The sequence below is a fragment of the Balaenoptera musculus genome, chromosome 4 (assembly GCF_009873245.2).
Source record: "Balaenoptera musculus isolate JJ_BM4_2016_0621 chromosome 4, mBalMus1.pri.v3, whole genome shotgun sequence".
Classification (NCBI taxonomy): Eukaryota; Metazoa; Chordata; class Mammalia; order Artiodactyla; family Balaenopteridae; genus Balaenoptera; species Balaenoptera musculus.
This window is the reverse complement of record NC_045788.1, coordinates 90,072,770-90,634,638: the sequence shown is the minus strand read 5'-3', so window position 1 is coordinate 90,634,638 and position 561,869 is coordinate 90,072,770. Positions and strand designations below refer to the sequence as shown.

General features: G+C 39.1%; 1 protein-coding gene and 2 non-coding genes across 16 annotated transcripts; 2 read left to right on the top strand and 1 right to left on the bottom strand.

The window, feature by feature from the left end:
- Positions 1–23,298: 23,298 nt before the first annotated feature.
- Positions 23,299–23,426, top strand: LOC118895059. Its single transcript, XR_005019835.1, has one exon. It is a non-coding gene; the product is annotated as a small nucleolar RNA SNORA38 (small nucleolar RNA).
- A 106,828-nt stretch (positions 23,427–130,254) lies between these two features.
- On the top strand, positions 130,255–409,023 carry BBX (BBX high mobility group box domain containing). 14 transcript variants are annotated; one of them, XM_036850535.1, is made up of 19 exons: positions 130,287–130,405; positions 133,638–133,709; positions 216,059–216,136; positions 249,363–249,436; positions 313,457–313,627; positions 318,920–319,162; positions 329,261–329,456; positions 333,504–333,571; positions 348,520–348,600; positions 352,284–352,358; positions 361,370–361,450; positions 376,609–377,617; positions 378,647–378,785; positions 381,957–382,105; positions 390,839–390,928; positions 392,287–392,346; positions 399,899–400,096; positions 402,112–402,298; positions 406,507–409,023. In XM_036850535.1, exons 5-19 carry the CDS (start codon positions 313,466–313,468, stop codon positions 406,592–406,594), a joined length of 2,826 nt encoding a protein of 941 aa, XP_036706430.1. In that variant the 5' UTR covers positions 130,287–130,405; positions 133,638–133,709; positions 216,059–216,136; positions 249,363–249,436; positions 313,457–313,465; the 3' UTR covers positions 406,595–409,023. The 14 variants fall into 14 exon arrangements, with proteins under 14 accessions (XP_036706440.1, XP_036706429.1, XP_036706441.1 ...); XM_036850538.1 differs by lacking the exon at positions 130,287–130,405 and adding an exon at positions 130,835–130,937 and having other exon boundaries at positions 215,994–216,136; XM_036850545.1 differs by lacking the exon at positions 216,059–216,136 and having other exon boundaries at positions 130,255–130,405; positions 399,899–400,087.
- Positions 170,108–170,180, bottom strand: TRNAE-UUC. Its single transcript has one exon. It is a non-coding gene; the product is annotated as a tRNA-Glu (tRNA).
- Positions 409,024–561,869: the final 152,846 nt, after the last annotated feature.

Here is a 561,869-nt window from a genome sequence, read left to right as displayed (position 1 = left end):
CATTCTTTTTTTTTTTTAAAGCATTAAAAAAAGTTGTGTAAAATGAAAAGAGAAAAGGAATGAAAGGGGACCTAAAATCACCAACACTTAAAAAATGTGCAGAGAAAAGGGAGGAGACAAAGATTGACAAGAAACATCCAAAGAAGTAAGGGGATAGAGGGGGAAAAGGATAATCAAATGTAATAGAATTATCAAGTAAGATACCTACCTCAATTAAAAAAGTGAATAAGAGTAGGGGCTTTACATTGTCCCTGCTTATGGGATGTTGGGGACCTTGAGCTAGTGCCAGTCAGGATTTCCATTCCCCAACCTGACTTAAGTCTTCACAGACCCACTCTTCTTCTGTGGATGAAAACTGGGGGAAAGAGAGAATTATTTACACTGCATAGTTGGACAGAGGTTGGCTTTGAACAAAGGCTTGCAAGAGGATGGGCAATAACACTCCTGCTGGACATCACCAGGCAAAATCCAGGCCTGGACCAAGAAAATCCCCATTAGTTTCCAATGGGAAAGGCAACTAGGAGAGTCCCTGGATGACAAGGACACAGACTCCACGCTCAGTGAGCCCTTGGACACTTGGAAATACCTCTCACTGGGGTCCTGCTCCGAGACAGCCCTCACTCCTGACTGCAAGAGCCCTTTCGGGTCCAAACATCTTCTTTTCATCCCCACAACTTCTCTGCTCATTTCCTCAGTCTCTCTCCATATTCAATACAGGTTTGGGGTGGGGGATGTTTTTCCTTTGGGGAGTCATGGGAAGGAAGTCTTGCTTTCACTTGTGATGCTTCCCCAAGGTACCACAGGGTTTTTTAGACCAAAAAACAGAAAGACACATTGGGTTTCTCTTTCCCACCTTGTGACATTCTTCCAATGAGGCAATGAGTTCAAAGAAACTAGCTGCTTGAATTGGGGGTGGGAGGGGGTGTCAAAGGAGAAGGAAGAGAAGGAAAATATTCTATCAGTGAGAAAAACATCATTTACTAGTATATAAAATATTAGACACACACACACACACACACACACACACACACGCATACGAAAAGCATGGTCTGAATGTTTGTGTCCCCCCAAAATTCATATGTTGAAATCCTAACACCCAATATAGTGGTTTTAGAAGGTGGGGCTTTTGGAAAGAGCTTAGGTCATGCAGTGGAACTTCTTTTATAAATGGGATGAGTGCTTTTATAAAAGAGATCCCACAGAGCTCCCTAGCCCTTTCTACCATGAAAGGATACAAGGAAAATCTGCCACCTGGAAGAGGGTCTTCACCCAGCCATGCTGGCACCCTGATCTAGAATGTCCAGCCTCCAGAACTCTGAGCAGTAAATTTCTGCTGTTTATAAGCCACCCATTCTGTGCTACTTTGTTATAGCCCAAACGGACTAAGACAGCTGGACAGTGTTAAAAAGATGACTTTTAGACATAGTGGACAAGAACACTATTTGTCTAAAAAGATAAGACTACAATGGCCAGTAGACAGAGGTGTAAAACAGGCCCTTCTCTTCCTTCTGAAGGAGCAATCAAGAAAAATAGACAGGGATGATAAGTATTACATTCTTACTGAGGTTAATTTTTCCAGGGCCTAAATCACCCTTCCACTCCAAGAATAAATTTGTGAATAGATAAAGAAGATGCGGTACATATACGCAATGGAATATTACTCAGCCAGAGCAAAGAATGAAATAATGCCATTTGCAGCAACATGGATGGACCTAGAGATTATCACACCAAGTGAAGTAAGCCAGACAGAGAAAGATAAATACCAAATGATATCAGTCATATGTGGAATCTAATTTTTAAAAATGATACAAATGAACTTATTTACAAAACAGAAACAGATTCACAGATTTCGAAAACAAACTTATGGTTACCAAAGGGGAAACATATGTGCGGGGGTGGGATAAATTAGGAGTTTGGGATTAACATACACACACTACTATACATAAAATACATAACCAACAAGGACCTACTGTATAGCACAGGGAACTCTACTCCATACCACTTTGCTGTTCACCTGAAACTAACACAACATTGTAAATCAACTATACTCAAATAAAATAAAAAATAAAGAATAAATTTGTTACTTTGGGCTGGACAATTGACTCTGAGTTTCATGATACCATTAAGAATGCAAAAGATTTATAAGATAATTGAGTTAGTTCATAGATGTAAATGTTTTATCAGCCAGTATTGACCAGTTTCATATTATTTAATAGTTCCAACAAATATAGCTGTAGGTTAGGCCATTGCACCTTTTCCCCAACCTCAGGTTCAGATAGAACCATTAGCCAAGCCACAGGCCCAAAATTTTAAAAAGTGAAAGTTGCGTCTAACCCTGATATCTCTCGCTCTGACATCATCCCTCACCATATCCCAAAGTGTTAGACTTCTTATGAGGACAGACTGGAGGGTGATCCAATTCCTCCTCCTTACATATCACTAACTACACATCTTTAAAATCTTGCCTTTTTACTTTAATTATAGGTTTTTGGCTAATGTTCACTTTTTCCATTGCATTCCTTGATATTTCAAGAAAAAATATCACAGTAAAAATACTCAAAAATGCAGAAATGGGGGGAGCAAATATAATCTTTCTAATATAATTCTCTTAATTAGAAGTAACTGTGGTGTAATGGTTAAGAACATTTACTCTGGAGCCAAGCTGTCTGGACTAAAATCACAAGGTCACTAGCCATGTGACTTTGGGCATATCCTGTCTTTGCCCCAATTTCGTTTGAAAAATTCAGAAATAATCCCTGCCTCATACTACTGTTAAAATACTAAAGCTCTTAGGACATTGCCTGCCACATATTAAGTACTCAATAAATGTTATCTATTGACTACTGTTTTACACACTTCATTTGCAAGCTCAATTTCAGCTCCTTACCTTAACTTTATCTTATATTTTCTTTAATGCCCATGATTATGCCAAAGATAATAATTAGTCACTTATAATGATACTACAAATGGTAAGAATGAAGTCACAAGACGTCACAAGAGAGAACTCAGGCTTTTGATCCATAGTGGCTTAGACATCTTGGGAAAATATTATTGGAGAATCTGACCCCTACCCTAACAAGTTACCAGAGAAAAAAACTCAGTGTTTGTGAAGAAAAACACCAGCTCTCAATAATCAGTTTGACTCACATTACAATCAGTTCAAACAGTACAATATAGTTTGCCCAAAAAACATTCATTTCAAGTGACTGAAGTAAGACATAATTTGTCATAATATAGGATGTATTATGCTAATGTATTTTCATACCAAGATAGGACATTTAACCAATTAATTCATTACAATAACAAAAAAAGGAATTAGTATTAGTCTGGTATCATCAAAAAATCTTTAAAAAGTTTTTTGACAGTGTCAGCTGGGAGTAAAAATGGACTAAACAATTGAGTCCTAGGTTAGCAATTATGTTCAGGGTGCTACTGTAATGGAATTTCTTTTTATAAATTAAAAAGAATATAGAATTTTTAACACAGAGGAATAACCACTCTGACACTTAGGCCCAAAAGGCTAAAGAGAAATATCCTTAATATTAACCTGACATGGTGACCTCATTATACCTTGGTCAGTGTAATCCTTAGCCATTAGCTGATATATAGATTTTTGTACATGAGGGTATTATTCTCTCTGAAAAAGAAATGCCTTTAGAAGCATTTCAAATAATGTATTATAAAAGCTTTCTGGTGAAGCTCTGGGGCAGTGGTGAGAATGTGGAGGTGGGGAGAATGCTATTTTTAGACTCTAAAGTTGACTTTTTGTTACTGAGTGTAAGCTAACCTGATTGGAACTTGGAATTTCCAGAAGGATTTCATGTTGAAACAGGACTAACTTCTCTCTTGAGGAATTCTGTATTAAGTAAAAAGATCAAGGTAGTTGTTGGGTGAGGTCAAGCAGCACTAGAGCTGTATGTGTATGTGTATGTGTGTATATACATATGTGTATGTGTATGACTGTGTATACGTGTATTGTATATGTGTATATTTTTATAACGTGTATGTGTGTGTGTGTGTATGTACACGGTGTGGGAAACCCTCCAGATCCACCCTTCAGAAATCAGGCAGACATTTTGTCAGTTGTGAGGGAGATTGGTTACAGCCTGCTCACAACTCAGGTCTCTCTAGCAACTGCCCTCGGGCGAAGAGATGACTCAGTCAAGTTCACCCCCCACGCCCTGGGGGCAGTGCACACACAGTGATTCATCAATGTGGGTGTACCAAGGCTAGGCCTCTTTGTCTCGATTCAGAGCAACTATAAAGGACTATCCCAGCTCCAGAGATTCCTGTGGTATTATATTAGCTGAAGCCTTTGTTCTATCTGCATTGCTTCCCTCCCTCCCTCATGGGGGTTGTTCTGAAGCACATGCCCCAGTAAACTTCCTGGACAAAAATCTCCATCTCAGAGTATGTTTTCCAGAGAACCCAAACTAAGACACTAAGCATTTATTATTTAGTATCACTTTTAGCAAAAGGTTAGTTTACTGATTTATAAATATTGAAGGAAGATGAAAGTAGGATGGATTCCTGAATTTAGCCAGACTATCTGTTGATACAGAACCAGTAAAGAACTAAGATGGTGGTTTATTATTTTGCTAGTCTGGGTACTCTTGTGTGTCTTCTCTTGTGCAGACTCTCAGAAAATTGTCTAAATCATTTTTAAAAATGGGGGCAGGAGGACTTTCAATCCAGCTCTGCCAGTACTCCCCCAACCACCTCTACTTCTACCACCACTGCCTTTCAAAGACAGTAGTGTTGGTGTTGGGTGGTCCTTTGACATTAGAAGAGTTTAAATCAAGACCAAGCAAATAACATTGCAAGGAAGGACAGTGGAGATAGCAAATTAGTGTATCTTTCCAGTATAGTAATAGCCAATACGTGGTATTTTAGATAAGTAGTGGGTAACAGAGAAGTTAGCAAGATGTAATCAGGGCATGTCAAACACTGAGAATCGGTTGAGAGAAGCTGCAACTTAGAGATCAAAGTAGGTAGGTAGTTGCATCAAAGAGATTTAGAAGCAACACAGTCACGGAACTGAGGTTCAGAGCTAAGTTCCAGTGGTACATGTGGGAAGGGCCTGGGCCTATATTTAGTGGGAGAATACACATCTAAAAAGGAGCCGCCAGACTTCTCTGGCAGTCCAATGGTTAATACTCTGTGCTTCCAATGCAGGGGGTGCAGGTTTGATCCCTGGTCAGGGAACTAAAGTCCCACATGCCACACAGCCAAGAAAATAAAAAGTTAAAAGGAGCCACCATGTGACTCTCTCCCATATTCCTCAGTAGTTTGGTTTCCCATTAGTTCCTCAACATGTTTCCATCATAGTAATAATCATCTTTTTCAAAAATTATTTGGCAGTTTTTAATTTTTGGAGAATATTCTTATGGGTTGAAACCTGCTTCCATTACTGCAGATCCAGCTTCTCAGAGGCTAGAACTTGGGCAGAGGCTGGCAGTCAGGACTCCAACAGGACAGAGCCTGGCTGCCAAAACTCAGGCACAAATATAAATAGTAAGATTGAATAGATTCTTGGTCAAGTTCTTTTGTCTAAGAACAGGATTGATTGGTTGATTTCACAGCCTTGGGTGGGGCTAAACCTACAGGTAGGGATCAGGAAATCCCAGCTATAGACAGAGGAAGCATGTGACGAGAGTGAGCCAGGAAAATTATTGCAATAGGACAGAGGCAAGACCTGGGATAGTCAAGCAGTTGTCAAATACTAAGGGGAAAGTGGCTATTTGGAGAACATCACTATTGCAGAAAAAACTTGAAAAACCTTTTGGGAAGAAAGAAACTGTACAGGAGGAAATAATGTATACATTCCACTTACTGTTTGTGAAAAATAACTTTGCCCACAGCATACAAAGTAGACGCATCTCTCGTATGTGCACCTCTGAAGGCTTTCCCTAAAGGGCTAAGGTATGTTATAAACACTTATTCTCCAGCCTAAGCAGAATTAAACTCATTAGTTTTTTCCCCCAGTGGTCTGACAAAACCAAAGTTCTACTGAACCTAATAAACATTGGTCTAAAAATATCTAAAAGATTAACTCAGAAGATAATGATGATGGTGTCTCATATGTGTTTTATGGTTGATAAAACTTGATCACACATAATCTCACTTGAAGAATGTTATATTCTATTATATACTATAATCATTATTTTATAGATGGGAAAGTTGTGAGAGACATCTTGCCAGGAGGTATCAGAGCCAGGACAGAAACTGAGGTATCTGGATTCCTAGCTCAATTCTCATCACATCATTCCACAGGACCTCTCTAAACCTATAACACTTAGAATCAGATATGCTATGAATACTCAATAAATGTTAATTAAAGGAATATTCTGTGATTAGCATTGTTTACCTGTGACATGACATTTTCTGCCACCCAGTGGTTTTCTAGACCTAACAAGGATGTGAAGATACCTTTTTGGGGCTCAGCTTCCAATTGTAAAATAAAGACTTTGGAACAGATACTTTAAAAGATTCCTTCCAAATATAAAATCTAACAGATTTCTTCTCCAGTAAATGATGCACAAGTCTTCACTATCTGGTAACTTGTAGAGGGGTGTGGGTTTGTGTGTGTGTGTGTGTATGTGTGTATATACATGTGCGTATCTGTGTTGGCACAAAAGTTTTCCATATTGATTACACCCAAAGGGTTGCAACTGATGTTCATTAAGGGATATTCGATGGCTCAAAATTTGCCTGTATTTCTTATATTCGTAGGGTTCTCTCCTTCCTTTGAATCTTCTCATGTATATTTAGGGGTATACCTACTTAACTGATAGCTTTCTAGTCCTAGTTAATTGAAGTTTAACTTACATAACTCTATTAGTAATCAATCATTCACTAATACTGATATAAAATGTGAGACAGAGCTTAAGGAAGCTTATTAAAGTATGCCTAGATTAGCATTTATAAGTCAGTTGTGTCATAAATGTAATTACTCTTCATAATTATAATTTATATACTTATAAATATATATAAATATTTAAAATATAAAACACTTGGTTCATGTGGCTTTACCATTTACAGCTTTCTTTCACATACACCCACAGAGCTTTCTGTGCAATAGTTATGTGACCTTTGAGTCATCCCCACTTATTTCTTTGCCTAGGCAATTGAGTGACTCTTGACTCTCCTGAATTCTTTCCTCTGGTATGTTACAAATACAGCCCACGAACTTTAGAAATATGCCTACTACCCAAAAGATCCAGCTTGATGTTTTACAAAAGCTATAAACAGAGACTAATAAGTGACCTCAGTAATGCGAAGTATCTAAAATTCCAAAATAATTCAGCTCTACACACAGACTGGAACATTTGTCTTCATGAAGAAGCAGATGTACACTGGGAATCTGACTGGATCTCCTTATCTGTGATAAAGTACCCTGTGCAGCAGTCATGAACCCTTAGTTTTAGAAGAGATTTCAGAATATTGCTGAAAACATGCATTAGGACATTCTATGTTGTTTTGGTTTAATTGTTGCTCTCTGTTTCTTTTGATGAACTGTTTGTTCATTTTAACAATTTACTTCACACAGTCAAGGATGAAAATGTTCAACCAAAGGAGCCAGTCCTGTGAGACTGAGTTCCTGTTTACCCAGGAATTAGGACTGACTTTTTCAGTCTACTAATTATTGCGTATGTGAGGCTGTACTACTCAAACTGATTTTTATGTCATTGTATTTGCATATGCTTTATTAGTCTTGATGTACATACATCTGTTTTCACCATCATTTTTTTTCTTTTTTTCTGTTTTTGACGTGCTCTTCTCCAGCTATCACCTAGCACTATTTTATCTTATTACTTTCACAGATTCTTATAGTATTTTTATTTCTAAACTCTTAGATATTTACAAAGAAAAATTTTACAAAGAATAATAAATTAATCCATGATAGAAATTTTTCTTTTATAAATTATACTTCTTTAATTATTTACTTTACCTGAGAGTTTGCTCACAAATTACTAAAGTGCTAACTAGATTTTTACTTTAATTTACACTAATTGTTGTTTCATAAGCTAATTTTTATTTTGTTTCTGTATAGCTGTCTTTGTTTCTTCTGTTGACTTTTTCTTAGTTTCTTTAATTAATAAAGAATGTCTAAAATTTAGAATAGAATAAACTAAGTGAAAGCAAGATCAGAACCATATATACTCTGCTGTGAAAAGTTAATCACATAGCCTTCTGTAGAATAATTATAAAGTAATAGTCTGTCAATACAAAGGATAAAAATAGTCAATTTATAAGTCCAAGTGATAATTTTCCTAGGACTCATAAGGTCTTAAAGTATAAAAATAAATCTTTTACTATCTTTCCAAAAACTAAAATTAGTATATAATTTAATCACTCATTTATACAGGCATTTGAACAAATCTAAAAGCTCAAGAAATAATGAGACAGAAAGAGATGGCTTTTATAATGTCACAAAGATATAATTATTTTACTGCTTTACTTAGTCACTACTGAAATGAATTTCTCTATTAAATAATAAACTGGGCCAAGACACCATTTTGGCACATATATGAATGAGTTGGCATCTTAAATTAATTCTCCTACAAAGAATGTCTCAGAAATTTGTGGGAAATCCTTGAAGAATCAAAGCATTTTATAAATAAAAAACAATTGACTAAAGATTTAATCCCTCAAACAATATAGATGTTATAGAAACTGGCTGTAGGAGGGGTTTTCTCTGACTAAAACATTTTTGAGACTTTTTAATTGAAGAAATCATGGTATTAGAAGTTATTGCATTTATTTTAAAATAGATAATAGATACAACTGAGATATTTACCTAGAATAAAATATCCTTTCCATATAGTTTTGGGAAATGAACTGAGATGCTGACTCTAAAAGGCAAATAAATACTCCCAACTGTTCTGGAAATATGGTTCTGAGAATGTTGCACCATAATTTCTACTTACTGTCTATGTCACATTCCAGCAAACAGAACCAGAAGACATGATTGAAGCCAAGCTGAGCCTTTGATTAAGATCCCAGGGAAATCTGAACATACAAGGTTGTTGAAGAAAAGGAGTCAGGGGCTTCTCTGGTGGCGCAGTGGTTGAGAATCTGCCTACCAATGCAGGGGACACGGGTTCGAGCCCTGGTCTGGGAAGATCCCACATGCCGCAGAGCAGCTGGGCCCGTGAGCCACAACTACTGAGCCTGCGCGTCTGGATCCTGTGCTCCGCAACAAAAGAGGCCACAATAGTGAGAGGCCCGCGCACCGCGATGAAGAGTGGCCCCCACTTTCCGCAACTAAAGAAAGCCCTCGCACAGAAACGAAGACCCAACATAGCAATCAATCAATCAATCAATCAATCAATCTTTAAAAAAAAAAAAGAAAAGGAGTCAGTATGACATCCCAACTCCCCGTTTGCTCCCTCTGGATTGTCACCTCATTTAATCTGGTTAGTTGGTAATGTAACCCCCTCATCCCACACCCTCTGGAAGATGATCCTCTTTTAGACCTCCAAGGTTTATCCCTGATAATCACCATTCATGGACCTAAATTTTACTTCCTAAAGTTACTTTTGACAGAACCATGGATTTATAAACTGCTGTAGCCTAGGGCAGAGAATAAGGATATAATTTATCACCAAATCAGGTTATTTGTGAGGGAGTAAAAGGGCTCAATATAGTTACTGTATTAGTTTCCTATTGCTGCTGTAACAAATTATTACAAACTTGGTGACTTAAAACAACATAAATTTATTTTCTTACAGTTCCAGAGGTCAGAAATTTAAAATTGGTCTCATTGGGTAAAATTCAAGATGTTGGCTTTTGGTAGATGCTCTGAGGGCAGGATCTGTTTCCTTGCCTTTTTCAGTTTCTAGAAGCTGCCTGCATTCCTTGGCGCATGACCCCTTCCAGCATCACTCCAACCTCATGCTTCATTATCACATCTCCTACTACCAACTCGGATCCTCCTGCCTCCCTTCCAAAAGTACTCTTGTGATTACATTGGGCCCATCCAGCTAATCCAAGATAATATCTCCATCTCAAAATCCCTAATGTAATCATATCTTTAAAGTCCCATTTACCATGTAAGGTAAGAAACTCATGGGTCCTGAAAATTAGGACATAGACATCTATGGGAAATATTATTCAGTTTACCACAGTTACCATAGGTCAGAAGGTATAAAATGGGACTATCCCAACAAAACGGGGACATTGGGTCACCCTTTCCTAATAGAAAAGACAGGATTGAACATCTAGTGCCATCTTATCTCTGTGTTCTTGTGATTGCCATTGCCAAGTCCTGGAATGCTCTCCTTTTCTCACCCACAATGCCATCTCTGCTGTTTGAAATAATTCCTCTTGTTCAAGGAAAACCACCTCCACCATGAAAACTACACAGCTCAGAGTAATCTCCCCCTTCCCTGCTCCCTTTTTAGCATGGATCTGTCATCTCCTATTGCACTTGCCACCATCTACCCCATTTAATATACATATATTTGTAAATGTGTCTTTTCTCCCCTACTCAAAGTAAGTTCTTGATGGTAGGGACCATACTAGGCCAAAAGATAGTTGTAAATATTCAGCACATGAAACAAAAACAAGTCCCCAACCACTTCCAGGCCTAGGTCTATTAGTGCAGCCTCTCCAAGCCTAATTCCCATTAGCTTGCCTAGGCAACCAACCAAGTGTACGAGTCACCTGACACTCAAGAGTTTTCTACACACAAAGGAGATGAACATTTCACCAGAAACTTCCTTCAGACTGGTTAAAGCCAGCATTTTGATGGAACTACCTCTACTAGTCAATGGGATTTTTATCAAGAGGAAGCTACCACCCATACCTGCTTATCCTGGTTATTCGCTGCAGAAACAAACAAAAAAAAAAACACTTTGATAGTGTTTAATTATAAACTAAATGCCTTCAGATCTTCACTGACAATCAAAACTCATTAGTGCTAGGTTTTGTTTTTTCAGTTTTTATTTTATTTTATTTTTTGAGGGTTTGTTTTTTATTTTTTAACTGGTAGAAGATGATAACATTGAAATCTTTTTTATCAAGGGAAAAGACACAAGCTGCTAGAATTCCATTTAGTCATTATTTCTCTGGACACTATGTGCAATAGTAGAGGTATAAGTGGAAGCCACAAGAAGTTATGTTTATTTGGTGGACCCCAATCAAGGAAATTTAAATACTAAACCAAAAATAGCCTTTGGTATATTTGCTTCACCAGGTGCCCCTACAGCACAGACTCCCAATATTTTTAGCCAGATTTTAGTGTATCAGACACTGAGAGAGTAATAAACACTGCAGAATGACTTATTAGGAAAGGATGTTGCAAGTCATTCAGTCACTTTTTTCCTCTCCACTATTAGTCATTCCTAGGTTCATTCACAACCCAGGGAAAGGAAAGTCAAAAATAGCCACCACGCCAAGCTTATTGTGAAGCAGCTGTCTTTGGTGCACGAAGGCAAGCAGACAGTTGGAAGTCCAAGTGCATAGAGTAAACAGAGGCTGTATCGAAACAGCAATCATGCTAATCACCAATTTGTTAGCAAATGTGCTGCACTTTGTATTTTCAAAGCATTGTATCATCATTAATTAATTAACGAGCGATAATTACTATTGCTGTGGCATACAAAATTGTGTACAAGATTTGGAACGAAATTGTTTTATACGGCGTGCACTGAAAAAGTGAGAATTCTTTTCCTTTCTGTTCTTGTGGTTTTTTAGTTTGTTCATTTGTTTTCCACCAAACAGGCTGTGTCATGTTCTCTCTCACTATTTTGTTTTAGTTTATGCTGTTCCTGCTACCAGGAGCATTCCTCCCCAGATAACCCCGTGCATTTATTAGATAGATATCAGCTTAAACATCACTTTCTCCTGCAGTCCTCCTTCATAGAACCTTTCACCCTCTATTAAATTTCCTATTTAATTGTCCAAAACCCTTGCTAGACGGCTGGCTCTGTGAGGGCTGAGGCCTCGTGTGTCCTGCTCACCTAGCACAGTGACCCATACATGGCAATCACCCAATAAGTGTTTCTTAAATGAATAAAAGAATTCCGCATGAGGGAGAACCAAATAAGAGGCTCTTATTGCTAACATGAGGTCCTACTCTATAAGGATTAATCTGCTCAGCATTCTAGATGCTTTACTTCACTGAATGCTCACCACGTTCCTCTGAGGTAGGTTCTAGGTAGGAAATTGAAGTGATAGAGAATAAGTCATTTGCCCTTGCTCACACTGCTGGTAAGTGGTGAAACAGGTTGAATCACAGGTTTCCTGATTCCAAACCTATATATTTCCAAAAGTGGTAGAGAAGAAAATAGTGGCTCCTGAAATCCAGGAACTGGTCTGACACTCCCAGCCAGGTCTTGGTGTTATCACAATCTGGAGACTGACCTCAAAGGCTGGACCGTGATTTCCTCCTGCTGCACAAAAACAATCTCGCAGAACATCAACATCAGACAAGGCCACTCTGAAACCACGACAAAGTGAGACAAAACACGCCACTTTATAACTTTGTCTAAGCACAGACCAAAATATGGTCACTGTGAAAAACTCACCAAACACCGAACATCTCTCTCTCCTAAGAGAAGTTTCTGCTGCTTCTTTACCAAGTACAGCTTTATCCTTGCCTCTCTATAGATGAGATGTATTGAGATACCCAGTCACAGAATTGCCATCACTTCCTAACAGCACCCACCTAGAGTGAGTCTCTGTTTCCTTAGACCTTCCTCAAAATCACCCAAATCCCATAATAAGTCGTTTTAAACATCCTTTTACTGAAATGCACCACTGTTCTCATGGTGTGTGTTCTCCCTTGCTGCAACAAGGAATAAACCCAACTTGTTCAACCACAGGTATGTTCCCGGTGTTCTTTGGCTGGAGGGCATTGATAGTGATTACACAAGACTATCTTTGGGGCTGGAGAAAGAAAATGTTAGAACATTCAATTATAATATGAAAATAACCCAACAAGTATTGAACGTAGTATGGAAACATGGCTTTCTTCTTTCATCCCTCCCTTTGTGAGATGGCCACATGACAAATAAGGTACACGAGGGGGTAACAATAAGGTAACTAGAGGACCACAAAAGGGCAAATACTGTGTGATTCCACTTATATAAGATATCCAAAGTAGTCAAAATCATGGAAACAGAAAATAGAATGGTGGTTGCCAGAGGCTGGGGGAAGGGGGGAAACGTGGAGTCATTTGATGGGTATGAAGCCTCGGTTTTGCAAGATGGAAAAGTTCTAGAGACTTGTTATACAACAGTGTAAATCTAGTCGACATCACTGAACTGTATACTTAAAAATGATTAAGACAGTAAATTTTATATTATGTGCTTCAAATTTGTTAAGTGTTTCATTAAATTTTTTAATTTAAACAATTAAATTTTAAACTGTAATTTAAAACAACACAACAACTAGAGGGAAGGGTGAGAGTTTTATCAAACAAAGGATTTGACATAGCAATCATAGTCTTTCTTCTCCTGGATACTGGAACATACTGCTCTTGACCTGCACCCAGTTAAGTGAATGTATGGGTTATATTAGCTTAAATAGAATATATACAGTACTTTCTAATATACTGTATATATTATATATATATACCATATACTGTATTCTATACTGTACAGTATAGAGAGTATCCAAGGAAATCTTTGTCCTACACATACCAATGGTTCTTAATCTTGACTGCATGTGAGATTGACCTAGGATGCTTTTGAAAAATACCACCATCTGAGTCCCACTCCATAGCAATTGAATCAGAATCTCCAGGGGTGAAGGCTGAGAACTGTTTCTTGCTTTTTGTCTTCTGTTGTTTTTTGATGTTCCAAGTGATTCTAATAGATAGCCAACAGTTGAGAGCCACTAAAAATGAGGTTCACTAGTTATCTCATGACAAAACACTTAAGAGTTCTTAAAGTTAAGGACATGTTACACACTGTTCTTTTACAACTGAAAAGTGTTCCTAATTTATTGACCTTTTCTATAACGAAAAATTGTTATGAGTAGTGTGCTACCTAGCAGATTTTTAAAAAATACATAAACTTTATCTTTCCTTTGAGGAAAAAGTAACACTTTGATAATGGGTGAAATAATAACTGCTTTTCAAAAGAAAATTGTGCTATAGAGAAAGGATTTTGAAAATGTGTCTTTGGAGATGTTTCCATCATTTTATTGCTGAAAAAGTGATGTCATCATAACTGTACAATCAAAAACTTGAAAACAAAGTTTTCTATCTTATTTAAAAAGAGTTTTGGTGGGACTTCCCTGGCAGTCCAGTGGGTAAGGCTCCACGTTCCCAATGCAGGGGGCCCGGGTTCGATCCCTGGTCAGGGAACTAGATCCTGCATGCATGCTGCAACTAAAAAAAAAAAGATCCCACATGCCGCAACTAAAGATCCCATGTGCCGCAACTAAGACCCGGTGCAGCCAACATAAATAAATAAATAAATAAATATTTTTTTAAAAAAGAGTTTTGGTGAATTTGGGTCCCAATATTAAAAATATTCTTGCTAATTTGTAAGAAGCATTGGTTGTCATGAAGATGATAATTTACTATACAAATTTCAACTGAAACTTTGCATAACTAGTGGATAGAGTTGAAAAATTATTGTCATGATTAAAATTTGTTTAGTCAAAGACACATTTCTTTCATTTTAATCTACATATCTTTGTGAGATTTCTTTTCCAGGAAGACAGGATTAAAATTAAATATAGAACAAGAATTTTGAATTGCTACATAAGAAAGTACTCATAAATTTTTTTCAGAAGTAATAAAGCATATTTCATAATAGTGCTCTTATTAAACATACTGATATACTATCAAAAGTAAAATAAAATAAAACAAATTATATTTAAATATTATTTAATGTGTGTTGAGTCTATTTTTGAATGTTCTTTATAATACACAATACACTTATTTAAGTAATTTATAAATATATGAATGAACGTATATTGAAACCGCACTCAAAAATGTTGGCATTGGGGGGACTTCCCTGGCGGTCCAGTAGCTGAGACTTCATCTTCCAACACAGAGGGTGCCAGTTTGATCCCTGGTTGGGGAGCTAAGATTCCACATGCCATGTGGCAAAAAAACCAAAACATGAAAAAACAGAAGCAATATTGTAACAAATTCAATAAAGACTTTAAAAACTAGTTCACATCAAAAAAAAAAAATCTTAAAAAAAATGTTGGAGCTTCCCTGGTGGTGCAGTGGTTGAGAATCTGCCTGCCAATGCAGGAGACACGGGTTCCTGCACTGGTCTGGGAAGATCCCACATGCCGCGGAGCAACTGGGCCCGTGAGCCGCAATTACTGAGCCTGCGCGTCTGCAGCCTGTGCTCTGCAACAAGAGAGGCTGTGATAGTGAGAGGCCCGCGCACCGCGATGAAGAGTGGCCCCCGCTTGCCACAACTAGAGAAAGCCCTCGCACAGAAACGAAGACCCAACACAGCCATAAATAAATAAAAAAAAAAAATTAAAAAAAAAATGTTGGTATTGGGGAGTATATGGTCAAAAACAGTTTAGAAAACACAGCACTGTGCTACACTTCCTACTCCCCAAAAGTTTAGAGTCCCCAAAACATTACACTTGCACAACATTAGCTATTTATTCCTGGAAAATCTGGTTAAGTATTATTTATACTGATTAAGGCTCTAAGTGTATTGGAAGCAGAAGGGGGTATTTGTTTTGTTATATGATAAAATTCAAAGCCGGTGCTTGAGAAAAATCCCAGTCTCTATTGGGTATCAATTGGTCTAAAACAGCATTGCTAGTAACACAACAAAAAGACAACAGCAAAGGATTTAAAATTTAAAAGTCTAGGAGAATACTCAATGTGCTTAATAACACTTGAAGTGCATTTTGTTATTGTTTTTAAAGTTTTAATTTTATTTATTTTTGGCTGAGTTGGGTCTTTGTTGCTGCATGCGGGCCTTCCCTAGTTGTAGCGAGCAGGGGCTACTCTTCATTGTGGTGCATGGGCTTCTCCTTGTGGTGTTCTCTTGTTGTGGAGCACGGGCTCTAAGCACGTGGGCTTCAGTAGTTGCAGCATGCGGGCTCAGTAGTTGTGGCACACCAGCTTAGCTGCTCCGAGGCATGTGGGATCTTCCTGGACCAGGGCTCAAACCCGTGTCCCCTGCATTGGCGGATTCTTAACCACTGTGTCACCAGGGAAGTCCCTTCATCTGACTCTTACATTCAGCTTCCATTTAAGAATTCTTTTGGAAAACACATTCTGCTAACTTTAAAAATATAAGTATGAACACAACTAGATAAATCAATATTATGATATTGTCTAATCCTGATTCAGTGGATGAGAAATTGGACTGTAAAAGGAGTCAAATGAAGGCAAAGGACCTATTTCTTGATGAAGTGTCCACACAAGGGACACACTGAGAAGGAAAATCAAGGAGCAACAAAGAGTGGGCCCCACAGAAGAATTCCAATTTCTTTCCTGTTCTAAGAGATGGAAAGAGGCTCAGACATTCAGGAATGTCAAGCACAGACCATAAAGACAGCAGATTAGAGGAGGAAGGTGAAGCAACTACATGGGTTTTCACCTGACTACAAGAGCAAATGCCATGTACACTGTTAAAGTTGTCTGTTTTCCAAAGTGAAGAATTAACTTTTACTTTGCATATTTTCCATCTTAGCTTCTTGTCTTTTCTATTTTATTAATTTTTTAACTATAAAAGTATTATATTTTCATAACCAAAGAGATGGGGGTAACTTTTTAAATTAAATAATTATTATGGGACTATTAGCATGTTTATGTTGCTGATGTTTTTTAAATTCAGTGTAATCTTAGTGAGCACACTATATATTCTGCTTTATTTATTTATTTTTAAAAATATCTTTATTGGAGTATAGTTGCTTTACAACGTTGTGTTAGTTTCTGCTGTATAACAAAGTGAATCAGCTATATGTATCAATATATCACCATATCCCCTCCCTCTTGAGCTTCCCTCCTACCCTCCCTATCCCACCCCTCTAGGTCATCACAAAGCACCGAGCTGATCTCCCTGTACTGTGCAGCTGCTTCCCACTAGCCATCCATCTTCCATGTGGTAGTGTATATATGTCAGTGCTACTCTCTCACTTCGTCCCAGCTTTCCCTTCCCCCCACCGCCCCGTGTCCTCAAGTCCTTTCTCTACGTCTGCGTCTTTATTCTTGCCCTGCCACTAGGTTCATCAGTACCGTTTTTTTAGATTCCATATATGTGCGCTAGCATACCGTATTTGTTTTTCTCTTTCTGACTTACTTCACTCTGTATGACAGACTCTAGGTCCATCCACCTCATTACAAATAACTCAATTTTGTTCCTTTTATGGATGAGTAATATTCCATTGTATATATGTGCCACATCTTCTTTATCCATTCATCTGTCAATGGACATTTAGGTTGCTTCCATGTCCTGGCTATTGTAAATAGGGCTGCAATGGTACATGTATCTTCTTGAATTATGGTATTCTCAGGGTATATGCCCAGTAATGGGATTGCTGGGTCATATGGTAGTTCTATTTTTAGTTTTTTAAGGAACCTCCATACTGTTCTCCATAGTGGCTGTATCAATTTACATTCCCACCAACAGTGCAAGAGGGTTCCCTTTTCTCCACACCCTCTCCAGCATTTGTTTGTAGATTTTCTGATGATGACCATTCTAACTGGTGTGAGGTGATACCTCATTGTGGTTTATATTCTGCTTTATTCTCTTGCCATTATATGTAGAATAATGCAAGCTATTTAACTTAATTTTGGTGACAGAATCAAAATTAGCATAAACACTGTTAAAAGTTAAAAGCCTAGGGAGAAATCTTCCTATTTTTATCAAAACATTAAAAACTCTTACTGTCAGTTATAATCACATAGAGAAATGGAAAAAAAAAGTTTAACTAGTATTTACTTAATGCACAATAATTTGAAACACTATAATAATTTGAAAAGTAAAGTGCCTATTTCTTTGTAAAAAAATTTATCAAGGTTAATTTGAACAGTGCTTGTCTTCTCACCAAATTAACTTATGATAAGAAGCAAACACTGTTTTTACACTTTGGTGAACTACAGTGCTCCTAAGTTTGGATCAGCTTCCAACATTTTATCCTTCCCACTTTTAACATCATGAAATATTTCCAGAAGTTCCTTTAATGTGAAATTTTTTGCCAGCGTCACTTCCTCTGGGACATCTTCATTATTTTCCTCACAACCAAGTGCCTTATAGATGTCCACAAGTTCACTTTCATTATTTTCCTCTGGCTGTACACCTACTCTCTTGAACAGCAGTAGTGTCAACATTCCCATAGTCAGCTCTTTCTGCAATGACTCTATTCACATTTGATTCAAAGTTCCCTTTCCAGTGTTACCACTTTTGCTGTTTTGCTTCACATTCATTTTTTGTTGGCCAATTTCCTCTTTCAATTATCCTTTTGTAAAATGTCATTTGGATTTATCATTGGGAGACAAAGAGGCAACACGACACATACTTTGCTGTTTGTGCATAAACTGAATAACGGATGTCCAGTGACAAATCACCAACTATCTCTGAAAGCAGTGATGTGACTGGTCACTAATCACGATGTGTCTCTATTAGGAAGTGATTTAGGAAGTGATTTATAGACTGAAGAGTGAGAAGCAACGTTTGTACTTTATGTAATTAGTTACTATTACCATACCTTTTTTTTTTTTTGGCTGCGTCGTGTCTTAGTTGTGAAATGTGGGATCTTAGTTGTGGCATGCGGCTCTTTGTTGTGGCGTGTGGGCTTCTCTCTAGTTGTGGCACACAGGCTTCTCTCTAGTTGTGGTGCATGGGCTCCAGGGCGTGTGGGTTCTGTAGTTGTGGCGTGCAGGCTCCAGAGCACATGGGCTCTGTAGTTTGCAGCACACGGGCTCTCTTGTTGAGGCGTGTGGGCTTAGTAGTTGTGGTACGTGGGCTTAGCTGCCCCGCAGCATGTGGGATCTTAGTTCCCTGACCAGGGATTGAACCTGCGTCCCCTGCATTGGAAGGCAGATTCTTTACCACTGGACCACCAGGGAAGTCCCTACCATAGCATATTAACTGAAATTTGAATCATGTTTTGGGGGGGCTGGTGTTATTTAACTAAATCATGGTAACTGAAATTCCTTTGAAGGACTTAGTCTTTTTTAATCTGTATTTTTCTTGAAAATCTAGTAACATATGCCACATTCAAGAAAAACACAAATGAGAAAGGCAAAATCTCTCACTTCAACAAGTTTATAGTTTAATGGACAGCAATAAGATAACTACATACTTTCTGTAATCTGATGAACATGATGTTCAAAACGATGTAAAAGTAGATGAGTGAAATTACCCTTGGTCAAGGGACTGAAAAAGAGATAACAAAGATAATGGCATGGATTTTCAAGGTTATGCCAATGGCTGCTTGGATTTCCACCAAAAGGATAAAAAAAATTTTCTGGTTTTTCCTACTCCCCTAATGTTAGTTGTCTTGCTATGATAAATGATGTTATGATGAATAACTTTGTAATAATTGGAATCACTTTAAAGTGGAATAACTAGACAAAATGGCATGAACAGCTTTAAGGCTGTTGGTACAAACTGCTGGCCTGAAACACTGAAAGTGTTTGACTTTGATGCCATTAGCTTGTGATCTCTGTTTTGATCTCTTAACCAAAGATTAAGATCTTAACCAAAGATCTCTTTTTTAAAAAAAATTTATTTATTTAATTTACTTATTTTTGGCTGCATTGAGTCTTTGTTGCTGCGTGCGGGCTTTCTCTAGTTGCGGCGAGAGGGGGCTACTCTTAATTGCGCTGCGCAGACTTCTCATTGCAGTGGCTTCTCTTGTTGCAGAGCACAGGCTCTAGGCGTGCGGGCTTCAGTAGTTGTGGTGCGTGGGCTCAGCAGTTGTGGTTTGTGGGCTCTAGAGTGCAGGTTCAGTAGTTGTGGCGCACGGGCTTAGTTGCTCCGCGGCATGTGGGATTTTCCCGGACCAGGGCTCAAACACATGTCCCCTGCATTGGCAGGCGGATTCTTAACCACTGTGCCACCAGGGAAGCCCCCAAAGATCTCTTAACTTAATTTCACTCACCTATGAATTTTTATATCATTTTTGAACCCTATGTTCATCAGATTATATTATTCTATGCAGAAAAATATGAAAAATACATACAAAGTATTAGGGACCCATTTTTCTGGAGAGCCAAAGTTGGGAAAACAGCATGGATTGCTTATTGAATGCCTAGGATAACAGTTGTCACAGAGAACAAAATCTCCAAAAAACTTATTTTATGAGCTTTCTAGGATAATAATCCATGTGGAAAAATTAACCACACTGATGAAATATTTAATAGCTCAGGAACAATCTGTATTTTGAGAGGTTAAAAAAAATTATTTGTGACACTTCAAAGAAAGAATGTAGTCAACTTGTGCTTATCATGCCCCTTCTATGTGAGATCCACTGCTTATAGTGAGAATGTCAGGGAGGACTCAGGACACACGTGGGGCAAGGGTGCATTTTCTTTACGTTTGAGGTTGTGTCTATGTTACCATCTCATAATGCCCAAATAGTGAGTGATTAAAAAAAGGAAATTTTGCATACCTCAGGTTTTACCTACCAACATGAATACAGAATGACTCTGTGTTTCTTTTGCTCTTATTCTGCTACCTCTCAGGAGAATATAAAGATTATACCACAGTAATGTTTTTCTCCAAAAGCTTTCCAAAGCATTAGGTACAAAAATTAAGTGAATATATGGATATATTGCTTCAATTGTCCTCATAGGGGACTCATATTTGTGATTATAAAATAAAGAACTGGACACTTCCAGTCCATCAGGAAAGGAGTTCAGAAGTGGTCACTCCATCCTAATGAGTTAAAAGCTGAACAAACTGAAAAATCAACAACTCTTCCTAGGTCAGATTGAGAAGAGAGGTCACAGAGCAAAATGCTGCCCCCTAAATTGGAAAGACAGATAGGCAATACAGAGAATCACAACTTGCAGAGAAGAAAGCCCACAGCAGAAACCTCCATGGGAATTGGTGTCAGGGTATAAAAACTGAAACTGCAGTTGATGAATTGCTGCTGGACAAGTCTGGGAGTTTAAAACTCCAAAAAGATCCAGTCTTGGCAGAGGTGGGTGGGGCAGGAGGGGGGCAACCTGCTGTGAGTCTCACCTCCAGGAGTTTTACCAGGTCCTCAGAGTGAAGATCGGAGAAATATCCCCTCATGCTTCTGGCAGGGGGAGGGGAAAATAACCATTTTGAAATATGGTGGAGATTTCTGTTCTTCTTAATAAGGCCTGCTCTCAGGAGAAACTATTTTACCAGAGCCTAACCTGCTGGGGTTTTACCAGGGCCTAACCTACCTGGGGAAGGTAAATACTGAATGTCAGCTTCCTCTAGCCTTCCACATGGGGAAAGGGAAATACACAATTCCAGCCCCCTCTAGCTATCCTGTCCCGTATAAGAGAGGGAAAATTAAGGAGCACTGGTGAGGACTTCCCTGGCAGTCCAGCGGTTAAGACTCTGCACTTCCACTGCAGGGGGCCCAGATTCAACCCCTGGTCAGGGAACTGAGATCCCGCGTGCCACCTGGCGAGGCCAAAAAAAAAAGAGTTTAAAGAGAAGCACTGGTGAAATTCACTATCAAGGAGCACAGGCTCATCAAAAGACTGAGCCCTAATCATAGGACTACAGAAGGCTTCCCCTCCCTGATACCTTACCACCGTACCACTAAAGGCCTATTTACTGCAGTTCCTTTCAGTCAGTACATCGTATCCAGATTTCAGCAAACAACTACATGGCAAAAATTACAGTTTGAAGAGATTGAGTAAATATTAGAACCAGAGTCAGATATGGCAGGTGTGCTGGAATTATCAGACTGAGAATTTAAAACTATGATTAATATGCTAAGAGATCTAATGGAAAAAGTAGACACCATGCAAGAAAAGATGGATAATGTAAGCAGAGATGGAAATTCTAAGAACCAAAAAGAAATAATAGAGATCAAAAACAGTGTCATAGGAATAATGAAGGTCTTTGATGAGCTCCTAAGTAGGCTGGATATGGTTGAGAAAAGAATCTCTGAGCTTGGGGACACACAATAGAAACTTCCAAAATTTAAAAGCAAAGAGAAAGAAGACAATAAAAAAAATAGAACTGATTATCCAAGGACTGTGGGACAACTATAAAATGTCTAACATACATGTAATGGGAATACCAGAAGGAGAAGAAAGAAACAAAAGAACTGAAGCAATAATTGAAGCAATAATGACTGACAATTTCCTCCAAAATAATGTCAGACACAAGATCACAAATCCAGGAATCTCAGAAAACATCAAACAAGATAAATGCCCTGCAAAACCACACCTAGGCATATCATTTTCAAACTACAGAAGATCAAGAATAAAGAAAAACCTTGAAAGAATACAGAGAAAAACAACACCTTACCTATAGAAAAGCAAAGAATTACATCCTACTTCTCCTCAGAAACCATGCAATCAAGAAGAGAGTACAGTGAAGTATTTAAAGTGCTGAGAGAAAAAAAATCACCAATCTAGAATTCTGTAGCCTATAAAATTATTCTTCAACAGTAAGGAGAAATAAAGACTTTCTCAGACAAACAAAAATTGAGGGAATTTGTTGCCATACACCTGCTTGCAAGAAACGTTAAAAGAAGTTTTTCATAGAGAAGGAAAATAATAGAGGTCATAAACTTGGATCTACACAAAGAAAGGAGAATGAATCAGAGAATCGGAGAATGAATCAGAGAATCAGAGAATGAATAAAGGCAAAAAATAATTTATCTTTCTTATTCTTAATCTAACAGATAATAATTGGTTCAAAATGATAATAGCAACAATGTATGTGATTGTGTATGCCTATGTATATGTGTATATATGTATATACATGCATAAACATATACATATATATGTTTATGTGTAAGTGAAATGAACAAAAGCAGTGACACAAGGAACAGGAGGGGGGAATTACACATTCCTCCAAACCCACAGAATGTACAACACCAAGAGTGAGCCCTAGTGTAAATAATGAACTTGCAGTGATAATAATGTGTTAATGTAGGTTCATTCACCATAACAAATGTACCCCTCTGGTGCAGTTGATAGTGGGGGAGGCTGTAGGTGTATCTGGGCAGAGGATATATGGGAACCCTGTACTTTCTATTCAATTTTGCTATGAACCTAAACTGCTCTTAAAAAAAAAAAAAAAAGCAAATAATTGAATAAGGCAGTTTCTGATTTTAAAAGTGTTCATCGTTCTAGTAGACATTGATTGTATAGAGTAGAAAAGAAGAGAGAAAAAATACAGAGGCCAGTAAACATCTGTGAGTCAAGAAAAGAGAGTATTAATTTGGACACGTAAGAATTGGAGGCAAAGAAATGTGGACTTGGAGAAGTCTGGGGCCAGCTTGTTCCCTGCAGGCTCAAGATCAACCATCCCACATTAAAAAAAAAAAAAAAAAGAGAGAGTATTAATTCACTAGAGATTGGGATGTTTGAGAATATATGCCTAAGGTGTCTATAAATGTAGAAATGAGATCTTCAAAAACTAGCAAAAACTTTGTGGGACTATACTCATAAATGGGATGTCAACATAAATTGTTACAGTTTATATGGTTAGGACAGAAAGAAGAGAAAAGTTAAAATTGGTTTAATTATACATACACACATTTACAATTCTACTGAAATATATTTTGACACCAAATTGATGAAAAATATAAAGGAGAAATATTTTATCTTCAAAAGATTTTTTTAAAATATCATAAACTGGAGATTGCTTCAAGATGGCAGAGTAGAAGGACATGGGCTCACTCCCTCTTGCAAGAGCACTGGAATCACAACTAACTGCTAAACAGTCATCGACAGGAAGGCACTGGAACTCACCAAAAAAGATAACCCACATCCAAAGACAAAGGAGAAGCTGCAATGAGATGGTAGGAGGGGTGCAATCACAATAAAATCAAATCTCATAACCAATGGGTGGGTGACTCACAAAGTGGAGAACAATTATACCACAGAAGTCCACCCACTGGAGTGAAGGTTCTGAGCCTCACGTCAGGCTTCCCAAATTGGGGGTCTGGCAACGGGAGGAGGAATTCCCAGAGAATCAGACTTTGAAGGCTAGTGGGATTTGACTGCAGGACTTTGACAGGACTTGGGTAAATAGAGACTCCACTTTTGGAGGGCACACACAAAGTACTGTGTGCATCAGGACCCAGGGGAAAGGAGGAGTGACCCCATAGGAGACGGAACCAGACTTATCTGCTAGTGTTCGAGGGTCTCCTGCAGAGGTGGAGGAGGGGGCTGTGGCTCACCCCGGGGACAAGGACACAGGCAGCAGCAGTTCTGGGAAATACTCCTTGGTGTGAGCCCTCCTGGAGTCCGCCATTCACCCCAGCAAGGAGCCTGTGGGCTCTGGTGCTGGGTTCCCTCAGGCCAAACAACCATCAGAGAAGGAACTCAGCCCCACCCATCAGCAGACAAGCAGATTAAAGTTTTACTGAGCTCTGCCCACCAGAGCAACACCCAGCTCTACCCACCACTAGTCCCTCCCATCAGGAAGCTTGCAAGAGTCTCTTAGATAGCCTCACACACCTGAGGGCAGACAGCAGAAGTAAGAAGAACTACAATCCTGCAGCCTGTGGAACGAAAACCACATTCGCAGAAAGATAGACAAAATGAAAAGGCAGAGGACTATGTACCAGATGCAGGAACAAGATAAAACCCCAGACAAATTAAATGAAGTGGAGATAGGCAACCTTCCAGAAAAAGAATTCAGAATAATGATAGTGAAGATGATCCAGGACTGGAGAAAAAGAATGGAGGCAAAGATCGAGAAGACACAAGAAATGTTTAACAAGGACCTAGAAGAATTAAAGAACAAACACCTAGAAGAATTAAAGAACAAACAAACAGAGATGAACAATACAATAACTGAAATGAAAAATACACTAGAAGGAATCGATAGCAGAATAACTGAGGCAGAAGAACGGATAAGTGACCTGAAAGACAAAATGGTGGAATTCACTGCCATGGAACAGAATAAAGAAAAAAGAATGAAAAGAAATGAGGACAGCCTTAGAAACCTCTGGGACATCATTGAATGCACCAGCATTCGCATTATAGGGGTTCCAGAAGGAGAAGAGAGAGTGAAAGTACCTGAGAAAATATTTGAAGTGATTATAGTCTAAAATTCCCTAACATGGGAAAGGAAATAGCCACCCAAGTCCAGGAAGCACAGAGAGTCTCAAGCAAGATAAACCCAAGGAGAAACACACCGAGACACATAGTAAGCAAACTGACAAAAGTTAAAGACAAAGAAAAATTATTAAAAACAACAAGGGAAAAATGACAAATAACATACAATGAAACTCCCATAAGGTTAACAGCTGATTTCTCAGCAGAAACCGTACAAGCCAGAAGAGAGTGGCATGATATATTTAAAGTGATGAAAGGGAAGCACCTACAACCAAGATTACTCTACCTGGCAAGGATCTCATTCAGATTTGATGGATAAATCAAAAGCTTTACAGACAAGCAAAAGCTAAGAGAATTCAGCACCACCAAACCAGCTCTACAACAAATGCTAAAGGAACTTCTCTAAGTGGGAAACACAAGAGAAGAAAAGGAACTACAAAAACAAACCCAAAACAATTAATAAAATGGTAATAGGAACATACATATTGATAATTACCTTAAATGTGAACGGATTAAATGCTCCAACCAAAAGACACAGGTTTGCTGAATGGATACAAAAACAAGACCCATATATATGCTGTCTACAAAAGACCCACTTCAGACCTAGGGACACATACAGACTGAAAGTGAGGGGATGGAAAAAGATATTCCATGCAAATGGAAATCAAAAGAAAGCTGGGGTAGCAATGCTCATATCAGATAAAACAGACTTTAAAATAATGTTACAAGAGACAAGGAAGGACACTACATAATGATCAAGGGATCAATCAAAGAAGAAGATATAACAATCATAAACATATATTCAGGGACTTCCCTAGTGGTGCAGTGGTTAGGAGTCCACCTGCCAAAGCGGGGGAAGGGGTTCGAGCCCTGGTCTGGGAAGATCCCACATGCCGCCGAGCAACTAAGCCTGTGAGCCACACTACTGAGCTTGCGCTCTAGAGCCCGCGAGCCACAACTACTGAAGCCACGTGCCTAGAGCCCGTGCTCTGCAATGAGAAAAGTCACTGCAATGAGAAGCCCACACACCACAACGAAGAGTAGCCCCTGCTTGCCGCAACTAGAGAAAGCCCGCACACAGCAACAAAGACTCAATGCAGCCAAAAGTAAGCACATAAAATAAATAAATTTATTTTTTAAATAAATAAATAAATAAATAAATAAATAAATAAATAAATAAATATATATATATATATATATATATATATACATGCACCCAACATAGAAGGAACTCAATACATAAGGCAAATGTTAACAGCTATAAAAGAAGAAATTGACAGTAACACAATAATAGTGGGGGACTTTTAACACCTCACTTACACCAATGGACAGATCATCCAGACAGAAAATTAATAAGGGAACACAAGCTTTAAATGACACGATAGACCAGATAGATTTAATTGATATTTATAGGGCATTCCATCCAAAATCAGCACTTTCTTCTCAAGTGCACAAAAACATTCTCCAGAATAGATCACATCCTGGGTCACAAATTAAGCCTCGGTAAATTTAAGAAAATTGAAATCATATCAAGCATCTTTTCCGACCACAATACTATGAGATTAGAAACCAATTATAGGGAAAAAAATGTAAAAAACACAAACACATGAAGGCTAAACAATACATTATTAAATAGCCATGAGAGCACTGAAGAAATCAAAGAGGAACACAAAAAATACCTAGGGACAAATGACAATGAAACACGATGATCCAAAACCTATGGGATGCAGCAAAAGCAGTTCTAAGAGGGAAGTTTATAGCAATACAATCCTACCTCAAGAAACAAGAAAAATCTCAAATAAACAATCTAACCTTACACTTAAAAGGAACTAGAGAAAGGAGAACAAATAAAACCAAAAGTTAGTAGAAGGAAAGAATTCATAAAGATCAGAGCAGAAGTAAATGGAAACAAAGAAAACAAAGAAAGCAAAGATCAATAAAACTAAAAGCTGGTTCTGGGCTTCCCTGGTGGCGCAGTGGTTGAGAATCTGCCTGCCAATGCAGGGGACACGGGTTTGAGCCCTGGTCTGGGAAGATCCCACATGCCGCGGAGCAACTGGGCCCGTGAGCCACAACTACTGAGCCTGCGCGTCTGGAGCCTGTGCTCTGCAACAAGAGAGGCCGCGATAGTGAGAGGTCCGTGCACCGCAATGAAGAGTGGGCCCCGCTTGCCGCAACTACAGAAAGCCCTCGCACAGAAACGAAGACCCAACACAGCTAAAAATAAATAAATAAATAAACTTATTAAAAAAAAAAAAACTAACTAAAAGCTGGTTCTTTGAGAAGATAAACAAAATTGATAAACTTTTAGCCAGACTCATCAAGAAAAAGAGGGAGAGGACTCAAATCAATACAATTAGAAATGAAAAAGGAGAAGTTAAAACGGACACTGCAGAAATACAAAGCATCATAATAGACTACTACAAGCAACTCTGTGTCAATAAAATGGACAACCTGGAAGAAATGGACAAATTCTTAGAAAGGTGTAAACTTGCAAGACTGAACCAGGAGGAAATAGGAAATATGAACAGACCAATCACAAGTAATGAAATTGAAACTGTGATTAAAAATCTTCCAACCAACAAAAGTCCAGGACCAGATGGCTTCACAGGTGAATTCTATCAAACATTTAGAGAAGAGCTAACACCCATCCTACTCAAACTATTCCAAAAAACTTCAGAGGAAGGAACATTCCCAAACTCATTCTACGAGGCCACCATCACGCTGATACCAAAACCAGACAAAGATACTACAAAAAAAAGATAATTACAGACCAATATCACTGACGAATATAGATGCAAAAATCCTCAACAAAATACCAGCAAACAGAATCCAACAACACATTAAAAGGATTATACACCATGATCAAGTGGGACTTATCCCAGGGATGCAAGGATTCTTCAATATATGCAAATCAAGCAATGTGATACACCATATTAACAAATTGAAGAAGAAAAACCATATGATCATCTCAATAGATGCAGAAAAAGCTTTTGACAAAATTCAACACCTATTCATGATAAAAACTCTCCAGAAAGTGGGCATAGAGGGAACCTACCTCAACATAATAAAGGCCATATACAACAAACCCACAGCAAACATCATTCTCAATGGTGAAAAACTGAAAGCATTTCCTCTAAGATCAGAAACAAGGCAAGGATGTCCACTCTCACCACTATTACTCAACATAGTTTTGGAAGTCCTAGCCATGGCAATCAGAGAAGAAAAAGAAATAAAAGGAACCCAAATTGGAAAAGAAGAAGTAAAACTGTCACTGTTTGCAGATGACATGATACTATACATAGATAATCCTAAAGATGCCACCAGAAAGCTACTAGAGCTAATCAATGAATTTGGTGAAGTCACAGGATACAAAATTAATGCACAGAAATCTCTTGCATTCCTATGTACTAACAACGAAAGATCAGAAAGAGAAATTAAGGAAACTATCCCATTCACCATTGCAACAAAAAGAATAAAATACCTAGGAATAAACCTACCTAGGGAGACAAAAGACCTGTACTCAGAAAACTATATGACACTGATGAAAAAAGTCAAAGATGACACAAACAGATGGAGAGGTATACCATGTTCCTGGATTGGAAGAATCAATATTGTGAAAATGACTATACTACCCAAAGCCATCTACAGATTCAATGCAATCCCTATCAAATTACCAGTGGCATATTTTACAGAACTAGGACAAAAAAATCTTAAAATTTGTATGGAGACACAAAAGATTCCAAATAGCCAAAGCAACCTTGAGGGAAAAAAACGGGCCTGGAGGAACCAGACTCCCTGACCTTAGACTATAGTACAAAGCTATGGTAATCAAGACAATATGGTACTGGCACAAAAACAGAAATATAGATGAATGGAACAGGATAGAAAGCCCAGAGATAAACCCACGCACCTATGGTCAACTAATCTATGACAAAGGAGGCAAGGATATACAATGGAGAAAAGACAGTCTCTTCAATAAGTGGTACTGGGAAAACTGGACAGTTACATGTAAAAGAATGAAACTAGAACACTCCCTAACACCATACACAAAAATAAACTCAAAATGTATTAAACACCTAAATGTAAGACCAGACACCATAAAACTCTTGGAGGAAAACATAGGAAGAACACTCTTTGACATAAATCACAGCAACATCTTTTTTGACCCACCTCTTAGAGTAATGGAAATAAAAACAAAAATAAACAAAATGGGACCATATTAAACTTAAAGGCTTTTGCACAGCAAAGGAAACTATAAACAAGATGAAAAGACAACCCTCAGAATGGGAGAAAATATTTGCAAACGAATCAACGGACAAAGGATTAATCTCCAAAATATATAAACAGCTCATGCAGCTCAATATTAAGAAAACAAACAATCCAATCCAAAAATGGGCAGAAGACCTAAATAGACATTTCTCCAAAGAAGACATACAGATGGCCAAGAGGCACATGAAAAGCTGCTCAACATCACTAATTATTAGAGAAATGCAAATCAAAACTGCACTGAGGTATCACCTCACACCAGTTAGAATGGGCATCATCAGAAAATCTACAAACCACAAATGCTGAAGAGGGTGTGGAGAAAAGGGAACCCTCTTGCACTGTTGGTGGGAATGTAAGTTGATGCAGCCACTATGGAGAACAGTATGGAGGTTCCTTAAAAAACTAAAAATAGAATTATCATATGACCCAACAATCCCACTACTGGGCATAAACCCAGAGAAAACCAAAATTCAGAAAGACACATGCACCCCAATGTTCATTGCAGCACTATTTACAATACCCAGGTCAAGGAAGCAACCTAAATGCCCATCGACACACGAATGGATAAAGAAGATGTGGTAATATATACAATGGAATATTACCCAGCCATAAAAAGGAACGAAATTGGGTCATTTGTAGAGATGAGGATGGACCTAGAGACTGTCATACGGAGTGAAGTAAGTCAGAAAGAGAAAAACAAATATCGTATATTAATGCATATATGTGGAATCTAGAAAAATGGTACAGATGAACCGGTTTGCAAGACAGAAATAGAGACACAGATGTGTCTCTATAGAGAACAAACGTATGGACACCAAAGGGGGAAAGCGGGGGTGGGGGGGTGGGGGGCTGGTGGTGTGATGAATTGGGAGATTGGAATTGACATGTATACACTAATATGTATAAAATAGCTAATAAGAACCTGCTGTAAAAAAAAAAAAGAATTCAATGAAACTAGTATGTGCATGCAAAATAGTATGTTAAGGAACAAAAGCAATTCCATAAATATTTTGTGGAAAGGCAGTATCCATGGAGTAAGTCTAAAGTTTTCAAAGTGCTTCTGAGAGTCAAATAATAATAAAGATTTTTAAATGTTGAAAAAAGATAAAATAAAATATCATAAACTGAATAAAATATCATTCTGATGCTAGTCCAGAATCAGTTTCCACTCCTGATAACAACTTTCAGAGGACTACAATTCCCAGCATCCTTTGGGGCTTTGTCATTTCAACTTCCTTTGTAAGAACTATAATCCAGATATTTTAAGTATCAGACAATACTACAAATCAGCCATTCCATTTTAAGTTTAATGTGGCCTTCAGTTTTAGATCCAAGGTTTAAGGGCAAATTAAAGTAGTAAGTTCATGCATAATATTAAAAATAAAAAAAAAATAAGTGAGAGCAAAATAATTCCTTTGCTTCTGAAAATGTTCAGAAAGCGTCTTCTTCAAGCAAGGCACAGAGATTCTGTTTGTGAGGTGGCATCAATGAAACTGCATAATTACTATTGTCCAAAGCTTTAAGTCCAGAAGGTGCAGAGAAGACATGACTTGAATCCAGTTGCTACTGGAGTGGAAGGGCAACATTACTACCAGCGGTAGCCTATTCTGACTAAAGTTGGCAAAAAATATCTTCCCCTTTTGCTAACCTATTTGATATTGTCCGTGTGTGGTACACTGACCACACATAGGAGCAATCTGGCAGTCAACAGAGCTAGGAAATGATTATTTCTGCACTATAATGCCAACGTCAAACATTTGAGAAGTAATATTTTAAGCAATAAGATCAAAGTGATGATTCAATTTATTTTGTGGAAAAATTTTCAGATGTATCCTTGTCTCAAGAATTTCATTCTGTGATGGTGACCTCAGCTTTGGTTTTGACTTCATCTGAATATTGAGTTCAAACTTGGCCCTTTGGTATTGAGCCAATGTGTTATTTGTTACATTTCTATTGTGAATAGATACGAAAGAATAATCAGAATACAAGGACTATCTAGCATCTACCACCTGATTTAAGAAAAGAACAATACACTATTATTGTTCAGTGCTTTTCCTCATCCCATCCTTCTTCCCCAGAGGTATCCACTCTTCTGATTTTTGCATTTATCAGTTCCTTACTTTTCTATAGTTCTATATGTTTACATCTTTGAACAATATATTTTTAGTTTTGCACATTTTTATTTTGTATAAGTAGAATAATATTTTTCTTTTTCTGTAACCAAATTTTTTAACATTATGTTTGAGATTAATCCATGCTGTAACATTCATTTTCATGGCACTATAGTATTTCAGTGGATAAACATTCCACACTTTCTCTCTTCATTCTACTCTTTATGGACTTGTTTTGATTTTAAAATATTTTACTCTCACACACAGTATTTCTATGAACATTCTTATGTCATGTGTCCAAATGCAAGAAATTTTCTAATGTGTGTGTGGCACACAGGTAATGATGGCATTACCTGTGGCACAGAGGTAATGATGGAGTATGAGGTTGGAAGTCAAGTTTCATTTTCCTCATATGCATATCAAACTGTGTCAACCATCCTTTCCCCACTCCTATTAGTGCCACATCTATAATATACCAAATGTCATTTATGAATGAAAAAAAAAAGTTTAATGTGGTCTTGACCAATCAAAATAAATGATGAATTAAATCCCAAACATCAATAAATACTGTTAATGTTTATCAGTTATTTAAAATATCATCATAAAATAGCATAATAAAATTAAATAGTACTACCAGTTTGACACACTTTTTAGATCAGTTTTGCTCATCTGTATTTACTTTTGTTGCTTATGTGTATTCACCTCTCCATGTTAGTTAATTAATACATATAACATATACATGTACATGTTCTCCTCAGAATTTGCTGCTCAAAACGTATAAAATTCATTTTCTTTTGACTGTTAGTATATTTATTCCAAAATTTGTTAATGCTCTTAATACTTCTGGCAATGTGTTAATTACTGACAAAAATAAAGTTGTGTTTATATAGTCATTATATCTACCAAACACTTGGAAAATCTTGTCCTTTAAGAAAAATAACAGTATGAATTAAACAGCCACTTACCCATTAAAGATGGTAGCTGACAATTGTAAAACCATCATTCTGCTTCTTGTCTCTCTACATTTTCTACTTGGCACTAAATTCTAAATTTAATAACATATTTCTATTCTCTCTCTCTCTGTCTCTTTCTCTCTTTCTCTCTCTCAAATGCCAACAAATATTTTCCCCCAATATCTGGGCAACTAAAATTCTACCCTACCCTCCAGAGTCCTCATCCTAAGGAGTCACTGGCTAGCAGACAAGCAGCATGTGTCCCTACGGGCATATGACTCAAACCAAGAAACAGAAAAATCTTGCTGAAGGGACTTTCTAGTCACAAAATGACACCTTCATAAATCTCTGAGAGCTCCTGGTAGTTATTCGGTTTGTCGTCAGTTTTTAGTCACTGAAATACTGCCACCTTCAGGAAGAAATGCGGGAATCTGCAACTGCATTCTCATCGGGTTCCCTTTAAATCCAAACTTTACACTTCCCTTTCTTTAAACACAGCTGTAAATTATCCTGTTATTTTTCCCATAATCTAAATATTAGTAATCTATTTCTGTATACCTTTTTAACTTACTAGTTTTTTTCCAAACAACTAAATATTACAGTAAAAAGCTGCCCATAAATAATAAATGGAAGAGAATTCACAATTATCCATCAAATAAAAATTACTTTAATAAAACCAAGGCTTTGCAGATATTAAATTATGAAGCATGAAGAACAGGCTCTAAAATATTTTCTATGCTCAAATAATAATATATATATAAAAACATCTAGGTACATGGTTTTAAAAAATAATTCCAGAACAATTTGTACATATTACAAAAAATATTTCCTTAAATGTATATATTGAGGCTTCTAAACTAGAAGGGTTTTTTTCCCCTTTACATTTTAGTTCCTCCTTCATTTATGGGTTAACATAAAAATTATAAGCAGTTCTGTACCAACTTTTCTCTCTCTCTCTCCCTCTATTTCTCTCTCTCTGCTCTTTTTTCTTTTATAAATTCAGCTCTCTTTTTCATAATCTATTCTTGATCTAATTTTTATTACTATTATTATTAAAATTACTTTTTTTGTGCTTATACTTTTCCCTATCGTTTTTCCCATCTTCCTCCTCTCTTCATTGGTTTACTTTTGCCTCACTTAGAAAGTCCATTGTAAGTTGCCAATTACTTTTATGTACTATTAGCAATACCTACAGTGCCCTCTTTCAGTTTTCTCTTTATTCAAAATCCATTCCCTATTATCAGACAATGCCATCAAGTACTTTTCCAAAACAAAGTTTTTTTTTAAGTATAATTACCATGAAATGTCACAAAACATGAATTACATAGACCAATTGGAAAGGACACATACACAAAACCTCCTGTTATTTTTATCTTCTAAAGTAATTTGACAATTACAAAGATGTCATTTCCCCAGGTTAATTTAAAATTGTATAAATTAAAATCTCAGTGAAAAGAAGAATAGATGAATGGAGCAGAAACAGATAGTAGGATAGATGAGAATTTAGCATATGTTATTATTTTATGTGGGGAAAATTGCTTATTTAATAAATGATGATAGAACAATTGGTTAACTATTTGAAAAAACAATAAAATTATATCTCTTACCTCATAATACACAAAAATAAAGCCCAAATAGAGTGAACTATTTTTTTAAATAAAGGTGTATTTAAAAAAATAAGTGAATATTTATTGAATTGTAATGTAGATAAAGAAGACACAATAAAGAAAAAAGATTGATGTGTGGGTTAACAAAAATGTAAAGTATCTCTGTTAAAAGCATCATAAATATAATTAAAAGGCAAATAGCAAACTTGGAAAAATAATTTTCAACATTAATGGCAGGTAAAGGTTTAATATCTTTATATCTAAAGATACCTTGCAAATAAGATAAATATCTATATAGCAAAAAATGAGCAAAGGTCATGAATAGACAAGTCAAAAGAAATATTCATGTTCAATATACAATATGAAATGTTTAATCTCATTAGGAATCAAAAACAGATTAAAAGAGCAAGTTTTTGCCTCTAAAATCAATGAATATTTTAAAAATTGTAATACCTGGTTTCATAAAGGGTGTTACAAAAAGGGTACACTATCACATGTAGCCTGTTTTGAATAACAGTTTGCCAATATATATCCAAAGTCTTAATGTGCTTATTCTTTGACCCAGCAATTCCTTAGGCCATGGTCCTGTATGTCCAAAAAGAATAATCAAGATACAAAAGAGGGGCTTCCCTGGTGGCGCAGTGGTTGAGAATCCTCCTGCCAATGCAGGGGACACGGGTTCGAGCCCTGGTCTGGGAAGATCCCACATGCCGCGGAGCAACTAAGCCCGTGAGCCACAATTACTGAGCCTGCGTGTCTGGAGCCTGTGCTCCGCAACAAGAGAGGCCGCGACAGTGAGAGGCCCGCGCACCGCGATGAAGAGTGGCCCCCGCTTGCCGCAACTGGAGAAAGCCCTCGCACAGAAACGAAGACCCAACACAGCCATAAATAAATAAATAAAATTAAAAAAAAAAAAGATACAAAAGAAATTTATATATAAGAATAATCATGGTGGGGACTGGTAAAATAAATAATTAATACTATACAGTTACTTATTCAGTTTCAAAAATAATTACATTGGAAAATGCTCAAGTATTTATAAAAAGATTAAAGAGAGTTATTAAGCTATATTACAGAATAATCAGAATGTATACTTATATACAGAGAGAGAAGAGACTGACAACATATTGTTAATTGATTTTTTTTTTGAGTGGTAATACTATGGTTAATTTCTTTTCTTTTTTAAAATACCTGATTGTAGGACTTCCCTGGTGGCGCAGTGGCTAAGAATCCACCTGCCAATGCAGGGGACACAGGTTCGAGCCCTGGTCTGGGAAGATCCTACATGCCGCAGAGCAACTAAGCCCGTGCACCACAACTACTGAGCCTACGCTCTAGAGCCCGCGAGCCACAACTACTGAAGCCCGCGCACTTAGAGCCCATGCTCTGCAACAAGAGAAGCCACCACAATGAAAAGCCCACCTGCCGCAATGAAGAGTAGCCCCCACCCCCCGCTCACCACAACTAGAGAAAGCCCATGCACAGCAATGAAGACCCAACACAGCCAAAAATAAAAATAAATAAAATAAATAAGTTTTTAAAAAGTAATAAATAAATAAAATACCTGATTGTATTTTCAAATTTTCTATAACAATATGACATTTTAAAAAGAGTTGTTTTTAAACCATTAAAAACCCTTATTTCAATTCCATGTTTAAATCACGTATACTAATGGGAAAGCAGAAACATCATATGCAACATACATTTCAAAAAAATGATTCCTTAATTGAAGACGATTCAAAGGAATGGAAAGATATCCCATGCCCTTGGATTGGAAGAATTAATATTGTTAAAATGGCCATACCACCCAAAGCAATCTACAGATTTAATGTGATCCCTATCAAATTACCCATGACATTTTTCACAGAACTAGAAAAACTAATCCTAAAATTTATATGGGACCATAAAAGACCCAGAATTGCCAAAGCAATCCTGAGGAAAAAGAACAAAGCTGGAGGCATAACCCTCCCAGGCTTGAGACAATACTACAAAGCTACAGTCATCAAAACAGCATGGTACTGGCACAAAAACAGACATATGGATCAATGGAACAGAATAGAGAGCCCAGAAATAAACCCACACACCTATGGTCAATTCATCTTCAACAAAGGAGGCAAGAATATACAATAGGGAAAAGACAGTCTGTTCAGCAAGTGATACTGGGAAAGTTGGACAGCCACATGTAAATCAATGAAGTTAGGACACTTCCTCACACCATACACAAAAATAAACTCAAAATGGCTTAAAGATTTAAATATAAGACATGACACCATAAAACTCCTAGAAGATAACACAGGCAAACTTTCTCTGATATAAATCATACCAATGTTTTCTTAGGTTAGTCTCCCAAGGCAAAAGAAATAAAAGCAAAAATAAACAAATGGGACCTAATCAAACTTTTAAGCTTTTGCACAGCAAAGGAAACCATCAACAAAATGAAAAGACAACCTATGGACTGGGAGAAAATATTCGCAAATGATGGGACCGACAAGGGCTTAGTTTCCAAAATATACAAACAGCTCATACAACTCAATAACAAAAAAGCAAACAACTCTATAGAAAAATGGGCAGAAGACCTAAATGGACATTTCTCCAAAGAAGACATACAGATGGCCAACAGGCACATGAAAAGATGCTCATCAGCGCTAATTATTAGTGAAATGCAAATGCAAAACATTTGCAGCATATCTCAATTTAGTTGATAAATTTTCATTGGAAATACTTGACTGGTGTTTAGATTTCATAAATTTACTGTTGAAAGAGTTGGTTAACATTCATAAATTTTTCCAAACATAATTAAATTTTCCTATAACTGAATTGAGAATCTGTTTTCAAATTTGAATTTAAGTGAATTAGAATTAAATAAAATTAACAATCAAGTTCCTCAGTTGCACTAGCCACATTTCATGTGTGGCTAGAGGCTGCTTTTTTGGACATCTCTCCTGGAAGGGATTAATAGTGAGCGTTGACAATGGATATGCTACTTTATGGGGAACTTTGTGTGAATATGCCTACTACTCAGCAAGTTCAAATCTAAATCTTAATCATGTTAAAAGAAATGTAAACTGTGGATCCTTACCTACTTTCTTGGCCTCTTTTTAATACCACTGAATCACACACTTGATGAGTTATTCTCAGCAAATTTAACTACAAAAAGAGAAGTAATATGAAAATGAGGTATTGGTTCCAGCAATAAATCCCCTGCACAATTTCACTTCCCTTTGCTGGATTAGGGATGATTCTGCCACTGTACAATTTCTAATATTAAAGACTGAGGGTGTGAAGAGTTTGAAATACAGGAATTGTGCTATTTACAGTAGATGGATTTGTGATTGCCCAGGCAACAGAACTTCCTTACATATTTAAGAAGTCTTGCAATGACCCAAAGGAATAGAACTAATGAACTGTCCAAAGCTCAGCTGTGCTTTTCAGCTTGTTCATACAAATTGCACAAGCCCTTTACTGTTGGAAGCAATCCTTGCAATATTTTGAATGCATCACAAACTGGACTTGAATTCTTACACACTGGTTATGATAAGTCATGTCCTAAGTACTAGCAATGGAATAGCTAAAATACAACACATACATGAACATGGCTGCCAACTGATGCTAACTATTTGGAAAAATGATAACATAATCATGACAAATGCTTCTTTCCTTTCTCTGAATAAATGTATTCCCCCAAACCATCATCCTCACTGAGTAACATAAGTAAAAAGCAAAACCAACTAGAATGTGGTATGTGATAACATAAGAGTGTACATGAACCACTAATTCCAATGTGTCAATCGAACATCAACAAACTTTAATTGTACTGAGTGCCAGGCACTTCAACAGACATCAAGATACAACTACATAAATGATACAGTTCCTAATCAGGGAGATTAGGTTTACAGACAACAGAAGATCACTAATAACATAAGGCAGCATACAGTAAAACTGCAAGTGAGTGATCCAAATAAAAACTGATCTAGGACTAGAGCAGTGGTTCTCAAAGTGGGGTCCACAGAACCCTGGAGGTCCCCAAGACTCTTTCAGAGGTTCTGTGAGGTTACAGCTAGTTTCATGATAATATTAAGACGTTATTTACCTTTTTCACAGGGTAAAAGCAAGGCAGTGGCATCAAGCTGTAGTGATAGTCACTATATTCTTCACCACCACACACGTGTATTAAAATTAAAAAAAAAAAGGGAAGAGGAGAAGAAGGAGGAGAAGAAAGTCATTTTCACTTACAAATGTCTCTGAGGAAGCAGTGAAATTATTAATTTTATTAAATCCTGACCCTTCAGGGCATGTCTTTTTAATCTGTGGGACAAAATGGGTGGGATACATAAAGTGCTTCTGCTACAGATAGAAGTACAATGGTTGTCTTGAGGAAAAGCACTGGTGCAATTGAGTTTCAAGCTGAACTAGCCACTTTTCTCATGGAGTAGCATTTTTATTTGAAAGAACAACTGACAAAGTATGGTTTTTCAGACTTGAGTATTTGACAGATATTTTCTCAGAAATAAACAAAGTGAGTGTTCTTCAAGGAAAACAACCAACAGTATTTCTTGCCAATGTTAAAATTTGAACTTTCAAACAAAAATTAGAATTTTGGAAAACTTGTATCCTAATATGTAAAATGCTTCCTGATGCAAACATTGATAAAATTAAGGAAGATGATATTTTTGATATTGTATGATGAAATGAGTCAACATTTGGAAGATCTGCATAACTCAGTGAACCAAAGTCTCCAAATGATCAGTGTATAATATTACAAATCATGCATGAGTAAAAAGTCCATCCAGCGGCTTCCCTGGTGGCGCAGTGGTTGAGAATCTGCCTGCCAATGCAGGGGACACGGGTTCGAGCCCTGGTCTGGGAAGATCCCACATGCCGCGGAGCGACTAGGCCCGTAAGCCACAATTGCTGAGCCTGCGCGTCTGGAGCCTGTGCTCCGCAACAAGAGAGGCCACGATAGTGAGAGGCCTGCACATCGCGATGAAGAGTGGCCCCCACTTGCCGCAACTAGAGAAAGCCCTCGCACAGAAACGAAGACCCAACACAGCCATAAATAAATAAATTAATTAATTAAAAAAAAAAAAAGGTACAAACGACTATGTATAAAATAAATGTCACAAGGATATAGTATACAGCACAGGGAATATAGCCAATATTTAAAAAAAAAAAAAAAGTCCATCCAATAGACCAGTAGGTTTTAATGACACAGAGTATGAAAAGTTTATTGATATGGATTTTTATTCCACATTGCAACTAACTTTTAAAAAATTACCACTTGAAGAATTTTAGAGTAGTATTAAATACTATCAATAATTATCTGAAAAGCTATTTAAATACATTTCCCTTTTCCAACTACATATCTCTTGGAAGCCAGATTTTCTTCATATACTTCAGACTATACACTGTATCACAATAGATGGACTGCAGAAGCAAATGTGAGAATCCAGCTGCTTGGATTCAGCTAACGATGAAATCCAGGTAGATATTAAAGAGCTTTATAAAATGTAAAACAAGGACTTCCCTGGTGGCACAGTGGTTAAGAATCTGCCTGCCAATGCAAGGCACATGGGTTCGAGCCCTAGTCCAGGAAGATCCTATGTGCCGCGGAGCAACTAAGCCTGTGCATCACAACTACTGAGCCTGCTCTCTAGAGCCCGCAAGCCACAACTAGTGAGTCTTTGTGCCACAACTACTGAAGCCCGTCCGCAACAAGAGAAGCCACCACAGTGAGAAGCCCGCCCACCCTAATGAAGAGTAGCCCCCGCTCGCCACAACTAGTGAAAGCCTGCGCGGCAACGAAGACCCAGCACAGCCAAAAATAAATAAATAAATTTATTTTTTAAAAAATGTAAAACAACATTTTTCTCAATTTGTTTTTTGTTTTGGGAAATTTTGCTATTTTTCATTAAAATATGTCATTTATGTTAACATGTAATGGGCTGATTATTATTATAACTTAGGTAACAAATAAATATTTTAAACGTTTTTCCAATTTTAATTTCTAATACAATGAGTCTCAACAGATGCAACCCACATAAGCAAAAGTTGTTTTTTTTTTTAAGCAAAAGTTTTGAGGGGTCCTGAGACTAAAATATTTGAGAATTGTTGGACTAGAGAAAAAGGAGCAATCAGGAGGAGCTAGGGAAACTGCTCTGCCTGACCAGTTATCACATCATATCCAAACATACTCCTTCCTGGAAATCTTTCAAGGCCCCAAATGAATGGTATTAATTACTTAAATATAACCAATTTACACTAGTGTTCTTTACATACCAATGCATGGTACTTGTGGAAATGCAATATAAAATCCCAAATGCAGCAAAACTCCTTCATAATCAGAGACCTACCATTAAGTGGCAGAACTAATAACTAACACAGAATAACTAACTGTGTTATATGAGATTTTACCATGTACCAGTGGTTCCTTTTCATGTCCAAAGTCTCCTTTTTAATATTTATTATCATTTACTACCCTCCATGAACCTAATGTAATTAAAGGTATTATCTAGCAAACAAACTACATTTGAGTAACAGTTAATTCATTTTCCTCTTTTAGATTGAAAAATAAATAGAAAATTTATTTGGATACAGCCATGGAAATTTACATGGATACAACTCTGTATCCATGTAATAATGTCAGGTAAAGCAAAAACAATGGAATTTTAGTTATTCTATCTAGAGTAATCATGAAATTTCTGTTTAGATTTTTGAAATTTTAAAATAGGTGTGGATTCCTCCCTATACATTATTACCTCCATAAATGATTTGGAGGCTGAGATTTTCTGCGGCATGTTGGGTGTTTTTGTTTTTAATTTAGTTCTGGGTTTTTGGTCACTCAAATTGTGATAGTAATGAGTTTGCCCATTTTTGCTCAATCACCAGATATCTGAGAGTCCAAGAATTTGTCCCTTATAGGGATACATTGCAGTCTTAGGGTTTGCGGCAAGATAGTGTTGAAAAGCCTGGGCTCTAGAATCAGAAAGTAGCCTTCTAGTTAATAGCTTTGTGAATTCAGGCAAATAGCTTAGGCTCATTGAACCTCAATTTCCTTATATGCGAAATGGAACTAATGACATCTGCCTTGTAAAGCTGCTGTGTGGCACACAAAATGACAGCATCATTATAAAGTAAATAAGCCACGTTGTGTTACACATTAATACACTGTTTTAAAAGTTGATATTATCAATATTTTGTAGTATTGATAACTTGTGACCAGAAAAAAAATTTTTAAGAAACCTTTCGTGGTTGGCCCTTGGTGCAAATTTTACCACGTGTAAAACATGGAATAAAACATGTTTCCATGCTTCCTGTGCAATTGTTTAATACATACATTTGAAGGTAAATAGTGGTGGTCCTTGGCAAATTTAAAATTGTTCAGGTTTGTCTTCAGACACAAAGAACTATCTGCATTCTCAGATTCCAAGGTGAGCCAGACCTCCTGGTTCAACAGCTATAGGACTGACTATCCACAGGAACAGCAGGGCCTCTGGTTTGTCTTAGGATTTTGAACCCAATTTGGAAATTCCCTACCCAGACTTATTAGCTTTCTTTTCCTCACCTGGACAGGTCAGTCCTTTCCTTCTCTTCTTAATTCTTCCTCATTCTTCTCAAATACAAATTTAACATTTTCCTACAAATTTTATAGTACCTTAATTAATATTCATCATTATTTTGGGAAGATTCTATATTCTTACAACATGTTATGGACTTCCCACGTTAATGAAATTTCTGACAATTAAGTGTGCTGTTGAAATTCTTCCCTTCTTTAGTAGTTACAGCTGCACTTCTAGAATCTGTTACAGTATTGGAAAAACATTTAAAGTAGATAACACCAATATGCTTTGTCCATAATTAAAATTAACATCTTAGCCCCGTGTTGTGATAATGTCTACAAATAAAAACTGTAATTCTTCCCTACCTTCCAAAGGTGTTTTAGGTATTAATCAGAGTTTTTAATTGTGCATGAGATTTATAGAGTAAGGACACAACCTTGCTACTATTACGTACTTTTTCATTTGGAAAACCTAGAAGCTATCGCTTGTCAAAAGCTATTTAGAGATGACTGTAATAACCAGTCTTCCAATTTTTCAAACTTTTTTTGGATTTTTCTTTTCTTCGAAAACAAATTACTGCTCCACATATGTACTTTTTACCTTGCAGGGTGGGGGGAAGTTCTCATTTCTGAGGGAATATGGCTTTCAGGAAGACACATAATGCCTCTTTGACAACTGTGAAAACTCAAGGACTGGGGTTACCCAGCGAGGTAGGTTTTCAGGAAAATCCGGCCGGTAGCGAATCCCTCTGGGTCTGGACCAATCCGCGCCGGCACAGCTCCGCGCTCTCGGAACAGGGCTCAGTCGCAGACGCCTCGCCGCGCTCGCAGACACACACCCTGGCCGAGCCCGCCGAGTCCACCCCGTTTCCCTTCCTAGATGCCTCGGAACCTTTACCACACTAATCTGACGACTTTATGGCTGAACAGTAGTTCCCAACTTCTGAGAGAAACCCTTTTAAAATTCAAAGCAATTGAGCAGACCCTACCGCCACCAGAATCCAGACTGCGGTAGCCGTACTTTCCAATTGTCTTGTTTAGTGAGAGAACTGAGAAAAAAAGAAAAAAAATCAAGCGCTTCAGTCGATTTTGTAACACTTTCAAACGTCTATATATCGTATTAATCATAACGTTCGCATACATCTGAATGTATTTATTTATGCTGTACGCTGAGTTTACAGGCACTGCTTGGGGCTTCAAAGGGCTTCGCTCACTCCTTGCACAGGGAAGCCCCGAGGGCCCCCAGGAGGCGCCCAGAGTCCGAGACCCCAGACCCCGGAGCTGCTGCGATAACGTAGAGGCGGTAGGTCCTACCTTCCAACCCACACGTTCCATTAAGCTGGATTTCCAGAGACAACAGGACGCTCTTCCTGCAAGTCGCCGGGGCATCGCAGGGCATCTGCCGCCCCCTATCGGTAGTGAGGGGCAAAGTAGCCCGAGCCCCGTTAGAATCAACTAGAAGAGCCTCTTGAATAAAAGAATAGTCCATGACTACGCAGTAGCGAGAGGACTCTCAGGGAGCCTGCCTTTCGCAGACACTCCCCTCCGACTGCGGTGTTTTAATGCAGGTGTTAGCAAGTGAGGGAGAGGATGTTGGGCTGTGAAGAGGAATGTGTCGCTGCTTCGGTTAAGGCTGGGGGGGAGAGGGAGAGGGGGCGCGTCCAAGATACACCCCAGGTTCAGTTTATGTTTTCCACCCTTTACCAATCCACCTCATCCTTATGAAAAGCATTTGCCCTCAGTAGGGATGGGATCGTTCATTAGAGCACTGTGTGGTGTCTTCCCAAGCACCTGCCCCCTCGTGTAACACCTTGAGCAGAGTCCAGTGACCTGTGCTGTAGAGGTGACAAAGGCCACGGAAGCCGCCTCAATTGTGTCCAGGAATGGCCTCCCCACAGCGTGCTACTTCTCTGGTTGGGGATGCTTCTTATTTGGTAGGAATATGTATATGCTTCAGAAAAATAAAATAAATATCGAGAAGAAAGCTCCCGGATTCCCCGGGCTAATTTTCTCCTAGGACTGAAAGTGTAAAATTTGCCTCCACTTGGACGCCGAGACTGCTAGCAGGCTGGGGACGTGTGTGTTATTGTTACATACCTAGATATTTCTAATTTTATTTTATTTTCTCCCACCCCATTACCACCTCCCTACACACACACACACACACACTTTGTAGTATCCTAACTTGTTCACCCGTGTCCATATTTGTCTTGGCCCTTTTGGGAAGAAGGCGAGAGACAGATGAACGAAGGTGAGTGGGGGCAGGGAGGGAAGAGAAGAGGGAGGAGAATCGTCTTCCACGCCAGACTTAATGTTTAAGCGGGAAGACGCTCCCGGCGGAGGGTCTAGAGGACGACAACGGAAAAGTCCCACTACACGCTCACAGCGCTAGTACTGGCGCCCCCAATCTGCCAGTGGCAGCAGGAGATCCGGAATCCAGTTGGTCCCCTACGAGGTCCCCGTTCGTCCGCGCTGGGGGTCGGGCCCTCCAGTGTCGCCGCGAGTCTGGGAGAGGAAGGAAGCTCCGCTAGCTCCGTTCTCCCTCCCGTCTCGCTCTGGCGGCACCCGCCGGTCATAGCCCCGCCGAGTCCCCGCTCCCGAGCGGCCGCAGGTGCCGAGTGGCCCATCCCCGGCGGGAGCGAAACGCGGGGCTAGCCGAGCCCTCCCAGCGTCCAGTTCCGAGAGGGTCTCCGGCGTGTGGCGGAGGACCCCGGGCCCGGACGCTCTCCCTTCCCGCGGCCTGTGGGCGCGGCGCACAGGGGCGCGGACGGGCGGCGGCAGCTCCCAGGCGCAGGCGGAAGGCGCGGCACGTCCACGGTCACGGCCGCTGCCGGGTCTCGGGCGGAAGCGCTGGGTTCGGAGGGGAGGGGCCGCCGCGCCCTGCAAGGCCCAGGGCTCTCGACCCCCGGCGGCGCCCGTCGGTGCAGGAGTAGATCTTAGGCGGCCGTTGCGCCCGCCAGGGAAGGATGGCCCCTGGTCAGTTTCAGCCCCGTACCCGCGCGTGATGGGGGTGAGGCCGGAGCCCACGCGTGTCCGTCCGGCTGTGCGTCTTTCACTTGCACACACCGAGCCCCCACCAGCCGCGCAGGCCACAGCTCCAAGGTCGGCCGCTACCCGCGTCTGCCACCTCCAGGAGTCAAAGCCGCCAACCCCAACCTCCCGGCAAGCCTTGACTTCCCGGATGGGGCCATGCTTTTCTTCCAGGACAATCAGGACTCCTCCCCTCCCGGCAATCTTTCTAGGAGGCCACCTCCAGAGATTCCGAGGCGATTTCCTCTCTGTTGGTACTAAACTGGTAACTCCTCTCACTAAAAACACCAGGGAGAATCACAAGCTGAGTATTCAGCGAGGGGCCACCACCATCGAAAAAAACACATAGTTCAACATACGTGGAATGTTTTGATCAGTAGGTTAATGGGGGATAGAAGTTCGCTCTCTGTTTTTGATAGCCCTGATTTTCAAGCTTTTTTAAAGTTACATTGCCCAGTTTTCTGCTCGGTCAACAACGGGAAATGGAATCTTGCCTTTTTTTTATGATTCAAAATCAACTGTAATAACAGTGACTTTGACAGTTCACCGCATCTTGTGAGGTAAAATGGAGATGCACACCTAGGTAAGAGTCATTGTGTTATGTAGTGGCAGGCTGGATCCAGCCAACAAGGTCCATGAGACTCATTCCCTGTCTTTCTCAGCTCACCCACTTGTTGGGACTTTTATCATTTAATTATTTTTTAAATTATCGTGAGGCTCTCATGAGTCTGAGAGTAAGACTAGGACAAAGATTGAGCACAACACAACACTCAAACTATCTTTACCTTTCTTGGGGAAATAATTCCTGGGGCTAATAAAGAATTTCAGATCTGAGGTCAAAAAATGTTGCTTTAAAAAAAAACAAAAAAACAAGAAACCTAACCCTTCAGTTATACTTCCCTTATTTATTCAACAGATGTTTATGGAGCACCTACCCAGCACCAAACACACACACACACACACACACACACACACACACACACACACACACACATACCCCATACATACATACCCCATACATACATACATAACATCTGTTGAATGCTTAGTTAGAGACAGGCAATATAGTGGATGTTTTAAAAGTATTATACCTTTTTACCCTTCCAGGGACAATATGGAGTAGATACCGTTATTATTATTCCTGCTTTACAGATGAGAAAAATGAGATATTACAGGCTTGAAATAACTTGCTCAAAGTCACCTAGTTGGTAAGTGGCATAGCAGGGGGTTAAGCCTTGAGAACTTGAACTTGAGAAGCATTGATATAATCGCACTCCCTCTTTTTCCTCATCAGAAAACAGACTCAAAGAAGTGATTTGTCTGAAGACACACAGTTAATTAATTGCAGAATGAGATCCAGAGAAGCACCTCCTGGTTCCTTGCCCAATGTCCTTTCTACCCTCCAAACCACATCAGTTCAGTCCAAGAGGAGTCAAAGAATGTAAATAATTCAACAATTACAATAAACCTACAGTCAAGTCTTGATTATCCCTAGCTTCCTCTTCTAATTGCTTCCCTTCTGGATATTTTACTGTTGTAGTTTCTCTCCCAGAGGGAGTGAGAAACCGGGTGAAACTCAATTATTTCCTTTCTGCTGATGTTAACTGGTAAGAACTCTTAATATGAAAAAGAAAAGCCGGAGAGGTTTGATAGCAGAAAAGGCTAGAACAAGTTCCTAAAATAAGACTTGCAGATGATCCCTGGATTTTGGTTTTCCATGCTACTAATAACTCCCATTGCTGTAGTGAAGGTGTGAAGTGGGGAAAGAAGCAATATGGATGACCCACCTAATACAGCCATTCCTCCACTCTTCCTCTTCCTGTGATCCCATGCCTACCCAATGTTGATAACTGAGAAGTAGGAAAAAGGAAAGGAAATAATAAAGGGAGTGTGACGAAGTATTCTGGAAAAATTTTTACTCTTGTTTTGGAGAATGGAAGAGCTATAGTACGAACTAGGCCACTGTTCCTCCATCTTCAGTCCCAAGCACTGAGCATAGACAGTCATACATTGTCATTAAAACAAATAGATTTAGCCAGCTTGTAACATCCTGACTTCTATTTATTTTGCTTTTAATCTCCTTCTTTTTAACCTACTCTCGGGTCATAGGGATGTTGAGAGGCTGTGCAAGAACAACGGGGACTGCTGCCTTTACTCAACAACTCTGACCAAATTATTTCCTTACTTAAAATCATTTGCTGATTCCCCATGAACTCTGTGGGATAAAATTTGACCCATTAACATGGCAAACAATATGTTACTTGACTAGCCCCTGACTACTTCTCACCACCCTCACCTCTGCCTCTCATTGAAACTTTGAGCAATACTAAACTAGCTGTAGTCCTATAAAAACACAACACTGTCTCCTGCCTTTGTGTTCTTGCATTATGCCCGTCCTCTCCCTGGAATTCCTTCCCCACGTTATCCTCTTGGTAAATGCCTACTTATTGCCCCAAACTCCGCTCAGACAGTGCTACACATGTGAATTCTTTCCTGACTCTGCTACATTTCCCTAAAGCAATAATCTCTTGCTCATGGGGGAAGCCACTTCTGTTCTTTTTATATTCTCTGTGATGGCTCTCAGTCTGTGAAAATGATTTTTTTTCCCATGTCCTTCTCTTCTATTAGACTGGAGCTTCTTGAAAATCTGTCTATATAACCTATGTTTAGTGTATCAGAAAAATTAGGAAACATAGGATTAATTTATTTTTAAGTAGGATATTATTTACGTTTTTAATATGCTCAGTATGTTTAAAACAATAGGTCCATTTGTTATCTACAGGATGTCAAAAAAAGGTCTGGAAATAGAGGAAAACATAGTGTACGTATTATACTTTTTTCAGATTACCCCATCACTTTAAATTTAGAGATACTTAACCTAAAAAGATTTCTGGAGGTTGAAGAAAAAATACTCAGCATATTATTTGAAACTGTAAGTAAAATACTGTTTAAATATAAGTATATCCTGTTTCCTGAATTTCAGACCCCTGGTAGTCCCAGCACCTAAGACTATGTCAAGTGCCTGATATGTAATATGTTAACTGCTGTATTGTTCTAAACTGAACAGAGCAACCAGCTGAAATATCCACTGGTCCAGGGGCTTCCAGTTTTAATTCATCACAGCTCCAGCTTCTGTCTCTCCTTTTGGTGAGCTCTTATCAGCTTTAGTCACTTTGTCAGTCACACTCCTCCATTTGTTCTCTCTTTCAGCTAGAATCAGTGCTTTGGGCTAAATTGTAATTATTTACATGCTTTGGACATTTGTTATGGAAAGGAGTCCCCAAACTCTTCCCCACTGATGACAGTACAAGTTATTGAGGGATAGAGACAGTTGATGGAGCAGGAGAGCAGATAAAGCCTCCAAATCAGCTAATGGACCATTCATTCATTTATTCAACAAATATTTTTCCAGCATGTGCTGTCTGCTAGGCTATGGGCCAGGCAATGGCCTCCCAGACCTGCGGAGGAGCCCTGTTCTACCCAACCTTTTTTTTTTTTTTTTTTTTTTGGCTGCGCTGGGTCTTCGTTGCTGCACGCAGGCTTTCTCTAGTTGCGGCGAGCAGGGGCTACTCTTTGTTGCGGTGCGCCAGCTTCTCATTGAGGTGGCTTCTCTTGTTGCGGAGCACCGGCTCTAGGGGCGCGGGTTTCAGTAGTTGCAGCATGCGGGCTCAGTAGTTGTGGCGCACGGGCTTAGTTCCTCTGCAGCATGTGGGATCTTCCCGGACCAGGGCTCGAACCTGTGTCCCCTCCATTGGCAGGCGGATTCCTAACCACTGCACCACCAGGGAAGACCCATCACCAGTCTTACTTGTTGCAGAATTTCCTATGGCCGGAAGCTTACGAGTGTGCGAGAACTTTCTATACCTTTCAAGACCATGAGGGCGTGCCAAAACCAGGCACTTAAAGTAAGGGCTTTGCATGGATAAATTTTCCATGTCAGGTTAACTCTTTAGTGACTAAAGAATTTTGTGTATATGGAGGCAAAATTTAAGAAATAATTGATAGATATTTAATAGCACCTCTGGCGCACAAATAAACATGTACCTAGAGTCCACAACCCTGAAAAACGGTCTCACATTAACAAACTGATCTCATACGATAAGATATCTGAACCTCTAGAAAGTTCACATAGCATTTAATAATACCATGACTATCTCATATGTTTGTCTATTTAGGTATATTAGTAATGTTCATATTTTCACCTCAGGGAACTAATGAAGAAGAAAACCTGTGACATAGTAGGTACAGTTGAATGTATTTTTTAATATCACTAAAATATACCTTGTACATCACTAAGGAGGAGACTCTAGAACTTTAGATTCTTTAGTCCTGAGGAAAATAATGTGAAATGTAGCAAGATATGAAGAATTAATGAAGTCTCTATATCCGAGGAGTGATTATATACTCTAACAAAAATCATTTTGGGAACTCTTGGCTCAAGAAACATTTCTTAGATTACAGATTTGAGAAATAGGGGCGAGTGTCGGTACCCCGAACAAGGGGCATTTTTAGAAATGTAATTTTTTATTTTTTTTCCTCAGTAACACTCAGGTCATGTCTCAATTTGCAAAGCAACCAAAAGCATCCAGTCAGTTATCTGAGTAATTTAGGCCCCCAGATAAACTATCTTTGTTTCAATTACCTCATCAGTATCACCATTGTAATCATATTAGTTTAAAGTAGGAGAGGCAACACAATGTATTGGACATATTTGGAGCCGAATGATTTGTATTCAAATCCTGATTCCCCCATTTATCAGCTCTGTGACCTTGGCCTTGCTTAGCTTCTTTCCTCTTTTTGTTAACCCTTTTGTGAAACAGGTATATCTCACTTGCCCTGTCTACCATTAGGGAGGTATTGTGAGAATCAAATAAGGTACTGGATATGAAAACTGCACTTTGAACTGCAGAACAATTCAAATATATGTTTCTGATGTAGGTCTTACAATTTTTAATTAAGAGAAATATTCCTTGAAATGAATTAAGGAAATATCCAGATTGATTCTTGAAATTACTCATAGAATAGAATTCTCTGAATTAGGTACCAAGAAACTACCTTCTCAAATATTTGTCCATTTTTTTGGTTTCGTTTTGTATTTGATCAGTTAAACAAGTCCTGATACTACTGAATCTACCAACCAATTTCTACTCTAAACCAACGAAGAAAGCATCAATGCAGTGACAAAAAGTATCACTGATCCTTCTTGTCATTTTACATAATTTATTTTACTATGAGTTCATTGGGTTCATTATTAGCATCTATGCCAACAGCCTTAAACAAAACATTTATAAATTCTATAGCCACTGATCAAGATATTTGTGAGTTTATATTCAAGGCAACTGAGAAAACTGAAGGACAAAAAAGTTGTTTTCTATTGTAGACCCTCACGTTTGATTATGAAACCATTTTTTTTCCTAAGCAAAATGATGCTATGAATTCATAATTCTAAGCTAGTGCTGTTCAAACTGGAAGTGAGAGGCAAATGCACTAATAAAAATAGCTGTATAAGAAGCAACAAGGGGCATCATAATTCAAAACAACACCCATTTCTTCCAGTCAGGTTTTCTTAAATAAGACATGTCTGCTTCACTTCCCACCTCTATCTTCCCTAGCAGTTGGTGATTAGTGATCAAAATGTATATCATTTTCATAATAATTGCATTAACATGCCCCCACTTTCATCTTATCTCCCAACTACTAGAAAAAACAAAAAAGAAGAAAAATTATTGCAAAATGAAGATACATAAAAAGCCTGACTCAAAACATTTTTTATTTTGGAGAAGGAAAGGGAAAATTTGAGCACCACTGCCTTTCATAGATTACATAAAAATTGTATGTAGAATTAAGTTCCTTACATCTGTTAAATCCCATAAGGTTATAACCATCCTGAGTGACTTACTGAATTGAGCTCCTTTCTAACAGGTAGAGAAGTCAGGTTTGAGAAGCTCCTGGATCTTTCTGCAGTGGGGAAGGCAGTGACTGGCAACTCCCATCTCTATGCAAATGAGAACTGATGTTCTCTGGAGGTTTCCCTGGAAAGGCCGAGTAGTGAGTAATGTTCAGATTCAGGGTTACACAGGTGTCCAGGGGGTTATGCTATGAAAACGCCTACTAGAATTATTAAAGACTCTTCACTTTTATGATTGTATTTCCCTGATTAACTTGGTAAATGAAACTGTTCTTAAGCAGACAGAATAAAAGATAGGTCCATGTCTACATAAGAGTATCATAGATGACAAAAGAAGGGGTTTCATGATACACTGTGCCAATTAGTGGATTTTATGAGGACAATTAGTCTAAGTATCACGAGAAAAGAAAAGGATGAGTTGGAAAACCCTCACAGCATCTCCATGGCTCCAATTCATTCTTAACTTTCTTCTGTTTTCCAGCCTTCCTTGAAGAACAGAGGGCCTGATTTCTTGCTTTTCCCTAGTTCAGTTTTCAGCATTATTTGAGAGAGCTGGGTTTGCCAGCAAAAGTTCCCTAGCCACTGTGTGATACTGAATCAGCAGTGTGACCAGAGACTGGTATAGACGGACTTGACTGCGTGAGTGGCTTGGGACACTGAGTCCCTTGCCTCAGTGCTTTGGACTTCTCTCTGACTCTAGGTGTGTAAGTCTGCACGATGTATCTTTTAGTATATAAACTTCCAAAGAATATACAAAAATTTATATTTTACTACCTCTATATAAAAGTTGTAGAACAGGGCTGTGAAAAACGAGCTACTCTGTTTTTGGAGACTTTCCCTATAGCATATTAATTAATAGTGAGTAAAATTTAATAGTGATAAAACTTTTTGAGGAATTAAAAAATTAGTAAGTAATATTCAACATTATTTTCTTTTTTCCAACATTATTTTCTCATTATGAATTCATGTAACAATTAATTCCCGAGTACCCACTATGTACCAGGCACTCTTCTAGGCCCTGAAGTTGCATCAAGTGTTAATGACAGAATTCTGTCTCCGCAGAATTTACATGTTGAAGCCCTAATCCTAATGTGATAGTATTTGGAGATGGGGCCTTTGGAAAATAATTAGGGTTAGATAAGCTCATGAGGGGGACCCTCTGATGGGATTAGTGTCCTTATAAGAGGAGACACCAGAGAGCTTGTTCCCCTGCTCCCCCCTCCCCCGCCTTGGGCACCTGCACAAAGAAGTCATGTGAGCACACAGAAAGATGTGGCCTCCTGCAAGTCAAGGGAAGAGGCCTCAGAATGAAAATTATTTGCCAACACCTTGATCTCAGACTTCCAGGCTCCAGAACAGTGAGAAATAAACTTGTGTTGCTTAAGCCACTCAGGCTATAGTATTTTGTTATGGCAGCCCAAGTAGACTAAGACAGCAAGGAACGAAACTGACAAATAACATAGAAGTAAAATCTACAATGGGTCATGTGGTTATAAGTGCTATGGATAAAAATAAAGTAGGTAAGGGCAATGGGTAAGGAGTTATAATTTGTTAAAAGAAGACTTCACTGAGATAGTGACCTTTAATTAATGACCTGAAGGAGGTAAAAAGCCAGCTGTGTGCAGCATGGGGAAAGAACAGGCCAGGCAGGAGGAGACAGCAAGTGCCAAGGCTCTGATGCAAGAATGTGCCCGGTGGGGAAGAGCAGGCAGGCGAGTGTGCCTGGTGTGGATGGAGGATGGGGAGAGGAGTAGGAGATGGGGTCAGAGGTAGTAAGTGGGTGGTGTGGAGCAGACACATAGGACCTTGAAGCCATTATAAGGGTTTGGGCTTTATATAAGTGAGATGGGAGGATTCTGACATGAGCTGTCTTATGTTTTATAAGGAGCACTCTGTCTGCTGAGTTAACAATAACTAGAAATGGCATTGGTGGAAACAGAGAGACAGGAGCTACTGCAGCGGTCAAGGTGAGAGATAATGGTGGAAAGTATCAGCTGTGGAGGTAGTGAAAAGTGGGATATGTATTTGAAGGTGGAGCTAACAGCATTTGCCGATAGCTTGCCTGTGGGGTGTGAAAGAGAGGAGTTAAGCAAACAAACCAGGACTTGGGGCCAGAGCAACTGAAAGGATAAAGTTGCCATTACCTGAATTGGGGAAGACTGTATGAGCAGGTTTGGAGGAAAAAATCGGGATATTTTAAGTTCATAATACCCCTTATGTATTCAAGTTGAGATATTGACTAGATGACTGGATATACAAGTCTTGGGGTTCAGGGGAAATGTTTCAGTCTGAGCTGGAGGTATAAATTTAGGAGTTCATTTAAATCCCTGTAAATGAGTGCAAGGATGATATTCAGAATATTTAACAACTAGATGGTAATCATGCTAACCAATCAGAAGGTGCTGGAGCACAGTTCTAAAGGGAGAGGTGTTAACATTTTAGAAACTAGATCATGGGTAGGAGTGAGGCTCCCAGAGTGAGGCCAGAGTGGTGGGGTAGGAAAGTTTGAGAGCAGCTCTTTACTAATGTGAATGGAAATATTTCAACATTTTATCAAGCATTATAGCATACCAGTGTGCAGCAGTTGGAAAATAGCCCCAAAGGAGTGTAGAGAAGGAAGAGAAGGAAAAAAACAAGAGAAGAAGAACAAGAAGAGGTCCAAGGATGCCCTGGGTGGTCCAATATTTAGAGGCTGGAGAGAAGAGGAGGACAGCAAAGGAGACTGAGGAGGAAGAACCAGGCAGGTGTGGTGTCCTAGAAGAAAAGTGACTCTGTGGTCCAGTTTGTCTGAGATGGTCCCAGTTGGCATCTCTATCAATGTAATCAATAGTATGCCCAACTTTCACTCTCAAAAATGTCTTTATTCTGACAGGAAACTATGTGGTCTCCCTACAAAGAAGCCAAGTGGAGAAAATAGTTTAAGTGGAAGGAATGATCAACTATTTAAAATGCTGCTGCCAAGTGAAGTAAGAGGATGGCTAAGAACTGGCTACTGGATTTAGTCTCATGAAGGCCACTGGGACCTTGTCAGGAAAGCAGTTTCAGTGGTACAGAGGGCGTGAAAACCAGAAGTCAAAGGAGAATGGGAGGAGAGCGACAGATGACAGTAAATTCAGGCAAATCTCTTAAGAAGTTTTGCTGTTAAAAAAAGAGTCAGAGAGTTGATGGAGAGGGAGTGGTTGGAAGGGAAGGTGAGTCAAGACAGGGTTTAGATAATGCTAGGGACTGAATATTTGTGTCCCTCCAGATTCATATGTGAAAGCCTAATCCCCAGAGTGATGGTAGTAGGAGGTGGGGCCTTTCTGAGTGATTAGGTCATGAGGGTGGAGCCCTCATGAACGGGATTAGTGCCCTTATAAAGAGACCCCAGAGATCAAGAGCTGCATTGTATGAGAATGAATATATTAACACTATACATTAAAACATTTTTGACCTAAAAGTTCATACTTTTCTTCTGATTTTAAAGGGAATTAAACATTTTCATGGGTGCCTAAAAGCAAGGTGGGCCCTATACACTGTGCCTACTGTACCTGTAGATCCATGGCCCTGGATGTTGTTAAGTAGGTGAGAAAGGGATGGGGTTAGTGCACAATAGAGGGCTGGCCTGAGATGAAAGCCCTGGTTTTTCATCCACAGGAACAGGAAAGAAGGCAGACAACAGGGGCTAGGTACAGTGCTGGGAGTTTGTGCAGGGTAGGTATTTGGCATTTTTTTCCCTGATTGTTTCTTTTTCTCAATGAAATAGTAAGCATGGTCATGTTAAGAGTGAGGATGGTGGAGGAGGTATGAAGGTTTGAAGAGAGAGGAAACAAGGAGTGTGGGAGTGTGAATGGATCAGGGAGAATGTAGTAGGATTCCAGGGCAGCACTAAAAGCTCCCTTGAGGTTAGGTAAGGAATGGAAAATGAGACCAGGCAGCATGAGTTGTGTGGTTTTTCTCCATCCACATTCAGCTACCAAGCTATAGGGGCAGGGTAGGCGAGCTGGATTCAAGCACGGATGGAGTTTACCAAGTAAGTATAACAAAGTGAGAGGTAGCAGAGCAGTAAAGGTGTATGCAAACAAGTGATTATAATAATGGACCACGAAATTTAAGCTGGGTAAGGATGGTAGTGGGGATATGAAGGGACTGAGGACACTGAATGATAGAAGGCTTGATTATAGATGCTGGTGGGTCAAAGATAGATAGAGACTCTAGAGGAAGTGAATTGGAAAAGTAGCCAATGATGGTGTGAGAATGGAATGCTTGAATAGAGATTATGGAGGGATGTGCAGTTATTATTAATAAGGAGGCCTACATGTAACACATGAATATCTGTTACACAAAATTCGAATAATACCCCACAACCCCATACACTCTCCAAAAGTAACCAGTGTTATGGATCTGATATGTAGCAAATGTATAGCACATATACATATATACATGCAACACACACATTGCTTCGGTGGTTTATTTGTTGTTTTTTTGTTTGTTTTTTTTTTACATGAATGGAATCATGCTATATTATCCCATTCCTTATTTTTTCATTTAACCATATAGTCTGGAATCTTCATGATTGCTTACATAGATCTTTCTCATTTTTTTCAATGGCTTCATTTTTTTTCTTTTCAGTTAAGTGAACTTCCAGAAGAACTATCTATTGGACCAGACTAGATATATTTCATGTTTATAATGGTTGATAATATATGAAACTAATAGAACCCAGGCTTCTGGGTTCCTCACTCTCACAGACCCTTTCTAGGACCTGGGCAGGGGTTAGCAACATGTTCACATGGTCATAGGTTTTTTTGTTTGTTTGTTTTAATTTTTTTTTTTTTGGCTGCGTTGGGTCTTCGTTGCTGTGCGTGGGCTTCCTCTAGTTGCGGGACTATTCTTCATTGTGCGGGCTTCTCATTGCGGTGGCTTCTCTTGCAGAGCATGGGCTCTAGGCACGTGAGCTTCAGTAGTTGTGGCACACAGACTCAGTAGTTGTGGCTCTCAGGCTCTAGAGCGCAGGCTCAGTAGTTGTGGTGCATGGGCTTAGTTGCTCCGCGGCACGTGGGATCTTCCCGGACCCGGGCTGGAACCCGTGTCCCCTGCATTGGCAGGCAGATTCTTAACCACTGCACCACCAGGGAAGCCCCGGCCATAGGTTTTTATAAAATTTACAAGAGTAAGATATTTCAAATATGATTGGTTAAGACTTCAGTCTCTGTCCATATTTCCTCCATGGCACTTTCCCTGTTTTGGATGGTATTGAAGAGGCTATGAGCATTCAAATAAATATTCACTTCCAAATGAATTTACTTCTGAATAAACATGCATTTTCCTACTTAATTCTGAATTCTTTCCCTTAAGGGGGGCCTTTAAGATTGAAGAAGCTGTAGGCTCTACAAAGCCTGGATCTGCTCCTACAGGTTTAGCAATTCTCCCTTAACAGCCTATTTCCTCAGTGATGTCTAGATTCCTGGTGACTTCCTGCTGCCCCAAACATGTGTTGCTGAACTGCAAAGCAAAAGTTCTCTCTCCCTCCCTCTCCTTCTCCTTTTCCCTCTCCCTCTTCCATCTCCCTCTCAGAAAGTCAATACTGAGGTGGTCAGAGGTCTTTCGCTTTCCTGGATCAAGTTATTGACCCCTCAAAACTGATTTTAGGAAATTATGAAAATATGCAAATAACTCAGATTGTCTCAAATGCTCTAATTTGGGGTATTTCTTTCTGTTGTTTGCCTTAATCGCTGCATCAAAGCAGATAATCCATTAACTGGATTTTAGATATTACAAGATAATTTAGAGATCATCTAATCCTATCCTCTCATTTTATAGCTTTGAGAGCTGAGGCACAGAATAGAAGGGACCTATGACTGTTTATAATTCTACAATTATAAAAGACTAATCATTTCTTAAGTCAGGCCCTGGTCCTGTGTTAAGTGTGAGGTGAGAAGATCAAGTGAGTCAGGTCCCAGCTCAGAGACAGAAAACTGCTAACCACATACCCTTGTAAAATTCAAGCACAGTCTCCCTTGCTAACAGACACTAATGACTATAATAAATTAAGGAGGGTTTAGTTAGGCAATAAACAATTACTGTTGACAACAGGGTATAAACTTGATGTCTTAATTAATGTATTGACCAATAGCTCTTTCTAGGTTAGGAGCCCTGGTCCTAATTAAACCATAACACCTATGTCTGTTCTTTTTATGTACTAGAACTAAACCATATTCAAAATTCAGATAATAGTTGCACAGAGCAAAGTATTAGAAAAATACAGGGACTCAAAATAAACCCAAGTTTGGTCACACTTTCCTCTAAGAGGGATGATACTTTGACTTACCTCCCAGTGTTATGAAGATTAAGGAGATTATGCCTATAAGTGTTCTAAGCTCTTTGGATTTAAAAACTGCAGTTGGCTGGCAGCAACATTTTCTTTATGTCTAGTCTGTGTGGTTCATTTGGTAATGGGATACGACTTTAAAGTAGAAAGACTAATCTTGGACAAGCATATCCCATCAAGACTCATGCATCCAACCCTGCTCTGTCTTGCCATGTGGTCACCATAGGAAACTCGGTACTTATTTTGTTGAGGCTGCCATTGCTTAAAACATTTTCTGAAATGCTCTTTAAGAACTGCTTTGGAGCCAGCTTAGGAGACATAGGAGAAAAGCAGCCTCCTTATGGTTTAGGGAAATTGTGGGAAGACAGAAAGATCTTTAAAACAAACAGCACAATTCATTTAGCAGACAACTAGCACCTTGCAGAGACAAAGTTCTATATGTCTAGCAAAGAAGCAATTGCATAAGAAGACAAATGTCAGGTTAAAATTCCCATGGAGTTGTTATAAGGCTCATTAAAAGCATTTTTAAGTACATCTATGCATGTGACATTCTCCTGGAAGATAGGAAGAGGAGCTTTTTAATATGAAAAGTAAGACATCTAGCATTTGGTGATTTGACAGGCCATATGCTGGCCAGTGATTTTAGTAAGAGTGAACATCTGAGTAGTACATTATAATTATTTAAGCATTTTTATGTACACTGGTTTGTTTTAGCTTCACAACAAACCTAAGATACTCAAAGATTACTAGTATTATCATCTTCATTTTACTTACATAAAAATTCAAGCTCAAAAAGTTCAGAGATAAGCCCAAGTTATCTCAATAACCAAGTTACTGGTTAATAAGACACAATTAACCAATGAGGTGGAGCTCAGACCCACCTCCTGTAACTTCTCACCCTGAATTCTTTCAACGTTATAACTAATGTTTTCTAGAGTGTGTTATGAAGAATTCTGAACCCCCAAAATAGTCCTTATAGTGATTTAAAAATATGCCCACACATTCTTTGACATTGTTCCCTTCAAAAATTGAAGCTAAAAAAAGGGTGGAACTTAATTCACCTTCTCTTGAATGTGGGGTGAATTTAGTGACTCATTGGTAGATGTGATGGTGTGTGACTTCTGAGAGTAGGTCATAAAAGACATTATAGCTTTATACTTGCTCTCTTTTAAATTGTTCACTCTGGGGGAAGCCAGCTGCAGGGCATGAGGGTGTTCATGCAGCCCTATGAAGAGGTCTACATGGTGAGGAACTCAAGCCTCCGGCCAACAGCCATGTGGATGAGCCACCTTAAAGCAGACCATTCAGGCCCAGTCAAGCCTTACCATGACTGCAGCCCCAGCCAACATCTTTACTACAACCTGAGCAGAGACTCTGACCCAGAACCACACAGCAAAGCTACTTCCTGATTCCTGATTCTCAGAAACTGTTTATGATAATAAATCCTTGTTGCTTTAAGTCTATAAGTTTGGGGTAATCTGTTACTCAGCAATGGATTACTAATACAGTCCTCAAACAAAGTGTTCTATGATCAATTAAGTTTGGGAAGCTCTCTTAAAGATTCATAATGTCTATCAGTATATAAAGGTTCTAGAAACATCCAGCAAAGAAACCTGTTCTTACTTTTATTTTTTATAATGCAGTTCCAAGTCCCCCTTAACAAAATGTCTTTTCACACCCCCACAGAACTGGTTTGGGATACTTTGAACTGCAATAGCATAGGTTGCTAGCCATTTCAGTTAGTTTTAATTTCCAAATGAGCATTTAGAGCAAATATCAAAAACTGCTACAAATCTAGTATATGTTTGGGTCTATTGGACAGTCTACAAAGCAATGGCTTGGATTAAAAATGTCAAGGCATAAAAGACAAAATAGTTTGGTGAACTATTCTAGATTAAAGGATATTAAAAGGACATGTCAACTAAATGTAATCTTTGATTCTTCATTAGATTTTGGATCAGAAAAAAAGAAAATAGTCATAAAAGACATTACTGAGACAATCTGAAGAATTTAAATTATGGATTGTATATTAGATAATAGTATTGAACTAATGTTAAATTGTCCAATTATAGGAATTATACTAAGAAATATATCCTTTTTCTTAGTTGATACATGCTGAAATTTGTAGGGCTAAAGTGTCAAAATATCTGTAACTCTCAAATGATTCAGGAAAAAAAAAGTGGTATGGCAGTTCTCTGAAAAGAAACTGTCTACTTCATGAAGTGTTAAGTAAAGTTCTTATCACTTAAAAAGAGAGAGAGAATAAAGAAAAGTGGTGTTTGTAGTTTGTGTGTGTGTGTGTGTGTGTGTGTAGGGGCAGAGTGAGGAGGGGTATAGGGAAATGTGAGGAAAAAAATTTCAAGATCTCTATCTGGAAGTACAACTAAATATGAAGCTGTGGGTTAGGATATGAAGGCCCTCATCTTGATGGCCGAGTTTCGGGGTCTCTGCTCAGAGGCAGCCCTAAAAAACTGATGAAGGAAGTGAAACACTCTTGAATCCTCCTCAACTTTCCAGTTACAGCATAAATGTTTGTTCCTGACCTTACTATCTGAAAAGCTTCTTCTTGGTTATTTTCTATCACAAAGCACTTAGTAAATCTCATAGTACTTCTTAGTTTTTAAATTTAAAATGTACTTATTCTATATGTCTCTATTGCTCATCTTGTCCTCCTAGACTGTATGTTCCCTGATGACATCAATAATGTCCTTCCATTTACCACTCTCCTTCCAGGGCCTTACCCAAAGCCTGGTCCATAATATGTACTCACAATATTTTTTAGAGTAACTTAACGTCCTTTTCTTTCTTTTCTACTGCATGGTAATCTCAGGTGACCTCTTACATTCAATAGGTACCAAGTGCCCTTTTACTTGGAAACAATGGAAACACACACACACACACACACACACAATGTCAGTGCCCCATATCATATAATTACTTGTCTCCACAACCAGATTTGCTCTAGAGGTTAGATGAGTGTCTAGACTTAATAGATAGTGTGCTGGTTGAATAGTGTCCCCCAGAAATTCATATCCACCCAGACCTCAAAATGCAACCTTATTTGAACATAGGGTATTTGCAGATATAATTAGTTAAGTTAAAATGAGGTCCTACTGGGGTTTCCCGGGTGGCGCAGTGGTTAAGAATCTGCCTGCCAATGCAGGGGACATGGGTTCGAGCCCTGGTCTGGGAAGATCCCACATGCCACGGAGCAACTAAGCCCATGCGCCACAACTACTGAGCCTGCGCTCTAGAGCCCACAAGCCACAACTACTGAGCTGGTGTGCCACAACTACTGAGCCCACGTGCCACAACTACTGAAGCCCGCACGCCTAGAGCCCGTGTTCCACAACAAGAGAAGCCACCACAATGAGAAGCCTGCACACCGCAATGAAGAGTAGCCCCCGCTCGCCACAACTAGAGAAAGCCCATGCGCAGCAACAAAGACCCAATGCAGCCAAAATTTAAAAAAAATTTTTTTAAATGAGGTCATACTGGATTAGGGTGTGCCCTAATCCAATGACCAGTGTCCTTGTAAGAAAAGAAAACAGAGGCACACAGACACATAGACACAGAGGGAAGAACGCCATTTTAAGATGAGGGTAGAGATTGGATTGCTACATCTGCAAGACAAGGAACACCAAGGATTCCTGACAACCACCAGTGGCTAAGAAAGAGGCAAGGAAGGATTCTTCCCTAGAGTTTTCAGTGGCTGCATAGCCCTGCTGACACCTTGATTTCAGACTTCCAACCTCCAGAACTGTGAGACAGTAAATTTCTGTTATTCTAAGCCACCTGGTTTGTAGTATATAATTTGTTATGGCAGCCTAGGAAACGAAAACAGATGGTTTGTATAGGTGGTTGTAAAACTGAACTAACGTGCTCAGATATTCCCTTCCCAGGTAAGCCTCCACTCTAGGCCTGTAAACCAACCACAATAACTGGCCCTGTGAGTCAACTGCACGGAGACTGACCATAGTGGGAAGAGTTTTGATAACAAATCTCCAGCCCACCAACTTGTTAAATAGGGGTTGACAATTTATTTGTCATCCCTCTCAGGGTATTTGCATTTTGCTAGGATACCTAGTCATTCACTATTACATATTGAACAAATGGATCCATTTACTCAAGAGGGTTTATGGAGTGCACACGATGTCAGGCACTGCTACGGGTCAGCCAGAGAACTATTTTAGGACACAGGAGCAGCTTTCCCTGAATGTTCCATATCACATCTTAGAGATCTCCACCTACTCATTCAATGAGCTCAAGAACTTGATATCCCACCTGGAGAAAACAACAACATGTATATCTTCTACTGAAGAAGAATCTATCTGGAAAAGTTATTCTCTCTGAGCACAGCTTGGGGAGATATAAACAAAGAGTGAAGAGGAGGAAAAGTCAGCAGTCATATAACCAGTCAAGCAGGGTCGGACTAATCAACGCTGGAGAATCTCACAACACGTTCTCTCCTGGCTTTGCTCCTAGCTACCTGGCCTCTTGTTTTCCACCTGCTTCAAATGCCCATCTTCCTCTACCTATTCTGCAAGTGTTTATGTACTTGCCCATTTTGTCCTGGGCCCTCTTCTCTTCTCATTCTGCATACCCTCCCTGGATTTTTGCCTCCAGTTCCACTGGTCTCAATTACCATGCAACATATGCTGATGTCTCCCCAGTCTTGAACTCTAAACCAGAACTTCCTCCCAAGCCACACACCATTCAGTTCAACAGCTTACTAGATAGCTTCCCTTGGATATTCTGCAAATATCTCAGATTAAACATTAAAACCCAACCAACTGAGGCTTCCTTGGTGGAGCAGTGGTTGGGAATCCGCCTGCCAATTCAGGGGACGTGGGTTTGAGCCCTGGTCCGGGAGGATCCCACATGCTGTAGAGTGGCTGGGCCTGTGTGCCACAACTACTGAGCCTTAGTGACACAGCTACTGAAGCCAGTGCGCCTAGAGCCTGTGCTCCGCAGCAGGAGAGGCCACCGCAATGAGAGGCCCGTGCACCGCAACAGAGAGTGCACCGCAACAGAGAGTGGCCCCTGCTCGCCGCAACTAGAGAAAGCCTGCGTGCAGCAATGAAGACCAATGCAGCCAAAAATAAATAAATTAAAAAAAAAAACCCAATCAATTGCTTTCACCACCAAATCTGCTCTTCTATCACTATCCACCATGTTGCTTAAGTAGAGAAACCTCAGTGCAATGAGCTCAATAATGTTTAGCATTGTACTTCCTTTATTTGTCCTAAGTTTAGTTCTTTCAACCTTAAAGGGCAACCCAAATTCTAGTCCTCTATGATTCTGTGAATATATTTTTATTTACCCTTTCATTGATCCATCATTTCTCCATTCAGACAATAATCTTATTTTCCAAAGCCCCCCTCCATTTTTTTTTTGGAGGGCTTTAATGAGCACCTTGGTCTTCTCCAACTCTTCTGTAAAAGACTAACAAGAACCTAAATTTCTAACAATAGAGTCTGGGTGCCTAAATTATGACACATCTATATGATGTATTAAAACTTATGTTCTAGATGAATATTTAATAATCTAAGAAGGGTTTGTGATTTAATATTTTAAAAAGCAGGTTTTAAAACCATGTAGAGCACAGTGATAATTTTTGTTCCCCAAAAAAGTATGACTACAATAGCCAGGTAAATATTGCAGACTGAACAACATTTACCTTTACCTGAAACCACACTAAAATGACAGTTCCATGTAGGAAATAAAGAGAATAATAAGAGAATAACTGCAGGTGGCAACCTAAGAGATGAGGTCAGGGAAGACCTCTCCAAGATAGCAACATGAGATCTTTTATCAAAAGGATGAGAATGAGCTGTATGTGTGAAGAACTGGAGAGAAGCATGTCAGGACTAGGAAACAAGTACAAAGGCCCAGAGTTGGGAAAGGGCTTTTTGCTTTTGAAAAATAAAAAGTAGGGGAAGCCTTTGATGGATTTTCAGTTAGGGAGTGACATGATCTGATTTCTGTTTTTATATCTTGCTGTGGAAAGGAAATCTATTGGGGTATGGCAAGAATGGCAACAGGTGAATGTAAGGAAGTCATTCATGTTGTCTAAGATGATATAGTTTGAACTAAGGGGTGACTATTGAGATGGAGAAATTTGTGATATATTTGGATGGTATATTTTGATGATATATTAGAATATTTGATGCTGTCTTTAGATATATTTTGGTGGTGGGGAGTTCCCTGGCAGTTCAGTGGTTAGGACTCAGTGCTTTCACTGCCGCGGACCCAGGTTCAACCCCTACTCGGGGAACTAAGATCCCACAAGCCATGTGGTGTGCCCAAAAAAAAAAAAAAGCTATATTTTGGTGATATATCCTATTTGGTCAACAGGAATTGGATTTGGATGTTGAAGTAAGAAAATCAAGCATGTCTTTAGCTTAAACCAGCTGGTAAAAGCTGTATCATTTACTGGGATGATATTTGTATATTCAGGGTATCTATCATGATTGAGCATAAATAGGGTGCCCCTTGGTGGGGACAAAGAAGTACTTAAAAATTACATCACTCACTCTTATGTTTATATGTATAGACTACAAATTACCTGCAAAAAATCTCAGAGAAGACTTATTTGAAAGGAAATTCTTAGTTATTTAAATAACTAAGTATACATGGTTTCAAAAGGAGGGTGTAGGGCTTCCCTGGTGGCGCAGTGGTTGAGAATCTGCCTGCTAATGCAGGGGACACGGGTTCGAGCCCTGGTCTGGGAAGATCCCACATGCCGCGGAGCGACTAGGCCCGTGAGCCACAACTACTGAGCCTGCGCGTCTGGAGCCTGTGTCCCGCAATGGGAGGGGCCGCGATAGTGAAAGGCCCGCGCACCGCGATGAAGAGTGGCCCCCGCTCGCCGCAACTAGAGAAAGCCCTCGCACGAACTGAAGACCCAACACAGCCAAAAATAAATAAATAAATAAAGAAAAAAAAAAAAAAAAAAGAGGGTGTAATAATATCTTTTTATATATATATATATATATATATATAATTTTATTTATTTATTTATTTTTGGCTGCGTTGGGTCTCTGCTGCTGTGCACGGGTTTTTCTCTAGTTGTGGCGAGTGGGGGCTACTCTTTGTTGCGGTGTGTGGGCTTCTCTTTGTGGTGGCTTCTCTTGTTGCAGAGCACGGGCTCTAGACACGCGGGCTTCAGTAGTTGTGGCACACAGGCTCAGTAGTTGTGGCTCTCGGACTCTAGAGCACAGGCTCAGTAGTTGTGGCACATGGGCTTAGTTGCTTCGCGGCATGTGGGATCTTCCCAGACCAGGGATCGAACCCATGTACCCTGCATTGGCAGGAGGATTCTTAACCACTGTGCCACCAGGGAAGTCCCTGTAATAATATCTTTTAAAAAGTGTGTTTTTAACACAATCTACCTCATAAGGTAGATTGGAGGTGATGGATCATTTTGCAAAAGGAGCCCAGGCCTTCTGTGGCAAAGGGCCCAAATCACTGACCTCTTCTCTTTGAGACTTAAAGTAAAATAGACTTGGAAGGGTAGACAGGGTGGTCCTGCCCAAGGCTTAGGAGCTGGAACTGTTAAGGACGCCCCTGAAATAACCTTGAGGGAAGGGCAAGTCTAGGGTGGTATCCCCAGTCTACACTTGTGGAGTGGTCTCCATGGTGTGTGACTAAGGCTACCCATGATGACATAGTGACACACGGAAGGTTTCGCTATGATGAATAATGGCAGGATATCTGAGTACGCACTAAGAGAGCTATAAGTTCAAAGCCCAAGTTCATAGGTCCACTGTGAGGCTAGCAGGAATCCAAGCTAGCAAGGGCATCACACAGAGTAGATAGGCATCTGTTGGATTTTGGGCACAGACCTCACAGTGACAGTAGGAACCAGCCAGAAGCAGTGACAATCCTGAGCTGATCAGTCATTCCAGAACTCTTTATACCCAGCCCTGGGAGCAGGAATGGCCTTGCCCACCAAACCACCTTCTGCACTGACTAGCTTTATCCCTGGATTTCTTGGGAAATTGGCCAGAAGAAAGGAGAAGGATGTTGGTCAGGTAGGTGGAGAAGGCTTCAAAAGGCTTAAATTCACTCTCAATGACAATAGGCTGTCTAGATATACTCATGTCAAACTGGTTCCAACCCTACATAGACCATAGACCAGACTCTTTTCACTTGGGTAAGAGTCAGCATTTCTAGAAGAATCATTGGAAATCATCATAATACCAGTGCTCATATTCCACCAAAATAGAGGTCTTTGGTTTCTAGGACCTTAGTTGTATCTTAGTGACAAGCTTACTTTTAAAATGTTAATAACCATTTATTATTATTAGCAAAATCTCTTTCTTAAAAGTTCCCAAATGTTTAACATATTTCATGAGAAAAACACGCCTTTTTCTTTTTCCAGGAGAGAGGGAAAAATTTACTTTGCCATAATACATGGCATGAGTCATGAAAAGGGCTTGAATAATTTGTAGACACACGTTGCTATTGAGTCATCATGAATGATACAAGACCACTTGAATACTGATGAAGTTAAACTCTTTACAACCTGTAAGAAATAAAAACACTATTACTTTTTTTTTTTTTTTTTCGCAAAGCTCAATTTCAGTTTTACCCTAGAAGATACACTGGGGCTAGACAGCAACAATTCCCATTCACAGATGAGGCCACGTGTTCCCTAAGAAGCCAAGCAAGATCTTCAGCAAAGTGAAAGAATCAAAGGTATAACATCGGGTTTAATACAAGTGTTAACTCTCCTTGTCCAAGAGATTCCTTTCCTTTACAACAATAGGTAAAATAATGTATTAAAAAGCAAACTGGTCCATTTGTGACTAGAATATTCAAGGATCTTGTGATTCTAAAGGTTTTAAGCAATGTGACTGACGAGGCTTGATGGGTAACATTGGAATACTGGTGATTTATTATATAATTTAAGGACCCATCTGTGCAGCTGGGCAAAGACATAGCTGATGAAAATATCAGCTGTCCAGCTGTTTTCTCGGCTCAAGAGAGGTCATGCAGATTGCTTCTCTGGCTGCCATCACCACTCCAACAACCTCGTCTCTGTCAGAAGGACTCTTCTTTTCCATACTTTCCTGAAAAAGCAAGGGCTGCAACAGTGGTCCTTAATTCTGAAGAAGATCCCAAGCTATTTTCTAGGCTAGTTGTAACTTAATGAGGCTTGACATTGATTAAAGAAGTCATTCTCTCAAGCTTTGTGTCATTTTGCCTCTCCTCCCAGCTAACTAGCCTGGGATGTGGAGGGGCTATGATCTGGCCTAGTCTCCTGGGTTGAATTTCTGGCTCTTTACATTACCTTTCGACCCCTAAAAGAAGATTAATTATGTAAAAACAGGCTATACAGCATTACCTCCCACCTTTCAGTGCTGCTTGGCAACTTTATCCATTCTCCATGGCTCTGGGACCATTGACAAGTTTGGTAACTGTAAGGAGTAGAGCAGCAAACTTAGAGATGGGCCCTAAGCAGACCTCCAACGTGTCCTGCTTTGTTTTAACATGATTTACTTGAACCATATGGGTTTCAGCAATCCTACTTACTCTCTTTTCCACTGAGATTGTTACTCACTAAGTGACAGGAATATTGTAGTAGGTACTCAGTATATAGGTATGAATAAGAGAGAAAGGTGAAGAAGATGGTGAGTTGTTGTTGACTAGTAGGTAGGACCAGAAGAAAGGATCAAATCTATTTACTATGTTATAGACCCAGCGTGTATGCAAACTTCTCATTTGATGCAAGAAGGAACCCTCATGCTCAGAAGAACTGTTTCAAATAAACCATCATTGTAAATAGAAAAAAAAAAGGGCTCTCCTGGTGGCGCAGTGGTTGAGAGTCTGCCTGCCAATGCAGGGGACATGGGTTCGAGCCCTGGTCTGGGAAGATCCCACATGCCGCGGAGCAACTGGGCCCGTGAGCCACAACTACTGAGCCTGCGCGTCTGGAGCCTGTGCTCCGCAACAAGAGAGGCCTGTCCTGAGGCATGTAAAAGGCATTTACTGCCTTTAACAATGAGGAGCTATGATCAGGCAGGCATTGATTTCAAAGCTGTTGACCCTTTTACATGCCTTTAAGAGCCATAAGTAGCAATTTTGACCCAAGTGCAAAGAGTACCACAGTACCCTTAAATCAGTAGCGTGCGGAAGAAAAGAGATAAGGGGGAGGGACCCTGAAGGCACTAATAGGTCCCCCAGTCTTGATCTTTGGCTTCCTACTCCATCATCTTAGCTGGTGCCGAGGGAGCTGGCCCAGGGCCCAAAGCTAATTTGCCGCCTTGACTAGAGATTCAGGGGAGGCCTGGTAGGGAGTAGCTTAAAAATCTGTACAACCTTTAAAAAGCATTATTTAAAAATACAGGAGCCCTTTCAATGTCAGGGACTTGGGGAAAGGCCTTGTTATCCCACTCTAGTTTTGGGTTCTGATTTTTTTTGTAGTAACAACAGATAACATGAGATCTACCTTCTTACCTAATTTGTTAAGTGGACAATAAAGTATTGCTAACTGTAATCACAGTGTTGTACTGCAGATCTCTAGAACTGATGCATCATACATGACTGAAATTTTATACTCATTGAACAGCGACTCCACATTTCCCCCTCCCTTCAGCCCCTGGCAACCATCATTCTACTCTCTGTTTCTATGAGTTTGACTAAAGATACCTCATCTAAGTGGAATCGCAAAGTATTTGTCCTGCTCTAACTGGCTTATTTCACTTAGCACAATGTCTGGGCTTTATCCATGTTGTCATACACGGTTGGTGGATCCTACAGGGGAGATTTTAGTAAAGAAAAGCAACAGAAGACAGTTAGCTTTTATCTGGAGCAGTTTACTCCCAGTTTCTCTGAGCTGCTGTTAACTACTTATTTGGTGGGGAATGATACCATTTTAGGGGTTTCTCTCTAAATTTCTTCCTGGCCCATCACAATATATTGAGTAATATTTGAATGGTGTTTCACAACTTGCAAAGGATTTTAATGTTCAGAAATAAAGCAGAGATAAAGCAGCTAACATCCCATTTCATAGATGAGACAAAGGCTCAGAAAAGTAGTGATTTACCCAAGGTCAACCTACAAATCCCAGCCTCTTTCAACAATACCTTAAAGCCTTCTATGTTCTTTAATTTTAACTTCAGTTATGCCTATTGCTTGAAAAGTAAACTCTCATGTGGGCAATTATGAATCAGGACTTTATAATATCAATAAAATTAAAATTAAGTTCACAATTGCTTATATTTTCTTACCTTCAGAGTCTTATGCATAGAATTGTCATTCAATACAAAATTATTAGCATGATCATAAAACATAGATGTAGCTGTAACTAGGTATCTCTCTGCTTGTTTGTTTTCAGTATGCTGAGATTTATATACGTCCTGACATATAATGTGTGCCATTAATGTAGCAAAATAGCTGTTGTGGGCTGAATTATGTCCCACCAAATTTCACATGTTGAAGTCCTAACTCTCCAGCACTTCGGAATGTGACTATTTGGACATAGGGTCTTTAAAGAGGTAATTAAGATAAATAAGGTCATTAGGGTGCATCATAATCCAATATGACTGGTGTCCTTATAAGAGGAGGAAATGTGGACACTGACGCCTTCAGAAGGAAGACCATGTGAAGACAGAGAGAAGACAGCCATCTACCAGCCAAAGAGAGAGGCCTCATAAGAAAGCAAACCTAAGGACACCTTGATCTCAGACTTCCAGCCTCCAGAACTGTGAGAAAATAAATTCCTGTTGATAAGCCACCTAGTCTATGGTATTGTGTTATGGCAGCCCTAACAAACTAATACAATAGCTAAGACTTAGTTGCTTGCACAGGTTAGTAACATAACTGACTATTAATACAATATATAGGTATTGAAATGTGGTTGCCCTGAATTTTTAAAAAATTCAAGTACGTATATTAATCATGTATACATGTTATTATGTTTGAACGGAAACATTACTCATCAGGCAATCATAATCGCATGCAAGTTAAAGTGACACCACAGTGATAATGTTATAGACTGGATGGGCATTCAGATTTTCACGAGATCAATTCTAGCCGAGATGTAAGAGAAATTTTCACTAAAGTGGTATGATTTATGCTGAGTATTAAGAATGGATAAGGTCTTTTGAAAAATTATTTTAGAGAATGTGTTTTTTTTTTTAAATAAATTTATTTATTTTATTTATTTATTTTTGGGTCTTTGTTGCTGCACGGGGCTTTCTTTAGTTGTGGCGAACGGGTGTTACTCTTCATTGTAGTGCGTGGGCTTCTCATTGCAGTGGCTTCTCTTGCTGCAGAGCACTGGGCTCTAGGCGCGAGGGCTTCAGTAGTTGTGGTATGCGGGCTCAGTAGTTGTGGCTTGCGGCTTGCAGGCTCTAGAGCACAGGCTCAGAAGTTGTGGCGCACCGGCTTAGTTGCTTCGCGGCATGTGGAATCTTCCCAGACCAGGGCTCGAACCCGTGTGCCCTGCATTGGCAGGCAGATTCTTAACCACTGCACCACCAGGGAAGTCCCCAGATAAGGTTTTGATGTAAGTAGCTAAGGGATGGGGTAAGAAAGAAGCTGTGAATGTGAAAAATCATAAAGAACACCAGATAGGCCAATTTGGCTAGAGCAGAAGTGAAGAAACTAAGTCAATTTGGTTTCTGGAAAGAGAGAACTGAAAAAGAGCGAGGGATAGTCTCATGGTGAGGGAGGGTGTGAGGATGAGCTGAGTATATCCACAGCAGGACTCAGAAACCGTCCTATTACCCTGTCTACAGAGCAACCTGTTGTTGACCTAATGCTCCATCCTGTGGCTGCCTTATGCATTTATTGAATCCTTTTCCAGAAATACCCAGGGAAACAGATGTTTCTATCTATGCCAATGACTCCCAAAATCACGTGGGGGGCTTTATTCATTGTCCCCATCCTATGTACATATAGCCAAACAGAACCTCTAGGGTGGAACCTCAACCTTGGCTGCATATTATAATCACCCAGAGAGCTTTAAAAAAAATTCTGATGCCAAGGCTGTAGTCCAGACCATTAAATCAGACATACTGATGGTGGGAGCCAGTCATCAGTAATTTTTTAAGCTCCCTGGGTGATTCCAATGTGTACTTAAGTTGGAGACCCACTGCTGTAGGCGGTAGGGCCTGAGTATCTGTGCTTTCAGTAGGTGAGCCAAGTGATTCTTCCCAACCAACCCATGAAAAACATTTGATCCTCAGCACTAAGGCATCTATTTTCTATTCGTCAGTCAGTTCTCTAATCTCCTAAGAAAAAACAAACACATCACCTCTTTCTTTTCCTCTCTTTTTTTACCAAGAATCTCATCCCCATTTAGCTAACTTTACTTCCCAATTTGCAAAATAAAAAGGAGTTATTACACATAGAACATACAACACAGGAATGGGATTCCACATTTGACTTGACATTAAGGCCCTTTAGTAGCTATATTGTGAGGCAGTGAGTTTAAAAAATAGAGTTTTGAAAAATAAGATAGATATGGACCAGATTGAAGAGGGACCATTTTTTCAGCTACTAAGCCAATGGCCTTGAAAAAAAAAATTCATCAGGAGATTGACAAGATCAATACAAGATTTTAAGGAAATTATAAAGAAGAGAGCAATGAAACAGAAAAATATGAAAAATGGTGTAAAGGAGGAACAATTGAACTTGACTGATAGACTAGGTATGTGAGAAGTTGGGAACTGAAGATGTAATTCTGAGGTTGTAAGCCTGTAACGGAAAGAAATTACAGCAATGGGGAAATGAAGAGAAGAGGCTAAATTTTCTTGGGGGAAAAGTAGAGAAGGGAAGAGGATTGAATTGGGTTTTAGACTTCTCTGAGATAATGTGATGTTTAGAAAGTAAGGCCAGTCTAGAGACAGATTTGGAATCTTCTGCCAAGAAATCTCAGTTGCAGCCAGAAGAGAATATTGGGAAAGATGAGATGAGAACCAAAGACAGAAACTTGGAAAACACCGGTGTGGAGATAATAAAACCGTAAGGGTAGCATCTATTAAATAGGCAGGAGGAGAACCTGAATAGGGCCATGAAAGAAGAAGAAAGGGGAATTAAGAAGTCATCACTGGTATTAAATGGCCAAAGAGGAGGTCTGAGATAACAGATATGATACCTGCTCATTTCATGGTGGTGCCTAAAAGCCATCATTGGCTTTCCATTGCCTACAGAATAATATTAGCCTGACCAAAAAAAGCCCTTTATAAATTGGCTCTAATATATGACCCATCCCAAACTGACCTACATACTATTCTCCATGAAAATATGCTCTTTTAAGCTTCTTTATGTTTACACATGCTACTTTCTTTGCCTAACAAAATTCTACTCAAAATTCCAGCTCATTATGTCAGTTCTTCTGTGAATCCTTGTATATCCCTATTTCCTAGGCAAATACTGCACAGTCAATGCTTCTTCAATGCACCACTCGTTTGTACACCTCAATGACAGTATTTACCACATGCATTGCAAATTTTTTTTTTTTACCCATCTGTTTCAGTTATCTATTGCTATGTAATCATCTACTCTAAAACATAGTAGTTTAAACAAAAACTAATTTATTATCTCTATAAATTCTATGGATTGCTTAGGGTCAGCTGTGTGATTCTTTCGCTCCATGTGATATCAGCTGGGGTTACAGTCAACTGCAGGGCTCAACTAAGCTGAAACTTCCAAGATGGTTCACTTATCTATCTGGTGCCTTGGATGAGATAGCTGGAAGACTGGGCTCAAGCTGGGATGCTGGGAAAACTGGGCTTCTTTCTCTCCATGAGTTCTTTCCACATGGTCTTTCCACCAAGGTAGTCCAACTTCTTACACAGCAGTTCAGCGCTCCCAAAGAAGAGCATTCCAAAAGGAAGAATCAAAAGCTGCAGGTCGGGCTTCCCTGGTGACGCAGTGGTTGAGAATCTGCCTGCCAATGCAGGGGACACGGGTTCGAGCCCTGGTCTGGGAAGATCCCACATGCCGCGGAGCAACTGGGCCTGTGAGCCACAACTACCGAGCCTGCGCGTCTGGAGCCCGTGCTCCGCAACAAGAGAGGCCGCGATAGTGAGAGGCCCGCGCACCGCGATGAAGAGTGGCCCCCGCTCGCCGCAACTAGAGAAAGCCCTCGCACAGAAACGAAGACCCAACACAGCCATAAATAAATAAATAAATAAAATTTAAAAAAAACCCAAAAGCTGCAGGTCCTCTTAAATGCTACTCCCACACTGTGTCACTCCCCCTGCTATTAACACAAGTCATGGGGCTCAGGGCTTGAGACTACTCAAAGGCATGAATACCAGAAGGCATGGTTCCCTGGGGACTATCTTTGGGGCTATCTTCCTCATTAGTCTGTCATTTACCTGAGGGGCAAAGATTATCTTTTTCATCTTTGTGATCCCAGTACCTAGCATGGAACTTAACACTTAGTGGACATTCATTAAGTGATGGTTGAATGAGAGAGTAGAAGTGGAACTGAAGGATTAAGAAACAGGCCAGGTTAAGAAAAGTGAGAGCCAGTGGAAAATTGGGGGTGGGAGTGAAGTGCCTCAGAGTTAACTCCTGATGTGATGTCAAAAGGAGGCCACACACGCTGCCATCAATTTTGTATCTGAGTTAAAACTGTTAACCTCTTAAGTGTAAACCTTTAAAATATAACATAATTTGTGCAATCCTGTTTAGTATTTCTGTATTTTTTTTAATATGGAAGTGGCCTGAGCCTTTCTTGACATTTGAGAGTTCCCAAGAATAACCATTGTTAAGTGTAGGTGTTAGGAAGTAGCTTTTAAATTGTTTTGCTAAGAGATGCCCTAAGAGTTCAGCCTCCCTCTCTTAGGGCATCTCCCTAGATGCCCTAAGGCTCCCTCAGGGACCACTTTAGAAGGGATGGGAGAGAAGGGCCGAGCTGAGCCTATGGGCCTGCGGGCTCATAACTCCATTCCTGCTCCAACCAGAGAAGCTTTGATTGGTTTCATTTACTGGCACAAGTAAGGCTTTATTTGGAAAAATAAATAAAGGCAGAGTTTTTTTTTTCTTTTCCCCACTAAATAAATTGTGAAACTTACATACTAAGAAAAAAAGAGAAAATGAATAACAAGATTAACCATGAAGACTTAGCTGAAGCCAGACAACCTGAATTGGCAGCAGGCCAGATAAGCATGGTCCTATTGGCAGAGCAAGTATAAGAGGAGATTAAGGGGAGCAGGGAGTCTGGAGAGACTGTATGGAGGAGGGAGAGTGACATGTTTTGAGTGTGGAGTCCAGATTTTTCTATCTTTGTCACTAACTGGCCCTATAGCTTGGGTAGGACACAACCTCTTTGGGCCTCAGTTCCCTTATTTGCAAAATAAGGTCACTGTTCTAAATGACTTTGGAAGTCTGGGGTTCCTGCTCTAGGACTCTGTGATTCCAGGGAGTTAATGAAGCACCATGGGTGACTGACAATGATTTCCAGACTACACATTCTATTCATAATGACCAGAGAAAGCTCATTATTTGCAGGGTATGGAGACCAGAAGGGGGAGGTGAAAGGTTTAGGAGTTTGATAGTGGAGGATAGAGTACTTAGCTCGAATAATACCTGTTAAATTAAATAAAGAGGCTATTAGACTGAGGTAGCTGTAATGCAGTGGCGCCCACATAAGCAAACCAAACTCTAGGCCTGCAAGTGCCTCAGGGTCACAAAATTAAAACCTAAGGACAACCAATCATAGCCAGCTAGGCTTTAAACTATAGCCAATCAATAATTTCCTTACTCTGTTTGTGCCTTTTCTCTATAAAAGTCTCTCCCTGAGCTCTTGTTAGAGGAGTGCTCCTAAACACTTCTGGTTTAGTGCTGCTGATTGGAATCAATTTTTGCTCAAATTCTTAAAATGTTTAACATGTCTCAGTTTCTCTTTTAACAAAAGCTAATATTGTCAGTGCATTAAGTACTGATATTATACTAAGGACTTTACCCATAATACAGCATTTCATTCTCACATCTCTATGAGGTAGGTACAATTGTTACCCCCATTTTAAAGATGAAGAAATTGAAGTTTAAGAGATTGTCCTTTGCCTAAAGTCACACAACTGCTAAGGGATATATCAGGGATTCAAATGAAGGCATTTAAGTGCATATCTTTATTTTTCCCTATTCATATAAAGTCTGTCTGTATTACATTATAAAGCCCTAAAGAACTGGAATTTTTACCAGATTAACTCACTTTGTATAACCACAGCACAGGCCTTCAGGCAGACGGGCACCTAGTGAGTGTCCTTTTATAATGTTGATGCTAGTGGTACTGACAATGTTAGGGCTGTTTAAAGAGCATTTATCTTTGAAATGCAAGTTAACAAACCAAACCTAGTATTTCAATATCAGTTCTACCACACTGTTCTTATATAACTCTATTGGAAGCACTACAGTTAAAAAGAAACTATGAAAGGATCGTAGCATTTTCAGAGAAGCTCAAAAACTTCGAATTCTGCTCTGTCAATTAAGTTGATATGTAGGTGGCAGAAATGTCCAAAATATTTCACATTTTCTCTTGATGGCAACTTATAAAAGAGGTAAGTATCAAAAGTATAATAATAATACTATCTTTATAAAACATTTAACAGACTACAGAGTGCCTTCCTTCATAGATATTATATCATTTAATTCTCACTACCCCATTTTAGAGATCTCAATACTGAGGTGTATAAAAGTTAAACTTTTTGCCCAGGGTGATATAACCAGCAAGTGGAACCAAATTTTAATCTTCAGACTCCAAGTCAGTGCACTTTCCATTATACTACAATCTACTTTATTAAAATACACATTTTATATCATATAAAATATAATAGGTATTACCTGTTAAATAGAGTAGGGTTGGCTAGTTCTGCCCCCTAGAGGAAGAAATTATATCCTTTCCAAAGATCTGTTTGCTAGAGGCAATGACTTGCAATTACAATATTAATATTGTGATAGATATTGATTAAAATATGTAGCTATCACTTTAAAAGAGGCAAATAAAAATAAACCCAAATGTAAGATTTTTTTAAACTTAGGACTGTGAGTACAGTTAGATGCATTTCCTAGTGTACATAGGATTGGGTCATCTATTGATATTTTAATGTCTTGGGGATCATAAACTTACTCATTATAAATCAGCCCAAGAGAATCAATAGTTATATTTAAGCTGCTGGTAGTTACGATATTTAAAGAACTTAATTTTCTCGGCGCTTGGGATTAGCAGATATAAACTAGTATATATAAAATAGATAAACAACAAGGTCCTCCTGTATAGCACAGGGAACAATATTCAATATCCTGTAATAAAACATAATGGAAAAGAATATGAAAAAGAATATGTATGTATATGTATAACTGAATCACTTTGCTCTACACCAGAAACTAACACAACATTGTAAATCAACTATACTTCAATTAAAAAAATAAAATAAAATAAAATAGGAGCTTAATTTTCTTGATCTCAGGGAGAAAGCCCACACACAGCATGTCCTTTAAACCCATACAAATCTGGGATTTCCTCTAGTTCTGCTAACTGCCTGTGTGACCTTGAGGAAATGCATTAACCTGTTAAGTTTCTTCAATTATAAATGGGGTAATTATCCCTATATCGTCGAATTGGCTTGAAAATTAAATATGAAAATGTAAACAAAGCATACTGCAAAGGGTCTGGTACTCAAAAAATATTAGTTCTCTTCCTCAAGAGACTTGCAATCGTTGGTGTATTGGGTTTCACATGTCAAAAAACCCCGAAAACCTCTTTATCTCCACTTATATCTGACCTTAAAGGGAGCACTGTTTAGTCATCTCTCCTATACCTTGTACATAATTAGGAACTTGGTAGGTGCCCAATAAATGTTAGGAGAATTAAACTGAAATCAAATGACCACTCTTCCTGGGTCTCAAGAGTTTAATTAGAAACCCACCATAGCCTGAATCTCAAGGGCCAGTATCTGGCCGATATATAAAAGGACGTTGTCCTTAAAGCACCCCTCCCCCATCTCCAGGCCCTGCTTTTTGTCATGGTTCATTCCAGCTGAACTAAAATTTCCCCAAACATGACTGGAGCGATGGGCCGAATCTAACAAGATTAAGTTTAATAGGGATAAATGTAAAGACTTATACTTCAGTCCAAAAAGAATCCTGTACAAGTACTACATGGAGAATATGGGGATTAGCAGCAACATGTGTGAAAAAGACTTAGGGGTTTTACTTGATATTAAGCTCAATTAGTCAACAGTTTGCTTTTGCTAACAAGAAAGTCGGTGTGAACTGAGCCTGCATTAACTCCTGCCCAAGCCTGGTGATTACCCTACTGCTCTAGTTCTTTAGCTTTAGCAGAATCACTGGGAAGTCTTGTTAAAACACCCACCCCCAAAGTTTCTGATTCAGTCAGTCTAGGATGGGGCTTGAGAATTTACACTTCTAACAAGTTTCCAGGTTGGTGCTAAAGTTGCTCTCCCTACATCGTACTTTGGGAACCACTGCCTTCCTCTATTCTACCTGGTCAGGTAACACTGAGATTCCTAGTAACTAGGATAGTGAAGAGACTGAAAACATAAGAGGGATGAGGAAAGAATGGGAATGAATAGTTGTTTGGTAATGTAGTAATTTTAATAAAATTACTAATAATAGCTAACATCTGTTGAGGGTTTATGGCAGGCTAGAAGTTCCACCAAACATGTCATATAGAATTGATAATAATAATAATAACAATAGAAATAATAATAACCACCACCCAAATAGCACTTAATGTATGTCAAGTTTTGTTCTATGTACTTTACATATATAACCCTTATGACAATCCTACATATTACTATGCTTGTTTTTCAGACGAGGTAACTACAACCCTGAAAAGAAACCCATGCAGGTCACGTTCACCCAGCTCACTAGAGACATGGCTGGGATTTGGATCTAGATGTGCTGACAACAAAACTCCTGTAGTACTATGAGGCCTCCGCAGAGGCATGACTGAAGCAAAGTCTAGCCTAAAGAAGAGATTAAAGAAAGGAAGATAGAACATTTAATGGTAAATGAATAAATAGAATATGGTATATCTGTACAATAGAATACTTCTCAGCAATAAAAATGAACTGAACTATTGAAAACAACAGGCAACAACACGAATAACTTCAAGATAATTATGGTGACTAAAACAAGTCAAAGAAATAATAATAATAAAAAAAGATTAGAAAATGCTAACTAATCTATAGTAACAGCAGATCAGTGGTTGCCTAGGGATGCTGGGAAGGGGACCTTGAGAAGACTTGGGAGGGAAGGATTACAAATGGGCACAAGGGAACTTTTGGAGGTGACTGACATATTCACTATCTTGATAGTGGTGGTGCTTTCAAGGGTATCTAAATATGTTAAAATTTATCAAACTGTACACTTTAAATATGCTCAGTTTCTTGTATGTTGATTATAGTGCAATAAAGCTCTTAAAAACCCATTTGTGGGAATTCCCTGGCAGTCCAGTGGTTAGGACTCTGTGCTCCCACTGCAGGGGACACTGGTACAATCCCTTGGCAGGGAACTAAGATCCCACATGCCTTGTGGCAAGGCCACAAAGAAGAAAAAAAAAAACAACTAAACAAAAGAAAACCACATTTGTGTTTAAATATATTAAGTAAAATCCACAAATCCTGTGAAGTAGCCAGTATCATTAGCCTACTAGTAACTGATTGAAAATTGTGTTTTGTATAGATTCAGACCTATAGAACAGGTAATTTTGATAAACCAGCCCTTTCAGCATGTCTAATCTATACTCAATATGTCTTACCAATTTCCAAGTAGAAATATCAATTAAACAATAACTTAGGTTCTCTGAAAATCTAACTCAACAGAAAATTCTAGTTCATTAAAAAACAATGAGGTAGGGACTTCCCTGGTGGTCCAGCGGTTAAGACTCAATGCTCCCAGTGCAGGGGGCCTGGGTTTGATCCCTGGTCAGGGAACTAGATCCCACATGCCGCAACTAAAGATCCCTCACGCGGCAACAAAGATCCTGCGTGCTGCAACTAAGACCCGGCGCAGACAAATAAATAAACAAACAAATACATATATAAATATTTTAAAAGTAATAATAAAAAACAATGAGGTATATGTGGAATCTAAAAAAATGATACAAATGAACTTATTTATAAAACAGAAATAGACCCACAGACACAGAAAAAAAACTTATGGTTACCAAAAAGGAAAGGTGGGGGGATAAATTAGGAGCTTGGGATTAAAATATATGCCCTACCATTTATAAAAAAATAACCAACAAGGACCTACTGTATAGCACAGGGAACTATATTTACTATCTTGTAATAACCTAAAATGGAAAAGAATCTGAAAAAGAATATATATACATATATATAAAACTGAATCACTTTGTTGTACACCTGAAACTAACACAACATTGTAAATCAACTGTATTTCAATAAAAATTTAAAAATAAGCAAAAACAATGGGGCCTTAAGAGGTCATGAATTCTAAAAACTAAAATAATATTTAAATAGAATTACAATAGTTATACTATTAGTTGAAGTAATACCATTTTCTTTTTAAATTCCCCATTTTAAAAATATTTAAAAATTCTCATTTTCCTTTTAAAATAAATAAGAGGATAGATAGAATTATTCCCATTTAATAGATAATAAAATTTAAGTTGACCCCAAAATGCCATTTTCATAACTTCTTCCTTAAGTGCTTTTGATAACAAGGATCACAATATGTTTGGAAGTTTGCTTTGCTCAGAGTCAAAAATTGGTTTAAAATTCAATTGAATGTTCTGGTTTGTCATAGGAGTTCACCAATAAGCATAATAGCCAATGCTTCTTAAAGACATTAATTAGAACAATTACAATAAAGTTAATTCACACAGCACATGTGTTTTTACGACTTGGAAGAAATATGATGTCAGTGAGCAAAGAATTCTAATCAAATTTGGAGACACTCCTGTAGAACTATTATTGGAATTTTTCAGGATTACTAATACATGTTGTTCTCAAATTATTTGTGGCTTAGTAGATACATGAAACCCACTGGTTTAGGAATGCAAAACTGAATATACTAGAGTTGCGTCACGTACACACTACATCTTTATTCTAATTTCAAAAGAAAACATAAGTTCTACTCTATTACTCTATTCCCAGGGAGAACAAAGGAATACAAGTCAAGGATAAACTCAAGGATACAAGTGGCCTCCAAGATAAGGAGAGGAGTGGAGTTTGGGGCAGGAGGAGTGAAGAATATCAAGTTCCCCAACTCACTGCCTAGAGAATGAGATGGGAAAGGGAGGGAAGGCCTAGAGGAGACTGCTCAGACCTGCCTGGTGGGTGGTCCTGAAATAAAGGGGTGCAAGGACTCACTTACAGCAAGCGAGATCTGGGAGGGATTTTTTGGAAAGGCCTTAGTGAAATAATAACAGGGGTGCATTTGCCATTTCTCCCTTATTCCCAAACACTGTGGAGGTAGATGGTTGCCTAAAATCTCAGGATTCCAAGATTGAGGTCTTGGCTTTTAACAGTTGACAATCCAATGAGAAGGAATGAGAGAATATCCTTCCAGGATTAATTATTAAAGTTCTATTAAGAGCCAGCCCTACCCAACAAATCTCTGATGTTTCCCACTGTGGTGTGCATAGGTATTCTAGTATATTAAGAAATTACAGAACCATGTTTACATAGCCCTTATCTAGGCTCAATCATGCTTTAGATTTCTAATCTCAGGCATCTTTTACTCATCTTTTATGGAATGTATGTAGATGTGGGAAAATATCCAAGATATATTTTGAACTAAAGAATCTCAGTAAATGGAGGGGGACCAGGAACAGATTCATGGGCATGGCACCTGTGCAGTCACACAGGCCCTCCTCCCCCAACTTGGTTTAAAGTTCTGCAGTCGCTGTCTTGAAAATTTTTAATAAATTTTGAACAAAGTGTTCTGCATTTTCAGTTTGCATCAGGCTTCAGATTTTGTAGGCCATCTTGAGTGTAACAATGTAATATGTGGATTACAGTTCCCTCCCTGGTGGCACATCTCTTCCGCCTGGGCACCCTGCTCCTGCTTGTGATATTTTTCAAGAGATGGTCATTCAGAGCAACTGGTACACCCTGACAAACTATGTGTTCTATTGTTCCTTAACAAGAATTTTTAAATCTTGCAGAGTGCAAATTTATTTAATCCAAAATTTATTTTACATTAAAAAAAGAATGCCAGAACGGTAATCTTATGAGTACAGTTTCATGCAGAATGTTTTTCCTTTATATACATCTGCATTGTATCTGCATTCCTTTTCACAGGGTAACTGCCTCTGAACCACAACTACATCCACAAGCCTTCGACCCACATCCATAAGAACGATCTATTCAAAAGTGTTTGACTTTTATCTCCATATGTAAAATCATGCAGATTTGTAGATCGTCCAAGGAAGTGAAGTGCGTACTGACTGATGCCTAATTTGCCCCTTCTTCGCTACAAATGCCACTGGCAGAGCAATGTCTAACACTATTTCCTAAGGGATGATGCCCAAGTGAAATTATGACCTACTCAGACTTGCTGATGATTAAAATAAAGCTGAAATGCCAAACACAGAGTCACTTTATAAGAAAGATACAACTGGGTCCAGGCCATACAACACTGAATATCCCCCTATAGTTTTGTGTTATTTTATTTTCTTTAACTAAGCTAACTTTTAAAGGGCTATGTCTATGGCAGCCTAGGGAACACACACAGTTGTGTCTATTATGGTGAATTAGATTTTCTGGCTGCAGGAAAATTTACAAGATCTGTATACTGCCTTTTTGGAGTGAAGAGAGAGAGCTAAATGTGAATAAATGCTGCATTAGAGGTGAGGGCAAAAAGAGAAACAGATGGGTGAAGCCCACAGAATTAGCATATTCAGACTATTCATTTATATCACACATTCTATCTGCAAGATTCTGATTTCAATAATTGTTCAAGTAATTTCATGTACAGTAAAACCCCATTAATTTGGACGCTTTCAACTTAAAATTTGTTTAAGTAATATGATAGAACTCTGCTGGTTTCCCTTTTTATATAGCAGGCATAAAAATAACTAGTATAAATGAAACTGCACAACTCAGATGGGACTTGAACCCACGAGCTGGTACTCGAACCCAGCCAGAACCCAGGTGGGGACTTGAACCCACTGTCTTTTAATTGAGATCACAAACCTGGTCTCAGGACTTAATGAAGCTCAGGTTCTTGATGTCGCATCGCAGAAAGAATTCAGTGAGAGACAAAGTGATAGATAAGAAGTGGATTTATTTAGGGAGAAACACATTCCATAGACAGAATGTCTCAAAAGGCAAGAGCAGCCCCAGAGCATGGGATTGTCTAGGACAGTGAGAGCAGCCATGGGAGAAACACACTCCACAGACAGAGTGTGGACCATCTCAGAAGGTGAGAGGCCCGGAAATATGGGGTGGTTAGTTTTTACAGGCTGAGTAATTTCCTAGGCTAATGAGTGGGAGGATAATTCCAACTATTTCGGGGTAGGGGTGGATATTTCCAGGAATTTGGCCACGGCCCACTTTTTGGTCTTCTATGGCTGGCCTCAGAACCGTCATGGTGCCCGTGGGTGTGTCATTTAGCATATACTAATGTATTACAATGATTGTATAATGAGGCTCAAGGTCTACTGGAAGTCGAATCTTCCGCCATCTTGGACCTAGTTGGTTCTAACCCAGTTTATGTCATATCCTCAAGGGCTATGTCATTCTTTTACAGGTTGTGCCCTGCCCCCTTCCCTCCTGTTTCATAAAGATGATTATTAAAAAGTAAACTATGTTAAACAATAAACCATTTTAAAGCACCATTAGGTGCTTTATAGCCTTATTTTAAAATATTTTTGGAGTTGAGTACATACTGAAGACGTCAAGAGGGTACAGCTGGTACTGTAAAGAAGCATAAATCAAAGGCCTGTCTCAGCATAAATCTGGCCTGAGCTTAGAGGCCAGAGGGTGAAACAAGACAGATAAAAGGAAATATAATTCTCAATACCAGGTAAATTGAACAGTATGGAATGAGGGCTACAAATAATTTGTTCTGTATGTTAGGGCAAATCTCCTAAAGCATGAAGTGGTCATTGCTCTGGTGTAAAGTTACTGTTAAGTACTTGAAATTTTAATTTTTTCTTTCTTTTAAGTTCTGTAATGCAGATTTAATGCTTTCACTCAACCTTTAGTTGTTTAGTGTCTACTTCATGTAAGAGATGGTGCCAGGTGTTAAAAGGAACACAGGAAGGAAATGCTGTTCCTGACCTCAAGGATTGGGAAAATTTCCGAATGAATATTTCCCAAGGTAAGTGAAGTTATAATAGGAGCAGCCTAAGCAGCCTGCTAGGACATCATAGACACAGAGTATTACATTGGGTTCCACCAAAAGCCAGCCCTGAGACTAGAATGTGCATGCAAATGGTTTATCTGGGAGGTCACAGAAAGTACCAGCAGGGCAGCAGGGAAGTCAGGCAAGGAAGCAAGGTAGCCAGTAATAAAAGGTGCATTACTGAGCAGATTCCTGCTGTGAGCAACTGGGATTCAATCCTGATGGGGAACTCTGGTAAACAATACAGAAGATGCTTCAGTTATCCTAACTGAGGGGCAAAGATACCTGGGTTTTTATCCTCCAGCTTGCTTCAATTCATTGGTTGAGAACTACTCTTGGGAAATGAAAACTCCTGGCTCTTGCAGCCTGCCCTGGTTTCAGGTGCAAAAAGAGGTCCTCAGGCAGCTGCTCACAGCTGGAAGCCCATTTGGTTGGAGTGTATGGGAGTGATGTTCCTGGGGGGAAAGGGCAGGGTACTCATAGTAGCTGCTCCACAAGGGGAAAATATGATTCCAGATATGGTTATGGAAGAAGGCTGTTGGAAGTAATGGTATTTTAGTAAAGCTGCACAAGAGGAAAGTGGTGATGGAGGAAAAGCCTCACCAGAGGCACGTAGTAGTCACTGAAGACAAGCAGCCCTGGGTAAACAGAGTTTAGGACTCACAAGGAAGTAGGAATGGAGGGAAATATGGCTAAAAGGAAAATAGTAATCAGAATGAGAAGTCCTCTTTATTTTATTTATTTTTTCGGCCACGCCATGCAGCTTGTGGGATCTTTTTTTGTTCTTTTTTAATTTTATTTTATTTTATTTATTTTATTTTTGGCTGTGTTGGGTCTTCATTGTTGCACGTGGGCTTTTCTCTGGTTGTGGCAAGCAGGGGCTACTCTTCGTTGTGGGGTGCAGGCTTCTCATTGTGGTGGCTTCTCTTGTTGGGAGCACAGGCTCTAGGCACGTGGGCTTCAGTAGTTGTGGCACACGGGCTCAGTAGTTGTGGCTCACGGGCTCTGGAGCGCAGGCTCAGTAGTTGTGGCGCACGGGCTTAGTTGCTCTGCGGCATGTGGGATCTTCCCAGACCAGGGCTCAAACCCGTGTCTCCTGCATTGGCAGGCGGATTCTTAACCACTGCACCACCAGGGAAGCCCCTGCTTGTGGGATCTTAGTTTCCCGACCAGGGGTCAAACCCTGGCCCAGGCAGTGAAAGCGCTGAGTCCTAACCACTGGACCACCAGGGAATTCCCGAGAAGGCCTCTTTAAATGTCCCATCTAGCAACTTTAAACTCTTTCCTATAGGTCTTGAGGACACTGAATATGTTTGATTACTGGAGTGACATGATTAAATTTTTTATTTTAGCAAGACTACTCTGAAAACTTTGTCATAATGTTCAGGATGGTGTGGAGGAGGTGGACAGGAGGCCATCACTATAGCCAGGGTGAGGCATAAGCAGTGATGGTAGCAGGAGATTGACAGTAAGAACAGAGAAGGAGTATAGGCAGAAGGCACTTTGAGAGAAGCTCCCAGGGCTGGGTACCAGAGAGGAAGATGGCGGAGCAGATGAACCTCCCGCAGAATGAAGCCTGGTAACTCATGGGACTGATGTTTTTAACTGAGGTAACAAATCATAGCAGGAAGAGGAGGTTTTGTGGTTGGAATTTGGGTCTGTTAAATTCAAGGTAGGCTGTTAATCTAGAGAGGTCCAGCAAGCAGTTAGAAGGATGTGTGTCCAGAGCCTCAAGAGAGAGTTGGAGGCTTCCCTAGTGGCACAGTGGTTAAGAATCTGCCTGCGAATGCAGGGGACACGGGTTCGAGCCCTGGTCCAGGAAGATCCCACATGCCACGGCGCAACTAAGCCCGTGCGCCACAACTACTGAGCCCGCATGCCACAGCTACTGAGCCCACAAGCCTAGAGCCCGTGCTCCGCAACAAGAGAAGCCACTGCAATGAGAAGCCCGCACATCGCAATGAAGAGTAGCCCCTGCTTGCCGCAACTAGAGAAAGCCCACACACAACAACAAAGACCCAACTCAGCCAAAAATAAATAAATAAATAAATTTATTTAAAAAAAAAAAAAAAAAGAGAGAGTTGGAGCCAGAGGTGTACATTTAAGATTCGTCCAAAAGAAGTTACCAAGGAAGAGGATAAAGTGAGACAATTCCTGGTTGGTCTCCATCCAAATACTCAGAATTAGTGATATTTTCCTGTATATATAATTTGGAACAATCATTTCAGTCTACTCACTAATTAGAATATAGAATTTCCTTTTCTAATTTGTCTTTTAACTATGAGAGTAAAAGGCTTATGAGCTATAAAATATAAAACATTTCCTTCTCTTACTGAATATGATTTATTCCTATGAATTAGAATACAGGAATTATAAGTGTAAATCGAGGATAAACTACAAATGCATTATTCAGATCTTTGGGTAATGGCTAAAAGTACCTGAACCACTATATCCTGACAGCAGTGATTGACTGATTCCAGAAATATTCCAACTGTGTTCCAGGAGGGGAGCTACTAATTTTAAAGTATAAAATAAAGCAGTCACTCAATTCACATTTGCTAAGCTCCTCTAGTATTCTAAACTGGCCACTTGATTTCCTTTTCCAAAGCCTGTGTACCTGGTAATCTGCACCTCCAAAGGCTCTGAAAAATATTTCTTGAGCAACTTTAGGCCACCTCTCTGCTCTTTTCCTTACTAAAGCTCATCAGACAATTAGTGATGAAGACATGGGTTGAAGTTTGTGAAGGTGCAATAAATAACATATTGTTTTCCTCATTTGAGTTTTGAACCAAAAGACATCAGGTCAATGAAGAACAACATATCACCTTTATTATTATCACAATCATCATCATCACAACCACCACCATCATAATCATTATCACTGTGAAGACTAGGTTAGGAGTTCCTATATGAGGAACAGCAATGGACATCCTAATGCTGAGCCCCTGAATTAGACAGATTTATCCACCAAGTCATAGGCAAAAGTGGAGAACCACAGGCCTCCCTATGTGGGAACCTACCTTGTAAAACAAACTTCAGGCATGGAAAAGCCAACAAAAAATGATGCTCCCAGCATCAAAAGTGAAAGAGAAGAAAAGGGGAGAGTCATGCATGCCCAGTTCCTTATCCCATATCACCAACAAGTGAAGTCATTTATTTTTCAGTCAGTTATTTACTTGGATGGCCCATATCCTGAAAACATGAAGCCATCTGAAAAAGATTCTTCTCTTCTTTGTTCCTTATCTTCCTTCTTCACCACTCATAAACTCATAGTCTAAGGACTTAATAAGAGTTGGAAAACAGAATCTAGAGTTAGAAAAATCCTCTGAGATCACTTAGCCTGACCTGTCAGTGCAGGGAAGTGAAGTGACTTGCCCAGAGTCACACAGTTCATTAGTGGAAAATCTTAGGCTAGTATCCCTTAAGTTTAAAGAAGATATCTGAAAAAACACACTGTTATTTTATTGCACAATTTTGTATACCACTCAAGGTGCCTTTGAGCAGAAACATCAGCCAGATGGTGATAACTTTTTCAAAGAATCTCTAACCCAGAGAGGGAACTTAATGAAGCAGCAGACTTTTACATGGCCCTTATTTATCTTGATCTGAGCAATATTTTCTGAGGCTATAGGCTGTGTTCCTTCTTCTACTCTGGAAAGACTCAGTCTTTTCTACCTAGGAAATGACAAAAGACTTATTCTGTCCAATTGTTTCTGTGGAACCACTTCTCAACTAGCAAAGAGCACAGCAGATAGTAAGCACTCGATAAATGGGAAATGATGAAAGAATGAATAAATGAACAAATGAATAAAGTTTCCCTCTCATTCAAAAAGAGTACAAGATGAAAAAAAAAATTGATGCTGTTCCAGTTAAGGCAATAAAAAACTCAATTTTTATTGAGAAATGCATCAATTTACCAGAGTTTTATGTGAAACATTAACAATTATTAACAAATATTAACAATTATCATTCAAATTGACTTAAGTGGAGAGAATGGAAAGGAAAACCAAGAGTAAAGAAACAGCAGGAGAAATATCCAACTGAGAAAAAGAGTAGTTAGGAGAGCCTCAATATTTATGAGGCACAGCCCTGACAACCCCAGAGATTCCCCAGATTGACAAGAAAAGAGTAAGTACTAAGCCAACTTTATTCCTGAGCAAAATGCTTCCCTTCTGAATACGAGCCCTAGAGCATTTGAAGTTTATGTGTATGCCAGGAACTTTACATATGCTATTCTATTTCAGCCTTTACTACCACTCTGTGAGGTAGACATTATAAACTCTGTCATAAACCACACATATCATGGAACTTCACAAATGTTAAATTGAAATATTAAGCTTATGCTGTATAAATCTATCTTTAACCTTACATCTTTCTCTCTCCTTTGGCTAAAAATTTTCCTCTTGCTCATTCACATGTCAATCCATTAATTTAAAAAGTATTTATTAAGCAATAGGTGTGATAATACATTTGTACATATGGGAAATTAACAACTTAGTAATGAAATTAAGAATGCAATTCTATTCAAAATAGCATCACAAGGAAAAAATACTTAGGAATAAATCCAACAAAAGAAATGTAAGACTTTTACACCAAAAATTTTAAAACTTTGCTAAAGAAAATCGAAATAAATGGAGAGATAGTCCATGTTCATGGAAAGAAAGACTCAATACTGCTAAGATGATTATTCTCCCCAAATTGATCTATAGATTCAATGCAATTCTTATGAAAGTTCCAGCAGGCTTTTTTTTTTTTTTTTTTTGCAGAAACTAACAAGCAGATCCAGAAATTTATATGGAAAATACAAAACATCTAGAATAACCAAAACAATTTTGAATCTGTAGGATTTTCACTTCCCAATTAAAAAACTTACCATAGGCTACAGTTATCAAGACAGTGTGGTACTGGCATAAAGATAGACATAGATCAGGGAACAGAATTGAGAGTCCAGAAATAAACCCTTATATTTACAGTCAATTGAGTTTTGGCAAAAGCACCAAGGCAATTCATTGGGGAAAGGATTCTGTTCAACAAGTGGTGCTGGGACAACTGAATATCTACATGCAAAAAATTAACTTAGGTCCTCACAACACACCATATACAAAAAGTAACTCAAAATGGGTCATAGATTTAAATGTGAGAGTGAAAACAATAACGCTTTTAGAAGAAAGTACAGGAGAAAATCTTCAAGATTTGGGGTTAGGCAAAGATATTTTGGATATGACACCAAAAGCATAGTGCATACAAGAAAAAATAATAATAAATTAGACCTCATCAAAATTCAAAACTTTCGTACTTCAAAGTACATCATTAAGAAAATGAAAAGACAAGCAACAGACTAGGAGAAAATATTTGCAAACTGCATATCAGATTAAGGACTTGAGATATATAAAGAGCTCTTACATCTCAATAAGAAGACAAAAAACTCAATCAATAAATGAGCAAAGATGTGAACAGACAGTTCACCAAAGAAGATATAGGGTTGGCCAAAAAGTTCCTTCGGTTTTTAAGTAAAAATAAAAGACACATTTTTCATTTTCACCAAGAACTTTATTGAACAACATATTCACCCTTTTGTTCCACTACCTTCTGCCATTTTTCAGGCAACTTCATAATTCCATCTACCCAAAACTTTTTATCTTTTTGAGCAAAGAACTGTTCCAGGTGCCTTTTACAGTCTTCCAGGGAATTGAAATGTTTTCCATTAAGAGAATTCTGTAAAGACAAAAATAAATGGAAATCCAAAGGTGCAATGTCTGATGAATACTGTGGATGAATCAGAACTTCCCAGCCAAGCTGTAACAATTTTTGCCTGGTCATAAAAGAAACATGCGGTCTTGCGTTATCCTGATGGAAGATTATGCATTTTCTGTTGACTAATTCCAGATGCTTTTCATTGAATGCTGCTTTCAGTTGGTCTAATCGGGCACAGTACTTGTTGTAATTAATCGTTTGGTTTTCCGGAAGGAGCTCATAATAGAGGACTCCCTTCCAGTCCCACCATATACACAACATCACCTTCTTTGGATGAAGGCCAGCGTTTGGTGTGGTTGGTGGTGGTTCATTTTGCTTGCCCCACTATCTCTTCTGTTCCACATTATTGTGCGGTATCCACTTTTCATCACCTGTTACAATTTGTTTTAAAAACGGAACGTTTTCATTACGTTTAAGTAGGGAATCGCACGCGGAAATACAGTCAAGAAGGTTTTTTTCTGCTTAACTTATGTGGAACCCAAACCTCAAAGCGATTAACATAACCAAGCTGGTGCAAATGATTTTCAATGCTTGATTTGGATATTCTGAGTATGTCAGCTCTCTCCCGCGTGGTATAACGTTGATTGTTCTCAATTAATGTCTCGATTTGATCGCTATCAACTTCACCTGGTCTACCTGACTGTGGAGCATCGTCCAGCGAGAAATCTCCAGCACGAAGCTTCGCAGACCACTTTTGACACGTTTGATCAGTCACAGCATTTTCTCCATACACTGCACAAATCTTTTTCAGTTTCAGCTGCGTTTTTACTTTTCTTGAATTATATGCCAAAAATGTTGCTTTTTCTTCCATCTTCAGTATTAAAATGGCAACACAAAAATTCACCAATTTTGATAAGTTTTTTTTTTAATGCATGCTGATATGACAGCTGTCACCATACAATCTAACAAAATTGTTTTGAATGAAGTTAAACACAACTAAATGCTATTAGAGCCATCTTACAGAAAAAACCAAACGAACTTTTCGGCCAACCCAATATACGAACAGCTAATAGGTACATGAAAAGATGCTCAACATCTTTATTCACCAGGGAAATGCAAATTAAAACCACAATGAGTACCATTTTACACTCACTGGAATGGCTAGAAGACAGACAATGAAAAATGTTGGCCAGGGCTTCCCTGGTGGCGCAGTGGTTGAGGGTCTGCCTGCCAATGCAGGGGACACGGGTTCGCGCCCTGGTCTGGGAGGATCCCGCATGCCGCGGAGCAGCTGGGCCCGTGCACCACAGCTGCTGAGCCTGCGCGTCTGGAGCCTGTGCTCCGCAACAAGAGAGGCCGCGACGGTGAGAGGCCCGCGCACCGCGATGAAGAGTGGCACCCGCTTGCCACAGCTGGAGAGGGCCCTCGCACAGAAACGAGGACCCAGCGCAGCCAAAAATAAATAAATAAATATAAAATAAATAAATAAATTAAAAAAAAAATGTTGGCCAGAAGTGGAGAAATGGGAACCCTCATCCAGTGCTGATAAGAATGTAAATGGTACAGCCACTTTAGAAAACAATTTGTTAGTTTCTTAAAAAGTTAAACATAAAATTCCCACACAACCCAACAATTCTACTCCTAAGTATCTACTCAAGAGAAATGAACACATGTCCACATAAAGACTTGCACCAGAATGTTCATATCAACACACTGGAAACAACCCAAATGTCCATCAACTGGTGAATGGATACACAAAACGTTGTCTATCCATACAATGGAGTGCTATCCAGCAATAAAAAGGAAACATGATTGATGAACTTCAAAAACATTATGTGAAGTGAAATAAGCCAGACACAGAGACCACATATTTTGAAATTTCATTGTTATAAAATTTCCAAAAAAGGGCAAATTTATAGAGAACGAAGGTAGAATAGGGGTTGCCTGTTGCTAGAGGTACTAGCTAGGATTAACTGTAAATGAGTATGAGGGATCTTATTAGCAGGGTAGAAATGTTCTAAAATTGATTTATGGTGATGGTTGCACCACTTGGTGAAGTTACTAAAAATCGTTGAACTGTATATTTGAAATAGGTACATTTTATACGTAAAATATACCTCAATGAAGTTGTTAAGTAAAAAAAAATTTAAAAATAAATTAGTAAAAGCCAATGTATCATTTGATTCTTGATGGAATATACATCATTTACTCAAACTCAAATCTTAAAAGTCATTTTTGAAACATTCCTCTTCTTCATGGTTATACAGATCAGGTATCAAGGCCTTGCTTGTTCTTCTTGTGAACTTTGCTGCATGAAACATTTCTTTATTTTTCTTTCTGAAGCCATTTTACTAATCCAGATCTTTCTTACTTCCTTACTTAATGTTGTTATATTTGTAAGTGTTTTCCCTAACTCTATTTACTCCCTGTAGGTTAAACTGCACTAATTACTAGATTAATTCTGCAGTAACATTGGTTTTATCAGGTTGCGCTTTCTATCCCGGACCTGTAATTATTCTCATTGCAGGCAGTATACTGTACAAACAATGGCTTTCCTGTTTGGACCCACCCTATATTTCCAATTTTATTTTCCACTCTTATTACAATTCCTTTACTCTATCAGATTGGTTTCCTCATTGTCCCCTGTATTAGTTTCTTAGGGCTGCCATGACAAATTGCTACAAACTAAGTGGCTGAAAACAACAGAAATTTGTTCTCTCGCAATTCTGGAGGCCAGAAGTCTCAAATCGAGGTTTCAGCAGGGCTGTGTTTCCTACTAAGAGTTTACTGGAGAATCCTTCATTGCTTCTTCCAGCTTTCGGTGTTGCCAGCAATCCCTCATGTTCCTTGCCTTATATACACATCTGTTTCCAACTTCTGCCTCTGTCTTTACATGGCCTTCTCAGGGTGCTCTTCTCTTCTAAGGACACTTATCACTAGGCCCACCCTAATCCAGGATGATCTCATCTCGAGATCCTAAACTCAGTTACATCTGCAAAGATCCTTTATGCAAATAAGGTCACGTTCAAAGATTCCAGGTGAATATATCTTTTGGGACACCACCATTAAATCCATTTACATCACCCGAACACCCTATGTCCTTTTTATACCTTTGGCCATGTTATTTCCACATTCGAAATTTCTCTTCCATTGCTTTTTCCAGATCCTGCTCAGATTCTAAGTCTAGCTCACAAAGCTTCTCCTAATCAGAACAGCCTGTATTAGTTTCTCCTTTTCCTGAACTCCTATAGCACTCATTGGTCCTTTCATTTCTGCATTGTTTATGTTCATGTTAGTAGCTCCTGTTTGCCAACCAGATTGTAATCTCCTGTAAGGAGATCTCAAACTCTAAAGCAGTGGGTCTCAGCTTTGGCTGCATATTGGAATTACCTGGGGATTTTTAAAGACATTCTTATTTGTGTCCCACCCCAAGAGGTTCTAATTTAACTGGTCTGGGGGTGTGTCCTAGGCATAGGTATTTTTTAAAAGCTTCCTTACTTTATTCTAATGTGCAGCCAAGATTGAGAAACCACAATTTTATAGCTCGTGTTCTCAACAGGGAGGGCTAAAATTGGTACTTGGGGTGGGATTGGGGTAGAAAAATCTTAGATATTACAATGGCCTGTCATCCTTCAAAAGGCCCAAGTATACAAGCAGACATATAGTACACATATCTATAGTACTAAAATTTCATGGGGAGGGAGAAATTAGGGAAAAATGTCTAAAATGGTTACTTAGGGGGCAATAATGAAAAATATGCTGAGAAACTCTGCTCTAAAGTATATCAAAATCACCTGCGGAACTTGGTAAACTACATGTGGCCAAGCCCCCAGAGATTCTGATTCAGAAGTTTGGGCCGTGGCCCAAAATTCTGTACATTGTATAAACTAACATTTGCATGGTTACTATATATGAAGTATTCTCCTGAGTGCTCCCATTCATTATCTTCACTTGACAGATGAAGAAACAGAGGCACACAGAACAATTTGCCCAAAGTCACTCAGCTAGTAAAAGACGGAAAAGATTTGAACCCAGGCATTCGTACTCACATACTTAACCCCTAATTATATAGCCTCAAGTACCAGAGTTTGTGCTGGAGGGTAAGAAACATGCCTCCATAGTTCTATTCCTTCCACAAGGAGCAGAATGCTTCATACAGTACGGGCCAAAAAGTACTTGTTGAATTAATGACCATGGACAAAGAAAGAACCAAAGAACAGCCCGCCAGACAACAGTAGGACTACGGGCACCTTGTATCAAGATGGTCAGTCAGGACCACAAGGGGTTAGATTCCATTGTCTGACTGGGTTAGTTATGAAGCGGGTTAAATGGTCAAGGATAAGACTTCGTGCTTAGTCTGAGAGACGTAGGAGTACTTCGGAAATCTCCAGTGTATTACAACTATTAACACAAGGTTAAGCCAACAAAAATCTCAAAATGTTCATTTTCATTGTTCCAAAGCCGTTTGATGGTTTGGGGTTCCTTGAGATCAGGGGTTCTTAAGTTCCATGGGCTCCTTTGGCAATCATATGTGAAGTCACATAGCATGTATTTAGAAAATTACTCTGAGAAAGCTTGAAGCCTATAGACCACTTCTCAGAATAATGTTTCTAGTGTGTAAAACAAAGGTATGAAATGACAAAGGCAGGCAACTATATTGAATTACATTTATCAAAATATTTTTTTAATGTGTGATAGGGTAATATCTGTGTTTCCTTATTAACATCTTTAAAAAGATCTAGTGACAAGTCTAAAAACAACTGTAATTTGATGTTTTGATGAGTGTAAATAATATTTCAAGCTATCCGTAACAACTAAAATGTGATACAGGAATATCTGTGATTTCTAACAGCGACAAGGAGTCACAGGTACTGCTAACACTAATGCGGTTTGTTGCCAAATTCATAGTAGAAAGAAATGCTCATTTTCAGTTAAAGGTTAGTGAAAATAAAGATGTGAATGTTTTCCCATCCATGGACCCCTTGGAGGGACCTGTGGATCTGGGGTTAAAACCCCTTCTATTTAACTCCAATAGTCTGGCCCTATCTGCTTCATCCTGCCCAACTTGGCCTGTCTTGATTTAGAGACACTCCACAGACAAGTTCCATCACTGTCAAAATTTTTTGCCAGGAAAGTTTCTCTAGAAGGACAGGATACAGCCTCTTAACACAGCAGCAGCTTTGGACACAGCGACCCTTATAATGACAAGAATTGAGAAGTGCTGTGGGGAAGGATTAGTTAGAAAAGCTCTGGGGAGTTCCCTGGTGGTCCAGCGTGGTTAAGAAGACTCTGTGCTTTCACTCCCAAGGGCCGGGGATTCAATCCCTGGTTGGGGAACTAAGATCCCACAAGCCACTGCCGCCGCCACCGCATGGCCAAAAAAAAAGGAAAAAAGAAAAGCATTTCTGAAGCCTTTATCTTCACTTTGCTTAACAATCAACTGGGGAATCTAGAAAAAATGCAGACTCTTGGACACTCCCACAAGCCCCCCAACCCCAAACACACCTTTCTCTCTACATAAACACACATCTCAGAGTTTCTAATTCAGTGAGTCTGGGGTGAGGCCCAGGAATCTGCATTTTAAAGGATCCTACCAGGTAATTAAGCGGCTGCTGACCAGATGCATTAGCCTAGAGTCTAACTTAGCAGAGACCTCTTTTGAGAGCAATTTGTGTTTCCAAATGGAAGAGAAAGAAGCAAGCATCAAAGCCTTTCAGAGCATTTCCCAACAGCGGCCTGGCCAGCCCCTCAGGTGACTGGTTTCGGGCAGACAGCAGTCTAACTCTAAAGGTTCACCATCAGGGCAGATCGGTTTACAGTTCCCATCAGAAATGACATCTGTGACTAAATTTTCCTCTTTTGCGAAATGGAAATATTCTCCCTCTTTTTCTCTCTCATCTCCTCGGTTTTCCCCTCAGGATTCTGCAGAGACTAAAAGGAATACATGATTCACTGAGAGGCTTGAACTCTTAACAAAGGTGCCAAATAAATACACTGATGTTTTAAGAACCCCATAATTTCGGAGCACAAAGGGTAAGGATTTCTTAGATTCTGGAGGCTTGTTGTTCCATAGTGCCTGGGATAACTCCTTTATCTTATCTGCAATAACTTTATCTGTAATCTGGAAGATAACTTCAGTCTGTGTTAAGAGAACAATGATATAAGCCTCTCTCTGTCATTCGACCCTTGACCTTTATCTGCAAGAAACACGGGAGGGAGGCTTGTGGGCTTCCTGATCCTTTTATATCTTTAGTCTCACCAGTCAGGACTTTATTAGAAACTTAACTAAAGCCACCTAGACTCTGTCTAGCACAAAAGTGGTAAGATTCTTTATTCTGGACAGAATGAATCTAAATTGATAGGTTGGAATTGTAGTTTTTTATTTTAACAAAGAAGCTAAAAACATATTTTACTAACATATTAAACACATCTTTTATATATAATATGATGCTAAATTGTATTTATTAGCAATTAGAGTGTGATTTATTTTTTTCTCTTCTTGTTATAGGGCTATTTACAGCTCCTGGCAGTTAATTTAACTTATCAGTGTTTTAAATTTTTAAAAGCTTCCTATTCAATAGGTGATTGGTCAGTGAAATGTATAGAGTTTATGAACTTCTCTCCAGTGTTCCATCCACCTCCCATAAATAATGATACCACTTATTACTACTTTCCCCCCCTTAAATCCCTCCCTCCAGTGGTGAAGAAGGCGTGGCAATCTTGAGTCTATCATTGTATAATTTCGTAAAAGAAAAAAAAAAAAAGATTGTCAGTGATCCTGCTAAGGAAATGCAGCTTTGAGTCAGCACTGAGGGAGGTGTGTGTGTGTCCTACACTGTCCTGGGTTTGGGAAGCCCTTTCATTCTGGTACAAGAGTTGGGGGTATAACTTTTATACTTGAATCTACCTACCAAGTTTACATTTCTCGGTTCCTTTTTGTAAGGTGCTATTTCTGTATTTAAATAACTTCTTTCCCAGTGTAAAGCTGCTTTCTACTTTATCTTATTGCACTGCTAGTTTTGTGTAGGTATTAATTTCATTGCTGCTTACTGCTTTTTTTGTATTACTTAGCTCTGCTCTTTCTTCTAATGGCTATATTAAAGTCTGACACAGACAATATTTGTTGAATAAATCCTGAGCCATGCACGGTATTTACTACTTTATTATAATCTCATTTGATCTGATTAACTAAATATTCTTCATTAAATTCTATGAGGCCAATTAGAATTATGATCACAACCTCATTTTATAAACTAAAAAACATGAGTCTGAAAAACACTGAATGAATTTATAAGACTTTAGAGAATCACTGGAAAAACTAACACTAAATCTTGAAATTGGTTAGGCCCAGGGGTTTATAATTGTTAAGTCCAGGGGTCAGCAAATTATGGCCAGAGGTCAAATCTGGCCCACTGCCTGTTTTATTAAAGCACAACTCACTGATTTATGACTCTGAAAGATGATCTGACATAAGGAATATTACAAACTCCAAATCCTTATTTCCTAAACCTCAATAAAGAATAAACATGCTGAAAATATTTCCCAATCTTGTTATGTTGACAGTATTTTGATAGATAAATTGTGTGTATATTTGTCAGATTAATCAGATTTTAAAACATTGAAGCATATGGACATTTACTAATCTATTTTTTAACTCTATGTCCTGATGTTCAAGGACCATTTGATTATAAGAAACAGGCACAATGGAGAAAGTTTAAGTGAAGACCGAATCCAAGGAAACTGCAGAATCCAAGGACAGGAGAAATCACTGAGTTTCATAGCTGGAATGGACTAAGAACTCGGAAGCTCTCAGAGCCCATGGCCGCTTATTTCTCCAGCTCTCCCTCTTTCCAAAACCACATGATCTCTCTCTCAGTGCTCCCTGCCTGTTTATCAAACACACATAGCCTACAATGAATGCCCCTAAGTGGTGGCATCAGTGGCTATATGACCTTATACATCTAGCTCCTGTGGCCATTAACAGTCTCTGGGTCAATTTCCTTGTCCAAGCATCGAATGCACAATTGCTGGGGGAATATGTGATATAAAGGTCTGTCCCTTCCTATGTTATGGAGGGTCAAATCTCCAAGAAGCCTGTATGGAGGAGAATAAATGACTGTCATCACTAACATGCCCTATGAAAATGATTCTCAGTGTGATGGCGGTGGTGTCTATTCCTCAGATTGCGTTATAACACTGTTATGAACCACTATTTCTCATAGGAGTATATCATGGCCTTTAATTTTGCTTGTCTGGATAAAAGGTAAACCATGCTCTAGTGTGATTTATAATAATGTACTATGTTAAGGAGAAAAGGCTTTGTTATTTGCAGAAATATTATATCTGAAACTAATGCAAACACACGATAAATGCAGTTCTTTAAAATATTTAACTAGGTATATGTTCTTAAACAACTGATAATTAAATGGAGTCATTGAGATGATGATTTCATTTCTTCGATGTGCTGTAAATGTCACTTTTCTTTTGGCTTCTTAATCTAACCTACATATTTGCTTCCCTACTGTGTATTTCTTATAATATTTATGCTTAGCAAAATGGGAATACCAATAAGCACTACAATTTTATAGGCCTATCAAACAGCAGAATGTCTAGTCTATTGGTAGACTTTAATGATATTACCATGTCTCTGTCCCAGAACTCCTTGTAGCAATTTTCCAACACATTCGTAGGATTACATTTATAATGTTGTATTAATCCATTTGCAAACTCACATCTGAGGTCATAACGTTGACCTGCAAAATTAACAGTATACTCGTGTTGTTCATTCAGCAGCTAAGTATAACCTCCAATTATTTTATAATTGTTTTGATGAGTGTAGTTTCTTTTGTACATGAAAATGATAATACTTTCCCAGATGAACTTACACTTGGATTTTTCTCCCTTGTGAAAAAAAGACTCACATTTGTAAATTAGTTAATCCAGACTGGTAGTGTTTTCCCAGACCAAAGTACTGTGTCTTCCTCTGTAAAATTCTAGTTTGGTCTATGAGTGAGACTGTGATTTTGGACTATGGAATTATATGTGTCTGTGCATCATGTAACATTTGCTGAGTGCCTACAATACTCAAAGCATTGTTAGAAATTTGTAGAACAAAAATGAATACGATAATCACTGTCCTCAAAGAGCTTCTATTTGTTAGGGAAAAGCCACTAAACCATCTAAACCTGATTAATTGTGACACATGCTATAATAGACTAGAGGGATGGACAAATGCCATGGGAGAACAGAAGAGGACTCTGTAAATTATTCTGGGAGTGAGACAAGAAAAAATGCATATGACATGACCTTTGACTTTGGCCTTGAAGGAAGAAAGAAAAATTCAGGTAAAAGAGAACAACATGAGTATGTGACCTGAGGCAAAATAATTAAATTAGTAAAAGGAATGTATCTAGGATGGATGCAACATATTGGAGAAAGAGGTAAGAAGTAGGCTGAATAAATAAGATGTGACCGTGGTATAAAAAGGCTTGCATGCCACTGTGTGGCATTCAAATGGATCATAAAGAAAATGGAAAACCACTGAAGTTTTTAATTTAGGAATTTACAAAAGCATATTTGTGTTTTAGAAAAATAATACATGTGGCAATGTGGAGGACTGATCACATTGCAGTGAATTCCATGAATATTCATCTAGTATCAATCTAGTTTTCCTCATTCTATAATAAAGATATTTATCCATTTACTAATTTAACAACTACCATGGGCCAAGAATCCTATATTGAGTTATCATGACCAAGTATATATTACCACCATTGATTAACTAATGTTTAATTCCTTTCAACTTCAAGAAACCCCAATATTCTTAGATTTCCTTGGTACTAAAACTACGAGTGACTTTCAATAGTAGTTAAGCCTCATTACATCAAGTTTGCTTCTTGGTATTTATAATTATGCAATATGGAGGTGTATATCGTTATTCAAATTATTTTGAAAGTCTCAAAAAGAGAAAAAACACAAATTACCAATATCAAAAATGAAAGAGGAGGACTTTGCTGGTGGCACAGTGGTTAAGAATCCGCGTACCAATGCAGGGGACATGGTACAGGTCCAGGAAGATCCCACATGCCGCAGAGCAACTAAGCCCGTGCGCCACAACTTCTGAGCCCGCGTGCCATGACTACTGAAGCCTACGAGCCTAGAGCCCATGCTCTGCAACAAGAGAAGCCACTGCAATGAGAAGCCCATGTACCGCAATGAAGAGTAGCCCCCGCTCGTTGCAACGAAGACCCAACACAGCCAAAAATAAATAAATAAATAAATAAATAGATTTTTTTAAAAAAAAGTGAAAGAGGAAATATCACTACAGATCAATTAAGATATAAGGAAAAATTATCAACAACATTATGCTAACAATTCCAACAATTATATAAAATGAACAAATTCCTTGAGAGGTACAAATGACCAAAACTAACAAAAGAAGAAACAAAGTCTGAATCATACTATGTCCATACAACTATTGTAGAATTCCATAATTTAAAAGTATCCTCACAGGGACTTCCCTGGCAGTCCAGTGGTTAAGTAAGACTCTATGCTTCTATTGCAGGGGGCACGGGTTTGATCCCTGGTGGGAAAACTAAGATTCCCACATGCCATGCACAGCGCAGCCAAAAAAAAAAACAAAAGTATTCTCACAAAGAAAACTCCAGGTCCAGATGGCTTCACTGATGAAATCTACTGAATATTTAAAAAAATAATGGCAGGGGCTTCCCTGGTGGCGCAGTGGTTAAGAATCCGCCTGCAAATGCGGGGGACACGGGTTCGAGCCCTGGTCCCGGAGGATCCCACATGCCACGGAGCAACTGAGCCCATGCGCCGCAACTACTGAGCCTGCGCTCTAGAGCCTGCAAGCCACAACTACTGAAGCCCACGTGCCTAAAGCCCGTGCTCCGCAACAAGAGAAGCCACCACAATGAGAAGCACGTGCACCGCAATGAAGAGTAGCCCCCGCTCGCCGCAACTAGAGAAAACCTGCACGCAGCAACGGAGACCCAATGCAGCCAAAAATAAATAAATAAAATAAATTTATAAAATAAAATAAAAAAATAATAATAATGGCAAATTTACACAAACTCTTTAAGAAAATAAAGGAAGAGGAGGGGATACTTACCAACTCATTTTACGAGAATAGCATTTACTATGATACCAAAACCAGGCAGAAGCATTACAAGAAAACTACAAATCAATTTCCCTACAGATTTAAAACTTCTCAGCAAAATATTAGCAAGTTGAATCCAGCCATGAACAAAAAGGATATTACATCATGACAAAGTGGGACTTACCCAGAAACGTGAGTCTGGTTTAATATTAAAATTATTTTAAAAGTTTAAAACCTGAGATTTAGAACTAACATAAAGCTTCAATAAGCATACATGGGGTAAATAATTGATAGAGGAATGCTAATCCTCAAAACTGTTGTCTTATTTTTTAGCTTAATGGACTGGGACACAGTCAGATGCATAGAGAGCACTGTGCAACTCAAGCCTAAGAGAGTCTGCGCATGACATCCCCCCGACACTGCCCCCCCCAACCCCGTCACAATGATTGCTTTATGTGTGGGTCCTGTCACAGTAAAGTTGAGCAAAGAGAATTTTTCTCTTAATCTGGAGTCTGACTCATACATACGTTATCTCTAGAACTGTTGCAACTGTTTTGTTATAAGAGTGAAGCTGACATACTAAAAAGGCCAGTGAGAGAATCATAAAAAGAAAATATAGAGATGAAGCTCATATCAAACCTTCACAAAGCCCTTTATACATCTGAACTTTTTCATAGAAGTCAATTAATTCTGATCTTGGATAGATTATTTTTTATTAACTAAGTAGTAAATAACCATGGAACAAAAATCTGAAAATACAGATAAGCCCACTCTATTTCCATTGCTTTTACATTTACCATAGAAATTTGTCCATAACATTTAACTTAAAAAACATAAAATTAATCAATATTTTTGTCATCCTCCTGAACAACATAAGGTCTCTAGAAGACTTTAACTCTGATTATCCCTTATAATTTATAGCTGTATACTTTAGGTATATCTTTTTTTAAGCTCCTCAAAATTATTTTTTTACAATGTTTACTTAGATTTACCTATATTTTACGTTTTGTTTTATCACCTATTCTTGAATCACAGACCACTGATTTGGGGTCACTTTCTTCTATATGAAGCACATATTTTAGAGTTTCCTTAGGTTAGGGATTGTTAATTGCAAATTCTCAGTTTTTGTTTGTCTGAAATGTCTTCATTTTGCCCTGGTTTTGAAATATGTTTTTGACAGTCATACATTTCCAGGGTGAGAGTTATATTCTTTTAGCACATTAAGATTATGCTACTTTCTTTTGCCTTCCATGGTAGCTCTCAGTCGAATTATCTTTTCATGGTAATCTACTTTTTTCTTTTAAGTTTCCTTGTCACTGGTGTTCTACATTTATCTACAACTTGGCTGGGGGTATTTTTTTCTCTTACTTTATGCTGTTTGAGAATTGATGTGCGTTTTGAATATTTGGATATAGGTTTTTCATTTGTTCTGGAAAGTTCTCTATCACTAACTCTTCTAATGTTCTGCCTGCCCCATTCTATCTCTCATCTCTTTCTAGAATTCCAATTTGATGTATGTGAAATCTTCTCACTCTATCATTTGTGTCTCAATGCCTCTTCATATTTTCTGCCTCTTTATATATCTCTGTACTACATTCTGTCTAATTTTCAGTACTATCTTCCAGTTCACTAATTCTGACTTCAGCAGTGTCTAATCTGCTTCTAAAGCAATGTATTGAATTTTTTCAAGTACTACATTTTTCATCTCCAGAGGTTATATGCGATTCATTTTCAAATTAGCTCGATCATCTTTTAGTCTACTATTTCTTTAAACATATTAAACATACCAATTGTGTTAATAATTCAAATAGTTAAGCTTTTGTGGGTTATTGATTCTGCTGGTTCTTTCTCATTTTGGCTATGCTTCCTTGGTTATTTTGTGATTTTTGATGGTGACCTAGTCATTCTTGGAATTTATCTGTAGGACTTTTTTGATGCCTGGATTGAAGGCACTATCCTTCTGAGAGGATTTGTGTTTACTTTTTCCAAACCCTAGGACACTACTAATTTGGCATCACTTTAAACTTATATTTACCTTGAAGTTTTTCAGACCATGTGGGTAGTGTAAATCCAGGCTGTAATCCCTAGGGGTTGACTTGTGTTTATGAATTATGAGGAAAGAATTGTCCTCCTTCAGTGCCAAAGTTTAAATACTACAATTTTCCTTGAAGTTCCCTTACAAAATGGGGAGTAGGGTGGGTTTATTTCACCATCACACTGATTAAGTGTACAGATTCACCATCAGTTTTTCGTTTATTTTCACATTGAGTATTCTGCATCCTAGTGAAATGTAAGAGTCTCAAAATTAGACTCCCCAATTTGAGAGGAACTTGGAAATAATCTTTGTCCCTTGTACTCCTCAAGACCTGAAAAGTAAAGTTCAAATTCAAAAGATTTGGCAATTGCCCCCAAAGTGAAAGACATTTTCAGTGTGTTCAAGTTCATGCCTTCTCTTAGTTTTGACATCTATGTATTCCATACTTTCTTGCCATCTCACCAATGTATTTAAACACAAATATCTTATTTTTAAAATCCAGGATATTAGGGGATTTTTTGGTTTGTTTTATAGTGAGAGCATCAGTCTGGGTATCTAGTCTATCATGCTGTCAGATATGGAAGTCCTCTTTACATGTCTTCTCTCATGTTATTCCATTAGCTGGAAAACTCTCTACACCATGCCAGTTACAAATTTATCACCTCAGTTCCAAACTCACTCTTCACTGCCTGCTGTGCAAAAATGCAACTGTGCCTTTAAAATAGTTTTTATTTGCCAGCTGACATAATGCTAAACTTTGTCAATAGAGGGTGGTGGAGAGACATTGCAGGATGAAAGGATTTTCCTTCCAGTTCCCAGTCTGCTCCTTTGGCAGGCATGTGAAGCTTCTCCAGTACCAGGTTCCAGCAGCACTCACAATTTCCTGAGTGTCTGGCTCCTATAGTGCCCATGGCTTCCCAGGCACCCACCTCCTGCAGCATTGGTGACTTCAGCTTTGTCAATACCAGGGTCCTGCAGCTCAGGCAGCCTCTTCAGTGCAGGGCAGTCAGCAGCAGGGAGCAGCCAGCAGCTTTCCCCAGCACCCTCTTGGGCTCTTTCCTAGCAGAGTGCCTTCAGTGAAATACCTGCTTGGGAACAACTTCCCCCTACACCCCAGAGACTTCTGTCGCAGCAACTTCTCTGCCATTTCTGGCTCTCAGACCTGGAGTAGAAAGGAGGAGCTCCTCCTTGGGTATATTGCTAGGGTTGAGTAGTGGTTGGTCCTTTAGAGTTCTCTTTACTTCTATCTAGCCAACCCTGCCTTAATCATATCCCCTGCTTCTTTTTTTAAATTAATTAATTAATTAATTAATTAATTAATTTAATTTGGGTGCACTGGTTCTTTGTTGCGGCACACGGGCTCTTCATTGCGGCAGGCTTCTCTAGTTGCAGCGCGCAGGCCTAGAGCATGTGGGCTCAGTAGTTGCAGCACAAGGGCTTAGTTGCGGTATGTGGGATCTCTGCCAGCACTTATCCCACTAATTGAAAATATCATTTTTTTAATATAATGTCACCTACTATGAGAACACACAGTCTTGGGAGCAATTTTTAATCTTTCATTCTTAATGCCTAAATGCGTAATCCAATTCACAGTAATTACTATATGCTCAAAAAAAAAAATTGCTGTTGAATTAACTGAATACTTGCAAATCATTTAGTCTCTCTAATCTTCAATTTCTTCCTCTCCTAACTGGTATCATTAACACCTGTTCCTAAGATGGACTAAATGAATATTTGTTTCTAGTTCCTTAACACAACTAAAGGCAGATCATGCTACTAAATGTGTTATTTCATGTGGGAAAAAAACGAAGAATTACTCTTTTAGTAAGATTTTATTTTTCAAATAGTATGATTAATTATAGAAAGAATACAAAAATTATAAAGAAAATAAAAATTACTCAAAATATTGCTAACCAGAGATAAAACTGTTAACATTTTCATGCAGTCATTTCTAGTACTTTTTCCATGAATATTTTAAAAACCAAAATTAAGAAAAAACTATATGTATAGCTTTTTTACCCTGCTTTTTCCATTCAATGTGAGAATATTGCTATGTCATTAAACACTCTTTTAAAAACATGTTTTTTTGGCTATTATTCCATCATATGAATTAACCATCAAACATTTATCAAGTTATTTGGACACATGATGTTTTAATTTTTTTGCCATTAAAATAATATTAAGATAAACATTCTTAAAATACCTACACACATCTCTCATTGTTTCCTTGAAAGAAATTAGTGGTTGGATATACTGGATCAAAGCATACAAATATTTCTATGGTTTTTTGAAACTATTGCCAAATTTGCTTCTAAAAACTATGCATTAATTTGCACTCCAGCATGAGAATAGCATTTCAGCGCATATTCAGCAAACAAAATGGTTTGAAAAAAATTGCCAATTTAGTTGTCGAAAATACTATTTACTTTCACTTGTATTTCTTTTATTTTTAGTAATGTGCATGTTTTCAAGTTTATTCCTTTTGATGTTAAGTATCTATTTATATGCACCCTGTTTTTAAAAATTGTGATCAGCATCTTTTTACTTTTAATTTTTAAAAGTTCTTTATATATTATGGCTATTAACCAATTTTTCATATATTTTGAAAATTTTTTCATATCATTTTCATTTTAGTTATGATAGGTCTGTGAAATTAAAAAATTTTATAGTCATTATCTTGATTATGTATTGAACATGTACTCAATCTCTTTCCTAGTGTTTCCTGCATTGATTCATGCTAAAAGCATTCTTCCCCATCCTGACATCAGAGTCACCTCTATTCTACCCTTTCCTATCCAGTACTAGCTATTTTATTATTTCAGTTTTTAGTATCACATGAGGTAGAGTATGACACTTTTTTCTAAAAATATAATAATATACTCATTACTTGATAATCTGAAAGTTAACCCTAATATATTTGCAAAATTTGTAGACAATACCAGGCATTTGGGGTGAGGGTGGCTGGGATTCAGAGGACCTGAGCTGCTATGTGCTTTAAAAAAACCTAATAATAAATATGGATTTGCTTTATTTGTTTTAGGATTGCCTGATAAAGTGTACAGTGTCCATAATGGCCTAGCCTTTATCATTTACAGGTCTTTTATTACTTATTATTTTCATTAAAGAGATCATTGTTCTCAACATGTGAGTGAATCCTATCTGCTAACATGAATATTCCTAGCTTATAGATGGTAGGCATGTTAATAGTCAGTTGTCTTTTGAATTTGAAATACATTTGACCCTTGAACAAAGCAAGGTTTAGGGGCACAGACACGCCTCACAGTCAAAAATATGCATATAACTTATAGCTGGCCCTCTATATCTGCAGTTCCTCTGTATCTGTGGTTCCTCTGTATCTGTGGTTCTGCATCTGCAGATTAAACCAACAGGGGATTATGCAGTACTGTAGTATTTACTATTGAAAAAATCGGCACATAAGTGGACTCACGCAGTTCAAACCCATATTGTTCAAGGGTCAGCTGTACTGTCTTTGCTCAAGGTGTGTGTGTGTGTGTGTGTGTGTGTGTGTTTTATGTTTGTGAAATATCTGGCAGCAATTCCAGTGGAGCTGACGGAAATAAAGGATGGCTTTACGGGGTGTTCTCCCTACCCCATTCTTCTGGCTTCCAATACATTCTACTTTTCTTGCTTGCCACAAGTTGGGTTGGGCTGTATGAGGACTAAGGATGTTTCTGGGGTGTTCTATAGGTATGATACATATTTTTGTGGAATGTATTAAAATTCCCCAGGAGATTTTGGAAACACCCGCTACATTGGAGTTTGCTATTCGTTTCCCACCAGCAACCCAAAATATCCTCAAGCCTTCTTAGAAACATAGAATGGATCAAAGGTTTTATTGAAAACAACAAACTGCCATGCTGGGTAATTTACTCAGAAAAAGAGAACTTAACTTAAAAAATATTCAATAGCTCAGGGAATCTCTAAGAGGCCTGGAGAACTAGGATTAGAGGCTATCCTGACAGGTAAAGTGCTCCAAAACATGCTGAAGAACTGGCTTCATGGTGTGGCCGCCACTGCAACTGCCACTATCTCATTACCAGGATGGATTCTGAGTAGTCTCTTCTTCTTCACATCCTGACTTTGACTCAGAGTCTAGAGCGCGTGAATCTGATTGGTGGAATTTATGACGTAGCTGCAAGGGAGGTTTGGAAAGTGATTTGCTAGTATTTTCGGTGCCTAAGATGAGAGTGGCCCATCTTCTGAGGAAGCAATACAGATGCTTGGTAGACATAAAAAATGTCAAATGTCCATTCCCTAGACTGATGCAGATGAACACCCAGCGTTTTTACAAGAATTGACATTGGATGACCAGAAGTTCTCAGAGGGATTGATACTATCTCCATATACCATCTTGAACTTCTTATTTAACAAATATTTACTAATAGAAACCTACCATGTACAAGGCATGATACAATGTGTAAGAAATTCTTGCTGTCCTCAGGAGACTACAATCTAGTTGTGGAAGCAAGACTTATATCAACAAGATCTTTAAAGATTGATGTAATTAAAACACAAGAGCAATGCAAAGTAGTGCATAACTGTTGTTCAAAGCAGAACCTGAAGGGAGGACTTGGGTCAGGCAGTCTATTTTGGAGGTGATCCCAGGAAGCAGAAGTGAGGGGGTAGAAAAAGAGTGAGGGGGTAGGAAAAGTCAATATAATAGTACAATTTAGAGGTCATTGTTGTAGACAATGGGGGCTCATTTCTGCCAGGATCTCTAAGAAGCATACAGAATAGAAATTTCCACAGCAGGTGAAAGTATTTATCCACTGGTTCCCACATCCTAATTTTTAAAATTAGTTAATTAATTAATTAATTAGGTTGCACTGGGTCTTAGTTGTGGCTCACCAGCTCCTTAGTTGTGGCACATGGGCTCCCCAGTTGTGGCATTTGAACTCTTAGTTGCAGCATGCATGTGGGATCTAGTTCCCTGACCAGGGATCAAAGCTCCGAGCCCCCTGCATTGGGAGCACAGAGTCTTAAACCACGGTTCCACCAGGGAAGTCTCCCCACATCCTATTGATGAAAGCTTTTTCCCAAGAACGATAACTCTCCCACACTTCCAGGATGGGCTTGTCCACAGCACCAGGTCCCTTGTATTGGAGAAAGCTTCGTGAGCAAGGGAACTTAAAGCGGATGAGTTGGGATGAGGTGAGTCTGAGCTTGCAAGGGCCCTTCTACCACAGCTGTAGCTGAAGTCAGAGGTGAGTCAGAGGGAGGTGATAAGGGCACTAGAGATGCCTGTCAACCTACAGAAATACTTGATAGAGGTGAGGCATTCAAATGAGCACAAGGTCACTGCAGGCCTGAGTGTTTAGGGAGGCTTCCTTAAGGAGGTTGGACTCCAGCTGAGCCTGGAGAGAACTGATGGAATTTCTCATGCCAGAAATTTTGCAACACATCAAGATTGGAGTTTTCCAAAGTCTGGCTGTGCTAAAGGCAGCAGTTATATATTCCAGTGCATTGCACCTCCATGATTCAGCCTATGTACTATTCCGTGCAATAACATTACACTGAGGTGACGGCATTTAGGCGTCTTTCAAATACATGCCTGGGCTTTGACACCAAAAAATATTCCCTCAATTCAAGTGATTTTAGAGTACGAGAAATTCCAATAAGGTTAACAGTGGTTATTTAAAAAGTCCTCGTGAACAAAAAACACAACCCATGATAATTTAACTTAATGATAATTCTGATAAAATAAGCTATTGCCACTGAGTAAAATAGGTGACACGTTTCCCTCTGAATTTTCATAACCTTGCTTATGAATCCGTAAAATAAAAACGAAGAAATTTCTTACACTTACCCATTATGTCAAAGTATGTATATCAAAAACAGTGTTTATAATCTTAATGTAAAATAATGTAATGTAAGTCTTTTGAGAAATATTTTTTCATTCACCTCATCTTCGCTATTTCTGTCAATATAGTCTACTCATATTAGAATAAATAAAACTCCATTTCTCTTAAAATGTATATGATATAGACTTTATCTAAACCCGTCTTGCATACTCCCCAATGTGTTTTCAGACTTAACAAATAATGGATTTACAAATGCCACTGGCGTATTTGGTTATCTCCTTCCTTCTCTTACACTTACTCACTGGCACTGAAGTGGGATTCCTTACTCCTCACTCCTCTTTTGCCCCCTGTGAACAACCTCTTTATGAACAACTGCTAACCTGACCTAAGTTGATGATACTATAGAAAGGCATAGAAATATGTATAAGAATCCCATGCCCCCAAATCCCATTTCTTCCCCTTTTCCCTCAGGTCAGTGATAGCCCCGTGTAATTGCTCTGTGTTCTTCCCACCTCCACCCCACCCCCCTTCCTCTTCCAACATCTCAGATGATGGTACTTCACCACCAGAGACATCTGCTTACACTTAGAAGTCCTTTAAAAATGTTCTTCTTTCCTTGGCTTCCCCAACTTTTGACAGTTTCCTCAGGAAAATGCCTGTCTCTTTGCTCAATGAAATGAGATAATATTCTTGAATGCAATTTGTAAATTATAAAGCAATAAACAAAGGCAGTTTATTGTTATCATTTATAATCTCCCCAGATAACCCAAGTCAGGCCTGATGAGTAGTGCCCATGATATGTGTTTCAGAAAAAAAAAAAGATAATTCCAAAGTTTCATAAATAAAGTTTCCTTTCTCATTCCAAAAGTATACATACTAATTGAGGAATGTAATAATCTATAAAAATGGAAAATAAAATATGTGCCCTAAATCTGACCACCCAAAATTAGCCCATTTTTTGGCTCCTGTCTTTTTATCTATGCATATTTTCCTATAGGTATGGTCATATCTATAATTTTGTAGCCTGCTCTTTCAGTTAACATCATAGTATAAAAAGTTTTAATGTTATTATATACCCCATTACATCCTATAGAAGTAATATTTTATTGAAATTTTACACAATAAAAATGCCAGCACAATTAACCTCTTAAATATTTTAAGGTATTCAGAAGTTCCCTTTAAAAGCACCCATAAATTTTTCCAGCTATCCCCTCTAATTAAACATGCCTTCATTCAAACTCACTATTAAAAATAAAGACATGCACATTAAATAGGTTAACTGTATGGTATATAATTATATCTCAATAAAGCGGTTACTAAAAAAATTACAATAAAAGCAAATACAAATCCATTTCCCCCTAAATGTGATTATATTTTATCTACTTGATAGTGTGACAGGATCACTTACTGAAATATTAATTTGTGTTTTGGCCTGTGTGTTTTTCTTTGCCCTCAATCCCAGATGTTAGTCCCAAGATTTTGAATTTCCTTTCTTCGGAGGTATTTGCATGACCAAGTAGAAGCTACATGAACCATATCCTCCTTCCAACTTGGATAAAATTCTAAACTCACTGAAGAGCTTATGCAAGGTTTCTTAGAGATGGACAGGAGAGAGGGAGGGTCCTTTTAAAGTAACAAGAGGGAAAAAGGAGGGCTGCTCTCAACCCTGGGAGAAGTCAAGGGTGGAGGGGGAACAGGACTCTGGGGAAAGTGGCCCTTGGATCGGGGTACCTGGCAGGGCTGGGTCCCAGGCCCAGACATAACTTGTCTCACCCAAACTTGCCTCGCCTCGGCAGCGTCATCGAATTATCCATCCGAACCCCTGAGACAAAAGGTCCTTATGGGCTGGCACAGGTTCCAGTGGAAACCAGGGTTGATTGTAGGGTCAACAGAATAGCTTCCCAGGAACTTTGTGATATCAAGAGAACCCGGAAATTTTGCACGAACCCTCGCAGGCATGGGGAGTCCCAGCAAGCACATACTACAGCTATCACGAGCCTGGAGGCCAATGATGCAGGCGCAGGTTTAAACTGGTTTATCGGACAAAAAGGAATGCAATCTTTTTTATTAAGAATATTCATGTTGGGCTTCGCTGGTGGCGCAGTGGTTGAGAATCTGCCTGCTAATGCAGGGGACACGGGTTCGAGCCCTGGTCTGGGAAGATCCCACATGCCACGGAGCAACTAGGCCCGTGAGCCACAACTACTGAGCCTGCATGTCTGGAGCCTGTGCTCCGCAACAAGAGAGGCCGCAATAGTGAGAGGCCTGCGCACCGCGATGAAGAGCGGCCCCCGCTTTCCGAAACTAGAGAAAGCCCTCGCACAGAAACGAAGACCCAACACAGCCATAAATAAATAAATAAATAAATAAATAAAGTGAAACCTTTAAAAAAAAAACCATGAGGCACCATTTAAAAAAAAAAAAAGAATATTCATGTTCACTACACTAGTACTGCAACCATATAGATTGCAATTATTTTCTAAGTATCACCTCATATACAATATTACTAATCAATTTTTTAAGGAAGTCTGTTATCTCCCACAATGTTGTAGTATTGCTCTATTTTAAACCTGGAAGGGACCTTGTAGATCTAGCCTATCCCCGTCATTTTACAGATTAAAAACTTGAACCTGCAGAAGGTTAGGTGAATCCCTTAGAGTCACAGGTTTGAATCTGAGCTAGAATCAAGTATCCTTACTCTTACGCAGTGCTCCTGTACTTTCTCAGAGTAGGATTTGCAGTCATTACATTAAAGTGCTCGTAGATTGATGAGTTATCAAGTCCGGCCAGGCAGCCTTGTAGTTGTCTACTCTGTCCACAGAGATGTTGAGCTGGATAATCATCACAGGTTTACTTGTGATAAAGCTAGGCTTTAGTGCAACTCACTTGAGAACAGTGGGTTTTCAAGTTTGTACAGATCACCAAAAAAGTCATTGCAACCCAAGTCACACACTTACCATGGCCCTTCTCCCAAGAACAGCCGTGAGCAACTGTCATCATTATTGGATATCGTATAAGAAAAGCACATTCTTCCCTCATTTGTTTCTTTTAGTGTTCCTACAGTGATTTTTGAAAGACACACTTTGACCTACATTTCTACTACTTCTATAACATAACGATGATGTAATTCAGAAGTGAAGGACCAGCAGAAATAACAACAAAAGATGCAAAATCAGAAATATTATGAAATAAAAGAAATGATATATCGTGCAAGGGTTAGTGGTACATAAGGATATGTAATAATGTGAAAGATTATAATGAAGTAGATGCTTTTGCTAGTTGTACATGGGTTAGAAAAATCAGTATGGAGTGATGTAAGTGTGCATGGTTTATCTTGACACGTGCAGAACTGTGCTGCTTTTCATTGTCATCCTTTGCATGCTGGTTAAACATTTGTTACACATTTTATCACCGTTGAAGCACTTTTCGTACTCACTAACTTAGAAGCAATTTAAGCAATTTTAAATTCCCACCCTGGGAAAATAAAACTGCCATTAGAGGAAAACACATTTACGTTGATTTATTCCTATCAATACATTTTAATTCAAAATATATTTTTCTGATTACACCTTTGTTCAATAATTGCAACTACACAGTATGGTTTTGTTGAAGGAATCAAATGTGATGTTTATCTTGTAACCTCAGTAGATTTTGTATCTGTTTGTGAGAGTGTTTTTTCTCATTATAAAAATGTAAATATGTTAACAGTTCCCTCTGACAAACAGACTATTTTGTGATACTACCAGGTCACAAATGTTGAAGTTAAAGTTCAGAAATAGGGATGTCAGGGACAAATTAGGGGTATGGTATTAACAGATTTAAAAATACTGAGGGAGATGCAAGAGGAAGGGGATACAGGGATATATGCATACTTATAGCTGATTCACTTTGTTATACAGCAGAAACTAACACAGCATTGTAAAGCAATTATACTCCAACAAAGATGTTAAAAAAAAATACTATATGTAAGATAGGTAAGCAACAAGGATTTACTGTATAGCACAAGGAACTACACCCATTATCTTATAATAGCTTATATGGAATATAATCTGCAAAAATACTGAATCACTATGCTGTATACCTGAAACTAACACAATATTGTAAATCAACTATACTTCAATTAAAATAATAAAATAAATGACTTTTTACCTTAAAAAAAGGAATAGAGGCCAGTGGCCAACCAGCAACCCTGGCAAGACCTCATAGGGTCGAAGACCTCTGAGGAGTTTTCTCAGCTCAGTATCAGGTCCTGAGTGTTGTGGGACCAGAAACTTGATATTGTCAGTGTACCCAGACTTGACCAATTCAAGTAATCCATATTTCATAAATTCTCAAGGAACTGATCTATAGACCCAGATGCAGATTTACTCCTTTATAATGGTAGGAAGCACTTGGGATATGAAGTCAGCAGAACTGCGTTCTGATCCAGGCTCACCACTACTACCTGTGAGGGCAAGTTACTGAATTTCTCTGAGAATCAGTGCATGCATCTGTAAAATGCAACTGTCATGAGGAGTAGAAGAAATGTATAAAGTACCTAACACAATGCCCAGTACTCAGTGAATGGTGGTTATTATGAGGAACATGATAGTGGTGATGACAAAAAGGAGGAAGAGGAGGAAGAGGGAGAGGGAGAGGAGGAGAGGAGGCTGCAGGAACCACAAGGATTAGAAGACTTGTGCTGGTTGATCAAAGACAGTCAAGAGAGAATTAGAAGGCACTTGCTTAGTAGAGAATCAGAGCAAAGTGTAGAGTTGAACATTATAAAAGCTTGGGCCTTCAAGCCATGAGGATCTGGTAGACTCACCTCGACTCTAGGGATACGCCTGTCTGGCAGGCAGGATAAGTTGTTTCTATTCCAGAACCTAGAACAATGTCTAGCAAATGGTACTTAATAAATAGTTAATGGATAAACAGGTGGAGTACCCCAACCCGGGAGATAGTGATAATTTCTTTATCTTTGGTTCACCTATTTCTGGACTCAGTAGAGGTATTACTCCCTCCCATTTCTTCCCAATGCCCACACTATATGACCACACAATTTCTTCAGTAATATAATCAAGTGATTCACAGATTTCTCTGTTATATCATTTAGACATTGATTAAACTCAAATCACTTTGTCATTCACTGCAATCATATTTCAAAATTCTGTGAGTTTTTCTTTATAACCTAACGAGTGCTTACGGTAGAGACTGGCTAAATGCTCCTGAAACTCATGTCTTCTTTTTCCTGGGCACACAGCTAGATTACATTCTCATGACCACGACTGAGCTCTAACCATTGGAACATGTGACAAGTAATGTACATTTCTTCCTTGCCTGGACCATAGAATCTTCCTGTTTGCAATTCAGCTCTCTATCTTCCTTTGTCCACATGCTGTAGAGAACCCAGTAGCCCTAGGAGATGGCAGAATCAATGAAAGGAAAAGCCTGGGTCTCTAAATAATCACATGGGCCAGAGTCTGCCTCTCTTTCATTGGATTGCAATCTAAATGAGAAACATATCTTTACTGTGTCAAGTCACTGAGATTTGGGGGTTATTTTTATAGCAGTTAGCTTGTCCTGACTAATTTAGAACAGTAGTCATGTCACTTAACTGATTTTTATTTTAAATATATATATATTTCTTGAGAATATTAAAAAAGATATATATTGGTCTTATGGAAAAACCCAAACTAACTTTTTGGCCAACCCAATACATATCTTGAGAACTTGGAGTGATTCATTTTTTTCCTGTATTTCATATTTACATGGTTACCCAAGCATGGCCTCTTCCTTCCTCTTAGTCCTTCCTTTCATGTCCTCTTAGTCACCCATTTCACACCAAATCAATCAATCAGCAATCAATTCTGCCACTAAATATCCATTTCTCTTAATCCCCACTATCTATACCTTGCTTATTAGATCCCTGATTTTCCCACCTGGATCACTGAAATAGCCTCCTATATTTTCTACTTGCCCTCAGTCGCTCATTCCTTTGATTTATCAGCCAGCTTTTGCCAGAGTGGTCTTTCTGACATGAAAATCTGATTTTGTCATTTCTTTGCTCAAAATTCAGTAACTCTGCATCACCTCTCGACTAATATCAAAAGAAATTAGCCATCTTTTAGAGCCTCTTTGCCTATGTCTTCCTTATCACACACCTTAAACTATTAAAGCTCAATGGTTCCCAAGTGTGAGTCTAAAATACCTGGTTTCCTAGGCATTACTGAAAAGAGTTCTGGAATTCGAGAGGTCCAGGCATTATTTGCTGACTAAACAAATGATATAGCTTAAATATATATGCGTTACTACTGAGTTAACATATATAATGCATGAAACTTATGTGAGTTACTTTTATCACCATCATTTTCCAAATGTATTTATTTGCTATTGTGATTAATAAAATAAAATTCCTTTTGAATGAAACTATTTGTCATATATTTCTAAGTTGTAGGATATTAAATAAAACTACTGTCACATGCATCGGGGGCTCAATGTTTTGATGTTAAAAAGGGATCCACGCTTGACTATTTGGGAACTACTGCTGTAGCCAATCCAAACTAATTGCATTTCCTTGAATGGACAGTGACATTGATTCTGTACATGTGGTGGATTCTGTGGTTTGGCTTGATCACCCTCCATCCCATCGTACTTCTATGGTGCCTTCCTGTGCTGCAGAGACTAGAAAGCTAATGGCCTTGTTTCTCAAATTCTTTTGCAGCGAAAGTTCCGAATGCACAAAATAGATGCACTCCTGTGAGATTTAGAAATTTAAAAAACAGAGCTGAGGCCATCTTCCTGCTCTCCTGGCTGTTTTTCTACTGGCGAGCAATTTTGCAGAGATCCTTTTCTCTAGCAGACTCCAGTGGCACCAGCATCAGGGATGCCTTCCTGATTCCTCATTAGAGGATGGTAACATGTTCTCGGTCTGAATAATTCCAGTGATGGCCTCAGTGGGACAGTACTATAGTCTTTCGGGAATCATTCCTGGTAGGCCAGCCTACAGCCCATTCTTCTGGCCCTTCCATGATTTTATCCTAATCACTTATGGATTTTCACCTTCTTAAAATGACTATATTGGTTTCTGTTTCCTGCACTGAACTCTGACTAACACAAGTCTTGGAAAATATTGCTTTGTCTAACATGGAATGCATGTCCCCGCTCAACCCCTCATCCTCTTGTTCTCAGTTCAAGTGTCTTCTTTTCTAGGAAGCATTCACCAACCCCTGCAGCTGAGTCAAATACTTTCTTTTCTGTCCCAGTCATAACCGTAGGATGACACTTCTCACTATTGTATAATAATGGTCTATATTTGTTCATTACTTGTCTATAAAAATTGACCAACAGGACTTCCCTGGTGGTGCAGTGGTTAAGAATCCGCCTGCCAATGAAGGGGACACGGGTTCGATCCCTGGTCCGAGAAGATCCCACATGCCGCGGAGCAACTAAGCCCGTGCACCACAACTGCTGAGCCTGTGCTCTAGAGCCCGTGAACCACAACTACTGAGCCCGTGTGCCACAACTACTGAAGCCTACTCACCTAGAGCCTGTGCTCCGCAACAAGAGAAGCCACCACAATGAGAAACTCATGCACCGCAACGAGGAGTAGCCCCCGCTTGCCTCAACTAGAGAAAGCCTGCATGCAGCAATGAAGACCCAATGCAGCCAAAAATAAATAAATAAATATTTTTAAAAAAAATTGACCAGTAAAGCTACTTTTTGTTAGTCGCTTATTCCCAGGTAGGTGTACTGTAAGGGCTCATGAAGTGAATGAATGAAGAAATAGGAATTTCCATGAATAACAATTAACAACCCGTAAAGAAGGAAATGCAGTAGCATGGGAGAAGACGTGTAGTTTTTCTTGCAAAATGGTACCATGTGCAAGTATATATAAAATCAGGCAGGCCTGAAATGCCATAAGTCTATATATGTTCTCCTTAGACCCCTAACAAAGACAGTCATATGGGCTAGACCAGGGATTGGCCATTTTTCTCTGTAAAGGGTCAGACAATAAATATTTTAGGCTTTGTGGGCTATATGATCTTTGTCACAACTACTCAACTCAACAGCCATGTTGCTGGTTCAAAAGCTGACCCCAGACACTGAGGGCACAGGGAGACTGAAGAAAGAAGTAAGCCACTCCAGACTGGTAGGTGGCAGGTTTAATAAGCAACGGAACTTACACACGTCTCCACACCCGCCCGCCAGAATCTTAAAAGTTTATACAGAGGCCTTACCTGGGTTCAGTCACGTGTTCCGTGGCGATGGTCTCAACAACACCTTGCTCTCTCAAGGCTGCGTCCCTGGAACAGCTCCCACTGAGGGAACGGTCGGCAGAGGTACCTTCCAAGACAGGGAAGCATGTGAGGTGTCTCTGAGTGCGCAGTTACGCCCTCTTGATGACCTCATCCAACACACACACACACACACACACACACACACACGTATATATAAAACAGATAATATATAAATAATGGGAATGGTTGTGGTCCAGTAAATCTTTATTTACGAACACTGAAATGTGAATTTCATATAATTTTCATGTCACAAAATATTATTCTTTTGATTTTTTTCAACCATTAAAAAAATATACAAACCGTACAAAAATAGATCGGGAGGTGGCCGGTAATAAGGGGAAGCATATTTGGCCTGTGGGGAGTAGTTTGCCAGTCCCTGGTCTAGGAGATTAAGGAAAGGTCTGGCTTTACAGTTTGGAGTGACTTTGGTTTTTTTAGTGGACCTTTGTATGCATTTCAATTTATTCCCATGTAAAATGAAGATTATATCAGTTACGTAATAACATATTACTCATATAATTAACTCTGATATTAAAATAATAATTGCTAAAATGTTTTGAGACCTTGAGGATAGGACTTTGTCACTAGTAGGTCTTTTTAAGTTCCTAAGTACTGGATTAATTTAAGTGTTTGATAGATAACATCGAATAGTAAGGCCTTGATGTTCTATGTATTTGGCAAAACTGCTGGTGAGCAGTATGTGGTAAGAATAGTCTCCCCTTCATTTATCGCATGAAAGGTAAAGAGGCACAAATAATATGTGGAAGATTACCACCCCGCTTTCGTTCCCATCCAGAAATGGACAAATCACCTTAATTGCAGTTTTCAATAAAGCAGATGTCAAGAGTTTTTAAGCCCACACATTATACCTGCTTTAGTTTCTAGGAGAAAATTTTTCTTGGAGTTTTTCAAAGACTCGTGTAACTAGAGAGCTGGAAGGGACACCCCCCTCTACCCACAACTCACAGGTGAGACTGTCCTGGACGTAGACTGTTAAATGGTAGTTGGTGGCAGGACTGGGGCAGACACTGGTCTCTGATTCCCACTGCAGTGCTCTTTCTACTTTACCAGGCTTTAGAAAAAAATTATCTGCTTTGTTTTAATAAAAGTTGTCTAAGGTTAAGTCCAATCATGGGTTTATAACTAAATCAGGTGTTTCCCTGAGTTGCAAAGGATTTCTTTTATATCAAACACAGAGATATAGTATAAGAAGCCCTAATTTCTTATTTCTTATTGATGTCACTAACCATTCCCCAAGGTCCTGAGATGTGAAACCAAGGAGCGGGAGGGATGAAGATTCAATGGCCTTAGTAGAGACTAGAGGTGAGTGAGGTCAGAAAGAGATAAGCAGAAAAACAGTTCTTGCCACCTAATGGACAACATCACTAAGCTGTCTTCTGCTGCTTTCCTGTTGCATTTGAGAAATTAAGGAAGAACATCCTACTTCTTTTAGGCATTCCAGCCTCTCATTTTTGCCTAAAATTGCCCAAGTATAGTGAGCTCTGCACAACTTCACACACACAAAAAAAAACCCAAAACAACAACAAAAACCACACAGTTCCCACACCCTCTGTGTTTAAACAACTCAGGGAGACCGATCTTGATCATCTTATTTAAGACTGGAACACCTCTATCTCTACACCCAGTCTCCATTCCCCTGATCTCCCTTTTTCCATAACACTCATCCCACTTCGTATACAACATAATTAACTCATTTATTATGTTTATTGGCTATTATATTTCTCCCCGCAACTAGAATGTAAGCTCCCTGATGGCAAGGATTTCTGTTTAGTTCTCTGATTGTTTACCTCGAATAGTACCTTGCACATAGTAGGCGCTCAGGAAACATTTGTTGAATTAAAAAACGAAAATGAGAAAATGAAGAATAGGGAATTAAGGCATGTCTTGACATATTACACGGTTATATTTGAAAAAGACTTGGACAAGATGCAAAGAAAAGATGGGGACAATAGAATCATATGAAGACAAAGGAAAAGAACACTTATTGAGCACTACGACATGCCAGGGACAACGCAAAGAGCTTTATGTCCATTACCTTATTATCATAGCTATTATTCTGTTCCTTCAGTTGATGAAACTGAGGCTAGATAACTTGTTCAGGTTCATACGACTGGTGAGGGGTGGAGCCAGGGCTCAATACCCACACCTGACTGCAAAGCCCATGTGTGTCCCCATTGCTTTGTAGCAGACTATGTAATGCCACCCCTGTGAACCAGAGTGCTGGTGGAGCCAGCTCAGCATACAGGCCTGATTTTATTAAACTGGCTAAATGGACAGGTTTCTTTTGTGGGACACTAGCAGATTCATGCTGAACAGGTTTTGCTTTCCAAATTTACCAGAGAACAAATCTAAAAACATTCTTAATCAAAAGTAAATTGGGATTGTTCATTCATGAATCAATCCCCCAAACCATGGAACTCAAATATCGGAACTTGTCATGTTGCCTGGGCAGTAGAAAATGGCTTAGTGAGTTAAGTACTCACAGGTTCAACATATTGGGGCAGCCAGCATCAGACCCACTTCCATGGCTTACCTGCTTCTTTGCCTGCAATCACTCAGGCTATATAAAGGTAGAGATTTCTTCCCTGACTTCATAGGCATCTTTCCTTTTCTACTCTTCACCCCACAACTCGAGTTGATACTTTCACACATATATATTTTTTCTGTTTACAAATTGGGACACGGAAATATAAGTTTCACTGCCTTCATGGCTAACGAATTTCTAGAAGCAGAAGCAGACAGTAATCACAGGTGTCTGGCTGATGTGATCAACATGGATCTGGAGCAGTGATCAAGATGGAAGGGTCAGGGATATACAGGTTGGGGATGTCATGGGGATATATGCCAGAGATATCTGAGACTTTAAGGACAGAGGAAAGTGGGGTGAGAAAGGCCAGCTTTAACCAGTTCAACCATGGAGAGGTTTGCATAAACCAGGGGGGGGTGGTCTTTCTGGATCCTAATCACACATTTATTCACATTTGCTCCATCCCCAGCCCTTCTCTCCAGTAACAGGGGTAAGGTAACAGTTTAGCTGTAACCACAACAAGCAGGGAAAGACAATTGTTTCTGAAGACTAGAAGAGAAAATAAATAATCAAGTGATTTTGAATGGTTGTTAAGGCATAAAGAACAAATAGTTTTATGTCCTGTGAGGGTTTTAGGGTGTGCCCCATAAATGTTTCATACAAGCTATCATTTAAATAATAGGCACAACCTGATGGAGCTTGGGGAGTAGAGCTGATTTGTGAAGCATCATTATTTATGTGGTCTAGTCATTCTTAGGTGTTGACAAAAATAAGGTGTTGATAAAAATAAGCTGGGTTGGGATATTTATTTAAAATTCAGAGACTTCTTCACACGTCAGGGCCAGGAATCTGAATTTGTAACAAGTCACCTGGGTGATTCTGATGAACCACATTTTGAAAGATGCTATCATAAGACTGCAGAGTACTACGGATGCAATGGTGATTTGGAGCTAAAAATGAGTTCATGTTTGACTACAGGACTACAGACATATTAAGAAAACTAAATGAGGGAATTCCCTGGTGGTCCAGTGGTTAGGACTTGGCGCTTTCACGGCCAGAGCCCCGGTTCAATTCCTGGTCGGGGAACTAAGATCCCTCAAGCTGTGAGGAAAGCTAAACAAGTCAAATCAGAAGAGCATAAATTCTCTTAAATTCTCCAATGTTACCAAATGACTGTGAATATCACTATATTTTATAAAGAAAGCAGAAGGAAATATTTAGTTCATTCCATCCATTGTAATCTCTGTGCCACCATATTAAATTTTAGCAATCTTCCAAGAATGGCCTTCCCAAATCTCTCAAGCATTTTAACTATCAACCTCAGAAGATAAAATTTCTATTTATCTTCCAGGGCTCCATATCACTGGACACAAAACATTACTCTACATGACAAGCCACACTTAAAATGAGCTACTATTTATTGAGTGTCAGAGACTGTTTTTATATGCAGCATCTTGTTTAATTCTCACAATAAGCCTGACAGGTAGGGACCATTATAATCTTCATCTTAGAGTTTATGAAACTGAGGACTAAGGCTTAGCAGGTTTAAGATGTTTGTCCAATGGATGGAAACCAAATTTTGGTGGTGAGCATGCTCTAGTGTATACAGAAGTATAAATATAATGTTGTACACATGAAATTTATGTAACGTTATGAACCAATGTCACCTTAAAAAAGAAAAAAGAAAAAAAAAGAAGCTTATCCAAAGTCACATGACTAGTAAATAGCAGAGCCAATGTTTGAATTCAGATCTTTCTGACTCCAGAAGCACCAGCTCCTAAAGCTCTAAGCAATTCTGTCTCCACTAGAGTCTTCATTCACACACACCCTATGAACATGCACAGATAAAGCAAATGTCAATACAAATTGCATAGCTTACCAAAGATACACAACCCCAGCAGAGTAACAGGTCTATTTCATAAAAAATGACATAAGATCAAAATGTAATTATGCCTCTCCAAAATATAAATAAAAACTAAAATCTACATCACTATCCAGTGCTTGCCATTCTTGCTAGACATGCTTTAACTATGGAAATGGTGATTCTTGTTGCTAGCACGTAAACTTTTTTTGTTCAGTGTAGCTGCCACCTGAAACCTCCAATGCGTCATATTTTCTGACATATCTTCTTATAACCACCAATACTTAAACTTTTTTGTTGCTGTTGAATACTCCTAATACATTTAGCCTCCTACTGAAATTTCTGAAGCGAACAAAATAACCTCTCCCAGCCACTCACTAGTACACACAAACCCTAGAATCTTAAAAGAAGAATACTGACCACAAAAATCATAAAAAGGACATGTCCCAAAATAGCATTTCCTTTTATGTAGAATACAAAGCCAATCTAAGAATCTAAAGATCCCATAATCCAGCCTTTTTCCTTAGCGAAGGAAAACCTCTTCACCCTTGAAAACAGCTAAAGCTTTAGCACCCTCAGATCCTGCATTTGCTCCTCTACTTGTAGCTTCCTTCAGCGCTGTAAACTGGCTTGCTCTGCCTCCATCCGTGATTCCAAGGAGCATTTTGTATTATGTTGTGCATTGTATCCATCTCTGCTGCTACACCGTGGGCTCCATTAGCACGGGACCGCATCTACTTGGTATCTCTTACAATAACCACAGTACCTGACGCAAAGAAGGCACTTCATAAATGCTGTTGAATGAATTAATGGATGTGTGACCCATGAAATTTAGTGGCTCCTAGAGCTTGGTTCTTTCTTCCGACCTCACCAGGAGAATAGTTTGAACTTCAGTGGATGCCTCTTTCTACTTTACTTCACTTAGGATTGAAAAGCCACTGGTTTTGCAGACAATCACCAAGAATGCGGACCAGCTCCTCTCTACTCATCACTTTGCAATACCTGTCAGATCACTGGCCCTTCCTCTTTTGGAGTGCTAGAGACAACTCCAGGAGGTGAAGGCAGATACAGCCTCCAAACTGGGAAGGGAAGACTGGATACAGTGGTGGGGGATGAAAAAGGGAGAGCTTTCTGCTGCCTGCTTTTCTCTTGTGAACAGAGCAAGTAAGACTGGAGAGAAGCAATGGGACTCTACTGAGCAGTTAAGGTACAGCGGGAAGATACCAATCATCTAAGGCAGGGTGGCCAAAGGAGGCCTCGTCTGGCTGCAGCCGTTGACTTTGTTATGTCTGGAGCAGTTGGGGACTTAGAGGGCAGAGAGACCCTTATCCCCCTGTCTGATGCTGGGGACCCAGATGTTGCTGAAAAGCCTTTCTTCTTCTAATTCAGAATTGTCTGCTTAGGGAAAGGTTTCTTTCATATTTATTTCTTCGCCCTCTTTAGCTCCTACTCAGGTCACATCTAAATGTAAAGTCAGAGCCAAGGGTGGGTGAATTCTGAAGTCATCCCAGCATAACTTCTCTTAGAATATACCTTTCTTCCTTCCCTTCCTATTTCTTTCCTTCTTTCCTTTCTTCCCTTCCTCTCTCCTTCTATATTGTGACAAGCAAAGTTACTCATTTCATTTTTCCTTCTCTCAAATAGCACTGGCCAAAGGTCAGCACTTTAACAGACTTGTAACAGTCGATCTGATATTTGGAAAGAGGACTTTAGCGATCCAACAGACTAGAAATCTTGGTTTTTGAATGAAGAAGATGGTATTATAAGAAAAAGTGTCAAATGATGGAAAAGGAAAACATCCCTTTGCAAACAGCTAAATCCTCCTAAGACCTGGAGTCGATTCTTCCACTGTAAAGAGACTTCAGTCTGATTTCAGGTAACATTTAATGCTTCCTTTTTAAGCACTGTCACATTGTTCTTTTAAAGCTGTCCTTTCTGGTCAGCCATCCTCAATAGATTTGTTTTTGTCAATAACTCCATATGGTGAGGGTGAGCCTAGAAATGAATTCATATAAAAACCATTATTTAACACAACCTTTCCCCCTTAGTTTTAGCTCCATTACCTCAGAACATCACTGTTTTAGTTAACTTCTCAATTGTATGCCTCTCCTGTCTGTCCCATCCCACTTCAGGTAAAGGGAACCTTTCTCATGAGTTGTACTTCCCTCATTGCAAGTGCAGCTTCAGAAAATGTCCCTGGCCTATTGCGTATCTCCGAGCCCTGATAATCTCACTTCGTTTGGGGCTTAAATTATAGCTTTCTGTTGGTTGTTCCTTGCCGTAACTTTACCTGTGTGGTGATTCTAATAAATCCCCCTTTTATTTAGCTAGTTTGAGGAGATTGCTGTAGAATGTAATAGGAAGTAAAAATAAGTTTAAAAAAATTTAAGAGACCACCTAGGCACTCTAAATGTGTTCAGATTTCCGAGCTCTATTGAATAATACCCGAGAGTCTTGAGAAAATATGCAGTTAAGTTTGCACCAATGGAAATCCTTTCTGGAATGAGTCAAGGGATATAACAAATAAATAAACAAACATACAAGGAAATAATTTATTTCTAAATATATGTGAGTATAAAAATCAGGCCATAAACACTCTAGTTAAATTTCTTGGGATTAGGGGAAGAGAGGTGGATTCTGCAAATTATACAGTCGTAAATGAGATACTGAGCCTAGATAATATTCTAGAAAGTGCTATGTAGTGGAATGCCCATTATATCCTCCCATCCCTGTCCTCACTTTAGAGGACAATTTCTGCTTACAAACAAACACCAAGAGAGCAGCCCTCCATTATAGGGGAGTCCTTGCCCCTCATCTGGTGGCATTGACAGCAAAGGAGGCCATGTGTTTTTGTTTCCACACCTGATTGTCCTTACTGCACTTGAGTTCTGTGAAAGACCCCAATATTTGTACAATTAAGTTCCCTTTTCTCTTAAGCTTATCTGAGTGGCTTTATGGTCCTTGGAACAAAATGAAATCTGACTAAGATAAGCAAGTGAAGGAAAGATCTGCGTGTACTCAAAAAAAGGACCAAGTAATTGCTAGAAGCCAGCATGGAGTTCCTAAGACTAGCCTAAATCTATTTTTCTTTTGTAACAAGGTTAATAAACTGATAGCTCAGTTGCACTGTGGCTGTTGGATGTGTTACAGATCTCTTGTTTTTACCTGCCTAGTATCTATTTGCCTTCTCTTAGTAGTACTCCAGTTTTACTTTGGAAAGCTAATAGCCTTTGTACGCAATCTTTTTTTCTATTGTTTTCTTAGAGTATTTTCAAAATATATTTGATACATACAAAAGAGTAATGTAGCATCTATGTAAGTTATAAAATGAGCACCTGTGAATCCACCAAGAAGCAGAATGTTACCAACACATTGCATCCATCTAAATAATTCTGTACTAACTCAGCTCCCTGCCGCCTCCAACAATGCCCCCTCCTCCCCACAGCATGTAACCATGCAACCTTGGTGGGAGGGTCAAGCAAAGTGTCCTCTTCTACTTTGGCCAAAGAGTAAGCATAAAACTTGGATAAGGGCAAGTGGACTCTTCCATTCCACTCTTTTTAGTGGCACAAAGAAAGGAAGGAAAAGAGTTTGAGCAAATTTATCATAATGAAGATATTCTCACCAAAAGTGATCTCAATCCCTGGAGTTGACAATGCCCCTGGGCTTTCTGAGATCTGGTTCTGCAGCTTTTCTTTTATTTCTAAGAGTCTTCTCATATCATTCCATAATTTCCTCTTTTTGTTTTAATTAACCAGAATTAGTATAACCCACCTATCAAAGAACTCCTCTCTGGTAACATTAGTGAATGAAAATTTCATAAAGCCTTTTGACAAAACCACATCAGATGTCTTCATGAGTGGGCTGCAAAAAATATGGATAGGATGAGAGTGAAATTACAAAATAATGGTCACCTCTGGGGAGAACTGGAGAGGAACTAGACCAGCGAATGGGGCTTCAATTGTATATTCAGTGTTTTATTTCTTATAAAGAAATCTGAGGCAATATAATAATATGTTAAGTTATAATAAAGCTCCCACATGATTGCTATTTTATATTATTCTTTATAAATTTCTTTAGGTTTAAATTTTTTTTTTTTTTTCTTTTTGGGCCTCAAGGGATCTCAGTTCCCCAGCAAGGGATTGAACCCCGGGCCATGGCAGTGAAAGCGCCAAATCCTAACCACTAGACCACCAGGGAATTTCCAGCTTTAAATTTTTAAAATTTAGGTGAAATTAGGTGGCTCTCTCATAGGTTCAACAACTGTGGTCATGGGAGTGCTGATTAATGATCAATGTCTACCTGTTGGGGGTAGGTGCTCTAGGTTCTGCCTTAGACAATGCTTTTTAAAATGACTTGGAAAAATGTAAAGAAGGCATCAAATTTGTGAATGAACCAAGGATAGTGAGATCAATAGCAAATACGTTGAATGAAATAATCAGCATACAAAAAGATGCTGGCAAAATGGAATTCTGGGCTGAATTTCATCAGCTAACGAAAAAAGAAAACTCTACCATTTATTGAATACTTATTACATGAAAGCACTGTTTTAAGTATTTTATATACATTATTTTTATCAAATCCTTTCAATAACCTTATGAGTTACATATTACCCTCCCCTTTACACATGAAGAACTGAAGCAAAGACAGGTTATAAAATTTGTCCACACAAATTGGTAACTGCTGCATCCAAGCTCTGAACTCATGTTGTTTTAACTCCAAAGCCTTGAATCTTAACCACTATACAACCACAGGGTTATAAAAGCTTATGCCTCAGTTTCCCCAAAATGAATCACATAATAGAATGGAGGAGACATGGCTTAACAGCCCACATTTCAAACAAAAGGTTTTTTTTGGAGAATAAGCACAATAATGGTCAGCAGAGTGATGTGACTGCCAAAAAAACGAGTTCCATCTTAGGTTGCAGTAATAGAAATTTTGTATCAGAGAGAAGGGAGCCATGGTCATGCTGTACTGCAAACTGCCTCCGCCCCCGCCTGCTCTAGATATCCCACGTGAAGGACAATAGGCAGGGTTTGAGAGAAGACCAAGAATCAGGAATAGGAAGAATGATTTAAGGAACCGGGACTGTTCACCTGGAAAAGGTACAGCTCAAAGCAGGAGGCGGTCATGGGAGCTGTCTTCACATAATTCAAGTGGCACATGGAAAAGGGATTAGATTGTTCTATGTGGTAACCAGGGAACAGAAAAAGGAACACTGGATAACACTTAGGAGGAGAGAAGGTATGTTAAAGATTTGGAAGAACTCTGTAGTGGTCAAAACCATCAGAAGATGAAATAGATTGTCTTGGGATGAAAGGAGTTCCCAAGAGCTGGATGCGTCACAGTATACCTTCCCTGTTCGGGATGTTGTTGAAGCTTCTAATGAGACAGTGGCTAGAAGGGCTGTCTAATGCTAATGCTAGTGCTTACTGACTTTATTATCAAAACCATTAGTGTAAAATCATCATCCACTTAGAGAACTATTTTTATGGTATGATCCTTAAGTGACACCTTGGCAACTCCCCCTTCCCCTGCCTGCTACCTAAGGCAGAAAGCTTGCAGAACTAGGTGTCTAGAACCTTACTACTACCCCAGCGCTGCTACTGGCTGTATAATATTGAGAGAATCATTTAACCTTTCCCTGCTTCAATTTTTTAAAATAAATTTATTTATTTTATTTATTTATTATTTTTGGCTGCGTTGGGTCTTTGTTGCTGCGTGCGGGCTTTCTCTAGTTAAGGCGAGCTGGGGCTACTCTTCCGTGTGGTGCACGGGCTTCTCATTGTGGTGGCTTCTCTTGTTGAGGAGCACGGGCTCTAGGCGCGTGGGCTCCAGTAGTTGCAGCACGCGGGCTCAGTAGTTGTGGCTCGAGGGCTCTAAAGCACAGGCTCAGTAGTTGTGGTGAACGGGCTTAGTTGCTCCACGGCATGTGGGATCTTCCCGGACCAGGGATCGAACCCTTGTCCCCTGCATTGGCAGGTGAATTCTTAACCACTGTGCCACCAGGGAAATCCCCCTGCTTCAATTTTTTCATCTTTAAAAAGAAGTTCCCTCTATCTGTCTCACCTACCTCACGTGGATTTTAGTGAGTACGACAAGCTATCTCAAATGTAAAGGTGCTTTAGAAAATTTAAACAATATGTGGGTATAACCTCTGATGACTATAATGTAAGTTCTGTTCACCATATACCTGGGACGCCCAACGTTCTCTGGCACCTGTCTCATCCCTCGATTCTCTCTGATTCTTTTTAAAATTTATAGTCTTTTTATTTGTTTGTTTTTGCTTGTTTTGTTCATTTGTTTTACAAATCTTTGTTGGGTTACTGTTACATGTTAGGCAACGTACAGGCTATTGTGCTAGCAACTGCTGGAAAACAAATTGATGGATGAAACATCATTTTCTTCAAGGTGTTTGCCATCAAATAGAGATCTCTATCAACATACAAATAATGTAATACAAGGTAAGGCATTTGAATGCCTTAAGAGTAATATAGATAAAATGCTACAGAAGATCACAGGAGAGAGGGAATTCCAAGATGATTTGGCTAGCACTGCTCTAGGAAAGCAGGGTGTTTTCCTCTTTCTTTCTACCCCCAACTCTGCTGGGATCCAGTAGAAGCTGGTTCTCTTCAAGATTATGAATTTTTGCATTGGTGCTGAGAAGTGGTCCAGCTGTCCAAGTTCTAATTTCTAGTCCCTTTGCATTGGCCTTGGGGAAAGAGGTGTGATTTTCTCTATTTTTCTCTTATATGAGAAAAGAAAGTGAAGCTCAGCAAGGTCAAGTACAAGTCAAAAATTGTTATGTAAGGCAGACCCTCCTCTCTGCAACTATCTAGTTTCAATGCACAAAGCAAGGCTTGTTTCAAGGAATGATTTATTACAAGTTTGCCTTTTCAGGTGCTTAATAATGGCCACCCAATAGGATGTTTGCTTTATCCTGGGATCAGGCTGACATCCCTTTTATGTGCAGAGATGCTGGAGTTAGTAGAATGCAGACTAAAAGGAAATTGCAAACACTGGGCAAGTAAGTTGCAACAAGTTCTATAAGCTCCATTTGATGTGAAGGTTAAGTCTTAGAAAACATTCTGTAAAGCAGCTGTATTGGCTTGTATGTGTGAAAGATAAAAATAATATGTATTGAATGTTCAGTATGTTCCAGGTTTAAGCATTTTATATGGATTGTTTCATTTATGGTTTCTCTTGTTATCCTACAAACTAGGAAACTGAGTCTTGGCCCAGTCAAGGAATTTGTCCAAGGTTACACAGTTAGGAAGTGGTGAAATCAGGATTTGAAATAGGACTGAATAAAGAAATAACGTAAAATAAGGAAGTAAAATGTTGTTTATAGATATATACACATGTACACATAAACACTTGTATGTGCACATTTACACATATATTTAAATTTACTCTTCCCAAATTATTTTATTTCAAAATGAAATTAAGAAAATGGACAATCAAGGCCATGAAAAAGAGGAATATGCTAACCATGAGTTCAACCTGTGATTGACCATCAAATGTGAAAACAAGAAAGGAAAAACCCTTTCTTGGAGACCCTTTTGAATGCCATTTTACTCAGGAAACCAACGGTTATTTTTCTTTTCATAACCCTACCTTATAAAAATTAAATAAACTCCCTGAAAGCTATGATTTTTCATATTTTTAATTTTGGGGCACTACTGGCATTTAAAATTTCTTGATATTTATTTTTAAATAAGATAATTAAAATTCTAAAAAGTATTTCCTAAATGATAAATGGTAAAGTGCTACATTACATTTAGTTCTAAGCCTCTTCTCCTTACTTCGTGGCCAGGCTTTACCTATCACACAAGAGACTGGAGTTGTATTCCATCACTTCTAGGAACAGGCAATTTTCCTTTTCCAAAATTCTGGTATGCACAGTGCCTACCTAGCACATAGATCCTTCTCAATAAATGATCTGCAACAGAGTACTGAATGATGTCTTATACTGCCACATAATGCCCAATACACCACCAATATATAATTTGTGTTAAAAAAATGTGCCGTTATCCGAATCTAAAGGCTCTGTGGACCCACCAGTTTTCCAGTAGCAGTAATAACTTGCAACTAATCATTTCTATGCACTTCTTCATGCTCCCTTGCGTCAGTCCGGGTCAGTTAGTACCTTGTACTGTCAGAGGTCTCCAAACTTGAATACAAAAACCCTGGGGCACGTGATAAGACTATATCATAGGAGTGTGGGGAGAAAATATTAAAACTCTTATTTAACTTCTATTTTATTTTATTTTTGGCTGCACCACGTGGCTTGCTGATCTTAGTTCCCCGACCAGGGATCGAACCTGGTCCGGTGAGCCCTAACCACTGGACCACCAGGGAATTCCCTTAACTTTTATTTTTATCTCACGCTTTTTCATTTAGTTTCTGTGATTGCACGCTTTGTAATAATAAATAATATATCCATGTAGTGGTACATTTTAAAAAACATATACAGAAATATACATATATTGAGGATACTCACTCATTTTACTGATAGCAATGGGTGATCTGAAAGTTTGAAAATATAACTCTAAATAATCCTGCTAAGCTAAGTATACTTCAACCAAAAAAAAAAAAAAAATCTTTGAGACCATAAAGAAATAAAGAATGTTTTCCTGTGGCTGGGGTTGGGGGTAGGGGTGGGGAATGGGCAGGTCTTTCATATTTTTCATAACATGAATATACTAGCAAATAATTCACAGCACTTCACTCAGCAATTAAATATAGAAACTTGTGCTGATTCTTTTTTTTTTTTTTTTCCTCTTCAAAAAAGAGAACAGTGAAATCCTGAGAAAGTTTTTCTGGCTTTTCCTCTATCTGTCTCTTGTCCCTGAAGTTTGTCATTTGGAAGGAAGGACTGTCAAGTTATTTAAAACCTGTGTTGGGTATTAAAGAGTCCTGGGTTTAAGTTCCTTCTTCACTGGTATTCTGTGTAATCTTGAGCCATCCCATTTCTCTGACGGATAAAATAGAGATAACAATACTTAGCACCAATCTCAAAGCAGTGTGTAATGTGGATAAAGAACACTTTGTTCCTTCCGTCAACTAAATGCAGAGCATCATTAATATAATCTTTAATATTATCAGTTTAAAATGCTGTGGTTTTATATAGTTTTCCCTTTTAAAAATTATTTTCCTTTAAAAAATAAACAAAACATCACATTTCTAAATACCACTGTTTGTTGTCTAAACTTCATAAACTTAAATTTTCTCTGTATCTGTTTCTGGTTCCCAGTCTTTCGCACACACGCACATACACACTCATTCGATAACTTTATGGATGTGAGAGAAAAATCTCAAGATAACATCAAGGAAATAAAGCGGGATTTGAAATAAGTTCTCTTATCCAGCTTTCCTTTAAGTTTTAAAGCTACGCATCTAGGCCATAAAATCATGATGTTTATTTAATCTTCAAAATGTTTGTGTTTAAGAATAATTCACAGACTCTTAAATCAGAAAGAACCGTAAGAAAACATCTAGGGCCTATGATAATGCCTGGTACACAGTAGATGCTGAATAAACATTTAGTGAAGGAAAACTGGGAGAAGTTTCTTATTTTAACCTTAAAAGAAAAAATGAAAACAAAACCCCAAACCAAATCTGGGCATTAAAGAGGCTAAAGTAGTTGCTCAAGATTGTTTAGCGAGTTTAAGAGTTGGGTCTAGAATTTATTCCTCTTAGTTTCCAGCTATGTTTTTTTCCCAGCAACCTGTTGACTTGTTTATATAGGACTGTCAAATATAATCTGTCAAAGACGCATCACAGAAAAAAAATCAGAAAGAAGAGCCCTTGGGTTTTCCATCTCCCAAAGTTAACCAACATGTGATGTTCACATATGATGTGAAATATGGAAAGTAAATATATATATAATATGCAAAATATAAATCTTGCATATATTGATTCAAAAGGCCTATTTTTAAGGAAAGGGGGCAATAGCCGATCTTCCATGACTTATTCTACTTTACAGCACTGTTTGTATGCCCACGCAGGTGATCTGCAGTCCTCTGACCAGCTAAAAGTAGAGTGGCTATTTCAGCAAAATGTTTATCTTTGTTTCTGTGTATTGTTGTGTTGATTTTTCTCAATTTACCTACGAATGAAGCACTAACAACCTCAGTGCTTACGGTCCTAATAAACTTATCTCGCACTGTTTTGGCCTATGTGATAGTTAACCCATTGACAAAAGAAATCCAAGCTGATAAAAGCCTTTCCTGGCCACTTGTTAGCCAGGTCAGGCTGTAAAATCATAACACAATGCACGCCTCTTCCATGGGGCACCACAAGGCAACGATTAAAAAAAAAAAAAAGAAAAAAAAACCCCTCACTTCCATATCCAGTGGAGTTGTAGTTTATTACTATAACCCTCCCAAGTCAAAAGGACACCAGTTTCAAGCCTTGCAACTTGGTGCAGACAGGGTTTTTCGCTCGCAACCCACTCTGCTGGGCCTCTCTACCTGTCCTCTCCTACTGTCTACAGGTCCCGAACATTAGAAAATAGAAAATGTGATGATCTTTGTGTGTCTCTGTAAAATGTGTGTATGTGTGCGTGTGTTTGGGTGTAACGGGCCTTCTGTTTGGCCGCGCGGCCTGTCCATCATGGAGCGGGCCAATGGCAGGCTGCCTTATATAAAATGAGTGTTTTCAGTCTCTCCTGGCTGCATGTACTGTATGTGGAGCAGTGTACAGTGAAGCGGAGGCAGAGCGGCTCCGCGAGCTCCTCTCTCTCCACTTTCCCATAGAGAACCCCTGACTGGCCGCTGAGGGCGAGCCACACACACGCCCTCGCGCCTGGCGAGCCCGCGAGGTAAGCGTCCCCCCATCCCCAGCCCTTCCCGGGCGCTCTCCCCGCACTTTCTGTTTTCCTACTCACTTGCGAGCCGCCGGGCTGCAGCCCCAAGGACTCCGCGGCAGGAGCAGCGGCGGCGGCGGCTGTGGCGGCAGCCGGTAGGCTGGACTTGAGGAAGACGGAGGGAACCCCGCGCGTCCGGAGCCGCCGCCAGCCGGCCCGCTCCCCGGGCACTTTACCCCTCCGCCAAAACTTTGGGTCGGGAGAGGTCGGGGGCGAGGGTCGCCGCGGCCGCGCCGGCGGCGAGCGGGGGGCGCGAAGGCAGTGCCCTGCGGGCGGGAGGCTGGGGGCCGGGCTGGGGAGTAGTAGGCCAGCCGGTGCCAGGCTGCGTTTGCAACCAGCACCTCTCGGCACACAGGCAGCGCCGCCCGAGAGGGGCACGGGAGCCGCGGCGCGGGCAGGAGCAGCCTGAGGAAAACAACAACAGAGCCCTCACGCCGGCGGGCGGCTCTTGGCCGCCTGGGGAGCCCCAAACTTCATCTCGGCGAAAGTACGTGGAGCCCAGCCTGGGCTCGGCTGCCGGGGAGGTGGGGCCTGGGGAGTCGGGGCAGGGGAGGAAGGTACAAGGAGCCAGCCCTCAGTGGATTTATCGAACGTTTCGTCTGCGTCGGTGACCGGGAACAGCAGCCCAGTTGCTCGTTCATCTGGAGAGTTGGGATTTGGGTGTTCCGGCCCCGGAGATCGGTGCCCTCTCACCCCCCCACCCCTAACCAAATGCGCGGCGAGTAGAGAAAGTGCTGTTTTAGTGCCAGAGTGGCTAGGAGGAAGAATAGGGGGAGAGGGGGAAGAGGGCGAGGGAGAAGGGGAGAGAGAAGAGGGAGGGAAAGCCGGCGGGGGCGGGGGGTGAGGGCAAGAGAGAGAGCGAGAGAAAACCGGAGAGGACGAGAGGGAGAGCGAACGAGAGAACGGGAGGGAAGAGAGGAGGGGGAAGAGGAGGAGGGAGGCTGTGTCAGGATTTTGCTTGAATGTGGGACTATGTTGTGTCAATAAGTTTAAGGTGGAGAGAGCGAAGCTGGCGGGGGGGTGGTGGTGGTGGAGGGGAGGAGGAAGGCCTTGGCTGTTTAAAGTCTTATTTCTGAAGGTAAGTGATGGCATTGCATGGTCGCGATGACAGAAAACTTGCAGATCCTTTATCCGGGGATGGGGTCGATGCCTCTAGAAAGAGCTCCCCAGCCCTCTTAAGCCACACTCGTGTTACACTGTTATTTGCTGCGATCCGGGTCGCTAGTAAATTACAGAAATCAGACTCGAGGTTTCTTTTCCTCCTCCACCTCGTCTCGCTCGCTCACCCTCAGCAATTTATTATTATTATTTTTTTATTTTTTGGTATCGTATGAAACTTAATGTAACTGAGACCAAACCCGAGTCCTGTAATTTACAAGGACCCTGAATCCAGGAATCTGGAACACGTTTATGTGTGAAATAATCCGCGATCATTTCAGCTAAATGAGGAAGGTAAAACGAAACGATGCAAAAAGCTAAGACACAACATGTACGACAGGGAGGGGGGGGGGGAGAGGGAGAGACGGAGAGAGAAGCTATTTTTTGCTTTCCTTTCGGTAGAAAGGATAATAAAGCGTGCATTCCCCTTCCCTCCCGGTGTGTAGGGTCCAGTCAATATTTTAACTGTCTGAGGACAAATTAGTCCAGGTGGATCTCGCCGAAAAGTTTCGCGAGGTGGGGTGGAGGTGGGGGGGTACGAAAGGGAAGGTGGGTGGAGGTGATGGGGGATGGGGACGGAGCGAGCTCTGCCTCTGCTGATGGTCATTGGCCTGGGGCTTTGAAACCATTGCCTGTCCTGCTAATGACACGTCCAGTTCTCGTCTCCCGGCCGCGGACGCCGGGCTGCCGGGGACCGGGGTACTTTCCCCGCGCGGGGAGGGGCGTTCTTCGCCATCCCCTAGGGTTGCCCACTCGCGACGTGGGGCCCCCACGCGCGCCTCTTCTGCGCGCCGCCGCCACCTCGGCTCGCGCGACTTTTGTAGCCAGCCCGCGGCGAGGGGGCGCAGGGGGTCCCCGGCGCGGACGTCTCCGCGCGGCCACCCCTCTCCCGGCCCCACGCGCGCCGCGCGGTCCAAGCCCGGAATGGCAGCGCCGGGCGGAGCGGCAGTGCCTCCCCGGGGGGCAGCGGAGGCAGCGGCGGTGGCGGCGGGATCTTCGCCGGGGCCCGCGGGAGGAGGAGGAGAGGGAGGGGAGGGAGGAGGAGGAGGAGGAGGAGGGGAAGGAGGAGGAAGAGGAGGAGAGGGAGGAGGTGTTTTCTGTCCAGACCGCCGCCAGTTCGAGCGGGCACGGGGACGGGGACACCCCACTCGTTGCTCCTCCGTTATGGAAAGGTGTTTAGCAGACTTTTACGCCCGGAGTGTGGGCTTTGCACTTCATTTTTTTTTCTCCCCCCTCTTCCCCAAAGCAAGATGGACTCTATTCCCTTTCTCTTTCTCCCTCTGCCTCTGTCTTGTCAGCCTTAAAGATCGACATTTTGTACTAAGATGCAAACTTGATGGTGACCAGCAACAAAGCCGGGGTGGGATCCCTCGCTCCCTTCCTCCCTCTCCGTTTTCCATCTCCCCCCACCCCGACCTCGAAGACCTGGTGGCCCTGCACTTGACGCCGGGGGCTCTGGTGAATGTGTTTCCCCACTCGGTTCCGATCTCCAATCTCGGGATTGTGACCGGGGCCGGGCGTTGGGGCGACATTTGTGGCCGCCCAGGTCTGCAGGGCTGAGGGCTGCGCTACCTGGATCTGCTGGATCTGCTGCCGTCGCCCTGCTACCTCCGGCCGGCTCCTGGGCACGGGGAGGCTCGGACTGCCTATCGATTGCCATGATTTGGTTCCTGGTGCATTTGTCCTGGGGGCGGCGATCACTTGTGCAAGTTGATGAATGATCACGATGTGGGTTTTGGGTTTGCAGGATGGATCAACTGCCTTGTACATACCGGGAGTAGGGGGCAAGTGTGCTGGAGACACCCTAGAATGCCAGCTGGGCTACCCTCCCCTCAGCCTCTGCCCTTTGAATACAGGGAGCTTCTTTGCCTTTATTGCCCCACAGTTCGAGCGTAGAGGTGGGGATGGTGAGAAGGAGGGGTTGGACTCCTGGGTTTCGGGGTCCTTCCTTCATAGATGTTGCAGGAGTTGGGACTCAATTGTAAAGCTCTACCATACTGATGATGTACCTTTATTTGATACTTTATAGGTCACTATCATATGACAAAGGCTTTGCTGCAGTTCATCTTCCTCCCTGTGTACTTTCCATTTGCCTTCCTGGGTAAGTATGCAAACTCTTCATACAGGGAAGCTGGATGGTATTAGTAATGACATAAGGGTCCTTACTGTACACGTAAGAAGATGCCTTATTGGGTTTGCAGCACCCCAGAAACTTGTCTTGCTGAGTTTCCCATAGCAGAAGTCAATTTATGATTTCTAGTATTTACAATTCAGCTATGGTTATTATTATTTTAAGATAATTTAAATGTGCATTTCGCATTTTCCTGCAAGTAAGTGTCATTTGAAAACTTATCTTTTTTAATTGATAATAAAATTTCACGTAGAGTTGAAGGCCTAGGAAATTTAATGCTAGATAATATTGTAGGAAGATTGTAGCTTGTGAGTAGAGAGAATTATTAAAAACCCAAGGAATCATTGCTCAGAAGACCCCTCTAAACTACAGTGACTGACATTTGCTTACTCTTTCCTGGGCTCTCTTTTCTTAGGGAACTTTTGCTGTTTGTGACAGTTACCTTTGTAGTGGGGAGAGGGCGGACGGGGCAATATAGTAAATCTAGCATTTAGTGTACCAGCTTGATTCAAAAGGCAAATAACTGTCCTAATTGATAGTAATTTTTGTCAAAATTTATATATTTGGAGAAATTGAGTGCATTTTAACAGTCTGTATATATAATAAATAGCAACTTTGAAATCTGACACTAAGTGCCTTTTTCAGATATATGCCTCCCAAATGGAAAAGTTGGTGAAATAACGTGTGGGACAATAAGTGCCTAAAAAGTCTGGTTGTGAGAACTAACCCTCTGGGTGAAAACTGAGGGTTTAACATTTGAAAGCCGCATGGTGAGCCCAAACTGCAGAAAACCAATGTGTAATTTTGCCCCTCCATTGTCAGAAACACCTCAGGTACTCTAAGTTGCTGATACGTTAAGAAAACTGGTTGTACGAAATTGTGTAAATCACCTTTGGTGCTTTGTAATGTTACCATAATGAAGACAGACTGTATTTTGTGAATGAAAATGGACTTGAATTCAGTTTTCCATAAAAGAAAAAGAAAAGGGACCTTATTTTGTTTCCTGGCTTGCTGGCATATTGTGTATGTTACTAAAAGATTGTCTTAGTATTGAGAGGAATTGAGTTTTGAAGACCAGGCCTTTCCGGTAGTTTCTATATGGTAGCAAAATGTACTTTGACATTGCTGAGAACCTTAGATGATATATAATAGAAGCTCTGTGTCCAGCATTTTTTAATGGAATGTAAAATATCGTGTTATTTCAGATAGAAGAGCCTCCTAATATGTCACATGCATAGCAGGCCAATTGGAGTGGTCAGAATGAGATGGGTCTGTAAGATGAATTTAGTGCACACCAAAATATGTGGATTTCAGCGTCTTTGATTTTTTTTTTTTTTAAAGCTTCTTTGCAAGAGAAGTTTTTCATTTTTGAACATATGGCAAGAGTATTCAAAATGCATTCCTGATTACTAAAGAACACCACATTTATACATGTGAGGCACGTTATTTTGTTCACTGGAGCAAACTTTTAATGCTAGTTCTTTCCCCATGGAAGTATATTTGACCAATTCAAAATTTAAAATGGGAATAGGTAATTTCCAGAATAAAAGCGATCTGATGAGCTCTTGCATTTCTTTGAGATATCAAATAACTGCTTCATTAAAACAATGTTTTCAAGAAAAGTCTTGGTCTTTGAAGTCAGAGTAGTTTTTATAGTATAAAATTTGAAGTAGTGATTTTAAAAGTCACGCCGACAATGAATTACAAGTTATTTGCATCTAAAATGTATTTATTAGATTTGAGGCTTAATTTTCAAAGTAAGATTTTAGATAAAGGTTTTGCTTCTACATTGCCAAGAGTTTTCAAACTTCTCATTTTGTTATTCTGCATATCTCTATTAAGTTCTGAAGCTGAAGTCTTAACTTGCATTTCACATTTAAAGCTAGCTATTGAAAAGGGGGTTCATCTATGTTATTTCTTAGTGGTACGTCTTTGGAGGTACTGTGGCGGTTTTAGGTAGAATCTTCCCCTAGGGACTAAGATACTAACAAATTTTGAAATTTTGACACCTTTCTTTCTTTTATATCCACCTTGATCTTTATATCCAAATTTTTTAAAAAAGTTCCAGGTTTAGGAGTTTGTGAGGTAGCTCTGCTTTTAATGTATATATAGCTCTGCTATACAACTTGAAAAGTGTATACCGTCTTTGACCTTATAGACCTGATCTTTATACTTTATCCATTGGAACAGATTTGTTTAGACATTGAATTTATAACATAGCTTTGAGTGAAAGCTAGGATGAACATATAATTATGGTTTGCTTGTGCTGTAAGTAACTATGTAATTGATAATGTTTTTTGTATATAGTTAAAGAAGGAACAACAGCCTTAAAATGTGGCACAACTCATGAAAATCTAATTCAGCAGCTAAAGTATTTATACAGCCATATTTTCAGTAAAATTACAAACATAATTTCTAATTATTAATCATCAGCCAATATACTTAATGTTTACGTTTTCCTACATTTCATAAAGAGCATGGGTAAAGCAAGGGCCATAGTTTTAATGGGATCTTACCATGAATATCAATTACTTTAATATTAGAAATCTCTAATAGAAGTAATAAAGACTTCACAGTTCAACCCTATTAAAAGAACTTTTTGAAAATAGCCTCATTATAGATGTGCCTGTTTTTGCTGTACTAACAGAAATCCCTGAAATTATTAGTCTCTTGCAAGAGTGCAGAAATGTTTAAGATTGTGTTTTTAAATGTTCTGAATTACTAAATATAGGCAGTTAATTTTGGCATATTGCATCACCACCAGTGTGGCATACCTATATTTTAAAATTTAAACTTAAGCAAGTATTTATCTTAAGAAGAAGACACTTTTCTTGAACTCGTAGTTTGAAATCCACCTTGTTTTTCAACATTTCACCACCAAGGGCACCTTTTAAAATAGGTCTGAGTGGTATCTCTCCTGTATTTTTAGTCAGCTTCCTTCCTCTCACTATGAAATGAAAACAAACCCAAATTATAAAAACATTGTAATTTCACTGCCTCACTTTTTAAAAAAATTAATTAATTAATTAATTTTTGGCTGCGGTGGGTCTTCGTTGCTGCGCGCGGGCTTTCTCTAGTTGCGGCGAGCGGGGGCTGCTCTTTGTTGCGGTGCATGGGCTTCTCATTGCGGTGTCTTCTCTTGTTGCGGAGCAGGGGCTCTAGGTGCGTGGGCTTCAGTAGTTGTGGCTCTCGAGCTCTAGAGCACAGGCTCAGTAGTTGTGGCTCTCGAGCTCTAGAGCACAGGCTCAGTAGTTGTGGCTCTCGAGCTCTAGAGCACAGGCTCAAGTAGTTGTGGCGTGCGGGCTTAGTTGCTCTGCAGCTTGTGGGATCTTCCCGGACCAGGGCTCGAACCCATGTCCCCTGCATTGGCAGGCGGATTCTTAACCACTGCACCACCAGGGAAGTCCCACTGCTTCATTTTTATCATGTGCCCCAAGTAAATTGGATGCAGGAGGTCCTCAGGCTAACCTTTGAGAAACACTGCTCCAGAGGTGGTAAGGACTAAGGCTAATGACTGAATGGACACTCTTCCAGCTTGAAGATTCTGCGTAATTCCGTCAGTGGGTTTGTACTACCTCAGGGGCAGTCATCACATACTGTGTCGAATTGTAGAGATTTCTGTATTTTAAGTCACACCTGAGGAAAGCACTTTTTGAGTTCAGCTTCACTCAACATTCATATGTGTTCATATTATCCCTTAGAAGGCAATTATAGTTTCTTAAAATGCCAGGACATCATAACTGTAAAGATATACCCAGAAAATCCTCATGTCTTAATAGGGATTGTTTTCTTTCCTTTTTTTTTTTTTCTTTCAAAGAAGAAGATAAAGTGAAAATTGAAATAAGTACCAGTTACACAACGGAAATTCAAAAGAAGACAAGCCAGTAAAGAATTCTGTCTAATAGTATATATAAATAGAAAATGAAAGACTAAGGGAATGAAGGACTTAAAGGATTAAATATAGACCATGAAGCATTGACACACCTTCCAAAATATAAACTTAATAAGTTAAAATATGTGAGTCAGCTCCAGGATCTAGATAGTAAAATAACTTCAGATAGTGAGGAGGTTGTGTAAAATACAAAGTAAAAATTAAAAAGAATGAATTGGATTTTATGAAATCTTAGAAAAATGAAAAATATTGTAAAATATTGATTAAATAATTAAACCAATAGTTAAATATAGCCCTTGGGTGAAAAGATCAGGGAATAAAACAGAAACTCCTGGATTGGAATAACTGAGATCCTGAAAAGGACATAGAAGTTTGGATATTTTGTAAAGGGAAATAATTAAAAAAAAGTTGATAACTTATTTCAAAGGACAAATAAGAATGGAGGATAAAAGGTTGTTTAAAGCAGCTGTATTTCTCAAATGTTTTTGAGGTCTATGGTAAGAAATACCTTTTATATTCCAATCCACATAAAAAAACTGGAACGAAAGTTTCCTGAAACAGTACTAAGAGCAGTGCTCTAATGTTTTTCTATTCCTATCTAATCTTTATAAATCTAATCTGTTCCAAACAGTTTTATTAAAAAAAAATTCAGGGTGTCATTCACTAAATTTATTTTAATGACTTACAATTAAAAAACACCAGTTTTGCTTGCAAAATATGGAATCTCCCAGGCCCCATCCTCATATTCTGATTCAGTGTGTCTGGGATAGGGCCCAGGAATGTGCATTTGAACGGTACTGCAGTGATTCTGAAGCAGGTGTGAAGTCCTCTGACATATTTTGAGGAACTCTGGTATTAGGGACTGATGGCTAAAGATTGAATGGAGTCACATACTTGAATGTGGGCTTAGAGTTCATTTACTGCTGAGGTCTCTTCCAGAGCCTCAAGATTCTATGGCTGTATTTCAGTCAGCATGTTTACAATACTCAGAGGGCCCTCATTGCACTCTGTAGATGTCCCATAGTAGCAGGTATAGTACAGAGAGCAGAGGCTTTGCAGCCAAAGAGCCCTGGGTTTCACTCTTGCTGCCTCTCTATCTTATAAGCTGAGGGACTTTGGGCATGTCACTTCAGAATGAACTTCCATTATCATATGTGCAAAAGGGCCTCTTAATATTTACCATGCAGCAGAATGCGAATTACATAAGACAATAATGTCTGTAATGACCCTTATCCACAGTCAGCGCTCAATAATGTATGATTTATAGTTATTCAGTATATCTCATCTCACCCCAACTCCCACTAAGTTTGAAATTTCACAAGGCTGTGCCTTTTAATTTTTGTTTCCTCCAAAGTAATTTTCAACTCTGATATCATGAAACACTGGTGCATTTTTAACTGGATGTGAGGTGCTGGACAAACAAGTTGTTACTGAAGGAAACAATAAGAATAACCAGGAGGAAAAAAAGAAAAAAACAACTGAGGCATGCCACATTTAAGTACAGTGCTCCTTCAGGTTGGGGCAATGATTCTCCCACCTCTTTAAAAAGACATAGCACAGGACGGTACACAATTCAGAGCGGTTAGTTGACAGCACTGGACATTCCCTCTGGTGACTTTGATACATCTTGGAATGTCTTAGAGCGTCAATTCTCTTTTCTACCATGACACATGAGACTAATGTTTATGCATGGGACACTATGATTTCCCTGGTTGTAGACATAGATAAATTATGCAGTTTTTTTTTTTTTAAGATTTATTATTTATTTATTTATTTTATTTCATTTTTGGCTGCCTCGGGTCTTAGATGTGGTAGTCGGGATCTTCACTGAGGCATGAGGGCTCTTTCGTTGAGGCGCACGGGCTTCTCTCTAGTTGTGGCTTGCATGCAGGTTTTCTCTTCTCTAGTTGTGGCTCGCAAGCTCCAGGGCGTGTGGGCTCTGTAATTTGCGGATGCAGGCTCTCTAGTTGAGGCGTGCAAGTTCAGTAGTTGCGGCACTTGGGCTTAATTGCTCCGCGGCATGTGGGATCTTAGTTACCTGACCAGGGATTGAACCCGCATCCCCTGTCTTGGAAGGCAGATTCTTTACCACTGGACCACCAGGGAAGTTCCGTGCAGTCGGTTTTATAGGTAGTTCACTGTGTGATAAAGCCACTTCTTTCCCTATCAAGAAAGTATATCAGAATACAAGCAAGAGTGATGTTATTATGATGAAAACCTTAAAAACACCCATATATACACATGTAAAATCCTTTATAAACTGTGGTACCTTAAGTTTTCATAACTAATTACTTGGGGGCACTCCTCACAACCAGTTAAAACTTACCTTTGTGTCAAGGCATGAAGATTGAGAAGCATTATATCCGAAGTGCGTAACAAATTACATCGCGCAAAATGGCACTTAAATAAAAAAGAGGGACAAACTAAGGAGAAGATGAATGGGAAATACTCCAAATCCCTGAAATCTTGAACAATGTGAAAATCAAAAGCCAGGGGAAATGCAACCTGTGGTTAAGTGCAAAGGAAGTACAAAAGACTGCAAGTACCAGGGTTCTCAAACTTGAATACTCACTGCTTCTATCATAGACATTTTTAAGTAGTCTCAATGTTCATTTACTTTATTTGAATAAATTAAAATTAAATAACTTTGTTTTTTATAACTTTTTTAAAAAAATTAATTAAGTAGTTAATTAATTTTTTTGGCCACACTGTGCGGTTTGCAGGATCTTAGTTCCTCAGCCAGGGATTGAACCCAGGCCCTTGGCAATGAGAGCGTGGAGTCCTAACCACTGGACCACCAGGGAATTCCCTGTATTTCCTAACTTGTAAGGATAGATTTGCCAGGAACATCTTCCTACTTGGCTAAATTTTAATTTGCCATACTTTTTTTATCTCTAATAAATAAATAAACTGTCTTTGTATCTTGATCTGTAGTGGTATTGGATATACATTCACAATCCTCTATCTAAAAAAATCTCTGAAAAACTAAAAAGTTTTTGTTCCTCCAAAAGTTTGACATCAGAACTCACTTGGTGGCAAAACCTGACCCAGAGTGTCATGGACCTGTTTAAAATAGTTTTTAAAGCCCACTTAGAATATTCACATATTTTGCTGTAGAAGTAGTAAGTAGTATGGTTGATTATGAGGCCCTATCGTAGATTGGACTAGGAATGTTACATAAAATATACTATATGCTCCATCTGACCTTTTCAAAGCCCACAAAAATCTGAAAAGCATTGGACCTAAGGGTTCGTTTCTGTATAAGGGATTGTGATCCTATTGTATAACTTCCTTAGTCCACAGCTGTTGAAATTATTCTGGTATTCCTACCCATTAAACTCAATGAAAATCCTCTTGCTAATTTGATAAGGAACGCTTTACACAACATACCACACGCTAGTGACCTCATCTATCCATTTTGACATTGTGATTCTTTTTTGGTTGTTGTAATTTTAGTTTTGTTAAAAAAAACACAAACACCCTGATAGCTGTAATGTTTGAAGTTTCTACCATGTTGAACATTTCTCATAATGGTGAACAAAATTTAGGTTACTTTCATTATGTTTTACTCTTAGGAGAAGTTTCATGAAGGGGTTATATTTCCTTTATTACTTTGCTGCTTGCATGTTTCTTTCCTTCTATCAGAAAAGTAAAAATAGAAAATGTTTTCTGCAAATTTGGTCTCCTCTCAGGTGAGAATGTTTCTGGGTTGTATTGTTTTATAGAGGTTCTAGGTATCTTTATTTTCAATAATTAGATAACTGTGAAATGCTGAGTTAAGATCTTTCATCTGTACTTCTAATTTCCTATAAAAACCACTAAAAAAATTGAAAAGTATGATGTGAGGAAGAGTCTATATGACACCCTAGGAATAAAGTAATAGCTGTATCTGAACTATTGTTATGGTAAGATTTAAATCAGTCTTCATTTAGTAGATTAAAACTGTTAATGGCTAAAGAAAGTTTTTTGTCTTTTATTATTTGTTAATTTGACTACATCCTTTGGTGTAGGAAAGCTACAGATTGAGTAATTCAGAGGGAGTCTTATTAGCAGTGCTGATTCTTTTAATAATAAAAAATGCTGACTTGTTTTCCAGCTTTTGGTGCACCTCTCAAAACTCACCCAAGGGTAGAGTTCTCATTGACTGCAAAGGAAATGTGGTGGAGCATGTAACAAAATGAGAAAATAATTCTCTACACCCAGCTGTCAAACTTTGATTATATTTTGAGTTACTGAAGTTACCATTTTTTTCATTCTCTCCCATTCTTCCTTCCCTCTCCTCCCTCCCCTCCCCTTTTATCTCTCTGTCCTGTTTCTCTCAGCTGATTATTATATTCACTAATGTGCATCTGGGATACTGCCTAGAAATGTCTGAGAATGGGAATGTGGGGTTGAACTTTTTGTTTTATTTACCATTATTTGATTTTAAAGATTTGTTTGTAGTTTTTGAGTCCTTTTAGTATTCATCCCTACGCATATAATGAAGTTGTTGATATATGAATTGGAGACTTACACAGTCCCTACATACGTGTCAGTTAGGAAGGGATCGTGCGGAGCCTTTAGCAGGGCTATGTGAAGTAAAGGCACCTGTTGTTTTTATGAAGTAAATTCCTTATCCAATCATTTTTGTTTTTTAAGGTGATAGTGTGATTACATGGTTTCATTTATATTTAAGGGAAAATTGAAAGCAGTTTTTAGAAGAGTTGCCCAAATAGTATTTCTCTTTGGGAGGAAGGGAGAAAGATAATTTGCAGTCAGATGCTGTGCCACTGAGCTGTACCCCTCGGGAGAAAGATATTTGGACTGAGGGCTGCCTTGTGAAGTATCAATACAAGTTTTATTTTTACTACTTTGTTTGTTTTTCACAACAACTTTCTGATGAGAGGTGACCCTGTTTTAATGAGGAGGAAACTAAGTCTTAGGTTAAGTAGTTTGTCTGAGGTCACACAGCTAGCAAGTGACTGTGCCAGGCTTAGAATGCCTGTCTGCAGTGCCACCGTCTCCTGGGCTTGTTTTGTATTTACCTGCCTTGAGGACCACATTCCGAAAGGTTAGAAATGAAAGTTTTGAGGCAACTTTTAGCCAAGAATTCCCTCCAATTTTTCTTTCTCCCAAAGAGAAATCGTGTTCTGTTAATGTGTGAAGTGATAGTGGCTTGGAAACACGTTCTCTATCATCTTAAGAGAGGTAGACGAGAAAGTCTCCTGAGCATGGGGCCAGCTGTCAGTTTTCATCGTGAGGTCACAGTCAAAGACAAACCGGCTTCAAACTTAGTTTATAAATTGATATTTAGTGAACGTTCTTTCTGTTTGGTATATCTAGTACAGAAATGTCTAATAACAGTTACTGGTTTCACTACTTATTAATTCCTCTGGTATGTCAGTAGCAATCATCATTCATCATGAGGAGTTTTTCTCACTGAATATTCTGTATGTTTTTTACTCTGGTACTTTTATATTTTACAAAAGGAATTTAACAATTTAACATGGATAGTGTTATAAAATAGTTTTCTGGCATTTGCTTTGAAAAGAAATTCAGTATTTGTGGAAAAAATTAATAAGCAGATTCATAGACTTCATTTCAGAGTGTCTAAGGAGCGAACATGGGTTAGAGGGTTAATCAAAAGATACCAGTTTTCAAAGTGGTCTGTGGGTACTTTTGATTTATTTTACCTAAGAAACTTATTTCTGCTATGATAAGTAGAAAAGATTTTATAAATTACACATTTCTATACAAGTAGCAAATCATTTAAAAAATATAAAGTAACACACACATTGCTTTTTTTGTACTAAGAGCCCTATTCATCTGAAATTAAGTTCTCTTTTCTTTGCAAATTCAGCAAAGTCAGAGCCTAATTCAGATATAGAAGATAAAAGTTTGTTCTTTTTAAATGGCTTTTCTTTTCCCCTGATCCATGAAACATAGAAATAGGGTATTTTTCTATTTTGGCAAAGTAGCTTTTGTGGATGATGATCTTACGAAGAGTGCTCTTGCATGGGTCTAGCTGCATGATGCTTTGCCCGGGGTGTGTCAGGCTTCCATTTCTTGTCTCTCATCCCCCCACAATAAACCACTTCCATACTGTTCTCATTCAGGTAGGCTGGTAAACTGAGTACGTTTTATGGCATCTGACACTTTTCTTTTGACTTGCTTTCTTGGGTCATGTTCAAAGACCATTTTGCATGTTAAATAATTTGGTCAAGTGTAGGTGAGATTCAGGTAGCAAAAACTACTACTGATTTAATTCACTGGTCATGGATTAGGTACTTACAGTGTACTGATGCTGATTTAAACTTTGAGGATATAAAGATGAGTATAGAACAACCCTTATCCTCAAAGTAAGTGTCTTCTACTGGCTGGAAAAGTCCAGTAGATGTAACTATACATAATATAAATTCTTCTGTGCTAATTGTTCTAACAGATATGGCCTAAAATAGTACTGAGTAAAAACCACTAGAAAACTGGCTAATTCCAACGTAGGAGCTGGCATTGAAATACAGCAGGGGTTTCTTCCTGTGGCACTGTATTTGTCCTAATTGTCATTAGGGTTGTAAACTAATTTGGCCCAAGCACTGGAGTGGGATTTAAAATTAGACTTTTACCTGATTTGGTTTTATTTACTTATTAGTACATTCTTTTTGCTTTTAGTCTGTTTCAAAAGCCAGTGAATTTTTTTTTTTTGATGAAGTTTTCAATTTATATTGTTATGTTTCATTCAAGAGTTTTGGACTTTCTTTTTATTTATTTTTACTTTTTTATTTATTGCTATTAATGTCACAATCTGTAATGACAACACTTTTGAAGTAAAGGGAAGGGTTTGAGGATTCCACATACTGTATTCCAAATCATGTTAAAAGTATAGTGAACAGAATAAGTTTGAACTGTGTTCACATTCCAATAAAAATATTATAAACTACTATAGCTAACACTTATTCTTACTTAAATTATACTAGTTAGAAATATATATTCTAATAAGATCTCAAGCCCAGTTATTAAACACACGTGAGATTCTAAAGAGGTAAAAATGTACTTTTCTATCCATGAGAGATTATAGATTAAAAATTATGCCCAATGCTTCCATCAAGCAATTTTCAGGTTTTCCAGGATGTTTTCAACCTGTATTTACAGCTGTGGTTTCTCTCATGGCTTAGAAAGCCATGACCTGGAGGGCACACATGAGTTTGGTCCTCTTTCTCTTTTATGTTTAGTAATCTGGGTTCTGGTCTTTGGATTTCCCTTTGACTTGATCAGACCTTCAGTATCGCTTTTTAAAATCATGACTTTTATGGTTTATTACACCTCAGAATGTATGCATTTTCACCCAGTTTTATTTATGGCTCCCTTTTGACTGGTCATTTCTGGACATCAACACAGTTTGGATTAAAACTTTGTTTCTAAAATGCTCAGTGTTCCAGATGCCAACCCTGGGTGCTTTAATAACAAGCAAATACATTCGTAAGTGAAATCATAAGGAAGAAACTGATCTGGGAAAATATTTCTTCATAAGCTCACAACATTGATAATGACCCTAATGTTTACATTAAAGAAGCAAAGAGGAACGGAGACACACAGAAGAGTGGTTTGTTAGTCTTTCTTCCGTTCTCTGTCACGGGGCTGTTTGGCATCATGGAAGTAGAGTTATTCGGATCTTATTTACCAGTCCTCATAGTAATAATGAATTTCTTTATAAATTTTGTATATGGATATGCATTCTTGTCTCATTTGGTGCTACACATTCTTAGTTGTCCCAGACAACATGTTCAGATTTGTTGTAAGGCCCAGGGTTTTTAAAAAGTTTTAATGATTTTCTACATACAGCCTCTGCATAAATTTAAATCCATACAAAAGCCTTCTGTAGCTTGAAAGGTCTTGGGAATGGGTCTTGAGGAATGGGCGTAGAGTTATACATCTGAGGATCTGGTCTCACACACATAGTGGTGAGTTTACTACATAAGGAACTGTGATCATAAATCAGTGGTGGATTTTATTTCTTTAATATTTTTTAAGGTAACAATATATATCATTCCTGACATATATTTCAAATACAGCTAGATGATCATGAAGTCTAATATATAGGTCTTAAGTATTAGGGTGATTGGTACTTTTCATCATTAAAGATGTTTTCCTGAAAAGTTTTGGCTTATTTAGTTTTTCAAAATTAACTATGTATTCTTATTGACAAACTATAATTTCAGAACATTTCATATGTATTTCTAATTGATCTTCAATTAGCAGTGGTTACTTAACGCTTTACCATTGCCAGGTCCTAATAGTAATCAGTGATCTGTAAAGTTACACAGAGGGGAGCTGCTTAAAGGGATATGGTACTAATCATTTATAAAGGAGAGCAATCTTTGGTAAAGCAAATGACTGGCCTCTATCATATCTGTTTGGTAATTCTGGGTTCCATATATTCAGTTGTCTTTATTTTATACAACATGTGTTTATTGACTACCCATTATGTGTAAAGCTGGATTAGGAATTCTGGGGCTTGCAGAATAAAATGGTAATAGCTTTGGCTTCAGGTTGTTTCTAGTATCGTAATGACACACACATACCAAATGTGGAATAGAAAATAAAGATGCTATAATATCCATGGGACACAGGGATGATGAGTATATTGTTGTTAGGAGATAATTAGGGAGGGAAATTGGGATGGACGTGAACTTTGGTTGTTTAGCTTAATGTTTAGGCATCCTTGCCAAAATGCTTACTTGAGTCTATCAGAGAAAAATGAACCAGGCTATTGGAAAGCCCAGGCTAACCCCATCTTGGCCAAACAGTTCCCTGCAGTTATGTCATCATCCAAGCCAATGGTCTCTGGACTTTTTAAGTGCTATTCCCTTCAGTAAAAGAATTGGAGCATATATCTTCAATATCTGTACATTTATTTATAACTTACGTATACTGGGCTATTAATATATTATTTAATGTAATAAAATATAAATGCTTAGAAATAAAAAATAAATTGAATGTAGAGAAAAATTATATTATTTCCTTCTTACCTACTCCAGTGGGCTAAGTCTTATTCATGTTTTGGGGCTCAAGAACCCCATTTTGGAGACCATAGGTCAAAATTGGGCAGTGTCACACCAAATTTCCATAAATTCCATGAGCTCAAGGACCTTGTTTTGCTTACTGCTGTATCCTCAGCACCTAGATCATGGTAGGAGTGCAGTGGATACTGTTGAATGAATAGGCAGAATTAGGCTAGTTTGTAGGGATGAGGACAGAGTCTAGCTCAGCATGAGGGATCTGATAAGAATAGAGATAATTTTTGTTTGTTGCTGTATCTCCCATACCTATAAAAGTGTAGGGACTCAAAACATATTGGTTGACTGAGTTAAGGGTGTGGACAGTGTGTAGCTCAGCATGAGGGATCTGCCAGAGGCCGTAGATGGGCATGAAAAGGTAAATTCCAGGAGGTCCTCTAGAGCAGGACAGTATATGGAGATAGACTGGCTGTCAGTAGGCAGAAAAATACAGCCAATGGGGGGAGGGGGTCACAGTGTTAGTAAGAACATCTCAGAGGAATGGCTTTGGTAGCCTCAGATCTTAAAAACTGTGTCCCTCTTAAGCAGTAAGTTCTGGATTTTACTTATCTTTGTACCCACAGTTTGTAGAAGAGTATAGTAGGTGTCTGATTCATTTATGTTGAATTGCTCTGTTTTATGCTGTGTACTAGACATAGGAGATTCTGCAAGGTACAGGAATGGATTAGTGTAAAGATCAGAGACCTGTAAATGAATCCTGCCCTGATTGAAGCAAAGCCAGCGATTCTGGGATTACCTCATATGCAGACATGGTTTTAAGCCTTGGCAGTATTGCCTGCACAGAGGTGCTCTGGTGACCACAACTGCCAAATCATATTTAGCTGTTTACTTAAATGTCATTATTAACATACTTTATCGACACATTATCAATGAAGAAAATGGGGTTTGTGATAGAATTATTTTTTATAAGCTATCATCCTATACCTTCTTCCCTCATCGCTAATGCTGGCATATGTCATGGATCACCCTCATGTATACTATTTCAATTAGGACTGAATTTATTTACAAATAAATAAAACAAGGTAGTTTGTATTTTTCCTCCTATTTTTGGAATTTTCTTATTCAGACTTCCTCTTTAAAAGGTGGTAAAAATTCTAGTTTTGTGGTCATAAAATAAACCTGTCATGCATTTTATTGAGTGTTGTCAGAGTTGGGGAGAACAAACATTTCCCCTGAGAAGCAGCTTATGGCATTAGCTCTCTCCTTTAGAAGCTGGCCAGACGAAGGCATCCTTCTTTGGCTCTGACACACCAGTCAAGACAGGTACCCCCATACCCCCTCTACAGTTCAGTCTCATTTAGGGCATGTTTATTTAAAGCAGCTTCACATCTGCACAATTAATAAATTACTGTGCTCTAATTTGCATTTCTGATGTCTTGTAGTAAGCACAGCCAGTTCCCCTTTGCCCTTACAAAAACAGTTTAGTCTGCCCAAGCTTCCTAGAGCTGAATAAAAATTTCCTCTGAGAGCCCTCCTGCATCTTTAGCATAGTCTCCAAATAAAGACTTAAACTGTTAACACTTCTTTGCTCTCATCCTTTTGGTCATTAAGTCGTCAAATCTTTCTTTATTGTAAGTTTGTCACCCTTAAAGGCACAAGAGTAATATATGTGTTACACTTGTTATTGCAATCTAGAGTTTACACTGTGATTTCACTGACATCTTGTTTGCTCTTTATGCTGTGAAGTAGATAGGAGGGTATCATTATTCCCATTTTTGCAGATGAGCAAAGAGGTTCAACGTTGTCAAGTGGCTGGACCCAAGTTACTGAGTTTGCAGTAGCTCCCCTGAGACAAAAAACCCTGTATTCTGGCCATTCCTCAAGAGAACTGCCCACGGTGAAGAGCAGAATTTATCTTATTTAAACTAAGTTTTTTTTTTTTCTTTTCTTACTTTCAACCTGATAACTTATTGTAAATACCTGGAATGGCAGTGGCATAGACAATATGGTTGTTCAATTGTCAATGTCCTGTGGGCTATAAAATATCAGTGGAATGGGCCCTAAATTTCTGGTGTATTTAAATCTATTTGTGTATTTAAATAAGTGTTCTCAGATCATGTGGAATGATTGTCCATTTGACTTAACGTTTTTACAGCTTGTGGTGGAAAATTAAATGCATAGCGACCACACACGGACAAAGAATGTGCTTTGAAGTGTATATTAGGATTCTTAAGTGAGATTTGGATTATGTGTTGGGGCCATTTTTTTTCCTGTGAGACATATTTCTGAAACTATAATGAAAATTAATTGGAAAATATGAATTGATATCTGAATATCTAAGCTACAACCATTTCTAGGACATATATTATAATGCGATATCAACTGGTGTTTTCAAAGAAGTGATTCGAAGTGCTAAAGTTTTTTTCTTTTTAAATTTAAAAGGCATTTTAACTTGGCACTCTGTAGAAAAGGAACTTTTCACAGGCCAGTTAGAGAATTCAATATGGCACTGCTGCCAACTTTGCAAGAGAAGATATTTCTATCCAAAAATAACGACAGGATCAATTATTCAACTCATATTTTACATAGTAGAAAAGTTTTGTTAGGATCTTAATTCAAAGTTCCCTAAGAGTAAAGAGGCCTACTTAATTATTGTACCGTGGGAGAATGATAAAAGACTGATGGCATTAGATCTCCCAAACCTTGTTTTTATTTAATAGATTTAAGGTCTGACACAAAAGAAATTTATTTAAAATATTTATTTCTACAGATTCCTTTTGTTCCAGTTTAATTTTCATAATTTGATTTTGAATATTTATACCAACTCTGGGACACGGTGTAGTATTAATGGATAAAGAAGTTTGTTGAAGAATCACAATTTGAAGAAAAGCCAGAGCATGTGTTTATTGAAGAAAGCGTATAAAGATGGAAGGGGTTCGAAACTGTGAACGTTACTTTGGCTTTTCATTTAAAATGAGGTATGAAAATAAAAATCATGAGGATAATTAGGTAGAGTTCCTCCCCACCCTCAGTTTTTAAGCAGTTGAATCCAGTGGTCCCTCTCTTTCCACCTTGAAACAGCCTGTGAGGGAGGAATTATCATCTCCATTTTAGATGAGGGAATTGAGTCTCAGAGGCTCGGCAACTTGCCCAAGGTCATTCTTCCGGTAAGTGGTGGAGCTGGCATTCCATTCCAGCTCATTCTAAGGAGGCCACGCTCCTACTCACTCTCTCCCTTACACTGCCTCTTGTGCTGCCGGCACGGCCTTTGTACCACTGCGTAGTGCCCTGTACCCGTCTTGACTCCTGTTGAATTGTAACGTTGAGGTTCCGGCCCAGGATAAAAGTACCTCTTCTTTGTCGAACACATTGCCATATTCACATTTGCTTGTTAATTATTTCTTAAATCATACCAAGCATATGGTAAACTTCTAAAGTTAAAAAAGGTAGTATTATATAGTATTCTAAGAGGTGAAATATCTGTGTGTGTGTTTTTTTTAATAAGATCGTGCTGCAAATATAAAAAAGGAAACAGTTTTGGAATTCAGATAATTTTTTTTTTTTTAATGTTATAATCTTTTTTTTCTTGGCCTCACTGCACGGCATGTGGGATCTTATCTTAGTTCCTCGACCAGGGATTGAACCGTGCCCCCTGCAGTGGAAGCGTGGATTCTTATACCACTGGACTGCCAGGGAAGTCCCAGAATTCAGATAATTTACATTCAAAGAGAATCGTAGAATTTGAGCTCTAGAAGGGACATTGCAGATGATCTTGGAGGCCTGTAATCCATCATTTTAAATTTGAAGAAAACAAGGCCCAGATTAAGGAACTGGGACCCAGGCCATGTGAGTGGCAGAGCTGGAGCCAAGACGTAAGACTTCTGATTTGGTGTTTTGCTAGAGAAATCTGCTTAGCTCCAAAATGGTGTAGAAAATATTTTTAGTCCATTGATGGCGCCATTTTCACAGCAGGAATATGTGACTTTTTTTGGTGTGTTGTTCATAAATGGTTAAAAACATTAAAGAACGAAAATAATGTATTGTTAGAGTAGAGCTGTATGTAATACAACATACATATTAACTTTGAAAGTATTTTATTATCGTGCTACTTGACTTCTAAGTTATTTAGTAGTATAACATAATTTTGGTATCTAACAGATACATGGCTTTGGTGTTGTTCCCTGTGTCCTGTGAAAACAGGAAGAATGTGCAAAACAATAACACATTGTTAAATGGCATGCCAGTTTATCAAATGCGTAAGTTTATTACAGTCTGGTCTTAGGAAAAACCATCTCAGCCTTATAGCAGCTCATCATAATCTTAAGCGAAAGAGCCATTGAAGTTATTCTAGGGCTGTTAGATTTTGTTCTCTCCAAGAAAGTATAAAGCTGTTGATCAGGAGAAAGAAGTTTTTAAACCCTAACAGATTTAGTTGTGAAAGATTTGTGTACTGCGACGCCTCATGGTGGCCTTATTAAGAAACTACTGTAGTGAAACAAAGTGACCACATACCTTGTATCTCTGACTGAATCCCCTCAAATGCATGTGCACAAACATTGGTGAGTTAAGACCCTCGATAATATTTTCAAGGTTTGTATTTCTGTGTTTCATTTGGGAGAAATTAACCTCTTTTCTGCAGTCCAGGGAGGAAGCCTGTAATGCCTTATCAAAGCATTGCTTCTCGGAGTTCACCTGCCATCCTCCAGCCCGGAATTTCCAGAGAATAAGAGCTATGTAGTCCCGGCAGTTGCTGGCATCTTCTGCTGCTTTGTGTGAATCAGAAAAAAAACACCCTTTTCTTGAGATATTCTAGTTTCAAATGTTGGAAAATTGTCATAATAGATTAATTTTGTTAGAACAAGACACTTTACTGCCTTTTGGCAGGAAATTGTCATAATAAATATATAGATCTATGCCCTCTGATGTGAATGGCGCCCCCTAGGGTTGTGCACAGCACAGCTTGCACAGCTGTACATGGAGACACTGCAGACAGTTGTATCCGAGGAGATTATGTCTTTAGACATCAGATATTAAAACGTCACATCTAGAAAATTATAAGTATAGTTCTTGAATATAAAATGCTAGTTATTTATGAAATCATTTTTTTCTTAGTTATAAACATAATAGAAATTGTTTCTGTTGGAATGGAGTGGAGACATTTCTTTACCTCTGCAGTGTACTGACAAAAAGCTCTATATTCTATTACACAGCTCTTGGCCCAACCAATTTAATATATTTTCAAAGTTAGTCTGTCTTTTAGAGTTCTGATTAAAGAAGAAAATTTTTGACCTTTATGAAGGAGCTTTCCTTTATCAGATGGGTACAGTAATAGAATGCAGAATGACTTTAAGCATCCATCTCTTTTATCCATCATTAAAAGTTAATTGTCACATCATATAAGTGCAACTTGATGGGATTTTTAATGTTCCAAAAATTGGCAACCTGTGATGAGGAAAGTATGCTCTGTGAGGACTTGAGTTAAGGGAAAGAAAGGAAAAAACAAACTTTTTATAAATCTTAAGTGGCAGCTAAATGGAAATAAAAGCTTTTAATTTTTGTGGGAGGATGGTGATAGCAGATCAGTACCTTATGTTTAGTTGGAAGCAGAAGGTTTCAGAATGCAGCTTGTCTGACATGAGGGTGGTCGTTTGGGCGACTCTGGAGTGTAGAGGTTTAATCCCCTACACATTTGGAAAAGACAATAATGTGTTCACTATCTTTGTGCTGGTCCATGGAATTATTTTCTTAACAGGAGCAATAATTACGTTTCTCAATCTTATTTCAGGAGTGGCAGTTGGTGGGATATTCAGCAGGAAGTCCATTACCCTGTTTGTAGTCTGTGGTGCTTCCCTGGTTGAGTTTGAGTCTTGCCCAGTAGGTAGTGATGATGCATTAAGTAGCTAAAACCACAGTTGTGCTGGGTCTTTCATTCAGTTTGGTGACATGATCGTAAATTACAAGGCTCCAAGCAAAGATTTTGAAATGTGCTCTTCTACCAGTCCTTTTCAGAGTTTGGGAGAAAGGGCAGTAAAGTGTTGCTGGTTTGTAAAAAGGAAAGTGCTTTTCTTGCAGTAGCTCGAACATGCTAATTGTTTCTAGTAGGAATATTATTATACGTGAAATCTCCAGGTAATCCTTAACCTTTTACTTTTACTTAGGTACCTCTGGCCAGTAACCAGTTTTTCCATACTGTAGTACCTAACCTGTCCAGAGCTTTCCTGCCGGCTTCCTAGCTTACAGTAGACTGATTCGATAATGTGAAATTTATTTGAATTAGCACCTTTTCCTCTGCCCTCTGAAGATCGACTCTAAGACCTGGGAGCCATGGACCATCCATATTTTGATACCTCAACTCTTTAGACTTTGCTGAGATAACATTCGTTCTCTAGTCATTCCTGACCATAAATTACTGGTTTTTAAATTTTGTATTTCCTGTTGCCATAATTTTAGGAAATGTTAGCGTGAGTAACTTAAGGACCATGGTTTTTAAAGCCCTTTGTCAGAACACTGGTTATTTGCTTATTGGTTATTGGCTAAATAAAACCCAGATTTTTTTTAGATATCATGATACACATGATATCTTGCTTTCTTCATGCATTTTTTAGATATACATGATTAAATAAATCATTATCAAATGGTTTTAGTGACAAATCATTTTAGGAAATGTGATAAGCTCATTTTATCTCACATGAGACAGATAATTTTTGCAAGAAACTCGTATCCTCTTTACTGTCTTTTTTTTTTTAAATTAATTAATTAATTAATTTATTTTTGGCTGTGTTGGGTCTTCGTTTCTGTGCGAGGGCTTTCTCTAGTTGCGGCAAGCGGGGGCCAGTCTTCATCGCGGTGCGGGGGCCACTCTTCATCGCGGTGCGCGGGCCTCTCACCATCGCGGCCTCTCTTGTTGCGGAGCACAGGCTCCAGACGCGCAGGCTCAGTAGTTGTGGCTCACGGGCCTAGTTGCTCCGCGGCATGTGGGATCTTCCCAGACCAGGGCTCGAACCCGTGTCCCCTGCATTGGCAGGCAGATTCTCAACCACTGCGCCACCAGGGAAGCCTCTTTACTTTTTTTTAGGTTATGATTATGAGAAGGATTTGGGCTTCTGAATTAAATAACAAAAAAAATTTTACCTTCATAAAAATTTTAGTAATAATAATAATGCAAGAAATTTTTTTGTTAAATATGTCTTATTAATTTAAAATATATGAATTAGATAATTGATCATATTTGGAAAACTGGTTGTCTTGCTGGGCGTTTCATTAAGCATACCTGTAAAATTATTTTATTTCACTACAAATGTGATATAGTTATTGTACCTGAAAATAATGTATGGTTCCTTAATCCCCCCAACCCCTGCTGTATATTCAGAAGGAAAAGTGATTATATTGATTTCTTGAGTAACTTTACCCAACCAGTGTCTGTTATGGTCTATTAACATAACTGCTCTGCTAGTTTATTTGTTCTGACTTGTGAGTAATGAGTATTTTAGGTAAACTTCATAATGTTCAAGATAGTTTGAAAGATTAATCAGTACTTATTTCCTTGCTTTAAAATGTGTAAGTGCTATTCAAGTAACAATTGCCTAAACAAGCTCTTTTATATTATAGAGAGATAGTGCTAGAAAAGTATTTGCTCTGACATGAAAATAAAACTCAAACATTCTCAAAAATTTTAAAGAGTTATACTATAAATAGATATGCTATAAATAAGTAATATATAAATTTTCTTAGCTAAACGCAGGATGATGGCATGAATTATAGTTTTCCTCAGAAACTTAAGAAAAGTTTGAAAGAATTTACGACGGTTCTAAAACTTAGTAAATTAATGGTATTGGTGACCATTCACTAAATAGCTATTCAGTAAATGAAATTATTGAACTTCGTCTTATTTGTTGGTGATGATTTTGCCTTTCATGACCCAACAGTACCTACTTCATTACTTATCAAGTAAAGAGGCATTTGGGAGTTACTTAGTGGGTGAATGAAATGTAAGGCTGAATTCAGAGTTTTGTGGGCCCGTCTGACATGTCATTATAAGATCTGATCAGATCTTTCCCAGATGCTCATGAAACCTATCCCAGTTGGTTTTTCTTTTTGTTTTATATTTGTCCTGCCCTTCAAGAAATCAGTAAAATCTGACATTAAATATAACATATATTTACTACCTATTGTATATCAGGCACTCTAATATGCACTTTCAAGTATCTCATATCATAACAGGTTTTTGCTGGTAGATATAATTTATCCAACTACCCCCTTCTCTCCTCCCCTCCCCTTCCCTTCCCTTCTCTCACAAATTTTGAAGCTGAGGCTCCAAGAGGATGAGTAACTTGCTAGGATCACACAGGAGGGACCAGCATCTAAGTGCAAAGCCAGTTCCTTTTCCAGTGTCCTGACTTATCCAGGGACTCTTAAGCCTGTACTCTCTAATTTCTGATTCTTGGAATGGTTGCTTTTTTCCCCCCTGCATTTGCCTGGCTTCTTTTTCATGATTTAAAATGATATTCTGGATCCAGCCACACTCAGAAACCTAATTAAGTTGGTCTTTTAATATCTACCTGGGAGGCAGCATGGTTTAAAAGTATCATTGTGTGTCAGACAAGCCCTGTTTGAGTGTCATCTCTGCCACCTCTTATTTGTCTGAGTTTGGGCTAGGCACTTAATCCCATGGTATTTTGGTTTTCTAATCTATAAAAAAGAAAAATAATGGTTACTTTTTAAAGTTATTTTGAAAATTAAAAGATATAACCTATGTAAAGCAGTCTAGTGCTTTGCCTATATCAATAGATTAACTTAGCGGCTATAATTATACTCCTTTGTAAAAAAGACACTCCTGCCTCTGTTAGATGTATTCAGTACATCTGTGTTTATGTGTGGGTTCATTTGTCTATTCATACACATAACATATGATCTTATATTTACAGTCATTTCTGTATGAAAACAAAAACCAGAAGACAAGTGGCTTTCTTGGGGATGGGGGAGGTATCCTATAATGGGTAGTATTATACAGTTAAAGATAAATAATAAAAGAATTGTAGCATTCATTCAGCAAACATTTATTGAGCTGCTACTATGGGCTAGGCTCTGTTCTAGTCTCTGGGACTATGGTAATAATAATAAGATGGTTAAAAAATGCTTCCTGGATGGAAGGTACCTTCTCATGAGGGAAAACAAACAGTAAAATAAAACAAGTAAGCTGTATGATATGTTAGATGGTGATATGTTACAGGAAAAATAAAGCACAGGAAGGAGAAAGAATGTGGGGTTGCAGTTTTATCTGGGTGGTTTGTGATTAGAGAGGGGTCAGGAACTGTGCAACTCCAGGAGGGATTCTTACAAAGATGGAGAGCAGAGCGTGGTGCTGACCTGAGGAATGCCCTGTCTTCTTCCAAGAGCTGAGTGTCTTTTTCTGCACCGTTTTTAGAGTGCCTCTGGCACTCTTGGAGACATTCCTGCTCAGCATGAAAGGTGGTACAGAAGTTTGTACCTGGTGGCAGGCTTTGGGGAATATACTATTATGCTTGGAAGAGGATGCCTGGTACTCTGGATGGCTTTCTGTGTAGTTGGCAGAATTAGAGGCAAACCATGTGCATTCCTTGCAGCTAAAGTACTCTCTCATACTTATCAAGACTTTTCTTTGAAATTCCCTGATAGCAGTCAGGTGAGCTAGTAAGGAGACCTTTCAGACTGAGAAGAGTGTCTTAAACAAGTGTGCTGTTCTTTTTTTTTTTTTTAATTTATTTCTTTTATTTCTTTTTTATTTTTGGCTGTGTTGGGTCTTTGTTGCTGCACGCGGGCTTTTCTCTAGTTGTGGCGAGCGGGGGCTACTCTTCCTTGCGGTGTGCAGGTTTCTCATTGCCGTGGCTTCTCTTGTTGTGGAGCATGGGCTCTAGGCGCGTGGGCTTCAGTAGTTGCAGCACGTGGGCTCAGTAGTTGTGGCTCACGGCTCAAGAGCACAGGCTCAGTAGTTGTGGTGCACGGGCTTAGTTGCTCCACGGCATGTGGGATATTCCTGGACCAGGGCTCGAACCTGGTCCCCTGCATTGGCAGGCGGATTCTTAACCACTGCGCCACCAGGGAAGCCCCAAGTGTGCTGTTCTTAATTGCCTTTTTTTTTTTTTTTCCAACACTGAATGAGAGGAGGGTACATTTAAATTTTAAAATAATCTATGAAGAATCGAGACAGGGAGAAGAGGAATAGTGTTGAGTTAATACTCCCCCACCACGTTCATTTATAGGTCTGTTAATTCTTTCAGCATTTATTTATTGAGCAACTGCTATGTTCTGTGAATGGTACCAAGAAGATAAGGGCGAGTAGGTGATATCCTTGCTCACAAGGAGTGTGTACAATAGGAAGGGAGAGGAAGTACAGAAATAACCTCCTTATAAGATATTAATGTGATAACACAAGGGGAATTGAGTATAGTGGATGCTCAACACCTGTGTGTTGACCCTTGGATAAAGTAATTAGTAACTGGAGAGGTAAAGACAATAGTATGCTGGGAATTCCCTGGCAGTTCAGTGGTTAGGACTCCATGCTTTCACGGCTGTGGGCCCAGGTTCGATCCCTCGTTGGGGAACTAAGATCCCACAAGCCGCACAGTGTGGCCAAAAAAAAAAAAATAATATGCTAGAAGGAGGTTAGATGAGGGAGCAGTAACATCTGACTCCATTATTAAGGACATCTTCATGGGAACTGGAAATGGGCCTTGGAGATTGGGATTTGGGCATAGCCCCTGAGTGTGGGGAGATCACTTTATTTGGTTTTGTATTTTTAGTAGGTGATAGAGAATAGGTGGTCAATAAATATTTGTCGTTTGAATAAATAAATATTCACCAGGACAATCCTGGTGAAGGGAAAACCTAGAGCAAGGGCATGGTAGAGATTGGGATGCCCAAGGACCTTTAGGAAAGGGAAATATGCTTCAAGGTAGTAATGGGTCAGATCCTAGGAGCTCATAATTGCCAGACCAGGCAGTGGAGGATAATTGAAGCAGGCTCCAGAGAATGCACCCTGCCCCGGCAACATTGGAGGAGGGGATGGGCGGCAGGAGCATCAGGTGAGGAAACTATTACAGCATCAGAGGCTGGAAGTAACTGGGAACTCATCTAGGGTGGCTGCAGGGATTGAAGAGGCACGAATGGAGCCAGGTAATATATTTTTTTTTAAAGACTGATTTATTATTTTATTTATTTTTATTTATTATTGGCTGTGTTGGGTCTTAGTTGCGGCCCGCGGTATCTTTTGTTGCTGTGCACGGGCTTCTCTCTAGTTGCGGCGTGCAGGTCTGATATTTTGAAGGCTGAATTGACAGCACACTAAAGTACTTCAACTGTAGCTCAGTGGAGTGATTTTGAATGCCTCCTTTTGCTATAGGAACTCTTCTTGAGAAAATGAAAGCATCAAATCAAATTCACTGGAACAACTTTTCTAAGAGTTTAGCACTATCTGAAGTCATGCTCTCAGGAACCCTTATAAACACTATGAAAGCAAAAAAATGTTAAGTAAAGTTATTATATCAACGTTTAGGTAATTTACAGCAGAGCTCAGTTTTTATATACTATAAATATAGTTTTATAGCTCTTTTGAGCCCTTTGTATATTCTATTCTAAATACACACACACACCAGGAAAGAAGAGCGGAAATACAGAAATAACCACATATCAGTTACTTATTTGATGCTGCATCTTGAATCAGTAACGTAGCCCAATGATAACACTGTTGTTTTTTTAATGTAAAAATTCCTTATGATCATCAGTTTTATAAAATTGTTTCTGAGAAAGCATTTCAGGAGGTTTTTTGTTTTGTTTTGTTTTCCATTTCAACAAATTTTTTTTGAATAATAATGCTATTTAGGTTTTATTTAGTACAATACATTTTTGTTAGAAAAACACTTTCAGAAAAATCAGCTTTTGCCTTCACATCTAGCATAAGTGTATAAGATTGTAAGGAGAGACAATATAAAAATGTAGGGACTTCCCTTGTGGTGCAGTGGTTAAGAACCCGCCTGCCAACACAGGGGACACAGGTTCAATCCCTGGTCCAGGAAGATCCCACACGCTGCAGAGGAACTAAGCCCGTGCGCCACAACTACTGAGCCCTCGTGCCACAACTACTGAAGCCCGCACGCCTAGAGCCTATGCTCCACAGCAGGAGAAGCCACCGCAATGAGAAGCATGCCCACCGCAACGAAGAGTAGCTCCAGCTCGCCGCAGCTAGAGAAAGCCCGTGTGCAGCAACAAAGACCCAACACAGCCAAAAATAAATAAATAAATTTAAAAAAATGTAATATGTATGATCCTTTCCCTCCAGTGTTACAGACCTCATCAATATATTCGTGTGTTAGGGTGTAAGTCCTGAAAATTGAGAAACCCAGATTCCAGCCCTGGCTTTTGTGGCACTAAGTGTGTAACCTGTACCAGACTCTATTTCAACAGGCCTCAGTTTTCTCTTTCATTAAATAAGTGTTTGGCCTGGCTTGGAATGATCAGGAAGGTTCTTCCCATGGTAACTCCTTGTGACTCTATGACCCATTAGAGCTACAAGGGGAAGAATCTCCCAGAAACATTGACAAATTGTAGTATTTCAAAATTCAGATTATTTAGTATTCTTCCCAAGTTCCTAACTTGTATCTTTTTTTATGTAGGAGGCTGAAAGGCCCATGTTTACTTTCGTTGCAGAATATTGCCCTTTTCTGAGCAGAGTGCAAGGCACATGGAAGATACCTCCAAAAAACAATTGCTGGGTTTGTTTCAGCTGTGAGAGACATTAGTGTGTTAAGGGATTACTCTTGGACTTGGTCTGATCCTCTGCTGATGTCAGAAAAGCAGTTGAAACAACTCTCGCCATATCAGAAGTAAACTCTTGAATGGATGATCACAGAAACCATTATATACACTCAGGGAACATTTATTGAGGTCCTGACATTTGCTTGGCAGGCATGGTATTAAGCCCCAAGAATATAAAGTAAGTAAAAATAGGTATCCCCAGTGCCAGCTTCCACAGTAGTAAAGATGGGCATTACGACTCAGTACAGACAGGTATTACTCCAATATTACGTATCAAGTGACTGTCCTCTAAATCATTGTTAAAAGTAAAATTGTGTCTTTTAAAAATGTCCAAATCAGTAAAAGCACCTACAAAAAATGGAAAGATAATAGGACTTATCCCAACTTCCCCTCCCCCAACTTAAGGTTCTTTCTTTTGAAGTAAGATGACAGATTCTCATCTGGTTTCTTCATGTTTCCCTTGTTCAGGTCCAAAGAACAGGGACATTTCAGCTAGTCTCAACAACCATGACAGGAGGGAGGGACATATGCAATCTCTAAGGACACTGCAGCTCCAAGTATTTAGGAATTTATAGATCAAAGTCATTTTTAGTCAGTTTTGCTGAGGTAGCAAAGACCTCATTTCACCCACCCTTTAAATGCTGTACTTGGCTTCATAAGGAGAACACTCCATTTCAAAGGTTTTATTTTGGAGTACAGTGTGACCTCAGGTTGGTAAGGATCTGCTCAATCTGAGTTTGAACAGATGGTTAGTAGTGAAAAATCTGACTTATTTGGTATTTAGACATCCCATTAAAATGCATGATAACAATTCTCACTGCATTCAACTGATGGATTTTAACCATTGTTATAAATTCTTCTCCATAATAATAATTGCTACTGTTTATTAGAGTGTAATGTTCCAGACAATGCCATAGGTATTTAAAATCATCTTACTTAATCTTTACAGTAATACTATGAGAGAGAGATTATTATTCCCCATTTTACTTGTGAAGAACCTAAGACTGCAGGTGGTTAAATATCTTATCCATATATGCTGTCTATGCTTCAGGATTTGAATTCTGGTCATTCTGACTGTAGAGTCTAAGTCCAATTCACCACTTTTCCCCCTGCTCTCACATACTTATAGCTAACATCATGCCTGTGCTTTTTAATGCGTAGGCTACAGGACAGGTTGGGTAGATGAGGGTTGTGCCTGTGAGGGCACGTGAGGGAGGAGAGATTTTGGAGCTTAAACAGGAGAACCCAAGATAGTAACTGAAAGATACCACATGAGACATTATATAAAGTGAAAGTGCAGATGAAGAGGTAAATAAATCAGGCCTTGAGATGTAGCTACTACTACTGCCCCAACTACTGCCTCCCTGGTCTCCTCCTGAACAAATCAGAATCTTCAGAGTAGGATCTAAGGATTTGTATTTTTCACAAGTCCTGCGCAGATGATTCTCGTATGCCCAAATGCTAGTTGGATACCAAAAGGTATGTGGAGAGAGTAAAGTGGATGAAACGGGATTTGGAATCTAAACCCAAGAGTGCTGAGTATGTTGAGGGCTGTTCCTTTTCTGAAGAACAGAGCTGAACATCAGTGAACAAAACAGACAGTGGTGAGGGTCTAGTGATTACAGATTTGGAGTGTTATTCATTCTTAATTTTGAAACCCTTTTCTGGCTATTTGTGGAAAATAAATTGACCTTTTTCTCTCACATTTTATGTGTATAAAGTGGGCCTAGCTTAAATGACCTGGTACACAAAGAGGTTGTGTTGTAAGTAGACTGGTATCATTTCACTTACTTTTTGAGCACAATATTAATTTTAAGCAAAAAGACATGGTTACTCACTCAGCTTAACTTCTAAGTATCTTATTAATTAATTCTTTTAATTCTTTATTCTATCTAGTTTCATTAAATCTTTAATTCCACAACACTTATTTTCTAGGTTTCTAGCAGTGGTGGAATGTGATATTTTGGGAAGATAGTAGTATTTTAGGTTTGTTTTGTGTGTGTGTGTGTGTTTAATGCTCCATATAAGCAGTTACTGTGAGTGACTCTGGAGGTATGGTTATATCTTATGGTTTGTAAATATTTTAAACTTGCTAGTGGTAATTTTTTTCTAAAACCTTGAGTGATAAGAAGATGATATGGAAGTGAATCAGTGGGAAGACAATCCAGAAGTTAATACTGAGTCTGGTGATGGGGCTCTCCTGAGGTCTTTTTATCTACAGCAATTATTATAACATCATTTTTTGCCTTTTCCATATTGTCTAACCTCTCTACTACCTAAGAAATATTTTTGGCAGGACATAAATCCATGCAGATGACTGAGAATGGCTTTACCTTAACATGGCAATTCATGCTCTAAAAAAAAAAAATCTTTGATTCTACTTCTTTTCCAGAGTATTTGTTTCTGCTCTACCAAAGCCTCCTGTTTGAGGTTTAGTTGCTCAGTTTCCCACCCTCTCTTACCCTCTCTATTTGCATGTAGACTAACAGTTTTGAGTAGGAGGGGGTGAGAACAGGATGATTCGACCAAACAAAATAGCACAGTTGGGGTAACTTTTCAGGTGCTTGCCTCTTGGTTTAAGGTTTTAGATATACCCAGCCTACAAAGGAATTTGTAGATTTCAAAGGGCAGTTTAGAAAGGAAAAGTGATGTGCAAATGTCAAATAGTTCACACAAGTTGGGTTCTTATATAATTTTTTTTTTTTAACATTCAGCCTATTTATTTATTTATTTATTTATTTATTTATTTATTTATTTTTGGCTGTGTTGGGTCTTCGTTTCTGTGTGAGGGCTTTCTTCTAGTTGCGGCAAGTGGGGGCCAACTCTTCATCGCGGTGCGCAGGCCTCTCACTGTCGTGGCCTCTCTTGTTGTGGAGCACAGGTTCCAGACGCGCAGGCTCAGTAGTTGTGGCTCATGGGCCTAGTTGCTCTGCGGCATGTGGGATCTTCCCAGACCAGGGCTCGAACCCGTGTCCCCTGCATTGGCAGGCAGATTCTCAACCACTGCGCCACCAGGGAAGCCCCAAGTTGGGTTCTTCATTAAGGACCCTGGAAAAAACTTTTGAGTGCTTGTTAACTTTTCCAAGAAGACATTGACTAAGATCACATCACCACTATGATCATGGAAGTCCAACAACAAAAAAATTAATTGTCAAAAAGCAGAAACAGAACCAAAAATACCGTCCCACTCACGTTTAAGAACGCAGTGCTCCTCTTCCACAAATACGATGTGCATCTCTAGGTTAGAAGGATGTGAGTTAAGGAGGTCCCAGTGGAAGGGCATCTGAAACACCGCTGGGATGGAGTGCTGTCATCGAAGGAGGCTCTCTTTTTGAATGCTGAAGAATCTCTAGTTTAAACCTGTGGAATCCTGGATGAAGGCAGCAAAGGATTATTCACCCACATTCTTGTGAATTTGAATGAGTGGTAATGCCTTAGAGTCCTAAAATTTTCTGGGCGCATATCACCCTCCTCCTACCCCTCTGCCCCATCCCCTCATTATAGCAATTGGGAGGTTTTGGAGTTTATCCATAATCTTGTGAGGTTGATGTCAAGGGTGAAAACCATATCCTTCCACAGCAAGCCCTTGTCTCTACTGTCAAATCGAGTATGGGCCCAGGTGGCCCGGCCTGCTCAGCTCTGTTGTTCAGTGCTCTGATATTATATCACTCTTTGTTGCTATCCTGCCAAGTTCTTCCAAGATGTAGGACTTTGCTTTCCATTTTGGAAAATTATTGGTTAACAGAATCCACTGCCTGTTCAACTCCTTGAATTAACAGATGTTTATTGAACAGGTTTATATACTTATTATTACATACAAAAGAGCTCACGTTAGATTCGTGATTTTTAAGAGTGTTGTGTGTGAGTGTGTGTGTGTATTTATATATATATACATATATATATATATTTTTTTTTTGGATTAGATGCTGTTTTCGATGCTGGCCTTGAGCCAAGTCATTTTGCTGAGCAAACTTTCAGAGCCCTTTTCTCTGTAGGGGAGTATTACATGTAAGTTCTCTGTATTAAACAGCTTTACAGGTATCTGGTAACTTTCTGTAGTTATTCCTTTAATGAACAGAAGCAGTGGGGCTGCCCCACTGGGGCTACTGTGGCTGCGGTGATTTTTCTGGTATTTCTTTTGAAGAGGTTGCTTTAGGAAATGTGTTTTAAGCCACAGACCAGTCTTAGGTGGTAATCCTACCAGGTCACCCATTTAAATTTCCAGAAAAGGCTCAAATTATATAAAATAACCAATGAAAAACCAATAATTGGTTTCTTGGTGTTCTGCTTCTCAAATTTTCTCCTGAAGTACCTGAATAGCAGAAGAAGGTAAACTCATTTTCTTGTGAAGTCATGGGTCATAGGCCAAATTGTGCTTCCAGAAAGCTCAGTTTTTTTGGAGTTTCCAGAATGCTTGATCTTAAAAATCTATTTGAATATTATATTCTATTCCATAATATATGCCTCTTTTTTTTTTTAATTGAGGTAAAAATGACATACAGTGTAATGTATAGATCTTAAGTATAGAGTTTGGTGAGTATCGACACAAGCATACAGTGGTGTAATTTACACACCTATCAAGAATATACCTACATGTTTTAACGTAGAAGTAGTGTTTGAAGTTATTTTCCATCAAGAAAATTCATGGCCCCCCCCCCAAAAAAAAGAAGAAGAAAATTCATTCCCTAAGACTATCTGCCTTTTTAATTTTGTGTCTTCTACTTGTTATACCACTCTGTATTCTCTCGGGATGATGGCAGTGGACATAGCATGATTATTCTGTTTTGAGAAGTGTGGGCCTCATCAAGATAACTCTGCAAAATGGCTAGGCATCTTAATGGATTTTCTTTAAAGTCTAGCTAGAGAAGTTGGTTGATGTCCATTGTTTACCTAAACACCAAAAAATTCTAACTGCTCTAATTGCAAATAGTTTACCAAGTCAAGCAATAGATCTATGATCAGGAAATTAAAGATTTGTTCACTTTCATTGTTTTTTCTGGTAATCTATTTTATAATAGGGCCTTATTCACATATATATGTGATCTGCCATTTAGTTCCTTTAACATTCTTTCCAGATAACATTTGACACTTTCCTTTGCAGTAGTCACCTTGTAGGAATCCCACTGATGATCCACTCCCAGCTTTTTATTCTCATTTCTTGAATTCTTTCTTGAACATTGCCTGCAACTATAACTGAGTGCTTGTACTTTGTTTTCCTCCAGATTCTTTCAGAGAGCAGATATTATATCTCTCTTTCAGTAGAGACCAAGGTGTAATTATTTTAGCTAATGCAATGAACAATACCTTAAACCCACTAGATTGATTTCAATTGTAGGTATTGGTTGTAGGTAATATAGGAGATACAAAGTTGGATAAGGGATAGACCCTATGCTCAAGTAATGTTTAGTAATATTAGGGGAGCTGATGATGGTAACTAATTCTTATTAAAAGTTTTTTATGTGCTAGGTACTGTTCTGAGCATAGCACATATATTTCCTGATTTTATCTCCACAATAATCATTTAGTCTAATTAATAATGTACATGTTTTATACATTAAGTTGTGTGTCTTAGGTCAGGTTTCTTAGAAGCAGAGCCTGAGATGCAGAGTCTTGCGAAGGTGATTTATTGAGGGAGGGCTCAGCAGGAACCTGAGCAGGGGAGGGAAGCAGGATGGGGAGGGCAGTGGTCTCATTGATACCTGAAAATGCATATTCTCAGGTCTCAGGAACCCCGACTCAGGAACTCAGGGGAGTCGGGCAGCAACCTACGGTTTAACTAGTCTTCCAGGTGATTCTGATTGACACTAAAATTTGAGAACCACTTAGATAGAGGAAAAAAACAGGTGAAGATTTGGGTTTTGCTAAAAATGTAGCCTCAGCGGGATCCTTTGAGGAGTTTTGGAGCGGGAATGGCATCATAGAGGGCCAGTCAGACATTCGCTGTGGGGACTGCCTTGGGGGACAGACAGTGAGGGGAGGGGTATAATCTCCCAGAATCTCTGGAAAAGGTAGGTCTTGTGCAGCTCTGAGCCCTTAGCATTCCACACTTCCAGCAGCTGGGCAGTGGGTTTGCTGGCCTGAAGGGGGTCTAGGTGGGGCATCCCAGTGTCCACTACACTAAGGTACAGGGGAGTTAAGTAACTAGCTCAGAGTCCCACAGCTAGTAATGGGATTTGAACTCAGGCAGTCTGGATCTAGAGGCCATCTTCCTAACCATTAGCTGTAGTGTCTCCTGTGGTCAGGACAATAATAGGAATAACAACATGGACATAAATGAACAAGAGACAGTTTAGAGGAGGGAGTTGCTTTTGACTGAGGAAAACAGAAACCCTCACGAAAGGGGTGTTATTTGATTTTGCCTTGACGTAGGAGAGATCTGGACATGTATGTACAAATTTCTGTGAGAGGCTTTCTAGGTAGAAGGAATAGCCTGAGAAAAGGCATAGTGGCATGCAAATGTGGGTTTGTGTCTAGAAACCAGTTATTCTACCGGGCTGCGATTTGGCTTATTAAAGAGTTCTGGGAGAAAAGTCATTTCATATTGGTTTGAGGCCAGGTCTTAGATATCCTTCGATGCCAGGCAATTGGCATCGAAGAAATTTAATCCGGGAAGTAACATAGAACGATATTATAGAAAGATCAACAACCTAATAAAAATGGGTGAAAGATTGAATAGACATTTCATCAAAGAAGATAGGTGATGGCTACTAAGCACGTGGAAAATATTCAACATCGTTAGTCATTAGGGAAATGCACATTAGAACCACAACGAGATACCATTACACACCTATTAAAGTGGCTAAAATTAAAAAGACTGATCATATCCAGTGTAGAGAAACTAGGACTCTCATAGACTACAGGTGAGAAAGTAAAATGGTATAACCACTTTGGAAGATAGTTTGGCAGTTTCTTAAAAAATTAAACCTACACTTACCACTGATCTAGTCATTTTCCTCTTACAGTATTTATCCAAGTCAGAGAAAGCGTATGTCCATACAGAGATGCGTACATGAATGTTCATTGTAGATTTATTTGTAATATCCAAAATATCCATCAAAAATGAATGGATAAATGACGGTCTATGCATACAATGAACTATTATTCAGCAATAAAAAGGAAAGAACTATTGATCCACCCATCAACATTGGTGAATCTCAAAATAATTATGCTGATTGAAAAGCTCAGACAAAAAAAGAGTACATACTCTATGATTCCATTTACATGAAATTCTGAAAAACACAAACTAATATGTAGTCATAAAAAGCAGATAAGTGGTTGCTTCACAGTGGAGAGAGGAGTAGAGGGAGGGATTACAGAGGCACAAGAAAAAATTGGGGGGATGATGGATCTGTTCATTATCTTGAATGTGACTGTTTCATAGGAGTATCAAACTTATCAAATTGTACACTTCAAATATATTCAGTTGACTGTGTGTCAATCATGCCTCAATAAAAAAGAACATACAAGGGACTTCCCGGGTGGTCCAGTGGCTAAGGCTCCGCACTCACAATGCAGGGGGCTGGGGTTTGAGCCCTGGTCAGGGAACTAGATTCCACATGCCTCAACTAAGTGTTCGCATGCTGCAACTAAAAGATCCCACATGCCGCAACTAACGATCCTGCGTGCAGCAACGAAGACCTGGCGCAGCCAAATAAATAAATAAGTAAAAACTGCAAATATTTAAAATATTAAAAAAAAAAAGAACAAAGAAAAGAAGAAGAAAGATTAATATGACCACATACGTGTAGGGTGAATTTCAGGAGGAGAAACTGGGAATAAGCAGAAGCGAGACAAGTCTGGAAGCAGTGAATGTACATGATAAACCAGGACCTGCTCTTGGCTGTGGGTGTGGAAAAGAAGAAATGGATAGAAAAGTTGCTATAGAGGAAGCAGTACAGGAGTTAGGGGAATAAAGGAGAAGAAGCTGGCGAAGAGGATGCTGGTTTTTTTCACAAATGGATGGAGCTTCTGTGATGGAGGGTGTTTGAGAGCGAGCAGAGAAATTGCAGTTCAGGTTCAGGAGCATGGAATGTGGTAAGGGGCAACGATTGTGGAGCTGTCAAGCACGTAGTCGGAAATGCTGAACTAAAACTCAGGGATGGATGTGTAGATTTAGAAGACTTCATTGTAGAGGCCATTATTGAGAGCCACAAGGTCTGATAATGAAATTGCCAAGGATGACAATAAGAGAGGGTCAATGTCAGTTAGGATTAAAATTCTTTGTCTCAGCTTCTTGTTCATTTTTTTTTAATCCATTGACTCACATGGCCTCCAAATGAATAATGAAGTTACATTTTACATATTAAATTGAGAGAAAGTTAAACCCTTTATTACTTTCTAACTTAGGGTAGGGTAGGGAAAAAAGAGGAAAAAAAAACCCCTCTCAGACAGGCAAAAGCAAACATGTCTTTTCAGCTCTTCCTAGGTAGTATTTTGACCTTTTATCACCTGCCTTCTTTTTTTCCAAAAGAGGTAATTAAGTAGTTTAGCTTAAAAATCTTTCTTTCTTGCTCTTGCTATGGCATAGATATGTAAATAAAAGAAAAGGCAAAAATGTCAGCCAAGATACTAAGTAAAGTCGACTAGGAAGTGAGAGTAAGATTTCATTCTGATAAACCATGAGACTCAGATTTAGTTGTATTTCCAGTTATTTCAGTTTAGATATGTGTAGTCAGTTACTTCAGAAAGAGGTGTTGTAAAAAGTCTGATTAATAGGGCTATAGAATGGCATTATGTGCTGTAGCTTGTTCTCCTTATTCTGAGTTCAACTGTTGTGATGTCAGAAAGCACTTCCACTTAAGGTCACTGCTTATTATTATCTAAAGAATGATTTCGTAGGCCAAAAGTTTCTGGAATTTATACTTGGCCAAGGAGTGAATTTGAGTTTATATCAGAACAAGCCAGTTGGACATTGTATTTTTCAAAAGGTAAAGCTGGGGAGAGTGAGACATCCCTGATCTCCAGCCACTAGATGCTGGTAGTACCATTCCCCTAGTCATGACCATCAAAATGTCTCCTAGGGGCACAGTCACCTCTGGTGGAGAACTACTGTGCTAACCTGACCAGATCAAGCAAAAACGTGAAAGTCTGCACATTTGTATCTTAGGTGTTGTAAGGTATGGGATAAATGGAATTTTGCCATTTAAGAAACCAATTTCTTGAACACTATGCTTGGGACAGATTGTCCTGATTATATGGAATCCATCCCAAATCAGTGTACACTTTGATACAACCACTTAGGGGAACAGTTTGTCAGTATCTAGCAGAACTTGAGAACTATAGCAATTCTGTGTCTAGTTATACCCTAGAGAAAGTCTCAAACATCTGCACAAGGATGTGTACAAAGATATTCATGGCAGAATTGTTTTGTAATAGAGAAAACTGGAAATAGCATCGTTGGATCAATCTCAAAAACAAAGTTGATAGAAAACAAAACATAGAATAATTTTTACTTTATATCTTCTGTATATGTTTTAGAAAACAGCAAAACAATGCTGTATACGTTGTTTAGCTCAAATTCATGACAGTATTCACTTTTTTTTTTAATTAATTAATTAATTTATTTTTGGCTGTGTTGGGTCTTCATTTCTGTGCGAGGGCTTTCTCCAGTTGCGGCGAGCAGGGGCCACTCTTCATCGCAGTGCGCAGGCCTCTCACTATCGCGGCCTCTCTTGTTGCGGAACACAGGCTCCAGACGCGCAGGCTCAGTAGTTGTGGCTCACGGGCTTAGTTGCTCCGCGGCATGTGGGATCTTCCCAGACCAGGGCTCGAACCCGTGTCCCCTGCATTGGCAGGCAGATTCTTAACCACTGCGCCACCAGGGAAGCCCAGTATTCACTTTTGAGGAGGAAGGGATGAAGATGAATGGGACCAGGAAGAGAAAAATGGAGGATGTCAATTTTATTTACATCTTTTTGTTTATTTTTTTAAAAAGGGCTGAAGTTATACTACAGAATGGTAAATTTCAGTGGGTAGGTTCGTGCGTATTTATTACTTATCATCTTTGCATTTTTCTTTATTTTTTTCAAATGAAGCATAAAAGAGACACTTTAATACTTCACAGTGTAAATTGATATCTTGAGTTCATTATGGGATACATTGAATTATAGCTTTTCCTGAAATATCTTTTTGCTGTAGATTTAATTTTCAGTGACATGTTTGAAGAAAGTGATTGTGCTGTGTGCTATTTCCTAGTCACATTTCCATGCACTAAGCCATGGTTTCATGATTCGTTCTTGCACAAACATGTGTAGATCTCGATTCTCACACGTTGAAATAAACGCAGCTGTGTTTATTTCAATGAGATTACATTCAAATAAACACACATGTGATCCCTTATGAGTGTGAACCCGTAAAACACTTGTTGATTTGGTTCTGAAATTGTGTGTTCAAATAAACACACTTGTTCTAAGGAAAGTTTTGCTTTACTCAAACGTTCATGCTTTGAACATGTGTTTTATAGAAGGCAGCTGTGGACCTGAGTGTCTAAAAAGAATAATAGTTCTTTAGAGTCTGTCATTGCTTTAGACAAATGCAGGGTTTATTTAATGGGCAATTTTTTAATATGTTGGTAGTTGTCTTAGGTAAGTAATTAATTAAAAATAATATTTGAATATCACATTTTATGTAATTCATTTATTTTATTTTTATTTATTTATTTGTTTGGATGCACCACTCAGCTTGTGGAATCTTAGTTCCCTGACCAGGGATTGAACCTGGGCCCTCGGCAGTGAAAGTGCCGAGTCCTAACCACTGGACCACCAGGGAACTCCCGGAATTCATTTACTATTGACAGATTGACTGAATGTAATAGAATTTTAGATAAATTATATAATATGTTAAATATATTTGTGAGTATATTTTTAAGAAATATTAATGATAAATTAAAAAGTGAAGGAGCTTTTTATATTTTGGAAACTGCTTCTTGTTTAATTAAACTTGTAAATCTGTGTTTTTACATTTTAAATTTTAGAATGAAAATAGAGAAAAGTTCCAAACCGGGAAGAGTACTATGCACATTTCTATTTCTGCTGAAATGACTGTAGGTAACCTGCAAAGAAATCAGTTAACATGCTTCAGCCTTCTATAAAATATTTTAATGAAATAGAATGTAACTTATAAAGTACCAGTATTTGAGGTTTTTTCCTTAACAAATGAACCATAAGGTTATAGCAGCTAGAGGTCTTTTTTTTTCTCTCCAAAATGGGGGGGCATGGTGGATTTTTATGTGTGCTCTTGTGCAGATATTTAGGAAGTAGACAGACTGACATCTGTTTTTGACCTGAAAGCCTGTTATTTTACTGTCCATGCAAGGTTTTTTGGTTTAGAAGTTTTGTCAGCCCCACAGGTTTGGGCTCTACAGCTTTTCCTCCTTGGTGTATAGCAAGAGGTGTGTGTGTGTGTGTGTGTGTGTGTGTGTGTGTGTGTGTGTGTGTGTGTGTGTGTGTGTGTGTGTGTGTGTGTGTGTGTGTGTGTGTGTGTGTGTGTGTGTGTGTGTGTGTGTGTGTGTGTGTGTGTGTGTGTGTGTGTGTGAGGGAGAGAGAGAGAGAGAGAGAGAGAGAAAGTGGCAGGTTGTTGATGGAGTGATGGAGTGTCTGGACATCTTTGGTCCGTCTCCTTTGCCCAGTTAGAGCCTTAGTGTTTGTGACCTGAAGGGCCCTTCCCTGCCTTCTTCTCAAGACCCATGGAACTTGCTCACCACCTCTATGAAGCTCAGTGTGGCTTTTAACTCCATCTCTCAGGACCAGACACAAGGTGCTATCCTTCCACTTGGTGCCACAATGGATATATAAGTATCTCTCCACAAAGCCTGTAATTCTTTCATTAAACCCCCATTTTCTGGTCGGTCATTGCTGGATTTGGCCTTTTAAGAATTTCTATCCAGGTATTTCAGAAGGGTAAATATCTTTATGTGCATAAATTCCTTAAATATAAACTACTATAGAGAAAATAAAATTTTATGAAGTTTCAAAGGTTAATGTTTCCATTTCAGAGGTAATGCATGAATACATTTTTTCTTTGCCAAAACCCGATACATTTGAGAATAACTATAATCCTGTTGTATTTTTCCTACTATTTACTAATTACTGAAGTTATTTTAATTTAAAATAAGAAGTGTTTTAGTTGCTTGCTGGCTTACATGTTTAGAGCCTTGCTTCTCTCTCTCGAAAGGAAGCTTCATGAGAACAGGGCCCTTTGTTTTGTTTGCTGCATATACCTAGTGCTTATAACAGGGTCTGGCACATATTAAACACTCAATAAATGTTTGTGAATGAATGCTGAATGAATAAAAGATAAGAACAAATTTCCTTTTGACTTTCATTCCTAGTCTTAATGTTTTGCTGTCAGCCCCACCAACTCCCCAAGCAAGCTACTTTATCAGTTCGGTGTGTTTTCTTTTAACTTTATTTATAATGCCATTTCCCAGGGAACATTGACAGTTTTTATGTAGTCAACTTTGTCAATCTTTTCCTTCTTGCTTTTCTTTTTGTACCTTAAGAAGGTCTTTCCTACCCCAGTGTCATTGATATACTCCCTTGTATATTCTCTTATACATGTATCTGTTTGATTCTCATGTTTAAACCTTTTAAAAAATCTGTCTGAAATTTATTGTTAATGTTGTGAGGTGGAAATCAATCTTTTTACCCCTCTTCTCCCGTCACCCCCCACCTCCAAACACACACACATACACACACACAACTAGTTGTCCCAGATCCATCTGTAGAATAGTGTGTGCTTTAACTAATTTGAAATGCTTTAATCATGTACAAATATTTTGGAACTTAAATACTGTGTTCTATTGATGTATTTTTCTGTTTCTGTGGAAATGATAGATTGAATTATATAGCTTTATAATACCTCTTTTATTGGTTTTATTAGTTTGTCAGTTTATTCTCTTGGAGATTTTCTTACATAAAGTCAAATCGTTAAGTCACTAATGAATGATAGTTGTGTCACCTTGTCCAATGTTTTCCTTTTTCTGTTTTTCTTTCTTTTCATTTTTGCTTTTGGGTAATGCATTGACTAGTACCTCTGGTACAATGCTGATTACTCCTGGTGATAGTGTACGTCCTTTCTTGTATATATATTTAGATATTTTATTTATTTATTTATTTTTTGGCCACAACACGTGGCATGTGGAATCTTAGTTCCCAGACCAGAGCTCGAACTCGTGCCCCCCTACTCTATTAGAAGCACGAAATCTTAACCACTGGACCACCAGGGAAGTCTCTATATTTACATATTTTAATGCATCTAATATTTGACTACTATGAATGGTGTTTTTATGTCCTTCTCTTAGATCTTTTTTTATCAGATTAAGGAAATTCTCTCCTCTTCTTAGCTAAGAAATTTTATCATGAATGTGTAGTAAAATAGTTTGTTGACCTGATCATGTCATTTTTTTCTTTTACCTCTTAATATAGTGAATTGCACTGATAACATTTTCTGATGGCAATCATCCTTACATTTCTGGGCTAAACTCTATTTGATGTTATTCTTCTCCTACCCTGTTTTATTCCATTTTTAAATTTTACTTAAGAATTTTACATCTACTTTGAAGTGTGACGGAACAATAATTTTTCTTTTCTTTGCTCTTCTTACCTGGTTCTTGAATGGGGTTAAGTGAGCCTCACTTATGGATAACGGTTTGTTTCAGGTGAAAGTTATTTATTCTGAATGCTTGTGTATTAGAGCTCCTATAAAACTGCCTCAGGCTAGTGCCTTTTTTGAGGATGTAGACCTTCGGCCAGTTGCTTTAATTTTTTTACCTTGGTTAGTGTGGTGTTGGTTTTTCTGCTTGTTCTTTGGTAAGTTTTGATAAGTTATAGTTTGTTAGGAAGCCATCCATTTCATATAGACTTTAAAGTTTTTGGTATAAAGTTGTTCTTAGTGTTTTCTTATAATGCTTAATTTTTCTCTGTCTCTAGTATTTCTCATTTACTAACTTTTATTCTAATTGATTCTTTTTTGTTCTTGTTTTCTAGTGCTTGTTTTGAAATAATTCATTTATTTTCAAACTTTAATTGTCTCTAAAATGTCATTTGTCTCACTATTTTCAATGAGTACCATTTTGGTGACATCTCACAGTTTTTCTTATGTAGTGCAGTCATTGTCAGTTTGAAATATAAAAAAATTGCACTTTGATTTGCTCTTTAACCAATATACTACTTTTAGAAATAGTTTAAAGTTCCCAGTTAAATTTGTTTTGGCTGTCATTTTATTATTGATTTCTTTTGCATATTCTTTTTTTAACCTTTTTAAAATTGAACTATAGTTAATTTACAGTGTGTTAGTTTCAGGTATGTAGCAAAGTGATTCAGTTATACACACACATGCATATACACACATATTCTTTTTCTGATTCTTTTCCATTATAGGTTATTACAAGATATTGAATATAGTTCCCTGTGGTATACATTAGGTCCTTATTGTTTATTTTATATATAGTAGTGTGATATGTTAATCTCAAACTCCTAATTTATCTATTTTGTTTGTTAATTGATTTCATACCTTATTGTATTTAGGTTAATGAATGTGGCCTGCAGGATAACAATATTTAGAATTTTTTTTTTTTTAAGTGAATGTTTTTTTTAAAAAAATTTATTTATTTATTTTATTTTTGGCTGCATTGGGTCTTTGTTGCTGCACACGGGCTTTTCTCTAGTTGCGGTGAGCAGGGGCTACTCTTCATTGCGGTGCACAGGTGCCTCTTGTTGCAGGGCACGGCCTCTAGGTGCGCGGGCTCAGTAGTTGTGCCTCGCGGGCTCTGGAGTGCAGACTCAGTAGTTGTGGCACATGGGCTTAGTTGCACTGCAGCATGTCGGATCTTCCCAGACCAGGGCTTGAACCTGTGTCCCCTGCATTGGCAGGTGGATTCTTAACCACTGCACCACCAGGAAAGCCCCAGGAATTGTTAATTTAGCCTTTGCTGTCCACTATATGATCAGTCTCTGAGTGTTTCATGTCTTCAAAAAGAATGTGATTTCTTTTTATGTGGAGTCCAGAGTGTTACATATAAAATGTCTGTTAGGTTAATATTATATCCGTTAGGTTAATTTGAATATGTTATTCCTATCCTTCATAACATTATTTTTCTTTTACTTTATCTGTTATTTTCTGAGAGGGGTATTTTAAAGTCTGTCAGTGTGATTTGATTGTGATTTGTTAATTTCTGCTATTTGAAAATGTTTTCTTTTTATATTTCAAAAACTGTTGTTAAATGTTTAAGAATCAGTAACTCTTATTCACTCTTGGAAGATTATTCTTTTTGGTAATGTAAATATTTCTTTTTCCCTTTTAATGATTTTTCTCCTTGATTTCTTTTTTGTCTGGTGTCACTGTTGCTCTATGTACTTTCTCTTTCCATTTGCCTGCTGTATAGTTTCATATCCCTGAATTTTAAAACTTTATGTGTCATTTTGTTTTAGGATGTCTTTTATGGATGTGGACATAGATTTTTATTTTTTAATTTCGTCTGAGCATGTCTCTGACAGTGTGTTAATATTTACTGTGACTTACACCTGCTAATTTTTTTATATTACCCTCTCTTTGTTTCCATTTTCCATACTATCATTGGAATGATTACATTTCTTTGTTTTATTCTTTATTTGCTCTGCTGGTTTGAATAGCATACATTTCTTTCCTACTTCGTGATCACTTTTGTTTGTTTGCTTGTTTGTTTATTTATTTGTTTTCTTTCAGTTTTATTTAGATACAGTTGACGTACATCTCTGTGCAAATTTAAGGTATACAGCATTAATGATTTGACTTACATATATTATTAAATGTTTACTACAGTAAGTTTAGTTGACTTAATATATCCATCATCTCATATAGATCCCCCCACAAAAAAAGAAAAAAAAGTTCTTTAACTTTTAGGATTTACTGTCTTAGCATCTTTCAAATATACCATACAACAGTGTTAACTAGTTATCATGCTGTACATTACATCCCCAGTACTTATTTATATTATAACTGGAAGTTTGTATCTTTTGACCCCCTTCCTCCAGTTCCCCCACCTTCACACACAATATATATATATATATTTTTTTTCTTTTTTTAATATATTTATTTATTTATTTTTGGCTGTGTTGGGTCTTCGTTGCTGCACACGGGCTTTCTCTAGTTGTGGCGAGATGGGGCTACTCTTTGTTGCGGTGTGTGGGCTTCTCATTGCTTTGGCTTTTCTTGTTGTGGAGCACAGGCTCTAGGCGCATGCAGCCTCAGTAGTTGTGGCTCGCAGGCTCAGTAGTTGTGGCTCGTGGGCTGTAGAGCGCAGGCTCAGTAGTTGTGGCTTGCGGGCTGTAGAGCGCATGCTCAGTAGTTGTGGTGCATGGGCTTAGTTGCTCTGCAGCATGTGGGATCTTCCCGGACCAGGGCTCAAACCCATGTCCCCTGCATTCTTAACCACTGAGCCACCAGGGAAGCCCCACAATATATTTTTAACATGTGTATTTAAACATGTTTTTCTTATAATGTCTGGAGTTGTAGGTATCTAGCTTTTCTCTGAATAAGAGAAGAACTTAAGCATGCTCTTATTTTCCCCCGTTCTCTGTTTTCAGCCTTTTAGGTTGATAAAGACAAGTTTCCCCCTGAATTATTATTTAAAATGGAAGTTTGGTATCTCTTTTGTGGATAAGTCTTCTTTCTTTTTTATGATAATTTTAAAGATTTTTGCTTTATCCTTGTTACTCAGAATTTCTCTTTGATGTGTGTGTTTTTGTTTTTAATTTATCCTAGTTGGTACTCAGTGAGTGACTGCTTTCAATGTGAAGCCTTATTCCTTTGGAATTACGTTCTTCAATTATGTCAAATTCTCAAATACTCTATTTTCAGATATTGCCTCTCCCTCAGTCTCTATTCTCACCTCTTGGAATTGCTAATAGATAATGAAAAATAGATCTGTCCTCTGGGTCTCTGTGTCTGAAAACTTCTTTTTTTTTTACCTTTTATTTCTTTATCCTTTTCTTTTGCATTCTGAAGAAATCTTTGGCCCACTAACTCCTTCTTCAGTGGTATTCTTTTAGTGGTATCCTACTATTCATATTCAGTCTTTTAGTTCAGTAAATACATTTTTCATTTCCAGGAGGTCCAGAGTTTCATTTCCAGGATTTAAGGTTCTTTTTATATATATATACAGATGATTTTGAAACACCTGTAAAGTGTATGTCTGATACAAGCATATAGCTTTCAACAATCATACAGACCTGTGTTCACATCTTGTTTGACCACCAGTTAACTGTGTTATGGCTGGTTACTTGATGCCTGTATTTAAGCTTCAATTTTCTGGCAAAATTGTGATAAAATATCACTGTGCTATCTTGGTGTGGGGATGAAATTATGTAATTGTAATACTATTAGCTAACTTACTAGATACTACATGTCAGAAACTGTACTAGGTTATTTTACTCACAACTGTTACCTCATTTAAGTTAGCAATTCCTTTTCAACAAACCTAAGAAAATATCCTAAATATGATAGTTTCTTGTATCTTATTCCCCTGAAAGCAGCTGATCATGTTGTTCTAGTTGTTGAAATTCATTGCCTTAAGCAAATCTTTGATCACTGGTTCTACTGGCTTCTCAAACTTACTAAGTAAACAGTATTTTTAAGAGAGGTATGTTTGGCCTACCTTTGACAGTGTTTCTTATTTAGAGTAATTTCTTTGTTCTTCTTTTCCCCCCTGCTCAGTGTTTGGTCCCTGTGTGTGTGCGTGCATCATTTAATCCACTTGTTGGGATATGTTAGTTGAGCTACACACCACTGGTGCAGTTTCTCTCCTGTTTGCCATTTACTGTGCAGGGCATTTGCTCTTTCTGAAAGGATAATGTACTGATTTTGGGAAGAAGTCATTTAGCAACATAATATAAAAGGGTAAATAAAGGTTATGGGAAATTATATCATGCTAGACTAAGAGACTGAAAATATTACCCAGAAAGTACACTTGGATGGTACAGTTATTTCTGAACAGAACCACTGTGTCCTGGTGACTACTTTGGAAATTCTGTGTTGCCTGAACTTTCTGGAATTGCAGTATTCAGCTGGTCCTTTTGTTACTTCTCAGTAATTCCTAGTGAACGGATTTGTGACAGTCATTTATTTTTTTTTAAATAAGAGCAAATAATTAAAAACTTATTTAATACATTGTCTTGAGACAGTTGGTGCCCATCAAAGGGCTAGTTTACTGAGATTGTTACTCTTCAGAGAAGCCAAAAATGCCTGAAATGGATTGGAAATCTTCATGTGTTAAAAGTAATTGTATGTTAGTCTTTAAATGCTTTATAATTACAGTAAACTCTCAACATGTTACCTCCTTTCTTTGTAGTCTTCTGATTGTTAGTATGTTTACAAATTCTTCTTAAAAAAACGTTAAAATTACTATCAATATGGAATAATCATTTCAGTGTTTAATATACAAATGTGTGAACAGGCTGATTTTTTTAAAGTAACATTTAAATTATCAACCATTGAAATAAACGATTATATTTATCGAAGTATGACTGGGAAAGCTAATCTTTTTTGGGAAATATTATATTGATTTACTTCTGTTATAGTAAGAGGCCCATTTTACAGAATATAAAACAACAAAAATTCATTAATTGATTTATTAAATGTCACACTGTTTGTTAATTGTGAATTTAAAAGAAGTCAGTGCCTTTAATTTACTACCAGTATACCAATTCATGTATTTTTGGCTTATTTTAAAATTTTGAGCAAATATGCAACTCATATACTAATTTTTAATGTTATCCCAATTTAGTTATTAAAAGATTAACCAAGTAGAAACAATGAAAAGATTCTGTTCAGTCTTACACCCTTATTATAGGAATAAGATCATATTCACAATGATTAACCTACATTATTGCAACTGTTTTTCAATGTGTCACAATTTTGTTCCTTTAATAATGTACATAGATTAAATCTAAATAACAACAAAAAGAATCAAATATGTCTTATGGAGATTAAGAAGTATTCTCCTTGAAGATTTATTAGTCAGATCATCTGGTATCCTTGTATAAGCTGAGAATGTCTTGAGATACAAATAATAAATATATTTGTGAAAATATTATGTAGGCTTTAAAAATGAAAATAGATTAAACATAGGTACAGTTTTATTGACTATTTTCAGTAGATTTAAGAGGAAATACAAAGTTTTGGTTTTTTGGGACAGTCCTAATTTAAGATCTCCTCTCTCATTGTCTTCATAAATACACTAACATTTTTTCAGCTTATGTGTCTCCATTTTTGGTTTGGAAAATACATGTGGGTAATAAAAATAATTTAGGAGCTATCATTTATTGAACACTAATTATGATAAGGCAATATGGTTTCAAGGATATATCACTTATTCTTGCCAAAAACTGGAGGTAAGAATTACAAACATCCCCATTTTATAAATGAGAAAATTGAGATCCAGAAAGTTAAGTAACTATCCATGATCACACAGCTGATAGAGGACTCTAGATTCAAACCCAACATTCTTTTACTCCAAGATAACATTATAGTAAGTTATAATTGGGTATAGGTTGTTTTACTCTTCTTCGCAATATAGCAGCCTTAGATTGATCTTTCAAGAAATGTCATTTCAAATACATACATATCTTTAATTATTATCTATTAAATAAATCTTAGGCTGCTCTTTGGAAATTATGAAGAATAAAGGATCACATCATAGGTATTTTGGTACTTCTAACACTTAGCACAGTGTCATGCATAATAATAAGCACTCAGTAATTGTTTGTTGAAATGAAATAAGGAAAATTCCTCATTGGGAGCGTGATGAATAAAAATGGGTAAAAACATATGTGACAAATATTTAAAAATTCAGCTTTCAAGTCACCATTATTAATGTGATTTAGAGATGAAAACTGAATGCTTAAGAATCTCTCTTGACCCCTTGTTCTGTGTTGTCCTTCCACATTACAAAAAGACAGATTTATTTTTCAGAAGGAATGACTCAAGGCTGTAGAGGGCAGTGTAAACCAGCTCAAGTGGACTTCCTGGGTTAGAGAGGTGCTATAATAGTCGCTGCGGTCCAAATATCCACATAGGGTTAACACCCCAGGTATCTGACCACTGGTTATTAGAACGGTCTCATGCTTAAAAACAGAGAAGGATAAATGAAAGGTGTATTGGAACCAAAGAATTACATAAACCCACAAAAAGGCTGGCAGTTAGACATTCACCATTTGTATCCTTATAAACTCTAGTGGAAAAACCAGGATCATTACCTGGATAATCTAGGCCTAAAAACATTTTTGTCTCAGTGAACTTGATAAAGTTTCTTGTAAAGAATTTTCTTTCCTCATTAGTTGTTTAAGTAAACAACTTGAATTAAAAATAGTAACACCCTCAGTTGTATTCCCCTTTTCCTCTCCCCACCTCACCACTTGATGAACATATACACTATTTAGTTGTGTATCAAATTATGCACCATAGTAAATTTTAAAAACATTTAATGATAACAATTCAGGTTTATTTGGTATTCTCTCATTTTGTTGCCAGTATTCAGGGACAGTTTGATTATCCAAGACTTGCTTGATTTTATCACTGTCCTGGTGAATAAGATGTTTTTGGACTATATTTTGCAGTGAGTGGCCTAGGTTTTCATTTAGGAAAAGAGAAACCCAAATCCTATCAGCTCACAAATATTTCAGTTTTTGGCAAAATTGCCAGCAGTGTTGCCTACACTGACCACCTGATGGGGGTAGATATCTGTAGTCTGAACAAATACCATATGGGATTATGTTAGTTGTAATACTAATTTTTATTGAAATACTGTATCATCTGTCCATTTCTCTTAGCTTTTTGGTTTTGGCTCTAGATGAATACAATTTCCATGGCTGAAAATTTCATAAGTAACAATCATATCTTGAATAACTGCACACGCAGTACTGGTCGTTGTATTAATTTCCCTGGGTAATTATGTCTAATTTAAATAATTTTAATAGGCATGTAGTTCTTGAATAGCGTACTATCTCGAAAGTTAATAAAAATGGTAAAGCAGGTTTTCTAAATGTAGATAAATGAAGCATGTATGCCAGAAATTAGAGAAGTGCTGACTTCAAATCTTTCTGTTGTATGTTTGACAATTTAAAATGTGATGAGAACCAAGGAATATATAGTTCAGAAAAACTAACTTTATATTTTTAGATCCTATCCATATTCTCATTTGATTTTCAGAACAACCTATAGTAAAGTCAGGGTTGCCATTCTTATCTTTGTAGATGTGGGGAAACTGAGGTTCAGGCCATCTGAGGGATGTGCTGAGGTTGAGGTGGCTTGTAAATCATAATGCTACAACTGGAACCCAGTCCTGCCTATGGTGTTTGCTTAGAATTAAATGGCTATTTTATGATTTTGTTGGCATATGCATAAGTGATTTCTTCAATACATTTTTTTTAATATAAATTTATTTTATTTATTTATTTATTTTTGGCTGAGTTGGATCTTCGTTGCTGCATGTGGGCTTTCTCTAGTTGCGGTGAGCGGGGGCTACTCTTCGTTGTGGTGCACAGGCTTCTCACTGCAGTGGCTTCTCTTGTTGCAGAGCACGGGCTCTAGGCGTGCAGGCTTCAGTAGTTGTGGCGTGTGGGCTCAGTAGTTGTGGCTCGTGGGCTCTAGAGTGCAGGCTCACTAGTTGTGGTACACAGGCTTAGTTGCTCTGCAGCATGTGGGATCTTCCTGGACCAGGGATCGAATCCGTGTCCCCTGCATTGGCAGGCGGATTCTTAACCACGGCGCCACCAGGGAAGCCCTTCAATACATTTAAGAATCAAAACACTACCTACATTTTGCTGAATAAATAATTGACTTTTTTAAAGCCAAAGAATATGTTAACTAGAAATTCTCAATAACTTGTTTGCAATTTCAACTTAATGGCCTCACCAATTCACTAACTTTGGGGTAGTTTCTAGTTTTCAGTTTTGCTTTAGGTACAAGTCAACATTATGAGACTTGATCCATCGATCGATCTGTTTGTCTGTCTATCTATCTGGTTAGTTATTTTTACCCTGTGAATTTTGTTTTATTATTAGAGTCTTGGGTCTTTGGCTACAAGGGACTGAGCAAAACTTTTCTTATGACTTTTTATTCTCCCACCGCTCTTTATAAACATTAAATCACAAGAACAAATTTATTTATTTATTTTTTTTTTAAAGCACTTTTCTTTTTTATAGCTACTTTATTTATTTATTTTATTTTATTTTTGGCTGTGTTGGGTCTTCGGTTCATGCGAGGGCTTTCTCTAGTTGAGGCAAGTGGGGGCCACTCTTCATCGCGGTGCGGGGACCGCTCTTCATCGCGGTGCGCGGGCCTTTCACTATCGCGGCCCCTCCCGTTGCGGGGCACAGGCTCCAGACGCGCAGGCTCAGTAGTTGTGGCTCACGGGCCCAGCTGCTCCGTGGCATGTGGGATCTTCCCAGACCAGGGCTCGAACCCGTGTCCCCTGCATTAGCAGGCAGATTCTCAACCACTGCGCCACCAGGGAAGCCCCAAATTTATTTTTTTTACTGCATCTCTGAAAGGCACATAAAATTTGTTACCATAAATCCCATTAATTAAAATACTAAAAAAGATCTCTAACACACCTGTTCCTCTCTAAAGGGAGGGGGTGGACCATTGTGTGGTACTGTTGGTGTGAGTGTAAAGCACAATGTGATTCACCTAGCAAGGAAGTGAATGAACATTTAAAATTTTAAAAATTTATCAAAACAATTTTTCCCAACAAAAATTAGTAGGAACAGAAGGAAACGTTGGAAGATAAAGATGTTCTACTTCTGTCTTCCCAGGAGAGGAACTTGAGGCTTACTTTAAGCGTGCATGACTTTGGGCAAGTTACTTAAACTCTCTAAATCTCAGTTTCCTCATCTTTAAAGTCGGATAATAATAGTACCTGCCTCATTGACTTTTGAGAGAAATAGTGAGATTAAAACATGTAAATGCCTTCTTGGCATATGGTATTCTCTAAGTAATTGATAATAATAGCAGTAGCTCTTGTTGCTGCAATAATCTTCAATGAAAATCCATTCAGAGCTAACGTTCAGTGATAGCAAAAGGAGTGGAAAGACCAAATGAGTGAAGAATAGGTAACTAGACTCCACGAGGGCTTAGCAACTGGTGTGATCTGGGTGTTGAAGTTTAGGGGGCGCCATGGTGACTGTGATCATTTCAGCATAGGGAGCTGTTTAAGAGATGGTGTCCTCCCTTACCCCAAGAACACAGGATTTCAAAGAAATATTGGAGGCAAAACAGTAGGTTAAAAAACTCAGGTTAACTTCTGTTTTTATTTGACACACTTGTTTTAATAAATTTATATTTAACCTTCACCATTTTTAAATGCTTCTAAGTAAAGTGCCTTTTGTTTTTGTTCTTCTAAGTAATTCAAGTGTTCGATACTAATTTGTTTGGGTAGTGAATGGCAAAATTTCTGCCGTTGCTCTATTTAAAAGACTCAGCTCTTCTTTAAGACAAACAGTATCTAGAAGCATGGCCAGGTACATTTACTGCACTGTTAAGAGGAGTGGGGGGAGTAGTCAGGAAGCATGTAGGTGGGAAGGGTTTCCTGTTTCCAGGCAACAGCGAGGAGCTACCGAGGGAAAGCAACTTGAATATAAATTCATTCAGGGTAGGACATTTTACCACACTGCCTTCTAGCCGGTGGGGACACAGACTTGATTCTGGAAGAGAGGGTGGAGTTTAAACTTCATTTGTCAATGGGTAAAGTTTCTGGAAACCCATTTCTCTTCAGGTTTTGTGTGTACAAAAAATATCACGTACTAGCGGCCAGGTTAGAATCTTACAGTATTTTGAAAACAGTAGCACCTGCGTGTTCGCCTCCTTTCCCCTTTTCCAGAAGCACACGGGGCGTTCTGTGGCTTCACTGCCCCGCCTGTCTGCTGTGAGAGCAGAGGGGCTCTTGGCCTTGGAACCGGCGCCTTCCTCGCCCGCCTCCATCTGCAGGAAGGAGGGAGAAAGAAGCACAGCGCCCTCGCCCACCGGGAGGTGCTTCCTCCTCCTCCGGTGAAGCCAGCGCCAGGTTCACCGAGAGCAGAGGGGGAAGAGTCCCTCCTGCGCCCCGGGCCATGCGGAGTGCGGTCCGGTCACCTGCCTGTGGCCTTTTCCCCGTGCCGTCCAATGCAGGGAGAGTGGTGGATTTGCAAGAGAGGAAAGACGCCGTCTGCAGAAGGCAGCTACCTGATTGGGGTGGGGGGAGTTGATTTTGAGCCTTTCGAGGTATTAAAAAGGGTGGATGTGTAAAATACTGGTCCCCCGAAGCTCTTGTAACTGATACAGTAACTGTCTGGGCCCCAAAGGACCCTCTGGTTTTATACTCCGGCCCTGGAGTGTGTGGGTGGGTGTCGAGTTTAGAACCGGTGAGAAAAACCCCAGGAGGGTCACACACCTGGAAAAGAGTCGCCAGTGTAGAATGCCATCTTTCCTCACTTTCACATTGGGTCCCCTCTAGAGTGTTGAGGCGAGCTACTTTTCTTTTAATATCTGCTTTTCATTGTTTCATTAGACTACTCAGGTTTAAGAGTTTTCTTCAAAATCTCAGGCAGACAATAGGTCTTGTGGAAGGGTGAGTGCGTAAGCACCCTGCAGATCTTGCTCTGGGAGCTGCCCTCCGCTCAGGCAAGAGGAGAAGAGCAGGCGCTGTTGGTTGGGGGTCGGCCTGGAAGAGCCCTGTATTTTACCGCTCGGTCTGGAGCCTCCCCGAGTGCTTCCAGGGACTGTAGGTGCTTTACACCCGCTAGTTAGTTTCGGGGCTACAGAAAGAACTGCCCAGACGCTTAAGCAAACTTGCAGGATCCAAGCTGTATATTGGATCCCGTCTCACCATGTGTCCGAGGATGAATCACCACCCCTTGAAAGGTCTAATCTGTCTCCTTATTGTCCTGTCTAGAAGGGTCACATTATTTAAGTGTAACTCCTGAGAGCCTGGCAGGTCTTTTCAAACAAATGTTGATGGATGCCTTGCAGTCCCTCCCATCCCAACAGATTTCTTTATGCTTCTTTTTACAGAGACACTTAACCTATGTTGAGGGTGCCTCTTTTACGACCAGAGAAAAGAAATTAAAGGAGTTTAATCCTCACGGTGTATAGTTTGTTCTTCCCCAGTTTGCACAGCGGCTTTTAGTCAGATGTCAAGCTGTATACCTCTTTTCTGTACTTGTGTTCTCAGTATCCTGTGGGGACATTCAGAAAGGACCTATAGTAGATTATCTTTTAGTTTACTATCATTTTCTGTAGAATTTTAAAATCTCATTTTAAGAACATGATTTGGCAAGTTCTGGGGTATTTTTGTTATTTATGTAATATAATTGTATATATCTGGCAGTGGATTTTTTAACCCCAAGTAACTGGGTTGTACTCATTTTAAATCAGTGCTGCAGATTTTAAAAAGCCAATAATCTTTTATGTAAAATTTGAGTTACTTATGGCATTATATAGGCAGTTAATCGGGTCTAGTTCATTTTAACCACTTGACATTAGTTATAGAGTTTAATTTCAGTTAGAGGAAATTATAAACGATTAATGTTAAAAAAATAGATTCTATATATCATAGTTTTCTAAAAGTGAATAAATAGTTTTAGTTTACCAGGAGTTTATGTTGGCTGTTTATCTGATTTTTAAAGGCATTGCTTCTGTTGTGCTAGCATTTTGGATGGAAGATAAGTCTTAAATCCAAGGTTTTTTGTTGTTAATTTTTTCCTTATTATTATTCTCACTATCTCCTTCATCATTGTCATCCTTGCTCTTTCTTTAAATGTTCAATATTGTTATTTTATACCAGCAAGTTCATATGATAATATATATTAACAATCTGTTTTATTTTACTGAAGAGTCAAAAGTAAGATTTCCATGTGGGATTCAATTAGTAAAGGAACATTATCTTTTGATGTCAGTCACTCTGAACTTTAGTTGAATTTTTAATAGTGAAGTATTTATCAAAAATCGGACTGAAGAAAAATATCCTGTGGGTTAGAAATATTAAACAGTCAATATTTTTATTTATTTTAAAAATTTTTGTAATTTTTAATTTTTTAATTGGGGTAGAATTGCTTTACAATGTTGTGTTAGTTTCTGCTGTACAACGAAGTGAATCAGCTATATGTGTACATATATCCCCTCCCTCTTGGACCTCCCCGCCATCCCACCCATCCAGGTCACCACAGAGGGCTGAACTGAGCTCCCTGTGCTATACAGCAGGTTCCCACTAGCTATCTGTTTTACACATGGTAGTGTATATATGTCAGTCCCAATCTCCCAATTCATCCCCCTCCATTCCCCCCACCCCCGTGTCCACACGTCTGTTCTCTACGTCTGTGTCTCTATTCCTGCCCTGCAAATTGGTTCATCTGTACCATTCTTCTAGATTCCACATATATGCGTTAATATACGATATTTGTTTTTCTCTTTCTGATTTACTTCACTCTGTATGACAGACTCTAGGTTCAGCCATGTCTCTACAAATGACCCAATTTCATTCCTTTTTATGGCTGAGTAATATTCCATTGTATATATGTACCACATCTTCTTTATCCATTCCTCTGCTGATGGACATTTAGGTTGCTTCCATGTCCTGGCTGTTGTAAATAGTGCTGCAGTGAACATTGGGGTGAATATGTCTTTTTGAATTATGGTTTTCTCAGGGTATATGCACACTAGTGGGATTGCTGGGTCATATAATTCTATATTTAGTTTTTTAAGGAACCTCCATACTGTTCTCCATAGTGGCTGTATCAGTTTACATTCCCACCAACAGTGCATGAGGGTTCCCTTTTCTCCACATGCTCTCCAGCATTTATTGTTTGTACATTTTTTGATGATGGCCATTCTGAACAGTGTGAGGTGATACCACATTGTAGTTTTGATCTGCATTTCTCTAATAATTAGTGATGTTGAGCATCTTTTCATGTGCCTCTTGGCTGTCTGTATGTCTTCTTTGGAGAAATGTCTATTTAGATCTTCTGCCCATTTTTTGATTGGGTTGTTTGTTTTTTGATATTGAGCTGCATAAGCTGCTTGTATATTTTGGAGATTAATCCTTTGTCAGTTGCTTCATTTGCAAATATTTTCTCCCATTCTGAGGGTTGTCTTTCCATCTCATTTATGGTATTCTTTGCTGTGTAAAATCATTTAAGTTTAATTAGGTCCCATTTGTTTATTTTTGTTTTTATTTTCATTACTCTAGGAGGTAGGTCAAAAAAGATCTTGCAGTGAATTATGTCAAAGCGTGTTCTGTGTTTTCCTCTAAGAGTTTTATAGTGTCTAGTCTTACATTTAGGTCTTTAATCCATTTGGAGTTTATTTTTGTGTATGGTGTTAGGTATTGTTCTAATTTCATTCTTTTACATATAGCTGTCCAGTTTTCCCAGCACTACTTATTGAAGAGACTATCTTTTCTCTATTGTATATTCTTGTTTCCTTTGTCATAGATTAGGTAACCATAGGTGTGTGGGTTTATCTCTGGAATTTTTATCCTGTTCCATTGATCTGTATTTCTGTTTTTGTGCCAGTACCATACTGTCTTGATTACTGTAGCTTTGTAGTGTAGTCTGAAGTCTGGGAGCCTGATTCTTCCAGCTCCATTTTTCTTTCTCAAGATTGCTTTTGTGTTTCCGTATAAATTGTAAAATTTTTTGTTCTAATTCTGTGAAAAATGCCATTGGTAATTTGATAGGGATTGCATTGAATCTGTAGATTGCTTTGGGTAGTGTAGTCATTTTCACAATATTGATTTTTCCAATCCAAGAACATGGTGTATCCCTCCATCTGTTTGTGTCATTTTTGATTTCTTTCATCAGTGTCTTATAGTTTTCTGAATACAGGTCTTTTATCTCCTTAGGTAGGTTTATTCCTAGGTATTTTATTCTTTTTGTTGCAATGGTAAATGGGATTGTTTCCTTAATTTCTCTTTCTGATTTTTCATTGTTAGTGCATAGGAATGCAGGAGATTTCTGTGCATTAATTTTGTACCCTGTGACTTTACCAAATTCATTGATTAGCTCTAGTAGTTTTCTGGTGGCATCTTTAGGATTTTCTATGTATAGTATCATGTCATCTGCAAACGGTAACAGTTTTACTTCTTCTTTTCCAATTTGTATTTCTTTTATTTCTTTTTCTTCTCTGAATGCCATGGCTAGGACTTTGAAAACTATGTTAAATAATAGTAGTGAGAGGGGACATCCTTGTCTTGTTCCTGATCTTAGAGGAAATGCTTTCAGTTTTTCACCATTGAGAATGATGTTTGCTTTGGGTTTGTCATATATGGCCTTTACTATGTTGAGGTAGGTTCCCTCTATGCCCATTTTCTGGAGAGATTTTATCATGAATGGGTGTTGAATTTTGTGCAAAGCTTTTTCTGCATCTATTGAGATGATCATATCGTTTTCTTTAATTTGTTAATATGGTGTATCATATTGATTGATTTGCACATATGAAGAATCCTTGCATCCCTGTGATAAATCCCACTTGATCATGGTGTATGATCCTTTTAATGTGTTGTTGGATATTGTTTGCTAGTATTTTGTTGCGGATTTTTGCGTCTGTGTTCATCCTTGATACTGGTTTGTAATTTTCTTTTTTTGTGATATCTTTGTCTGGTTTTGGTACCTGGGTGATGGTGGCTTCATAGAATGAACTTGGGAGTGTTCCTTCCTCTGCAATTTTTTTGAAGAGTTTGAGAAGCATGGGTGTTAGCTCTTCTCTAATTGTTTGATAGAGTTCACCTGTGAAGTGTTCCATCCTGGACTTCTGTTTTTTGAAAGATTTTTAATTACAGTTTCAATTTTATTACTTGTGATTTGTCTGTTTATATTTTCTATTTCTTCGTGGTTCAGTCTTGGAAAGTTGTACCTTTCTAAGAATTTGTCCATTTCTTCCAGGTTGTCCATTTTATCGACATAAAATTGCTTGTAGTAGTCTCTTATGATCCTTTGTATTTCTGTGGTGTCAGTTGTAATTTCTCCTTTTTCATTTCTAATTTTATTGATTTGAATCCTCTCCCTTTTTTTCTTGGTGAATCTAGCTAAAGGTTTATCAGTTTTGTCTTCTCAAAGAACCAGCTTTTAGTCAATATTTTTATTGAGGCACAAAATTTCATGATTTTAGTCTTCTGTAATTATGCAAATAAATGTTTAAATATGGAAGACCTGAAGTCTACCTAATACCTAGTCAGTTGCTAACCTTTTTAATTGTTATTCATAAGTGAATCCTTGAATGTTTTCTTAAAGAACAATCTGTACTTAACAAGGAGCAAATTTAAACCAAGCTTCTGATTTTTTATAGAAGCTGCTAGTTTTGCCTTAAAATCCCTTTAATCACATTTTCACTTACTGAGCTTTTAAATTTTATTTATTTATTTATTTATTTATTTATGGCTGTGTTGGGTCTTCGTTTCTGTGTGAGGGCTTTCTCTAGTTGCGGCAAGTGGAGGCCACTCTCTTCATCGTGGTGTGCGGGCCTCTCAATATCGTGGCCTCTCTTGTTGTGGAGCACAGGCTCCAGACGCGCAGGCTCAGTAATTGTGGCTCACGGGCCTACTTGCTCCGCGGCATGTGGGATCTTCCCAGACCAGGGCTCGAACCCGTGTCCCCTGCACTGGCAGGCAGATTCTCAACCACTGTGCCACCAGGGAAGCCCCTTACTGAGCTTTTAGAGAGTAATCACACTTAAGTTCTGAAGTGTTGAATGGATAAAAGAGCAACTTAAGAACTTTCCCCCACATTTAAGAAAGGAATAGTTGTTTCCCTGTTTATGCTGAATCTTTTTTGGTGTTACAGGCCAGTGTCAGGATTCCTAGACTTGGTAATTCTTCTGTGATCCTGTATTTGTGCCCTGCTCCTACCAAGTCTGAATATTTTTTTCATTCTTCTGTCTTGCACGGGCTAACAGTGCTTTGTGCATAGTAGACAGGTAATAATTGTGGAATTAAGCAGAGTTTTTAAAAGGTAGATTTGAGAATGGAATGATACTCCAAATTATAATTAGTGGTTTGCTGATTAGTATCCTGTGCTGTGGGCATGAACTGATGTTGTTCAGGTTTTTATACATTGCATACATCCTCTGTACTTAACATCCTTGAGTTAGCTGTTTCGTTTACTTTGGAATAAGGAATTTAAGATAAGAAAGCTTACAAGTTTTACATAAAGAATACAATCTATCAACCACAGGGCAGAATTTATAGTATTTATTAAATCTAATTCTTAATCAAGAACTATGTCCTCTAACGAGTAGTCTGATATTTTTAGAAAAGAATAATGCTTTATAATTATAATTACTATCATTAAAATGTTTTTTTAAATAAAATTTAGATTCTATTAATTTGTATACAGTATTACTACATCTGTAGCTGCATATTTATAAAACATGTTTTATAATGTTCATTTTAGTATAATACACATATATATAAGCCAAAATATTCATTTAAAAAAAAGAATCTCTAACTTAAAAATTCTTTATTTCAAAGATTTCGGCAGAAGCAGTAGTTTCTTCTTAGCTTGTTAGGGCATTAGGTATTTTGGCAAACTTTCTGTTTAATAAAATATTCACATTAACTTGGTAGAAGTATTTTTTAAAGTACTTTCCATAGGTAGTAAACAGTTAGCAAGATTGTATACTTTTGGAAACGTGGCAAAAATTTCTTCAGTATTTACCTTAAGTTTCAGCACACATATTAAATATGTGGAAAGTATTTTTACATGACATTTTTCTGTTTTTCTTTTTTCTCCTGTAAGTTTGTACCAGGTCACCACCTTCACCCATCTGTTTTGTGACCACCTTCACCCATCTGTTTTGTGACCACCTTCACCCATCTGTTTTGTTTTTGTTTTTAGGTCACAAGGTATTTAGTTTTATCCAAGTATCCAGACAATGTTTATAAACTAGGATTTTTTTAAAAGGTATTGATTTTTTTACAAAAACATTGAAATTATCTTTTTTTGTTGAAAGATTGTCTTAGTATGCCAGTTAAGTAGCCATCTTTGAAAACCCAGAGTCACCCAAATCCCAAACAATTAGTACTCATTTTAAGAGCGCTTCCAGACATAAATTTCAACAAAGGAGAGTCTTCTCCCTGTTTCCTGTTTTCTGTGTTTGTTTTAAATCATGAGTGGAAAGCAGTTCTTTACTTACTTTAAAGAATTTTCCTACCTTAAAGCTGTTGGCATATAAATAAGATAATACCTCCTGTGTTAATGTTTTGTCTCTGGGACTATAATGTACCAGTTAAAGTGTAGTGCTTGGTAGTTTAAGTTCTGGGACCCGTTGTTTTTAACAGTTTTTAACTTTTAAAAAAAAATGTAAGTTTAAATTTTAAACATTTCAATGGTGATATATTTTCCTGCCTTGCTAAATAGAATATAACAAACTTACTTTTTTTGATAGTTCAAAATTATCATTATTTCTGTTAGTATTAATAGAATGGTGTAGTATAAGCTGTGGAGGTATGTTGCGCTCTTTGCTTCACTAAAACCTCTCTGCGTTGCTGATCTTTAGAGAATGAACTGTGCTTTAATATTTTTTCTTGTTCCATTTTTCCTATCTCATTAACGTTTTTGAGTCTTCTCAAGGCTGTTAGCAGCCTAGTTATATGATTTGTTTAGTAGATAATGAAGCATATTGCAACAGGGATCAAAATAAAAATCAAGGTGTGAAGTTTAAAGGCCTGCCTTTAATATATGTGACTTGTTGGGTATTAATAAAAACAAATCTTGACTACTCAGAGGGCTTTTAATGTTTTTTTTAGGCTTTAATCCTTTGTATTTTGAATAGTTAAAAGAGACTCAGAAGCAGACTTTCAGATTAACTGGGATGTTGCTGTGTTAGGTTTCTTGGTATAACTCTTAACTTTCAAAAAGGTTGGAAAGGAACTTGCAGATCAGCTGCTCAACTGCTTATTTTATGAATGAGTAGACTGAGCCTGAATGATTTACACCTTATTATGAACAGCACAGTATACTAGATATTTGTAGTAATTAATGCTTCCTTTATCATTTTAAGAAGCAAATTGAGTCATTGAGAGTAGTTTTAAAATGTTAATTCAGGTTTAAGAAATATTTAGTCCAGGGACTTCCCTGGTGGTCCAGTGGTTAGGACTTCGTGCTTCTACTTCAGGGGGCGTGGGTTCGATCCCTGGTCAGGGAACTAAGATCCCACATGCGTCTCGGCCAGACCAAAAAACCCCCACAAAAGACAAAAACCAGAAATATTTATTCCAGTATGTTTATGGTTTTCTTCATGTATAGCCTGATTTCTACTGAGCCTGAGAGGATTAATGATTTTGCAAAACAGTCTTCAGTTTTGACTTCTGGAACTATTTTTTTATAGGGTTGTTGTTGTTTTAAGTGCCAGTCATTTCAATATTCAGGATAAATTGTACTTTAAATTATACGTAGTCTCTCTAATATTACTTGTCTGAAATTCAACTGATTTCACAGTTGGCTCGTTTATAACACCTGAATCAGATTATTGAAATGATGCTATTTTTTTTCTTTAGTTTACTATTTAGAATCAAAGTTAATAGTTTTCAATTTAGTTTGTGAAACTCATTCCTCCCTCTGTCCCTTTCTCCCTTCCTTCCTTCAAATGTTCATGTGTAGAATGCTGTGTGCTGGGCACTAGAGATCACCGTCCCTACCCTTACATTTCAGTGAGGGCTGTTGGTATCAAATAATTACTTATACAATTATTTTAATTCGAATAGTCATAAATGCTTAAGAGTAAAAGAATGGGGTAGTAAGAAAATTACAGTTGGGTAGCTGACCAAAGCTGCAGAAGCAGGGCAGGCTTCTTTGAGGAAGTGTTTTCAGTTGAAATCTTAAGAATTGTTAGGCCTTTGGGAGACAGAAATGCAGGGGAAAGTATAGGAATAAGGCCTTGAAGAGGGCAGATGGATGGCATGAACCAGTTTGGGGCTGAGGACTGCTCAGGGAGCCAGGAGGGAAACCAGGAGAATGTCAAGTCAGTAACTCAAGCAGAGGAAACAGTAAGGTGAGGCTGTAAATCCACCCCTGCGTTTAGCATGTTCAGGCCACTGGTGATCTCATGGAGAGTCAGTATTGAGAACTGGAGGCGGGTGAGAGCCATATAGCAGTGGGTTGAGGAGCAAGTAGGAAGGGAGAAAAAGGTGATAGTTGCTGTTGACAAGTGTTTTGATAAGTGTTATTTGGAAAGGAGGAAGAGAGAAAGAATAGTACCTGGAGATGGAATTGGGAGCTAATTGGTTATTTATGCTAAGATAAAAAGGAAATATCTTTATTTCCAAGTAGGAAAAAATAGCTTCTTGAAAGGCCCATACTATATATATGAAAGCAAGTACAATTTAAGTCTTTAAATTATTAAGTTTTTATAATTATGATGTTTATAAGAAGTGTTTCTTTTCCAATTTTGTGGCTTTTAGCTAACTCAGTACCACAAAAATACAATCTTATTTATTTTTCTATGGTTCTTTAGTTTCTTTGGAAAATATTTTATCAAAATTGATAATTTTTAGTGATGCTAAATTGGCATGAGGCACTTGAAATAACAAGAGAAATATTTCCTGAATAGGAAACCTGTGTTTTATATATATAAGACTCTCTGGATAACTAAAAAGTGGACTTATTTTAATTGTTATTAAAACACAGTACGGAGATGCAAGAAAATAAGATATTTGGTTGTATTATGTTTATTTCACAAAAGAGTTCAGTAACCCCTAAACTAAGGGGTTCCAGACTCTTCCGATTTCAATCTGCATTAACTCTTGTTGGTTAGGGTTACACTTTATTTATAATTTTTGGACATTTTTGTTAGTGAACAATAAAAGATCAACTTTTGGAGATTTTTTTCAGATGCTCTTTCATGTAACTTTAATATTAAACAAATGTTCTCATTTTAATAAATCCCAGTGCAAAATCAGAAGTTAATATCAAATAAATAGAGGATAATTATTTGGCCAAGATAATTCATCCACATGGTTCTCTTAAGTCACAGTAATCAGTAAGCTGCTGTTTTAAAGAGTTTATTTATGTACATTAACTATTTGTTCATCAGAGAACTGTGCCTGATGGGCAGAGGACTGTAAAGTTTTAATGTTTTAAGAATCACTAGCATTTGAATATTAATCAGGAATGAACTTTGATTAAAGTATTCAGTTTGTTGTACATATATGTGCCCATACCACAAATAAACATGAATTCATTTTTGGAGAGATACCCTTAATTGTATTTTTTAAATCTGGGTTTCTTAAACTTAAGTCAAGTAATGGACACATCCTCAGGGGTTAGCTAGTTCTTAATGAGGAAAAAAAAAATTTTTTTTAATGTTTCACTTAGGTGATTATTACAAAAGAAATAATGTATTTTCTGGGTGCCCTGGTTAGTTAACTTATTTATGACTGAGCATTACTGTTGGATTTTTGTCACAAAGTTTGCATTTATGTTTATAATATTGTTGACAATTAAATGTGCACCTAAAGTGAATGTTGAACTGTTGAGACTGTGTTCATTAGACTGGAGTCCACAGAGTTGTCTGTGGATTTATTTTTGTTGTCAAGGCTAAGTAAACAGTGTCCTTGTTTGTGGTCTGGGATTATTGTGTCCAGTGAGGTAAGCAAGTAATTCCACACTGTTGAGGGCTTGGCCATTTTATCCTGCTTTAATTTAAAACTATATTCCACCACTTCTTCGGAATGTTTTGAAAACTTAAATTAGCATTTTTAAAGAAAAATGAAATTAGTTTTGGTGAGCTTTTGAGAATTTAGCCCCATATTAGAATGATTCAGAACTTCTTGTAGTTCTAGATAATCTGAGCTAGAAATTGCTATTCTCACAATTCCTAAAGAATTAGTTAAGATTATGTTACGGAGCTTTTCAATTTTCTATTTACTATTAGTTATGAAAATTTGGGACCTTGTCCTAAAGGTAAACCTGCATGGGGGCAGATGCTTGCAGGAAGCAGGCAGGGAGCGTGACCATGGGAAGTGGGCATTGGGTAAGAGGATAGGAAATAGTGGGGATCATGCCTTAACTGGAGGTGCCTGCCCTATGTTAATTCATTTTCACCTCCACTGGGCAGGCCAGACCAGTACAGATTTTCAGACTCTAGGCTCTTGACCCTCAGTCTAGTCGGGGGAACAATTTAGTTGGGGAAAGCAAAACTTAGAGATGGAATGGTTTAGTCACAGTTTGAGGCAGTTGCTCGTTCATTCATTCATCCCTCCGTCCATCCGTCATTCCATCCAGTCATCCATTCTCTTCATTTGTACATGTATTAAGTCACTGATCACTGAGGTACCTATTGTATGCCAGGCTTTAGACAAAAGGTGGAATCCTTGCCTTCAGTGATTTACAGTTTTACAGCAAGTTGGCAGAAAGCCAAGCAGAAATAGTACAGAAATCTCCTTGTTTTCATAATATTTTATCACTGAAAAATTTTTTCATTTTTTAACTTGTTTATCTTCTGTTCTTCCTGTGAGAGTAGAAGCCTTGTCTGTTTCATTCCCCTTTCTATCCTAGTGCTCAGAGCTGTACCTGATACACAGTGGGTGTTAAATAAGTAATTATTGAATGATTTGAATGAATGAATGTTTTCAATTGTCCAGTTAAGACCTTATGGAGGGGAGGGGACATGAGCCAGATATTAAAAGGTGGTCAGGCTTTGAGGAGGTGGAAAAGCAGGAAGTGACTGACAGAGGGAACTGTATGAACAACATGGTCACAAAGTAAGAAAAGTGGCCTGGAGCACAGGGATGGGGGACAGAAAGGTAGAGAGTAGGAGGATCAGTAAAGAAGCAGCCAGCCTGGATTGAGTAGCCCTTTCTCGTGTTGGAGAGAAGCCGGAAGCTAATGCAGTTGAATGAGATGTAGGTGGGACGAGGGGAGGGGTGTGGCAAACATACGTTGCATAAACAGAAGAAGCAATTTGGTTACTAGCATGGGCTGTGGAACCACGCACTGTAGGTTCAAATCCCAGTTTGCTACCTGTACATCTGGTAACTTTGTTCAAGATGCTTAACTTCTCTGTTCCTGAGTTTCCCAATTCCAGTTAAAAAAAAAAAAAAAATTCAGCCGTTAAGATTGTGTTCATTTATATTTTTCATAACATTAGGAAATACTTATTTTTCCTAAAACTAACATAAGTGAATAAAAAAGAATGGGGTAAAAATTTTTTTTGCATATCATTCATTTACTAGATCAGCTGATTTTGGTATATTCATTCAACATTTGGCCATATAATCGAAAGAGTTAAACACAAGCACCCAGATGAATGTCAGACATATAATCCTGAGAGAAGGGAGCAAGTCACAGAAGAATATTCTACTTATCTAGAGTTCAGAAGCTGGCAAATTTAAACTGTGTATTGTTTAGGAATACATGCATAAAGGCAACCACTATAAAGAAAAGCAAGTTTATAATTATTATAGCTCGTCATTTTAAAAAATACTCCTCAGGAAGGATTTATAGTAAAACCTCCCTTTCCCTATCTTCCCATCTGCTACCCTGATACGTTTAACCATCAAGTCTAGTTGATTCTACTTCCTTTGCATCTCTGGAATTGATCCATGGCTCCTCCCCTTTACCGGCCCCATCCTAATACAGACCACCACATTACTTGCCTGTGTAATTTAAGCAAGTTCTTTTTTTTTTTTTCCTTCAATTTTTTCAATTTATCTATTTATTTAATTTATTTGGCTGCGCCGGGTCTTAGTTGTGGCGCTCGGGATCTTCGTTGCAGGATCTTTTACTTGCAGTGTGCGGGATCTAAGTTTCCTCACCAGGGTTTGAACCTGGGCCCCCTGCATTGGGAGCGCAGAGTCTTAACCACTGGACCACCAGAGAAGTCTCTAAGCAAGGTCTTAAAAAGTGTCCCTGCCTCTAGTTTTGCCCCTTTTCTGTCCACCCTCCTCCCCTTGCTGCCAGCGGGGACCTTCCAAAATGCAGATCTAATCTTATTACTCCTATACTGAATTCTCGTCATTCTTAGGATAAATACACGCTCCTTACCATGACTAAGAAAGTCCTGAATGATTTGGCTGTTTATCCTTTTGTTCTTATTTCTTAATACCCACTTACCTTTTCCTCTCAACTCTGGCCTTTCTCATGTCCTATTCTCTGATTGAAATGTGCAAGAATGGGGTAAAAATTGAACATATAGCATGATGTAAGGGCATGGCAGACTTCGGGGTTACAAAGAAAAAAGACGGAGTCAAAAATCACTATGGAGTGATGTGATTATGGGCAATATTTATTTCAGTTTAAAATCATATACTGTATATAGTCTACTAGTGAACATTCATGAATATAAGAAATTAAATCTCCTAAATTAGGTTAAAAAAAACATAAATGGTGTTTACAAAGAACATCTGTGATGTAAGAATTAGGGCTGTTGCATTACACACATTTATTTCCATTTCTGCATTTACTGTACTCTGCCCCATGAAACTTCCCTTTAACTTTTTTGATGCATTGCATTTGAATGTTTAGAAGTCATTTTATGCAATTTCTCCTATTTTTAATGCAAACTTGATTTTAATGGGGGAAAAGTAAGGAAACATTTTATTATTTGAGCTTATTAATTACACTCAATGAGTAAATGTCTTTTGAACATCTGCTATTTGACCATTATCTTGTTGTGTTTAGGAAGGTAGAAGTGTACTTGGTTACTTACTCTCCAAAATCTTGTAAGAGGACTGAGAAAACAAAGCTATAGAAAAAAATAGAGAACAGTTGAAGTCAAAGGAGTTTAATCCTAATTCAGAACTATCCTCTAGGTTTTCTGCCTCCTAATTTTGTTTCCAGTGTGCCTTTTTGATCAAGTTACTTGGTTCTCCAGATAATTATTTGAAAACAAAAATGTAACAGAGAAATGACCACTGATTCATATACTCCAGCTGCTTCTAACTCATCAGCACTGGTTTACGTGATCAAATGATTCTTGGCACTGTTTCAAGAAGTTCCACCAGAGGAAGCATGAAAGCCTAAGTGTTGGCTTGGTTTTTGAGCAGTGCCACATAGCAGTTCTTTTTCAAAGTTTCGGAAGTGGAATTGTGCTCTTCATTTTCTCTGGGAAGATATCAGAGGACAGTTAACCTGTTGTTCAAGTACAGAAGTATCTCAGAATTTCTTTATGCCTGCTTTGAGAATTTTGGCCTTCTTAATCACAAAAAAGGCACATAGATGTATTTAAAGAAAGGACAATATCTAGCAAAACAAAATTTGTTTCAAAAGTGTGATTTTCACAGTTGGCTGGAAATTTTGCCTTGTGCTCCATGAATTTTGATTAGTTCCTTTATGCCCTTGTTTTAGTGCTTTCCAACATTTTGGGGTGTAATTTGGTCCCTTCATCCTTTCTACAGATCTTAAATCCTTTCATTTTTTCCCAGGAATATATTACTTCACAAGTACAATATGAGTTTTACAGTTTCAAATAGGAAGTATTTCTTGTAAACAATTCTGAAAATATTTTTATAAATAACCATTCCGTGGGACCAGTAAGGGTGTATCAGCTTTAAGCATGAAGATTTTATGAGTGAAATAATTAGATATATGTGTTATATTATAAACAAAATTATTTATGTATGTTCATATACATGTATCTATTGTATTTCAGTTTTCTAAATCTTCATCTCTCTTATTTTACCACTCCCTCTCTTATTTCTTTATATCATTTTAGAGTTTAACCTTTATCCAGAGCACTTCCTACTTACATAGATGAATCCCTCTTGCAGTGACCGTGTCGGGCTGTGTTTCACATCTGAGAGCTTATTTACCTATTACTTAGTCTATCATAAAAAGCCATGCCAGTGGGCCTACAACCAGCACTTGGGGTTTGGGACAGATAGTAGGAATTAAGCTGTTCGGGAGTGTGAGGTCAGGGGTTCCACTCATCAATAAAAGCACAGGCTGTGTGTGGTTCCAAGAGAAGTCACAACTTTGCGTGCCCCGGTATTGCCGGAAACTTAGTTACTGACGTTTTGTGACCTTGCCTCCTTAACACAACCCATAATACCTCCAGCTTCCACACATTATCCACTCTTGGGAAGTGGCCAATTTCCTAAAGGTTAATGCCATTCTGGATGGGTTTTTTTCCCCACAGTCTTAAGGACAGAATCATAGATTAAGTGTAGAATCATGTCATTAGCTTTCAAGGTATATTTCCCTTCTCCTTGGTGCTTGTAAGTTCTAGAAGAAGCCTTTTTTCCTTTTAAAACTATAATGCCTATCTAAAAAATAACAAACAAAAAACCAAACTTAGATAACATTTTTCATAGGACAGTGAAAAAAGTTATAAAAATAATGAAAGAGATTAAAACAATAGCTAGAGAATTTGGGGAACAGTGCAAGTCCAATAAAAGAGGTTTAGAAAGACTTGGTTTATGATTCAGAAACAGCTGCTTTAAAGGGGAGGAGAAGCAGGAGGCATTTGAGAAGCATGTGGAATTCCCTGCTCCCCCAAATTTTATTCTTCATTGAAGAACAAATGTATTTTTAAACTTTCCAGTATATGCTAAAAGCACCTGATTTCAAGAAAGAAAACCTAATTCAAATCTTTCCTTTTAAAGCTTATTTAGTATGTGAGTTGCTTGGCCTCTACAGAGCTTAGTGTCTTTCTCTGTAAAATGGAAATAATGTTTACCTCAGTGGTTTTTCTATTAACTGAAAATATATTGTAAAATATGCTTGCTAAATTTCCATCAGTAAAACCTTATGTATTGTAGACCCATCTTAGATATCTGTGTATCAAGGGACTTGCTAAAACATTGACAAATTATGACTTTCAAACCTGAGACCTCATAGAGCTAGAGAGATGTTAGAGGATAATAGAAAAACAGCTTTTCTCTGGAAAAGTTATCAGGTTAAAAAACATGCAAATAAATAATATATGTAATCTGATTGGAGAAAATATATTTCTACTAAATATGATTTACTTGTTTTATAAGGAACTATAAAAATTAATGAATGTTCATCAAAATATACAAACAGCTCCTACAGCTCAACAACAACAAAAAAACAACCCAATCAAAAAATGGGCAAAAGACCTTATAGACATTTCTCCAAAGACATACAGATGGCCAGTAGACACATGAAAAGATGTTCACCATCACTAACTATTAGAGAAATACAAATCAAAACTTCAGTGAGGTACCATCTCACACCAGTCAGCATGGCCATCATTAAAAAGTCTACAAATAACAAATGCTGGAGAGGGTGTGGAGAAAAGGGAACCCTCCTACACTGTTGGTAGGAATGTAAGTTGGTGCAGCCACTGTGGAAAACAGTGTGGACGTTCCTCAGAAAACTAAAAATAGAATTACCATATGATCCAGCAATCCCACTCCTGGGTATATACCCAGACAAAACTATAATTCAAAAAGATACATGCACCCCTATGTTCATGGCAGCACTATCCACAATAGCCAAAACATGGAAACAACCTAAATGTCCATCAAGAGATGAATGGATAAAGATGTGGTACATATATACAATGGAATACTACTCAGCCATAAAAAAGAATGAAATAATGCCATTTGCAGCAACATGGATGCAACTAGAGATTATCATACTAAGTGAAGTAAGTCAGAAGGAGAAAGACAAATACCATATGATATCACTTATATGTGTAATATAAAATATGGCACAAATGAACCTATCTACAAAACAGAAACAGACTCACAGACATAGAGAACAGACTTGTGGTTGCCAAGGTGGAGCAGGATAGGGGAGGGAAGGACTGGGAGTGTGGGATTAGCAGATGTAAACTATTATATATAGGATGGATAAACAGCAAGGTTCTACTGTATAGCACAGGGAACTATATTCAGTATCCTATGATAAACCATAATGGAAAAGAATATAAAAAAAGAACGTCTATATGTGTATAACTGAGTCACTTTGCTGTACAGCAGAGATGAGCACAACATTGTAAATCAACTATACTTCAATAAAAAAATAAAATTTAAAAAAAATTTAAAAAAGAAAAAAAAAATCAATGAATGTTACACCTGTTAGTAATAGCACGCAGTTAAAAGGAGGACACAAATCCCATACCTAGTAACATTCTATTTATTTTAAAGCGTCTTAATACTAATAGAAATATTTCCTTGAGCAGAATACTTTAGGTAATTAAAATGTTCTTATTAAGATTTCATGAAGATAATAAAAGAATATTTTGAATGTATGTGGTGAGGAGAATCTGTAACTTACTGGTGAATATATACCATTTAGCCTTTATAATCATTATGACACAAAGAAATATTACTTTGAATTTTTTTGGCATTGTATATATAACTTAATTTTGATTATATGGTAGCTATGACTGTGGCTTTATATTAAAGAGATTAATTCCATCACAAAGTTAATAATCTCTCAGTATAGTATGAGTTTGACATTTGGGAAAACTTATAAGCCTATGGGCCTGTAAAATGTAATCTACTTACTATACTATACTTTTTTTTTTTTTTTTTTTTATCTTAATGTCTTGGGTTAAAAAAAAGGTTTGTTAAGATCACCAGGTGTTCTCTGAGAGATTGCTGATTTTTAAAAATATCTTAAGATGATTTTTAGTATAATAGCTGCCTTAGCATTGAACAGAATGCTCAGCCTTAATGTCTCTTGAAGGCTAATAATGCAAGGAAATCTTAGGGGAACTTGAAACATTTAAAGATAGATCTTTGCATACAACCTAAAGTTTTACTTTAAAGTTTGTTTATTTTGCTATATTTACCAGTATGCACAAGCTCAGGCTTTATGAACAAAAGGGGCACATGCAACTTTCAGAACTACCCCCCCCCCCGCCCAGTAACTTTTTCAAATTGGTATGTTTAGATTTATCAAAATAGAATCAGATTTGGGGAATTGCAGGAGTATTACTTGTTCACTGATCCCGAGTCTCCTTCCTATTACACATACCTTAAAGGATCAACAGTTTCTGTTAATTTGTGCCATATAGTTTATGAGAGAGTGTTTTTTTCCAGATTAGGGTTAGGAAGTTCTCTTAGCACTATACTTTTCAAAGACCTCCATATGGAAAAAATAGAAGTATGATATTTGGGGAATTTTTATTGTCTGACTATATTTAATCATAGTTTCACATTTCTAAAAAGCTAATTATCTGAAATTAGAGACTAACTGGTGTTTTGCTAAATCTTTTAACACCCTTGTTGGTAGTTCAGGGATCTTCTGCATTTGGCCTATGGCAGTTCCAATAGCAGCAATCAGTTAACCAATATAAAAAGTGTTTATCTGACACTGACCTTGTGCTAGGCACTTTGCTGGATATTATGGGGTAAACAAAGCCCCTTGAGCTAGTCAAAAAATTTTAAGTGATCATGACCCTAAGGCATATCTTTTGTCTGAAAACGGGATCTGGACATATTCAGGAAAGTGGGTACTGAAGCATCAACCCAGAATTGTTTCCTTTTTATTTCCCCAGCCAGTTGCCAGAGAAGTAATCACTAATCCTCTAAATCCTAATCACTTTTGGTGATCCAAGATTATCACTATCTAAAGAGATAGTGGCAAAGGAAACCTTGAAGGAGACGAAAAACAGGCTTGAAAACTTGCAGCTGATCTTTCAACATTTATTGAGTGCAACACAGTGTACTAGATGCTGGGGTTGTGAAGATGAGCAAAACGTGGATTCTTTTCTGTGGGCTCTCACAGGGTAATGAGATCTTTAGTCACAAACGAGAGTCATCCGTGCTGTAATAATGGCACGTGCAGAGCTTTTGGGAACACATGGAATGCAGCCTAACTCTGCCTGAGGGAAATAGGTAAACTGAGATATCCAGCAGTCCCTTTAAGTGAAAAAAACCAGGTTTTAGATTTAGGCAGAAGGCACAGAGGAAAATAATGTAGATTAAAAGCCCAAAACACAGTTATCCACAGGAACTCAGCAATAACATGGCATGAGCATGAGATTGAAGACTTGCCAGTGGAATAGAATTGCAGTTCAGTAGTTGAAAGGGACATTTTGCTGGGCCCTGATACTTTCAGAGGTAAATGCTTTTCATTGTGCCTGTATCAGGTCATCAGTGAGAGCTGATTAAAATGATCACATTTTCCCCCAGGGTCAGATAACAATTATTAAATAGATAGGGAGTAAACCCCAAATTATATCACAGGCCAAGTTTTTGCAATTTTTCTTTTATAGTTTTCCTTTTAGGCACCTAATTAGATTTTTAAAATATAGGTTTATTTTTCTTGGGCTGAGTCCCCCGACCCCGTCCCCCATCTAGTAGCAGATATTTTTTTCATGTTCCCAATTTCAGGCCTCCATTTAGTTTCTCCATTCTGTTGCACATTATTCTCTTCCAGGGACCAACTTCCTTCTTGACTTCTTCCCTGAAGCCCTTACTTCTGTCAGTGTCACTTAGATTCCCAGCTCTTTGTGTCTCATCGCTGGGGTGCTTCATAGACCTAAGGCCCTCCAGGCTAACTATAGAGAAGGTGGATGATGGAGATGGGGGTGAGACTAAAGGTGCTATCGTTATACTCATCTCTAAAGAGGCAGCAGTATTATAGGGTAGTTGAGAGTGTGAGCCCTGGAGTCAGGCTTCTGAGCCTCAGGCCATCTCTTTCCCTTCGTAGTTCTGTGGCCCTAGGCAGATTGCCTTACCTCTCTAGGAGTGATAATAATAGTATCTACTGTGCCATAGAATTATTAGGAAAATTAGATGAACTAAGACACATCACATAATGGAGCTCAAAAATGTTAGTTATCATTATTTAGTAAACTCAAGTTTGTTGCTGGCGTGGTGCTAAGAACACTATCCCTTTTAATCCCCACAGCAACCTTATACATAGGTGCTGTTTAATACCTTTTACATCTAAGGAAACTGAGCCTTAGAAAAGTTAAATAACTCGCCCAAGTCACATGGTCTGGATTCAAACTCTGATCTCTGCTATTCCAAAATGCCTGCTTTTTGGACTAAAACCATGATGCCCCGTGGGAAACACAGAAAAGAGCAGGAATGCTGCCATAGCTTCTCACTGCAGTTTTTGTTGATTATACCAGCAGTTTCAGTGGGGCAAGTACATGTACCAGCAAACTTTGCTGGACCATCCATCTGCAGGATTGAGTTCTAGTTCTGGCTTTCATTTGTGATGTTGAGCAAATCACTTCAATACTTTTGAGGTTCAGTTTCACAATCAGTAGCCTGGAAATAATATTAGAATTGCTTCAAGGGTCAAGTGAGACTGTAATAATAGTAACCACATAATAATTCATGGACTAGAGTAAGCTTACCATATGAACATTTTAAATAGAACAGGTAGTATCAGTTAACTCTTTAAAACCTTATCTCCCCTTCCATGTTATTTGAATTTTATTTGCTACTTTTGAAAGTGAAAGGTTTATTTTGTGCTTCTGGGAATGAACCTAAGGTTCTAGGGCACTCAGCACAGGGCACAGTAGGGCACAGTAGCTTGGGAACTGAAGTTTTGGACTACCAAACACCATAATAATAAAAAACATTTAGTGAGCAGATAATTAATAAAAGCAACATGTATTTGTATATTGGTGGTTGGGAGGGTGATAGGCTTGGTACTAAGGTGAATGAGCATCACATCTTAAAAATGTTAGGCCTCTCTTTTCCATGAATCTTTTGTTATATCAGCAGATTGAGGTTTTGGATGGGACATATATAGAGTTACATCTTTCTATATGTTACTCAGCCATCCATCAGTATCAGTGATCCAGAACCCATATGACCTCTGGAAATAAATGTCACTAAGTTGATGTATGTATTTTATAGAAGACACCCATCCCTTACTTAAACCATTTTTATCAGAATTAAACAGATTTAGTTAGCTTTTTGGCTGATTTCCACAATTAGAATGGAGAGGGGAGCTTCATGCAGGCACTCAGTAGTGAGAACCTAAGTTTTCTCCGTATGGAGTTTTAAAGTAAAGCATGTTCACTTCTGTGAACTCATCTCAGTTTTGTGAGATAGTTTAAGAAAATGAGATGAACTTATTTTTATAGGGAAGAAAGGTGTAGCTCAGGGTGTTTCAGCACCTTGGCTTAGGGGCTGGCAGCTCGTGATTGGTGGGCCAGGAATTGAACCCACATCCCCTGCTTGCTGGCAGAAATGCAAAATGCCAAACACGAGGAGCAGCAAAAGCCTTGGGGGCATTATATGAATACTTTGCAGGATTGGTGTTAGTAATAATTGTCTGGGAAACACTAATAAACGGTTAAATCATGTTGGTGTGGTCTCAGAAGTTCCCCATTTTGAGAAGATTTTCATTTATAATAGCTTAAAATTAGGAGACAAAACTGTTGTGGTACTCAAAGAATATAACCACAGGTAACTGGAAAACTTAGTTGCTCCATGTGGCTCATTTCTTGAGGTTCTAGATTGCTGTCCTTTTTTTAAAAAAAAAAATTTATTTATTTATTTTAAGCTCTTAGTAACAGTTGAAAGGTGCTCTGGACTGGAAGAAGGGCTCACCAGTCTTTAAACATTTTTGCTGTAGTAAAAGAATTTTGAAAACTATTGGATTCTGTCATATATTTCTTCAATGACATTTAAAAATTTTGTCATAGGTGTAATCATTTGCTAATGATATAATCGTCATTGATTGTAAATGTTGACATTTCTTAATAAAATTGGTATAGCCTTTTAAAATGTATTTACTTGAATCAAATACCATAGCTGTTTAATATTTACCTACCACTATCCATTTACAAACTACTCTTTAACAGTCAAATTTTAGTGTTAATTTTTCTCCTTGAAGTCTTTATTATTATACTTTTCCCACTAAATTTTATCCTTATGTATTATTACATTTAAAAAATCTATTTTTGATCACCCTATGGTACTTCTGGTGACAAAAGTTAATTTATTGTGATCACAAGACTTTAAGTGATATTTAAGTTATTACAGTGATTATTAGTACACAGTTGATCAAAATAACATGTGAATTACAAATTTTGATAAATAATATTAGAGAAAAATATTATTTTACTGGAAATTTATCTCAGTGCATTATTGGTACTTTTCTTCTAGTTAGTTCATATATCAGCACGTGAATATTATTCACTGCAGAAAGAGTTCAGCATACTTTTCATTCATTTTAATATATACACTGTAATTTTGTTTACATAAATATGTTGAAGAGGATGAGAGTATTATTACAGCAGTGTCACTCAGTTCTTTGAACTCCTCCTCAGTTATATTCAAAACCACAGTGCTCTATCATTTAAAATTGTCTTTGATGATTTATCAGCTGACAACCAAATTAGGTCCTCCTCCAATTTTATTCCAAGCAAAAAATTGGCAAAACCACCTGAGTTGCAGGAGTTAGGGCCACACACTTTTTCGCTACCAGTATTTCTAATTGTACCCTTATGTCCTGCTCAGAGGTTTTTTCCTACCATGAGCAATGCCCCAGAGTGACATTTGTGATGAGTGACTGTGTGCCTTGATTTTGTAAAGTGGGAGAGGGGGGATAGGAAAAGAGGGGATGGGACAGGTGAACCTGCTCTCTAGGGGCATTCTCAGGCAGATAAGTGTACTTACAAAGGTTGATCTGGAAATTGATTGACCATCTATGTGCCTGCATACCCTTCATACCCCTTAGAAAGTCTTATGCACTTGTAGGAGTTTGCCTATCCTAATTTGAAGACTGTTGTCCTAGTAACCAGTGGGCTCTTAATTTAAAAAAAATTCTCCCCCGATGTGTGTGTGTATGTGTGCATGCGCGCGCACACACACTTGTCCTGTAAACTTAGAACAGTGCTGGCCAAGGTAAATAGTTTATGTTGTCTAGGCTAATGTTAAAAGTCTTAATTGCTTCTAAGCATCTGTTTATAAAGCGTCTTTTCCTGAGAATGAATCTTCACAATCCTAATTCTCTATAAATTCTCCAGGTCAGGATTAACACTCAAATTGCCTGTAACTTTTTTTCCTACACGTCTTTTGCTAGTCCTACTCACATTTACTAGCACCTTGGCAAAGCGTATTTTAAATAGCTCAGTGTAAGGAGTTGTGTGCAATTTTGAGTAAACAACAAACAGTTGGCCACAGTCAGATTACTTTTTTCCCCTGCTTTGTCTCTTTTGCATATCAGTTCATAAAATTACTACAAGAGACCTCAGATGTAATTTACGTTAACTCTTTCCCTTTACAGAAAATGAAACCAGAGAGATTAAGCCAATTGTTCAAGGTCATCAAGGTGGTATTAGAATAGGAGAACCGGTGTCTCCTAACTTCTATTATTATACCCATTGCTGCATCACACTTTCTGCTGCCTTTTGCTAAATTGCATTCTTTACCTCCGTCCTATTTAATATTATTTCTCCTGGCGACTGGGAACTAGCTTTTGTCAACTCAGCATTATTGTTTAAATAGAGAGGCATTTACTTTTTTCATTGAAGACTTTTCTCAAAACAAAAATGCTCCTTATCCCCTGGCAAATACTTTCTGCTTCACAGTAGGACACAGCTAGGCGAGCCTGGGGCCCGGGGCGCCCCAGGGCAGTGGCACTGGGGGAGGGAGGGGATGTTAACAGGTCAGAGTAGAGGTGGATTGGCAGAGCAGGGGCTGGTGGGAGGTGGGAAGCTTACATCATTTCCCTGCAACTGGGCTCTGGCGAGGCTGTAAGGCCTCACTATCCCGTGTGATAGTTTACCAGATTGACAGAGATTCGTAAAAGAAAGAAAAGGTACGGCAGGACCGATGCTCACCCTGTTCATAAATCTGTGCTATAAGCTGAAACTGTCGATAAGTAACTAGAAGCAGCCTGGACGGTCTGTGCTCGCTCCCCCCCAGCTCAGTTCCTTTCTGCTCCGCCCCATCCCTGCTCTCTGCTGCTCAGATCAGCTTCCTGCTTCTCATGAAAGCTGTTCTCCTATAAAGCTGGTCTGCTTTCACTGAAAGCATTATATTCATAAGTCTGAGTCAGGTTTTGTGGAAGTATCGTTGGTTTGGTTTTCTTTGGGGGATGAAAGGGGAGGGAAGAATTTTTTTAAAAAAGGGGCAGGCTAAAAAAGCAAAATCATCATGAATTTTGTTGTCACATCGTGCCGGTGTTATAACCAGCTCTGTAGACTGCTGCACTGAAAACATTTCTGTGAGAGGTATGTGCTTGAAAAATGGAAAGGTGACTGTTGGCTGTGGAGCAGACTGTCCACCCAGCAGCTGCTCGGATGGTTGTAAGGTCGTAATTCTTTCTAGTGTTTTGATATGGAAAGGGCAGTCGTTACTTGGAACGTGGTACAGTTAGCCAGCTCTTGGTAAAATGTTAACTGTATGCTTGGTCCCCACATCAGGACTCCTGAAAAGCTCCTTCACCCTGAATCCATCTAGTCAAATCCACGGCATTATTCCAGGCTCTTTTGGAGGTGGTTGTCTGTAAACAAGATGATCTTGTTTAATATCTCTCTCATTATATCTCTCTCGTTATTTAGAACCACATGACAAAGATTAATGAGAGAGACTTTGAGTAGCCTAGAAGAAGCTTCAGATTCATTTGGAGCTTTTTGCATTGACAGATGGCAAAAGTAAAAGGAAATGGTTGATGATTTACCGTAACCTAAAGTGAAAGTTTTAAAGTTTAGAGGGTGTGTTATATGTAAGTGGAAAAATCTGGAGGGGTCACTAAAATTTAGACTCATAACCCCACCCACTACAGTGGTTGCCTGACCTATATTAAGGCCAGAAGGCTCTGGATGTATCTTTTTCAAAGGGGATTAGGAAATGTGTATAAATGCCTCTATTCAGTGGTCAGAAGAGTAGGATTAAGAATAAGAATATAACCAACACTGGAGGAAATACGGAGGACTGTATATTGGTCCAGGCTATTATGTTATAAAACATTTTAGAAAATATTTAAAGTAGGAAAATATAACATTTTATCATGTACATCTGATAAGCTACTAGTGGCAGGACCATTCAAACTACAAGGGAGCTTCTGCTTGATTTTAAGAATTATTTTATCATGAAATTAACTTGAGAGCTCTTGAATGTTAGCATATTTTAAATTTATCTTACAAACTTTGGAATTAAATTGTTTAAATTTATCAACATATAAACATGCCGATACTGTTGTCCTTTTCCTCAAAGATGGTAATGCTTAAATCACTGAAAGCAGTTATTCACGAATAGAATAGGCTAGCTATTATAACTCAACCTAAATTCTTCCTTTTAAGAGACTGTGCCATTTAAACTTGATTTCTTCTCAGATATTTACAAAGAGAGCTAATCTTCATGATCATAGAATGTAATGTTAACAAGGTAAATCTAATGCAGGCTTCTGAGAAGGAATCCCCTCTACACTATGCCACACACAGACAGGTATCCACCCTCACTGTATTTACCTTGGTCATTCCTAAGTGTAGCTGCATGCTAGAAACCCCTGGAGAGCTTTTTTTTTTTTTTTAAATTAATTAATTAATTTATTTTTGGCTGTGTTGGGTCTTCGTTTCTGTGCGAGGGCTTTCTCTAGTTGCGGCAAGCGGGGGCCACTCTTCATCGCGGTGCGCGGGCCTCTCACTGTCGCGGCCTCTCTTGTTGCGGAGCACAGGTTCCAGACGCGCAGGCTCAGTAGTTGTGGCTCACGGGCCTAGTTGGTCCGCGGCACGTGGGATCTTCCCAGACCAGGGCTCGAACCCGTGTCCCCTGCATTGGCAGGCAGACTCTCAACCACTGCGCCACCAGGGAAGCCCCTGGAAAGCTTTTAATACCTACCATTGCCCAGGCCCAATCCCAGGGATTCTGATTTAATTGGTCACGGGTGGGGCCTGGGCATTGATAGATTTAAAACTGTTCCCAGGTGTTTTCTAATGTGTAGCCAGAGTTGACAACAGTTGCATTACCTGAATGTCCCCAGTGCTGAAGCAGCCTATTCTGTTTTGGGTACTGTTTGTATGACAGCAAATCTGCTTTGCTATGTGTCCTATTAGGTCTGAACTTTGTCACCAGCAGCTCATCAGATATTCAGTATCTCTCCCCTAAGACTTAGCTTTTCCAGGAGAAATAGTCTTAGTTTTTTTCAGTCTCGAGGGCTTGTTTTCTAGGTCCTTTCCCATTCTGGTCACTTCCTGTCATGGAATTGGGCTTGTTTTGTCAGTGTCACTCCTAAGTAGGGTGTCCTGGGGATGGAGCCTATCATTCTAGAAGTGTGGTGTCCAGCACAGCATGCAGAGAATACAGTAAAGCTGCAACTCTCTTGTTCTGGACACTACACTTCTGTTGTTGGTGGCTAAGCTTACGTTAACTTTTTTGCCAGTCATATCACACTGTTGACTCATGTTGAGCTCGAAGTCAGCTCAAGCTTAGTTCTTTTTCACATGAACTGTACTTAAGTCAGGCCTCTTCTACTCCATGCTTGGTGAATTCTTTTTCACTGTAGTACCAGGGTTTGCATTTATACTTGGGAAACATAAGAAGAAAACCCAATGAATCAGTTATTCCACACAGGGAGAGTGATGTATCCAAACTGAAAGCCAGAAGTTTATTATATGCATATAGTAGCGATTTTAAAGAGTGATCTAGGCCATTCGTTTGAATCTACAGTTAAATTTAATCTTGTTAATTCAGTCCATCTTTCCAGCATTTCTTCTGATTCATTACTCAGAGCTTGCTGTTCAAAGTTAGGAACCCATTTGACTGTGCAGTCTGTCTTAATGTTTGTATTCAATACTTGGTCAAATGCCTTTCCAAAATCAAAATACATCCAGGGCATTCTCCTGAACTATTTGTGTAATATCTTTATTTTAAAAGGAAATACATTGAATTTGTCATGGCTTTCTTGTTTTTTTGTTTGTTTGTTTGTTTGTTTTTTCAACAAATAACAGGATCTTGCATTTCATAGCTACTTTTATTTTTATTTATTTATTTATTTTTGTTTATGCTGGGTCTTCGGTTCGTGCGAGGGCTTTCTCTAGTTGCGGCAAGTGGGGGCCACTCTTCATCGCGGTGCGGGGACCGCTCTTCATCGCGGTGCGCGGGCCTTTCACTATCGCGGCCCCTCCCGTTGCGGGGCACAGGCTCCAGACGCGCAGGCTCAGTAGTTGTGGCTCACGGGCCCAGCCGCTCCGTGGCATGTGGGATCTTCCCAGACCAGGGCTCGAACCCGTGTCCCCTGCATTAGCAGGCAGATTCTCAACCACTGCGCCACCAGGGAAGCCCCTGTTTGTTTGTTTTTAATTAATTAATTAATTTATTTTTGGCTCTTCGTGTTGGGTCTTCGTTTCTGTGCGAGGGCTTTCTCTAGTTGCGGCAAGCGGGGGCCACTCTTCATCGCGGTGCGCGGACCTCTCACTATTGCAGCCTCTCTTGTTGCGGAGCACAGGCTCCAGACGCTCAGGCTCAGTAGTTGTGGCTCACGGGCCTAGTTGCTCTGTGGCACATGGGATCTTCCTAGACCAGGGCTCGAACCCGTGTCCCCTGCATTAGCAGGCAGACTCTCAACCACTGTGCCACCAGGGAAGCCCCGGCTTTCTTGTTTAATGACAGAAATAGAAGAAAATATTTTGCAGATGAGCAGGTGACTTGTCTAAGATCACACAGTTTGCTACTGGCAAGGCTAGAACCCAAATCCAGCCCTGCTCATGTTCACTCCAGTGCTCTGTGGATCAAACCGCAAGTGCTGATGCCATTTGTCTTTTAGGATAAGACTTCAAAGAAAACTGAAAGGAAATAAGGCCTACACAGATGCTTCACTGTCTCTTTTGGGATATTTAGTATTTAATCCCATAACACATAGACCAATCAGCTCTTTATTTGTTCTTAATTTACTGTTCTGCCCAAAGCAATAAAAGAGGAATAAAATGACTAGCCAGCATTCCTAAATTAATTGTAGAGAATAGGATTCTTAGGAGTTTGGGCATCCTAGCTCCCTTGGAAAGTTATTTCACCACCCCCTGACCCCCATACATATATACATGCAGTGGGTCATAGTAGAGTACTATCACTTTGTTCATAATGAATCACAGCATGGGAAGTTTTTATATATTAAACGAGAGGCATATATAGCTCGACTTTTAATTTTGCAGATGAAGAAACTGAGGCCCAGGCACAAAAGGCTTCCTGTAGCCATAGTGCTTAGCAGAGTACTTAGTACCTAAGCATACTTAGTACATAGTAAATACTTAGTAAATACCTGGATATTGCACAGCTTTCTTCAATATTGTTTTCTTCTCTATATAGGAATTGGATTTTACCTTTCTTTTCCCCCAGCTTTGCCCTTGGGCATTTATTTCCTTAAAAATGTTGAAATGGAACAGATTTTTCAAGAGTACCTATTACTTTAGAAAAGCTCCAGTGATATAGTAAAAGCTCAGATAACCAGGTTTATTTTTCCTCGTTTTTGACTTACAAGAAAATAAGCTCCTTTCCTCCCCTTTGAAATATCGATTTTAAACAATTCATTTTTTTTTTTTTTTTTTAAAAAGACGAGCTCCCAGAGAATGAATAGCCTAGGGCCAGTCTGTATACATTTAGCCTAAATGTGCACATCCTTGTTAGGGTCCAATGAAAACTGATGCTCACAAGGCTGACCCTAATGTATGATAAGACTTGCAGTCAGTCACTGCTGATTCAATTATATTCACTATACGGTACTTACTAAAGCAAGGAAGTATTCCTGAATACATTTTAGAAAGTTTTTCAATAGCAGTAGTTGAAATAAAAAGGCCTTATAAGTAAATTTAGTCAGTCAAACCCAGCTACTCCTCCAGCTTTTTGGTTATTAATACAGGTTTGAGTGTATGTCCTCCTTCACAGTTTGGGAACAGCCCAGTTTTATTAACCTGAGGCTGGCAAAATATGAACACTAATACCCGTGAAGCTGCACTTTTAGAGTGTTCCTTGCTTCTTTTGCAAAACCCAGTAGTCCCAAGTTCTATTTCCTATTTTGTAAGCATATTTTACATCAATTAATAGTGGTTGTATTTTTACATGGCTATTCTTATCTTATATTCTGAAATCTATTCTCATGACCCATTCATTTTTATGCTTCATAATGATGCTTTTAACTAGATGTTTTTAACAGGAAATGAAGATATAAATGTATACAGAACTATGAACCATGTGTACATGAACTATACAGAAGCACAGCTGAAAACTGTAATATGACAAATAGATGAAGGTATGATTACTAGTGGAATTAGTTAATTCTAGAGTAGTACTCAGTACAGAGTGTCCATATGTAATTTTAAATCAACATGGGATATTGGAAAATAAACATGAAATTGGGAAATACACATTCAATACTTCTTGTAGAATTTTAAAATGTAAAGATCTAAAGCCCTAACCTCTCTAAGGTAGTATTCAGAAAGTGCGTATAGACATTTTCTAAAGCTTCAAACAAATTTCTTTTTACATGGCACATCCCAACAGTCATTTTCCTATGTTTTTTTCTGGTGTTATTGTTTTTATCATTAAGAAACTAAGTCGAACTTATCAAACTTTAGAAAGAAACCTAAATTTTAGGTTCAATTTTTAGTATTTATTTACAAAGCACGTGTTGCTTTTTACACAGTAAACTTAACAGCACGTGTTGCTTTTTACACAGTAAACTTAACACCTCTAACAAAGTGTGTGTGTGTGTGTGTGTGTGTGTGTGTGTGTATGTATGAAGTTGCCCTTAAAGCCCATAAAATGGCAAAGAAAAATTGCAAGAAGATAGTGCACTGTTTGCTAAATTATTTGTAATGAGTAAGTCTGTCTTAGTCTGTTCAGGTTGCTATAACAAACTACCACAGACTGAGTGGCTTATAAACAAAAAAACATTTATTTCTCATAGCCCTGGAGGTTGGAAGCCTGAGATCAGGGTGTCAGCCTGGCCAGGTGAAGGCCCTCTTCTGGATCCCAGACTTCTTGTATCCTCACATGACAGAATGGACAATTAAAGGGCAGTCATCCCGTTCATGCAGACTCCATCCTCATGACCTAAGCACCTTACAGACGCCCCACCTCCTAATACTATCACGTTGGGTATTAGGATTTCAACACATGTATTTGCGGGGGCGGGACACAAGCATTTAGACCAGAGCATTCTGCTGCTGGCCCCCCAGAATTCATGAACTTGTTACGTGCAGAAGGCACTCACACCATCCCAGTAGCCCCAGCATCTTAACTGGTTCCAGGATTGACTCAAAAGTCTCATCTAAATATCATCTGTATCAGGTATGGGTAAGACTCAAGGGATGGTTCATCCTGAGACAAATTCCCCTTTAGCTGTGAACCTGTGAAATCAAGCAAATCATGTGCTTCCAGATTGTAATGGTAGTACAGGCATAACGTTAAACACTCCCATTCTAAGAAGGAGAAATAGGAAACAAGGGGGTGATAGTTCCTAAGCAAGTCAGAACCCAACAGGGCAAACAGCATCAAATCTTAAGGCTCAAGAATAATCTTCTTTAACGTGATGCTCTGCCTGCCAGGCCCACTGGGGCAGGAGCCCCACTTTCTGGACACACTAGAGCATCCCTGCCCCCAGGGCTTTGCTGGGTGCAGTCCCGCAGCCTCTCTCCCGGGTGGGAATGGTACACCTGCGGCTCTGCTGGCTTGGAGTTGCAGGGACCTGCAGCCCCACCTTCACAGCTCTTCTGGGCACTGCCCTAGTGGAGGTCTCTGTGGTGGCCTTGCCCTTGCTGTGGTGCCTTCTGCTTGGGTCTTGTGCCTCTAGCTCCAAGTGGCTCCTTCCCTTGAAATCTAGATGAAGATAGCCACTTCCCCACAGCTCTGCCGGGGAGGGGTCTGGCTCCCATGGCTTTGGGTGGGAGTCTTTTGGCCTGTTGAAACCACGGTTATGCCCTCCCCACTTTTGAAACTGAGCCGGAAGCCCTGATGATCTCTGAATTACCTTGTGCTGAATATCACACGTTTGAAGCAGAATAGCTCTATGGTTCCCTTCTATGAATTTCAAGAAGTCTGACAGCCAACCTTCATTTGTTCAGGTCTCCTTCCCCTCGGGTTCAAATTGCAGTTTTCTTGCTGGGGTGGCTGATTAAATCCCTGGTTCATACGTATACTCATCTTCTCATCGAAAGGTCTTTTGGCCACACCCTTAGTGGTCTCTCCCAAACATGCTTGCTTATTTTTTGTAATATGGATAAGCTTAGAGTTTCCCAAATTTTAAATTTCTGCTTCCCTTTTGATTACAAATTCTGTCTTTAAGTCATCTCTTTCTTCTTCACGTTTTACTATAACATTCGAGGGAAGCCACATGGGACCTTCAACACTTTGCTTAGAAAAAGGTTCAGCCAAATAGCCAGTTTTGTTGGATATTTCTATCTTGCACAAGATAGAACCACAAGTTCTATTTTCCACAAAGTACCTAGGACATGAGCGCAGGTTTAACCACGTTCTTTGCTGCTTTTTAACAAGGGTTGCCTTTCCTTCAGTTTCCAATAACATGTTCCTCATTTCCATCGGAGACCTCATGAGAATGGCCTTCACTGTCCATCTTTCCACCAATATTCTGTCAAGGCCACTTAGGTGTTCTTTAGGAAGACTGAGGCTTTCTCTGCAGCTCTTCTTCTTTTGAGCCCTCACTAGAATAGCTTTTAATGGTCTGTTCGCTGTAATGTAGGCTTTTTCTAGCATGCACTTCAATCTTCCAGCCTCTACCCATTACTCTCATGTTCCAAAGCCACTTCACATTTTTAGGTATTTGTTATAGCAGCACCACACTTTGAGTACCAGTTTTCTGTCTTAGTCAATTCAAGGTGCTATGACAAAGTATCACAGACTGGGTGGCTTGTAAACAACAAACATTTATTTCTCACAGTTCTGCAGGCTAGAAATCTGAGATCACGGTCACAGATTTGACTATGAATGACAAAGCTGCTTACTAGGAGAATTATTATTATTGTATTATTATTATTATTGTATTTCATATTTAGAAAATTCCAAAGAAAATGGATGTTGTGTCTTTATCAAGTAGGTCTAAATTAACCTAAATAAATCACCAAAGCAAATATGTATGACTTGTGAATTGAAACATATTATTTATACCTTAGATACTATCTTTGCATGAATCTTAGAATTATTTGATTCTTTTTATTAAAACACTTTAATTAGATTTATTTGAAGCTGTACAGTACTGTATAAGTATCTCTTTCATTATTCAATAAGGGACCTATCCTCATCTGAGGGTTCAGGAAAACCTGTCTTGGAGGAAGTGATAGATAAGATCTGATGAGTAGAAAATTAGGTAGATTGGGCTGGGAGTGGTGGGAGGGAATGCAGAGGCCCTGAGGTGAGAAAGAGCAGGATGTCTAGGAGAAACTAGAAGAATAGTATGACTGGATTTTAGAAAAGAGCGAGAAGGGTGGAATCATTGAGGTGGAAACCAGAATATATGGTACCTTGTGTGCTTTGATGAGATTACTGCAAGCACAGTGGATAACATTGAAAGATTTTCGGCTAGAGAGTGAGGGGTTTGTATTTACGTTTTGTAAAGATCAGTTTGGTTGCTACAGGAGGGATGCTTTTGAGGGAGGCACAAATGGGGATGAAGAAGTCAGTCAAGAGATTGTTATAGTCATAGCTTAGACCAGGAGGTGGCAGTGAAGATGAGAAGAAATGGACTGATTTACCGTGTATTTAGAAACTTGAATTAACGGTGTTTTATGGTTGACTAGATGTGTGAGAGTGAGACAGAGGAAACCACACATTAACAGTAACATCTGATGCATTGATGATATAGTGACAACTACCGAAACAGGGACAGCCCCAAGAGAAGCAGATCTGTTGGCTGGACTTCTGAAGAGAGGAATGGCATAAGGTAATTGAAGCCTCCAGAATGAATGATTGTTAGCTAAGGAGGAATGTAGAGTGAGAGTAAATTTGACTTGGTAATCCTAGTCCAAGGCCTTGCAAGGAGACTCTTACCCCAAGGAATGAGAACATGAAGAAGTACACACTTCTCACCTGCTTTTTGTTTGCTGTTGTTGTTGTGGAATCAGTATTGCTTTATAATTTTTTAACTAAACTTTTAATTTCAAGATAATTGTCAATTCATGTGCAGTTATCAAAAATTATATGGAGAGATCCCATGTACCTTTTATTCATGTTCCCCCCAGTGATAACTTTTTGCAAAACTATGGTAAAATATCACAGCCAGAGTATCAGCATATATACAGACAATATGTAGAACGTTTCCATCACCTCGAGGATCCCTCATGTTGCCCTTTTTATTGTCACATCCACTTCCCTCTTGCCCTCTCCCGCTTTATAATTGCTTGCAACCGCTAATCTGTTTCCCATTTCTGTAATTTTGTCACTTTAGGAATGTTATAGAAATAAGGTTGTATGGTACGTAGTCTTTTGAGATTGACTTTTTTTCGTTCAGCATAATTCTCTGGAGATTCATGCAAGTTGTGTGTATCAATACAGTTGACTCTTAATATAGGTTTGAACTGTGCAGGTCCACTGAAACATGGATATTTTTCAGTAAATATGTTAACACAGTACTACACGATCTGTGGTTGGTTGAAACCACAGAGGGTCGACAGTAAAGTCACACACAATTTTTGATTGTGTGGTGGGGAGAGGGGGTTGGCACCCCTAACCCCTGTGTTGTTTAAGGGTCAACTGTATACTCTGTGGTAAAATGTCTTTTCATGAATTTTGTTCATTTTCTAATTGGATTGTTTGTTTTTTTTACTGTTTTTTGAGAGTTCTTTATGTATTCTAGATAATAGTTGTCAGATATGTGGTTGGCATGTATTTTTTCCCAATCTATATCTTACCTTTTCGTCTTCTTTATAGGGTTTTTGGCAGTGCAAAAGTTTTGAATTTTGCTGGAGTTCAGTTTATCACTTTTTCCTTTTATGGATTGTGTTTTTGGTGTCAAGTCCAAGTCCAAGAACTCTTTACCTAGCTCTACATTCTGAAGACTTTTTTTTTTTTCTCTTTATAGTTTTGTGTTTGACATTTAAGTTCATGATTCATTGTGAGTTAATGTTTGTATAAGATGTGTTTCTTAGGTTGAGGTCCTTTGGATAGACCTATGGATGTCCAGTTGCTCCAGCACCATTGGTTTGAAAAGCTAACCTTCCTCTATTGAGTTGCTTTTGTGCCTTGGTCAAAAATAAGATAGGCATATTTATATGGGTCTATTTCTGGTTCTCTATTCTGTTTCATTGATCTATTGTGTCTGCTCCTCCAGCAATATCATGCATTCTTCATTATTACTGTAGCTATATATTAGGTCTTGAAATCAGATAGACTGATTTCATTCTTCTTTTTCAAAATTGTTTTAGCTAATCTAGTTGCTTGCCTTTCTATATAAAGTCTAGACTAATCTTGTCTGTCTCTACTGCATCTTCAAAAATCCTGCTTGAAATTTTTTTTTTAAAGGAATTGTGTTAAATCTGTATATCAGTTTGGGGAGAATTTACATTTTTATTATGTTTAGTCTTCCATTTCTTGAACACAGTGTATCTCTTCATTTATTTAGACCTTTGATTTTTTTTCATCAGCATTTTGTACTTTTCAGCATCGATGTGTTGGACATGTTTTTATTAGATTTACAATTAATTCCTTCATTTTAAAAACTACTGTAAATGGTATTACATTTTTATTTTTATTTAGGTTTTTGGCCGTGCCGTGTGGCATGTGGGATCTTAGTTCCCCGGCCAGGGATAGAACCCGTGCCCCCTGCATTAGAAGTGCAGAGTCTTAACCACTGGACCGCCAGGGAAGTCCAGTGGTATTTATTGTATTTTTAATTTTGGTGTCTACATGTTTACTTCTAGTATATAAAAACGTTAATTTTGATGGCCATATGTTCATTGCTCATAAATAAAAATATAATTGATTTTTGTATGTTTAACTTATGACCTTATGAGTCACATACTCATTTTAGAAATTGTCTTCATAGATTCCTTGCAATTTTCCATATAGACAATCATGTCATATGCAAATAGGGATGGTTTTATTTCTTCTTTTCAGGATTATATGCCTTTTATTCCTTTCCTTGATTAACTGTGCTGGCAGAACTACCAGCACTATATAATAAGAGTAATGAGAGTGGATATTTTTGCGTTGTTCCTGATCTTAGGAAAAAGGCATTCAATATTTTAGTGTTATAATGTTAGCTATACGTTATTTTTAGATGCTCTTCATCAAATTGAAGAAATTTTCCTCAGTTCCTCTTACTGAAAATTTTTATCATGAATGGATGTTTAATTTTGTTGAGTACTTTTTCTGAATCAATTGATATGATCTATGATATTTCTCTTTTTACCAGTTAATGTGGTGGATTGTATTAATTGATTTTTGAATATTGAACTATCCTTGCATTCCTGAAATAAATCTCTGGTTATGCTATATAATTCTTTTTATATATTGTTGAATTCTATTTGCTAATATTTTGTTAAGGATTCTTGCATCGGTGCTAATGAGGGATATTGTTGTATAGTTTTCCTTTTTGGTACTATCTTTGTCTGGTTTTGGTATCAAGGTAATACCAAAATCATTTTTCTATTTTTAATTTCATTGATTTCTTCTCTTTATTATTTCCTTAATTTCTACTTGTTTGGGTTTATTTGGATCTTTTTCAAGGTTCTTGAGGTGGGAGTTTAAATGACTGATTTGGAAGATTTTCTTTTCCAAAAGAAAGCATTGAGTGCTACAGACTCCCTTCTCAGCACTGCTTTTGCTAGTTTCCACAAATTTTGTTAGGCTGTATTTTCATTTTCCTTCAGTTCAATGTGTTTTTAAAAAATTTCCCTTGAGACTTTTGATTCATGGATTATGTATAAGTATATTGTTAGTTTTCAAGCGTTAAGGAGTTTTCCTGTTATCTTTCTGTTAATGACTTCTAATTTGATTCTATTGTGATCAGAGAACACACTCCTAAGATTTTAATTTCTTTAAATTTGTTGATGAACTTGTTTTATAGCCTAGCATATAGTCTTTCTTGGTATGTATTCCTTGGGCACTTGAAAAAGAATGTGTATTCTGCTGTTGTTGGGTCAAGTGTTCTATAAATGTTGATTAGATCCTGTAGATGATGTTTTTGAGATCTTGTATATTCTTTCTGATTTTCTCTCTAGTCATTCAGTCAATTCCTGAGAGAGGTTTGTTGACATCTCACACTCTCATATCAGTTTGATAGGTTTTTATTTTACATATTTTATAGATCTGTTATTAGTACAGACATATTATAGGATTGCTCTATCTTCTTGGTGGTATGGCCCTTTTATCATGAGGCCCTTAATGTCCCTCTCCCTGTGTCTGGTGATTTTCTTTGAAGTCTACTTTTCTGATTAATATAGCATTCTTGCTTTATTTTGATTAATGTTTACAGGATATGCCATTTACATTCTTTTACTTTGACCTACCTATGTCACTATATTTGAAGTGAGTTTTTTGTAGCATATAGTTAGATCATGTTTTTTAACCCCCTGCCAATCTGGCTTTTTAGTTAGTACATTTACTTCCACTTTCTTTATGTCCCTTTACTTCCTGAATTTATAATACAGTGTCTTAAATACTTTACATACATTTAGAACTGTATTAGACACTGTTATAATTTGTTAAAACCATCAAAAATAATTTAGAAAAGTCAAGAGAAGAAGGAAAGCACATTGTATTTACCCATATTTTTGCTTATGTTCTTTTTTCTTCCTTATATTCTGAGGTTCCTTCTTTTGTTTTTTCCTTTTTGTTTATTAAATTTCTTTAGCTGCTCTTTTTGGTTAGGTCTATTGGTGAGAATTCTCTTGAGTTTTCCTGCATCCAATAATGTCTTTATTTTCGTTTCCTTCCTGAGGGGTATTTTCACGGGGTATAGGATTCTCGGTTGACAGTTCTGTTCTTTAAGCACTTGAAAAATTGCCACTGCCTTCTCATCTCCATGGTTTCTAGTTTGATTATGATGTGTCTTGGTATATGTTGCTTGCCAGATTTGGAAAGTTTTCAACCATTATTTGTTTGAGCACTTTCTAAGCCTTGCCCTTTTTTGTCCTTCCTTCCTGGATTACAATAACATGGATTTTAAACTTTTGTTATTGTTTCATAGATCCCTGAGGCTCTGTTTAGAATTTTTAGAAAATTTTCTTTCTTTTTTTCCACTTGCATAATATCTATTGTTTTCTTTTCTAATTCATTGATCCTTTCCTCTGTCCCCTCCACTCTGCCTTTGTGCCCATTTTTTAAGTTTTAAATTTTGGTTATTGTGATTCTCAGTTCCAAAATTTCCATTTGGTTCTTTTTTATATCTTCTTTTTATTTGCTGAGACATTTTATGTTTTCATTTGTTTCAGGTATGTTTGCAGCTGCTCATTGAAACATTTTTTTAATAATGGCTGCTTCAAAATATTTGTCAGATAATTTTAACATCTCATCTTTAATTTATCATCTGTTAATTGGTTTTGGTTTTTTTTTTTCATTCAAGTTGAGACAGTCTTGCTTTTGGTATGTGAAGTGACTTTCAATTGAAACCTGGATATTTTGGGCATTATCTTGTGAATCTTTGGATCTTACATAAGCCTCCTGTTTTAGGTGACTTCCTCTGACACTGCTGTAGCAAGGGGGAGGAATGGCACCATCTTACTACTGCCAGGTTGGAAGAGAAATCTAGTTTTCCCCACTTGGCCTCCGTTGACATCCAAGGTAGAGAGGGACTCCTTGGTACTTCTGGGCAGAGGTGGGAGGTCCCATTCGTCACTAGGCCTCTGAGGATACCACTGCAGCTGGAAGGGTCAGGAGTGTCTCATTACTGCTTTACGCATGGCCTCCACTGACACCAGGGGTCAGGGTCAGTGGTGGCCTCTTTACTGCTGGACAGTGGTCAAAATCCTGATGTGTCTTCACTAGGCCTCTTCTGATACCACCCAAGTGGGGAAAGAGAGGGAAACATTATTACTGCTAGGTGGGAGGTGAAAGTTTATGTCTGCACATGATCTCCATTGACTCTCTGTATGGAGGGGGAGAGGGAGGACTTGGACTTGTTACTGTCTGATAGGATGAAAATCCCACCTCCCTACTTGTCCTTCTATGACACTACTCCATTGTGGGTGTTGGGGACCATAGTTTTTTGTGTCATGTTTGTCTCAGGTAGTACAGTTATTGTCTAAAAATTTTCTGTCTTGCTAGGCTTTCCTGGTCCTTTGGCTGGAGAGAGCTGGCCTTTGTTGGGACTTTTTGGTCTGCGCCTCATTGGCATTTCTGGGTTGCTGGCTTCTTCAGTTCCAAGTCTAGGACATACAGGGTGAAAAGAAGAGCCAGGGATCTCAAAACTGTGTTGCTCCTTGGGTTGTGAAATCCCTAGCTAGCTTGCCGTTTTTTCCTCCTTTCAGAGTCTTCTTATGATTGTTTGATATGTAGTGTCTAGTGTTTTTAGTTGTATTTAGTGAGAGCATCAGGGATAAGTATGTTTGTACCACCTTTCTGGAAGTAAAATTTCCTCACCTGTTTCTTAATGTGGTAGAAAAGATGAAAACACTGCAAAGATGGTATTATGGAGAACATAGCTTGGAATTTCCAGGTGGAATTATTAACATTGGAATGGGTCTTCCAAAGACAGAGAGATTCTTACCTCAGGTAATTTGGGTATCCTTCAGTTTGAAGGCCTGAGTTGATGCCTGGTAACTGACAGTGACACAGTGTTTTTGATTTTCGTTCCATGTGCTATTTTGGTCTTGGTTTTGTGTATACAATAGAACAGGAAGCATATTGGGTAAGATTACACCTTCTAAGTCATTTTCAGTTCTGATGCTGTTTAGTTGATTACACTGGGTTTTAGTGCAATGGGCCAAATGTCCTTTCAATCAGTAAATTGATACTACTCATCTCTTACAAATGCTTTTATTCATAAATACTCCAGCAATTTATTATTTTTTTTAAACTTTGGGCTTAAAACTTTTTGTTTATTAAACTTTTTAGATTAACTGGCAATAAAATTGGCTTTTGATGTGTATAACTATTTATTTAAAACATGAATAGATCTTATGTACAGTTCAATGTTCACATTTATAAAGTTCCACTCCTCCCCCTCCAACTTTTCTTATGTTATTTGTAGTCATACCCTTCTCCCAACCCCAACTCCTGCCAACACTGCTTTTTCTTCATTACAATAGTTTTGTCTTTTGGAGCATGTGATATAAATTGAATCTTTTGAGACTGGCTTTTTTCACTTACTGTAGTACCTGAGGTTCACCCAAGTTGTTGCATCAATAGCCCATTCTTTTTTTCTGCTGAGTGGTATTCAACAGAAATAAATTGAATATATAAATTGTGATATAAATTGAATCTTTTGAGACTGGCTTTTTTCACTTACTGTAGTACCTGAGGTTCACCCAAGTTGTTGCATCAATAGCCCATTCTTTTTTTCTGCTGAGTGGTATTCCATTATATATGTATTAGAGTTTATCTATTTACCCATCAGGTTGTTTCCAGTTTATGGCAATCATGAATAAAGCCACTATAAGCATTCATGTAGAGATTTTTGTGTGAACATATGCATTGATTTCTCCTGGGTTAATACCTAGGAGTAAGTAGGATTGCATGTTTATATCATAAGCACATATTTATATGAGGAATATCCAAACTTTTCCAGAGCACTGTACCACCTTTAAGTCCTTTCTTTTTTTTTTTTGTCATCTTCAAGAGTGTTTGCCTTCACTTGTTGGAGCATTTTAAAAATCTTTGTCAAATAATTTTGACATCTGCATTGTTTCAGAATTGGGGTCTGTTGATTATCTTTTCCTATGCAAGTTGAGATTTTTCTTATTTCTTCATATGCTGACTAACTTTGGGTTTTATCCTGGACATTTTGATTGTTATGAGACTCCAGGTTTTTTATAAAGTCTATGGAAAATTGTGATATTTTAGTTTTAGTAGGAAATTGATTCAGTTAAGTTCAGGATTCAAGTTCAAGCTGGATATCTGTGAATTGTTTTCTAGGTCAGTTCTGTTTTTAAAGCCTTTTCAGTGTTATTTGGATTCGTCTCCTTATTTGCCACCCAGTGGCCAATCTGAGAATTGAGCTGTGCTCTACCCAGTAGTTCAGTTCTCAATATCCCTGTGTACTGCTTAGGATCAGATCCATGCATGTGTAGCTTGGGGTGAGACCAAGAGTTAATAAAGAACTCCTCTTTACCATCTCCCACTTCCATTTTTTTTTTAAGTCTTTATTGAATTTGCTACAATATTGCTTCTGTTTTATGTTTTGGTTTTTTGCCCCTGAGGCATGTGGGGTCTTAGCTCCCTGACCAGGGATTGAACCCGCACCCCCGGCATTGGAAGGCGAAGTCTTAACCACTGGACTGCCAGGGAAGTTCCCCACTTTTCATTTTGATTCTCTGGTTGGAAAGCTGGGGCTTTAGTTACCATGGTCTGCTGTGCACGTCCCATGATTGTACCCGTGTCTGGGAGTAAGTGGTGGGAGGATAAAGAGGTGTGTTTGCCCCACCCTCTTGGAACCAATGGTCCTCCAATCAGAGATGAAGGTTCCCCTTACTCAGATTTTTTGTTCCTGTTGGTTCTTGTTTTTGCTGCCTCTCTCTGCTACCATATAAATGCTAGAAGTCCAGCACATGAGAGAATGGAGAAGATGGTACTTCAGAATTTGTTGTTCTTCCATTATTTTCCTGCTGCTTAAATAGCTGTGGCATATATTCTGTCCAGGTTTTATAGCTACATTTAGTGGGACAGACAAGGTGGAGTATATTTACTCCCTCTTACCCAGACTGGAACCCATTGGGCTTGCTTTAGTGTTGAAATAATTAATGGAAAGAGCAGAGGTAGGTCCAGGTTTTGTTGGTGTCTGAGGGTCATACAATTTGGAGGCCCTCTTTAAGAAAAGGAAGACAAGTTATGAATATGAAATTAGGCACATTGTTCTTGGGTTGGGCTGCGAAAGTGAAGGACTCTGAAGCTTAAGCTTCATTGGCATTAATAAAAAATCTGCCTTTGGGGAAAAGATAAAACACGAATAAATATTGATTATGGGTCAGCATTATACAGGGTGTTTTTTACTCATGTTTTTATTTAATATTCATAAAAATAAAAATGCAACCCATTTATCCCCATTATGCACATGAGAAAAACGGATTTAGAATGATTAAATCATACAGATATAAGGGGCTTAATAACTCTAATTCCAAAGCACATGGTCTTTCTCCTACCCATAGTACTTAGTGAAATAAATATAGATTAGGAGAACCAGTATAGGCTCATGGTTAAGAGCATAGGATCAGAAGCCAGACTGCTGCCGGGGTTCAGTCGTGGCTCTGCCGTTGATTATGTGTGTTTTTGAGAAAGTTCCTTAACCTTTCCTTACCTGTATATGTCTGTAAAATGGGGATAATAGTACCTACCTCCTAGGCTGATGTGAGGATTAAATGGTTAATATTTAATAGCATTTAGAATAGCTTCTGGCATATAATAAGTGCTTTTTATCCACCATTTACAACTGTGCATTTAGATAAATTAAGTCAAATTGTATGTGCTGTGTTAGCAGCCTTAGTTCTTGAGCTACAGAGGCAAATTATAAGAAAAGGGGATTTTTACTTATACATAAGCCGTATTACATATTCGGAATACAAGCTGAGACATAATCATTAGTAAAATAGGCTACATATTATCTAATCAATACTTTTATTTTCTGTGAAGAATTTAAAAACATTTTTTTAAGTTTAGGGATGCTAATCTATTTAACAAGCAAAGCTAGAAGAAATGTTCTATGTGGGTGATTTGAAAATCCAGACTATTACAAGTTAAATGTTTTGGGGAAAATGGCCAAATAATAACACAGAGGTAGAAAAGCTCTACAGAAAGAAAAATATCCCTCTTACTAGATATATTTAAAGTTTTAAACACTCCCAGGCTCTTCTGTAAAATGGAGACAGTAGAAGCATCAGTCTGTATTAGTTACCTATTGAAGTGTAACAGATTGACATGAAACTTAAAACATTTATTATCTCACAGCTTCTGTGGGTCGGGAATTTAGGAGTGGCTTAGCTGGGTGACTCTGGGCAGGGTTCCTGTGACGCCTTGCCTGGGGTGGTGGATTACTTGAAGATGGTTCGCTCACAGGCCTGGCTAGATTGTGCCTGGTTGGCAGGAGGGTTCATGAGCTTCCCAGTCACATGGACCTTTCCTTAGGACTTACAGAGTGTCCTCATGATTTTGCATCCCCCAGAGCAAGGAGTTGAAAAGCCATTAAGGCAGAAGTCACAGTGTCTTCTGTGTGACCCAGCCTCAGAATTCTCTTTGATATCTGCAGTACCCTGTTGGTTACACAGGTGTTCCCTGTTCAGTGTGGACGGGGACTTCTAGGCGGCGGGGGGGCCATCTCGGAGACTGGCTGAGACTTTATCTTATAGGGTTATTTTACCTATTAAATGAGATTATCCCAGTGAAGCTTCTGGAAGCTAGTAGGTGCCCCATGCAATACCTGTTTGATTAGTGTGTTTTTCATTGCCGGTCTCGATCAATAGAAATCAGTTTCTAGATGTTTCCCAAATGCAGACAAAGCTTTATGCGTCTTTATGGAAGAGAGAATTCTGATGAGGAAAATCTTCAAACTGTTCATGTAATTGTTAATTTGTTTAGAAGCTAGGGTGATTAGAGTTTGGGGCAAGAATATTGATAAATGCTATAAGCAAGAATTTTGACTCACAGTGAACTCACTTAATTTTATTACCACCTAGCACGTGATCATGGAGGAAGAATAGTGTATTTTAAATCTGATGCATGCATTTTTGTATGTGATTGAATAGTATTTAAGTTCTACTTTCTCTAAGGTTAAACAGGTTCAAAATATTTTTTTCTTTTCTACGTACACTATATCTTACCGTTGATGATGATATAAGTATGGCTTTTTTTGAGGAAGACATTTACTAAATCATTTAGAAAATGATAAATAACAGAATGTACAATGGTTATTTCTGTTTGTTGTGAAAAAGAAAGCATGACGAGAACTCTCTTATTTAATGGTTTTCTTTCAATGGTAACATAAATATTTGGCCACTGGAGGGCTCCATATTTTAAAAAATTATATTAAAAGATAAAAATGCTCGCTGCAACAATTTTAAACAGTACAGAAAGATTTAAAGGGCTCCTTATTTTTTAGTAAAGATATTGAATTAAATACTTGCTGGTTATAAATGAAAATTGTGTGCGTGTGCAAGTGTATTTAATAGGTGTTTGCTTCCTCCTTTTTCTTATATTGGAATGAAAATAAAACATAGAATTTCTTCATAAATTAGTCACTTGAAAGCCCCTCAGTAAACAAAGAGGTTGAGATAGATTAAATAATTTTTTCTCATCTTTCTCTCCTATATGTACTATTTTTATATGAGGAAACGTCTTATTTTAGGATTCATTGAGATTATTTCCATTTAGTTTAACGAACTTTCAGTTATGTCAGTGAATGCTGTGACATAATTAATAAAATTCACAGAACATTAGGAGACATTTTGAAAACTGAACCAAAAACAAAAGTAGATGTGGCATCAAATAATTGGCAATCACCGATTTTTAGAGTCTTTACATTTGATATTAGCATTTCTTTGATCCAGATGTATTGTTATGCACTGAAACCTGAGCTTCAGGGTTTATTTTCCAGTATTAAAGTAAAATGAGAACTTAAAAAATTTTGAAATTAGAAACTCTTATAACAGGTATCAGTACCTGAAGGTAGAATCTTTTTGTCTAGAAAAATTCTAGATAGGAAACTACCATGTTCCTCAAAAACAGCATTTTTACTTCCTTGATCTCTCCAACTTGAAAGAAGTGTTTTGATTTATTTATAATTGTGAAATGTTTCCTTTTTAAATGTTTGATCTGAACTTGGGGAAGCCTGCAATTTCTAGGGTAGTTAAGCATTTTTTTCTCCTGATAAGATGTGGGTCTCTTTGTGCTGAGCTTGCAGAGCTGAGGCTGTGTGTTTTGGGTGATGTGAGTAGCTAAGCTCCCCAGTTATTCAGTAGCTTTGTCCCTTAGCACCTCCTCTTCATAAAGGAAGCTGTAATGCTAATTAATTGCTAATGAGGGGGAAACAAACCAAAACCAAAATGAAACAAAGTAAAAAACAAACAACTTCTAAACCTGTTCATTTGAAAACTATCCAGGGTCTATGAATATATAAATCCCCCCAAATATAAATAAATACCAAAATAAAAATACAAAAAATCATGCAAGGTAGTAGTCCCTAAGTTAGTACTAATCATGCACTATGATGTACTATGTGTATGTACACTAACAGTACTATGATGTTGAGGCACTGTATGGAATGATTTGTTGTTTTAAAAGCCACCACAGGCATCCTCACTGATTATTGTCATTTAAGTGGTTTTATTCTCATTTTAGTGGTTTCAGGATAGGAAGTGCCTGGGCCTCTGCATTTTAAAAAATGTCTCCTGTGATTGTGTTCTGTTGTCTGGGTTGAGAGTGATTGACTCAAAAGGAAGCTGCATTGTGGAAACTTTTTGAGGCCCCTTCAAGTTCTGATTAGTTAAACAAATGTCTCAGAGTAAATACAGCTACTCTTTATATTTGAATATGTTCTCTCCCCACCCTCAACTTACTCCCGAAGAAAGAAACCAAACTTGGGGTTATTTTGGTTGCTGACATTGCCTCCATTAATTTGAATTGAACCACTTAAATTTCTGGGGTAAGGAGTGGGGAAAGTGATTCTAGATTTTCAGATAGGGTTTGCCCCATCCTGATGAGTTTGTCATTTCTGTTACCCACTAAAGCAGTTAGTTTATCTTTTCACTTTTAAACCAGTTCTAACAGAAAATAGGCTATGGTCTGGTAATTCTGTGAGTGAAACATGCTTTGGCATGTAGAGATCTTTTTTGCAATGCTTAGGGATTGTAAATGTAAGGAAAAGTCGTGGAAGAGCAATTTATGCTACTGGCAGGCTGTAGGGTGCTGTAGGGTGCTGTAGGGAAAGGGGACTTCAGGATCAGCAGGCCCCCCGGACAACAGGTCACACCAACTTTTCAAAATACTCAACAGTGTCAGTCATGGGTAATGAGCCCTCATGCTTCTTTCCTGACTGTTCTCAAAATGATGAGGGAAATGTCGAAAGGCAGGCTGTGAAGGTTCCCTGAGATTTCAGTCCTGGGGCCCCTGTCCTCCCCATTCTTCGGAGGTGAGGACCCTGGATGACGCTTCTCAACCATAGGTTTAGCCTGTGCGTGTTGGGATGACTCACAAATCCCGCTGTCTCCTCCACTTTTTTCTGGTTCACTCCATGTAACAAAGAGGTCACAACTGGGTCTCTGCCGACTAGAGCAAACTGTTCTGCGATCTCCTCTGCCCTAACCACCAGGACGCCCTGCGTTTCCACCATGGTAGGGCAATATCACCTTGTCCCTCTGCCCAGGCCTCCAAGCCCTTGGGCTCATTTTGGGCTCTTCCCCCATTTCACTCACCACATCTGACTGTTGCCTAATCACATCTACCTCATAAAGTGCCCCGGGCAGGCAGCCATGATAATAAACTACTTGCATGAAAATAGTGAAGATATTTAGGTTAAAAGGAAGAAGAAGAAAATTACCATAGAATATCTGTACGGTGGGAGAAGGTTAAGTGTTAGGAAAAAGATCAAAATTTCAAATAAGTCTTCTGGTTTAGGGTATCTAGATTTGAATTAAGCATTGTGTTTGGTATGTAGTGTAAGTTTTATTCTTGCATGTTTGGGCTGGAACCATTCTTTTTGCTTAGAATTAGCTTAAAAAAAGAAAAAGGAAAAGCTGATAATTTAAGACAAGTTTGGGGGTTCTGGTTTGTTTTTAAAGACATTGTCTTTTTTAGTAGGAGGTCTCTTGCATATAAATATTACCAGTGCATGCATTCTTCTTGCTATTTGCAGATTATCCATAGCAACCTGGTGACATTTCAATCAGATCAGTTTTCCTTAGCTACCAAAGACTCCTTAACTTCTCTCCAGTTGCTATCTTTCTGACCTGTATTTAAGAAATGTAAAATTGATTTTACTTTCAGCTACAAGAAAAAGCTATAGTAGTTATTTAAAATTTTATATATTTGAAAACTTTTCAAATTATTTTTGCATATATTTTATCACTTTAAGAAAATTCATTTATGGGAAGACAGAGTATTCCAAAGTGAATTGAAAATGGTTTTCCGAATACTTAATCTAGTTGTCTTCCATAAGCATTGGCAGTCAAGAGCTGGCTAGTGGGAATCTTCTGTGGCATCTTAGAAATGCTTGTTTCTACTTGTTTGTTAGTGCTTTTCAGTTTTTGGAAGTGTCTACGTGTATCTACTTGTAATTTAAAGTTCATTTTTATTAAGGAAATATGATTTCTAAAGTTAAGGTTGTGGGAGTTTGTTTTTTGCTTTTATGTCAGGTGTTTGGGATAACCTTCAGAGAAGGGTTCACACAATAAAAATGTACAATTGCAAAAAGAACTCACCGGGCGGATATCAAAGTAGTTATCTGTACAGTGGAATTTTAACTGAAAGGGAATGTCCTCTGGCAGGGGAACAATGGCACAATCCCTTAGGAAGTCAATTATAAGGTATGTTAATCCTACCAAAATATGAACCTCATGATCTTCAGTGTCAGGGTGTATTCTCCACCCTGCAAGTTCAGCTAAAAATATGCCAAAAGGCAAATTTCATAAGATAATGAAATAAAAATGTGGACCTAAGTCTGTAAGATACAAATTAAAAAATAAAATCCCTAGCCAAATGTGAGTGTCTGACAAATCCTTTGCTCTCTTACAATTAGTAGCCTAGTCTTTTGGGATGTTCATAAAATAATTATTTAAAAAATACACATTGAGAAGGCATGTGGTTGAATGATTTACCCATCTGGTAATTTTTACTCTGAAAATTTTTTTCATATTTGTGAAGTTGATGAGTATAACTGTCCTATTGGTGGCTATGTCTTCTTAATATATAAAATAAAAAAACCTTATTATATCAATTACTGAAATAATTTTTTTATAGATTAGAATGTCTAAAAAGTTTTGGATTTCAAAGAGCAGTTTTATGAAAATAATAGTACTTCATATTTATTTTTAATTTCTTATATTAAACCAGTTTGAATTCAGTGTAACAATATGAACATAAGCTTAGTAGGTGATTGAATTGTATTAATATTAAATCTTTTGATTTTATGAAAAGATCTGTGTAGACTTTTTTTTTTTTGGGGGGAGAAGTTGAGAGTAAGGTTAGTTTTTTTTTTTTTTTAATAGTAATCTTTTATTTATTTATTTATTTTTGGCTGTGTTGGGTCTTCGTTTCTGTGCTAGGGCTTTCTCTAGTTGCGGCAAGCGGGGGCCACTGTTCATCGCGGTGCGCGGGCCTCTTCACTATCGTGGCCTCTCTTGTTGCGAAGCACAGGCTCCAGACGCGCAGGCTCAGTAGTTGTGGCTCACGGGCCTAGTTGGTCCGCGGCATGTGGGATCTTCCCAGACCAGGGCTCGAACCCGTGTCCCCTGCATTAGCAGGCAGATTCTCAACCACTGCCCCACCAGGGAAGCCCCTAGACTTTTAATAGAAACTAGCATCAGATCAATTTCCAGTTCCTTAAACAGTTTGACTAAACTAACATTCGTTATGATTTAAAGTGCATATAGCCTAAACTTTCCTTTGGTATGTTACTGCACTAGCACATTTGGCGTTTGGATCAAGGGCATAGAGCTGTGGTTGCTGGGCACCATGACTGCTGGGCATGATGGATTCCAAGCCTCATGGCGTCCAGCTTTTATTTGCTTTGATTTCAGAAAGCTAGAGAATCTTGAAATGTTTGGATCTTAGACTCTAAGGCTTAGCGACCAGCCCTCAGTGCCCATACAGTAACTCCTAAAGTTTCTGTTTGAACATCTCCATTGATGGATAAATATCCAAGAGAGACTCACTTCACTTTCGGACAGATCTGATGGTTAGAGAGTGTTCCTGCATACTGAATACCTCAAATTGCCTCCTAGAAACATCTGTTAATTGATTCCCGTTTTAAACTCTGAAACAACTATATAAAATTATGTCTTTGATGCCTCTTCTTTATAAGACCCCAAAAGGATATGAAAAAAGCACATCTTTTCCAGAGTAATATTTTCATTGCCTTCAACCATTTTGCCCCTAACAGGGTTGCTTAGCTCCTGTCCATAATCTCTCAATGATCTGGTCTAGAGGCACTTTAGTTCTCTCTGTCCTCACTTGATAAGACAGACAGCACCAGGTAGAGTGGGCTCTCATTCCCTCTTGCTGGACAGTGTAGTTCTACTAAATTCGATTTCCTTTTTTTTTTAAAATTTATTTATTTATTTACTTATGGCTGTGTTGGGTCTTCGTTTCTGTGCGAGGGCTTTCTCTAGTTGTGGCAAATGGGGGCCACTCTTCATCGCGGTGCGCGAGCCTCTCACTATAGTGGCCTCTCTTGTTGCAGAGCACAGGCTCCAGACGCACAGGCTCAGTAATTATGGCTCACGGGCCCAGTTGCTCCGCGGCATGTGGGATCCTCCCAGACCAGGGCTCGAACCCGTGTCCCCTGCATTGGCAGGCAGATTCTCAACCACTGCGCCACCAGGGAAGCCCTCGATTTCCTTTTGAGTACTTTACACTGCTGACTCATATTGCAATAAGTCATTTTACATGCTTTTTAGTTAAGGTAGGGATCCCCTGTTTGCTACTTTCAGACTTTTTTTATTCATCCCATTGATGCTACTCAGTTTAGACTAAGCGTTACATTTCAGTGATATAAAAGCAGATAGGGACTTCCCTCATGGTGCAGTGGTTAAGAATCCGCCTGCCAATGCAGGGGACACGGGTTTGAGCCCTGGTCCGGGAAGATCCCACATGTCGCGGAGCAACTAAGCCCGTGTGCCACAACTACTAAGCCTGCGCTCTAGAGCTCACGAGCCACAACTACTGAAGCCCGCGCACGTAGAGCCCGTGCTCCGCAACAAGGGAAGCCACCGCAGTGAGAAGCCCGCGCACCGCAACGAAGAGTAGCCCCCGCTCGCCGCAACTAGAGAAAGCCCGTGTGCAGCAACAAAGACCCAATGCAGCCCAAAATAAATAATAATAAATAAATAAATAAATAAATAAAAAGCAGATAAAGAGAAGATGATGATGGTTACTTATAAATTTGTGGATGTGCTTTCATCATTACCTACTCTTATTACTCCACAGTTAGAGGTTTTTTACTTGGACATAATGCTTGTTACCATGCATATTTTACTACTTGGTAAACATTCTCAATCATTGATGTAAAAGCAGGTTTCGATGTGGAGGATGATGGAGTGAAACCTGCTGGTACCTGTGGTGGCGTGAGGAATCTTTGGGGGAGGGGAGAAGATTTGTGAAGAAAGTTTGAGGACACCAAACCTCAGCTTTAATTTTTTTTAATTTTATTTATTTATTTTTGCTCTGCTGGGTCTTTTTTGCATCACGTGGGCTTCTCTAGTTGCGACGAGTGGACTCTCTAATTGTGGCGCGTGGGCTCTCTAGTTGCGGCACATGGGCTCTAGAGAGGGCAGGCTCAGTAGTTGTGGCACGCGGGCTTAGTTGTGGTATATGGGATCTTAGTTCCATGACCAGGGATCGAACCCAGACCCCCTGCATTGGAAGCATGAAGTCTTAACCACTGGACCACCAGGGAAGTCTCCTCAGCTTTAATTTTGCTTCAGACCATTTCTATAGTACATTTCTTCTTCTAATTTTAAATCTTTATGTCACAACATAAGCAAACAGTTCTATGTGTTTGTTGAGACTCTGCTGTATAGTTGAGTGTTCATGGGACAGAAACTATGTTGTTTTTTTGGAACCTTATACATTGAAATTTAGATGGCTTGCAGCTGCTTTGTAGTCTCTTTTTTTTAAAATGAATTTATTTATTTTATTATTTACTTTTGGCTGCATTGGGCTTTTGTTGATGCGCGTGGGCTTTCTCTAGTTGTGGTGAGCGAGGGCTACTCTTTGTTGCTGTGTGCGGGCTTCTCATTGCGGTGGCTTCTCTTGTTGCGGAGCACAGGCTCTAGGTGCACGGGCTTCGGTAGTTGTGGCACGTGGGCTCAGTAGTTGTGGCTTGCGGGCTCTAGAGCGCAGGCTCAGTAGTTGTGGTGCACGGGCTTAGTTGCTCCGCAGCACGTAGGATCTTCCTGGACCAGGACTTGAACCCATGTCCGCTGCATTGGCAGGCGGCTTCTTAACCACTGCGCCACCAGGGAAGCCCCTGCTTTGTAGTCTCTGAAAGACATTTCATATGGTATGTTGGGTATTGTCAGGTTTACATTAGCCTTAGCAACTCCTTCTCTCTTCCTGCCCCAATTCCCACCATCCTCTTTACCAAGCGTTGGGTGACCCAAGTTTAAGGTGGTGGTGAGGGTGAGGTGGTCAGAGTTGAATCTTCAACTATGTTTTGCTCTGAGGCGGGGGGAAATCATAGCTCAGGAAATAAATAGAAGAAAAGTATTGTTTGAGTTCTCATATTCGAAATTCAAAAGAGATTTTCCTCTTAACAGCATCTGTCCTCTCCTCTACCTCTGTTTATCTGATGTACCATTCTCAGTTCTGTGTAAAATTAGCACATATTCAGAATACTCAGTAAGCGCATTAAAATTATTGCTTTGGAGGAGTGGCCAAGATGCGGAGTAGGAAGACTATGAGCTTACCTCCTCCCGTGGGCACACTAAAATTACAGTTATCTACAGAGCAACTGTTGATGAGAAAGACTGGAAGACAAGCAGAAAAGATCTTCAACAACGAGAGATACAAAGAAGGAACCACAATGAGACAGGTAGGATGGGCTGAGATGTGATATAGTCAAGACCCATACCCCCGGGGGAGGGGGGGGCCTGCAAATGGGAGGATTACAATTACAATTGCAGAGCTTCTCCCCAAGGAGCCAGGGGTCCAAGCCTCACATCAGGATCCCCAACCAGGGGATCCTACCTCTGGAAGACGAGCTCCCAGAACACTGGCTTTGGAGGCCAAGTGGGGCTTACTTTCTGCAGACCGACAGCTGTGGGAAATAGAGACTCGGTTCCTAAAGGGCGAGCACAAAATCTCACACACTCCAAGACCTAAGGCAGACGTGGTAATTTGAAAGGAGTCTGAGTCGGGCCCACTTTCTGATCATGGAGGGCACCCCAGAGAGGCAGGAGGCAACTGGGACTTACCCTGGGGACATAGACACTGGCAGCAGCCATTTTTGGGAGCTTGTTTTACTACAAGGAAACTGGAGCTGGGAAGCACCGTTTTGGAATTCTCCCTCTGGCTTATTAGTACTGGGACTAGCCCCTCCCACCAGCCTGTCAGTGGCTCCAGCACTGGGACCCCTCCGGCCAGGGAACTGGCAGGGGGGTGGGGGGAGATGATGGGATGGGACACACATAGCCCCGCCTACCAGCAGCACAGCTGCCGTAAGATCCCCTGAGCCCACAGCTGCCCCAGGACCAAACCCTGTCCACCACTGGGGAGGCACTAACCCCAGGACCCCCTGGGCCTCAGCCCCATCTACCAGTGGGCCAACGCCAGTTCCGGGACCCCCAGGGCCTTGCAGCCCGAGACCCTCAGACCTACCTCTGCCAACCAGTGGGCCAGCACTAGCTCCAGGACCCAGCTTCACCCACCAGTGGATGGGCACCAGCCCCAGGACTACCACAGCCCCCCAGCCTGCCTTGTCAAGACCCAGCCCACCCACCAGCAGGCCAGCACCAGCCCTGGACCCACTCCCCAGCCCTGGCCCTGTACGCGAGCAAGAGGATACCAGCTCTGAGATACCCTGGACCCCTCAGCCAGCCGTCCTGGGATCTAGCCTGTCACCAGTGGGCTGACACCAGCTTTGGGATACCCTGGACCCTACAGCCAGCAGTGTCAGGAAGCAGCCCTGCCCACCAGCCAGCCAACACTAGATCTGGGGCTCCTGATGCCACAGCCACCCACCCTGCGACCTGGCCCTGCCCACCAGGGGCTGGCATCCTCCAAATAAGGCAGAGCCTGGCAGCCAACCAAACTGGGGGCCAGCCCCACCTACCATACTGCTCACGGTAGTCAGCCAGCCACAAGAGAAGGACCCACGCAGCCCACATAGGGGGCACCCCTAAGACATATAGCTCTGGTGACCAGAGGGAAGTGTGCTTCTGGGACACATAGGATGTCTCCTACAAAAGGCCACTTCTCCAAGGTCAGGAACCATAAAGCAGCTTAACCAAATACATAGAAATAAAAGCAGCGTATTAGGCCAAAATGAGACAACAGAGGAATATGTTCAAAACAAAGGAACAAGCTAAAGCCCCAGAAGGACTAAGTGAAGTAGAGATAGGCAATCTGCTCAAGAAAGAGTTCAGGGTGGTGATCATAAAGATGATGAAAGAACTAGGGAGAAGAATGGATGCACAGAGTGAGAAGTTAGACGTTTTTAACAAAGAGAATATATAAAGAGCAACCAAACAGAGATGAAGAATACAATAACTGAAATGAAAAATAAACTTGAAGGAATCAACAGTAGACTAAATGATACAGAGAAACTGATCAGCGAGCTGGAAAACTCGCTGATCTGAGTGGAAATCACTGAAGCTGAACAGAAAAAGAGTGAAAAGAAATGAGGACAGTTTGAAAGAGACCACTGGGATAATGGGCCTACTAACATTCACATGATAGGGGTCCCTGAAGGAGAAGAGAAAGAGAAAGGGGCAGAGAGCCATATTTGTAGACATAATAGTTGAAAACCTCCCTAACCTGGAAAAGGAAACAGACATCCAGGTCCAGGAAGCACAGAGCCCCCATACAGGATCAACCCAAAGAGGACTATACCAAGACACATAATTAAAATGGCAAAAATTAAAGATAAAGAGTGAATATTAAAAGCTGCAAGGGAAAAGCAACAAGTTGCATAGGAGGGAACTCCCATAAGAGTGTCAGCTGACTTTTCAGCAGAAACTCTGCAGGCCATAAGGGAGTGAAACAATGTATTTAAAGTAATGAAAGGGAAAAACCTACAACCAAGAGTATCTGGCAAGGATTTTATTTAGATTTGATGGAGAGATCAAAAGTTTTACAGACAAGCAAAAGCCAACAGTGTTCAGCACCACCAAACCAGCTTTACAAGACTGTTAGAGGGACTTCTCTTATCGAAAAAGAAAAGGCCACAACTAGAAACATGAAAATTACAAAAGGGAAAAAAGCTCATTGGTAAAGGCAAATATATGGTAAAGGTCGTAAATCAACCACATACAAAGCTAGTAAGAGGGTTAAATGACAAAAGGCGTAAAATCATCTATATCTACAATAATTAGTTAAGGCAAACAGAAACAAAAAATGTGAAATATGTAAAAAACAGTTTATTTTTATTGGAGTGTAGTTGCTTTACAATGGTGTGTTAGTTTCTGCTGTACAACAAAGTGAAGCAGCTATACGTGTACATATATCCCCTCCCTCTTGGACCTCCCTCCCACCACTCCTCCATCCCACTCATTAAAAAAACAAACAAACCCAGTAAGCATTGGGGGGGAGAGTAAAAATGCAGTAAAAATGTGTATGAGCTTAAGAAGTCAGCAACTTAAAGTAATCACGTATATATAGATTGCTATATATAGATCTCATGGTAACCACAAACCAAAAATCTATACTAGATACACATAGAAAAAAAGGGAAAAGAATCCAAACATAACACTAAAGTTAGCCATATCACAAGGGAAGAGAGCAAAAGAAGAAGAAAGGAACAAAAAAGAACTACGAAAACAACCCTGAAGCAATGAACAAAATGACAAAAAGTACATACTTATTAATAATTACGTTAAACACAAATGGACTGTATGCTCCCATCTAAAGATGTAGAGTGGCTGAATGGAATATTGACCATAAAAAAGAATGAAATCTTGACATTTGCAATAACATGGATGGACCTAGAGGGTATTATGCTAAGTAAAATATGTCAGACAGAGAAAGACAAATACTGTGTGATTTCACTTATATGTGGAATTTATAAAACAAAATGAATGAACATAACAAAATAGAAACAGAGTTATAGGTACAGAGGTACAGAGAACAAGGAGGTGATTGCCAGAGGAGAGGGGTTTGGGAAGAGGAATGAAATAGGTGAGGGAGATGAAGAGGTACAAACTTGCAGTTGCAAAATAAACGTCAAGGGTATGAACTGTACAGAATGCAGAATATAGTTAGTAACTATATATATATAATATCCTTGTATGGGGACATATAGTACTTTGACTTAGCATGGTGATCGTTTTGAAATGTATAGAAATAATGAATCACTGTTGAAATGTATAGAAATATTGAATCACTTAGGGATATAGTGTACAACATGCTAAATATAATTAATGCTGCTCTATGTTATATATGAAAGTTGTTAAGAGAATAAATGCTAAGAGTTCTCATCACAAGGAAAAATTTTTTTTCCTATTTCTTTAATTTTATATCTGTATGAGATGATGGATGTTCCTTAAACTCATTGTGATAATCATTTCAGGATGTATGTAAGGCAAACCATTATGCTGTACACCTTAAACTTATACAGTGCTATATCTCAATTATATCTCAATAAAACTGGAAGGACGAGAGTCAATAAAATGGAGGGAGGGAGGGGAATGGGAGTGGAGTATGGGATAAAGGGAAGCTAATTAGTTAATTAAGACTGTCTTGTTAGCTACAGTGTTGAACTGTGTTGCAGATTTTATTATAAATGAATAGGCTACTATTCAAGTGTGTATCTTAGACTATATCTGGAGGATTCCCAAAAATTCATTATATGAAACTCTTGATGCTGACTAGATTCATTGAAGACAATGAATCACATTCCAGAATCAGAATCTGAGATATATTACTATTCTTCCTGTTACTGTTCACCCCAAGTAGAGTAATTGAAGTAACTGTGTTGTCAAAGCAGGGATTGACATTTACAGAACACTGTATAAGCCTCCTTAGTATAGCTAATGTTTGGAAATATATTCTAGGTCTGATTTTACATTTAAATGATATTTCTTTCTTTGTATCCATCTTACCTCCAAAGTAAGAGACAAGTGCTTGTGTTGTTGCTTTTAAATTATAGCAAGGACTCTCTGGAATCAGAGTAACGATAGACTTCAACACTTTGGAGTTGAGGTTGTATGTGTTCGTTCATATGTGAACACATCACATATATTATTGTCAACTTTTATGAAAGGCCTGGGTCAAGTAAACTTATATGAGAGATTTATGAAGAAAATAATTTCCAATATATTGTATGATACCCAACTCTTTGGTTCTTTGTGACTATTCCTATCTATAAAAGTAACTTAGGGTGCAAAGAAGATTCCCTTTAAAATTTATATTCAGGCTGTTACCAAAAAGAAATAATAAGTGTTGTAGAGAATATGGAGAAAAGGGAACCTGATATGCTGTTGGTAGGAATATAAATTGGTGCAACCACTATGGAAAACAGTGTATAGAGATTCCTCAAAAAATTAAGAACAGTACTACCATATGATCCAGTTATTCTACTTCTGGATATTTATCTGGATACAAAAACACTAATTCAAAGAGATATATGCACCCCTGCGTTCATTGCAGCATTGTTTACAATAGCCAAGGTGTGGAAACAACTTGCATCTACCAATGGATGAATGGATAAAGAAGATCACACACACACACATACACACACGCAGACACTGAAATACTACGCAGCCATAAAAAAATAACGTGAAACTCATTAATTGAATTAATGAATTGAATTGAATTGAATTGAATTAATTGTTGCAATGCCATTCATTGCAACATGGATACCTATAGGGTATTATCCTAAGTGAAATAAGTCAGACAAATACTGTATGATTTCATTTCTATGTGGAATCTAAAAAATAAAATAAACAATAAGCAAAACAAAAACAAAATCATAGACACAGAGAATAGATTGGTGGATACCAGAGGGACAAGTGCTTGGGGGTACAGTGAAATGGGTAGAGGGGATCAACTGTATGGGGATGGATGGTAACTAGACTTACTGTGGTGACCACTTTGTAGTGTGTACAAGTATTGATTTATAATTTTATACACCTGAAGTTTATATAATATTATATACCAGTTTTGCCTCAATTAAAAAATGATATTCAGAATAACTTTCATGTCATTTTATTTTACTTTAGTTCTTTAAAAATTGGTTATTTTTCCAGAAATTTGTATGGTGACTCTCACTAAAGCAAAGCACTGTATTCCCAACTATTCCATGTTTTTTTTTCCTCCTCCGAAATGTAAGAAAAAAAATATAATTTCAGGCATGGAGAATGAATTGTGTGCTACTATCCACTTAAGTATAATAGCATACATAACAAACAAGGCATTGGAAATGCCCTTAGAATTGGTTTTAGAAGTCATATTAACATTATCCAGGTTTTCAGTGTTTTTGTTGAAACTTGAAACTTCTCTTTATAGGAAATATAAATTGAAAGAAAATTGGTGCTACAGGAGTACAGATTGAAAATTTAAACATCTTGACTTACTGAATGTCATGATGTGCCAAAATTTTTGAATAAATTTATTGAAATTAGGATTTGAAATAAAGTAAAATAAATCAGTGCTCTCTTTCATTTCTTTTCAGGGGCTTTATGTGTGGTCCACTACTTTTGGGTTTTTTTCTCTTATTACAACAACACTGCAAAGCATTCTACTTTCTTTTCTCCTCTTACTTCAGACACTAGCAATAATGTAGCTTAACACACCTGTTACATATTTTGTGTGCTGTGCCCCAATCCAGGTTTCACACCCATTTCTCATTCCGGAAGATGGAATAAGCTGATGGGCCAAGCCTGGGTTATATTTCTATCTCTGAAGCTTGAGTAGAATTAGTTCAATCCCACTCAGGGCACATGGACCTTGAGAAGGTGGAGTATTTTCTCAAAACTCAAAGTGCTTTTACCAGAAAATGGGGGATACACATATACCTTGCAGGCAAAAACATACGTGTCTATAATTTCTGCTTAAGAAAAGCCAGTATAGAAAAACATACTTTTGTGGCTGATTATTCTCCCATTTAAATAAGGCATCTACAGTGATTTTCCATTTTAACTTGAAAGGTGACAAAACCTGATTTTCTTAACTATAAAAAAAGTTAAGATTTCAAAATACTTATTGGCAGCATCGAGAACCACGGCTGTTACAGATGTTTGCAGGGCGTACACCTTTCACCATTCATCTTGTAATTGGTGGCCTCTGTGGGTGTATAACACTGAGCTCTAAGGGTCAGTATGCTGGAATTAACCACAAAGGATAAACCCTTTGTCTGTCAATGGGAATACTTGGAGAATATGTCCTTTGATTTTTTTTTTTTGATTGGTTTAATTTGAGCCAGATATTGTATATTACTTCAAATGACTGCCATAGGAGCAGAGGCACTTATTGAAGATTAGTGATCAGTGGAGCATGTATACTGTACAGACATTGTTGTTGTAGGGCATGGGCTTAGTTTTAATGGAAGACATAAATTTAATTGTTACTAGGTGTTTCTGGTGGGAGTGAGCATTTAAGGGAGAATTACTGTATAAATTCTCAACTGGCATTGGCCTGTCGTTTGCTAGTGAGTATATAATTTTCATATTGTTAGAATGAAGTAAGTTGATATTAGCTTTTTAAAAAATTAATAAACTTCACTTTTTAGAACAGTTTTAGGTTCACAGCAAAATTGGATAGAAAGTACAGAGTTTCCATATACTCACTACCCCCTCCCCCCATGTAAACGAACATTAACTTTTTATTCAAGGTATTTATAAAAGTATTTAGAAACACAAAGAAGTATTTTGTGTGCTTTTACTTCTGCAACTAGAAGTTGTCTTTCTCTGTCTTCAGACTAGAAAGGGGAAAGTGTTCTAGAGCCAAGAAGCATTCTCTGACAACCCCGAGAGTGAAGTTAGGCCCTTTTTTATGATCCTTTTCCAGCTGAATGTTGCTATTTACAATGGAAGACCAGAGGAAGGGTAGGGATCTAAGGTAACCTGGTCTGGAACCCCCTGCTGTCAGATCAAACTGATTGATGGTAGTCCAGAAGAGCAGTGTGCAGTAGGGGCAGTGCACTGACCCATAGTGGGAGCCCTGGGTTCTGGCCTAGCTCTGCCTGTAGCTTGCCGTGTGGTCGAAGGGGCTGAATTGAGGGACCTCTGACTGCCTGCAGCATTCTGTGATTCCACGACTGATTGGAAGGTCCAGTAGGGGCTCATAACATCAAATCCTGCAGGGGCAGCGGTGTGGAGCCGCGGGGTGTTGTCCAGCATGGCCACAAACCAGCTGAAGGCCTTTTGTCCAGTCTCTTAAACCTTTTTGGGTCTGTCTTGGTTTCAGCTATGGAAATGTTGGGATTGGACTTCTCTGTTTCCCTCTAAGGAAAGTCTTTTGGATCTTTCTGGTTTAAAGTAGCCAATTACTGTCTAGGATTATTTATCCTGGCAATAACTGCTTTGTGAATAAATAACTTCAAAAAGGGAGCATATTAACACTTTATTGTGGATCATTTTTGAGCAGACTCCTTTATGTCTTCATATCAGGAATGTTCTTGCAATTAACATATCTGGAACCAGTCTTTCTGTTGCAAAGCTATTTGCTGGATATCCATTAGGCACACCTGAAAGGGACGGAGGCTCTTTCTGGATAGTATAGTTTTTTTGGTTTTTAATAACACAATGTAAATTTTAATAGAGATGTGCTTTTTAATATCACAAAATTTAAAATTACGCTTATATGTCTTTAAATTGTCTTTGTGCAATTTAAGTGATAAAGGAAAAAAAGGGAAAGACTAGTGTCCTTTACTTCTCAGAACAGAATATTTTCCATTTAAAATTATGTAAATTGCTAACAGCTGACTTCCTTTTTTTTATCAAATGACTTTGGACTAAATTAAGAGTGTGATTTTCTGTATATTGTGAATTATTGTTGATTAAAGGAATCCTTTCTTACCTCAAAGGACAAGGCGGTCCTGAGATTCCTCCAGTGGGTTTCATTCACAGAACCCCTCCCTAAAGGTATAGGCTAATTCCTCAAGTGTGTAGGCCAAGGTTTACTTGGGCTAAACCAGAGTAATGTATAGGCGCGATGTCCCACAGGGCTGGGATTATCTTAACCTTATATTTTCCAGCTCAGTGGCTTGATAGAGCTAAGGAATCTTCCCAAAGTACCTGGGCGTTCCCTGTCAGTGTTCCTCATGTAGCTGCTGGCAAGCATGTTTTTATACTCTTCCTGGAAGTGATACTCTTTCTGCCTTAAATGTGTAATTTCCCCTGCCTGAGAAGGTCAAAGGCACATTTATATAGTTCACAAGAGCATAAAAGAGGCTTTCAGGGCCTCCCTGCCAAGCCATCTGACTGGACTAATGCCTACTCATTTTCCGCCTCTACTTACGGAAACGGCAGAAATTCATAGTGCCACTATGGTCCCTGAAACAACAGTCTTATGGCATATGAGCATTATAATAAAATATCATATTATCAAATCAGGTAATGTAGCTCGAAATTGGTAGGAGTAAAAAGTAGTTGTTCAGACTGTCAGAATTAAACGTATGTTAAAACTACCTAAATTAAAACAAAATCTACCTTTTGAAAAGCTAGCAATTTACTTAGTATCCAAATGTTGAGAATATTCAAAGCAAACTTCGGCATGTTCACAATATTACTTTATTAAATGCTTTTCTTCCACATAGTTTAACTCTAGTGAGCTTACTAACATTTACTGAGCACTTCCTGTATGCCAAGACCTTTGTATTTATAATATCTTCCAATAATTTAAGGCAACCTTTAGAGGTGTAGGAATTGTTACCCTGATTTTGCAGATGAGGAATGGAGGCTCAGAGAGTCTCAGGAATTGGCCCACAATTGCAGGGGTGTAAGTAAATGAGGGGTACAAGTTTGGCCCTAAAGTCGGTATGCTTTGCAGAACACCATGCTGCTAGCTGTGCTCTGCTGTTTATGAGGCTATGGAGAGAAAAAAAAGAGCAAGTTGCATTACTTTCTCATTCGCCCGCATTTCACGTTCCACTTTCTGATGTGAGCCCTGCACTTCGACCAGATCTGCCTCCTGTCCCTTCCAGCATGCTTCTTCCCAGTATGCAACTTAGGCCCAGTCTCTGCCTGTGCCTGTGACACCCTTCTCCATCCCCTTTCTCCCTATCCCAGTTTGCAGCTGGTGCCTTAGGTTGCAGCTTTTATTTATTTCCTGCATAAAGATTCCCTTGTGCAGTCTAACTTTTGGGGAATTCTTTGCTTACCATTTTGACATTATACATTTCTCTCTCTTCTTGTGTAACTGTGTGTGTGTGTGTGTGTGTGTGTGTGTGTGTGTATGCGATTACCTAACTAGATCATCAGCTTCTAGAAAACAACTCTTATAATACCTTTTGCAGTGTTAATACATAGTAGGTCATTATTAATTTCTCAAACTGTAAAAGGTTATACCATTTGCATCTCTGTGCTCTTGGCATGTAGATAGGTGGAAGGTAGTTTCTAAAGCATAGTTTTATAATTGGTCAATATTGAGTACTGAAGGAGAGAGGATTTCCAAATCTTTCATCTTAGACCTATGTCTAACAGTGAATGCTAGAGTTTCTGTCTCTGCCTGCTGGTGTTTTCCAACACCTTTCTGGAAATTCCAAACAGATGGACAGATCTGTAATGACTTGTAGTTACTTTGCTTTGCTGTTAGTATCTAGTGAACTCTTAGGACTTGTTTTGCCTTTATTACTATGTTTAAAGTTTCTTAACTGAAAGGCTCTGGGTCATGAGGAAATGCAGGGGTGGGGGTGGGAAGGTGATAAAAAGATACTTCAGATTTGCATTTTCTTTTAAGAAATTTCCATTCTCAGTATAGCTGACACTTGTAATTTCTGTTAAAGATTGGTGCCTGGCCAGAAATGCCTGTGAAATAGCTTTGGTTTAAGCTTCAACTATAAAGACAGGGGAGGGTGGGTGATTTTAACAAGTGCTGTCTTTATTCATACTTTATATTGTCACTGTCATAAAATAAAGACAGTGAAAATATGAAGTAAAGGCAACTCTTGTTAAAAAGCATTTATATTATGTATTTCCCTGCATTTATCTTTGTCTACATGAAGATAATTTATTTCAGCAAATGATTTAACCGGAGCTTATCATTTCTAGAAAAAAAAAATCCTTTGTCCTCTGGTGTACCACAGTGACCTGAGGTATGGAATTCATTGGCCAAAATTGCATAACAGCCGGTATGCAATTTCAGTACTATATTATTTTGTAATGTGCCTGGTGCTACTACTGAGGAGATGAAAAGAATATTAATTACAGTGGGGTGAGTGGGAGACCTTATGCATATACATAAGGAGGCTTTAGTTAATGAGTTTTTTTGGACTAAAAATGTGATACATTTACGTAGAAGTAATAGCTCGGTGTTTGTATTTAAGTTTATTTATAAACAACCTTTACATTTCATTTGTAAACATGCAGTGTGTAAAAGAGTGAATTGAGGAAAATATAAGAATTGTATTTATTTAAAGAAGTAATTTGAAGACAGGAAAAATCTTTTAAGAACACCTACTTTGTAAAGTGGAGATCGGAATACATATTGTTGGGAAAATGGAAGAAGCCAGTGGAAGATTTAGTGAAAGAGTGGATGTTAAGACTGTTATTTAGGACCTGGATTTATTTTGGCTTTCAGAGGTCATGCTTACTCTTAGATTAGAAATGCAGCCTCTTTCAAAGCATAAACATAATTGAAAAAAATAATTTTGAAATTTGCTTTCTTGGGTTCTCCATTTGGTTTTCTTCAGGTGTAAAAGCATGAGTATTCTATTTTCAGGAAGATGAGGAAAAAAATCTATTTCCTTTTCTAGCAGTTTGGCTATTTTTGTTGTTGTTTCTGGCTCCATAAACGGAGAGGCATCTGTACCGTGCATTGTATCATGCCCAGCAAGTTTTTTTTCATTTGAATGTAATTGTTCCTTAGCAAATAATTGCAGTCCAGAATGACTTTTATTGAGCTTGATTGAATTAGGGTTATGTATGAAAATGAGTTAGTTAAAGCTTAATCTATTACCCAGAGAAATGATGAAAACATCAGAAAAGCAGTCATTCATGGGGATTAAATATTCTTCCATGTAAATGGGCAACATGGTTGCCTGGAGTCCCTTCTGCACTGACTAGGTTGTAGTGACATTAGGGTGCAAAACATACAGTGTTGGCATAGAAGGGGATCTTGTCATGATGTGCCTTTGAATGTTATACTGGACATTAACACTAATGAGGGAGCCTGCCTCGTTATAAGAAGTGGCGCCTCACCTTTTGTAGTATAATAAGCTTTCAAAACATAGGACCCCAAGGGGGGGCAATGTGTAAACTGCCAGAAAGCCAGCTGCTTTGGGATATTTCAGTGGTTGCTGAGGCCAGATCTTTAAGATGGGTTTTTCAGATGCCAAGTCAGATACCCTATTTGTGGTTGAGAGGTAAAGAGGAGATAATTCAACGTTAGCTCTCCCATCTGCCATCATGATCTCAGAGGGCATCCTGAGCTGTGCCAGGTCCGTCCTGCCTAGGTGTGCATCCTGGGGGAAGCAGTGTTGTGGTGGGAAGCGGGCCTTGCAAAGGGAGAAGGAGCCCGTTACGGAGCAGGCTCTTAATGAGGCAGTGGGAGCTAAGTGTGGGCAGTCAGGAATCCAAGGCCCTGTGTGGATGGGAAGTGAGGGTTAGGAGGAAGCCGTGGTGTGACCCAGAGAACACAGACAGGCCTGGCGTGGCTCAGTTGAAGATCTCTCCTGGCTGTGGTCTAAGGGCATGCTCAAGTCACCATTCTGCAGGGTTGTATTCACCCTTCAGACATTTCCCGTTCCTGCCCGCCTGTCCTTCTGACACCTCACACAGCCACCCATTTCCATCAAATCAAAGCACTTTTGAAGTACTGGTAACTTAAATGCAGAACAGCTTATGCTGAAACTGCTTTTCTGAAGCTACTCATGTGGGCATTTGTAATAGCCAGATAAAATCTGGAGTTTGGCTGTCAGAGAACTCAAAGGGAGCCTGTCTCAGGCAGGATCTTCAGCCTTGAAATTGACCTCTGCTCTGTGGCTGATTCCCTGGCTCCCCCACCTCCTAGTCAGTGAAGTCCAACATGATTTCTTTGTTATCCTGAGTTTAAAAATTTTTTTTTTCCAATTATTAATTAATTTATTTATGGCTGTGTTGGGTCTTCGTTTCTGTGCGAGGGCTTTCTCTAGTTGTGGCAAGTGGGGGCCACTCCTTATCGCGGTGCGCGGGCCTCTCACTATCGCGGCCTCTCTTGTTGCGGAGCACAGGCTCCAGACACGCAGGCTCAGCAATTGTGGCTCACGGGCCCAGTTGCTCCGCGGCATGTGGGATCTTCCCAGACCAGGGCTCGAACCCGTGTCCCCTGCATTGGCAGGCAGACTCTCAACCACTGCGCCACCAGGGAAGCCCCTATCCTGAGTTTTAAAACCCATATTGGCCACAGCATAGTCAGCCTCCTCCCTCTCCCTCCCTACTCTATCCATAGATAGTTGCATCCCAGGTGATAAATTATTGAACAGTAATCAAAATAAAGTATAGATATGGTCCATTTTGGGGGTATATATTTGATTATAGAAACAAACAAATGTGTAAGGGTACCTTAAGATTAGTGAGAGTTTATTTTTGAGCTCCTAAAAGAACTTCTGTATATAGGATATACTAGCATATTTTATTTCTCAGATAGCATGCACTCACTTCTTAAACTAAAATGTAGGGGCTTCCCTGGTGGTACAGTGGTTAAGAATCCACCTGCCAATGCAGGGGACACAGGTTCAATCCCTGGTCTGGGAAGATCCCACATGCCACGGAGCAACTAAGCCTGTGCACCACAACTGCTGAGCCTGGGCTCTGGAGCCCGTGAGCCACAACTACTGAAGCCCGAGCGCCTAGAGCCCGTGCTCCACAACAAGAGAAGCCACCGCAATGAGAAGCCTGCGCACCACAACAAAGAGTAGCCCCCGCTCGCCACAACTAGAGAAAGCCCACGCGCAGCAACAAAGGCCTAACGCAGCCAAAAATAAAATAAATAAAATAAAATAAATAAATTAAAAAAAAACACTAAAATGTAAGCAAATCTCTAAACCAAAATAAGAATTAAACCCACACTATCAGAATTAATGTTGGACCCTCCTCTCCCAGTTTTAGCAGTATTAATTATATACTGTTTGGTTTTTTAGTTTATACCAATTTATTTACTTGACAGTTATTTATAGATATTCATGATTTTTGCCTATTTATTAACTTTTTATTTTAATGGTTCTTCTCTATACTGGCTTTTATGGATTTATATGAAGAAAAAGTATGGAAATAAATACATGAGATAGTGCATGTGATTTTCTTAAAACAGCAGTTTTTTAAAAAAAATTTATTTATTTTATTTATTTATTTTTAGCTGTGTTGGGTCTTCATTGCTGTGCGTGGGCTTTCTGTAGTTGTGGCGAGTGGGGACTACTCTTCGTTGTGGTGCGCAGGCTTCTCATTGCGGTGGCTTCTCTTGTTGCGGAGCACGGGATCTAGGTGCGTGGGCTTCAGTAGTTGTGGCGCATGGGCTCAGTAGTTGTGGCTCGCAGGCTCTAGAGCGCAGGCTCAGTAGTTGTGGTGCATGGGCTTAGTTCCTCTGCGGCATGTGGTATCTTCCCAGACCAGGGCTCGAACCTGTGTCCCCTTCATTGGCAGGCGGATTCTTAACCACTGAGCCACCAGGGAAGCCCAAAACAGCAGTTTTAACGTTAGTTGCCTAGTTTATGATAATTAAGGATAGACTTTTTATATCATTTATTTAATCAGTTTTTGGAATTGTACACTTCCTTGATAAAAACATAGGCATTTAACTTGAAAGTATTCATGTGTCCTTTGTAGCTTTCGTCAAATATCTGGATTTATTCTTTCATCCATACCCTTGTTGTAAAAAATGTGGATGAATGAGTAGTATCTTGTGTGAAGCCACGTCAGGCCGTTTAATATTTTATTTATTCTTTCAAGCTGTTGTTTTCTTCTGTAGCACTGGGTGACAACTGAATCATCTAAGTCTAGTTAGGATTACTCAGATGAATCATTACACATTTTTGATATTTAATGTGTAAGAGCCAGTTCTTCCGTATTGTAGTGGCTGATTAGGGAAAAAAACTTTAGCCAAGCCATAAAATGACTAACAGTATTGATCAAGCTGTAAGCCAGTAAGTGATATCTGATTTCTAGAGTGTGTTATAACCTGCTGTTTGTAAGGAAATATATTGTCATAATCTGCAGGAGGGTAGGAAATTGTCTCTCTTAGTTGAGTGTGAATTTAGTATTACCATGAAGCACTTGAGAAGCTAAATAAATGTCTCAGAAACTGAAATAACTTAATTTTAAAAAAGGTACAGTTTAAGTGTATGTCTGTATTTGCAGTATTAATGTAAAATGTTCATTTAATTTGTATACTCTTGTTGATTTTGATCCTCTTATATTTATTTCATCATATGTAGCTAGAAAGTAATTTTTTAGTTACAGCTTTTCTCTATTTGTATGTGTTCCCCCCACTCCCCACCTTAAAAAAAAACTATCTTGGTTTCACTTGTTATCTTTAAAACATTTAAAAGATAAAATATAAGATATTATATTTTATATTATATTATAAAATATAAGATATTAACATCTGAACCACAGCTTAACTGCTAGTCATTTCAAATAACTTGAATTTAGTCAGGATGTCAATATAATTTCATGTTTTTCCAGAGAATTCACCTGTAACTCTACACCTGAATTTAGTCAGAAAGCTAAGAGGTGATTGCCTGTAATTCTTTGTCTCTGTAACTTTAGTCTCAGAATTCCCATTGAGTGATTTTAGTGACTATCTTTTTCTTAAATTAAAGTTGACAATAAACACTTTAGGTCCTTTTTTCCTAAATAGTGTTAGTAGAGGGATGTTTAATAATTTTCCTGATTTTGATTACTTGGCTGTTAATTCATCTTATTTAGGGATTATTTTGGTAAAGGAGAATAAGTGTCAGCTTTGTTTGAAAGGGCTTCCTGGCTCACCATTTTAATCACTTTGCTATGGGTCCTTCACAGAATTCTGATGCATCACAGAAGCTGGAAGTTCTGATGTTCCATTGAAATCACAATGGAAAGTCTTGACTTGACCGGTAAGAGCAGCCCTGCAGGTGCATCTTACTTACTTATCTGGAAGCAGTGAAACAGTCAGGAGCTAAGTGATAACAGAGCTGGTCTCAACTTTTTCCCGTCTGATGGATTCACCTTCCGTATTGATCAAAGAAGTGTGATAATTGTGTATTTTTTTGGTCAATTTTATTAGTATTTTTTAAGTGACACTTTAATCTCTATCATCAAGTAAGTTAAATTTTCCTTTAAAATCATGAATTTTAAAAAATTAACTATTTCAGAGTCTCTGGTTTGTTTCTCCACAGTAATGGGCTGTTGGTGAAAGTCCATTTATTGAAGTCCTAATTATCTAGAGAATACATACGTAAATAAATATTACATTGGTCTGTTCCCCCAAAGCCTTTTTTTGTATTGCCTGAAAAAGTTGAGATTTTAAAATATATACATGTGGCAAATTATATCAAACTTTGAAACTCACAGATACTATAATTTTGTCCTCTTGTATGTAAGTTATATTCAAAACTGCTTCTTTAGGAATATTTTAAGATTAATTTTGGTCATGGTTACTTAAATGCATAGAGTTTTCTCAGTCTGGGAATGAAAATGTGTGATTGCTTTACTGATGTTTGAATACTTTATGGTGAACTGATGATTTATAAGACCAAGGAATTTAATATAAATTAAAATTAACAGAAGTAGTAAATATTGTTTATTTGCAATTTTTAGGACATGAACTTATTTTTCAATTTTTTATTCATCGAAATCTTAAATCTTTTCTGTTCTTAAGTGGTTTTGATAGCTTATTAGGTCCGTCTAGAATATCCGTGTCTACCTTTTTTGTTTTAGTAAGTATATGACTGAATGTTGCTTTTATGATATGAGTATAAATATAAGGCCTCTGAACCATTCTTCTGAATGTTGCAGTCTAGGATTGTACACATTGTAAAAATAAATGCCATTTAGCTTGTGTGTTTACTAGGATATTGAAACAACAACAAAATCTTATTGCCAGTGAGAAGATTGGGATTTAGTTATTTTTCCTCCTTTCTGTGCTATCCTTTAAGGCACAATGAAGTTAGAAATATAAATTCTGGATTTACAAATGCCAGTTAGGATACAGTTGATTATGGTTTTACTGGGTCAGCAGAATAGACTACAGAATATTTGAATATCTATACTGAAATGTCAAATATGTTCTCGATTACTAATCCTAAAGGCAGTTGAGTATAGTGAGAGACAAAGAAAATTAAATTTGTGGCAGTATTCTTAGTTTTCTGAATATGAATACATATATAGAAAGTAAAGCAGGACCTTTTAAATTACCTATTCAGAAAACTAAATCATTAATCAGTAGTTGTTGGCAGTCTTGACTTAAGTAGCCATCTCATCTATGATCTCTAAATGTTAATCAGATTATTTTAATACAATATTTTTATTGACTGTAACCAGAAATTGGCAAAAAATGCTGATAAAATTTAAAAAGACTGAGACTTTATACTTCTAGCATAAGTATATATTCATCTTAAATACAGTATTAACTAACAGAAAATTGCCATACAAAATGAGGAGTAATTTAGGAAACTAATTTTGGAAAATGTTACCGAGCAAAATGATGCCAGGGTTCAGTAAATCTGGGAAACATGCTATTTTAGTTAGCTTAGGCAAAGTTTTGTTTAATTATCCAGAGTCCCCAAGTCTTAGTGGTTTATAGCAGTAAAGTTTCTTCCTCGCTCATGTTCATGTTCTTGATGAATCTGCTGCCACTCTGCTCCATACCCTCTTCATTCCTGGACCAAAGCTGAAGGACAACCTCTCTGGGATGCTTAAGTCTTGTGGCAGAAGGAGAAAGGAATGATGGTGGAATCTGGGCTCTTTAAACTGCTGCTGAGAGGTGGTATATGTCACTACCTCTTATATTTCATTGGCTAAAGCATGTCACATGGCCAACTCACGTCATAGGATAGGAGTCGCCTTTTAAGAGGGGTGGGGTAGGGGAAGGCTGATAGGAAGGCATAATGCATATTTTAAGTATAATATCTGCATAATCCTGTCTAGGGTTCTTCTAGACAGACAGAATGCACCTAGTATGTTAAGCTTCCAGGAAGTCCTGTAGTAAATGAATCTGTTTAACATGGAAAGTTATTTGACTATGAATCCTCTTGTAGTTGCGTGGAACACATTGAGCTTTGAAACCCTGTGACAAGTTTTAAGGAATGAGGAGTTGATACAATTCAAGAGTTTCATTAAGTTTTGAACATTATCACTTTTCCACTATGCAATAAGTGGAAATACAGTCTATATTAAAGTTACTTACCTTCTTGTTTTAGAAGTTGTTTTAAAATGAATGAAAATTACTGCAGACTGGACCCTCTGCGGTTTGCATACAGAGTTAGAGAAGGGAAATAATGATTCTCCTAATAACTTCTTACCTATGTTTACTAAGTTACAGAACTTTTGACAGATGTTATCTAATTTGACATAGAGGAAGAGCATGAGAAAATGGGTACTTTGCTTTTTCCAGTAGTAATACAATAATTTTACCATGTAATGGTAACCAAGTGCTTCTACTTAAGATCAATTTAAGGAATCATTCTAGAGAGAAAAAATGCAGATACTATAGGGTGGTTAACAATTGCATCCCATGGGTTTTCTGATGTACTTCACTCGAGGTCTTATTCACTATACAGTGATTGCATTATTCTCTCCTAAGCTTTCTAGAAAATTGCTAGGCATTATGAACTCAACCAATGTTGATTTGATTAATCCCACAGGTTTTATAAAACATTGCTACCAGACCTGTGTGGACTAAGACGATTTAAATATCAAGGAGTATATAAACAATGCTTTGTTTGATAGTTCATAGTTCTTTAAGATTGGGGAAAAGGAACATTCTTACACATCTGTGGATTCAGAGATACTTAGGCATAAACCGTAGTTCTGGAACTTTTAAATTGAAAGAATTTGGGTGTTTATATAACCTCTCTGAAATTTTGTTTTCTCATCTTAATATCGGATAATGATCTCTACCTTGTGGAATTCTGATAATTAAATAAGGGAATTATGTTGAGTGTTGATACACTGCCTGGCACATGGGATGCTGTCAAGAAATGGTAGTTAAGAAAAATGTGATCATAGTTCAATAATCTTGAATGCACTATAATATACTTTTATTACAGTGTATGTATGTCTAAACTGTGTTTGCATATTTATATTTACACACACATACTTCGAGTTTTAACAAATTGTCCTGAATGCATAAGAGCCTATATATTCTACAGTTACCACTGAAAGGGTGAATCCTGTAGAAATACTAGTCACCCTATGATCTAATAAATCACTTCTTGCCACTGAGAACATAGAAATCCTAAGGACAGAGTGATTACCAAAGGTGGATATATGGCCTTGACTCTGGATATTAATGAGGTCAGCATCAAAGAAATCAAATTTTATATAATCTCGATGCACAAGGTACAAGAACAGGAGACAGTGCCACAGAAATTTTCTTCACCATGTAGAGCAAATGCTGTTTGGTTTCAAAAGAATCAGCATTTCTATTTCGAGATTTTTATGCTGCTGTTTTCCAGTGAAGGTGAGATTATTTAGATTCCTTCGAGGACTTCTCTGTTGGCATTGTCCCCTTGCACTCAGAATCAGGACGACAGAGGATATCTCTTAGGGGTTCAAAGCTTTATGCTATTTCCAAATGACAATTTAATGTAGAACAACACACACATATATAAATAATTTTGGAGTGAATTATTCTTCAAATTGCTCCAGGCACTTCTCTTCATAAACGAATCATTGTTGCAACAATTATCAGTTACATATTCAGCTGGATTTTTTGTGTGTTTGTTTATTTGGCTGCGCCGGGTCTTAGTTACGGCACGTGGGATCTTCGTTGGCGCATACAGTATCTTTTAGTTGCGGCATGCGGACTCTTGGTTGTGGCACGAGAACTCGTAGTTGCGGCATGCATGTGGGATCTAGTTCCCTGACCAGGGATCAAACCCGGGCCCTCTACACTGGGAGCGCAGAGTCTTAACCACTGGACCACCAGGGAAGTCCCCTCAGCTGGATTATTGATAGAGTAAAACTATTTCAGAAATAGAATCTTTTAATTTTTAGAGATTATATAGTCTGCTTGGGCTGCCATAACAGAATACCACAGACTGGGTGGCTTAAACAGCAGATATTTTTTAACAGTTCTGGAGGCTAAAAGTCCATGATAAAGATGCTGACAAATTCTGTCTCTGGTGTGGTTTCTCTTCCTGGCTTATGGGACAGTTGCCTTCTTGCTGTGTCCTCACATGACCTTTTCTCTGTGTGTGTGTGTGTGTGTGTGTGTGTGTAGAAAGTGTGCTCTGGTTACTTCCCCTTCTTAAAAGGACACCAGTTCTATCAGATAATGGCCCCACCCCACCCTAATGACCTTACTTAACTTTTACCTTCTTCTAGGGTCTATCTCCAAATATAATCACATTGCGCTTTGAGGTTTCGTCATATGAATTTGAGGGCAACCAGTTGAGTTCATCCCAGAGGTAATTGTTTTTCTGTGCCAAAGAGTGAAGTGAAAGTTAAAAAAAAAAAAAAAAAACTTTCTATGTTATTTAATCTATAAACAAGAAAACCTGGTTTATTATAGTCATCTAAGACTAAAAATATCTTTGGATCTTTGAGATGGGAGAGATTTGAAATTACTGAATTCATATTTCTTCCACTTTGAAGTCACTGTGCATGCAAAAGTGTCTTTCAATTGAAGTGATCAAATCTAAGAACTTGAAATTAGAGTGTTTTGTATGATGGAGGAATTACATCATTGTAAAAGTCGATTTCCATGTGTATTCATTGTTATCTAGGAATGGAATGTATTTGAAAATTAGGTTGAGGAATAAGACAATTTCTCTTTTGAGTTATATCTGTTTCTGCTTACTATAATCAAGCCAATTCACATTTTTTCAAGGCTATATTCTTTTACTTTGTGAATCAGTTGTGAATTCAACAGGGAAATGGCATACTCTTAAAGATTCTGGAAAACAGAAAGAAGAGATTGTTTATTTGTAATAAAGCCAGCAGAAGCCATGGAGTCCTAAATCTGCTATTCTACCTGTTTATTTTCCTGCTTCCCTCGCTCTCTTTTTTTATCCACTTTTTTCTTCCTCCTCCTTTCCCTTCTTTCCTCTGATATCAGCTCTTGAGCTGGTAATCATTGTATTTCTCAAGTATGATAGTCTAAGTGCAATTCTTTGAACGTGTATAGTACTTCTTTCTATTACACAATAGGAACTTTTTCTATTAGGTAAGTCAGTTGATGGGTGTTTGGTATTAGTGATGGGTAATAGCATTGATGTAGGCTCAGCTTAACTCTTCGTTCTATCTTTAAACTTTTTCTAATATGTGTGTTCTGTGTCACTAGAATAATTTCAGTTTCTGGTGATTTGATGCCTTTATAAAAACAAAACATACTCCAAAGGAAACAAACCTTTGAGACATGTACCTTTGTATAAAAATAACTTTAAATTGATTTGTAATTTTTTTTTCTCATCTTGTGTGTTTATACACTAAAGGATAAGCTCTTGAGCACTGATCTAATTTTGTGGATGACAGTTTAATTGGTTGAAAATTATTTTAACTCATTTATCTACCCTTGTCTTTTTTTGAATTTTATTTATTTTCTTACACAGCAGGTTCTTATTAGTTATCTATTTTATACATATTAGTGTATATATGTCAAACCCAATCTTCCAATTCATCCCCCCGCCCCCCCCACCGCTTTCCCCCTTTGGTGTCCATCCTTTTGTTCTCTACATCTGTGTCTCTATTTCTGCCTTGCAAACCGGTTCATCTGTACCATTTTTCTGGATTCCACATATATGTGTTAATATACGATATTTGTTTTTCTCTTTCTGACTTACTTCACTCCGTATGGCAGTCTCTAGGTCCATCCACGTCTCTACAAATGACCCAATTTCGTTCCTTTTTATGGCTGAGTAATATTCCACTGTATATATGTACCGCATCTTCTTTATCCATTCATTTGTCGATGGGCATTTAGGTTGCTTCCATGACCTGGCTATTGTAAATAGTGCTGCAATGAACACTGGGATGCATGTGTCTTTTTGAATTTTGGTTTTCTCTAGGTTTATGCCCAGTAGTGGGATTGTTGGGTCATATGATAATTCTATTTTCAGTTTTTTAAGGAACCTCCATACTGTTCTCCATAGTGGCTGTATCAATTTACATTCCCATCAACAGTGCAAGAGGGATCCCTTTTCTCCACACCCTCTGCAGCATTTGTTGTTTGTGATTTTCTGATGATGCCCATTCTAACCAGTGTGGTGTGATACCTCATTGTAGTTTTGATTTGCGTTTCTCTAATAATTAGTGATGTTGAGCAGCGTTTCATGTGCCTCTTGGCCATCTGTATGTCTTCTTTGAAGAAGTGTCTATTTAGGTCTTCTGCCCATTTTTGGATTGGGTTGTTTGCTTTTTTAATATTGAGCTGCATGAGCTGTTTATACATTTTGGAGATTAATCCTTTGTTGATTTGTTTGCAAATATTTTCTCCCATTCTGAGGATTGTCTTTTCATCTTGTTTACAGTTTCCTTTGCTGTGCAAAAAAGTTGAAGTTTCATTAGGTCCCATTTGTTTATTTTTGTTTTTATTTCCATTACTCTAAGAGGTGGGCCAAAAAAGATCTTGCTGTAGTTTATGTCAAAGAGTGTTCTTCCTATGTTTTCCTCTAAGAATTTTATGGTGTCCGGTCTTATGTTTAGGCCTTTAATTCATTTTGAATTTATTTTTGTGTATGGTATTAGGGAGTGTTCTAATTTCATTCTTTTACATGTGGCTGCCCAGTTTTCCCCATACCACTTTTGAAGAGACTGTCTCTTCTCCATTGTATATCCTTGCCTCCTTTGTCATAGATTAGTTGACCATAGGTGCGTTGGTTTATCTCTGGGCTTTCTATCCTGTTCCATTGATCTATATTTCTATTTTTGTGCCAGTACCATATTGTCTTGATAACTGTAGCTTTGTAGTATAGTCTGAAGTCAGGGAGTCTGATTCCTCCAGCTCCGTTTTTTTTTCCCTCAAGACTGCTTTGGCTATCCGGGGTCTTTTGTGTCTCCATGCAAATTTTGAAATTTTTCTGTTCTAATTCTGTAAAAAATGCCATTGGTAATTTGATAGGGTTTGCATTGAATCTGTAGATGGCTTTGGGTAGTGTAGTCATTTTCACAATATTGATTCTTCCAATCCAAGAACATGGTATATCTCTCCATCTGTTTGTGTCATCTTTAATTTTTTTCATCAATGTCTTATAGTTTTTTGAGTACAGGTCTTTTACCTCCTTAGGTAGGTTTATTCCTAGGTATTTTATTCTTTTTGTTGCAGTGGTAAATGGGATTGTTTCCTTAATTTCTCTTTCTGATCTTTCGTTGTTAGTGTATAGGAATGCAAGAGAGTTCTGTGTATTAATTTTGTATCTTGCAACTTTACCAAATTCACTGATTTGTTCTAGTAGTTTTCTGGTGGCATCTTTAGGATTATCTATATATAGTATCATGTCATCTGCAAACAGTGACAGTTTTACTTCTTCTTTTCCAATTTGTATTCCTTTTATTTCTTTTTCTTCTCTGATTGTCGTGGCTAGGACTTCCAAAACTATGTTGAATAATAGTGGTGAGAGTGGACATCCTTGTCTTGTTCCTGACCTTAGAGGAAATGCTTTCAGTTTTTCACCATTGAGAATGATGTTTGCTGTGGGTTTGTCATATATGACCTTTATTATGCTGAGGTAGTTTCCCTCTATGCCCACTTTCTGGAGAGTTTTTATCGTAAGTGGGTGTTGAATTTTGTCAAAAGCTTTTGCTGCATCTATTGAGGTGATCATATGGTTTTTCTTCTTCAATTTGTTAATATGTTGTATCACACTGATTCATTTGCATATATTGAAGAATCCTTGCATCCCTGGGATAAATCCCACTTTATCATGGTGTATGATCCTTTTAATGTGTTGTTGGATATTGTTTGCTTGTATTTTGTTGAGGATTTTTGCATCTATATTCATCAGTGGTATCGGTGTGTAATTTTCTTTTATTGTAGTATCTTTGTTTGGTTTTGGTATCAGGGTGATAGTGGCCTTGTAGAATGAGTTTGGAGGTGTTCCTTCCTCTGCAATTTTTTGGAAGAGTCTGAGAGTTTGGGTGTTAGCTCTTCTCTAAATGTTTGATAGAGTTTGCCTGTGAAGCCTTCTGGTCCTGGACTTTTGTTTGTTGGAAGATTTTTAATCACAGTTTCAATTTCATTACTTGTGATTGGTCTGTTCATATTTTCTATTTCTTCTTGGTTCAGTCTTGGAAGGTTATACCTTTCTAAGAATTTGTCCATTTCTTCCAGGTTGTCCATTTTATTGGCAAAGAGTTGCTTATAGTAGTCTCTTATGATGCTTTGTATTTCTGCTGTGTCTATTGTAACTTCTCCTTTTTCATTTCTAATTTTATTGATTTGAGTCCTCTCCCTCCTTTCTTGATGAGTCTGGCTAAAGGTTTATCAATTTTGTTTATCTTCTAAGAGAACTGGCTTTTAGTTTTATTGATCTTTGCTATTGTTTTCTTTGTTTCTATTTCATTTATTTCCGCTCTGATCTTTATGATTTCTTTCCTTCTACTAACTTTGGGTTTTATTTGTTCTTCTTTCTCTAGTTCCTTTAAGTGTAAGGTTAGATTGTTTATTTGAGTTTTTCTTGTTTCTTGAGGTAGTATTGTATTGCTATAAACTTCCTTCTTAGAACTGCTTTTGCTGTATCCCATAGGTTTTGGATCATCTTGTTTTCATTGTCATTTGTCTCTAGGTATTTTTTGATTTCCTCTTTGATTTCTTCAGTGATCTCTTGGTTATTTAGTAACGTATTGTTTAGCCTCCATGTGTTTGTGTTTTTTATGTTTTTTTCCCTGCAGTTTATTTCTAATCTTATAGTATTGTGGTCAGAAAAGATGCTTGATATGATTTCAATTTTCTTAAATTTACTGAGGCTTGAGTTGTGATCCAAGATATGATCTATCCTGGAGAATGTTCCGTGTGTACTTGAGAAGAAAGTGTAATCTGCTGTTTTTGGATGGAATGTCCTATAAATTTCAATTAAATCTATCTGCTCTATTGTGTCATTTAAAGCTTGTATTTCCTTATTAATTTTCTGTCTGGATGATCTGTCCATTGGTGTAAGTGAGGTGTTAAAGTCACCCACTATTATTGTGTTACTGTCGATTTCCTCTTTTATAGCTGTTAGCATTTGTCTTATGTTTTTAGGTGCTCCTATGTTGGGTGCATATATATTTATAATTGTTATATCTTCTTCTTGGATTGATCCCTTGATCATTATGTAGTGTCCTTCCTTGTCTCTTGTAACATTCTTTATTTTAAAGTCTATTTCATCTGATATGAGTACTGCTACTCCAGCATCCTTTTGATTTCCATTTGCATGGAATATCTTTTTGCATCCCCTCACTTTCAGTCTGTGTGTGTCCCTAGGTCTGAAGTTCGTCTCTTGTAGACCACATATATATGGGTCTTGTTTTTGTATCCATTCAGCCAGTCTGTGTCTTTTGGATGGAGCATTTAATCCATTTACATTTAAAGTAGTTATCCGTATGTGTGTTCCTATTACCATTTTCTTAAGTGTTTTGAGTTTGCTTTTGTAGGTCCTTTCCTTCTCTTGTGTTTCCCACTTAGAGAAGTTCCTTTAGCATTTATTGTAGAGCTGGTTTGGTGGTGCTGAATTCACTTAGATTTTGCTTGTCTGTAAAGCTTTTGATTTCTCTGTCGAATCTGAATGAGATCCTTGCTAGGTAGAGTAGTCTTGGTTGTAGGTTCTTCCCTTTCATCACTTTAAATATGACATGCCACTCCCTTCTGGCTTGTACGGTTTCTGCTGAGAAATCAGCTGTTAACCTTATGGGAGTTCCCTTGCATGTTATTTGTCATTTTTCCCTTGTCGCTTTTAATAATTTTTCTCTGTCTTTAATTTTTGTGAGTTTGATTACTGTGTTTCTTGGTGTGTTTCTCCTTGGGTTTATCTTGCCTGGGACCCGGCACTTGCTGGATTTGGGTGGCTATTTCCTTTCCCATGTTAGGGAAGTTTTCGACTATAATCTGTTAAAATATTTTCTCGGGTCCTTTCTCTTTTCTCTTTCTGGGACCCCTATAATGCGAATGTAGTTGTGTTTAATATTGTCCCAGAGGTCTCTTAATATTGTTCCATAGCAGTGAATTCCATCATTCTGTCCTCCACGTCAGTTATCCATTCTTCTGCTTCAGTTATTCTGCTATTGAATCCTTCTAGTGTATTTTTCATTTTAGTTGTTGTATTGTTCATCTCTGTTTATTTGTTCTTTAATTCTTCTAGGTGTTTGTTAAACATTTCTTGCATCTTTTGATCTTTGCCTCCATTTTCTTTCCGAAGTCCTGGATCATCTTCACTATATTATTGTGAATTCTTTTTCTGGAAGGTTGCCTATCTCCACTTCATTTAATTGTTTTTCTGGGTTTTATCTTGCTCCTTCATCTGGTACATAGCCGTCTGCCTTTTCATTTTATCTGTCTTTCTGTGAATGTGGTTTTCGTTCCACAGGCTGCAGGACTGTAGTTCTTCTTGGTTCTACTGTCTGCCCTCTGGTGGATGAGGCTATTTAAGAGACTTGTGCAAGCTTTCTGATGGGAGGGAGTGGTGGTGGGTAGAGTTGGGTGTTGCTCTGGTGGGCTGAGCTCAGTAAAACTTTAATCTGCTTGTCTGCTGATGGGTGGGGCTGAGTTCCCTCCCTGTTGGTTGTTTGGCCTGAGGCAACCCAGCACAGGATGCTACAGGCTCTTTGATGGGGCTAATGGCAGACTCTGGGAGGGCTTATGCCAAGGAGTATTTCCTGGAACTTCTTCTGCCAGTGTCCTTGTCCCCGTGGTGTGCCACAGCCATCCCCCACCTCTGCAAGAGACCCTCCAACACTAGCAGGTAGTTCTGGTTCAGTCTCCTATGGGGTCACTGCTCCTTCCCCTGGGTCCCAGTGTGCACACTACTTTGTGTGTGCCCTCCAAGAGTGGAGTCTCTGTTTCCCCCAGTCCTGTCGAAGTCCTGCAGTCAAATCCCACTAGCCTTCAAAGTCTGATTCTCTAGGAATTCCTTCTCCCATTCCCGGTCCCCCGTTTGGGAAGCCTGACGTGGGACTCAGAACCATCACTCCAGTGGGTGGACTTCTGTGGTATAATTGTTCTCCAGTTTTTGAGTCATCCACCCAGCCGTTATGGGATTTGATTTTATTGTGATTGTGCCCCTTCTACCATCTCATTGTGGCTTGTCCTTTGTCTTTGGATGTGGGGTATCTTTTTTGGTGAGTTCCAGTGTCTTCCTGTTGATGACTGTTCAGCAGTTAGTTGTGATTCCAGTGCTCTCACGAGATGGAATGAGTACATGTCCTTCTACTCCGCCATCTTGAACCAATCTCCTTATCTGCTTTTGATTTCGGTTTCCCTCTAAAGCTATTTACAGAATGACTGAAACTCAAGCCTTGTATATGATAAACTTTAGCAATGTATTTCTTCTGTAGACAGTAGGATCAGTCCAGTGATATTGAATTTACTAGTTAAGGACATTACAAATAAAGTCAAACATAACCACTTCATCCATTATTACTACTATGAAAGGTGATGGATAAATTATTTTTATACTGAAGTCCATATTCCCTCTGATCTCTGTTACAGAGAATTTTGTTTCTCCAGGAAAAGAAATGGATCAAATGGGGTAAAATTTCTCATAACGTTTCAGTCAGAATTTCCATACATTTTAATGTAAAATATGTATACTGCATTTACTGGATATTCTGTACATACACAGATACGTGTAAATGTATACGAGTATATACATGTAAATTTTTTCAGATAACCTCTTGAAGAAGCCAAGAGACTTAAGTTTACATTAGAGAGGCTAGTTTGTTGATGGCTGTATACTCCAAACGTAGAAACAGTGTCTGGCATGTGGAACTTGTTTAGTGAACATTTGGTGAATTGGTAATACAGGAGTTCACATTTATTAATCATGTATTCCATTGACATTTATGTTAATAAACATCCCCAGGTCTACCTGGAGATAGTTGTTCTTCCCAGTCTGAGTTCAGGGAGGGGAGTGTTCCTTAAAAATACATCTTTCTGTGCCTTTAAGTTGCAGTTAGTCCTATAATCAATAAATGTTAGTAAGCTTAAGAACTTAAAATGAAGGACTTCCCTGGTGGCGCAGTGGTTAAGAATCCGCCTGCCAGTGCAGGGGACACGGGTTCGAGCCCTGGTCTGGGAAGATTCCACATGCCGCAGAGCAACTAAGCCCGTGCGCCACAACTACTGAGCCTGCACTCTAGAGCCTGTGCGACACAACTACTGAAACCCTTGTGCCTAGAGCCTGTGCTCCGCAGCAAGAGATGCCAGCGCAATGAGAAGCCCGTGCACCACAACAAAGAGTAGCTCCTGCTCACCGCAACTAGATAAAGCCCACGCACAGCAAAGAAGGTCCAATGCAGCCAAAAATAAATAAATAAATAAATTTATTTTTAAAATAATAAAAAAAAAAAGAACTTAAAATGAGCAGCAAAAAATTTCTGGGTAGCTGTTGGCTCATTTATAGTGTCCATTGAGTCAGCAGGGGTTTATTAAGAGTTGTAAGCCTTCTGCGAAGTACTTCCTTAACACTCCATCAGTGGCCCTGTGAGTGGAGTGCCTGTTAAGGTTCTGAGATTTAAGGAAGGCAGATTGGTTCAGGCTGGGCCTAAAGAGATGTTATATGGTACCTGGATTCAGTTAATATGTAACCGAAAGGTTGACTAAAGTCCACATTTAGATGTTTTATTCTTAGGGGTACTATTTTTAGGATATTTCTATATTCAAATTGATCTATAAAGATGTTAGAGAAGATCATTGTGTTTTGGTTTTATAGACTTTTATAATTTGCTTAATTTGCAGTTGTTCTGCCTGGGCCATGGTTATATTACTGTTCTTAAAAAGTAGATGAGTTATCTAATTATTTCAGTGTTTCCTTAACTTTTATTGTAAAGTCATTTATTACCAAGCATCTCTTCGAGGCAGAAGTATTCCTCTTCAGGAATGTAATGTTTTAAGGTGTTGAGTCATCATAGGCACATACAGTGTACAGGTTTCTCTTGAAAGAGCCAGCTAGATGGGGAGGAACTGGCTTCTGAATAAGGCTTAAATAATAAGAAGATACCATTTATGTGGTGAACAGTGTCCCAAGCATTGTTAGTTTTGCCACACTAATTAGAAGATTAGAGAGAGTGAAACCTACAGAATGTGAGATGTATCCATGTGCAGAGGAGTATATGTCCATCTATCTATCCAGGCAGCACCCGGATGGACACGAATTGAGACTCTGAACCATGCCCTTAATATTGTTTTTGAATATCTGCTATGTTTTCAGCTTTTTTTTTTTTTTAATACATTTATTTATTTATTTATTTATTTATTTATTTTTGGCTGTGTTGGGTCTTCGTTTCTGTGCGAGGGCTTTCTCTAGTTGCGGCGAGCGGGGGCCACTCTTCACTGCGGTGCGCGGGCCTCTCACTATCGTGGCCTCTCTCGTTGCAGAGCACAGGCTCCAGACGCGCAGGCTCAGTAGTTGTGGCTCACGGGCCCAGCCGCTCCGCGGCACGCGGGATCTTCCCAGACCAGGGCTCGAACCCGTGTCCCCTGCATTGGCAGGCAGACTCTCAACCACTGCGCCACCAGGGAAGCCCTGTTTTCAGCTTTGTTAGAGTTTCCGTGTCATCAAAGGGGTGTGTTATATAAAGAGCAAATAGAGAAAAGTTTGGAATCAGCAGCCGCTGTCAATACCCTGTTTAAATACCAAGCCTCTTCCCGTAGCAGTGACGTTGTCCTGCCATTTGACGGCGCACACAGCTCACCTTTCAGTTCATTTGGTGAGATGAATACTTAAAGGAAGGACAGTTTTCAAGTTTGAAAGTTTAGTTTTTCCTGTTAACACAATGGGTGTTGCTTTTCCTTATTATTCACTGAGAGTTTCACTTTTTAGAGAACATAAGATAAATCTATCTTGTTGATGGTAAAGGTGTCCCAGTTATGTCTCTTTTTTATGAATTTTTACCTAATCATCAAAGACATAGAATTTTTTACCGATTACTTCTATTATTCTAAACTATTCCATACATTAGAGTTTATAATGTGCCTGTGAAAAATATTTTAGAACTTTTACTTCCTAATGCTTATAAACATTCTTATTCTTGCCTCTAGATTGTCAGCTGCATAATGATCACTATTGCTTCCTGGAGATTACTATGGATAGGTAGAAACTTAAAGATTTCCTTATAGAAGACAAAGTTAAATGGGATCACTTTTTTCAGCTGTAATTTGATCTCAGAAGCATAGGCTGTGGAGTCAGATGGACTCTACACAAGACTACATCTAACTCAGTTATTTACTGATTGGGCTGTGGGAAAGTTACTTAACTTCATCTGTGAAATGGGGTGAATACTGACCATGTAAGGTTCTTAAGAGGATTAAAAGTGCTGCAGGGTACACTGCCAACTCAGCACCTTGGCAGGGTTGCTAAGAAAATGTTTGTTCTCACAATGGACAGTGGGTCAAAAATGGCGTTTGACTTGTTTTTTTTTACTGCTTTAACTGTTCCTTGAAATGGAATTTCCAGCATGTTATTGTCTCTATTCACAACAAGGGAAATGTCATTTTACTGTACGTCTTATATTAAGAGTGTATTGAATACAGGATTGGCTTGCTTTAAGCCATTAGGAAAGAATAACATTTATTCTTTATATTGTTAGATATCTTAAAATATTTTCTACACAATCATAATAATAGATGTTTGAGTTTAATTATACTTTGCCCAATTTAACTTTGCAATTTTATTAAAGCATAATCAAAGCTAAAATATATGAAAGTATTAGGACATAAGTCATCTATCATTCAGTGGATTATAGTTATTTCAGGAATATTATCACCTCATACTGTTGGTATTAACAAAATTACACCTCAAACAACAAGTAAATTATTTAAGCATAATAGTACATTTTTATAATTACACAATTTTCTTCAAAGACTATAATTATTTTAACAAAACAAGGAGCTGTATTATAAATTCTTAATGAATTTTAAAGTATGAGAGCTATTTTTGTAAATTGATTATCTCAACCTGATAACTATAAAAAATTTAAAAAATTTTAAACAGCTGTGAACTCATGACCTTACTCTGTTCTTCCATAACTAGAAAAGCAAAATTTCCCTTCATTTTAGGTCATTGGCTTAGCATTTCACAATTAATTGATCCAAGAGAAGAAAGTATTTTTATTTCTAATAATTTTCATGCACATGAGCATGAAGCAGTATGCCTTTGTCCTTTGTCCCTAGTAACTTTTATTTATTAATTTTGAATATCTCTAGTGTATCTAAACTGGTTTTGAAGATAATTTAGGACCGTCTATGAAAATACCTTGGTTCCTTCAAAAAGCTGCTCTGTAAGTTAGCATGTATGTATTAGGTGTTATCTTTTTATAGCAATCTTGCCTTTTCCTAGTCGAATGTGTGAACTTTCTAACCATAACAACTGTGGATTTTATAGACTTTAGTTATATATTTTTTCAATTATTAGTGTACTATATATTGAAATTCTAAACCTTTCTGGCCCACCTATAAGAGTGAGGAGTGTTTGCACTCTTTCTCCAGCTCTTGTGTTCCTTTTTAGAACCTGAACTCCCTATAGTAATCTCATTGGAAAAATGTTTTATTTAAAGATAGAGTAATATACTTTCTGCTCCTCTATTTGTTTATCTGATAAATGTTTACTATGTGCAAAGTGTTAGACACTGTCAAGGTCACGATGTGATAATAGAAGGCAAACTAATTAGGTAGAATAAAGGTACATAAATAAACCTCATTGAGAGTTCTGAGGAAGATCTAAAATCCCAGGTAGGAATATCAGGGAAGACTACACAGAGGAGTGAATACAGAAGTCTGGAGAAGGCGAATACAGGCATACCTCATTTTATTGTGCTTTGCAGATATTGCATATTTTACAAGTTGAAGGCGAGACAACCCTATGTCGAGTAAGTTTATCAGCATCATTTTTTTCCAACAGCATTTGCTCGCTTTGTGTCTCTTTGTCACATTTTTGTAATTCTTGCAATATTTCAAACTTTTCCATTATTATTGTATTCATCATAGTGATCTGTGGTCAGTGATCTTTGATGTTATTATTACAAAAAGTTTATGACTTGTTGAAGGCTCAGATGATGGTTAGCATTTTTTAGCAATAAAAAAATATTAAGGCATGTACATTTTTTTAGGCATAATGCTGTTGCACACTTAATAGACTGCAGTATAGTGTAAACATACTTTTATATTCATTGGGAAACCAAAAAATTTGTGCAACTTGCTTTATTATGTTGATATTTGCTGTATTCAGGTGGACTGGATCCAAATCCACAATATCTTCAAGGAATGCCTGTAGACCCCTTTTGCCACTTGGATGGGATGTTTGTGAGGGTAAAATGGGAAATTTTTGGTCGCGAGCTAATTGTAAGAGGGTCTTGAATGTCACGGTGAGTTTACTTTTTTTTTTCTTAAAGGCAGATAAACCACTGAAAATTTTTGAGCAGACAATATAAATGGGATGGATTGGAAGGTAAAAGAGGTAGGCATTGGAAAGTTTGGTTTGGGGGGCTTTAGCATACATATCCTAGGTAAGAAGAAATTTGTTTTTCTAATAGGATTTGAGAGTTGTAAATAGGACCATCGTGGGAGACATTATGAAGGTTATACCCTGTCTGGATGTATCTTAAAATATTTTGGATTGAGGTATCCAACTCACAAAATCAAATAAATCTTCTCCCAGTTTGCAAGGCAAAAATTAATGGGTACTCACTTTTAAGGATTCCTTCAATGATTTTCTCAAATGTCTGATGCCTACTACTATTTAGCCTGTGTGTGTCTGTTTCTGTGTGTTTTTAGTGATTGTAAATTTAGCTTTCACTCTGTTTCTCAAAGAATACAAATCCTGTCTTATCGCTTGTACCAAACTACTAATGTGTAGAATTTAGCAAGATTGAGCTTGTGTTGGGGATGTAGAAGGAATCATAAGAGGGAAGGAAGCGGTGGGGGGCTGTTGAAAAGGAAGTCAGAGGTAGGTTTTTAATTTAAGTGTAGATGTTTAGATAATCCTGCCACCAGATGTAGAGAGATAGTAGTAGAAACTGATTTGTGGGAGGGGAAGGTGAAGTTTGGGATGGATTGGATTTGAAATGCAGAGAGTATCCATGTGATTATGTATAGGATGCGTTTATGAATTTGATGAGTTTGGAAGAGATTCCGGTTGAAGATGGGTATAGCTTAAGAGAGAGGTGGAGCTGAAACTTTGAAAATTGGTGACAGTAGAAAATATGGCTAAGACAGAACCTTTGAAAACACCTACCTACTTGTTAAGAGACGTCTAAAGGAAAGAAGAACAATCAGGTCTTTGGTGGGAAGAGCAATAGAGTATAGTGCTAAGGAAGATGGGAAAGAGTTTTCAAGAAAAATAGAGACATTTAATGCTTAAAAAAGGTGTCTGGGGAGACTTCCCTGGCGGTCCAGTGGTTAAGACTTTGCCTTCCAGTGCAGGGGGTGCAGGTTCGATCCCTGGTCGGGGAGCTAAGATCCCACATGCCATGTGGCCAAAAAACCAAAACATAAAACAGAAGCAGTATTGTAACAAATTCAATAAAGACTTTAAAAAAAATAGTCCACATCCAAAACAAAATCTTTTTTTTAAAAAAAAGGGTGTTTGGCTTAGGTGATCCATGGGTCCTTTGGAGAAAGCAGTTTTAAAAATAATTAATTCATTTTATTGCAGTATAGTTGATTTACAACATTATATTGTACAACATAGTGATTCAGCATTTTATAGATTATACTCCATTCGAATTTATCTTAAAATATTAACTATATTCCCTGTGCTGTACAATATATTCTTGTAGCTTGTTTATTTTATACATAATATTTGTGCCTCTTAATCCCCTACCCTTATCTTGCCCCTCCTCCCCCTTTCCCTCTCACCAGTGGTAACCACTAGTTCGTTCTCTGTATTTATAATTATGTTTCTGTTTTGTCATATTCATTTATACTCATTTGTTTTATTTTTTAGATTCCACATATAAATGATAATATACAATATTTATTTTTCTCTGTCTGACTTATTTCACTAAGCATAATACCCTCTAGGTCCATCCATGTTGTTACAAATGGCAGAACTTCATTCTTTTTTATGGCTGAATAGTATTCCATTGTGTGTGTGTGTGTGTGTGTGTGTGTGTGTGTGTGTGTACATATATATATATATATACACATATATACCACATCTTCTTTATTCATTCATCTGTTGATGGACATTTGGGTTGCTTTCATATCTTGGCTATTATAAATAATGCTGCTATGAACATTGGGGTGCAGATATCTTTTCAAATTAGTGTTTTTATTTTCTTGGGATGTATACTCAGGAGTGGAATTGCTGGGTCATATGGTGCGTCTATTTTTAGTCTTTTGAGGAACCTTCATACTGTTTTCTGTAGTGGCTGCACCAATTTACGCTCCCACTAACAGTGTACCAGGGTTCCTTTTTGTCCATATCCTCGCCAACATTTCTTATTTGTAGACTTTTTGGTGATAGCCATTCTGATATTGTGGTTTTGATTTACATTTGGAGAAACAGTTTTTGTAGAGTGGTCAAGGCAGAAGCCAAGTTGTATATATATTTTCAGTATTCCCCCTTTCATTTCCACTTTCTTGATTCTATTTTTAGCTGAAACTATGTTGAGCCACTGTCTTCATGGAGTAATCTATAATGACTCAAAGCCACTCCCTGGGAGCATAGAACTCATCTTCTATAAATATAGTTTTAATATTCTTTTCTTTAAATGTGTTACCTAAGACTGTTTCAAATCAGATCTTATCCAGATGCTAATATTATTTCCTCAGATACACTAAGTGTGACTTTCTTTAAAATATCATCAGCAAACATACTTCCTAAATGCCTCACCTGTAGGACTTACATTTATTATAATTGGCATTACAGAGGGATAAGTGAATTCCCTGTCATTGCCAGTTCTTCTTTTACTCTTAAGTACACTGGTACTTTTAGAAAGGCCTACTGTTTTAATAAAGATCCTGTAGAAAGCTCTTTGGATTAGTAGGGTCACCTGCATATGAAATTTCTAGGTTAGAATCAGATACATAGCCACTTTTGTTTCCATTTGCAGAGAATAGTTGTAAGGGTATAAAAGACGCACCCTAAGTAGTAATAATGATTATAATTTTAAAGAACTGCAGTAGTTATTATTTGCATTTCATGTGCTAATTTCTGTGTGTGTGTGTGTGTGTGTATTTTTTTTTTCTAATCTTCACAATGACTCTTAGATGTAGGTATCATTACTCTCATATCATATATATGAGAGAACTGAAGCTCCGAACATTTAAATAAATTGTCTGAGCTTCTTGAGTAATTGAAGGCAGAGCCAGGATTCAAATCAGCTCTTTCTGACTTTCAAAGACCATGTTCTCTACATGGCCCATGCAGGTTAATGATGTAAATATTTGAAATTTGAGCTTTAACAACCTTGATGGCAACTACTTGGTCCAGTAGAGCCCAATTGGAGCCCAATGCCTTATTACTTTCTTTCTATTTTTTAAAAAAATTTATTTATTTATTTATTTATTTTATTTATGGCTGTGTTGGGTCTTCGTTCTGTGCGAGGGCTTGTCTCTAGTTGCGGCAAGTGGGGGCCCCTCTCATCGCGATGCACGGGACTCTCATTATCGCGGCCTCTCTTGTTGCGGAGCAACAGGCTCCAGACGCGCAGGCTCAGTACTTGTGGCTCACGGCCCCAGTTGCTCCGTGGCATGGGGATCTTCCCAGACCAGGGCTCGAACCCGTGTCCCCTGCATTGGCAGGCGACTCTCAGCCACTGCGCCACCAAGGAACGCCCCCTTATTACTTTCTTACCTTTTCCTTCCAACTAGGGATGAAATAGTTTCATTTGCTTAAACATATCGCCATCTCTACTGTTGATGTCTGGCTTCTCTTCTGTATATTTAATTCCCTTATATTTAATCTTCACATCAACTATTTGAAAGGTAGATGTATTTCCCCCTCAACGTTTTATTTTTGAAACTTCAAACATTATAGTATATGTTTATACTCACCACCTAGATTTACCCATTAACATTTTACTATACTTATTTTATTACATACCTATAATCTGTGCATCCATCATCAGTTCAATTTCTCTTTGATGCATTTAAAAGTAAAGACATCACTGCAAATCCCCTAATTACTTCAGCATGTATATTATTGATTGTAGCTCAGTATTTATGTACAAGTCTTTTCTTTTGATGTAAAATTTACATTCAGTGAAATACACAAATCTTAAATATATATTTTTTGGATTTTGATAATCTCATATATGTACCTGTATAACCCAAATACTTACGAAGATATAAAACATTACTATTGGTAGGTGTCTCTCTTTACTCCCGTTTTGTACCTGAGGAAACTGAAACACAGAGCAATTAAGTAATCTTCCCTAGGTCATACTGCTAATAGGGGCAGAGCTGGAATTCAAGCTCTGGCAGTCTGGCTGCAGCGTTTGTGTTCCTAACCATACCACCATACTGCCTGTGGATTATCCTCACATGTTCAGGTATCCTTTTACATTCATGTGTACAAATTTTGTTTTTAACATAAGTGTGTAGACACAGAAGTAGTATGCTTAGGATTAGTGAGTGTAGAAATGCTGTTCTAGAGATGCATTGGTTTCTTAGAAGAGGTTTATGGCAAGAGAAACAAAGAGGGAAAGAAGTACCCTTCGTCAAAATACTATGGTGAATCTCTGTGTAATAATTGTGTCTTAACTGGCATCCTTGATTAATGTTTCCACATATAAAGTGACAATTTTTTAAAGACAACACTGAGGTTCAGAAAAATCCTAAGTGCCACTTGAAACAGTTAAAGGTAAATAATGTTCAGTATAGTTTTGTATTAAGCATATTTTGGCTCTGTTATAATTATTAGAAAATTGTTCATCTATGTGTGGTATATGTAGTACCACTTGCCTTGATACCTCAGACTCCAAAATAATATAATTAAACCAATTTGGGATTTATAATTGTGAAATTTGTAAAGTTTTTAGCAAAGAAACTGAATGTAATTCTTTGGCCTTTCCAAATAAATTGCATAAAAATATGAATAAAGATTGGAATAAATGATATAAAATTTTTTTTGTTTGTAATACTTAGGTGTACCATCCTTATGAGAAGAAATTGTGTTATCTTTCCTGCATTGTGTTCATACCACAAGCCGTATCTTAAATTTGACCAGTTCCCTTTGTTCCCTATTCAGTTATGAAAAAGCACTGTCATATGTATTTAAAAAAAAAACCCTAAGTATTGCTCAAAAAGCAATTAAAAAACACATGTAGTTAACAGAACCTAGCCAGTCACTAGAGGGCAGAACAGTACTATACTTTAGGCCTGATTTGACAATTTAAAAAATTGCTGAACATGGGAAAATATTGATACACAATTGAATAGAAATTTCTTTGTGGTCTTATTATCTTGTCTTGCTGTGAAATCCACTCACATGCTTATTACACTTGTATCAAAGGAGCTTTTCTGACAATTACAGAAAATTGATTACAATTGATTGCTTCTAAAAGGGCATGATTATTTAGGAGAGCATCTGAATTCCTCAAGAGAAAATACTAATGGTTACAAAGAGTGGTGCATTAAATCATTGCTACTGTATGTAGTACCATGAAAATAGAATTTGCAGTATAAACTTTAGGTACGACATTAGATGAGAACACATTGAGACAGGTTATTAGTACTTAGATGTAAGAAACTCATTGAAATGTGGAGCTTTTTGATCTTTCAGTCTGATGAATTGTGAATCACCAAAAACTTTGAAATTACAGTTGTAAAAGCAATGAACTAACTCTAGCTCCTTTTTTTAAAATGTTAAAATTTTGTCAAGTGCCTGTTCATGTAATTTTCCTTTCAGTTTTGAAATTTTTCTTGTCCTTCTGATATAGTTTTATTCTACTTAATTTTTTTCTGATAGATTTTTTTAAAATAAATGAAGCTCTGAAGTAAAAGTATCCTAGCCGAGTAAACCTCGGCAGTTCATTGTCTGAACAGATAGAAAGTTTTATCTTGAATGTGTAGTTGAACTTATTTTATACAAACAATTTGGATTTATATACTGATTCACTTTCAATAGAGAAATAGGATATCAGAAAACGCACTGGAGTCTGGAATCAGAAGATTTGGGGCCCCCAATTATCATATTCTTGCTTTGTGACCTTGGGCAAGTCACAGTACCTCTCTGAAGTAACCAGTTTCTAAACTGAAGAATTAGAAAAATATTTCCTTATTTACAGCTGGTTAATACGAGAATCATGTTTGTATCTGTGTGTAGGTCTCCAAAGATGCTTCCACGTAAAGATGAATTTTAATAAAAGTAAAGCTCAGAAACACCTTAGAAATAACTTTGAAGTGGTCAGTTATATCATAAATTTAGTAACATGAATGCACCTATACAGGAGTCAATAATACCACAAATGTGGTTTCCAACCTAAAGCCAAAGTTTGGATTGCTGACCCTCTTCCCCTGTCTATGAGTGTCTCTCGTAAACTCCTGACTCTTTGGCTCCTCTCACTCTGTTCTGTCATCTGTTTATTTCCATGTTCCCCTCTCTCTGTGTTTCTCCTGACTGTCCTTTGGTCTCTCTCATGTGTTTTTTCTTGTCCCAGGCACCCTCAGGAAGACCCAAGCCTCTAACCAGTACCTGGTATCAATCTCCAGCATGTTTGTAGATGTGGAGGAAGGAGTCACTGGGGACATTGGCAAATTACCAGAGGCGAATTGTTTTCCACATGTCAGTAAGTAACTTAATCCGGCATTATTAAGTGACTACTGTTTACAGAGCACAGTTGAATGGTCATGCTTTGGGACACGAAGAATGAGTTTAGGGTCATAGCTCAGAAGAAATAAACTAGTAAAGTAAACCACTTTTCAGTGGCTCTTTCAGGGCTGGACTGCCACAATTGCAAGATTTAAAACAACACCGAAGTACAAAGCTGACAAATAATTATATTAATGAGTTGTTCTGCTGTATGTTGTGCCAAAGAGGCCCCAGAGTTAATGGAGTAGAGAAAAAGCAGGTGGTATTAATCAGGGTTTCACATTGCCTGAGTTTAACAATTAGGTTTTTTTTGAAGTTATTATTGGCAGAAAGATGAGGAAAAAGATAGGTGGAAGTATGGAAGTGAGAGTATTTCTCATTGGCAAGCCTGTTTGCCTGCCTTGCAAGTGAGTCCCTGATGGGAGGGCAGTGAATGAATTGAGAATGCTGTGTTTCAACCTACCCGCCAGCTAACTTTCCTGAACTTCCAAGTCTTAGAGAAAGTCAGATGAGTTATGAAAAGAACAGTTACGCCCAAATTGAGAATTTCCAATAACATACTTTGGTAACCTTGTTGCCAGTTTTTAGAATTTATAGTAGTTTAACGGTAAATGTGTTGCTTATGAAGTAATTAATGACGGTACAGTATGAACATAAAGTTTGTTCCAATAATTAAGCATACTGATCTAGGGATGCCTATTATAAATTGCTAAGATTGAATTTAATAATTAGTAAACGTCCAGTATAACAAGTCAGTTTTGTGTTTATGTTGGAAATTTATCTGTGCTGTTGTATTTAGATAGTCCTACCTACGGACACACCATGGTTTTCAGAGTTAGATATGGTTTGAATTCTACCGCTGCTAACTATGTAATGTTGGGCAATCTACGTAACAGACATCTCAGTTTCCTCCTATGTAAACTAAGAATGAAATGTTTACCTCAGAGAGTTGCTCTGTGAAATTAAAAGAGATAATTTTATAAAGTCCTGCGTGTGTGCTAGGTACTTGTTACTTGCAGATACTTAAAAGTACCTTTAAAATAGTTTGCTAATATAGTGTTATTTCTGAGAGCTTTTTAAAAATAGAAGTAACCCCATAGTATTTAGAAAATGCTATATATACAAGGAGTATTTATAACATGTGAATAAGATACAAAGAATAACATTAACATGAATAACTGAGTACCTACCACTAACTTAGGAAATAGAGCTATGCCTGGCCCAGATTCCATCACCTCTCTTTAACTACCACCACAATCCTGAATGTTGAGTTTATTAATTCCATGTTTTCCTTTATAGTTTTTTCCCACGTTTTATGTATCCCCTACATTAGGTTTTGCTTGTTTTTGAATTTTATATAAATAATAATACTATATGTTTTCTTTTGCAACACCTGTTTTGCCACTCAGCATGTTTGAGAGATTCATCCTTGCTTATACCTGTAATTCATTTATGATCACAGTTGTATTTCATTGTATGAAAATACCACAATTTACTTATCCACTTTCTTTTGATGGCTGTTTAGATTGTCTCCAGTTTTTGTTATGGGAGATAAAACTGCAAAGGAAAAAGTCTTGAGAGTCCTATTCATGCCTCTTTATGCACATACTATTTCTCTAGGATGTATGTTCATGGGTAGAAATGCTAGGTCAACCCAACCTCAAACTCTGTAGGATCATGGCAAATAGATTTCCATAGAACTTGTTACATCTTAATCCTCCCTCTAGCTGAGTATAAATGTTCTCATTCTATATCTCTTATATAGTTCTTTAAAATGACTAGATTTTTTTTAAAAGTAATTTTGTAAGTTGCCTGTAACACCATTTTAACAATAATCCTGATGACCTTTTTAAAATTAGTTTTATCCTTTGCAGTAGCTGCTTGTATTTCTTAGTTTTCCAGTTGTCACTCACACCTTTTCTCAAGCCCAGTTAAGTCCAGACATCCTGAAATTGCTGGGTATGTTTCCTAGCTAAGTTTTTTCTCCCAGGAAAACTACATCATAATAATGTAATGTTCTCATGTTAAACGAAAGTTGTCAGCTATTCCTGCCTTCTGAAGATAGTTTGGGCAGAGAAATGTACACATCTTTTACTGATTTCTTTTTTCCTTAATTTGAATTGAAATAGAGAAAGAGTGACCCACAGAGGACTGTTTGCAACCTGTGTTTTGTTCTGTGTTGCAAAAGGCCCAAAAGCTCGAGTAAATGACAACTTCTATTTGCCACTCTTTCCCCTTTTCTGTCCTTCGCCTACTTCTGTTTTTCTCAGCCATTGGTTCTTTTGGTATCTGATTATACTTGCACAATCCATTCCAATTTTCATATCACAGTTCCTCCTAACTTTGTACTTTGTACTTGGTGGTCTGTGATTTTAGTTGACTGACTTCAGTGTTTTGCATATTGTCAAACTTGGTACCACTATCTGCCACATTCATTTTCTGAGGTTTTCCAGGAGAGTCTTCCAGGTCAGGTCTAGTGCCTAGTACTTATCAATCAATTGATGTTTATTGAATGAAGAAGGGAAAGATGTAAATGTAGTAAGGACGGAAATGCCTTTTCCCAGCTCAGCAATAATAATTACCCTAAAAGCAGTGGGGAAAAATCATGCATAATGTAAACAGTTCTGCCTGTGGGTAGCTTTGTAAACCATAAGTAAGTCATTTCTTCTGAGCTCTCACTCGGGTTTGGCAAAATGAGAGTGGTAGAACAGTGATCTGTAAGAATCCTTTGACTCCAACCTTTTTGTATTTTATCTATCAATTGGAAATGAAATACAGTTTCTCATGGGATGTTTGGGCACCACTACCAAAGCCTGAATCCATCTACCTGACCGGGCTTAGTCACAGCAACCTGCCGGTTATTGTCTCTCATAACCTAGCAAGGGGGCACACCCTCGAACTTCCCTTCATGTTATTTAGCTTTGGTTTGTTCTGGAGAAAAGAATAGATTTGTCTGTCTTTGAGAAAGGGTAATGAATCCTTTGGCTTCCCAATTTCTTTCAACCGGGCAGGCCCAGGCATTGTTCAGCACAAAACCTTGAGTCCTGGCTTCTTTCTCCTCCTCCTCCTCCCCCAGCGCCTCAGCTGTGAGTGGGGGCAGTGCGTTCTCCCTTTGCTACTTGCTGTACCACCTAACTCCATGTCTCCTTTCACATGCCAGCTACCATCTTTGAGTCAGTGTTGGTTTTAACTTTTGGTTTTAACTGTCGTGGATCCTTGAAGTCAATGGGTCTGTCTTTATCTGGTGCTAGAGGCAAGTTGCCCGTCCTTATCTGGTGCTAGAGGCAAGTTGCCCGTTCCTTTCTCCTGTGGTTTCTCTGCTAGGAACTCCTCAACCCAAGGTAAATGGGGAGTGAGACCTGAACTCCTTCGCTCGCTGCCTTCGCTCCGCCTTCCCATAGCTGTTGCAGGGACTCTCACTCTAAGATAGATTTGCGCTATAACCCCTTTCAAGGAGTTACCTGACTCTTTGGATTTGCACATGACTAGTGTTTCCTGAACCTGTTACTTGTCCAGAATTCATGTTGTGAGTACCGCTGAACTCTGGATCAGAGGCAAAAGAAGCCAGAGAGCAGACTACACGGGGCCAAGGGACGCAAACTGTCTTAACTTTCTGTAAATTGTAAACACTGCCCAATCACTCCGGAGGGTCCTGGCCAGAGAGCTGTCTATTTGACCATTAACCAAGATTAAGGAGGCTCTTTCTTTCATTAAGGGACACAAAATAATCTAATCTTGTCGTGATATTATGGACCTGCTTTGTGAAAAATCCCATGTAAGTCAGGCAAATTTTAGGCTAAGAAGAGAGTAAGGCAAGAGAAAAGTTTTGTAACTAAAAAAAAAATGAAAAAGGGAGAAAACTTTTAAAATGAGGATCTATCTTTAATAACATTAACTTAATTCTAAATGGGATTTAAAAAATCTTATTAGGTTTTTTTTTTTTTAATGTTAAAATACTCAGTGAAAGACCAGTCGTTAACCTCCAACCTCACCTCCAGCCTCAGTACACACGAAACACTGGAGATTTACTGTGCAATCCTGCCATGAGGAGCCAGAAGCCAGGCTACCTGTGATAATTCACCCCTCCTAACCGCTTACTTCACAGAACTCTACAAAACCATATTACGCCAAATGTTCTGTTCTGAAAGAAGCGGTTAATACCATCCTATCTCTAGAAGAACAGATTACTGTTTGTTCCTCAGGAATACAAGGAGAGAAACATCCTCTTATGCTTATAATGGAAACATGGGAGAAATTACCTGACACAAAAACTTTCCTGATAGAAGAATGCTCACTCTAACTGCTTTAATATTGTGACTTTGGTTAATGTCAAAGGCTTGACCTATTAAGTGTTCACATTAATATTTTAACTTATCAGTTATAAGTTTCTTTTGTAATACTAATTCACTTAGTATTTTAATTAGAAAGACTTTGAAAGTGCGTCCTGAAAACCTAGTCATTTAGTATTTTAGTTTAATGTCTTTTGAAAAAGAACCATATATTCTCTAATGACTAAGTTGCAGCAAATATTAAAAAATACACCATTGTGTAATAAGTTGGATCATGTTTAAAATACAGTCGAAAATTTATAAATGTATATAACAAGTGATACATAATTTTCCTTTGGTAGAAACTAGGAAATGCATTTATTACAGAGTGTTCCACTGAATGGTCTTAACTTGGAAGAGGAATTTTTAAATGCTGAATTAATAAATTTGAACTGCACATTTAATTTTTACTCTTGGTTTATATTTTTTATACGGCAAAGTTAGTAATACATATAACAGTAAGGTCAAAGTTGAGCTTTATGTAATTACTCATGTAATTATACAAAATACAGATTTATCTGTATTACTAAAAGGCATCTTTTTAAAATAGTCCTGAATAACTTCATTCAAATTTAGGTGTTGCTAGAATAGCAATATTCATTTTGTGTGGGAGTTTGTATCTGGATAAGAAAACAGTGAAATGTTCAAATGGGTCTGTAATTTTGAGGAAAAAGAAGTGAGGAATGAATCTGTTTTCCTGAAGTTAATTTCCATTCATTATCTTAGTTGCAAAATCTACAGTTCTGAAAGGCTGACTAGGTTGTATTAAATCTGAATAATAAATCACTGATTCTTTTTTTTTTTTTTTAATAAAAGCAATAGAACAGAAAGCAGAGCAGCTGCACTTTAATATTGATAATTGTTTTGAGGGATTGGGACTCCTAGGAAGCTCGCCCGGGCACCGTAATGTTGTTAAAGATCACTAAATATGGTATTCTTCTGTGTCTGTGCCAAACCGTTTCCCCCACAAAATCTTCCTCAGATTCTGTACATTTCTTTTGTGCTTTGCTGGTGGATACTTCACTCCCTTTCCCTGTGCTAGCCAAGCACGGTGTCTTGTTTGAATGATGGCATCATTGCTCTTTGGTTAAGGTCTGTTTTGAGCTTAGGAGAATCTTGGCTGCTGTTTTCATCCATTTATAGTAATTTCTGTTACTTAGCCCTTACACTGGGTAGATGGCAGTGTTACTTTCTGTGAGTTTCAAGCTGCCCTGTAAACACAGGATTTGTGTTCGTCAATTAGTACCCTGTCAACTGTGAAGAACCTCTCTGGACCTAGGGAAGTCCGTGCCCTGGAACTCTCGAGTCAGAGAACGTCTAGATCTCAGTGCCAGGGCAAGAGTGAGTGAGTGTGATTTTTCACTGAATGGAATCATCCAGTCAGCTGTTCTCTCGAGATTAAAGCTCATCAAGACAGCCTTTCTTCTGCTCTTACTGGAGCTTACTCAAGGATTGTTTCTTTTTCCTTCAAACTTTAAAAAATGTGCCAGAGATTTTTTTTTTGGTGGGTCTGTGTAAAATTATTTGCATTTAAATAATTTCAAAGACAGTTTCGTTGAGAGGTTCTGGCTCTTTTACCCTTTGTACTTAGTAAGGATGGTGAAATCGCAATGGGGTTGTGTTCTCCTGTTTCTCCCTTTACATTTTTCTGGGGACTTCAAAGACCCATAGGGATACCCACCCTTCCTCATCCCCCTCCTCCACTTAGAGTTTACAGTTATGAGGAGGGTGAACCTGGACAAGTTTATCCTACAGGATTTAAGCCTACCATTTTCAATGGGGGACTCTGTGTAAGACTCACTGTCTGTGGTTAAGAGGCTCCTGACGATGATGCTGTGGGTGTGTCTGTAGTGGAGGTAAAACGGTAAGAGGCTAAGAGCAACAGGTTTAAAATAATCATTCAAGCCAATAGCAGAAGAGGGTCACCAGGAAGTTTATGGCTCATGCTGTAGGGAACTAAGAAACTTGGAGGAAGGGGCTGTTATTTCCACCTGCATGGAGAGGGAGAGAGAAAGGGGCATTTTAAATAAGGGATCCCTGGGCAAATAAAAAGAGGCAAGGAAGTACTCAAACGCAGGAAGCTGGGCCTTGAATACATCTTCTGGGATATTGGATATAGAGAAAGGCAATGGAAGTTTGGGGCCCGATTTTGGGGAGAGTTGGGGTGAGGCAGGGAGGGCACAAAAAAAGATGTGGAATGCCTATCTGAGGAATTAAACTCTGGGACTAGACTGGTGAAGTCCCACAGAGTTTGGATTCAGAGAATGAAAGGCTTAAAGCATGACTCTGAATAAATCTACTGATACAGATTAGTTTGGAAATGGAGATGATCACTTAGAAGTTACGTAAGCATCTCTTGGGGTGAGGGGGTGCCAAAGGGCTTGAAAAAAAAAGAAAATACATCCTGTCATGCTTTTTTTTACAAGTAAATATTTAAGGCAGCATATGTGAGGCATTCTAAAAGGGATTTTCTGTACTGTCTGTTTCCATTCTTACCATCCTGTGAAGTAGCTACTAGCCTACTTTTATAGATGAGTGAACAGAGAGGCCCTTAAATTAGACAACTGGTAGTGGTAAAAATTCATAGCCAGGCCTATCTGGCTGCCAAGTCCAAGCCTTTCCTACTCCCTTGCTCTGATTCATGAACCATGAAATGGAGAACAGATGAACTTTTTATTCCTTATTTGATTTGTCATAGACTCCTTTCTTAGGAATTATTAAATGGATCCCAATTAGGATGATACTCATGCATATTCATATACACATAATTGTATGTATGTCAGTACACCTGAATTTGAGTTTGATAAAGATGTTATATGTTAGACTTAGCTATTTCTCAATCACAGCATTTGAGAAAAATGCTCTTTTCTGTTAATTTAGAGAAAAATGTCAATTGACAAAATTTGGGTCAGCGATATATTTTATATCAATTTAGAATAAATAGGAAGAGATATTTCCTACCAAATAGTAATTTTGGTGTATAGTGAATGAAATCAGTGCCCCAGTTTCCTAGAATAAAATTTATAGGATAAACTGGAACAGTTGTTTAGAAAAGAATGTTTCGGTTAATTTTTCTTACCCATTGAAAGTTAGCTAGAAAAGTTTAAATATTTGTAAATTAAATCATTGTAGAAATGTTAGTACACAACTGAGTTTCTTATTAATAATAAGTGAAGGTTATTTTTTAATGGGAAGATGAACTTGGTGTCGTCACTCTTAATGATTAACACTTACTTCACAGTTTAAAAAATTTATAGTATGTAGAAGAGGTGAGAGGTTTGAAGAAGTAGGTGGTACAGACATCCAGTGAATTGCCCACTACCAACACCAACAACCTCTCCACCTCCTGCCTGGGACATTCTGGAAGGTTGTTTTTTTTTTGTTTTTTTTTTTTAAATTAATTAATTTATTTATTTATGGCTGTGTTGGGTCTTCGTTTCTGTGCAAGGCTTTCTCTAGTTGTGGCAAGCGGGGGCCACTCTTCATCGCGGTGCGCGGGCCTCTCACTATCGCGGCCTCTCTTGTTGCGGAGCACAGGCTCCAGAGGCGCAGGGTCAGTAATTGTGGTTCACGGGCCCAATTGCTCCGCATCATGTGGGATCTTCCCAGACCAGGGCTCGAACCCGTGTCCCCTGCATTAGCAGGCAGATTCTCAACCACTGGGCCACCAGGGAAGCCCTGGAAGGTTGTTTTTTTGTTTGTTTGTTTTTGTTTTTTAAGCTGATGTTAGCTTGTTTATATGATTCCTGACTTTTTCTAAAAGCTTTTTTCTAAAAGTTTCCCCCCTCCCCGCCCATGTGGTCAATCAAGGAATATCAGTAGTTGCTTTTGGTTTAAATGAGATTTACATATATATTTCATTTGCTGTTTCATCCTCCAGCTGTGCTAAGTGGAGGGTTTTTCTTGGGGGGATGGGAAATCCTAATTTTTCTCTTTGTATAACCTGCATTTCATTCAGCAGAAATAGTTTTAGGTTCCCAAACAAGAAGCGGCTGTCTGAAATATGTTCATTGACTCAGCTGAGTGTCTGCAGTTGCCCAACAAAAAGTTCTTTGATTTGGGTAGGGTAAAGAAATAAAAATAAGCATTCAGATTAGGTTTTGGCTGCTGTAATAAGAACTTCAGTCTATAACTTGAAGTCTTGAAATTCATATGTAGTGTAATCTCATGTTAAAATTTGGACAAATTTGAGCCTAAGCACCAATGAGACTGTTAATAAGAAGTCTTAAGTGATAATATGCTTACTATTTTTCTCTTGAATTATTTCTTTGATCCTCAAAGGAAAACATTGAATCTTCATCTTAAGATTGACATGACAAGGGATATATCTCAATACTGTTCACAAGATGGAAGAAAATTGTAACTTTGTGTGTGTGCTGTTTGGTAAAAAGCGATGAATGCTTTAGTTCACCGAAGAAAATCGATCCAAAGAATGAAATGGACAAAACCGGAAACATGTTGAGAATGATATCCCCAAAGACTTTTAGGAACTGTAAAATTGAGTGCAGTGGTATAAAACTATTCACACATCTTATTAGATCCATCTAGGACTGCAAACTGATTGTCTCCTTGAGAGACTGTTGGCTGTAAATACTTAGGGAGAAAGAGTGTTGATAAGTCTCTGGCATAACTAAATATTCACAATGGAAGAGTGTATTAAAAGAATAAATTGTATTTCAGTTAGAAATCCAGGTTACTTTTATGATTCTGTTTTCTGAGATCCTTTTCTTGAAAATCATATATCTTCAAAGTTTTCACTTGTGACTGTTCATCCCTGATAGGCACAGAAAAATTAATATGGTTGGGAAAAGCCCTAAACACCAAATTATGACCATTGACAAAACTCATTATTAAAACGTGGCAAATTGGAAATGCTGCCTCCTGCCTGATGACTCTTAGATGAAATGTAATCTTATGTCTGGAATGTTGAATTGAGAAGTAGAGCAGATGTCTTAGAGTTATTTATGTGAAACCTTAAGGATCTCTTCAGCTTAGCCCCTCAAGTGTAAAATAAGTGCATTAATTATTTTATGTATTCTTACATAATTCTTAGTTCAGGTTATTTGAGAAAGATTGTTCTTATTCTGAAATTACAATTTGAAAAGTAAGTATTGGGAGGATTTGACCTATTAGTAGAAAGGTCCTAGCTGCTTTATAGAGACATATGATGCAAAATGGTATTTTAAGTTAAACAAGATCTAGGATAATATGATTGCAGTTTTCAAGCATAGTTGAATGTGGCATTTCATGGAAAAAACCTAGGTTGAAAATGTTGTGTAGTCCAGGTAGAAACTTCATGGAACGTTTACAGTGTTTTTGCATTTGTGATGTGCTGTACTGTCACTAGTTCCTTGAGATAAGATACACCCTCAGTGTAAGGTGTGAATCATTTAGAGGTTGAAGTAGGGGGTGGTGTAAAAAGCAGCTACAACAGTGGAAGAATATAGACTATGGTTTTTTGGTTTTTTTTTTACTGAGTTCTGTCGTCTGTTGGAATATGGTATGGTGAGTTAATGAAACCTTTCCAGGATAATATTATGATCTTATGAATTTTCTCATAGGTCTGAATTCCTTCTTAGTTCTCATATATTGTTTTGCCTTTTTTTCAAGGTGCTTGGCAAGGCAGTGGATGCATTTGTTTTGAATGTTGAATGACTGTTGATCATTTTAATGAAACAAATTTAATGATGTGAATTTTTAAAAAGAAATTTATTTATTTTAATTTTTGGCTGTGTTGGGTCTTTGTTGCTGTGCACGGGCTTTCTCTAGTTACGGCGAGTAGGGGCTACTCTTCGTTGCTGTGTGCGGGCTTCTCACTGCAGTGGCTTCTCTTGTTGCGGAGCACGGGTTCTAGGCGTGGGGGCTTCAGTAGTTGTGGCACGCGGGCTCAGTAGTTGTGGCTCGTGGGCTCTAGAGCGCAGGCTCAGTAGTTGTGACGCACGGGCTTAGTTGCTCCGCGGCATGTGGGATCTTCCCGAACCAGGGCTCAAACCCATGTCCCCTGCATTGGCAGGCAGGTTCTTAACCACTGCGCCACCAGGAAAGCACAATGATGTGAATTTTAATGAAAAGAAATTTTTATACTTTGTGGAAAGTGTCAATGATTTGCTTTCTTGTTTTAAAAAATATAAAATGAATAAACTTTAGTTATTATTAAATGTTGCCTTTTCAACTTCCTCAGTGATGAATGAAAATGAAAAATTAATCCCAGGGATGACTTTGTTACTAGTCCCAGCTCTTTCACTTTGAGCAAGTTCTGGGACCTTGAGCAAATTTCTTCATTTGGACCTGAATTTCCTCCTCTTTCACAGTTAAACAGATAATCTTTAAAGTTTGTTCTAACTCTAGAAATCTGTGATTTTGAATGGAGAACAAAGTAGGAATTCAAAATAACTATGAGTATTCCTAAATCAAGTTATTGAGGTTAATAAGAGAAGGAGTTCCACATTCATTATGTTTTTAGCAGAATTTTGATGAGGAAGAAAAGAGAACAAGTTGGTAAAGAAAATATTCCTTACAGAAGTGATGCAAGGAGTTACATAGTAACACAACCTTGTGTGGGATTCAGTAACAGTGAGATTTGTTTGATTCAAGCAAAGGTTTTTCTTGGAGTAAGATAGTGAGTTTTTATATCCTGTCAAAAAGTTCAATTTCTGATAAAATGGCCATTTAAAGTCTGTTTATAATAAACTTTTATTCTACATTTCTTTCAAACCCCCAGCATTTTTGCTTCATTACCCACCCACTCCCCACCCCTCCAAACCATAAGAATTGCTTTATTCATTTCCTCTTTAACTGAGTTGTGTAGTTTCTTCCCCAAATTAAGAGCATAGCCAAAAGTTAAAAAATTGTCAGGCTGTTGGAGAAAGAAGATTAAGATTAAGATCAAAGTGTGTCTCCTTTATAATAAGATTTTCCTTTTTACAAATTGCTCTTTGATAAGAGAACAGATTATTAGTAAGACCCATTTCAAAATTTTTTCTTAGAAATATCTCTTACTCAGGATGTTTGTCTACTGTATAGTTTTTCAAAAATTAGTGTAACATATTACATGCAGAATTACTTTCAAAATTAAGAAGGCTATTTGGTAGAAATGCATTTCCTAATATCTAAACATGTAGACCTTTTTTCATTGGATAGTTTATTTTCATCTAGAACAGTGAAAAGTCTCATAGAACAGTGTCTGTAAAACAGGAGCTATCTTCAGTGACAGTCTTCAAGTATTTCATTTATGTTGGAGGGTAGAAATGAACTACTTTTTACAGAGGGGTGTGACCACAAAGGTAAAGTTAATTCTTCTCCCTTTCGAAAAAATAAAGCGCATTCAAGCTTACATATGATGTATTTTGACCGAAACCACTAATAATACTCATGGAGATACATTTTTCAAGGGAAAAGAGCCTGTAAGTAAATCATCTGTAATTGCCTTAAAAGTTGGAAACAAGTGTTACAGGAGCCTGAAAATGAGGCATTCAGATGTAAATATCTTTGAGAATTCTCAGACTGTGTAAGTAGCATTAAAAATGGCTCCTGTCGATTCTATTTGATTGTTTTAGTAAGTGCCAGTAATACCTTTGATCCAGAAAAGGTGTATGTGAATGTTCTTCCAAACACATACAGCGTGTAATTCCTGAGTCATGGTCTCACGACCCTTTTAATTTTTCACAAATTAGTCTAAGTTTGTAGTAACATAAAAAGATCACCTTTGTAATGATTTAAAAGTTATATCATTTTGAAAGTTTCAGACTGGAACGCTTTGCACCAGTAATGACTTTGGGACTCTTGACATTTAGCTGGATGACTGATCCCAGTGTCTAGTTGCCAAGTAGAGGGAAGACCTTGAGGCCTGCGATGTGTAGAATTGCTTTGACTCACTCTGGTCCTCTGGCAGCCGCTGCAGCCTGGCGGCAGCAACACCAAATCTATGCACTTGCACATTTGAAAGCTGCTTTTCTTAGGCTCCCACAGCAGTTTGTATAGAGGAGGAGCCAAAGTAAGATGTCGACAGAGGCTTTCTCAAAAGCAATTCACTTATAAGCTACAAAGAACCCCTTTTAGATTTGGTCCTATCCCTGCACTCCTCAGACTTCTGTTTAAAGCCTTTGCTGAAGACGTAATGTTAGAGACAGGCCAGATAGGTTTTGTTGTGTTGAAGTCTACTGTAGAGTGTTTTCAAGAAATAGAGCCTTAAAATAATTTAGAGCTAGATGGGCCTCCCCAGAGCCAGATAGAGCAACCAGAGATTCAGAGGTTAGGTGATTTAGCCAAGGCATGCACCTGCTTAGAGTTGGTATTTGAATCCACGTTTTGTTTTGTTTTTTCCAGACTTTCACTTAGTGTGTATTTACTGTGTCAGGAATATGGCCCTATGAGTACTAAGAAATAAACAATAGAGTAGTAACAGAAAGGACACTTTTAACCATAGATTAAAAGTTAAAGAGAAGTGTCACTTTCTCCAAATCTGACAGGAAGACCACAGATAAAAGTTTCAGACCCTGGAAACTGCAACTGATTCAGAGCTGAAAGAATGTGTGGTGTGTATATACTTACTCTTTGAGGTATGAGAGGTAAAAAATAGCAGTTCTGAGGGAAATCAGAGCTTTTCTTAAGTAATATAAGTTAGCCCATGCACTTCTGTTTACCCTGCGAACTTCTGTTTCTCAACTATCACTTTTTGCGCACCTGTTGAGGAAATGGTATCTCCCCAGCTGTTGAAAGTCTAAGGACCATGCCAGTGGGGAACAGAAGCAGCTCCTTCTACCCTCTCAATAAACAATAACGGTTCCCACTTTAATAACTGCTGGGTCTGCGCCCTGGTCTCTTGGTCCCCTCTTCAAAATCACTGATGTAAATTTCTCCACAGAAGCTGCTTTGCACCCATCCCGCTGTATTTTCTTTGATGATCATGAAGAAACTCACAGTTCTGACACTCCTATTTGCCCTTCATGCACATCTGGGCAGCATTTACCATGTGGACCTTTTATTTTATTTTTATTATTTTAATAATGTTATTATTTATTTATTTATTTTAAGATTTAATTTTTATTTATTTTTGGCTGCGTTGGGTCTTTGTTGCTGCGTGCGGGCTTTCTCTAGTTGTGGCGAGCGGGGGCTACTCTTGGTTGCAGAGCGTGGGCTCTAGGCGTGCGGGCTTCAGTAGTTGTGGCACGTGGGCTCAGTGGTTGTGGCTCGCGGGCTCTAGAGCGCAGGCTCAGTAGTTGTGGCGCGCGGGCTTAGTTGCTCCGCGGCATGTGGGATCTTCCCAGACCAGGGATCGAACCCGTGTCCCTTGCATTGGCAGGTGGATTCTTAACCACTGTGCTACCAGGGAGGTCCCCATGTGGACCTTTTAGATTAAAAGTGAAATTGTAGTACTTTAAGAAGAATTTAATGGAAACATTCCATTTCTGTTTGAGGAAGAATAAAAAGGCAGTGTGAGATAGTGGAAAGGGTTCTAATTTTGTGATTAAGAGACCTGTATTTTCACTCTGCCACTAAGTTATTTGGTGAACTTGATCTAACCTTTGACCCCTGTGGATCTTGTTTTTTCATCTGTAAATTGGAGGACACAGTGACCTCCAAGGACTGGATTTTGTATTTGCAGTCCCTGTCAATTCTATAAAAGAAAGCATCTCATTTTTAGGAGAGTAGCTCCTTAAACAGAAATTATACTATAAATTAAATATGACACCCAGGAACAGTAGTAAAACGTTCAAAATTTTCCTAAAGTTGTCAAATACAACCGGTTGTGAACAACTCTTTTCTGAGTCAAAACTTTTCATCAGTGAGTATGATGCTCTCCAAATAAATTAATCATTTCTGTTTTACAATGTGGGAATCTGAAAATATCTAGGTAATTAGAAGCTTTTAAAAATATTTATAGAGACTGCTTCCGAAGGCAAAATATTGAGTCTATAACTAGGAAAATTTAGATAGATGTGGAATTCATCTGTTTAAGTCTACCCCTAAACTGTTACCTGAATTATCACATACTAAAACTGAACACTTAGATACCTCAGCCTTCTACTTTACCTCGATTATGTGTTTATATCACTTTAATTCTTTTCATTAATTTCATTTTAATTGGTCATAACTTGTGTTGCTGCCACCTCTAATGGTAAACGAGGGTCTTGCAGCTTGTACAAAGGCTTTGCTGGAAACCCCGCTGATTTCTAAATACCAGATATAGTGTATTTAGACCAAGTGAATCTGTTTTCATGTAGTGTAGAGCAGATGTAATAGTAATTACTGTCCTGATATAATGATGCTAATATTTTATTGTTATCAACCGAAGTGAATGATAAAAGGATGTTAAATTGGATCTCCTTTCTAGCTTATGTATGCTGTCGTTACAGGTCCTGGAATACTTAGAAGATAACTGGCCTCTTTTTTATTCTCTGTGATGGTGGCAGAGGTTCAACTTGAGATATAAAATCAATATTATCAGTCAGAGGTGTGCTTTTTTAAAAAAATGATATGTTATCCACCGGCTCAGATCACTAATTGTTGAGGAAATGCTGTAAGGGATGGCTGTTTCCTCATATAGAGTAGCTGTCTATTTTTATTGAGATATAGTATTACATTAGTTTCAGGTGTACAACATGATTCAATATATAAGTGTGTGTATGTATATAGAGTAAAATGCTTACCACAATAAGTCTAGTTAACATTCATCGCCACACATAGTTAGAAATTTTTTTTCTTGTGATGAGAACTTTTAAGACCTTCTCCCTTAGAAACTTTCAAATATGGAATTTAGTATTACTAACTATAGTTACCATGCTACACAGTATATCCCCAGGACTTATTTATTTTATAACTGGAAGTTTGTACCTTTTAACCACCCAAAGTAGCTTTTCTAAAGATTACTTCATAACACTGAGGTGTAAGCAGAGAAACTTTATAAAAATATCCACTAGGTGGCACTTTATATTTGTGTTTAGAATTAGCCCTGCAGCATTCCTGACTAAAGGGTATAATTGAAACAGAAAATGTCTTTCTTTGAAGGTTGGGTGTTCGTGAGTATCTGGACTTATATGAACTTTAAAATAATCCTAAAGTGCAAAGTTTTTATCAGTGATTTTGTCGTATCGCCCACTCATTGTAAGGAAAGTTTCTATAACATCCCTGACATGTTCTCAAACACATGATGTTGGTAACCTGTATTAGTAACATGGGGAAGCCTGCTTTCCTAACCATTTTTTTCTTAATTTTATAAAAAAAATAGCAAGCATAGAAAAAACTGGTCCTCTATTAGAATAGCCATCAATTAGAAAATAATGTATGTTTTCTGCCACATACAGGACATTGTGCTTATAACAGATATAAATTTTATATTTGGTGTGGTTCCAAAGTTCCTTTTAAGATAAGGTTGTAAGAAGCACTGGCCTGATTCTATGGAAGATTTTTGCTATTCGAGTTAAGCTTTCAAATAGTTAATTATTAATATGCTAATAATCTTATTCTGCATAGTGCATACAAATTTATGAATAATTTGGCTAATCTCTGTTTAGCCAATTAGTATTTTTAAAAGCTTATTCTTTATGAAAGCTTACAGTATACCCCAGTGTTTTCTTACTTTTGAATTATTTTTATTTATTAAAAACTTAACAAAAATTAGAAAAACTCAATCCTGTTATATAGAGATAATAGTGTGAACAATTCAGTGTTCATTCTCCCAGGCTTATTTTTTTTCGTCTATGCATATATAAGCATATTTATTATGTTGTATTTTTATAAAAGAGAAATTTTAATCTTCTTATGTCTCATGAACCTGTTCCTTATTTTTTTCATTTAACAGTTTATCTCAAATATCTCATGTCAAGAAAAGGATTTTCATATTGTTCCTTTTAAACTAATCTCCCACTGTTTATATTTTGGTTTTCCCCCAGTTTTTTCTACCCATAGAATTTTGAAATGCAGAAGTATTCCTCTACTTGTAATATTTACTGATAAGAGCACTAGATTAAAGCAGTGTGGGTCAGCTTAGCATAGCATCTGTTTATAAGTTGTGGCATCTGTTTATAAGTTAAGTTCTCAGTGTTGAGTGAATTTGTTACTTTTTTGACTATATGAGGTCAATGATTAGTAGTTGTTAATTATAGTTTATTTCAAGTTGATTTGAATACTTACATTCCGTGACTAATCATAACGATGATAATAATAGCAAACTCTCATATACACTTACTCTATGCAAGGTTCATACATATACACTTACTATAAGCAAGGCAGTACTCTAAGCAGTTCATGTAAATTGGTTTAATCCTCACAATGTGGTACGACTGTTGTTCCCCTTTTTATAGATGAGGATGCTAAGGCACAGAGAGGCTAGGTTACTTGCTCCAGGTAACACAGTTAATTATTTGTTGATCGAGGTTTATGAATCCAGGAAAAAACAAGAGTCCACACTGTTAACCTTTCTGCCAAACCACATGAAGCACTAGATATAGCCAAAGTGGAATTAGGCAGGATGGTCTGGGATTTCTTTCAAAGTTGTATTTAAGGGCTTCATTAAAAAAAATAAAAAAAGACTAGAAATCTAAGTGGCTTCTTTAAAATTGATATCAGTATCATCAGATTTTCTTACTGAACGCGATACTGGACATTGTAAAGTTCTCAATATAGGTTAGAGTTATGCTACATAGCAAATATTTTGTGAAGATGATACAAAGATACATAATTTTTGACTTGTTTGGAATTTATAGACCATGGTAATAATTTAATGTATATTACCCTAAATTTAGGCTCATGGAATTTTCTGGGCTTTGATTCAGGGCCGGCATTTAAAGCAGAAAGTCTGGTAGCAATGAATAGCACCAGTAGGAAAGTCAGATCTGAGTCCCAGGGATCAAGGAAGGCTGGGAGGAACAAGTGTAAAGCAGAGCGTAATTTAAGATTTCAGATGCTTCCTGCTGAGCCCATAAGTGTTACTGTGCCCAGAATGCCGTCACTGACAAGCGAGTCCTATTTTTGGATGATGGAGGGCCGAAGAAGCCAGACTTGCTCATTGGCCACATGGGACTGTTTGGTTCTGAGAAAAGTCTAGAGAAGTTGTTTGCAGAGCAGAGTTGAAGGGTGGCATAAATGAACACATCTGGCTTCCCTGTTTTAACTAGAGCTAACCCTGAGCAGACTCCTTTACCATCTCAAGGAATATCTCTTCCCAAGGCAAAATATCGTGAAATCCAAATAGGATTCCAGAAGCCAAGGAGTACAAGTGGTGGTAGACATGCAAAAAGCAAGGGTGAAGTGGATTCCAAGTAAAATGAGAATGTTGATTGGCCTGACTTTGGCGACAGAGCCAAATTGCGAAAACATTAGGACTTGCTATACCTGAAGGAGGCTGGGTTTTCAGTCAGAAACCACTAAAACCACTATTTATGTAATATTTATAGGAGACCATTTGTGATTCTATTCAAGTACCAGGTCTTGCTATACCAGTTTTTAAAAGGCCTCTAAGCTGTTGACGGGTCCTGTAGGACCTGCTGCACATGTAAATAAGGCGGGCACTCACGTTTCAACTTCTATGTAAGTGATTATTCAGTTCTGACAATGAAAAAATAGTAGAGATTTACAATTCCGAAACAAATTAATTTCATTAATTGAACAAGTTGGGTCTTTGTCGCTCTTCAAATAACTGACTAGAGGAAGCATGATTGTAGTGCGAATAAATAATGCTTTAGAAACCTGTTTTGACAAGGTTAAATCAATTTAGATATCTCATGTGTAATCAACACAGATAGACATGGAAATATTAACTGACATAGAAGTTTTATGACATAAGGGTTAATGGTCAGAGGTTCATAGAAAATATTCAAGCTGACCAAGGACGCCTTAAGAATATAGTGTAGGTGAGCCTTGCATGTTCCTGAAAATGGAAGGGGTAAGGTTGGGGTGATGGAGGTGTTAGTGAATGCGGTCATTCATGGGCTCTTCATGTGGGGAGAGCCCTATGAAGCTTGTTTTTTAGGGAGTTTAAGTTATCTTTGTGAATTTTTATACATAGGGTTTATTTAGAGCAGTGATTCTCAACTGGCGGTGGGGGGGGGGGTGGTTGCGGATCATAGTGCTCCCTCCAGCCCGTCGCCTCGGGAGTGTTTGGAAAGTTGTGGGACATTATTTTTCTCAGCGATTGGGGAATGTTACTACATGAGATTGAGGATGGGGATGAAAGGATGGGAAAGGAGCTAAGATGTATGTTGACTCAGCAGGGAGTGAAAACAGTCTTGCCTAGTAAAGAACTGTCCCACCCAAAATGCCAAAAGCACCCTCACTAAGTAATGCTGATTTAGAGCAAAGGATATTGCTGTAAGTTGAGCAGAACCATATAAGTAATTGGAAGTTTCTCCTCTTCGGACTCTGAGGATGCATGCCACATACATAAAGAGTAAGGTGGATGGTACTATAATCCTGTAGAAATTCTGGAGGTTTCTACACTTACTATTTGATTAAGTTAAATTATCTTGTGGATACTTTTACTCAGTTGCTTAACTGAGGGTAAACTTTTATCTCCCAGTCTCAGAGTAAAACTAACAGCGGGGATGCTGTAGATATAAATTCCCAAACCTAACACCTGTTGGCTATAAAAGTCAATCTAGATCATGGAGGAGGCTGCACCTATAGCTACACCTAAAGCATGTTCTCAGCAGCTACTGATCGTGTAATCAAATGTAAAATAAAATGGCACATGTTCAGCATTCTTCATAACAGCACAGTGTAATGAAATCCAAAAGATAATTTGTAGTTAGGAGAAAAATCAAGCTTTATAATCGTACTACAGAAAAAACTAATTTTGTCCCTCTCTTTTTAAAAGCAGATGTTGAATAAATTCTTGAAGATGTTAGGAACGTGGATGGGGGGTGAGCAGGGGGTTGAAGGAAGGAAAGAAGCCTTAAGTTGCTAGAAACCTCTCATAAGGAAGGAACGTTTACTAGCTTTCTTTCAGTATTTTATGTTACTGAGATTACAGATGATTCACTATGATTTCTTGAGCCATTTCTGACATTTGTCTGCAAGTTTAGTTATTTCTAGGACAGTTCGTTCATTTGTCTATCATTTACTGGATGCATTCTTTGTAGTCAGTATGCTTCAATCAAGTGTGGAAGACAAGAAAATTTCTATCCAAGGTGATAAAGTCGCAGTAGCTGTGTGAATAAGATATGGCGGGGCCCAGGGAACACATTCTAGCAAACCAACTCTGGCATTTGATCACAGTATGGAAATCACTTACGTTACCTGGAAATGAGACAGAACAATGTCTCTACTCTCCCACTAGACCCACAGCGGTGGTTAATAAGGTAGGATGCCTCTGGGATAAATAGACAATGGAATTTTAAAATTCACTCTTAATTAGCATATGGTATGTTGAGAGTCTGCTATATTTCTCTGTATGTAGTCAAATGCATGCTTCACTTCTTAATATTCTAACTATAAAACCTTCTACAGTAATTGAATTACAGACAAAAAGGCCCATTTGCTGTAGTTGCAGTCATTATGTAGTGAAGCAGTTAATTTTGAGCAAGTGTGAAAAGATGTCACATGGTCGCAGGCAGGATCAGAAAGAGAAAATGACTTTCCACTGCAGCTTATTGATTTGGTACCTCAGAAGCCTGCTACTTTGTTCTCTATTAAATTACATTTAAAATATCTGATTTTAAAACACCTTATTGGCTTTCTTTTTTGTTTATAATACATGTCAAAAACACTGAAAAGCGTGAAGACAAAAATGGAAATCACCCTCAACGCATATACTATTCCATATCCATTGTGAACACAACATTTTGATGTTTATCCTTCCAGTGTCTTTTCTATGTATAGATACACTTCTACAGCTTGTTTTCTTCTAAATTAGAATCATGGGGTATAAATGTTGCTATAAATGAATTTAAGGAAAGGTGTTTTGTTTTGTTTTGTTTTGTTTTTAATTTCTTGATTACCTAATTCCTGTGCCCTTTCTTGTTGAGAGTTTTCTTCCTATTTAGTGTTTTATTTGTATTTCACAAAGAGGGTGGGATTCAGGGTTTGATGCGTTCTGGAGCTGTACACTTTAGAAATGTATGCTTTTTTATGTGTGTTCCCTATATATCTGTAAAATCACTGCCATTTCGTAAGGATGGGAGGCAAAGTTTTCTTTTTAGGGGAAAAGAAAATGGCTATCTTGCTAGGGTATTGTCAGGATTTATTAATGACAACATTTGCCGGATGCTGACAGAGTGACACGATTATCGTTCCTTAATTCTGCTACCTAGGATGTTACTTGCAGTTACTGTGAGTCACTATGTGTTCACATGCTTAGGTGGTTAATGCTACTTTCAGAGAGTCTCAAAAGTTAGATTTGGCTTTTGGGGTCATGTTCAATCAAAATCATATTTTATGAGAGCATGGAATACTTTACTATCCAAGTTCAGATAGCAGTTCTCTGGTATCTATCAATATATCAGCTCTACACTTTGAGAGTGTATGTATATGTGTATGTGTGTACGCGTGTGTGTGTGTGTGTGTGTGCGTGCGTGCGTGCGTGAACTTTAAAAGCATAGCTCTTTTCCATGGAAGGTGTTCTTTTTCTCATTGCCTGAAAAAGTCCTATTGTTGTAATGGGGGATTTTAACCTAGGATTACAAATCTTTCTTAGGGTTCAGTTAGATACTACTGTTTCTCTCTACTAATTGAGCTTTAAGGGCTATTAATTACCAAAGATAAGAGCTTAACCCCATAATTTTACCATGTTAATGTCTCTTGTTTCCTCCTTATATTAAGAGATCCACAACCAATAGCTGTTGAAGTTAAGAAAATATTTTTGAATAAATGGTACAATGCTATGGTATTTATCTCCCCTAATTGTTTAAAATGGACCATGGAGACACTAGGAATATTTTTATTGTTTTAAAAGAGACTTGCTTCGTTATTGAAGCCACATACTACCATTAGGCTTTTGCTGAAATAGAAAATGAAGGTTGAGAATGGATTTCATTTTAAAACCTTAAACAGTGTAGGTTTAAGGTCCTCAAACTTTTTTCTCATAGTTGTAATATATGTTTTACTGAGATAATGGTCCCTGTCCAAGGAGATGCTGAATGACTCTCCAGGACAGTCTGACATCACACAGGTGGTCGGGGGGATGCCGTTACTATGACAAGTCCTCATATCGTCAGAGCAGGCAGAACTCTCCCAGGCAGCAGCAGTGGCAGACCATAAGCAGCTACTTCTAGGCTGACGGCTAAAAGCTAATAACTCACATGATTGAATTTCAGGGAACATTTTTCCCATATTTGGGAGCAGGGGTGCCTAACTGAACTATCAGTGTCAGCTATGAACAGTGAGAAAAATGCTTTTCCAAGATCAAAGGCAGATATTGTACTTGGAATTTGTTCAAGAAGAGTAACTTTGCAATTACAGATATACTTTTAACTGCAGTATTTTGTTATCTGTCTTCAAAGGAAAACTGCTTGTTGATAGTTAGGCTACTTCCTGCCTTTCATCTTTTTTTTTCTGACTATGGACAAAGGGCGGGGGCCGGGGTGGGGGGAAAGCAGCACCATAGTAGTGGCGATCCTTTTTTATGAGTCGTTTTAAAACACCCGCAACTGATTTAGGTATTTTAGAAATTAAAATTGGCTCTCATAGAAATGCAGTTCTAATTCTGTGGTAGGGTCACTGCTAATGGTTTCCAGAAAACTTCCTGCCAGATCAGGTCAACGGTGTAATCTTCAGAGAAAAAAGAGAATGGAAAATAAGAATTTACATGCTTTAGGAGCCAGGCCCTTATATAGATTGATAGGAGGCTGCCAAAGTGGAGAAGCAAGTTTTAAGAAATAGGAAACCGTCCTGACAGGAGACAGTATCCGACAGGGTAAAGATACTGATTTGTCAGCTTGACAGGTTCTTGTTCTTGGAACTGGTGTAAAGCTACCTTGATCCACTTAACCAGAGGGTATTTAATCAGGTGCTTGCTGCAAGGAATGTTGAAGGTGGTAATTTGGGACCACATTAGGCTAGTTGCAAAGTCACACTTGAACAACCTAACCAAGATGATTTTTCTAAAAGAAATTGAAGGAAGGAGAGGGAGGAAAACTTATCCAGGATTGAAACTCATCAAAGTTGGCTGAAAATTACGTGTAAAAGAAACACCATTTCCTTTCTTTCTCAGCCTTCACTTTTCTTCATCCGCTCTCGCCAGTGATGCATCTGTAAGAGGATAATGCAGGTTATCCTGCCATGAGTAATGGAGCCTGATTTCCACTTTTCTGATCGCTTGCTATCTGCTGTAAGTAATGCCTTACAGAAATACTCCCTGTGTCCTAGAGCATTTTGACTAATATTGTGTTTTGGGCAAAAATCCCCCAAACCATGGAATCCTTCATTCAACTTTCCTGATTTTTGTCTTTATTGATTGATTTTCAGTTAACTCTCAGTGCAGGTTTTTGCTCTCCTACATTCTGCGGCCACTAGGTTTTTTTGTTGGTATGGACTTTTTCTTTGAGATATTTTATTCTTTCAAATAGCAAGGAACCTGGAGAATTGTAAGTTGCTCTCAAACAGATCATTTCTTGGCTGTTCCATTCTGCAGTGATTTCTTTCATTAGGATAATAGAATAAAATTGCCCTTTAGAAGCTTTGCCTATATTGATCCAGTTCATTTCATAGGCTGAAGTGGAGGAAGAGAAAGAAAGAGTTCTTCTGTTATTTGATTGTAAATAAATCTGGCAATTCTGAATTTTTTAAATGGCGGTTTACTCATTTGTCTTACTAATAATACAACTTTAATGCAATCTCAGGTTTGTAATTCAGTGAACAACAAACCAAAAAACCCTAATAATAATGATAATAATTTGCTCAAAAGGGACCAGACTTTATACCAACTCAGATAATAAGAAGATTTAATTTTAAACCCAACCTTTTGTGAACTTAGTTTACAAATCTTTAAATTGATGGGGTTGGTCTGTGATTCCTAAGGTCCCTTTCAGTTCTAATGTACAGTTTTATTAGCCAACCCAAATTTATATCTCGTAGAATCCAGTGTCTAGAAACAACCATGAGAAATCTTCTGGTTTCCTTCTCTCCATTTTAGCAGTAGTAGAGTCCAATTTTAACCATTCTTTCCCCCACCCCTGTTCCCTTTTTAATGTGTTTAAAAGAATTTCATCTTTTTTGATGATAGGTACCTGGCCATGAATTTCTGACTGCAGTATGTTTAGGGAGCATTCCAGATAGGACTTGAGAATTATAGTTACAGAATTCCCAAAGTTCGGTAGTGGTTGTGGTTCAGATACTGTCACATTTATGAATGAAGTAGTTATAGCTCTTGCACCTGTTGCACCTCCCACATACTTTGCTTTATCCTACCCAGGGTGTGAGATTTGTAGTAACAGAGGAGAAATTAGGATTTAGGGTTCCATATAACCGTTTGGTAGCAGAGATACCTCTTAGATGAATCTCAGAGTTTTTGAAAGTTGTTATAACATATGGACTCCAGGATATTTGGGGAATACTAAGTAAAGCAAGTTTTAGTTATGAAATACTTAACTAATCAGCCAAAGAGTGGGGGGGAAAAATCACCCAACAAAATATTTATCTGGATTCTGTCTGTTAATATTTACTTCTTATATAAAAATCATTCAGTGAACTCAAGGATATGTAATAATACAACTCTTATAAACTACCGAGGTAAGGCAATGATTTAATTGTGGTGCAGGCTCATAATGCTAATTACAGGGAAGTTAAACTATACTAAGTCACTTTAGCAGTACATGGTGCATGTCACTTGAAAAAGAAAATCACAGGTTAAAGGTGACAAAGGTAATCATCATGTGTTTTACTTCTGAGGCCCTCTTGATCTTCAGAGGACTCAATAGGAACCTTTTTAGTTTAATCCCATTTTAAAAAATGCATTGCGACAACTGCAGAGTTTATCATTTTCCCAAATGCTTCTAGAGCCATCTATGTATGGACAAGAAGTATTGAACAGCAGTGTAGTATGGCATTGGACCACTTGAGTCTGAATCCTGGTGTCCGTTGTACCAGTTTCCTGGCTGTTACCCTGGGCAAGTTTCCGTCTGGGCCTCAACTGCTTTATCTGTAAAATGTGGATAATTAGGCTTCCTACTTCCTAGAGTTGTTTTGAGAATTAAATGAACTAATGATTGTAGTTAGAATAGTGTCCTGATGTATGATTAAGTCCAGAAGGAAAATGATAAAAGGCATACTCTGTGCACATGAAAATTCTATTTTCAGTTCTAAATTACAAGTCTTCCCTTATTTACAATAAAAATGTAGTTAACTAAATTGAAAGTAAATGTCTGAAATGGAAGTGTTTATTGTTTCTATTACACAGCATTCTTTTTGACTTTGTAAATCCTAAATAGTAGGTATAGCATATTTAAATGGATATATGATGACTAGATTTCTATTACTATAAACCTGTGGTAATTTTTAGGTAGAAAAGTAAACGTTTTAAACTGTCTGGAAGTTAGGTGTTGAAAGAATAGTGACAGTAGTTGCCTGGGCTTGGCACAGTTAATAATTTAGCACTTTCAGTGGTGAAGGACAGCCCCCTTTGTCTACTGTTCATGTATTAGGTACCTATAATTCCCCATTAATCTTTCCATCACCAGGGAGCTCTTCATTGTTCCAGCTCGTTCCCCTCTTGGCACATGAATGGTTTGGATTGATGTGAAGAGACCCAGGATTTAAAGTCTCAGATTTAGCCACATTTATTACCTGTCTGAGCTGCATATTGTGGTGTTCAAATTTTCCAGTGTCATAGGCAGAGTTTTGCTCCAGATTCTCCAGGCTTATGTGATTCTTAATAAATGCAAAAGTAGGGCAAAGGTGATTTAATCCTAACCAACCTGTTAGCAGTCTGAATCTCCTGGTCTTTGAGAGTCTGACATCTCCATAAAAAAGCATACACTCAATTATTTATAAAGTAAAAAAATTACTAGGGGCCTCCATGGCCTTGATTTGAAGCTATAAGAAATTGACTTTTTCTTTTAAGGGAAAAAATGCTTCCTATACACTCTCTAAAAAGATGTTGGGAAGTCTTATTTAAAAGTTGGAAGAGTTATTTTTCCTTAATATGGAATTCTAAGAAGCACATGGAAAATGTTTAAAATGTCAGTAATTAAAAACAACTTAATGAAGATATACAAGATTCAAAATTGTATTCAATTTTCAAATTATAGAATCCAGTGTTAATTAATGGTAGAAGGGGTTGGCATAGACTGTGAGAAAAGCAATGTGGGAAGAAATATACAAAACAGCTGTTTTATTTTTTAAAGACCTACCTACCTATACAGGTGAATTGTCACCAGTGTAAATGCTGTGTGAGGGGCTGTGAAAGCTGATTTATTGTGTCTTTATCTTCCTGGTAGGAGATGAGAGAGGGGAAGGAAGGCCTATATACAATAGAGGGGGGACTCTGCAGTACAGCCTGGTCTCAGCTGGAGACATCGAGGCAAAAATCATAGCAGAGAATGGTAATAATGGGTCTTCAAGGTCATCTAGACCAAGGTTCTGATGCTTGAAGGCCTTCCACAGTTTTCCTACTTAATCAATTACTAATTTTGTCCTTGATTCGGGTCTGGTATTGAATCTTTCTCTTTTTGTGAGGTGAAAACCAGGACTAGATGCTGGGCCTCCTTACTCTGAATCTGCTACTATTACTGGTTCCATAGTTCCCATCCTCTCTCGATGCAAAAGCTCTACAAGCAAGAGAAAAATGAATATGAGAAGCATGAAAATATTACTACACTTTACACCTGTCTCAGATCATCATTGACCAGTTTCTGTGTAAATGCCAACAAAATTCCAGTTCTGTGTTCCCTTAAGCATCACTTTTTCCCATAAAGTGCCAGCCAGATCTTCTTAAGTCAAGCCTGAGGTTTCAGGAATAGCCAGCCACCTGACTTCCTTCCAGCTACCTCATCCTGTGGAAAGTTGCAGACCCTACCCCAGTCTTAAATAACAAGACAAGGAGGATCTGAATAGTTGTTTTCAGGATCTTTTCAAAGGGCTATTTTTGCTGGTGCCCAGAGTAAGAGAAGCCAGGTGAGAGCTGGCAAAGTTTGCAGTGACAGGGAAATCCCAGAACCTGGAGTTCACCCCTGGCAGTGTCCTCAGTGATGTGGGTAAGTTTAGCCATTAGTTAAAGGGTTAACACTGGGACGAATTGGAATCATCAAAGTGAATAAAGAGAATTGTCTGAATTCTCCAATGTCTATTATAATTGCCAAGTATCTGGGTGCCGGGAATGTCTTATTATTGCATACTAAATATTCCCTAATCGTTTGGACCATGTTTATTGCACTCTATTGTGTGCTGTCTAGTTCCCAAATTGTTTCATTATTATATAGATCTTATCTCAACAACAAGTCCTTTACTGGTCCAACTCATCTTTTATAATCAGTATCATCTCTCTTAATCCTAGTGCATTAGTAGGTCCTTAGAAGGTTGATTTGGGATCAGGAGGTCTCCCTAGAGGAGCAACATAAGAGCTGAGGAGGAATTTGCCTACCTCTCAGGAACAGATTTTGTAGTCACTGAATCCAGACAGCTGGGATAGCGCTGCAAGCAGAATTCTTTGACTCCTCAATGAGGCTTACCTTCCAGTTTGAGAAATGCTTTAATAGGATATAAATAATGTGCCTGATATTTTCTGTTAGCTTGTGACTTTGGGTACACATCAGACAATGACAGGTTTTATTTATTTTTTTCCCTAAAATCGGGGTGAGCAAGCATATTTTATTTACTCCAGTTGGTTCTTTTTCAAATTCTTGCCCAAACTTACTTTTATTCTAAAACTGTATATATTATTACATATTTTAAAAATCCAGTAAATATACTTGGACATATGTAAAAAACCCTTTTTGTAATAAATATGTTCTGAATTTTTGTTTATACTTAAAAATATTTGTAATAACCACAGGAAGTCTTATGCTGCTCTAGGATCATACGGCAGATTTGTAGTGCCCTTCCCTTACAGGTTGTGTTGTTCATGGAAATGACAAGCTTTCATGGTATGTGTTAAACTGTAACCTGCCTATTGTGTTCAACGTAGAATGCCGAGTTGAGTTGAGAAATCATGTTGTTTGTTCCACCCTGCCTCTCAGAATAATTAGATGGAGATGCACGTGCTCTCCATCAGTAAAGCGTATTTGTTTTGAAAGACACAGCACTCATGGGCTATCAGTCATAACTACTTCTGAGAGCACTTTAGGAGCTGCAACATCAATATTTACAAAATGCAAAGTGAAGCAAAGTGCACCGAGTCACAGATACGTGTGCTTTCTTGTTCCCTGATTCCCTCCCTTCCCCAATGTATGTAGTGTGTCTAAATCCATACAAAGGACTATTTTGAAATATGACTGGAAATTTGGGAATTCTCTAGCTAAGTAAATGCTAAGGCACTAAAATAATGCTTAAAAAGGCTTATGAAATGGAATTCCTTTTCCTCTCAAAATAAATGTATTGACTGAAAGCTAAAATCAGTGATGCAGTTAAGTGGAAGAAAGTAGTCGTGCTTTGGGATTAAAGTCAGAGCCTTTAGGCTGTGTCCCTGTTTTGCCCCTTGATGACATTGGAAAAATTATGTAAATCTGAGGCTCCTCTTACTCAGCTGTAAAGTGGGCTTAATTACACCCACTTAACAGGATTGTATAATATTAAATAAATTAATATATGCAATACATGCTTTGCAAGTTACAACGTGGTTCATGATTGGGAAATAGCAATTAAAATAGCCAGGAGGTTTTTAGAGCAGCACTGATTTTTCTTATTAGAAAATATATTTAGAACTTATTAGTGAAATGTACCCAAATTTCATATCATAAAGAGCTTTATTATAATAATCAAAACAGAATTTCTTACATATGTCAGCAAAGTAACTTCCATCTTTGAAAAAGGAAGGTGAAAGAAAAAGTAGTGTGGGCATATGGGTAGCACTGTGTAGCCCCTGTTGTTGACTGTATATTCTGCCATTAACTCTTGCTGCTGTGACAAATCACTATGTGTATGAGTGAGGCAAGCTCTCTCCTGCTTGCCCACTCTACATAATGCCGTTCATGTAAATATGGAAGGCTTAGTTAGATACTCGTTGCAAAGTACTGTGGAGATTCCAGGTAAAAAGGAACTGAATTAATGAGAAATGGTCTTAGTAGAGTTAAGAATCTTGCTTAAGGGCAAAATGACACTAAATTTGAAAATTCAATACTTGGAAGACTGCTTCTCCCTAAAATCAGCTAATGCCATGCCTTAATGATGTAGAAGAGCTTCTTAAGTGATTTTCCAGGTTTATTTGGTTTATAATTTTTTATAGAGGAGCTTTTGTTTTCTTTATAGTATAAAGCATTGCCTTTTTATTTAAATAGGATGCTAGAGGATAAAAATCCGGCCAGCAGAGGGAGCAGACTTATGTAAATTAGGTTGTAAGAAAAATATTACAGGATGCCTCAGTAAACATGTATTTTGTGGGTAATGTCCATTCTCATACTGTGCACTGAGAGAAAAATGGAAGGAAAGAAGACTGAATTTAGGGTCATCCTAAAACATCTAGCCATTTATATTCTCACTTTGGTAGTTTTCAAAAGGGAAAAAACGCAAGCAAACGGTATGCAAATAGGAACTTGTTTTGTTAATTCTATGAAGTGAAGAACTTTTAAAAACAAATATGAATTTAATACATTTGGTAAATTAAAAAAAGCTTTCAGTACTCGGCACTGAAGTTAGAGCACATTCAGACCAAACATTTTAAGAGACTATAACACCTGAAAGGAACATAAATGGAATGTATAATGCTCTGAACAGGGCACTGTTATGACTCTGAATCAGCAAATAAGCACTTTTGTATCATGTGTATTAAGTCAGAAAATTGGAATATATTTAAGGAAGAAATTTCACCAAGTGTGAAGCAAGTATAAAACAAATGGTTTTCTGCTTAACTCTAAACGGAAACTATAAATGTATCATAGCTCCCTATGTATTCTAATTAATTTCCTTGGCAAATGTGCAGTCTGATATAACATCATTAAGTTAATGCATTTTCAAGCACTTTTCATTAAATACATAATACATTCAAGACAGTAGTCCAAGCATTTGGGAATATATAGATAAGGAACATCCTACCTTCTTAAAATGTGTGATCTGGTAAATGACAAGTTAACTCAGTTCCAGTGTGCCACAGTGTAAAGCAGGTGGGCATTGCAGAAGCTAGGATAAGCTGCTTCAGTAAACACTGTAACTACTAAAATAAGAAATACCAATTCTTTTTTACATTGTGGAAAAATAGTTTTGCTTTGTAACCATTAAGACTGAGAAGTTTTGCTTTATTAAGTAAACTAAATTTAACTGTAACTTAAGATTATTTGCCATCTTTTTAGAGTAAAGAACGGTAGCTTAGGAAAAAGAGATTTCCATCTAGAGGTATCATAGATTGTTGATTCTTAACTAGACCCATTGTTTCTGGGTTTTTTTTTTTAAGTTATAATTAGAGATCAGGATGGTGAAAGACATCCAGACCTTTTTATTAGTTTAGAAAACGTTTTAAGTTAATATAAATGAAAAAATAATTTTTTAAACTTTGATTATTTTAGATGGAGTTTAATATATTTGCTTTTAAAAATATGCATGCTCATTCTTACAATTTAAAGGGCTGTATGTAAACTGGTGCACAGAAGATTAAATCATGTTCAGTGATGGGTACAGGAGAAAAGGAAATAGATAATTATTTCTCTTTATGAGGTCAAAATTATTCATTGAGTCATTTTGACATTTGTTGCCTAGAAACTAGTATTTCCAAACAAGTAAAATTGCCAGGTGTTCTGGTTTGGTAGTTTGAGAATGCTATTTGAAGTTGGTGCAAGGAACTTCTGAGATGGAGGGTCACAGGGCAGGAAGAAAGAGCAAGGCATGGTGAGGAAGGAGCAGAAAAGAAGCAGTGGCAAATGAGAAGCAATAAAGGTGACAGGAAGAGACTGCAGGGAGCAGACCTGAACAAGTGTTTGCCCACAGTGGGCCCGGCTCTGTGTCAGGCCCTGCAGATACTGTGGTGAACATTATACAGCCCTCGTTCTCTGTCAAAGACAAGTGGGATATACAGAGGGAAACACACCGTTTCATTGGGGGATGGATATTGAGTACAGGGTACTGTGGAGACACCTAAGAAGCACCTCTTTCTCAAACTAGTAAGGGCCAGTGGGGGCTTATGTGAGATCCGAGCTCCACTGTGAGGAGACAGTAGTACAGATGCGAAGAGGTGAGAGTCCCTGGTGAGTTCCAGGTGATGGCATGTAACACAGTGTAGGTAGAGCTTTAAGAGTGAGAATTGAGCAAAGAAACGTGAGCCGTAAAACTAAGTAGGGACAAAGTCAGGAAGAGTCTTGCGTGCTCTATGAAGGAAGAGGTTTGGACGTCTTCCTGAGTACATTGAGGGACTGACTATTAAAGAGATTCATGCAGGAGAAGGGCATGAGCAGATATTTGTAGTGTGGAGAATTGAAGTCAGCATGGCTATAGATAAGAAGACCAGACCGCTGAGCCAGTATGGGGGATGGACGGGAGCAGACCATGCATGTAACAGGTGGAGGGGACAGAACGTGGTGAGAGATCAGGTGTCGGGGCTAGGAGCCATTTGCAGTGATTTGAACTTACGGTGAGAAAGTAGAAAAGATAGTATATGTTTTCCAGATGTTTCTGTGAAAGGAAGGAATGTCTAGTTCCTATGCACCATGCGGGCTCTGGCATATTTCCCACGGATATGGTGGAGACAGAGGGCTGGCCCAGGCAAGGTGTTTTCTCTGAGAGGCTAGAAATCAGAGATGTAAGCGTGAATCATTGAGGTAGAGAAGCCAGAGCCTGTGACACAGTTGGAATGAGCTGTGAATGCTTTCTAGGAAATTAATCCTGGGCTTTAGAACCAAGAAGATTAGGAAGGAAGTCAGTAAGGGAAGTGCGAGGTGGAGCCTGTGAACAGTCTTAGTACCAGGCAGGCCAGTTCTTCTTGGCTGCTAGTTTCATGGCTTGGGGTTAGGCAGTCTCCTGGCCTGATGGCTGGAGGCCAGTTTGTACCAAAAAAGAGGACTAGCTAAAGGAGGAGGAGGATTCAGAGAGGGCTTTAGACTTGAGATTGTGTACAGACCGAAAGAGGAGGTATTAACTAGAAGGAACTGTTGATAGTTCATCAATAGTTCATCAAAGAAACTGAAAGACTAATGGCCCAGGGTAGCAGGAAAGATGAGAAGCACAGACTGGGATCGAGAGGAGGAGCTGACCTTGAAACTCTGCCTTTGAGATAAGGTAGAAGAAACAAGTTTTGAAATTGGTATGCAAGGTGGGACTTCGGGAGGGTCCACATATGAAGACCTTTCTGTTAACCAGGAGGCAAAGACATTTTCTTAGAATGGCTAGGATTATGGCAGGAAGGACAGTATGGAGAAGCTTGGGCTCTGGGGACAGAAGACCTAGGTTTGAATCCTGGCTCTGCCACATGCTGGCAGAATGGCCTTGGGCATGTTGTTTAAGCTTTGTCATTCCCAGCTGCTTCCTGTATAATATATGACCATTATAGTTCCTTTCTCCAAGAGGTATATGGAGGATTAAAGAAAGTAATTCATATACAGTGTTTAGCAGGTAGCAAAGGTTTAATCAGGTTAGTTATTATTAGGAGGCAATATTGTATAATGGTCCAGAACCAGACTCCGAAGCCAGACTGGAGCCAGATACTGGTTCCACCAATTATGTGCTAGCAGTGTGACCTTGGACATTCTGTAATGTACAAGCATAATGCATAGTTAATCAGGTGATCAGTAAATATGTATTCAACTTCATTGACAGTAAATGACTCCGTGAGCTTGTCTTCTTGTGCTTCAGCTTCTTTCCAATATGATAATTGTGTCCCACCATTTTGATACATATAATATTATAAAAACCTTTGTTAACTTAACAAACTAAACAAGGCAAACTGTATGTTATCTGTGCCTCAGTTTTTTTCATCCGTAAAAAGGAGATTATAATAGTACCTACCTCTTAGGCTTGTGGTGTGTTAAGAGAATTAATAAGTAGAATGCTCTTAGCTTCTGGCGCATAGGAAGCAATATATACATAAGCATTATATATATAGAAGCATTTTATACATATATATAACTGTTATTACTGTCCTTACTCATCATCATCAATAGGGGTTGAGGAGAAACCAATAAGTTATAATGGGCACTGTGGGATTGGGTGGGACTAAGACACGTCAAGACTATGAATGAGCACTGAAGACCAACCTGAGGTTGGAAAAGTTTGTAATAGTGTGAGACCACGGGAGCAGCTGGCAGCTTGGGGATAGACTGGGAAAGAAAAAAGGTTAGGTGAGTTCAGAGTTGAGGTTAATTAGCAGACCAGTTATGATAGGAAAAGAGAGCTAGTGAGCTGAAGGTGCTATGCTATTCTATTTTGAGAGAATAATGAGAGTCAGTAACAAATAACCAGAGAGCGGAATAAAGCTACTAAAACATGTTCTTAGACTAGTACTGACAGCTGTTTGGAAGTGACTTAGGTTTCATTATATTTATTACATCGCCTTGTCAATTTGCCTGTTTCTCCCCTCCCCTCCCGAGCAACCCTTCTGGGTTCTTATTTTTCCTTCTCTGCATATTTTCTTTTCAAGCCTTATATCTCGTCTGCCTTCTAGCAAAACAATGTAAAGAAACAGCATACTAAGAAAGCAGAGAGGTGTTGTTTCTGTGTTCACATCCTCACGTACTCCCTGTCTGGCACGGGATGTTTGCTCTGACAGATCCAGAAAATACAGCATCTGGCATGTTCTTTACTAAACCTCAAGGGTCTCTGTGGGAGGAGTTCATATGGAATCATTATACACATATTGTACGGGAAAATGATGATTGTTATACAATCAAGTGTCAAAAAATATGGCACAGCCATTAAATGTGGGTGGCCAAAACAGGTGCTCAGGGAGGAAAGAGACAGGAGCTGGGGCAAATGAAGATAGCTCCTCAGAAATGGGAGTTCAGAGGGACTTGCACAGAAAGTGAGAATGGGTGTGTGGGGTATGGTGTGCGGGCCTGGGAGAGCTGAGGAAGCACAGGGCAGGTGCTGCCAGACAGGACGACACCAGCCTGGCAGGGGAGCAGAGGCGGCAGGGGCGATGGTTAAATGAGAGGTAAGGCTGTACACGTAACTCCCACAGTGCATAGCTCAACATGTGATCAATACATGCGCGTTCAGCTGCATTGAGAGTAAATGAGGAAGAGACTCCCGTGAGTTTGTCTTGTTGTGCATCAGATTCTTGTCGGTGGGATAAGCATGTCCTAACCATCTAATAAATGGATTAAAAAAAAGAAAAGCACCTTTGTTAATTTAGAAACTAAAAGAGGCAAATGTATTATGCTAAGCCTGTTGAAGAGTAGGAATTTGGTGACTTTGTGATGAAGAATGTAAAAGCCACCATAAAATTATAAGAAAACAGAGAGTTGGGCTTTTGGGGGAGGGTGGTGTGATGGGGAACATGTTCCAGCCTGTTACAGAGTTCCTTGTGTAAGTAGTTTTTCTTCCCTGAGTCACTTCTTTTGGTGCCTTATCTCTTTCAAGGTAGCTGTTGTTTCTATCTGTAGCCTAGAGTAGCGTGCATTTTGACAACCACGTTAAGCTCTCCTAAGGCTAAATGTCAAGGAGTTGTAAGTATTAGAGATCTTAGAATACATATTCCTTCATGAGAGAAGGACACAGGAACCAGAACTGCCAGTATAGCTAAGCCGTTCTTTAAATAGTGTGTGTCTTATTAGTATTCATGAAGAGCATGTAGATAACATCTTGACAGAGTTAAAGTTTCAACTTGAAGAGCTACTGCTTTTCAATAAGGAGTGCATTTAAAGACACTCTTTGCATGAATAGAGTGACTGAATTGCTTCTAAAATGAGAGTATTACTTTATAGAAAGATATTTTTCACTTAATCTGTCTACAGTTTAGAATTGTCATTAGAATTACAATAAATAATAATGATTAGCACTTGTAGGGCTTTAATCTTCAAAGAATTTTAAAGTTAATCTAATTTAATTGTCGCTTGGAGTCATCAGAGAGGTACACTTACTTTTCTGCTGTGAACCATTGAAAGTGTTCACTTTCCAACCCTTCGGTGCTCCCTTTAGGTAGTCCCATGGCTTCTAAGCTATTTGTTCTATGGGAAATGCCCAGAGCATCAACAGATGGAAGGCTTTATATTAGAGCTTCTTGTCCTAGGTGTGCATTTGGGCTCTTGAGTTGGGCTTCCTGCTTCTAGTGCCAGCTTCTCTGCTGCTAACTGTGTGACCTTAGGCAAGTGGCTTAACCCTCGGCTTCTTCAACTGGGATGCATAGTATAGTACCTGCCTCAAGGGTTCTTGTAAGGATTAAATGAGATAATGAATATTAAGTATGAAGCGATTAGTATTTAATAAATATTAGCTGTGTGTTAGTATTGTTTTTAAAATTATCCTTAGGAACAATTCATTCTGGGAAGTTGTGATATGTGGTTAAGTGTTAGGTGAGGAAATTATAAGCCATAAATACCCTTTACAGTGACCGCTGTGTACCAGGCTCAGTTTGAGGTCCTGGGACAGAAGAGTAAGAAACCATGACGCCTTCCCTCTAGAAGTTCAGAACCTATTTTGTGGAGGATAGTGAGGGCATAGATAAAACTAACTGAAACACCATGGTAAGTGCTTGACCAGCAAGCTCAAGTGTGATCAAAGAGCGATGGCATTTGACTTAAGGTTTTCACAGAAGGCTTTAGAAGGGAAGTGATATGTTACCTGGACTTTGGAGGAGGATGTCCGTTTTGGCAGAAAGTGGGAGAATTTTAGGGAGCGCGCGAGGCAGTGGAAGCGAGGGGTGTCGAGCGCAGCAGCACTCTCAGAAGGTTTTAAGCAGGTTGGTCCAACTTGTGGGAAGCCCTAGAGCTACCGATTTACCACCATTTCTTGGCGCTGATTTTTCATCTTCTCTGCAGATCCGAGACAGCTCTAAAGCTTTACAGTCTTAGTTGGACCCAGGAGAGGCCTTACTTGAGGTTAGAAGGCATGGCTGTCTGACAGTGAAATTTCGTGGGCCTCCCTTACCTTCCCCTGTCTCATTTGGTCTGAATTTCCATTAATATGATTTGAATGGGATTTTATTGGACATTTAGGAAACAGTTTAAACTCTAAAATACCCCTGTGACACAGTTAAATTTACACAGTGTTTTAAAAGCTAAAGTGTGCTGATTGCCTAAGTTGTGAGACAAGAGGATCTTACAGAATTTATGACTATGCCAAGGCCCTGTTTCTGACTGTATATCACTCAGACAAAAGAAAAGAAACTTTCCCTCTTTCTTTTTCAGTTGCTGAGGCTGGAGGTTATATCATCTGGGAAGCATGTGGACCACTGTTAAATGGGAGTCCTCTGTGCTGTCTCTTGAACTGCATCTTAGGCTGAGTTAAGCGAGAACTTGCTGCCTGTTAAACCCATACTCCCTCTAAAAAGCTTGTGGGTAAAGGGAGGATTTACTAACATGGAGTGAGAACCTTCTAGATGCCAGGCTCTGTGCTGGGTGTTATATAAAAAGTGTTCTCACAGTAGAGCTATTACTTAGTTTTGTTTTGTTTTGTTTTGTTTTTTAATTTTTATTTATTATTTATTTATTATGCTTATTTTTGGCTGTGTTGGGTCTTCGTTTCTGTGCGAGGGCTTTCTCCAGTTGCGGCGAGTGGGAGCCACTCTTCATCGCGGTGCGCGGGCCTCTCACTATCGCGGCCTCTCTTGTTGCAGAGCACAGGCTCCAGACACTCAGGTTCAGTAGTTGTGGCTCACGGGCCCAGTTGCTCCGTGGCATGTGGGATCTTCCCAGACCAGGGCTCGAACCCGTGTCCCCTGCATTGGCAGGCAGACTCTCAACCACTGCGCCACCAGGGAAGCCCCTATTACTTAGTTTTAATGTGTGGAAAGATCAGCAAGATGAATAACTTTACAACAAGCAGTTAGTGGTAGAGGCCGGATTCTAAAGGAGGCCTGTCAGGCTTCAGTGTCCATTTTTTTCTTTTGTTAAATGTGGTATTTACTTTGTCCTGTTTCTTCTATGATATTTCTTCTTTAAATTTCTCATGAAGTTTGACCTCAGCAAAGGTCTTCATGAATGGGCTTGCTGCATTTGAAGAATATAGGTAAATGAAGTTTTTCCTAATTTATCACCAAGTTGATTTACATTTACTTCAGTATTATGAGTATCTAATTAGGGTAACTCATCTGGCAAAGAAAAGGGAACACATGGGTTGGTTTGTTTTTATAAGATAAGTAAATATTCAATACAGCTGACCCTTGAATGCAAGGGTTATATAGCTTTACAGTCACCTGCCTGTACCCATGGCTCCCCCATCTGTAGATTCAACTAACCGTGGATCATGTAGTAATATAGTCTGTTTTTATAGAAAAAAATTTGATGTATAAGTGGGTGCTCACAGTTCAAACCCGTGTTGTTCAAGGGTCAACTGTATTTTGGATAAGGACCGTCAGCCTCCATCGTTTGATAATCTCAGCAACATAATTTTATGATATTGAGTCTTTCAAGTACAGAGTCCACTGGTAGTTGAATAACCTGATTTGTTATTCTACAGTTGCCATGCAGAAAGGAAGAAGGACCCCTTTTGAATAAAGTCCCCCAATTGCTTCATTCATTACATATAGATTGCTAGCTTAATTTGCTCATGTTCCAGAACAAGAAGCCAAACTTTATAATGTGTGGGGGGGTTTTAGTGGCAAAATAATTACAAAGGTAGTCCTCTGTTACTGTCAAAAATTAACAAAAATTAACAATTTTTCCTCCTCATTGTTGAAATAAGAAAAGCAGTATGCTTGAGTCTCAAAATTCTGCCTTCTTTTCCCTTTTCTTTCTCAGAAGATGTTTTTCTTCATCTTTTCTTTCATTCTTCTCTCTTGCTTTCTCATTACTTCTGAATGATAATCAGGAGCATCATCCCCTCCCCCCTCCCCCCCACACACATTCTTTTGCCTTCTTTTAACAGTTTGAAAACAGATCCATGGTGAATTAAAAAGTAATCAGATAACGATAAGTTATTAAAATCTCTAGTTTATAGTTTGGGGTATTTCATGGTCATTAGGTCAGTTACACTTTTCTTGACTGTTTTGTCCCAGGTTTACTATCTTCAATTCAGCTTTCATTCATGCTAAAAATACTTACTTCCCCCCTACTTTGTTCTAGACTGTGCTAGAGGTTATCAATCTTATTTTTCGTACAGCACAGGTTTCGGTGGTTCTCACACAGAACATGCCACCCTGGCCTGCATTCAGTGTTATATACATAGTCTTCAGACCTCCTTTTTTCCCACTCAGGAAGAAATATCTGAATTCACAGGAATGAGAGAGATGGGGGTTAATTTTGAAGCCATTCTACTGTATAAAAATAGTGAATTATCACCATAATTTAGCATGGAGTTTCATATGGTTGTTTATAACAATTCTCACAACTAACTGATCTTGATGTTCTGATAAGCCAGATGCTTCTATATAAAGATAACTAGTCTTGATCATCAAGAAAAAGGCCTAGTGATGGAGGTAGGATGCACCCAAATAATTGTAATTCAAGGGAAAATGTGGTAAGTGTTGTTAGCAATATAAAATCTTTCTATTGTATTTAGGGGGATGGAGAGATTAATTTGGGGAGTATCAGAGAAGATATACATTATCGTAGTGCCGTAGCAGCTATGTGGAAAGAATCAGAACATTGAGGTGGAGGGAGGTGAATGTGGTTATTTTAAACCCCAAAGCCACATATACCATCCATTCATTCAATTCTTGATATTCTGTTTTCTGTTTGAATATTAAAATTACACATAAATATATGCAAAGGCACATACACGTAAACGCAGTTCACACATAATCAAATAGCATAATCAGAATCCTTGAGGCTAAATGATGTATTATTCTCTGGGCACTGGCAGTCACTTTGACCTCTCCCGTTGATAACAGCTTGCCTGATGTATAGTTTCCCATTAATTTCTTTTACTGTTTAAAAACTGTGTTATAAAATATCCGGTATTAAGACCCAGTATGGGTTTAATTACCACTCAGGCATCTCATCCTGAAGTGATTAATAAGCCACAAAAATAGCTGTTTCCTCTTCTCTCTATATAGCGTCGGTATTTTTAGAAATTGGGTTTTCCATGCCAAGTTTTATTCGTAGATAGACTGGGAATCGTTAAATGGTCTATCAATTCAAAGAAATCGTTGTTCCTTTATTATTTATTAAGAGCATACCAGATAACTAATTCCATTTAGAGTTTTCAATAACTTCTACTCTTGAGGCAGCCACATGAATCATGTAATTGCTTCAGATACTCAGCAGAAGTTTCTTGCTAAAAAAACCACGGGAACATGTTTTTCTCACCTCCCCACCCTTTTTTTTCTTTTTTTGACTAGACACAGCTTTTAATAATGAGGATTTTATCAAAATGAAGATTAAAAGATTATTAAAATGAAGATTTTATTGTAGTACAAGAAATAATCTGAACGTCTATCAATCATGGAATAATTGAGAAAATTGTGATATGTTCCTATTTTGGAATATTATATTGTTATTACAAAATGAGGATGATCAAGGCGTATTGACTTAGAAGAGCATGATATTTCCAACTTAAAAGTTTTAAATGGCTGTGTTTACTGATATATTTGTGTATAGAAAAAGGTACAGAATGATATTGTCCTAAGGATATTAAAGTTGGTCAAAGGATAGGAAAACAGAGGAGATGATTATTAACAGAAGAGAATCCAGAAGTAGACTTATACACATGTGGTAATGTAGTATAGGATAAAAGTAGCATTTCAAAGGAATGGGGAAAAGCTGGACAATTTAATAAATGGTTTGGAACAGTTGGTTAGCTATTTGGGGAAAAAAAAAAGCTACATCCCTCCCTCACTCCTTTGTCAGAATGAATTCCAGATTGATCAGTTATTTACATGGTTTTTTTTAGAATAATGAAGTCACATAAGTTCTCGAAGGAAACATTAGTGAGTATTTTTCGATTTTGAAGTGAAGAAGACTTAAATATGACCCCAAACTCAGAAACAAGGAAGGAAGATTAAAAAATTGCTTATGTCATATTGTTTTGAAGGCTTGAGAACTAGATGAATACTGAAACTATATGTTCATGGATCCTAGTGTCAGCAACATGGCATTAAAAGTTTATTGATAGTACTTTGCAAGTGTTTGGACCAATACAGATTTAAACTGACCAAAAGGACCACCGCCCTGTGATTTTGACAACGGCATTTACGTTTGTAATTGTCAGCATGAACCATTTAAGTTGATGGCATTTAACTGTATTGTTTCAGTTTTCACATGAGTATGTATAAAGAGTAATTTGTATATTAATGTTACTTCAAATGAATGAATGCAAAATATTAAATAATTATGAGAAAGCATGTAAGAAACTGTGTATAATTTACCTTTGGGCTGTGGGGCTGGGCATGATGGAGAAGGTAAACCTCATTTTTTGTTATTTTCACCTTTATAATATAAATATGTAGTTTCTTTCATTGAGAAAAACTTTTAAAAATATTCACTGAAAAATAATTTAGAATTTTCGGCTTCTGAAAGATATTGTCAGATTCATAGCCTGACTATAGCCTAGCTATTTCAGCCAGTCGTCTTTTAGGGGAAAGAAGCCTAGAGAGCAAAACTTTGTTGCTGGATTGTAGTGCATATGTAATAGGGAGATGCAGAGATCTTTGTGATTTGTTGTATCACAGGCCGGTACAGAAGGGGGCTCATCCCATGAAGTGATTCATGCATAGACGGGATCCTTGCAGGGTGCACAGTTAGATAGATAGATAGATAGATAGATAGATAGATTTATTTATTTATTTATTTATTTATTTATTTCTTGCTGTGTTGGGTCTTCGTTTCTGTTTGAGGACTTTCTCTAGTTGTGGCAAGCGGGGGCCACTCTTCATCGCGGTGCGCGGGCCTCTCTTGTTGCGGAGCACAGGCTCAGTAGTTGTGGCTCACGGGCTTAGCTGCTCCGCGGCATGTGGGATCCTCCCAGACCAGGGCTCGAGCCCGTGTCCCCTGCATTGGCAGGCGGATTCTCAACCACTGCGCCACCAGGGAAGCCCCCATGCACAGTTAGTGTTTGAAAAATGTGTGTCGTCTTATGAAATAGTTTTATTTTAAATCTAAAACATTTGATTCTTATAAAGCATTCATTTTACTTAATAATACTTCAGACTCAGATTTATCATAGTCTAGAATGTGAAATTCACGTAAATTATGATGATAAAATAGGAACCATTGGAGAATGCAGGGAGGCCCACCTCTGTGAGCACCTTTGCTCCCCTGGGAGGCATCTTTCACATTCCTCTGGTGGAAACACTATTTTGAGTAAATACAAACAGGTGACAGTAACTTGTAATCATCCTAACACTTTATTTGGGTTTTGAGTTCTGAAGTTATGAAGTGGAAGGAAGCAGATTTCATAAAAGGCAAATTTTATTAGCAATTTAACCCACTAAAATGAATGTTTGATTATGTACTTAGTTCTTACTGAATCCAGTAAATGTCTAAGCTGGTAGATATTTTAATCATTAAAACTGTAATCCAGTTAAAGTTAAGGAAGCTAAATAAACTAATTTTAATCAAATTTACTTTGATTTCTCTGTTTCTCCTTATTTTCATTACTACAGGTCACAGTAATGAAAGGCAGTAATAGAAATAAAGATCATTCAGCAGAAGGAGAAGGGGCTGGAAAACGACCAAAACGGAAGTGTCTTCAGTGGCATCCATTGCTAGCAAAGAAACTTCTTGACTTTTCAGAAGAGGAAGAAGAGGACGACGAAGAGGAGGATATTGATAAGGTAATTTCCTCCTTTTATTATAGAAGTTTTAAGTTTATTTGACCATTCATTCTAGAAACTGCAGTGAACATGTGTGGTGCAAAGGAGGCGTTTCTAGGAGTCTGTATAACTTGAATCCTAGTTAACTACTTAATCTGCATTTTTATTCCAAATGTTGATGGCTCTTGAAGTATCTGTAGTAGTAGTTTAAACTGAAACAGATCCTTCTTAAATAGTATTTCTGTCAATTAACTAATAATTGGCAGACAATATTCAAACGCAGTGAGTTCATAAAATTTGAGGTGCTTACCTGCACCCACCTGTTGCTCCTGGCCTCTCTTTCTTCCCTCCCAGCCTAGCCTCGCCACCGCAGGCAGGTTCAGAGCTGTTCAGGTCCTCATCTCTGAGGCCTCCAGAGCATCTGGCTGCTGTCACCCCTCCGTGCCTCTGTGCTCAGTCAGTCCTCCTGGTCCCCTCCTCTGGTCTCACAACCTGAGCAGCCGGATCTTGCGAGAAAGTCACACAGCCGTGCGGCTGGCTTTAGAAAGCCACACGTCCCTTCAGATCTTGGCATGACTGGTTCCTCCTCTTCGTCATTCAGGTCTCAGCACAAGGACTACCTCCCCATCATCTCAGGTGTCCCTCCCACCCAATGCATTCCACGTCTGAGGATTTCCTCCCTCACACTTCTTATTTGCCTTGTGTTTAGCTGTGCACTTGTTTATGTCTGCCTTCCTAGACTAAGCTATAGCTCGGTAAGAGCAGGGGTCTTGCCCTTCCTGTCCTCTTCTCCTTCCTCAAAGCCTAGAATGGTGGCTGGCACAGAGTAGATTTTGAATAGTTATATGCTTAGTAGAAGAATAGATGAGTACTGGACTTCCCTGGTGGTGCAGTGGTTAAGAATCCACCTGCCAATGCAGGGGACACGGGTTCAAGCCCTGGTCCGGGAAGATCCCACATGCCACGGAGCAACTAAGCCCGTGTGCCACAACTACTGAGCCTGCACTCTAGAGCCTGCGAGCCACAACTACTGAAACCCACGCGCCTAGAGCCCGTGCTCCTCAACAAGAGAAGCCACCGCAATGAGAAGCCCGCGCACTGCAACGAAGAGTAGCCCCCGCTCGCCACAGCTAGAGAAAGCCCGCGCGCAGCAATGAAGACCCAACGCAGCCATCAATCAATCAATCAATCAATAAAAAATAGATGAGTACTTATTTTGTGTCACTACAAATTTCATAAACATGCTTTTACTATTCTTCAGGCCTTCGATATCCGTTCAGTCTTTTGTCCTAGGCTTGGGTCAGCTCCCTCTTCCACTCATCTCAGCAGGAATTATAAACATTTTTCCTGTTTCACAGACATCTTCTCTGGGTACTGTTTATGGTCTCCTCACTGCTGAACTTTTCTTCTCTTTCACAGAGAAAATAGAGGCCACCAGAAATGACTCCTTTAGTTTTCTCTACTTACCCATCTTACTCTTATCTCACTCCTTATCCATCTTTTCCTTTCCGTTTTCAGAGAAATGGTGTTATTCTTCCTGTTTGAGGAAATTGCCAAGTTTATGCTTATGCTTAATTTGATCTCTCTGACACATTTGCACCTGTTGATCACTTGGTCCTTGAAGCTGTCTGCTGTTTCCATGACAGCAATCACTCACTTCTATTCCTCCCTTCCCAACTATACCATTCTAGTTCCTTCCAGTTGATGTCCCTCCATTATTCTACCTTCAAATGCTGATGTTCTCTGGGCTTCTTATCTTAATTCCTGTCTCCACCCTGGACCTTTCTCCTAAACTCTGGACTTGTATTTCTGACTGTTTACTTGACGTATCCACTTAGATATCAAATCAGAATCTCAGTTTGAATGTGTTCAAAATGAAGCTTTCACTTTTCTCCTGCAAACCCCATCCTCCTACATCTTTCCTTTCTCAGTGAATGGCAACTCCAACTGTCAAGTTGGTCAGACCTGAAACCTTGTCTGTTTTCTTTTGCTCAAGTCTCGCATCTGTCCATCCATCAGTAAATTCTCAGCCATACCTTCAAAATATGTTCTCAAGTTGACCCCTTGTTAGCAATGTCACTACTGCTACCTTGATCCAAGCCACCACCAATGCTAGTGCAGATTATTGTATTCTGCCTCTTTCTCTGCCTCTGCTCTTGCCGTTCTACAGTCTGTTCTCAACAAAGCAGCCAGAGAGAGCCTTCCAGAGTGGCAGGCCAGTTGTGCTACTCTTCATCTTCATGAGGATGGGGGGTCTGTATGCTCACTGTTCTGTCTGCATCACCTAGAACAGTGCCTGCTCTGTATCGGGTGCCCAGTAAATAGTTATTAAGTGAAAGAATGAAGTCATCGAGTCCTGTTCTCTTTTTGGTCCACATTCAGAGATCTCACCCACACCCTTGGTCTTACTTCTTTATATTGGTACATCAGTTCATTATCCCAACTGGGACTTCTCTGCTAAGAGCCACTTCACATTCTGCCACCAGATCTAATTTCTCTCATTTGAGAAAAAGTGTTCTCTGTTGTGTATGAAGGAATCTTGCTGCCAAAGTTGGAAACACTCTTCCTTTTTCAACCTTTACATCCAGTTAGACACCAGTCACTCTTGGTTCTACCTCATTAGTGAATATTGTTTCTGTTTTCAGTTCTCCGTTCTCATGATTACTGCCTTGATTCAGCCCTGTCTCCATTCTCGCATTGACAGCTGGAATAAACTTTTAACTTGTTCCTCTAGTTTTGTTTGACTCTAGTTTTGCTACTGTAATTTATGCTCAACACTGATGACAGGCGTTCCCTCAAAATACAGATACAACAATGTCTTTCCCCTGCTTAAAACCACTCATGGCTCTTCATTGCATCCAGCTGTGGTTTCCATATCCTGGTCCAGTGCTAGTGTTGATTTGTTGCAGAGTGTTACTTGGCCTCTGGTGAAAGAAAAATAGGTCCAGATACCTTTTCGTTTTAATTTAATTTATATATCATACATTTATTTATTTGTTTACTTACTTTTTGATTAGTTAATTTAATGAAACAATTATAATATTAGATAGTAGTTAAAAATTTTTTTTAATGTTCATACTTGGCAAAACAAAAAGTTGGTAATCTGTGTTGGTCCCCTCCCAAGGGTTTTTATTGATCCATGCAGTCTGAAACCACTCATTTACAGGGTTAAATGCACTTTTTTTTTCTTTTCTTTTTTTTTAACACGACAGAGTACATTCTTCATGAAGTGGCCCATACCTTCTTCTGTAACCTTAGATTCCTGTTCTAATCTTTTATATACTGGTACTATTGAGCTGCATATAAGTGTCTGAACTATTGAGCTTTAATCTCTGTTAGTTCCCCATGACTCCCCATTGACTACCCTACACGCTCTGATTCATCTTTCAAAATTTAGTCCAGACCACACCTTTTCTAGGGAGACTTCCCTGTTCTCCTGCCCCTCTGCTAGTGCTTCATTACTGCACTGGTTCATTGTTGCAGTCATCATCCTGCTTTTTAATTTATTTGCTTATATATCGTTCTCCTCTCCCCAAACAGTGAGCTCCTTGGGCCAGGATTTGTCTTATTTATCTCAGCTCTTGGCTTGAGTTTTATGATTTAGTAACTGAATCAAAAGTTATTCTTTTCTGAAGGGAAACTATAATTACTTCCTCAACCTACATAATACATTTTTTTATGCCTGAATTTTTTCTGTAGCTTCTCAGTTTCAGAATGCTAAATAAATATTCCTTGAAAACTCAAATCATTTTTAATGATTGTACACATAATGAGGAAGATAAATCTGTATCCTTCACCCCCAGTAATAATCCCTAATGTACTTCCAAATCAAGTAGCTATGACTTCACGATTGTTCTGTACTATTTGTGTTTGAAGATAATTGATGGTTAATTAAATGCATGTGCAATACTTAATTTAAACTTAAAAGACTTTTTAAAAACATCTAATTGGATTAAGCTAGTGATTTGTCCTAGAGCGTCTGTAACTGTTGCCCAATAAACACGATATAAGAGAACCTGGTTGCTTTATAGTAGTGGTTCTCAAAGTGTGATCCCCAGGCCAGCAGCCTCAGCATAACCTGGCAACTTGTTAGAAATACACATTCTCAAGGCCCACTCTAGACCTACAGAATCAGAAGCTCTGGGAATGGGACTTAATCTGTGTTTTAACAAGACCTCCAGGGATTCCAGTGCCCACTCATATTTAAGAACTACTGCCCTACTGTGTAATGCAGTCTGACAACTACCTCGATCCTTCTTGATTTTAACTATGAAGCAGCAAGTAAAGAAATGGTTTTAGTAAGCATTCTGGACTTCTGTTCTTGGTTGCACTGTCATATTTTAGCCTTAGAAGATACTTAACAATCCTGTTATATTCTGAGATTCTGTGATCAGAAATGTGCTTTAAGAAATTTAACCTGCAGCCATGCGCAGGAAGTATTGTAAGAGATTGAAAGCAGGAAGACAAGGCCATAGGCAAGAGTGGTACTAGGGCAGTGGCAATGAGAATGACACAGATGGAGAGGATCAGAGCTTTGCAGAAGTCCTTGAAGACCTTGAACGAAATGCTTAGGAAAAGGGAGGATTCAAAACAGACTTTGAAAGTTGAAGTCCTATCACCATTGAATTTCAGTGGACAAGAAAGTGTGATGTCTACAAGCTTGAAAATTTACTATGTAGTTCTTCCTTCAAATAATGTTAGAGGTCTGTTTTGATTTTTACACTAGGAGGCTCCACTTGTGGTATGTACAGAAACATTAAGTAGTCTGTATTAGATTTTTATCTACTTTCATGTTAAACATTTTCATATTATTAGTTGTACAACAGCACATTCCAAAGAGCAGAAAGACAGAACTAATGTTCATGTATCTTATGTGGATATTGTTGTTAATCTTGAGACCCATATATCACAGAATGGGTTGAATCCTTCATTCAATAGTTAGTTAAATACTAATGTTAGACCAGACATTAAGCTCTGCACTGTGTATGAGGAAAATAAGAGAGCTTTTGTCCTCAAAGAGCTCACTGTTAGTGAGAAAAAAATGTAAGCGATTATAACAACAATGTAATATATGCTGTAATACAGACATGCACAGGTTGCTATAGAAACTAAGCAAAAGAAAACATCTTAAGTTGGTTACCAACCACAAACAGTGGTTGATGACTTTTAAAAAATCATTTTTTCCCCCCAATTTGTAAGTTGTTTAAGTGGAGCTAAGGAAAAATACAATTTGAAAACCAAGACTAATTGTTAAAGCAAAGTTATCCAGGATGTGTTAAACATTTGGCTTTTGTTTTATTGCTTTTGTTTAAGGTTCAACTTCTTGGGGCCGATGGTCTAGAGCAAGATGTTGGTGAAACTGAAGATGATGAATCACCAGAACAGCGAGCCCGGAGACCAATGAATGCATTTCTCTTATTTTGCAAACGTCATCGCTCCCTTGTACGTCAGGAACACCCCAGGCTTGATAACCGAGGTGCTACCAAGATACTAGCTGATTGGTGGGCTGTTCTTGATCCAAAGGAAAAGCAGAAATACACAGACATGGCCAAGGAGGTAGGTTACAGTGACGAGGTTTTATGGTGACTGTGAGCAACCAATCCTGTAACCCCCAGTCAGTAAATTTGGAGTCCGTGCTAAAGGTCTAGCAGCACGAAGGTGAATCCTTGAATCAAGTGTTAAGTGAAGACATACAAGCTTTGTTCCTATCCCTGAGTTCCAAGTCCACCTTGCAAATACTGGTGAGGTGCCAAAAGCAACCTATTACCAAGAAGTTTTTTCTCATTGTGTATATTCCACTGATTGATGTGGGGGATTGATTTTTATGAAGGTGATTTTATTTATTATGAATGGTTTTTGTTTTTAGTTTTTCTAGGAACCCGCTTCTGCTGTCAGAGAATGCCCATAGTAAAGATTGACAATATTAATCTAGTTCTGATACTGAATAGCTTTGTTTGTAACCATATCTAAGTCAATCTCTGGGTCTCAGCTTTTCTTTTCTTTTCTTTTTTTAAAATATGTTTTTAGAATGAGAAAGTTAGAGCAAAATTTGTATCCCTTCCAGCGCTAATACGTTTTGATTTTGCAATAAACGCAATTATCAAGAGATTTGCGTTGACTTGTTTCTGTAGGTTGTGCAGCATGAATATTTAAAACCAGTAAATGAATGAATGGCAGTGGAACCGGATGTACTGTGATGTGTGCATGCATGTAAACACTGTGTAGGCAATAGTTGGTGAGAAGTATTTCTATGCAGGAAGGCTATTCAGAGAGGTGGGGCATTAATTCCAAAATGTGAGTAAATTTCTTGAAAAATTGTATTCTGGTCTGTTCCTAAAATAATCTTAAATTAATGTGAGTTCATTATGCATTTAAAATGTATTGTCTAATGGATTTAGCAAGTAAGGGGAAAGCAAAGCAATATCATTGTGGTTAAACTTGAAAGCAGTAATTCTGTTTCTTGAGTGTTGCAACTTGCAAATAATCTTGATTCATGCAAGCCCTAGCCACACAAACATTTGGTTAAGTTCTATGGAAAGATGAACCAGCAGGGGACAAATACAGAGTTTCAAGTGAGACATTTTATTAGACATCTCAGTATGTAGAAAAATAGTTCTTTCAATTGCTGTGGTTTTACTGAGTTTTTTAACAAGCTAAGATGGAACATAAAAATTTCTTATGCAATGTTCAGGGAAATTTGAATCCAGAGTAAATGATTAGCATAGTTGCTATGTGATTAACGATTACATAAGGCTTCAGGAATTAACTGTATTGTTAAAGACAGGATTTTAACTATGTAGAGCATCTAGAAAATTTAAAATCAATTCCAGTAACCTACATGATTTTAAATGTTGCAGGACATTTTCACGACATAACAGTAATTAACAGTAAAATTTTCCTATTAAATAGCTTTAGATCCTTTCATAGTCACGCTTATATGATAAAACAATTATCTGAAACCTCATAGGGAACTGCACAAACTTCCTATAATTAAACTCATGAGTTTGTTTTTGGATTACTGTTTTTGGATAACCTGCAGCCTGTCTCACGTATACTGTTTGCTTTTTCTTAAATACTGCTACTTTACAAACCAAATAGGTGGCCATTTTTAAGAGGAGGAAGCATTATTTTCATACAGGAATTCCTTTACTAATTACTTAATTAGCTTCACAGTATTTGCCACTGTGGTGAGTAATGAAATCTAAATCTGATAAGGTGCCCCCCACTGCAAACCACTTCAAGTAGAGACCATAACTGGATCTTCCATCTCACAACTTGCCTTGTTGCTCTTATGAAATATTGTCTCACTTCTAGTACCAAGTGTGGAAGGTTCAGTTGCTTTGAAAATCCTTTATACAATTGGTTTCTAGGCATAAGTGATACTTGTTTCAACTTATTTACCAAATGGTTTTGAAATTACGTTAAAGTACAGGTAATTGTGCTGGTGCTTTTTGTGTTAATATTGCAGCCTTAATTGAAATGTCAGTTTAATCAACAAAAACTTATTGGGTGGCTTCAGTGTACCGGGTCTTAATGATTGTTAGTGATAAATACGGTCTCCGTTCCTCAAGGTCCCCTCTCTCCAGGCAGTCATTTTTAAAACTATTTTTATATGTGTAAACTTGTAATTTTAAACCCCCAATTTAAAATGTGTTCTCTATTAGGAACAAGACATAGTCTTGCAGCATAGTTTGCATGTGAGTGTAAATAGTTATGTGATGTTCACCAATAGCTATTCTGTCATTACCAATTGAATGAGAAATACTTAATTTTTTCCATTCTCTTCTTGTTTTTAAAATATATTCTTAAAGTAATAATTAATACAACTTTGAAGAGATCATTTTTTTTAACCTGTTAAAACTTTCTCTGACTCTTCCCTTGCTTTTTGGTTATTTTCTATTTGTGCATCTGGTAAGAGGGCATACCTGTTTTGGGATTTGTTTTCGGTTTCTTGAATAATTTCCCAGTACTGATTGGCATTGTTGAAAAAATGGTTGAAAGAGGGTTTCATATTCTCTGATGAATCTCATTAGAGCAATAATTAGTTATAAGTAATTTAAAAAATACTGTCCTAAGGATATAACCTGGGTTCTTTTCTTAAATTCAGCAGTGTGCATGATGGTGCAGTGTTGTGGACATTCACAGGCTCTAGCTTCTTCAACTGCCTGTTAGGAGACCCAGAAACAGTATTATTTTTCCTTTTAACATTTTCCCTTACAAATATATGAATATAAGCCTGCATTTTTGACTAGGATATTGCTGGAAACTTCCACATGCCACTTAAACTAATAGTCATAGTTAATTAATGGACAGTCAATGTAGAGGATCACATATGTTGTCCTTCAGGTAGAGCAGAGTCAGTGCAAAGAAGAGGGGAGGACCTGGAAAGTTAAGGCAATTTTGAGTGACCTTTATAATACCCCCTCCTTTGGTTTTTGTAGGATCTGAGGCATGAGGCAGAATGCATGCATTTATTGATTGGTTCATCCCAGACTGGATGTTTTACCTAAGCACAAACATGTAAAGTCAGTTATCCCATTCTTCAGAGCAGGGATCTAAGGCTCTTTGGAATTAGTATCTTGACCACCTCTACATTGGTGGAGCCTGGGATACTCTTGCCTATTTGCCTCTAGCATCCTTTTAGTATATACTGCTCACTTTAGACAGCTGAGAGACTAGAGATTTGAGTAAGTCAGTCAAAAATGGTAACAATAACGTGTCGTGGGTCTTACGGGAAGAGTCTGCCTGTGCAGAGGTTGGGGTCAGGTTGGGGGTATTTCAGGAAAGGCTTTATGAAGTTGATAGAATTTGGCGTGGGCTTTGGTACAGGATTCAGAAGAAAGGCGAGGATAAGAGCAGATATGGAAAAGGAAGAACAATTTCAAGAACAAGAAAGTTTTACCCCAAGCCTGGGGTATTTGTATCAGAGTAACAGGAAACGATGACATAAAGGCAAAAAATCTTGAGAGACTGGCCTGAAAAGTTGGAAGTTCAGTTGTGTGTCAATAAAAGAGCTGTGGAATTAAATGCAGTAAAATACAGCTTGAAGGGAAACTGTAATAGCCTTTCGTAAATGTTGGTATCTGTTGTCGTCAGTAGTCTAGGAGAGATTATCACCACAAATCTCCATGGGGTCTTTAGTGATCAGTTCTTCCTCCATGTTTCTTCAAGATAAAATTAACGTATTCATTCCCTTGCTTTGATTTCATCAGAAATGTATTCTTCTCCAAAGAAGATTTACCGTCATTTTCTCATGTATTACTCTGAACAGTTTTTGTTAATTATCACATCATGCTTAACAGGATTTGTATTTTTACAAGAATGCTGTGGCATCTTTCATACTACTAAGCTAGAGCAGCACCTCATTTATCCCCACATTCTGGAGAAACAAGTGTTAAACAAAAGTGATTTCTAGGTAGATGAAACTTTGCTGTTTCTTTAAACACTCTTATTTTATATATTTATCCTGGAAATTTTATGTAATATTTTGTTTAAATACTTCCTTACTTAAAAATTTTAGAATGCTTGTTGAATTTTTTCAAAATTTCAACCCATTGTTTCTCTACAAGAATAATTTTATAATCTGTAATTTGGTGAGACCTTTGTGAACAATTGAGTTCCAGTCATATTTTTATCTGTATATTAAATGATTCTTAACCCTTTTGTTCTTTTGAATTTCCTCTTTGCTTTTCCATGAGTCTTTCTTTTCGGTCCACCCTCAGCTGTCAGTTGACATTTTTTTCTTCTGTCAGCCACTTTGGACTGCCTCTAATGAAATGACTTTACTCTGTGTGGGGTTTTCTGAGTATCACTTAATTAGGGGCCCGCCACTTTGCGGGGAGGTGGGTAGTAGAACCAAAGATTTGGGCTTCATGTTTCCCAGTACTTTTTGTTTCTGAGACCTTTCCCATTCCTGTGTTCCAGATGTCAGGACTTCCTTACTATAAAAAATATTCAAGTGTTTATTTTTGAAATAATAATATCAAGTTTTGAATATTGCTTTATTCTGCCCAGGATTCCATTATAAACATTTGACTCATTTAATCCTAAGAATAATCCCATGAGTTAGATATTATTTTCCGAAAGCTAAGGATGAGGACACTGTGGCCCAGAGGACTTAAGTGACTTATCCAGGGCAGCAAATTAGTAGTAGTAGAGCTTGGGTTCTCATACTTGGCCTTCTCCATTCTCAGACCTTTCTGAGTTTCCACATCTATAAATTGGCAATAAAGATGCCTGCCCTCACAGGGTCGAGGTAAGATGCAAATAAGGCATTGTGTGCACAGGCATGGTATGAAGTTTAAAATGCTATACAAACGTTAGTTGTTCCTGATAAGCAAACTTATGTTTGTTTGTATTTGTTACTTCTTTACCTAGTAATCTTTTACTGTTTTTATTAGGACCTGTTAACACGCTGAAGTGCTACTGAAATACAAAATTAGTCTTTGAAACACAAGAATCAACAAAACTAAAATGCATCATTTGCCCAACTTGGCAGATACTGTCCAATGTGATTAATAATCCCTAACAAAATAGATGTTCCATTAAGTGAACTAACTACTTGATTTCAGAAACATCAATCCATTTGCTAATTGTTAGTAAACACTACCATTTAAATATTCAAATCAAATAAAATTATAGGAACTTTATAAAGACCCCCATAGCTAGTGATAAAAAAAATAGACCTCATAGTGAGTGACATATTGAGGATTTAAACTGAGTCTCTTAAAACTAATTTTTGGTATTGGTTTCAGATGTTAATATTTGGATTGATTGAGGGACCTAATACTCCAGTATCCTACAGTAAATCTTGATTACTTTGGAATTTGTGGTCATTCAAAGGGATGTAGGTAAAAATTAACTTTTGTACTGTTTGAAACATTGCAAATTCATGCCATAAACTATTTTTTAAAGAAAAGGTTTAAAGTGTTTAAGGAAATTACTAAACCTAAGCAAACACATTTTTTAAAGAAAACATTTTACAATTCAAATTAGTTAACATGAATTATCTATTCATACATTTTCAGAAATGTAGATAGTTTTCTTACCCAGATCCCTATCTACCTTTTAAAATGTACCAAAATTACATTTTAAAAGAAATTCTGAAATTTGGGGTACTGTTTAAATAGTGCTAACTGATTAAACTGACTTTCTCCTCCTTACCCAAATTAGGGAGTAAAATTGTCCTTTAAAAAACTTTATACGTGGAAATGAACTACCGTTGCCACAGTAATCCTTACAGGCAATTTAGGCAACCGTATCTGTAGCCAACTCAGTTTTTCCTTTATGACTTTTCTACAAGAGAACCAAACAATTCCCTGGTCACTTATTCAAATCACTTTTTGAAGTGTATAGTTTTTACTGGAGTGGCTTTAACATGAAAGTTTTATAGGTTAATGTATAATTTGAAATATTTTTGTTCTGTTGGAACCGTAAACTTAATTCAATGTTCTGTCATATAAAAGTCTAATTAAATTTCCTTCCTATTAAAATATCTAGTAAGAAGAATTCAGATCTAAATGAGAAGTTTTAAAGTTTTGTGAGGGAAAGTTCCTAAAACTAAGGAAGTACAGATTAATGCCACTTCTCAAATATCTTCCTCTCCTCTTCCACCCTGTATAATGTGATTTCTGCCTGCCAATGTGAAAAAGTACAGCTGTCTCAAAATTCATTAGCTGTCTCAAAATTTATTATGCTAGGGATTCACTTAGCCCCCTGCAGAGTTCTAAGATTTAAAAGTGTGTTATAGCTCTTTAAAAATCAGATAATTCCTGTGTAATCTCTCCTTCATAATTCTGGTAGATTTTTTTTTTTATCATGGTGATATTTCACATATTTGTACCAGAATCAGCTCTGTTTATTTGTATAGATATTCCCAGGGTCCCTTATTACTGGACCTCATCAGGGTTATCATTCTCTTTCACTCTGTTGAGAAGATCTAGACTGTAATAATAGCTAGAAATACTCCTGGACTTTTTGATACATCCCCTCCCCTCCAATTAGAAACAGACAATTGGAAGACAGTTAATAAGTACGTCTCTCCTTAAGGTGCTTTTTAAGAATCAGATTTCCCATTCTTATAAATGATCTGCAAAAGTATGTAATGTTGAGACCCAATTTTTTAAAGATTAACATAATAGAGTGTTGTCTTTTGGTGTATAGTAATGCCATTGTCATATATGAAGTAGACAGAATACTGTGACAAAGGGTATGTATTTAATACCATTATTGAATAACAGTGATGTATTATCATTGCGAATGAAATGTGGTAGTAGTTGAGGGTGGACAGAAGGGAGCCAGCATTTACTAAGCATCTTGTGTAAGTCAGGATCTGTGCCTATAAGGTAAGTTTACTTAGGTTATCTAATCAGTTGGAAATTTGCAAAAATAAAATAAAATAGGAATTTTTATATTAATGGGAGATTTAAAAAAATCAGTGTTTTAGCAGGAGGCTAGTTACCTAGGAGATAGGGCCAGTAGCCTGTGATTGATGTTCTTGGAGGATAACTGAGCTTCCCCTCCCACCCCCAGCATGAAAGCCCTGCCTTGGGGATCTGGATGGGTGGGCCTGTCTCTTTGGTCCTTTCAGTCCTGTGCTGATGGATTTTTGCCCACATGGTTGACCAGCTTGCTAATACTTTCACTCAGCTATTTGCTTCAGACTATATATAGTCTTTTTTCATTTCTCCCTTACTCAGCTTTCTCTGTAATCCCTTTCCTAATAACCTCATCACAACAAATGATTAAGCCTTTCTGTTGTCTCTTATAGCTGAATCAGAGCAAGTGATTGATGATGAGCCCAGTTCCAAGGACAGACATCCTCACACGCTGAGGGTTCTTCCTGCCTCCGCCCTCACTTGGTGTTCATACACTGCTTGTGTTGACCTGTATGTCTTTTCATGAATTTATGGCGTCTCCATCTAAGCTTTAAACTCCTTAAGGACAAGGGCTGTGTGTTATTCTTTTCTCTGTCTCCTACATTCTTAACCCTTTTGCTCAAATATATACTTGATTGAGCTAATGAATGTTGTTTTACATCGAGTTTAAGAATCTGCAAGGTTAAAATTGTAATACATTTATAGAGCATTGACCCTCATAGTGAATTCTCAGTCACCATTTTCCATAAAACCTCACATACTCCAGGCGTTTCTCTTGCATTTTGTTCTTCAACACATAGGTAGCTTCCCCTTTTACGGACCCTCTGCAAAACCATTTTTCATGCCTGAGCCAGGGGAAAGTCCATGGACCATGTATAAGAAGAAGTACTATTTTGATTACTGGTTGTGGATTGTAAACAGTTTGAAGGCAGAGACTCTAATTTATGCTCTTTTAGCCCCCAGTGTCTAACCAGTGTCTGTCACCTAGTTGATCCTCACAGAGTATTGAGATGGATATGGGTGGGTGGGTGGGTGGGTAGAATAAGTGCAAGAGAAAGAGATGTTTATGGTCAGTGATTGTCACTGCTTTATGTTATCTTCAGCACAGCTCCACATCATAAGTTAGTTTAAGCTAGCCTTTATTAATACCATCAGTGCTTTTAAAAATAGTTGATGCTGGTAATAATTCATTCATAAGAATGACAGTATTATCATTTTCACTACACATGTTGATTTTCATCAAAGCAAATTGCCAAGTGATTCTTAGAAAAGGATGTAATATTTACTGGGAAAGATCTTACCTAGCAGATCGACAACATTGGAGGGGAGGAAGGGGACACCTAAGAAACAGAAGAAACCTGAAGGCTAGTGACATCCATCTGTCTAGTCCCATCCGTGAATTGGGACTTTTTTCTTAAAAAACCACCAAAAGTACCCAAAACTTTTAAAATTTCTTATGACAAATGTGTTAATTTGTTTGATAGTCTTTTGTTACATTATAGAGTGGTGACCTTTGTCCAAATGACTGTTCATCTGACAGACCAGCTCGTGTGCATTTTGCTGGGACAAAATAATGATGCATGTGCCTGCTGCTTTCATCTCACCCTATCATTTGTCACTTTCCACTTCCAGACAGCAGGCGAGGCTATTTGTCTGCCTCAGCTTAACATGTATATCCCCCCATGCATGTGAATGTGCTGGGATAGAGTACCTCTTACATTACATTGATACCTCCAAATTTATTCTGTTATGTGATGGTAAATTCTAGTTTGCATCTGGCCTTGTATCCCATTTTAATTATTTTTGTAGGAAAAGTAGAACTGTATCTTACTGTTTTTTACGCTTACCTTCCTTCCTCATGTACCTATGTATCAATATGCAGATGTACAGCTTTTAGTTAAAAAAAATTGATTATTTAGAAAATTTGAATTAAGGGTGATTCTTTGGGATGATTCTAAACCATTGACTACTAACATTGCATTATATTATTTACAGTACAATTTTCATTTATATGATTTAAAGTGAAGTGGTGGAAAAAGTTTGTTAGTTGGATTACATATACTTTTCTTACACTAAGGGTAAAGGAACCTTTTTTTTCTTTAATGAGTTAGATAAAAAAGCTATTTTGAGCTTACACTAAATTAATTTTACACACAGAATGACCATTTTAAAAAGCAAGTTTAGGGGACTGAAAGAATTGTATTAATTAAATAAGGTATCTAGCAGTAATATAACATAAAATCATTGAAGAATACATGAAAAATACATTTTATCAGATAACATAACCATTGGCAATATAACATGAATAGCAAGAAATACATTTTTGTTTAATTATTGTCAGGAAAGGGAAAGAAATGGCCGAGTTGGGGAAAAGAGAGAAAACCACAGAAAAATGAAGGAGAAAGGAAGATATTAACAGTGAAGTCTGAAACCTCCAAGTAAAGACATACAGTTTGTGATGGATTAATCTGCAACATCACACATCACAGCTCTCAGCATGTTCACTTTTGAGATCACATGTGCTCATTACAAAACCCTGGGATGTTACCAGGTGCAGCTACACTTTTTAGATGGAAGAATTGAGGCTGAGAAAGGTTGTACAATTTGCTTAATGTCCACAGCTGGATAATAGCAGAGGTGGGTTTTGAACCCAGGTCATCAGACTCTGCATCCAGTACTCTTTCTTCTACATGGCCCTGCATCTTCAAAGAACTAAAAAGTTCTGCATCAGTTTGCCCTACCTTGTTCCCCTTTTCCCATTCGTGATCTTGGTGCTTTTATCCCACAACTGATTACTTTGCTCTGTTAGGTTTCCCTGCATTTGCCTGTACAGTAAAGCACAGATTTAATTTTTAACATACTTAGCAAATTAAGCAGTGAGCAGAATCAAGTTACTGGCCCTGGTACTGACTCACATTTTGTAAGGTACTTGATACCTACTTTGAAATAGGTGCTGCTTTACGCACCACATTACGAATAACTCCCTTTCTCTACCAAGGTCAGGTAACTTTTTGGATCCTAAAAAAAAAAAAGAAGAGGATTAAAAGATACAAAATGTGTTGCCTCTGAACCCTCATCCCACAAATGAACTTTCTAGTAGATAAATTCATGTCCTAGCTCTAAAGCCCTGTACTGAGATTGTCATTCTTCTACAAGGAAAGAACTTACTGAAAGTGTTTTTTTCATTCATTATCTAAATAGAGGAGTAAGGTGAAGGTACTAGAACATTTTCAATCTATGTGTTAATTAAAATATGTTATCTATTCTTTATTTATAGTATAAAGATGCATTTATGAAAGCAAATCCTGGCTACAAATGGTGTCCTACCACAAACAAGCCTGTGAAATCCCCAACATCCGCTGTCAATCCACGAAAGAAACTATGGGCCTTCCCATCTGACTCTTCAAGAGACTTGCCAAGCCCCAAGAAAGCAAAGACTGAAGAAATGCCTCAGCTTAACTTTGGGATGGCTGGTGAGTTTAGACACTAATTTCACCTGTTCTTTAAGAACAGGTCAATTCATTTAGGCAGTATTTTTAACAGATAATAGAAAGAGAGAGAAAAGCAAAATTTAACCAATAGGAAGCAATGGCAAATACGCAGCATAGCTTAAAGCTTTGGAGTATAACATACATAGAATGTGTATATGTAATATAGTTAAAGAAAGGAGGTATAGACCAAGTGGTTGAGTCATTACAAATATGTGTGGATTCCTGACATTGACATTATGGAAAAGCAGACAGTAATGTGGAGATTGTCAGGAGCTCAGGGAATTTTATAATGTAACAAAATAGCTTACACACTCATGCACAGTATTAAGGTGTCCCAGTAAGCATCTTAGTTATCTTGGATACCTAAAAAACCACAGTTATGTAGATTATCTGAGGATATTAAACATCGAAGCCAAGAGTATGAACACATCCATCACAAATCTGTGATGGATCTGACAGCTGTTTCTTAGAGGGAATTTCCATCCTACCCTCTCTCTGGCCCCCATTCCTGTTACGGGCCAGGCAAATTTAACATTCCAGATGGTCCCATTTGTTATGAGACCTTAATACTCTTTGGGTGGTAAGGAATGCTACAGCATTTATTACCATGAAATAAAGCATTTATATTCACCCTGCAAATGATTCTATCTTCCATGGCTATTCTAATACCGTAATCAAGAGAGGAGTTTTCCGGGATGAAATAGGGAGATTGGGCAGGATGCAAGCATTGAAGTTGGTGTTGAGCTATAGGGTTCCTGTTTCATTATTACAAGCAAATTTTCTTTAAGATGAGAGCTCTGAACATTTTGCAAAATGGAAAGCTTGGGAATGGAAGTTAAGCAGTATTGTGATGACACTTCAGTTTTTTAATAGCCAGTAGGCCTAATGAGATTTAACAGTGCAGTGTGTGATTCATGGTATAACAAAGTGTGTGGTGATGTCATATATAAATCTAAGAAATGCAGTCTGATGCAATGGCAGCATTCTGGGGGAACAAAGTCTTCAGGTGATTGTTATGTAAGTGTCTGTAGTATAATTCTAGGTGAGCTTCCAAAATGATGCTTTTGCATATCCCAGAGGAATCAGAATAGAAATCTGTCCTTGTTTTAGCTGTTACTTTGTATAATTTTAGCTTCAACCCACTTGATAGTAGTCTTGGTGAGCTCTCTAGACTCCCCAGATTGTGTCAGTAAGAGTCTCTTATAAAACATTTTATCATCAGGACCAAATAAGAGGATATTATGACTGGCTTCTAAATAAATTCCTTTGATTAGCATTTATCTTCCATTGCTTTTTCTCCCAGTTCTAAATCTAGATTGGTCTATGTAGGGTTTCTTTTTTTTTTTTTGGACACAGTGGCTCTTCAAAAACCAAAAGTAATTGTAGATAAACTACAGAAAGCAGTGAAAGATGTCTGCCTGTAGCACCGTTTCTGACAGTTTATTAATCTACCTGTTATACCTACAAATTCAAAGTGGGACCTAGACTTCAACCAGGATATTTACAAGTCAGCTTTTATTTTTTATTTTTTAAAATTTATTTATTTTTGGTTGGGTTGGGTCTTCATTGCTGCGCGCGGGCTTTCTCTGGTTGCGGTGAGCAGGGGCTACTCTTCGTTGCAGCGCGCGGGCTTCTCATTGCGGTGGCTTCTTGTGTTGCGGAACACCAGCTCTAGGCATGCGGGCTTCAGTGGTTGCGGCGTATGGGCTCAGTAGTTGTGGCTAGCGGGCTCTAGAGCACAGGCTCTGTAGTTGTGGTACACCGGCTTAGTTGCTCTGCGGCATGTGGGATCTTCCCGGACCAGGGATCGAACCCGTGTCCCCTGCACTGGCAGGCGGATTCTTAACCACTGTGCCACCAGGGAAGCCCCTACAAGTCAGCTTTTAAAAACAGCATTCTTTAAGCACAATACAGGAAAGAAGGAAAACAACTTTCTCGCATTTATCTCATTATATATAAGGGCCTGTGACGGATGTTGGAAATCCGTGATCAGAGCCCTTGTTAAGCTAGTGTATAGTGGATAACGTTGGTGTGATGTTCCTTTTTAACACAATGAAAGCAAATTAATTTGCCTTTAATTGAAACATGGTGCTTAGCTGTTTAAATCTAGGGGATACTGTAGGGCTTTTAGAGGCCAGTTTATGCTTTTCCTCAACATGGAATCTCATTTTGTTTTGTTTTCCCAATAGTCCTTGTCACATGACATTTTGCATTTTGAATAACCCCAAAGCAGTCAAGTGTATGATTTCCAAGGAGGGAAGGCTATGTAGAATTTAATTTAGTAGAAGCCCTCTCGATGAAGGGAAAGCATGCTATTTATATAAATATATTTTTGATATATCCAAATAACATTATATAAGTATAAATTAATATAAAAGATGATGATTTCTTGTCTGTGTTTTAGTATCTATACAGCAAAGTCATATTGGTATATAACTTAAATAAATTATCATGGAAGTATGTTCCTATTTTACTTTATAATTTGAACTAACACATTTTTATCTTTATTAGAATGCAGTTATGCAAGCCTCCTGATCTTTAGAATGGCAGCTGCAAAAGTATTTAGCTGCCCAAAGAACCAAAGTACACCTTTACTTTCTGCTAAATTCATTTCTCTCTCCGATTTTTATTTGCCAATAGATTTACGTGTCTCTTTTAGCAGCCAAAATAGTTCATAAACTTAACATTTAATTAAGGATGGACTCTTAAAACAACAACAAAGAGTCTTATTTCAGCAAACCAGCTCATGTTCCTCTGTGTATTCCTACGTGGCTACCTTCCAATATGGACCTGTTTTGTGACCACCTGATTGTTTGGTGACATATTTTTTTCCCCTCTACTAAGCCGTTCCTTCCTTCCTTCCTTCCTTCCTTCCGCCCTCCCTCCCTCCCTCCCTTCCTTCCCCTCAGATTCTTTTTTCAAAAAAAAATTTTTTTTAAAAATTTGACTGTATGTAAGATGTAGTCAGAGTTGCTTCATGAGTTCCTGAGACAGACAGTATTCAAAGATGTACTTAAGGGCATATCTTTAAACAAAAAAATCAAAAAAGAAAGAGAAGAGAGACACCTTAATGTCTTCAGGCAACACTATGCCCGATCCTCATTTTGAATTGTAGAGAGATTACTAAAATAAAAAGTGCATTTATTGAGGACCAATATGCACTGGGATAAGCACTGACTTAGGCAGTTTCAGATATGTTAGTTCATTGAAGTTCTGAAATTTAATTCATTTAAGACAGCCTTAAAGTCTATAGGTGTCTTATTGTCTGTACTTTCCTTGTTTAGATATAATCCTGGGTCATAGATCTACCAGTTTGCTTTCATTTTCTCTTTCTTTTTCTGTTGATTATTGAAGGAATGAAAACAGACCTTTGGTAGTATAAAAAGGGTTCATTTTCAATGTTAAAGGTATTTCGAGGCCTTTCAAGGAAGGGCCTAACTGTACCCCTAAGATTTAAGATGTTATAAATACATCATTGTTTAATTTAAATTTGTTTTTGAAAGTTTTAAAGAAAGAATATTTGAACAAAGCCCACTAGATTTTTGGAGTCCCATTTGTAAAATATCTCCCTGTTCTCTAGTTCCTCTGATGGCCTTGTTCTTTTTATCAGCCCTGATATCATGTGGCAGAAATAACAATTTGAGAATAACAAAATCTCGAGTTTCTTAGAAGACAAGTATAAGCACTCTTTCGTTGAAAAAAAAATCCATCCAAACTCGCCATGCAGTAAGGAAAGAAGCATCACATTAGGAGATAATTCATGTTATAAACAGCTGTGATATTGAAGAAAGTATTTTGTTGGAATGGTGGACAACAGTAGTATTTAAAAAGCCCACAAAAGTATGAGTACTAAGCACATGTACCCCAAGTTTTTCCTTCATAAAGAGTTTCAGAAGTTTTCTGTAATAAGTTACATGTGGTTCTGTTGGATTTCTGATTGCTAGTCTTTGTGAGTATTCTTTTTTGACTCTGGATTATATGTACTTCATGGTTATGAATTGATGATTTACTTGTTTTTGACTTATTTAGATCCTACTCAAATGGGAGGCCTGAGCATGCTGCTTTTAGCTGGAGAACATGCTCTTGGTACACCAGAGGTAAGTGGTCCCTCATCCCTCTCCACTGTGCTCCTGCTGGGGGTTGAGAACACAGACATTTGTGTTCTGCTCACACTGTTAGTTCTACAGTTTCACTTTTTACAGCTCATGAATAAACTCTGCTTTTAATTGTTTTCATTAAGATTTCTATGTGCATTATATTGTGCCTTGAGGGTAACAGAGTAGGGTACATAAACCCAAAAGGACACAAACACAAGTCAGGTGCAGATTTTGAGGTTCCCTGAGCATAGGAGTTAAGACTTGCAATGTACAGATAATTAGCATTTGCCATGACTGTGTCATGGGGTCCATAGGGTGGATCCTATGATTCATTCATTCTATTCATAACATTCTCTGCTTTTGTGATGTTCTCATTAGACTTGCTAGTGAAAAGATGAGAGTTAAAAAAAGCATGAAACTGTCAGTCTCTCTGGTACCTGAATAAATTCAAACTCCTGTTTTTGAAAATCAGGAAACATGGCATTCCAAGATTGCTTATTTTTTAAAATGGAAAATGAAAAGAGACCCAGGCCCTTATGACCTTGGTTTCATTTTTTATTCCCTTGTATTGTTATTGGGCTGTTTTTGCTAAATATTTTTAAGTATGGTTTTGATAGGCAGGTAGTATCTGGTAGCCATGCATAGTTTGCATTTGTGGAATTCCTCTATTTTCCAGACCCATTTAACAGAGGCCAGATGCAGTGACCTGCAGATCATATTATTTTACCAAACTCAGGTCCTTGAGCTGGAAGTTTTTCAGTCCCCAACCAGAGTTGCTATTTAGGACAAAATAGCAATTTTATTGCATATATATATATTTTTTCTTTCTTTCTTTCTTTTGTTTTTTAAGTCGTGTGCGTGCTATATGGATTACAGTTGAAGTCTATTCAGATAATCGTTTTAGAGGATACCACATAAGATATTTACATCACAAAAGGTTTTTATTATTTACAGTTTATATTGGGGATCCATAGTAGTTGACCATATGTTCAATTTGATTTAACTTTTTATTTCTGTTCAATTCAGTGTAGCAATAAATGTGTAAATTTGGTGGACTGATAGTTATTTACATTGTACTAATCTTTAGCTAGAAAAAGTAAACATGTCACTTTGTACCTTTGCATACTCATTATTCAGCATGTTTGTACCTCCGCACACAATAGCCTTCTCTGGCATCATTTTACTTTCTAACACATGGCTGCTCCCTAATAGCAATCAGACTAACTCTCACTTGGGTGTAGAGTATCCCAAGCATGTTCCCACAGGTGAACGTTGGAGTAATAATGCGCATTTGACCTTTCAACACAGTCTGACTCATGATTTCCAAGAATACACTGTATTGTGAAAGTCAGTATCATCTTTTCTAACAGATTAGATAATAATGGAGTTTTCTTCCCAATATCTGTTAGCATTCCTTTTAACTTTCAGGAAAAAATGTAAACAAATAAACATCTAAGAACTTACAGATAGATGCTATCTATCTGTAAATGCTAGTCAAAGAAAGGAATACTTTTTTTTGTTTGATTAAAGTTTGTCTCTTGGGCTCTTTTTAGTAAATAGCTCTTCTCACAGCTTTTAAGGACAGCAGAGTTTGACACAAGCAGTTTAAACCATGCATTGGTCAGCCTTCCATTTCTGATGAAGGGGAACTGTTTTGAAAGTTCTCAAGCTAAAGAAATAAAGTTAAATGGCTTAAAGAGGTAAACCATACAGGAGAAGGGAATTTATGCTAAGGAAGAAGTTGCCAGCACTTAGGTCTTTAAGAACCACTTCTAAGAATACAACTCTTTCTTCATAATCCCTACTTTTCATCTCAGATATATTTAGGTCATTATTGAAAATAATCTTGAGATACTGAAATAATAAAGCAGCAAAATTTGTATAAAATAATGCTGTCTCTAAATATAATTAGTTTGAGAGTTTATGTCATAGGTATCAGTAGATTTCATTTAGCACCTAATTTCTATGCAATGTCTTATTCCAAATATGTAGACATGGTCATAGAACTTTGGGGGCTTATGTACATTGGCAGATGACAAATACAGTGACTACATACTTATATTTTTAAAAGAAAATTATAAATATAATGAGATAAGGAGAGAAGTACAGAAATTTCATGCTTCTGACATTTGGAACAATTACTGTGAAGTCTGTGTATACTATTAGGTAGGACCAGTCAAATAAAGTGACATTTTACAAAAATTCTGCCACAGAGGAGGTCTAATCGTAATGGCTTTTTAAAATGCCATGAGAAAATTCTTATTCTGAAATATTTTATTTAAAGGGAGATTTTCCTTTGTTCAGTAGTCTAAAACCTAATCACAAAGAAAAAGTCCTCAAAACTCTGTTTTTTTAATATAGAAAATTTAATATAGGTAATAGCTGTATTTTTAAAAACAATTCTAGAAGGTAGAGAGGCTTGCTGTTACGGGAACAGTAAAATTCCAGGTTAAAAGCTTCTTTGGCCCGTACAGTTTTCCAGATCTACATGTGATGTGCTCTTAGGGTTTTCAGAGAGAAATTATATGTTCTTGAGATAGCAGTGAGCAAATAATAACAAGAAAAATGTTTGAGTTTTCTCCTTTTTTTCTCAGTCTTCTGATTAACTCTGAATCTGCCACAGTAGATTTTTGGCGTTATCAGGTCAACATTTTTATATGCTACTGTTATTTTTTTTTTTTTATTAATTTATTTTATTTTATTTATTTTTTGGCTGCATTGGGTCTTCACTGCTGTGTACGGGCTTTCTCTAGTTGCGGCAAGAGGGGGCTACTCTTCCTTGTGGTGTGCGGGCTTCTCATTGCGGTGGCTTCTCTTGTTGCAGAGCACAGGCTCTAGGCGCGTGGGCTTCAGTAGTTGTGGCATGTGGGCTCAGTAGTTGTGGCTCACGGGCTCTAGAGCGCAGGCTCAGTAGTTGCAGTGCATGGGCTTAGTTGCTCTGCGGCATGTGGGATCTTCCCGAACCAGGGCATGAACCTGTGTCCCCTGCATTGGCAGGCGGATTCTTAACCACTGTGCCACCAGGGAAGTCCCTATGCTACTGTTATTAAGCCAAGCTTGGTTCTGTAATTTGTGTCTCTGATGAATAAAAGGGATAAAAATTGCATTTATAGCTTGATTCTTTTTCACATAAATGATCAGTCCTATATTTTCTTTATACCCAGAGTACATTGAAATGTGTTACGTATTTGGGATAAATTTTAAAAAGCAGTGTTTGTTAGTAAAGAGTTTATGGATTAAAGAACCAAAATAAATGTATAGGCATACCTCATTTTATTGCAGATACTGCATTTGCAGATATTGCATTTTTTACAAATTGAAGGTTTATGGCAACCCTGCGTCCATCCAGCAGGTCTATTGGCAACATTTTTTCAACTGTATTTACTCGCTTCGTATCTCTGTGTCACATTTTGTTAATTCTTGCAGTATTTCAGACTTTTCCTTATTATTATATTTGTTATGGCGGTCTGTGATCAACGATCTTTAATGTTACTATTGTAATTTGGGGAGGGAGTGCTACAAATCACACCCATAGGAGACAGCGAACTTAACTGATAAATGTTGTGTGTGTTCTGACTGCTCCACCAGCCAGCAGCCCCCCCTCCGCCTCATCTCTCTCCCTCTCCTCAGGCCTCTCTATTCCCTGAGACACAACAATGTTGAAATTAAATCAGTTAATCACTCTACAATGGTCTCTTAAGTGTTCAAGTGAAAGGAAGAGTCACATGTCTCTCACTTTAAATTGAAAGCTAGAAATGATCAAGCTTAGTGAGGAAGGCATGTCGAAAGCTGGGAAAGGCTGAAAGTGAGCCCTCTTGCACCAAACAGCCAAGGTGTGAATGCAAAGGAAAAGTTCTTGAAGGAAATTAAAAGTACTATTCCATTTAACACATGAATGATAAGAATGTGAAACAGTCTTATTGCTGATATGGAGAAGTTTTAGCGGTCTGGTTAGAAGATCAAACCGGACACAACATTCCCTTAAGCCAAAGCCTAATCCAGAGCAAGGTCATAACTCTGTTCAATTCTATGAAGTCTGAGAGAGGTGAGGAAGCTGCAGAAGAGAAGTTTGAAGCCAGCAGAGGCTGTGAGCCTCTTAAAGCTCTGTTCATGAGCTTTAAGAAAAGGTACCATCTCCATAACATCAAAGGGCAAGGTGAAGCAGCAAGTGCTGATGTAGAAGCTAGAGCAAGTTATCCCAAAGATCTAGCTAAGATACTTCATGAAGGTGGCTACACTGAACAACAGATTTTCAGTGTAGATGAAACAGCCTTCTATTGGAAGAAGATGCCTTCTATTGGAAGAAGATGCCATCTAGGGCTTTCATATCTAGGGAGGAGAAGTCAATGTCTGACTTCCAGGCTTCAAAAGACAAACCCACTCTCTTGTTAGGGACTAATGCAGCTGGTGACTTAAATTGAAACCAGTGCTCATTTACCATTCAGAAAATCCTAGGGCCCTCAAGAGTTAGGCTAAACCAACTCTGCCTGTGCTGTGTAAGTGGAGCAGCAAAACCTGGATGGCAGCATATCTGTTTATAACATAGTTTACTGAATATTTTAAACCCGCTGTTGTGACCTACTGCTTAGAAAAGAAGATTCCTTTTAAAATATTACTGCTCATTGACAATGCGCTTGGTCATCCAAGAGCTCTGATGTAGATGCACAATGAGACTAATGTTGTTTTCATGCCTATTAACACATCCATTTTTGCCACCCATGGATCAAGGAGTCTCTTCAACTTTCAAGTCTTATTATTTAAGAAATACATTTTGTAAGGCTGTAGCTGCCATATATAGTGATTCCTCTGATGGATCTGAGCAAAGTCAGTTAGTTGGAAACCTCCTGAAAAGGAGTCACCATCCTAGGTGCCATTAAGAATGTTTGCGTTTCATGGGAAGAGAGCTAAATATCAACATTAAGGGAATTCCCTGGCGGTCCAGTGGTTAGGACTTGGCGCTTTCACTGCCAAGGCCTGGGTTCGATCCCTCGTCGGGGAACTAAGATCCCAAAAGCTGTGCAGTGCGGCCAAAAAAATAAAAAACAAACAAAAAAAATAAACATTAACAGGAGTTGGAAAAAAGTTGATTCCAACCCTCATGGATGACATTGTGGGGTTCAAGACTTGCATGGAGGAAGTAACTACAGATGTGGTGGAAATAGCAAGAGAACTAGAATTAGGAGCTGAAGATGTGACTGAATTGCAGCAATCTCATGATAAAACTTTAACAGATGGGGAGTTGCTTCTAATGGAGCGAAGAAAGTGGTTTCTTGAGCTGGAATCTACTCCTGGTGAAGATGCTGTGAAGATTGTTGAAATGACGAGAAAGGATTTACAGTGTGACATAAATTTAGTTGATAAGCAGTGGCAGGGTTTGAGGGGATTGACTCCAATTTTGAAAGAAGTTCTGCTGTGGGTAAAATGGGATCAAATAATGGTATTGCATGCTGTAGAGAAATCGTTCGTGAAAGGAAGAGTCAATTAATGTGACAGACTTCATGGTTGTCTTATTTTAAGAAATTGTCACAGCCTCCCTAACTTTCATCTGCCACCAACCCCCCTGACCAGTCAGCAGCCATCAGTGTCGAGGCAAGACCCTCCACCGAAAAAGGTTGACTAACTGAAGGCTCAGATGATAGCATTTTTTAGCAATAAGGCATTGTAAAATTAAAGCACGTCCTTTTTTTTAGGTATAATGTTATTGTACACTTAATAGACTACATTATAGTGTAAACATAACTTATATGCTCTGGAAAACCAAAAACTTTGTGAGACTAGCTTTATTGAAGTATTCACTTTTGATTGTGATGGTCTGGAACCGGACCCGCCGTATCTCCGAGGTTTGCCTGTATTGAGCAACACAGCCATCAGGGAGTGACACCCTACCCACCCCCCCCCCCCCCACACACACACTCAAAATAGCAGCCTAAGCTTGTCTCTACTGACACCCAGTGAAATGTAAGCACAGAAGTCTTATTAGGAAATAACCCCATAATAGTGAAGGAAATGGAAACGAGTGTTGCCAATGAATATGAGATTTTAGCAAACAGAAGCTGAAAAACAAATGAAGCTTTTTAATCAAGAAAATACGGTATAAGCTTAAAATATGCTAACCAGGGGGCTGTAGAGAGCCAGTCCATTCTACAGTGTCTAGCAGCTTAAGTGAACACTTTTCCTTTTTACTTTAAAGGAACAAGAAAGAAAAAATAGAAGAAATAAAAGTAATAATGTTCACATCAAACTCTGGGAAGAGCTAAAGAGAAGGCAGTTAGTTACATTGAGTTAAGCCTTTATGATTCGTATCGGTGAGTTACTATCTGAAGATGAAAATGTAATAAAGTATAAGTATTTGATCTAGAATTTCTAGACGTAATCTCCAGGACTGAAAATTTCCATAGTGTTATATTTTTAACTTATTTTAATAAAAATGTAAAGCTAAATTAAATTTAAAAAATAAAGGCAGGGAGTGATACATTTCAGAAATGGAAGGGGAGATTATTCAACACATAATATATAGAACAGCTTGGAATAATATTGGAAAGGTCAACATTTCAGTATTGGACTTAAGTGAGCACCAGAAAGTCATCTTGGCTAAAACAGAAAAGATGGTTTGGGGAATAAAAGAAAATAAGAGAAGTTAGGCAGAATAATCTTGGCTGATGAAAAGGTTTGACGGTATCCATATCTATTTAGTTGAATGAATGAACTGAAGGCAAACTTTCAGATGTTTGGGAAGTAATATTAGACCTGGGTCTGTGATTTTAGAATGCCTAGTTCTTTTGTTGGAATGAGGAGATATGACAGTAGAGTTACGATCAAGCCACGTTTTTCTTTGCCTTCCATCCTGTAAAATGGAACTAATAATACCCACTTGTTTTTCTCTTTCTGACTTACTTCACTCTGTATGACAGACTCTAGGTCCATCCACCTCACTACAAACAACTCAATTTCGTTTCTTTTTATATACACTACCAAATGTAAAACCGATAGCTAGTGGGAAGCAGCCGCATAGCACAGGGAGATCAGCTGGGTGCTTTGTGACCACCTAGAGGGGTGGGATAGGGAGGGTGGGAGGGAGGGAGACGCAAGAGGGAAGAGATATGGGGATATATGTATATGTATAACTGATTCACTTTGTTATAAAGCAGAAACTAACACACCATTGTAAAGCAATTATACTCCAATAAAGATGTTAAAAAAAAATAATAATACCCACTTGCTTCTAACTCCTAAGAAGATCTATGAAGATTAATTAAATAAAACCTGAAGGCATTTTCACCTCTCCTGAAAAGCATTCTTGTAGGTACCTAGAATTATTACCATAATTTATTCTTGGTATTTCATACTTAACTTGAAAGCTTATATTATGTCAGGCTATTACTCCTACAGGCTATAGTATGTTTTACCAGCAGCGTATTCACATTGAGCAAATAATCTGTTCAAGATTGTGTAGCTATGAAGTGACAGAATTAGGATTTGAACCCAGGGGGACTAGCTTCAGTCTTCATATAGCCTACGGGGACCTTTGTGATTCAGTCCCCACCCACCTGACCTCAACTCGGGCCACTTATGCAGTGGTGTTTGCACCCTTACGCAGCCATTTCATGAGTGCTTTCTGGGGACCAAGCACTGTACTAAGCACTTACTCTGATTATCTCATTTCATCCTTCCATGAGCCTTAAGAGGTTGGTTTATTATTCCCCATTTCATAAATGAGGAAACTAGGCTAGAGAGGTTAAATAGCCTATCTAAGGTCATAGAGCAAGAAAGTCATTATACTAGGATTTAAACCTGTATATTTTCCATTAAGTAATGAGATGGGTGAAATCTTAGAGAAAAGGTGATAATACCAATACTTGTTAATGAATATGTCTATATTTAAAACACTGTGAGTTTTAAATTTAAAACAAATACAGATTTTTGATAAAATTGAAAGTTTTCCCCTTTCTTATAATATCTGGTATCAGTGAAGTAGGGAAAATTATGTTACTGCCTGTTGGTACATTTGAGCTAGTTTGACATGTGCCTCTTTTAGGCTACTATATTTGACTACTCCAGGATGCTTAAATCCACTGAATTCCAACCCTACCCCCAACTCTTGCCCCCTTCTCACTGAAGCTGTTAATTTCCCTTCTCACAGTTATATAGCTTTTAAACATATTTTGTGAGGAAATACTATACTTAAATTTTACATTAAATAGGCTCTTGGAGCTTTCTCAATTCCGGGTAGAAACCTCTCCTTTTTATGTCACTGCTCACTGCCCACTTTGCCTGGAACTGCCCATCCAGCCCAGCCTCTTCCATCTCTCAGCAGTGGGGCTCAAAGCCCAGAGAATCAAGTCCTTCTACCCAACCTGATTGGCAAGCATCTGTCCTCGTTGAGTTCCTAGGCCGCATTGCTCAAGACAGTGGTGAACTCACATGCGCTCCTCGGTCTCCCAGAGATGGTGGGAAGGGGTAGTGGGGAAGGTGGGCAACAAGTGAGCGGGAAAAGAAAGAGGAGAATAGAGAACAAGAAGGTAAACGAGAAGGGTGGTACTGTTGCTGCTGCGTTGTCGTTGAGAGCATGTTTGTATACACGACTGCGTTCTGTTCTCACAGTGTCCTGTGAAGACATCAGTAGCGTTGTTACCTGTTTAATCAGATGAGGAGACTGAGGCAGGAAGATGGCTATGGTTTGTCTCAACTACTATGGCAGTTTGTAGAGGTGACCTGGAGTCTGTCCTGGACTTCCATCCTAGCGCTCTGCCACACGGCTTAGAATGATAGGAAACTTGACTCTGGTAGCCCTGGTGCCCTGAGAAAAACCAGGGACTTATCCTTCCTCTCCGCCAAATGACTTGACTTACATTCTAATTTTGAGGAGCTCACAGCTCTACGCGGCGCTATTGGGTTGTGCTCCTCAGGGTGGCCCCGTTCTCTCAACTGTAGCCCAATCCTAGTGTCTGCCAGTCAGGTGCGCTGCTTTAGTCCTCAGGTGCTCCTTAACCTCATTTAGGTTTAATTAAGAGTGGCTTCATTTTAGTCCTTAAGTAGGTTTTGAAGGACTAACTTGTATGTAATATACTTACACTGAATTCACCTGTGTTTAAACGCTCAAGTCCATTTCAGAGCTTCATTTAACATCTCATATTAAATGCAAATTAAGTGATCACTCAGGTCCTCCGTTATAGAAGGATACCTGGCAAAAGCTGCCAATTGTAGGAAAGCCTGGGCCAGGCTGAATGAGGGTGAGAATCAGATCACTGGGCCTTGGAGTCACACAGGATCTTTGTCCTTGAACTCTGAAATGGAATCCTCTACCCCCAACCCCTCTCCTCCGGAAGAAGACAACCCCGCCTTCCACCGCTGCCTAAACAGTCTTCCTTCTCTCATACTTGCTCTTTCGGGCAAAGGCTTTAACTTACCTTAGGAACACTGGCACTGACTGACCCCTCTCCCTCCGCCCTGACACCTTTCCAGGCAATTACTGAGCCCTGGCAAATGCCATCTCTGATTTAATTGGGGCCCCGCATCTCAGCTGGTTTATTTCCTTAACCTTCTAATTGGTCTCTTGCCTCCAGTCACTCCCCAGCCAAGGTCATCCTGCACTCCACTGACAGAATTATTTAACTACACATCTCTCATCATGCCGCTCCTCTGACTGAAACCCTTGGCTGACTCCCCATTGCCTCCAGCCTAATTTTCAGACTTCTTAACCCAGCATTCAGGTCCCTCTCAGTCTGATTCATCTCCCACCACACTCCCAGGCATCTCAGGCTTCAGCCACACAGGGAAAGTCACTGCTTCTCACACACACACGGCACTTCCTCCATGCTTTTCCTCCTGCTGTGACCACATCCTTTCCACAATTCTGGTGTTCCTTCTAGGGAGATCTCAGATGCTACTTACCTTACTTCTTCCATCTGTCCCCAGAAAGAATGAAGGCTGCTTCTCTGTCCTCCCACAGACCTTTGTAATATTCCACCAAGAGGCATGTCCATTCTTAATGTGTAGCTGTCTCCTGCATTGAAATGCAAGCAACTTAATGGCCAGACACATCCCCTTAGTCTCATTTTATTCCCCAGCATATAATGCACACAAGTGGGATGTAAGCTTCTTGAAAGAGAGCAGCAGTCTTTGTGGCTGGTATGTAATGGGTGTTTATTGAATGTTTGTTGAAGGAGTGAGTAATCAGTAAATGTTTAAATTAGCAAGAGCAGGGGTGTGGAGTTCAGATACAACCAGTGTACTTCATCCCTTTTGTTGACTATGTGTCCATCACAGTCCAGCTCTGTGTCTGTGGTCTTGTGCCTTGCGAAGTAGGAATGGGCTCTTAATAAAACCTAGCTTTCCAAACAGTGCGTCTGAGTGGCTTGATCTTGTTTTATATCAAGGGGCTGGATCATGTTTCTATGTCTCTCGTTATCATGATGTGCATTTTACCTGTGGGAAAAAAGTATTACCTCGTCATAATTCTTAATTCTACTAATCATTCCCCTTCCTTGGCTATTGAGAATTATAGCTAATTTAAAGGGAAGATTGGATTTAAGGGAAGTTGAAAACGTATGTGGTTAACAAAACTGCTTTTAAAATCCCTGTAGCAGTTTTCTTTATTGGGCATATAGCAACACCTAGTGGCTTTATGGATTATTTCAGAGACTATTTCTAAAAAGAGCTTCTTGGGTTTTTTCCTCCCTTTATTGAATCTCTACTTATTTGGTATTTTTTCTTTCCTCTTAATTGATGAACAGATATCTTTGATCTCTATATTTTGTTATGTTTAGAAAGTAAGCTGGCTTTAGCTGAAGAATGGATGTTGAAGAATGATGTTTCTCCATAAAAAGCATACCCCACCTAATAAGTAATTTATGATACTGTAAATACAAACAGCAAAGTGATATTGCAAGGTGACAACATCTAGGATCCTCTAATAACTTTAAACAGGAGTCTTTTGTGGGAAATAACGTCTTCCTTCCATGTGGATGTAATGCCAGATTTCTTTGCCAAATGTTTACATGTATGCACAAATATATACACTTGCACTGGATGCCTCATTTATCAAACACTCAAGAATGAATTCTACCTCAGTACATTTTCCATGTCATTGAACCATTTTTACATTTTGAGATTTTAGATGGAAATATGTCTAGCACGTATCGCATGCATTTCTGCCTTTTAATAAGGGATATATTTTATAATTATTCTTATCTTGACAACTTAGAATCACAGTTATAAATATTAACTACTATATTTAGGAAAAACTTTAGGACTACTTGCTCTATTTTATTATTATTTTTTAAATTTATTTTTTAGCTTTTGTGATAATCCACTTTACTAAATAACCGAGATTTTTAAAAATTTTAATACAGTTTTGGAAGGTTACTTTCCATTTACAGTTTTTACAAAATATTGGCTATATTCCCCATGTTGTACAGTACATCCTTAAGCCTATCTTACACCCAATATTTTGGTTATTTGTTTTAAATAGACTACAATGCTTTATGAAACATTTGTGTTGTAAATCAACTATGCTTCAATAAAATTTTTTAAAAAATTTGTGCCTACAGTTTTTCTGTCTTTTCGCTCTGTGTCTTCTTGCTGGTGGCATTGTTTCTTTTGCAACGCTCTTCTTTTTTTTTTTTTTTTTTTTTTATTTTTGGCTGCGTTGGGTCTTCGTTGCTGCACGCGGGCTTTCTCTAGTTGTGGTCAGCGGGGTCTACTCTTCGTTGCGGTGCGCGGGCTTCTCACTGCGGTGTCTTCTCTTGTTGCAGTCGCAGAGCATGGGCTCTAGGCGCGCGGGCTTCAGTAGCTGTGGCACGTGGGCTCATGGGCCTAGTTGCTCTGTGGCATGTGGGATCCTCCCAGACCAGAGCTTGAACCCGCATCCTCTGCAGTGGCAGGTGGATTCCCAACCACTGTGCCACCAGGGAAGCCCCTCTTCCTTTTTCTTATCCCCACTCTTGGCCCCTTCTGATTTGCTGCTTCTGTTAATTCTGTGGCCTAGAAAGTCAGGTAACCACACAGCTTAGTAGTAAGCCAACTCTTCTGGCTCCTAATTTTGTGCTGTTTCCATTATACTACACTGAAAATAAAGGCTAAATCCACAGTGCTTTAAAGTAAGAGTAACTAGATTTTAAAAGGAGACGTTATCCACTACAGTAAAATGCATAGCCTCAGTGACTGTAATTGCTGTTTTAACCATTGGATAGCCTTTGTTGTGTGATTCCTGGCCTGGTCATTGAGATTCCTCATATTCATAAACACAGAGAATCAAGTCAGTCAACCAGTATTCCTTGTGCATCTACTGTGCGTCAGGTGCGTGGGGAGCACAAACACGCACGCATAGACTTCTCTGATTGCATAGTACAATTGACATAACGTGTAGGATTATAGATGTCTTGATAAGTAATTACATGTGAATTCTCCATACAAATAGAAAGTTTTATTTAAGACCATCCATCATAATGATTGCAGAGGGTCTCATTTAACTTTAAACCTTTATGACTGGATGTATAGTCATGGCCATATTATCTATAATGGCACTTAAAAGAAAGTTGACTTTTCTTCTTATAGTTAATATGAACTCTAATTGAGCCATAGGTTAACTAATCTCATAAATGATAACTCTCTCATGCATCATGGGATTAGAAATAAAAATATGTGTTCTATATTATATAAGCTTTATATAGGGTAGTTACCCTATATGATAATATACTTAATTCTAAATATCTCCATAACTTTCTGTCATATGTACAACCTACATTATTAAAGTTTTATAAAGTCACTTTATAATTTTTATTTAGTCCTAGGCTCTATTTTATTTTAATTTTTGGCCACGCAATTTGTGGGATCTTAGTTCCCCGACCAGGGATTGAACCTGGGCCACGGCAGTGAAAGCACCAAATCCTTAACCACTGGACCTCCAGGGAATTCCCTAGGCTCAATTGTAAACAAAATTTTGATTATTTACCAAGATATCTAGGGGTTAAGCACACAGGATTTCTTTATAAACCAGGACAGTATTGATTTTTTTTCATTGTTTAGAAATTATAAAGATACAGTTCATTCAAGTATTCCTTCCAATAAAGGAATTTTTTGTGGCTAGTAATTTCAGGATTTGCTGGCCTTTTTTAGTATATTTTGTGTCTCCTTGGCTTCAAAGTTTTAGAAAGCAAATAAACACTTTTGGACTTTTTGGCACACTAGTTTTCAAATAGTCAAGTGACAGGGAGGGAATCAGGCTTTGACAGCCAAACCACAGGTGGCAAATTAATTAAAGCTTCTGCACCTTTTCTATGGAGCTTATCACTGGAAGAAGTTGGCCATTACCCTTTCAAATCCAAAGGTGACAGTTAAAATTTTAAATGCTTGCTCCTGCCCAGTGGCCTATGACGTTGTTAGAGAAACACATCTTCCATGTCTACTGAAGAAGTTCGTGAGAAACTCTAGTTTTAGGAACATAACCTGGGTGACTGCCAGCTCTTTCCATAGAGTCAACCATCTAATTTAATCACATGCGGCTATTAAAATTATATTGGAAAAGGTTTAATAACAGGAAAATCAATGCATTGTTAAAAACGAACATTTTGTAACTGTAGTACATCATCCCATTTCTGTTGAAAACATTATCTATACACACAACCGGAAGAATATACATGGAATATTACCAGTGCTTATCTTTGGGAGATGATTTTTCTTCTGGTTTTTTTTTTTTTTTCAGATTTTCAATAGTGATCTTGGATTATTTTGTTGTCAGAAACATGTTATAAAAAGTATTTTTAACTTTTATTTTTCCTCTAAATTGAAAGATAACTTGTTCCCTAAGACTCTCTAACCTTGTCATTCAGGAAAGGAGAGAGAGGGGACACCCTGTTTTGGTATTTAGAAGACATGTTGTCAATTTTGATTTAGTTAATTCAACAAATACTTGAGTATCTACATTGTGCCCAGGCAATGTTGAGGATTCTGCATTAAACAAAATCCCTGGGAGAAGATGGACCATAAACATATATTTATGTCTTGTGGTGGTCAGTGCTAAGTGCTGTAATAATAAAGAATAAGGGGATTATTGAATGTTGGGGAGTAGAGATGTCATTTACCTGTCTGGTCCTACGTTCCTTTATCTGTAAAAAGGGTTAGATCAGACGGATGCTGAAATCCTTCCCCTCTAACATTCTATGACTCCTATGACTTTTGAATTATAGGCTACTTACCTAAGTTATTATTTCACCCAAATGCAGAAATGGGTCAATTTTTAACATTGAAATAAAGAGGAATTATGTATCCTGAGAATAGTACTTGATAAACAGCAAGAATTTTTTAAAAAATCAGTGGTGTTTCTGTAACTATTGTTAATAATGAAAATCACAGGTAAAGATTGTAGAGCGTTAAATGTTTACCCAGTGTCGTAAATAATATACAAGAATATATTATAAAGGAAATTTCTCTTAGGAAAATAGTACTAACTTTTCTAAGATTGGGGCTTGTATATAAATACATGAAAACCCTGGAAAACAAAAATTGGACCTTAGTTTTGTTTTCCCAAAAGGTTTATAATCGAAACTCATTTGCGTTTTCATGTACTCAGGTTATATGAAATAGTGGGGAAACACAGAACATGGAAGAAGTAGATATTCTTTGGATTTGGTTGCAGAAAGCCAAGAGATCAAATAGGCATCATTGTAGACATTTCTCTTTGGTTAATAGTAATTTTTCTGAAATGCATTGTCCTGTCTATCTCCTATAATTTATGGCATTATTTAGTAGTTGAATGAATATATTAAACTTGATAAAACCTTGTGTAAGACTTTGCAGAATATAACTACCTTTTTGTCACAGTACTGCCTCAAATTTGGGGAGTCAAAACCATTCCTTTCTCAAATAGGAATGTTTTATGTGACATTTGTCTTCTGTTGTCTTCCAGAAGCTATTCTTGTGATGCCTCATACCACCTTTCTTTGTTTCAGATATCCTCTGGCACTTGCAGGCCTGATGTTTCAGAATCCTCTGAATTGCGTCAGAAGTCACCATTATTTCAGTTTGCCGAGGTAATATATTACAATTTATACTTAATGAAATTGTAAAGTGAGCTTAAATTTGGGCTGATGAAAGTAACTTAAAGCAAAGAAGAACCCTGCGTTCTTAGCTCAAGTAATCATAAAAGGGAAAATAGTACCAAATTATGGAACTTAAGAGTCTCTTAATTAAGGAATAAATATGTTTATAGAAGCTTGTTATTAACTCATACTAAATATTATTTATTTTTTTAAAAAATTTATTTATTTATTTATTTATCTTTGGCTGTGTTGGGTCCTCATTTCTGTGCGAGGGCTTTCTCTAGTTGCGGCAAGCGGGGGCCACTCTTCATCGCGGTGCACGGGACTCTCACTATCGCGGCCTCTCTTGTTGCGGAGCACAGGCTCCAGACGCACAGGCTCAGTAGTTGTGGCTCACGGGCCCAGCTGCTCCGCGGCATGTGGGATCTTCCCAGACCAGGGCTCGAACCCGTGTCCCCTGCACCAGCAGGCAGACTCTCAACCACTGCGCCACCAGGGAAGCCCCATACTAAATATTATTGCACTTAAACCTCATCACTAATTTTTATTCATGTATAGGAAAGTTAAGAATATAATTGAACTATTTTTAGAACTTAGTCATTTATAAGATATTGATTTGTCAGGTATTAAATCAGAAGACAGAATTGACTCATGGTTATTGGCTGTGCATTCCTTTGTATTTGTTTTAAGTAAACTTCTCTTAATTGAAACTTTAGCATGCAGTTGGCAGTTTTCAAAATCTTATATCTTGTGTCAAACCTGTTTGGCTCAGTATGTCTCTGACATATTCAGAGATGATGTAGAAAAGCACATTATCCTTGATATAAAGTCTAAAGGTTAAGACTGCTTCCCAAAATATCTGCCTTTACCCTAGAACTCAATATGGAGCCATCATTGATTACTTTTTTCTAAACTTTAAACCACATGGTCTTCCCTTGATCATTCTAATTGTCTTTCACTAGACCCTCTTTCACACTGTCATCCTTCCTAATGTTTGCCCCTTGTGGTACAGTTTTGTACAAAGGAGAGCATATTTTAAGTTTCAGACTTTTTTCTCCTCTAGTGTTCTTTCCTGGTGGTTCTCAACATTTCATTGGCAGAATTACTTTTCACACTGGCATATTAGGTCATTCCTTTTATGACATTGTTTATTATATGCCTAAATGTCCTGCTGATATCACCAGAATGTTTCAATATATATTTGCTCACATAATACTCCTTATCTATCACTTTCCTTTCTGCTCTCTGTGAGATGTGCCATGAATTCCAATTGTTTTTTATATTGTTTCCTCAAGAATTTAATGTAATAGCAGATTCAGTCTGCACTTCCTTTTAAACAGTAGTTTTAGACATATTAAATAATGTTAGTCTCAACTTTGAAAGCAGAGATACTTAACCAGTGATCCCTGGTGAAAGATGTAGTGAAATCTCTCAAATTTCACATGAAATTTTGGGTGTGTTGACACATGTGCATGTTTTTGGTTACTATAGCAAACCAAAGATTCCAACGAGATCCCTGACCCTAATCTAATATTTCTTCAGGAGCTCCCTATTCATGTCAACATCTCCTTTATCCCAATATTAATTTGGAGACACATCCTTTTGTTTAAAAACTTGTGAAATGCTTTTCAAAAATCTAGATTGTTTATACCACTGGTTCTGTTTTGTTCACTGTCTAATTTAATCCTTGAAGAAATATATTGTAGGTCAGGCATTTCCTCTTACACAAACTATTTATTTTCTTTAACTTTTATAGAGGGTTGGTAGGAGTGAAAAGTCATGTCTGAAGTAAGACCTACAGTTTATAATTCCCAGGATTTCAGGAACATCCTTGTGGATTCATATCTGCAGTCTCTCACAGCTTGCGCACGGAGGTCTTTTTTTTTTTTTTTTTTTTTTAATTTTATTTATTTATTTATTTATGGCTTTGTTGGGTCTTCGTTTCTGTGCGAGGGCTTTCTCTAGTTGCGGCAAGCGGGGGCCACTCTTCATCGCGGTGCTCGCTATCGTGGCCTCTCTTGTTGCGGAGCACAGGCTCCAGACGCGCAGGCTCAGTAATTGTGGCTCACGGGCCTAGTTGCTCCGCGGCATGTGGGATCTTCCCAGACCAGGGCTCGAACCCATGTCCCCTGCATTGGCAGGCAGATTCTCAACCACTGTGCCACCAGGGAAACCCCACGGAGGTCTTTTGAAATGATAGGTTTCATGGTTTGACCAAGAAGAGTTCTACATCTTTACCCTGAAATATTTTCAAAGTACTTGGTTAGATCTTAGCCATTTATGACAATTTGTGTATGACTAGTTTGTTAAATAGGATCTGGGAGATCTTTTTTCTTCTTACTGATATTTGTTCTGAAAATGCTTATTTGTCTGATGCAAAAGATATGGTAGAATTAAAATTTTCCAGATGCCTTCAGCAATGAATAGAGTCAATAATTCCATCAGGCTCTCTTGTAATTCTTTCTTATCCCTAAAATTGACTTTGATATTATATCACCAACTGGCTCCATTGTTTTTCTAAACAACTTAATTTAATTAATATGAAAAAATGATTCCTGGGATTGAGGAGTCATGATCAAGCTGCATGTATTGCTTAGTAAGTTCCCTTTGATGGAGTCGGTGAGCACAGTTAATTGAAGAAAAAGACTTTTGTGGAACTGGAAATGGGCTGAATTTACAGTGCTCAGGCTTTCTGCTCTTGTGACTCATTTTCACCCTAGTTTGTAGTTGGATAGAAACTTTGTTCACTTTGAAACCAAAATTAATAACTGACCTTGCTCTCAAAACATCCTAAAAACTATTTCCATGTGGCCCTCAGAGCAAACTTTTAATGAGGCTATCATAATCACCAAATAGAAACAAAAGTTCTCCTAGCTGAAGCAAGGATGGTGTGACAGAATCCTCTATCCACTGTCAGACACCTGAGGGGCATAGGTGTGTGTGTATGTTGGATGGGAGGATGCATGGTGTTATAAAATAAAGAAATGCTGTTCATATTCAATAAACAATTTATTGAGTTTTGGTAGTGTATTCTATGTATTCTATGTATTCTAGAATTCTATGTATTGGCAGTGTATTCTATGGCTTATTTTCTTCTTACCATAATCCTGTAAAATGGGGATTATCATCATCATCATCAATTTACAGTTGGGAAAAATAAATCTCAAGAGAGATTAGCTGAGCTGCCCAAGGTCATGTAGCTAGTGAGTAGCAGAACTAAGATTCAGTCCCAGATACTCTGACCCACATGGTTTGCTTCTCCAACCCTGTTTCACAGCTGTCTCAAAGCAGAGAACAGCTTGAGGGGAGTGCTGTAGGGAGGAGAGAGATTTACTTGCAGCTTTCAACTTTTAATAATATGTTAGAAAATTCACTGAAATAAGGACATTTATCGCTACAGGTGTCCTCAACTGCTATTTGATACATATCTGATACCCTTTCAAGAGACATGGCAAATGAGCCAAACTCAGTCTTCTTTGTTCTTTCCACATGTGTTTTTAGAAACATGGCCTTTGTCTTCGTTTATCATTGATACTGTTTTTCTAAGAGGGATTGAGGGTGATGACTCCTGTCTTAATCTTTATCTGTGTGTACAGTGGAAATATTTGGCAGAATCTATTAGTCTGTTATGGTAAAATATACTTGTGCTTTAAAAATTATTTGTTTCCTTTCAGATATCTTCAGGTACCTCCCACCCTGATGTTCCTTCAAAACAATGTCAAGCATCAGCCTTGTTTCAGTTTGCAGAGGTATGGCCTTCTTTTTTGTTGTTATTGTTTTCTTTTTTTTTGAATTTTTGAATTTTATTTTATTTATTTTTTTATACAGCAGGTTCTTTTTAGTCATCAATTTTATCCACATCAGTGTATACATGTCAATCCCAATCTCTCAATTCATCACACCACCACCCATGCCGCCGCTTTCCCCCCTTGGTGTCCATACGTTTGTTCTCTACATTTGTGTCTCAATTTCTGCCCTGCAAACCGGTTCATCTGTACCATTTTTCTAGGTTCCACATATATGCGTTAATATACGATATTTGTTTTTCTCTTTCTAACTTACTTCACTCTGTGTGACAGTCTCTAGATCCATCCACGTCTCAACAAATGACCCAATTTTTTCCCTTTTATGGCTGAGAAATATTCCATTGTATATATGTACCACATCTTCTTTATCCATTCATCTGTCAATGGGCATTTAGGTTGCTTCCATGATATGGCTATTGTAAATAGTGCTGCAGTGAACATTGGGGTGCATGTGTCTTCTTGAATTATGGTTTTCGCTGGGTATATGCCCAGTAGTGGGATTGCTGGATCATATGGTAATTCTATATTTAGTTTTTTAAGGAACCTCCATACTGTTCTCCATAGTGGCTGTATCAATTTACATTCCCACCAACAGTGCAAGAGGGTTCCCTTTTCTCCACACCCTCTCCAGCATATGTTGTTTGTAGATTTTCTGATGATGCCCATTCTAACTGGTGTGCGGTGATACTTCACTGTAGTTTTGATTTGCATTTCGCTAATAATTAGTGATGTTGAGCAGCTTTTCATGTGCTTCTTGGTCATCTGTATGTCTTCTTTGGAGAAATGTCTATTTAGGTCTTCTGCCCATTTTTGGATTAGATGGTTGGTTTTTTAATATTGAGCTGCATGAGCTGTTTATATATTTTGAAGATTAATCCTTTGTCCGTTGATTCGTTTGCAAATATTTTCTCCCATTCTGAGGGTTGTCTTTTCGTCTTGTTTATAGTTTCCTTTGCTGTGCAAAAGCTTTGAAGTTTCATTAGGTCCCATTTGTTTATTTTTGTTTTTATTTCCATTACTCTAGGAGGTGGATCAAAAAAAGATCTTGCTGTAATTTATGTCAAAGAGTGCTTTTCCTATGTTTTCCTCTAAGAATTTTATAGTGTCCGGTCTTACATTTAGGTCTCTAATCCATTTTGAGTTTATTTTTGTGTATGGTGTTAGGAAGTGTTCTAATTTCATTCTTTTACATGTAGCTGTCCAGTTTTCCCAGCACCACTTATTGAAGAGACTGTCTTTTCTCCATTGTATATCCTTGCCTCCTTTGTCATAGATTAGTTGACCATAGGTGTGTGGGTTTATCTCTGGGCTTTCTATCCTGTTGCATTGATCTATATTTCTGTTTTTGTGCCAGTACCATATTGTCTTGATTACTGTAGCTTTGTAGTATAGTCTGAAGTCAGGGAGTCTGATTCCTCCAGCTCCTTTTTTTTCCCTCAAGACTGCTTTGGCTATCTGGGGTCTTTTGTGTCTCGATACAAATTTTGAGATTTTTTGTTCTAGTTCTGTGAAAAATGCCATTGGTAATTTGATAGGGATTGCATTGAATCTGTAGATGGCTTTGGGTAGTATAGTCATTTTCACAATATTGATTCTTCCAATCCAAAAACATGGTATATCTCTCCATCTGTTTGTGTCATCTTTGATTTTTTTCATCAGTGTCTTATAGTTTCAGTTTGCAGAGGTATGGCCTTCATTTAAAAAAAAAAAAAAAAAAAATATATATATATATATATATACACACACACACACACACACACACACACACACATGGGGTTCAGAAAACTTACTGAGCTCAGGAAGTATTGGAATGGAATTTTATAACATATAGAGAACTTTAGGCATGCTTCTTGCCATTACTAACATAATACACATGGGAGGCTACTTATTGCTTTTTGCTGCCTTTGCTCTAATCACAGATCAGCTCCAGAATTTATACCCATTTTACAAGCATTCATTAAAGAGTTCACTCAGAATACACACTTTCCAGTAATTCATTTATTTCATTTTGCCTTGTTTTTAACTTATTTTAAAAGCTTAGGAAAATTGTCAATGTGAAGGCCATAACATTCCAATTTATTAAATTTTTCCAATAGTGAATAGATTCTGTAGTTGATGAATAACTCTCACAGTGAATGCAGGGGTGAATAGGACCTGTTAGATCATCAGTGCTTAGCTTTGGGTGTGATGTAGCTTCAGCCAGTATTTTTATTAGCGTTTAACCCTGGGCTTAGGTCAGGTCAGCTCATGCAGGATCTTAGATTTCTTCGGATTGTCAGCCAGAGAGAGAGAGTACACACTAGAGAGTATTTTCTTGGTTGGTATCATGAGAAGGCAAATCTGATAATGCTTGATTTGCCACAAAAGCCCTGGCCTCAACCATGTGCTCATTTCTAATGAGCACTATATGACAAATAATAAAATATATCCCTTTTGTAAAAATAAGATGCCATCTGCTTTAGGTCTTTCTCCATTTTCCTTTTTATTAATTTCAACCAAAAATGCATAAAATAAACTAAGCAATTTTTTATAAGGTTGAGAGAAAATGACAAGCAGGACTGTTCTGTTTAATATTGATGTATTGAATCACTTTGATTCGTTTGCATAAAGAGTGCTGCATAAATGAAATGTAAAATGATATCCTTTTGGCAAGAGAAAACCCAGCATCTCACTTCAAAAATGAGAAAAAATTACTTTTAGCGCTTACATTTAAAAAAAAAAATGCTGCTTCCTCTTTGGACACTTGTGTCAACCACCATGACTTGATCCAACCCTCTGGCCTGTTTATCTGTTAGGCTTCTCTGCCACAGTATTTGCTTTACTCGTTGAGGGCTATTCTATAAAACTGGTAACAAAAATATCATATAATGGTATCATTTCATGAAGAACAATTTGCTTGATGGATCTGAATAAATTAAGATTTTATCATAATTTTTCATTATGATAAACAGGCTTTTCTTTTCATTGTCTGGGGAATAGTTTTGTTTAATATTTCCTTGCTTTCCTCTAGTCATTGACATCCTTTTACTTGATACTAATAATTTTTTCAAAGGTAAAAAGAATTTTGACGTGATGACTATAAGTTTATTTTTAATGTTGGTACCTGAGCAGTCCCATCCAACCTTTTAGAAACAGCTCCTTCAAAACAGAATTTATTTGCCATGTATTCTTTTTGATTAAATTCTACACTCTGTAGCATGAATATCAGAACGTAGTGGCTCGTCTTTGACACATCTGATATTTACATATGCACTATTTACCAAGAGTTTTCAATTTAATTAAAAATGTTTGTATGACATACCTCAGCGGATGCATTTCTAACAGGTATTGCCACTCAGAGTGTGGTTCTTGTTTAAGCGAGATCACCATCAGATTTATTAGGCGCCTCAAAGCCCTGGGCAGCTCTGAGTAACCAGTTTGATGGTGTAACAGCCACTGTCCTGTGATTCTGGAGAGTGAGATCCCGTACCTCTCTTAAATTAATTTGTTCTTACTGCTTAGTACACTCACTCCTCAAAAAGAAAGTTTTTTTCTGGGGAAGAACCTCTTCCTACTTACGAGGAGTTGTGCAGGGAGACATTTCCAGATGTTACTCCTCTCCTCAATGGCACTTGTCTTCTGAGGGTTTTTGACTGTGCATTTATAAGATTTGAGGAAGCTTTAAAAAAATTAATTTGAAAACTTGTTATGAGTTATTTCAGGCATCATTAACAGAGGAAGGCATGCATGATGGAGAAACCAAAATAAAATGTTCTGCCCTAGAATCAAATACAGTTCCCCTTCTCAACTCTGTATATTATTTTTCCCAGTTATATTTTGCATAGGTTGACAATTAAGAGCCCTAACAATTCCTAAGCAAACTAAATTATTACATACTTAGTTGTTTACTTGTAAATGTTATATGTGATTATACAAGAAAAGTACAGTACATGGTTCTCTAAGGATATTTGTGACCTCCAGTCGCTTTCCTCAGCTGACTCAAGAGAAGTTTCAGTCTCTTTCATGTTATGATCTGACCATATTGTCAGCCCAGTACTGGGCTGGTTTATTCAAAGCTAAACAATAGCTAACTAGATGAACTAATAAAATTATCTACTACAATCTGCTATGAGCATATCTATTGCAGTAGAAATAGAATAGCCTATAATTACTGATTGTATCCCTAAAACTCTTATAATTATTTCATAAAACACCCATCACCTTTGAGAAAACACAAAGACTCTTGAAATTCTTGTTCTAATTAGTCTATAGCAGAGTTTCTCAAACTTTAAAATACACCAGAGTCACCTCAAAGGCTTCTTCAAACACAGATTGCTGAACCCCACCCCCAAAGTTTCTTATTAAGTCTGCAGCGGGGCCTGAGAATTTGCACTTTCAGCAAGTTTCCTATTAGGGAACCGCAGTTTGAGACCACTGCTCTGTAATTTGCAATTTTTACCGCAGGTTATTAAATCAGCATTGGCAAGGCACTTTCTGGTATCTCTGGGACCTTACAGGGAAAGGGTTAAGTGAGGAAGGAATGGGCAGATAATAGAAATTTACCCAATGGGCCACTTTATACCCCTCATCCCTTTTCAGAGGGATTCTCAGTCCTATTATGTGCACTTAGAGAAAAGTAGGTGTTTGTATAATTTAGGAAACAATTTACTCTTTAAAAATGTTTAGCTTTGTAATATCACTTTAAGATCAGGCTTGCAAAATTCTTAGAGCCCATTCGCGTTAATTTCATTTACAAGTGTTCATAACTCTAGGAAGACATTAGCTATTGGTCATTTATCGTGTAATACAATTATCCTAGAAACGCAGTTTTTAAAAAAACAGTAAGCCCTGGGCATTTCTTTAAGTTGAAAATATTTTTTCTTTTATGTCTTGGGTCTCCGTCTCATGAGCTGAGAAGGATATCTTTCCTTCTTAACCAAATCTGATAGTCCTAAAACCCATTGAAGTAACCTGCGTGGAACCATAAAATTGAATAAAGAACATTTTGTTTGTAGGTTCCTCATAAATGTTTATGTTTAAAGGGAGAAAGATACATCTGCTTTACAAGATCTAGAAAGAAATATAGAGTGCAGAGCCTGTTTTCCTCGCATTTCAGCCTGTCTCCCATTCTGTATTGATGCTCATAATTCATCTAGATTCAACTTGGCCCTTCTGAAGAGCCATCACTCTGTTTCCAGGCTCTGATCCATTAAGTTGGTCAAAGTGAGTTTCCTATCTGCATTTTTTGTTGTTTACAGGTAGAGTGACACATCTGTCACTGTTTAGATCTCGTTTACTGAAGACTAATGACCAAATGTAATGCCAGAAGGGAGCTGTTGTCTTCCATTATTTAACGAGTCTGGAAGCCTTGCCTGGTCCACATATCCTCTTCTCTGCCGTGTGTCTGACTCTTACACCTAGATTATATCTTTGCGTTGAAAAATTGCATATTTACTTTGAAGACAGGGAGCTAATCTGGACAACTTAGACAAATAGATTTGAACATTAAAACTTTCTTTAGAAGGCTTTTACTTTGCCAATATAAATACAACCGTAATCTCACCAAGGTATTGTCACAATTGGATATAAGCAATAGGTGCACATTTAACGCATTCATTTTCATGATGAAATGCCCAGTATGTTACGGAATATTACACTCAACACAGACTCCATATACTCAAGCTGCAGCTCATCAGTGTGAAAGTCTTACATGGTTTATTGGAAGTGTTAATATTTCTTTTAAGGTAAGGAAGACCAATCATCTCATATTGTTCATTTGTTCTCTGATTCATTTATTCACTCAACAATTGTTAGTCATTTCCTCCCAGGCTGCAGTGTTTATGATACCCCTCATAATTGCAAAAGCCTTCCAGCTAATTTGCTTTTGATCTTTACCACCTCTTTCCTTGGTGTGCTCCCCTACCTCAGTCAGCTATAAAATTAACAGTTTTAACACCCAGGGTGATAATTTTTCTTGGCGCTTTTGCTGTACATCACATACTTTGAACACCCACCCTGTTTATCAGAACATTCCACAGTAGGCAGAGGAGAGACTACAGTGGAGTTAACAGATTAGCAAGCACCATCCAACTTGAGGAAAATGAAAAGCATAGCCATGAACATACTGTGCAGTATGGCCCACTACTGCCCCCTACCCAGGAGGGTAGCATAACACACACTTCCCACCACTAGCTGACCTGTCATTGAAAAACATGTATTAGCTACATTATTCTTACTTCAAAGGATGTGTATGTCTCTTAAATAGAAAAAGAAAACAAACAGGGAAATGAACAATGGTATAACAAATTGGCATTACACAAGCTATGCTTATATTAGAAGCCATCAGCGTAAATGAGATTACTGAGAGAAAATGTGTAAAGAAAAAGAGAGGGGCCCTAAGACAAAACCCTGAGGGAAAACATTTAAGTGCTCTCTATAGAAAGGAGAGCCAACAAAGAACAACAGCAAGGAGTGGCCTGAGAGGTAGGAAAACAAGGACTCTGCAGTATTGGAAATCCAGAGGAGACTCTCAAAAGAAAGGTCAGCTATGCCCAGTGCTGCAGACATTAACATATATTCAACCCCCTGCCCCCAATTAAGAAGCCAAAAGACATTTTTAGAAAGTATATCTTACCGCTAAGTTGTTCTATGAAAATTTTATTGTTAGGTGATTCTAGAAACGTTGGACTGCTAAAATATGTTGACTCTCCCCTAACATCCTTTGAAAATAAGGCTTCCAGCAACCTTGAGCATTTAAAATACTGCCCTGTACCTACAAATAGGTAAAAATCCTCCCATAAGTGATGAGGAAAATAGTTCTTACTAAACATTAGGTGATGGTTTCTTTTGCAAGGCAAGGAACCATTCTCAAGCCTCGACTCGAACAGCTGTGCATTAACTCAGCTGGCAGGTAATACATCCGAGCGGTCAGAAGTTCGACGCTGAGCCTCTGGGTGTGCCGTGCAGGCATTTGACAGGCTTCGTGGTAGTGAACACACACACACACACACACACACACACACACACACAGCGTCAGGGAACAAAAACCTACAGCAGCAAAAGCGACAGCAGAGGGAGCCAGTGGAAGAGCTAGAAAACAGTGTCGGGCTGTGTAGGGGAGCGTCACCCAGCTTGTTGTTCTCTTGAGGGTATCGTATGATTATGTGACACATTTAATATTTTATAGATTATTAAATTTAATAATTCTCCTCTGACATTACAATTTTTAATTCTGTTCTAATTTCAGTCTGTAACTAATTTTTGGAAGTGTCCTAAAAGAGTTTATTTATTAGTGTTAACAATGATAAATCCTTATTACTAATAATTGTACTGTTCATTGAGAGCATAATGTGGGCTGAGCACTGTGCCAAACTCTTCACTAACATAACATCTAATCTTCACAAAAGTAATTAATACGGGGCAGGTATTGTTTCTATTTTGAGGGTGAAGATGAGGTCTTAATTATTTGCTTAAGTCCACACAGCAAGAAGTAATGAAGGCATGTTTGTCTGACACAAAAGCCATGTCCTTTCTATTATACAACCTTGGTTCACGGGACTGGCATTGATGTTCAGTACTTCTTTCCCCCAAGTCACTAGAATCAGTGATTATATTAAATGTGTTTATTTCTCTTAGTCTAGTGATAAGGTTAGTAATTGAATTCACCTTGTCTAAAAAAGGAGAAATGGCATATATCAGAGAAAATTCAGCTAGAGGAAAATCTTCAAAAAGATTCAGCCCCTAAGTTGATCTTCTAAAGAAAAAGTAAGTGATTGGGATAAATAGGAAAGGACTCTTTTAAAAATGATAGTACCCAGGAAGAAAAATTCCTTAAAACTTTCTTAAACTAGTCCCTTCTGAGTGGCCCAGGTAGCTTATTAAATATTTGCCTCTTATTCAGCAGGTGTTCTAGGGAGAATTTTCTCTAGCAGTAAGTCCCCAGTCTCTTCTGGGGCTGACAGCTCCATAGAATTCCCTGGGGGTCTTGGGGTCACCTGTAAGGGTATAGTCACAAGGTAGGTTTGTCTCCTAAACTGAACTGAGAAATACCTCTGTCTTAAACTGAGAAAGAATTCAGAATCACAAAGAATATTAAAAGCTTAGACCATAGCTAGCTGCTCTAATGATGACAGAACTTCTCTAGGAGAAGAATACTTTGTAAAGATCTTTAAGAATGTATGCCCTTCTCAATTCTTTATGGAGTTAAGCTAGAAATTGAAAATTAAGTTTTCATATAAAAATGAGAAAGGACAGTGCTGTTCATTATTATTAGTGCCTGCCTGCTGTTGAACCAAATTTGCAGAAGAGGATGCAGTCACGATGTAATGTTGTGTGTATGTTGATGTGCTACAACTTAGGTCTTAACTGTACGGCTTATTGAGATTTGTGGTCTTGACTGTCAATCTTTGTGTACTTTAGAGCATACTCTCAGAGCCAGTGCCAGTGTTTTATGTAAAACTTTTAGCTTCACCAGCTCTTGTCATATTGCCTAGCACATTTACATTGGATTCTCAAAAAAAATTTTGTTGACTGGCTTGTTGGCTGTCTTTTCACAGTGATTCCAAATATATTTCAACAAAAAATTAACTAATTGCTTTTTGGTAAATATAAAATGACATTAAATCTCTTTTCTATGTGGCAAGTTGCTGAGTTGGTATTTATATGGAAATGGAAATACATAACTTGTTTTAAGGTTGTAGAGTTAAATTTAGGGCCTGGAATACTCAAGATAATAATACTCTTGTCATCCAACAGCCACCCAAGCCACACCTGTTTTTTTGTTACTATTTTTGAGGCTATTTACTAAAATTGGTTTCAAAATTATAATCCCAAGCATAACACATTTAAAGTTATTTGGTACTTGGGAGCAATGACGTTCTCATTAAACTAAGGAAAGTTCCTGAATGTGTCTGAATGGGGAGCGAAAATTCTGATATCACAGTTAATATTCTTTATGTGAATTGTTTTCAATATAGATTTCTTCGAACACTTCACAGTTGGGCGGTGCTGAACCTGTAAAACGCTGTGGAAAGTCTGCACTCTTTCAACTGGCAGAGGCAAGTTCTAAGAATATGTTGTGATAAGATCTGCAGTGGTCAAAGTCACAATAAAGTTAATCGTAACGGTGTTCCCTAAACTGTACCATCTCACCTGTGACCATAAAGTGTGTTGTATCTAATTTTCAACAATGAGAGGGTTAACCTTTAACTTAAGGAAGTGGACTTTTTCTACGAAAAGTCATTAAGCATTGTAAAAGGTTACCCAGGGAAATTGCAAAATCTTTTTCACAGGCAGTATTTTAAAATAAGGTCAGTTTTTGTCTCTCTCAGATTGGTTAAGTAAGTACATCCTAAACCGAGAAGAATGGCCTAGGTCATTTTCCTCTTCTCTGATTCTCTTGTGATATCTATAAATCCCTAGAAAGCACTACCGTTAACCTAGGTGGTTGATGTTTTAATTTGGAGGTTGTTTTCAGTGAAGAACTCAAAGTATGTGTTCTAAAGTCTGGTTTTGTAGCATCTATCAGTTGTACATTTGATGTGACGTGGGTGTAAAATGCTACTACTCCTTTGGCAAAGTAGAAAAGATGCTTTTGTAAAGCCTAAGGAGGACAGAGCCCTCACTTGGCGGGGGATGGTGGGGGGGAGAAGATGCCGGGAGTGGTCATTGCTGGGACGGGTGGCAACAAGGCTTCCTCCGCCAAGCTGGACCGATCTGCCCTACGGGGACTTGTGCGAGAAATGGCTTTAGCGCCAGGACACTATTGTAGCAGTTTTCTCTTTTGGTGAGACAAATTAGGAGGTACAAAATTAGTGACCCAAAATCTCCATATTAAACTTCCTTTTCTCTCTTTTTTCTGGCTTCCTTCCAATGAGTTCCTTCTGAGTTTTTTTGTGATATGGTTCTTTTATAAATTCTTTGAGTTTATTGAACTTCATGGGACAACCTGTCATTTTCTAAATTTTATGGTAGCTTGTATCATAAAAATTTAGCAGTTTTAAATATCTTTATTTTTTTTTAAGTTTTATTTTATTTTTTTGGCCACACCTCGTGGCTTGCGGGATCATAGTTCCTCAACCAGGGATCGAACCCGGGCCCCAGCAGTGAAAGTGCTGAGTCCTAACTACTGGACCGTCAGGGAATTCCCCCTAAATATCTTTAAATTAAGCTTTTAAAGTCCAGCCAGATCCAAATTAGGAATATAAAAATAAAAAGGCCTGAAACAGTAAAGTATGTAAATAGTGGGACAAACTAATCCATTTTTGTCTGACATGAAGCTGACATGCTTCTTGTATAAGAGAAATTCAGACTCAAATAGAGGGCTACGAATGACTAGAAAAATTAGGAATGCCACAGGGAATAGTTTTTAAAAGAACTCGGTAAGTCAGTGGCAGAGTACTGTTTCTGATAGAGCTAAAATGATAAAGATCTGGCAATGAGTGTGCCTTTAGAGTTGTAAACGTGTCTTAGTAAACAGGGAGAGTATGAGGTCATAAATTTGTCCAGTATCTTTAAGACTATATAGATTGTCAAGATAATTTATTTGAAAGAAGTGATAATTTTTCTTAAATAAGATGAATATGGCCCTTTCTGCGTTTCCAGGGGGATGGGGTATGTACATATATACAGACATATCCATATGGTCCTTTAAATATTAAACAACACTGATTTATAAAACACACTAGCTTTCAGTGTGAATATTTGTTTATTAAATAGTTTTGTATTAGAAATGCATGGACCTTAGAGGTGCTTTGCTGTGGGCGGGGTGCTAGAGCAATGAATCTGTCTTCTCGTTTTCTTTCTTTGGCATAACAGTCACAAAAAAATGGATTCCCCATTAAATCAGAGCTCATTAAAAAGAACACTCTTCAAATTTGTAAGGATGCATCCCAAATATAAAACAGATGCTATGGTTTAACAGATGTTTCAATGCTGGTATCATAATTTAAAGGGGTAAAATGACTGCAATAAGCCTATTCCAATTATAGCAAATCAGCTTATACTCAGACTTAGTTTCTTATAACATCCAAGTAAAAATAATATGCTTTTGATGGAACAGGGTTGGTAAAAAATAATTTACCAAGAAAATCTTCTCCCATTATTATTTGTACCACATGAATATGATGCCATAATGCTAATAGAGTGTGTTTTAGAATAACATCCTAAAGCCTTCCCAGTTTATAATTAAACATAAATATGTGCACAATGGATTAATCAGCATCTCTAAATAATCACCAGTAGAAATATGCTTCCTCAGTTATTTTTTATTCCTTGTGTATTTGATGTTCATTTTTTCTTGAACAAAGTATAATATTTAATTATTTTGGGTACCTCTTTAAATACGTATGACAGGATATTGAGGAGGATTTTTCCTGTGGCCCAGAATTGATGCCGTTGTCTGATATCCTAAGGAACAGCTTTAAATTTACACATTCTAAAGGGAAAGCAGTCAACAAGCCACCTTCAGTTTGGGCTAGATTCTTCTCTTGGGATTTATAAAGAGACAGCCTTTTCCAGCTGTCATCCCTTCTACCACTCCAAGGGTTTCCCCTCATGTCCCCACCCTAACCCCATGGGTGGGGCTATCATGGGCTTGGCAGTCATCTGGAATATTGTGGCTTTTCTCCTTGTCCTGTGGAGGAAAGCAGGCAGTGCTTCTTTCCCTTCTTCACCCCTGGCCTCTGTCAAGCAGAGTGAAGACAGCTCTGAGAGAACCCCTGTTAAAGACTAGGGGTCGTACTGCAAGAAGTGTCTTCTCATGTTTTGGCGAGAAGCAAGCAATGTTTTAGACGTTGATTTACTGCGGTGCCCTTCACCTCTCTGACCAGGCCAAAAGAGAACTGGAGGAAGTCAGCAGCAGGGAGAGACTTAGAATAGCCTGATGCACTGTCTTGGCATTGCAAAGATGCATGAGTTTTCCAGGGGCCAAGTAAATGAGTAGAAGGTAGTTCAGCTTGATCAGGCAAGAGGCCACGGAATGGTCGTGGGGAGAGGGCAGGCCTGGGACCATCACATCTCTCACTTGAGGACACTCTGAGGAACTCCCACAAACAGGAGTGATGTTCAGCTTGTTTGCACCAGGACAGCTGTCCCGGTACTAAAATACAAAATACTTCCTATTGTTGGTAAAAAGACTGGGATCCTACCCCTTGAGTACCTTTACAGTAACTCTGCTAGCATCCCAGGTCTCCCCTATCCTTCTAGCGACTGGACAGCACAGCAAGGGGCCTGCAGCACCCTGTTCTAGCCCTGAGACCACATCCCTTCTGATCGCTTAGCACCCCTGCCTGTTAAATATTTTGTGTATTGTCTCTGTCCTTGGCATCTCTGTCAAGATCATTCAGTCTTATGTGGAGTTAGCAGGAACAGACAAAGACATAACCATGCACAGTTGGTTTTACCTGCACCATTCCTTCCTCTGTCCTCTCAACCAGAGGCTATATGTCTTATGAAGGAAGGGCCAGGAACCAGCCCCAGAACTAACCATTCATCCTTCCCAGCTCCATTCTGGTGGGTGGACATGGGAGAAGGAGTGAATGAGGAGCCCTCCCAAAGACAGGATTTGTTGCTTGCAAGAAAACTCTTCTCTTGGAGAGAAGCAAGAAATATTGTAGGTATATATTTATTGCTGTGCCCTACACCCACTTCAGCAGGCAAAAAGAAAATTGGAGGAGGCTGGCAGCAGATAGAAGGAGACTTAGATTGGCCTGCACTCTCAGTTTGGGCATTGCAAGGACCGCTCCCCATTTCCCAGCACCCCAAGCCAGGAGATGCTCTGGTGGAAGGGTCTGCTTCAGGCATTTGATTGGCATTTTAAATTGGGTGGATTTTTTTTTTTATATATATAAATTTATTTATTTATTTATTTTTGGCTGTGTTGGGTCTTCGTTTCTGTGCGAGGGCTTTCTCTAGTTGCGGCAAGCGGGGGCCATTCTTCATCGCGGTGCGCGGGCCTCTCACTGTCGCGGCCTCCCCCGTTGCGGAGCATAGGCTCCAGACGCGCAGGCTCAGCAGCTGTGGCTCACAGGCCCAGTTGCTCCGCGGCATGTGGGATCCTCCCAGACCAGTGCTCGAACCTGTGTCCCCTGCATTGGCAGGCACAGTCTCAACCACTGCGCCACCAGGGAAGCCCTAAATTGGGTGGATTTTTAATAGCTGAAAGTGACCTGAAAATTCTGGAATCTATTCCAGGTATTTTTCAGGAATCTACTCCAGCTAGGAAGGGAGATTTGGCATTGTGCTGCTGAGGTCAGGGAATTGTAAAAAATACAGTCCTTTATGTTTGAACCTCCATGAGGTTCACACTGTTCAGTTAATCAGTTCATTGGCACAGGTGCTATAATGTATTGTGTTTCCTTTCCTTTTGAAATTAATTAGGTCAGGTCACATAAAGAATAGCAAAGCATCCTCCTGGAGATCATTGTGTATTATAATTGCTATAGTTGGAGAGCACACAGAAACATCTTTATCCGTACATTTTAGTAAAGAAAATTCTACACTTAAAGATATCTGTTACTAATATTGCCTAGTACAACAAGTGGAGCAGTTTATTCATTTATTCTAACAAACAGTAGTTTCTGAGGGCCTACTCCGTGCTGTGAACAGTGAGGTTGTTCGAGCTACCTGCATATGGATGTACATTGAGATAACCTCTGAGCCTTCTTCTGAGATCAGTGGTTTAGGCAGACCTTACCTCGAGATCCAGTTTTGGTGTTTGGAGTGCCATGAGAGGCTGGAGCATAAGCCTAAAAATATTACTATTTGTTTTACTTCTAATTTTTTTATCTGCAAGTAAGTTTTATTATCTAACGTAAGATAATAATGACCGACATTTATTTATTTATTTTTAAGGTTTTTTTTTTTTTTTTTTAACTTTGGGTTTATTTATTTATTTATTTATTTATGGCTGTGTTGGATCTTCATTTCTGTGCGAGGGCTTTCTCTAGTTGCGGCAAGTGGGGGCCACTCCTTATCGTGGTGCGCAGGCCTCTCACTATTGCAGCCTCTCTTGTTGCGGAGCACAGGCTCCAGACGCGCAGGCTCAGTAATTGTGGCTTGTGGCTTACGGGCCTAGTTGCTCCGCGGCATGTGGGATCTTCCCAGACCAGGGCTCGAACCCATGTCCCCTGCATTGGCAGGCAGATTCTCAACCACTGCGCCACCAGGGAAGCCCTGACCGACATTTATTATCTACTGTGTGCTAGGCACTTTTCTAGGTACTTCATATGTACTCATTGAATTCTCACACCTGTCCTTTGAGGTAAGTACTATTATCATTCCTCTTTTCCACAGTAAGAAACAAAAGGACAGAGAGGTTTTGTGACTTGCCTGAGGTCATGTGGACAGGAAATGTTAGAGCCTCCGTAGAAACCCAGTCAGTCTCTCCAGAGCCGGGGCTCTTCGGCACTGTGCTATTCTGTCACCTTGTTTTAGATGAATATAAAAGACTGTGCAAGTTACTTGTTATAGGAGTTTGCATGTTATAGAAGTCTCTGTGGAAGACAGCCTACTCCTACACATATGTGTATGGCTGAATAAGATGACAGATTGTTCAAGACTGCTGTCAAAGAAATGGAGCTGATATTTCCTTTTTTAAAAGTGATTCTACTTTTGAAACTGCCAAGATACATCCTACACCCTTAAATAAGTAAGTGCCTGTTTGTGAATACACTTTGGAAGATACGGTGAGGACTGTAGGAAATTACAGTGTATGCCTCCTGTTCTCCAGGAACTTATTCTCCAGTTGCAAAGAGATAAAATATAAAAAGTTAAGGGATAAGAAATAAATTAATGGTGCAAGTGGTTTCACAGGAAAGCATGCAATGAAATGAGGAAGTTCAACTTGAGTGATACCAAAGTGAACGTGTAAAACCAGGAAACAGAGAAATTAATATCAGCTGGAGTGCTCTGGGGAGCCCAGCACAGGGGAGAGAGCAAGAAGAAAGATGGTTCTTGATGAAGGGGTTGTTGAGGAACAGAGGTTGAAACTAGCATCCTTTGGGCCACATCCAATTTTGTTAAGAGATGCTTTCTTTGGCCCACAATTTGTTGTTGACCTGCATTATATTTTACATTTGAATTAGTGGCTAATATTTTAAAATTATAGATTTCAAATAAATGCGTACTCTGACCTCTCTTGAAAATGTAGAGGGTCTGGAGACACTGGACCAGCCTTTCTGCATGAGAACAATTGGTCAGAGCTGATAAATGGCTGCCCCCTTAGAGAGGTGTTTGCTGTACAAATGTCACCATCCTGTCCTTTCCCTACTGAGCCCCGACTCTGAGTCCAAGAGTCATTGCCAACAACCATTTACACTTGTCCACACCCCTTTATACCTAACCATCAAAACACAGTAGAGACTGTGATTTATGTATAATTCAATGGAGAGATGGGGGAGATAGAGCAAAGAGATAAAGGCAGGCAAACATGAAATAGGTAGATGACAAGTAGACCAGCTGGGCAGAGGGGAGGGCTGTGCTAGGAGATATATGGAAGGTGAAGGTAGAGTGTAGCTGCAAGTCAGAATTGGGAGGGTGTTTAGTGTAAAAGCAGAGAAATTTGTACTTGAAAATAATGAAGGGCGGTTGAAAATTTGGAGCAGGGGTGTGCCGTGGTGAGAGCAGCGCTTGGAGAGACTCACTTGGCAGCTGTGTAGAACAGAGTGGAAAGCCTCTGTGGACGTCTGGGTGTGGGAAGACAAGAACCAGCATCTGGGGTGCTGGTGGTGGGCATGGGAGGCTGCAGGGGATTCAGGTGGATTTGGTGATCGAGTCTATGTGAGAGGTAAAGCAAAGGGGAGTCCGAGACAACTCCAGCTCTGAACCTGAGTGTGGGAAAAGAACGGCTTCCAGAAGTTTACCCTGATCTTGGAGCCCAACTTCAGGAAACCTGGATGTTTGTGAACCGAGAGGGGGCCCCACAAGTAGAAAAGCAGAGGTGAAAGAGGGGGAAGAGATAATTGAAGAAATCCAATACTGAAAGAGTCAACACGAGGGGACTGCCAGCTAGGTAAACAGTTGAGTTTGGAAAGCAGAAACCCATGTTCCTCTGAGCACAGAAGAAAGAAAGGTAAAAAACAGTCACCCCAGGATTGCTGGATTTGTCTGTGTTGTACTTTTCTTCTTTATCTCAATTTGTGAAACTGATAATCTGTTACGGTGAAGTTGAAGAAAGAGAATGCTGGATCTCTCTAGACATACTCTTCATATATATAAAAAGCAAGATTGTAGATATGGTGGGTCCAAGGGAATTGGAAAAGTTGTCATTAACCCTATTTATTAAAAAAAAGATGAAGACATTTTCAGAGACCTCAACACCCTAGTTTTTCTTGCGTTCTAATTTGCAAAAAAACCCTTATAATTAAAGTCAAATGGGTAGGTAAAGATGAATTTATTCTAGTATCTATAAAAATTAAATCTTATGGAAAATTATGGCTCACTTTAAGAAAAGATGTTATGTTAAAATTACAGAAATTCTATACTATACTGAAAAAAGTAGGAAATCCCACCCCCCCACTACCAATTATAGGTGGTATTTGATTGAGGTATGACTCCAGTCAAGTGTTCTGCTGTGTCCTCATATCATTGATGTGCATTCACCCTACTGTAACCCCCTGAAGCCTAGAACCTCAACATGTAGTTCCCAAGTTCTCAGCTTCACCTGCACTCTTATCGTAAAATTGAATTCTAACACTTAACGATATATTAGAGGGGACCTTTTGTTTGAAAGTGGTGTGTTTCTTTCCTTTTTGTGCTGAGTTGCAAGTCATTTTTAGAAAACTCCTATTCTAAAACTTTCCATTTTATTTCCAATTGCACCAACTTCCTTTTGTAGGAACTGAAATATAGGAATGCACCTAATGACTTCCTTTAACACCTTTTGGGGAGACTTCAGTAAATGGCCTTTTGGAGCAAAGGCCATCCCCACTCCATCTAGTGTCTTCTTCAGAAATGGTATAGTTTCTGAAGAAATAGTGAATAAACATTTAAACCACCATTTCACCTGGCCTAATTGTTTCAGCAAACCAAACAGTAAGCTACTTAATATGCACAGATTTTAGTGCTGAGAGACACTTAGACCACTGTTCTGTGACCAGTTATCTTTTATAATAAAGAAAATTGAATTATCTTAGCAGTGATGCTATTCTTTATTCTCTGAAACCATCAGCCAGTATATTTTTATGGCAAAAACATTCTGGTTCTATTTAATTATGGGAGACATGCACATCTTGGAAAAACACCACGAAATGCCATCCTAGGGTTATGTCTACACTGTTTTGGCAGATAATAAGCCAGTACAAAATGATTGTAAACACACCTTGGCTGCAAAACATTTGTTTTGTACTAAAAAGCAGAAATTTAGAAATGGAAACTTCTTGATTAATGTCAGTGGGTCTGTTTGCATACTGCCTTGTTTTTAATCTAGCTGGCTCCTTTATAACAGACAATCAAAGACAAAATATAATTAAGAGTGAAATAATATGGTACATTTTGGAACTACTTACCCATTTCTTTGTACCAGTTAAGGGCATCTTCTTCTGTGGTATTACTTGTCATCTAGTGCACGATTAATTATTTTTCACTGGCCATTTCACTCAGTCTTTTAAAGCAGGACACATTAAAGAAACGAATCAATATCTTAACATTTATAGAAAGGAATACATTTTTAAATGTCTTTAAAGAGATAAAAGCTTGGTGCAGCACAGATTTATTGTGTGTTTAAAGCCACTACCCAATAACAAACCCTGAACCTAAGGTGTGGTCATACCTGAACTGAAAATGACAGCCTCCCTGAACTCAGGGACATGAAAAATAATCCCTCCATTTTATCTCATCCCTTCAGCATCTTTACTGATTTTTTTTTCCTTTGCAATCATTTTGAAGAGGATAGTCTTTTATATGTTTGTCCCACGTGTACATCCAAAGGATCTGGGTTTCAACATAATGATTTTTGTTTTTCTTTTGGGAATGAGTTACATTTCTTCTAGCACATCACTATCAGGCCGCTCTGACTACGAGAAACAGTAAGAAACTTCAGTGCAGTTTCGGTTGTCAGAGGTAAAGTTAAAATATTGGTGATTAGTTTTCACTGGTCCTCCTGGGAACCATAACTAAGGACAGTGTGATCACTGGTCTAGGCCAAACAGCAGCATGGTCATAATTAGAATTGTTTTTTATAGACTTGTTAACTCTTTCCTGGTATTAATCAGAATGCATTTTAGATTCATCATTTACCTCGGAATTAATGAACCGTTCAATTCAACACAATTATCTGTTGAATGCCTTCATTTTTTTTACTAGGATATTCTTGGAGGAGAATACAAAGGTGAACAGGATACATTTTGTGCCCCCGCCCCCGGAAGTTACAGTTGTTAAAAATAGAGTAGTTCCTGAGGGAATAGACGATATATATCAAATATTTATGCCCAGCATTTGATTGAAAACATTAACATTTTAACTTCTTTGAATACAGCCTTGGGAATTCCATCCAGAAGGTGTCCTGCAGATGATTTTCCCTTCTCACTTTTAAAGAAGGTTATTGTTCAATTTAAGATAATAACAGAAGAATAAATTGTCATTTACTAAGGCATGTTCTGTTTCAAGGCCTGATTAACAACCAGCCCTCTCTCTACTAAGGGCAAGTTGGCTAATTAATAGCAGACATTAATTCTGTGCTTCCCACAGTGCAGTTTTCTTCACTTGAGTTCACACTGATTTATGTTCTTTTGTGTCCACCGTGTGCTTCTCTATGTGCACTCCATGCATGTGTACATAATGTAGTTTGTGTGTGCTTTCCTAAGTCCCACTAAAGTGTTGATATATGGACCCCAAAGTAGATGTGAGTAGATAATGCTTGTACCCAAAAGTAGAACTGAGCTTGATTATATCTTTAATAAGAGTTGCTTCTTGAAAGATAATTGATTTAAGATCTTTCTGAATCTGATTTTGTTGTATATGGTTTTCCCCGCGGATATAGAATCATTCAACCCTAGAATGAAAAACTGGAGCAAAGCAGTTAGTCTACTAGGGCTATGATGTCCTGTTAATGACACAGTATGAATATTACTACTACTAATAATAGCCAGCATTTATCCTACATGACATTAAGCCCCAAGGGGATGGTTGTCACAATACATTATTCTTGCTCTGTGCTAGACACTCTTTTAAGTACTATACATGTGCAATTCATTGAACCTCACAGTATTCCTAAGGCAAGTACTATGTTAACATCCACATTCTGTAGATTGAGAAACAGGCACAGAACGGTTTAGAGAAAAGGAGCTTAATTGGTGGCAGAGTCAGTGTGTTGTCATAGACAATCTCTCTAGAACCCCTGCCTTTTGGAACTGCCTCTCAATATAAAATTTGTTCACATCTCAGAGTGATGGCATCTTCTAAGAGTTACTACATCCATAGCTGTTCCTGGGCTCTGTTTATGTCATGTGAAAATACAGACATTCATTCCTAGAAACTTTTAAAAATTATTTTTAATCATGTTTGAACTCATAGAAAAGAAGATGAAAACTGGGAATTATTGAAGTCTCCGCCCACCCCCCAAAGTTATTGTCTAATGTGCTTCCCCAGAATCTCTGTACCCTGTATGCTGGCTTATATCCCAGGTGGCTGCAGACTGCCTTTCCTGGGTTCCTGTGTCCCCTGATTTCTAGCTGGGTTCAGCCAGTGGGAGACACTGGCAGAAGATTAGGGGATGGGAGGAAGAGAGAGGCTGGGATGTGTAGGGAAGGGGTGAGGGGGGGTGGGAGTAAGCAAAGGCATCATCTCGTCCATGTATCCAGCTCCCTCCAGATTGGCCCACCACAGGTCCATCTTCCACCAGGGACCTAGCCCCTCGGCTTCGTAACACTCCTTCCCCCATTTGTCCCTACTGTGCCTTCCTGCTGTTGCTAATCCCTGGGTTACCTCACGACCTGCTGTTTCGGTATCCCAGTTCTTCGTGACCTGTGTAATTAATTTATTCCCTGCATTAAATTCCCTTGGCTAGATAAGCTTTAAGTTGTTTCTGTTTGCGTCGTTACACCCTGACTGGTGCACAAGCCATCCTCATTTTTTATTTTGTATGCTTATAAAATAGGCTAAGAGAATGCTAATGGCATACTGTATCCAGATTTCAGCAAAACTTCTGATGGACAATCTTATGATGTGCTTGTAAACAAAATGGGGGGAGTTTAGACTCGATTATTAAACATTCTTAGATTGCTGGAGCTTATTAATGTTCAAATCAACCTGATGAAAGGGCTCTAGAGGTTTGCCAGAAGGCTCTGTCCTTGGCCATGACCTACTCAACTTTATTACCACAGATTTAGACGAAGATGTAAAAAGCAACTTTATCAAATGTGTCTATAACACAAAGCTGGAAGGTAATTTAACTCAAATTTTGAAAAGATATACTTTGTAAGGAAAAATGGAAACTCTTGCATCTAGTTACAAAAAGTATAAAGATACAGAATGGGAGAGACCAAGCTTCCCAGCATAGTATGTGGGTAATCCAGGATTTTAATTGACCACAAGCCCAATACAAGCCAGAAGTTTTGACCTGTTTTTTAAAAACAGGTGGGATATCATATATTAACGCATATATGTGGAATCTAGAAAAATGGTATAGATGATCTTATTTGCAAAGCAGGAATAGAGACACAGACATAGAGAACAAATGTATGGATACCAAGGAGGAGGGGAGGTGGGATGAATTGGGAGATTGGGATTGACATATATACACTACTGTGTATAAAATAGGTAACTAATGAGAACCTACTGTATAGCACAGGGAACTCTACCCAATGCTCTGGGGTGACTTCAATGGGAAGGAATCCAAAAAAGAGAGGATATATGTATATGTATAGCTGATTCACTTTACTGTACAGCGTAAACTAACACAACATTGTAAAGCAACTATACTCCAGTAAAAATGAATTAAAAATAAAAACAGTGGGGCAAGTTCATCTTTGGCTCTCATTAGAAGATTAGTGTCCTTATCAACTGACAAATAGTTCCACTTTTCATCTAGAGTATTACAGGAAGGCTAGGAACTTAATCTAAGATACTGCTAAATTGAAACATCATTGTTTTCCAGCCCTTATAAGCTTTATGTCATTTATGAGTTTTATTTGCACACATTTGTTTACTTTTGCCTGGCAACAACCCAGCGGAGAATGTACTGTTACGATCTCTCAGCCTTTATATCCTCATATGGGTTCAGGTATAAGCTACCTGCCTAGCTCACTGTGTGGCCTTAGGCAAGCAAGTATGGTGCTTGCACAGAAACCCAGCTTATTTCAATAAAGTCCATTCTCACTTCAGGGCAACCATACTGCATCTGGATAAGAGGGACCCAACTTTTGAAAGGTTGGGAAGCCTTTACATATAATGAGCAGTTATTCCAGGGGAAGAGACTCACGGGAACATAAAGTCTATCTTCTAGGATTTAAAAGTCTGTCACATGAGAGAAGGAGTGGATTAATTTAAGTGGCTTCAGGGAACAACCAGGACTGATAGGATTTATAGATTTTTGCTCAATATTTTAAAAATTTCAAACAGCATTGCCCTCTAATATGGTCACTGTCTTTGTGCAAAAAGTTGGATAACTCTCAGGAATTTTATAATATGAATTTCTGTAATGTAATGAATGAATTGTATGTAATGAATTTCTACATTAGGAAGAATGTTAAATTAGATAACATTAGATAATTAGGTAAGTCTAGAGTGACACCCAACTCTGAGAGTTTGATTTGTGTTTGTTTGGGGGTTTGGTTAGTGAGATTTGTGATTTGTAATTATTTGTTTTATTTTTATAGTTTAACTTCCAGCCATGTAATTGTTTTTCTTATAATTTAGAATTAACATGCTCTATTTATGAAAAAACTTTTAAGAGCCTGAAACAAGGAAGTAAAGCACGACTAGTGCTCGGGGTAATTACCTTCCCAAGAAATATTATGCTGTTTCCCAGAATATGTCCCCAGAGTGAATGTCTGCATTTGTTCCATTTCATTCCTAGCTGTAGAATCCTATCAGGGGTGATGAGGAGAATTGTTTTGAAATATATTGAAGCTGAGAATAGAGTTTGCAAAGTGTTATTGGGTTTGCTAAGATGAACCTGTGCAAATGCAAACCGTTGGCAAAATCAGTGCCTGTGTGGCAAAGGTTCCTGAAGTGACTTATTAAAGGCCACCAGAGCGATAGTGGTTGAAAACTATAAAATTTACCTTGAGGATGCCTTTCTAGCCTTCTTCTAGCATAGTCTCTCTCCCCACCTGGGATAGTTAGATTCATGAAGGACTAGGATAATTGAGAAAGGAAAATAAAAATTATTCCAAAATTGATACAAAAACAGCAAATCTCCCCTGAGAATAAAGCATGCAGGGAAGATGAAATGTATCCCAGTGTTTCAGAATTAATTTAACATTTTGCTTTGATCTTTTTTCTGGTTAGGTTTAATAAAGGGAAGTTCTCAGCCTTCATAACTACTTGCTGAGGTCTAAAAGTTTTCCTGAAAAAGACAGCTCTGTTGTGAATTCATGATATTACACATCTTCCCTGTGAATGATCCTGAAGGGCTGGGTACTCGTCTCATGTTCATTTTTTAAAAAAAACCTTGCACTGTCTGCCTCCTCCCGCCCCTTCTCCAGCTTCTTCCGAGACTTACTAATCATAACATAATTCTCACGGAAGGATTTGAGATGTACTGAAAGTACTAAGGGAAAAAATGAGGTAAAATAGTATCTGATGTTTAATTCAATGTGTTATCCATTTAAAAAATGAATTTTATATCTGTTAACAATCTCTGACAACTTGCCATTCCATAAACTGGTGATTTTTCTTTTAAAACAGATCAGTTTCCTACTCATGTACTTGATTTGGGGGGTTCAGCAAGCCCTAATAGTCTTTTTTCCTCTAAATTGACAGTGCAGAGTAGATAAAATGAGTAATGGTTAAGAATTCCTGTGCTGCCATTGGCTCCATCAGCCTTGTAGTGACTCGTGATGAATCCCTCCGAGGGGCTGGGGGGCTGGGGTGGAAGCTGTCAGGAATCATGGGACAGACCTTATTGACCTTTGCACCTTTAGTGTCCCCCACTGAGCCTAGCACCCGGGAGCCTTACGGGGAGTGTTTATGAATGAAAAGCCAGGTATTGAAAATGAATTTTACAATGAGCTGTGATTTCCTCTTTTAGAAAATAGCTTTTAGATTGCAGTTTCAAGGTACATAGTTGCTGGAGAGGAAGATGGCGAGTTTCTCCTTTAATGTCCTATATGTGAAATTTGGGGAGTTTAAAAACTTAAAGCGAATTGCTCCCAGATGTGTTTTGGTGCTCAAAGTTTTTCAGATTTTAGGGGAAATGATACAGTGTGTGTATCTTACAGTATGCCACTAATTCCCCTAATATATATTCAAATTCATGGAGATTTAATAGCAAAAACATGAATAGTCACATTAAGTCAAATAATAGTTCTGGTCAGAATTTGCAGCCAGGTAAGTTTGGATCAGATCAAGTTTGCCATCAAATGGGTTTAAAAAAAAAACAACCACCCCCCACTTATTTTTCAGAGCTTTTGTGATCTTTCAGGTTATCTGTTGGCATTTGTGGACCTATAATGTTTTGTTCATTAACCAAAACCTTCTGTAGTTCTTTAATGAATCATCTTATCATTTCTAATTTTAAGCAGGTAGATAGAAATTGTTGCTATTTCTCTCATTTCCCCAAGAAAAAAGAAAAGGTAAATCTCTGAATAGAGTTTTGGGATGATTTACCAAGTACTGCCATATGTGCATCATCCCACTTAGACCTCACAGGATCCTCTGAGACAACTATTATCATCATTTTTATTTTACAAAGACAACAGAGGAATGAGGACTGAAATGACTCATTCTAGGTGCAGAGTTAGCAAGTAGCAAAATTAAGACTCAAACTCAGGTCTTTCAACTCTAGATCCCATCCTTCTTTTACCAAATCTTGTTTTCAGAGGAAAGCTGCATGAGAAGCTGGAAAGTGAGAATTTGAGTATATGCTTATCTAGAGTTGAATGAATATATTACAAAGCCTTTTATTAATTTGAATAGTTTTAGTTTGGCAGAAGTGGACTTGTAAAGTTTGAAGTTTGTTTTGATTATTTTTTAAAAGGATGTAATTTAAAAGTTTAAGCTAATTTCAAGTATAGAATAATGTATTTTGGTTGTTCTCTCATGTTTAACTGTTTAGATGTGCCTGGCATCAGAGGGGGTGAAAATGGAAGAATCAAAGCTAATAAAAGCAAAAGAATCAGATGGCGGAAGAATTAAAGAATTGGAGAAGGGAAAGGAAGAAAGAGAAATAAAAATGGAGAAAATAGATGAAGCCAGGTTACAGAAAGAAGCAGAATTTGAAAAATCAGCTAAGGAAAATGTAAGAGATTCTAAGGAATTAAGAAATTTTGAGGAGCTGCGAATGGATGATATAATGGGTATAAAAATGGAAGCTCCCAAAGAAATTAAAAAGGAAGAATTAGAGGAAGATCAAAAATGTAGTCACTTCCCTGATTTTTCTTACTCTGCCAGTAGCAAGATAATAATAAGCGATGTTCCCAGCAGAAAGGATCACATGTGCCATCCTCATGGAATTATGATCATTGAGGATCCCACAGCATTAAGCAAACCAGAAAAGCTAAAAAAGAAAAAGAAGAAAAACAAAATGGATCGGCATGGAAATGATAAATCCACACCCAAGAAGACTTGCAAAAAGAGGCAGTCCTCAGAATCTGATATCGAGAGTGTCATGTACACCATTGAAGCTGTTGCAAAGGGAGACTGGGGCATCGAGAAGCTTGGAGAAACCGCTCGCAAGAAGGTCCGCACATCCTCAAGTGGCAAGGGAAGCATTTTGGATGCCAAGCCACCAAAGAAGAAAGTGAAATCAAGAGAGAAGAAGATGTCAAAGGAGAAATCCTCAGACACCACCAAAGAGTCAAGACCTCAAGATTTTATCAGTATTTCTGCCAGCAAGAACATTTCTGGTGAGGTGCCAGAGGGTATAAAAGCAGAACCATTGACCCCTACGGAGGATGCATTACCACCCAGCCTATCGGGACAGGCCAAGCCTGAGGACAGTGACTGTCACAGAAAAATAGAGACTTGTGGCTCCCGGAAATCCGAGAGGTCTTGCAAAGGTGCTCTTTATAAAACCCTGGTGTCCGAGGGTATGCTCACCTCTCTGCGAGCTAATGTTGACAGAGGTGAGTGACTTCTCTAAATCTGAAAAGAACATGGAAACCTAGCAGAATTTCTCCTTTAGACGTATTGAAAAGAATCACAATAAAGAACAGTATAGTATCAAAATAATATTTTACATTTGTACAATTCTTTACAGTTTATAGGTTATATACATTTGTCATTTTACCTATATGTTTTTAGCACCATTAAGGAGAGTTTCTACTCACTTTGCACATAGTTCTCAGAATATAAGTGTTCAAAGTTACTCCAACCTTTTTTTTTACTGGTGTTGGCTGGCTTTTTGTTTTGAAGGATCAGTATTGCATGTGTAGAGCTCTTAAGTCTGGTTTTTAAAATTGATGGAAATAATTTTCTGAAACAAGCAGATATGTTTGGCAGAATCTTGACCTGTAGACTCTAGAAGCAAATAACTTATCTAACCCTCCCCACTAGGTAATCAAAATTGTAGTTGAAGTGAAGAGCTCTTTAAAACATAGCAGTATCCAGAAACCAGCTAATATATATACCTTTATTCCATAGTGTTTCATATAAATTCATCTATTTTAAAATAATAGTACCTGGCTAGGGGACTACCTGTTGCCAAGCTAAATTCCAACTATAGAGATGTGTGAAAATAGGTCTAACAAGTCCTGAATGAAGATCCTTGAGAGTACATAGTTCTCCAGGGATGTCATTCCAGTAAGTCTTGGGGAAATTAGAATTAATAGTGCATACCAGAAAAGGGCTCCCACACCTCAGGCTGATTATCTAATGGAAAAGCTAGTAATATTGATAGTTAGTCTGTCTCATGAGTCATGTAGCACCTGTTATGATGAGACTGTGGATCTCAGAGTCTGTAAGTTACGTTTTTGCATGTTCTGTTATTAATTAAAGGTGGTCCATCAGGAATCACCCTGAGGAATCTGAAATAGTTACAAATGGCATCATGCAAATGATACCTAAGGGGTCAAGAGGTCACTTGTGAAGCAACTAAGATGATTTCCCTTCCATCCCACTATACCAAGCACACGCTTTCTTTTGAATTTCCTTAGGGAAACGAAGCTCAGGAAAAGGAAACTCCTCTGATCACGAAGGGTGTTGGAATGAAGAAAGCTGGACATTTAACCAGAGTGGGACCAGTGGAAGCAAGAAGTTCAAGAAGACAAAGCCAAAGGAAGACTCTCTCCTTGGGTAAGTGTCTGTGAGCACAGTCAGACACACAGCACAGACCCCAAATGTGGTGGTATTTTCAAGGTAAACAAATCACCAACTGCTTGTTCTTTGAGTATCCAGTCAGCGCTTCCTGCCGTCTTAGTAAGCACATGAAGGAATACAAATCAAGTGTATCGCATGATTCCTGCTGTTAGCATGGTTGTGAGTGATAGTGTCATTCATGTTTTAAGTATAGTACAAAATGTGTAGATTTTAGACTTAGGCCTGTGTTTGAATGGAGGTCCACCTTGTATTAGTGGCGTTACACTGTATATATTTTTACATTTACAGTGCATCTCCAGGATGCATTTCTCATCTGAAGTTTATGATGGATATTATATAAGTATGTTTATACTTTGCTAATTTTACATACTGTATGTACTTCATTTAATATTTCTGAAGGTTATGTACATCTTTATAAAATAATGACAGCTGAAAATGTAGATAAAATTATGTTTCTACCTCTGACTTTGTTTTGTGTAAACCATGTTCTAATGCTCTGAGATTAAAATATTAGATTAAGTATTCTCTTGATACAGAGAATATTCAGCAATTAATTATGTATTAAAATGCAGTATCAAGAAGGAACATACATCAAGATAAAATCATTAAGAATTATTTCATTTTTTATTATATAAAACAGACTCCTAATACCAATCTTAACAGAAAGCATTTTGTTAGTTAGGAGATTCAGTACTTTATACTGGTGAAGAAATCATCTGTATATTCAGTTGTACTGCTTTAAAAATCCTGTGAGATTTCAATTTGAAAAGAATACGTTGACTAGAAATAAGTACATTTTAATACATTTTCCATATTTTTTCATAAGTATGTTAGAGGCATGCAAATTTTATGCATTTGGGAGTATTATATTTGGTTTATCCATAAATATTTGCATTTCTCTTTGTGGGATAGTGTACTTTTTCAACTGGACATTACGGTGCTTTAAGGTCTCGTTAATCTTAAGGCCCTCATCATACAGTGGGAGGGTGGAAATTATTTCTCGTGATGATGATTCCTCAATATTATTTATATCGAAATGATATATTTATAATTTTATATATTTTATTTCTAATTTTTTTAAAAGTCCAAAGTAGTTCAAATTAGTTTTGCTGACATTATGCTTAAAGAATGACATGAAAATCCTCACATTTGTCCTTGTCAAATACAAAAGTATTTGCACGATTTTCTTAAAAAGTGACAATCGAGCATCAGGACCAGTGCTCTATATCTCCTGGAACTACCAGTGCCCTGTGGGTCTACATACTGAGAAATAAGCAGGTCTTGTTGCAAACAGTATGAAGGCCAGGGGACTTAAGCAGGCATGAAGGCTCCCCAGCAGAAAGTTCTCTGGTGCTTCCATTCGAAACTGCTGAAGCTGTGAGACAGAGATTTTTACCAGTCTTCTTTGAGGAACAAGAAAAGTGAAACAATCTTTTGAAAATCTGTTCCTGAAAAGAGATTGGAGTGTGGGGTGTTTTCATTTGTTTTAATCATTTCTAAGGAAGCCACATGTATTTAACTGGGAGTGTAATTTTCTACAGGCTAAATCAGTGATAAAACTCTGATCTTTCCTCCTCTCCCTTCTTTAAATATTGGCCTATCAGAATCAGACTATCTGGGTTTGCTTTGTTTGGAACATGCCAACATAGTTCATGAGCAGTGAAAAATGCCAGATCCTGTCAGTCTTCTCTGAGATTTCTAAATGAGCATTTTAAACCTTTTTATCGCAGAAAATGTGCTACCTGTTTAGTTAACTATAGCCAAGGAAAATTCACTCAGTATTGGCAGTTCTACTTTTATAGACTTCTCCACGAAAAACATAGGTAATTATTCTTGTTGAAAAAAGAAGGGACCTAAGGAGTTACAGCTTGCATTTTCGTATGTTTCTTTTGGTTATCCAGAGTATCTGAAAAATTTACGACTTATAGATAGCTTTCTGACAGCATCTGATTAGTATCAGATAGTATCTGATTTTCCATTAGTATAAATATTTATTAACTGAAATGAGAAAAGGCAGTTTTATTAAGGGAGGAACATCACTCCCACCCACCACCCTTCACTGCTTTGTTAGAACTTAGTAGTGGCCTTTCTCAGTTGGCCATTCTGATGGTCATCTGACTGTCTTATCTCTGCTCCCAATTCCTGTACATTTCTCCAAAACTGAGAATAGTCTTAAGTGGACACACCTCAAGGACATCCCTCAGGTAGCAGCCTAACACGTTAACTTCTTGTTAAGTTGGTACTCAAAGCTGCTCTCTTCTCAGTACGCTTTCCATTTTCCATCTACCAAGCACAGCAGTTCTCCTGCAGCTTCTCCCATCTGTTTGGGTTGCATCTTAGCTAATAAGTCTCACTATAAATGAAAGCCAGCAGCTAGCCTAGGATCCAGCAGGCATACTGCCATTGCTGTGAGGGGGACTTAGAGACAGTCAAAAGCAGCCCAAAGATTTCCCAACTTTGCTGGTGGCTTGCTGGTGGCATTTATGAAGTCATTTGTGGTTTGTGTTAAAGCAATGTTGCCTCTCTGCCAGTTGTGTTCTTTGAAAACTGGCTTTACTTTTCTCATTGAGTATCTTGTCCTCATCCTGGTCAACTGCCCAGAATTCTTTTCTAATATTCAGAATATTTGTTTGCATTTTCTTTGTGTGTGTATATTTTAATCATGTACTAGTCAATAATATTTTTAAATTAAGCTTACAAAATTACCAATATACCATACTATCAGTAAGCTTGCATACACACACACACACACACACACACACACACACACACACACACGAGAATCTTTAGAATGAGAAACTTGTCTGGATGGAATATGCTTTGTATTGAACTTAATGAAAAATTCCCATGCCAATGGAAAGAACAGCAAATTCTCCACTTTAAAAATATTCTGCTATTTTTATATAATGTTTCTACTTTTCTAAGGTAACAACCTGTTGTGTGAGTTTATGAAGAAAATTGTGTTGGTAAATCTCAAGCATTTCTGGAAAGATGTTTTTTGTCCTTGCACAGAATTTATTAATAATGCCCTAATCCTTAGGGACCCCATTTTCAAATGGAATATCTTAAAATATATCTTAGATCATTTTCTGTTTAAATATTTACATCATGTGCTGATTGATTCTATCCCCTCCCCTCTTTTATTAGCTCAGCAAAGCTGGATGAAGAATTTGAAAAGAAATTCAACAGCCTCCCTCAGTATAGTCCTGTTACATTTGACCGGAAATGTGTACCTGTCCCAAGAAAAAAGAAGAAGACTGGAAATATGTCCTCAGAACCGACTAAAACCAGCAAAGGTTAGATATGTGCTATACTTTCCTGCAGTGTGGTCAGAATCTAACTGAAGCCTCTTCTCAGCGTCTGCAGCTCCCTTTAGATAATGTAATTGGGTTTACAGTTGAAGCAGCGAGTTGGAATTTCAGGTTGCTTTCCAAGATTATCTTGGTTCCTGCCTTACTTCTCTCTCTCTTCTTTCCTTCCTAAGTCTCTTCAGCCTTTGTCCTTTGGCATCTCAGCCTATACATTTGCCCATAAGCGTGTAGCTCTTTTGAAAGTGTTATACATGGTCTTCGACCTCCTGCTCTCCAGAATTCAGATGGGGAATGTTGAGCTTCTCTTGAGCAGAAACTGCTGGCTGAGCCTAAGTCTTCTGTTCCCTGTCTGTCTGCAACAGGTTGGACTCTGGGGCAGTGAAATCCTTCCATTCACCTAATAGGGAGACTCTATTCTTTACTGGCAGTGTGAGTCAAATGAAAATAAAACTCCCTGTAATGCTCCGGCAATATAATTTTTACTGGTTTCGTTAAATTTAGAAAACTGCTGTGTTTTCAAGAATATCAGATTCTACTCTGTGTATATCAGGGAAGCTTTTTAAGTTATCAGTGTGACTTGGGTGGATCTCAGCACTCATTAGGGGCAGCACTATAGTTCCTAGAGGGGTTTTAAAGAGTGGGGGGTACCTTTCCAGTGGTCTCAACACCTGGGACCACCGTTATGTTTGTGGGGCAGGGGCTGGGGTTCTAAACATCTGAACCTACTCAGGACATTCAAGCACAATGAAGAATTGTCCTACCCTAAACGACAGTATTGCTCCCAGTGAGAAACTCGTCTTCTGATTTTACTTTAGGTCTAAAGGTTGATGGGCAAATATACCTCTAGTTTTCCATACAGATGTGAAAGACTTCATTTGGTAGCTCTCCTATAAGGGTAGTGAATGGAGAGATGACGAACTAGTGTGGCCAAGGTTTTTTTGTTTCCAGGATCGAATTCTGAGCAGGATTTGGTAGATTTCTCATAATTACCCTGTAAAAGAGGCTACCTGTTGCTTGCTTTATGGCAAATCAGATTAATTCTTTTGTGTGTGTGTATTTTAGTTGGATAGATGGATAGATGATGACATATATCTTTACATAAATCTTGCCAAAATCTAGCAATCATGGATAATGATCAAAGATAAGTGTTAATGAGGATATATAATTTCATGGATTTGGGGAAGTATATAAGGTATATATCTAGGAAAAATTATGTCTGAATAGACCTAAACCTTTTTCCCTCAAGACCTAAAACCCCCATTGTACACTGGAATTGAAACAACTGAGGAGACCTGTATCTCAGGATGACTCTGAAAGGTTGAAAAAAATTCTCCCTTCATGATTAAAGGCAGGGAAGAATGTAAAAGTGATTTTAGAATTAGCTTGGTTTTCCGCTGTGGTTAATAAAAACAAGTCTAGTGAATAAAGAACTAAAAAAGAAACGTTGCATCACCAAGTTTGCTCATCTGGGAAAATAAAATAGGGTTGTTCTGAGATCTCCCAAGATAGGTAGGAAAGAAATAAAGCAGCTTGTTGAAAGGTAGGTAGCTGAGCACTGTAATAGATTGCCAAATGAAATGACAGTCCTTGTGCCCTAGAGATATTTAGGAATAGGTAAAGTAGTCCATGAGCCCAAAGATGCCAGGTATCGTCAGCCCCATAATTCTTGGATTTAAAGTTGCTGATAAATACCTGACAAGCTAATAAAATGGAACTTAACTGATTGCTGTGCAGGATGTATTCTCTTTCTCTGCTCCTTGCAGTTGGGAGACATTCGTTTTAGAGCCCTGAAGTTGGCCGAATTATCTTTCAGGGACAGTAACAATAGATTTATCTTTGTAAGGCTATAAAACCCTGAAGTTAGGATGTATTTTCATGAGACCTTCTCTTGGGTCTTGGTTGTCTGTTATATGTTTTTCCTCTCCCAGCTGAGATTAACAGTATTTCTTTTGCTATGAAATAGCCTTTTGGAGTTTTGGATTATACTTTATACAGTATCACCTTAACTCTTCCATTATGGCTCTCAAGCCACAAAGTCCCTGGTTCTTATACAGTATATCAGTAATTACATAGGTAGGAGGTCTGTCAAGGCTTTAGATTTTGCTCTGCATTCCGACTTGTGGAGCAAAATGCTATTAAAATAAAGCAGAAATTAAATAATATATTCTGTATTTAGCAAACTAAAGAAATAGTATTTGTGACTGATTGTAATTTGGCATTAGCAGCGCCAGTGTACTATCCTACAAGTTATTAATGAAATTATCATACCAGCTGTGCTGTAATTGCCTGATCTTTAGAGGATAGAGGAGATTGTTTTGTTAGTCTAGACCCTTTGCATCTTTACATAATGAATCGTTCAAAGCAAACATTGTGAGTGAGATCATTAGTTCTTTAGTAAAGGAGCGAGTGTTCATAGGAAACCACATTTTTTCTCCAACAGTTTGCCATTTGTCTGTATTTTATTTTCTCCTATATTTGTTATTCAACACTTGTTACATTTTTTCCCTGCCTTATACTAGGTACTTTTTTAGCTCCTCCAGGTTATATGTATAGAATTTTTATGAAGTGTAATTTCTAGAGGAAAATGATTATGTATGCATTTATATAGTTACATATCTCAAAATCATAGCACCTGCTTGGGCTTACAATTCTGTTTTTCCAGTGGTCTTCTTATTTATATCTTTATTTCTAAGTAGTCTTCCCCTTTTCCATCGTCCCCTCCACTATCTCTGCCCTGTCCCTTATGTCTATGTAATAGGTCTTATCAAACTTTACAATAAAAAGGGATGAAAATAATTGTCACCTTCCTCCAACGAGGCTCAGACTACATTATAGTAGGCTTAGTATATAGATGATTTAGGAATAGAATTTCCCTTTGCTTCTAAGAACAAATTATCCAGAAAATTATAATCCATCTAACTCACAGTGCAGGTCAGCTGAAGCAGCCCATTCCTATAGTGTTTTCTGGTTTCTCTCCCACAGTTACTTATATATATTCAAATGAAAGCTTTGAATTATAAATCTAAATTTAATTGTAACTTCTTAAGAGGTTTGTTTTGACACATTATTTTAAGTGTTTATTTACTCTTAATGTATGAAGCACTTTTTACAAAAGTTTCAGAAGTCGGAGTGCTCTGTAAAATAGTAATTTTCAAGCAAAGTAGGGTCATAGAGAAAAAGTTAATTGAGTTCAATTTAGAGTGTTTAAATTATGCCTGAGCTTGACCCTTGACTTAATTTCTCCTCCCTTATCTCTTTATCTTTTCACAGTGTTTTTTAGCCCATTAGCAAACATACTCTTGGTCTTTCTCATTTTTTTTCCGATTCACACTTACACTGCAAGATTGAAATTTCGAATGGTTAAGGATTTGAGATTTTTAAAAATCACAGTGGAATAAAAGAAGCAGGTTTACAAAATTAAAGATTGAGGACAGAAACCCCTGTTTGGGATTGAGCCAACCTGAGGATACTTTCTGTGCTTAAGAGCTGAAATGCGATGAAAGCCAGGCCATCCTTTCCTATCAGGAAGTGATAGCTTCCAGGTTGGGCAGAACTCTGTTTTTCGCCCTGTAACTGTTTGAGAGTCTTCACTGCCACCAGACATTTTCTTGAACATGGTGACAGCACATTTGCATGTATAAAAGGTATACCTAGTATAATCCTGAGGTTTTTTTTTAAACAAGGCATGTATGTCTAGCGCACTAAGGTGGCCCCTTCCCCTCAGTGAATCCTAACTTGATTGTGGCTGGTTTACTTGAACTTACTCCAGTCCACAGATTCATATGCCCAGCAGCTGGGCAGCACTTTGGTATAAATTATTTTTTTTAATAAATTTATTTATTTTATTTATTTATTTTTGACTGCGTTGGGTCTTTGTTGCTGCGCGTGGGCTTTCTGTAGTTGCAGTGAACAGGGGCTACTCTTCGTTGCGGTGCACGGGCTTCTCATTGCGGTGGCTTCTCTTGTTGTGGGGCATGGGCTCTAGAGCACAGGCTCAGTAGTTGTGGTGCACGGGCTTAGTTGCTCCCCGGCATGTGGAATCTTCCCGGACCAGGGCTCAAACCCGTGTCCTCTGCATTGGCAGGCAGATTCTTAACCACTGCGCCACCAGGGAAGCTCTGCTATAAATTATTGCAAAGGAATTTGTTGTTTCACTGGTCATTCATTACTTATGTGTTCATTACAGAAATGACAGCCTAGTCTTAGAATAAACCTTCTTCCCTTTTTATAGCTTAAAAACATGAAACTGTAGAAACTGGGCATTAAGCCACCACCATTCTAGTTATGCCGAACACTTGTTTCCTATAATAGTTCTCCAGAGCAAGGTTCACTTAATTCACCTTACTTGCTGACCGTGAAAAGTTTTCATACCATGCTAATACTGAAATGGCTCCTATGTCACTACACTTCTCAACCAAAACATGTCCATTTTTCAGCAAACCATGAACAACATTAATGTTTTGGAAAAGTTATTGTTAATGTCTCTATGGCACCCCTCTTACCCTCTCAGATTGTGGTTTGTCTCTGCTATTTTCTACCCAGCTGTGAAGTTGGGGTGCAAAAGAGATTGATACCTTCAAAACACAGGTCATCCAGCCCAAAAATGTAAGTGGAGTCCTAAGCCAGTTTATATGCCAGCAACAGGTGATTTTGTCATAAGGAAGTGGAAGCTGATACAAACAGTCAAGAAATTTGGTAGGAAGATGAGGAGATGAGATGGCATGGAAACGTGAGATGGTGGCTTTAGTGAAAGACAGTTGCCAGTTCTTTGCTTTCTGAATGATTCCTTCTAAAACTCTTTTCTCTGCTTTTGACTTCCTACCTTCTTTTCCCTCCATGGACATTTCTGTGTTAATAGAATAATTAACTAAGGAAAAAATAGTAGTATATGTGCTATTTATTACAAACTTTGACTTTATTTTCCTTGAACAAAATATCAAACATATGTACCATCCTGGAGGGCAGGAATCAAATTGTTCACTTCTTGACTCTAAAATTACTGCTTTTCAGTGAATACCATCATATCTTATCTATTACTCCTTCAAGTTTGTCACTTTCTTTTTTATCTGAACTTGTCATTTGCTTAGATTTGTTTTATAGTTATAGTTTGGGGATGGCTAGCAGCAAGGAGGTTTAAAAATATAAGTTTACAGGAGCTCTTCTATGTACTAAACCACCCTGGATGTTCTTTTTTTATGTTAAAATTGGCAAGCTCTATATTTAGTTTTGTCTTTAAATTATACTTTTTAGATTTGTCTGAGTATGGTTTGGTCTGAAAATATGTATTCTATTCTTCTTTCTTAACCCATTCCATACATCAAATCAGTTTGCTTCTGTGAACCACTTCCTTATCCCATTGTTCTCATACACAGTGATGAACACAGAAATCATTCTCCCTGTGAGGCAATAGCTTATTATTATTAAATTATTTTCCTATGGGTAAATCACTAGGATCCTTATGGTCCTGAGAAGTCTCAGAATTGTTTTTCTGCTTTCTTCTTCTTCTGTTTTCTGTGATTACCCATGTATCTGTCATTCATGTGCACTGGCCTGCAGTTTCCTGGACTGTATAAAATACATATGAGTAATTGCAAATGGACTATAGAGAATACCTATAATATTAGTGTAGATTGTATACATGATATATTTTCTTTGTATTTGTTAAATTTATTTTCTTTCCCTTTTTGCTCACTCCCCCCCACCCCAAAAAAAAAAACAAATAAGTGTTTTCTGTTTCCATTTCAGATCACCACCACCCATTTCAAAAGTATTTGCTATTGGTTATTTAGAAGGATGACTTGGTGTAGTCGTCAAAAAACACTCGTACACCTTTATGTTATCAGTAATAATAGCAAAAACTGTCATTTCTTGAGCTCTTTATTGATGCCATCAGTGTTTTAAGAGCTTTATTTATTTGTGCATGCAACAGTATTGTTGAGAATCAGTCATGTGTTAAGCACCACTCTAGGCATGTAGAATTTATCTGTGAATGAAAACAAAGAACCCTGCTGCCAAGGAGGTTACATTTTAGGGGGACTACCAGGAATAAACAAGCCTAAACAATAAGAAAAGTGTATAATGTATCAGAAGGTGAGCAATGATATGGAAAAAAGAATAGTTTTGATAGAACAAGAAGGCCAAATATCAATAAAGAAGGAGAAGACTTGAACACTATACAACAGCCAGACCTAACGTATATATAGAACGCTCCACCCAACAATAGCATCATATACATTTTTCTCAGGACATGGAACAGTCTCCAGAATACACAGTATGCTGGGACATTTAACAAACCAGTAAATTTAAAAGGATTGAAGTAATTCAAATTATGTTTTCTGACCACAGTGGAATGAAATTAAAAATGAACAGCAGGAAAAAATTTAGAAAACTCAAAAATATGTGGAAATTAAACAACACACTCTAAATAACCAATAAGTCAAAGAAGGAATCAATAGGGAAATATGAAAATACTTTGAGATGAATAAAATGAAAACACAGCATACTAAAATTTGTAGGATACAGCCAAAGCATTGCTTAGAAGGGAATTTATAGGTATAAATGCATACGTTAAGAAAGAAGAAAGATCTCAAATCAATAACATAACCTGTCTTGAGACACTGTTAGAAGAACAAACTAAACCTAAAGGAAGTAGAAGAAAAGAAATAATAAAGATTAGAGAGGAGATTAATGAAATGAAATTAATTAAAGAATAGGAAAACAATAGAGAAAATCATTAAAACCAAAAGCTAATTCTTTGAAAAGAACAACAAATTTGATAAATGTTTAGCTAGACTGACCAAGGAAAAAAGAAGACTCAAATAATTAGAATCAGAAATGAAATAGGGGCCATTACTACCGACCTTACAAAACTGGAAAGGATAATAAAGGAATACTATGAACAGTTATATGCGGTAAGTTAGATAACCTACATGAAACAGACAATTACTAGAAAGGCACAAACTACCAAAACCAACTTAAGAAGAATTAGACAATCTGAATAGACCTATAGCTAGTATAAAGATTGAATTTAGTAATCGAAAAAGTACCAGACCCAGATGGCTTCACCACTGAATTCTTCCAAACACTTAAAGAATTAATACCAGTTTTTTGTAAGCTTGTCCATAACGTTGGAAGAGGAGGGAACACTTCCCAACTCATTCTATGAGACCAGTATTATACTAATGTCAAAACTAGACAAACACATCACAAAAAAGAAAAATTGCAGACCATTATCTCTAACAGATATGGACACAGAAATCCTTAACAAAATACTAACAAACTGAATTGATATAAGAAGAATTATATACCGTGACCAATTGGTATTTTACCCCAGGAATGCAGGGTTGGTTTAACATCCAAAAATCAGTTGATGTAATTTACCATATCAGTAAAACAACAACAAAGAAAAATCCACAGGATCATCTCAATAGATGTAGAAAATGTAGAAAAAGCATTTGACAAAACTCAACACCTTTTCATGATTCACACCCAGCAAACTCAGAAAAAAAAGGGAACTTATTAAACCTGATAAAAGACACCAAAAAAAAAAAAAGAAACCTCACAACTAGCATTATGCTTAATGGTGAAAGATTGGTTGCCTTCCCCCAAGATAGGGAATAAAGACAAGGATGTTCACTCTCACCATTTCTATCCAACATTATAGTGGAGGTTCTAGCCAGGGCAGTCTGGGATAGGGAGAATACAGATATCGGGAGGGGTGATAGCTAAAGAATATGGGATTTACTTTTGAGGTGGTAAAAATGTTCTAAAATTGATGGTGGCTGCAAATATTTGTGAATATAAAAACCATTTTATTGTATACTTTAGATAGGAGCACAGATAGTTTGCCTCTGGCAGGAAGGCAGGGCATGTGGATGCAGACACTGGCAGGTGGGTAGATGCAGCAGGAGCAGCTTATAGAGCTTCTAATTTTTAAATTCTCCCTTCAGTCCTGAGACTTGGGCACTATTATCATCCCCATTTACACACGAGGAAACAGAAGTTATGGAAAATGTCAGTTTCACATAGGAATATTAGCAAAGTGTAGAAAGCAACCTGCTTTTTGGAGGTCAGTGCTGTTGGCATTTCTGATGGGTGACTGAAAAATCCCAATTCTCTTTTCTTTATGTGAAAAAACTAAGATACAGTCTGAGACTTCTCCCCACTCCCCTCCCCCCGCCACCCTCCAAAAAAAAGTTTTGGCAAATATTTTTCTATTTTTAAATCACTTTTTTTTCCTCCTAGAATATCCTCAGAATAGGCTAGAAGGCTGTCGGGCCAACCTGAAAGTTGTCCTCCAAGTGCTGTCCTTGTGAAAATCAGTTTCTTAGGAGAGATGAAATGCCAGTGCCATCCTTTCCTTCATGGTATTTAGGAATCTAAAGTAAAATCTTTTCTTTATTACAGACTACATCTACTTTGCTGTTACTGGTTGTGGTCTGTCTCTAGTCACTAAATCTGCAGTTTCTGCTGAGGGAGTCCCAGCCCTAATGGAGGCTTCTGTCCAATATATTTCTAAGGAAAATCTCACTGGTTTTTCAGTAAGTCTAGGGAAGGGCGCTAAGCACGAGTTAGATGAGAAAAGATGCAAGGTGACATTTCTTGTGAATCAGTTTGCTCATTCCACAAGCTGGGGGAGGGTGTAATTGTTTAGAAACACAGTATTATTTTATGAAACATTGTGAATTTTAAATATATTTATATTAATATTGTCTGTAGGTCCTTTCCAGTCTCAGAAAAAGAACTTATTCCACAAAATTGTCAGCAAATATAAGCACAAAAAGGAGAAGCCTAATGTTCCGGAAAAAGGTATTGGTGCCTTCCATCCTCCATTAAGATTTCTTGGCCACGTCCATTGTGAATTCATCTTTGAGTGATGCTTCACTGCACCGCCTTTGCCTCTACCTCCCCTTTGCTTGCTTCAATGTCATCTGCTCCTGACGCAGGCACATTCATTGTTTCTAGATTCTGCAGCTAATTGCAAAGAGAGATCTTCTTCACTTGGATTCCTACTGAAATCCCATGTTTGTCTCTATTTTCAGAGTTCCATATGAATCCTAAAATTGCTTCTTTTTATTTGTATTTGGTGCATTTTCTAATTTAGTCTTCTTGAGCTCTACTCCACTTATTTTCTTTGACTATTCTTGTTTTTTTCATGTTTGGCAGCCTTCATAGCAGGACCACATTTTCCTGCCTCCTGAAATCTTACCAGTTTCGTATTCGTATGAAAGTCCCACAGTTGCTATACTTTCTCTGACACTTGAGGATTCTTGTCCAGGAGGATTCCACTCCTACATCATAACCTATCTCTCTTCTTTTTTTCTATTTATATACTTTGTCAGACTCTTCCCACCTCCTTCAGTCACATAACTGTTATTTCCAGAGGGCACTAGAAATATACGCACTCTACTCTCCCTTTACTCTGAGCATCTGTCTCGTTGTTATGATCTGGATAGGCCCTTGAACCTCTTCAGGGCTCATCTGAAGATTTGTCTCTTCTCACAGGTCAGGCTCCTATTCTTTCACACAGAAGATAAATCCCATCTGGTTCAGTATAGCCACGTGTCCTGGAAGTCAGGCTTTCTCTAGCATCTCCTGCATGTTAGTGTCGTGACTGCCATGAGCCTGATGCCCATTTGCATCCTACTTGCATGGCCAGATGTGGAGCCTTTCGTGTTTCTGGAATGAGGCTTTAAATGCAGCTGTCTTCCATGTGTAGACATACGTGCCTCTGTGTTCCTGTGTGTAACCTTTTACTTAATTTGGGTTTTATTTTCACCTCCACTTTAGCCTCTTAGTTTTGTTTTGTATGTTAATATTTATTCTCTGCTTCCAGTGCAGAAAGATCACTCTTTAGGTAAAATGTCAGCTTTTATCCTTACCTTTTAACCAATCTTCAGGTTATCTTGATTAAAGTCATAGAAATTATCCAACAACATATTTTTAAAAAGGCAAATTTGTTTACTTTTAATGCATTTCCTATATGGCCTAATTATTTTAGTTGGCAAATGCAGTTTTGAGGCTTACGTAGTTGAAGTAAAATTCTGCTTCATTTGTGTGATAATGCTTTTTATTGAAGTGGTTTTGTGTATTGTCTTATTTTTATAGTGTATGTGTCTATACTAGGGGTAGAGTTTCACTTTCCTTTTCTGTTGTTGTTTTTTTAGGAAGTGGGGATAAATGGTCAAACAAGCAACTCTTCTTGGATGCCATTCACCCTACAGAAGGTAAAAGAAGCAACATTCATTGTATCATTTCAGGTAGTCTGTGCTGGAAATGGCATAAGTTTTGTAGGTTTAAACTGGCATAATTTATATAGGTTCAACCAACGGCATTAGACCTGAGTGTTCATAATTGGGTTATTTTTAATTTTCAAATCAAAACTGATAGATTTTTGATCCTGCTAAGGGTCAGGCTGTGTGTCCTGTGGAGTTTAATTTGTGAAAGGGGGATTTGTAAGCTTTGAACCGCAATAACCAGAAATTAGAGGTTTTCATAACTGAAAATATTCAGTATTGCAGCTCACGTTGCAGGCGGGTGCTCATGGGGAGTCAGATAGGGCAGCACAGGGCTCTCCCGGTTTGCTGGATGTGGGTGCCCTGCAGACGTGGTTCCTGACCTGAACTTCCTTCCTAGCCCACCTCCCACTTCCTCTAACTGTGATCAAATGGAATGTCCCTGAGGCTTATGGTAGCCAAAGAAAAGTCCCATATTGACTGGTATGATGTTATAGGTACAGATTTTATTTCAAAAGTTCCCACAGTCGTATTTATTTGTGACTTTAATTCTTCTTAAATATTGAACCGTTAGGTGAATGCTGATTTCGTGGTGGTAAGGAGCCATCCTTCCGTTCTTCCCACTGATGCTCTCTTTTCCGTTTAGATATGTTAGAAGAGCTGAACGTTTTTGTAGTGCTTAATGAGGAGTCACTTCATTTGAAAACTAGAAGGGACCTTAGTGATCATCGTTTGATTTATTACCCCTTTGATTTACTTATGGGGAACTTGATGAACTAGTCCATTCTCTTGCTTGCCAAATGTACTCTCATTTCTTTGTTAAAAGGAGAAAAAAATTAAAATGCACATGTGGCCTAAGTCATTTATAAAAAAAAATACTCATGTTTTAAAGATATTTGTGAAAAATATTCAAATTTGAGTTCATTATAAACCTGAACTTCTGTTGTTTGGTAGGCACAGTTCACATGAGCTGCATGTCTGCTTTTGTGTCGTTTTGCTTTTACAGAAAATGCCAGCAGTACATCTCTTTTCTGGCTTGTTACTTCACATTTACAACCTCTGTGGAGTATCATTTCTGCACTTTGCTGGCAAAACAAAATATGAATTGTTGTGCTGCTCTCAGCATTAGATCCTAACATCCCCAAATTGACATACATTCACGCTTGTGTATTTTAAAAATATGTTCTGCGCCGATCTGATAAATGTAAGGCACTGATGAACTATCAGAGGAATCTGAAAGAGGCATTTAAGACAATGTTACTCTTTTCTTAAAATGATACTGTTCTAAATATTTTGGTTCTAAACAATGAAAACCCTACTTCATATAAAAGGAGGTATCATAGCATGTGCGAGGGTGGTATAAAGAGCGAAGTAAGTAGGAATTAGGGGACCTGGGCGCTAGTCTCAGATCTGCCACTAATTAGCGGTGTTCAATAGGACAGACCATTTAACCTTACTAGGATTCACTGTCCACATTTGTACTCTGTTGTAAGATATGTGTGTTTAGGGGTGGAGTGAATGAGAAGGCATAGTAATACATGAACTATACATTTCATTTCCCTTCTAACACCTGATGATTTTATTACTGTGATATCTTGAGTGGGTGGTGTGATACTAAAAATACCATATTCTGAAGCCCTAATTTTCTGCCCTTTGGAGGGCAGAAAAGCAAATCAATTTTGAGTCTTCTAGGCAGTCCGAAGGGTTTAGTTGGAAATATTTATTATTGTTGATGTGTAATTATATTTACTATTAATGGATATGGAACAAAACTGTGGAGAACATGCACTGAAAATTGCATGTCCTTTAGTGTAGAATGCAAATTCATTTTACATGGCCAGAAAAAAAGGAATCAATTTGAGGGTTGGAAATTAACCAGTAACTTAAAGTGACTTTTTTTGTTATTTATTTTTATAACATCCCCTACATTTACTTGTTCAGGTGGTGACTATGTGCTTTGTGAATTATCTAGGCCCTTTACTCCATCCTCTTTCTCACCTATGTCCGTATCATTGCTTATTAAAACTTTACCTTGGATATTATAAATATATAAGGACAGAAATATGAAACCATAATCAGGACAGTTAGTATGTGTAGGCTATCCCGGGCAAAGGTTAGACAGGAGTTGTTTGTAGCTGATGTCTATAAATGAAATACTGACTCAACTGAGGCTTCACAGCTGTTAGCCGCTCCTGGCTTCTGTTAAAGTGGATGACTTAAAGTTCACTATCCTTTCTTTACACCACCCTGAGTATAATTGGCTCTGAATTATTTTTCCCCAAAATATTAGAAATTTTCAGGTGTTTAGTAATCACATCTGAGGTTTAAATGCTAAGCTTATAATCTATTTTAAGCATTCTCCCCATGCTTTTAAAATTCAAAATTGCTAAACCACTTCTTGAAATTTTTGCAGATCATAAAACAAAGATGGCCTATAGGCTAGAGTTAAAGTTTTCAGATAAACCAAGATGACCTCCCTCTGCCACTGTGTTTATCTTTCCACCAACTTATGGTGTCATATGTTCATGCTTAAGGTAGAGGTTTCTAATTGTAGTAATACTGATGGTGATGATTACTATATTGATTTATGTTTCCAGAGGGCTTTCACATATACTTTTTGTAAAAACTAATCTTAACAGCATCTCCAGTCAATTTAAGGAGACCTTATCAGCCCCAAATACATAAGGATATTGAAGGAATTGAAGCCTGACCAATGTAAGCAGGAAGGGAAGAAACCAGCACTGAAGTACACTGGCCACTGCAGTTTTGATTTTTCAGGTGTTTCTGGATAGCCCTCATTTGTTGAAATTATAAATGCTGTCTTACGAGGAAAAAAAAAAACCTAAACCTCAAACTAGGTATCTCTAAAGGATTAGTTTCTTTGCAATACATAAATCTAATGACAGGGGAGAAAAATCTGGTTTTCTAGTTAGATTTTGAAATATGATCCACACACACCCAGGCTAACTTGATCTCTTTTTCCAAGTTCAAAATAGTTGCTTTATAATTTCAGCAAGGTCCCCAGGATCTTATGTAAGACTCATTCATTTGATTCCTGTGTTCCATTCAGCAGTTAACTGCATTTTCAGCTCATGGGAGACTAACCCATGGCAATGAGATTCCAGACTTGGCTATAATAATTTCAGTGCAAGTTTGACTCCTTTAGTTGGCATGTGAATTCATCACTCTGGAGCACTTTAGTGGCCTCCTGGGGTATAGTACAAGCACAGTGCTGCTTTCCCAAAAAACTTCCTCTACATTTTGGGAGCAGAGTTTGGAAAACAAGATAGTCTCTGATTGCCACATTCTTAATGTTGCTCCAGGAATCAGCTCACATTATCACCCTCACACGATATGCTCCAAGTATGTTATGATTATTGTGGAGTGTAAAAATCAGCCCTGTGGACTTGTTTGGTGGTGCTTGGGTAGGTTTGTGTGTTCAATTACAAGCCCAAAGAGAAATGACTAATTTGTTTTTAGAGGACAAAACCTTTCTTTTCTCACATTTCCATTAATTTGGCAGGGAGGGCAAAAAAGGAGCTGCCTTGCTGTCTTGGTATACAACTTTGGGCTCTTTCCCTCTCTGAGTTTTTTTCATTTCCTGTCCCTCACCACTGTTGACCTGAAACTAATAGACTGCCAGTTATTTCTCCAGCAAAGATGGGTTTATTTTGGATCAGCAGAGAATATAAATTTGAGGTGTACAACCATGGTATGCAAGTCCTCACACGTCAAGAGAAGGAGAATTTTATAGGTGGGAAAGAAGTAGGGAAGGCTATGGTAAATCAAGGCCATGGCTTTTCATTGGCTGAGTCCTTGCCAGGAAAGAAGAGAGGAGTCTTTCTTTTTCTGTTGGGCTCTGCTGTCATCACAGGGCATGAGAGCTCCCCCTTCTGGTCTCCTGACTCTATTTAATTGAGGTTTCTGTTTATTAATTTTTTGCACCACTAAGCCTTTGTTTTGGATCTTGAAGGTTGGTGGGGAGGACAGTGTATGCAAATCTGAATAAATTGTGTCCCAATAGACCACAATTTCTACATATGGTCAGGGTCCCTATCTGAGATCCTTTTGACCAGCTAGTCTGGAGAGGATGATAAAAGAAGTTTCTCTTTGCTAATGTTGCTGGACTCAGATCTACTGTTCTGTCCCAGACAATTATAGTTGACCCTTGAACAAAGTGAGGGTTAAGGGTACGCCCTCCCCCTTCACCCCCTTGGTCAAAAATTCATGTGTAACTTTACAGCTGGCCCTCCAGGCCCTCCATATCAGCAGGTCTGCATCTGCAGATTTAACCAACTGTGGATTGTGTAGTACTATTGTATGTATTTCTTTAAAAAGATCCACTTACAATTGGACCCGCACAGTTCAAACTTGTGTTGTTCAAGGGTCAACTGTACTTCTTTGACTTAGCCTTACCTGCCTTCCCCAATTCTTCTCTCCTAGGGGAGGGTTCTCCCTGAGCACTGACCCTGAAGACTGTCATCGGTCTAGACCACCAGAAAGACAGGATGTTCTAGGGGTCACCCATGGGTCAAAGCATGGGGTAGACTCACTCTAACCTTCTCTTCCTAACTCCAGCAAGATCACATTACATGTGTTTCTCAAATGTGGATGATCTATAGGCCCTGTGATTACTTCTTGATCTGACAGTAGGTTTAGAGAAGACAACATATAGAGGGGTGGCATTGTCTCCTTTCCAGTGATTTATGAGAACTTCCAATGCATTCTCCTTTTTTGCCTCTTTCACTTGGTCTGCAGCCTGATTCACTCAGTATCTCCCAGCCTCCAGACCTCTGGGACTCGATGATCGCTTCTATCTATCGGCCGCCCTGCCTTTGACCCCCTGGCTCCTTGTCTGCTGGTTTCTGAGCTTCCCCTAGTCTCAGTCTGCCTTTAGGCCTGATGCACCTTCCATTTACAGTCCCTTTGCATCCATCCCCTTTGCTTCTTATTGTGTTTTTACCAATTCATCTGGAACACATAGGAAAATGAGTAACCCCTGAAAAGAAATTAAAACATCTGACGGCTCACCAAAAACAAAAACCTAACAGTCCTAGTGAAGGGAGTACTCTTCCACAGCCTTGAGACTCTGAAGCTGGCTATAGAAAACACTGGCCAGGACACTGATTCTAGGCTGTGTGGCAAAATAAAAAGAATTTTAGGGCTGGATGGCTCCTTTAGAGCTGATCTAGTCCAGCTTCCATCTTTACATGAAGAAACTGAGACCCCTGGTCCCACAGTTAGTAAATTAAAAAGTCAAGAGTAGAACCTAGGTCTCTCTCTGACTATGTTATTTCCATTATCCCTGGTCTTGTAGAAACCAGGTCATCTTTCCCAGCCCTCTTAGCCCTTTTCTGGTGTCCATGCCTTTTCTTTGACCTCCTTGGTTTTTCTTTCCATAAGCAGTAATTTGAATGTAATACACCCTTCAGCTTTGGAATCCTGCTGTACCCTGATCTCCACAAGTTCTGGATTTTTCTGGGAAGAGGTTCATGCTTTTTCTGGAATATTCATCTATGATTCAGTGATCATACTGGAGAGATCACAAGTTTCCCCCTGTAATCAGAAGGGACAACTGATAGGCCTGGATAAGAAACTAGAATTTTGAAACTTGTGAATATCCAGTAGAGGTTGCTGTAAACTCAGACTTTGGCCTCTTTGTATAGGAGGCTTTGAACTTCAGGGCTAATGCAGAGTCATGAAACTCCTTTGGAGTGTTTCTAACCAAATTATCTTTTCATCTTGCTGGTAGCTTTTATTGAAGTTTAAGTATAAAAAAATTTTTTTTAATGCATATGTACTACCACTAGCCTATGTTAACTATCAAAGTATAAATAACTAAGACTGTTTCACCTGGGTATAGACCTACAACTTGAAAGGAGCCTTTTTCCTAATTTTTGATTACTTGCTTGAAAAAAGGTGTTTGGGAGCATTGCCAAATAGTTTTTGGGTTTTTTTTGAGTAACTATTATCTTAAGCCTGTCCACACACAGCCATCTATTATGGAATAATATGGTAAGGCCAAGCCACAAATCATGGTATGATTTCTGCTTTACATCCTTTCTCTTGATGTAATTGAAATTATTTCCCACTTGTTTTGGAATAGGAAGCCTGGAATCAAATGCTTGAGGGCAAAGATGTTACTAATTTATAGCCTCCTTTCTCAAGGATGTACCTAAACCCATTAGGGAGCTATATTAAAATTTTTAAATGAAACCTATGTAAGTGTTTATACCAATAAGTGCATGTTTTCACACCCTGAATTGTTCTTGCTCTGTTCCTTTTATTTTAGCTTTTTTTGTCTTCCTACGTTACATATATTGTCTTATTTCCAATGTCTACCTTCGTATCCACCTTCTTATGAGCACCACCAGGTATCCTCCAGGTTAAGTTCGCACAGAGTTTGTCATGTCAAACAAACATGACAGTGTGATTTCCTGAACCACACTCCCCCTTTTCTTTGTCAAAAGCAATTTCTATGCCTGTCTTAAGAGATTGGATAGTTAAAAAATGGAAAGATGCCTCTTTCTCCTGCCCCAAAGCCCTTAGGTCACTGGAATAAAAACAGTCCCAATGAGGAAACGACTGCAAATATATACTCCTAAGTGCTTGGTGTACTCACATCTGCATATTCTTGTCTTAATTTAAATTAAGGGGGGAGGGGGAGAGACGAACTCCTAAGGAAATGAGTAAGAAGAGACACAGCATTCCCAACCCATTTGAACTGGGAGCAAAGTCTTTGGTGGCAAGTGTGTTCCTTACTCTTGACACAGTGACTAGTAGGGTACAAGTGTGTGCTACTAAATGATTTGCTGGTGCTACAGTTAAAATTAGAGTACCTAAAACTAACCTTTCGGGGTGTCCTGCTGACATGTGGTACTTTATTAAATTATCTCCCTAAAGCACATTCACCTGGTCCTAGAATTCAGCCGATGGGAGAGAGTTTCCGTAGGTGCTGGCTTCATCAGTGTTTGCCAGGTCCTTACTGAGTACTCAGTGTGCATAAAAGAAAGTTTCTTTTCTCATCAGTCCAACCTGGAGGTTGAAAGCAAGTGTCCCAATGATAACTGTAAATTTAAGAAGCACATACTTAATCTCAGTATCCTCAGAAGAAGAGAAACTTCTTTTATCATCCTTTCCAGACTAGCTGGTCAAAAGGATCTCAGATAGGGACCCTGACCACATGTAGAAATTGTGGTCTATTGGGACACAGTTTATTCAGATTTGCATACACTATCCACCCCACCAACCTGCAAGATCCAGACACTTAGAAAATGTTACTCCAATGGCCTCTTCGTTAAGTATTCTATTAAAAGATAGAGAGGGCATCCTATCCCTCTGTACTTAATTTATCAAAACACATATTTAAAGAAATATTTGTTTAAAATTATAGTCAGTATTTCTTTTTTCCATCAATACTCTGAAAACTCTAAATGTAAGTTCTTGTTCAGATAGGTCAGACATTTAGAAATGTTTCCTTCCCAGAGCAACGTTGGTGCCTTGTGTTTTTGTGTGTAACGATATATGGTTTGTCCTATTTCAGCCATATTTTCAGAAGACAAAAACACCACAGAGCCTGCTTATAAGGTTAAAAATGCCCCATCCATTCCCAACACTCCAGAGCCAACAACAACGCAAGAACCCTTGGTGGGCAGTCAAAAGAGAAAAGCAAGGAAAACCAAGATCACACACCTTGTCAGGACAGCAGATGGCCGGGTATCACCAGCAGGAGGTACTTTGGGTAAGACAAGGAAGCTTTAGACAGAGATGACCAGAGCAAGCAGGTGGCCATCAGGGCCACAGTGGCCAGAAAATGACTATAATCCAACTGTGGGTCCTCACTGAAAAATGGGTCTGTTCTGTCAGTCTGGTCACAGTAACATTTTCTCTCTGGATCTCCTTGAGAACTGGTTTCCTACAGCGTTCTAAACATACATGTTTTAGTCCACGTTTTAAAATCATAGCTCTTTTCCCAAGAGCATATCCGGAATTCCTAGGAAGGAAAGGTAGCTTTTAGGACTGTCAGCTACCTTCTCTTTCTCAGCATGCACAAAAACAGTCTTAAGTAAATTCCCAAAGATCCGAGACTTTTAAAAATACTGGATGAGTCTTTGTCCCTGGCTCACTTTTTAAGTCATTACAAGCCAGATCATCAGGTGTTTAAACCAATGAATTAAGAAAGCTGAGAAAGAAAGCATCCAGCATTTCCTATACCGCTGATTCAGACCACTAAGGGAGCCTGAGAATGCTTCTGGATTTCTTGATTCTCTGGGCTAATCCTTAACCAAATATTAACTTACAGTGAATTTCTCCATTTCAGTCTTGGCCTGTGGTCTGTTTACTGTTCCTGGTGGCCTCTGTGGAATTGCCTGAGGGGCCTGGCTTAAACGAGTGGCACTGAGCTTCCCCCCCTCATATCTAGGGGGTGGTACACCAACTAAGCGTTAGTGGGCTTAGCTGCTGCCTTTCTGCCTTTCAGTGCCTCTAGCACCTCATTCTATCAGCCCTGAAGGAGGTGTTCCCCCCCCTTACCCTAACCCAGTTTCCAGAAAAATGTCAAAGGTCCATAATGACTTCTATAAATAGCAAAAAAAAAATGTTTAAATGAATGCTTTTTGGGAATATTTATAAATAACTGATTTAGGTTAATCTAGTTGGTAGACTTATTGTATGCTGAGATAGAAGTCATTTAGTGAATTTTGTGCACTTGTGTTTTGCATATGCATATGTAGATTGTTAAACCTTAAAGTATATTAAAGACCCCCAATTTTGCTGTCATATACGAAGTGAAACTCAAAGAGGTGGAATTTTGTTTCATAACACATCGAACCACTAAGTAGGATGAGGACTAGAATGTAGTTTTCATGATATTTAGTCCAGAGGGCTCCTCTCTCCTTCCCTTTCCACTCTGGATTCTGCTCTGTGATTTTCACGTTGTATAAATTGTTATAGCCTCATTTTTGCTTGTAGGAAGAGTGAAAGATTTTAGAAAATATTCCCTTTTATGTAGAAAAGCATATAGCACTTCATGTTCTAATATATGACATTTACAGCCTTTATCAATTACTTTCTGTAGTTAAAATGTTTTATTATAAAAACCATGGTAAAGATTACTCCTCTTCCTCTCTAATGGCTGTATAAAGTGTACTTATTTCCAACAAATGTATTGGCATAGCATTTCAGCCACCTCTTCATAAATACCAGAGGGCCCTTTGCTTCCTTTCAGTAGGCCTTCAGAACAAAAATAACAGTTTAGGATCTCACTGGAACTGATTAATCTCATTGGGATTAGTTTAGGCCATCCTAAGTGTTGGTAACACAGCATACTGAATGCCCAAGGTACATAGGAGGGCATGCTGTGGCTTCATCAGGAATGTTTGGTCAGTTGAGTTTTTAAGGGCCATTTTACAACATCCACTGGCCCCTCTGCAGAAGTCCCTTGGGTTTTATTTTGGCCACGGTCCATTTTTCCCTTTTTCTCTAAGACTGACCTATGCTTTGTTCTTGGATAAAACACAGTGCCTCCACTCAGCTTCAGGGCATGGTGCTGCCCATGGTTGCAGTTGAGCTTAATAAAAGAGTTTTATTCCCATGGAAGAAGAGATTCTGTAAAAGCCTTAATATTTGGTGGATGACAGAAGTGAACAGTAAAGCATATTAGCTCATTTCACATTGTCTGACACTGAGTTTTCTCTGTGTCCCTTCTCTGGAGAGGACAGAGCGATCCTCTCATGATGAATTTCCCTTTCGTTACAGATGACAAACCAAAGGAACAACTGCAGAGGAGTCTTGCTAAGGTGACCGAGACAGGCTGCAATGACGAATGCTCACACAACCGGGAGGCCACGGAGACGCGGAGCAGCACCCCGGAGATGCCAGCCGTGTCTGCGTTCTTCAGCCTCGCTGCACTGGCCGAAGTGGCCGCCATGGAAAATGTGCATAGGTTAGCAGTGGGAAACTTCGCTGCCCTGGGTTCTGGGGATCCTGTTCAACTTCACCCCCTTTCACGGAACACGGGTGGAGACAGTGATATGGAAGCCCAAATCATCCTTTCTGATGTGATTTGTGATATTTTTCACAATGATTGGGGTTCGGGAGACTTTTGTTTACGAGGTGTTAACAAAAGTATATATACTATTTAGCAGTGTGGGAAAATACAAGGGAGTATTGCCCACCAGGTATTTTACTTTGAACATAGTATTATTCTGTGGTTAAGCTTCATTTCTGAAAAAGCCTGAGAGAGCAGAGAAGCAATATTATCTAATCATTAGAGCTTTAGAGTCAGGTCTCAGACCTGAGCTTGAGTCCTACCTCTGTCACCTGAAAACTGTAAGGCCTTGAGCAAGATCATTCACTTCTCTGTCCTCTGTTTCTTCTTTTATACTATGGCTGTAAGTGGTTCTCATTTCTTAGAGATGTTATATAGAATAAATCTAGTGTCCCAGTACTGGCGCATGGTAACAGCCCCATTGAGGATGGCGTTGGTGGTACTAGCGGAAGAAAACAGTGTGGTTCAGGAAAAAGAGCATCTCAGCATCTGACTCATGGAAGGCAGAAGGCCTGGATTTTTCTTCAGCTCTCTGTGTTTGTTAAAAAGTCATTTATTTCTCTGGGCCTCAGTTTTCTCATCTTCTGTTTAGCATAACGATATCCCCAAAGAATCACAAAGTTGTAAGGATCAGATGAGACCAGATATGAAAGCCTTTTGAACTCAGTGAAGCCCCACAGAAAGTATATTAAGTTCTAAGTATATAATTGGGTGTTCTGCTACTTAATGGATCCTTTGGGAAGATAAAAAAGCCTTTTGTAAATTCAGGTATTTCTTGTTTTTATTCAAAGTGGATTACCCACAGATGAGTTCTTTCTTAGGTTTTCGGTCTTCAGTCCAACAGAGCTTGAAATCTACCCCAACGTGTCTACCCATCTGTCAGGCTCCATTTTCCTTCACATCCAGGTTTAGGAGACCCCAGTGGAAGCTTTGTTTGCCTCTTGCTGTTTACCTGTCATATTACAGTTCTAGTGCTTCCTCACAAATAGCCTCTAGATGTTTCCAAGAAGTCAAATTCCTTTTCATGTGTACACTGCAAGTGCCTAATAGCAAGTGAACGGTGACAGACATTGTTAAAATCTGTTCAGGTCTCTGAGGGAGATAATGCACAAACACTTCTCCACTCATGGAGTTTTACAGTCGAGCACAGAGGACAAACTCATAACGCATGCAAAAAGAATTAAAAATATGCCTGAGTGTTATTAAGTGCCCCCATAAATTGTGGGAATAAGAGGTTATGTAAGAATTCAGAGGGGGGTCATAATCCAGGGCTCAGGAAGGGCTACCACACAGTCACCTTTGCTGCTGCCAGCGTCCCCTTCTGAGCATGACTGGTGACACCTCTGCTCTATTAACCAGCCGCCCCCGCCCCAGTGACTTCCAGCTGCAGCAGCAGAAAGCGGCAGCAAGCCTTTCCAATGTCACCACCACCTTCCTCTCTGTGCTGCGGTCACGTGGAATCGCTTACTCCCGTCCAGATAAGCCCGCTTCTTGCCTTTGTGCGTCCTCCTCTCGGGTGAACAGCCTGTCTATCTTTTGTCCTCTTCTCTCAGTCTTCCTCCCGAAGTCTTGCACGCTCTCTGTGCACACCTCTCTTAGACCAGCTGCCACACTACTGGGTTGTAGTTTTTTGTTGATGCACCTGTCTCCTTCCAGTATGCTTTGAAAGCAAAGCGCTGGTTTTACTCTTCATGTACACAGCTTCCTTAGTTCCTGTTACACAATGGACGAATGAACAAATGAATGGGTGAATGAATAAATGAGGTGTTCTTGAGAATGACTGCCTAAGTTAGCTAGCAGGCATAGAAAAAATGGTGTGAGTAAAGGTTCTTTTTTTTTTTTTTTTACACCTCCCATCAGCAAGAGAAAATATTGCCTATTAGAATTTTACTATCAACCTAACAAATGGTTAGTGTTCTTACTATCTAGACAGGCAGCCTTGGAGAATCTTAGTTGTAACTTCAGCGGTTAACCTGTTAAAGCAGAGCTCCCAGCCGTCCCTCCACCTGCAGGCTTAATGTAATGGTACCTGGGTTGCCCATCAATTAATTATTGCTTAGGAATCACCTAGTTCATAATTTAGAGGGTGGTCGACAGAGTCAGGGGTAAACGTATATTACCTGCATTCTTGCCACAAGAAATCTTAATATTGGGTTCAGAAACCCAACATAGAAAAGCAGTTTTACAGAATGCAGGAAGTAGGAAATTGGAATTCACCTTTGTTGAGAGCCTGTTTATTTACTAGGAGTTTTATAAGGATGGAAGCTCATTACATTTATTCTTAAAATCAGCTCTGCCACGTGCGTCTTTTTAGTTCCATTTTAATGATGGTACAGGCGGTTAATTAACTTGCTAAGAGCACACAGCTAAACTTGAGTCAAGATCTGAATCCAAGTCTTTGAACTTCATTGTCTTTGCCTTTGCTGTAGCGTGCCACTTAAGCAAGCATCTGTCATGTCATAGAGACTCTTGGGTGAATCTCACCTGACCTTCCCCTGGGAGCTGGAACCATCACTTCGTGGCAGCCCCGTCATGCTCCTACCTCCTTTTCTTTTTCCACTGAGTAAGCTGGGCTTTCACCCCAATTTCTCTCTCTCCCTCTTGCTCGCTCTTTTTTTTTTTTGCATTGTACTTTTCATCTTTCACTTTTTTTTTCTTTGTATGTTTCCTTTTCTAATACTTGTTAAATTTTTTTTTTGCTTTCATAATATTGTTACATATTCAATCTTAAAAGTAAAAAACAGCATTTTAATTTCATCTTTCTTGAACAAAGAGTTGAACATATTGAAGAGTTGGTTCTTACAGCATCCCCACATAAATAAACAGATTAATCCAGAGACTTGATTATAACACGTTTTGTTTTTCTAAACTCCTAATATCTTAAGCTAAGTGATCATTGGATTCTGAAATCCCCAAATGTAATCTATCTGAAATTAATTTTCTTTTTTGTTCATCAAGAAAAAGAAAATGGGATATAGTTATGGAGAGATACAATCTGAATTTTAAAATAGCTCCTTTTATTTCACGTAATCTGAAGAAGATACTGTATTGAAACGGTCAAACCAGTGCAAACACTGCTGCTCTATCCCATATTTTCAGCACAGTGCTGTGCACTGCAGACCATCGTAGGCCAGAGCAGTGAGTATGCATTGTTGAGGCTTGGGAAACCTATTAGGAAGTGTCAAGGAGGTGCCCAATCCTATCTTTTTAGAACGAGAAGCTCTATAGAAAGGACCAAGAAATTTTCTTATAACCATGAAGTAAATCGTATTTTTCTTCCTACTCATTAAACAACAAGCTGAATGAAAAATAACTGTTTGATCTACATCTGTTTGATGTAGATCCAATCCAAATGATAAGAATTTCCATGAATTTTTTTAAGTCTTGTCTAGAGTTCTCTCTCCATATGTGTTGATTTTGGCCCAAGTTGATTGGATTTTCTCACACACTAAAATTCAGAGTCGGTACTTGCCTTCTTCCCTATGCATTCTCCCTCCATATGCCTTTGAGACTTCTCTTTCGTTAGGGGGGTTTCAGTGTTTTCTTTTCATTCATTTTTTAAGTCACAGTTTACCTCTGTCTGCAGAGGCCATCCCTTTTACTGGCCTTAAGTTTTGAAATCGGGCTTATTATTATATATCTCAAGAAATGAGCCTGAAGGTTATCGGTTAGTATAGGAGAGTCTTCTTCCCCTTGGGCAAGTCAAGGAAAGGAATGTGTCATTTTTTAATATAAGTAGATCCAGAGGAAAATTGTCATCCTAGAACCATAGCCCTTGACTGAAAGTCTTCCACTTCCTGGGAATTTCCCCAAATCTGTTGGTGCTTCAGGTTTTGTCTCTACATAATGGAGGTGGTTGTTTGGGGGCAGAGTATGCTGTTGAGTTGTAGGAGAGGAACTGAGATAAGAAATCCTTAAAAAAGAAAAATAGAGAAGCTTTAAGAATAAAAACAGTTTTAGTTAAACGGTGTAAGTAGTAAGTCAGTAGCTATTAAACAAGATACATTGGAAAGCTTTTCTTGGTCATTTCATCATCCTCTCCTATTTCTGATAATGTACTCTCGATAAGTGATTTCTCTCTTTTTCTTCCTCTTATTTTACAGAGGTCAGAGATCAACTCCGCTCACCCATGATGGACAGCCAAAAGAAATGCCACAGGCTCCTGTACTTATTTCTTGCGCTGACCAGTGAAGCGCCCTTTAATTGTAAAACATTGTGCTTTACCTACTACCCTAGCCTTGTCCTTACTGAGAGATACTAGTGAGTCCATGTGGTGGAAAATATAGACTGCAAACAAGTGCTTGTTGCCCTACACGGCCCAGATTCACTTGAAGCAGAAGTTGGCACCCTGGGCCAGTTTGTTCTTTCAGCACCCAGAGTCTTTGAGGGTGATGTTATCTGTCTGATAATGAGCAGGAACGGGATGATCCTAGAGCTTTGCTTTCTATTGAAGGCTTTTGATGGTAACAGGTGGTAACTTGGTAAAAGGCTGCCTTTACTGTAGCTCATCCAGCATCTCTTTTACCAACCAGAGAGTGTGAAACTAGTTTCGTATATTACCTAGTTATTCTTTCAAAACAAAAACAAAAAACAAAAAAACAAAAACTGACACACTGCACTAGTTATTATTAGATATTCTTAGTCTTTTTTGTACATGGAGATTTATGTTCTAAGATGGTTTATATAATAGGTTATACCTACATTTATATTGTAGAATAATATTAAAAAGCCTGTTCCAGAGACTCCCAAGCAGCACGGGCAGGCAGATGTACCATTGTTAGCGGTGTATGCTCGGCCTCGTGGTCCATATATTCTGCACTTTTATATTTGCCACCAGAGTGGTAGTTTGCTGGCAAAAAGAGAAAGAGAGAGAAGAAGAAACATTACAGTTCTTACAAGCAGAATTTTTTTCTTAGCCTTGAGTGACCAAGAAGAATTTGCTTGGGGCAAATTGTGGCGAATATTTTCCCAGACAGGGGAAGAGTCCAGCAGATTACAGATTACTGATGTTTTTCATGCCTTGAGGATTCTTTTATTTTTACACAGGGGTCTGAGTGACCAATGGATCGTTCATACAGACAAAAAAAGAAAAATATTATTCAGAAGTGACCTTAGTATTACTTCACTATTCAGAACACATTGAAGACACACTCACTTCGTGTGGACTTTGAGCTACAGACCTTTTACATCCATCCCAGACAGACTGGACGGGTAGCAATTGCTATGCACAGCCTAATTGGCACTGCAGGTTTTTAGAGCCATTTTGAGTTTTTGTGGTTACGGAGGTATTGAGTAAATGATGAGGGAGGTGTGCCTGACCAGAGTGGGACTTGCAGTTATAGATCCACCTGCAAGTTTCCTGTTTCCTTTTCATGTTTTGTTGCTTTTGAACATAAAACCAACCATACATATGCCAGTGCAAGTGGATAAACTGGCTTAGAACATTCAACATATTGACTCCACCACCTGATGTTCACAGTATCTTGTTTCTTAGCAACAGATGCAAAGTGATAAATCAAAATTAGTCGGCGGCTACAGATTTTACAGGGTATTTGTTCCATAGCACAAAGTATTTCCCCACTCTTGCATCACAGCACAAACTACCAAATTTTAATTATTGGATTCCAGCAATAATTTTTACTGGTTTTCAAACTGGCGGAATTTTGATAGTGTTAGTTCAAGTTTGAAGCTTTTGAATTAGATCTCTAAATGGTGACAGTTTACAAGGTTTTATCTAGCTTTCTTATTTATACTTGACTGAATTGTAATGATGATTTTTTTTCTAATCGTAATTTGACCTAATAGCCATACAAAAAAATGACTCTATTAGTACTGACTAGGTTTAGCTTTTCACGGTTGTAGATATTACTTCAGTTTCGGTGCTGGAAAATATGTACAACATACTAACAGAATTGAAAAAGAATAGAGAGATTTGGGCCTTTTTTTCAAAGCAGGTAGAGAGGGCATCAGGGCATTGGAATGGTGTCCTCAAAAATGCATATTCCTTGTGGGCATGGAGGAAGAAGGAATTAGTAAGCAAGGTTAATCAGAGGCCGAAGCTTAGCCCCATTCACATAGAAATAAATCAGGTGAGCAACCCCAGATTTTAGCATGAGATTTTTACTATGATGCCGTTGTATTAATATTTTCTAAATTTCAAAACACAAAGTTAATGTTTGAAAATTGCTGGGTCCCAGTGTTGGTGGCTGTTGGAGTTTCTGGACCACTTGCTAGCAGTGATTTAAGAATTATAATTAGCTGAAATCCAAAAAAAAAAAAAAATCAACAACAAAAATTGTTTGGTGCAGAACATGCACCTTGACAATGGTACTAACTTGTTATTCTCTAGAACATGTTAGAATAGATCTATTTTTGCCAGAGCCCTCTCCTCCAGTCCTCTGATTACATTTCACTAGAGTTCCTTAAGAGAGTGCTGTATATTCATGGGACCTTTTTTAAAAAGAAGCAAAACAGAAGATTACTTTTTTCTATGTGATTAATATATCTTACTTGATCTGCTTTTCCTAAACCTCAGTGGCTTTTCCCTTAGGCAGGGGTCGGGGTGGAGGGCAACCTACTGGATATGACTGTTTTCAGATACTTTAGAAAAAAAACAAAAACAAAAAAAAACACCTTTTTGTAGAAATGCTTAATTTTTAAGCGGTTAGGCACTGAGAGTAGCAGAAATCCTGCAAAGCTTTATAGTCTTTTAGACACTCGCCTTGTCATTTCTCTGAGTAAAGTCTTGATTTCAAAAATAGTGCTTTTCTTATGCCCTGAATCCACTGGAGAGGGGTGTTGGTATTTTCAGGTAACAACATTTGTTAGCACAAATATTGCAGACCAACATGTAGTACCCTCCCCCATTTATCATTTTCATTTCACTCCTCTCATTCTTTTTTATTTTGGAAAATCATATTGCTATGGTGTGTACCTTAATCTGCCAGCAAACACCATCTACACTAACATTTGTCCCACAAGCATCCTCAAGAGAAAAAGTTGTTGCACCTTATGTATATCTCAAGCAAACCAAAATATGATGCTCTTCTGCTTTTGTTTTATTCTAAATTGTTGTATCATATCTTTCTGAAACCATTCTGAATCTAGTTGAAATTATCAATATTTATGCTTTTAACCTTAATTTCTGGATTCAAACCTGTATATAAATCTTTTGAAAAAAATTGTCCTAGCCCTTCTCTGTGTTGCTGGAAGTGGATGATTTAGTCTCAGATGGAGACACAGTACTGTTCCAGTTTTCTTTAGCCTTTTATTTATTTAGTTATTCTGGGTATTTTCCTATGTAATTTTGAAGTGTGTAGAGTATATTATAGTTACTGAAGCTGCAGCTCTAAGAAGCTGAGTGAAAGAGAGAAAATACTGTAAGACACCCTTCTTAAGTGTTTATTTGTTTGGATAACTGTAATGAGGCCAGGAAAAGGAAAAAGGTCCCACAGCCACTTTGAAGACACAGGTTCTTATCCCCAAACTAGGTTAGTTCCCAGATTTTAGATCAAAATGGTGAATTCTTTAAAGCCCTCTTTTTTAAAGGATATATCATTACCGTTGTAATTCTGACAGTCTTTCCCCCCACCCCCCGAAAATATATTTATTTAATTCCGTCAGATGAGCTTTCTACCAGTGCCCCCTCAAAGCCATGCTGAACTCATTCCCACGTTATCACTGTTATTATAGTTCCTGCCATTAAAACTGCTGCAGAGAAAAAAAGTGATGGAACACTATGAACAAAAAGGAGCATCTGAACTGGTCCGGTCATTTAGAATCCAACTTGTGTAATCCCCGTCACTCTCTTATCAAGTCAGATGTCACTCTGCCTGAGTCATAGAACATTTTGTTTGCGCTCTGTAGTCCTTGGCTTATCCTCTGGAAATGTTGGCACCTATGTAAAATCTCAAGCAAATTATAAATCGATACAGCACTAGGAGTAAGCTGAAAACTGAATGACACGTTTTGTTTATACAGTTCCGGGGGAGGGATGGGGAATATCAAGTAACTCTGTTCCAAGTTTGGCATTTGGCATTAATGTGAAGCAGTGGGACCATGCTGCCTGCTAAACTACTGTATGAATCCTAAGTGTTCTGGAGACCAGCGGCTGGAGGCTCGAGGCCAGCATGCACACAACCAAGGGGAAGCGTCGCCGCTTCGTGGGGGAAGAGGAAGGAAGTCGTGCAAGGCCTGGAGTCATCACTCGTGAAGGGGAAGTCGGGGTGTACGTGACGCTGTGAGGAGGCTCACCTTTGATTGCACTGCTCCACCGAGCCCTCAGATGAGGCCAATCCTAATGGGCTACCTCGGCTTTAACGGTTAATTTCAGTTAAGTCCTGTTTCAAAGGTTTGTCTTTTTTTGCTTCTACCTTCAGTGCCACTATTTTCCGCTGCGGTGTTTTGACTTCCCAAACCACCTTCTCCAGAGAGAACAATGTATTGCTGAAAATGGGCAGTAGAAAAAGCAAATGCTCTTATTACATTTGACCTATAAAGTATTCAGAGTGACTGCTAGGTGGGAATTAAAATTTAGCTTTCCCCACATAGGATCTTGTTTTGCACCTTATAAAGAGTGTACTAATTGTTAATTAGGTGTTGCTTTTATTTATACGAGCATTCCCAAAGAATTAGATTTGGATTTTGTGTTTATTTGAGTTTGGGGATTTTTTTTTTTTTTTTACAGTTATCTTATTTAGATTGACTAACATCATACTTATAATAAAAAAAGAAACAGTTGTTCAGTTCATCTTACCAGATACGTCTGGTGAAGTATTCAGGGTTTGATGGACTGCTTAGCTTTTATATAGTTTGGAAGTGATAGCGAAGTTTATTATACCCCGTATTAAATGACCTTGTCCTTTTCACTGGGGACATTATCTTACATTTTAGAAAAAGAAGCAGCAAAAGAGTGAACAACAAGACAAGTACATTTGATTCCCCTCATACGCCTCCATCTGTTTGTGCTACGCTTTCCTTAAAAATATAAATATACATTTTCTTCACACATACAAAAAAGTTTCCTCCCCTGGCCAAATTTTATTTCTGGTGGTATGATTTATACTAATAATTGAAAAGAGGAAACCTTGTACTTAGAAGTTCAGTGGCCACTGCTTTCTTGTTACAGTCAGTGGTCAAAATTGATCCTGCCCTTAAATTGATCTTTATGCACAGAATTAGTTATTGTGAACATTACTACTCTTTCCAAAGATTTTCTAATAACTTGGGCCAGAACTGGTTACCGAGGATCAAGGACCTAATTCCATGCCTCCACACCCCCCCCCCACTGCACCGCACCACACATCTTACCTCACAAGCTCTAACCTAAATCACAGAGGCACGCGTTTCGTGGACTAACCATGACCCCTTGCGGCCCCAGGGGGGTGCTCACGTCCCCTGACACCTCACTTTAGTGCCTCAGCTCGCAGTGGCAGAACTGGGGTGGGGGATTGTGATCTGGAGCTCAGCACATGCTCGGCAACATGTTTCTCATTTCCTTAGCACTCATGTCTTGCTCTCAGGAATCTGTCAAAAAGGAATAAAAATCACCTGAGAGTCCACATACCAGATTATGAACTTTTCCCATAGGTTTGAATTGCTTACTTACCTGTCATAAATTAACCACAGCTTCATTTGACCACCAGGTCTTAAGTCTGTTGACAGTTTTCAGCATGACCGAATCGCTCATTTTTTTTGCTTTCAGAAATTGGCTTGGTTCTCTTTAGAGTTGGTGTAAACATGCCATGTAATAAATGATTTCCACTTAATGGTACAACAGAATTATTGCTTTCTTAGATGTATGTGTAGTAAAAGTCAATATACACATTTATATAATTTCTTTCTTCAAAATCTTATACTTAATTTGATATTTCTAAAAATTGCACATGTAAGTCATGTGTATAACATGCTAAAGTACTTTAACTGTGATCTTAAAACTGAATAAAAAATATTTAATAAAAATTTGAAATATTTTAAAGATATTATTCAATTTTTTTTTTTTTTTTTTGGTTCACACTACTGGCCATAGTGTATGTGCCTTCAATATACCATATTTGCTAAAAACAGTAGGGAAAATACTTTAATACAAATAAGACCTTTCAACTATTTTAGAATACCAAATGATGGTCTCCCCTAAACTTTACCTGAGATTCACCATTGTATGAGCAGCGCTGGTTGCTTTTGCCTAACGTGTGGAGCAGAAATCAGCCCTACAGAAGAAGCAAAACATGCTTCAGTCTGCTGCACAGGAGGAGAGGCTCCTTGGGAAAGTGTGACCTGCCTGAGCATACCAGCTTTCCCCGAACTGTAATAAAAGGATGGAAGTAGTATCGTTAAGACTGTAGTATAAACTCAGGCCTCAAGTTTGGTGAACATGATGTTCCTGAACCTTAGAACCTTGGATATGCTTTTTTTTTTTTTTTTAAATCCTTTGGATTGGCACACAATTGTGCGCATGCACACACAGTGTATAAATACATATATAGTATAATTATGTCACAGCCGTTGCATTCAGACAGACTTGGCTCCAAAGTGTGGCTCCACCCATTAACCGCTGGGTTTCTTAACCTCCCTGAATCACACTTCACTTACCTAAATGATGGTGGTTAATAATAACTTCTTAACACCACTACTGGGATGAAAAGGAAATATATATGAAAATGTTCGCATGGGGCCTGTAACGGAAATGCCCATTAAGTGGTAATTGTTGACTGTATTATATTTATTCCAACTGGAAGGTTGATATGTTAGTGTATTCAAAAGAGATGCTAAGTATAACTTCGTCTTCAGAATGAACTAGGGTCCTGATGCCTTAGGGATAAGCTGTTTGGATTTGATGTTGTGGAAAACTCACGGTAGGTTAAGTTCACATAGCTAACTCATACTTGTATATGTAGCACTATAAGATTTTTCTGTAAAATCTGTCTGCCTAATGAATTACATTTTCTAATACTCCAGCACACTTCCTTTGAATTATTGAGAATAAAATGTATTGGGGGAATATAAATTCTGTTAGGAAAAAGGGTGATAATGTGCATATGTGTGTGGTTTTATGATCCTGCATATACAATCACATCTGTCCTTCTGGGTAGAACATGAAATCTCTTGCAAGGAACAATAAAATGGTTCTTATCAATATGTGAGCTAAAACTAATACTAATGACTCTCTTCCATGCATATTGAACAAAGATAAAGTTGCTGATCATAATGTATTGAAAACCTTGTCACCTTTTTGAAATATGGAAATTTTCAAATATATGCAAAGATAGAGCGGCTAGTATACTGAACTCCACGTACCCATCACCCAACCTCAAGCACCTGCACTTCCTTGATTCCTTCATCTGTATTTCACCCATTTTCCTCCATTTCATCCCCCAACCCCAGAAACGCATATCCCAGAAGTGTGATTTCATGTATAAATACTTCAGATAGTCTTTAAAAACAAATATTTTGATATGCACAAATATTCATTTTAAGTATCACCTCCTCACGGTTCCGAAAGTATGTTTCTTGTCCAAAGCAAAAGGAATTCATGAGCCACAGCACTGCTGGAGTGAAGATAATTTGAAATTAGAAAACGCTGTTCAAATTGGGTATCCCTGTATTTGACATTTTTAATTTACAGTTTCTAAACAGATTTTAAGAAAAATGGCCTTTTCTTAGCATGTTATTTATTTATTTAATTTATTTAGGTCTTGCTTTCTATGATTTTGTTGTAGTTAATGTCTATAAAGGCCCAAGGACTAAAACTTATAACTATATAAAACTTTTATAAACTTACTGTGTCCTTTACACTTTTCCCTCCAACCCTGTCCCTGCTGCATTTTCTGTCTCAGACTTTTAAGAGTGAAATCTGTTCTTGTAGGGGAGAGGTAGACACAAAATTTTAGATGAACTCTGGAAGGCAGGTTGCCAAAGACTTTAAAAATCTGCAGTCCTGGGTCAACAGGCCAGAAATTAAAGCATAAAGTGAAATCCCTTGCTGGAAGAGATAAAATGATAATTCCTACTTTAAGGCTCATCTATTTGGTGATCCCTTACCCTAGAGAATTTCACAAAAGGTCATTTTGTCTCAGGATCATGTATTGCAAAGTCAGAAGAGAAAATGTGGGGATTGAAAGTTTCTTGAGAATGATGGAGGATGAAAGGGGGAAAGGGAAATTTCATACAAACAGGTCTTTAGAGTTCAGTGTCTAAAAGTCAAAATGGTTTTGAAGCCAAAGTCAAATGGTTTTAAAGCCAGCATGAAAATATTTCCAAGAAATATGCTTGAGTATAATTTCTTGATTTTTTTCCTACTATTGGGCGTCATATCTGTGGTGCTTATGAAAGACATTAAACAGATAACAATTCATACCTTCCAGAAATAAACATATGAAAGCACTGAAAAAATACATTAAAAACAATTAAAATATACTCAGTAGATACAAAAATAGGTAATAATTTACCATCTAATATGAAGCATCTATTTGAAATATAATAGAAAAGCAAAACTGATATAATTAAATTTTTTTCCTCCGAGATATAATCTTTGAGATAAATACTGGAGAAGTTTAGATGGAGTTTTACAAAATAACTTTAAACTTTCACTTCTCCCATACTGTATCTTGGCTTAGGTATTTATAACAATATATTAAAAATAAAAGTGATACTCTGACAAGTCCTCAGAAATCTAAACCCCTCTTGTAAATAGAATATGAAGTACTTAACACACCAATCCTAGCCTCACCTGTATTAAACCTGTATTGTGTATCAGTCAAAATCAAAACTGTGTTGTTAGAATAAAACGCCTTAAAAACAGCTCTTCATCCACTTCTCTGTTTCAGAGCCCATGAAAATTAGTTCACTCACTTGCTTTGGCTCCAGAAGAGTTCTTTACCGATATGGCACAGCCATTAAATTGCTGTCATGCTCTTACAACAATCCAGTCGTTCCGCAAATCTGCGGCGGAGGCCTGCTATTGGACCGCTAATCACCAACAAGACAGTCTTCTGAGGATATATAATCTAGTGGGGTTTAGAAATGGTCCACTGAAATACAATACAGATGAGGCTGGGCATGGAAATCAAAGACTATCAGAAAGAAGTTACATATAAGTGCATGTGAAACTTGATAATCTGCATTTTGAAGACTTTTTAAAAAATGGGTGTGTTACTGTTTTACTTTAAAAGAATAAAATTCTTTTAATTTCTCAGATCTCTGAGAATGACAAAAATGTGATAAAAGCCTTTGGGGACGATCCATGATGCAGCATATGTTTCTTTTATGTGTGTCCCAGGGTATGGAACCTCCCAGCTATGCTAATTCCAGGACTGATGTGCAGTTAGATAGCACATCGGCTACAACCTTGCCATGACGTCTGGAGAATATCCGAAATCGCAAGGTTAAGCAGCACAGTTTAAGCATTTGGCCTTAGGGTTAGAGAGGTAATCCTGGAGCCAGATAATATGACTCCCCGACTTTCTTTTCGTTCTCCGTGGGCTATGCATCTTTTCCCTACCTTAGTCCCAGCTCTTGCATCTTGCTGAGACAGCACACCTTCCCACTTCCACACCCTCCATGCACAAAAGCTGTTTTCTGTTTTCCCTTTCTTTTTTTCTTCTCCACTGAGAATATCTGTAAGGTTTTTATGGCTGGGTGAATGACTCAAGAAATGCTTTGCTCCAAGGAACTATTGGGGAAGATTCTTGTTTTCTGATGTGTGCTGCCACCATTTCAATTTGGGTCTCAATCGAGCACGTGAGTCTTGCTAGTCCTCAGCCTTTGGAAAGGAAGAACCTATTTATTTATTTATTTATTTATGGCTGTGTTGGGTCTTCGTTTCTGTGCGAGGGCTTTCTCCAGTTGTGGCAAGCGGGGGCCACTCCTCATCGCGGTGCATGGGCCTCTCACTATCGCGGCCTCTCGTTGCGGAGCACAGGCTCCAGACGCGCAGGCTCAGTAGTTGTGGCTCACGGGCCTAGTTGCTCCGCGGCATGTGGGATCTTCCCAGACCAGGGCTCGAACCCATGTTGCCTGCATTGGCAGGCAGATTCTCAACCACTGTGCCACCAGGGAAGCCCGGAAGAACCTATTCTTACCTAGAACTCTTCAGCGTTACCTCCCGTGTATTGAAGGCCATGAATCTAATTTTTAAGCTCAATATTTACCTCAGTACGGCCAAATCAAAATCCCCATTTTAGGGATTGATAGTTAAAGGAGTTCTTTAACTCCAAAATCATCTGCTTTAGGAATTAAGATTATCTCTTAGGTATGGAAGCTGCCTTGTAATTTATGTCTGAATTCAGAAAAGTTCTAGAACTTTAAAGAGCTTAATTCAAAGTTCATCAGGCCTCTGTGGCCCCCGAAGGCTCAAATCAGTGGGATCTGTGTTGCCCAAAAGTCTTCACTGGTCTTCCTCTCCCCACATCCCAAAGGTCTGACTTCAAATGAGTGGGTCACATATGGAACAACATTTCCCGAGTGGCTAGCGTGTGCCGAGGACCGTGGCTGAAGCAACAGTGAAGACGAGGGTCTTCAAACGCTGGCACCAGCCCACCTGGTGTGACACCTGAAATTCGAAGGGGAATGCAGAGCGGTTGTCTCTCTTACGCATGCCACAGTCGTCCCTAGGGACACCATTGAAACTGGAATCAGACCAAGATCTTTTTCTTCTGTGTATGGGCATTTATCCATGTGGATTACTATTTTGGCGTTCCTCTTTCACTCCTACACACACATCCAATATTCCATATGCCTTCTTTGAAAAAACAACTGGTTGTCTGGTCTGGGTGTGCACTCTTCTCTTCCGAGTCGCCTTTGTGTGACATTCTTGCCTGCTTCCCCCACGACCTGCTCCTCAGCCAAAGATCTATTTTAGACGGAATCTGTCCCAGCTTTTGAGCCTACCGCAGAGAGCAGCGTCGGTAATTGGTGGGGCGGGTCATGAACTGAGTCATAAATTAGCTGATGAATATTATTTCCTGGGGAAGAGCAGCCCTTCACCTGCAGCCAAAGACAAGGCAGAGCCAACCAAGTGGCAAGATTGCACAGCGGGCGGGGCCCTGGGAGATGCCCGAGTCACGGAGCAGGGAACCGATTTTCCCCAGCGGCTCACCTTTCCCTGCTGAAGAGCGCTGGCTGCCATCGCAATCCTCTAAGTCTTGGAACAGAGCCAAGTTTCCTGAGATTAAACTGCTACAGATCAGCAACGCAGTTTACACTTCTTGGTCCCTTTTCTTTGCTTCCTAGTCAATTATATATTAAAGTTAAAACTTTTTAACTTGAATGTCAACCTCATATGAGCTTAAACCATTTACAGGTATACCTCAGAGATATTGCGGATTCGATTCCAGACCACTGCAATAAAGCGAGTCCACAAGAGTTTTCTGGTTTCTCAGTGCCTATGCCTATACAAGTTATGTTTACACTATACTGTAGTCTATTAAATGTGCAAAGGCATTATGTCAAAAAAAAAAAGGATATACCTTAATTTAAAAATACTTTATTGCTAAAAAATGCTGATCCTCAACTGAGCCTTTAGCAAGTCGTTGTAGCAACGTCAAAGGTCACTGATCACAGATCACCATAGCAAATATAATAATGAAAGAGTTTGAACTATTTTGAGAATTTCCAAAATGTGACACAGGGTCACGAAGTGAGCAAATGCTCTTGGGAAAAAACGGTGCCAATAGACTTATTCGACGTAAGGTTGCCACAAACTTACAATTTGTTAAAAATGCATAATCTGTGAAGTGCAATAAAATGAGGTATGCCTGTAGCTTCAAAACTTACCATATACACACACTGTTCTCAGTTTGGAAATCAGGCAGAAGCATGATCCATTTTCACGTACATTTTTACCTCTGTTTTTAAAAATAAAGCTAGTGTATTATAGCACTTATATTACAGTTATTACCCAATATGTTTGAATAGAATTATATGTGCTTCAAATTCATTCCACAGCCTAATCCACCTTTTTTTTAGCTTTAAAAGAATATGATTTAAAAAAAAGAATATGATTTTTTCCCAACTGCCCCATGAGCTATCAGTTTAACTGAGCAACCTCTGCTACAATGTTGTATAAACCTAATCATGTTCATTTCCACAGAGCCCTCTTTTTCTTTGTCATCCACACCAGGTAAGTGTGACTCAGTTTATGAATCATTTGCAGTGTCTCCTCTTGATCGTTGCACTTCTTATACCCAAGTTGGGGGCCTATTTCTCAGGTAACGTCAGAGTTCTGAATGTCGGGCTCCGTCCCAGATCAACAGGTTCACCATCGCCCTGCTGCAGGGCCTCCAGGGAACCAGAGAGCGAAAGGAGCTACCAGACAGCCTGAGTTCATTTGTACTTTCCACTTGGCTGTGATGATCAACCAGAGAATATTCTCCTGAGAGATGGCTGAGACAGAGTCTATTTCAAATGACTTCGAAGGGACAATGCTGTCATCTCATAGTTGAGGAAACAGCCTGCTGTACAGAGGAAGAGAAGCCACTTTCTGAAATGTGATAGCAAAGCATAACTGTAAAATGAAAAGCAATTTAAATGTATTACTGGACAAAAACCATTAGCCCAATGAACATAAATAACCTTACCGAGGAAGGGCACCGTTTCCAGATAACTGCTCCCTTAGTTTGGAGGAAATGTCTCTCTTACTGGAAGGCCTCTGAGTGTCATTAAAAGGGTTGCAACTGAAACATGTTATCAAAGAGTCAGATTTTTTCCACTTGTGTAAACAACCCCGTTGGAATTAGTGTGACATTTTTGCAGGCAGGGAAGCCAGTAACAACTGGTATAACCAGAACCAGGCAATTTTGCTTTCTGAAAGAAGGGTTGTCAAGTCATGATTATTTCTCTCAGATGCTGCCAAATTCCTAGTGACATCACCCACACCATTAACCACTCCATTAAATTCTTTGTAGTGCTAATGCTGTCTTTGTTTAATCTGATTCAGCCAAGAACAAGAAGAAAGGGAACTTTAAATCTCTAGGCTCAGGAAAGATGTGAAGCTGGAGACCCTGACACTGCCTTAGGCTGGACCCAAGCATCCAGGTGGGCAGAAGTTGGCAGGTGGGTCCCTGCGCATGGGTGATGTCATTGGGATTATCTATAGTGCAGAGTTACCATCATGGTTCCTTTACTACTAGTGATACACTGAAAGAGTTTATGCAGCCTCCTAATGTGCCATGAGTCTCAAAGTGTGGTACCCACTTCTGGAGAGGCTGAGACTAGAGTAAAATGGAGATCAGCAACCCCTAGTAGATGTACTCACTCACAAATAAGCCAAAATGCAGTATGTTGTCTCACAAAAAGAGAGAAGTTTCACTTTTTCATTTTGGTATTGTTTGTCGTGGTTTGTTTGTTTGTTTGTTTCACCAAAGGAGGACAGGGAGTTTACAGGACAATCACCTTGGACTCTAAAAAAAAAAAGAACATTTTGAAATCTCTTGTCTTAAAGTAGTTGCACCCCAGTGGGATCTGGACCACAGGCACCCCAAGATGGAGACTGAGAGCTGGTGGAGTCACCCCATGGAGGGCAGGAAAACTTTTCCCTCCTTCCCTCTAGGCTCTTTGAATGACCTAATAATTAAATTGACATAGAACAGATTAACAGGAGAAAACCAAATTTAACTTGGTATATAGGAGAATTCATTAAAAAATACGAAACTCAAAGAAGTGACCAAAGCAGGCAGATTTTATACCTTTTAGACAAAGAAATAATAAATTTGTGAAGAATTGGCAAGGTAAAGAAGTTTAGGCTTGGGGTAGTAAATTAGTGAAGACAAGATTTGCCTTGTCTTATTAGTGTAACAAGGTTTGTTTACACAGCCTTCTCAGCCCTGAAGTCCCTGTCTATAATGATAAGGATGTCTCTTCCTCCCAGTATAGAGAGGGTACTTTTCACTTGGGAGATATATTTCCTGCTTTCTGGGGAACAAAGGAGGATCAGAGTGTCCTTCTTGTACTGGCTATCTTGACTTTAATTCAAAACAATCAATATGCCAAAGTGGCATGTTTTGGGGTGGCCTGCCCTGAACCCCATCATTCACTGAGGGATGTGGGATGGGGATGCTAGATGTGGGATCTCTGAAAACCAGGGTACTCTTTAATATAAATCTTTAGCTCACTGCAAGCAGAAAACAGACATCTCCAGGAATCAGACAGCCAAGTGGGAAGGAGAGGGAGTTATTTTGTACAGCCCTGTAACACCTAGCAAGTACGGTGCCAACACACCACAGGCAGCCCCCAAATCCCATTGATCAGGGCAAAGCTTTCCCCCCTCTGTACACTGAACCCCTACATAACCAGAATCAAATCACCTCACCTCTTTATTTCCTCTCTAATGTGGGCATTATAACATCTGCTTCCAGGGATCATTTTTTGTGGATGCAATGAGATACAACATTTGAACAAGTTTTGTAAATTCTAAAATTCTATAATGCCTAAAAAATTAGAAAACTTTAAGAGAATAAAAAGACTAGCCATAGATTGTGAGAAAATATTTGCAAACACACATCTGATAAAGGACTTGTATTCAAACTATGCAAAGAACTCTTAAAACTCAACAATAAGAAAACAACCCAATTAAGAAGTGGGCAATAGATCTGAACAGACACCACACAAGAGGTGATAGAGAATATACAGATGGCAAATAAGCATATGAAAAGATGCTCAACATCTTATGTCATTAGGGACTTGCAAATTAACACAAGATACCACTATATTCCTATTAGAATAGCCAAAATCCAAAAGACTGACAACACCAAATGCTAACAAGTGTGTGGAGTAACTAGAACTCTGTTGCTGGTGGGAATGCAAAATGGTACAGCCACTTTGGAACAGTTTGGCAGTTTCTTACAAAGCTAAACATAGGCTTACCACATGATCCAACAATTGTCCCCTTAGGTGTTTACCCAAATGAGTTGAAAACGTATATTCATGCAAAAACCTGCACGTGAATGTTTATAGAAGCTAAACAAACGAACAAATTATTGTCAAAAACTGGAAGCAACCAAGTTGTCCTTCGATTGGAAATGGATAAACAAATTGCGGTATATCCATACAGTGGAATATTATTCAAGGATAAGAAATGAGTTATCAAGGCACAAAAAGATATGGAGGAACTTAAATACATATTGCTAAGTGAAAGAAGCCAATCTGAAGAGGCTACATACTGTATAATTCCAACTATGTGACATTATAGAAAAGGCAAAACTATGGAGACAGTAAAAAGATCAGTGGTTGGGGAAGGTGAATAGGTGAAGCACAGGGAATATGTAGGTAGTGAAACTCTTCTACATGATACTGTAATGATGGATTCATGATGTCATGAATTTGTTAAAATCCATTGAATCCGCATGACGAAAAGTGAACTCTTATGTAAATGATGAATTTTAGTGAATATGTCAATATTGGTTCACCAATCGTAACAAAGTCACCACACTAATGCAAGATATTAATGATGGGGAAACTGGGGGAGGGGAGTGCAGAGGGGCTGGAAGAGTGAAGGGATTTATCGGTATTTTCTGTACTTTCTGCTCAATTTTTCTGTAAACCTAAAACCAGTACAAATAATAAAGTCTACTAATTAAACAAAAATTAGAATAGCTCCTCTGCCTGCCTACTTCTCAGATATCACCAAAAAGGAACAGTTAGGTGGCTAAAAACCCTTGTTAATTTTCTCATCAGCATTTTTCTGTTTACTAAAGTAATTAAATGGGAAAAAACCCACTTTTCCTCCTTCTGGGACTAAACAAGGCTAATTTTTTTTTTTCCTACTTTGAATGGGAAAAAACAAGTCACTGGTAAATTTTTCCTTTTCCTGAATGGGCCCATATACAAAAAAGATTGGTAAACACTGCGTGAAATGAAAATAAGAAAGCTCTCCTCTGAAAGGGATACCTACCTCATTTTATACGAGTGCTCCTGCTTGCTTCCAAATATAAAAGAGTGTTTTAAAAACTACAGTCGTGGGCTTCCCTGGTGGCGCAGTGGTTGAGAATCTGCCTGCTAATGCAGGGCACACGGGTTCGAGCCCTGATCTGGGAAGATCCCACATGCCACGGAGCAACTGGGCCCGTGCGCCACAACTACTGAGCCTGCGCGTCTGGAGCCTGTGCTCCGCAACAAGAGAGGACGCGACAGTGAGAGGCCCGCGCACCGCGATGAAGAGTGGCCCCCGCTTGCCACAACTAGAGAAAGCCCTCGCACAGAAACGAAGACCCAACACAGCCAAAAAATAAATAAAAAAATAAGAAAAAGAAGTAAATTAAAAAAAAAAAAAATCTACAGTCGTCAGAAAATCCTGATGCCCCTCAAAGGAGAAGTAGTTGTGCCTTGTCCTGTTTGACTAAACCACTTCAGTATTTTAGATTTGGAAAAAAATGACTTCCAAACTTCACTACTATTTTGCATCAGGTTTGGCAATGTGACATTTATTAGGACCTGGAAAAAAAAAATCTGTGGACTTCCCTGATGGTGCAGTGGTTAAGAATCCACCTGCCAGTGCAGGGGCACGGGTTCAAGCCCTGGTCTGAGAAGATCCCACATGCCACGGAGCAACTAAGCCCATGTGCCACAACTACTGAGCCTGCGCTCTAGAGTCTGTGAGCCACAACTACTGAGCCCACGTGCCACAACTACTGAAGCCCATGCGCCTAGAGCCCGTGCTCTGCAACAAGAGAAGCCACTGCAATGAGAAGCCCGTGCTCAGCAACGAAGAACCAACGCAGCCAAAAATAAATAAATAAATAAATTTTTAAAAATCTGAGAATGAATCTATCTTGAGAGGCTATAGACCTTCACTCTCTCACCAATTCATTTATCCATCCTCTCAGCAAATAACTGAGGATGGGGCTTGAGATGTATGTGGGAGATACTGTAACAGGAGGAAAGGTCTCATTTCTGCCATCAGCAAAATCACAATCTGTAGGGAGGCTGGGAAGACAGAAATTTGAGAACTATGATATAAAATAATAATCCTTTTAATGCCAGAGGAGTACAGTGGAAGGAGCCAGGAAGGCTTCCCAGAGGAGAGGACTAAATTAAGCCTGGAATCAGGATGAGTCATCTGAAGTCTATTCCTGACCCAGGAAATCAAAAGGTATATTGCAGACTGGCACATCCTTCACCGTGCAGCAGGAACTAGCTTCTGTTTCATTTCTGCAGGAAGCAGATCGTGGCATAAGGAGAGAGAGAAGGCAGGGATGGATTTCCCAGTGAGCACAAATGTTGCAAAGTTTGATAATTTACTCTTATTTTCCTTACAATGTTTTAGGCTCTTTACAGTGTTTCAGCTGACAATGCTAAAATCCAAATCACTTTTATTTAAGTAGATTTTTGTAATAAAATCATTTATGATCTTCAGCAATACTAAATTAGAAATCATAATCACTCTCTGAATTTTTGTAAGAAAAGTACTAATTCTTTTGCCTTTGAATATCCCATCCTGTTCTTCAACATTATTTGCCCATGGCCGTCTGCACTTTAGTGCATTGGCCCTGGTGTAATGGTTTAGGGGTAGACCCAATATAGGGGCAACCTGTTTGCATTACAAACTGACCCTCACTTGAGGCACTGGATTACCCAAGAAAAAAACTCAGGATATTCTTAAGGCATTAACAAGGCTGGGGCACCAAAGGAAATATTTTTGAAATAATTTGACATTTGATACTATATTAGTTGAGTCCCAGCAGGAAATAAATGGCACAATTGAATTGGGCAAATTTGAGTTTAATAAGAGAATTATTTAACAAGGAATAGGGGAACCACAAAAGATGGTGCAGGGTCCTTGGGCTGGTAACAGTGGGCCCAGTGACCCCTGTCTCCCCCAGGCCTGAAGGGTCTAGGTCCTGGAAGGGTGACCTATACCTGGAGACACACAGAACTAGGGGGAAAGAGCAGGTAATAGGACCACCGTCAGCCCACGGTGACAAGGCTTCACTCTCCTCCTGCCCCTCTCATCTCCTGCTCTGTTTCCCATTGGCCAGACCCCACTGGAAGCCAAGAGCAAGAGAACCTGTTGGAACAATCTGTTCATTTAGCCTCCCAGGACACAGAGCAGGTCAGAGAGAAGTGGAGAGTGGAAGAGGGTGGCAAAGGGAAGATACCCGGCATAGGATGTTTATGTGGTCATTGATGGCACCCAAAATGTCTTGATTTCTTTTATATCTTAGTATATTATTTTGAAATATATGGTAAAGGAGCAACCACAATTTTTTTTCAAGCTCTAGGCCTCTAAAAGTCTCAGTTGGCCCTCCCCTTTTGGAGCATCTGACTTGAAAAGTAAGGGTGTTATATCTTGGTAGATTTCAGTGAGCTCCAGCCAAGATTATCAAAGGCTCCCGAGGAGGGACCATATGTTTTGCTCAGCTGAGTTCACTAGGTTCTGACCTTGAGAAGAGCTGGGCTGTTAGCCTGAAGGGTAGGAAGAGCCATAACTTGCTCACACATGTGCCCTGCCACCTGCCCCTGTGTCAGTCTGGTGGGCACACTTCAGGCCTGGTAGGAGTAGAGAGACACATAATTCAGGAGGCAAGCTGCCCCACACAGCCAATTTAGAAAAAATTCAGGGTCAGTACATGACACCCCAGTGGATTTTTCCAGGGGAACGTTTGTGGTTATTTAATAACATTGATGTCTCTCAGTGGATCTCAGCAGTTAAACGCAGCAGAGCATTTTCATCTGTACTTGGTACCAAAACAGAACATTTGTATTTACATATTTGAGTTAAACATACCTTGTGCTTGTAGAGCATAAATGAGGTTCACATTGTCCCATAGCTGCACTCTTTAGGGAGCTGGAATCTGTCTTCAATATTAGTCAACAAACCTTAGAAAACATTTGAATGTGAATCAGGCCTGTGTCTGCTCCTCAAAGGGGCCCTTGAGTTGGAGAACGGGGAAGATGAACTCCGGTGGTGGGGATGGCACGGAAGGCACGGATCTCAGGGATACCCCGGCTGCTATTCTTGCTCCTGCTAATTTCACCGTCGAGGGCCCGCGCTGTCCCTGGACAGAGGCTGCAACTCCATCTAGTCAAGTCTCCCTTGAACTCCTAGAAAACGTGTCTCTGGCCTGTTGACCCTGGCCTCGCACACTTGACTCCACTTTCCTCTCTTACCCTGGCCTCTAAATTCAGAAACTACGTCCTAATGTCTTGAAAGGGAGGGTAATTCACCAAAACAGGAGCTGAGCCATTGAGCATGTGCCAGAGGTGGCAGAGGTGCCCGAGTGGGTACCATCCTCTGTATCTGTAGTGTCCCCACTTCCTTCCCCTTGTTTAAACCGCAGGGACACTGCGTGCCAGCTGAGGTGCGAGGTGCTCCAGTCCCCAGGACCAGGGAAGGGGCTGGACCAACACCCCACCATCTTTCCTATGCTGACACCTATGCTGGGTGCCAAGAGTGCTTAATCTAATGGGCCTCATGCAGGTTAAGAGGAAATTAGAGTGCCAACGAACCGAGACCATACGTTTTCATCAGTGGCGTGGGCCTGGCCTGGGGCAGCTGGCTTGAAGGAAGGGACTGGGAAGATGGCGATGTGTGTTATCCAGAGGCTTGGCAGTGACACCGCACGCCGGAAAGGAAGGTAGTGAGGGTCTGGTGGGGGCAGACCGAGCCAGAGATGAGATTACAAATACTAAACACCCCCCTCTGCCTGTTCCTGCCCTCCCCAATCTTCTCTCCTCCCCGCTTCCTTCCCCCTCCCCCGCCCAGGCCTCTTCCAGTACTATTCTGTGCAAGCGAGGGGAGAGGAGAGGGGATCCTGTCATTGCAGTTTGAGACCTGGACCCAGCGAGAATGTCAGAGTGTCACTTCAAGACTATGTGCGTGGCAGCAGTAGCCCTCGTGTCCCACCCAAATGGGGAGGGGAAATGCCATTGTGATGCTAGGCCTTGGGGGGTTATTGAGGAGATGCTATATCACTGTCACTTTCTAGGGCCCAGAGACATGATCTGGGCCAACATCGTCCAGCTCTCCTCCCCAAAGAGGAAGACGCGTACTGGAGAAACAGCCCTGCGCCCTAGCCCCTGGCCTCGCTTTCCCAGCCTTGGAAGCCCCCAGGGACCAAGTAGCCAATCCTCACCGCCCCTTGAGAAGACCATCCACCTCCACAAACACTGCTCCTGTTCCCAAAGCCGTTAATAACCTGACCCCCCAAATCTGGAGGTATGACCTCGCAGCTCATCGCCCTTGACCCTCAGCAGCGTTCCATCGGCTGAACCCCCTGCCTTCACCGCCTTCTCTCCTTTGACATTCGTGACCTCCAGCTGCCCACTCCTCCTACTTACCTGGCTGAGCCCGCTGCGTCACCTTCACTGGTTCCTCTAGGTTATTCAGGCCTCATGGTCACGACCGCCTACCACCACATCAGTGCCCGAGGCTGCTGCATAACAATCTCCTTCCTTGATTAGAGCATCTTAATTATGCTCTAGAAATTTGCTTAAACAGATTAATCATTCTTGAGGACAAATTTAGAAGCTGTACTTGCTGGGGGATCTGCTCTGAATATCCCCTGGGAAATTCTGATTATACCTGCCTGTGTGGCCCTCGCCAGGGCCTTGGGTGCAGCTGGGACTTGGACCCTGGCTGAAAGCTATACGCCACCCCTGTGTGCTTCTTTTCCCTCCTCTGGGGCCAGCAAAGTGGGCTCTAAAAGTGGAGTTAACCCCTGGAGATTGAGAACAGGGTTCTCGGTGGGCTCTCTCCCTTCTGGAATACTGTCAGCATGGTGAGGAGTGAATCTGGGCTCCTCTTCAATGAAATTAAAGTCTCAGTCCATTTACTTGTGGCAACCTGGACCCACATTGGTTCTCAATAGAATCCCTAGACTTTACGGACATTGGTGCCTCATCCTAGACCAACTTAGAATCTCTGGGATGGGGCATCTGTAGTCTGAAAGGGCCCATGTGGTGGTTCCAATGGACAGCCAGGTGAGAACCACAGCGACATCTGAGAATCAGCAGATGCTTTACTTCTGTGCACATAAATGAGGGGAGTCAGCCCCAGAATCCTTTGAACCTGAGGACAGATCTGATACTCATGGAAAACAAAGTATGAGCCCATCTACCCAAAGTGGGTGTTCACAAACCCTTCAAGCGGGGAAGGCAGTGTTTCATGATGGTTACAAGCCAGAGCTTGGTATCGGACTACACGGATTTAAGTGCAGTTCTATCATTTCCTAGCTCTGTGACCCTGGGTAAGCTACCTCACCTCTCTGAGCCTCAGCCTTCTCACAAAGCCTGTACCAACTTCATAGAACTGTAGAGGGATGTGGATAAAATTATACAAGAGTTTAGAACAGTGGCATATAGAGGCATAGAGTAAGCTCTCCGTAAAAGTTAGCTAACATTATTTTCCTCATGATTCTCCTCGACATCACCATTTGGCTCAAGGATAGAACAGAAAATTCATAAGAAACCAGGTCAGTAGACTTTTTCTGCTGTATTTTCGGAATTCTCCAGGAAACCAGAACCAAAGTAAAATATTAGATACATATGTATATATGTATGTATATATATTTTAAACATCTTTATTGGAGTATAATTGCTTTACAATGTTGTGTTAGTTTCTGCTGAATAACAAAGTGAATCAGATATACATATACATATATCCCCATATCTCCTCCCTCTTGTGTCTCCCTCCCACCCTCCCTATCCCACCCTTCTAGGTGGTCACAAAGCACTGAGTTGATCTCCCTGTGCTATGCAGCTGCTTTCCACTAGCTGTCTATTTTACATTTGGTAGTATATATAAGTCCATGCCACTCTCTCACTTTATCCCAGCTTACCCTTCCCCCTCCCTGTGTCCTCAAGTCCATTCTCTACATCTGTGTCTTTATTCCTGTCCTGCCCTTAGGTTCTTCAGAACCATTTTTTTTTTTTAGATTCCATATACATGTGTTAGCATACGGTATTTGTTTTTCTCTTTCTGACTTACTTCACTCTATGACAGACTCTAGGTCCATCCAGCTCACTACAAATAACTCAATTTCATTTCTTTTTATGGCTGAGTAATATTCCATTGTATATATGTGCCACATCTTCTTTATCCATTCATCTGTCGATGGGCATCTAGGTTGCTTCCATGTCCTGGCTATTGTAAATAGTGCTGCAATGAACATTGTGGTACATGACTCTTTTTGAATTATGGTTTTCTCAGGGTATATGCCCAGTAGTGGGATTGCTGGGTCACATGGTACCTCTATTTTTAGTTTTTTAAGGAACCTCCATACTGTTCTCCATAGTGGCTTCATCAATTTACATTCCCACCAAGAGTGCAAGAGGGTACCCTTTTCTCCACACCCTCTCCAGCATTTATTGTTTGTAGATGTTTTGATGATGGCCATTCTGACCAGTGTGAGGTGATACCTCATTGTAGTTTTGATTTGCATTTCTCTAACGATTAGTGATGTTGAGCATCCTTTCCTGTGTTTGTTGGCAATCTGTATATCTTCTTTGGAGAAATGTCTGTTTAGATCTTCTGCCCATTTTAGGATTGGGTTGTTTGTTTTTTTTGATATTGAGCTGCATGAGCTGCTTGTAAATTTTGGAGATTAATCCTTTGTCAGTTGCTTCATGTGCAAATATTTTCTCCCATTCTGAGGGTTGTCTTTTGGTCTTATTTATGGTTTCCTTTGCTGTGCAAAAGCTTTTAAGTTTCATTAGGTCCCATATGTTTATTTTTGTTTTTATATCTCTAGGAGGTGGGTTAAAAAGGACCTTGCTGTGATTTATGTCAAAGAATGTTCTTTCTATTTTCTCCTCTAAGAGTTTTACAGTGTCTGGCCTTACATTTAAGTCTTTAATCCATTTTGAGTTTATTTTTGTGTATCGTGCTAGGAAGTGTTCTAATTTCATACTTTTACATGTAGCTGTCCAGTTTTCCCAGCATCACTTAGAGAAGAGGCTGTCTTTTCTCCATTGTATATTCTTGCCTCTTTTATCAAAGATAAAGTGACCATATGTGAGTGGGTTTTTCTCTGGGCTTTCTATCCTGTTCCATTGATCTATATTTCTGTTTTTGTGCCAGTACCATACTGTCTTGATTGCAGTAGCTTTGTAGTATAGTCTGAAGTCAGGGAGCCTGATTCCTCCAACTCCATTTTTCTTTCTCAAGTTTGCTTTGGCTATTTGGGGTCTTTTGTGTTTCCATACAAATTGTGAAATTTTTTGTTCTAGTTCTGTGAAAAATGCCACTGGTAGTTTAACAGGGATTGCATTGAATCTGTAGATTGCTTTGGGTAGCATAGTCATTTTCACAATGTTGATTCTTCCAATCCAAGAACATGGTATATCTCTCCATCTGTTTGTATCGTCTTTAATTTCTTTCATCAGGGTCTTATAGTTTTCTGCAGACAGATCTTTTGTCTCCTTAGGTAGGTTTATCCTAGGTATTTTATTCTTTTTGTTGCAGTGGTAAATGGGAGTGTTTCCTTAATTTCTCTTTCAGATATTTCATCATTAGTGTATGGGAATGCAAAAGATTTCTGTGCATTAATTTTGTATCCTGTGACTTTACCAAATTCATTGATTAGCTCTAGTAGTTTTCTGCTACCATCTTTAGGATTCCTGTGTATAGTATCATGCCATCTACAAACAGTGACAGCTTTACTTCTTCTTTTCCAATTTGGATTCATGTTATTTCTTTTCCTTCTCTGATTGCTGTGACTAAAACTTCCAAAATTATGTTGAATAATAGTGGTGAGAGTGGGCGTCCTTGCCTTGTTCCTGATTTTAGAGGAAATGGTTTTAGTTTTTCACCATTGAGAATGCTGTTGGCTGTGGGTTTGTCATATATGGCCTTTACTATGTTGAGGTAGGTTCCCTCTATGCCCATTTTCTGGAGAGTTTTTATCATGAATGGGTGTTTAATTTTGTCAAAAGCTTTTTCTGCATCTATTGAGATGATCATATGGTTTTTGTTCTTTAATTTGTTAATACGGTGTATCACATTGATTGATTTGCATATATGAAGAATCCTTACATCCCTGGGATAAATCCCACTTGATCATGGTGTATGATCCTTTTAATGTGTTGTTGGATATTGTTTGCTAGTATTTTGTTGAGGATTTTTGTGTCTATGTTCATCCGTGATACAGGTTTGTAATTTTCTTTTCTTGTGATATATTTTTCTGGTTTTGGTACCTGGGTGATGGTGGCTTCATAGAATGAGGTTGGGAGTGTTCTTTCCTGTGCAATTATCTTGAAGTGTTTGAGAAGGATGGGTATTTGCTCTTCTCTAAATGTTTGATAGAGTTGGCCTGTGAAGCCTTCTGATCCTGGACTTTTGTTTGTTGGAAGTTTTTTAATCACAGTTTCAATTTCAGTGCCTGTGATTGGTCTGTTTATATTTTCTGTTTCTTCCAGGTTCAGTCTCGGAAGGTTGTGCTTTTCTAAGAATTTGTCCATTTCTTCCAGGTTGTCCATTTTATTGGCATATAGTTGTTTGTAGTAATCCCTCATGATTCTTTGTCTTTCTGCAGGGTCAGTTGTTACTTCTCCTTTTTCATTTCTATTTCTGTTGATTTGAGTCTTCTCCCTTGTTTTCTCGATGAATCTGGCTAGTGGTTTATCAATTTTGTTTGTCTTCTCAAAGAACCAGCTTTTAGTTTTATTGATCTTTGCTATTGTTTCCTTCATTTCTTTTTCATTTATTTCTGATCTGATCTTTATGATTTCTTTCCTTCTGCTAACTTTGGGGGTTTTTTGTTCTTCTTTCTCTAATTGCTTTAGGTGCAAGGTTAGGTTGTTTATTTGAGATGTTTCTTCTTTCTTGAGGTAAGATTGTATTGCTATAAACTTCCCTCTTAGAACTGCTTTTGCTGCATCCCATAGGTTTTGGGATGTCATGTTTTCATTGTCATTTGTTTCTAGGTATTTTTTGATTTCCTCTTTGATTTCTTCAGTTATCTCTTGGTTATTTAGTAGCGTATTGTTTAGTCTCCATGTGTTTGTATCTTTTACAGTTTTTTTTCCTGTAATTGATATCTAGTCTCGTGGCGTTGTTGTTGAAAAAGATACTTGATACGAGTTCAATTTTCTTAAATTTACCAAGGCTTGATTTGTGACTCAAGATATGATCTATCCTGGAGAATGTTCCATGAGCCCTTGAGAAGAAAGTGTATTCTGTTGTTTTTGGATAGAATGTCCTATAAATATCAATTAAGTCCATCTTGTTTAATGTGTCATTTAAAGCTTGTGTTTCCTTATTTATTTTCATTTTGGATGATCTGTCCATTGGTGAAAGTGGGGTGTTAAAGTCCCCTACTATTTTGTGTTACTGTCCATTTCCCCTTTTATGGCTGTTAGCATTTGTCTTATGTATTGAGGTGCTCCTATGTTGGGTACATAAATATTTACAATTGTTACATCTTCTTCTTGGATTGATCCTTTGATCATTGTGTAGTGTCCTTCTTTGTGTTTAAAGTCTATTTTCTCTGATATGACAATTGCTACCTCAGCTTTCTTTTGATTTCCATTTGCATGGAATATCTTTTTCCATCCCCTCACTTTCAGTCTGTATGTGTCCCTAGGTCTGAAGTGAGTCTGTTGTAGACAGCATATGTACAGGTCTTGCTTTTGTATCCATTCAGCCAGTCTATGTCTTTTGGTTGGAGCATTTAATCCATTTACATTTAAGGTAGTTATCGATATGTATGTTCCTATTACCATTTTCTTAATTGTTTTGGGTTTGTTTTGGTACGTCTTTTCCTTCTCTTGTGTTTCCTGCCTAGAGAACTTCCTTTAGCCTTTGTTGTAAAGCTGGTTTGGTGGTGCTGAATTCTCTTAGCTTTTGCTTCTCTGTAAAGGTTTTAATTTCTCTGTCAAATCTGAATGAGAACCTTGCTGGGTATAGTAATCTTGGTTGTAGATTTTTCCCTTTCATCACTTTAAATATGTCCTGCCAGTCCCTTCTGGTTTGCAGAGTTTCTGCTGAACGATCAGCTGTTAACCTTATGGGGATTCCCTTGTATGTTATTTGTTGCTTTTCTCTTGCTGCTTTTAATACTTTTTCTTTGTATTTAATTTTTGATAGTTTGATTAATAAGTGTCTTGGCATGTTTTTCCTTGGATCTATCCTGTATGGGACTCTCTGCGCTTCCTGGACTTGATTGACTATTTCCTTTCCCATGTTAGGGAAGTTTTCAACTATAATCTCTTCAAATATTTTCTCAGAACTTTTCGTTTTCTCTTCTTCTCCTGGACCCCTATAATTCAAATGTTGGTGCGTTTAATGCTGTCTTCGAGGTCTCTGAGACTGTCCTCAATTCTTTTCATTCTTTTTTCTTTATTCTGCTCTGTGGTAGTTATTTCCACTATTTTATCTTCCAGGTCACTTATCCGTTCTTCTGCCTCAGTTATTCTGCTATTGATTCCTTCTAGAGAATTTTTAATTTCATTTGTTGTGTTGTTCTTCATTGCTTGTTTGCTCTTTAGTTCTTCTAGGTCCTTGTTAAACGTTTCTTTTATTTTCTCCATTCTGTTTCCAAGATTTTGGATCATCTTTACTATCATCACTCTGAATTCTTTTTCTGCTAGACTGCCTATTTCCTCTTCATTTGTTTGGTCTGGTGGGTTTTTACCTTGCTCCTTCATCTGCTGCATATTTCTCTGCCTTCCCATTTTGCTTAACTTACTGTGTTTGGGATGTCATTTTTGCAGGTTGCAGGTTTGTAGCTCCTGTTGTTTTTGGTGTCTGCCCCTGGTGGGTAAGGTTGGTTCAGTGGCTTGTGTAGGCTTCCTGGTGGAAGGGACTGGTGCCTGTGTTTTGGTGGGTGGGTCTGGATCTTGTCCCTGTGGTGGGCAGGGCTGCATCTGGTGGTGTGTTTTGGGGTGTCTATGAACTTAGTATGATTTTAGGCAGCCTCTCTGCTAATGAGTGCAGTTGTGTTCCTGTCTTGCTAGTTGTTTGGCATGGGGCATCCAGCACTGGAGCTTGCTGGCCATTGTGTGGAACTGGGTCTTAGCATTGATATGGAGATCTCTGGGAGAGCTCTCGCCAACTGATATTATGTGGAGCTGGGAGGTCTCTGGTGGTCCAGTGTCCTGAACTTGGCTCTCCCACCTCAGAAGCTCTGGCCTGACACCAGGCCAGAGCACCAAGACACTGTAAGCCACAGGGCTCAGAAGAAAAGGGAGAAAAAAGAAAGGAAAAAAATTTTTTAAAGTAGAATAAAATAATTAAAGTAGAAGAAAAAATTATTAAAATAAAAAAATTAAAAAGTAATTAAAAAAGAAAAAAAAAGAAAGAAGAGAGCAACCAAACCAATAAACAAATCCACTAATGATAACAAGCACTAAAAACTATACTAAGATAAACATAAAAATCAAAAACACGTCTGTTGCAGACAGCAAACCCCAAGTCTACCATTGCTCCTAAAGTCCACCGCCTCAATTTTGGGATGATTTGTTGTCTATTCAGGTATTCCACAGATGCAGGGTACCTCAAGTTGCTTGTGGGGATTTAATCCGCTGCTCCCGTGGCTGCATGGAGAAATTTTCCTTTCTCTTCTTTGTTTGCATAGCTCCTGGGGTTCAGCTTTGGTTTTGGCCCAACCTTTGCATGTAGGTTGCCCTTAGGCTTCTGCTCTCACCCAGGCAGGAAGGTGTTAAAGCAGTGGCTGATTGGGGGGCTCTGGCTCACTCAGGCCGGGGGGAGGGAGGGGTACGGATGCGGGGTGAGCCTGCAGTGGCAAAGCTGGTGAGACGTTGCAACAGCCTGAGGTGCGCCGTGTGTTCTCCCAGGGAAGTAATCCCTGGATCACGGGGCCCTGACAGTGGTGGGCTGCACAGGGTCTCGGGAGGGGAGGTGTGGATAGTGACCTGTGCTTGCACACAGGCTTCTTGGTGACTTCAGCAGCAGCCTTAGCATTTAATGCCCGTCTCTGGGGTCCACGCTGATAGTTGTGGCTTGAGCCCATCTCTGGAGCTCTTTTAGGTGGTGCTCTGAATCTTCTCTCCTCGCATGCCCTGAAACAATGGTCTCTTGTGTCTTAGGCAGGTCCAGACTTTTTCCCGGACTCCCTCCTGGCTAGTTGTGGCACACTAGCCCCCTTCAGGCTGTGTTCACGCAGCCAACCCCAGTCCTCTCCCTGGGATCCGACTTCTGAAGCCCGAGCCTCAGCTCCCAGCCCCGCCCACCCCGGCGGGTGAGCAGACAAGCCTCTCGGGCTGGTGAGTGCTGGTCGGCACCGATCCTCTGTGCGGGAATCTCTCTGCTTTGCCCTCTGCACCCCTGTTGCTGCGCTCTCCTCCGTGGCTCCAAAGCTTCCCCCCTGCCCACACCCCCGTCTCCACCAGTGAAGGGGCTTCCTTGTGTGTGGAAACTTTCCCTCTTTCACAGCTCCCTCCCAGAGGCCCAGGTCCCTTCCCTATTCTTTTGTCTCTGTTTTTTCTTTTTTCTTTTGCCCTACCCAGGTACCTGGGGATTTTCTTGCCTTTTGGGAAGTCTGAGGTCTTCTGCCAGTGTTCAGTAGGTGTTCTGTAGGAGTTGTTCCACATGTAGATGTATTTCTGATGTATTTGTGGGGAGGAAGGTGATCTCCACGTCTTACTCCTCCACCATCTTGAAGGTCCCCCTATATATATATATTTACATTACAGAAATTGGCTTATGTGGCTATGGAGACTGAGAGGTCCCACGATCTGCCATCTGCAAGCTGGAGACCCAGGAAAGCTGGAGGTGTAATTCAGTCTGAGTCTGAAGGCCTGAGAACCAGAGTACTGATGTCTGAGGGCAGGAGAAGATGGATGTCCCAGCTCAAGAGAAGACAGCAAGTTTTCTCTTCCTTCACCTTTTTGTTCTATTCAGGCCCTCAGGGCATTCCTGAGGGTGATCTACTTTCCTCAATCTACTGAGTCAAACGCTAATCTCTTCCAGAATCACCCTCCTAGACACATGGAGAAATAATGTTTTACCAGCTATCTGGGCATCCCTTAGCCCAGTCAAGTTGACACATAAAATTAACCACCACACCCAGCCAGCACGACTCAGCCTGAAACAAATCAATGACAGCTCCTTTGCCAGCACTCTCCATATGAGGGAATAACCAGGAATTGAATTATATTCTTTTCAGTGTTGATAGTCATATTAAGAACCAGATTAATCTATTGTTTGATGGTTGTCTTTTGGAAATTTTTTTAGTAGTTTGGAAGAGAACAAAAAAGTAAACAAACTGCTCATATTCCACAGTTTTACAGGATAGCAGAGGAAATACGGAAAGTACAGGGCAGGAGAACTTGGTGTGGGCCTGGAGAAGGGCACGCAGCTCTGTGTGGCTGGGTGCTCATGGTCCCTGTGAGGGGAGCTGAGTGAGGTAAATGAGCAGGGCCGTTCAGCCCTGAACCATGCCAAGGAGTCTGCAGTTGATTCTGGGGGCCAGGAGACTCATTTTATTAGGGAGGAAGAGTAGTATGGAAGGAATTTATAGACAGATCTGGAGGAAAGAAAGACTGGACGCAGAGAAACGTGCTTAAGTTCAGTAACATGTTTAATCAAAGAAATGGAAAAATGAAAAATATTTAGGCATTTGTTAGTGTTATACTTAAGCATTCATATCTTTAGGGGAAAAAAATATACCAAGTTTTTAGCTAAGACATATCTTTGGCACCAGTAGCTATATGTAATATAAGACCCCACTAAAAAAAAAAAACAAAAACGGATTTACATTTCTAGGTTGGGATAATTTTCTTTTTCCTTATGTTGCTTCTACAGAGAGTAAATTGTCAAAATAAAGATTTGACTTTTCATCGCACATGAATAAATAATTTTTGCACATGTCAATGTGGGTGATACTATGGGAAATATTAGACTAAATTAAAGACATGATCTCTGCCATTAAAAAAAAAATCACATGCTAACAGGGGAGGCTTGGGAAGCCAAGTAAACAGTTTACCATATAGAGAGTGCTGGTGTGGGAAGATAATAATTAACTGGGTTAAATTGGAAATTCAAAAAGATTGTAAGAGAGTAGAGTGTGGCATTACGGAGAGCTGGAAAGAGGACAGAAATTCACGTAAGATGGTCTGGGCTCGAGCCTCAGTCCCACCAGTGACCAGCACTGTGAGCTTCAAGCTCATTCATGGTTTTCAGCCTCGACTTCCTCTTCTGTACATTGGAGCTAAAATACGTGGGCCGTTGACTCATGCTGTTCCAATCTTGTATTTATGCAGCTTATTTCTTAGGTTCCCATAGAAACCTTTACTTTTATCTCAGTAAAAATTTTCTTGGTAGCAATTTTCCAATACGTGAAGGGTTAGTATATTTGTGGCAGGATTAGATAGGGTCTGTGCGACCAGGGGCCAGAAGCAAGACAGATGTGGGCAAGAGAAAGATAGATCAAGGGTCAGCATGGAAAAGTAATTTTCTAGCCTTCAAAACAAAAATAGGATGCTTCCTCTGCATCAGGAGGGGTTGAGTTTCATGTCACTAGAGGTGTTTGGAGAGGGACATAGTAGAAATGATTCAGGCATTAGATGATATCTTTTCCAGACACAAAGTGAAATTTAAAATGGCCCTAGAAGAGATATGGGAACATATGTATATGTATAACTGATTCACTTTGTTATAAAGCAGAAACTAACACACCATTGTAAAGCAACTATACTCCAATAAAGATGTTAAAAAAATAAAAAATAAAAAAATAATAAATAAAATGGTCCTAAATAAAATCTCATCAACATGCAAAGAGAGTACGAGGGAGGAGACCTCCTGGTTGAAGACTAATGAGAGGGTTTCAGTTTAGGAGGCTTTAACTGCAGTGAGCTGACTTTGAATCTAGTACCTTTTTTTCTTACTCTTTTCTAAGATAATTCTATTTTAAGTAATTCTTAAAATATATTTTACTGAGTCTAAATACAAGGCTTCCTTTCTTTCTGAAGCAAGTGATTTCAAAGAAAAGTTACTTAACCCTAAAATTCCTGCCAAAGGTAAGCTTTAAAATCCTAAGTAACTTAAAACGAAATTTATGTTGACATCTAGGAAATATATACACACTATAGGAAAAATTAAATAAATCTTTTATTTTTTTTAATACATTTCATTACCAGGAATTTAGTAAGGGAAATTAATTGTAGACAACTTAAGCTATACATTGATTCCATCAGTATTTTTCCACATGCCTATTTTCAGTCTCTTAAAGAGTCACTCCTAAGAAACTTTTGAAAGAATGGTTGAAAATGATTTATTGTCTTCAACCTGAATGCTTGATCAAGTGGAAGCATTTATTGGTTTGCCGTAATTATGTATTTATCTGAATGTTCTTTGACACAATCACTTGGAATATTTATTTCAATGAAACTTGCTAGGTACAAGTTCAAATAAAATATTATGTACTTGAAATCCCAAATTCAACCATCTGGTCTGAAATACTCTATCCAGGCAGGGCGGTAATATATCTGACCCTGCAGGTGAGTCCCCTGGCCAGTCATTCTTATCGCCATCTCTGCATCCTGACCAGGAGGAGCTGGTCTGGGTGGCGGGGCTGTGGGTAATGTCCCATCTAGGGACATGGCCCATCTACTCCAGTCACTGAGTGTGACCTTAGGAAGCTACACTGACTGCTTTTCTCCACAGAGCCACATTTGGGGTGTAGGAGACAGCTCCCCTATAAACAGAAGCTTGATGTGTTTTTCTGTTCCAGCAATTTCTTCCGTTTTTATGCCTCTGAAGTCCTACAGCACTGCTATCCTGGTGATTCTCAGCCCTGGGTGCATTTTCTAATCTCCGGAAGCTTTTTAAAAAATGCAAATCTTGGTACATAAAGCAGTGGTTTTTGAACTTTAGCATCAGGGACACCTGGGGAGCTTGTTAAGCACAGATGGCTGGGCCCCAGGCCTACCCTCAGCCCCAGAATAATGACTCAGTAGGTCTGAGGTGGCCCTGAAAATTTGCATTCCTCACAAGTTCTCAGGTGATGCTGAAATTCCTGTCTGGGGACCACACTTCGAGAACCAAGACCTAGAGATCTGGAATTAATTGGTCTAGATGGGGCCTGGGCATATATAATTTCAAAAGCTCCCCAGGTGATTCTAATGTGTAATTAGGGTTAAGAATTACTTATTAAATCTGATGGACTTCTTTCTTAGAAACTTGTACTTTTAGATTTTTATACCAAGTTAAGTGTGATGTGAGAATGTTACGTAAAATACAAAGGTAGCATAACACTGACTGCGGAAAGTTGAGTGTGACCTAATTTAAATGTGCTTATTGACTTAACTATTACACCAGCAATAGCTCTAGCTGTTGGCACATATAGTACTTGTAAGGCTATGAATATCTTCTTAAGATAATTCTTGCTGCATACTTTAAGAAAACAACAACAGGCTCACTAATTTGCACTCCCAAACATTTTTCGATGTGTTCTACTTAGACCTCACTAAGGCACTGGAAGCAGCTAACAGGGTGTTGAACAAACATGGGACTCTAAACAAACAAATGTGTTATTGACTATGACATGGGAGCAATAGAAAACATTTTAGATGAAACAGGCTCATTTCAATTAATCACCACTACAGAGCCTATAAAACCCTGACTTAGAATTAAATCTTATGCTGTTACCATGTGTCACACTGGATCAATAAAGATAGATAAGCAAAAGTGATTTGGGAAAATTTTTTTATTTTTTATTGATAAGTCATTGAAACAAAGTATTGAGTAGATATCTTAAAAGGCCTGTGGGTGTGTTTCTTTACCTACATGTCCTGGGAACCCTACATCAGAGCTTGCTTTTGGTATAACAAAGATTCCAGTGGAAATTATCCTAGGGAGGTTTTTACTGGAAGGCTGAAACATTTTATTTGGCCTAGAGCCTGCCTATCTGGGCTCATCAGGACTCCAGGGTGACTAATTTGTAATTTCATACAATAGGCAGGTACGCTGAATGAAATTCCTTAAGATCAAGATGGTTAAAAATATGGATAAGGGGAACTTTCAAATATTAAATGGTGTTTGAAATTTGAAGAATGTTTTTAGAAAACTAAAACAAAAACCTAAAGTGAGTAGATATGCCTCTTGTGAAGGCTTTATTTCTACTTGCCATTACAGAAGGGTTCCTTCAGATGAAACGTAATAGCTAATGTTTGTACCTCACTTTACAGTTTTCAAAGCACTTCTGCATATGTTACTCATAGGATCCGGGCTTAATAAAAAAATGTTACTTTTTGGAAAAACTATCCCAAGAAAGAGAAGTAGAAAATAATTTGCCTACTCTTGTTCAACGATGTTTATCCATAAACTATGTATATTTGGTACGAGCTGAACGGGAGGTGGAGGGGAAAGCCTTAAGCTTGGCAAGGAACTCATGGCAGGGAGGGAGGGTCCGGGGTAAGAGATGGCCCTGTTTGAAGACAAGGTACAGGTGGGAGTCTCCTGTCCTGGGTGAGGCTGTCCAAGGATGCTCAGCTCCAGACCTGGGTGGGTCTGGAGACTGCAAATGACCCGGTCCAAGTGCCATCTACCAGAAAGGAGTCGAAAGCCAGACAGAGGAAAGTGGACACTTGAGAGAGTTTCAGGATCAAGGACAATATAGCCAGAAATGGGTCATGACAAAGAATACAAAACCAAAACGAAGCAAAAAAAACCAGGAGGATTGAGAGACAGGGAGAACACAGAGTAAGTGGGGGGCATGTGGGCCCAGGGAACTCTCAGGCACCGCTGGCAGACCAGGTGGAGCTGCTTCCTCTGCTTGGCACTCCCTCTTCCGCCGCGATCCTGACAGCGTGCCCAGCACCTTCCTCAGCTTGGAGGGGTCAACGTCACAGTTCCAAGCTTGCACTTTTCCACAGGGCATTGTCTCGATTTTAGGAGTGAAACCATGCCTTGGATAAGTTCCTTTTCGGCAGGAATCAATTGCAGGCTTTAATATATTTTACCGAAATAATAGGCCATCATCTCAGATTATCTGAATATGCTAAAATCATATCAAGTCATAAAATTAAGACATCTTTTTGTTCACAGTTTTTATGTGGATGGGAAGATGGAACCAGGTTAATCGATATGTTTTCCTATTGCTATAGAATATAAAAAAGAGCCCACACAGCTCTGAAGGCACAGTTTTAATCCTCTTTATTACTAAATTAGAAAGGGTATCAGTTCCCTTCTTCCTACAGGTACAATAGTGAGTCCCAGGCAGGAGCCCTTATCATCCTCCTTGCTATGCACTAAAGAAGCTTACCCAGCCCGATCCCCTCCACATGACTCAGCTCCAAGTTCCATCCTGGGGGAAAAAGGATGCTGCAGCTTCCTATTTGTAAGACCTATTCCTTTCACTTTCTGACTCACATTTCTTATCTCTCTTGTCACAGAAGCTGATTCAACAAACATATTCAGGTATACCTTCCCCTTCATCTCACCAGTAGCAGGAGCAGAGATGGGATGAACACGGCATTGAAACCTGGGTGCTAAAATGCCTTTGCATGCGGCTTAAGGAGCCCAGCGAGTGTTCCTGCACCAGCACCTTCGTGACAGTGCTTCTCGTTTGGACAGGCTGGCTAGTTCCTCGCGGCCACATTCTGAAGGCGGGTGATCCTCTGAGCTCTGTCCTTAAGTGCTGCTGGGAGGAATATGCCCAGAGGTGCTGAAACCAAAGCCAAATATTAACATCACTGGTGCCCCTGGACCTAATCCTGTTGCGGGTTGCCAGACAGAGAAGCAGCCCAGGAGAACGGAGTGGGGAGCGGAAGTGAGAGGAGCCCGGGGGAGCGAGGAAGGATAATCTGAAATAACCTGGAGACGGACCAGCTTCTACAGCAAAGCACGGGCTGGGGGGCGGGCCTGGTGGCCAGGTGAGGTTCTGGGAGGCTGGGATGGGGGCTGGAGGGCGGCGGGGTGCAGGGTCTGGGCTCCAGGGGCCTGGCAAGCCCCAGCCATAGAGAGACCAACAGGCAATGCCTCGGGCTGCAGTAGAAGCAGACGGGCATCCTGATGGCTGAGCTGAGCCCACCACCAGGAACGGGCTGGCTCCCCACGAGGCGTGGAGCTGCAGCGGCTGGCGGCCTGCGCACGTGCGCGGGGCCCCGAGCTTGGTTTAATTCTCTGCTCTCACGGTTTTGAAACGCTTAATACTTTCTTAACAAGGGGCTGGCATTTTCATGTTTCGCTGGGCCAGTCCTGCGCTGTGGTTTGGGGCCCTGGCAAGAGAGGGGAGGGCGATGTTTCTTGTCGGGTGACGGGGCCCCAGGAAGCAATCTAGGGCTTGGGGCAAAACTGCATTCCCCTCCGCAGCCTACGTCACTCTCACCTCCTTACCCTGCCTGACATTTCTTCGGAGCAGTCTTCATCTCCTGGATTCGAGTATTTATTATTGTCTGTTTGTTGCCCATCTCCCTTTTGCCCCTAAGAGGCAAAGGCTTAGTCCGTCCTGCTCCTGGCACCATCCCCAGTTCCTCTAGCACACGAATCCGTGCTGCAGGCATGGGGAACCCCAGGCCTCGGGAATGGTAAGGGTCCCAGGGTCCCGGAGGAATCGCTGGACTCCTCAGGGATCCAGGCAGAGCTGGGAAGGAGCTCAGTCCTATGCATGAGGCTCAGGAGTCTGGCGCAGAAGAAGAGCAGTTCTGTGGCAGGGAAGGCGGACGCTGGTGTCGAGGGAGAGATTTGTGGTGAGGCAGGATCGGTGTTTATGCTGCTCACCTTCGTCTATTACCTGCCTCCATCTGTCCGACCGGGAGACTGGATGGAACGCGCCGGTGGGAGAATCACCTGTGAACCTGAGGCAGGCGGAGACAGCCTCAGCAAGACGGGTGACTGCCGACTCTCCGATATCTTTGACTTCCTAAGAGCAATGTCCAAATTGGCAAGTGATACGCCAGTTTACACTGGCTTGTGTTCCGAAGATGAAACGGAAGTGGAAACTAGTTGTTCTCAATTGTTCTCACCCCAGCAGATGGGTAGCAGCTTCCAAAGTATCAAAAAAAGCAACTACTGATTGGAACTGCATATGGGGCTTGATTTAAGACCCTACTGATGATGTCATCTTGTCACGTTTTAGAATTGTCCTAAAACTAGCTCTTGTCAACGCACTTCTCATTATCAGTGAATGCTCTGTGCTCAGGAGGCCCTGTACCTACGGCCATAAATGCTTGTAGGGACTGCCTGACCCTGGAGTGTGCCTTGAACCCATGGTGACAGCTCTGGTTTTTTGGAGCTAGTGCAAAATGTTCCATAATGAAACAGCCTTCCCCTTCCTATCTGAGTGCCTCCAAAATCCTTCCTCTCTCTGGATATTCCTCCACTCCACCTTCCCCTGACTTGCACAGGGACAAACGAAGGTGCCGTAGCTGAAATCACAATAAATGATGAACTTGTGTCCCTGTGAGCAAACCATGATAAATGTGGAGGCACGGGGCACAAAATAATGATGTTGATTTCCGACTAGCCTGAATGACATGTTTGGGAAACTAGTTAAACCAGGAAAGGCCTTCAATACTGGCAAACTTTCTGCTGTGCCCAGTACTGTCACCCCTCCTGGGCTCAGGTTAGACAGATAAAACTTTCTCCTTGCTGGTCATACCCCCAACCAGAGGAGGTGAAGATCCCTCAAAGGGCACACGGCCTTAGCTGAAATATTAACTCCTGTCTTATTGGTGAGGATTAAATGAATTGGTTATCTGAGTCCATTTGGGCCGCTATAACAAAATACCATAGACTGGGTGGCTTAAACACCATTTCTTTCTCACAGTTCTGAAGACTGGGAAATGCAGGGTCACGGTGCTGGCAGATTCGGCTTAGGGTAAGAGCCTGCTTCCTGCTTCACAGACATCCATCTTCTGTAACCTCACAGGGTGGAAGGAGCTCTCTGGGGCCTCTTTTATAAGGGCACTCATCCCAACCACCTCCCAAAGTCCCCACCTCCTGATACTATCACATTGGGGGTAAGGTTTCAACATATGAATTTTGCGGGGGGCACACAAACCTTGAGTCCATAGCATTGATACATATAAAATGCTTGGTGTGCCTTCAGAAGTCAGCGCGTGTTGACTATCATTCGCTTTTGTTATTCTTAGCACCACCTTTGTCAGCTCAGGTCTTCTGATGGGGAAATCAATTCCTAGCTTCACTTATTCCCTCCCTGTTTGGACTTACTGCTCCGGAGGTGAGGGCGTGGGCTGAGTTGTATGGCACTTCTCAATGATGAATCCATTATTTAATCAATCAGTAAAGATCTCGCAGTTCACACAAAGGCGTAGCGTGAACGCTTTTCACGCGGGGAATGGACTGGGTTGGCTGACCTCTGGAGGCTGAGTGTCCTGCCTGTAGGGCACAAGCTGTCCAACGTGGTGACCACATAAACCATGTGACAAGCAAAGCGAGGTGGAATACGTTTATGGTGTTCATTTGGGGTTCCCTAGAGTCACACCAAGTCTCAGGCTCCCTAAAAAGAATGGGAACCAAATCAAACCTGTTATCAGAGTGGAACATCTCTTTCCAAGGCACCTTGTAACCAGGCATAGCTCCAAGTCATGAAATCTGCAAAACAGAGATAATTACACCTGCCTGCTCTGTGTTGCACGGAGACAGGGCGAGGATTAATTAAATAATGACTGCCAAGAACACCAAGCTCCTTGGAGGTAAATGTTCTACAAATGCCATCTTAGATTATTATTCAGAACTCCATTCTGTAAATATCAGGACAGACCTTCAACTTATGAGACCAGACCACATCTGCACGGCTGGAATTCCCCCAGAGGATAGAAAGCCTGTCCACCAAACTAACACATTATTAGAGAAACTTTGCTTTGTATGGTCATGCACAACTCAACAGATGCTTTCTTAACTGTTATCAGAGTCTCACACCAGGCACTTACATTTGGAGTTACAGCTTCAGTGGTGACGTTGCTCCCTTCCAGAAGAAAATCTCTCCAATGGTTAGGACCTCGTTCAGCTGATCCCACTCCAGGTGACTTTATCCTCATCACGGGAGAGTGACCAAACATCCTGCTTTGCCCAGAATGCAGGGCTTTTAATGCTAAAGCCGAGATAGTCCCAGGAAAGCTGGGCGGGTGGTCACCTTAACATGCTGCTGATAATAATGATACTAAATTGCTTTGTGACCTCAGGGATTTATTTCTGAATCCTGGTAACCTGTTCTGTAAAATATTAGGTTGGCAATAATAATAAGAATGAATTTTGTCCAAGGCGTAGTTTTGAATACTTCATGCTTCATACTCACTGTAACCCCTGAAGGAAGGCAGTATCATTATATCCATGTAACAGATGAGGCACATGGAGATAAAGGAATTTCCTTCAGGTTACACAGCTAGCAAGTAGGCAAGGCTGGGGTTCCAACCCTGGTGACATGGTGCCAGGCCCGTGCTCTGAAGCATCATGCAGTACTGCCTCTCTAAGAGACCTTCCAGAGTCCAGAGTTAATGATTTTCCTACAAAAAAGCCATTTTTTCTTTATTTCTATCTATTATTGTAGCAGCTCAATAAACTAAAGGTACAAATACAGATATATATATATATAGATAGATAGATAGAGATATACACACACACACACACTCAGACACACACACACACACACACACATCTTCTCTATTTCTCCAATTAAAAATACACACCAGCTTAGGACTCCCTATGCCAGATGGTCAACAAATCTGTTATCTCCCTGTGGAGTGTTGCTCTTTCACTGAACTATCTCAGGCTGCAGGCTACGCAGGACACATGAGAAGTCAGCTACATCAAATTGTGGAGAGCTCTGAAGTCCTCTGCCACCATTCCTGCTACTGTTTTCTGCTACTGCCCATTGGCTCTCCTAACAACTGGTCTCATAGGCTGAGCCGTCACAGCAGGCTGAGCCAGCACTGGCCGGGCGTCTACTTTCTGGGATGGCCCAGACACTCTCTCTGTGCCAGGGATGCTCAGAGATGACACTCCTTGCTTACTTGCTGGAGTTGCAGCTCTCTATGTCAGAATTGTGTCAGAATCGTGCCAGGCATCTGTCCCTGGTGGATGCAGACATTTCTTTCCTCTCCTCCTCGAAGATTCATTTATCTTGGGGTCAGGTTGCTTTTCCTTTTTCAAACCTCAATCAGAAAGTGCTGATTACTTCTTTTCACTGCAGTTGAGTTATTGCCTCGCAGTTCTAAGGACAGCAGTCTTAGTCAGCTCTGCTGCCAATACAAAATACCATAGGCTGGGTGGCTTAAACAACAGATTTATTTTCTCATAGTTCTGGAGGTCTGAGATCAGGGCGTCAGATGGCTGGGTTGTGGTGAGGACCCTCTTCCTGGCTTGCGGAAAGCCACCTTCTTGCTGTGTCTTCACATAGTGGAGAGAGAGCTCTGGTGTCTTTTCTTCTTATAAGGTTACTCATCCCACCACATGGGCCCCACCCTCATGACCTCATCTAAACCTAATTACTTCCCAAAGTCTATACCTCCAAATACTATCACATTGGGGATTAGAGCTCCAATACACGATTTTGGGGTGGGAGGGACACAATTCAGTCCATAGCAACAGCTAACTGATTATCTTCTAGGGATTCTAGACCCTACCTGGGGCATCTCATTCTACGTGTGAAAACTAGCATCAAAATGATGACTTAACTCACCTGGTTTAGAGCTCAGTGACTTAAGGATTGGGTTGTAGTTCCAAGTGGCTTTGGCATATACCCTCATTCCTATTCCTGATTTTGAATTTAGAATTAATATTAATGTGGCTCGATCAAAAGAAAATTATTATTTTTTCCATTCTATAATTGGCCATCACCATGAGCTAGATACCAGTTCCTGTTCACACCTTGTGTAGTGCTTCAGCATATGCAGAAGTGCTTACATGGGTTGAGGAGCTGAAAGCAGATAGCCTGTGAAGTGGAGATTTGGATGCTTGAGCTAGGAAGATCAGGCCTTCTGGACACGTGGTCTCTGATTATTGAAAACTGACTGATTAGAGGGGTTCACGACATCAAAAAATTTCACTAATTCTTATAGCACCCACTTCTTTGTTGTTTGTTTCTTTTCATCACCATGCCCTCTCCACCCCACTGCTCAAGCTTTGGTTTCATAAAAAGCAATTTTGGATTTCAGGCCCATTAAAACTTTAAAAAAGAATTTGGGATTGATATAGGGCTGCTTACTTTTGATTTTTCTAAGTTAAGTCATGGGAAAATTAATTTCCAGCTACAAGCAACAATATGGTGTTACAAACAAAGGGAGTTCTTTGACAGATATAATCTATAATTAAAATGGAACAAATTTAACTTATGGAAAAACATGATATATCATTCATTTTCCTCATTTTGCTGAGAAATGGTGTTCTCATGGTGGCCCGGCAGGGGACACGGACCAGCATTTAGAAATCACTAGTCCAGCCCAAACTTTTGCCTTCATCAACCACCTGAGCCATGTGACTGTTGCTCCTAATTTTAGGAATGAAGATTTCACAGTCCTCCTGGCATCTTGTTCTAAAATTAAATCATGCTTAAGTTATATCTGAGACACCAGAGGATTGAATCAAACCAGTGAAGAAAAACCGCCTGACCTGACTAACTTCTGGGTAGGCTGTGCCTTCTGGGGCATTTAAATCTGTAATCAAATCTCCTCATGGTCATTCACATTCGAAGATGAGCCCTACACAGAGCAAATAATCCTCAAATTTAAAAAAATAAGTGAGCAAAAAAAAAAAAAAGTGAGCATCATGTGATGCTCGCTTAAGGCTTTTTCCCCCCACTCCTTCTTCTCTCTAGGGACATATAAATATTCTGGAAGCACTGGAATCAAAATAATACATCCCTCTTTTAAGTCATGTGATCTTCACTCAGAGCAAATACAAAATGAAAACCACTCACTGCCTTGGCCTGGTGACCCAAGCAGCCATTGGAGTCACTGGCTATGTTCTACTTTTCATCCACATTTCTGAGCCTCATCAAAAGCCTTTTCATAGTTATAGTAGGTCTAAGAAAAATGCAATCAGAATCTCTCTACCTAACCTTTGTAATAATTAATGCAAGAATTGGAAGTCTGTTGCTCTTCAGAAAATGGTCAGTAATCTTGACCGGGGGGTCTCTGTCCTGTTTGGGGTAGGGTCAAGTAAGGTAAGAAAATTGATTTTATTTGTTAAGAAGAGTAATTCATGCTACAAATAAGCTCCACAATGGAACTGGCTTTCCTTTCAAAATAAAATCACAGTACTGAAAATCTACCATTTTTTGTTTCTTTTAAGTTGGGTTTACACACGACAGCTAGTTGTCAATATGCTTCATTATTTGCATGCCTTTGGGGTCTACGTATAGCTGCAGAATGGTTGGAAGTTTAAGCAGAACACAAATTTAATTTGAAATAAATCTGGGAGATAATCAAAATATTTATTTGCTTCAAAACTCTTCCAAGTAGAACAAACAAATATCTTGAAATGAAGGTTGGCATTAGGCTTTCTTACAGTCTGTGTATTTTTATCATGTTTTACAATTATCCTGTCTTCAGTTCTTACCTAAGGTGGCATCTTTTCTGTACCTTCAAATCAGGGCAAGTTATCTAACAACATAACAGGATATTTGGAATTTTGATTATCCTTGAAAACTTCAAGATGTGAGGCTACCATATCTGAATGTGAGCAGAAAACGACATAGTAAAATATCAAACTGTAGTCGTGATTATCAGAATACTAATTTTTATATTTCCATTTTTAAAAAAACTCACCTTAAGATGAATCAGAAGAGTTTTTAACACACACAGACAGACTCATACACATTCATGCCATGAACTAGAGAACTGCCAAAAACATACTTCCTTTGTTAATAAACGTTACCACTGCATTAAACATTCTTCTAGTTCTGAATCAGTAAAGAAAGATTTATGTTAAAAAAAAAGTGCTCCCAAGAATCAGGTAGACAGCTGAGAACAGGAAATATGTCAGCTTTATTCAGTACACATCATTTTAAATGGAAGCATCATTCCTCAGAGAGGACTATGCATCAGCGAAGGTGGAAACACATTGTTCCTCAGGGGAATTCTCTTTACCCAAGTGACCCTTTTGCAAAAATTCTGAAAACTGAAATTGCGCAGTAAATGCAGATTCCCTCTGTGACACGTGGGTATTTTGAATGAAGGTCCAGTTGTACCCTTTGCCCTCCTCCCTCAACCAAACCAAACCAAACCAAACCAAAACCCCACAGCAGTGAAGGCTTCAATGCTACAAGAATTCACTCAGTAAACCTTTGGCCAAAAGGAAGATATACCGCTGTTAAAACAGAAATAGAATTGGCTCCAGTGGCTTTTACAATCCAGTGCCCCTGCTTTTAGCAAATGCAAGAAACCAGGACATGACTAGGTCCATACACTATCAAGGGATTATCTTTTGAATACAAAACACAGCCCAGACTGTGTGAAGGACATCCGAAAAGGCCACAGAGACACTGAGGGGGGAGAAGGGTAGTAATGTTTAAATGAAGCCTTTATCGGAGCGATTGGAAAGAGAGGCCACGTGGGGATAACACTTTCTGGGAAATATATAAATTATAATCCTCAAAGGTCCGACTCTCCGTGTGCGTGTGGACCACGTCTCCATAATGCTGCCAGTCTTTGCTGATGTATTACAGCATTAGTGCTATTTATGATCAACAGAATTACTAACTCTGTAATCATGTAAGTTTGGTGATAGTAATTATGACAGAACAAATAGCAGTCAGAATGCCTTGCTGCAGTTATTGATGTTGATGGCAAACACAGCCAAGGAAGCCTTTCTTTCTTTCCTTTTTTTTCCTTTTTCTTTTTAGGGAAACCGTTCAAGAGGGCAGAACCTGCAAGTGTTTGCCGAGAGAAAGATTTTATATACCATTTTAAAATACACTTCGTGAGGAGCTGAGATTTCGCAATGCAGATGGAGAAAAAAGAAGGTGGGGAGTATACATTAGAATCTGGTATGCTGTGTACTACTTGCCTTCAAAAGTCAAATACAATCTTTCTCTGTCCCAAAAAATAAAAATAAAATAAAATAGATTCCTGAAAGATGGCAGAAGGGTACCTTGCCTCTTTAAATGATTTATGAATAGTTCACTTATTTTAAAAAATAATCACATATGTGTTTATATAAATTATACATGCAAACATATGCTCACCAGTTCCCCTCGTGGAAAGGCTGTGGCTTATCCAATTTGGCTCTGACACTGTCTTTCCACGGTCCTCTCTCTAGTGAGAGGATTCTGCTGTCCCCCCAAAGTGCCTGCATATAGAGTTCCTTCTGGGCAATGCCAAGCAGTTATTTATACATTTCTTACCACTGATGCTGGGTAAAAAAAATCCAGAGACTTTACTATCTATAATTAAGAGCTTTGCTGCCACTATGATATAAAGGTTGAGTTGAGAAACAGATATTTTATCTTGTGGTTGGTTTTATCTCCTTGTGGCTTAAATTATGAGTGAATGTTTTTCTTATTTCTTACTTTCCCCTTAAGTAGTCTTTTCAGCAGCGAAATTACTACTCATTCTTAATAACTACCAAGCAATAAAGTGAGATGTCTATTGGGGAGACAGTGGGTGTGCATTCAAATTATTCCATTCATCATGATTTTTGGGTAGCATAAGGCAGGGATTTTCAGAGCCTCTGGGGAGGGTGACTTAAAAGACTACAGGAAGTTAGTATCAATGCTTCACTTCTTGATGGAAGAGTGGGCTTCAAGAGAGCTCTGGGATTGAATAGGCACAGGCAAATAAAATAAAAATCCCCTTACAGTTAGGAACTCTGTTAAACAGAGCACTAGTTTGAGCCTGGTTTTAAAAGTTCTTGCCATTTGAGTCAGCAATGTACGTTTCTAGGAATTTATCCTAAGGATAAATCAATGGCCGAGATGTACATTTAAGGACATCTTATGCATCATTGTTTATCATAGTCTATTTTGGTTCAGAGCCTGAGAGCAGAACTTGCCGGATACAGGCAGTTTATTTCCAAGATGATCCTGAGACGCAGGAAGGAGAGAGTAGGAAAGAAGGAAAAACAAATATAATGAGGTGGATGCTTTGGGGTCCTGGGGCTGGATTCCACGGCACCCACATGGCTATCACTCAAAAATCCTCTGCACTTTTCCTCTTGAAGGACAGGCGGCTGGAGCATTTATTCACTAGCTCTATTCCCCATTCACTGAAGGTTGCCTCGGGGCAGGGGGGACAACACTCTCTCCTCTGCTTCCTGGCTCCTTCGGCACTGGAAAGCCCCTGCAGCCTTGGGCTGGGTTGTCAGTACCAGGTGAGTCTGAGCCCTCGTGACACTTCATCATTGCAGTCGTGCCTGCAACCAGAGGTAGGTACACCAAGGAAAGTGACCCTGGGAACCAGAGACATCACTACAGCCCAGAGTGCAAACACCCCAAACGGCCACTAATTAGAGACTGTTTAAGTAAATTGTTATAGCTTCATACAACAGAATCTTTTTTATGACACCTGTGCTTATTTATGGATGTAAAGAGGCATTCGAGTTATAAAGTGGTATATACACTATGAGTTTATTTTTTATTTTTTTAAGAAATTATCAGTGTACAGATGTTCCCCAGGTTGTGGGACACAGAATGGACACGAAATTGCTCCGTAAAGGACGTAATTTAATTTTAGAGACTGGACATTCTCACCCCCAGCGTACAACACAAAGTAGCCCCTTGCGCAGGCAGACCGTGGGGAGTGCAAGTCAGCCCTCGGCAGCCTCCCCACCTGGTCCCGGTGACCCCACCTGCTGCCTGTGGGATCTCAGGTGTCGGCCGCTCCTCCCCTGTTGTTTGTGGCATTTTCCTTTACTGCATTCTAATTGCAACTGCACAGTGGTGATAAGGCAGAGACTAGCAGTCTGTGTGAAGACATAAAAGGAAAAATACAGCGTCCTTAGCACAAAAGTTTGCAGCTAGTCACAGGTGGTTCAATAGTTTTAAAGATCTTGTCTGTTTCTTTTTAAAGAAATCATTTAAAAAAGGAATGGTACCACTGCTAGTGCTGACACAAAAGCAGTGGAAGCAAATCTAAAGCATTTCAATGTTTATGAAATGTGATTTACTCGAGACCTTTGAAAACTACATGATTGCATAAACTGGAAGAGGTCTATATTCCCTAGGAAAAGTGGTTTTCTCTGCACGGTGGAATTTCAAATTATATTCCTTTGTTGGCTTTTTTTCTAATATTATCTCCCAAAACTGTGTTAGTTGATAGCAAAGCATGATGATGTAGGGGACAGGGAAGAAACACAGAGTATCTTCTTAATCACTTGCAGTTTTGGTGGGAAATGGCCATTAAGAAACACACAGAAGGCAGTTCCAGAACATCTTTATAGGCACCTGTTGGCAGGAGCAGTCTGAAGCTGTGTCAGAGCACTCCAGATAAGATAGAGACAATATCAATTCCAACTATCTATGTGTCAAAAATGAGGGGAGCGATTACAGAGATGATGGTCAAAGTTTCCCCTCCCCCGCTTCCCCCAATCATTGAAGTCACGTCGTCTGGCCACCTGAAAAGGTGTTCCTCCTAGAGTCTGGGCTGGGATCTCACCTATTTCCATGAAAGCACAAAACCAGCTTTCTGACTTCACGGAAGACCATAACCAGATAGCCTGGAACGTGGCTAGAAGCAAAGTTTCTGGAGAGACTTTCTCTGCTCCCTCTGACCGCCGGTCAGTGGAACTGGTCCAGCTAGTGAGTCCCCAGATGCGAACAATTCTGGTTTGTCTACGTGGAATGATGCCAGCTGTATCCAGCTGGTCCAACCAATGCAAACCTGTCGACTGTGGACCCTCAGGCAAGAGCTAAGCTAAGAAGTATTTTGTATCTTTAAAATAAAAACACAATTATTTCCTAAGTATTTATAAATGATGTTATTTTTAAAGTGCCATATAGTTTTCAAATGCTTGCGTGTGCCCTGGCTGAATGCAGCTATAATAAAGTCTGTGAATTGAAGTTAACAAATATTTAGACTTTTCAGTGCATAAAAAAGGGAAGGTTGATGGACACCCAGAAGAACAAGGGCATTACTTAAATGTCATGCATTTTAACGGAAAAAATGGCTCAGTTGTCCTCCCTTCCTTCAAAGCAATGATTTTCAGGCTTGCATTTTTAACACCCCATGGTATCACCAATTATTCCAAGGGAGGCCACAGAATTGCCATTGCCTGTGTTCAGCTCATCGCATTCACAGATTCAATGGGTCCACCTGGACGTTTTCCAAGGACAGTAATTGAAAATGCAGCCTGACAGGTTAGCAGGAGTGGCGGGGCTGGAGAGGGCCTGGGAGGCAGGGGTGGCGCAGAGGAGGGCGAGGTTTGCTCATCAGCCCCTCCAGCGGGAGGACACAGACCCAGGGGCCACCTGAACACCCGAGGGCACAAGACAGATGTTTCCTTCCGGCTACAGACTGGCCTTAGACGTAGGAGAGAGGCAGGAGAGTCACGTGACAAAACGATGCTGCTCTCTGTGAAACTCAGTTCAAAAGCAACAATGTTACAGAGACCATGTGTTATTTTCTCCTTTCCTAATTATCTGAAATATTTTTTTTTTTTGACTAGGTGGATTCTCTCAAAATCAACTGACCTGGTTCTATTTATGCACACCCATTATTACTGTTGGTAGCAGTAGTGGGATATTAACCTTCATAAAATATTGTTTTATAAAATGTTAACTGAACTTTCTTCCATCTCTGTGTCAGTATTTTCCACTACTGTCTCCATCCCTTCATGTCACTAGGCAATTCGGAGCTCATTTTCTCAAGGGAGGACGTCAGAGAAGGGAGCACGGGCAAGATAAACCCAAGGCCTCAGGGAATGATGAAGCCTTTGGGGAAAAACCAAATCTATGGGAAGGAGACTGTCAGAAGGGATTATAAGGGAAGAAGTCTCCTCTGGGGCCTGGGAGGCATTTCCCCAGAACCAGTAAAGAGACCAGAAAGTATAGACAGATGTTTCCTTCCTGTTAGTAGCTAGGAGCCTGAGAGACAATCTTAGAACTGGGTGACAGATGGAAGCTGATGGCTCGCAGGGACAGGAGGACCCCAGAGAGGGACTTTGATAAATAGAGGACGAGGGTCCTTACATAGCCTCATAGACACGTTCCCACAACTCCAAAGATGCGGACACACACAAGGATGTGTGGAGAGAGGCATGGGGTCTAAGGTGCCAGTTGGACAGAAAGAAAGGATATGTCACTGGCAACCTGTGGGTCAACAGCTGAAGATGCGTGGAGGCCCCAGCAGGCATCTGTGCGGAGACTCAAAGCCAGGAACCCCTACCCCTACCATACTCATACCTTGTGCTCCGAGGACCCCCAGAACTTACACTCCACTCTGAGTGTGAGAGTGACTGAGAGTGTGTTTCTAGACTGGAGACAGACATTAAGTTTAGTGGTAGAAAATCAACTATGTTTTTGTGCATCTGAATTATGAACAAGATTCATGTCATATAGTGTTATTTATCCTTACCCTCCTTTGTAGATGTTAGAATGATTAAACTTACAGTTGTAGATTTTACCATTTCAAAGCATGAACTTGTTAAAAATGGGGTCTTTCCAGAAGAGTGGGAGGTAGGCAGGAAAGGTATTATGCTCAAGTCATAGATGAGGTTGCTGGGAAACAGGGTAAGAGAGACTAAGGAATGAGTCCAACATCTCACAGCTGACACCCATATCCTGTTTCACTGGACCAGTGCTTATCAGTCCTTTCAACCCATCCCACCACCATCTTCTCCCACCGCCTACTACTTCTTGTATCCGTTCCCTATGATAACCACAGAAAGTTTCGTGCCTTCTTTAGCATGATTTTTAAAAATAATCTTTTACAACAAATTAATTTGTGTATTTAAAAGAAAATCAAAGCAATGGGACAGAGAATTGCTTTGCTTTCAATGTCTGTCCCCCTTGTCACGTTGTTCTGAAATACTGTTGAACTGGTAAGCTTTCTGAGGGTGAAAACCACCTCTTATTCATTCTTTGCTATGTTTTGCATGGAGTCATATCAGGGAGTATCCCATGATTGTTTCATCCATTATAGAGTTGACCACATCAGCTGAAAGTACCCAGAAGGATAGGGCCAGGAAGACTTTGGAAACCACCTGTTCAACCCCCCTGCATGTGCAGTGAGAAATATAGGGATTGTTCAGGGTCACACAGCCAGATAGGGGCACATTGAGTAGCCTGGTCTAGAGTAAATAAAGCCTGGTCTCCTTATTCTCCATATACTCTTTTGCCAGCTAGCTTGAGCAAAAGTAAGTACAAACTTTGATGAATTTAGCAGTGTCTCCCAAAGTCCATTTACAAAAAGCTTCCCTCAAACAAAAAAAATAGATTTTTATTATATGGTGCTCTCCTTACTTGAGATGCTTAAAAAATTTCTTCTACAGAGAAAAGGGAGTCACAATATATTTCTCATATTGAAAATGTCAAGTTCCTGTTTGTTAAATGATGATGTCAGTGACTACAAAATATGAATTTCTGGTTAAGGATATAAACTCTAAAAGACTTGGATTCCAATATCTGTAGAGATACAAGAGATAACTAGAAAGTTGCTTTGCCTGAGTTGTTATGAAATTGTTGTCATGACTGTCACTGTTACCAGTAAGGCTGTATATGTTCACATCTGAAAGAGAGATTGCAATTGCTGATTTTTGGACTCATATTTGTCACTGTCACCAAACTCCATGTGGATATTGCCAAAGGGTCTCATTCTTATGCAAGAGATTGTGACTGACAACACAAAGGGTCAGGCACCGACATTTGTTGAGCAGCGAATAGGTCTAGCGACCATGCTGGGAGGAAACTGGCTGGCCTGCAGTGGTTTGATCGCACCATGACTAACTCACAAGTCATGCACTGATACATCCATTCAACAAATAGTCTATAATTATGCACTGGGCTCCTGGGTATTGTTCCAGGTACTGGGAATACAGCAGTGAACAAACCAGATAAGTTCCTTGTGTTCCTGGAGCTTACATTCCAGAGGGGAAAGAAAAAACAATAAAAACTAAGCAAATGGGCTTCCCTGGTGGCACAGTGGTTGAGAGTCTGCCTGCCAATGCAGGGGACATGGGTTCGAGCCCTGGTCTGGGAGGATCCCACATGCCGCGGAGCAACTAGGCCCGTGAGCCACAACTACTGAGCCTGCGTGTCTGGAGCCTGTGCTCCGCAACAAGAGAGGCCACGATAGTGAGAGGCCAGTGCACCGCGATGAAGAGTGGCCCCCACTTGCCACAACTAGAGAAAGCCCTCGCACAGAAACGAAGACCCAACACAGCCAAAAATAAATAAATAAATAAATAAATAAAGTACTCAAATTTATTAAACAAAAAACTAAGCAAATAAATGAACAAGCTAACGACTCTCTTTCTACACTGTGCTAAGCACTTAATTACACCATATCATTTAATTATCAGAACAACCCATGTGGCTACTACTATTCATTTAATGTTACAAATGAGTAAAATGAAGGACAGAGAGGGTAAATCACTGTACCCCAAATCTCAAAGCGCATGAGTGGCAGAGATGAAATACAAACTCAGGATATTTTATTCCAGGGCTCATTACACTATAAAACTTTGTGAAAACCACCTGTTAAATGTAGGACTGATCTCCCAGTTGGTGGGGGAGACAGAAAATGAGGATATAGTAAGACGGGTGGCATACTTAGATAAGCAGAATTTCAATAGGTACACATAGGAAGGGCAACACATCCAGAATAAGGGTGTCTGGAAAGGTTTTCTGGAGAAGTTGAAGCCAGATCTGGGTCTTGAAAAATAAATGGGAATTAACTGGGAAAGGGTGTGGAAGAGCATTGCAAGCCAAGAGGGCACCTTGAACTTTATGCATGGCTGGAGGGGTGTGGGAGCCATGAGACAAGAGGCCTGAAAGAAATCAAGGGCCTTGGGTGCTAGACTAGAACTAGTATGGACTTTTCATTTAAAGGTAATGGGAACCATTGACTGATTTTAAGACAAAGAGTGATATGATACCATTTGCATTTTATTTTTTGCTTTTTTTTCAACAAGGAAGAAATTATTTCTTTTTCTTTTAAAAAAATTTATTGAAATTTGGTTGATTTACAATGTTGTGTTAGTTTCAGCTATACAGCAAGGTGATTCAGTTATACATATATATATATGTATGTATATTCTTTATTCACATTCTCCTTCCATTATAGGTTATTATAAGATATTGAGTATATTTCCCTGTGCTATCTGTTAGGTTCTTGTTGGTTATGTATTTTATATGTAGTAGTGTGTATATTTTATTCCCAAACTCCTAATTTATCCCTCCTCCCACCCTCTTTCTGTAACCATAAGTTTGTTTTCTATGTCTGTGAGTCTCTTTCTGTTTTGTAAATAAGTTCATTTGTATCATGTTTTTTAGATTCCACTTATAAGCGATATCATATGATATTTGTATTTCTCTGTCTGGCTTACCTCACTTAGTATGATAATCTCTGGGTCCATCCGTGTGGCCGCAACCATTTGCATTTTAAATAATTCCCTCTGGGCTCCTTGTCCACTGGGAGCTTAGTAAGAGTTGAATTCCCTTCCTCTCCTACTCTCTAACCCCAGCTCCCAGGAGCAACCTGGGCCAGGTCTGTAATACTCACCCCAGACATCCTACTTCCAGTAAAACATGCTTCTTTTGATATAAAAAGACAGATCTTGAATTGGAGTGCAAGCTGGCTAGAAGGGATTATGGTCAGGAAATATTCTGGATCATGGATCTTTTCTTTTTCTTCTCCTGTCTTCACCATACCTGATGCAAACCTTGAAATCAGCAAGTGAAAAGTTTCACTAATTTCGTATGATCCTCTCAGTACTTCTCAGCTCATCATCAATCCTAGAGCCTTGAAGACTTCGCATAGCTGGGACAGGGAGACTGGCTGGGTAGGAATATGGACCGAGATCCAGGGTGTTTTTTCCAGCTTCTCTGTAGTTAAGAAAGAAGTTTTGCAGTGTACAGAAACCTTGAGCTTTGATGTCTGCTAGAATTGGATTAAAATTTCTCCTATGAAGGCACAAACTATATGGTAGCATACTAACTTTTTTTTTTTAGTGAACAAGGGGGATAAGACTATATGTTCACTTTTAATTTTTTATGCATCAATGAACTCTGTAAGGATTCACAGAAACCAACAACAAGCCGTGTGGAGGTTGGGAGAATGAGAACTGAGTAGGTGGGAGATGAGAGAAGCAAAATTGTTCATCTTCATTACACATATTTCAAAATCTTTGAATCCAGGCACCACATTTCTCATTCAAAAGATATCTCATCTCTACAAGGAATATAAACATGACTACTGGTTAAATTGTGGTGAGAACTGAGATAAAGCACCTGAAATAATAGGGCCCTGAAACACCAGGAGGAAATAGATATCACCCTTGCCCCTTTGAAGGGCCGTGTTGCCTGGTGTATTTGGGGTTTAACGGCGATGGTAAACCTGGGAAGGTACTTCTTCTTGGTCACAGTACGGAAGGCACAAGGTGGTACCAGGAGAAGGTTATTGATTTGACCACGAGACTGCCATGAAATACAATACAGAAAAATGGCAGTTTTCTCTTCCAGAATGATCAGGCAGCAGGCACCCATTTTACTTTGTTCACAAATCCACAAATGGATTTGCGAACTGGAGAGTATCTCACTGTTTTCAAACGGGAAAAATTTGGACATTTTCATTGAAAAAAAACCCAAACACCTGTTGCTGAACTGGCCAAGAAGTATACTCTATGCTTTCCTTCTAAGCCGAGACTTTTGAGTTTGGGTAAAAATCTATTTGAGAAATACGTGGTTGAATGGCAAGGGCAAAAATCAGAAAAATGGTATCTCAATGATTTAAGGCAATAGTTGAGAAATTATTCAAATTCTTCCTAAAAGATGATTACTAGCCACAGTGATTCATGGGTTTGAGCCTGACTTAACGTTTGTTTCTAGTTTCATTTTCGCAAATATTTATGCAGGGCTCTCTATGTACTAAACACTGTTTTAGATGCTGAACGGGCTTCTAAAGAAATACCGCATATAATTCAGTCCCTGTCCTCAACAATCTTTTTTTCCTTTTGGCAAAACTATACCAAGCAGCATGTAAAGGAGTCTTCACTTATACTCAATAAAACACCAGGGCAGGAAGAAAGCCGTGTTGGATGGGTTGTCATGGAGAAGAAGAACCTTAGAAGGATCAGGCAACCAGGCTGCGAGGAGACACCAAAATGAATTATTTCCAGTAAAAACAGTAATCGCTATTTCTTCACGGTTAGGCAGACTCAAATGTTAATTGTGCTTTGCACCGGAAAATTTAAACTGAATATAAAACTGTGCAAACATGAGGACAGCTAAATCTTCCTGCTCAACCATTTTGTTCCTTAAGTCAGCTTTTTATAATGAATTGTTATGAGAAAACTGGGGGCAGGAGCTGGCTTCTGAAAATAAACTCTGGCAGGAAAAATAAACCCTCTGAGGTGTGAAAATAAAATCTCCTTCTACTTGTAGCCCCAGAATCGTGGTGGACCCAGCACAATAAGAGCACTCCCCTGGGTGTGGGCGGAAGCTTATCATGAGCATTCTCAAAAGACCTTGAAAAATTAGTTAAAAAGTGTTTGGGGGGAGTGAATAGTTTGAATATTCACCATTAGGTAGATTATAAGTTTGGTAAAGGTCTTAAACACTCGTGACCTTTTCTGAGAGTAATGTCTTTTAATAATAATAATAATAAAAAAAATATATATATATATACACACACACAGACACATATATGTATAATATATAATTATATATACATAATAAATTTATTCAAATTATAATTTTTAAATGTTTAGGTATAAGTTAAAAGCAATAATTCATTGATGAAGCTGTCATCCAATACCCAGAAGCCACAAAGCACAGCACAGTGGAACCTGGGTCCCCTCCCGCTGCTGTGGAAGGCCGTGGGCACGCCGCCCCACCCCTTGCCAACGGTTCCCAGGCCCCTTGCAGGGCCTCAGCAGGCCTGAGACTGGAGGAAATGAGAAATGCAAAGCAGAGATAGCAATGCCGGGCCGTGGACAGTTATGTTTTTTTTTGTCAACTGCATCACCTCCCTCTACACTACAAGGGCTTATCTTTAAGCCTAGAAGCCAAGGGCAATTCCTTCGAATTAGGCCAGTGGTCACCATCGTGGCTCCAATAAAATGAACGAAATGACTAATTAGATGCAGAATATCATGCTGTCATTATAGTCCACTAAAGAGCAAAAACGTGAAAGTCTCGGCTTAGGAAACGTATGGCCTAAAGGAAATACAAACAGACCTCGATTTCCTTTTTTCTCACTTGAGTGAATATATCTTCCACCGTTCTGTCAAATCAGAAAGGCTCTGTCAGGAAGAAGCAGCTCCTTTTAATGTGTACGCAGAAAAACCTGAAGAGTTGCGCTGGTGAACACCACAGACTCACCTTGTCCGAAGGCTTGGCAAGGGCCCGTTGCCAGAAACAGCTTCAGAATACAGATTGCTCAGTCCTCTCACCCCTGGTGTTGGACCCAAAGCAGGTGCCACCCACCTAAAACACTGAGAAAAGTCATCTTCGAGAGACAGAGAATGAGCAGTTTTAAGGCCCCTAAAAAGATGTTTTATTTTACTTAGCCAAATTACTATTATTTGCATTGGGAAATCATGGTACGTCACATCTGCTAACTTAATGCTGTAATGCTCGTGTCCCTCAAGGGAGAGGCTCCAGGTACCTGAAGAGCTGTAGCTAAAGGATAGAAATATAAACTGTAATGCTTTTCCCAGAGGGCAACCCTCTAATTTCAATGAGAATTGAGCCACATGGTGCTTTTATGTGAATAACCCCGAGCGAGGGTGTACCGATTGTGAATGAAAGAATTAAAACATTTCTGAGAATAAACACTGACAAGGGTGGTTTTCCCTGAGTTGTTGTTTGTTTGTTTGTTTGTTTGTTTGTTTATTTATTTATTTATTTATTTATTTATGGCTGTGTTGGTTCTTCGTTTCTGTGCGAGGGCTTTCTCTAGTTGTGGCAAGTGGGGGCCACTCTTCATCGCGGTGCGCGGGCCTCTCACTATCGCGGCCTCTCTTGTTGCGGAGCACAGGCTCCAGACGCGCAGGCTCAGCAATTGTGGCTCACGGGCCTAGTCGCTTCGCAACATGTGGGATCTTCCCAGACCAGGGCTCGAACCCATGTCCCCTGCATTGGCAGGCAGATTCTCAACCACTGCGCCACCAGGGAAGCCCCCTGAGTTGTTTTTGAGTGAAAATTTGGAGGTATTTGTTTTAATAATTCTGTTCAGTTGTTTTCTGTGGGTTTCGGCCTTTCTTTCCCTGCCATCTAGGGAAAACTCCTGTGTTTTCCTTTACTCTCACACTTCTGCCACCAGATGTGAGGGGTTTTTCCTACATTGACCAATTCTGTGACACCAGCAGGATGTCCTACAATTCAATTCATTTCTGACATTGTCTGCTTGGAGTTAGCATGGATCTCACAGGTTAAGGGCTCAAACTCACAAGACTGCCCCCACTTCAGACAACAGCTGCAAATCCCAGGTTGTCACCTGTACTTCTGACCAATTGGCTATAAACTGGGGTTCCCGTGACCCCCTTCTTGGATTTGATAATTTACTAGAGGGGCTCACATAACTCAAGGAAACACTTGCTTACATTTACTGGTTTATTATAAAGAATATAATAAAGGATACAGATGAACAGCCAGATACCTAAGAGATACCTAAGGCTAGGTCTGGAAGGGTCTCAAGTACAGGAGTTCTGTCCCTGAGCAGTTAGGGTACACCTGCCTCCCAGCATGCGGATGTGTTCAGCAATATATCCTGTACTTTAGGTACTTCAGGGATTTTTCTAGAGGCTGCATCGTGTAGGCATGATGGATGATTACCTCAATCTCCAGCCCCTTTCTTCTTTCTGGAGGATGGGGGATGGAGCTGAAAGTTCCAAGCTTCTAGTCATGGCTTGATTTTTCTGGTGACTAGCCCCCATCCAGGAGCCGACCCAGAGTCACCTCATTTGAACAAAAGACACTCCTATCATCCAGGAAATTCCAAGGGGTTTATGAGTTCTGTGTCAGGAACTGGTGTTAAAGACTAAATATTAGCAGGAACCAGGAGTAAAGACCAGTGTACATTTCTTATTATTTCACATCTACCATGTCAGTTTCCTGAAGTTAAATGCCAACAGGATATAGCCCATCTAGGGATCTGTGCTAAATTTGTGTGCAAGAAAGAAAGGTTGTATTAGGGTAAGGCAAATCCTCACATAACCTCCTGTCAGGATTCTTTAAGATTAGGTAAGACCAGGTGAACATCTGGGTGTCACATGGAAAACCTTCCAGAAAGCAAAGGCACTTTCAGACCACCAGACCTTCAGAATCAACTTCCAGACCTCACATTGTTTTCTAGGCTCCTTTGAGCCTGTTCCCTCTCACCTGGGGCATGATTTGGAGTTGTCTTATTTGGTCCTTGGATTTCAGCTTCTGCTTTGATCCCTGATGCACTTTCCTCCAGCCCTATGCATCTTTTTCTTTTCCCAAAGCCCCTTGATGGGATGAGGTCAGCTCCTATTACCTGCTTTTGTGTTTCAGCTACACACTTTGCTCCTCAATTTTGTACTCTGAAAGCCTTCAATTTTGTAACTCTGAAAGCCTTCAATTTTGTAACTCTGGGGAAAAAAATGTGGTATCTCTGAGATGGAGAGCCACTTGTAGCCTCCTTAGCACCCCCAGACACCTGCTACAGGTGAGGGACATGTTAGGGCTGCTACCTTTGGGCCCAAGGAAGCAGTATTTTTCATGGAACTGGGTCCTCCAGTTGGTGTTACATTTCTGGGTTCCAAAATAGAAAGAAATCAGAAAACAGAATAAAATGTACACTGGGAAAAGTACTTTGAAAAATGTTTGAAAACATCTGAGTTCTGTATTGAGATGTGTGATACAAATTGCTTGATTATTATAAAGGGTGAATGTGACAAAAAATATTTTGTGGCACCAACATCTAGCTGTTCATATTATGGAACTAATGAGATTCAAAGGTCCCTCTGATAAAAAAAAAGAGAAATCTCCCCTAGTGTCTTGTCGTTGTGTCTGAAAATTCACATTTTCATGTCCAGAAGGCCTCTGTTCAAATGCGACCTTTTTTTTTTCTGGGAGATACACATACAAATTAATTACCATCAGTGAACTAGATGCAGTGATACTGTGTCCTAGCTGAACAGGCTTTGGAAAATCAAACATGGGAAAATATTTCAAACACGAAGTGAGTTGAGAATGTTTTCGAGCTGTGTTGTCCAGTGCAAGGGACACTAGCCATGTGTGGCTTCTTAAACTTAAATTCAAATTTAAATTAATTAAAATGAAATAAATAATTCAGTCATTTAGTCACACTAGCTATATTTCAAGTGCTAAGTAGCCACAGGTAGCTAGAGGCTACAATAATGGACGAGGCAGGTATAGAACATTTCTATTAGTGCTAAAAGTTTTATTGGACAGCTCTGGTCTACAGTAGAGGGGACTTAATGGAGAGAGTATTTCTAAATGGACGGTTTCTATGTTGTGCTTGGAATCCAAAGAACAGCAAAGGAAGTACTGGAAAGGAGTGGGGGAGGCCATGGGCTCCAATCGAGAAATGAGATCACAAAAAATGGGGGTGGCAGGGAGACCAGACGCAAGCATTGCCTACTTCAAAATTTTGCCTGGAGTCTCCTGATTATATATTCTACTAGGAAAAGGCAGAATTTTCCAGCAAGTCATCCCTGGGTTCAAATTCTGGCTCTACCAATACTAGCTGGGTGGCTGTGGGTAGGTTATTTAACTCTTCTTAATCTTTCATCATCTGTAAAATAGACACTATATCTCCTACCCTGCACCATTGTGATGAAGATTAAAAATAATATACATGAATCTGGTGCATGGTGGGTACTCCATAAAATGATGCTCTTGTATCATAAAGCCCATTAGCCTGCCTTGGACCACAGACCATAACTCACCCATCTTTGTATCTATCTCAGAGTCCAGCACATAGTAGGTATTCCATAAATAGTTGTTGAATTTAATTGAACTGGAGTATTCCCTCTCTTTTTTACACTCTTGCTTTCACTACGAATAAAGATCCTGTGAAAGAAAGATGCTGTGCAAACTCTGATGTTGTTTGTATTGCAAGAGTAATTAACATGAAATAGGAACAATACCTTGGAAGCTAATCCTTTTAACTTAATGGAATTGAAATATTATAATTCATTAAATAGCACTTAAATGATACTGCTTGGACAGTTACTGCTTGTTATTTACATTTGTTGAATTTTTAAACTTGCCTTCTGCACAGAATTGCTTAAGGGTAAAAGTACAAAGAATTAATACATTAATTACCATAAATGAATCATTAAACAGCAACAGTAATTAACAGCTTAAGCTAATATATTAAGAAAAACATTTTTTTTCAACAATAACCTTAGTGCTCCTCTGCTGGAAAAAGTTGGTTAAAAGAGGAGCTGATTGGTAGAACAGTGGATTTGAAAATGGAATCATGTGAGTTCATCTCACCCATTCCACTGCCTTTGCATTTAAACCAATGCGGACAGATGACCCCTTATTATAAAGCTCTTTACAAGACATTCTGTAATCCTTTACAAGCCTGCACTCGTTGTGATTTTTTTCCTTTCTAGACATCTAAAAAGACTATGATCTATTCCTAGGCACTAATGAGCAGCAAATGTGTCTTCACTTTCGAATCTGCCAAATAAAACATTTGAAACTTTCAGATGAGAAGTTTTTAAACTCGGCTCCAAGGAGTACAGAACCACTCAGGGTCTGGGAGGGCAGAGAGAAGGGTAGGATGTGTGAGTAGGCATGGGTCTGGACACCCTCTTCTCAGCCCCAACATTGCCCTCCCAACCTTGACTAAGCCAGAACAGCCTACATTTTATACACTTAGTTTGCTTTATTTTAAAAAAACTTTATTTATTTATTGGCTGCGTCGGGTCTCAGTTGCAATCTTTCCTTGCGGCACGTGGGCTCCAGGGCGTGCGGGATCTTTCATTATGACTCATGGGCTTAGTTGCTCCGCAGCACGTGGGATCTTAGTTCCCGGACCAGGGATTGAACCTGCCTCCCCTGCATTGGAAGGCGGATTCTTAACCGCTGGACCACCAGGGAAGTCCCATACTTATCTTGCTTCAACTGAATTTGAAAAAAGGCTCCAACAACTTAAACCTAATTATTTTTCGAATTACCAAATTAGATAATTCTAAATTTTCTGTTCACTTAAGTCCTGTAGTTCTCCACTCTCATGCCAGATTCCACACCTACATATTCTGATTCAATGAATTTGCCGGGTACATTAACATTTTAAAAATTTTCCGCAGAGGATTTTAACTTGCAGCCAGGTCCGAGAACTAATTTTTAGTCCAACTGCATTGATCCCTTTTTAAGCAGAAATGAGTAGGGGCTATGTCTCATTTTTTTTCTGCCAGAGAGAGAGTTTTGCCCAGGAGAATTAATGTTCAGGGAGATTGTTTTATTCTTTCTTCCCATATTCTTTCATAAATCAACATTCCCACCTTGACACCCACCAAGAATAACTGCTGACTCTCAAACCATTTCACTTCACTGTTTAACTCCACTGATTTGTGTCTGTTGTCAAAAAGAGATGTGTTTCATTCAATTAAGAGGGTCTGTTTTGACAAACCTGTTAAGTGCTCAGGTATAAATGTTAGTATTGACATCGATAAAACAATGTTAGAGTGTATTTTGCTTTACGTGGTGTTTTTAAATGCTAAAATTGAACCAATTATTGTACCTTGCACACAGTAGGTTCACACTGAATGAGTAATTTCACTGCAGGAACCAAGGCATTATTCTCCTTGCCTTTTAACACACGTGTAAACATTAAGCTGCTCCTCTCTACCATGTGTTCTGAGCTGGGTGTTTGCCATCCCAGTAGGACCAAGATCAGGTTAACAAGGGCAGCATTCCAAGACCTTTTGCTTACCACTTTCCTGCTCCAGTTAAGTGGCTACAAATTTGGTAAGTAGACACCAGGGTGAATAAGGGAAACTGGTACAATCTACTGTTCCGAACAGCTAGATATAGCATTGGTGTGGGTGACTTTGTTAGAGGAACAAAATCTTCTTTCCTTCCTTTCTTCCCTCCCTCCTTCCATTCTTTCCTGTCTCCCTTCCTTCTTCCTTCTTGATATGTAATATCATAAACATATACACCTACCACCTAGTCTTGTCAAGTCTTAACATTTTGGTGTATTGGAACCATAACTTATTTTAAGAAACAGAAATTCACAAATAGATTTGAAGTTACCTGTATAACTACCCTGCCCTTAACTCATATTTGCCTTAGTGGTTCCCAAACTTTGCTACACATTAGAATCCAGCAAACATTTAAAACTCCCATTGCCCAGGTCTTATTTCATACCAATTACATTGGAACGTCTTAATATTTTTTAAGATTCCCAGGTAATTATTACAATGTGGAAAGTTTGGGAAATAGTGCCCTATTCCCCACTCCAAAGGTTACTATTATCCTACATTTGATGTTTATGTTTTTACTACACATGTGTATTCATAAACAATATACAGTTTTAAATGTTTTAAAAATATATAAATTTTATAACAGTGTGTGTTTTCTAAGACTTGATTTTATGCTCCATATTAACCTTTTGAGGTTATTCACATTGATGCATGTAGCTAGAGTCTATTCCTTTGAACTGCTACATAGTATTCAGCTTTTAAATAAAGCGCATGTTATTTGTCCATTGCCCTATTAGAGGATATTTACCATATGGCCTTCTACTGATGAATTTTATTCATTTCTCCAGTCTTTCTTTTTATGTCTTGATAAAAATCTTGCACATCTTATGTTAGCTTTATTCTTAGGTACCTCGAGTTTTTGTATTATTGTAAATGGTATCCTTAAATCAGGTTTTGTTTATTGCTGGTCCATTAGAAGAAAATCAATTTTAGTGTGTTGATTTTCTGTTCAACAACCTTGCCAAATTTTCTTATTAGCTCTAAGAGATTTTGTGTGGATTCTTTTAGATTTAATTTTGATATTACTTGTAAATAGTGACAGTATTTTTTTTCTTTCTGATCTTTATAAATTTTGTACCTTTTTTTTTTTTTATCTTACTGCATTGTTTAGGACCTCCAAATATAATGTTTAATAAAATCTAGGGTAATGGAAATCCTTGGCTTTTAAAGGGAATGCTTCTAATGTTTTAAGAATTATACCAACTATAGATTTTTTGTGAGTTCCTGTCAGATACCCTCTATCAGGCTTAGAAAGTTTTCTTCTTATTTGCTAAATTTTTATAATAAAAATATACTAGAATTTATCATGTGCTTTTATTTGCATCTACTGACAGATTATATGGTTTTCTTTTTTAATATGCAAAGAGGATAAGTTATATGAATATACTTTATTTTTAATATTATTGTATGAAAATTAATTATTGTATGATTCTTAGTTTTAAGTTTGTTCTTGCATGTTGTCTACTCTTTCCATTAGAGCCCTTAATTACTAGCCATCGTTATTTTAAATTTCCTGTTTTATAATTCCAACATTGTTGTCGTATTTAAGTCTGGCTCTGATGATTACTTTGTCTCTTCCAATTGTGTTTTTCTGCCTTTTGGTATTCCTTATAATCTTTTGTCGAAAACTGGACATGTTATATTGGATGATAGAAATTAAGGTAAATAAGTCTATATGAGGATTTATGTTAATCTGGCTAGGAGTTGTGTTGTGTTTAATCTTTTTTGTAGCTACAGGTACTAGAGGCTCCGAATTCCTTGTTTTTGTCTCCTCTCTTGACTTCTTAGTATTCCTCCTCAGAGAAGGTAGATGTTTTGCAGATCTTTCAGCAGTATCCACTGTTATACTGGAGCCCCATGGTGTGGTGCTAAGGTATCAGGGAGAGAAAGCATTCTATATATAATCTTGCAATTAAATCTCAGTCCGTTAGTGAGCCTGTGTCTTGAGTCTTTCACATTCAGAAATATTTCTCCAGTGGTACAGCTTTTCTTGCATCCCGTAACCCTCTCCCTGGCTGCTGTGTTCCCAATCTATTTCCTTAAAGCCTTGACCTCTGTTGACTACACTGTCCTCTCAATTATGTGAGACAGGAAGAGGGGAATGCACTCTCCCAAGCTGGGATAAGGCTCTGGAAAAGTCTTTTCCCCTGGAGAGGAGGTCTCTGGATATATTTCACAATGATTACTCTTCCTCTCCCCCTGCCCGAGTAATAAGGGGATCTCTCTTGGATTTTCACCATTAGAATCTGGTAGAGTTCCTGGAGGTAAAGACTATCCCTCCTAAGAAATGTGTCTTCCGGGAGTTCCTTATCCTCATGTTATTTCACACTCAGCCTCCAGCAATTCATCAAAATCACCACCTAAGTGTTCCTACCGGGTTTTGGCTCCAGAAGCTTCTGTTCCGCCAGATCTCAACTGTAACTCATATAGATGCACCTCCCTTTCCAGATTTCAAGGTGGTGGTTTACCTTGCAAACTCGGGTCTGTGAGGCATCCAAGAAAAGTCACTGATTTTCAGTTTATCCAGCTTTATCTGATTATAAAAACAGGACTGACAACTTTCAAGCTCTTTACGTGTCTGAGCAGAAATGCAAAGTTTTGACTCTAGACATTTTATAGAATCCTTTTCAAATAACACTCTCAAGGATCCTGGATTCATGTGTTGATACAGTTCTAACCACCCCCATGTATTATGTAGGACCCAGATCTTAATTCTGTTCCTATCTAGGGTTAATACCTAAGGGAGAACAGACTATGCCACCCCAAAATCTGCCACTTTGGCATATTGATTATTTTGAGCCGCAGGCTCTTGAAAAACAGCAAACGCAGGGAGACGTTTTCGTTGAACTTATCTGCTTAAAGGCTAATCCTCCAAAAGGAACTTGGTTGTCATAGACCCTTTTCTCAGGAGTTCAGTTAACCAGAAAAGATTGACTGTTATCACAGAAGAGGAGACTAAAAGTTGATACCACACCCAGACAAACTTCGTCACAAACTATCATACCTCCCATCTGTTCTTCTAAGGGTTCATTTTCCCTAAAAATCATTTACTCTCCCCTAAGAGGCCTACATTCCTTCTGCCCTTTCCCTATTAAGATGGTATTTAAGCCTGAATTCTAACCCACCTCTTCGAGTTACTCATTTTCCTGAGCTCTCTCTCACTCTCTCTCTCTCCCATGTATACACCATGTGTACCTGTTAATAAACTTTTGTATGTTTTTTTCTCTTGTTAATCTGTATTTCATAACAGGGATCTCAGCTAAGAACTCAGAAGAATAGAGGAAAAAATATTTTTCTTCTACATACTGTACCCAATCCCCCAGGCAGTGGAAACAGGTACTATTCCATCTCCACAGCTGCCACAGTATCAACTCATACACTTACTACTCTGTTTTTTAGTTTCCTCTTTGTTTTTAGGCCACTGGGAATTTCCTTTACTTTCTAGTATTCTCAGATGAAAATTTATAAGGACACTTATTTATGTTTATCCAGCATCCCTTGGTATTTTTCAGGTTATTCAGTCTGTAATATTGCTGAAACTAACATCTAACTAGTTTTTCTATTCAAATATTTGGTGGGCTGGTCGAACTCTATGACTCCTGAGGCCTCACTGGCCCTAGTCAGGGAGTAAGGACTCCCAGACACTGCTTGCTGCTCTCTGCCCTTGCCCACGTCGTGATGAACCTGAGAGGCCCCTCGGCACCAGTTGAGGTATGGGCCCAGGGGGAAGACAATGATGGTATAATATTTCCCATGAATTTGCCTGAGTTCCATGGATACTGTGTACCCCAGCTTCTGCTGTTTGGATCTGATATGCTTTTGTTCTTGAGCACCATGACTCTTCACTTCTGGACTTCTTTAAGCTCGTCTCTACTGCACCTGTCCTATAGTCACCCCATCCTAAGCACTACTGGACTAGATTTTGGCTCCTGACTTGGACTTGCTATTTTCATCTCTCGTTCCTCTCTCTGCCTTGTCCCAAGATTCCATCTTATGACCTTTCTTTTAGAGAAAGGATTTTGCAAATGTTGTCTCCTTCTTGGCAATATAGTTTGTTCCTTTTAATATATGGCTCCAACCCTGGAACATATTGCTGTTAAATCTGCACAACTACTTTGGAGAACTATGGGATACCCAGGTGATCAAAGTGACCAATCCCTGGTACTTCATTTGCCTCAGTGCCCCCAGGTCTTATGGTGGGGGGGAGGTGCATGTGAAGAAAAATTAAAGGATTTTGTCAAATATTTGAGTTTCTTTAGTTTGAAAGAAGGAGCTGAGGGCCATGAATCTGCAACTTGCAAAAAGGAAGCATTATGTCAGAGTATAGACGCCTAGTATCTGAGTATTTTAAAACAGCACTTTATTTTTATGTATTTCCTTTTTTTGGGATCAGAATGTGAAAACCTTAATTTCTGGGTTTCTGGTTAAACTTCCTTAACAAGCACAGTGGGTGGGGGTGGTTCCTGTACCCTCAAAGCTGCTCATCAGACGGTCTTCTAAACTGGAACCAGCAGGTAGAGGCTCTGGAGAACAAGCTAGGGCCACCCATACAAGAGATTGGTTAATTCAAATATAAATCAAAAAACAAAGAGAGAAATTTGCTGCTAGTGCCTGAGATGCCTTTAATGAAGAATGCCTTTTCCTTTAGAAGGGCCTAAGCTAGTTGGTTTTAAAGAAATCCTCCAAAGCTCAAGTCCTTAGGTGCATATTTCCATGTAAACATGGTGGAATGGTTAGTGATAAGAAGACAGGCCATCTTTTAGTCGTGCTAAAAGAACATTTTCCACAGAACATTTTCCAACTTACTGATCTAGTAGGCTTTTATTCAGTGATTCACACATGGGGCATCATCCAACCTAGCAGATAAAGAGGAGCTTGGAAGAACTAGACAAGGTCAGAGGATTTTTGTAGACCAAAGTGATCAGAAATGAGGAAGTCATACTGGGCATTTGCTGATTGGTTGAAGCAGCGTTACTTTCCTTGCATGGAGCAAACAAATGTGTTGTGCATTGATTTGATATGATTTCAAATCCAGGTATTTTTTTGTTTTGTTTTAGTTTTTATTTTTTATTTTTTGATCTAAGAAGGAAGTTTTGTTCTAAGGGTGAAGTTGTTTACATTGCGGAAGTTGCATCAGGATGTCATCATCGACATCTGAGGTTGTGGATCAGCACTCAGTAGCTCAGCTATTGATGAGCACTGCTGGAAGCTTATCAATATGAACATGCGGAAGAGACTATGGTTAGGCGATGTGTAAGCTTTAAATACCAAGAGGTTTGACCTGCAACTCGGGAGTGTTGGGTCTGGGCAGGGCTACCCTTTGTTGATGTAAATAGCTCTCAAAGACCTTGGCACATTAGCTCCTGATTGGGCAAAGCGACTCTTTGTCAGCAGTGATGAAAACTGTGCAGTGACGCGAGAAGGAGATGATCTTATCTTTCAACACCAGCATCTTCATTCCCTAGCAACGAGCTCTAGCAGCAAGGGACTTTTGTGTTGGCAGCTGGACTTCAGCTCTTGGTTGACTAAACAGATTTTCCCCAGAACAAACTTGTAGAATTGTACACTTCAACTAAATTAGGACTTTATTCCTTTCATCTTCCCTTTGCCTGGAACAATAGTATGATTAATCCATTATTAGTTTGGAGTACGTTATTTCTTTATTGGCTGACTAAGAGACATTATCCTGTATGCTATTGGCTTGTGAAATTATTATAATTCCTGCAGTGAATCTGTGTTAAATAAAATATTGGAGAAGACAATCTCAGTCTGAGTATAATTTGCAGCCCCAATCAAAACTGAACAAGAAGTCTTGGAGTTGGGTCAGGTAACTTGTGTCGAGAGGCACGTGCTGACTTGTTGACCTCGGCCTTCCTTTTCTGGGAGAGCTGAGCACAGACACGTAGTTAAGTTCTGGTTTGCTGATGGGGGGCTTAAGCATGGGTGACTCCATCTTGGGCCTATTGGTTACTTTAACAGTAGGGAAAAGAGAAGAACTTTTAAATATGGTGTCATATCCCATATACGCTTGAAGTGTTGCAGAATGTGCCACTCCAAAATATGTCTCTTTCGGCTTAAGGATTATTTTGAGAAACATCAGACACAGAGAAGCTCTGAAAATAGAGAAGTTACCCTTTTGTAAAGGAAATTTACACCTATTAAGGAAATCTCCATCTGTAAAGGTGTCTCCTTCTCTGTACCAGGAAGAGAAGGATGACTCGAAATCACAAGAAACTGTTATCAATGGAGTAGACACAGATTAAATCCACATAATAAACCGCATCCTTGTTTATCATGCTTTTCCTGGTAATTTCCCAAAACTGGCTGCTCCCTTTCCTCCCCTCTTTTTCTTTTGTGTTTAGCTGAAGATGGTATTTGAGGTGGTAGCTTGCACCATCTTGGAAAGTAACTCATTTTTCCTGGGTATCTCTCACATATACATGAAGTATACATATCAATAAACTTTTTTTTTTCCTGTTGTGAACTTGTCTTTTATTACAAGGGGTTTCAGTCAAGAACTCAGAAGGGTAGAGGGAAAATTATTTTTCCTCCTGTTCAGAAGATCCTTCCAAGTATTTTTGTGTGTATAGCTCTAGTTAGTTTATTTTCCTAGCTTGATAGTATTCCTTTGTGTAAGTATACAATAATTTATTTATTTGGTCCACTCTTGGGCATTTAAGTCTCCAGTTTGGGGCTATTACAAATAGTGCTGCTACGAACATTCTCATACGTGTGTTTTGGTGCATGTGTATTTGCATTTCTAAGAGAAAAATTGATGGATCATAAGTTTTGCATATTTTCAGCTTTCTTGGTGTTGACCTGAAACAAACAGACTGCCAGATATTCCTCCAGCAAAGATGAGTTTATTTGGTATCAGCAGAGAATTTGCAAATGGGGGTCTGTAACCATGGTGAGCCACATGCAAGTCCCCCCCCCACACAAGGGAAAGAGAACACTTTTATAGAAGGAAGAGGAAGTTGGGAGAGCTGTAGTAAACCGAGAGTCCATGGCTTTTCATTGGCCGCGTCCTTGTCTGGAAAGAAGAGATGTTTTTCTTCTTCCTGTTGGGCTCTGCTATCATCACAGGGCATGAGAGCTTCCCATTCTGGTCCCCTGACTCTATTTAACTGAGGTTTCTATTATTAATTTTTTTACACTAAAAATCACCAAACTGTTTTCCAAAGCGGTTGCACCAATTTTCACTCCCAGTAGCAGTGAATGAGAGTTCAACAAATGTGTTGTGAATAAATTAATACATGAGTAAAGGAACTAAGAACATTGTCTCCCTAAATTTTGCTCCTAGAAAGGACACAGTCTCTCTACCTGCCCTGAAAAAAAAGTCTTCTGTTCTTTCCTTTTTAATTTTCTTCTTAAATATTTAATAAGTCTTAAACTAGGGCTAAATGAGAATGCATATAAATGTTAGCTGTGAGAAAATTCCTAAGTCATTGAAACAAAGCTATAATGTGGATGTTTCCATTTCTTTGTATAATAACTGCTGATTACCATTCTGGGAACGATTAGCATTGTTGGTTGTGAATAATGCTGAGCGTATATTTAATTTTTCAGACCTGTGTGAATAATATGTATCTTCCTTGGTGGAATTGCGTAGACTCTCCTCTTGCTGTAAGCATATCCTAATCAAAAGTACTTGTGGGGCTTCCCTGGGGGCGCAGTGGTTGAGAATCTGCCTGCCAATGCAGGGGACACGGGTTCGAGCCCTGGTATGGGAGGATCCCACATGCCGCGGAGCAACTAGGCCCGTGAGCCACAACTACTGAGCCTGCGCGTCCGGAGCCTGCGCACCGCAACAAGAGAGGCCGCGGTAGTGAGAGGCCCGCGCACCGCGATGAAGAGTGGCCCCCGCTTGCCACAACTAGAGAAAGCCCTCGCACAGAAACGAAGACCCAACACAGCCATAAATAAATAAATAAATAAATAAATAAATAAATAAATAAATAAAAGATATGTTCTAAAAAAAAAAGTACTTGTGGAGTTAGACAATGGAGACCAATTAAAGTGCAGCTACTGTTTGTTGTATGAGTTCACCAGTGAACTCCCCTCTCTGTGATGAGATTCTGCTCTTCGATCGAGGTGGCCACGTTACATTATCTGCTCTGGGCATCCCTGGTTCGCAGCGGGTGAGAAAAAGGGAGTTAAGAGGGGAAAACTAAGTGTTGCTAAGAGGTGAGATAATTTATTCAGGGACCAGCACTGTTAGAGAATTGCTAAACAGGCTTCCCTGACTGCAAGTCTGGGTAACTTGCTGGAGGGCAGCTTACATTTTAGCGTAGAATCAGCAGAGGATAGGCCTATCAGTTCAGCAAATTTTCACTTACTCCTTGGGTCTCCTCTGTGATGTATAATCAGGGGAACTCATGGAACATCCCATGCAGGCTCTGTGTTGGGACTTATCAAGCAGTGGTTGTTGCTACAGCCCTACTAATAGTTATCTTTCTTAGACACTTAGAGGCGAGGAGAAATAGTTACATTAGGAGGAGGAGAATGTGGGTTAGGTTACCACATGTCTGCAGCTCAGATCCACAGCCTTGTGTGAAAACCTAGTAAGAGTGAGATAGACAAATGCTCAGTGGCTTAGTTTCAAAGATTAAAGAAAATTCAGCGACCATATGTAAAGGGTTTAAATATTTTGGCTTTCTGCCAAGCCTCCAGTGTAAGCCTGAAAAGGGGTGAGGGAGGGGCAAATGACATGCTTTTGCCCACTGACATCAATGTGGTAAAATAGTCCATTTTGGAACCATGGTCTCTAGTACAAATAGTTCCCATAAATGATAAGATGTAGATTGAATCAAGCAGGCTGGAGAGTTTCACTGTCTTTAAATTGGATCTTTGTGGATTAACGGAATAGTAGGGGAGCAAAACTTGCCACCCCAAGATGTGTGTCTCTTTGGCATGGGAATTATTTTGAGCTAAAAACAAACAAGGCTCAAAAGACTCAGAAAGAACCTTTGTCCTTGCCCCCAACTGCCTAAAAGAATTTAGATGGATGACTGTTCCAGGAAGGGATCTATCATCATAGATAACTACACTATAACGTGAACTAGAACATGAATTGGATCTGGTAGACAGGGAGGAACCTGGCAAAGTCTGTTTGTTAAAATTCCTCTCTGTATCCCATGGTTTCTATATGGCCCAGCAAACACTTGTTTACCAAACATTTGCTTGTTTTTCATCTTTTTTTGTGAATGGCCTTTCTTCCCTTGGAAGCCCCAAACCTCTATCCCCTTCTGCTTCTCTCAGATGACATATAAACCTAATTGCCTAACTTCTCCTTGGGCCTCATATTCTTATGGACCCCCCTATATATATGTAAAATTATATTTTATTTTCTCCTATTAATCTCTCATGTCAGTTTTTTTTTTCTTTTTTTTTGGCTTGATGCACATTTATTATCTCACAGTTCTGTACAAACACAAATCTCACAAATCTCACTAAAATCAAGGTGGCGTCAGGGCCGTGTTCCCTTCTGGAGGCTGTTCCGAGAAATGTTCCAAGAAATGTGTCCTTGCCTTTCCAGCTTCCGGAGGCTTCTGCATTCCTTGGCTCGTGGCCCCTTCCTCCCTCTTCAAAGTCGGTAGGGACATCAGGCTGAGTCCTTCTCATGCTGCCAGCTCTCCGGTTCTCTCTCTCTGCTTCCCTCTTCTATTTTTAAGGATGTTTGAGATTGCCTTGGGCTCCCCACTCCAATAATCAGGGTAATCTCCCCATCTCAAGGCCAGCTGATGAGCACCTTAATTCCTTCTGGAAGCTTCATTTCCCTTTGGCGTGTAAGGTAACACACTCACAGATTCTGGGGCTTAGGACGTGGCATCCTTGGGGCTCCTGATTCTGCTACCACACCCTCATCTCCATGCTCACTGTTAACTCACCTGAGCTAACATACCACCACCCTCCCCCACCCCCGCCCCGCAGGGCATCATCACAGCAACTCAGTGACTGGCATCTGCTGGAAAAATCCTCCTAGGGTCCAACCTTCCAGCCTAAAGAAGGAGAGGAATGAGATGCAGGAAGAACTCATGTCGTCCTTTAGAATTTAGCCATTTCCGTGTGATGTGAGGCCACACAGCTGAAGGACAGAATACTGACCCTGCATGTGAGTGTGTTTTACAGAATTTCAGATCATCACTCTTTTGCCTTATTTTCCACATGAGAACACAGATGAATAAGATTTTGTCTGTTTGCGCAGAGACTAAATAGAAGCATGTCCCAAGACATGCTGGGTTACAAGACTTACAGAGATTATGTAATTGCCTAAAAGTACATGGTCAGTGGGGAGAAACCCAGATTTGACTGTAGAGACTGAGGTCTCAACTGTTACTTTTTCTGTAACTACTACTCACTTATTTCCAGCTATATCTAATCAGTTTGGAAATTAAAGTAAAAAGTGTGGCCTCATCACCTCTGCGATCAAGTGTGTTCAAGACTTGATTTCAGATGGAGAAACAAAAGGATTAGAGCATGTTACATGGAAAGCCTTTATAGAATTGATTTGGGGAAAATAGGAGTGGATCACAAAGTGGCAAATATATGAAGATGACAATGAGAGTCAATTCAAAACTCAATTTAAAGATGAGTCATGACCTTTACCTTTTTATACAGTTCAAATAGTATAGGATTGTGTCAACCTCCAGCGCTGAAACAGAGCTCTGATCAATGTTTTCTCATCAGGCTCCTCTGCTGTTAACGCCTACTAAATATCAGGTTAGCACGAAAGCAAGCATAAACGGTATATCCCTTCAAACACATACGCACATTTGTAAATTTCTGACGTTCTTTTTGCACAATAATGAGAGTAATAACTTTAGCATATGAATAATTAATGTCTTTTATCAACTGCATTTTATATTCAAATATATATTGCTTAGATTTAAAAAAGATATTCATAATATGAACAAAAGAGAAACTGTAGTGAAGATTAACCTCTAAAAATGTAGTGTGAAGATTTTGGAGCTCTTCTGTAGAATTGGAAATAATGGAAAATTGACAGTGAAATATAAAAGTAGATTATGAATAGTTAATACCCAATTTTTCTATGATGAAGGAATTAAAATAACAACTAAGGAGTCACCACAGTGAAAATTTAAGGCAAATTTGTCATCCCCCAGTTCCTAGCACAAGGTCTTGCATTTATTATGAGCTGAATAAACATCTGCCGAGTTGAATTTAATCTTTCCAAGATGAATGTTTATAGGAATGGTGAGATAATAGTGACAAGTACTCTGTATACAGTCTATGGGTTTAGCATTAATAAAGGCAATATATTCTTGTCTTACTAACAAAAACAAAAATGGAATACAAATGTATTATTAATATGGTAACCGGCTTCTCCAAAGAAGTCCAAACTGAATGGAATTATTGACAATTATGACTGACACTGGCTCACCTAAGACATTTGAGCACTAGGGTATTCTTTTCTCATAGGATTTAGGTACTAAGGAAATATCTTATAAAGTCCTTCTGAGGATTACACACAGGAGACTCTAGCAGAACGAAAGTAAATGCAAAGAATCCAGCATCTGGAATCTTCCACCTTCTACAGCTCACCTCCCATTCTAGAAGTTGAAATTGGTAGAAACTCTCCACCTACCGTTCCCTTGCAGTCAGGGCTCAGGATGTGGGCTCTGCTAATCAGACGTTCTGGCCCCATTTTGAATGGGAACACAGTGAGTTGGAGAAAGAAGAACTCTACAGAATTCACTCTGGCAAGTCTGTGGGCAGAGGCAACAGGACATCCAGCTTCCAGAAGCTGCAGTGGTCAGAGTTCCAATTGTAGCTTCTGACTTGTGTGCCTGCATTATTAACAGTTTATACTCTAGAGTTTATGCTCATTGTTGGGAGTAGCAGTGCCCTCATGGGACTAATTCTGTGGTGTGATCTTGGGTAGTGTTCAAGGATGCTTACCCTTTTAATCTGGAACAAAAAACTTAACTGATATGTCACCATTTTATAAAAACAAGCTGCGAATAGCTAAAACACAGAGAATTCTTGAGGAATAAAGTTAAGTTGGGACATACTGTTTACTCCAGAGGAAAATAGGATAACTATGATGACCTGGGGCTCAAAGTCTGTGAAACAAAAACAGAGAGAGTTTGTTAGTAGTGCAAGAGGGTCATTCCCCCAGTAACAGTAAAATAAGGGTTCTGTATAAGACCTGCATAACACCTGCACAGGTGTTCATAGAAGTAAGTATTTGTGCTGCCAACTTGGATAGTGGTCTCACATTGGGTCAATTGCAATGGATCTGTGGACTACAGTAAGAGTCAATTTCAAAATTTTACTGTTCTGGGTAATATGAATTGTTTCATCTTCTTAAAATAAATTACATTAAAATAAGCATCTCAGGGAAATGTAGTTGTTGCTTCCCCAGCATTCATTCTCTCTGTCTCCTTTCTAGTAGGATCCAGAGCTTCCCAGCTTTGCAGATTGCTTGGAATTGATCTCACAGGAGCTCTAGAGATGGGCCATAGTCATGGTGGTTGGGTAGGATGATGATTCAAGCTGTGTCAAAGGGGCAGAAAGGAGATGTTTGATGAGGGGCATCTGGAGAAGAAAATTATTCTCTCTCTCATGAATGTTACCAAAAGATGCTCCCTTCTTCCACTGGTTGTGAATGGGAAGCAGTTAGCTCCAGCTGGTACTTGTGGCATGGTGCTGTCATGAAGAGTGACAGCTTTAGGGCAATTCTGCCACTTGGGAAGGCAGAGTAGAGAGAAATAAAGTGAGCCCTGTGGTGTCATTAAACAACCGGGCCAAGCTTTGCCCGAGAGGCCATTCAGGCCCTTTGGTAAGCAGCATGGAGTTGCCAGTGACCAAGAGTTATTGGGGGTAATGCCGGTGAAAGACAAAGGTGGAGAAGCATATTGGACAGTGACGCCTGTGAAAGCAAAGGGGGAGGACTCAGGATTGGGCAGGGGGAGCCCAGACTGTGAGGCAGATTTTATAAAGTATTGGCCAACCTAACAGGGAGATTTGGAGCAAAACTTGCTTATTGGAGGAGTCTCACATTGGGCAGAAATGCCCAGGCCCTGCTAATCCTACTGCGCTTACTGACCAGGGCTGTCCAGAAAGAGTGTGGTTCCAGCTCAAGACTGTAGGGAACCCCAATGCTCAGCAGCTGGCGGCTGTCAGTTTCCTGCACTCCTGACAGTTGCCAGTTCATTCTTTTTGGAAGGAAGATCCACGTGGTGTAATTCCTCTATCTCTGGGCTTCTTAAGTTACTTGAACAACTAAATCCCTTTCTTCTTATTGTTGTTATTGCTGTTATTATTATTATTAAGACAATTTGACTTCAGTTCTTTTGTGTTAATTGTAACTAAAGGAATTCCAACTAGTATGTGAAGTAATATTTTTAGATTTTAAAAGATTGTCAGTTCACTTCAACACACATCTAAGGAGCAATGTACTTTATTTATATTATCTCTTATCTTCAAAAACAAACAAATAAATGAATAAACTCAGTATATATCACACAACTGATATGTAGTTAGTAGATAATAATTAGTAACTACTATGATTGATATCCATTACAGTTATATCGCTCGTCAGTGTTCAATAACAGTAATTGAGTTTTTAGTGCCCAAAGCTGCTTTTTTTGGCATAGAAGATCGTATTTATAGTTCCTTATGTTTGTGCTAATATTTAATTTATAAAAGGTATAAATTTTATAACTTAGTTTTTATAAGCCTTTACTTTTAACTCACAAATCTTTTTACTATATTTACAAATGATATTCTGTTATGATTTTAAACACTTAAATTGATTTATTATTTCATTAATGCTCAGTTAGCTTATAAATTTGATGGATTAAATCCTTTAAATGGTAACACTATTTAGAAACTTTAGTAACTAGATTTTTTTAGACATTTCACACTATCATTGCCAATTTGATAAACTGATTCTCTCAAATATTTCAAACACCTGATAAGGCAAACTTACAAATTAACATGCAAGATATTTGTAATCTTTATAAAACTCTTGTAAATTTAGTAAATCAGATTTACAAGTTTAATAAATCAGATTCTTTTATCCATTTCAAACATCTTAAAACAGATAAAGCATATACAAAGCAGCATAATAACAGTAGACAGCTTACACAAAAAGATGAACTCTATTTGAATTTATACTTTCCTGGAGTTGGGCACTCAGTCACCAAACCAAAGGGATCACCATCAAGAGTCTGCTGTGTGTGACAGAGAAAGACAAATACTGTATGACCTCACGTAAATGTGGGATCTTACAAAATAAAAAAAGCCAAATTTACAGAAACAGAATAGAAGGGTGGTTGCCAGGGGTTGGGGGGTGGGAGAAATGGGGGAAGATGCTGACCAATGGGTAGAAGCCTTCAGTTATAATACGAATAAGTTCTGGGATCTAATGTACAGTATGGTGACTATGATTAATGTGCTGTATTGTATACTCAAAGTTGGCTAAAAGAATAGATCTTAAGCATATACACACACACACACACACACACACACACACACACACACACACACAGGTCACTGTGTGAGGTTATGGATGTATTAGTTAATCTGACTGTGGTAATCTTTCCACAAAGTTTATGCATACCAAATCATCACATTGTATACTCTAAACATATATTTATATTTTATATTTTTATAAATATAAATATTTATATTTTATTTGTCAATTGTAAAGCTGGAAAAAAAAGAGAGAGAGAGACTGTTGTGCTTGCTGGTTAAAGTCTTAGGACCACAAGAAGGGTACTGGTCCAGGTCCAGGTAAGGAATGTGGCCTGGAACCAGCACCCAGGATGGTGCTACCTGAGCCACATCTTCTGAGTCCCTTCTAACAATCTGGTTTTAGCAGTTTTATCCCTGGCAGACTCCAAGCTTGCAATTTTCAACTGGGATAAAACCTAGTTTCATAGTCCAATGTATCATGTATGTCTTCTGTGTGTCTTTTGAGTTTCATCCTGACCCCAATTTTCAAATTTTTGTTATTTGATTTCCACAGACAGAATTCTGAATCCCTTAGCTAAATTGCAACTTATCTCTTTGTTGTCTGATTAGACATAACAAATTCATCACCCTCTTTATATTTTAGTTTTTTTGCCTCAGCTATCTCTCTTTCAAAGTAATTTGTTGACAAACAAAAGATCTCTGTTCTAAAGAGTTACCTTTCTGTTACAGACAGCTAAGACATCTACATAAATCACCCATAAAAAGGGCAAAAATAAGACTGCTCTAAAGCATTATAAACAAATGTCTATGAGACCCCTGTGGCTTACAGAATTCTAAAACGGCCCCCGTGAACTTTGCCCTCAGTGCTACTCATGTTATTATGTTACCTTACATGACAAAAGAAGATTTTCCAGATGTAATTAAGGTTACCAATCAGTTGACCACAGACATGGAGGTTATCCAGATGGACCAACCTCATCATAGGACCCCTTTAAAAACAAGGAGTTTTCTCTGGCTGGTGGCAGAAGGGGAGTCAGAGAGATTGGAAGCCTGAGAGGGGATGAATGTGAAGGAAGCTGCTGTTGGGATGGAGGGAGCATCAGAGCAAGGACCTGAGAATGGCCTCTAGGAGCTGAGCATTGTCCCTGAGCGACAGCCACCAAGGAAGTGGGGACCTCAGCCCTACAACCACAAGGAACTAAATTCTGCCAACAATCTGAATGTTTGAAGAGAGGCTGCATATAAGAGCTCAGTTGGACTGACACCTGGATTTCAGCCCTGTGAGAACCTAAGCAGAGCACTCAGCTGAGCCTGCCCAGACTCTGACCCACAGAACTGGAAGCAAATAAGTGGATGGTGCTTTACGTCCTTCTCTTCCTGGTAATTTGTTATGCCGCCATAAAAACTAATACAATGACAGAGGTAAAAGTTCTACTCAAGGCCAAAGACTCAATTTTTTAAACTTTTAATATATATATGTGTATATGGAGGCATCTTTTTTTTTTTTTTTAAATAAATTTATTTATTTATTTATCTATTTTTGGCTGTGTTGGGTCTTCGTTTCTGTGCAAGGGCTTTCTCCAGTTGCGGCAAGCGGGGGTCACTCTTCATCGCGGTGCGCGGGCCTCTCACTACCGCGGCCTCTCTTGTTGCGGTGCGCAAGCTCCGGACGCGCAGGCTCAGTAGTTGTGGCTCACGGGCCCAGTTGCTCCGCGGCATGTGGGATCTTCCCAGACCAGGGCTCGAACCCGTGTCCCCTGCATTGGCAGGCAGATTCTCAACCACTGCGCCACCAGGGAAGCCCTGGAGGCATCTTTAACGTAAGGAGGTCTTAGGATATAAGATCAGGTATTTTGAGGGCTTTTCTGGTGGAAGTAGGCAGTGAGATTGGAAGGCTCTGTTTTGTTGACTTAGGGAGGGTTTGGGAATGTGGTGAAATGGTTTATTTGGAGAAAGTTCATAGGCCCACAGAGTTTTCCTCTATTGGCCTTGCCAGAAATGTCTATGCCATTTTCTTTCTGGCATAAAGCATTAAAATGAAATGTCTTCTACGCTGGATAACACACTTTGCCATTTATCAGTGAGAAACATTTTAGCTTATATTGTTTATCCAGTTGGCAAGACCTCGCAAGTCTCTGGAGAATGGAGCTCAGGGCAGAAAACCACTGGTCCAGGTGGGGTCCACAGAGAGAGGCCCTGAACCACGCAGAGGGAGGGGGCACACAGCGCGGGGAAGGAAAGTGATGGAGGGGGTTGAGCACGGGTGACTGCGCCGGTATTTTGTCCAGAGCTTCTCTGCGCGGGAAGAAACATGATGGCAAATCCTGTCTGCCTTTTATTCCCCCCACGTACAAAGAAATGGAAAGAAAGTTCTAAAACAACCACTTTTATGTTGTGTGTACTTTCTCCCCCTTATCGTTTCTGAGAACTAGTAATGTCCTGGTCCTACAATGTCTTTAACTCACAGCGCACTTTAACTTTTTCAAAGCACAGCCTGTACAAAGATCTTTCATTTCCTGACTGGACATAAGGATGAGGTTTATAGTCTTTTTATTGCTACTATTTTGACATTTTTATATACTTTTCCCCTCATAGCATAGAACATGTCACCCCTCATAATTGCTTTTATATACTGCTTGACTTAAAGATTGTTTCAAACCTTCTTGCTCCTAAATCATTTTTATTTTTAGGCAGTCAGAACAAGGGGTAGGTGGTTTTTTTATAAAGTACCAGAGTGTTCAAGCTGAAGGTATTATTTTTTACTCTTGTCTTGTGTTCGTCCACCAAAAATGATACCAACGGTTTCTAAAGAAATGAGATAAAAGATATTTTGAGTTTTTATCTTTTTTAAGCTCAATCGTTATTATAGGTATAAATACATTTAAATAAATATATATATTTAAATATATATTAAGCCTTCTAGATTAGCTTAGCAGATAATATAATTTTGAGGTACTTTCCTGACATCCTTTTATATTAGTTGATTTTTTTTTAACTAGGATTTAGACTGGACAGTATGTCTAATGACCTCATCACTGGTATTTTTATAAGTGATAATAACAATTAACATCTGTGAAATGTACTTAGTGCACCAAGAGTTTTATAGAATCTATAACATGGCAAATTTCTACTCACACTTTTATTCAAGAACATATTATTCTATATCCTATTATTTTTAATGGTGAGAAGATAACTCAATTTTGCAAAATATCTTATTCCCAACTTTTTACCTTATTCATCCACTAAGGTTTTATTTCATAATTTTTAAAATTAAAGATTCCATCAATTTTTATTTTAACACAGTTTTTGTTATAAAAAGCCTATTATCAGAGTAATGATTATAAACTTAAGCTTTTCATAACAGGAATTAAGTCCCTCAACAAGCACTAGGTATTCAAAGTGTTGGTACCTCCTTATAGAGACATAATTTCTCAGGTCCATAGCTCCTGGCCTCAAGGGTTCAACTTGTGAAAAGATGAAAGGTATGTAAAAAATAATATTTTGACCATGTATTTATTATATTGTCAGTGATTATGTATACACTTTTCTTACAAATGCCTGTATTGAAAGACAATATATAAAGAGTTTCATGAATGGAACAAACAAGTTCTCTTAGAATGTAGGAGAAAGAGGATTTGGATGAGGAGGAAAGAGCAGAGTCATTGCCATAAGACAAGTCATGGTGCTTATCCTGACTCTGATCCTTATTAAAGAGACCTTGGACATATTATTACTTAACATTTCTAGACTTCAGTTTCCTCATCTGTAATAATAATGATAATAATAATAATAACTATTATTACTCATGGGGAAGTTAAAATTTAAAGCTCCTGATATATACAAATGGATCAATAAATATTTTATTTTTTCTTAATTTGTAGTCTGTAATGTCTCCAAAATAAAAATTAATACTCGGGAATTCCCTGGTTGTCCAGTGGTTAGGACTCTGTGCCCTTACTGCCGAGGGCCTGGGTTCAATCCCGGGTCGGGGAACTAACATCCCACAAGCAGCGTGGTGTGGCCAAAAAAAAAAAGTTATACTAAATTTTCTAATAAAAAGATTCTTGGGCCAAAACATGTGTATTGCTCTGCTTGGGTTGCCATAACTTAATACCATAGACTGGATGGCTTAAGCAAAAATTTATTTCCTGCAGTTCTGGAGGCTGGAAGTCTGAGATCAGGGTGCCAGAATGGTTGGTTTCTGGTGAGGGCTCTCTTCCTGGCTTATAAAAGTCTGCCTTCTCTCTGTGTCCTTACACTGTGGAGAGTGAAACCAAGTTCCCTGGTGTCTCTTCTTATAAGGGCACTAATCCCATGGGACCAAGGTTCCACCCTCACAACCTCATCTAACCCTGATTACCCCCCAAAGGCTCCCATCTTCAAATACTATCACATTGGGAGTTAGGGCTTAAGCATATAAATTTGGGGGGGGGGGAAGACACAAACATCCAGTCCCTAACAACAGGTTTTTAGCCACATATCAAGTAAGGTGACAACATGACTAGAGAGAGAGTAGCACATGAGGAGGCTTTCCCAAAGGAAACTTTGATGAGACATTGATTAGCCATGGGTACATTGACATTTTATAAGCCAAGAATTAAAACACATATATTTCAGTTAAGAATGACTTGGGCTGCAAACAACAGATAACCCATCTGATGATATTTTAATTAATGAAGACATTTGATTATTTTCCATATCAGTGAGTTTGAGGCAGGCAGTTCTAGGTTTGATCTGGTGACTTAGTGACACCACCGGACACTCAGGTTCTTTCCATCCTTTCACATAACCATCCTCTGCAGAATCACTTTTATCCTCAAGTTGTCTCCTCAAGATCACATAATTGCCACCACATTCTGGGCATAATGTTATAACAGCAGCATTTGAAGCAAGAAGGAACGGGCAGAAGCAAAAACCTTTTGCATATTTTATACTGCTGTCAATGAGAGCTTTTCCAGAAACCCATTTTTGGCTCATTAGCTAGATCTGGATCACATGCTTACTTACCCTTAGCTGAAAGAGAATCTGGGAAAGCAAACAATATCACTTTTTCAGCCTTTATCATGGAAGATGTGTGAGGGAAAATGGGGCTGAGAATAACTGTTGCATTAATGAAGTAATAATGTTACCCACTAAGAGGTTCTGGTCGCCAAATGTGTAGAGGTTTTCCCCCTCACCAAGCAGTTCTCTGTGACACTAGCTGGGTGTCCTACAGTTTAACTCAATTCTCACACTGTCTCCCTAGAGATAGCATCAGATCCCACAGGTTAAGGATTCAGCCCTACAAGACTATCCCCACCCCACTTCAGAGCCAATTGCATGTAGTAGGCCATCTGTCAGACTCCTGTCCTACTTTGGCTACAAAGGACGGTCCCACCACCCTTTCCCTGGGTTTGATTAATTTGCTATTACAGCTCACGGAACTCAGGGAAGCATTTACTTATGCTTACCAGTTTATTAAATGATTCAATAAAAGATACAGATGAACAGCCAGATGGGAAGATACATAGGGCGAGGCATATGGGAAGGGGCGCAGAGCTTCCATGCCCTCTCTGGGAGCGCCACTCTCCAGGAAGCTCCACCTGTTCACCAGCCTGGAAGCTCCACCTGTTCACCAGCCTGGAAGCTCCACCTGTTCACCAGCCTGGAAGCTCCACCTGTTCACCAGCCTGGAAGCTCCACCTGTTCACCAGCCTGGAAGCTCCACCTGTTCACCAGCCTGGAAGCTCCACCTGTTCACCAGCCTGGAAGCTCCACCTGTTCACCAGCCTGGAAGCTCCACCTGTTCACCAGCCTGGAAGCTCTCTGAAGCCTCTTACTTTTGGAATTTTATGGAGACTTCATCACGTAGGCATGACCAATCATAAACTCTATTTTCAGTCCTTCCCCTTCCTCGAGAGAATGAGGGGCAGGGCTGAAGGTTCCAAGCTTCTAATCATGGCTTGGTCTTTCCAGTGATCAGTCCACATCCACTAGCTCACTCAGAGTCATCTCATTAGAGTAAAAGCCACTCCTATCACCCAGGTAATTACAAGGGTTTCAGGAGCTCTGTGCCAGGAACTGAGGGCGGAGACCAACATATACATTTTCTATGATCTCAGGCCCACTACATGAGAACAGGACAGAAATTGAGATGATTTTGGAAACCATTGGACATATGAGCTACCACTTCAGACATGGGGGCTAAAGTAGAGGATTTTTTGATGCCTAAAGTTTTGGGTGTTTTGGTAGCAGCACTTACGGAAATCATAATGTTGCTGGGAGAGTTGAACCCGAATTTTACATACTGTTTTGTCTTGCAGGCCTGTTCTAAGGATAGTGAGCCGGTGATATCTTTCATGTGGTCAAGAACCAGGGCTGGAGAGTGTCCCTGGGAGCTTATTCTAGTCTGCAGTCCTCTCCCACTTCCTCACTTTTACAGAGCTGCTCAACAGATATCTCTGTATGTTCATAATTACTCCCTGCAAGAAATTCTGGAATCTTCTCTTGGAAAGTTAACCCAGTGAGGAACAAGATGACAGTTATGTATTAAATTATATGGCATCTCAAAAGACCTCAGAACAGCATTTTTATTCATTTTCTGACTACCTCTGCATAAGAAACATGACTGTAGAAATCTCTTTCACTAAACATTAGGAGAAAAAAAATCTCACTCTTGGAGCTATAATACTGGGTGGTTATGATTAAAGAAACTACAGGTCAGCTTCCTGGGACTAATGACACCTGTGGAATAGAGAAAGCCTGTCAAGAAGAACAATGAGATATTTGATTTGTGGTTCTTGTGTGCCCTGACTCTGTCGCTTCCTGTTGCTGATAATCATACTGCACACGCAGTTATTTAAATTTTTACATTGGCAAGTCCAGAAACACGGTACTAACATTAGCTTAATAGCTATGAGTGCCTTGAATTGAGAGGCTATTTTATTTAAGTAGAAGTCATGGGTCCTCCTCCTTTTTAATTCTGAAGGAGGCTCACGTTTTCTAAGTGAAGTTTGAGTGACAGGAAAGAATGATGCCATAATACCTCTGTCCTCTGCCCAGCCCTGCCCTGAATCTAGTGTGATTCTGTGATGCTTGGCAATAGTGGTTCGTTGCTGGACAAAATGTTTCTCTATGTGGGCATTTGTGTGCTTTCACAGCCCGAACACATTTACCGAGTATCATCACATGCCGCATCGTCTGCTTTTCTAGGAAAGCATTACTCCAATATGAAATGGGATAAACTAGACTCAGCTATAACGCAAATTGAGAAAGTGTAAGATTAGCTGATGCAGGCCTCGCAAACACCACAGCAGGTATCAGTGGGGGGAGGTATCCTAGGGTTTTCACTGTGGCTCCTGAGACAAGTTAGGGAAGACAAGAAGCCGGAAATTCTCACCTGAAAAAGTGCAGAAACAGAACTACTTTATTACCTTTGGATGGAACCCAGTAGATTCTCCTCTACCATGTGTATGATTCTATGAATAGCCACAGAATGAGATCATGACTCATCCCTTTGTGGCAGTGGTTCTCAAACTTTCACGCACCGCAGATCACTGGAAGGCGTGTTAACACACAGATTGTTGGGTCCCCTTCCTGGAGTTTTGCTTCAGGAGGTCTGGATGGGGCCTGAGAATTTTCCTTTCTAACCAGTTCCAGATCATGCCCATGCTGCTATTCCAGGGACCACACTTGAGAACCATTTCCTAAAGAAAGGATATGACATCCTGGTTCTACCCATACCACACTTTTTCGGTTGGGTCTCATTTACTAAAGTTAAACACAGCCTGGATTGCTTTTTCAGACAACAGTGGGTCTAAGTTATTCAAACACTTTAACTGTGAGTCAGCCCTGAGAAAAGAGCACCGTCAATGGCATTGGCCATGCTAAAATGTGTCCTTAATGGAACCCGGCTGAGCAGAGGCATGATGGCTTGATTCCAGAGAGGCTGCAGGTGTGAAGCACGCGCATGTACCTGGTTAGGAGATGGCAGGACTGTCTCACAAATGCCCTACCTGGCTCTGGAGGAGAAAACATTTTCCCCCTTTCCACCCCCCCCCCCCCCCCGCCAAGCATCAGGGTTTTCCATACATCTTTGTCTGGGGTTTGTAGGAGACGTGGCAGGCTCCTAGGGAGGTGTTGCTCTCTTCCAGCTTTCAGTGGTACAGCAAATTATATCTTCCCATAGGTTAGATTGACTCGACTCGAGGTGGCCTGCCTCTCCACGAGAAGCGCTGTGCCTTCCTGTGGCATGGAAACTGCTCTGCACACCTACCACTGTTCTTTCTTGATAGGGGATTGATTTCCCTGCGAGTGTGTGTGCGTGCGTGTGTGTTTAAGTAAAACCTCCAACACCTTAATTGCAGGTTTCTTAATAGCACTGTATGAAAACACTCATAGCTTACAAGCATTTATATAATCTGGGTCCTTAGAGTATCTCTTATACAGCTTTTTGATCTTTGAGGTTTTTTTTTCTTTCTCCCATTTACTCTGCTTAACTTAGATGAAATTCATTTTCCATCTGTGCCCCAAGTTTCCTGTTCAAGTGTCTAAAAATTTCTGGCTGGGAAAAGCATGATGACTGTAGGTTTGGGACTCTGCTGATGTTCCGTGCTGGGTAGCATTTCCTTTTCATGTCTGCAGCACTGAGGAGAGGGCACACTCAGCCTCTGAAAATGAAAAGAACTTCCCTGGATGCTGCAGAGATAAAAACCATAGGTTTGTCACGTAGAAGTCAGGGAGTGATCAACTCGGAAACCTTAACTACGAGGGCTTAATTAATCCTCTCCTTGGTCCGTACTTCACCAGCTCACTTCCTCTCCCCCAGGGTCACTCTGGTGCAGTTTGAAGGAGGGCTTGGATGTCTGCCTTTCCCTCAGACTCAGGGGGCTACAGGTGCCTCCTACCAATATAAGTCATTTTCTTTAATAACCAAGTAGGATCCTACCATCATCAGGCACAGTGAGTAACACAGAAGAGGTGCTTTTAAGTGACTTATGAATGAATGAGTAAATGAATATCATTTGTAAGTGTAGCTAAGCCCTTGAACCTAGGAATACACCCAAGCTATTACAACTCATGGGTTAATGAGTTCCATGAATTTACTTTCGGCCTTGATAAACATTATTTCCTTTTTGTTTTTTTTTTTTTTTTTTTGCCTTAAAGTTACCTTTTCCAGAGGATTGCAGAGAGGAAGGAGAGCCTATCTCTAATATTCTGGGAGTTGTTCAAAACAAAGATAGTCAATGCATGTATTAGTTAACTTTGGCTGTCTAATAAATTACACTGAAGTTTAGCAGTTTAAAACAACAAACATTCATTATTGCACAAGGTTTCTGAGGTGTGGTTCTGACTCAGGGTCTCTCATGTTGCAGTCAAGATGTCCTAGGGTTGCAGTCATCTGAGGGCTTGACCGTGGCTAGAGGGTCTGCTTCCAAGATGGCTCCTCACTTGGCTGGTGGCAGGATTCCGGGGTTCCACACCATATGGGCTTCTCTGCAGGGAACCTGAATGTCCTCGCATGGCTGCTGGCCTCCCCCAGAGCAAGCAGTCCAAGAGAGTGCAAGCAAGTGAGGAGAAAGCTGCAGTGCCTTTTGTGATCTAAAATTCTAGACTCCGACGTCTCACACCATCACCTCCACTTGATTTTATTTCTTAGAAGGGGGTCTAAAAGTCCAGCCCACGTTCAAGGAGAGGGGAATTAGGCTCCAACTCTTGAAAAGAGTAGCAAAAAATTTGTGTACATATTGTAAAACCACTGCAGTGAACGATAGAATTAGAAGATAGAAGTATTTGTAGCACATTTGGTGCCTGGTAAAATTAAGTAGCAGACTTATAGGACCTCAATTCTTTCTGCAGACACTGAAGGTGTCCTACTGGCGGGGTGGGGTGGTGACATGACATTTTGAAGTTGGAAGGGGCTTGCTGGCACACACAAGTTTTTTATGTGTGTTAAAACATATCTAGACTACACATCTAGTCAATATTTAAATTCCTTCTGCCAGCCTCTGCTTGGACATAGGGAAAGTGAACTTTAATTTAAAATATTTGCCCGTTTTGTTTATTCAGTCATTCAGCCTTCACAAAGCACCTACAATATGTCAAACAATCCTAAGCCTTTGGTATACAAAATGAATAAGACATGATTTCTATTTCAGAGAGAGTAAAATCTAATGGGGGAGAAAGTCATGTAAAAAAATCACTAACCAACTAGCATGAGAGGGTTGTAGTACGTATTTCATATAGAAGGAGCTATGGCATTACGGCAGGGGGAGGTGATAACTCTTCCCTGGGTGGTAGCTGGAGTGGGAGAGGGTGGAAGGAGGATTGGAGGAAGTTTGATGGAAAAAGTAACCTTTGAGTTAAGCCTTGAAAGATGCGGAAGAGTGCATTCGGGAAAGGAGATGTAAAGAGATTCTAGAAAGAACCAAGGAACGTACAAATGTACAGAGGCAGGAAGCCATGTGGATTCATTCAAGAAACACCAAGTACTATGTTCTGGGTGGAGCAAGCAGGGAGGAATAAAACATGGGGCTGAAAAGGCATTTTATGACCAGTTGTTAAAGGTCTTGTGCATTATGCTATGAAGTTTAATCTTTATTATCAGTCTACAAAGTGGGATACGTCTACCCTAGTGAGTGACCTACTGCACTGAGGAAAGAAAAATGTTATGAACTGAATGTTTGTGTTCCCCCCAGATTCATATGTTGAAACCCTACCTCCAATATGATGGTATTAGGAGGTGGGGTCTTTGGGAGGTAATTAAGATTAGAAGAGGTCATGAGAGCAGAACCCTAATGAATGGGATTAGTGCCCTTATAAGAGTCATGAGAAAGCTTGCTTCTGCTCTCTTTCTGTCATGTGAGGATACAATGAGAAATTGGCAACTAGCAAACCAGAAGAGGGCCCATCAAGAACCTGACCATGCTGACACCCGATCTCAGACTTCCAGCCTCCAGAGCTGTAAGAAATAAATGTTTGTTATTTAAGCCACCCAGTGTATGGTATTTTGTTATAGCAGCCTGGACAGACTAAAACAAAAATGTTAGAATTTCTATTGATGCTTATTTATTTTAACAAATAAGAAAGCCTTGCTAACATACACTGTACAAATTGAGAGATGGTATATTAGGCAAAAACACTTCTCATACAGTACATTTATTCCTAAGATAAAATGGACAGAATTTAATGCCTGAGTAGTTATAGAGATGATAACTCTGAAATTCTAAGTTTGAGTGACAAGAAAATGGTAGGTTATGGGGTTCAGGGCAGGCCGTCCCCAAATATACCACTTTGGCATATCAATTATTTTGAATTAAATTTACTTAGGAAACAGCCAGTACAAGAAGGACACTCTGACCCTTCTTTGTCCCCCTGAAAGCAGGAAATAAATCTCCCATGTGAAAGGTAGCCTCCCTGCACCAGAAGGTAGAGAGACATCCTTATCACCGTAGATAGGGATTAGGGCTGAGAAGGCTGTTTAAAGAAACCTTGTTACTTCTTCACTAATTTACTACCCTAAGCCCAATCTTCTTTGTCAATTCTTCACAAATTTATTGTTTCTTGTCTAAAAGGTATAAAAGCTGCCTGCTTTGATTACTTCTTTGAGCCCTATATTTATGACCTCCATATATACAAAATCAAAAATTATTTTCCCTCCTGTTACTCTGCCTTATGTCAACTTAATTATTAGACCAGCCGAAAGAACCGGGAGGGGTAGGGGGAAATTTTCCCCTCCCCGACATAGAACTACCTACTTCAAACTGTTGGGCAGTCTGTACTTTCCACAAAGACATTCAGCAGAGGGGGTGTAAGGGCTAAAGTCTTCCCTGAGTGCCACAGTCCAGTCTGGTGTAGGGCTGAGCTAGCCTAGGGAAGGATCCTTTCTGTAATTCACCCAAGACCCAGTGTGTGTCAATAAGGGCTCTGGCAGTGGGACCGAGAGTGAGGAAGAGTGGGTTAGGGGTGCAGGGAGAACTCTGAGTTTGATTTTAGGCATGTTGTCTTTGTATTTGTGAGGGACATTCAACTGGGATGTCCAATGGACAACTGAAAATATAGATCTAGAGTTCAGGGGAGAGATGATGGGGAGAGAGGAGGATTTTGGAAAAAACTAGAGAATAGGTTGTAATTGAATTCTGGGCGTGGTTAAGATCATGGGTGGGCATGTAGCTTGAGAAGAGGCAAGGATAACCTAACTGAAGGCACAAGTAGAGAGAGAGGAGCCAGTGGAGTGACAAGAAATAATCAGAGAGGCAGAAAGAAAACCTGGGAGCAGGCAGCACAGGAGCTGTGGGAGGGGAGAATTTCAATAAAGGAATGGCCAGGGGAGAAAGATCAGGTAAATGAGAAGAAGAAATTCTCTATTAAATTTGGAATTAGGAAATTTTTAATTCCATCAGAAGGAGTTGTTCATCTGGAGCGATGAGTGCAGATACTTGATTAAATGATTGAAGACTAAAATGGAGGTGAGAAAATCAAAATTGGAAACGTAAAGTATGTACATTATTAAGAAGTTTGAACCAGAAAGGAAGCATAGGGATTAAGTCCATATGGACTGTTTCAGTACCTCTTGGAATTTCATTGAATGAGTATCCAGTTCCTCTTAGCCTAATGTTCAAGATGTGTGTCTCTCCTTACGTGTGAATCAGGCCTTCTGCCCACACCGTGCCCAGTGGATTTTCCCTATTCAGTTGCTTCACTGCATTTCTTTTTTTTTTTTTTTTAATTTTATTTATTTATTTATGGCTGCGTTGGGTCTTCGTTTCTGCGCGAGGGCTCTCTCCAGTTGCGGCAAGTGGGGGGCCACTCTTCATCGCGGTGCGCGGGCCTCTCACTATCGTGGCCTCTCTTGTTGCAGAGCACAGGCTCCAGTCGCGCAGGCTCAGCAGTTGTGGCTCACGGGCCCAGTTGCTCCGCGGCATGTGGGATCTTCCCACACCAGGGCTCGAACCCGTGTCCCCTGCATTGGCAGGCAGACTCTCAACCACTGCGCCACCAGGGAAGCCCTTCACTGCATTTCTTGATGTCCAATATTGAAGCAATTTTCCAGATGCACACACAACAGGACTTGCGCAAAGGTTGAAGAATATTTTTCATTTTGCTTCTAATTCTCATTCTAATGACAACTAGAGCTTATTTTCCAGCCACACATTTGTGCCACATCTTTGGGCACATCTTATAATGCAAATTCCTTCCTCTCCAGAATTTGCATAAATGTACTTTGTGCATAAAAGACACTGAATATTCATTATTTGGACAGATCATGTCAGAGTTCATAATTTTATAAGTAATTTTTGTTTTCTTTTTTCTTAAAGATATTTCCTCTTGATTTACCCATGCTGAAGTTCAAATGTCACATTATATCCCATACAGAGTCAATCGTTTCAGTTAGTATACCATTAAACTACCTAAAAACATTTAAAGTCTTTATGTCCCTGAAAGTATTTGCTTTTGTATTCCCATTTCCTGAGCATTTACAAAATAAGTTAAATGGCACTTTGGCCTGTAGACTTTGCTATTTACGCTACTTTATCCAGAGAAGCCCTTGTTTGCCTCTAAACTTTGATTTCTGTCTCAGAATCTGTATATCTTAACAAAACGTCCCCACCCCAATACAGGGTGTGCTGTTTTAAATTATCTTTGAAATAAAACCCGTTAAAGATTTTTAAAATATGGAAATAAAGCAGTTCCCTAACATCTCATATTTTCATGTCCGATACCTCAAAACAGTCTGGCGGCTCTATCAGGAACAATTTCCTCTGATAGAAACTGTATTGTTTTATTTGTGATACGTGCTGAAATGTTTAGTGATTCTACAGTTTACGGTACTATAATTTTGCTCGGTTTTCTGAGGTCTGTCTGCCAAGGTCCTTATCAACAATGGCAGGATGCCCATTTTGATCAATATGTATACACTCCAGCTATAAATTGCCTCAAAATGCTTGGGTGGGCGCCCATGATTATTTATTTCTATTTGCCAATGAGGTCTAGAGAGTCATGCTAATAGACCCACTGGAGAAAGAAAGAAACCTTGAAAGAAAAGAGCTGAACCACAAAAGAGAAACCTTTCTGCTCTCTAAATTTAGAATAAATCCATCACTATTTTTGTTTTTTCCTCAATTAACTTTATCCTTCTGAATGCATGTCGTCTCCAAAGAAATTTTATAGCCTGGAGAATTCCTCCGTTAGTCTGAACTTTAAAAGTTCTTGTGAAATGTATAGTCCATGTGATCTGGAATCTGAGTGTTCATTATTGTGATGGCGCTCATGGGCGGCAGGAACGATAAAGTCTGTATTTAAGGGTATTTGTGGCTTGTCCCTGACTTGCAATTACCTGCAAAGTGTGGTGGCTGGGTTGAAATGTGATTGCAGCAGCACGTTTGGAGAGGTATCCTACTGGCTTCTTGATGATAATTTAACCTAAAGCATGTGTGTGCGTGTGTGTGTGATATGCACTGCCATTTCTTCATTTCTCCTGAACAGTAAGAGGAAAATTCCGGGGAAAATGAACAATTCAAACAATAAATTTCTTCAATATTGGCCTTGCTCAGCCAGCTGAATATTTTCAATAAAACAGCAATTGGCTGTCCTGAACCCACCCCTCACGCAAGACACGCCCAGTACGTGGAGAACCTGCATGTGACCATGACAACAGAAGGCTGTGACCAAGGTGGCCGGTCTCAGGAGAGCTTTGTCGTCCACGGGGCTTAGCGTCTGTCAGGAGTTGCTGATGAGTCAACCATTTTGTACTCACTTGTCTACGGTGGGCAAGGCAGCAGCTGTTACCTTTTCATGCTCTTTAAAAAAAAAAAACAAAAGCGTCCTGCGCAGCTTGGACGACTAAGCGAGCTTACCCTCACCACTGACAGCTGAAATCCTGATGTTGCATCTACACAGAGCTGGCTGTGAACAAAGCAGTACATGACACACGACGGGAGGTGCCCACGGCTGTGCAAAGGGCAAGATAAAGATAACCGGGGACTTCCCTGGTGGCACAGTGGTTAAGAATCCGCCTGCCAATGCAGGGGACACAGGTTCGAGCCCTGGTCCGGGAAGATCCCACATGCCACGGAGCAGCTAAGCCTGTGCGCCACAACTACTGAGCCTGAGCTCTAGAGCCCGCGAGCCACAACTACTGAGCCCACGTGCCACAGCTACTGAAGCCCACGTGCCTAGAGCCCATGCTCCACAAGAGAAGCCACCACAATGAGAAGCCCACGCACCACAATGAAGAGTAGTCCCTGCTCACCACAACTAGAGAAAGCCCGACCCAGTGCAGCCAAAAAAAAAAAAAAAAAAAAAAAGATAAAGATAACCGCAGTGAAAACTCACGCAGAGATATAAACCTCACCCCTAAGAGGCTTTATCTTCTTGAATGGAGCAGTAGAAAGCTTATGGCCATGGGTCTCTGTTTGATATATCGCTTTAACAGTTTTCATTATTTTAGTTCCGTTTAGAATAGAAATTAAGTAAAATGTCTGTCAGTAACAGTTCGCATGTTACAAAGAAACTTTCTCTTAGGTTTTATACGTTTTTCATGTTGTAAAACCAATATTTAATTACTGTAGAAAAACTAGAAAGCAGGAATAAGCCAAGTAAACAATATAAATATCTAACAGTTTTATTGCCCTTACGGCCTGCTAGGCACTGTTTTAGATGATTTCATATGTTAGGTCATTTAATTCTCAAAGCAACCTTCTGAGGTAGGTTTTTACCTAGGTCCATTCTAGAGATAAGGAAACTGAGGCACAGAGAGGTTAAACGACTTTCCCCGAGTCCCGAAACAGCTTGGCTCCAAAGTCTATGCTCTTTGCCACCTGCTGTGCTTCTCTCTGTGACTCCCCACAATGCCCCTCACCCACAGATCGCTTACTGTTAACCTTAGAGGACAGCATTTCAGACTTTTTCCTATTAATATAAAAGAGAATATGTGATTCACTAGTATATCATATATAAATATATTTTCTATGTATATCATACCTATTTTCTACTAGGACTCAAAATAGGCATTTTCATTTTTTCCAGTCTTACGAATGAAGAAACAAGCTTGGAGGGGCTGAGTAATTTGCCCCAAATCTCACAACTTTGGTGGAAGGCAAACCTTTGCCCAGCTATGCTACCTTCGTCAAAGGGATTCTTTTTTCTGCGCTAAGCTGCCTCACTGTCTTTCAGTTCTGATTTTGATGAAAGCACACTATTTCTTGCTGTCTATGTCTCTGGGTGGAAGGTGTTTAGGTGGTGTCGTGTGTGGTCCCAATGCCCCACCCAGATCCACCCTGCCAGCTGGACACCTATCCCCTAAGTGCTGCAGTGCTGGCTGGTGACCACAGCTAGCTGTCTTCTTCTCTAGAGAATTGCCTTCGGTTACATCACTCATCTCAGGATCTGCATCTAGGAAACATGACTCAGGACAGGGAGGAACCTCTGGTGTGGACCACATAAACACCCCCCACAGAACAAAAATCAGCACCCGCCCTGAGGCAAGAGCTGCCTTTTGGAGCTCTGCAAACATTTTTATAATTTTTAGCCATAAAATTGGCCTTGAATCAGTAGGGACATTTTCTTCCAAAAAGTCCAGTGACTATTTTTTCAGGTTTTTATTAAAATGTTTTGTTAAGGTGGCTTATATGGACCAAAGAAAGCCCTAAAAACCATTTTAAACACATTTAATTCAGGGTCATTTCTCATGTTTCCATATTTTCAGGATTTAATGCTTTTCCATTTCAAATCAATTACTTTCTATTCATTCTTTAAGCACACATATTTCGGAGGTATAACAGAAGAATAGCTATGAATAACTACCCTGCCTCCTTCTTTAATTTCACATCTGCCTTCCATCTTTTTTGCTGAAAATTTCCTTTTTCCCATCACCATAATTTCACAGTTAGCTTTCTCTTACCAACTTGTATATCCAACTGGTAAGGCGCTCCCTGTTGCAGCCGTCACACTGGGTCCTCTCTTCTGATACAACGCTTTCACTTCTGCCCAACTTTCCTCCTTGGAAGCCATAAATAGGTACAAAATTCAAAATTTTAAATTTGATTCTTGAATATAGTTACTATCATCATTTCATGACCTGGGAATGTTTGAGTAATACTGTAGTTTTTCAGAAGTGGAGATTCCATCAGCATGCAATGTAATGGTGTTTGAATTTTCTTGTATTTCTTTTTCCATCCCCATCCTGGCTGACACATCACTTTTTTTTTTTTTTTTGAATTTTTGAATTTTATTTTATTTATTTTTTTACACAGCAGGTTCTTATTAGTTATCCATTTTATACATATTAGTGTATCTATGTCACATCACTTTTTGTTTATATTATTGCAGGAGCCTCTGAGCTGAGCTGCCTGCCTCCCTTCCCACTCCCAACAATCCATCCTCTTTAGGGCTGTTAATCTTCCTAAGCCTCACTATCATCACGGCACGACCATGCTCAAGAACTCTCCCTTGGCTCCCATTGCTTATGGAAGACCACCTGAATAGTCTTTAGACCAATCCAGCAACGCCCTAACATTTGTAGCGCTGGAATAAGAGAACAAATAAGAACTCTGGTTTACCTGCCTTCTCTTCTCAACTTATCCCACCACAAGGGGCCAAGGAGGTATGTGTGCGAACCTCCAGGCTACAACCAAATTTATCTATAACCCTCCAACCTCCACTTGCAAATGGTCACTTCTTGGCCACTCTTGGATCTAGGGGTGTCCATTAAAGGATATTGATTAAATTAAAATTATAGAATACATGCAATTTGTTGAATGTCTTTCAAATCTCTTTTCACCTACAATTTCTTCCTCTATCTCCTTTTTATTCCTTGCAATTCTTTTCTGGAAAGGCAACTGGAGTTTTTGTCTCATAGGATTTCTCAGTTTGGCCTTAGCTGAGTAAATCCCCATGACGTCATTTAACATGTGGCTCTGTCCCTTGTATGTCCTGTCATTCGTCAGGATGAAAACTTGCTCAGAGTCAAGTTTAATGTTTTTGGCAAAACTACTCCACTAGCAAACTCCCCACATTTCAGTGGCTTACTAGGGCTGATACTATTTCTTGCTCACAGGGTTTGCAGGTCAGCTCTTCTCTCCTCCAGGCTGTGGGTTGTGTTCAGGTCTTCTCTCCATGTCTTCTCACTCTGACACTCAGGGTGAGGAAGCAACCACCACCTAGTGCTTGCCATTTCCACGAAGCTCAAGGTAAGAAGAGCCAAACCACGCAGATGCATTTGCTTCTGTTTGGAGGTGGCGTATGTCAGGTTTGCTCACATTCCATTATTCAAAGGCAGGCTCATGACCAAGTTCAAAGTCACTGGGGCATGCCAGAAAATCAGGACAAGCTTGGAGAGGAGATGAATGATTATGAACAAATAGATGTTAAATAGTTTGTTTTGTTTGTTTATTGGTGATGTTAGAGTCCTTAAATATAAAGGCTACAAAATGGTGCTATTCTAATCCTACTGTTTTCTTCTATCTGGAGTTAGAATTTAATATAAATAGAAAAACTTCTCCTCATTAGCTATTTATCTTAAGGTACCATTTGTAAAGGAAAGGCAAAGTGAATACTTGATGTTTTCTCTTTAATTTGATTATTTCCAAAATACAGTTTGTTTCCTATTGTCTTTCAAAGTGACTTGTGAGTACTTTGAAGTTGGAGGGGTAACACTGTGAACTCATGGATTGACACATATTTGACACATTTCAATCTATTGACGTTATCCTTATTAAATGATCGCATCGTTGACCCATGGGAGCCTATTCCAGTTCCTGAGTCCTTTGGACGTGACCCTGGGGTTTGTGCACACTTTCTCTGCTTTCTGGTATAAGATCTTGCTCATTTTCTGCCCCAGACTTGGAATCTAACATTTCTCCAAGAAACTCTAGTTTTTCTTAGTGGAAAATGGTATTTAGAGCCTATAATCTTGGCACTAGAAATGTTCTTTGCTACTGGGTTAGTCATTGTTTCTAGTCCTTTTCAGTGTACAGAGTTTTAAAAAATGTGTTTTGGTTTTAGATAAAAATACATTGTGAGTTCATATCAATACTTCCAATTTAAATTCAGGGTTCTTGCAATCTCTCACATACCCAAATCTGATCCTGATTCAAACAGTTAAAGTATGACAACCATGAAAAAGTAAACACTGAATGCAATTTGATGATATTAAGGAATTATTACTATTTTTTAGGTGTGATAACGTTATTGTAATTATACTTCTAAAAGGCTATGTCTTCTAGAGAGACATACATACTGAAATATTTATATATGAAATTCCATGTTACAGGGAATTTGCTTCAGGAAAATCCAAGAGGGGTGGGAGAAGCGGACAGTGTATGGATGAAAGAAAACTGGTCATGAGTTGTTAATTGTTGTATCAGGGTGATGTACATGGAGGTTCGGTATTTTTATATGTTAAAAAAATATTTTTCTTTTGCTTGGGTATCCATGGGTGCCAGTAAATATATTAGGTTTGTTTTGTTTGTTGGTTGGTTTAGATTTCCAATATCTAACATAAATAAATTTGCTTTTGTGCCTTTTTTTGTAAAAAATAAATATAAAATATACGTTTAAAATTTTTAATAATACATTTTTTAAAAGATGCACTAGAAGAATATTTAACGACATGGGACAATGTTCACATTATATAATTAAGTGAAAAGGTAAGTATGCTACTTTTATAAAATAAGCCTGTGTTTGTAGAAGGAAAAAAAAGTGTATATATATATATATATATATATATATATATATATATATATATATATATATACGACTACAAGGACTGACCCTAAGTGATGGATGGTCCTCTCTCTGTTACAGATTATTTTCATTTTCGACTTTGTGTTTTTCTGTATATTCTAATTTTCAATATAAACATATACTATTTTCATAATCAGACAATGAGATAAATGTTATTGACTAAGTGACTTTAAAACAATGAATACTTCTCTACTTCCTTGTTTGTATGCTTTTATGATAATGGCATCTCCCATTTTCAAGCTATTACCAAATGCTGTGAGACTGTAGCTGCCTAAAAGCCTGTGCGCTCTCCTCTCCTCCTGTCATCTTCTCCCAAGCTGCATCTTCCCTGCCTCTGGTGGTCTTCATCTTTATTCCACTGCTGGATGTCCAGAGCCATAAAAATCAGGACCTTAACTCAAAGTGGGAAAGAAGGCAACTTTACTTCTCACTGCTCAATGTTTCTTTTCTGTTCCTTGTCTGGCTAAATTTTTTAGACTTTATCTTTTAGAGTAATTTTAGAACAGCAAACTTGAGAGGGCGGTACAGAGATTTCCCACATACCTCCTGCCCCATACATACATAACCTCCCTATTATCAACATCCGCCATCGGAGTGGTGCATTTGTTACAATTGATGAACCTACGTTGACACATCATTATCATCCAAAGTCCATGGTTTATCTTAAGGTTCATTCTTGGTATTGTACCTTCTATGGGCTTTGATAAAGGTATAGTTACACGTTTCCATCATTATGGTATCATACAGAGTATTTTCACTGCCTTAAAAATCCTTTGTGCTTTTCTTATTCTTCCCCCTACCCCCTATCCCAAACCCCTAACAACCACTGATCTTTTTACTGTCTCCATAGTTTTGCCTTTTCCAGAATGTCATGTAGCTGGAATCATACAGAATATAGCCTTTTCACTTATTTCACTTAGTAACTTTGCGTTTAACTTTCCTCTGTGTCTTTTCATGGCTTGATAAACGCCTTTCTTTTTAGCACTGAATAATATTCCATTGTCTGGCTTGATTTTTTTCAACTCTAGTTTTCTTATGTATATTTTATAATTTTATTAATAATTTATTAAGAGTACATGGCATATATAGAGCTTTTCCTAAGTGCCAGGCATTTTGCTAGTTAACATACATTAACTTATTTAGTCCTCAAAACAGCCTTAGGATATATGAACTACTTCTAATCCTTACAACTCTGCAACATAGCAATTTCTATCCGTGCTGAATGGGCACAGCTCAGAGAGAGCTTATGAAACTTGTCCAGCCACACTTCACAAGAGGCAGAGTTGGTTCAAATTCACGTCTGTCTGGGTCCAAAGTCTGTGTTTTCCCCACTATTCCCTGCTGCCTTCTTTTAAAAAGAAAAGAAGGACAGAAACTTCTCAAATTACCCTAAAGCAGAGATCTGCAAAGACTTAGAGAGGATTGTATTGTATTTGTTTAATTATTCTGTGTTCTATGTGTATTTCATATTAGCCCTATAAACTTGCTCTTTTGTCATTGGCTTCATTCTACAAAAAGGTAGAATTCAAAATGCACAATAATAAAATTTCAGGTTAAACAGTCTTATTTGGGAAGGACATAGAGAACCAACAGTCTAGGGGTGCTCTGTGCAGAAGGGAGAAGAGCCCCAGGGCCAGAGGGACATCAACAGGGAGGAAAGAATCAGAAAGAAAAGAATCACACCCCAGCAAGAAAGGAAACCCGGGAGACCAGGCAGTGCCTGTCTCAGGGCTTCTAAAAGTAAGCAAAGGAACTGAAGTACATGCTTTTCAAGGCAATGTCTGTACATCAACTTCGACAACCTGAGCAATGTCATCTTTGGTACAGTGTTGCTTAATGAAAACATGTTCTTCTATGGTGTAAAAGATTAGAAAGTCCCTAAAACATAGAGTATGCCTTTAGGAATTAAAACCGAAACCAAACAGTATTTCTCACGGAGGGCTGTCTGCCAATAAATTGAGTGTATCGTCACTGTTTCCCAAGTCACCCTTTGGGATGGTTTATCCCCCGCCCCCATCTGATGGCCCATTGCTGCCAGGGCCCCAGCATTGTAGTTACACCCAAGGCCAGCCCCTCTGCGGCCCTCACGCCTGGATGGATGGAGCCTGCTGGGGAGAAGGACTTAGCTGCTTATCACATCATCCCTCGCCCTCCTTTACAGACTAATTTGGTGCTCTTGGGACCCTGCTGCCGAACTGTGTCAAGAGGGAATCTGACAAACCATGGGACTGTTGCCTTTCCTAGGAAGATACTTGCATTTTTACAGGAGTCTTGGGGAGAAAATGTCTTAAACCAGAGGAAGGGGTTTAATCATGGAGATTTCAGACTTTGGGAGAAGTTAAAACAGGTGATGTTTGGGGGTAGATAGAGCCTCATGCCCCCAGGAAATCACACTGTATATGAAACACAGATGGACATGAACTCTTCAAACAGTAACAGTTTGGGGCAGTGCCGTCTGTGGACATTTTTATTACACTGAAAGAGCACTTCCGATTGAAGAAATCCCACCACCATGGGCCAGCTTGGAGACAAAGGCAGTCCAGAGTTTCATAACTCCTTTTGTGCAACTCGTATTCCAAATATCAATTTGTCAACTGTGGAAAACAGAACCATATCCCGGTGTTCTAGGCTTAAACATAGAAATATAAAGTTTGTTTCTCCTCCTCCCTAAAAGTCTCCTTCCCTGATGGACACAGACATCTTTACCCCTAGCCCACCCCCTCCTGTGAGTGGTCACGGAATTCCCTTCCTTTTCCCATTTCCTTTGTTCATTTGCGTGGAGCTTGACTGTTACTATTCCTCCTGGGCATGCAAAGTCTATTTGGTCTTTTTATTTTCTCTTCCTGGGACATCTTCCCATCTCTACTTTGCTCAAGATGATTCATTTCTTAAACACATTCCTATACATTTCTCCTCTAGCCTAGAGCCAGTAGCCTTCCAGGAACCTAAATACTTAAGCAATATTGAAAAGAGGCTGAAGAAGAGAGACCTAGCATCTCTGTCATATATTTGGGAGGCAAGGATTTTTCTAACAGGAAACATCAGAGGTACATCAAGGATATAATCCTATAATCCAAGGAATGTCAAGGATTGCTGACAAACGCCAGAAACTAGAAGAGGTGAGGAAGGATTCTCCTGTACAGGTTACAGAGGCAGCAGGATCCTGCCAACACCTTGATTTGGGGCTTGTAGTCTCCAGAAGTATATGACAGTAAATGTCTGCTGTTGAAAGCCACTCAGTTTGTGGTACTCTGTTATGGCAGCCCTAGCAAACGAACATGCTCTCCCCACCCATCCCCTCCCCCAGTCTCAAGGTGCAAGCAGTCACCTCTGCTACTCCTGCCTGATGCCAGCCCTGCTTGTGACTCAGCACAGCACTGTAGCTCATCTTTATTGCCGCCTCATTCCCTGGTCTGGCCTCTTGTGGATCGTGGAGTCCATGACCTCAGGTTGCCTCCTGATCTTTCAGAGAAAGATAAACACAAAGTGGACCTACCTGGCCACCTTCAGGATTAAACCAAGGGCCCATCAGCTGTGAAGAGAATCAGAAGAGAAACCAAATAAAGCTCTGACTTTGATCTTAAATTGTTTCTCTGGAGCTAGAGAAAATGGACTATTTGACTAGAGGCAGGGCCCAGCCAGGGTGTCACATGGGTGCAGATTCCCTGTGCTCTGAATCTTTGTTATGTTGGAGTCTGCATTTCCTCCATGGATGCCTGGAATTTGTCATAGAGGTCCCTGACTTTCTGTGCAGGCAGAGGGAGAAATAAAAAGGGAGTAGTACAGAGATTACATCAGGGCTCTCCTTAACCTTTTCCATGTCCAAGCAAACTGTAAACATTAAAGGGGTTCTTGGAGGAGAGATGATCACGCAGTGATTATTCCAGAATGTCTGTGGTCTGTCGCATCTCACGTCACTCTCTGACACCCTTACTCTTTGTGTATGTAGCTGTACAGTGTCCTGGAAATAATAAGTCATGAAAACTATCATTTATCAAGTCCCATACACCATACGTCTATTATTTCATATCCTTATAGGAACTATACAAGGCACACACAATCCCTGTTTTACAGATTAGGCTCAGAGAGACTACAGAATTAGCTCAAGACACAGAACCGAGGGTGGCTGAACCAGCAACCAAGCCCAGACAGGACATCTTCCCACTAGAAGGCACCACCTGTCCGCAAAGACAAACATACTTTCGGCCAACCTTGGGCAGCAGAGTTCTCTGGCAGTCACTTTGTTCTTGAGTTAGGAGAGCTACCTGGCCACTTAGCCCTTTCTTTATATCCCTCATAACCATTCTCAGTAGTCTCTGCCTTTTTTTTTTTTTTTAAACAAATGTGTACATAGAAGGAAATAAAGTAAATAAAATGAAACTCTACCAAGCAGGTAGAGCAAAAAGTTCCTTGATCGCTTCATGGTTTTGCGATAGTTGCACTTCATTAAAACCCAATTTGCATTTTATTTTGAAAGCCTTTGTTACACCTGTGTTACCCTGTGTTCCACCTCTCCACACCCACTACCCAAAGCCTTTCTGTAGATCAATAAATACAATGTCCTGAATTTAGAAAAGCAGAAAGGTGGAAAAGATCCAAGTCCCACAACGTATCCAGGTGCTCTTCACTTCTTTAAATGTCTGACATCCTCCAGTTAAGGAGAAAGTTTGTCTCGCTCCTAAATTTCTGAAAGGTATTTGATCAACATTTTGGGCTTCTGCATATGTATTCCTAACCCGTGAGCCTATTTAGCAATTAAGCATATTTATGAATTTTGGTTTTAGATAAAATAGAGAAGGTCAAAGCAAGGGGATTAGATAAACACGGTTATTTAATTTTACAAGTGGGCACTTAAGACTTCTCATATGAAGGTTACTTGGAGAGATGGCACTGATGGGTGGTTCTCTGTCCCCCTGGAGGCTGTAACTCACAAAAATGACCCTTTATTGTTGCGTAAGATTTAAGCTAGTCATGAAATAGAGCAGTGGTCAGGAAACTTTTTCTGTAAAGGACCAGAGAAATATTTCTTTAGGCTTTGCAACTACTCCGCTCTGCCATTTGAGCGTGAGAGAAGGCATAAACAATGCACAAAGAATGAGTGGCTGTGTGCCAATAAAACTTTATTTACAGTAGCAGTCACTGGCTTGGGTTTGGCCTGTGGGCTATAGTTTTATGACCACTGATACAGAGCAACCAGAGGAAAAAGTTATTTCAACATTGGAGTGGTTGACTGAGGTGCTCCATTGCAGGTTTTTAAAAACAGAACTGGCAGTCACTTGTTTATGTTGACCTACATACATTAACTCCTCCACTTGGTACCGTTGTTCAAACTTTGCTTTAGAGGGTGCTCCGTATCACATACACTATATAGTTCCTACTGGACATGCAGAATCTTATACTCAGTGTTGTCACAGGGTTACAATTACTGTAACCTCTTCCCTATGAACCCATTCAGGCACCATTCAAGCATGTAGAGAAATGTTTCTCTACATGTCTTGCCCTGTGTCCTCTAAACAAAAGATGGCATCTGTGGGGAGTGGGGGACAGGCGTAAGGGATCCAGCAGCGACAGAGGGTGGAAAGATCTGAGTCTTGTAAGCACCTGGGTAGGAGAAAAGGCAAATTAATTAACACATCAAATCTTTTCTCCCAGATATATCTTGTCATTCCAGAAGAGAAATGCTTGAAAAAACACAACGATGGGGACATATCAGATGGACACAGGAGCTAACTGAAAGACTACCGATAAAACAATTTGAGCAACAAAATGAATAATGTAGTATTGGAATATAATCCAAAGTTGAAAATATATGCTAATGAGTTTATGCTGATATAAACAAATGCTTGAATGAGTAAATAAATGGGGCCAATAGGCAAATCTCCCATACAGAAGTATTCCAAGTAATTTATTCAGATATTTTACCTCAGGAAAGTGGAATATTACTCCCCAACCTTTAAGTGTGGGCTATGCATAGTGACTTTCTTCCACAAAATATATTATGGGAGGTAGAAAAAAAGAGTAACTGTACAATGGAGAAGGCTGACAATCATAACCTTGGCCATGTGATCAAGGTTAACATCAACAATTATCAGTCGTGTTGGCAGCATGTACCCTTGATATGACTGACGTGATAAGAGTGACACTTTCCCTCTGTGGTCTTTTCCCAAAAAACTCACAACCCCAGTCTAACCCTGTGAAAGATACCAGATAAACTCCAGTTAAGGGACATTCTATAAAACAGCTAACCAATATTCCACCAAACTGTCAAGATCGTCAAAAGCAAGGAAAGCCTGAGAAATGAACAGTCTAGAGGAGCCTAAGGAAACATGATAACTAAGTTTAATGTAGTATCCTAGGTGGGATCCTGGGGGGATAAAGGACCTTAGGTGAAAAGAAAGGAAATCAGAATATAGTATGAACTTTAGTTAATAATAATATATCAATATTGGGTTATTAGTGGTAACAAATAAATCATACTAAAGTAAGATGTTAGCAGTAGAGAAAACCGGGTGTGTGGTATGTGGGAACTCTTTTGTTCTGTGAAACTTCTCTGTAAATCAAAAAACTATTATAAAAAAGTTTATTTTTAAAAAATGAGCAACAGATTTGAACAGATACTTCACCAAAGAAGACACACAAATGGCTAATGAGCACATGAAAAGATGCTCAACATCACTAGTCATCAGGAAATGCAAATTAAACCACAGTGGGATACCACTATGCATCTGCTAGAAAGGCTGAAATTATAAAGACTGACAAAAAGAAGTGTTGGCAATGATATGGAGGAACTGGAATTTTTATACACTTCCAATAAGAATGAAAAAAATGGTACAACTATGTTGGAAAACAGTTTGGCAGTTTTATAAATTTATATGTACACTATCATGTGACCAAATCATTCCACTCCTAGGTATTTACCCAAGAGAGATGAGCACATATATCCACATAAAGACTTGTACATAAATGTTTATAGCAGCTTTATTTGTAATAACCCCAAGCTGGAAACAATACAAATATCCACTAGCAAGTGAAAGGATAAGCATATTGTGATATATCCACATAATGGAATGTTACAAATGAAAAGAAACAAACTACAGCAACACCATGGATGAATCTCAGAAACATTGTGCTTAGCCAGACACAAGAAAGTACATGCTGTATTATAGCACTTACATGAGATTATAGCAAATCTCAAGGGATAGAAAACAGATCATCAGTTGCCTAGGACAGGGGAGCAGGAATTGACTTTGAAGGGCAAGAGAGGACTTTTTGGACAGATGAAATGTTCTGTATTTTGATTGTAGTGATTACATGGGTGTTTGCCTTTGTTAATACTCACCTAACTGTATATTTACAATGGAGAAGTTTATCTTACATAAATATACTTAAAACTTTTTTTTTAATTGAGAAAGTCCTGGCCAGGATTCTCAGGATGGCTCTCTGAGATCCTTCAGGGATGACAAACTGTCTTCCTGACTCTATGGCCTTTCTACCCCATTCCATCCCATTCCCAGGTAGCAAGATAGCTATTTGACATGTGCCCCTTAAAGATGGAAGGGTCCTGCTCAGGAAATCAGGTGATTTCAGAAGGCAGAATGATCGATGGGATAATCAATACTAGTAGGACTCAAAGAGATCTTGGGGTGTGCCTAGAAGAGAGAGGAGAAAGGAGACACACCTTTCCCAGTTGTCAGTGACTCGCCTCAGAGGGCACAGAAGATCTCAAGGTCTAACCTGAGTACAGAGATTAGCAGACAGGTAGGTGTAGAGCTTCCTGAGTGTGCCAAAACGACACACAGCTGCCCCTACATGGTGAGGGCATGCTCTGTGAGGGGGCTAGTGTGGAACAAAATATGGTCTCAGGAAACCATGCATCTGGTTTTCACCGAGACTCCACAGCAGTAGATGCCATGGAAATAAGGTGGCCCCAGGTCAAGACCAGGTCTTCCTCCCACTACTGATGCTCTCGGGCAGGCACAAGAAGAGGATTTCTCTCCCCTGCTCTGTTTAGAGTTCGTGATGATAGAGTAGACAGTGTTAGTTCAGAGAGATAAAGCTTGGAACTATGAATAGTGACAGCTCATAATATTGAATTTTGACAGAATTGTCAACAAAGAGAGCCTAAGACTCTAATAACTAGATTGGATTATAAATATCAGGGGACTGGACTAAGATTTAAACAAGAATAGGTCAAAAAATATGTATGTTCTGCGTAGATTGGAAAATCAAAGTTTTGAGAATATAGCAACAAGCTTCATTTTAAAAAAATATTTGCATTTGTACACCTCAGTCTGTTACGTTTATATGTGAATAGTATTTTTATAATATACTGTTTTGTAACTTGCTATTTTCACTGGGCTACATATCAGGAACATTTGTCCGTGCCAGTATATAGTCTTCTATGATGTAATTTTAAATGTCTATGCAGCTTTCCATCATTTAAACATACATATTTTACTTAACTAGTAACTTATTGTTGGACATTTAGGCTCTTCCAGTTTTTCAGTGTTATAAATAAATTTGATAAAGCAACTTAGATGTATATCTTTTCACACATCTCTAATTCTTTCCATAAGATAAATTCACAGTTAAGGGATGGCTGAGACATAAGGTAATTCAAATTTTAAGGTTTTTAGCACTCTTTAGAATGTTTGTACAAGTCTTTGGTGGGACTAATGGTGGACTCTGGGAGTGCTCATGCCAAGGAGTACTTCCCAGAACTTCTGCTGGCAGTGTCCTTGTCCCCGTGGTGAGCCACAGCCACCCCCCCCCCCCCTCTGCAGGAGACCATCCAACACTAGCAGCCGTGTGGCTGACAGGGTCTTGGTGCTCTGGATGGGTGTCAGTCCTGAACCTCTGAGGTGGGAGGGCCAAGTTCAGGACATTGGTCCACCAGAGACCACCCGGCCCCACGTAATATCAATCAGCCAGAGACCTCCCAGAGATCTCTATCTCAATGCTAAGACCCAGCTCCACTCCATGACCAGCAAGCTCCAGTGCTGGGCACCCCAAGCCAAACAACTAGCAAGACAGGAACACAACCCCACCCATTAGCAGAGAGGCTGCCTAAAATCATAATAAGACACAGACACCCCAAAACACACCACCGGACATGGTCCTGCCCACCAGAAAGACAAGATCCAGCCTCATTCACCAGAACACAGGCACGAGTCCCCTCCACCAGGGAGCCTACACAACCCACCAAGCCAACATTACCCACGGGAGGCAGACACCAAAAACAACGGGAACTATGAACCTACAGCCTGCGAAAAGGAGATCCCAAACACAGTAAGTTAAGCAAAATGAGAAGACAGACAAACACAGAGCAGATGAAGGAGCAAGGAAAAAACCCACCAGACCAAAGAAATGAAGAGGAAATAGGCAGTTTATCTGAAAAAGAATTCAGAGTAATGATAGTAAAGATGATCCAAAATCTTGGAAACAGAATGGAGAAAATACAAGAAATGTTTAACAAGGACCTAGAAGAACTAAAGAGCAAACAATGATGAACAACACAATAAATGAAATTAAAATTCTCTAGAAGGAATCAAAAGCAGAATGACTGAGGCAGAAGAACAGATAAGTGATCTGGAAGATAAAATCGTGGAAATAACTACCGCAGAGCAGAATAAAGAAAAAAGAATGAAAAGAATTGAGGACAGTCTCAGAGACCTCAGGGACAACATTAAATGCACCAACATTCAAATTATAGGGGTCCCAGAAGAAGAAGAGAAAAAGAAATGGACTGAGAAAATATTTGAAGAGATTATAGTTGAAAACTTCCCTAATATGGGAAAGGAAATAGTTATTCAAGTCCAGGAAGCACAGAGAGCCCCATACAAGATAAATCCAAGGAGAAACATGCCAAGACACTTATTAATCAAACTATCAAAAATTAAATACAAAGAAAAAGTATTAAAAGCAGCAAGGGAAAAGCAACAAATAACATACAAGGGAATCCCCATAAGGTTAACAGCTGATCTTTCAGCAGAAACTCTGCAAGCCACAAGGGAGTGGCAGGACATATTTAAAGTGATGAAAGGGAAAAACTTACAACCAAGATTACTCTACCCTGCAAGGACCTCATTCAGATTCAACGCAGAAATTAAAACCTTTACAGACAAGCAAAAGCTAAGAGAATTCAGACCACCAAACCAGCTTTACAACAAATGCTAAAGGAAGTTCTCTAGGCAGGAAACACAAGAGAAGGAAAAGACCTACAATAACAAACCCAAAACAATAAGAAAATGGAAACAGGAACATGCATATCGATAATTACCTTAAATGTAAATAGATTAAATGCTCCAAACAAAAGACATAGACTGGCTGAATGGATACAAAAAGAAGGCCTGTGTATGTGCTGTCTACAAGAGACCCACTTCAGACCTAGGGACACATACAGACTGAAAGTGAGGAGATGGAAAAAGATATTCCATGCAAATGGAAATCAAAAGAAAGCTGGAGTAGCAATTCTCATATCAGACAAAATAGACTTTAAAATAAAGACTATTACAAGAGACAAAGAAGGACACTACATAATGATCAAGGGATCAATCCAGGAAGAAGATTGAACAATTGTAAATATTTATGCATGCAACATAGGAGCACCTCAATACGTAAGGCAAATATTAACAGCCATAAGGGGAAATAGACAGTAACACAATCATAGTAGGGGACTTTAACACCCCACTTTCACCAATCAGAAAGGTGATTTGGGAAAGGTGATTTGTGTTTCCTTGTGATAAGGAAACACAAGCTTTAAATGACACATTAAGCAAGATGGACTTAATTGATATTTACAGAACATTCCATTCAAAAACAACAGAATACACTTTCTTCTCAAGGGCTCATGGAACATTCTCCAGGATAGATCATATCTTGAGTCACAAATCAAGCCTCAGTAAATTTAAGAAAATTGAAATCATATCAAGTATCTTTTCCAAACACAATGCTATAAGACTAGATATCAATTACAGGAAAAAAACTAAAAAATACAAACACATGGAGGCTAAACAATACACTACTAAATAACCAAGAGATCACTAAAGAAATGAAAGAGGAAATCAAAAAATACCTAGAAACAAATCACAATGAAAACACGATGACCCAAAACCTATGGGATGCAGCAAAAGCAGTTCTAAGAGGGAAGTTTATAGCAATAATATCCTACCTCAAGAAAGAAGAAAAATCTCAAATAAACAACCTAAACTTACATCTAAAGCAATTAGAGAAAGAAGAACAAAAAAAACCCAAAGTTAGCAGAAGGAAAGAAATCATAAAGATCAGATCAGAAATCAATGAAAAAGAAATGAAGGAAACAATAGCAAAGATCAATAAAACTAAAAGCTTGTTCTTTGAGAAGATAAACAAAATTGATAAACCATTAACCAGACTCATCAAGAAAAAAAGGGAAAAGACTCAAATCAACAGAATTAGAAATGAAAAAGGAGAAGTAACACCTGACACTGCAGAAATACAAAGGATCATGAGAGATTACTACAAGCAACTCTATGCCAATAAAATGGACAACCTGGAAGAAATGGACAAATTCTTAGAAGAGCACAGCCTTCCGAGACTGAACCTGGAAGAAATAGAAAATATGAACAGACCAATCACAAGCACTGAAATTGAAACTGTGATTAAAAGTCTTCCAACAAAAAAAATCCCAGGACCAAATGGCTTCACAGGCGAATTCTAACATTTAGAGAAGAGCTAACACCTATCCTTCTCAAACTCTTCCAAAATATAGCAGAAGGAGGAAAACTCCCAAACTCATTCTACGAGGCCACCATCACCCTGGTACCAAAACCAGACAAAGATGTCACAAAAAAGAAAACTACAGGCCAATATCACTGATGAACATAGATGCAAAAATCCTCAACAAAATACTGGCAAACAGAATCCAACAGCACATTAAAAGGATCATACACCATGATCAGGTGGGGTTTATCCCAGGAGTGCAAGGATTCTTCAATATATGCAAATCATCAACGTGATACACCATATTAACAAACTGAAAGATAAAAACCATATGATCATCTCAATAGATGCAGAAAAAGCTTTCTACAAAATTCAACACCCATTTATGATAAAAACCCTCCAGAAAGTAGGCATAGAGGGAATTTACCTCAACATAAAAAAGGACATATATGACAAACCCACAGCCAACAGTATTCTCAATGGTGAAAAACTGAAACCATTTCCTCTAAGATCAGGAACAAGACAAGGTAGTTCACTCTCACCACTATTATTTAACACAGTTTTGGAAGTTTTAGCCACAGCAATCAGAGAAGAAAAAGAAATAAAAGGAATCCAAATTGGAAAAGAAGAAGTAAAGCTGTCATTATTTGCAGAGGACATGATACTATACACAGAGAATCCTAAAGATGCTACTAGAAAACTACTAGAGCTAATCAATGAATTTCATAAAGTAGCAGGATACAAAATTAATGCACAGAAATCTCTTGCATTCCTATATACTAAGGATGAGAAATTCTTCTCTGAAAGAGAAATTAAGGAAACACTCCCATTTACCATTGCAACAAAAAGAATAAAATACCTAGGAACAGACCTACCTAAGGAGACAAAAAACCTGTATGCAGAAAACTATAAGACACTGATGAAAGAAATTAAAGATGATACAAACAGATGGAGAGATATACCATGTTCTTGGATTGGAAGAATCAACATTGTGAAAATGACCATACTACCCAAAGCAATCTACAGATTCAGTACAATCCCTATCAAACTACCAATTTCATTTTTCACCGATTAGAACAAAAAATTTCACAATTTGTATGGAAACACAAAAGACCCCAAATAACCAAAGCAATCTTGAGAAAGAAAAACAGAGCCGGAGGAATCAGGCTCCCGGACTTCACACTATACTACAAAGCTACAGTAATCAAGACATTATGGTACTGGCACAAAAACAGAAATATAGATCAATGGAACAGGATAGAAATCACAGAGATAAACCCATGCCCACGTGGTCACCTTATCTGTGATAAAGGAGGCAAGAATATACAATGGAGAAAAGACAGCCTCTTCAATAAGTGGTGCTGGGGAAACTGGACAGCTATATGTAAAAAAATGAAATTAGAACACTCACTAACACCATACACAAAAATAAACTCAAAATGAATTAAAGACCTAAATGTAAGGCCAGACACTATCAAATTCTTAGAGGAAAACATAGGCAGGACAGTCTATGATGTAAATCACAGCAAGATCCTTTTTGACCCAGCTCCTAGAGAAATGGAAATAAAAACAAAAATAAACAAATGGGACTTAATGAAACTTGAAAGCTTTTGTACAGCAAAGGAAACCATAAACAAGACAAAAAGACAACCCTCAGAATGGAAGAAAACTTTTGCAAATGAAGCAACTGACAAAGGATTAATCTCCAAAATTTATAAGCAGCTCATGCAGCTCAATATCAAAAAAACATACAGCCCAATCCAAAAATGGGCAGAAGACCTAAATAGACATTTCTCCAAAGAAGATATACAGATTGCCAACAAACACATGAAAGGATGCTCAACATCACTAATCATTAGAGAATTCAAATCAAAACTACAATGAGGTATCACCTCCCACCAGTCAGAATGGCCATCATCAAAAAATCTACAAACAATAAATGCTGGAGGGGGTGCACTTGACTCATACACTGTTGGTGGGAATGTAAATTGATACGGCCACCATGGAGAACAGTATGGAGGTTCCTTAAAATGCTAAAAATATAACTACCATATGACCCAGCAATCCCACTACTGGTCATATACCCTGAGAAAACCATAATTCAAAAAGTGTCATGTACCACAGTGTTCATTGCAGCACTATTTATAATAGCCAGGACATGGAAGCAACCTAAGTGTCCATTGACAGATGAATGGATAAAGAAGATGTGGCACATATATACAGTGGGATATTACTCAGCCATAAAAAGAAATGAAATTTAGTTTTTTGTAGTGAGGTGGATGGACCTAGAGTCTGTCATACAGAGTGAAGTAAGTCAGAAAGAGAAGAACAAATACCATATGCTAACACATATATATGGAATCTAAAAAAAAAAGAAATGGTTCTGAAGAACCTAGGGGCAGGACAGGAATAAAGACACAGACGTAGAGAATGGACTTGAGGACGTGAAGAGGGGGAAGTGTAAGCTGGGACGAAGTGAGAGAGTGTCATGGACTTATATATACTACCAAATGTAATATAGATAGCTAGTGGGAAGCAGCCTCATAGCACAGGGAAATCAACTCAGTGCTTTGTGACCACCTAGAGGGGTGTGATAGGGAGGGTGGGAGGGAGACACAAGAGGGAGGAGATATGGGGATACATGTATACGTATAGCTGATTCACTTTGTTATACAGCAGAAACTAACACACCACTGTAAAGCAATTATACTTCAATAAAGATGTTAAAAAAAATGTACCAATTTATGGTTCCACCAGAAATGAACAATTTTTAAAGGTTAATTTTCTTTTTTTTTCAAGATGTCATTTGTTTACCACAATTTATTTATTTTTAAAAATTTACTTATTCTATTTTTGGCTGCTTTGGGTTTTTGTTGCTGCGCGCAGGCTTTCTCTAGTTGAGGTGAGCGGGAGCCACTCTTTGTTGCAGTGCGCGGGCTTCTCATTGTGGTTGCTTCTCTTGTTTCAGAGCGTGGGCTCTAGGCACGTGGGCTTCAGTAGTTGTGGCACTTGGGCTCAGTAGTTGTGGCTTGCGGGCTCTAGAGCACAGGCTCAGTAGTTGTGGTGCACGGGCTTAGTTGCTCTGCCGCATGTGGGATCTTCCTGGACCAAGGCTCGAACCTGTGTCCCCTGCATTGGCAGGCGGACTCCCAACCATTGCGCCGCCAGGGAAGCCTAAGGTTAATTTTCTATTTAACCATACCTGTGTTCTGGCTCACCAATAATTTGAACTGGCTACAAGGATGGCCATAAACCCACCTCCCTTTCAGTATTATGTCATAGTTAGGGTGAATTTAGTGCTAGTAAAATTAACAATACTAGCAGTGTTGGAGTTTATCCTCAGTTTAACTTCAATGCCTGTGCCCATGTCATGAGAATAATAGTGATGGAGTTAACCTTTACTGAGAGATTATTATATGACATGCAGAATTTACACTGCTTCACAGGTATTAATGGTCCTATTGGGTATGTACTATAATTGCCTTTGTTGTAAAGAAGAGGAAACCACGTCATGAAAAGGATAAGAGCCTGAATCAATGTAGTTTCTCGGTATGAATATTTAGCATCATAACCTGGCTTGTTTCAGTATTCCTGCACATTGTATTTCTTTTCATTTGCATCAGATCAGAGTTAGTTTTCCCTCTTACAGATTGATACTCACGGAGAAACCTCTACTCTGAATAGGAGGTATTGTGCTTGGTGGGTCTCGGGGCCTCTGTGGCAAAATCCTGTAGACTCTGTCCCTCACTTCATCTTAAGAATGGGAATAGATTACTGCTCTAATTCCTAAGCACCGTGTTGTGACATACTGTCCAGTCAGCTGTGCAGTTTGCCACAGGCAATTTATTGTAAGTAATAAAGTTCTGAAGTTTGCAAAATGGGGTACTTTTCATGAAAGTTGCAGTGGATGTAAGATTATCCTTGCACCAAGTTTGCTCTCCTTCCCACACATTCTCACATGCTTTCAGAGCGGGGACAGAGCAGGCGAGGAGGCGGAAGGCAACCAACCTGCATCCCATCTTATTTCTACACCTGGCGAGGGGGTGGCACATGCCTATGTGGATTTCTGCAGGAAAAGCACTGGGAACCACAGCTCCAAACTGAAAGAATAAAAGGCGGAGGGGGGATAGTTAAAAACACTAAAGAGTGGGAAAAGGTGTTTTTGCCTGAACACAAGAGCAAAGAATTTTAAGACGTTTTCATTCCCAGTCTTCTTTCCTCAATTAGCATCAAGAAGTCAAATGCACTGCCCTATCAAAAAAAAGAAAAGAAAAGAAAAAAAAAGGGCAAGATATGTGTACAGAGCAGGCAGAGATGGTTAAAACACCATATTTGTGCTTGAGCATGTCAAAGGCTATCAAGATGGCCATGAAAAGAATGGGACCTCCCCAAAACTTTGTTGTTAAAAAAATTTCTCATCAATGAACAGCTAGCCAAAGTGAGATAAGCAGCATGAAAAGCAGAGAAAAAAATGCTTCGATTTGTTTATTCAGAGAGTTGTTCTTAATAATTCATTTGCCTATAACGTCCAGAAGGAGACTGCAATCCCTCACCCATTGACTGGTTGGGAAAAGTCTGCTCCCACAGAGCAGTGGGTCCTTTTCCTTCATTAATCTGTACAGTTTAGGTTATCAATGCTTTTGCTTGCTTGTAAGCAGTTAGTGTTACTGTCTGCTAATGAGGTCAAGGGCGTGAACTCTAAACCTAATTAGGACAGTTAACTTGTTGTATTGCATAGTTACAAACTGAGTGCCTAATCCCAGGAAGACATCCTTCTGTTTAATGCCTATATTCAGGGCCAGCACAAGCCCAGACCCTACTGGAGAAAGAATTCAAAGCAGCGTCATTTCAGTGTACAGCTTGTATGAATCACAAACCACTGTAATTATTCTCTGGTATCAAAGAATAAACATTTTCCTATTTAAGGGCAGCCTAAACAACAGAATTTTCAACTCTCAAGCTCTTCCTATTGCTTATATGGGCTCTCTGCTTTGACAGGCATTTCTCCTCCGAATGACTTTTGTTGGAGATTAATATCAAAATGGCGTCCTCCTGTTATGCAACAATCCTCTGATTTTGAGGTGTTTTTTTTTTTAACATGGGATAAATTTTCTTTAATGTTTTTGCTTTTTCTATTAGTAAAAGTCACATATATGCATTGTAGAAATAATAAAATGCAGAAAAGTATAAATGGAAAAATTAAGCCTTCTTTAGTCAATGTGAGAAGAATTTTTTTAAAGAAACTAAGACTAAATGATGAAGCAGCCTTTAGCATTTAAGTGATTTGGTTAAATTCCTCTGATAAAATTCTATGCTATAGGAATGATTCGTAACTATCTCCTCATGCCATTGTTTTTACCTAGTTGTTTATTTAAAACATCATTATGGCTGTTTTCTGTTGCATAAATGTCCATCTCTGCTGAGAAATGCCATCAGTTGCTTTCCTATAAGTCATACTTTTGAATATAGCCTTCTTTAGAAAACTACTGCCATTAAATATTACTGTCTTTGTAATAGCAGAGACTGATATTCCTGGAGATTAAATATTTCAGAAGAAACTTGTGTAAATAAGGACAATAATATTTACCACTTGAAATCATTATGCTGTGCGCCTTAAACTTATACAGTGCTGTATATCAATTATATCTCAATAAAACTGGAAAAAAGAAGATTTACATACTCACACAAATATTTACCACTTGAAGAGATTAAAAGAAATTAGTGTATTTGAGCAGATAGGACTGTTTATACCTAACACCTAAGATTCATAGTTATTAAATACCGCCACTAATCATAGTTGTGAAAAACTTTATTTCAAAATGATGTGTTAGATAAATGGATTTAAATCACTTTCACTTTTCTTGCTTTACCCTGATAGCAGCAAATTTTGAGCATATATTTCTACTCTTAACATGTCAAATTGGTCGGACAATTGATTGCATCTCAGGTTTGTACATACCTGAGGAAAAAGAGATGTCTCCATGACTCTAAAGCAGAATAGGAAAGCATAGGATAATGATTTTCAGTTCCAGTCCAATGCTAAAATTTCCAAAGAAAAAAAGGCAGGGAAATAGAATGTGAAGGAAGGAGAGGAACAGCTAGTGTTTACTTCATTAACTGAGAAGAGCTCCATAGGCAAAGGGTCTGGTGCATAGCAGGTCATCAACTCTTCCTTTATAACTGGGAGCCTCCCACAAGGGCAAGAGTGTATCCTACAGTCCCTGAGGGAAGGAAATAATCCATCCATCCCTTCTGACTCAAGAAAAAATGATCCGTTGCCAGGAGCTGGGTACCTCGGGCAGCGCTGCCTGGGCAAGTGCCCAGAAATGCTAAGGAAAGTTGGGGTTCTTGTCCTGAAGAATTGCAGAATGGTGGGCAGACTCCAGAGACTTGCATTTCTCACGGAGTTTGGATGAAAGTGTATTACCAGTATCACAGCAGTTCAGCAATGTCCCCTGATGAAGCAGAAAACCTGTGTGCCCAAGAGAGAAAGCCTTGACCCCTGAGAGGCAGAGTGGCATGGGAAAGAACCAGAAAACCTGTTTTTTTCCTTTCCCTGTTCACTTACAGATTTGCTGCATGATCTTGGACAAATCACTTCATCTCTGTAGGTATTTAGTTTCCTAGTGGGTGTAATGCCATCCTTTCCAACTCTGACACTGGTGATTCTGCTCCTACGTGGGGCTGTAAAACACAGTGCTGCTGCCTGGGCTTGCGATCCATTACAAGTCGAGAGTTGCTGCTGGTTGGCTTCTTCAGCTTCCTTTGGAGCTCACAGACTCCAAGTTTCATAATAAAAGCATATACATATACCACCACCTCACTGCTTCCTTATAGCGTCTTACAACAGTATTAATGCTTACCTTTCAACCGTGGAGGCAACAAAAACAAGGTCATTTCCATAAAGAAATGACAAGTCACTCAAAACTTCCTCTTGAAGTCTCCTTTCTGTCTGCTGGTCAGCAGCCTTTGCTCTTCAAATAAGAATGGCCCAAACCAACTGTCGCACCAGCTTGCTCCTCTTTTCATGTCCACTGGATTTATAAATATAAATATAAATGATGCCTCATTCAATCTTGTGCCTCAAGCCAGAAACTGGGAGAGATCCATGACCCTTCTCTCTCCCTCAACTCTCTGGTCTAATCCATCACCAACCCCCAACTAGTTCATCCACTTCCCTCCTCCTCCAACATGCCAGGCCTTGTCCAAGCTCCCGTCATCTCTCACCTGAGCTGTTGCACTGACTTCCTAATGGTCTACCCACGCCCACCCCCTATCCCATCTCCCACCCATTCTCGCCATCACAAAGTAATCGTTTCAAAATATAAATTAAATCACTTCACTCTCATGCTTAAAACTCTTCAAGGGGTCTCCCCATTGCACTTAAGATGATGTTTGAAAACCTCACTCTAGTTTACAAGACCTATGCGAGCTCTCCAGTCTCCTCTCACATCTCTCCCCGCCTTGATTGCTCCATTCCCAACACCATTTCCTCCTCAAAGCCTTCCCATGTCTGCCCACGATACACTCACTCATTCCTGTCATTCACTTGGCTAATTCCTACTCATGTTGTAGCTGGAATGTCATTTCCTCAGACAGGCCAGCCTGGGCTCCCTCTCCCCAAATAACTCATGTTCTTTTTACAGTCATCACCAATTACAATTACGTGTTTCATTGTTCACCTATTTATAACCCCCTCCCTCATGAGGTTCCAGGAAAGGATGGACCATGTCTGTTGTCTTCATCACAGTATCCCATTGCTCCCTGCAATGGCCAGTTCACTGTGAGCAAATAGTTGTTGAATGATTGGCCAAGTGAGGCCCCTTCGCTGAACATTTCCTTCTGCTGGTGACTTTACGTCCATCTTGTAAGCTATTTTCAGGGGCAAAGCTGCAGATGATAATTTCTTTGTATATTTTTCACTTTTTCAGGAGCTCTCCCTGTGAAGAACCTTTTGGTTTTGGCCTTGGCAGGCCTTGTCTGAAAGTTGCCACCCTCTCTTCACATGTACCCTCCTTCGCTGAGGGATGAAGAAAGTTTACGAGTTTGCCAAGGGTAGGCAGGTTTGCAAGACATGTAACATGGTGATCAAGAGCATGGGCTCGGGGTCACTCACCACTGAGCCTTGAACCTTGGCTCTGCTCCCTTCTAGCTAACCTGACTTTGGGCAAGTAACTTAGCCTCAACTTCTTCAACCCTAAAATGGGGATAATGATAGAACTTCACAGATAGGTTGTCTTGTGGATTTAAGGAGGCAACAAATGTAAAATGGTTGGTACAGTGCCAGACACATAGCAAGTGCTTGATAAACATTAGCTTCTATTAATATGTTTCACTCAACCCCAGAAGGAAAGTCCAAATACTGAGCTCCAGGGCTGGGGAATTTCTGAGGAGGATTTTTTCTTTGTCTTCTGTGTCCCTTCCCATCACATTATACTCTACCCTATAATTTGTGGTCCCAAAAGGTGGCAACAAAAACGTGATAGACTGTAATTACCGATCCTGTTCGTCTGAAGCCATAAGCAGATCTGAAATTTACAAGCTAGCAGTATAAAATTGCTGATGACCATTATTTAAACTGTGGCAAGATGAAACATGTTTAAGGATAACTAATAATATTTTAAAGTCAAGTCACTCTTTCCTAGAGAGTGTCGGTGCACTGGCATTTGGCGACAGCTCCATAGAGAACCCTTGTAGGTAGAGAGTAGGTGATACTAACCTTCGAAACAGAACACACAGTGCCGGGGTACCAACAGGAATTTAACATTCCTCTCCTCCCTCCCTCCCCCACTTCTCGGCTTCAGCAACGTGATTTTTAAATGAGAAGCACATCCTGATCGCTCTGTGTAGGTGGTGGAGTGGGAGGAGGTGAAATGCAAGCTTTATTTTCCTGACTGCCTGTCATCCAATTCCTCGCTTTCCTCTGACTTTCATGAGTGATGAGGTCATCCCGGCGCAGGAAAATGAAACTCCTATTTTTCAAACCCAATAAAGGCCGGCATTGTGTGCCTGCGTAAACAGAGGCCAGACGGGTACGGTGGCAGGAACACTAGCGGCTCGCCCTCTGGCGGTCGCTTGAGACAGCTGAGCCCCGCGCTCCGCCAAATAGCGACAGGGAGGCGGAGAGGCCGCATGCTAAAATGTAAGTTAAAATTAGATCAACAGTCAGCTTGGCTCTCTCAATCAATGCTTCGCAGGGAGAGCGTACAACTATCTATTTATAAGCTAAACCCGGTATTATCTTCCTCTTTTAAGAGGCAAAGATCCGTTACAGCCGCGGCAGGCGAGAGAATGTTCCCAGGGGCTGATGCGCGCCACGGTACAGCCTCTCTGGCTTGTCCCGGCTTCATTCGACCTCCCATCCGCGCGGGGTGGGCAGTGGGAGGATACACTCCTGCAGTCGGTGGCCCAGCTGCTCTCTACGGGACTCTTTCCCCTGGAGGACCCCCCCGCCCCCAAGGACTCACTCCCGCCCATTCCTTACCTCCATGGAATCCTTAGCCTTTAAACAGACAGGACCAAAAAGGCATAACAATCATCAGGGACCCTCCTGTAGATGCGGAGTCCGCAGTGGCCCCTTCTAACCCTTCAGGGCTTGACTGCCTGTGGACCAAGGTTTCTAACCTAGCTTCCCCAAGGGACTGCGTTACGCTGGCCTCTCTCAGCCAGTTGTAAATAACTGCAGTCTCCCTCCTCCCCAGTCAAAGCAGGGGTGGGAGTGGACTTAATAGCAATCTGTCCGATTGCATTATATTTAAGGCCTTGGTGAGATGCCCGCGTGCTCCATCCAGCCCCTGACGTACTGGGACACTAGGCATTCCCATTTTCTCCAGTGGGTGGAAGTCACCTCTGATATATAAAGAAATGTTCACACCTAGCATTTGTGTTAAAGTTGTCAAACTGTTTTCAGCTTTTGAAAGATGTTATAGACAAAGAGGCAAAATCTGATGCAGCACCACCTCCTCAGAAACACAAGATCAAATCATAGTTCTGGGGGAAAAAATTAAGCATTCTCATCTTAGATATGTATATATCATATTTCATATTTTATATGATATATTTGTATATTTTTCTTAATTTTTACTCTGCTCTTTTTAACAACTTTCTTGAATAACCACATTTACCATAGGAAAACTTTAAAGAGCCAAAGTATTTTAATATTAGCTTAAATATACATTAGACATATTTACTGTTTGACATTAAAGGATTTTGAAGTAAAGATAGAAACTGAAGTGTTCTTCATTTAGAAACAACCTTTTTCCTCCTCCTCAAATTCTTGTTGGCTCACCTCCAAAATATATCCTGCATCTGTCCCTTTCTCCCCATCTAGACCGCTTCTAGCTTAGCTACAAGTCACCATTCATCATCCTTCACCTGGATTTACAAAAATAACATCTTGTCTGGGCTTCCTTCATTCACTTTCTCCCCACTGCAGTCAACCTGCTCCTCATAGCAACCAGAGTGTTCTTTTAAAATGTAAATCAGATCCTACCTCTGCTCTTTCTAAAACCTTCCCCGGCTTCCCACTGCACCTTGATTAGACACCAAATTCTTCAACACAGACAAAATGTGGTGTGTGAGCTGGCCCCATCCACCCTTGCTCGTGTCTTCTCATCTCACTGCACTTTCTCACTTTGTCATAGCCGCAAACCCACAAGCTCCTAGCACTTGCTATTCTCTCTGTGGAGAACTCTCTTTCAGAAGATCTTCTCAAAGCTGTCCTGTTGGCGCCACTCCAGTCTCAGCTCAGATATCAGAGACCTTAGCTGACCACCTGTTGCTCCTGCAGAACTCATGATCGCATCACCCTGTTTCCTTTTCAACACAGCAGTTAACTGAAATTGGACCGTTTATCCCTTTTCATATATGAGAAGTAAGCCCCATGAAAACAAGCTCTCTATCTTTCTTGTTCACTCCTGTCACTTTGGGTTCTAGAACAGTGCCTGGTCCATAGTTGGTATTCAGTATATAGTTATTGTATAAATTATTCGGTGTGACTTCCTGGTATCTATAGCATTATGCATATTCTGCCTTGAATTTTATAGTTATTTTTATACCCATATGTTTCCTCCTCTCAAGTGTGAACTCCTTGAGGCAGGATCATGTTTAGTTCATTTTATTCTCCATGGCCTTATGGAGTCTGGCGCATAACAGGTATTTAATGTACTTATTGGAATGAATTGCAATAAATGAATAGGTAATAAGCTGATATAATATGACTTTACCCCAGATTTAGCCTTCATCAGGGAAAATGCAAAAACATTATGCCATCCAAAGGCATAGATTGTTGCTTTGATCCTTGTAACACCCTACGCCCCCCATCCCAACACTTGTTTTCAATATTTTCAAAGAACATTCATATTCATTATTTTATTTGATCTTAGTACCAGCTCTGTGAGATGGGGCCTTATGATCCACATTTTACAAATGTAGGAGCTGAAGCTCAGGGACGCTAATTGACTTGCTTAAGCTTGCACAGCAAATATGAAGCAGAGACAGGACTAAAGCCTGCTCATTTCAAACACCCACAAATAGGTACACATAAAAGCATGCACAGACATGTCTACATTTGCCAACATCTTCCCTCCTCAACCACATTTATGATTTGGATCAAATGGGATCATAAATGCAAAGTATCTTGAATGGAGTCTGGCCTATGACAGGCTCCCAATAAATGACCATTTCTTCCTCCTACCTGTACTATAGTGGCCATAATTCCTCCATCACAGTAAAGAAGAATGCATCTATCTTCACTTGTTCTTTTTATTACTAGACTGATTTCCAAGATCCTCCTTATTGTGAAATATTAATGCATAATATTAATTGGATACTTTCACAGATCTGAGCAGTAGCCAATGGATTTTTGCTAACTGGCAACCTACTGCCCTTCCATCTTCTACTCTGCATACAGACCAATGAGAACCATTTGTGAATACCTACCAGAACACAGCTTAGCTTAAGTTATACAGTTCAGTGTCGATGAGGAAATGGCACATAAAATGCCAAAGCTTATCAATCGTGAACGAACACTAAACATAGCACAGTCAGAATGGTCCAGTTATGTGCAGAATTAGTTTTACAATAGGCACAGTAAATCAAGAGCCTATTCTGATCATTCATTCATTCATTATTTATTGAGTATATTTTATGTGCCAAGCTCTGTACTCAGTGTTGGAAATATAGAGGCAAGCAAAAATTGATGAGGTCTCTAGCGACATGAGTCTAGTAGAAAAGATAGACTTAAACCGGAGAATCACACAACAGAGATCAATGTTGTGAGAGGGCAAAACAGGAGGAAATGACACAGGGAATTCAGGGGAGAATTCCTTGAGGAAGCGACAAATAAGCTGAGCTGTGCCTTGATTTCAGGTATGGCTCAATGCCTTCAATAGTTCCTAAGGTAGGAAGAGGAGGAAGAAATGATCAAATAAGTAAATAATAATAATAATGGTGACTAACTTTTAAATTCTCTCATTTAATAAATATTTCTTGAATGCCTACTATGTGCCTAGGTGCTGGGGGTTACAGCAGTGGTCAAAGACAAAAATCCCTGCCCTTGTGGGATTACGTTGTAATGTGGGAAGGCATATGACAAACTAATAAAGAACTATAATAGAAAAGAACGTAAAACGGTGATTTCTGCAAAGGAGAGAAATAAACCAAGGAAGTAAGATAGGGAAGTGGTGTGGAGTGGGCGGTAAGGTATGATTTTACATAGTGTAGTCCCATCTGCCTTTACTGACTAATACATTTGAACAAGACCCAACAGTGGTAATGGCAAGCGGTGTGGCTCTGAGAAGTTGGTGGGTGACTGCAGAAGGAAGAACTCCCCAGGAGGAAGACTCTCCAAGTACAAGGACCCTGAGACAACAGCATAACAGACTTGTCTGAGGAAGTACAAGGAGGCCGGTGTGTCTGAAGTAAGCAGAGTAAGAAAGGGGGTAGCTAGTAGATGAGTTCAGAGGGGTAATGGATCTTAAGGGACCTCTTGGTGATTGTAAAGATTTTGGCTTTTATTCTAAGTGCAATGGGAAGACATTGGAAGCTTTTGAGCAAATGATTGACATTATCTGAGTTACGTTTTAATAGTCACTCTGGCTGCTGGGTAGAGAGCACTTAGGTTCCAGGCAATGTGATATGTGTCTTAACAGGTGACTTCATTTTATCATCACAATTCTGAGAGATACCGATTTTACAGGTGAGGAAACCACAGTGTAGGGAGTTTAGGTTTAAGTACTTGAGGTCACATGGTTAATAACCTATAGAGCGGGAATTAAAAGCAAAGTACTGTATTTCCAGCATGCAAGCCTTTAACCACAATATTAGAGACTGGGATGGTGGGTGGTGGTGATGAGAAAACAATAATACTGATCATTCATTGAGGATCTTGTGCCCTAGCTTTTATCATTAATTTTATTTCATTCTCACACAAATCCTAGCAGATAGGTACTATTGCCCCTATTTTTTTTTAACATCTTTATTGGAGTATAATTGCTTTACAATGGTGTGTTAGTTTCTGCTTTATAACAAAGTGAATCAGCTATACATATACATATATCCCCATATCTCCTCCCTCTTGCCTCTCCCTCCCACCCTCCCTATCCCACCCCTCTAGGTGGTCACAAAGCACGGAGCTGATCTCCCTGTGCTATGTGGTTGCTTCCCACTAGCTATTTTGCATTTGGTAGTATATATACGTCCATGCCACTCTCTCACTTCGTCCCAGCTTACCCTTCCCCCTCCCCGTGTCCTCAAGTCCATTCTCTACGTCTGCGTCTTTATTCCTGTCCTGCCCCTAGGTTCTTCAGAACCATTTTTTAAATGCTGGAGAGGGTGTGGAGAAAAGGGAACCCTCTTGCACTGTTGGTGGGAATGTAAATTGATACAGCCACTATGGAGAACAGTATGGAGGTTCCTTAAAAAACTAAAAAACATACCATATGACCCAGCAATCCCACTACTGGGCATATACCCTGAGAAAACCATAATTCAAAAAGAGTCATGTACCAAAATGTTCATTGCAGCTCTGTTTACAATAGCCAAGACATGGAAGCAACCTAAGTGTCCACTGACAGATGAATGGATAAAGAAGATGTGGCACATATATACAATGGAATATTACTCAGCCATAAAAAGAAACGAAATTGAGTTATTTGTAGTGAGGTGGATGGACCTAGAGACTGTCATACAGAGTGAAGTAAGTCAGAAAGAGAAAAACAAGTATCATATGCTAACACATATATATTCCCTTTTATTATAGATAAGGAAAGCAAGATTCAGTGAAGTTATGTAACTAACCTATGTTCAAACAGTTTATAATTAAAAGTTAGGATTCAAACCCAGGGCACTTCATCTCCCAGGCCCATGCTTTGCTGACTGCCAGATAAGTGTGTCAAAGTTTAAAATATTTTTATTATAAAGAGCCTATAATTGAATCATGTATTTAAAAAAATTCATTCTTTTTTTTTTGATTCGAGTGTTTATTCCATTTATTTATATAATTACTGAAATAGTTGGTTTAATTCTTTCTACTTGCTATTTTTTTCTATTTATCCCATCTATTCTGTTCCTTTCTTCTTCCTTTCCTACCTGCTTTTGAATCAAGTATGAATATTCCATTTTCTCATTCATTAGCTTTTTATTATACATTCTTGATTTTCTTTTAGCTTTCCACCTAGAGGATCAGTATATACCCTCAGTATATATCCAGTATATATTCTCAGTATATATCCTAACTTAGTATTTTTGCCACTTCACAAGTAATTCCAGAACCTTATAACAGTTTAACCTCATTTAGACCCTCAAGTTCTCTGTGATATTATTTATAATTTTACTTCTACATTGTTATTTTGTCACAAATATTTCCTTATTTTTGTTTTATAAAGTCAATATTTTCAAATATTTACACATATATTTATCTGCTGTAGTGTTCTTTATTCCTTCCCGAAATTTAATATTTAAATCTGGGATTATTTTCCTTTTGCTTGAAAATTTTCCTTTAGTAAATTTTATAGTGCCATTCTCTGGAGACAAAGTCTGTCAAGGTTTGTTTGTTGGAAAGCATCTTATTTTGGCTTAACTTTTGAGGTATCTTTTCACTTGGTATAATATTTTTCTTTCAGATCTTTAAAGATGTTAAAGCATTATCTTCTGGCTTCCATAGATTCTGTTGAAAAGTCAGCTCTCTGTCTTGATGTTGTCACTTTGAAAGCAGTGTATTTTGTTTTGTTTCCCCCCTTTGACTATTTTTTCTGTGTCTTTAACTTTCAGCACTTTGAATATAATGCCCCTAGATGTGGTTTTCATTGTATTTATTCTTCTTAGTGTTCCCTGTTCTTGGATTTGTGGGTTGATATCTTTGCTCAATCTTGGGAAATTCTCAGTTTTATCTCTACAACAATTGCTTTTTTTCTAGTCCCTTTCTCTTCCTCCTCTGGGACTTCTCTTATACATGCATTAGATCTTTTGACTAGGTACCACATGTCTTTTATGTTTTATTCTGTTCTTCTCACTCTTTTTCCCTTACTTTTGTGTTTCAGTTTGGGTTTTCTTTCTTTTTTTTAAAATTAATCTTGTCTTTGAATTAAATATACTGTGTTCCACATGCTATTAAACTCATCCAGTGAATTCTACAGTTTAGATATTATTGTATTTTTCAATTCTAGAATGCCCGTTTGATTTTTTTTTAGCAATGCCAATTCTCTGTTGAAATTTTTAATCTTTTAATCAATTTCTCCTCTATTTTCTTTAATATAATAATCTTAATTATTTAAAAATCCTTTTCTGCTAATTACCATATTTGCATTATCTGTGGTTATGCTTCTATTGTTTTATTTTTTTGCTCTTGATTATCAATCACATCTTCCATTCTTTTCTCATGTTAGGAATTTTGACTTGTAGTGTAGACATTGGGTATTAAAAACAACACAGCACAAAACAAAAAACCGCAGAGAATGCTCGGCTGAAATCTTCTACCAGCAAGTGTTCCTCCTTTTCTCTGATAGGCAGATAGGTAAAAATTGAGCTGGGTGTGAGGTTGGGTTGCAGTTTTTAGTAAGTGTCAGTTCACCTCTGGTTTGTCCCTGTTCTTTGTAGAGAGTTCTTTTGGGCTTTCGATGGGGAGCCTAACAGCTCCCTGTCCTTCAGCTCTAAAAGTTATGCTCTTCAGAAATCTTGAGCTTACAATGTAGACTTCCACTTCACACAGGTTCAAAGCCTGGCAAATAGTTTAAGGGGAAGAACTGTTGTGCATTCATTGTGAACCCAAATTTCTAGTTGGACTGTGTCTCCTAGGCACTTCAGACTGTAAGAGATTTTACTTTCTCTTTCTGGTTCAGCCCACATAAGTCTTCCCTACCACCCCAGAACATAAGAGAAAGAGTCTTGCATTTCTCTGTTTTCTAATCCATTATTTCAGTCTCACACATTCACCAAAAGTTCTGCTGTATTCTCTTTTGCCCAGTACAGTCCTCTGCTTGGCCTAAATCCAGTCTTCAGCTTGTACCCACAATGGGCAAATGTGCCTTGGGAAGCAAACAGCTGGTGATTGTAAGCTCACTTATAAATTTTAGTTTATCTAATTCTCTTTGCATCCATAGCTCTTCAATGTCTTTAATGATATTTGAAATGTATCTGTTTTTTTTTTTTTTTTCTTTTCTTTTCTTTTTGCTACAGTGTGGTTGTTAGCCTGCTGTGACCTTCTACATTCTATCCAGGAGTGAAAGTCCCTCTCAGATGCATAAGTGGTTAGAAATTTTGGAGCTGGAAAGGACTTTGGCATTTACCAAATACAGATACCTCATTGGACATATGGAAAAATAGATACTCAGAACGGTAAAGTGATTTATTCTAGACTCCAAACTAATCGTGCTAGAAACTAGACCTGAGGTAAGCCCTGAGATGCGTCTCTTGATCCCAAGTTCAGTATTCAGGAGGACAAGAAGGAGAAAAAGAGACAGACATAAAAAGAATATACCAGGGGCTTCCCTGGTGGCGCAGTGGTTGAGAATCTGCCTGCCAATGCAGGGGACACGGGTTCGAGCCCTGGTCTGGGAAGATCCCACATGCCGCGGAGCAACTAGGCCCGTGAGCCACAACTACTGAGCCTGCGCGTCTGGAGCCTGTGCTCCGCAACACGAGAGGCCGCGATAGTGAGAGGCCCGCGCACCGCGATGAAGAGTGGCCCCCGCTCGCCGCAACTAGAGAAAGCCGTCGCACAGAAACGAAGACCCAACACAGCCAAAAATAAATAAATAAATAAATTTAAAGACACCATGTGGTTTAAGTACTTGATATGAATTTAATTTAAAAAAAAAAAAAAGAATATACCATGGAAAACACTCCACCTGAAACGGAGAGCAATTTTGGAGTCTTTGCAGTAGTTGTCCAAGTGATCAGCCCTCAAAAATTCATGTTGGAAAACCTAGCTAAGGTCTTTCGAGTCAATCATAAAACCTAACATTTGTGTATTTCTTTTCTTCCTACCTTGTCTGAAAACAGGATTTAAAATGGAGTGCCAATGATAAGAGCTCCTCCAGGGAAGGTTACAGATGGGACAAATAGGATGGACATGTGAAGAGTAGGAAAGGCTGTTATCAGAAAGCTGAGAATATTACCCTTGGCTGGGGCATATTGGTAGCTGATGAAATTTCAGCGTGTTGTAGGTGTTGGCACCTCATATGAGTTACTCTGCTCAACAGAGTAACTGAGGCAAAGACTGGATTCGTGTCCTCAAAAGCATAATAAGTGAATGTCTCTATCTTTTTCTGTAGGGAGAGTTTATCACTGTCACCTTTCTCCCCTCTATCGTTGTTGAGCTAGTCAAGGTTTGAAAGGAAGGAAAGAGAGAGCAGGATTAATTTCTGGAACAGGGAGCACAGAGACTCATTCCTTCCCAAGATGCACACATACACACCCCAGCTCCAAGACTCATTGGGAGACAGATTCCCTTTGACGCAATTCTGACTAAAGAGCTTCTGGGAAGACTTCTTGGGCAGAGCATCAGATGCCAGGGACACAAAAGCTCCATGATAAGGATGGCAGAGCTGGCAGACAAGTTGAGCTGCCATTCCAGCACTGTACTGGCCTCCCCAGGCTTCTTAACTTGTCATATGAGACAATTAAATCCCTTACTTGCTTTAAAAATAGGAGCAAAACCCACCCCTTCCCACGATGCCCCTCCACTTCCACCAACACACCAAGCCCTCACCTCACACGTGGCATAGGAAGAACCATTTGAATTTACAGAAAGTCAAAATCCCGGGAAGATACATTAAAATAAATGTGATTTTTATGTTTAGTCTTTAATATGGTAGTTGTATATTTATTTAACATTTGTGGTATTTTGTCCTATTCTTGATTGAAATTTTATATCTCTACTCAAGCCTAGAACAGGTGTTGCTAAGCAATTTAACAATGTAAATAAGTAACACAGTGGGGTTCAGAATCAGTGGGAAGTAGTATGTTCAAACTTTTTAGAGAAACACACTGTATTTAAGGATATTATCTCATTATTGTTTACATGCAAATGTGTGCTGTTTGTAAATGATTCACATTTCTTCATTAAGGAAGGACCTCTTCTTTATCATTCTTGTAGCAATTTCTGTGACAAAGAAATCCCCATTTCTTTAAAATTATCCACTATTGATGATAGCTAATGTTTCTTGAGTACTTGCTATGCACCAGGCATTTTCCTAAGCAAGGAACACTTTCTACAAGCTATTGCATTTCATCTTTACAGTAGTTCTACAAGGTAGGTACAACTATTATTCTCCTCTTAAACTAAGGAATCTGAGACTTAGCAAGGTTAAGTAACTTGCCCAAGGACATCTAGTAAAGGGGAGAGTCCAGTTCGGTCTGACCCAAAAGCCCATGTGCTAATAATTTTGTACTTATCAGAATGATCTTTCAATAGCTCCAAACTAGTAGGTGCAAATCTTTCCTTATGAGTGATGGTCAGTCATGGTTGGTTCCTAAGCAACAACTCCATTCCTTCTTCCTGCTCTCAGCGGGTCATGTTTTTGGGACCAGTCTTCTCTGTCAGATAGTGGTGGTCAAGCTGAGTTGCCTGAAGCATGAAAAAGAGAAATGAGCAATTTTGAGAAGAAAGACTGACCTGGTATCTTGTGTGTAGCAGCCCCCTTGCTGGGCTCCAGCACATCCCTTACTAATTGCCTAATCCGAGGGCATTATCTTTGGTATTCCTTATCTGTAAAACTGGAACATTACCAATGTTGCAAGGTTGGGAGGTGGCAGGAATGAAGTATTACAAGCGCCTAGGTCAATGCAGACACATGAAAGTATTTGTCAAAGAGGAGTTCCCTTTCCCTTCCTGGTCCTGTCATTAATGCATCCTTGTGGAGTATCTCTCTTCAAAGTTAGCACCTTGTCTAGAAGATTTTTGGAGCATATTGTTGATATTGACTTTGAAAATAACTGGGGGAAGATTGTGAGATGAATAATGTGAGGTCATCTTTAGGCAAGCAATTCTTCACTTCTTATTTTATTTGTACTCATAATTCTAATACAGTTGACTATTGAACTATGTAGGGGTTAGAGGCACCGACCCTCATGAAATGGAAAACCCATGCATAACTTTTGACTCTCCCCAAACTTGACTACTAATAGCCTACTGTTGACCAAAAGCCTTACTGATAACGTAGTTGATTAACCTATATTTTGTGTGTTATATGTATATCTCTATATTTTATTTATTCATGTCATACTAACATTTTTCTTAAGCTTTTCTGAAATTTCTAGGCTATGTGGTTTGTCTGTGAGTTTGTTCAAATTGCTGCAAATCTCCAAAAATTTTTCCAACATATTTATTGAAAAAAAATTGTGTACAAGCAGACCTGCACAGTTCAATCCTATGCTGTTCAAGGGTCAGTTGGACTTGCTTTGGGAGTAGTCCTCCACTTTAAATGTTACCCCAATTTCCCCATTTGGCATAAAGATTTCCTGCTCTCCCTCCCCTTTCATCCCAACAGAGAAATTCCCTGATAACATACCCGGGAAGTAGAATTCAGGACTCCTTTTCTTCATCTGAAGTCGAACAGCCCTCCTTGAATGGCGGGCATTTTTCTCCTGTGATAAATTTGTCTTCTTGACAAACTCAAGCCATTGGCCTCCAGGTGGAGCTGCATGAAAGACAGAAAGAAGGGAAAAGAGGAAAAAACCAGGTTGGCACTCCAGAGATGCAGACGACCTGAGAAAGACACAATGAAACACAACAATGGTGCGTGGTCCTTAGGGGATTTGTGGGGAAGAGAGTGGTGAACTGATTCAGCAGTTTACTCCCGCAAGAATTTGAAGAGACTGCCGATGTGCTCAGCCAGCCAGGACAGGATGCAAGAGGAGTGAGACACAGTCCCCATGGAGCTGGAAGTCTGGGAGTAGCAGCACATAGACTTGGAGGAAGAACAGCAAAGTACCCATCACATTCAGTGGGAAACTGTGGTGCAGCTTAGGACATGGTTTCATAGGTGACAGAAAGGCTAGTATCAATTTTTTTGCCTGCTGTTCTATTCTAGGCACTAAATTATATGAGTTAAATCAATTGTCTCATTTAATTTAATCCTAAAATAAACCTTTGACATGAGTGCATTTTGATGGTGAGGAAACTGAAGCACAAAGAGATTAAATAACCTGTCCAGGATCGAACAGCAAGCAAACTACAGGATTTCAACTTAGACCTGTCTGAATACAACACCCAAGCCCTAAGAAAGCCTAGAGCCTCTTGCCAGCTACATGACTAAGCCCTCCTAACTTTTCTGTGCCTCAGTTTTCTTTTCTGATGAGTGGAGATAATAGTGCCATACTAGGATTATTTGGGGGGTGATGCTTTGCTTGTACCTTCCTGTCTGGCAGTCTGCCTCTCACCTTAGACCCTGCTAATTGGACATCGTTGCCCTCTAAGCACATGATCCTGCTTCCAAAAGAAGTCTGCCCAGACCAGGTGGGCACTTGACTCAAGGGGTGGAAGTAGAGAGCGACAGGTCCCAGAACCACCTTAATTTCATGTGTGCTGAGGGCTGATTGTTCACTTTTTCCTAGATTCCGGTGAGACTGTGCTACAACTTTACAATAATCCCCCCAGGCTCCATTCCTTCCTGTTTTCTTGGGCTGAATTGAGCTTTTGTTACCTGTGACCAATAGATACCTGACTAGAACAAATGTTTTCCTCATAGAGTTATTGTGAAGTATCCATGAGATAAGGTAAATTACAAAGGGCAAGATTGATGAGGCTGTAGCTATTTATCTTAGTGAGTAAAATAGCAATTTGGCCTTTATAATTGAGTCCTGAGATGTTCAGTTTATGGAATGCTTCATTATGTCAAAAGGAGGATTTACACAAATTTCAGTGCTGCTTTTCCTGCCAGGAGGAATCAAAGTGCCTGATAGTCATGTCAGACTAAGGATGTGCAGCCCGCGGGTTCTCTGTATTTGGGAGAGGATGGCTCCAGGCTGGACATCTGGGAACCACTTTAAATTAGGTTTCCATTGGAGCCAGACTGTACCCTGTGGAATCTTTTAGAGGGATTCATAGATTGCCTGAGTGAATGGGCTGACAGGCTGGCTGGCCACGCGCTATCTCTACCCGTGTGAAGGTTCTGAGAGACGTGTGCACCTCAACTCCAATGAGTAGTTTCACCAAGGAAACTTCTTATTTGATCTGGTTCATTTGCATCAACTGGTCAGGTCACGCGCCACGGCCAAAGCAACTATATAGACATGAACAGGACCTGAGAATACAAACCTGCTTCTTTTAAAAATAAAATAAACTCTACACTGGACATTTTAAGTCTGGGTTATTTAGTATCATAAGTGTTTTGCCTTTGGGCTGACGATTCAGTGGGTTTGAAGAGCTAGTCAGAAACAGCACACTTTGTGCTGCCGTCTTATTCTTGACAGGGTTGCACATTGCTTGATTCGTCACGGACCTCGGGGTGCCAAGCCTTCCTTTGTTTCTTGATAAGTTCAATACCTTTCCCATTAAGGCTAAGCCATTTTCACCTGATTTTCCTCCCCCCACCCTCTCAACCTGCACCCCACATTCTCCTACTTTCTCTGGGGAATCACATTCCTTCGTTCACCACCCCCCAGTCAGGCAGCAGAGGAAGCAATATTTTTTTCATTGAGTTTTCCCGTGGTTGCTTTATTATTTAACTCAGACCGTGTAAATCACCAGTCGGAGGGTGACCTTTGGGTGAACCTCATTCTGAATGTCAGTTGACTGATGCAAAGACACTCAGTATATTTTCCTGCTACTTTTACGAATCTCACTTTTCTGAGCTTTTGCCCATTAGGATCAGTTATGACCCTTTAAAATAAAGTGCCTTTTGTTGATATTATGAAGGGTTCCATTCTCACTCCAGTAAAGTAGCAGGTCAGTGCTTACTCTCTTTGGGAGAATTTTGGAAGAGGTTTATAGAAGAGGATCCGTGACAGCTTTTAATCAGATGATTCCTCAGAAGAGAATGCTGAAAGCTGCTTCGTGGTTGGTGTCCTTTAATTACCAACATCATCAGAAAAAGAAACCACACCATAATCTCCCATCAGTGGATTACATTGTGGACATCGGACAGAAATCCTCCTTTTAGAGTATCCCTCTCCATGGTGGGGAGTAGGGGACAGTGGTACTTGCCCAGTTGCCTTCTCTGTGTACTAGGATCTTGGTGGTAGGGTCAACCTAGGCCAGATATCTATCTATAACTATACCAAATGAGTTAACCTGGGACTTTATGAATTCAACAGTAAATGTTTACCACGCCTGTGAAAGATAAATATAAAAAATATAAAATAAAAATGAACATTGATTACTTACTGTAGGCCAGGCATGAATCCTACCTCATCCTCTAAGCAACACTATGAGATAAAAATAACAGCTAAGATTTATTGAGCTCTCATTATGTGCCAGGAATTATTCCAAGTGTCATCTATGTATTAACTTACTTATTTAATCCTCCTAATAGCCTCATGATGTGGGTACAGTTTTTGGACCCATTTTATAGATGAGGATGCTGAGGTCCACAGAGAGGTTAAATAACTTGTCCAAGGTCATACAGCTGGCAAGTGGTGAAGCTGGGATTCAAACCCAGCAGTGTGATTTCAAATCCCGTGCGATAAATTACAACCATACCTGCAAAAGATACCTGATGGACCAGTGAAAATTTCCAGTCCCTTCTGTGACCGAGGGAATAGTGATGCTTACGTGTGGTCAGGACTTCTCTGCTCTCACCTCCTGCTGATCCTGGCTGCAGCCCCTGCGCTGTTTTCGTCACGGGCAGCCTGTGTGGGAATGGTGCAGGCTCCTTGTGGGGTCCTGCTACTACCTGGAGATCTTTCTCCATCTCTGCTAATGTAATTTCTCATCTTTCCCTTTAAATACAGTCTTTGTCTGTTGATTTCTATGGAGATTGGCTCCCTCAATACTTTCTGCAATATATCTGCCTCTAATTGCCAAGAAATACCTCTCTCTGGGTTTGTTTACATGGCACTGTGGCTCTGTCTGCTCCAACCATGCCCTGCATGCCCTGTCTGCGTTCCTCTCCTCTATTAGCATTCTCTGCCACACTGAGGCTGTGAAAAGAGCCATATTTCTCTGCCTTTGCTAGGAAGAAACATTTTGATATTGGGATTTTCAGCTAAAAAGTGAATGTCCCATTGAGCACCTCTAGGACACAATTAAATCTCACCCAGTCTTATAATAGTTCAGGAGTGTTCTGATGGGTTTTATGCATTTTTATATCCAATGTCAAGTAGGTTACCAAAAAAGTACGAGTCCTGCTTTCTACGTTGAGACAGAGCAAAGAGGAATGGACATGGACTTTGGAGTCGAGCAAACCCGGGTTTGCATCCCAGTTCTAGCACACACTGTCTGTGTGGCCTTTGACCACTTACTGAACCTCCCTGAGCTTTCTTCTTCTATGAAACAGATAAAACAATACCTCATAGAACTTTTTGAGCATCAAAAATGATAGTAGATGTGATGTTCCTGGTATAGACTAGGTATGCAATTGTTTTTCTTTTCTTCCATCAGGTTTCCTGTTCTGCCAATATTTGGCTGTTGACCTTGACCTCTTTGGAACTCATTTTCCTTATTAGTGTTTTTTAAATAAATTATTTATTTACTTTTGGCTGCGTTGCGTCTTTGTTGCTGCGTGCGGGCTGTCTCTAGTTGCGGAGAGCGGGGGCTACTCTTCGTTGCAGTGCGCGGGCTTCTCACTGCAGTGGCTTCTCTTGTTGCAGAGCACAGGCTCTAGGAGCACGGGCTTCAGTAGTTGTGGCATGCAGCCTCAGTAGTTGTGGCTTGCGGCCTCTAGAGCGCAGATTCAGTAGTTGTGGTGTACGGCTTAGTTGCTCCACGGCATGTGGGATCTTCCTGGACCAGGGCTCGAACCCGTGTCCCCTGCATTGGCAGGCGGATTCTTAACCACTGTGCCACCTGGGAAGCCCTCCTTATTTTTAAAATGAGGTGTTAGGATAAGTTGAGTGCCAAAATCTCTTCCAGCTTTAAGTCTCTCCTATATCAGTCTCGGTAGAGGTGCTAAGTGCTTTCCTTATGTTATCTCATGTGATCCTCTTCACAACCGTTTGAGTCAGGTCCTATTATATTTCACATTTTACCGATGAGAAAACTGAGACTCAGGAAGAACGAGTAACTGGTCAGCATTACTTAACTAGTGGTTGGCTAGGAAAAGAGGATTTGAACCCAGAGCCTACACATGAGATCAGTGCCCTGAACTGCAGGGCTCAGAGCCACATGCCGTAGATCCTTATACAATGGCTTCTCAGCGGTTACTCCCAATGCCTTTGATCATGCACCACCCATGCTATGACGGGCGGGCTGTGTCCTGCCCAGTGGGTTTACGAACAGGGCACAAATCCAGAAAGCTAGGAATGTCCCTGGAATGATAGGACAGTGCCTCACACAGGACACGAGTGGATGACAAAGAATTGCTGACTGATTGGGTGGATGGCTCCCCAACCACCTGACCCATCGGGGCAGAGAGTGTATATAGGTGAACATTGTACAGCCTAAAATGACTGCTGGATGAAATAGCTGGCAAGCATGTCTGGGTCTCTCTTTGGTGATATCAGGGCATCCTTCTTAGCAGTCCTACTCCCTTATCTAATTTCTTGCCTCTGATATGCCATGGCTTCAGAAACCAGCTAACCAAACGTGTTAGAGCTGTACTTCGCATAAGGGTAAGTATACTCTGTGGAAGTCGCTGAGCCACACTTGAAGAAGTGTTAGTGCTTGAAGACGGTGACATTTCAGTGTCATCAGAGAGAAGGAAAAGCCGTTGAAAATAATTTGAAGCCTATCAAATGTTTATACTAATTTGCATACATAAATACGTAGATGTTTATATCTGCTATACCCACATTTGGCTCTGCTTAAATGTTCTGTGCCTTGCTGGGCTCAAATGCAGACTCAAATAGTAGCCATGCTCAACTTTCCCACAGAAATTGCCTAAGACACCAGGTACTGACTCCTGGTCATTTTATTGGTGTTTCTTTCAGGAACCCACATTGGCATTATAATTATCGGTTGGTAGGAAGCTGACACCTACTTTCCTGGGCTTTGTTACCTTTCTTTTCTTTTTTTTTTTCTTCTGGAGATATATTGGGTTATAGCTTAGCAATGTTACAGAGAAACTCACGTGCTTAGGTGATTGTAATGTGCTATTTTCTTTAACTTATTAAATAAAAACTCACCCATCAGCAGTGTTTCAGATCCAATTGAATTTTTATTTCACTTTAAAACCTTAAAAACCAGCAGGAAAATTGTGCTGTAAGACCCTGAGTGGCAGCCAACATCTTTCATCAAAGAAACTCAAAATACTTCCCAAACATTTTAAACCCCATTACATTGTAGCCTAGAAATGTATGCGGCATTTTTTCTTTTTATAAAAAAAAAAAAAATGAATGCAAGCAAGTAAGAAACAGATGTACATAGCAGAGGAAAGTGAAAACTTCTTGAGGAAAAAATTTGAGTTTTCAAGTACCAAGGGCATCTACTCCCTCTTTTTTTTTTTTAATTAAATTAATTAATTAATTAATTTATGGCTGTGTTGGGTCTTCGTTTCTGTGCGAGGGCTCTCTCCAGTTGCAGCAAGTGGGGGCCACTCTTCATCGCGGTGCGCGGGCCTCTCACTATCGCGGCCTCTCTTGTTGCGGAGCACAGGCTCCAGACGCGCAGGCTCAGTAGTTGTGGCTCACGGGCCTAGTTGCTCCGCGGCATGTGGGATCTTCCCAGACCAGTGCTCGAACCCGTGTCCCCTGCATTGGCAGGCAGATTCTCAACCACTGCGCCACCAGGGGAGCCCCACTCCCTCTTTTTTTTTTTTTTTTTTTTTTTTTTATATTTTGAGGTGGCATTTTTTTTTTTTTTTTAATTTATTTATTTTTGGCTGTGTTGGGTCTTCGTTTCTGTGTGAGGACTTTCTCTAGCTGCGGTGAGCGGGGGCCACTCTTCATCGCGGTGCGCGGGCCTCTTATTATCGTGGCCTCTCTTGTTGCGGAGCACAGGCTCCAGACGCGCAGGCTTAGTAATTCTGGCTCACGGGCCTAGTTGCTCCGCGGCATGTGGGATCTTCCCAGACCAGGGCTCGAACCCGTGTCCCCTGCATTAGCAGGCAGAGTGTCAACCACTGCGCGGCCAGGGGAGCCCCACTCCCTCTTAATAAAATGATACTCTAGTCCCCGATCGCATCTGGCTGCTCAGCTTCTTATATATAGAGCTGTTGATCCAATTTTCCTTTCTACAAGCATCATTCTCTTGGCACAGGCAGAAACATTTGCTTCTTAGTTTTATTGCCATCAGACATGGTAAGGCTGTGGCCCACAGGGAGACTTGAACAGTTTCTAAAGCAACAAGGAAGTTGTACACTTTCCTAGTGTCACACCCTGTGTACCTGGTCCACTGGGAGCGGAAGTATTCTAAGCCAGGTTGCAGGACCTATAAAATGAGAGTTAGAGCCGAGCCCTGGCTTGGAGGTTTGAATTGCACCTTGAGGTCATGCAAGGAACCTAGCGGGACTGTGCACGGGGCGGGCTGGAATGCAGAGAAGCCTGTACCCTGCTCGCTCTCCACTCCCATCACCACTCACCCCTCCAAGCCCCACAAGAGAATGCTGAATTGCTAAGCTTGAAACCGCAGAATCCTTTTCCCAGAGATCCTCTGACTCACCCAAGCAGCAGTACCACCCTTAAAGCAGGAGTTGGCTGCCGGTTTGCTAGAATTTTTGGCTGGCCTTGAGTCCGGCTTAATTGCTCCAGTCCTCATCTCCCTCGACTCATCAGATCACGCCTCCTCGTGTCTTGCAGTTTCCATGCCTAGTGGATTCAACATCTGGGCTATGTATTCTTCACCAGTTATGATTATTTTTGCATCTAGTCCAATATTATCCCCATGAGTATTAGTTGTTGCTGCTGTTATTATTATTATAATCCTCTGTGTTCTTGAAACTCTAGTAGTTTAATCAACAATTTTAAAGAACTAGGTACCATATACGACAGTAATAAAACTACTTTTCGTTTTAAAAATGTTTTCACAACCAGGATCTTATGTCTTGGATTCATTTCTTTATTTGCTCATTTACTCACTCATTCAACCAAGAGACTCCTATGGTCTCATTGGGGATAAAACGATAATTAAAATATGGTTCCTGGTTTCAACGAGCTGACAGTGCAGAGCGGAGACGTGTACACAGAACCGAGAAGACAAGTGCTGTGCTTGAGCTGATCGACGTATTTACCAATGAGGAAAAAGGAGCCGTAGAGAGCACAGAGAGCGTCCCAAAGTCACACGGCTAGTTACTTGAGGAATAAAAGCTAACATCCAGACCTTCTGGTTATTGAGCCACTGAAATTTTGCCAATTCTGCCACTCGGTTTCCTTTAGAGCTGTGGTTCTCAAAACTGTGGTCCAAAGACCAGCCGTATCAGCACCATCTGAGAACTTGTTAGGAAAGCAAATTCTCAGCCTCCGCCCCAGACCTACTGAGTCTGAAATTCTGGAAGTTGGGCCCAGAAATCTGTATTTTAATAAGCCCTCCAGGTGATTCTGATGCACACTAAAGTTGGAAAACTGCTGCTTTAGATCAATGCTTCTCAAACATCAGCGAGCATAGGAATCACCTGAGAATCTTGTTAAAGATGTAGATTTTGATTCAGTAGGTCTGGGAAGGGTTTTGGTTCTGCATTTTGATTAAGCTCCCTGTCTATGCCTATGCTGCTGGTCTTTGCTTAAGTAGCAAGAATATATAGAATAGTAACATCAACAGGAGCAATGGTTAATCCCAGCTGACGAGTGGTGCTGGGGTGTCAAGTGAATTCAATAAAATGATTTCCTGTCACCTAAGAGCTTAAACACTAGCACAGACAACGTTCAGATGGATAGACTTTCAGGGCACAAAAACTGTCAAATAACTACTGAATGTGTGCACGTGTGTGCACGTGTGTGTATGCACGAGTGCACATGCAGGGATGCACATGCATGCATACACACAAAGAGAACAGGTAAATATTTAAAGAGGCAATCTTACATAGCCGCACCTCTCTTATCGAGGGAGCATTTGAATATACTGGTATTATAACCAAACATAATCAAGAACCAAGAGGCCAGAAACATTTCTCTGAGTAGTCAAAATAAACAACACAAAGTCCATCATTTTTACTGATAGATTAGTCCTTCAAATCCTTATTTAGAGTTATCTATTTTTATTTTAGATAAAATTCTTACATAGTCACATTAAAAACAGATTTAAGAGTAAATTGGATAAGCGAGGTCAAAATGCTATAGACAGGCATTCTGACAGTAAAGCAGTGCCAGTTGACAAGAGTGGAAAAATGTGTGTGTGTGTGTGTGTGTGTGTTTGTATACAGATACACATATATAAAACTCAGCAGATTGGAGCCACTTAATATAGGGGAAACACATGGGTAAACATCAATAAAGAGCATTGTATAGAAAGCACAGTGTAATAATCACAGAACATGCAGAAAATAATAAAATTACAAAATGTTCAAGATATTTGAAAAACATATAAAACATTTGAGACAGTTCCCCCCCACCCCAAAAGGGTAGAGCTGTTAGATTTAGTAAATAAAAATATTTTATCTGGAAATCCTAAAAATAGTTAAAAATAAGAGGGCTTGATAATCTCTGGGAATTTCATTGATGTGGATTGCCATTTTCTCTGAAATGCCTGTCAAGCATTACTGTAGGGGAGGTTGCAGAGTGGTGACTGAAACAGGAAATGTTGGAGTTGTCTGCTTGGACAGGGAAAGTCCCAGGCAAATTTACTCTAGGCCTCTCAGTTGGTTAAGAAGGGTGTGTCTGTTGGGATTGTTTCTGGCTGCAAGTAACGAAACCCAACAAAAGATAGCTTAGACAGGAAAAGAGTTTACTGGTCTCATGCAGCGGAAGATCAGGGTTAGGCAGTCCAAGACTAGTGTGAATCAGCAATGTCATCAAGAGTCCAGATTCCGTTGATACTACTGTTTCATCATCTTTAACATTGTAAAATGGCTGTTGTACTTCCAGACAGTAAGTGTAGGTGACAGGCAAGAAGGGGGGAAAAGGCAAGATAAAGTTTAAAGGGCCCAAGAGCACACCAGCTGAAATTGTCTCTAAGAAAATTTCCTGTGCGTCACACCCAGTGAAGTCCTTTTTCATCTCCTTGGTCAGAACTTGGTCATCGAGGGTTTCCTGATTGCTGGGAATCTGGAAAATTGGACACATACACCTTGGATGAATTCAAGGTTCAGTTGTTAAGGAAAAAAGGAAAGAATGAATGAATATTGGGTGGGCAATAAGTAGTGTGTGTCTTAAGGTGTTTAGTGAAGAGGTGGTATTTCAATAGCGGATGAAAGAAAAAGAGAAACCCTGGGTGAATGATGGAGGAATCCCAAAGAGATTTGGAAACATGAGTGAAGAGGTTGTATTAGGCTGGCTGTTCAGGCAAACTAATATATGACCTCAAGTGGCGTCAAATCACCCAATTCAAAGCAAACCTCCATTTTTAAGATCTGGAATATGTCATTTTGCCTGATCCTCTGTACCCCAGACTGTTTTGGAAAACAAGCTTAGTGCTGAGTGACAAGTGTTACATATTTATTTGATACTTACTTATTAGTAGACAATGTTCTCAGTCCAGTTTAATTTGAGAGACATAGCAGGCAAGGTCTCTGAGCCATTGCTAATCTATTACAGGGTGAACCTTATGATACTACTTTAACCATCATTATAAGCAAAATGGGAACATCTTTGCAGTTTTCATAGCATCCTCTGACTGGACTAGTGGAATCTACAATACTGTGTAAAACAAATGACTATGTTACATCAGGAAAATAGTGAGAAGTTGGTGAAAGCTTTACAAAATAATGTTTGAACCAGACCTTAAAGGATGAGTAAGATTTCACTAACTGATGCAGACACAGAGACACTTCAAGACCCTGCATGGTTAGAGAACTGTTAAATTACCTTGAAAAGACATCTTGCTATGTCAGAAAGATCAACTCACCTATTCTATAAAGAAAAAATTGTAAGAAAGTGTAAGTGAAGTAAGTTTTCTTGAATGTTGCATTGGCTTTCTGCTTTAATTCTGATTCAGTTATCCAGAAAACGTCATTCCCCCCAAGTCCTTTGAAATAATCGACATTTTACCTGAATCCAAAAGCATCCTTCTTTTCATAGTGTGTTTTGTGAACATTTCCTTCCTTTCTCTCCTGCAGATATTGTGAGTAACCCAATTTTGTTCATTTCTTGACAGGTGAAAAGGTGGCAGTCTCTTATTTCACCTCCATTTAAGCAACAATGTCGGGAATTGTTCCTTCTGGCTTGATATTTGTATGTTGGAGGTGGGGGAACAAAAGGCATGAAGAACAAAATTGGGAAACGAGGGTAAGAACATGTCGCTGCAAACCCTGGGAGCAGTCAAATCAGGCTGCCAGCTGCAACAAGAATCTCTCTAATAAGGAAATTAGAGCATGATCATTTCTGGCTATGTGACTCTGATTCTAAATAGGTTTTACAAATAGATTGTGATTGAACTTGGAAACATAAACAAATTGGCTTTGTGGAATAAAGGCTGCACTACATTTTAGTTAGACAATGAAAATGCTTTTATGGGAGGCTCTCTGGGAGAAGGGACAGCTATTTTAACGAGAGCATATGCATTTGTGAAACACACCGGCTTTGTTGCTTTCTCTTTGGAGAGTCAGGTCCGATACACTCAAAGGAAAGTTTCCCAACAGGGTCCCTAAGAGGACAAGTGATAAAGGCAGGGAATGGGCAGTGTGTATTTGAAACTCCCCATTCAGTTGCTGGGAGGAGAGGTGCCATTTAAAAATAATAGATTTTAAAATATCAGTAGCTTAAAAAATTCTAGTCAGCCATCTCCCTTGGACATTTCTTTTGTCTCTTGGAGGTTTGGGGATAGAGGTTCTCTAAGCTCTATTAATATATTTTCACTTATAAGTATTCAAGCAGTGTTCCTGACGCCTCCCCAACTGACTCAGTGCAGGCTCCCTACGCTGGCAAGAGCGTGGTGCCCGAGGAGATGCGAAATTTCTAACAAGGCCCCGGGTCAGCCTCAGACAACCCAGAGCCATTTGAAAACACCAAAGACTTTTCAGTCAGGATAAAGGGTTTATAAATGCCCGTGTGTCCAAGCTTATATTCCACATGAGAGGATTAGCCTCCACTCTCTGCAAACTCTCCCAGTGGGTATAAGTAGTCATGGTTTTGCGTGTTTTGTGTGAAGCACAAAACACGCAAAGGTGAGGAAACACATCTGCCTGATCGGAAGATGCTCTTTTTCATTTCCCTTTTTCTAAATCGACTGATTACTCACTAAGGCCTAATACACCATGGAGTACGAGTCAGCAAAATCTCTCTGATAGTGATCAGTTCATATATTTAGAAACAAAGCGTGAGGCCTGGTGGGGACCATAAGGTCATTGGCTTGCTGTGTAGGAGTTTAGATCCAGCTCCCACAGAGTACATTCCGCTGTGTCAAAATGCTTACACTGTGGACATTCTTCCTATGATCTAATGATCTAAGCCTAGATCCTTTTGTGTCAGCTGTTCTCCCCACATCCGGGTATATTCCTAGGAAGTGGATGAAGTCTGGAGCTGCATTTACTCATTCTCCCTTATTGGGATATGGGGTCTCTCACATCCCCGGGGCCTGAGTGGGTGATTTCTCCCACTAAATGCTTTCTAGGCCCAAGTGAATCAACATACAAGGGCTTACATCTACACTTCATCTATGGCTCCATTGACACACACACATCCTGTAGGAAAATGAAATATTTTGCTAAAAGAAGCTTATATTGTCTCACATTTTCATTTCAGAGATACTTCATTTTCATTTATGATTCACCTTTAAATGGATGTTTAGTTCTAATATTTCAGTCCCCTGCTGCTGCTTTTTCTGTCAAGCATATAGAAATTTATAAATGAATCACCAGGTGGGCTTCTTATTTAAATGGAACTCAAATTAATTCATTGTAGAAATAAAATTTCTGCTCTCTTTAACCCACCCACTCAACATAAACAGTTTATTTTCATTACAGGGTATTTTCCCTAACAAGCAGAGCACAGCAGAAAGCACATCAAACTGGGTGTCCTGTGACCTAGATTCTAGCCATAGTTCTTCCACAAATGAATGAATCTGGACAAGTCATACATAAAAGATGGAGTTATGCCAGGTGCATTGGAGGATGAGCTTCTCAAACTTTACTGTGTGTATGAGTCTGGGTTTTCCAGAGCAACACACCAGTAAGAGGAAGATATATATAAAATATGTAAATATAACACATACATATATATATATATATATATATATATATATATATAAAGTATGTATATATTTTTTAAGGAATTGGTTCATGTGATTATGGAGGTTTGGCAGGTCTAAAATCTGCAGAGTAGGCCAGCAGATTGAAGACCAAGGGAAGAGTTGCAGTTTGAGTCCAAAGATGGTCTGTTGTTAGAATTCTCTCTTCCCAGAGGAAGGTCAGTCTATTTTCTAGAAAGGTCTTCAACTGATTGGGTGAGGCTCACCCACAGTGTGGTGGGTAACCTGCTTTATTCAAAGTTCACTGATTTAAATGTTAATCTCATCTAAAAAAAAGTTTCTCTGAAGAAACATCTAGCATATTGTGTGACCAAATATCTGGATTCCATGGCCTAGCCAAGTTGACCCATAAAATTAACATTCATGCCATATGTATGAACCACCTGAAGAGCTTGTTAAACATAGATTCCTGGGCTCTGTCCTCAGATTCTGATTCTAATTTGCTATCCTTTTGCTGGGGGATGCTAATGTAGCTCTTTTAGGGGGTACTTTTTGGGTAGAATTGTTCTAGGTATGCTATTGTATGATCATGGGCCAGACTCTTCTACAGATGAGGAAACTGAAGCCTAGAGTTATGAATGGGCTTGTCCCAAGGAGCTCATTTAGTTAGATATTCTAACCTAAATCTTCAAATCTTAGTCCAGGACTCTTTTCACATAACATACTGCTGACGTGTAGTGCAAATGAACTTTCTTAGGTTAAAATCTAGCCTTGTAATTGACTTTTTCTCAAAACCGAAGTGAACTAGTGGGATTTTTCATAGAACTTGACAACCTGATCCTAAAATTCATGTGGAAGAGCAAAAGGCCGGGAGGAGTCAGGAAATTTTGAAGAAGAATAAGGAGGGAAGACCCATACTAATGTATCTGCAGGTGTTTTATAAAACTATAGTAATTAAAGCAGCATAGCATTGACAAATAGACCACTGGAACAAATCAAGAAACCATTGTCAGACCATAAATATTTGAGATATGTATGATACAGGTAACATTATGAGAAAAAGATTAGCTATCCATAAATACTGCTACAAAATGGTTATCAATGTGAGAAAAAATAAACTTCCTACCCATACCACACTTAAAAAACAAATTCCAGATGGATCAATGTAGAAGCAACATTTAAAAACTTTTAATGGAAAATTTAAGATAATATTTTTTAATATCAGGGCAGATAAATATTTCTTAAATGAGACACAAAAACACAAACCATAAAAGTAAAATAACAATAAGCCAATATTTATTGAGCTATTCTATGTGCACACAGTATTCTGAGTAAATTATATATGCTAACTTATGTAATTCTCATGAAAACCCTAGGAGGCCATCATTACTATGATCTTCATAAAAGACTGAGGCCTGGAGAGACTGTTCACTTCCCTAACCTGTGTGGTAAGTGGCAGATGTGTGAGTTGATCCCAGGTCATGTGGATCCACTCTAGAGCCACTGCTCTATATACTACCTCTCAAGACAGGAAAATGGGCCACATTCAAGTGAAAAGAATATATAACATTACATAAATTAATTAAAAGTACAAACCAATACTAGGAGGTAATATTTTTAATGCATATAACCATTAAAGGGTTATACACACACAAACACACACACACACACACACACACACACAGAGCACACTTAAAACTCAATATGATGGGACTTCCATGATGGTGCAGTGGTTAAGAATCCTCCTGCCAATGCAGGGGACATAGGTTCGAGCCCTGGTCCCGGAAGATCCCACATGCCACAGAGCAACTAAGCCCGTGAGCCACAACTACCAAGCCTGCGCTCTAGAGCCCATGAGCCCCAACTACTGAAGCCTGCGTGCTCTAGAGCCAGTGCTCTGCAACAAAAGAAGCCACCATAATGAGAAGCCTGTGCACTGTAGTGAAGAGAAGCCCTGACTCGCCGCAACAAGCAAAAGCCCGCGCGCAGCAACGAAGACCCAATGCAGCCAAAAAATAAAAATAAATAAATTTAAAAAAAGAAAAAAAAAAAGAAATGGTTCAACAAATTGCAGAATAATTACATTTTGGAATACAAAGTAAGGTAGGTCTAGATATAGCTACACAGATAAAGTTCAAAAACCTAATGTGAGTGAACAAAAGATGTTGAAAAACATATAGCATACGATATCATTTGAGTAAAGTCTAAAAATCTCACAAAATAATGATATATAGTGTTTTGGGTATATAACATTGACATAAGATATGGATCAACTTCAGGATAATGATTACCTTTGTCAGGTGGGAGGTGGAGAAAGGGAGAGAGTGGAGGATGAGAAGAGAAGTTTAGCTATATCTTATTTCTTTTTCAAGCTCAAGGAGACACGGATAAATATTCAGATATGTTAAATATTAAGCTGGATACCCGAGAGTTTTGTTATTTTCTATATGTTTGAAATTGCCTATAATTACATGTTTTTAAAGAAATAAAAATGCTACCCCACAGTCATTAAGTCATTATTTTTAGTATACAATTGTATTCTTTTTTTCTGAGGACTAAAATACATAAGCTTTCTCCTTTCTGCATATTATTTTTTCCTTAGGTATCCTTTTCTGCTTATTATAAAATCTTAAGAGTTGGAAGAAAATTTAGAGGGTGTTTGTTCAAATCTACCTGTGGATTCAAATTATTGTTCCAAGTAAAAACACTTGGTAGAATTTTCTTTTATGCTTAATAATCTGGAAAATATGGCTTTGGTTAACTGGATATTTTGTTTTAACCGAGTCAAGTTCCATGGATAATGACTTTAAAAAGTAAAGCATAATAAATTACACTTAACTTTAATACTATACTAAGCACATAATTTTATCTGTAATGATATAGAAGGCTGTGAAGAGTCTCAGGATCATCATTATAACCACGAATTACCATTATTTTGGTAACATGTAGAAGTGCCAATCAAAGGAGATCTGGTTGGCAAAATGTCAGATAATACGGAATAAAAGGAATACATGGAGAGAAGGGAATTACCATTTATTGACATGTTGTGGGAGATGCTTTAGATACATAATTTCATTTAAATCCTGCAGCAACCCCATAAGGTAGATATTGTTGTTCCCACTTTTCAAATAAAGACGTTGAGGTTCAGAGAGATTGGAGGTAATTTGCCCTAAATCCTGTTAAGAAAAATTATCCCAAACATGAAAATAAGGCAAAAGGAACCCTATGTGGAGCTTTATCTAATTGGAGACCACAGATTAATTCTCTAACAGAATGTACCTTTGTTTGACTTACTATTTAGTATTGATTAGTACTAAATTCTGTGAAATTATAGGTTAATTTGTAGATTTTTATTTTATTTATTTATTCATTTATTTATTTATTTGGCTGCACCTGGTCTTAGTTGTGGCATGAGGGCTCTTTTAGTTGCAGCATGCAGGATCTAGTTCCCTGACCAGGGATGGAACCCGGGCCCCCTGGATTGGGAGCCTGGAGTCTTAACCACTGGACCACCAGGGAAGTCCCAACTTGTAGATTTTTGTCTGATAAAAATACAAATGATTTTTGTCCAGTAGAAAATATAATTCAAGAGAGATCTTTCTTTCTTTCTTCCTTTCTTTCTTTCTTTCTTTCTTTCTTTCTTTCTTTCTTTCTTTCTTTCTTTCTTTCTTTCTTTCTTTCTTTCTTTCTTTCTTTCTTTCTTTCTCTCTTTCTTTCTTCCTTCCTTCCTTTCTTTCTTTTTTCTTTCTGTCTTTCTTTTTTTCTTTCTTTCTTTCTTTCTTTCCTTCTTTCTTTCTCTCTCCCTTCCTTCCTTCCTTCCTTCCTTCCTTCCTTCCTTCCTTCCTTCCTTCCTTCCTTCCTTCCTTCCTTCCTTCCTTCCTTTCTTTCTCTCTCTCTATCTATAGATATATATCCAGTCTCTCCTATTCTTGAACCAGTATTATAATCCTAATGCTTCCCTCATTCATAGATTAAATGAATTTTGACATGTGTTCTTTGTATGTTTGCATGAGAGTCAAGTTTTTAACTTATTAAAAACCATACTTTGAGAGTCCCACAGCTAAAGCCAGGGCTGTAGCTCTGGAGCATGCATTCTTGCTCTCACATGCTCTTTTTGGGTGTATGTAGTGTACTTCATTACTGAAAACTTGTGCTTAATTAAGGAACTAGTCTCAGTTTTCCTTTAACTGAGAAGTGGAAACAACATGGAGGGACCCCGTCTCTGGATGTGCGTCTCCTAATATTATACATAGAGGCCTCGTCACTTGGGACCCATGGAGTTGCTACTTCCTCCTGCCCAATAAATAGAGGGATAGGATGGCTTATCCACAATTTCATACTATGTACTTTGTACATATGTATGTTATATGTATACATACGTATGTATGTATATGTATATTTGTACTATGTATTTTGAACTTCGTAGTCTGGGTGGTATAGAATGTGTATAGTAATGAGTAGAGTCCATGGCCCTATTTGTAATTTCTATCCCCATCTCTACTCAACCAACTTCTAGCTCTATACTGAATCCCTATAACACAAGGCATTTTACAAAGATAGTGCTATTCTATAAACTCCAAGAACATACATTCACAAACATGTAACATGAAACCCACTCATTCAGTGTAATAAGGGAAGGTGGGACTGAATTAGTGAAAATACGGAATTATGGACTATTTCTAAAAAACTGAAGTAGCATTATTTTCAAGTACATATATGCTCTTATGTCAGTTATGAAACTATACTTTGTAATTGTCCTTGGGGACTTAATTAATGGGGAGATAAAAGTGGTATGTAATCAGCTTATCAACAGAAGGAAGAAATGGGCATTTCTTAAGTGATTGCAAAGTTTGTTCTCTTAAGCAGGTAAAACAACTCTTAGTTTCTTTATAACCCTTTCCAGATTATCAGTCAACATAGAATAATCTTTCTTGATAAGAAAAAGCAATAGAATTCTTTCAAATCTAAAGCAGGGATATGTGAGCTAAGGAAGTTTCCATGCTTCTATGGATACATTTTTTCCCCTAGAGGTTAATTCACTAAACAAGCTAATTGGGCTTAGTCCACATCCCTGGTAACACCATCTTGAAGCAAAATGTTGGAAAAGGTCTCCTGGCAAATGGCAACTAGTGGCCACTGCCCTTTTGCCTGGAAAAAGGGGGCTGCTGTCGTACCTGGCGGAGCCCAGCGGACAGCGGGCAGGCGGTCTGGCAGGGATGCCTGCTGATGCTGATTACCTTAGTCCGGCGCTTCCTTTCTGGGGAAGCAGGAGGAGAGAAATCGATGCCAAGTTCTTGCACAAGGTCAGATGTTTCTGGAGGAAGGGAGCCAGGGTTAAATTAGCAGTCAATGAGGTAGGAAGCTGGGTGGAGAAACGCAGGCTGGGAGAGGGGGGAGAAGTCTGGAAATTCAAATAGAAACAGCAGTAAAAAGTAATTACTAACACATTTTCCAGCTTGGAAAGCCAGCCACATCCCACACCAGGGCCAGACTCAGAGCTCTTCTGTTCCAAGGAGGCTGGAACAGGCTCAAGGGACAGGAAAGGACTGTGCAAGCCAGGTGTCTGTCGCTGGCTTTGGAGCTGTGCTCCCCGAAAAGGGAAATTCTTCTTGAAAGAGAAAGCAAAGGACATTTCTGCTTAAATTCTCCATTCAGAATAACTTTCTCCATACATTCAGTGTATCCATCCTTTCAGGACCTTTTAGGATTATTTAGCAAAAAATTATCAGACATCAAAACAAAGTATAGGGAAACCTTTTAGGCAAATGTAAGCCTTTGTGAACCTAGAGTATCTCCCTTCTCTGCTGTTCAGCATCGCTGGAGGAAAGACCCTGTGGGAGGGACAGATCTCAGGAGAGGAGGAGGAGGGGAAATGGAAAGGAGAAACAATGGTCTCTGGTGTCAGGGAGAAATTCATGATTGGATGGAATGTTTTGACAGTTGATTTTTTATTATTTTTTTCCCTCCAACTTCAGAACCATGACAGACGATTGCTGAACATCAAATTGATGAGTGAATACTCCATCAGATCTGGTTGCCTTAACAACTAAAATAGCCAAAATGTTAAGGCAGTCAAATAACATTGATTATTTTTGATACAATCTGTGTGTGGTTGACGCAGAAAGTCTCGGCCTAATCACACATATAAACACCGAGGCTATGTCAACAGATGCAAAAGCAGCCAGAGGACAAGCGAGAAATCCGTCAATCACCTGGATGCCTCATGTCTACCATGCACTGAACACTGCAGAGGAACACCAGAAAAGTCTCTGGATTGCTTCTGGCTGCTGGATGTCACAGGAGGTAGCCAACCTTAAAAGCAGGGAATTTTGATCCTTTCATTTTCTAGCAAAAAGGCAGAGTCTGGCTTGTAATGGAGAAGCAGATTTCCTCCAAATTGTTGTCTAGAGGTGCTGAATCATGCATGAATGTCAGCAGATGACGCCAACCATGGCATCATTTCACGGGGGCTTTATCTGGTGTGAACTAAGCGCATTCTACTTTATGCATTTTCTTTTATCATCCACAGATAATTGTTATGCTGTGTCATAGACCAAAAAGGAAATTAAATCTCTCTCATTATTGGATTTGGTATTTGCAGGCTTTCCTGAAGACAAGGAAAAGGAAATTCATTTTAGATTTTAGAAAATTCTTAAATTAGAAAATTGCAATCACCATCTCAGGAGCCTATCTGAACTCAACTCACCATGTGCAGAGGGATGTATGCCTTAGCATAATGGTTCAGGCACAAAGGTTCCTGAAGCTTTACTCTTGTTTATTTGTTTGGTTAGGTTTTTCTTTTCATTCTGAGTTCTAAAAAAATTATTAGTTAATAGCTCGATGGCAATGCAGTCTGTGTTGAGAAAAAAGGAATTGATTAAGAAGTGAGAGACTGTGAGAGACTGAACATGAGCGAAAAAGAAAAACCTATGAAACATTTACTGTGTAATTTTCCAATACAGACTTGAGTAGGTACCACATGCAGTTAGAAACGGATGCATTTTCAAGCCTTTATTATTGAACAAAGTACACTTTCTGAGTTTCCCCCTTTTTAAAGAGACTCCAAGAAAATATAATGCTAAAATCTATATATTAATTAGCACGGCATTCATTTGAACATCTAGTTTCTTGAAATTTGAGAGTCAGGCTCAACTCTTGGAGGTCCTGATGTAGCTAGCACGTAGCTGGATGTCAAGGAAAAACAGTAGCAGTAATCGTTCATGGAAACGAAACATTGATCTGCATATATCAATTTGATAGATTAATTAGCAAGGATGTTAACTTGACACATTGATACTTAGAAAGTGAATCTGTGGATCCATTTGAATGTATGTTTAAAACATAATATCACATCTTCTTAGATAACTTTATATTTTACAGTACCTTTCACTTTTCATATTTTTATTGATCCACATCACAACTCTTTGCAGGCTGACATCTACATTGGACTCTGCTGATGAATGTACAGCCATGCCAATCATGGTTGCCTTTTCCTTCCAGCTTGAATTGCTAAGAGCTGAGCTTTCTTTATACAAGTTGTTGGTAAGTAAACAAGAAAATGATGTTACCCAAACACAGACAATCCACTTTGACACCAGCAAATTATTCCTTTCCTGGGAATTTGAACTAGGAAATTCCTAAAGAATAAGACAGTGGTGAGAGCTGATGTAGAGAGAAGCCTTGATGTAGAGAGAAGCTGGAGAGGCCATGATGCTAACTTGGGTTCTAAGAGAGCAGAAACGATGGGTCAGCGGAAGTGAGAAGGAAAGAAAGGACACAGAGACAGCAGAAGGTGAGAAAGGAATAGAAGGGAGAAACTGAAAGGTAGAGAATAGCCAAATGAGATAAATGCAAGAGCACTAGGGTGGGACTCCAAGACCTCCTGCCGCTAAGGTCACGAGGATTCACCTCCAGCTCCGGGGCAGCTGCTGTTCCTGCTCCTGGTTTGGTTTCTCCCGGCAACTCTTAGTAGCATGAGTGAGTCTTTGTTCCTTGCATCCAAAGGAGTTTGACTACAAAGCATTTTTATCTTCCATGTTGCTACTGAGCAGCAAAAAGAGAAAGCAAAAGTCCTTTCCTGAGAGGATGGATCGTATTATATTTCATAGGCACGCAAGTAGAAAGTGGTGGAGTCAACACATGTGCACAGACTTTTCTAAAATTGGTGCTGATGTCAGTTCATCACACTATGGCATTTTAAAAACATGCCCCCAAATCCTTTGACACTCCTTCCATTAAGAGGTGGTGTCTATGTACCCTGCCCTTGAATATGAGTGGGAACTTTTGACAGCTCCAACCAAAGAAGAGTAGCAGAAGTAATGCTGCATGATTTTTGAGACTGGTTTAGAAAAGATTATGCAACTTCTATTAGGTTTTTTGAGAATGCTTTTGGACCCCAGGCACCATGCTGTGAGGAAGCCCAACCTGGTCCATATGGAGAAACTCTCTGGAAAGATCCTGAGGCAAGGCGGGGGGGCAGTGGGGGGGAAATGTATTGCCAGCTCTCAGCTGTTCCAGCTTTCTTCTTTCTCACTGGTCTCCACTCCTTCCCCCACCCCCCATTATTCTAACTTCAACCACTGTTTGACTGCAATACCTGAGAGACCCAAGTCAGAGCTACCCAGCTGAGAACTTTCTAGATTTCTGCCCCACAAAACAATGAATAAAATAATTATTGTTTTTATGAATAAATAATTTATAAATAATTAAGTTTTGAACATAGTAATAAACATTTGGTTAGAGCATTATTACCAAATGTGTAAGAGGCTACACCCAAAATCTGAGAGGCCTACCAGCCATTGTACTTCCTCCGTAGGGGTAGAAGGGGCTATTTATGATCCTTTGTTCTTTACCTTGAAGGGGATGTACCTGGAAGATTTCATTACTATGGTAGGTCCCTAACTCTTCTTTAGAGGTATCTTCCACCTTCTGGAGTTCATGTGTCTTACCAAGGCCTCCAAAATACTTGGCACTTCTTGCTTATCTGATCTGATTAACATGATGTCATCAGTAAAGTGAAGAAATGTATGGTTTTTTGGAATGCCCAGTCAGGTCACTATATTATGAGAGGGAGAGAGTTAACATGGCCCTGGGGGAAGATCATAAGTCTGTACCGTTGTTTATCCCATATGCAGATCAATGATTGCATACAGTGTATTAGATACCAGGCTAACCTGCTCTAGCAAAGAAACCGTTTTTGGTACAACAGCTACAACTGGGGCTACTACGTGACTGAGTTTGTGGTAGTCCACTGTCATATCACAGGGTCCATCTGGCTTCTGTAGGTGCCAGACTGGTGAATTAAATGTGGATGGGGCAGTAATTGCCAACTCTGCATCCTTTAGGTCATCAGACCTGACACTAATCTATTCCCAAAGGATGCAATGTTGGTTTTGATTTAATATCTTGTCCATGGTTGGGAGGGACAGTATCAGAGGCTTCTACTTGGCCTCTCCCATTATGAGAATTCTTAACTCACAGGTCAAGGAACCAATATAGAGATTCTGTCAACCGCATATTCTAATTATACACTCAGAGACTGGAGAAATAGCTACTGGTTAGGTCCATACACTTAGCTGACCTACTGTGAGCCAGGAACCAATGTCAACACACAGTTCTTGAATGTTTGAGTATTGCACTTTCCTCAGTACATGGTTCCCTAAGTAGATGGTTGTAGATCCCTCTGGAGAAGGACCGGGAGAATCATTATGATAGCATTTGATCTTGCAGTGTCCTTCACTCATGAAACCCAGCCTTGCTTTCAGTCAGAGGTCTTTGGGTTGAAAACTGAATCAGGTCCAGAAACTTAGTAAGGGATTGTGACATTTTATTGTAGCAGTAGCCCTTAGCCTTTGTTTCTTTTTGTTACACAGATTGAGAAATAACCTTGTTGCCCGCTCAGTCTTGACCCTGGAGATGCTGCGTTCCATTAACTATCTCCACAGCACTCCGTGAGTCATGCCACTCCCCGCTCCCCAGCCTTGCCACTCTTTACAATAATTGAGCTCACTTTGCTTTTGATGGCTAAGCGCTACCACCTGGCCTCTATTTTTTCAGAAGTCTACAAGCACTGTGCTATTTGAGAGCCAATTTTGCAATAGCATCCTCCAAAATCAGTCCTATTCTACAGAGGTTAACCACCACCGAGATTCTTAACAATGACGGTGTCCCCTGCACATCCCCTGCTCTTTGGTAGATGGAATGTCCTCTGAACTCTCTCACAGAACATAATAAGCTAACAGGTTTTCTGACATTGCATTATGTAGCCAGTGCAATATGCCCACTTTCCTAGCCCTTCAATTCCTTCCTCCTTCATTTGCCCCAACAATGTTGGCATGTTTCCCAAGGTTCTTGCCATGATCTTAAATCCTGCATCAAGGGTTAGTGTTCCAAGATCTATAAACTATCCTTTATCCAACTTTATATTCCATTCCCTTTAATCCAGCACCTCCAAGAATCCAGTCCATTTGTATTCTGCTGGCTCTTGACAGTAAAATTTGGTTACATCTTTCAGCTCCTTAGGTGTATAATCCCTTTTCTTGCTTTGCAACTCCTGCACTCCCCCAGCTGGGTTATGTTGTGACTTGACCCTAAGTTATTCTTCTGGTGATTACAAAGGGAGGTGTGGTAGATTATGGGAGTGGGTGCACATAGTTTTGCAAGGTAGAAGCTTCTGTCTCATCTTCAAGTAAGGAGGAAGAACTAGCCTTTAACAAGAAGGAATGGGCCTTTTTTCTTGGCCCAGAGAGTCTAGCAGAATATGAAGATTTAGGTTCCTCATCATAACTCTTAGGGTCCCACTCCTTCCCAAACAGGGCCACAATCTTAGTGTAGGTGAACTGTCAAGGTGAAATATCAACCTTCATGGAGCTCTGCTACTTTTATACTTAAATCCTGGCCTTGATCCTCAGATTTTTCTGCCTGCCTGCTGCAGGAGATGAGAGTCCCTTTAAATACTGCCAAGGAGGCCCCCTTCTGGCTTTCATACTTTGCTTATATTGATGGTTAGTTGCCTTCATTGACATTCTTTAATGCATGGATGGCTCTTAGCAACAGTCATTCAGTTTCACAGTCCTTACAATTAGCATTTACCACAAAACTCTCCAATGCTGTTTGCTAGAACAATTTCCTTCCACCGGTATTCCATCCTAGTTTGCCACTGGTAAAAGTTTTAATAATCGTACTGCAAGTACATGCCAAGGGCTATTAATGCTTCATCTCCCACCAGCGATGGAATCATCATTGCCAGCTGGCTGAAGTCTGTTTTTTTGGGCCCCTTCTGGTACTATATGACAGGTCAGTTTCTCTAGGAAACAGACTCTGAAATTCTTAGAACTGGGTGCAGGAGGTTTATTGAGAGAGTGTTCTTAGGAGGTGACGGGAGAAAAAGGTTGGACCTAGGGAGAAATTGAACTGTCGTGGAATTACAAAAAAAGCCTCAATCAATCTTAAGAAGAGTTCTGGACCATCATTTTGTCCTCCAGAGTTGTCTTGCCCTGAGGCAGGGGTGTTGGACCTTCATAAACCACACCCATTCTCCCCAAGTCAAACATCCTGCCACAGGGTAGGGAGGGTGACCTTGGTGGGTGCAGCTGTCTTTGGATGTTGCCAATTCTTGGAGCGGAGCTCAGCTGAGAGTTCCCAGAATCTGGGGGAATGAGAGTGTTGGTCCTGAAAGAAGGATCTGGTTGGTATACCACAACATCCATTATATCCCACACAATGACGTTAAAAACAAGACAACAGGCCCAGGATGGAGTCTCTTATGCTAAGCTCCATGTCACCCAAACAAGACTTAATTTAATTACAGCTTCAGCTCTTCCAGAAATGGAATCTTAAACCAGTCAGTCAGGAATTGCCTGATCAGCACTAGTTAGGTCATCAGGCTGGTAGACACTTGCCATCCCCTAAAGGAAAGTAACCTCGCAATAACCAACCTGCTTTTTTGCCTAGTGTAACTTCCTTGTATCTTCTCCCTTCTGCCTATAAAAGTCTTTCATTTTGTACAGCTCCATGGAGTTCTTTTCTATCTGCTAGATTGGATGCTGCTTCATTCATGACTTGTTGAATAAAGCCAATAAAATCTTTAAAATTTACTTAGTTGAATTTTGTTTCTTAACAATGATAATGATTTTCCATCTATGCATTAAGACCTACCAAATATTCCTGATAGATTGACTGCGTACCCAACTCTAGACATAGCGAAGCAACAGCATGGGTGGAATTAGAGTCAGACACTGAGCGATAAATGCCGTTCCAGTAAGAATTCCCAGTCCTGACTTCCCAGCTTTCCTTAGCTAATTCTCTGCATTTGGCCTTACAATCCCTTAGCACAGAGAAGTGGTCTTGGAAAGGACATTCTCTTCCAGGTTTTCCACAGGTTCTCACATCAGATTAGATGTGTTGCACAAGTCCAAATAGTCTGTGAAGTAAAGGAAAGGGTACCTGTGAGATTGTAATTTATTAATATAATAAGAAATATGCATTTGGTTTCCATCCACTGTTCCTGGCACAGAGCCCCTAGAACCCTTGGAATTTCCTAAGTAGTGAAAGCAACAAAGTGTCTTTTGTTACATTAATGAGGTGACTTTTGGAAAGTCCCTAGGTAACCGAAGGATGGTAGTGATTAGAGGGTTGGAAATTTCAGTCCCAACCCCCAGGCCAGGGAAGGGAGAGTGCTGGAGATTGAGTTCAGTCACCAATGACCAATGATTTAATCAACCATGTGTATGTAATAAAACCTCCATGAAAACCCAGAAAGACGGGATTTGGGGAGCTACCAGGTTGGTGAACACGTGGAGATTCGGGGAGACTGGCACCCTTGGAGACGGCATGGAAGCCTCTTGCCTCTTCCCCATACCTTGCCCTATGCATATCTTCCACTGGACTGTTTCTGAGTTATACCCTTTTATAATAAACCAGCAATTTTGTAAGTAAAATATTTCTCTGAGTTCTGTGAACTGCTCTAGCAAATTAGTTAAACCCGAGGAGGGGGATTATTGGAACCTCTGATCAATAGCACGGGCGACAACCTGGACTTTTGAGCGGCCTCTGAAGTGGGAGGAGGGGAAGTCTTGTAGGACAACCCTTAACCTGTGGGATCTGATGCTATCTGCAGGTAGATCGTGTCAGAACTCAGTTGTTTGGTGGTGTGGACAAAAACATATCAGAGTACCAAAGCAACAAGGTTTGGACTTTTAACATCATTTGGGCCATAGTCAAAAGGTAGCAGCAAGGGAAAATCTACTGCTCTTGGAACCAGAAAATACAAGGAAATTTAGATTCTAGTTCCAGCTTTGCCACTCATTAGCTAAATTATTTTGGGAAAAATCACTTAACCTCTCTACATTTCAATTTTTTCAACTGTAAAATGAGTATAATATGACCAAATTGTGTTATGCTCATTTTACAGGTGGTTTTAAGAACCAGAGGGGCAATGTTTGTAAATATAAAGTGCTGTTATTGTTTTGGTTAAAGGGGAATTTCTTTAAGGATTGTAACAAGGGTTCTAAATTAACTTTATTTTTCTACTTCACTAGCTTTACATCACTAATGGGCACAGTTTTTCCAAATTATACTTACTATTTTACCTGAAAATTGTTGTTTTTGCCTCTCTATAGGATTCTAAAGATAAACCCAAAAGAAACCTTGCCAGGTGTGAGCCATTGGCCATCACTCTAGGATGCTTTGGTTTGGAAACCTCCCCTTGATGGTATAGGAAGGACCAATTTCAAACAAACCACTTAATAAATTGTTAATAAAATGAAAAAGCCCCTTCCCGCAATAGCAACCAGAAGCAAAACCACGAGCACTGTTCACCGAGTCTCCCAGGACAGCAATGTTTGGAAAGAGAGAGAGAAAAGGAAGACGGGGGGAATGATAATAATACTTTATGTTCATACAGATTTTTCTCTCCATTGGTTTCCAAGCATTTGGCAAACTTTAATTGGCTAATCCTCACATATCCATTTAAGGTTAAGTAGGCAGCAGGTATTATCCGTGATTTTCAAATGGAGGAATAAATGTACAAAGAGATTAAGTGCCTCCGGATTCCCAATCCACAGCCCAAACTCCAAGATTTCACTGTGCAGAATCGTTTGGGTCTTTTGTTGATCTCTCTGAAGCACAATCCTGGACAATTCATTTTCCCAAAGACACAAGATATGGTATCTTTGTTCCTCTATAGCATTTGCTTTGGGTCAAAGGCAAAGATACATATTTTCAGGCATGACAAACTTTTTTACAGTTAAGCAAACTCAGTGTGGGCAGAAAAGAAGTCTTTGGTGTGTGCGTGTGTTTAATTTCCAAAAAGACATTGATGTTCTTTTCTGGGGCTGAACACTCTTTGAGTCCAACAGTGAGGCAGAGCTTGCGAACAAAACCCTTCCTATTCACTTCAAACTGTAGTATCTTTGCTAAACGTTCTTCGGAAAATTCCCAGCTTTGTTTAACAGATTACCAAGGCTTCTCTTCAAACTACCCAGCTGACCCCCATTCATCTAGTATCCTCGAGGTTGCCAGGAGAAACAGACTGTCCTCACCAGATTAAAGCTTGCTGTGGGATATAACACAATTTTGCATAAAAGAAAAAATACTCTGATGAGAAGTGGAAAAAGCCTTTAGGTATATAGGCAGGCAGAAAACCTGTGAGTCAGGACTAACAGAATTATTTCACCTTAACGGGACTCACAAAACATTGACCATTTAGGGCCCAGACATTATGTGGAGAAAATGAAATTTTCATCCAGATTCCATTCAGCTCTGAGACGCATTCAGGGCCTCATGCCAGGGGTTACATCAGAGTCCTGATGAGGCCCTTCGGTTCAAGGCCCACGGCACCTATGACGCTAGTACGCACCCTCGAGGAATAAAAACCTGAGTTTCTTCCAGTGGAAGTGCAGAGGAAGAAAGAAGGTGGGGATTTCTTGGGGAGGGAGCAGAGGAGAAAAGGCAAATTGTTAACAAACAATTTGTACCACAGCAAATTGATAATAATCCCCAAGTCTTGCATTGAAGTCAAACCATGTCCAGTTTCTGGTGTGAGTATGAATGTGTTCTGTTAAAAGATAAACTGAGGCATATTAAACATTTTAAGAGCTTATTTGAGCATTTATCCATTCCAGTGGGGCAGTGCCAAACCTGACGAGGTCCAGGGAAAGACTTACATAAGGAAAGTGAGGAAGCAAAGAAAGGAGATGGTTTGATTTAAATCCTACTTGGCTCTTTGTGGCCGGTTGTCCTTAGCGTTTTGATTTGGTAACCCTGAGACGTTTCCAGGCTTAGAGATGGGTTTGCTTACGTGCGTGGAGGCGTCAGAGCCCCTCAGTCTACTGGCCTCCTTGTCAACAGCAGGGAGTTAAGAGCTCCCTGGACTTGGCCCCAGAAGTCCTGAGTTGGGGTCAAGCTCTGCTATTCACTATGTCTGTGACCTTGGGCAAGGTTTTGGATATTTATGGACTTCAGTTTCCTCATGTCAAACAAGGTAACTAGGGGGTTGTGAGGTTTATCTCTAATGGTCTCTGAATGCCTAGTAGCCAAACAAACGACCACCCCTCCCCATCTCTGTCACTTCTGCCCTCGTGGTCAGCTCTGGGCCTGAGATAAGATCAGGATTCTTTCTAGTCGGGTTGCATTTTAGGGCCTCCTCTTCTTTCCCGAGTTGCTGCCCACAGCTGTCAAGGTCTGTGTCTGCGGAAAGCGGAGGAAGCACCCTTGCGGGAGGGGAGGACCATGCTGGCTGGTGGCTCGCTCTCTCCAGCAGGCCCTGCACGTACAAATCTCATTCGCTCTTCAACCCTGAGAGGAAAATATCATTCAGATCACTTTACAGGTTGGGAAACCGAATGGCAGAAGAGATAAAAGGACTTGTTGAGATCACGCAGTCGTAAATATAGAGTGAGGCCTGGCTATGCAATTTGTGGGGCCGAGTGCAAAATGAAAACACGGGGCCCCTCGTTCAAAAATGATTAAGGATGTCAAGACGGTGACGGCAGAGCATTGACCCAAGTGTGGGCCCCGTCTAAGCTCAAGCCCTCTGACTGCACAGGCCATGAGCCGGGTAGAGTTGGAGGACAGACTTCTCTCTGTGGACTGTCGCATTGTCTCCATTTGCCCCTCCAGACCTGCTCCAGACACTTCTCCACGTGCTCCGTGCCCAGGAGGCTGACCTCTAGGCTGTGCCCACTGCCTCCTGGTTGGTGTGGCCAATGGGGGGCACGGACAGGGGGCTGGAGGCCTGGGTAGTGTGAGCTCCCTCCCCGCCAGGCAGCAGCTTGGCCGTTGCTGTGTTCTCCCCTCTCTCTCCAGCCCGGTGACCCATCTCATGGTCACAGCTCCTGTAGATTTAGCTAACAGTTCCCTCCCTGCCCCTTCAGGCCTAGGTTTCCCCTGTGGCCCATCCCCGTGTTCTCCTCCATCCCTCGCCACTGTCCATATCTTTGGAAACAGCCCTCTTTTAAAAAAGAGTGTCATCGGTTTCCTATGGGTTATCTGTTGGTTGACTTGCCCAACTCTCCCTTTTTCTTTTGGGAGCTGCAACCTGCTTTTCCTTGGAAGAACGGTCCTGCCACCCAGGTACCCAGGGGTCATGTGAAGCAAGCCTGGTCAATCAGAATCCCCCGACCTCTCTTGCCACAGTGACTGCCTCAGGAATGCGCATGTCTCTCGGGGCCATTTCTGCTGGAATTGGTGGAGGGGGTGAGGAACTCTTTCCCTTCAGGATTCAGAACATTTTTTGTGTGTGTGAAGGGCCAGATAGTAAATATTTTAGGCTTTGCAGCCCACATAGGGTCCTGTCTCATAGGCTTCTTTTTTGTTGTCTTACAACTCTTTAAAAATTTAAAACCATTCCTAGCTTGCCATGTGTGGAGTTGGGGGTGTGCAAAAATAGGCCACCAGGCCAATGATTTGCTGACCCCTTAAGGTCATACAAGGGAAAAACAAGTCAAAGAGCTCCTTGCAGCCATCATCTCTAGTGGCAAAGAGGAAGCCAGCCTGAGTGTATGTATACACTCACACACACACACACACACCCACCAAGGAGAGAAATTCCTGGAAACATTGTATTATCTCCCATTAGAGTTCCCAACACCCTGGTTCTCAACTCTCTCTTCTACCTGTGAGCCACCCAGCACTCTTCCCAGTTACTAAGCTAACCTAAGCTGGTGTGAGTTGGGTTTCTATTACCTGCAAACGACCAACCCCCGGCTGACATATCTTCAGAACCCACAGCCAGCCCCTTCCTTGATCCCACTGGTCTCAGACCAATTCCCATGCAGCCCACGAATTGCACAGCTCTTGGCCAAGAGTATGGGATGAAGGCCACTCCTGCTGAAAGTTTCACACAGTGGACATAAACATCTATTTAGGATAGAAAATTGGAAGAACAGGAAATTTTAACCAAACATGAGTGAGATCTCTGTTTGCGCACACCTTCAGAGTCACAGCTCACGGTCCAGGCAACATTGCTGATTCTAAACAGGGTCTCCATGGTGTCACAGATGGTCGGCAGAGGCCTCGCACCGGGAATTCGGGTTTCAGGAACGGCAGCTGCCTCTAATTCAGTGGGTCCTGACGGAGAGTTGCTGCAAGGATGCATGTGGGTCACATTCAGAAATTGCCGTTGCAAATGGCTTAGTGTCCTGCATGTGCAGATGTAAGAAAGGGGCACTTACTAGGCAGAATCTGTGACATTCACTGAAGGGGAGGCCAGGTGGCCACACAGACCAGCTCCATCTGTGCAGCGACTGACCTCCAGAAGCCAGGTGGGAAGGGGACAGATTCCCAGGGTGTGTCCGGTAGGGACTCTTTTTTTTTTCCTTAAAAGAAACGTTTTGGCAGAGAAGTGTATAAAA

Excerpts from the sequence above, each read along its gene's own strand:
- BBX (XM_036850534.1), top strand. The coding sequence starts at position 313,466 with ATGAAAGGCAGTAATAGAAATAAAGATCATTCAGCAGAAGGAGAAGGG. Across the intron at positions 361,451-376,608 it reads CACTCTTTCAACTGGCAGAG|ATGTGCCTGGCATCAGAGGG; the intron begins GCAAGTTCTAAG and ends TTAACTGTTTAG. Across the intron at positions 400,097-402,111 it reads ACCAGCAGGAGGTACTTTGG|ATGACAAACCAAAGGAACAA; the intron begins GTAAGACAAGGA and ends CTTTCGTTACAG.